This window comes from Harpia harpyja, chromosome 1 (assembly GCF_026419915.1).
Source record: "Harpia harpyja isolate bHarHar1 chromosome 1, bHarHar1 primary haplotype, whole genome shotgun sequence".
Classification (NCBI taxonomy): Eukaryota; Metazoa; Chordata; class Aves; order Accipitriformes; family Accipitridae; genus Harpia; species Harpia harpyja.
In genome coordinates, this window is record NC_068940.1 from 87255413 (window position 1) to 87832128 (window position 576716).

Consider the following 576716-nt stretch of genomic DNA (forward strand, 5'->3'; position numbering starts at 1 on the left):
TCACTAACACCAGTAGACGGAAGGATAGTCTTTACAGATGCAGAGAAAAAATCACGGAAAGCAGCTTGTGTGTGGCAGGAGGATGGAAAATGGCAGACGCACGTGCTGCAAGGAGACGGGCAAGACAGCCTGCAGACCTTAGAGCTCAAGGCGGTCTGTTGGACCTTCTTGAAATGGACTGATGAACCTTTGAATGTGGTGTCTGATTCGTTGTATGTCGTCGGAGTAGTGCGCTGCATAGAGGACGCCCTACTGAAGCGTACTGCCAACCCTCGGCTAGGAAGTCTGTTTCAAGAATTACTGCGCGCCATTAACACAAGGCAACATCAGTATTGTGTCATCCACATTAGAAGCCATATGTGGGACGTTGGCCTAGGGGAAGGAAACGCCAGAGCAGATGCTGCAGTCAGTTGGATCACACACATGCCTCCCTTGAATCAGTTTGAACAGGCACGGAATAGTCACGCAAACTTTCATCAGAATGCCCGTGCGTTGCGAAAACAATTTAGACTTACACATGTGGAGGCCCAAGGAATTGTTCGAGCATGCCCCCGGTGCAGCCATCATGGCCCAGGCCTTGGTTTGGGAGTCAATCCAAAAGGCATGCGAGCCCTTGAACTGTGGCAGATGGACGTTACCCATGTAACAGAATTTGGGCGTCTGAAATATGTGCATGTTACAGTTGATACATTTTCAAAATTCATTTGGGCCACTGCTTTACCTGGAGAGCGAGCTTTTCATGTAAAGAAGCATCTCACAGCTTGTTTTGCTGTTATGGGGGTCCCAGAACATATTGAGACAGACAATGGCCCAGCTTACACAAGTCAGAGCGTTTCTCGATTTTTGGCTACTTGGGGGGTAAAGCACAGCACTGGACTCCCGCATTCTCCAACTGGTCAAGCTATTATTGAAAGAACACACAGAGTACTAAGGGACTATCTTGCCAAGCAAAAGGCTACAGAGGAATTAGACCCTGTACAGCGACTACACAAGGCTCTTTTTACTTTGAATTATCTGTGCTTAACGGAGGGCAAGGAGGAGCCGCCTGTGGTCATACATCATACAACAGTTAAAGCAGGAAGGCCACAGGCATTACCAGGGTTTCATGTTTTATACAGAAATCCGAAAACAGGACTGTGGGAAGGACCAGCTCCTGTACTTTTTAATGGGTGCGGGTATATGTGTGTCTCCACAGGTGAAGGACCATTGTGGGTACCAGCGCGATTTACCCGAGCTGCACGACAACCGAGAGAAGCTGACAAGAACGAAGAAGACGTGCGCTTCAGCAAATTAGGGGCCCTGCTGGCCTTTTTAGACAGTGTGTAAGATACCTTGTAATGTTAAGATGAGCACTAATCAAAAGATTGGCAATTGTTTGAGCCCAAAAGGGTACCATTTGTGTATAACAAGTCTGTTCCTACAGTGGGTGATAAGCGTCATAGCCATACATGGCATTAACCCTCAAGTAAACATGTGGGTCACATGGGCAAATGAGACGGGACAGAACTCTTTTTGTTTGGCAATGGCATCAGCTGCAGATCCATTTCGCACTTGTTTAATTGGAATACCCCAATTTAATGCAGAGGATTTTAAGAGTCATAGCACTGGAAACTGTAGCAAAAGTAAGTCAGTTGCACAGTGTGCTGCGCAATTAATTAATATGGCAAACGTCTCGTTGCCCTGGGACCCGCAAGAGCTAGATCTGCTGGGATCAATGCCCATTGACAACTCTACCAAAAATGTAACGCAAACTTGTTTTGTATTTGGCGGTTCATTATTTGCTGGCACAAACATGTATAAATCTCAGAGTTGGTCTCAGTGGACCAATGTAACAAGACGCTCTACGATATATGGCTATATGAATGCAGGAGATTTTTGTGGTACCAGCCGCACCGAAAGTCAAAAACAAGGCCTTGGCGCCTTAGGAGCAGAAACAAGAGGCAGTAAGCAATCTATATGGGTAAACAATACTGCTAAAGCCTTACCCCCTGGAGTGTTTTTAATTTGTGGCGACCGAGCTTGGCAAGGCCTGCCAAAAATGCAATAGGAGGACTGTGCTATTTAGGTAAGCTCACCTTATTTGCACCTTCCATTAGGACTTGGAGGAACCTTACAAGAAACCACCCTCGGAGCAAGCGAGCAATGATGCGGTTGACTCCCGAGTGCAATGATAAGGTGGAACTTTTGGGAACACCTGCAAGGGTAGCGTTGTCTCTCCTCCTCTCGGGTGGTGCAGCAGGGAACGCTTTGAACAATTTAAATAAGCTTGCTTGTTGGACGCAAAAGCAGTTTAACACAACTGCTGATGTAATCACGCAATTATTAGCTGATCAGAGTAGCTTGCGCCATGCTGTTTTACAAAATAGAGCTGCCATTGATTTTTTGTTATTAGCCCAAGGACATGGCTGTGAAGATTTTGAAGGAATGTGTTGTATGAACTTGACTGATCATTCTGAATCCATTCACAAGGCACTGTCGCTGATGAAACAACACATGTCTCATATTACAGTGTCAACATCTCCATTTGACGAGTGGCTAGCCAGCTTGGGCCTTGGTGGATGGCTGGGAAACTTATTTAAGGAAGGAGTTCGTTTGATTATTTATGGATTGATATTTGTTTTAGCAGCATGTATATGTGTGTCATGCATAAAAAGGGCTTTAGAAAAGAGTAAATCAGGCCTGGCTTGTCCAAAAACAAAAAGGGGGAATTGTGGGAGATTTCATGGAAAATGGGGGACATTTCTTTGAGCCTGATTATTTAGAGTTAGCATAAGTAGGCCGCAGTCAGCATGAGTGGGCCAGAGTACGTGACAGCTGCAGTGTGAAAGGACTTTGAACCACCAGAAAAACAACGGACATGAGGAACTTGGACAGTGGAGCAATTCATAAACAAGATAACAGAACTGCAGAGGCAAGAAGGAGCTGCAAGAGCTTTAACGCAATTAAGAAAGCTGTCGTTTCGGCTTAGAGCATTTAGCTGCGGGATGGGGACTTAGGAGTTGGTTTGTATCGTTGTTAAAAATCGGGGTTTCTTTTATTCTTGTATATTTTATTAGGTATAATGTTGCTTTTACTGTGTTTAATTAATTGTGTTCATAGATCTTGTAGGTTACCTTGATCAACATGACAGGTCAAGATTCTTTGTGCATTGCAACAGCATCACAAAGCCCATGAACCAATAGACAGGGTGGCTATTACTCGTGCAGTGCGCCTGGCCAGCAAGCGCATGCGTCATAGGCTCCCCATGTTGTAACCGAGGCAGATTTTGGCACCCGCTGGCCACGTGTGCTGAAATCCGTTCCTCTGCAAATGTATAAATACCGGGATTTTCCGAAGAGCATCGGGCTGGTGTATGGCAAGACCATCGTTGCCTATGTGGGGACGCCCACATAAAGCTGGCACCTACAGATTGCTGGGCTGAGTTTGCGGCGCAAGACGGCACAAGAATGTACGGATGGTCCATCTTCCTCACAGTCCTCAGATGGATGTAGTCACGGATACTGCCGCAAGCCAAAGAAAACTTCTGGGTGACCCTGGCTGACGTGACTGGACAAGATTGCTTATGCCTCCGTACAGCAGCACCAAGCAATCCCTTTTTCACAGGTTTAATAGGGGGTTCCACTGGCATCAACAAAGTTTAAGAACTTATTGATGGAGACAATTGATGAAAAACAAAAAAGGGGGAATTGTTGTGGACGCATATTTAGCTAACAGTCGCAAAAGCATTCCAGACGCCTTTAGAAGGCCTTGAACAGAATAAACAAGAAGTCAAAAAAAGAAAGATGCCAATTAGAACAACACAGGTGCACATTCCAAGATAAAGGGAACTTGGCACGAAGAACCTCAATTCGGCAGTTTATCTTGACCAATTAGGCTAAGACAAGTTTCGCATGTTTTAGTTAGTATAACCAATTGTGTCCTATGTTTATGCGTGTGTACAGAGTTAGTATAACCAATTGTGTCCTATGTTTATGCGCGTGGACAGAGACAGTATAACCAATTATATTTTAGCTTTTGGCGCGTGGACAGCTGATGTTTAGCTTGACAAGGTATATAAGCACGCTATTTGGGCAATAAAGGGGAGAACAACTTTAACCGTATCGGTGTCCGGTTGTTACTCGGCTCACGTCTCCAGATGGTTCCCTGCTACATAAAAATGTCAAAATACTGTATTATTTTTCACCCTTTTGTATAGCCCAGTATATAAGATATTTCCTATTACTAGTCACAGGCCATAGCCTTCATGTCAGTTTGACAGTGCAGGGCCTCAGGACTCATCAGGGCTTGTCTTGTCCTATTTGAGCTTGTTTTAACAATTTTCTAGTGGCTAATTCACTGTAGCCTAGCCCATTTCAACATAAACTCTCTGATAACTATCTACAGCAAAGGTCTGAGAAATGTATGTAGTCCCTGAACAAATGATAGCCCTTTATTCCAGCTGAGGATGAGGGAGGCATTGGGTGACTTTCAAACTTCACCCGGGAATCAGGGAGAAGGAAGAAATCTCTTGCAAGAAAACATGCTAACGTAGGCCCAAATATACCAAAGGTGAAGACTGAATTATGACCCTAAAAGGGCATAATTGGCATCCTGGTGAAGACTTCAGGTTGCTCATGACTTGTCTCAGTACTCCCCCGTTCTTCTTGAGGGAGATTGAAACTGCTGATGTTAGGACCCAGAGGACCATTGTAGAGATGAACATGACAGGAAGAAAAGGGTTAGATCCTTGGAAGGTCATGTACATCAACTGGATTAATGAGGATTTTCTTATAAAATTTGGACTATTAAAACAGAAATTGAACTGTTTAAAATTCCTAGCTCCATATTTGTGTGATTCCTTATTACTCTTGCAAGATTCTGAGTGTAATAGTTTCATATATTTCAGATTTAAGTTATTTGATACTGAAATACAACCACTGCAGTGGTGGAACAATTCTGCCACTTAGTGTGGTGGACTCCTAAACATTTATCAGTTTGGGGAAATTTTTGGCCTAACTTAGAACCTCTCAAGACTCAAACTTTTCCTGAATGTTTTGATACCATTCAGCTAAAATCTTCATTAGAGTTGTTTAATGGAGCTGCTGCTTATATAGCTGAAAAAAAATACATGTAGCAATTTGTTCACTCAGGTGAGTTGTCTTTTTGTTGTGGTAAATACCTAATTCATAGCAGCTGTCTAGAATTTTAAATCAGTAAGGAAAAGCAGTAAAAGTTTGTTGCCATGCTTGAAATAACCTGTCATTATATATAACCATTACACTAATTTTAAACTTTGTAATTCAACAGAAACATCTAATAAGTCTGATAAGGACTGAAAACTGTTGCTGCTGATGGTAGGCAATACATAACTGTGAAAAACAACAACCATGCTAAACTTTGGAAACAAACATTGGGTGATGTAAAACCTCAATCACGCCTTTGCCAGCTGCAGTCTGACAATGTGTGGTGCATCTCACAGAGGAGTGGATGAGATAAGAAAACTTTTCTTTTTATGTCAGTTTTTGATACACAGCAACTGTATTCAAAGCAACTCTGGAATTAGTTTTGCTTGCTGCAGGAGGACCATCCCCATGGTGGTAGAACCTTGCCATGGCAGTTTCTATGGCATGAGTACTCTGAGATTTCAAGCTTTTGCAAGAAAAGAAAATCTATCCATTTTCTAGGCAGCTTGTAGATAAACCTGTGATGTTTTTTCTAAGAGAGCAGCTGTATTGGCTTTGTGTGGCAAGGTTTTGGTAGTGGGGGGGTTACAGGGGTGGCTTCTGTAGGAAGCTGCTGGAAGCTTCCCCTGTGCCCAACGGAGCCAATACCAGCTGGCTGAAGACAGACCTGCCGCCAGCCAAGGCTGAGCCGATCAGCGATAGTGGTAATGCCTCTGTGATGACATTTTTAAGGAAAAAAGTTGTGGGACAGACAGAAACAGCAGCTGGAGAGAGAGTGAGAATATGTAAGAGAAACAACCCTGCAGACACCAAGGTCAGTGAAGAAGGAGGGGGAGGAGATGCTCCAGGCACCAGAGCAGAGATTCCCCTGCAGCCCGTGGGGAAGACCATGGTGAAGCAGGTTGTCCCCCTGCAGCCCAGGGAGGTCCACGGTGGAGCAGATATCCCCCTGCAGCCCAGGGAGGTCCATGGTGGAGCAGATATCCACCTGCAGCCCATGGAGGACCCCACACTGGAGCAGGTGGATGCCCAAAGGAGGCTGTGACCCTGTGGGAAGCCTGAGCTGGAGCAGACTCCTGGCAGGACCTGCGGATCTGTGGAGAGAGGAGCCCACACTGGAGCAGGTTTTCTGGCAGGACTTGTGACCCCATGGGGGATCCACGCTGGAGCAGTGTGCTCTTGAAGGACTGCACGCCATGGAAGGGACCCATGCTGAAGCAGTTCATGAAGAACTGCAGCCTGTGGGAAGGACCCACGTTGGAGAAGTTCATGGAGGACTGTCTCCCATGGGAGGGACCCCACGCTGGAGCAGGGGAAGAGTGTGATGAGTCCTGCCCCTGAGGAGGATGAAGCGGCAGAAATAATGTGTGATGAACTGACCGTAAACCCCATTCCCTGTCCCCCTGTGCTGCTGGGGGGGCTTGGTAGAGAATCCAGGAGTGAAGCTGTGCCTGGGAAGAAGGGAGGGGTGGAGGGAAGGTGTTCTGAGATTTGGTTTTATTTCTTATTACCCTACTCTGGTTGATTTGCAATAAATTGAGTTAATTTTCCCCAGACTGAGTCTGTTTTGCCCATGACAGTAATTGGTGAGTGATCTCTCCTGTCCTTATCTCGACCCACAAACCCTTTGTTATATTTTCTCTCCCCTGTCCAGCTGAGGAGGGGGGGAATGATAGAACAGCTTTAGTGGGCACCTGGCGTCCAGCCAGGGTCAACCCACCACAGCTTCTGTTTGCTTTAATGCAGGTGTAGTGCATCACTACCTGATGAATCACCTGGGGAGAAACAGCAGGCTGGGTAAGTACTGTAGAGGAAGGGTAGGAAATCAGGAAGATCTGGAGGCTGCATGTTACACTAAGGTATTTGGGAGTTTTAGGCTGTGAATGGGATTTAGTTCTTTTTCCTGTGATTTGGGAGAATAATGTGTTTCCTTTAGCTGTTTGGGGCTTGGCCAGCCTGTCAACTCCACAGCATTTTCTAGAAGTAGTCAGGAGCTCTGGGGGTGCTTTCTGTGATTGGGAGATGGGAATAGTGGCATGTGGGTGTTTCTGATTCATTTCCTATCTGGGGTAGCTCTAGAAATATCATTTGGAGCAGTTTCAAGGTCCATCTGAGCTATACCTATAGCTGCTGCTCTGAAAGTTTTTACAGTAGTGGAAAAATTACTGTGTTTTAGTGGCAACCCACTTAGGAAGAGCATAGGAGGGATTTTTTGTTTGTTCATTTTTCTTTTTTCATTTCTTTGCTTATCCCATTGATGATCTTTCAGTGTAAGCAGTCACTCAAAGTACAAAGCAACATTAACAAGAAGTTAGAACCTTCCTTAGTGGTTCTAACCTTCTGATGATCTATGAGAATGTCTTACATTTCACAATAATTCACTGATGCATCTAGACTGAGATTTGTCTTCATTTAGCTTAGTTTTTAGGATTAAATGAATCACTGGATCCAAACAATTTTTTTTTTTAAATATGGGTTTTTTTGTTGTGGTGGTAGAATATAAAATAATCAAAAACCTAATAACAGTGACATATTATTTCCTACAGTTCCTTAAAGTGTGAAATTGCTTTAAGTATTACATAGCTCCAATTGAAAAGTGGTTGCTCTAAATACAACTTCTAGTGTTGTCTGGGTTAATTTAAGAAGCATAACTAAGCATTTTAGATTTAGGATAAAGCTGCCTTATTGAGACAGCACACAGTGACCCTGTGGTTTATTTTAATTAAATTTTTTCCAAATAAAGCACACACACTCTGAATTTTACACAATTTCATTGTGTAAGTGTTAAGCTTCTATCATTAATCTCCCAAGTGCTTTAATTCCTAGGACTCTTCCCAAACTATGCATTGCCTTTATTGCATAAAGTTCAACTTTGTACTAATTACACTGAAAGTATGTTTTGAAAGAGCTATTCTCTGTTGACAATGTCACCTTTTCATTTAATATTTCTGAAAATCAGAGCTGGAAAGTATCCTTCTCATTTTTAGTGTAATATTTCTTTGGATATCAAGATATTCTCCTTATGCTGAAGGTTGACTTTGGTAGAGAAAAGTTACTTGGGACTATTAGTTTCTATTTAGTCTTATTTATCAGGAGGCATCAGAGCAATTCAGAAATTTTCAGACCACTTATCTGTTTACAGATGAGGAAATTGAGATAAATGGGAATTTTGATCAAGAAAGATTTGTAATAATGTACTTCCTGTATCTTTTTGGGGGGATAACTTCTAGAAATGTGTGGAGCAATCATGACTGCTGAGAAACCCTCAGGAGCAGTGTCATGCCAGAGATGTCTTAAAGCCAAAATCAATAATATGGGAAAACCTGGTGGACATATTTATTTTACACATTTTTAATCCGGTTACTAAGCTATATGCTCTGTTGAGGCTCCCTCTAGGTCTTAACAGCCTAATTTCCAGCTCTTGGGCACATGGACACGTTTCAGGGCTAAAGATGAATATTGCTACAGTCACAACTCTGGGCTGTGCTGATTCTGCTCCAGTTATGGGAGATAAGCTCAGGGACATTGCTTTCTTCCAGATTTCTCCCTGACCTTGCTGTTTTTTCTAACTAATGTTATGTGTTAACAGACAGTAACGGGCAGACAGACAATGGGAAGGATTTGTTTGCCCTCACTTGCATACCTAGAAGTGATACCAAATACTAAGCTTGTTTTATTGTTGACAGAAAACATCAGGCACCTCTAAAGGAGTTGCTTCACTCAGAGATAGACATCTTTGGGTGATTTGCCCTGGGAAGGTGTTTGTCTGCCTCTGCTACCTGCAAAGCCTTTGGTTGTTGGCTCAGTTTCTAGCAACCAAGGTTAGGATAGAGGAATCCTCCAATGTATACAGTTGAGATGGGTAGCAAAACTGTTTAATTTGGTTCAGTTTAATTTTAATAATGTATTTTCTCTCTAAACTTTGGAATAAAGCTAGATCTATTTGTATTTCTTGGGGGTGTGGGGAAGGCCTGCTCTTGTTCTGAGAGCCATTAAGCATGCTTAGCATGTTAGCATTTTCGTTCCAATGAGGGGTGCATTATTGAAAGAAATGTCCCAACTATTCTGCACACTGTGTAACGTAAAGCAGAGCAGCCATGGAGAGTGTGAAATGGACACCTTTGCATGAGACTAGAGCAGAGGAGGAGCTCCAGGAGCACACCTAATATGCCTTGGCCACTGATGGGTGTTTGGTCCATGGGATCAGACTGGAGCTCATTTGAGTTAAACGCTTTGTAAAATGCATTTAGTCATGTGATTTAATGGTTCATGTTACATAGCACATCAGGTCCTCAGCCCCATGGGGCTGCTATTGTGAGACAGTGCTACTTGATAAATTAGTTACAGATGAAGAAGGCTTAGACGGCTCTGCTTATAGCAGAGAAAAGAGTCAAAATGCTTGGTAGAATGATGTGATGGAAGAAGGGCTTTCCTACTGGCTTGGAGAATACTGCGTGGGAGCAGTATGTGCTGAAATCTACTGGAAGTTTTTGGACTGGAAAGCAAATGCCGAGAAAATAATTATTCTGCTCTTGCTCCAATTTCTCTGAAGAAGCAGATAGTAGGTAGGAGGTAGAAATGTTTTTGGCTGATGATCAGGTTTATTTTATGCCAATTTATAGTTTTGTGTCCTAATAGGATATAGCTTTATGGATTAGAAATACTTTTGGTAACTTTTTTTTTCCTCTCTTACATTGGGGTTGAGAGAGAGAAGGGCAGTTCTACTGAGCTCTTGACAGTTCAGAATTGAAATATTTTTTCCTCCAAACTCTAGGTGCCAAGACAAATTTTAGCACATGGTACACATAGGAATCAGATTAGTCTTTTTGTGTCTCCCATTGATTATTTTCTTTACTTTCCTGTCTATCAGCACCTGTCATCTCTTCTGGAATGTGATATGGTCTGTCATTACAAAGATAGAAATTATGATACCAAAAATTTTCCTGAAGTGTTACCTTTTTTCAATCTGTAATGACCTAGGACTTTGATTGACCTGATTCTATCTAGTTCATCACACCTTGCATTAGTATTATGGTCTTTTTCCTTCACTAGTTGTAACTTAATTCATGCTGTATACTGATCAATATATTAAGTTTGGTTTTAACCTGTCAATTGATTTTACTAATTTCTTTTAGCAAATGGAAACAGGTGGTAAGAACACTTACCCAGAATCCTTTTTAATCAAATGTATTAATACATCTTAGTCCTCTTTCAAGTTAACTATTGAATTAGTGCCACTTACCTGGAAACAGATGGTATGCAATTATTGCCTTTCACATCAAAGCAAAGAATTCTGTCAATTCTTGTTAAAAACTGATCACTTTGGGTTACTGTAATTGCTTGACTTTCTTCTACTTTGCAGTTGTCATTCAGTTCCAATTTGACAATTAAAAACTAGAGTGATCATATGACATCATATGATAGTGTATTTTGGGGAGTGGGCTCTCCAAACAAAGTCTTGGCTGAATAGTTGTGAATTATTTAAAAAATAAATTTTTGGTGGTTTTCTTAATGATTGGATAAAATTGTTCTTGCATAAAGAAATTTGGAGGATTGTTTGTATTAAAATTAATGATGTTTACTAAAACTGTACATTAAGAGAAAATGAGATATATGTTAAAAGTATATACGCTGGTGTTGTAATGCTCCCTACTCTGGTCACATATAAAAATGCTATAATCTTTCCATTACAAGGTTATATTAAATTTAATGAAACTTTGATTTCTCTGAAGATGTGACTATGTTTTCTATTCTGTAAGACTTCCCTGAAAGAAAGTTGGTAGTGATAGCAAAATTTGAACACTGTTTTCAGGTGGTGAAACTAATGTCCCATTTTCTGAGCTCTTTCCTCTGTTTCACATATTGATAATAACTGGCTCTACAAAAACTTAATGGAGAATTACTAACTGCAATCCATTTTCTGCTTAAGCAGATAACTTTCTGTTGACATGAAAAATAGACTTAAAAATTGAAAACTTTTCTGGCTCTACTTCAGAGCCTGTTTGGACTTTTTCATAAGACCTATCTTTTAAAAATCCTAGATTAAATTTTTATAACTTTTTCAACACATTTACTTAAGTGAAAAAGCTGAGAGGACAATCTTTTTTTCACTTACAGCAAATGTATTTTGTCTTGGCTTAAATTAAATGAATTAGGCTAAACCAGATAAATCCAGGTTTGATGTAAATTCAAGCAGGTTTTTATTTTAACTTTTTCTTTTCCTTTTTGAGAACTGCTTGTTTGCTAAAGTAACTTTGAAAAAATATAGTGCCTGGCTCTGCTTGTTCTTTTACTCTTTAGTTTCTCTGCAAAATTTCTCTACTGCTTTCAAAAAACCCCTTTGATTATTGACCATTCTTCTGCTTTTCTGACATCCTGCATATTTTTACTGGTTTATACATCTTCATTCTCTCTCTCCTCCTCCTTTTTCTAGATCTTGATTCTTCTTTCTGCTTTCAGGGTGCTTGCAGTTCAGTAGTTGAAGTGTTTGTCCTTTTGACTTTCCCTGCAAGTCTTTTTCTTCTGAGTCATCTTTTTGTCCCTTTTTATATGTTTCTCAGAGCTGTGAAAAACTGTGGTGGTTTTGTTATTAGTTGAGAAGAGGGCTGACTTGCTGCACTTGTCAAGAAACTCTCCCTCCTTGTACATAGCCACACACTTGCAAAAAAGACACCTTTTCTTTGGTTTTGTGCTTTTTGTTAGATCTTCACTGAAATACTAGGGGAAAAGAAGGAATAAGATGAAATATTGTACATTGGAGAAAATAGATTGGAAAATAAAGCTGCTGAATAGCATAAAACATTTAAGCCTTTACAAATGTAGTAATAGGACATATGGAATAGGTTTGGTTTGTTGTGTTTTTTTTAATATAAGCTTCTAATCTAAGCTGTACTTACAGAAGGGAAGCAAGCAATTCAATGATACACATTCTTGATGAACTCTGATATATAGATATTAATGAATTCTTAATTCATTTATTAGTAACTCTGCTTTTCTTCAGGATGTTTTCCAATCAGCTTTACGTCCTGAGGACAAAGCATTAAAATGAAACGCATAAAATGATGTCCGCAGAAGGATAGTGATGAAAAGGGTGGAGTTGAACCAAATGAGCTGGAAAGTGTTTTCTAGGCAGAACTGAAACCTTTGTTACAATAAACATATGTCTGCCTCTGGTGTTGGAGATAATAGGAAGTTGCATCAGACCTTGGACTGCTAGCCTTCAGGCAATGTTGGAGTAGTAGTCTTTGTACCCTGACAAGAGATTTCTTACATTATGAAAATACGGATCTGCAATGATTGATATGCCTCCAGACATAGGTTGTCTGTTTCTCTTTGTAGATACTATAAGCACTTCTGCTTCCTAATCAGCATACTTTAGTTACAGAGATATATCTTGTCTTAATTCTGCTCACCAGGGCTAATAGGCAAATTGGAGGTATGCACAGTGGTATGTGCATTCCAGTTATTTGGTCTTGGGAATTTATAGGTGAAGAAATCTCCAGAGCTGCTGGCATCAGTTACTTATTACAAGCTGCCACTTGGGCAATTTTATGATCCTTTTTGTAAAGTAATACAACTCTATCATGAAAGTAGTTGGATTTTTTTTTTACATCCTGCTATTCCTATTAAAGGAGAGCCAGGCTTACATGATTATCAGCCTAATTTTGTCTAGTTTTCACAGTCATTTGCCTTGGGCTAATACTGTCCTTTAACTTTTGCAGTCATCTTCTCCTTCTCTTGCTATTTCTCCTTCCCCTGGGTTTGGGGCATCTAAAGTGCTTAAGGTACTTCGTTAATATAGTTTCCTGGGTTTTTTGCATTGCTAGACTAAACGGAACAAGTTGATTCAATCTTCTGTCACAAGGTTGGCTTTTTGGACTGGCTGGATATCTCTCCCCACTTCCCCTCCTCAATTTGAACATCCTCATTTCATTTCATTTCATTTTGTTTCATCTATTTACACAATGCAAATACTCTTCTTGGCAGCTTAATAGGGAACTGTTGTGTCACCTCTGACAATATGCTTTTTCTTCTAAATGCACTATTTCAGAACTAGTCATTACACCAATTATGAGGGTGGAGTGGGGATTATATCTATAACTAAATAACCCTGGACAAAGACTGAATATGTTGGCAGGGTCATATACTTGGGGTTGGTATTGGTGCTAGTTTCCCCTAATGATGGATTCCTGCAATGGGTGGCAAATTATTATTATTATTTCAACAAATTCTGACTGTGCTGGTTTGTATGATCACATTGTTCACGGTTCATAAGAATTCAGATACGGGATCCTAGGTATCTCTAATTTTTTCCCAACCTTGGGGAACACTAGTAGTATCACACACAACATTATTTTTTTCCAGAAAATACCATAATGTAGTAATTTGGAAAGTATTCATTAATAGCCAGTCCATTCATGCATTTATGCAAATTGTACTTGCAGATATGATTCCATTAACAACCAGGTACTCTAAAGTAGTTCAGTCATTATCTACAGTTGTAGCCCAAGTAAATGATAAATAGATATGTCATGGTTTAACACCAGCCAGCAACTAAGCACCACGCAGCCGCTCACTCACTCCCCCTGCCCTCAGTGGGATGGGGGAGAGAACCAGAGGGAAAAAGGTAAAACTCGTGGGTTGAGATAAGGATAATAGGACAGAAAGGAAGAAACTAATAATGATAATAATAATAATAAAATGACAATAATAATAAAAGGATTGGAATATATAAAACAAGTGATGCACAGTGTGATTGCTCACCACTTGCTGACTGATGCCCAGTTAGTTCCTGAGCAGCAATCTCCCCCACCCCCACTCCTACCAGTTTACATACTGGGCATGATGTCACATGGTATGGAATACCCCTTTGGCCAGTTTGGGTCAGCTGCCCTGGCTGTGTCCCCTCCCAACTTCTTGTGCCCCTCCAGCCTTCTTGGTGGCTGGGCATGAGAAGCTGAAAAATCCTTGACTCAGTCTAAACACTACTTGGCAACAGCTGAAACCATCAGTGTGTTATCAACATTCTTCTCATACTGAACCCAAAACATAATGTTATACCAGCTACTAGAAAGAAAATTAACTCTATCCCAGCTGAAACCAGGACAAGATATCCCTTTCAACTATCGGCATTGTATGTCTACAGGCTCTGTAAATTCTAATTCTTTCCCTAGATCAGTCACTTACAATCTTTTTGATGCAAAATCAACTTTGAATTTCTCTGCTGTTTTCTACGTTTGATGCACAAACTCTTCATAAGTTTTGTAAGCATTTGCCAAGTCCCTCTGAGAAAAGAGAGATCTTTATGAATGTTGGTCGCTTAGTAATTCTACTCTGTTTTCCTGTTTTCCTCTGTTTTCTTATCTAACATATTTGCAAACTATCGGGCAATAAATCCAATCAGTAAGTTAATGATATACAGTTGACTTGCATAGCATGCACCAAAACTTTTAAGTCATAAAACAATGTTATAATTCAGTTAAATATTATCCAAAGACACACCGGGTTGAAAGTCACTGCTTTGCAGAAACCATATTTCCCTTAAGCTGCAGATTCGGAAAGTGGGGTTCTAAAAACATGTTTCAGAGAGTTGTGTGTAAATACAGCTTTTGCAAAGGCGCTTCATGACCAATATTAGACAGTTTGAGTAATTATTTTCCGAGTGAAAGCTTGGATAGTAACATAGCCCATGAACAGGTTCATATTCTTCTGGGTGTTATATTGCTTTGCTCTGGTAGATACTCAGTCACCTACAGGAAGCGGATGCCAACGTGGTGATGGCTCCTCTGCTCCATCTGGAGAACTGTGCATTTTCACCAACCAGTGTGGAGGCAGCAGTGACGGGAAACAAGGTATATCTCCGTGGGCTTCTTCATAAGTGTGATATGGTTTGATAACTGAACATGGCAGCAGAGAGAACTAGGGGGGCATTTGTTTTGGTTACAAAAATGTTTGGGAATTCTCCCCCCCCCCTTCTTCATTTGATTTTTCTATGGCAGTTTCTTCCTGTTTCAGTTTGATTATTCCTGCTTAGTTTTCAAACTCTATACAGTGCAACTCTTTCATAAATCTTCATATGGATATTATGTAACAAAGCAAGTGTTTCCTCATTCACATAAATTCAATGGAGATTTAACAAATATTACTTTTTTTTTCTTAATTAATGGTAAAATTGTTTGCTGAAATTCAAGATCAAGGTATAAGCGACAGCAGCTTCTTTTTTTTTTTTTTCAGTCTAGATAAGGGGGAAAATTTTCTTAAATTCATGAACTGATAATCCTAGCATAATTTTTGTCACAATCAGAGGCTTTGAATACAGTTGCTATTGTTTCCCTCAAAGGAAAAATCTAAGCAGTGAGAGTGATTTTTTAACTGCTAGTGTCTGAGTAAATTTGCATCAGAAATCTACTATTTCCAGAATACTGTAGCACAAAATGATGCTGCAAATTATTTCATATGATGCATAAAATAGTACTTCTCTTTGAGGATCTTTGTTCTGGAGTGCAAAGAAGAACTTGGATTTATCAAAAATTCTAATTTTAATGAAAAGCTTATCTAAGTTCCTCCACTCGTGCAACAAATCAAGCTACCATATTTGTTGGGTTTTTAAGGTTTAGCTTTAAAGTAGATTGTCTTCAGATGGGCCTGTGTATTTTTGTGCACACTGAAAAATGCTAATTAGAGCATGTTAGCGATCATTGAATTCAGCTGAAATCTGTGAGAAAGAGCAGTAACTTAAATCCAGATTCCTCAAATTACACTTGCGTGCCCAGATACATGTTGGTTTTCTTATTCCAGTATGACTCCCTGTTTTATCCAAATATGATGCAGATATCTGTTTGGAACAGGAGTTTAGAATTAACTCTAGGATACTTGATTTTTTTAACTCTGCAAATAAGACAATTGTTAAGACTATATTGGATACCAATACATTTTGTAACTTTATTGTGTTGTACTAAAATATATTAAATGCCAATGGCTGGAAATTACACCTGTTGAATCCCCTGATGTGACTAACACATCTCAGGTTAGCATTTTTTTTTTTTTTTTATCACTTACACAAGGGACAGTTATGCTATGTTGCACTACATAGCCTCGAAATCCTCATTGTGCTTGGTCTTGGTTTCCCTAGAAAGAGCATCTCCTCCAGGCAACACTTTCTGTTATGATTGCAGAATATGCAGCAAGAGGTGCATTCTTCCATTAATTTTTATGGAGGCTTTTTATACTTGGGTTTTTTGAGGGAATACTGCTATAGACAAATGCTTGTATGAAAGTAGAGAAATTAAAGGTTGCTTCAAAGACTAATTAAGAAAAATGAACCTATGGGCTCTGTGAAAGTCCTAAATACAAAAAAATGTTGTATTTTTAAGTATGGGTGAGCCAGACGCATGGAACTATGCTCTGAGTGACAGGCTGTGGATGCTGGGGCTGCTTGAATAATGCTCTGGATCACTCCAGGAGCGAAGTTAGCTGTCAGACATAAAGATACAGATCAGGGTGTCAAACTGAAGATTCATCCTGCTGCCACCCCCTGTTCTGATTTGGGATTATTGACAAATTATTTTTCTACTTAGGTTTCAGCTCTCTAATCTCTTGTCTGTGACAGGTCCTTGCTGTTTTCTCTGCGGTCTACTCAGGTTTAAGGATGTTTCTGCACTGAAAATATATCAAAGTTGGAATTTCAGATGATGTGTTTTTATCGTAATTTTGGAATTCATATGTGGTTTGTTTCTGTTTTGCTACAGCATTGAAAAAGCAACAAAATAAAGCCTACAGTCATTTTTTTATCTCTGAACCACTATTGCAAAATATTCACTAGAGAATGAATGGTAACTAACTATTCTTAAAAATATTTTGCTCCCAGAATATCCCAAACTGAGATTTTATACACATACACACTTGAAACAGAACTTTGAACTGTGGTCTGTTTCTGTGAGACTTGGAATTTTTCCTTAGAGGTTATTTTAAATATTTGTTTTGTTCACAGGAAATTCTGCAAAAAATATCTAGAACATCCCACGCATTTCCCGTGGTCTTTTCCTCTCTAAGCAGTGACTTTATCTTTGTAAATCTATCTTCCAGCAAATTTACATTGGTTTGCTTTCAAGTTATATTTTCTGTGAAAATGAATATTGCCTTGGAAAATAATAACGAATGATTGAGGGTTTGGTTTTTTTTAATTTAAAAAGGTACTGTTCTTTCTATTTTGTACATATTCATTTTAAATTGTTTTTTCAGCTATGAGGAAATTCCTGAGGAAATACTGAATGTGATTTGGTGCATTTTATGTAATGTGAAACAGATATGCCTCAGCAGTGCTTGTGATTTTGATGAACCAGTGACATGCTTTTCAGCCACTTAAAGAGCTAAGGAATAAAAGCAGCAATTAAAAGTTGGTTGATGAATCAGCCAATCTACACATTAACTTGAGTCTGGAATGCTTATGTGAATTATATCTATTTTCCCCTCTCTCGCCTTATAATTAATTGTTGCAGTAAGTTGATGTGAATATGAAAGCCGTGAAATTGGACATCATAGTGTGACTATAAACGCTGCAGTTGCAACTTTATTTAAAATGATTAGTGAACTGTGATAATATAGAATAGACTGAAAGCATTAGCAGGGGCCTGGAGTGAGCACCAATTTGAGAGGAAGTGCAAAGGCATTGTAGCTCTCATGTCTAACCAGAATCGTGATTAGAAGGCAGAGTTTGAACCTATTCTCCTCTGCTGTGTAAGGGAAAATGCAGGTGAACTGAAAGTTTCTCCACAGCACATGAAATCTGGAGGCAGTGTCACATACCAGCCATTTTGCTTGGGGTGAAGTTGCAATAAGCCTCCTCTTTACAGATGCATCTGATTAGACTTTTTTTTTTTTTTTCCCCTTAAAAAAATCCTCCCACCACTACAAAAAGTGGTTCAAGGAATGGGGCCATCCAGCCTATCAGGCACATGTAAGCTCTTTCATTCAGCTTGGATGTGATGCAAAAATGGGCAGTCTGACACCAGAGCAGAAATAAACATCTGTCCCTCCCTCCCTCCCAGAAAGCAATTATTTATCTGGTTGCATACCCACCTCAAATTCCCTGAATGAACTGGTACACCAAACTGGGTCCTGTGCCAGAAAGACGTGTTCTGCCTCCCTTTTCTAACCTATGCTGCCCTAAAGGGGATTATGGAAGGGGGAGAAGCAGTCCTTCCCCACCACATTGCTATGTGCACTGGAAGAAATAAAGTCAGAGGAAAGACAAATAGGGAGACTATGTCATTCTGAGGACTTGTTTCAGCTCTTCTCTGAACAATGTGGTTTCTGCTTTATGCAGCAGCTTAGTAAAGATGATGAGCACTGGCAAACTTTGGAGTATGTCAGATGATAAGAGCCTCACCTTTCTGTTATTAGGCCCTGGGAGGCTTCTGGGAATGGCCTTATACTTGCACTAAGTTCCCGGATACTAACTTATACTATGTTCCCCAAAAATGTAGGTTGCAAAATGGTGAAATAAACAGTAGTGGGATAAAAAATATTTTTACTATCTGGTCATTTCCTGGTGTTAAGTCTTTGTTTTGCTATGCGAGAACCCTGGATACATGGAGGATATACTGAAATTCTCCAGCTGATAGCTGCAGTATATTTTAAGAACAGCCTTTGCATGTAAGCTATGCTAGCTTGGACAGTTTCCTACAAGTAGGTAGCTACAAAGATATTTGTGAAAGGAAAAGCATATGTCACAGTGATATAATATAGATGGACTTGTTTGGGTTTGGTTTGGCAGGGGCACAGCTTGGTGGTTTGTTTTGGTTTTTTTCAATGTTCATTTGCTCTTGTCTCTCTTCCACTGCCCTGTTTCTCTTTGTTCATGATTTAAAAATTCTGATGTTTCTTACTTTTTTTAGGAGGCTGTACAGAGTGGTTTTGTGTGCTAATTAAATAGCAAGCAATGGTGAGAAAATATCCCTTTGCTTCTGTTTTTGATGTTTTAATTTTTTGTTTGTTTGCTTTAATTCAGGTTCTTCCTGTGAAAAGTGTGATTTTGAAACTGATCTATGCAAAGCTCTTCATGAATTGAATTTGCAGCCTGGATGGATAAGAAGAAATGGTCAATCTAGCATGGGACCACCGTACTCTGACCACAATGGGAATGACAGTGGTAAGAATCCTCATAGAATCCTCATGCTCTTTGAAGGAACCAGGGGCTCTTACAAATGATATAGTACTCTGTTTTATAAGTTGCTTAATTTTACTAATGTCTTGATAGTTCAATTGTATTCTGCTGTATGTTTTCTGAGCAGTTATGTCCAGGTTTCTGGGTGATTGTAATTACAATAATGCAGAATTCCAGAAAAAAAGACAGTATTCTAGAAAGCAATTCTTGTTATCATGGCAGAGCAAGTAATCACTCATTAAGAGTCATGTTTATCTACCTGAGTGACCTTTACCTGTTTTGGAGATATCAGGTGATAATTTCAGTCCTGATGGTTGCAAAGTTTAGAAATTAGTATTGGGTGCCCCATTTTGAGATGTTATTTTAATTTCTTCTTGGATAGGTGAGTGCCCGGAGTATGTGTATCTATTATCTATGGCTAATAATACTGCTCTAAATATTTTGAGAGAAGATGACTTTGGATCTGGGGACAGGAAGAGTTTTGATAACCTGTTTGAGCCAGCTCCTCTCTAAATCTTATTACAATTCCACTGCTCATCAAAGGCTGTACCTCAACTAAGTAATTCGTGGTCCCTGTCCTCAGACAAAGTATGTCACTTGTACTTGCCCAATTGCCAAATTAACCCTGCTTTCCAAAACCTGGCTTCTTTATTCTGTAATACATGATTTTCTTCATACCTTTTTAGCTACCTTGAGCCAACTTTTTTAGCTGCAGTAAGCCTTCTGCTTTCCAAAGCTGTTAGAAGGCATGCTTGTAAGAAAGCAAGGAAGAAGGGAAGGAATTTGATGGGGACATCTAATCTCACAATAAAGATGTGAGCTGGTTGAAGTCATCACCCCAAACCATTTAATCATCTTCTCCTTATTTTCCATTATTCTCTTTCCCTTTCTCTCCACCCACCTCCTCTCACCTCTCCTGTGTACAAGCAGTGCTGCCGCAGCCCTCAGAGCAAGCACCTGAAGGCAGGCATGCAGCGTTGGAGGGTGTACAAGAATATAACCTTAGGTGGAACTAAAGTGTCTTTGTAAGACTGATTAGCCTAGGTGTTTTTCACCTCATTCCCAAACTGTGATTATCTGGGGGTGTGGAAATCTGTACTGTTCTGAAGCAAGCAGCACCTCCTACACATTGCGTAAGCTACCAAACAGGTAGAAGTTCTGTATAATGATTAATGTGAATTGGTGGTTTAAAGGTGAGTGCATGGAAAACTTGCTTAGAAATCAGCAAAATTAAAATGGCACAGAAATTTAAAAATTTCTCATAGAAAAAACATCAACAAAAAAACCCCACTCTGAATGTTCCTGCAAGTTCTTATTCCACAGCTGACAATTTTCATGATGCTCTGTGATTAAGAAACTTTATCCATGCGATGTGCTTCTAACAACTTCATTTTTTGTTTGTGTGTAGCATACGAGCACATCCTTGTGTGTATTATGCTTCTGAGATAAGGCTGCACTTAAATGTTGATTTATACTGATGGTAGCACAAAAATTTGAGTAACTACCAAACCTTTTTCATAAACACAAGTTTTATTTCAAGTATGTAAGTTGTGAAACACTTTATCTTTAAAATAATAACAGCTCTTCCCATCAAGAAGCAGATAAAAGACAAATGCTATGGAATAAAAATATAGCAAACTCTTGGCTAGAATCAAAATTAATTAACCAAGCAACAGTCTTGCTCTATCTGAAGTTTTTAGGCTTTGTGCTTGATCAGTAGTATACACTGCATGAGGATGTAGCAAAGACCTGAAAGATATTCTTGCTTATAACCAATAAAAAAGGTTACCCTTATCTTGCGAAGAACTGGTGGGGAGGGGAAAATTTAACTTATGCAGAAACCCAAAGCCAGCAAAGGATGGAGAACCATCAACTTCAAGTGTTTGTTACAGAGGAAGCAAACTGTTCAGTCGCCTGTATAATCCCATTGACTTGTTTTCGGTGCTCAGTCACCATTGTATCTGCCAGGTCTGAACTGTGTGGTTGCCATGTTAATCTAAGTTATTTTGATCAGATAACAGAAAGCTTGAATACCTGTACCTAATCAGCTTTCTGAGAGGCTGTGTACTCAGATCTGTGAACTGAATGGCTAAGGAGATTTAGATGTATTTGGTTATTTCACTTTTCTACATGGAGAATGGCTAAACTGTACTTTCATTTTCTGAATACTGGTTCTAATTGCCTAGGAAATATTTATCTCCTTATGGCAGCTATTCAAGTTTTCTTACTGCTGGTGACTCAACAGACTGTGTAATCAGTTTTATGTTGGTTCCTGCTTAAAGACCAGAAATTATATTGTATGGTGACAATTGAGCAGAATATGCTCTATGGCAGAGTATTAAAGGGAAGAGTTCCTGCCATCAGGGTAAGTAATTGCACACACATTAGCAGAAGAGCAAAGATCACTTGGTAGATGTAACTCCTTTGAAGATGTATGTAATCATTTACAAGAACCCAACATGTTTTTTTAGCTCTGTCTCTTCTCATGGTTCTTATTTTCACTGAAAATATAGTTGAACAGACTGGTGACAACCACTTTAAAAAAAACCACAAAACAAAATACAACCTGTTTTTACTAATTGAAACCTGTTATCTGTGCAGAGGTTTAATGTAAAATCACTGTTCAAAGAATTTCTTAAAATTACTATTTCTGCCCGATCTGTGTAAGACTTAAAATTCCTATGGCTGGTGAAATCTGACCTTGTTTATGAGTCTTAGATACATTTACCTTTAGGGAACTGAAAGAAAAAAGTTCAAAATTTTATGAAATTTAAAAGCAAATGAAACAGATTGGAGTCAGGGATAGAGCTCTGCTGAGGCACCAAGCCATCTGTTGTGGGTAGGAAGAATATCCTTGCAGCTGGCAGGCTCTGAAAGTGCTGCCTGAGCAGACATGAAAGGCCTAAAACCTAGGAGGAGCATGGCCACAGCTCTGGTAGCAGGCTGCGAAATGCTTCTCGGGGGGGGATTGCTCAGCTGGCTCCAGCACTGACCTAGTCTTATGGTCCGTTGTCAGTGACTTTGCAATTGCACGCAAGGATAAGAGGTCAGGTTTGATAGTTTTATAAATGAAGTATTTAGATCTTACTACACGTCCTCTGATATTTGGTTTCTGTAGTAATCTTTATTATCAGGACTTTTTTTTTTATTATTATTCCTTCAGTGCCATTTGGCTTTTTTCTCCTTCATAATTCTCCTTTCATTTACATGTTAATGTCAGAGGGCAACAGTTTACCTGACATTGCTTGGAGTTTGGGAAGTAGGAGAGAAGGGAAAGGAAGAAAAAAAAAATTAATAAAAGTTGAGCCTTCCCCCACCTTGCATCCTGTAACATCTAACAACTCTGAAATCTTCATGTTCAGGAAGAGCCAAGTTTTGACCAGCAGTATTTGATACCCAAAGATAGGGCGGTTGCCTTCCATCTTTTAGACCATCTGAAACAATATTGTCAGGAAGAGACACAATCAGTCAAAAGGCATAGCAACAACCATATTTCACTGACTCTTGTTGAGCTGTTACACTTCCAAGTAAAGCAAAGCTTTATTTGGAGTTCTTTTGTAAATGGAAAGATAATGGTATCTTTAATGGTAGTGTGGAGATTCTGAAGACAACCCTTTATATTGGGAGTGTGTACAAGGATAGTACGACCTCCTTTCTGCAGTGAGGCAATTTTCTGAGCAGGCAAAAACCAGACCCATGTCCTGTGGAAGAGAGGAACACCATAGCCTTCTGTCCCAGCTTCCACCACCTCCTTAAAGACTTGAACTGTTGTAATAAATCTGTATTGTTGGTCACAACAGTTTGTTGTTTAGGCATGAAATATGTGATCTATTCAATAATTGGAGTTTAAGCTCTTTGATCAGCTTGCTGAGTTAGTCCTACTTTGTCCCAAAATTTTGCATTTATTAATTGAGTATTCAAGCCATCAGCACATGAAACATTTTGGAAGCCTAGTTGAAATTTCAGCAGCAGTGTGGAACAATGCTATGTCAATATTTAATATGAAAAAAAGCTTGGCACGCAATGGCTACAAGTGTAATATGAATCTTTTTTGGGAAAGAACTTCTAGTTGGCTTTTTAGTTAATAATTCATACCTGTATGTATGCCTCTTCTTGTTTTACTGTTATATTTTATATAACTTTTCTCCAAGCTTCTAAGTTTTCTTTTTATTCCTTTTAATAGCTTATTTCCTCTCATTGTCCTCTAAAATGCGATCCTCTTCTGCAACTTTAAGGACCAATGTTTTCCTTCCAAATGATGAAGAACACATTTGCCAGGTATTTTGATGCATAGTCCTTGTATTGATTGCATTGTTTGTCATAGTACTTCCCTGGAATAATCAGACCTTTTTCATCCTGCTAGATCACATTTCATTATTGGATCAGTCAAATGAGTGGAACGTTGATGGTGGGGCTTCAGAAGCACTCTGAAGATACTATTACAAACATCTGGCAAATTTCAGGAGAACTGCAAAATCAGTGGAAAGCAAATACCATCACAATCAATAGCACTGAAAAGTATGAGGTTGGTAAATTGAGGTGACTGTAAATTGCACTTGTTAAATGGTTTATAAATTGTGGGGTTTTTAATAAGTCAAACCTAAATATTTTGTAAATGGAAAGCATTAGCATGAGGTAAGAGAGAGAGAAGCCATTTGCAAGTTCATAGTTGTCTTTAACAAATACTGCTTTTTGTTATCTCTTGGTGGTGTTAAAACTAATGCTAAACATTACTTAAACTGTGCATGTGTCTTAAATAAAACAATTGGTCTCATTGCATCATAAATTATCTACCTGCCCATAAAGGTGATATACTCGGGATCTTAACTTTCAATACAGTATTCCCTTAACCTCAATCTAACTGTACCGATAAACTCAAGGTTTAATTTATGCAGGAAATACCATCCTATACTATGAGATACTGTTCTATAGGGATGCTTCACATGACAAATACTGTGCTTAACTATTCATTGTAGCTTTGAGCCTTTGTCACAGAACACATGCATATGGCTTTATTTTGCCCAAAGCTGCTGAAAAACAATGCAAGTCTCATAGGCTATTTAAATGTTTTTACGTGTGCATCTACACAAAACATTAGCACAGTAAATGTAACTTAGGGCTATAATATCATGGATGATGTATATTCGCTGTTATGCATAATACTGGAGGGAAAGTGGGGAGCAGAGAAGAAAATTAGAGGCATTTCCTCCTACAGTAGTTACTCTGAAGAGTTGGTTAGCATACAAACCTGAAGGCATGAGAGCACAACCTCATTTCAATAAACCATGTGAGTAACATAATTACTTGACATGCAGAGGTAATGTGCTAAAGCATCCAACAAGATCTGGATTTTTGAAGTAATACTTGCCTGCTCAACCCTGACTGAGAATGTATGTTATGAAACACCTGTACCTAACTCAACACAAGTATCAATGTTACTTGTCAATACCTTGCCTCTACCTGATATATGTAGAGCAATATGAGATTGTACCAGAAGGATTAACTTTTAGATTTATTTTTTCATCCTTCATATTGTTTAGAAAATTGAGTGAACCTGGGAATGGTTAATATAATATGGCACCTTCTTCCTCTAAATTTCTGGATCAAATCCTAATTAGATTATTGCTTACAAACCTTGTTATCCTTTGGCCTCTATAAAGTGAACTGATGGGTACAGTCCAGCTTTAGAGGCATTTGTCAAACTTACCGCAGTAATCATTAAAATTGGCTAAAGAAATGTAGTTGAGTACCTCACTAAACCTAGACGATGAAGCTGAGCAAACTTTTGTCTTTGCTTGCATGTTTTTCCTCCAGTGACAACTTGCAAGATGCTGGTCATACAAGTGAATGCAATTCACTTGCCCATTTGCACTTGTTCTTTTGATATGGCAAGATCTTTAGCCTAGAGGGCTACCTGTGGCACTTTTCAAGATAAAATTTTGATGAGTAAAGTTTCTATGGAAAAAAAATGAATGGGAAAAAAATACTTTTTTTGGGGTGTAGAAATCTCTTTGAAATACAGTGCTTGAGTATTTTTGTCAATTTTGCAAGCACATTTGAAGAGAGATTTTAATTAAAATCAACCTCTGCTGCTTATTTGCTTTGCTTATTTTGATGTTGATTATTTAATACTTTTGTCTCTTCCTAGTTTAAAAAAAAAAAAAAAAAAAAGGCTTGATTAGCTCTTTATGGGATAGGGGATTTGGTTTTGGCTTTCAAAATTCTCCACCTGTAGGGAATTTTGAAATACAAAGATTACCACTGCTTTACTTAATACATGACAAGCTCAGTATGTTTGTTTTGGCTGGGTTTTGGAGAACTGTATCATGGTTTGCTCTCCTAAACTACTTTCTCCCTGTTCTATTGAGAACAAACTTCTGTCTCCGAGACTTCATTAAGGGAAATGGTTCTGGGTTTGGGGTTCACTTTTGTCTTTGTGCTTGATTCCTGTGTTTTACCTTGGGCTTTGCCATGGCTGTACTTGTGGGGGAAGCCCAGCTTTTTTTAGATCCCACCAACATTCCCACTACAGCTTTCCTTGCTGCTAATTGAGCTACAATGTTAATTTGTTCTGATGGCCATAGATATTGCATATTTAGGCAACACTTATTAATTACAGTTATAAGCAAATAGTGTCATTAAGTAGACATTTTCATTACAGATTTTGGGACTGAAAGAGCTCTAGACTTTGTGTGAAAGGGAAAACTAAACAACTTCTAGCTCAAATAAATGTGGATTGGAGTCAGGTTGGTTATTATTGGACTGAACGCCTCAGGGGAGGGCAGATGGGTATCTGTGCCAAATAAAGCCTGGATAACGTTCTTTTTAGACCCAAGGGCAGCTGGAGGCATCTAGCATGATTTTTTGTCATGTGGGGAAGTTAAGACATGATGAAGAAAAAAATAAAACTGACTTTTTTCTAGAGAGGTAGGTTCAGAGTTGCAGCACTGACTCTGCTCCTAGTTCAGTCCGTAGTAAACCTTTCATAGACTTCAGGGCATCTGACTCCCCTCCTGTAGTCAAACACTTTTAAATAGAAATAGCTGGTTTCTTTTGTCATTGGAGAAGCTTCCCCAGCTGTTCAGAATGCCAGCATGTGTTGAATGTCTACAAGATCAGTCAGCAAGGAGCTCTTTGTAGAGACATTGATAACATATACATTTAAAGCAAGCCTCTTAAATCCATGCTTTTTCTTATATTGACCATATAAACAAACTGTTCATGAGTTTTGAGGAAACACAAGTTGTCAAATACTTTGTGTGCTCCAGTGGCATATGAACTTAAAGCCACTTCTGATTTTGCACCAGCAAAGTAAGAGTGCATCTCTTTAGCATTGTCTAAATCACTGTGTCTCACTTAAAAATAAAATCTGACTACAAAGCCCTAACTGCAAGCTATATATAAATATGTATTATAAATGAAGTTATTAATAACTAGATTTTGACCTCACAATGAAAAATCAATGTGAAAAGGTCAAATATTTGTCAAATCCTTGATATTAAATAATATTAACTATACATGTTGTTGCAGCAACATTCAACAGTTCAAAAGATTGTTTTCTGAAACAAATTAAATTAACAAATTTCCAAGGTACTGCATTTCAGTCGTATAAGCGTATTATTGAATGTGATATGATGCTATTAATATTTAGTGTGGCATAGTTATTCTTTCCAAGTAGGCATCAACATGAAATGAAATAAACATCATTATATGAGAAGAATTTCAAACAAAAACATATCAGGATTAACCCTGTTCCTTCAAAATTTCTGGATTTCAGTGAACTGCACTCTTTCCATTGTGCTACAGGTGATCAAAGAAGAATGAACACATGGGGTGACAGTATTTCTTAACAATACTGTATTAGAAAATGCAGTTGTCCATGTGTCTGCTAACAATGGTTTTCATAGAATAATTGCCAGAGAAAGTGGTTACCAGCCATTCTTCTCTTTGCAGTGTTAAAAAAAATAATATATATATATGCATATGTGTGTATATATAAAAAAATAAACTAGACCTGGATTTCTCACTGGTGATATAGCAGATAACATTACACCTCTCTCTGGTTGCATAATGCCAGGATAGTTTGACTTTACAGGCTGCCACACTTCTTGCGCAGATCAACTTCAGCTTAAGAAAAACAACCAACCAACCCCCCCCAAACCCCACCCCCCCAAAACCCCAACTCATAACATAATGGTCATATCCTTGGCTGAGTTGTGTCATCTTATACAGTGGAATACTGTACTCTTGATGATAATTTATAGGATAAATGCAGGTTTTCTGCTATGATCTCTTAAATTAGGCACAACATTGCCTGTGAACTCTAAAGCTAATATTTGAAAACTTATTATCTAGCTAACACTGTACATTTGCTATTAAGAGCTAGAACATACCTCTAGGTAGATTGTGTCCCCAGAACTCTGGAAAAGCCTAGAGCTGTAACATCCCAAGGTATGGCTAGGGAATAATTTAAGGAATGTTATTCATATGATCAATTTGCTGGGTTGTTTTGATTGGTGTGGGTTTTGTTGGCTTTTCCCAAGGACTGTTGATGATCAGTCCCCTTCTACATCACTGCAAAAAAACCTGGTAGTCTCTACATTTACAAATGTAGATTGAAATCTGCCCTTAAGATGGAAATGTAAAATATTTGTAACTTTTTGTGTATAGAAGACTCTCTTAGGAAAAAATAAATACATTTGTAACATTAGAGAGAATAACAGTTGACCAACTACTCCTTAAGGTTTGTTTTGGCTAAAAACTTCATGAAAGACTTCTGACTGATGATGTTTGTTGTTCTGACTCTGCTCTGGGTCTGTGATAAATTCTGAAAGCAACCAGAAAAGGTTCACATTTCCAGTCTCTGGTGGAATAATGGCTTGATAAAGCATAATACAAAATCCTTTGTATTTCTTAACTGTTGTGATCCTTGCTTAGATTTTAATGTATTTTATTATGGTTTTCAGATCCTTCCTGTTAAATGCCACTTCACTCTTGAGTTAGATGATTAGACTATATATCTGTGCTGACAAGCCACAGATGTGTGAAAAAAACCAGGATGGTAATCCTGCAAAATTGTTAAGGGCATGATTTGTGTTCTCATATTTCTAATAGAAACTCTATGGACTAGACTGGCATATCTTGGAAGGTTTTTTTCTCTTGTCTGTGACACTGGTGAATGCCATTTCTTGTTGATTTGCTGTTAATCTCTGCAGGTTATCTTTTGGGGGATGGTGGAGACCCAGAGACAAGATGAAACTGTTGCTATTGATGATATTACTTTCAGTGAAGGATGTTCTCTGGCCTGTGGTAAGAATAGCTGTTTTTCAGGAGACAGATCATTTTACTTTGTCTTTCCCTTGGATTAGAAAAGAAAACACAAAGGAAAGCCTTTTGGTATTCAAAGGCTTTCTTAACTCCACATTTTCATCTGGCTTGTTTTCATTCCTCTAAACCATCATCTGTCTTATCACATCTAAACACAATTACAAAGAATGACAATAAATACCTTACAAAATCTGGTACAGTATAAATGTAGCTTCCTGCAGCCAGGAAGCACTAAGGCCTCAGTGAGCAGAAAAGATCTACTGGTTTTGGCCAAAGAATTGATGTGTTCAGCGAGCTCAGGAAAAGTTTTGGAGCTGACTTTAGGGAGATTCCCAGGGCACTTGTGCATATTTTTAAATGTGAGAAGGTCCTGATCCTCAGTTATGTAGTGGGGCTATTTTGTTCCGCTCTGCTACATCCAAGAGCTGTAATGTCAGGCTAAGTCAGCTCTGCAGCCAGACTATCCCTGCATGTTGAGTTTCTTTAGCAAAACATTTCTTATTTCTCTTTTCAACCCAATGTATTTTCATGGGAAAGGAATACTACCCATCCTAGCATAAATCAGATTGCTTGCTGCTCTGTATTACACAAGAAGATTGCACTGTGGCACCTATGTCACATCCTCAGGTGAGCACAGTCCTGATTCAGAGCACCTCCTGTCTCTGAGGCTTACCACAGGCACTGAGGGTTCGGTCTTTAAATTTAACTTGAGGTATGGAATGCAGTGTTTGACACAGACCAAGCCTAGGGTAATGATTCAGGCAGGCACGTATACCTATTTATTTCAAAGGGGATCTATATTGGGGAAATGAAGTTTCATGTAACTAAACTTGGTCATGTAAGTCTCTCCATGTTTCCACTTTCTTACAATGGAGAAATACAGAAGCAAATATTATATAAATATTTTCATGCCAGGGCCCATCTTGCTTTTCTGTTTTGTAGAAGTTTTCTAACTGTACAACTTAAATGAGCAAGGATGTTAATTTAAAACTTTGGGCATACTTGTCTATGAACTCACGTAAGTTTACAATATGCTTTCTTTGAAAAAATGAATTTGAAACTGACAATGAAAAGAGGACAGATGTGTGATTCTCCCAACTTTATTCTGTTCCTTGGAGGATTTCTGCAGATGAAAGAGTAGGTTTAAAATGGAAAAAAATGCATTGCTAGATTCTAGCAACCTATATAATTGCTTAACCAGTTCCCACTGGAGGATATAAATCTCTCTGTACAAATATATTGGCTTTTTTCATAAACAAAATGCTTCTAAAGCAAACAAAAATGAAAAAAAAATCAGTTATAGAGATGAAATACTGTCTCAAAGAGATGAAAAAATAAAAAATTGAAACAGAAACCGGGTGTACTCACCAGAACTTATAAATCTAGGTGTTAAACTTACCTTACATGGCAGCTGTTGAAGTATATAGTGTGACATACAGATTGAGCTGCCACACTGTTAAGTACCTCAGGTATATTCTAATAAAAGCCAGTTCTTTTCCTGTGCTTCCCGTTAGGAAAATCAGCTTCATTACGTGACATCTAAATTGCTCACAGGAGCCAAAAAGAGGGTCAAAGGATCTTAATTTTCTCCCTGAAAGAGGAATTTTACTACTGAACTTTTTCCAATAATTAAAACAAAACCTCAGATTAATGGTTGTTTGAATTTGAAATAATTTTTTCTCTAGTCCTTATGGAATGTCCGGATAAGAAGACTTTAAAAGAAGACCGCTTTAATTGCATGAAATTTGTAGTTAAAATTTGCATTTTTTAATGTACCCTTCATGATTTTCAATCCCAGTGTAAATGCACATAAGAAATGACCTGTACATTTGTATTCATTAATATGACTGCTTTTAGGGTCATGAGTAAAATAGCTTAAGTATTAGCGCTTTCAGGAGTTTCTTGATACAAACTGTGATGGCTAAATATAAATGTAATTTCATTACGTTTCAAGTTTTCTCTTCCCTTCTCTCCCTCCTCTGTCTCCCAAACTGCCCCGCTTCAGTCTTTTGTCCAGTTCTGCTAGACAGTAAACTTCATGCATTTAAAAAAAAAAACAACCAAAACCCTATCTTCAGTATAGCAATTTAAGATACTCTACAGTTTGTAGTTTTCCCAACAGCTGCCAAATTTTTTCAGTTCTCACTCAAAACCACAACAGCTTTTTATTATACAATTGCATATGTACTGCAGAAAAACTATTTTAGCTGTCAAATAGAAAATATTAAAGTCATGCTTTAAAACATGCGTAATACAAAATCCTCTTATAATTATACCTTTAGTAGACCTTCTATTCAAGGTGTTCATATTCTTCTCCAAGTGTCTGATTGCCTTGCAGAACCCCCTCTTGACTCCTGACGAATTATATATGTGAAGAACTCTAAGACTGTCGTTCTGATCTTGCCATAGGGGTGAAGGCAAAGAGCCCCAAGGCATGAAAGTGGAATGCTATAAGGGAGAACAACTTTTTTGTCCTCCTTAAGTCACTTGTAATGCAAAAGTGGTATACCTTCTCTGCAAAGCTAGTTTTTTCTGGAAAACTGGAGTAACTATATATGTATTATTTTGACAAAAATCCAGTATGAATACTTCAGCTGAAAAAATCTCAAACTCAATTCCTTAGTTAATTCTAATAATGCAAAGATGTAGCCTTTAGTATCACTGATGCAGAACCAGATGCAGGGTCTTTCAGATCAACTGCTACAGGGATGGGAGTCAGAAAATCCAAAATACTAATCTTACTGTTGTCTGACATGCTGCAGAATTAAGAGGTGGAAAACAGGTATTTTGTCCCAAGAGACTGAGATTATTGTCAAAACAAACAACCTCCCTCAGAAATATTTAGAACTAAATTAAAAAAATGCAAAATTAATCAAAATGTTTTGTTTCAATAATTAAAAAGTGTTTAAAGAAGAGCTTGATTCCTTTTGAGTGTATTTGTAACTTTTTTCAAATGTGGAAATTTTACAAAATCCATTCTTTTCTAGACCATTCTAGAATTTTGCATTTTCCATGGGAAATGAGTTTTCCACAAGCTCTTCTCACTTAATACACATGGTTTGGAAAAAGTGCACATGTTTATGCAACACTGGAACAAGGAAGAAATGAGAGGTTTGTAGCATCAGCTGGACAGGACATTTCACTGAGATGTCAGTAATGTGAATAATGCAATAACTCTGAGATGCAGTAGACAGTAATGTCTATATATACTGACATAAAATTGTTTCCTCCATACAGTTGGGAATCTCCGTGTTTTCTCTGGAATACCCTGACTGCTATTTAAAACTCTCTCTTAACCAGAAGATTGCCTTTCCCCTGCAATAATATTAAGAAATGAAACTTCCATTATCATAGCGTAATCCCACTTAAAATCATGCCTTTCTTTATGTAGCCATTATTAATTACACAAGATTTTGCAGCTACAGTCTGGCATCTCAAACTTCATAGAATCATAGAATCACAGAATTCTTTGGGCTGGAAGGGACCTTTAAAGATCCTCCAGTCCCACCTCACTGCCTTGGGCAGGGATGTCTTACACTAGATGCCAGGTTGCTCAAAGCCCCGTCCAACCTGACCTTGAAAGCTTCCAATGATGGGGCATCCACAACTTCTTTGGGCAACCTGTTCCAGTGTCTCATCATCATCATTGTAAAAAATTTCTTCCTTATATGCAATCTAAATCTACTCTCAGTTTAAAACCATCGCCCCTTGCCCTGTCACTACAGGCCTTGGTAAAAAGTCTCTCTCTACCTTATAACCCTTGCTTAAATACTGAAAGGCTGGAAGGTCTCCCCAGAGCCTTCTCCAGGCTGAACAACTCCAACTATTTCAGCCTTTCTTCATAGGAGATGTGTTCCAGCCCTCTGATCATTTTTGTGTCCCTCCTCTGGAGCCACTCTAACAGGTCTATGTCTTCCTTATGCTGGGGCCCCCAGAGCTGAATGCAATACTCCAAGTGGGGTCTCTCAAGAGCACAGTAGAGAGGAAGAATCACTTCCATCAACCTGCTGGTCACACTTCTTTTTATGCACCCCAGGATGTGATTGGCTTTCTGGGCTGCGAGTGCACGTTGCTGGCTCATGTCCAATTTTTCATCAACCAGTATCCCCAAGTCCTTTTCTTCAGGGGTGTTCTTGATCCATTAATCCCCCAGTCTGTTCTGATAGTGATGATTGCCCTGACCCCGGTGCAAGATCTTGAACTTGGCCTTGTTGAACTTCATGAGGTTTACATGGGCCTGCTCCTCAAGCCTGTCAAGGTCCCTCTGGATGGCATCCCATCCCTCAGGCATGTCAACCACACCACTCAAGTTGGTATCATCTGCAAACTTGCTGAGGTTACACTTGATCCCACTATCTATGTCATAATGGAGATATTTAATAGTATTGGTCCCTGTACAGACCCTTGAGGGGTACCACTCATTACTGGTTTTCCGATGGACATTGAACCGTTGAGCGTAACTTTTTAGCTGTGACCACCCAGCTAATTCCTTATCCATCTCTCAGTCCATCCACCAAACCCGTATCTCTCCAATTTAACAGTAAGAATGTTGAGGGAGACCATTATCAAAGGCCTTACAGAAGTCCAGGTAGATGACATTCATAGCTCTTCCATTGTCCACTGTTGCAGTCACCCCATTGTAGAAGGCCACTAGTTTAGTCAGGCATGATTTGCCCTTAAAAAGTTCTTGAAAATATGTGGTGACATATTCAGAAACTTTTTTGTTTTAAAAAGAAGTGTTGCTGAGTTTAACCTCTCAAAAGTGATTTTCCTGTAGCTATTATCTAGAAAAGTAAATAGGTATTTCATGTTATGACGTGTCATTTTTTTACGTTTCCTGGCAATTCACTTCCTTCTGCAGAAGTGAATTCATGAAGGTTGCAATGACTGGCTAACATAAATAGCACTCCATTGCTCTGAAAGAAGCATCTATCTTTAGGGAATGATTTTTTAAAACAGTATTGTTAAAGATGGCAGCCTGAAATACAAGACAGCACTCAGTGATACACAATGCTTTTGAAGTAACCTGAGGCAGAAATGCTGTCAAGTAGTTTAATAAGCATATGTTTCTAATGGGAAGTAGTCTCATAAATAATGACTTCTTAAGAAGTGATTGTTTTTCTTTGTCTTTTAGCACCACAGACTTCCAGTTTTGAGCTTGGCATTTGTGAGTGGCATTCAGGTCAGCAGGCTGAGCCTGCTATGTGGGCACGACTGCAAGCCGGGCACCAGATTGCCTCCTGTTCCTTCCTGAAAGATTGGGGCAACAATACCGAAGGTGGGAAAGGTAAGTTAATGCACAATTACTACTTCTCATGAAGAATATGGTACTTTTTAGGACAAGGTGGTGACCCAATGTAGAAACCGAACAAAAATGTGAAAAGTAATCGTATTTTGTACTTAAATCCTATTTTGCTTTGACCATTTAGAAAGGACACTGTGAGCACACGTGCTGGTAAAACATGAAAGGTTTTAATGTAAGAATTCCCATATAAACTACTAATTGATTTATTCTCCAGTTAATTCTTTGTATGAGATCTATGTAACAATTTGGTGAAATTAAATTAAATCCATCTAAGCCCACAGTCCTTGTTTGTGTTTTTTCTGTTTTGGTTTGGTTTTCACACTTGGCAGGTTTACTTGTGTAGTGCTATGTTTGAGCATAGAGTCAGGAATTTCACTTTAAACCTTTAATTAGAGGAGCTGTAGAGAAACATTTATTATACAAAATAGTTTATTACTCTTGAAAACAATAAAACTAGTTGCAATTTTCGGAAGTAAAGAGCAGCACTTGTTTTTGAAGTCACTCTGTAGTGCTTGTCTATGGGTTTATGGGAAACACTTTTGAAAACTTAATGGATAAAAATGTCTAAGTGTTGTAATGTGAAATGGAATTGCCTTGCCAGCCAAGTGTTTGGCTCGTCTACTGAGACTGCCTTCAAAGGAATTAAGTAGCACTAGTTGTAATAGTATAATTTGTGATGTAGCTTTGAAGAAATGATAGCTTGGAGGTTACTGCTTGAACTTCGAGCCCACAGAAATAGAGTACATCTCATTGATAGCAGCAGAATGATTGATTAGGTATTGTTTTCATTTTAGAAAGATTTTTAAAATAAATTTTAGCATGCATTTCAACACACTTGAGTAACTATAAATCAAATTATAATGGAATAGCAAGCGAAAGTGCTTGAGTGTATACACTCTGTTGAGATGAATTTTTGCATGTTAACTTTTATGTACAACAGAGAGCATGTGGACTAATAAAGCAGATTTTTTTCTCATCTTTGAAAAAAAGAAAGAAAGAAGTCACACCACCTTTCAATTTCCACTGGGATATCTAAAAAAAAAAAATGAGACTTTTCATTTGATTTTATTTTGAACACCTCCCTGAAAGGTGGTGTATCAGTGCCATATCTTAACATGATAGCTCAAGGGCTAGTAATGGGTATGGATTTCCCTTTTATGGCAATATTGTGCTAACAGAGAAGATACTGAAATTCTGTAAGTGGTTTTTACAGGACCAGGTCACAAGCAATGTTGATTGAAACAGAACACATTTTGAAATGTCTGTTGTATAGGTGCTTGGGCATTATTGTGTAAATATGCACAGGTAGCTGAGTAGGCTGAACATATGACACAAACAACTGCTTGGGGACATTCCCTGTGCTTCCATGTCATAAAGGAAAAAAGAAAATGTGGGAAGAAATAAGTGTCAAAACAACACACAGAATTTAATTCATCATTAACACTGGAAAGTATTGAAAAATCTGAACTATGATTGCTCACCTCTCAGTACATTCAGTATTTCTATTCATGCAGATTTGTTGAGCATAAATGAAGAGGTTGAATATTAACTAAAATTCTAAAAACTAAAGAAATGGTGTGCAGACTGCAAAAATGCCATGCTTGAGGGCTCAAACTTGCAATGCAAATAGAGCTTGACTAAGCTTTAATTTCTGATTTTGCTCAAAGCTTTCACTACTATAAATAGAAGACAGGTAAGAAACTAAATTATAAAGCAGAGGTCTAGACAATTATATTTATAAAGAAAGGATTGCTTATAGGCTTTGAATAAGTGCACTTTCCTGGTATTCTTAAATTTAATAAAATACTTTCTGTCTTTGGCAGACTTTTTTTCTTTGTTCTTTTATTGCTTCTTTTCTCCAGTGTTGTATTGTAGGCACTTTCACTATAAATTTTCCTCTTAATTTCTCTAGTGTCAAAAGTTCTTACAGAGATTTTATATTCCCCTGCAATACTGTTCAGAAAATACTTTGCTGTTGTTTTCATAACAGATATTTCCAGATGTAGTTTCTATAGTTTCCTACATTGGATTGATCTAGTTTCCTGCATCTGGGGTAACACTTCTTTAATAAGAAACTAATGAAATCAATTCTCTGCATAATAAAGATTATGAGATGCAAAAAGAAATCAAAGGAAGTGCCGTGGCTTTTAAAACCAGCGTTTCAGATAACTAATGATAAAAATCCCTCAAGTTTAAACATGAAAAACCAGCCAAATTGTTAGATTATGTGATTCTACTACATTACCCTTTTTTCTCTCTTTTTTTTTTCTTCAAGATTTCATCCATGACTTGTGAGTTCATGAAAATTCACCTTCAAAGAGTAGAAACAATGGCAGTTCAGATTTGACCTCCTCTTTCCTCAAATGGTTGAGAGGGAAGGTTGCAGGGGATTGGTTCAGAGACCGAACAGTTCTCTGCTAGGGAAGAGAACTTGCCAGAAAAGGAGAGGTCCCACTCTGTGGCTTGGTTTTAACTGAAGGCTCAGTTGTTACTCTAAAAGCTAGTAGCATAGATTCAAAGTTGTGCTGTTTGTGAAATAAAAAAACCCATGGATTAAAGCAGGAGGAATGACAAAAGATTTGAGTCAGAAAATGGTTAAGATGGATCCATGCAGCTAAATATTTATAGGCTTTGAGTTTTCAGTGTAGCAGGACACAGGCAGGTTCACTAGCCCACCCCAGCTCTAAGAAGACACTCAGCAGTTAAGTTGTAAGCTCTGCCTCTGGTTGGGCTCCATTGCAGTCCATGGCTGATCTTTCTGCAGGACTCCAAGATTTTGCTTATGACAGACAAAATTTTCCCTCAAAACTGAAAGAAACAAGACTGTCTATCTAAAACCTGAATAAGCAGCCACATGGGGAAAATAAAAGGCTTTATGGAAAGGTATTAAAACATACACATCTCTGTGACTTGGTAGCCCTACTACCACATTGACAGGAATGAAGTGGTTTTTCTGGGATTCCTGTTCTACTTCTAAAAACATGGGGAAGTTTGGCACTTCAGAAACAGAAAGTCATGAAAATTCAAGAGAACAAGATGTAAAGGTCAGAGCATAAACACAGTAATATGCTATGCAGTGTATTGGACTGAAGGAACTTCAGACTTTACAGAAGAGCAGCAAAATTTGTAACTAATGAAAGAAAAATGTTCCAAATAGCATTAATCTTTAGAAAGCTACTTGATTAAAAGTTGGCTAAAGGTAATTAAAAAAAAAAAAATCCCTGAAGAGGGGAAACAAGTAAGTACTTCAGCATAGTTTATTGCCTGTCCAGTTAAATTGACATGGTTCTACTTTTACAGGCTACAGAGAAGAGGGATAAAATAATAATAAAAAAATCAGTATTTTCAGGACAGGATTTTCTGGAATCTTCATTTTTGAAAGTAGGCCTCAATTTGTCTCGTAAGCATTCACAATTTTTACATAAAGCATATTCCCTAAAGAACAGTCAGCATCCCTTGTGGACACACAATCATTCTAGATGTTTCATAGAACTTTTGTTTATCTAGTGCTGTTCACTTGCTTTCTTATCTAAAAATCATGTCAACTCTATTTTGCCCACTTTTTAAAGATTCAGGAACTAAAAGAATGTTAATTATCGTTAGGCTCAGAAAATAAAATTGGGTAGTTTTATAATGGCATCAGAGAATTCTGAAGTTAGATAAAGAACCAGTAATGTAAATTCTAATATTGATGCATATGTCTCTTCTACACAAGGCAGTAGACAAAGAAGTATAGATGCTTTGTTGATCTCTGTCAAACAGAATGTTGCGTTAAATCTATAATGTTTCCTTATGTCAAGGTTAGCGGCCGTGGCATGAAAATACAAACCTAATTCCAATGAAATTGTGACCACATAATTCAGCGTAAAACATTGCATAACATGAAGAGTAAACTGACAACAAAAGGAAAAGAATGTGGTCCCTTATAAAAAAAATAATTTTCCTTGTGAAATGACATTTTCTCCCTTCAGCTTGAAATAATCTGTGTAACATCTGCATTTGAGATAAGTTGTATTTAGAGACATGAACACAGAAACAGCAGACTTAAGACCTTTAATCAATCCTTGTTTATTATTTTAATAGCTGCTTCAGAAGGCAGCAAAATATTCAGTGACTCAGGAGGGGCAAAAAAGACCTGATATATTTAGTAAAAAGTATTTAGCCTTTTTATTTCTGACAAATAAAAGACACTGTTGAGGGGATGCAGTAGTCTTTTAGATCTCTGTAGGAATGCTTTTATAAGGGGCACTAGGTCAAGAAGAGCACAAGTTGCTTTTCTGCTTCAGATGGAAAAGCAATATGCTTCCAATGTTTTGTTGCAGGAATTGTGGCTGAGAAGTAAAGGCCTTGATTACAAGGTGGAGATGCTACTGCCTCCTGTAGCCATAAGGCAGAATATTGCCCCCTGCCACCTTCCTTTTTTTTTTTTTTTTTTTTTTTTTTAAATTTTTGAAGAGTCTACAGAAATACTACTGTAAAAAGCATATTTTCTGGAAACTGTAGCAGAAGAAGGAAGAAAGCCATTTCCAAATATATTTGTGATTAGGTATTGAATGGTTGTAAATGTAAGGAGGCTGAGCTGAATATGAGACTGCTTACAGCTTTTAATGTGCAAAGTAACAACTTCAAGATACTATCAAACGATGTAACTCTTGGTTGCTGGGGCTATCTGTAAGTCAAATGAAGATACATATCTATCTTTTTAATAGGAAACACTTACATGACATCCAAGTCACATCTTCAGCATGATGATCAGATTCTATTGTTGCTGGAATGGGTCTGTGGCTTAATTACAGGAAAGCAGTCCTTATTTTCATAGACGGAGGGAAAAAAAATGTTTTGTGAAAAAGTGCACCTTTTTTAATTTTTTTATTTTTCAGGCCATTTTGAGTGGTTAGAAGCTAATGACAATGCATTACATAAAAGTGCTTATCTAAACAGCTCCATGTGTCATTGCTCCAGCAAGATTTGCCGTTTTCAGTTTCATTACTCCGTGGCAGATAGCAGTGTTCTCAAGGTGGTACTGTTTACTAATCAGGTAAGAACAAACACGCATTCGTTTTGAAAGGGTAAAGATATGGCTGCTCGGGTGTTACCAGCCAAAATGCAAAGAAATATGCCTGCTAGCACATGCCTGCCCCTTAAGTTAGTTTGTGCAAAATGATTACTTGGTATCGTTCCACTGATCTATGCAATTGTAAAACCTGGGTATTTGCCATCTCAGCTATAAACTAATTTGATGGGTGAATGTTCTGCAGTAAGATTTCAAGGACAAACACTTTCTATTACTGAATTAAATAATTTGGGGATTTCAGGGGGGAAATCTATAGCAACAGATTTTCTAGCCTTCCTCCTGTTCTGGAAATAGGAAAATAAGTGCTTTTCTCTATAGAGACATAGAAAAAAACAAAAGTTGCTGGCTCAGGATACCTGGAAATCTCTTGCTTGGCCACCTGATTTGCTTTGCCCATGTTTTAGAGCCGTAATATTCCTATTCTTCTACCTATTAGTAGATGAAATAGCCATGTCAAACACAAATGCCAGTTGAGCAATGATAATTATTTCCATCTTTCTTACCTCCCTTGCCTTGTGGAGGCTTTCTGAGGTTAGAATGTTCTCTTTTGAGTGTCTTGTTTAATAACTTAATATTGATGCTATTGTACTGCTACTTAATGAAAGCAAGAGCAAGTACCGCTGGTCTCATTAAGTTAATGGCCCTCATATCTTGATGTTGGAGTTGAATTATTATCAATCAACAATACAAGTATTTAAAAAGACAGATCCACTTCATTCACAAAGGTAAGATGCAAAAAACCCTGAAGTGTAACCCTACCAAGGGATCTAAATATAGGACCAGGTAATGGACATACCTTATTTCTTTCCCACTGTGTCTTCAAGTATTCATGAAAACAACTCCAGGCTCTTGCTCATTTTTCATCTATAAAAGGGAATAGTTGTATTTTTCTATGACCCATTACTGTATGAGGAAATTGTAACATAATCAGTGTTCTGGTCCGAATGCATGGAGATTTTTGCCATAGTACTTGCCAATAAATTCCCAGGTATGACACCCATGGCAACATTGAGACAGAATAGGAATACTGATTGCAGTGGTTCACCTAAGTAGTGTCAATGGACCCGACAAAAGATTTTTCTTTCCTTGAAAATAGAGCAAATTATGTGATTCAAAACCATGAGAAAACTGGCATTTGAGTTCCCATAGAATTGGGAGCCTAAATTGAATTAATTGATAAACAGTTCCTTACATATGCATTAGAAGAATGTTTTTGGCAGTTATTACATCAGCTCAGTCCACTCTGTTTCCACAACTGCTCTTAGCCCTTTGTTGTTTTAGTTATGGAATTTCTCCTGTAGTCAGAAGTGTATTTATTGCACATAGACTTAATTAAAGATGATATGAGTTACTCATACTGCAAAATTTGCCAGAAAAACTTCAGAAACCTTCAGAAGCTTCTGCTGGTAGCTTCAAAACCAAAACTCTACAGACTTGTATTTAAGACTTCTTAAACTGAAACGAAGGGAGGAGTAGCTTTTACACATTTTCCTACTGAATTGTTAGGTTGTTTATGAAAAACAAATGAATCTTCAAAAGTAGCCACATACTGAGAAACAGAAGTGAGAGACAACTGCTGGTTCTGGCCCTGGAAGAAAACAGTGCTGCTGTCCTGGAGGCTGTCATTAAAGATAATCTCTCAATTGTATGGTCTGGTACCGTGCAGTTTCCCTGTACCCCCTTTTACTATTTTTATTGGTCTCTGAATAACTTTTGCTATGTTTCAACATGAACAGGCCTGATGCATATGGAGACTGGATTACATTTAATGTACAGTTTCAGTACTGTTCTTAGAGGACAAGCACCACGGGTGTTGCAAATGTATCCCTAGCCTTCCTCACTCTTTCAATAGAGAGGCCAAAGATGAGTGAATGTGTTTTTTCTAATATAGACATTATGACATCAGTTGGAAGACAGAGAATTTAAATTGTTCTTGGGTATGAAAAAGGATAGGGAAAATGGACTCTTTTTGTCAACAGAAACCTATTGTTGACTTATATTTAACTTGCAGTCCATGATAATCTGCAGCTTTTCCTCTTTTATTGCTGGTTTACCAAAGTTGCTCTTCATTCAGTACTACTGCATTGATCATTTCAGTTTTCTTTCCTAACTGTGATTCATATGTCTTTGAACCTTGTGTTATTGGTTTGAAACTGGTTTTTGTGTACTGAGATGATTTTAAATTCTAATGATGTCTGCTGGTGTGCTTGTAATTCCTCCCAATTTAGTGTTATCCACATTTTTTTTATATTTTATTTTTCATTCCACTTTCCAAACAGCACTATCGTTATGCCAGGCCCTGGAACAGACCTATGCAGAGCCCTATTATCATTTTCTTGTAGTTTGATAGAAAACTACTGACAGCTCCTCTTTTAAATAAGGTCACGCTCCTATTTGTACACCCACTTTACAGTAATTCCATCTGTACCAAATCTCCTCAATTTGCTTAAAGAGCATTCCATGAGATTATGTTAAAAACCCTAACAAAGTAAAGTAATATCTACTTTTTCAAGTCTGTTTACAATGAAAAAACCACAACCAAACCAGATTACACTGGCTGAATGTGACTTGCTCCTCATCAGAAGCAGCTAATGTAGGTTTCTCACTTTCTAATTCTCTAGCTGCTTACAAGATTTTTGTTAGCAATCTGTTCCAGTGTCTTATGAGTTGTCAACTTTCAGCTGATTGGCTGTAATTGCATAGTCTGTATTTTTCCCTTAACTGTAATGTATATCCTTTGTTCTCCCAGTTCTCTAGTTTCCCACACATTCTCCTCGGGTTCTCAGAGTTAGTTGTTGATAGTCAGATATTCCTTCCATTATGCAACCTTTCCTGTTTCCCTTCCAGTTTCAGTACTTCTGGCTTATATATATTTGTAATATTGTTCTATTCTAGTCTGTGTTTGCATTCACATTTGGCAATATTAACTGTCTTACTAACATAAAATTTTAACAGTATTAACTGTCTACTAACTGTCTGATAAATTTTCAACTTTTCTGTGAAAACTGAAACCAAAAAAGGTAATGTTGACTTCAGTTTGTCATTTGCCATTCATTACTTGCTCATTCCTCCCATTAAGTAACGGGCTTATACTTCCTTTTATCTTCTTAATCTTTACATCTTGTATGGCTTACAAAACAGACGGAGATTAAACAACAAAAGATAATTTCAACTGGTATTTGTATGTGCAGGCATATTTGTACCCCAATGCACTAAAATTTCTGTAAGTTGTCGTGGTTTAACCCCAGCCAGCAACTAAACACCATGCAGCTTCTCACTCACTCCCCCCCAACCAGTGGGATGGGGGAGAAAATCAGGAAAAGAAGTAAAACTCGTGGGTTGAGATAAGAACGGTTTAATAGAATATAAAAAAAAGAAACTAATAATGATAATGATAACACTAATAAAGTGACAGCAGTAATGACAAAAGGATTGGAATATACAAATAATGCACAGTGCAATTGCTCACAACCTGCCGATCGACGCCCAGTTAATCCCTGAGCGGCGATCCCCCGGCCACCACTCCCCCCAGTTTATATACTAGATGTGACGTCACATGGTATGGAATACCCTGGTTGGGTCAGCTGCCCTGGCTGTGTCCCCTCCCAACTTCTTGTGCCCCTCCAGCTTTCTCACTGGCTGGGCATGAGAAGCTGAAAAATCCTTGACTTTAGACTAAACACTACTTAGCAACAACTGAAAACATCAGTGTTATCAACATTCTTCTCATACTGAATCCAAAACATAGCACCTTACCAGCTACTAGGAAGACAGTTAACTCTATCCCAGCTGAAACCCAGCTGAAAGGACAAAGTGTTCAGCAACACTTTCAAAAACCATGCAAGTACACTTGTCTGCAGAAGTTAAAGGGGATCCATTAATCGTTGTGGGGGAACGAATAAGCATTTGTTCCGAATTACTCTCTGAAATGAGAGAGGCAGGAACAAAATGATGAGTGCAGTTGCACAGCAGTGAATGTATCTGTAGAGAAATGTCAAAAATAATAAAAAAAGTTGTATTTTATAAATGGAGTTGATAAGAAAAAGTCACGATTGTCTCTTCCATCCTTCAAATCTGAGTAGCATTATCTCAAAAAAAAAACATTGTAGGAAAAAGGAACAATTCTTGCCCATTTTAGCTTTACAAAAAATTGTTTATAGATCATAATATATCAGAGTAAGGGGAATAGAGTGAAGGTATTTTGAGCAACTGTTCCCCTGCATCACCAAAATAAATCTTGAGGGAAAGTACTGGAAAAGCAATACATTCAACATTTTAAAAGAAGGCTAGAGACACAAGAAAAATGCTAGAAGCGTTAACCCATTTGTACCAAAGAGGTAAAAGAATCTGACAAGCAGGATGAAAGGTACAGAGAAAACACTGTGAGGAAGGGAAATAGTATTATTGGCTTATTAGAGCTGTATAAAACCAGAGGGTAACGTCTGTTGCATGGAAGAAAAGCCAGTTTAAAAAGTTGTTGCATCTGAAGTGATTTACAGCTTTCAGTGTAAAAAACAGCCCTAGAAGGTCTGGCTACTGGCACATACACAGAAAACTCAAGTTTACTGCTACAAGGTTTTTTTGTTAAAATAAATTTGGGAGAAAGATGGTCATGGGGATGGGTATCTAAGCTGTTAATTGAATGTGAACAAAATTATAGTATCCAGATGCATCCAATCAAATAAACAGCAAATGTAGAGTGTTCCCACAAGGTTTATAAATGTGTTTGGAGGGTTTGTTTATGTATGTATGGGGAATACATTAACTAAAATATTTATAAAAGCAGACACTTAACCACAGGCTATGGTTTTAACCTGCCATGCAGTATGGTTCCTAGCATGTCATCCTTTTCTGTGTCTTACATGGGGCTATTGTAGGCTAATAACGTTAATAGATTTTCTTTGGAAGCTAAATTATTTAGTAAAATGAAGCAAGTTTTATGCAGAACGAAGTGTCCTCACTATTGAAAGACTTCTGCTGAATATCTGTGACGTGAACAAGTTGACGAATACTTCTATCCTATACTGATGCAGAAACTCACAGCTGACTTTTATTTCTGAAATCAAGTATGTCGTGTGGTTAATCCAAATTTGATCTCTTTTGTCATTTAGTGTTTGGAATTAGGGTATTGGCTTGGGCCTGTCTTGCAGTTTTCCAAAACTGATCTTTGAACACATATTCAATAGAGATTTATTCTTCCACCTTTGTTGATATGTCATAACAGTTGAAGCCTTGGTAGGAAAAGAGCATAAGTAATTGGCTACTCATCACAAATCATATCAGTGTTGTTCTGCTGGCTCAGACTTCTCGGTCTATCAAGCAGTAGACAGCATCTTCTTCCTCTTTTTAATATTGCAAGACAGGAAAAAAGATAACTGTCCTTGTCTATAGTATTGATAACATTTCACATACCTATCATATCCCCTTTTATTCATGTCCTGTAAGGTAAACTGTTTCTATCCTTTCAATTTCTCTCCGTACAAGAGACTTTCCATTTCTCCTATCCTGCTTCACATCTTTTTCTGAACTGCCTCTAATTCTGTAATATCCTCTGTGGAAAAGCTATGACCAGTACTTTGCACAGTATCCTAAAAGGGGTCTCACTGTTGATACTTGTAATGGTAAGTCTGTTTGTTATGTGTAGCCTATATTATCTTCTCCTGTATTTTTTTCTGTCTTTCTGGTTTTGTTCTATTTTGGAGCTGATTCTTGAAAAGACTTTCTTTAGGGATTTGGAGTTCACATTGCTACATTTCTTTTCTTTATACTGGCCTCAGCATGTTCCAGTTAGGATTATGACCAGAAGCAGAATAAGCATGAGCTGTTTTTGTCAGATTATTGAATCAAAAGGGCTTGGAGTGCTTCCATAAAGGGAGCCTTACCATATTAGGCACTCTTGCTGTTATCCTTAGGAGGTGAAAATGGGGACTGAGGTAACTCAGAACATGACTAGGACTTGTTACATAGTACTCTGCTTGCCTGCTTTATGGATTTAAAAAAAAAAAAAGTTTTTAGCACAGTTGATTGGGTAATTTTGACAGACCCTAAATTCAGTTCTAAGAAAACTAAATCTAATTATGACACAATGTAATATAAGCAGTTATTTATGAAAAAGAAACTAATGTAGAGAGCACCATGGAAACATATTGTTAAATTCAGCAGCAACATGGCTTAATTTACATATTAATTCACTTTAATTCTACCAAGCCGACTCTTGATAATTACATTATTAGCCTGTTTAATCACAGTAAACATGTCTTGTTTCCTCTCTCTCCCATAGAGCTCAGTGCAAAGATTGCAAAAGAGCATGTGAAGCTCTATTTCCTTACATAGAGCAACTTTGTATGTAGTGGTAGTTTGGCTAGGATATGAAAAGATAAAGGACAAAAAATGGCCTTGAAAATTTATAGAGGAACAAAAATTAGCTTTATAACGTCATATTCTACATTTTACAGGAGGAACATGTCTTGTGGGAAACCAACATCATGACTAAGAAGGAATGGGTCAAAGTGGATATACAGCTACCAACAGGGCTAGAAAAATTAAAGGTATGAATGAAAAAGGCACATGCTCAATTTTTGAAGATGCTTTACCTTATTGTTTATAAAACTCCTATGAAACTTAAAAATTTATTAAAATGTTACATATCCTGAAGGTCTTGCTGTTCTTCATTGCTTCAGTGTGAGTAAAGCTCTGGTTACAGCTCAACAAAACATCTACACAAACATCACGTGTTGAAGCTGCTGGTCTTTATTAACATGCAAGAAAATAAATATAATTCTCACCACATTTTAGTTAGCCATCTGAGTCCATCTCAAGTGTTGCCAAGTCATTTAAATATAAATGCTATTAAGCGAGATGATGTGAATGATTTTTGTGGGATTTTAGTGAAATTATGTAAACCAGTAATTGTTAAACCAGTAACTGGAAGAGAATATCTTCCCCCTGAATTTTCAGGCATAGAGAAGAATGTAAAGTTGCAACTACTTAATTCTTAAATTATTTTACAAGTTTCTATTTTAAGTAATTTTACATTTACATTTATTTTTCATAATTCTGTAAATAACCATCATATTTTACTGTCTCAACAATCAGCTGAAAATGTAATCTCTGTGAAAGGACAAAAACTAAGCCTGCTACTGGAATTGACGTTTTGACATATATTAGAATGAATGCATTTCAGCAAGTTAGTAGGTTATAAGTACCTGTTGTTGCCTGTCTCTCTTTTTCCCCACAAGGACAGGTGTGGATAAACAACCAGATGTGTAATAAGACTATCTATAGTATCTAAAAAAAACAAAAACAAAAGGCTGCTGAGGTTGTATGCATACATGTAGAAAGCCAAAACTATGCATTCTTGTACAAAGACAGCAAGGATCGCTTGTACTTAGGGGAGGAAAGATACTATCTCTAACTATGTGACTATGTAATGTTTTCAGCATAGCATTCTGCTGTTTGAACTGGTAGAGAATGGAGAATATTTGTTATTTTGAAGAAATTTTCTCTGGTGGAAGATAATGACGTATATAATTCTTATTTCGTAGAAAGAAAAATGCCTCTTGAGATTTCACTCCAACCTAATTCCCAGGCTTTGTGGAGTGTGTTAGACCCTTCTGCTTATGCCCCAAATCAGGTCTGTTCTAGTTTCCTTCTGTTTTGGTGGATACTCTTGTCCAGCTTTCCTTCCACTGTGCTTCCTCCCTCTTGCACATGACTACTTTCTGAGACTTGTGCTCTGGTCATGTCCCAGTCTGTCAAAAGCCACAACTCTATTTTTGATTTGTGCCTCCAACTTCCGCTCTTGTCTCTCGGTGCTTTCTTTCATTGCTATCTTCATCTTTATGATGAATCCAAGTTTGCTTCCTCCTGTTTGCTGCTTTAGCTCAGGTAAAAGAAACTTGGAGAGCGCAAGTGGGGTAATCTCCTTGCTTTGAGAACAAGCAGAGCTGGGCTCCACAGTGCCCAGGAGCAAAAGATGTTCTTCTGAAACTTCAGTGCTCTAAATCAGCTTGTGTAAAATCTGGTCAGCGCAAGGGAACTCAGAGAGACAAATGCTCCATGAATCTCTATGTCTATGTCAATAGCAGTAAAATAAGCAGGGCTGGGGAACAGGCCCAAAATTGGTATGTGATAGTCCATATAATTAAAACATTAGCACAGTCCCTGGCAAGGTTTTGACCCAAGAAAATTGGCCATCTCCCAGACAGTGCCTGGAACATTTCAAGGGTTACCAGCAGGCGGGGACCAATCCCACTGCATAGACTGGATGCAGCCATGTTATCTTAAGTGATGAAACAGGTATCAGTTGTTAAGCTATGCTGTGCCAACTGGTGTCCGAGGGCCATCCCTAGCCCATTTTATTCACCTGTGAGTGTAACTGAAAATTTTTCTCTTGGGCATCTGTAAAATGAGGTTCTGAAGAGACTTCAGAGCAGAAGATGGAGTCTTTAGGGTATTACATTTCAGGTCACTCTTCTAAAACACAGGGCCACTGCAACTTTTTAGCCAATGGTTATGAGATTAGGAGTTTTTCTTTAAAATAAGCTTTTACTTACCTTCATTCTTGGAATTTGTCAAACCGTTTTAGCTGAAAATTTTCAGAAATTTCAACCTGAGGTAGTCATACAAAATTTTCAGTTTCTGATTTGAAATCTGTCATGGTTTTGTAATGGAAAGTATGCAGTGCTTTTTACACGTAGAACATTACTGTTTTCTGAAAAAAAAAAAAAAAAAATCAGTTTCTCTCTGTTCTCTGTTAATATAAATATTTTAATTGTAACAATCCACAGCTGATGTTTAAAGGAACACTCCAGAGCAGGGCAAGTTTCATTTGTCTGAATAGCATCCAGCTTTTGGACACTACACCATCAGAGCCACCAGGTTTCTGCTCCTTAGAAGAATTCACCTGCACTGATGGGCAATCCACGGAGCCTGGATCAGCCTGTGACTCTCACCCAGATTGTTCTGATGGCGGTGATGAGGATCCAGCAGCCTGCTGTAAGTCAATTGCATTGCACAGGACACTGTGCTCAAGAGTACTGCAAAACCTAAAGAAGTCTATCCAACAAAAGGCTAGAAAACTTATTATTTATATGTTTCTTTCCCCCAGAATATATAACGATGTACAGGCTACGACAATGCTAAATAAATAATAAATGTTATGTTCATAACATTTTCTGTCATGCATTTTTATTCTTCCCATTGCTTTCTATTTCTCTGTCTGGCCTTAGCAGTATGTTTTGGATCCAAATAGTAATTTTTTAAGTATCTGTAGAAATGCAACATGTCACATATTTTTGCTTAAATGTATTCCCTACATACAATGTTTATAACTTCTACTTCCCTAATTTGAGAGGTACTGAAATCTGCCTTGGGATTTGTTGTTTGAATGCTTTTCTACTTTAGATTGTCTGTGAGTTACTGTCAGAAAATGCATTAGGTGACATGATATTTGCATGGTGATACAAATCACTGTACAAACTGGCTACAGTTCAGAAACTAGATCTTACTCATGATATTTTCAATTGAAGGTAACTTTGCTTAGAAGCCAGAGTTTCTACTGTACAATCAAGAGTAAAAGAAAATAATTAAAATTACCGGAAGCTGTCTATGATAATTCTGAAACATTTTAGATCTCCATGTGAAAGTAGCTTTAGAGACCCTATTACTTCTAAAATGAATATGATACAGTGTACATCTATATGTATGTTTGCTTGCGGTAGTAACACTTAAATGTGTGTTGCACATGAAAACCGTGCACATATTTAAGATATTGGTGATGATATATATTGCTGCTGGGAGGTGTGAATTAAAATTCAGTGTGTCACTCGAGATAGCAGGATGAAGAATAGTGATAATGTTTTATTTTTTAATTTCTTGAGAAGACTTTAGGAACTATTGGTGACTACGAGCTTTTTTTTAACTTGCAGTCTGAACCTTTAATCTTTTCAATTACTTAAATAACCATGCAGGAGCTATCTCTGAAACAAGTAATATGTGCAAATGTTGAAATAACATTTTAAATAGGAAGGTTTATACTGTTTTATCTCCGGGTGGAATCTAAGCCAACGTTAAAGTCTATAGGGGCTCCCTCTCTGAGATCTGTTTTCCTTTTTTACAAGACGACCCTGTGCTGCTAGCTCTGTGTGTTTGTTGGTAGGAGTGCAGAGAGTCCTCTCACACTTTTTAGGAGGAGGAATGGAATGGAAGTGATTAGTACTTTATAAATTGGACTTTATTTCTCAGTGATTTAGTGTTCCCACTTCAGTAACAATATGAGGGAATTGTGGTGAATAATGACTGGGAATATAGAGGAACAATTTTAAGGTTTAAAAGGAGGATGAAAATAATTGTTGCAGTTGAAGGGTAGCTGTTAATAGCACTACACAAAGTGAAAATGAAGATAACTCTAAACACAGGCAATTATATTCTGCATGCAGTGCACTATACTTTCTTATTTTATTTTTACCCCTGGGCCTCAGACACCAGACATTGGCATTGGGCAACCAAAAGATTAACAAATAACCTAGATATAGTCAGTAATTCAGAGTTAAAGAAAGATCACAGTGGACTCTCTCTTGAGAATATTGCTTCTGTCGTGTTCATGTGGATGGGTCAGAAAAACTGGAGAGTGGGCAGAAGAAAGAAAAGTCAGAATGGTGTGGGGGTTTTAATACTGTCCTTTGTGGCATCACCAGAACTAGGGTGCTGGGGCAAGGACTGACAGAGGCCCAGCCAGTGCAAAACCCTCTTCAATAGCTCTGCCTAGTGCTCTACTGTCTGCTGCTGCCTCTGCAGATAACTTTGGTTTACCACATGGCACTAATTCTCTACTAGCTCCTAGTGTATTTCAGTTTAAAGAAAATAGCACTCTCAGCTGAACCTGAGACATAGGGATTGTGTGCTTCACTCTGTGTCGAGGCATTCGTAGGTTGAAGATGTATCATTTTGTTGGAGTAGTGCACAAAAGTATACTCATCCTCTCAAAAAAGGGTGAAAAAAGGTTCTTTTCTAAAATATAAGTAACCCATAGCAGTTGCATGTTGCTTTGACTACTGGCTGAGAAGAAAGAAAAAAAAAAAGCCATCTTTAAAATAACAATAACTGTTTTTAAAGTTGGTCTATTTTAATGGCTAATATTGTCTTGGATACTTCACACACACCTTCTCAGGAAAAACGACCCTAAATGTGGAATTTAGCTCTTCAGCAGTTTGGTCAGCTTAGAAGATTCATCTTTCTGACACTTCCTGCAGTCTTGAACAAAAGAGACCTAAAGGGAAAATCATCCTTTATTTCTCTCCTTTGTTCTTTTCCTCCCATTATGTACATTTTCCACATGATCTTGAAATTGTCCTCAGTGATATTTAGAGTACACTACATTTATTCACATTAATTTTCAGTAAAAATCCCTATCTGGTACAATAATGCATATTTTAGCCTCTATTCTTTTAGATGTTTTAGCACCTATCCTTGGACACATCCTGAGTAGTTTCCTTTGATGAAGTACTCTCATGTACTGAAAGAGCTGACAGATGTCCATACTGAATGAAAACAAAGGCAGACAGCTGTTACTTAGCAATGTGAAGGATTTCCCTCTTTGTGGATTTTCTTTGCTTTGTTATAATGGGGAAAGAAAAATAATGTTTCAATTTGCTCATGTTAACTTGGCATGAATGGTCTTATAATAACACAATTTATTACAAGAACAAATACATATATGATTTACAATGCTTCTTAAACTTTCTGTTGAATCTCTGCCCATTTATATAAATATATATTTAAGTATATGAGACTTAAAAGTCTCAAAAATTTAGGAACTTGTGTAGGAAACACTTATGCACATGATTAACCACCTTTATTTGAGTAGTTTTGTTGAAATCAATGAATCTAATGAAGTGACAAATTATGAAATTAATGTTTTTAGTATTAAATTCTACATTTTCATTATGTCTTATTTGACATCACTTATTTGAGATCACTTCTAAATTTCTTATTTCACAGTGACTGACAATAAATTATCAAAACCTAGTTCATATATTCAAAACAGAGAAAGTGAGATACAGTACTTAAATAATTTGAAGGATTAAAAAGACTCCTTTTATGCTGATGCCTTTTCTTTATTTCCTACCTAATATAAATGAAGTTTTGCACTGAATGTCATGTCAAATAACAAATATTTCAAGCACTATACTTACTCTTATTATACATTATTTATATGTAACATACACAATACGGTTAAAAACATCACAAATGAATCAGCAGCTAGCAATCCTAGCCACTTGGCAAGAAGTCTAGGAAGTGCTTGCTATTTTCAAGTGATATCACAGTTTGACATAGTAGTGTTTCTGGAAATCGCCTACTCATCAGCATTCATGTAGATTCAAAATGATTGCAGGGTGGGACATCCTACAGCTGTTTCTGAAAGAACATCACCTTCCATTTAGCCTAATTAGAAGCTTCCTTAAAACACCTGTCTAACTCTTCTGGTTTTAATTTTGCATCTCTAGTACTAGCTTAAATATTCTCAGCCTTTCATAGGATTTGCATAATTTATGAACAGAAAATATGTAGAATGAAGGAAACCTGTATAATTTTAAAGCCGTGCACTTTTTACTGCATTTCATTTACAGTATAGCAATTTACAATTGCAAATCCTTGAAACCCTTTACAGCAAATGAAAACATATGTAAATCATTTTACTACCATTCAACTTTAAAGTAGAAAGAGCATTTTTTAGTCTGAAATGTTTGTTTTACTACACGTTTATGTGTTTCCTGTGACACACTAATTGTCTGGAATTGTCAGGATCTGTCCATCAATCTTGTATGTACATGTGGAGAAAAAGAAGCTGCACCCGTATTATTTTCACAGACTTCTTCATTGCTTATGAACACTGTATAGCATTGCCTTTGTGTTTCACCAGAACAGTTAACTCAAAGGAAGTGTACCTCTGCAGACCCAGGGTCGACATGAGATTCTCTTAACGCCACCAGTCTCTTAACCCTAAGCAAGGTAACCGAGCAGTTTCAGAAGGAGATGAGGCCATCTCACCTAAGGGACGAGCGTGTTATGAAAGATCTGTCTAATGACTTATGACATGTGAAAATTCAGGCTAGATGACCTATGGCCATCTGTGATCTTTCTGCTTGAATCCTTTAACAAATTCTAGGTAAATAAAACTAATCACAAACTGGTAGGGAATGTGCACAGATAGTCAGTAAGATGGTATATGCTTAACCCTTCCCTTTCCTAGAACACATGAAATGTTAGCCAGAAATGACAAAATATTAATGACAAAGTAATCACACAGAAGTGCTTTGGTAGCTGATCATGCAGACAGTTTATACCCCAAATTCCATAGGAGTTGGGGTGCTGCCACACCGAGAGAGGGCAGCAGCTCTCCTCATTCAATACTATTAGTCAGGGAAACACCAGCCTGATGGAGGGACAAGCTGTGTGTCCCCCGTTATGTTCATTTGATTGAGTTGCCAGAGTAGGACTGAAAAGCTAGTCCAGTTGAAGGCTACAAAGTTGAAGCAATGTTAATTGGCTGGTAACCCAGCCTAGCTGACAGGACTGCTTTGTTTTTCCCTCAGGAGGATCAAGAGGAGCTGGGATAGGTAGAGTAAGCTAGCCAAATAAAAAACATTTCCATCTAACCTCCCAGTGCTCTTGGAATATGTGCTTTATTTTCTGCTTCTTTTTTGAAAAAACATGTAGAAAAATGGTTCATATTAATTGAAAAATCTTTCCAGTGTATTTTATGGTTTTAGTAAGCTTCACTTATTTCTTGAAATTTGAGGAGATGTATTATGGGAACATTTTTTTCTCCTGGTTACATCCTAGAGTCATTGATTTTGCAGAACTGGTGTAATAGTTTACTCCTTGACTAGTTGAGATATACTGATATACCCACATGAAAAGGAAAAAAAAAGATTATTTTTCAAATTTGGCTTGTTATTTAAATGAATGCAGGTTGTTGTTTCCTTTCTAATTTCCTTTCTGTTTTGCTGAATTATAAAATAGATGAATATCCAAAAAAGAATTAACTGGTTTTGCTTTTGGAATGTGGAAAATCTTTCTGCAGTTTGAATCTAGTGAAATCTTTGCAGTGAAATAAAAACCATAAGCTCTGATGGTAAGAGGTGCAGTAGGAAAGGACATAATATACCAGAAATATGCTTTACGTCTGTTTAACTTGCACAACTGCAGTATGAATCCTCAAAAAATATAGGTTGTGCAGTCACTTATTTTCTAACTGTGGATAGTGAAACATTCCCTATAATCAGTTGATGGTTGAAATAAAAATGTAGAAAAAGCCTGTGAATAATAAAAATTATGCACTGTTTTGATGGGAAAGGAGCATCTCAAAGTTTATTAATGTTTGAGCAATGAAAAAATACACTGAGAAACTGTCTCACTTGGATTTGGGTTTCAGCCAAAGCACAGAACTTTTTTTTCAAGCTTGATTAAACATTCACAAGCACCCCTTAAGTTTTTAGAATTAAGTAGGGATAAAATTTAAGTCAAACTGTTAACTCAGATGATTCGGTTTCACTCACATTTATAGGCTAGCTGTTCCCTAACATATTAATACTTTTAAAAATGAAGTATCACTTCTAGAAACTACATATGGTGGAACACTTGAGCTTGATAAATGACTCTGGCCCAGTGTCTCTGCACAACTGGATGTTTATATAGATCTTGTCATTTTTAAATGACAGGTGCAATGAAAAAAAATACAGTAACATCTAAATCACAGTCAACATTATCACATTTAGTGAACTGGAGCTGCATTTTTTTATTCCCTGCTCCCCCCCCCCCCCCAAAAAAAACCCAAAACCCAAAACCAAAACCAACCCAAACCTCAAAAGCACACTACCATGAATGTTCTTCCTACCTTTATAATTGTGTTCAGACTTGAATAAAGTTCGAAAAAATGACTGGGCAAAATAATTTAATTTGGAATTGCATGGTTTTGTGTGTGCATGTCTTTTTTTTTTTTTTTTTTTTTCCTCCCACTGCTTGTATATTCAACCTAAAAGATGATGTTAATACATTTCTTTCTAAATCCATTGTGTTAGAAGAAATTGTACTAGTGGCTACCAATGTAAGAAATTATGATTACACCAGACTCCTTTCTTCCTGTTGACCATCAAAGGTAGTGATGGGCTCCATCTGATCACAGCCTTGCTGCTTTGCCAGTTCTTTTAGTATCTGATTTCCAAATGCAGCTACAACAGTCAGTTTTCACTATGAGCCAGTGAAAAACCCTGAGCCCGCTATTGAGCCACATTAAATGACAACAGATCTAGTGTCATTGGCACATGAAAGATGTTGTTCTTCATATTGTGATAACAACTCTTCTCATGGTCCTAAGTACCTCTAGTTAAAAGAAAATAATTAAAAAAAATAATCCCATGCTAAATACCTTATTCAGCTGTAAAATATTAATCATTAGTACCATTTTGTTTTCTCTTTCATATTTAAACCATTGTTTTAACTTTAGCCTGGCATTTTCCTTCCAGGATCAGGTTTTTACTTGCTTAGTATACAACAGAGTAGGTTCTTTGTGTCTCTGTGGTCATATATTGACGTCTTTTTGCATATTACTATGCAGCCACTGCAGTCAGCTTCTTACACAGAAGACCTTTACCAGGGTTTAGGGAGGCCAGAGGAAAGAGATGTTTAAGTAAAGAATGTTTGCTTTTTTGTGTCACATTGGTTCTCTCAAGACTACTTAGCTGAGGAAAGCACAATGCCTAGACGTAGTATTAATTACCATACAGCAAAACAGCTAAGTCTTGCATATCAATTTGCATATTCTACCTTAATGTATTAGCAATTGAAGTCTAATTAACAAGGTACCTTGTCAAAAGCATGAGAATTCTGTAATTAAATAAGTTAACCAAGTTTCATGTTTAACTAATATACTGCACTAAACAGAAAAGCATGCTCCATTGAATTTTAATGTATATAGTGAATCCAGATAAGAGGTACCGATATCTGTGATTTATTTTGTACCTTAAGATTTAACTGCTCAGATAACCTCTTTATATCAGGAAGACCTTTACTGTGGAGCTCTACTGCCATGGTGCTTCAGCAAAGATGCATTTCATTTTGGTTTTGTATAATCTGAAAATTGGAGTAATACGTATAATCATGTCTGAGGCTGATATGATAGGATAAATGTGCCATGAAGTCTGGAAAGTGCCAAGTACAGTTCAAAAGTAATGTTTACAACTGCGATAAGTGACCCAAAGAGTTAAGTGTAGTGCTTTGTGAAGCTGTTCTGGACTAGGAAAGATGACTCTCAGATTATACTATTTTCTTATCAAAATAATTAATTGCACTCAAGAAATGGAAAAGTGTGTGATACTGTTATAGTTTAAGTTGGTCTAATCCATACTGACTGAGAAAATGGTCTTTTACTTGGCAATAAAAATTTCTAGGAGACCTAAATAATTCATGAATTTAAATCTCATTTTCAAAAACAAATTAAATGAAAGTTTAAGTATTCTTTGCTTTCAGTGTATTTAAAGAACTAAATACACTTGATTTTTTCCACACATTCATAATTAACTTTCCAGTAGAATTCATCTTTTAAAAATATATATTACTTTCATAATCTGTCAGCTGCCTATGTACAGGTCTCATCTTTAATATGATATAGTTTATTCTCTTATAGGTGGTTTCCTTCATGGTTCTGAGTTTGATTAAGAAGGGAGGGGCCTGCCTGATCTGTTACCTGTATTCTAGAACTTTCTGTCCATCTGAATAATCTGGCTTTCAGTGAACCATACCAGTGCTTCTTTAAGACTCCTTGTACATCCAAATACAAATTAATCATAGTTGCAGCATTAAACCATTGCATGAAATTCAACTTAATGTTCTCTTGTTGTTCTTCTTACAACAGCTAATTACACTATATGTGATTTTGCGACTGACCTCTGCGGGTGGAAGCCACTAAGCATAGGTGATGCTGACTGGAACAGAATGACAGAACAGGCTCCTCTTGACAGTAAACTCCCTGGCAGAGGTCATACAAGTAATACTGGACGTGGTGAGATTTCTTTTTATTTATTATTATTATTATTATTATTATCATCGTTATCATCATCATCATCATTATCATTATTATAGTGCAGGTAAATTAGTAAGTTTTGCCTTGGAAAAATAGAGTGAGTGTAACATCCTTTGAACTGGTGTTCTTCCTTCAGCCTATAGTTGCCATACAATGCATTCAGCTGGAAAAAGTTTATTCCAGTAGAGGGCTGTTTTAAAGTATTTTTCCAAAATGAAAGCATTACTACAGCATACTGCATAAAACTAAAACTGCACAGCGTGTTTGTCATTGTCAGATGATGTTGGCAAATGTTCTGTGACTTTAATTTTATCAAAATGTATCTATTACACTGTTTACTTTAAAATCTGGGTTATAGTCCAATAGCCCTTTAAGATAAATTTTTTTTAATGATGTATATTATCTTACAGCCAGACCTCCACAGTTCTCTCCCATGTTTGTGTTAAAGGAATGAAATATTAAGTATTCCACCTTGAGCATTCAAAAGTAGAGGAATTCCAGGATTAAAAGTTGCCTGAGCAAACCCTAGTGGGGTGCGAGTATGTGTGTGCATGCTATTTAATAACTCTAACTGCACAATCATGTGCCTTTTTTTCCATTGGTCCCCAAGTGATGAAGTGCACCAAAGTTGCTATTAACTTTCTCAGCAGCTATTCGATATTTTGTTTTATTGTCTCTGTAGGGTGGCACTGGATCTGCATTACTGCATTGTCTGCAAACATTACTGTGCCACAGCTTCCAAACTCTCACAGCTCTGAAGAAGGGCACCGATATGCCTGTGTCTTCCCCATGTGGGTTATTCTAGGTGCTGGTGAGATTTGAGGTGTAATGTGGTCATAATGAAGGCTGCTGGTAGAAACATCTGCTCTGCAGCCTAAGCAGCATGTTAAATTAGCCCATAAGGAACTATGTGCTGCTGCACTTAAGCTGCTTTGATACCTGAATTATTACAAGATAGGTTCACATCTTTATATGTTGCTGCAGGTTGAAGCCTCAAACAGATCTTAAGGTTACCATGCAGCACCTCTCAAGGCTGGTAATGATGCATTCCCCATATAAGCTAGTGCAAAGGTCTTTCTGAGGTGGTTTTGCACCCATATATCACTGTTCCTGCTACAGCCACATCACAGCTTTACAATTAGGCTTCCAGAATTTGAGCAAGTTCTTGCCAACATTAAATCAAGGTCCTTCCGGTTGCAACAGTTCCTTGTGGTACTGCAGAGTGTTCGTCTCTTCTCTCCTGGGGAGGGCAGCAGAAAATTTTGATTAATGAAGATCTTAACAAGGCTACTGTACAGCCTCAGCTGCAAATTAAAAGAGGATCCTTTGAAGTACCCTTGCATTCCAATGAGGGAAGCTTCCCTCGTGCTGCAGAGCACAGCACGCCTGTTTGTACAAGGAGCTGTAACGGTCACCTTTTTGTGCCAGCCTTGCTAAAGCGATGCAATTATTCGCGTGGGGCTGGACCTAACCCTCTGCTTCATTACGTATCCATGGGAAATAAATGGCTAAGGAGTATGACTGTGGCAGCACAATAGCTGATTTTCCAAGATGTAAGGCAATATGTGTAAAATCGATGTGCAAACAAGACTGAGCCTTTAGTGTTGTTTTGCATAGACTTTCATGAAAAAGTCTCAGTATTCAGTGAAGGCAGCACTGACGGCATTCAAAATATGCTGCTTTAGGGCCCCTTGAAGATGTTTATCCTTTCCTACCTTTGTCTGAAGCACATCTGCTGTAGTTCAAATCCAAAGGCAGTTCATTTGCCAGAGTTCAGATTAGATCTTTAATTAAGCTTTCATCCCCACTAGCACAGACAACAATGTCAAGTCTGTGGACCCCATGAGAAAATATAGCTTGTTCCATTGGCTCGCATGGTCTGCAACATTGTTAGCGTGCTTAAAACTGGCTGGGCTGCGCTGAGAGTGAATACTGTACCCTAAAGGAAATTAATTTTTGTTCTAAATCCTGTTTGAAACATTATTTAAGCCAATTAAAATGCGTCCTTTAGGGATTCCAGCTGAAGTCTGTGCTCTTTGATCTCCAGGGTGCTCTGTGTTGCAGCTCCCGCAGTCCCTTCACTCTCCCCAGACTGCGTGGAGAGCGGATGGGCACTGTGTGAAGGTGGTGGGAAGTAGTTGTAGTGTTTGGAGGATGGAGGTCCTAAGGTTTCTGCCTGAAGAGGGCAGGTAGAAAAGTACATCCAGTGGGTCTGCACAGTAAAGCCCTCACAAGCAACTTCTGAACTCCCTTTGCAGGGCTCTGTATTTACTTCGTCAGGTTTAAGTGCTTGCAGGCACCACAACAGGGTAGCCTTAGCAATGGCTGCCCAAATACCCTTTTTTGTTTCTCCCTCTTTCCTCAGCTTTGGACTCAGTCATGTTAATTTTACTGCGGAGGAAAGAGGCAGGAGCACTTAGCAATTCTATTTTGTCTTTCCCTAGACAGTGGTTGTCACAGCCTGTCACAAGACCCTCCTCGTTATCCACAGAGACTGAACTGACGGCAAAGCTGTTTCATTTGTGTACTTTTATAAATAAGCTTTATGTGCCTCATGGAGCACATAGTTACCTGAAGTAGCTATTTGCTATTGGAGCATGACATATTTCTTATATTTCTTTGATTTTTGTTTACAGGAGCATTCATTTACTTCAATGGATCACATCAGATGAACACAAAGATGACCACGTCTCATCTGGGGAGCCCTTTCCTTGTCAAGCTTTCCCCTGGGCTTTCCTGCTGTCAGGTAACAGTTTGATATTAACTGTCCCCACCTTTGTAAGCTACCACTCACCTGATGTGTAGATACGGTATTTTTCTTGCTGTAAGTGTTGCTGCTGAAAAACTGGCTCCATTTCAATACCAGTGGAAGGAGTTACAGACTAATTCTTTGGGAGGAGGGAGATGCAGCAGGCTTTTTACTGCTTTGCTGCCAAATTTTTCTCTGATTATTATTCTTTCCAAAGCATCCACCAGGTGACTCAGATTTAAGATTATGCTTCAGGTTTTTGTATGCTGTGACAAACCTAGCTGGACAACAATATCAGGGCCATATCAACTCACAGTCAAAGCAGCCAGCCCTTTGAGCAAAAGCTGATGAAGAGCCACGCTGTCATTTATAGGCAGGAAAGACTCACATATGCAATGTCCCATAACAGGAGACCTGTGGTTTGAAGTCACTATATAGATTAACTATGTTGGTGTGACTGGAGAGAATTAGCTACCACGCTCCAGACACGTACTAAATTTTAATTGATGGTTTGAGGAGGATGTTTTTTAAGCTGATCAGTGCGGTACTTGAGAGTTCACCTTGAAATGGTTTTTTTTTTGTCGGATGTCTTGTGGCTCTGCAGGGGAATGCAAAAGCAACCAGCCAGTATGGCTGTTGATCTGAGAAACTAGAAAGCTACCTGAAAAAAGTGGGTCAGGAGTGCTAAAACATAGAAAAGACTTATATGAAAGATGAAAATACAGTTTTATAATCAGAATGTTGGAATTTTCAACAAAATATGTATTTTTAAAACAGAACTTGAAGAAATATATTAAATATATATAATTATATTATTACAGAAATATACATACAAGAAAACATTCCTAACTGTATTTTTATCTGTCCTTTTGGCCAGTGAATAAAATGACTAGATGCTGTACAGTTTTATAAGTTTGTTGGGGTTTTTTTCTGAAGCTTTTTTTTGTTTTCTATTCCATAACTTTTCAAAGCTTATGCCATAGTGAGGAGAAGCTAAGTTGCGTAGTTATGATGTTATGTTTTTTCTGCTACTGCATAATGCCTCCTGGTTTAAGAAGTCACAGAGAGGAAAAGATAGGCAAATCTTGCCAAAATAATTTTATTTTGTTCAGTGGCAAAAAGAGGCTTTAGAGAAACAAAATAAAATTTGGATGGGTTGCTTAATTTTTCAGACTCAGTATAGAACAGGAGTGTAATTTCACTTAGGAAAACTTTTTTCAAAAATAAAAATGTCAGAAAACAATGTGTGGAGGAACTGCACTTAGAAGGCCCAACAAATAGCAGAATTTTACTCCAGCAGGTCCTAGGCTTCTTAGTTTTTTTTTCTAGTGTAAGGGACCTGAAACAACTGTTGGCTTAGATAAACGTTTTGTGCTTGAGACTGTAGCTGACTTGGACTATGCACATCAATGAGTTCCCAGATCTCAGCTGAATGGTTGCAACTTGCAGTGGAAAAGGAGAATTCTCTTAAACAACTTAAGAACAAAAGGACAAGTCTCTTAAACAACTTAAGAACAACACCTTGCTGTCATTTAATACACTCTTTCGGTTCTTAATCTTCACATGGCTTCTTAGTGTTGTAAAGAATCAGAAATAAAATAGATGCAGAATGAAATCAAGCAGAATGCTGCTGCAGGGAACACAGGTGGCCTCACAGCATCCCATCGGAGCCCTGCGTGTTGCATCACTCCTGGGATACCAACAGGCTTTGTACACACAGTGCATTTGTTCAGGCAGTTTCGTATCTCTTTTGTAGACTCTGATCCTGAGTAGATAAGCACCTTTCAGGTTCAGATTAATTTATCTTAGAACCCCTTAAGGCGAACTGGGCACAGCAGGTATGTGAATCAATGAATCATTCTGGTTAGAACTATTGCAGAATTTTGTCTGCATTCAAAATAAATATGAATACAGTGGGGATGTACATATATTTCTCTAGTTCAAAGTCAGAATGTAAACCATTTTTTAATTTTAAGTATGCACATATTGAATGTTTTTAAAGTTCCCAGATTCAACAAAATCTAGGGCAAGTTCTTATCCAGCTATACATGTCTGAAAAGAGAGTGTTTCTGAAGACTGGAAGCCTGGCTTTCTGCCACATTTTCCCTGCAGACTTTCATTTCTGGGAAAGAGCAAGGAGTAGGGGTTGCTCATTAGGATGTGTATTGGTGTGTTATGCTCTCTGCGTATGAATGTGAGATGTTGCCCTCTGTTGGGTGTCCCACTGAGAGGATAAAAGGATCTACATAAAGAGTTCTATGTTTATTAACAGCTTTACAAGTTCTTTGGCTCCAGTTATTAAAAAAAAAAAAGGAAGAAAATTGTAGTTAAGGGATAACAGTTTTATATTGTGCCTTACTGGTTAATTGAGGCTTAGAAGTAACTTCTTTCTGCAGCTTCTTGTAGCTGAGTCTTTCTGTAGGTGTTAGCTAGGAAACATCTTCATTTAGCTCAAGATTTTGGAGTTGTAGAAGCAAATTTCTAGTCCTAGATCTTTGTTCATGGCGCTTTAATGGACACAGTAGTCGTTGTAAAGTAGAACATGCAGACATAGAGAAGGAGGGTAATTTTATTTCTTATGTAATGAAAACACAAATTTGTCTGAAAAGCTGTTTGATAAACCTTACACCTAGATTGTTTGGGGTGTAGTTCTTCAAACAGCTCATTTTGAAAAGCATTTGTATACCTGCTGCTTTGTATTCCTTAAGCTTTCTGGTGGGGAAAACAAGTTACATGAAAGTCTTTTAACTTATTAATAAATCTCGAGATTATTTTATATAATACAATTTTCATGAGTGGGGAAGAAAGAAACGCCAGAAGATACTAAAAAGTAACAGTGTGTTGTAACAAGAATATTACCTAACCACTGATCTACCTTGTATTATGTAACCCAAGCAAAAAGAAACTCTCCCTTCACAGGTTACAGATGTTGTGTCTTTAGTGTATTTGCCAATTTTATGGATTAAATTCAGGGCTAGAAGTGAAAGGTAGTGAATTCAGATGCATGATGATTTTCAGATTATTAGTCAATGATTAGAATGTAAAGAGTTCTCAAATTCATCAATCTTGTTCTTTGAATTCCTTGGCACACTAGCCATCTGCAGCTTTAACAGAGACTGTAATGTGATAATTTACTAAGAAAAGACTCCTCTCAGAGTCTGGGTACTCTTAAACTACCACTTCTCTTAAAAAAAAAAAAATCTTTTGTGGACAAACAAGGAGGAGAGGTGTGGAAGGGGACATTGTTGGGGACAGAGCTGGAGACATACCCACAGAAGGAGGTGGTCCATGCTGAGGAGGTATGGCTCTGAGAGGACTGCAGCTGTGGGTGCCCCATGCTGGGACAGGGACACCCCAAAGAGACTGTGGCTGTGGGCAACACGTGCTGGGGTGGGGACACCCCAGAGGGACTGTGGCCTGTCAAAGCCCTGAGCTGAAGCAGGGGAAGAAGAGTAAGAAGTAATGACTGGAGAAGGGGAACATGTAGAGAACACCAGAACAAAATAATTACTCATGTGCCCAACCTCCTGCTCCACCTGTTGCTTCATCAATGGAATTGGGCCAGACTGAGTGTAACCTGCAGGAAAAATTAGGGAAACTAAGCCTAGGAAGGGGGCAGGCTAAGTGTTTGACTTAAAGTGGCCTGGGGAAGGGGGTGGAAAGGTGTTTGCTCAAGTTTAAGTGTTTGCTTTCTTTTTTCTTCTTTCTCAGAGATTAGAAATTTGCATTAATTCACAATAAATTAAATTAAGTAAAAATTACACCACTACCTCTAAGGCTGTTTTGCTTGTTACAGTCCCTAATATAATGCCTTTCCATGACCTGTACAGCCTGTTGTGTCAGCTGTGTTGCTCAAATAAAAGACTTGAATTGTCTCACATCTAACTGAAAGCTGGCTAACACATGCATCTGTGTTTGTCCTGAGGCTAAAGATGGGTTTTCTCATATTTGTTATTGTCTTGCAAAAAAATACATAAGTTCCATTTTGGGCTAATAGTCAAATGATCTGTATTCTTTAACTCTGTTTAAAAGTTGATATGACATGAAAAAATAAAAGGAAACTTTCTCTCTGTAGTGTGATGATCCAAGATTCACAGTGTAAGATCATACGAAGTTGGGCAGAGAACTGGGTAGGAAGAACTATTTTTACAGCTCTTGTTTTACCTTCATGAAGATTTAAGTATTATCAAGGCTTTTGCAGGGAAGTAAAGAGTCTGCAGTTGAAGAAATTTTAGTCTTCTACTGTGTAAAGAAGGAGAAAGGACTCAGGGGAAGGAAAAAAATTAGTCTTTGAAAAATCTTGTTTCTTCCCTGCAGTTCTGAGCTGAATTTTTGTTGGGGTAGTATTAAAAAAAAAAAAAAAAAGCATCAGGCTTACTCTGTATTGCAGAGGAGGCATAGTGAACTGGTATTCTACTGTTTTCTGATCTTTTCTGCTTGTCTAGCAGTTTTTTGTAGCCTCATCCACTTAGAGTTGTTGTTTCTTCTTCCCAATCAATCCACTTGTTTCAGGAGATCAATAGATTATTTTAAACATCTGTCGTCAGATAGTTTTTGTGTTGATTGTGGAAATATAAGATCATAAGGTTTCTTTCATTCAAGTACCTCAACTGTTGCACTTCTGAGATTAACATACTTATGAAGCTGTCTTATAATCAGCATTTGTGAAGAAAAATAATCTTTGAGAAGTTTCTAAGTCCTTACTACGCTAAAAAGAGTTAAGGGAGCTCATCAGTCAGTCTGCAGCAGTTGATAGATGCAAGTTAAAAGTAAGTTTTAAAAATAAGCTTTACTTTTAATTATGGTTTTATCTTTAGACATTTATCTCAACATGTGATAGTTTCATACATCTTTTTTATGCCAAGGCTGTGTTTAGACCTGTCATACCATTCTGTGTTATAATGTATGTATATGAGTTGGTACTGAATTTATTGTGGATTGATGATATAGTTTTTAAAGTGTTTCATTAAAAACTCTTTCAACAGGTAAGATTTTGGCACCAGTTATCTCAGGATTCCCAGCTTTCTGTCTTTAAGAGAACTGCATTGGAAGGAAGTTTGGAAAAATTGCGTGACATTTCAGGATTGCCTGAGATGCAGTGGACAAAAGTAAATATTCCTGTAGAAAGTGCAGCTGAGGACTTACCTTTTCAGGTAATTGGAAATTACATTTACATTGCTTTCCAAAAGTTATTCTAATTTGACATTTAGAAGTAATTTACTTTTATAATGAAATATAAAAAGAGAATTTCTATTCTTTAATGCTCATACAAAAAAGAATTCCATTCAGCTCTTTAAACAGATGTAGCTGTTAAAGAACATCATCATTGTATGCATTAGAATCACCTTTTTGTAACAAAAATCAAGTAGCAGTAGTGTAGTAGCTTTTAAAAAAATGAACTTGCTATAAAAACTGCTGATCAGAGTGAAGGCCTAAGTCTGTTGGCTAAAGGCAGAAGTGCAGATACTTCAATTTGCATCACTGAGCACAGAAACAATTAGCAGTTTTTGAGTTTAATTTTATTTTGACATAATCTCAGGCTGCTACACTTTACTAAAACTTAGAAAGGAACTGTTAGGGGAATCAGAAACTCAAATATAAGGATTCAGCAAATCAAAATTCTGGTTTTGGTCTCTTCATTTTATGTCACATTTATAAAATGGTCTAAAAGAAAAGGCACTCAATTCTCATTACTGCTAAGTTATGACTGAACTTTACTTCCTTTTATGATCTCCTGAATATTTCCTTGTATTTACAAATGCATCCTTACAATCCCTACCTTTACTGTACCACATGTTGCTGACTTCAGCAGGCATAATATAGATGAACACAATTGAATGGAGTTGTTAACCATCATATTTGGTAACCCTGAAAAGCTCATTTAAAAAGAAGTATAACTTTTAACTGTTCCAGCAGGAAGACAATTCATTCAAGTAGTGATGGCTTTTACCAGTTTAGACTGAAGCAAGGTCATCTGGGTTGCATAACTTTTCGTAAGTAAAGGTAGTTATGGCTTTGACAGTTGAGGAGTAAACTTCTGACTTTGATCAAATCTCAATTGTAGTTTTTGCTGGCTGGTATTTGGAGTTGGTTGTAGGTGGTATTTACTTCCTGTGCAGATGTCATAAATTATAAAGGAATATATATATGTCTTTTTATCATGTCACCTTTAATGAGCTAGCTTATTTATTTGTCTTTACAGATTATTTTACGAGCTACTATTCTAACAAAAAATGCTACTGTTGCTGTTGATGACATCAGTATAACAGAGGAATGTGGAGTTGTGAATAAATCACTTCTAGGTGTCAGCCAAGAAAGTGAAGGCAAGTTCTGTGGTTTTCAATACGTTTTCCCCAATATCTGTTATGTATAACGGTGATTTGATTGCCAACTTCAAGATACCTTTAAGAACGTAGGGGGATCATCTGAGGAAAAAAGACTTTCATCCTGTGTTACACAGTAGCTTCTAAGTAGTTTGCACTAGTTCTGCAAAGTGAGCTGTGGTGGGAATTTCCAGATACCACTTACTACGTAGCACCTGCCCGCATTTACACTTAGCTGCAGAGACAGAAGCAAAGCATCTTATACCTTCCACTGAAGAGCAAATTCCACTGCATTATCTTTAGGGCAAGAGGGTTCTCCCATCATTACTGTCAAATACCTAACATACAGTAAGTTCCCACTAAACTTGTCTGTGTACTCACACTCTGTAGTCTTGAAGTGCCAAAGAATGGAAATATAAAATAATGTAACCTTCTGTCAGACTGCTGCTTCTGGTCCTCTTGACTGTTCATGACTACTCTTTTAAAATGGCATGGACACATGCACAGTCAGTGGTAACGCTGATGGGTTTTATACAGCAGATGTCTGAATTTTTTTCTTTATTGGAAAATTTAAAGGTATAACAGAAAACTTCATTGTTGTGTTTTTAAGGCTTCTCTGATGCCTATGCACAGTCTGACTGACAGTAGCTAGGTATTTGAAGAAACATTAATTTGCTTTAATTATTTTCCCTACAACCCCCCTATTCACCCATCAGTCACAAAGATTTTATTTTTAGAGGGCAGTGCGTTTTAAAACAAGCTCTGTCTGGGTAGCAGTATGAGTATCTAAAAAAGCTAAGTTAAACAAAAAAGATGAAAAGCTGCGTGTCAATTGTCTCACTTGGTCTCTTTCCAGAAATCTACTGAGGTAAAACCAGTAGTCCTTGGCTTTTTGTTTCCCCATTCATTGAAATCTGGGGTGTTTTCTTATGTCTAGATTGAGGTGCAAGCTAGTAACGGTGCAATGTCAAACTTTTGGCTTCTTGGAACATCCACTGAGCTGAATGCAGAGAAACCACTGCTACAGCAGAAAGCTTTTGTGGAAGACCTGCTCCTGACTGCAGGGGTATCAGCAGGGTGCTCTACACAGCACCTCGCCTTTAAACTGGAGCCTGGCTGTGTAACTTTAAGGTGGTTTTGATAAAAAAACTTAGTGTAAGAGCATCAGATGTTAATATCAGCTGTGTATCTTATCAATCGTAATATGATCTATCTCACTTCATAGGTGATGCTGTGTTCTTTATGCTGAGTACATTACTATATTCAAAGATAATAAAAAGCACTTAGAATTTTATAAATATATGTTTTTACTTCTATTTTCTTTTCTGACTTTTAAGGGGAAACAGAATTTGCAGATGCTAATTCTTCATCTTATTACTGTCCACCGGGACTTTTTTCATGTGAGGATGGACAATGTATTTCGTCTGACAAATTTTGTGATTTTACACCTGACTGTTCAAATAGCCATGATGAAGCTAAGTGCCGTAAGTGAAAACTAAAAAATCTAGGTTGTTAGGCTCCTGTGACTATGTTTGTTTGTCCTATTTGCCAGGCTTTCATGACTTCATAAATGTTGTAATTTAATTAAAAGTAAAAGCTCTTGAGAAATAGTTATTTCATTTTGATTCTATTCTGAATTTTTCCCCTTTTATTTTCTGTAGCAACTACTTCCCTCTTAGCATTAAAACCAGAAAAAAGGTCTTTGATTAATTATTTAGTAGAAAGTGTTGCTTAAAATACAGTACTTTATTTTATAACTCTTAAGATGCTAAATATCAGGTACAGTGTTATACTGAATAAAATCTTAATCTGTGAGATATCGAAAGCTGATTCAGGAAGCCATTGTAAAATAAACCAAAAAGAGCTTGTGCTTACACTTTTGCACACATGGTCTCACAAATTTATGCTAAAAAAATGTGAGGAAAATACGTTACACTTGTGCAAACTTGGGAATTCTGTGGCATCACTGTGTGACATGCCTTTTCCTAAAGGGTAGATGGTCCTGCAATTAGACTTGAGAAACGGTGAGACAGGAAACATGAAAAACGCAGTGGTCACAGACTCGCATTCAAATTGTGTGTTTTGTATACTTAATTTTGATGTGGCTGGGTTTTCTCTGCATGGAAACTAACACGTGGGAAAGTAGAGGGAGGTGATGTGTCTGAGTCCCTCTCCACTGTACAGTAAAAAGAGAGCTTGGAAATGTTTCAGGGCCTCTAATATGTAGCTTCAAATGTCTTTCTGATTAATTCAATTACCTGCTTTGCATAACAAATCATGGTTATATTTTCCATCTTTGAAAATGCGTCTCTTGCTTTTGCATTAAAGTATCAACTATGCTATAAAAGTCGTGATGCATTTTCAAAGGGAGTTGCCATGAGCAATATTTACTTCAGGGTTTGGTTTTGTGTTTGTTTTGTTTTTTTTTTTAAATAGAGCATGATGGTTTCTAGCATTCCCACAAATAACAGAAATATTGTAGACAAGATCCTTATAGTATTTTCTGACTGTGCTGTGTTATGCATCACAAAGCATAAACTTCTTCACAGGTGCTAATACAATCCAAAATCCATGCTTATACTTTATAGTTTTTATTAGGAAATTTGAGAGGTGCTGCTCAGATAAACAAAAATCTATCTGACTTTTAGCAGATAAATGAAATAATTACAGCTTCTATTTGTATTCATGCAATTTCTCTGCAGTTTTAGTATCCAATCTTTCTTTGCTACAGCACTGGTGTGCAGTGGTTTAGTTGTTTAGAAAGATATGTATCCAAAAAATACAGAGCTTGAAGTCAGGAAACTGCATTCTGTTTTATTAGGTAACTGACCGATTAGTTAAAACCAGAAATAACTATTAAATGTTCACTAGGCAGATTATCTTTCCTCTTGTGGGCCAGAGTGAAGTTGGGGAAAAAATTCTGCTGTTACCATGGAATAGTTGAGGTTAGAAGGGGTCTTTGAAGCTCATCCAGTTAAAGCAGGGTCCACCAGAGCAGAGTGCCCAGGACCTTACACAGTTGGGTTCTGAATATCTCTGAGGATGAAGACTACGCAGCTGCTGAGGGCAACCTGTTCCAGTGTTTGACCACCCTTACAGTACAACAACCACAAGTGCCTATTGCTTCTGCTTGTTTCACTGTGTACCACTGAGAAGAGTTTTTACTACTTTACTCCCTCCCTGCCCATGTTACTCACATTAAAACTCTTACTATACTCTACTGCTTTTTGAATTACTTATGGTTTTTGTACTTCTCTTCAAAATGTGCTTACACTTCCTATGTATTATTGGGTTATGACAGTCTGGATTGCTCTCCCACTACCCTTAAACTCGGACACTGGGATTTTGTTCTCTGACCAAATAACAAGACTTCCAAATCAACAGTTTAATTAAAAACTTTCTAAATACATTTAGTTGTATGCAACATTCCTTTCGCTGCTCTGGGATAGCAGTTAACTGGTAGCTTTTAATCAAGAAAACTAAAATCTACTGTTTTCACTTCAAAAATGGTTATTTATATTTCAAAACACCCTTTCTTTTAGCTATTGAGCCTGTGTTTCTGTGTCAACGTTGTACCTAAAAGTGAAGACAAATGTCCAGTTAGGTTTTAACCGGTCCTAGATTATCCTTAATCACAAGCTTCCTATATGGCAACTGATTTTCTTTTTTCTCTAATTATATGACTGAAGAAACTTGTATTATACCTAAGTCTCACTTGCCCAGATGATACATTGACAATGCCATGCTAAAGGTTAAATTATGGAGCCTTTATATTTATGGTGATATTCGCTCCAAATGTATTACTTGCTTATAAATCATTGCTGTACTGCTGAGTTGGCTCAGTGTGTGCTAGCACTGCGGCTTGTAATGTGGGAAGCAGAATGTAGGTACACAAATGTCTCTGCAAGTAGTTTGGCAAGTTGACTGTTTCCAAGCAATAAACTTGCCTTTCAGCATGTTAGTCTGGTAGTCTACAGCATTAGAATAGCTCTTATAATTCTTCTCAAATGGTATTTCACCATCTTCATGTTTATGTAGTGTACCATTACTTTCTACGTTTTATTATGTATATTCTTGCAATTGGATGCAAGCATTTCATTTTTCTCAGCTACTTTTCCTAATTTCTTAGCTTGGCTAAGCACAGATGTTTTGTTGACTTCACCACCTACAACTACATTGTTCCTTTCATCAATATTAACATTTTTTTTCCATGATGTTCCATCTGCTGGTGATTGTATGCTCCTTAACCTTGTTAATGTAAGTTTTTCCTCTTGGTATGAGAACCAAGCAAAAATATTACATGGGCTTAAAATATCTTTCAAAATAGTTTTCATTTAAATCTTTTTATCTTAAATTCCAGCAAGATGATTTCCTTAGATGCTTGGCTCCACCAAGTCCACTGCAATTTTCTCATCTCTCAGCATCAATCCTTGAGTCATCTCTTGATTTTCATTACCTCTCAAATGAGTTGCTCTTTCTCTCAGAACTGGAAGAATTCAGTAGAAGATCTCCACTTCTTGGACTGTCTTCCTTATCTCAGTGTAGATTTCTGAGCTCCCCATTCTGCAATAAACTGTTACTTCTCTTCATATACAAGACTGTCAGTGAATTTGTTTGCTCCACTTTGGTCTTAGAACCACGTTCATGTTCTTGATACTGACACTTGTTGAGATTATTCTTTCTTCTAGTTGCATTTTACAAAAACACATCCTGGACTGAAAAAATCATTCAAATTTATCCTGACTATCTGAGAAAAGTAACAAAAAAAAAAAAAAAAGGTATTAAATGTTCTCTTCCTTGAGCGCTGCTGCTCCTGACTATTAGCTCACAGCTTTTCTTCTACAGCTGAAGAATTTACTATGGCTATAGAGGTATTATATATGACTTCCATGCATTAAAGCAGAACAGAAAAGCGACTGCCATTTACAAGCTGCAGATTTACAGCAGTGACCTAACATACCTATCACATTGTGTGTTTGTTCTCTGGAAGATGAATGTACAGTATAATTTCTAAGGTCTACATCCTATGCATTTCATGCAGTCTAAATGCTCGCTTTTCCCACCTAAGAATGATGATGATGGAATAGGGAATAAGATCAGATTGGAAAGTAATCTGGTAACATGAATGTATTCCTGGTATTCTGCCTGACCTTTGGCAATTCAACCTTCATGCTCTGTTTTTTGTATTTTTTTCCCTGTCTACTTATGGTGTGGATTATCAGGAATAATGATATGGGTTTATATATAAAATAAATATGAAATAATTTACATTTGGATTAAAATATAACATATACACATAATATTGTTTTGTATTTATGTCTTTACAAATGAAATATGCATTTAATAGTTATTATTTCTATGTTGTACAATCTAGGGCAGCATAAGGATGTTAAAGCTAGTCTTAAGTAACTAATAAACTGGACATAATCTATATGTTAGTACAGAGTTTTATGCAGCTTAATTTGACTTAGAAGGCAAATAAAGAGAATGATGCATGTGTCATTTCTTAAAAAAACACTTTTGTGGCATAATTGTTTAACTATAAACATTATCGGGTTTCTAATGGCTACCTTTGTATAAGTAAGAAAAATTTCCTTAGTATTATAAGAAACATTCCCCATATTACCCATTATTAATCTCGCCAAAGCATAAAAATTCTTCTGTGGTTATAAGGCAACTCTTCCAAAATCTCATTTTTAGAGTCAAAATCTTGCATATAAGACATGTCTGTCTTATATGTTTGCTACTCCTCCATTTCAGCCAGACAAATCAGTTGTTTTTAAAGGTGAGGCCAGGAACAACAGCCAGATCATAAGTATGGGCTTAAGTTCAAGGAGTGAAAAGACTGTCAGCTTGTAAATTGGAGAAGGGACCTAAGACTGGAAGTGCATAGACAACTGCAAACTTCCGATCAGTTTGAGGAAGTTAAATGGGGAAGGAATGGGACTACAATGCCATCTACAGAGACAGGAAACCACCTTTGGCTGTGAACAAGGAATAGCTCCAAAGGCTGCGTTGCTTGCACTTGCTGGTGTGGGAGAGAAGTAACCAGGGAGCTGGAGGAAGCCAGGGCAGGAAGGACCCAGGCTGCTGGGGGGAGGAGGATTAAGACCAGCTGGTCAAAGAGCCAATGATATAGTGTCAGGAGAGAGAACAATAATGAAAGATTAAAAGTTTGGTAAAAGAGAATAAACCAAGGAGAGGATGGGAATGAAGAATACAGATGTGGAGCAGTGATGGTTTGGGAGGGGTCAGTATGAAGCGTGGCAGTAAGTGGCAGAGAACTGAGACCACGTGAGAGGACTTGGAGCAAGGAGCTCTCTGGGGAAATGAGGAAAAATGGTGATGATTTCCAGCTTTCCAGTGAGACTAAGACTGAGGTAAGGGTTCAGAGAAGAATGGTTGTGGAATAGGCAAAAGGGGAAATAAGCTGTGGAAAGGAAGAACATTGAGGAAAGAGCAAGGGCATTTTTCTGCCGGAGACCACACACACTTTCAGAATTTCTGTAGAACCCAGAAGTCATGCATCTAACTTTTCTATTTCTGTCAGCAAATGTCTATGTAATATTTCTGGGCAAAAAAAAATACATCTTGTTGTTGTATAGTTACGCCTATCTAGTTTCTTGCAAATTATGCAGTGTGACAACGAATATTGCATGAGCTTCAGTGGCAGAGAACACAGGGTAAGTAAGAAGATGGCCTGAATAATGATCATCAGATCTTATCTTTGTTTAGTTCAATAAAAACAGGAACTTTCCCCTTCAGTTATATAGAAGGAGCATTCTAACGGATGTAGAAAGCCAAGCACTTGTTAAAGAATACATAAATTTCTCTAATTTTATTTCACCTGGACCTGGGTATCCAACAGCCTAAATCACCAGGTTATTGTGTTGTTTAAGAGATTTAATTATCTTCAGACTTCATTAACATTTTTGAATGGAGGAGAGATTTGGATGTAATTTGCTATCTTTCCAATGAAAACGTCAATCAAATGTAATTTGATTATTTTGGAGGCTTTTATTACTTTAGGACTATTTCCCATATCAATACACTGCAATCACTTACTTACATTCAGAACCTGAGAAGCATTTGCAAATGACAGTATCATATGAATCAAAAGATTTCCAGAAAATGTCAGGTTTAATAAACCAGTGGTTTTTGATGCTATTTCACTTAAAAATGCTGTTAATGAAACTGCCTTTAGTTAGATAATTGCATATCTGCCTCACTGCACAGAATGGACTGCCGTCAAAATCAGCGTTGTGTAGTGAAGATTATTCTGATATTATTTAGAAAATGAAATTGTAACTATTACATGTGACAATACAGTTATTTTTTGTGGGCAATATTTAGGTTAGATGCATTGTTAGAAGCATTGTTCTGGAGTGCTTTGTTTCCTTTAGCCATCCTTACAGGAGATTACCATATCTGTCTGTCCTAAATAAATGTTGGATTTAAACTGTGATTTCGTATATATATGAGAATATCATCATGCAAATTAGGTTAACATTCAACTTTTTACTCTAAACCTTTATGTGGAAGTAGGTTTTTTTTTTATTTTTTTTATCCAAAACTACAGCGTATAATATTTGGGGATGGAAAGTGAGGTAAGGGAGATCTCGAACTGGAATTTTGTAAAGATCAAATGTGTTTGACCTTCAAACAGCGACTTGGTTTTTGTCTTTTTTTCCAGTTAGCATTGCTTATTACTGAGGAACTTTTGCAATATTTCTTTTTAATTGACCACTATTCATTTTTTTTACTGTAGAAATGAGACCAGTGCACCTACAAAGTACAGTGTTGTTTGAATGTGTATACATCATGACATTAGCAAATAGTAGCTGTGATAGAAAACATGAATATGGGAAGGCAGATGTAACACTTTTCAGTGTGTTTGTATTATACAAGGGGTTAAAATATTTTATTAGTATGAGTATGTCCAGAGTTAAACTGGTTTTCATTCCTAGATTTGAAGACTGTCTTCTTTATGACATCTAGCTCTAAGTTCCTAAATTTATCTTAAAATTACTGATTAAAAAAAAAGCGTAAAGTCTATTGGCATATTTGAGCCTTTTTAAACAACCTTTAAGTAAAGGAAAAAGTTGTAAGCTAGTAATGATGATGATATGTCTTCACCTGGATTTTTTTATGGTGTATTCTGCATAAACATACATGGGCCAAGAGACAGGGAGAGATTTTTGCGGGATATAGAGATTGATGAACTTGCAGTCTTGTAGAAATGCTGATGTCTTAACGTTTGTTTTTAAATACAGTTTTCAGCAGGACTTCTTAAATTCTTTTTTTGTCTTGTGGTAACAAGTCAGCTCAGAGAAAACTAAGTCTGCTGAAGATCTAAAGGCAGCTTTTTCAAAACATCAGTAAAGCCCATTACCCTTAAATGCTATGCTCACATTATGACTTTGGTTCCTTCATGACTATTGAGGGAGCTTGTTAAAAAAGATGCTAAAATGGGCAGCAAAGAAAAATATATCCATACAGGTGGCATGGATACTATTAGAAGTAAAAAAGCATCAAACAAATAGCTGAAGTAATGTCCAAATGAAAAAGGTAGAAAAGATGACAAATTTTGGTAGGTTAAATGTCAAAACACAGTAAGGATGACAAAACAAAATTTAAGAAAACTAGCAACATATTCCTCAAACACATGAGGAGAAGACAGCCTGGCAGAGTTTATAGGCCACTTGATGCTTAGAGTATAAAGAGAGCATGTAAGAAAATAAGAAATAGGAGAAAGGCAGAAAATAAAGTACTAGGAGAGAAGGCAGATTAGTTTGTGTGTGTTCACTGTGAAAGAAACTACAGAGGTACCCAAGGAACAGCCTTTTTTTCTGCATAATCTGTCTGAAAGGGTAGTGCCAGTCAAAGAGGTTATGGGACAATTAGGTAATTGAAGTGTTATCAAGCATCAAGAACCAAGTCCATTTCACCCAGGCTCTACAAGCTTGCTCTATTCTTGTATCTTCCCTAGGTGTTAAATAGTTGGTTTGAGATTTAGTTGAAGGTTTCAAGGTTATTCTATCTCAATGTATTCATCCATGCTTAAGTTAAATGTATGGTCTGGTGCATCCTTTCTTTTATGTTTTGTCTCTGTTACAAGTTACAGATGCAAGAAGTCTGGGCTCAGACTTAACAGTTTTATCTTGTTTATTTGCCTCTTTTGGTGTAACTATCTGTGTCCAAGGTTTGTCATGTTCTTTGTTGCTGTTCTCCTGGGAATATGGACAGTTTCTTCTATCAAGCAAAAAGCAAATCAGAAATAGCTCTCCATATTCTTCTATCATTATGTTCTGTTGGTGGATTTTCAGTCATTGCCATCATGACTAGATCCCTGAATATTTGCAAACATTTTTGTCTTCATTTTATACTATCAAAACATTCTATCAAAAAATTTCTTCCTTCTGTTTTTTTGTCACATTTGAGCTACATCTTTTTATCATTGACATTTCTGACTCACATGCACCATATGTATAGTGAATTCATATTCTATTTGATCTCTTAAATGTTATTTGGTCTTCCATATTTGTGGAATGATTTGTTTTCTTTGAAGCAGCATTAACAACAAGGCCGAGTTGGATGACGCTTTGAGCAACCTGCTGTAGTAGGTGTCCCTGCCCATGGCAGGGGGGTTGGAACTACATGATGTTTAAGGTCCCTTCCAACCCAAAAAATTCTATGATTCTGTTCTATGATTCTAACTGTGGATTTCTATGTGCTTTGCTTAATAATCCACAGAATCTTGTCTTTTTAGAAGCCCTAACCAAAAATAACGCTAACTTGGCTGATTAGTAATTTTTTCATTCTTTCTAACAAATTATGTATAACTTAATGTGACACAGTTCTTAAGAAAAAAATCAAAAAACCTCCTATATCTTCCATAAATAAACATTTATGTAATCATATTCTCCAAGAGACTGTATTTGATTCTGAAATATGCATTTTCTATTCCTTAATGATATGGCCACTGGAACTTATGGTAAGATGTTATAAAAGAATGGTATATTCTGACAGTCATGTCTGAATTTTTTTTTTATTTATTCTGTATATATAACTAATAAATTATTGCTTAAAGAAAATCTTGAAATAATTTTCTTAATGTTTTCCATTAAAAGCCTGTTATAATTACAGGACTCAAAAATACCATTTTCTGATTTAATAAGCATTTTTTTTAAAGTGCAGAAGAGAAAACCTGATGTTTCTTCATTTTAACATAATAAATATTTGTCAATTTACGTTTGCTCTTACATGACACCCTTCTGCTCCTTTCTTTCCTTTATTTTGCATTATACACATTTTCTAAAATATCATTGTTCTTTTAAATGAAGACCTGAAGAATGCAGCTTGAAAATGTTTTTCAAATCTTTTTCACTGCAGTAATTTGTGTTTCAGAGATTTCCTCGTTTTACCAATATCATAGTGTCTCAGTAATACCTGATATTTAACTTAATTCCTATTATAACTAGAGGAAGAGTTTTGTTATTATTGGCATACTTGCTGAGATTCAGGAAATAAGGGATTTGATTTCTGGCTCCAGCATCGACTCCCTAAAAGATCTTGCAGAAGGCTTGTTACTGCTCTGTGTGCTTTGTGTTCTTGCTGTGTAACGTGAGGATTGTGAAGTCTGTTTTCAGCGCCTCCTCACCTGCTTTGAGTGCTTTGGCTGCAGTGCCTTTAGAGAGCAGGACTTGTTTTACTGAATACATTGCATATAATGATGTCTTGGTTGTTTCTGTGGACCGCTGTTTTACCCAACTGTTTTAAAACAAATCCCCCACCTTGTACTCTGCCTCCCCGCGCCCTTTTCCTAGACTTCTTTCTAGAATATCAGTGACTTATTAGAAACATTTTATTTCCTTTTCATACTGCAAAGCTTGTTTAGCTATGTTATGTACAGAGAATGAGTAAAATGTCTCTTACTTTGTTTCAGCTGCTGTATGTGACTTTGAAAGAGAGAGCTGTGGCTGGATTGAAACTGCAAATGCAGATGACTTTGACTGGGTAAGAAGTTCCAGTAGTGCTCTTGCACCAGCTTTTCAGAAGCAAGCTCCTCTGCAGGATCACACCTGCAACAAATCTGAAGGTAAGACAAGCCAGGCCTAGAAACAGAGAAGTGGAATAGATAGACCTGCTTTTTAATTAGATTTTAAGTGGAGGCCATGAATGCTTTGAAAACCCTTAGAAACACTTTCTTTCTTCAACCTGAAAAGTTGTTTTCTGTTTTATTTTGATAGGTCATTTCATGTTCATTCTGAAAAACAGCAGCAGCATTTCACAAGTAGCTCAGCTACGAAGCCCAAAGTTCAGGCAAACTGGATCAAATTGCACATTGTCCTTTTGGTATGAAATAATTTAGATTTCAAATTCATGGATCATCTCACATTGCTTCTCTTGGACTGAAATTGAGGTTATAGTTTGAAATAGACACACCTTCCTGTGCAGTATTTATTTCTTTTTATTCTTTAATCATATAGTCTTCATTGTGAACAATATGCAGAAATAAGCTGAAGCACTTGGAGAACAGAACTGAAACATGGGAAGACTTTGTTGTCACGCTTTGAGCAAAATTATATTAAAGGATTACATCTGCATACATATAGACAAATACCACAATCATTTTGCTAAAATTTCTACTTTGGTTAAGTAAATTTGAAAATGTGGAATTTTGTTCAAGAACAGGAAACCATCCAAAAATCTAGTAGCTCCTTGAGTCACCTAGAGTATCCAAAATTAGATTGTATCATCATTAAGCAAAAGCTCCAGTACAAGAATTGGAGTTTTGCTTCCAATCCTTTCTTTATGTATATGGAAAACAAAAACCCCTTTCAGTTATTATCTTGTCTCAGTCTTTGTGCAATCTTGTCAAAGAGGGACAGAAAAAGTAAACTGTGATAATTTGTTTACTAAGGTCAAAAGTAGTGCTACTGTTTAAATAAATGTTTGGCCTGGCTTATTATTAAGTGCAGTTTTTCTCAGTAATGTCAAATACATTTGCCACAGGAAGAGGAAAAATCTTTTTATCAAAGACCCAAGATTTGACGTTGGAGTGTAGGTCTGGAAATTACAAGTTATTGGTCCTGTTCCTGGTTCTGTTCCCAGTTTTGTTGTATGACTGCTCACCTAAGTATTTATGATTTTTAAATACTTTGAGATTCTCCAATAATGCTGTAAAATGCAACATGTTAACAGTAACTAGCACAGATAGGTGTACTTTTGCATTCAGTAAGTGTTCTGGTTTTCTTTCTTGAAGCTTTACAATTATGTATTAAATTAAATTTATAAAAAACATATTATGTATCTGAGTGAGCAGTGTTCATTGCTTAATATGAAAGCAAATGTGTCTCTTCAGTTATGGGGTTTAATTTAATAAAGTATGCTTCTTCTCTCATAATCTTCGATTCTTGAAATAAGCCCTAGACTGATACAGCAGCCTACCCTACCATCATACAGAAAGTGGACTGAATTACAGATAAACCGGAAATAGGGACTGTGGAATTCCTATATTTCATGTAGCTCTGACAGAAAAGATACTGGCCATTATATGTGATGTTGACCATACTCATTTTTTGCACCCTTAACTTCTTTTTTTCATCATTTTAGGTATTACAATTACGGACGGTCAGTTGGGGCAGCAGAGATGCAATTGCTTGTGGATGGGCTGAAACAGCCTACTGTCCTTTGGAGGGCATATTACAATGAGGGAAATCAATGGTTGAAGGCAGTCATTCAGCTTGGACGCCTTCCACGTCCTTTCCAATTATCACTTGATAAAATCAGTCTGGGTTTTTATGATGGCGTCTCAGCAATTGATGATATTACATTTGAAAATTGTGCTCTTCCACCTCCAGCATTAAGTTGTGAAGGTGCTAATCGTTTCTGGTGTAGAGACACAAAAGCATGTATTGACAATTTATTGGTCTGTGATCTTGTGGATGACTGTGGGGATGGATCAGATGAAGACAACTGTAGTAAGTACTTTCCATTATTGCTTACTTTATATCAAACCAAAATTTACTTGCCAAATTCATCCCTGGAGTAAAAAGCACAGTACTGTTACAGCCTATCAATGTCACAGCCAGTGACGATTCAACTGAATATAGTTACTGGTGAAACAGACTGAAGATTTTTAACTTAAATGCATATGGTGATTTACAGCTGCAGGTAAATAGATTTCAATCTCCTTTATCCAAATGAGTCGTATTTCTTTAACTTTTGTAAAACACACACATGCATTGCAAGTTTACTTTAAAAGAGGGGATTCACAATCTGCCAGTTCATTTGGATTAACATGCTGTCTTTGGTTATACTGATGGAAGTACAGTGGAAGACGTATATGGACTGAGAGGAATGTATGTCCTATCTCTTTTTATGACCTATATTCTATCTATAGAACATTAAAATATCTGTACTAGAAGATATTAGTCATGCTGGGCATAATTGTCCCTTTCAAAGAAAGAACTTGTAAGTACTGAGGAAAGCTGTGGGTCATTCACATTTTTGACATTCACCTTGCAGTGCTGAAAAGTGCTGTTGATTTTCTTCCCAAAGCATGCATTCATCCATTTTAAGAACTCAAGAACATTAATGTAAAATGAAATTAAATAGCAGTTCCTTTTTCACATCCTGAGGTAACTAAATTATGCAAATCACAATGAGTCTGAGAAACGGGGGACACCTTACATGCTCGAGGGGATACCAGCCTGTACTGATATTTGCTGAATATCAACTTAAAACTGATCTGAATTTAAAAGAAAGTGAAGGCTTTCCAGCCTACTTCAGTTTTCCCACTTGTAAAATGTCTATCTTGTTTATAACCCGTTTTGAGATGTATAGTAAGAGAGCACTATATGACTTGCAGTTTTAAACATCATAAAAAATAACAGCTTAATTAAAAAAAAAATTGGCTATTATGTCAGTTACTGTTTATGAAGGGCAGATGCAAAGATGATATGGAAGTTCTCCACCTTTGATACGCATTTTATTTTTTTACGATAGAAGTAATTGGTCTAATCAATATATTTTGCCTTGGTGTCAAATAATAAAGTGCAGCTGTGTTATAAATGCCTCTTGAATTTAGCTTTGATAAAGCTATCATGTTACTATTATTGTGGATAATAAAGATCTAAAACACAACCCATTTTTAGGACTGCTTCTGCCATGCAAAAACATATTAAGTCACTTATTGCACATACCTACGAGACTATATCCTGTGGTTTATTTCATCCAATTAACCTCAGTTTTAACTCCTTCACTCAGTTAAATTTCAGTTAAAGAACTTTGCATGCTTTAATTATAAAAATACATACATTTAATAATATGAATAATAAAATGTTATTCACAGTTCTGTTTATGCAATAAATTAATTATGTACAGCTTGTCAGATATATATCGAAAGAGGAGGTGATTAAGTAAAGATTTATTTTTCTCTTTTGTCCAGGCAAGGGTATATTTATTCTTCAGAGAGGAATTTTTGGAAGGAGAAGAAGATATGCATTTTTTCTCTATATTAGAAATTTTTGCATGGAGACAAAGATATTAAAGCATGATCACCTTTCAGTGCTGATTTCACTTGACAGTCTGTTCTGTTTACATTTCAGACCCTGACCTACAGTGTGACTTTGAAAATGGGCTGTGTAATTGGGAGCAGGACGTTGAGGATGACTTTGACTGGATCAGAATACAGGGTCCAACCCCCACGGTTAATACAGGCCCATTGAAGGATCACACAACAGGCACAGCCAGGGGACACTACCTCTACATAGAATCCTCCGAGCCACGCCAGTTCCAAGATAAAGCAGTTTTGCTTAGTCCTCTCTTCAATCCTTCTGGCAATGGAACCTGCATTTTCCGCTTTCATTATCATATGTTTGGAAAGGAAGTTTACAAGCTGTCAGTCTTCCAGAGAACTGTGAGTAATACCAAGGGATGGCTATTGTGGTACAAGTTTGGAAATCAAGGAAACCAATGGATCAGACAGACACTCTACATCAGCAGCTCTAAGCCATTTCAGGTATGATCCTTCTAGGTTGCGAAGTGCTTATTTGCTGCATCGTAACACACTGCAAGTATAAAAATGACTGTGCAATCCAAAAGGTATTTATAACTGTCTGATCAAATTTACTTTGAAATACATTTGTAGGGGGTTTTTTTGACAAAATATGTCTGAAATATTTATTTTTTGTTGAATTTACTTTCCCCCCTAAAACACTTGATTTTAATGTTTTGAACAGGAACCTGTGGCATTTAAAGTAGATGCTATTTTTGTTTTTCAAGTGTTTGGTGAAACAAACTTATCTGAATCTGCTACAGAACAGCTTGGCAAAAATTCTGATTCATTCATGAAAAAAGGACTGTTAAAAAGAATATCCTCTTCTCTGCCTTACTTTTCCAGAGTTACGTGTTATTCTTTAATTATATAATGCCAGAAAAAATATCAGTTCAGAATGTTTGTGTGCAAGGCTAGGTCAACAATCAAATATCATTTGGAGAAAGATATGATTACAGTAAGTTACAGCTACAAATCTTGATTTATTTTCTCACCTTTTAAAAATTGTATATGTTATTTACTTTTCAGTATGTGTGATCTGTTTATTGTGGTCGGGTTAATGAACCTGCAGGTTTATTAGAGGAGACATTAGTTCACTTGACTGCCAACTGGTCATAAAATTAACTTAAAAAAACCCCAAAACATATTATAAAAAGGAACACCTTCCATTTAAATCTGGTATAATGCAATATTTCCTTTAGATTGTCCCACATGTATTTCCCAAAAGATTATGTGTAGGTAGAGAGAAGTTCTATCCTCTTTGGAGGAAAAGGCCTTAATATTACTGCGGTTGCACGGAGGCACCTGGAAGGAGAGTGCTCATTTTTTGTCAAGACCCTTTGTAGAAACATAAAGGAGTATCAACAGAATGCTAACAAGGCCTCTTTTTTTTTTTTTTTTTTTTTTTTTTTTAAAGTAAGAAAATATATCCTGTGTCTGGTAGTTTGTCTAAAGAACTATAAACACACATGTCCTATATTTGACCTCCTGAGGGTTGGCAAGGTCTGTTCAGTAACTGAAAATATTTTTAATGTGTTAGTGTTGTAGGGTTTTCTATTGTACTCGCCAAGTTCTGTGCAGGGAATGCAAGGATCTTATATTCTTTCAATGTATTTTTGTTTTCCATAGTCATTTTTGAGGGGCATGAGGTGTAAGGTATAATTTGATAGTCTGTTCTGAAGAAAGAGATGAAGATCTGATGTTCATTATTGTGTATTGCATTTCTTATGATGGAGCTTGCTGTATCACAACCTATGACCCTTGAAAACTCAGAAATTTTGAAGAGAACAAGTTGTTATTCTGTTGCTAGTAAGTTGCCAGGTGCTGACCTCTTTCCAATCTTCCTTTTAAGTGCATAGTGTTTGGATACTTCCAGGGCTAAAGACCTGTGAGTTGAAAGGTCTTCACACTCTGTTACCATTTTTTCTCTGAAGTATTTCTACTGAGATGCCTACTAGAACAGCCTCTCAGTTAGTTTTGGGCTGCCTACTGGCTGGGTAACAGTATTAAAGTTGCAGCCTCTATGTTTACTATGTTGTGTTCCTCACAGCCTATAAAGTCAGTGGTTCAGTGTTTTCACACCACATGCTTAAAGTCTTGTAGGTCACCTCCATGCTTCAAAGGATATGTTTAGATTCACTTGAGAATGGATTTTTGTTTTCCTTGGATGTCTAAAAATAAGAAAGAACTTTTAAATGATTTTCTGTTCAAAATACATGTCTTGACTTCCTAATCTTCTCTGTGTCTAGCCAGAGCACCTTGTCAGCTGTTTTAGGATTTTCAGAGATTCCTATTGAATAAAAAACATTAGACTCTAGGACCAAAGATGGCTTAAGTCTTTGTAACGTAGACCTTTGTTTTGCCTTTTCTCTTCTAAATAAGAGATGATCATACCTCTGTGATAGCTGATACCACCTCTTCCTCTTTCATCCCTATGTAAGTCTGTCATTTGTTTACCACATTCCAAGAAAGAATCACTATGAATAGTAAATCCCTCAAATTCACATTTTCAGTTTATGTACTAGCATGAGATGCCAACTTCGGGAGCATATAAACAATTGTGCCTATATACTAGCTGTTAGGAAAAGAAGGACTTAGCCAAAAATTCAAAGCAGCAGAGAAAGATACTTGACTACCTCTGGAAAGCCAGATCCCCTTCTGAAAGTTTGGAACTCTATAGACTTGAAACTGTAGGGCCTTTAATTGAATGCTCTGGCAGAAACCCAAAGGGAACAGCACATGAAGTCTTCCTTTGCTCACACCAGCTCCCACTAAACCTCAGAATCTCCAATTTCTCAGGAAACCTTTGTTCTAGCTGCCATCAAACCATGGCTGAAGTTTGTTGCTGTTCCGTCAGATGGTTTTACATCAGAGTGTTTAATGTGACATCAGCGAGCAGAACATGAGTAGCTGGATGAGTGAAAAGGGAAATTTAGAGGTAAATTATTTAAATGAAAGGAATGCAGTTTTCTGAGCCAAAATTAAGCATCTCTCTCAAATACTAATACTGACAAGTAACAAAACTGGTCCAAAATATACATGCTTATAAAACTCAGTTTTGCAGCTTTAGTAATCTAGAGTTTCCCTTTGAATTCAGAACTGGTATGACACAGAAATCTGCAAAGGATTTAATAAACTGCAGGAAGTTATATTAAATTTTTTTTTTTTTTGGTAAAAAAATTCAAGTTAAAAATATATTCCTTTTCAAGATATTCCTTTTTTACTATATGGGATGCTTGTTTCAACATGAAAAAGAATAGGCTGTTGAGTGTACTTGTCTCCTTACTTGATTTACATTTATTTTAATCTCCCCGAGAAGTTTGCTTACATGTCTTTTCCTTAAAAGTACATTTGAAAAGTTAGTAAAATAAGACTCTGTCCATGGTAGCCTACTTATATTGATGATGAATAGTGTTTGCTTTTATCTACCTTGAATAATCATAATACCTGAAATAGTTTCTGCTCAGAAGAAAGTGCAAAGATTCTATTTTAATATCTTAGGTAAATGTAGCTGTCTTAGCTTGCTCTATTCATTCAAATTCCTGTAGATACAGAAAAAGGAAATGGTGATATTATGTGAACAATCACAAAATTCTGTACCTCTATCATTTTGGGCAGTGTAGTATCCTTTTAGTCATGATGTAAATCATATATCTACCATGTCCATCATAAGATATCTAGAGATACTTTACTACATTGTAAAACACATTATGAAAAAAGAAAAAATAATTACCTTTACCCCAATCCAATTCACTTTTTGCTCATCTGCAATGTGTATATTTATCTCTGTGAACAAAGATGGTTATAGGTCTTTGATACTCCAAAGCATAAGTAATACATAAAGGACTCTAATATTCTGTGATGATTTTATAATGATCAGTCTAGGTTTTTTAAGTTGGCTGATATTAAACTTAAAAATACAAATATGTTGTTTAAGTACAGGATTAATTATTAATGCTATATTGAGTATAATTACTAAAAATCTTAGTATTTTGAGTATCATATATAAAACCTTACATCTCCCTTCAAATATAATACTTTATCCCTTTAAGTGTGAAAAACAAGGACCAAAATCAGAAGAAAATAATAACGAAAAATTATTGAAAAATAATTATGCAAGTTTATATGCAAAATAAATTTGCAATTAAGTAGATATAAAATGCATTTGATATTTTCCTATTTTACAAGTTGTTAAGAAAAGTAAACAACCAAATCCACTGTAATAATTTTACTCTTATTATCAATTAGGTATTATCTTAGAAAGTAATGGAATATTGATTGAAAATTAGAACGATACATTTGCTATGAATATAGAATAGCACTATGTTCTGCAAAGACAAACACAAGCCAGCCTTCTTTCTCCAGCTACTATTTTTAGTACCTGTTGTGCTATTTTTATATTCTTCTCAGTGTAGAATCCAAACTGTTGTATTTTAAGGGCCTGATTCTAAAACATGTATGCTGACTATATTGATAATGGTGCAAATTAGATTTCTCAAGCTCCTGAGCAGCATTTTAAACTAGATATAATGGTTTGGAATATGACCAAACATGGGAAGACAGATGGCTGAAGCACAGTGGATGTCTGTCTTTTTTTTCGTACATTGCTATTTGTACCTTTGACACTCTAACATGCTGTTTTCAGGTATAGTGGTTGCACCATTCATTGCTCATGATTTAAAACAAGACAATTTTGTATATTCAAAGTTTTGTCAGTTTGGGGAAAAAATACTTTCTGTACTGAAAAGGACCTCTGTTTTGTTAAAGCAAAATGTGGCCTGTGTCTTTGCATACTTCTGATTTTCTGAATACCCCCATCTCTTATTCAGGCTGAGCTATCACAGTATAGGCTGACCAGTCCTATTTTAGATGTTCTCACATAAAGGACTTTGATGTTAGAGCATTTTACTGTGGGTTGTAAACACATCAAAAAGAACTAACTTAGTTGTCTTGTAAAATCATTTTGTCTCATTTGGTGTTACATAGCATGATGTGAGTTGTCTCTTGCAGCATCTGCAAGGTAGAAACGTTCAATATGACTGTAGTTACAGCTTTTGTTGTTATTATTGTTGTAAATCCTAGAACCCCTAGGGATTACCACATGCCATCTCCCTTTTAAGTTCCTCAGCTCATAGGATCTGATGTTGTAGCTGCCTCGTGCTGAACTGGGAGGCACTCCCTGTTACAATCGCTGAGCATCATTTCTAGATCAGACAGCAGGAAATATCTCTGAGAATCATTAGGGTCACCTTTATTCTTGCAGACATGAAGCAATGAAAGCCAGCCTTCAGGAAGGCTTTGTTTTACTTTGCTACAGCAGGATTTACACTGAGTGAAGCTTTACAAGTGTCACCAATCCCAACTTAGACAGCCACCTTGGAAGTTTTACCCCTAAGAGCTGTTAGTTGTCTGTTGAAGAGGAAGCCTTGGGTCACTTCCAAAGAAATCCTTAATGAAATTAATATATTTCACAATACTTTGGATGAAAGAGAAAATTACTTCTGAAATTATTTTCTAAGTTAGTCACAGTGCTAATAATGTATTATTTGTGATCTGTGACAAAATCATCAAATTTAGTATCAGTTTTATAGCCGTTCAGATGCGAAGGGTGAAGTGTTAGTCATAATTAGTTCCGACACATAAATCCTCAAATATATTTCTTGAATGGTGCTAAATCAAGAAACAACTTTAGTTTTTTAGGAGCAGAATTTGTCTAAAGACAGATAAGAATCTAAAGGAAGTTTTCTTCATTTCTGAAACACTAGATTAAGGTGATTGTTTTGTCTTTTAATACATTCATTTAAATCTTAATTTTTCATCTTTTCATTTCTGTTATGGAGATATAGGGCATATTATACCTTTTCTTACAAATATTTTCAAATTCAAAGGCAAATATCTCACTCTGAACACATTTTATTTTCAATTACTCTTATCTTTTAGCCATAGAATTAGTTGTGGAGGCGCACAGTTACAGTTGAGTTTTTAACTTTGATTATAGGGTTACATTAGGTTTTCCTTAATTAGACCCAACTACTTGTGTTATGGTTTTGGTATGCCCTTGACATAAGATCAGTTTGGTGTCAAATATATGTGTAGTAAATATACATTATTTGCACACAGGCTCTTACCATTCATCTAAAAAGAGAGACAGGAAGGGCTAAAAAAATGTATTTAAGGTACTACCAGGTAGCTGATCACAAATCACGTAGGCAGTATCTACTTTCGCATCCTCTACTCGCTCCCTTTTCATTCCTCAGTGAGATGAGGTAGTGATTCTTCTTTGGGCATTCTGATGATCTGCTCTGTAATAAGTGAAACAGGATCACAAAGCTCCCTCTTCAGTTATTTCTGCAATTCTAGCTGTTTCTTGCAATTCCTTTTCTGACAAGAGAGCAGATTGATCAACACTCTCACCCTACCCCCCAACCATTTCTGTAATGAAAAACTCAGGGTACTAGTGGAAAATGGACTTTTTGGCATTATTCTACTTCACAAACTATTCTTAAAGTGGCTTTGAGTTCAGTTTCAAACAAAAAGCCTGTGCTATGGCAAATTGTGAGGTTTCAGAATTTAGTGTTTTTATTTCATGCATCTCTAGTGGTGATAATTACATTTCATACATGAATAATATAGCAGGACTTGTTATAGTAGACTAAATACCCTTTGTATCAATTTAAGAAAAAATAATGACTTGCTAGGCATCCTTGTCAGCTAGAATATCCTTGAAGCAAGAAAATGTCAAATTTCATTTCCTACATAAGAAGCATCAGAGCGATTGAAATGACAGTTCTAGATGTCATATCACATTTCACAGAACCTCTGAGAGAAATTTTTAGTGGAGTTTGTAATGTCAATACTTTTGTAAATCGACTTAAGTGTGGGAGTTTTTCAGTCTCCCCTGATCATTAACTGATAAGTGTCAGACTGAAATTCTGGACTTAGACTGATGTACCCCAGAAAATGGAGCTGACCAAACTTAGCCATATTCTACTTTGTGCATGCAGTGTGACTGGAAGAGTGCACATACCTTTTTATTGTCCCCAAAATAAGTACTATATCCTAGTGTGAAAAGCAACGTGAGGACACCATGTTTCAACCTGTTATAGTTGCATATCAGCACATGCAGCTAGGAATTATCCTTGCCACTCACAGTGTTGTTAGAAGGAAACTGGTTCTGAACAGTTTGTAGTCTTTCTTCTATATATCCTGAGGAAATTAAAAAAAAAAATTAATTGTGTATTTGCTCTTACATTAGAAACATTAAGCTGAAAAAAAAATCGAAGCAGAAATGTTTGACCCTTTCTAGAATACCTGGGTAAAGTGTGCTCCTCTTGGAAAGGGAGATGGTTGAGATGTAACAGAAACATCAAATCAACAGTGTCATAGAGAAGCTGCATAGAGAATGACCATTAATGATTTACCTGAATACAGAGAATGAGAGGTATTCTGTGAAATTATTAGGCAACACAATCAAAACAAAAGGAAATAATATTTTAGGATGGTCTGTTGTACAATTCATTGCTGAGGGATGTTTTGGGCACAAGGAAGTATGAATGGGATCAATAAGTATCTTGGCAAATAATCAAAAGAAAAGTCTGTTAAGGGCTACTAGCACAACAGTGCAATGAGGCTATAACCTCCCACCTGTGATATACTGCCAAGAGTTTGGGAGCTATCAACTGCCTGCCTGTTTTTTTCTCATTGTGGATGTGGCAGCAGTCCACTGGGAGACACACACTGCAGTTTGCTGGACAGCTGACCAAACCTCTGGTACATCTGTCCTCATGCTGTGAGGCATTGTGCTGCAGACAGCTTTCAGTGCATCAAGAGGCTCACCCTTTTTCATATTCTAACTATGATTTGAGATTTTTCCACAGTTGCTTTCACCCTTATTGAACCAGGTTTATTGTTGTCAAGTGTTGTTAGCCTTCTGCCTTGATTTGTCTGCTTGCTTCCTTGCTCAGGGCCTCATTCTCAGTGTGTGCTGACATACCAGTAGGAGTTTGTTAATGTTTAGTTGGTCAGATACATATCTTTCATTAAAATCTGGTGTTGAAGTAGCTCTGAATTTATCAAGGACTTCTCTAAGATGTTTATTACACTTCAATGCCCACTTGTGATCATTTTCCTGTTATTGCTTTTGATCTATTCTGTGGTAGTAATTTTCATACAAAGGTTTAGTCATCATGGATTTCCACTCCGGCAACAGGTTCAATTTCAACTTTCAATTTGTCATTCCTCATCTCCTTCTCCTACTCTTCTCCTTTGCACTTTCCCTAATAATCTGTTAAGTTTAGTATTCATGGATTCTTTTTTCTTCTTTTTTTTTTTTTTGTCTTTTAAAATTTACCACATGCTTCTGTTGCTTCTTACTTCTGCAATGCTACTCCAGATACATGGATATTCAGTATGAAGTGAAATACAGAGAACTTACATCTTGAAAATGTGTGTGGTGCAATGCAGTATATCTGAAAGGCAAAAGTAGTGTGATTTTTTAAAAGTAATTTCTAAACATCAGTATTGCCATTTTTGACAAGTGGATTTCAGAGCACAGAAAACAGCATGAAAACAAGGAAATCACATGAGAAGCCAGGAAAATATATTGTCTATTGTGCAAAACTTCAGGGATAATTTCATTATTTTAGTTCTGCTCTTTGGGAAAGAAATTGCCCTTTTTTTCAGTGCTATTACACTACTTAATATCATGAAGCTCTAATCCACTCTGTGGCAATAGAAATGATTTATTCTTTGTGTTATTGTTTTATTGGTATGCAGTGGAAGACTCGTCATGATGTCATCAAGTCACAACGTATGCACAAAGGGGACCAAGAATAAAAATTTCTAAGCTATCTTAACAAAGCGTTTTCCAGTCAAAATTGTCTTCTTAATTTCACATCTGTCATTGCCTTGCAATTTTTTTTTGGGGGGGGGGGGGGGGGGCAGGGGGGGAACAACAAAGGGGGTGGGGGTGTGTTTTTTACCTTTGTTCACTATTTACATGCAGAAAGATCAAAGGAAATTGCACAAGATAAAAATAACCTTTCTATACACCAGTGAACTGTCAAGTACTGCCCATGTTTTAAATACGGAAAACCTGAAGTAATTAAAGGGTTTCACCACCTTTCACAACTCACAACCCACCGAGAGACTGTGTTGAGTCATTTGAACTTGAGGGGAATCATGTAAAGTAGGAATTTTGCTTTCTTGAAAATTAAGAGTAGTGTCTTAAATTTGCTATTGCTATTACTATATTACTTATCAGGAATTGCTGAACAGGAAAATGAGACTTGGATAACTTTGCAAAGAGAAGGAAAATGTTAGTGACTTTTTTCTCATTCCTTTACTGGATCTAGAAGCCATCTTTGAAAAGGTAACAAGAAGATCACAGGAAAGCAGTACTTCATTGAAGTTTTAATCATGTCTCCTTCCATAGTTCTATGCTTTACATCAAACAGAGGGTTTGTTTATATTATCTTTTATAATCTTTCTATGTTTATTGAATATGCTTATAGCAGAATTAAGAAACAATGTAGAAATTCTACTGCCACTGAAGTATATAGCAAAACTCTCGTTATCTTTAATGATGACAGGATTCATGGCAAGTCATATGTTCTGATGATATCCCTATGTTATTGTTTTCTAACTTCGGGAGATTAAGGCCATATGTGTCGATGCAGGAGCAGCAAATGTGTATAATTTACTATCTCAGTCAGGCAAAATCCTTTGGATAAGGAAAGGTCCACATCTTTAGGCAAAAGATGTAATAGTTATCCTCTTGCTCACTGGCATTTGCTGCTTAACAGATAATTGACTCGGTTGCTGGCACAAATGTTTTCATAAACATTGAAAAGAAAGTGATGCATGTCTTCTCTCAGGATACTCCTTAGCTCAGCATGGAAGAATTGCCTTAGCAGTAAGCATTGCATAGATCAGGTACAAGTCTGCCTATGAAGGCCCTATTCAGGCTTCTCTGGATAGTGATGTGGAGATGTCTTTATGCAGCCCTTGACATCTTGACATGCTCCAGCGTACCAGAGGGAGGGACAAATGTACTCAGGTCATAACAAGGCACCCTGGTCAATGTGGGACACATCTTTTAGGAACATAAGTCCTAGGAATTTGACATAATAACTCAGCCAGAATCCTGTAGTTTTAATTATTTATTTATTTATAAAACCTGTGGAAACGGTGGTTCGGAGAAAGAAAGAATCTATGTAGTGTATAAGTGAATATGTGTGTAAGCTGCTGAACCTGCCTACACCTGTCATGGAAGATCACCCCAGCAGCAAAAACACACTGATGGTAAAGGAGTGGTGATGAGTTTCCATCTGAAAGTAGTTCAGGGTACTACAATATGATTAGAGTCAGTAAAGGCTGATCATGACAGAACATCATCAGCCTTGCCATCGCTTTGTTATTCTCATACTATAACTCACCCACTTTCACCTGTGTGTATCCTTGTCAAAACAGCCTATCAGTTAGGTCAAGCCTTTGAGTCCTTAAACTGTCTGCATCATTAACCAAAGGCTATCAGAAATGACTGATGCTCTAAAAAACCCCCTAAATTCATACATGAACACTAAAAGGACTTGTACCTCAGATGTGGGAAAAATTTACAGTATCTTTTGGGGTTTTTTTGGACTAGATTTGGCCTTGCCCAGTTAACCATGGATGTTTTAGTATTGTCTGTGAGTATATTCTTATCTGTCAAGTATTTTCAATACTTAGTGATATTTAAGTAATTAAAAAAAATCATCATCCATCCTCTTTAGGGAAAGAAAACATTTACATTTTTAATATTACAAAAAGTAGAATTGCTAAAAGCTATAAATGCATTTTTGGGCCTCTGTAGCCAACTGAACAGAAATTAAATTAATTTAGAGACTGAAAAATATCTTCAGATTTAAAGGGGGGGGTGGTGGTGTCCATTTTTCTGTGTTTTTTGTGGGATTTGGTTTGTTTGGGGTTTTTTTAAGACTTCATATTTACAATCTGGGTTGCTTTTGAAAATAATCTAATTCTGCCATAATCTTTTGAAATAAAGGAGACTTCTGTATATCTTTGTAGATGAAGTCAAAACTAATCATGACCTTAAATTGGATTAAATAAAGTTTTATGATTATAATTACCAGATAGATGTTTCCCAAGTGGGCAGGCTAACCTTGTTGTTTTATACAGCCAGAATCTCAGAAATTTTTATACTGACTATATACTACTTTTGCAATAATTCTTCCAATGTTAATATTACAGAGTGAAAACAGGATCTTGTCTCTTGAGTGAAGTTTTGTGGCCTTAATACAGCAAAGTACTGAATCCCAGAATATGTAAACAGTATCAATATTATGCTTGTCAGCAGTCCCACTGACATCAGTGAAGAGTCTGAAACAAGATAGAAATGTGATTCTTCCCTGCACTTTAGAGAAATGCTTGGAAAAACATAATAAATCAGCATGAGGGTTCACAAGCTCATAGTGAAGTGTGATGAAGTGCTTTACTGAACTAGAACTAGTGTTTTTCAGTATCTTGTAAAACCAAGCACTGTAAAACATCAAATATTTGACACAAGATTTTTCACATTTGATGTGTATAACCTTAAGATCATTGGTAAGAATTTATCTGGACACCTGTGTGAAAGGACTTTATTTCAACTTTTGAGGTTGAGACATTAACTTCTAATGCGTTTTTGATGGACACAAAAGGAAGGGGCTGATGGGCTTTGAAGACGGGCAGTGGAATCTCGAGCTTTTCTATGTGTATCGTTAAAATGTTGTGGTGACCTAATGTTGATAATCTTTCCAGAAACTGATGGGCTGTCTCCACTTGTGCTTGCTTTTGGGGGCAGAAGGGCTCCACGCTATGTGTAGTAGCCCTGACTGCCCAGTCATTCCCCCCATGAGGGGGAAAGCTGGAACATGCGGTGGCACACCTTCTGCCGGTGCACCCAGGATTTTGTCCAAAGAGAAACCATGGTGTGGAAGGTACAGAGGAAAAGTTTAGTGCCATGTCATCAGGATGCAACTATTGGATGCCTAGACGAGAGATTTGGGAAATGGTCTCAAGTCTCACAGTGCCTACTCCTTTGATGGCAGCTGAGGAAGCAGAGAAACAGAACCAGGGAGGAATAAATTACCATGTTTGGACTCACTTATCAAAGAAACCAAGAAGTCTTATTTGACATGAATTAATAACTCAAGAAGTCAAAATTAAATCTAAATTTCTTAGATGTGTTTTAAATCTCAATTTTTCTGAAAAAAAAAATTGTGTTTGCTTGGTAAATAGTTTCCCTTTTTTACGTAATTCTTGAGTTGTTATTATAGGAATATGTTCATGTGTTCTTGAAAAAATTGTCCTACAGTGAAGACTTATTGTGACATGATAGTTGGGTGAAGATATCTTGAAAAAAAGGAGTTTTGAAGCAAGTAATTTTGATATGGATTTCACGCATTTCATGGTTCTATGGCTTGGCCTTTATCTGTAATTAAAAAAGTTCCATCATCTCATAAGAAATTGGTTACTTTTCTTAATGAAAGTTATGAGACATTTTCCTTTCTTTATGCAGAGCATTAAAACATAGGAGTAGTTTACTTCAGAGATATGCAGTGAAATGTATATGACTTTGAATCCTGCATTTGCTTTCAGTAAGCTATGACAAAAGCTTTTGATGATGGTGTTCTGTTGGCTATTTGTACTATTATCCACTTGTGGTGTTGTTCTTTCCTCTTCAAACCAAATCACATGGTTTCTTGCCAGAAATAATCACAGCAAACCTAGTCAGAATTAGCATGCTCTAAGTACTAATAACAGTAACACAGCTGACACTTCCTGTGACAAACCTGAGATACTGTTTGGCTATATTACTAGGTAAATACATTTGAACTAAAATCACTATTACGTAAACATTCAGAAATCTTCAGAATTTTGAATACCTCACAGTTTTTGGAATTAATTCCATTCTAGTTTAAACTATGCTTGTATAGAAATTAAGACTTTATTTTGCTAACCTTCAGTGGGAATTGGCTAGTGGCAGAAATGAGCATTATTGTAAAAATGGAACGTTTGTACAGAACAGTATTACCCATTGTAAATCCTCTATTAACACTTGTCATAATGTTCCTTCACCCTTCAAAAACCTATTTTGTTCAAAAGCTTAAGGGATCAATCCTTTTCTGTATACAGAGTGTCATTCTAATACATTTTGCTTTTCATGGAGTTTCTTTTCCCCTTTTTTTATGTAGTATACCTTTTGCTACATTTATAGATATCATTGAGACTGGATCTCTAGAGCTCTGAAAATTGGAGAAATTGGGAACTATTTATCCTCATTCAAATAATAAATGAGATGTGAAATGAGCTTCATGGTAGATGAGTTCCCTGGAGGTTGTTAAATAATAGCTTATGAAGTTTGCAGAATTTCAGCTGGCAAATTCATTTAAGTGGTCAACGTTTAACCACAGCTGCAGAGAGACTAGGTTTTGTACTGCAGCACTAACTCATAAATAGTTCCTGTTTTCAGTTTTAAGTCTATACCTACACTTCCGTTACATTTTCTGTGTTACCGAGTTCATGCTATATACCAAAGTGTCAGAATCCCCAAGTAAGAACCTAAATAAATAAAATAATTAATCATTTAGGTGGGGAGATTTTAAGTGATACAATCATAATCATCATCATAACAATAAAGAGGTATTCTGAATTGAATTACCCCTGCAGAACTGTGTCCTGCCACTTCTATCTTTGTATATTTTTATGCTCTTAATAAAAGTATTGCTTCTTAAGGTGCAGGAGTGCAACCTCCTCTAGGGAAATGTTGGTGGAAGATGATACGCAAGATGTGTAAGATGTGCCATAAGTATTTAAAAAAAAAAAGGGGCAAAGAAATAACTTTAACATTTGAATTCCATTGGATCACCAAAACCATTTATTTATTTTTTTTTTAAATGTATGCTTTGAGGAGGCTTTCTTTTTTTTTTATGAATAAGTATCTATAAATTAGTTAAATTAAGAAAATTCTTACTAAATCTTTCCCTAATCACCTGCTTGGATTTTTACCATTCAGCAACAGTCAGAAGAAAAGAGGCTTATTCAGTCATCCAGAAAGTATTTCACAAATACTAACCTCTCCCATTCCTTGGCTGTAGACAATAATGAGAAAGTAAGCGTATACGGCATTGGCAACCCTAATGAAATAATAGAATATTTTTCTTTAAAAGGTTTCATAGCACATCTTTAACCTGCTTAATTGTTTTCATCACAGTGGGATTTGTATAAGGGTATATAATTTATTCACATGAATGTTATTATAATTAATCATGATTAATGTTATTACAATAAGTACCAAAGAGGCTAATAATAATATGCCACTTATGATAATGTCTTGCCATCATTTTATATCACAATCATGTTTCAGTGGATTTACACAATTGTGAAGCCAACCATTCTGTTATGGTTCACTGTGATTAATGTGACCACCAGTGAAAGCTGATAATAATTAGTCTCTTTCGTAAAGTGTCACTAAATAGAATATATCCCCTAGAACAAATTTAATCTCATTTTAAGTGTGAAATGTGGTAAATGACTCCTCTGTCAATTGATATGAAATATTTAATGAGAAGTGGAAGTCTACTGTACACTGAAAAATGCTTTTGTAATTCTTGTTTCCCTAGATCTTGGTGAAAGGTACTGTAGGAGATGGTTTCACTGGAGACATTGGACTTGATGACATGTCTTTTCTAGACTGTACTCTTTACAATGGTAAGAACAAGTGTACACCCCCTAGCTGTGAGATGATTCTTTGCTGTCATTTGTAAATATTTCTACTGGAAAAGCAAAAACCGGATCAAACTGCGACTCATGCCTGACAAGGAAATCCAGATTTGTTTCCCTGCTTCTCAGACCTTAATATCCAGGCATCAGCACAGAAGTTTCTGCTGTGCCCAAAAAGTCCAAAAGAGACCCTCAGTAAGAAGTGTGCAGCTTCCAAACTCTTTGAGGTCTTGATTCTTAGAAGGAAAAAGAAACTTAATTATGTGTAAGTAAACTGACCTTTCATTCAGCAAATTCAGTTTGATACAGCCTTCTGCATCCCCCCAATAATTCTTAATGTATTTACTGTGCCAGTTGCTCCCACATTACAGCACACAAACAGTTCAGATGACAGAGCAGCCTGTCCTCAGAAGTCATTGCTCCTAGGGTTGTACAATGTCTACAGAATTGTAAAATATTATATCCCAAAATACATGTGCTTCAAGACACCAGATTCCAGACCTGTCACTTTATCACAGAAGGGATTTTAAGAGGACTAGTGTTAGCTGCAGCAGGTGTTACAGTGTTGCATACGGTGTGACAGTTGATGTACAGTCATAATAGGGCTATAGAACAGCAAACAATTCAGAACACTGCCTGAATATTAGTATCCTAGCACTAATTCTAAAACACCATAGTGCAGATGCATTTTATTCTGCTACTCCAAAAATTTCTTGTAGATATAATTAGGTCTACTAGGAATATCAAGTGTATATGGCATGTTTCTTCTGCAGGTAATTATCTCACATTTTACCAAGTTTATAACATTTATTATAACATTTTGAATATAAAGGTTTTTGTACATACTCAGTTAATGTACAATGCCTTATATTCGAGGAAGAAAACCTTAAAAGAACTAATCAGAAAATCCCTACATGTTTTGAAATGAGATATGAAAAAAAAGTTTTAAAAATAAACAAGAAGAAAGTTGGAAAGTACAGAGGGTCAGAGTTTCAAAGTTCATAAATAAGAAAAAAGCAGCTCATTTTGTGTGGAAAGATAAAACTAAAATACTGAAGTATAATGGTAGACAGCTGAATAGGAAACAGTTTTTGTGTTCTGTACATTTTTAAAACATTTTTAGTGTTGAGAGCAATTTTTGAGATACTCCAGAGTCCTGCCTCTATTTTACTCCCTCCACACCATAAAAAAATCCCAACAACCAAAAAAGAGTCAGAGAAACTGTGGAAGCAGTCTGCAAAATAGTTAATAGCTATGACATACCACCATATTTAATGCAAGTTCGATCAGGGAATAAAGCAGGGCTCCCATGTCCCTGCACCCTAGAATTAAGCACTAGCTGACCAGTTGCTCTTGTTCCACTTCAAATAACCAAATACTGGCCAGGGAGAGATGGACTTGATAGCTTGGTGGTAAAGTCCTTCAACAGTAATATTAAAGATGTCAAAACTTGGGCATACTGCTTTGATGCCTCATTTGAATGCCCTAACCAAAGACTATTCAATGATGCTTGCTCTGGACAAAATGGTATTTCATAAATTATAGAAAATGAATTATTTCAAAAGAGAAAAAGGAGCAGATTCTCCTTTCTTTTCAGGTGTCATGAAGGTTATGGTACTTCAAAAATTTCATAGAATCATAGAATCATTTTGGTTGGAAAAGACCTTCAAGATCATCGAGTCCAACCATTAACCATGCCCCCTAAACTGTGTTCTGAAGTACCCTGTCCACTCGCTTTTTGAATATCTCCAGGGATGGTGACTCAACCACTTCCCTGGGCAGCCCATTCCAATGTTTGACAACCCTCTCAGTAAAAAAATTTTTCCTAATATCTAACCTAAATCTCCCTTGCCTCAACTTGAGGCAACATTTCTTCTCCTGTTCCAGTGGATTGGGAGCACAGACTTGAATGTGGCATTTATATTTAAAAATTTCTGACCAATAAGGTCCTTGCTATTATTATGATGTGTAGATACATTTATTCTATCATGCAATTATTCCTTCAAAAGGTTCCTTCCCCTAAATCTTTCGTTTGAGTCTTAGGATATTATGGGAGTATCATTCATTTGATTGGAGTATAATCCATTTGATGTCATAGATGTGCTTTCTACCTTACAAAATAGAAATGGCTCCTGCTCGTGGGGAATTTATTATCAGTCTTAGTGCTCCAGGCCTCAGGGGAAAAAAAAAAGTTCCTTGCTGTCCCAGACACATTTTATATAAAAAGTCTTCACGTGTACTTTTTAATTAACTCAGGTGTATTGCTCAGGTGCATTGTGCACTACAGCTAATAATTTTGTTAATGATTAAATTTAAAAAAGGAGTTATATAATGAAAATTCCTTTTATGGACAATAATAGCAAGGGTTTTCAAGAAATGACAGTAAAGCATGAAGAAAGGTGCGTAGTAAAGAATGGGAGGAAAGGCAAAGACAATTGATTTGAAAGAAGTAGTAATGAGTTTGAATGAAACATATAGGAAGTGGTGGAACAAGATAATGACCTCAGAATAATTTTTCTAATGAGAAAAAAATGTTTTTTTCAGTGATAAAATTACAAGAGAAAAAGGTTAGGTAGTAATTTCCACAGTCATTTGCAGTAATTGATGTGTTAAAAAAAAAGCCATTATCATCAGAATAATCTGTTAGCCCTGGCTTACAGGGAAATTAAGTTTTTGTGATTGTTCTGTCAGTCTCCATGACATTAGTTTTTTGAAATGACTCACTGACTGTGACCTGAAAGACAGGTAGGAGGTGTAAATAAATTCCTGCAAGTGTCGAGGATTGTATGAATGGTGGTTGGTTAGCATGACCAACCTGGTGCCTTCCACTGAGGAAATGTTCAATTCACTTCCTGCTGGGCAGCGTTTAAGTCATTCAGCTTGGCCACCCAGCCATGTTTCCAGCAAAGCTATACCCTTGACAAAGGGTGGGAGTGGCAAGGGGAGAAATTATTACAAAACTAGAATGCCTTAGTCCTACTGCTCAACATTTTGTTGGTTTGTTTTTCAAAGGAAACTTGCCAACAATCTCTACAACTACTTCAGGAACTTCAGTTCCTGCCACGCTCCCCATGAACAACTGCACAGAGAAGGAGTTTGTCTGTAGAGCCTCTGGCCACTGCATCCAGATGATCCAGAAGTGTGATTTTAGACCTGACTGCTCTGATATGTCTGATGAATCAGCTTGTGGTGAGTATACTAAATCTTGTACTTTGCTACCTTATTAGTTTGCGGCTGTTAAACACCTTGCTTTGTCTACTCTCTATTCACCATTGCAATTTGGTATTAGCACCTAGATACTATTTTTAATATGATTTTCCCCAGAAAAATAATAATATTTTGCTCTTAATGTGGGAATCTGAGCCGTTATGCACTTTCTGCCTTCTAATGGGCTGATTCAGACTTGACATTCCAATTCAACTTACTACTGAAATGGGGTGGGGGGGAGGAAAGGAATCCTCAATTCCCCAATGATTGGTACTATACATGACAATTTTTTTGAGTGAGTATAGTTTCTCAAATTAAATGACCTATGACTTATTTAAATCCTCCAAATGTTCACTAGTTCAGACTGGAAGAAAGAATTACTTTACAGTCTCATGTTTGGGGTGCACATCTGGGAGACTTGGGTCCAGTTCTTACCTACTTCAAAGAATATGGGGTTTGGATTTTGGGGGGGTTTTTTTGTTTTTTTTTTAATACAAAGTATTTTCATCAGCAGCAATGACTCTGAAATTCAGCCTACTCCATGCAGAAGTGACTGCTAGCCTGTAAATTCCTAAAGCCTGATGGTCAGATGGGAACCCTGGAACTGGAACAATGGACTAGGGTCACCACATGTTGTCTGTAGAGGTCCAAGAGAATTGTTGATTGCTTCTGAGTTGCAGCAGTTTACACTATAGCATTTTAGAAGAAACTGTCAATGACTTTGCTTTGCCTTAAAGGACAGTACTTGAAAATACTGCTGTACCGAAGCTGATTAATGGGGGGGACAGACATCTAGAGACAGTGACCTCATCAGCCTTTGCAAGATAAACTATTCTCACTGAAGATCAAAACCCTACATTCATTACACATTGTGTAGGGAACTCAATCACCTCTCTCAGGGCTGAGGGCTCAATGAGGAAAAGTAACATTATACTCCCTCTGTCTATTTCTTATGTGGGAATAACTCTGGAAGAAATGAATCTGATATATAAATATCACTGGGTAATTTCCTATAGTGTGAAAAAACACCAGCCATTGAAATTCTGCACTGAAAAATAAATGCAGAGCACTTTGGATAGAATGGTTTGTTGGGTTTTTTTCCCCTCAGAAATTTACATTGCCTTATAAAACATCCTTTCTTTCTGAGAGAGATGAATACTGTGGAGAATACACCTTTACATATTTGCTCTGTCTGAAGTCTCCCATCACTACAGCAATAATGGCAATTTATCAGTCAAATGACAGTGCTGGAATAGGAGTTAAGTATGTCCTGACTGAGGGCAGAAAGATGTTCTCACGAAGGTGTTCTCTTTCTCAGAGGCATTTGAAACATAATGTTTATAAAACACATTAAAAAGGGGGAATAAACATGTGATACTATGCCACTCATCATTCTCAGGAAATGTCACAAATCTTTATATGGGTAACTCATGAAATCATACTGGCTGTGGTTTGCTTCCTTACTGGTGATATACAAGCTATAAATCCAAACACACTCCCTCCTTAGTCTACCATTTTTAGCCTCCAAGGAAGGAAGCATCAGGCACATTCTCCTAACTCACTGTGATTTCTTGATGTAGAAGTTACCTCTGCTATGCTAGCATTTGAGCTTTGTGGGTTAAAACAAATTCTCGTTTCCCTGCACAGTTCTCACAGCAGTCACTTAGACTTGAGTATAATAATCTGTTTCAAAGTTCTGGAAAGTGACAAGACTCACCTTGGATCACCTAGATGAAGTTTCTGCAAAATATTCAGGAAGATGTACTGGAGAATAAATATTCATAACAGAAATGGAAAATAAATGAGTTTCTTTCCCCTAAATGTTCTTACAGGGGGGTGCATTGTGAAGGGGGGTTGGTAGTGAGCTCACTTTTTTTTGTCCAGTTGCTCAGGAATCAAAAACTGAGGCACAGGCAGCTGCATATTTGTGTGGTAAGACAACAATGCAGTATTTGATGTCAATACCAAATACCTGCATTATTATGTGGCTTTTAGGTATTGTGGGGACTGCTTGAAATATTGATTTGGTTTTTTAGAGTTTTGGTCATGGACTTTGTACACAAAGTACAACGAGTTGTTAATGTCGTCAGTCTACAGGACTGAAGAAAGAACCATGCAGCAGCTGACAGATTTGCTGATGAATTTTACATGCATTTCATTGTATATCACACAACAGATTATTAGAATGGCCTGAAAGCTGGTCAGAACACATATGAAGGTAGATACTGAGGTGCAAAAGAATTGGTGTATACCCAAACTTAGAATCTGCCTGATAGAAAAGAACACAGAAAAATATAATTGATATTTTATCCATAGAGGAAAAACTATGCATGTTAGGACTGTGTAAGTATTCATGGATACTATAAATAGAATCCTTTTTATTGCCATGTTGTTTACTTTATCATAAAATCAATTAATGCTTTCAAATTTTTATATAAACATGAAGTATTCACTGTTCATTTTTAAAGTAATGGAAGTCTGTGACTTTGAAGATAAAAACCAGTGTGGATGGTACCAACCAGCCTTGGAACAGATGTCAGGAAATGATTCCATCCATACCACAAACCTATTCAAGTGGGAACTTGGAAGAGGAGCAAATCTCTACCCTGGGCAAGAAAAACACTGCCCATTAATTGATCATACTATGTGAGTACAATTTTTCAGGTACCTGAATCTTTCTTGGACTGTGTGAATTTAGCCATGTATGGATTATCAGGAGGAAAAACTGCTCAGTTCACAGTATTGAAGCAGCTTACCAATTTATTAATGGAATGTAGTTAACTTACAATGCAGGATGAATAACATCTATACAACAGGTGAATCAAAATACAAAATGTTAATAAACAGGTACAAATTTCTAACCACCCTTCTAAAAGTAATTCCCAAAATTTCAGTACCTCTCCATCCAGAGAAACACGTGTGCACTCCCTCTCCCAGAGGACGTGGCGTACAAGCATGTTCCCCTGTACAGAAAAGCAAGTTTGGAGACATGGTTGCTCCAGCTTTACATGTACACATGCTGCTGCCTATACAATCTGTTAATACATATGCCATGAGAAATCAACCCTCCTTGTGGCACCCTAAACTGTCATGTCAGCCCACCAGCTGGATGCAGGCTATTTGCAGCATCCAGTGGGGACGATGCTCTGTCTGTATGCAGTGCTTGTGGCACCAGCAAGATGACCTCTGGCATTTCAAAAACAGGTTTTGGCTCCTGCTGTTTCCACGCCATAATGTCTCCCCACTGTTACAAATTTTCATCCTACTTTTATACTTCTTTTCAAGCTGACTTCTCGTTTGTTTAAAAGCTGTCTTTGCAATTCACTGGCTACTGTTTAATTTAGTTGATGGTGGTCATCATCTTGATCAGTTTTGGGTGAACACCTTCTCAGATGGTCTTTATTCACACAGACAGTGTACACTCACTTTTCTCCCTTACTAGCTATTGTTATCCCAGCAGTTTTGCCCAAGGGTGGGCAGTACAAGTTGTTACACCAACAATGGGTCTTGTGAATTCTGCTGTCATTTAATAATTAACTTATGCACTTCAAAATGACTGTAATTAGAGTTAAATTGAGTTTAGTTGATATTTTACCATTTTTCTGATAAATTATATCACTTCATAGTAAGATGAAAAATATCTCTGTTCTCTCAGGGAAGATTTCCAAATTAATTTTGGATTCTAGGTAGATTGTTTATGATAATTACTAACTCCTCCCAAAGACATTCCTTTGATTTGTCTCAAGGAGCAAAACTTAGCTTTTTTTTCCATGGAGATTTGGGTTTACCTGTTTTGTTTTGGTTTTTTTTTTTTAAGTAAGAAATGTGATTAAAAAAATGCATGAATGCAATTTATATTCCAGTTAAAAGTAACAGTTAAGATTTATTGAGACAAAATCCCTACAGGTGACTAGTAAACGTATTAAGTACAAACTACTTTCAGTGTCATACAACTTCAATTCATCAAATAAGGAAATTTCTGTACAGCATCATTCTTCTGAACAGAAAAATACTTGCCTAGTTCTAGTGACAGGCATGTTTACTTTCTGTGACAGTAGTCCACAGAGTACAAAAATGGACTCTAAATTAAAACCACTCCAACAGAGTCTTTGCTATATTGCTACCAGTTTAAAATGAGATTATATTGCATTTACTCAGCCTGAGTATCACTATCACTGTGTACTTCATTAAAATCACTATATTTTTTTACCAAAAAAACCCCCAACCCCCAAAAATCCTCATTCAAGAATAGCAAAAAAGAATTACAGTGCTACCTAATTGTTTCAAGGTCTCTACATTATACACAAAGGAAGTGTATTCCATAAAAAAGAGCAACTATTTATGATAAATTGGCTGTCAAACCTTTCATTGATTGCTATTTAATTGTTATACATTAGCTGATACCAGCACTGTATGTGTACTTAGAAATCCTCTCATAGCCTTTCCACTACAGATTTGCATTGGCACAGTGATACATGAAATTGTATTTACTGTTTTTCAACATATTTTCAAGGTTTAATGCAACTAACAGTATATCAAAAAGGACTGATGAAAAGAGAAAGTAAATGATCCACAGAGATTGTAGTTTTCAGGCAACACCGAAATGGATTGCTGTTGTGATGTTTCACACCAGATGTAATTTGGTTGTACTGTTTCCCCATTCACTTTGTTTATTGACCTGTAGAAGAGAATGGGAGCATGATGCTTCCAAATTACAGCAGGAGATGCAAAGCAGCAGTTTTGTTGAATTAAAACCCTGCAACATTTTATTTTCTCATCCATTTTCCCCAAATTCCCATGGACTTAGATGAGAGAAGCTGTAATACTGTAATCCTGTGTGTTTGCTTATTAAAATAAAGCATGCAGGATTATGTACAGAAATGCTTAGATTCATCCTGATGCGTGAGTGGGTGACAGTGCAGCTTACAAGTTCTTTCAGCAGAAATACCTGTGAATAGTTGGAGACTCAAACCATCTGCTTCCCATAGAATATGTATTTGGGCTAGCCACAGGCAGGCTGATGAATTATAAGGTAGAGATGTGAGCCTTTGAAGTTGTAATTGCATTAATTGAGTGAAAGTAATGACTTCAGAAATGGAGGACAGAACAGCTTGTATATGTGCATATAAGCCCAAGGCTGGAGGAACAGAAGCCCTTATGGGAGTCTGCTATGGCAGCCTGACAGTTTTTGGCTTGAGCTGGGGAAAGGCTGGCACATGTTTTGCAAAGAACTAGGTGACATTGGCATTCTGCACTGAAAAGACCATTATACATCTATGAACGTAGAGCTCTTATGGCACATTTCTACACTCAGCAAATGGGAATTCTCTATTGCAGTTAGGTTTCAAAATGCTGTAATAATGAAAGTATCAATTTGTGTAGGCTTAAACAAGTGTATAGAATAGACCCCACCAAATGAGTAACTCCATAAATTTATTTCCATTTTAGAGAAACTGGTTAGTGATGTAGCAAATTCTTTGACATTATTGATGATATTTGGGTACACCTGTTATTTGAAAACTTTATAGGCACTTAATTGATATGATAATCATACCCAAATCTGTCATCAAAACTAATGAATCAAAACAAAAAAGGATGTGGAACTAAATTCTAAGCTCACATGATAATTATTGCTGTGTAAATAGCTCCCTTGATAACCATATGTTTAACACATCTGTCTTGCCTTTGTGTCTTCTTTTCAGACAATCATTATCAGAATTTAGGAAAACTTAGGAAAAATTAAAGTCTTTAAGTAATATACTTAAGCCCAGCAGTTTCTTCAGCAGTCAAGAAATGTTTTAAACTTGAGATTCTAAGAGCTTCAAAATAGGTGAAAAAAAATTATAAACCCACAGGACTCTGTTCATGAAACATTGGAAAGGAGAAAGCTGAATTTAACTACTTGAAGGCACTTCTTTTTTTCATACTGCATTTCACTTAGCTGATATAACCAAACCCCCCAAATATTTCTATTATATTACATGTCCAAATCACCCTTGTTCTGTGCCATTGAGCATGACAGAGAAGAGACAATAAAAGGAGCATTGAAATCTACATTGAAATCTAAGCGCTAGATTGAGGCAGACTGGGAGGTTCCCGAGGCCCTGGAGAGCCGGGGAAGGGCAGAGGGACCCGGCCGGAGCCGGCGGCTCTCGCGGGAGAGGCTGACGCGGCGTGGGCGTTGCCAGGGGCAACCGCGGGAGATTTGAAGGCCCCTGAGGAGCGCCAGCGACCAGGAGCGCGGCGAACAGGACGGGCAAACAGGGCGTGGCGCGTCAGAAAGGGCGTGGCGTGGCAGTTTGCGCGGCAGTTCGTGCAGGCAGGGCGCAGCCCCCAACTCTTCCTAGCTCGAGCAGGCTGCTCAAGTGGTGGGTGTCGGCCCAGAGGGAGACCCAGGTATGGTTGCCACTCGGGGGAAAGCCATTGTTAGGAAAAATATGGCAACGCAGATAGAGGTCCCACGTAAACATGCAGCTGTCCAGGTCTCTGGCTGCAGGGAGTGCCTGAGTCTATCAGAAATGATGGAGGTCAGCGGGGACACCTCTTGTGTGAGGTGTGACCAGGTGAGTGATTTGCTCAGCCTGGTGGTAGAGCTGAAGGAGGAAGTGGAAAGGTTGAGGAGTATCAGGGAGTGTGAGAGGGAGATAGATTGGTGGGCCCACACCCTACCATCCCTGAGGCAGGGGCAGCAGATGGAGGCTCCGCAAGAAGCAGAGGTTCCCCTACCCTCCTGCCACCAGGCAGGAGGGGACCTAAGAGATGGAGGGGAATGGATACAGGTCCCTGCTCGGGGAGGCAGGCAAATCCCCTCCCGGTCTCCCTCACCTTCCCAGTTGCCCCTACGCAACAGGTATGGGGCTCTGGAACTTGAGGACCAGGCCAGTGAAGATCAGGGTGTAGATGAAGCCCTATCTAGGGAGGTGCCTAAGCCCAGTCGGGCATCCCCACGCATTCTCACATCCTCAGAAAAAAGAAAAAGGAGGGTAATTGTTGTAGGCAACTCCCTCTTAAGGGGGACAGAGGGCCCGATATGCAGACCTGACCCATCCCACCGGGAAGTCTGCTGCCTCCCTGGGGCCCGGGTAAAAGACATTACCAGGAAACTCCCTGGTCTGGTTCGGACCTCTGATTATTACCCATTGCTAGTTGTGCAGGTTGGCAGTGATGAGATTGCAGAGAGGAATCCAAAGGCAATCAAAAGGGATTTCAGGGCACTGGGACGATTAGTAGAAAGATCGGGAGCACAGGTAGTGTTTTCCTCAATCCCTTCAGTGGCAGGGAAATACACTGAAAGGAACAGGAAAACACACCTGGTCAATACGTGGCTCAGAGGCTGGTGCCATCGGTGGAATTTTGGGTTTTTTGATCATGGGGAGACTTACACAGCACCGGGCTTGCTAGCGACAGATGGTGTCCAGCTGTCTCATAGGGGTAAGAGAATCCTTGCTCATGAGATGGCAGGGCTCATAGAAAGGGCTTTAAACTAGGTTCGAAGGGGGCAAGGGATAAAACTAGGTGCACCAGAGATGAGCCTGGGGGCAGCGTGCCGATGTTAGGGGTGGATTCGATGACCCAGCTCAAATGCATCTATGCCAACGCACGCAGCATGGGCAATAAACAGGAGGAGCTGGAAGCCATTGTGCAGCAGGATAGATATGACTTAGTCGCCATCACGGAAACATGGTGGGATGACTCCCATGACTGGAGTGCTGCAAGCTCTTCAGAAGGGACAGGCAAGGTAGAAGAGGTGGTGGGGTGGCTCTCTATGTTAGGGAATGTTTTGACTGTTCAGAGCTACACGATTCTGATGACAAGGTGGAGTGCTTATGGGTGAGGATGAGAGGGAAAGCCAATAAGACAGATATTGTGCTGGGAGTCTGTTATAGACCGCCTGACCAGGTTGAAGAGACAGATGAATCATTCTACAAGCGGCTGGCAGTAGTCTCAGAATCGTGTGCCCTCGTCCTTGTGGGGGACTTTAACTTTCCAGACATCTGCTGGAAATACAACACAGCAGTGAGTAAACAATCTAGGAGGTTCCTGGAGTGTGTGGAAGATAACTTCTTGACACAGCTGGTGGGTGAGCCAACCAGGGGAGGAGCCTTGCTAGACCTGTTGTTTACGAACAGGGAAGGACTGGTGGGAGGTGTGATGGTTGGAGGCTGTCTTGGGCTTAGTGACCATGAAATGGTAGAATTTTCAATTCTTGGTGAGGCAAAGAAGGTGGTCAGCAAAACCACCACTATGGACTTCCGGAGGGCTAACTTTGGCCTCTTCGAGGCACTGGTTGAGAGAGTCCCTTGGGAGACAGTCCTGAAGGGCAAAGGGGTCCAGGAGGGATGGACATTCTTTAAAAAGGAAATCTTAATGGCTCAGGACCAGGCTATTCCCATGTGCCGCAAGTCAAACCGCCGAGGAAAACGACCGGCCTGGCTGAATGGGGAGCTTTTGCTAGGACTTAAGAAAAAAAGGAGAGTTTATCATCTCTGGAGGAAAGGGCGGGCAACTTGGGAGGAGTACAGGGATCTTGTTAGATCATACAGAGAGAAAATTAGAAAGGCGAAAGCTCAGCTGGAACTAAATCTGGCCACTAGTGTAAGGGACAACAAAAAATGTTTTTACAAATATGTTAACAGTAAAAAGAATCCCAAGGAGAATATCTATCCTTTAATGGATACAGAAGGGAACGTAGCAACCAGTGATGAGGAAAAGGCCGAGGTACTTAATGCCTTCTTTGCCTCAGTCTTTAATAGTGAGTCCAGTCATCCTCAGGGTACTCCACCTCATGAGCTGGAAGGTAAGGATGAAGAGCATAACATACCCCCCTTAATCCAGGAGGAATTAGTTAGGGACCTGTTACGCCATCTGGACACTCACAAATCTATGTGTGGGTCACGAGTGGTGTTCCCCAGGGCTCGGTGTTGGGCCCTGTTCTGTTTAATATCTTTATTGATGATTTGGATGAGGGGATTGAGTGCACCCTCAGCAAGTTTGCAGACGACACCAAGTTGGGAGGCAGGGTCGATCTGCTTGAGGGTAGGGAGGCTCTACAAAGAGATCTGGACAGGCTGGATCGATGGGCTGAGGCCAATTGTATGAAGTTTAACACGGCCAAGTGCCGGGTCCTGCACTTCGGTCATGGCAACCCCATGCAGCGCTACAGGCTTGGGGAAGAGTGGCTGGAAAGCTGCCCGGCAGAGAAAGACCTGGGGGTGCTGGTTGACAGCCGGCTGAATATGAGCCAGCAGTGTGCCCAGATGGCCAAGAAGGCCAATCGCATCCTGGCCTGTATCAGGAACAGTGTGGCCAGCAGGAACAGGGAGGTGGTTGTTCCCCTGTACTCGGCACTGGTGAGGCCGCACCTCGAGTACTGTGTTCAGTTTTGGGCCCCTCACTACAGGAAAGACGTTGAGCTGCTTGAGTGTGTCCAGAGAAGGGCAACCAAGTTGGTGAGGGGCCTTGAGCACAAGTCTTATGAGGAGCGGCTGAGGGATCTGGGGTTGTTCAGTCTAGAAAAGAGGAGGCTGAGGGGAGACCTTATCGCTCTCTACAGCTACCTGAAAGGGGGTTGTAGTGAGGTGGGTGCTGGTCTCTTCTGTCAGGTGTCTGGAGATAGGACAAGAGGAAATGGCCTCAAGTTGAGGCAAGGGAGATTTAGGTTAGATATTAGGAAAAATTTCTTTACTGAGAGGGTTGTCAAACATTGGAATGGGCTGCCCAGGGAAGTGGTTGAGTCACCATCCCTGGAGGTATTCAAAAAGCGAGTGGATAGGGTACTCCAGGGCATGGTTTAGGGGGCATGGTTAATGGTTGGACTTGATGATCTTGAAGGTCTTTTCCAACCGAAATGATTCAATGATTCTATGATTCTATTGAAATGCATTTTTCAGTATATGGTAAATACTACGTAGTCTCCAAAATAGTTAAGTCCAGTTAAGGAATAGCTTGTGTGAAGGGGTCAGAGACCTGATCAACTATGACCTGGAAAGTGCTGCGCAAGGAATGTTGAGACAGCCTTATATGCACAAAGCTTTATTTGGAGCATCCATAGCTGAATACATTCATTCTAAAGGTAAGATTTTCTCTTTGTAAAAAAACAAAGGAGATAGAGGTAAAACTGTCTCCAGTGGCCAGACAGGGAGAAAAGCAACAAGGTGTTTCACAGATAAGGGTCCTCTCCAGTACAGCATATTTCCCCCTGTAACTCTTTTTCCATAGCAGCTATATAGTTTTTTTCATCAGGACTGGACTGTCTCAGGATTTGTGAGGTGCAAGGGCATGAAAAAACCTATATGAACAACAAAGGGAAAAATCATTGCTGCAGCAGCCTCCTAGTGCCTAGGTGGTAGGGTGCAAAGTTGGAGGTCAAAGGCAAACTGTAGAGCTGCAAATGGGAGGATGAGAGGAGCCCAGGCCACTCCTCCTCCAATCACTGCAGTAGCTGCCTTGAGCTACCCAAAAGACAGCTGGAGCTCTCCATCCTCCCGACACTCTCAGCACAGGCAGATACTTCTTGACCATTGTAGGAGAGCTTTTTTGAAGTTGACTTGTCTTCCCACTAGCTTCATGCCAGTACTTCATTCCAGCCACCTTCTTGATTCGAGGAGTGCTTTATATCCAAAAGCAAACCTTTTAAAAGCCTTTTCCAATATTGGGATAGCTTTGTCCATGTGACATTTAGATATAGCTCTTGAGACACTTGTGTGCTATATGCAAATATCTCATTCAAACGCTGGAAGATGACTTCTTCACTTGGATGATCCTACATGTGTCTCAAAAGCACACGTACTCTCATATGGAGACAGTATCTTCTCTAGAGTGACTTGCGATGCAGAAGTTACAGGAAGATGCTTACAGTTAGCTCAGCAAATATTTAAAACACATATTCTCTTATAAAAGTGATTCAGCCAAGTATTTTTCTAAACCCAGAAATTTAGCCTTTCTATCTACCCAAGAAGATCAAAGTAATGCATTTGTATTTTTACATTTATTATTATATTTATATTACTACAAATAATTAAAGACTTGTTGAAAGTCTTGACTGGGTCATTTACAAAAAAATAAAAATGTCTATGACAATTTATTCTATAATCCTTTTTTGTTAAATTAGGAATTTTTTAGAGAATAAGAATTCAGATAATCAAGGTTCAGAAAACAGGGTTTCCTCTGCAGTCTTTTTTGAACAAGGTGCAGCTTAGTATATGCTTGTTCTCTAAGTGGTTGTGAAATATGGACTAATTTGTGTTAGTACTTCATTAAAGTATTAATAAAGCATTACAGGTAATCAAATGCTTTACTGTGCATGCTAGTAAATATCCAGGGTGATGATAAGGCAAGAAACAAGACCATAGATAATTAGACATTTGATGCTAAGTAAAAAAGTAGTTATGGAGGAGCTTTCTACAGTAGCATACAATTTTACACTAAGCTGTAATACAGAAAATTGCTAATTAAAACTAATGCCCATTGTGATTAGAAATTTTGATGGCTTTTTCACTTCAGGCTTGGTTATCTGAGAAGGAAACTCATTCCTCTGTTTCCTTTTGCCTTCAACCTCACAGAATTTATGGAGTTATGACAATGCTAATGAGATGTGGCAGGTTCAGGTGAGCCATGGAAAGACCATGAATTAATCTCAGCCCTGTGTCAGTCAGAAGCCATCAGACTAAAATCTCCAATGGAGAAAATCCAACTAACAGCCACTGTCTGTTGTGTTATGATCAAAACATGGAATCTTTCATCTCTGATGCCATTTGCTTTGTGTGGTGGTTTGTGTGCTGCAATACATTTAAGTACCATTGGTAAATCTTGAGAGAGTTTGAACAGAGATTCTCTGAGAACAGTGATGCTGACAGAACAGAGGAAAAAAGAAAAGGGGGATTAGACTGGTTAATAACATACTAATCTGTGCTCCAACTGTAAAGGTTTATTTGTTTGCAGTGAAGTTTATTAGGCTTTAGTATACCATATCAGCTGTTCTGTTGGTTTAGCCTTCTGCTATTTTAAGGTAGCCTCAAACCAATGATACAGTTTCTGATCTTAAAGGACCCAGCACTTTCTGCAGTTCTAAAGCTCAGCACCTACAGCTCAGAGATTTAGAGATTTGCAAAATTTGCAAATGCACAACCCATGCAGAAAGGAACAACAGCAGTGATCATGCTTTGTCTGAGCAAGAAGTATGTTTTTTTAGACAGTTGTTGCTGCTTCCAAAATTGTTGTTCTGCTCAGCTAGTGAGAGAAGGAAAATTGGATTCAAAGTGCTTAATCAGATTTGTGGTTCATTAGCATTGTGCACTTTCCTCTGATTATAAACTGTGTGTCAGTGCTGCAGTTCAGGTGTGATTAGAGCTGGTGTGGATACACCTGGTCCAGCCCTATTTTGGCTACCATTGGTTATGATTGCCATAGTATGGGAGTGTGACACTTAGCATGGTACACAAAATTTTCCTGGAGTGTGTCGTGGTTTAAGCCCAGCCAGCAACTAGGCACCACACAGCCGCTCGCTCACTCCTCCCCCTGTCCTAGTGGGATGGGGAGGAGAATCAGAAAAAAGAAGTAAAATGCGTGGGTTGAGATAAGAACGATTTAATAACTAAAGTAAAACAAAATGTAATACTACTACTACTACTACTACTACTAAAATATAATCATAATAATAATTGTAATTGGAAGGAATATAATAAAATAATAATTAAAAAAACAAAAAACAAGAAAAAAACAAGTGATGCACAATGCAATTGCTCACCACCTGCTGACCAATGCCTGAGTAGTGATCTGCCCCTCCTGGCCAACTCCCCCCCATTTATATACCGAGCATGGTGTTCTGTGGTATGGAATATCCCTTTGGCTAGTTCGGGTCAGCTGTCCTGGCCATGCTCCCTCCCAGCTTCTTGTACACCTGCTTGCTGGCACAGCATGGGAAACTGAAAAATCCTTAACTTAGGATAAGCACTATCACCAACACCTAAAACATCAGTGTGTTATCAACATTATTCTCACACCAAATCCAAAACGCACTGTACCAGCTACTAAGAAGAAGATTATCCCAGCCAAAACCAGGACAGAGTGCTAAGCAAAGACTTGGGTGGTTACACCTCACTCATCTCTACTTTGCTGTGATTACACTATATCTCTAAAGTACTGGATTTATGTTCATGCGCACCAATTTTCCAGTCTGTTCTCCAGCCAAGTCTGCATACCCATTTGTATTCTTTTCCCCATAGCTGAATAATACTGCCATATGAATCTACAAGAAGTAATTAAAATTAGTTTATAAAATTTCAGTTTCTCCTGTAAAGCCTTGTTCAGAATATACTCTGGACAGTTTATGTGTGCTTTCTGTTTTAAATTTTTTTATCAAAACTCTTATAAAGGAGACTTCTGCTTCTCTTGAACTTTTAGCAAGTGATATATTAATTAACAGAGCAATGGAATTACCATATGTCTTTTTTCCCCCTGTATTTCTTTAAAAACAAATCTCTAAGTTTTATCACGTCATCAGAACCTCTACTTTGTAGAGGTACTCCCAAAGCAGCTTAAATGTGTTTATAATATATGGAATGATTTTTAAAGGACTGATGGACATTAATAAAAAGCTGTCTGCATTATTCCAACCAAAAGGATAAAAAAAGCTCCTGAGATGAAACATCTTCCTGAAGGCACAAATGAAGTCTCATTGCAATACACCACAAGAAATGCTTAATACACCAATTCTGTGTTTGTCATTTTATATGGATAGGTGTCTGAAGAGTTCGACACATTTCACTACCGTATATTTATGTTGGACCTGCTGTCTCATTCTGGTTAGGCTGTGCTGACTACTATTCTTTAAGCAGGAATTGCTTGAAGACACTGAAATTAATGGCAATGCTTTTAAATGAGCCTTTTAGACATGGAGAGTATAAATGATACCTGAGAGTACTATAGTTAGTTACACTTATGTAGAAGTGGAAGAAAAGTATGAGCTTTATGTGATGCTTTTACACTCCATATATCTATTCTCAATAGTATTATTTACTTCAGACAAATGTGCGTGTATACCTATTGATCTTGCTTGAGGACTTTATTCACGGTGAAGTGAAACACATAGCGTTAAGCCTTATAGGCTCCACAGCTGTCTCTAAGAAGATACTTATAGTACTCTTAAAGACAAGGGAAAATGAAAGGAAGGGGATACTTCAGCCTTGTAAAGAGCAGTTTATTTAGCATGTTACAGTGTATCTATCTATCACAGGCTCTGATGGATATTGTGCTTCTATATGTGCAATTCTTGTGATTCTTAACGGGTGTAGATTTCATCAGAATAAAGACTCATGGGAGTCTAGAGAAATAAGGTAACAATAAACAACAAAAACTTATTTAATTTTTATATATTTACAGAATTATTAATTCACATACTTCCCCCCCCCCCAATTTAAAAGCACTTTCTGAGAATATGTAATATTTTCTCTTGTTACACCCACTAAAAAAAGTGAAGGTTACGTGTGGTTGCAGTACAGTCTGAGAAGAATCCCACTCCTAACATTGTGCATAACGTTTTGTGGTGGATTGACCCAATCTCAGCCAGACCCAATACATGTTTCTTTACCCTCCTCTTGTCCCTTTAGGACTGGGACTGTAAATTCAACTTCGAATATCAGGTGACTCCACTAGCGCTTATAAGAAATGAGCCACCTTCAGTAATGAAGTCTGGAGTCCTGTCAGACTTCAGGTTAATATTATCTTTTGACTTTGTCATAATCCATTTGTTAGCGTCTACTTACGTCATTAGTGGCAAAGTTCAGATGAATGTGTGTGGAAAAATAATCTGGAAGTGCACACAGCCATCACAGTAATATAGATAATACACATTAGTACCACCTGAAGCAATATGTTGATTAAAAACTAAACACTAAAGACTGTACATTTAATATTTTTATAAGAGAAATCTCTGTACTTTGTGTTTATTGAAACTGAAGTAAAGACAATAATTCTTTCTTAGGAAAAAAAAAGTTTGGGGTTGAAAGTGCTGATAAAGTAATTCTAAATTTTGCACCATCCACTTGGGGAGCAAAAGTATTCATATTACTTGTGTGTCCAACTTAAATATGTAGTTGTGAAATACTAATTACTCTTAAGAATAAGCTAACAGTCCGAAATTATTTGCAGGATGATGTTAACTAAATAATCCATTTCAAGTAATCTTAAGTTAATCAAACCTAATTTTGTACGAAGAAAGAGAATGCACTGGAAGTATTTTTTAGCTCTGTATATTAGGATCCCAGAGCACAGGATTAGTATCATAACGAAAATCAATTAAATTGTGAAGAATTTAATCACTGTGTGTGGGTAAAACTTTACTAGCACATTTTCTGTCTGGAATTCGTATCTATTATGTAAAAGAAGGGCGTCAAAGTTGTACTCAAAGCTTTATGTGGTACGCTTGTATCATGGTCAAGGCCAGCAAGTTTCTTTTGGAATTTTGACTCTGAAGAGTCTGACAATAAATATAATGTATTTTGATTTAGTTCAAGAATTCCTTCTCACGTTTGTGATGATTTTCTTTGGAAGAGCTTTCTTATCTCAGTGTCCAATTACAGGTCTCTGTGTGGCTAGTGCTTTCGTGTGTTAAGCACCTTTGTTTCTGTTCAGTTGGAATTAACCATTGAAGCTCAATCCTGTATTTGTGTGCAGAAGTTTAGATGTTCATGCTAGAAAAATTTGTCTCTAGCACTGTGCAAAGAAGTAGGTCTGTTGGCATCCAGCAATTTACAGACAGTTGTCTGTAAACACAGCTAGAGTATGGCTTCTGCAATAGCAAATTGCTCTATTATATGCTTTCAGAAAGAAGTCTTCCAAAAAATTTACATCTACTTTGTCATGGCATGACAATCATAGTACTTTTTTGATTCTGAGTTTATTATGCATTAATGTTAAATGTTAATGGAGGTGGGAGGTTACTAGATAAAAAATATATTTCAAATCATGGTAAAAGAACTTACTCTTTTTGGAATTACCACTGTTTGAAATTAAATTTATCACATAATGCTGTAAATGAAGATCTGCATTCCTGACCACTGTTTGCTTCCAAATCCTTCTTAATTTTTTTTTAAATGTTTACAGAAATACTTAAATTTCATTGAAGAGCAGCCTTCTTTTTTTTTCTCTTTCTAGTTGTTAAATACAGATTTGAGTTACTGACTATTTAAAACCTATTAATAGTTAAGTGGTTAGAAGTGTTCTGTGGAGAACATCTTTCTCTGATACATAGTAGAATTAATTAGGTTATTGGAGTTCTTATTGTCCTTCAATATTACTGAAAATTACACATTTTATGACATTTTAATTTTACATATAGATTCTTTTTCTGCAATAATATCCTCACAGCTGCAATCCTTTATTCAGGAAAGAACCCTATTGAAGCCAATTAATATGTTATGTGTAAGTCACTGCAAGACAGGGGCTGTAAAAGATCTGTTCATATGTTATGATCTATAATAGGCCATCCTATATTAGGTACAGAAGGATAAGTAGTCAAACTATTTCTCGTGCAGACACTGAGTATCTAGCAAGTACAGATACTGAAGAAACAAGGTAATTCTTTCTCATTCTCCTTCTTTCTCCTCATAAAACTTCTTATGCTTCCTAGAGAAGTGTGCTCTGCCACATTTCTTTCAGATTCACAGTCATTATGCATTTTGAGTAAAACCTTGGCCACTCTCCACAGACTACCCTCCCCTTCCTACAACATGCGTTGCCTTCTGGCTGAAATAATGGGCATAACGGGCAGGGCATCAAGTAGCTGTTACCCGAAGTATAAAGGAGGTGATAAATTTCTTCTTGAATGAGTGCTTGAGTAATAAGGTCTCTCTCACTTCTGAAGTTTTTTAGCATCATTTTCTACAGGCAGATGCAGTGTTGAGGGAACTCTTAGGGTTTGCTTTTTTTTTACAGAAGGCTTACTCTTTCTGTATATTTCTATAATCCTTTCTGTAATATTTCTGTATTGCTTCTATCGACCTTCCAGCAGTTTCCCACCTTAAAGCCAAATTTCAAGTAAACAGTGCTATAGACACAATGTGTACGCGGCTTCCCCATTTTACAGTTAATATATTGAAGTTACACTGGACTCTATATGGACACATGCAAAGATAAAGATTAAGCCTTCCTTGTATCTTTGCCTGTTTCCTTAGGAATACTGTAATAATAATGACTTTTGGATGCTTTATATTTCTATTGCAAGTTTTGTTGGCAATGCTAGAAAATATGAAATGTTAGCATCTTTTAAAAGATTTTTAATATAGATTTTTATTTTTAGACCTACTTAAATTTTTACCAGAAGTTTCATATAATCTGGTTTCTGACACTATAAACAAGAAATAATAGGTATCAACATAAAACGAAGCTAGCATGATGGAACGGTAAAAGTATCACAGTTTACAACCATCTTGTGTCAAATGTATAAGGTATTAAAATACCAATACTATACTCTGATTACATAGTACAAGAAAAAAATTATGCCAATATGAATCTTTTCCCATAAATGCAGTTGTTATGAAGAAAAAGGGGAGAATTTAACTCCCTCTTAGCTAATGAAACAATAATCTAAAAAATTTTCTCAGAAATCTTTTAATGAAATGTTTTCTCCATAGGAAATCCTAGTTAATCTAAAACTAAAATTCTCCTGTGAATACCTTAACTTTGGCAAAACTTGTCAGCTGGTTTCCTATGCTCTTGGAGGAAAGCGAATAGAGAAGAGACTGATCTCCCCCAGCCCCACTATTCTGATAAAGGATACATAGGATGTGGTAAATGGAAACTGCCACTGCCTTGTCCAATTCAAACCATCAACTTGAGCTTTGACAGCCCGCGTTTCCCTGATATGTCTAGTATCCCCCAGTCCTTCCCCTTTGGTCAAGAGAATGCTTCTTTTAGATGTCAACTAGTGCCCTACTGTTTTTTTGACCACTAGTTTTGGGTTTCTCTCTGTACAGAAACCCATCTGGACTAATAGCAGGTCACTGACCTGGCAGATCCTGGACAGGTGGTGTTGGAGAGCTGAAGAATAACGCTTTAAATGCGTAATAGGTCCAACATGTCTATGGGGTTCTGATTTGCTATATAGATGCTGCACAGTGTTTATGGACATATATATCCAGGAAAAATAGAAAGGAATGTGGAGCTACTGCTTTTTGAATTTCAGATTTTACTATCGTGAGCTAATCATTGGGATGCTTATCCCTCTAAGGAAAATGAAATTTCCCTCTCTGGTTTGCCTGTTTTATTTGTTTGGTTTTGTCATTATTACTGAGATTTGGAAGGAAATCAGAACTCTCTAATGAAATGGAGTTCTTTGTTTTCTAATCAGATTTAGTTTTCACTCTGAATGAAAAATAAAGAGTATAAGGTATTTTATAAGTCCATCTAAGTGCTTAATCAGGGATTCTCAAAAAATTTGCAGAAGATACATAGATGAAGTAACACTTTAAAAACAGAGATATCCAACAATTAATTAAATCAGAGCTTGAACTTCCTGTATGGGGAAATTAAGCTGGTTAGTTTTTGATCCACTTAAAGACATTAGAACAATAGACAATTACTACTGTGAAATGAGTAATTCACAGTATAAGGCTTGATAACACTACCAGATTTAAGCTGGGCCTAATTTTTTGGATAAGCCTCCAACTTTTTTTTAGCACACCAAATCTTTCCCTCAATACTAATTCCCATTTAGTATATTCAGTTTCCTGTGTTCTTCTGAATGCTTTGAAGGGTGAAATACAGTGAGGATTCTTTTCTGTATGCCCATTCTTTGCTAACTACATTTTAAAAGATACTTGAAATATTAAGTTATTAACAAAGTCAGGTAAGGAAATGTAGCCCAGTTGCTTCTATTGAATTTTTTATATCCATTAAAGTGTTGTGAATTTCCCTCTGAAATTAATTAGGATTATTGCACTGGCACAGGAATATCTCTATATAGGGAATGCTTATAGTACAGAGGTAAAATTAATTATTTTCAAAGGGTAAATATAAAGATTTTAATGACACATACTGTAGCTGCCAACTATGAGGTTTTCCATGGGATAATTTTCCAAATAAGCCTGAGGTCTTGCAGCTACTGGCAGGGGAGCCTGTGTGTATTCTGCTGAATTTCAGCACTTACATAAGATCTACATTGAAAGCCAGATTTATTCACTCTTATACATCTTGAACAATACCTTGTTTTACACTTGTTACCATCAACTTCTTGAGGTCTTATTTGAAAAAAAGAAAAAAGAAAAAAAAGAAGGGGAGTACTTTTATGGAATAAGAAAAAAAGGAATTTAAGGAGGTGGTCAGATGATTAAATTGCACCATGAAGAAACCACTACCTTGGCTGAAGATCACTTAAAGAACAAAGATGATGGGTGAGGAGAGCAACTTCTGAGCAGAGTAAGAGAAACTGATAATTTAGGTTTATGGAAAGTTTTGGAATACCTTGTGACTGTATATTACTTACTGGTTTAAAACACATATAGGCCAGCTAAGAAGTCTTTTACTTTAAAAGTCACAGCTTGACAAACTGAACAGACGATTGCATGTATGTTAACTGGCTCTGTTACAAAAGATGCATCCATAGAAGATGCAGGTCCTCTAGTATGTAAACTATATGCAGAGTGATTACTTATTACTTTTTTTCAAACTCTTCCCCCTGTAAAATGTGCATCTCCCTGTAAATTCTGCGCAGGTTGCTATACCAGACAGCTTAAAGCATTCAAGACAGGGAGATTGCTTTGCTCTGTGAGCAAGCATGGTGCAAGTTAATGTCAGCTACAGACACTAGAAGAAAGCTTTCCTTTTAAACATCATGGATAGGTCACAAGTATATCAGTCTTGTAGACCTAAGTGTAAAAATTTCCATGATAGGAGTGAAGGTGAACAAGGATGCTCTACATACGCTTATCCAGCGCCTTCTGAGCCTTCCATTTTCCCTTACTTTCCCACACAACCTTAATATTCTTGTAATAACATACTGCCACCATGTTTAATGGCTAGCACTCTGTGAAGTGTATCATACAGGGGACTTTCATCTGGTTTACTAGTTTTAAATGTAACATTATAGCAAACACTGAAACAAGGGTGAAAAAACTGCAATGACGCCTGCCTTCTTAGGATGCACTATGGGACCAGTAGTATCTAGGTAGAGATGCGATTTTGGTCTGCCTTCGGGACCAAGACATATCTGACAGAACACACCAAATAAGAGATGAACGTTTGAATTTCATCACAGTACTGAGTGTACGCTACCACTGTTTCAAACTAATCTCACTGAGATGCCTGGGCGTAATACTGAATACTCTGGGAAGTATGAGGCCTGTAAGTGCTATTGCTTTTCAGAGCTCTTTATCATTCTGCTTCTTACAGTCCTCTTGAATGCTGTTGTAAATACAGCGCTGACACTCTTGGATCACTGAAGGCATGAGTTCCCAGCAGCAGAGTACATGCTGAATTTTCAAACATTTTTGCAAACCTTAAGAGAACTGGATATTCTTTTACCTCCAGGCAAGACTCTGGTAGAATATTCAACACCAAGGAAAAAAAAGAATCCAAAAATTGTTACATTGAAATAACAGCTTTCTTCAGCAGAAAGGAGGGAAATAAATGAATATTCCAAATGCAGACTTGCTTGAAAGATCTGTAACTATGTAGTTTTCAAAGTTTTCAATTATCACTTATATTACAAGCTGTTTATTAGAAGCTGTTTTAACAAAAGTGTTTTATTACTTTTTAGTTTGAGATTGTTTTTACCTAATTGCCCTAAGGCTTGCATATGTATTACCCTATTTTGTGCTTATTTTCTGCAATAGTTCACTTTCAAATATTTATGCTACTGTCTCAAGGATGGTGTAAATGCATGCACTAATTATAAAGATGTCTGAATTGCCAGGATACAGTGATAAAAGGAAAGCTTCAGTGACACTTCTCTCATCTGCTTCTGAATAAAAAAAAAACAAGATTGTGGAGAAGATCCAGATTTCCCCAGATCATTACTCTTCCCCCTAGAATCTCACTGGACTGACTTTGGTCCCTGTTGACTTTATCAGCAGTTCTCAGTGATTTCACCTGTAATATGTCTGACCTACACCAAATGAAGATCTGCCCCAACATATTGTTCCTCCTTCAAAAATATCTACTTCTATGTGGCTTAGAAAGAGAAAAATTTACTGTAAACTATTGGGCATTTCTTTTATAAGAAAGGAAGATTATAATTCTGCTGAGTAGTTATTTCTCTTTTATGCGTGGCAGTAGAAATGTTAACTCTGATCATGACCATTAGTTTCCTGCATGTATTTGATTTCTACCTAAAACTATGTGCATATGCAACCCAACCCACACACTACTGATTTTTTCTGTAAGTCTTCATTTTTCAGTTATGAACCATATGCACTTCACGTTCTCCAATGAACTTAAGAAACAATCTGCAAAAAGTTATCTTTTCCTGCACAAGTACTTCATTTTACAGGATCTTTTCGTACTTAATTTTAAATAAAACAAATGTATTAATAGTTTAGACCTGACAATCACCTTTCCCAGCTAAAGAGAAATTAAGGGCATAATTCACTTCTGTGCCTCGACATTTGCAGATATTTTACATACAAATCCTTACCAATATCTACAAATACAATGATTCTTTCATTCTTGCATGCTGGATAAGGTTCTGGGAAACCTCTGAGAAGTGTGTAATGATTACAGGGTTGAACTGTGGCTGATTAACTAGTAAAAGTGCTCCCCCCACTTCTGACCCATGGAAGCGTTAGAATTGTACTTTGGCCTGCTGAAGGAAACAGCCTGGTATTTCTGTACCAAAATGTTTTATGACTATCAGAATTGTCTCTTACTTTCATTTACCAAAATATTTTCTGCAGTTTCCCTGGGCTATAGCAGTTGCCTTTTTAATCCTTTTTTTTTTCTGGTGTGACATCAGGGGAGACAGAAGCAGTACTCTGCCTAACAGGCAATGGAACAGCCACTGATTTGCAAGAATTTTTGAAGGGCTGTTTTGTGTCAATGGCTATTATTACATTTTAATTTTCCTATGAAGCAAAAATTTAATGGTCTTAAACATCAAGAAAGAGAAAGAGATGGAAAATTATTTTCATTTGAATATAGCCTTAAGATCAACCACAGGTTACAGGAAAGATAAGGAGATACTATGAAATCCTTTGCCTGGGCAAAAGGAAGATCAGGCTATTTGCAGTCTATCAGTCTGTCACTGGTCATATTAGAAACAAGTTACTGCATACGTGATTCTAAGGATGAGTGAATTAATTGAAAGACTTCAGATCCTCAGAGGAAATTGCTGTGTGAGTACAGAGATAAAATTTGTCTGTTTCTAGCCTACTTTATATTATGTACTATAGTAGATAGCATGTGCTGTTCCTGAAGTGACTGAATATACACTGGAATTCAGTCTCTCCTTGACCTCCAGAGTACGTGACAGGCCTTAATTAATATATGTTAAAGTATTTTGTGATTATTGAGTGTAAATTATTCTATACAGTAAATGTAATCTATTAGTTTTGTTGTAACTTTGCAGTGATAAACCTGTATGTGATAAATTCAAACTTATTTTATGACACAGATCAGTACATGTTGAGTACAACATAGGCATTGCAATCTGAGGTAAATTGTGTCTAAATAGTGAAGATTTTAAAAAAAATTTATAAGGTGTTTTAAAGAAACAATTTTCTTACGAGATTTTAAAGAAACTTTACTAGATTATTGAAAAAGTAGCTTTCAATATTTGTTTAATACGGCAAAGGCAGCATCAACCTGAGTTCTTACCACAGGCACCAAAGTCTTTTAGTCCTTTAGACTGCTCTAAGTATAAAAGCTTAGAGAGGGCTGGTGGGAAAAAAAAAAAAAAAGTTCTTGAATCTGTACCATCGAAGCCCTGACTCTTCCCATTCAGCAGGACTTTCAGCCTGTGAACACCCTGTGGGCACCCCGTGTTTCTCTCGGCAGTGCTTGCTGGGCATGGTCGCTGCCTTCTCACAGTTGCAGTGATGCAACATTAGGAAGCAGTTGCTCAGATCTTAGCCAAACAGGAAAACTGAAAGGCAAGGAAAGCCGAATACCAGGACCTTTTTAAAAATGTAGGTCCCATCATCAGGGTTGTAAGCCCTTGTTGGAAAGGTTCTTTCTTTGGAGAAGCACTGAGCATGTAACAGCTCCACTACAGAGAACAAAATCTTATCTTTGGTCAACAGCTGCTTTTTATTTTGTAAAGCAAGGTTTTTATGAGTCAAATCTTAGATACCCAAAACACTAAGACTGCGCTTCTGGTCTCTCTGTACACTTAGTCTGATGCTTACTGCAAAGCCAGCCAGCCTCATCTTTCCCAGCAGCCTGGGAGAAAGAATCTCACCCAGTATCCTGGATTTTCTTGACTTCAAGCCAGGATCAAACCCTCTGATTTCCCTGAGGAAAGAGGGTGGGGGGGAAACCCAGAGGCCCTCCAGCCTTCATCTATATGACCCTGTGGGTAAAGCCTGACTTCAGCTCTGTATTTTGTTTTGCCGATCTCTGATAGAAAAATATTAGCTGCTTTTTCAAGGGCTTTTTGGGATTCTGGCTACACACTGATAAACTAGAAGGCATACCAGAAGATGGTATATCTGTATAAGGAAATACTACCATTTTAACTTTAACTAGAACTTGACTATGATTAAACGTTTTGTTTTAATAAAGAAAAACCTTTCTCTCTGAACAGGTGTACTGAAGAAGGCTGGTATCTGTTTGCAGACAGCTCAAATGGAGAATTTGGTCACACAGCTGACATTGCTACCCCAGTCATCTCCCTTACAGGACCCAAATGCAAAATCATATTCTGGAACCACATGAATGGTTCAACAATAGGTTCTCTGGAGGTACGTAGATGTTCTTGTTTGGGGTGGGGTTTTTTGGCTGGTTTGTTTTTGGTTGTTTTTTTTTTTACTGCCCAAAATTGCTGTGAGAATATTCATGTCTTGTCATTTAGATTCATTAAAGCTTAGGCTGCTCTTAAAGGAAAATGAGCAATTACTAACACTCCACTGCTCTCATTATGTTATGATCTGAAGGAAGCATTAGCTCAAGTAAGCTGGGGAAAATGTAACTTTCTACAACAATCATAAATTATGACCTTTATAGACATACTGTGGCTGGAAATTCCATACAAGAAAAAGCCTCGTACTGCACAATACTCTTTGACACTGACAAGCATCAGTAGATATGTGGACATTGAGGTCTTTGACTGAATGTGGAAGCATGAAAAAAAGAAGTACTTGTATTAAAATCTGCTGTAAAATTTTGTAGAAACAGCTTATTCCTCAGAAAGTTTAACATATATCCTTCAGAGGTTAATTATATTAACTTAAGTACCATTGAACTATTCCTAGGACATAACAGTAACGAACTTTCTTACCCAAACACTTTTCTTCACTCCAGTTAAAATAAAAGCACTTCTTTAAAGGAAATGTAACTCGTTCAGCAGCTTGTAGATGGAATGAGTCACTGCAAAGTGAATGAATAAAAGAGCAACATTGTTCTGAACAATTTTTTTGCTACACATCTGAGTAACTACAATGGGATTTCCCATGAATGTTACACAATAACTACAGCATCAGAAATGGATTGAAAAAAGTACTCAGGATAAGTTACCCAGTCACCTGCACACTCAGTATCAAATTAGGTGTGGCCAGTGCATGTGGATTTAGTTGTACAAATAAGTTCTCACTAGCTCGGTTACTCTGAATAACAAATTATAATGAAAAGTTAGCAGAGTTCAACTGTTCTGAAGATGAAATTAAAATGCATGTTGACATTAGAACTGAAATCTGAGATGTGTCCTTCACCCCATGCATGTGACTGTTAGATGTACAGAGGAAGCATGCTCTGTGTTTTCTTGATTTTTTTCTTAAATGATTTTTGAAAATATTGCTGAATTTCTCCCAAGCAAGTAAAGTTCTTGCTAGGCTGCTTGGCAAGTAGTCAAATTTTAATTCATCAGAGTTAGTGGGAAATCAGAGTATAAAGATGGTTTGTTCTCAGTTTTAAGACTCAGGACAGATAAATTTGCTTTGAGACTTCTTTGCATTTACTCTGGAGTCCAGGGCTTCTTTACAGTGTGGGAACCCATGTTAGTTGGGATCAGTCCACAGAGTGTTTTGTAGAATTTAACAGCAAGTTCTATGTAGCCATGACCAGTATTACCACTACAAAAGGCAAATATATAGACTTTTTTTTTTTTTTTCTCAGTTTCAACACAGGAGACTACAATTTCCCTCTATTCCTTAACTGATTCCCCCCCACCCTCCATAACTTAATTGATTTTAAGATGTACCAAAGGAAAATCACAAAACCTTTGCATTTTAAACATTGTAAATTATTACCTGGTTTCAAATGCTTAATTAATCAATTAATAATGAATGGAAGAATAACTCAGAATATAAAATTATTGAGGTAATTTCTTATTATTTTCTTCTAAAGTTTCTAAGTATTATATGAATGTGAATCTTTTCTGTGCTTAAAAATCAATAAAGGCCTTTTATCCATCTCTTCTCCCAAAGCTACCACATTTTTATTTAATTCACAAGTTTGGATTTTTGCATGTTAGTCTGCATCCATGCTGTCAATGTCATGTAGGACATGCTGAAGACTTTCCTGCTGTTTGCATGAATGGCTGTCTTCCTATGTTTCTGTGACTTTCTTAAACATTAATTATCTGTCACCTTATTGTGCAACCTAGGTTTGAATATTTGTTGGAACTATTTTTGTTTGTTTTTTGCCCTCTGACTTGGCATGGTTAACTCTACCAAAGTATTAGATGTTGTCCTGGTTTCAGCTGGGATAGAGTTTACTGTCTTCCTAGTAGCTGGTACAGTGCTGTGTTTTGAGTTCAGTATGCGAAGAATGTTGATAACACTGATGTTTTCAGTTGTTGCTCAGTAGTGTTTAGACTAATGTCAAGGATTTTTCAGCTTCTCATGCCCAGCCAGTGAGAAAGCTGGAGGGGCACAAGAAGTTGGCAGAGGACACAGCCAGGGCACCTGACCCAAACTGGCCAACGGGGTATTCCATACCATGTGACGTCCCATCTAGTATAGGAACGGGGAAGTGGGGGCAGGGATTCGCCGCTCAGGGACTGGCTGGGTGTCGGTCGGCGGGTGGTGAGCAATTGCACTGCACATCATTTGTACATTCCAATCCTTTCATTATTTCTGTTGTCATTTTATTAGTGTTATCATTATCATTATTAGTTTCTTCTTTTCTGTTCTATTAAACCGTTCTTATCTCAACCCACGGGTTTTGCTTCTTTTCCTGATTTTCTCCCCCATCCCACTGGGTGGGGGGGAGTGAGTGAGCGGCTGCGTGGTGTTTAGTTGCTGGCTGGGGTTAAACCACGACAGATGTACTTCTTCAATAACTTGCAATGTAATTGAAATGCATAGGGCTTCAAAGTGCATTAGGGTACAGGAAAGCCTTGGATTTTAATAGCACATAAATTTATGGCCATATTTAACTTTAAAATTATAACCTTTAGCATGATATGATAGAAAATATGAATTTCTGATTAAGGATTTGGATTTATAATTTAGTAGGTAATTTACAGTGCATGTAAAAGCATGTGTGTATGTGTCTGTATAGTCACACACATGTATATTCATATAAATATATAGTTTGTATTTGAGTGTAAGAAAAACCTTTTCTTATTCAGTACCCTTTATTCTCTCAAATAATATCTGTAATCCCCTTTTCTCTCCAATTTTTTTTTCCCTTAAAATTCATGTCTTCTGCAGGTAGCTGTTCTTGTCTATAAAGTCAGATGTCACTTTGTTTTTCTATTCAGTTTAATATATTACATCTGTTTCTTTTGCTCCCCTGGAATGGAAGCTCTTCAGTGTGAGGATCTGCTGTTTGCTTGGAAGAACTTACCTGTTATGCAATATCATATACACTCATGGGACTGCATAAATTTTCAAAAACCCCTTTATTTTCATTAAGATGAAAAATGCCTGGGATGCCCTAAGAAGATTACACACAGTAGCAATAAATCCTTGAGAGCAGAAGTGATTCAGGCAACTAGCGAACTGACGTTTAGCTCTGTGAGTACTGGCTGGAGACACAGCTTGACACAGTTCATCAAACACCCATCTTGTTATTGTCAGCTCAGTTGAATTTGGATGCCGAAGAGGCTGGAGCAAAACATATTTAGGACTTTGTGCTCATGTCAAAAAGGGTCAGCTTTCCCCAATTCAATGACTGTTTGCAGGGGTAAGGGTGTTTATGAGTCTTCCATTGCCAAACAGATGAAATTTGGTCTTTAGAAGAAAAGAACAAGTTTTTATTTGTAGAAGAAAAAAACATTTAATAAGAATCAGGACAAGAAAGTCTATCGCAGAATTGAGCAATCTAATGGATGCATGAATATTTTTTTCAGCAACTCTTACTGTTAATGCTGTTTCCATGTTTTACAAATGGATCCCGATCCATTAATGAGCAATTTTTATTTGCAGCTAGCCACTCCGGATAAATTAATGGGATAAGTTAGACCAGATAAGGCTCTGGACTGAGTATGTTTATGAGGATATCAGAAAATCTTAAAGCATTATTTTCTTAGAATAGCCATTTACACTGGCAAATCCCTTTGTGTCAGATAGGACTTTAGGAAAAGGTTCTTCACTAGAGAGGGGGGTCAGCCACTGGAACAGGTGGTCATGGCACCAAACCTGTCAGAGTTGAAGGAGCATCTGGACAACGCTCTTAGTCATATGGTTTAGTTTTAGGTAGTCCTGCGAGGAGCAGGGAGTTGGACTTGGTGATCCTTTTGGGTCCCTTCCAACTCCAGATATTCTATGATTCTATGACTCTATGATATTTAATGGTGGTATAGAGATAAGTTGTACAAGATACTCTTGAACTCTTATATACAGTTAAGGGACCTAAAGTGAGTTGGTAATGGAAAGATTTTTTGTGACCTAAAATTATTTCCTTTTTAGGTACTCTGTAAAACCAGTAATAGGACTTCTAAACTGTGGACTCAAAGTGGCAGTCAAGGTCCCCAGTGGAACAGAGCAGAAGTGTTCTTAGGAATTCGTTCAAATTTTCAGGTGTGTACTCCTATATTATGTGCTTCCTAGACAGCTGGTTTTAGGTACTTTTACAGTATGCGTTCTTCACCTCCTCATTTCCATTTTTGCCCTGTACACATACGGTACCTTCCCTTCCAAATAACAAAAGTCATCTTTTTGGATGTCTGATTGGTTATCTGAGCTGGACACAAGTTTCTGGAGATTTCTCACTCCCCTTCAGTGTCAGACTATCCATTTTTAAGACAAAGAATCCCTTCTATCCTTGAATCCAACTCAGGTTAAACTATTCTACTTCCTTCTCCTTAGTGTTTAGTACTTTTACATCTGGTTTTTGAAAAAGAATCTTGAGCATGATGTTGAGCTTTGATGATCTTGACGATCTTTGATGATCTTGAGCTTTGAAATATGAGCAGATTCCTAAGCCTCTTAGAGATACTTAGTCATGGGTATGCCATGCTTAGTTGCATCCTTATAAAAAAAACAGAGACAGCCAGGAACATATTTAAAAATGTGTTACATTCCCTGGTACTTCTGTCTTGGTAGGCTTTTAATGAAACTAACATTCTTTTCACATTCATGGGAATAACTGATGAATGACTCAGACTAGTCTTTTTCATGTTTACTTTGCAGAATTAGGTGGAACCCTTGCTATTAATTCAGGATGAGTGGGGACTAGTATCTGTTTGTGTTGCTCATTTTCTTTCTTTTTTTTTTTTTTGGTGCTTGGTTGATGTTAGAAGGTGGTCCTTCAGTAACTATAGTGACAGATCTGTACAATCAGTAGTACAAACTTTCATAGGACTGTGCTTTGACAGCAAGAACTGACCACTTCATATTTCCAGATTTGCAAGGACCGTCATAGTCTGTGTGCTATTCATGTTGCATGTATAAGCTTTTATATATCTTAACAGTGTCTTACTGTAATAGCTCTGCAATTTTTATTAGGTTGTTTTCAGGGCAAAACATGGTGTCAGTTACATGGGAGACGTGGCAATGGATGATATTACCTTTGAAGATTGTTCCCCTTTGGTCATCCCAGGCAGACCTTGCACATCAGAGGAATTCACATGTGCCAACAAGTATTGCATCCCAAAGGATAGTCTGTGTGATTTTGTAAATGACTGTGCAGATAACTCAGATGAGAGCCCTGCTATTTGCAGTAAGTATGGTAGATTTTTTAATATAATTATCATAAATAACTGTCCCTGCTGTGAATTGTTATTACTTCAATACTTTTGGCAGCTCATCAGCTAAGAAAGCAAACAAGAAGGTAATAATTTAATTCTATTCCTTAGCTTTTAAGGATTTTTAAATTACTATTATTTAATTTGAAATCATATGATAGCAAATAAAAAAAGCTGTTAGTGAATTTCTTAAAATAATTCAGAAAGCAGCTGTCTTTAAAAGCAGAATAAAAATCTCCTGCTTTCCATATGAAAGGAATGTATTAAACCTGAAAAAAATACTTCAAATGTAATACCTTTGGGATATGAGGGACCTACCTCCTTTGATATTTCAAGGATTGTCAGGTCTCTTAGCAAATCATTTAAATCTGAATACTGTACAATTTTGGTTTTACAAGACATATCAAGAAACATCATCTGTAGTATCGCATTCAGAGAATGATGTTTCATATCAAATGGGTTCTCCTCTGGAGAAATGGTTCACAATATATAGTACTAAGACTTTATTTTTTCTAGTACAATTGTGGGAAATGCTCACACAATCAAATCTGCATTGTTTGGTACTGTGTGAATAGTTGCCTCATTTTTATTGAGATTATGAATACAGTTTATCAGATTCTCAGTGAATACAATTCTATGAAGCAAAAGTATGCTGATAGCCTATTAAGCTAAGGTACGTGGCAAAGGGACCATGTTTTGCAAATTATTTTCATACTATTAAACTTCTCAGTGATTTCCAAACCAGGAATAGCATGTCACTAAGCTACACGGGGACCTATTCAGATCTTCTGCAACTAAAAATGAAGAGTATATCAAGCTGGAATTACTCTGTTGAAAAAGATTCTCATATTTTGGCTTTTATTTTCTGAAATAGTTAAAAGCTCTTTACCCATGACTTTTTTGAGTTTTCTGGATTGTCTGTATTTCCCATGAAGCACCATCAGCCAAGTAAAGACAGAAGCATTAGGGGCAAGATGGTTCAAGCAGATTGATAGGATTTAGCTTGGCAACTCCCTAAAATAAGTATTTCATTCTGATTCCCCATTGGTAAAGAGATGAACTGAAACAGTCCCACAAAGAAAATGCTTTCCTGTAAAGTGCTTTTTTTACTTATTATTTTTAAGTTAAAAAAAAAAGTAAAAAATTATTAAAAAAAAAATAAGAAAAGAACTTTCCTGACTGCATTTTAAGAGGAAGCTTTACAATGAAGTATTATGGAGCCTTAAGAGCACAGGGGTTATTACTGGGGTGAAACTTCCATATCAGCATGGATTTTGCCTCAGATAAAAGATTAATCTCATTTCATAGTGTCTAATTATGCTATAAAATGCTTAGTGACCAGTTATGACTTTGTTAGGTCTGGGAGTGCTTTATTTAATAGCATTTTCAATAATAGTGTCAGGATTAATTTTTGCTTTCCTTTTTTTCCTTTTATTTTTTCAGTTTTGAAAAAGGTATGGTGCTTTAAATTTTTACTGTGTGCTGGAGAATTTGGGGTTTCTTCTATTGGTGCTGCCTCTGCCGTAGAAATACATAATATAGCACTTGATGAAAATATACTTAACAGAAAAATGCTAGTTCCATTTTCCCAGCTTTTTCATGAGGCAGGCTGCCTCCAAAGAGAACATAATGATAGGAAACACATATTTCCACTCTTTGTGAAGTTTTTTTCCATTCCTTGCAGCCATCAGAGAAGAAGTTGTTTCCTCACTGCTGAACCATAGAACGGTAGCTTGAAAACCTCAAACTCAGAAGCCTGGGGAAAGCTTTAGTAGGGCAAAGCATGATAGATCAAAGCACAGGAAACAAGAAATGGGCAGTTTTGTCCAGGCATGGCAATTGCGTTTAAAAGACATGAAAACTGTGCAGCTCCAAAGTACCTTTTAGCAGTAGGCCTTCCAGGATCACTAGCTCTAACTGTGGGTGTGGTTTGCTATGTGCACAGAGTCATCATATCTTAGTTAATGAAATCTTTCGCACCTTGTTGAAAGAAACTAGTCCCTAATCTCTCCTGAAACTTCAGAATGTTAATAGGACTTTATCACAGGATGATACTCACCCAGTCTAATTAGCAATGTCTAGACAAAGCCAGTGCTGCTGAGATATAAGCTATGCCTCATAAAGCTGTTAAATTACTATGGAGACATCTGTGTCTTGGTCTTGTTTGCTTTGTAGAGGGCTCTTTTTAGCTAGTTGCATGACGTCAGTGCCATAAAATAAGTCAAGTATACATTTTAACAGATATACTGATTCATCAAATGTTTAGAAATTATTCCATTAGATACTGAATGAGTGATCCATGCTCGTAGTTTTCTTTAAGCAAATCACTAGTACAATTTTCTTACTACAAGTATATGAGAACAAAATAGACCACAACAGTGCTGGAGAGGTAGTGGCTGGTAGCACTCCTTCAACCTTGTTCAGAAACTGCTGAGGTTCGCCTTATGCTGCTTGAGGTTAGCAGTGTATCAGAGGAAGGTCTCTGAGGCAGCTCTGGTTAGATTGAGTTGAGTATGCCTCCTTGAGGTAGAAATGGTGTTTTATGAGATCTAGTAAACTAATTTTTGTGAAAAATGCTGTGGGGCAGTAGCGTTTTTCCAGTCTGAAATATGGATTAGTGCCAGTGCAGGTGGCTGTACTTGGTAGATGTTTGGTTTTGTCTGAGCTTGATTAATGTTTGGTTTAGCTCATCAGTGTGCTTCTGAAGCAAATCTCTCAGTTATTCCTATTTATTGTGATCTGGTTTGCATTGTAGAGTGTGCTCAAGCATATGAACTAGGCTCCTTTCATTAGAAAATAGAAAGATGAGCTCCAGGAGGGCATCAAATGTGTTCTAACCACTAGTGGTCATTCAGCCCACAGGACCAGTCTATGCCCCCTCAGTCATCTTTCCTCTGCTACCCCCTTAAAAGTCATCAGGTCCTCAGGATCAGGTGTTTTGCTCTACAGATCTGGTCCTATAGCTCTGTACTTCTTGTTCATCGAGGCATAGCTGTTGGGAATAATATGACTTAAAATAGTTTAAATTTTGCTCCACTTAATTACTTAGTTTATTACAAAAAGATTCATTAGATCTTTTGTGATCAGTATAATACAATTCCCATACCTACTGTTAAGTGTTTTTCTTAAATTATTAAGTTCTCATCCAGTAGACTAATTCAGCTCCACAGACAAAAGGATTAGCTTTGCTTCTGTACTTCATTACCAAGAAGAGTTCATAGAATCATAGACTGGTTTGGGTTGGGAGGGACCTTAAAGATCACCTAGTTCCAACCCCCCTGCCATGGGCAGGGACAGTTTTCACTAGACCAGGTTGCTTAAAGCCCCATCCAACCTGGCCTTGAACACTTCCAGGGATGGGGCATCCACAACCTCTCTGGGCAACCTGTTCCAGTGTCTCACCCCCCTCACGGTGAAGTTCTTCATAGAAGTGTCTACTACCAAAGATTTAATACACAAGTGCACAGTCATCTTCTGTAACTTGAGTTTCTAAGCAGGCTACCTAAGTTCTCTTTTTCATCAGTGGAGTGACCCACTTCCAGGCTGAAGTTTTTGTAATTTAAAATTGGTTGTTTGAGTCAGATTGGATAAAATGTCCTATAGATATAAGTATTTTTCTTTGTTGACTATAGAGATCCTATAAGGACATCTAAATTTAGATTAGGTAACATGCAATAATTAGGAGCGATGTTCACTGCTCATGCCTTAAGGTCTTGATTCTTGAAAACAGGCCTTTAAAATAAAATGGTCAGTTGCATGCACAAATTTTATTGACTCAAGATGGAATTTGTAAGTAACTGAAGGAATTTCTTTAACTAGGATCCTGAAATATCAAGTAACTAAATGATCATATGGTAAAAGATGAGGAGTGACAAATTTTATGGGCAGTTGCATTCAGTTGAGGTAAACTACAATCTATGTTTTGCATAAATGATAATTGTATCATTTATAAACATCAGGTTTGGGGTCTTTTTAATTGTTATTTCACATGGCATCATATTTGCAGACAAAGGTAGAAGACAGTGAAGCTATTTTTGCTAAATAGTCCATATTTTTAAGAAAAAGTTTCTAGCTTCTTTTTCATCCTTATGACCTCCACAAAGAAAAATACAAGGAACAAATCTTTCATCTGATTTCAGCCTGCAATTTTAGAGGTAGCTGTCTGTACTGTTTTGGTCCATGTGTAGACTCCATGAATTTTAGCTCCTTGGCCTCATTACTGAAGCTTCTGACCAGCTGCCAATTAAATAAAGCTACTTTTAAGCAGCTGAACTTTATCAGACCCCAGAAGAGGCTCAGGTTCTGTTTACGTTTTATGAGAGAGCTTTTGTCATTTCTTATATTGTCAGACCAAATGATCCATACAGTTTCCAAATTTATCTTCAAAGCACTTTCCTTTCCAGCAATAACAGTAAGAATATTCAGGGCACAGTCAAAAGTCTCTTGAAGGCTCTGCTGAAACTCCAGCAAGTTTAGTGTTACTTGGTAATCATTATAATGAAGTTATAGACGCATAGAAGAAAAAATATACACAGCTTAAACTTCTGGAGTGGTGCAATTGACTTAACCTTAATTTATGTAGACAGTTGACTCAACATGCTGGCTATTTTGACATTCAGGATTGGAAAATCGGTAAAGACCATACATGTTGTTTCATATAAAAATCAACCAAAATTATGACAGCTTTCTCTTTTTCTAGACATTAAATACAATTTAAGGAGAAATGTAAATAATCATCTATGTTTGCATATTGGCTAAGAAAATACATGTGTGAAGTCTTCTGGAAACATGCAAAAGTAAACTAACTATGGGCGTGATTCAGCTCAAAGTTAGCACACCTACCTTTATGTTTTACCTACATGTGTCTGTATGGAGGCTGTTTCTTTGTGGTGCTCAATACATTCATTCGGCTGGGCTTCTGTTCCCTAAATATAGGCATTTGTTATAATTTCCACCTGACTTTAATATGTTCCTCCAAAAAGAGGCTAGTTTTCTGCAGATGTCTTGGATGTCCTATGGAGGGCACCAATTGACCTCTGCCTGTAAGGCCCTAAAGAGCTATTCAGCTTGACATAAAATAGATTGCTATATTTGGTTACTTTTATACCAAGGACTTCTGACTATAATAATGAGAGCACAGAGACCTACCTCATATATATGCAGTTTTATCCTATCCTATTATTATTTCCTAGAACATTAAAAATGCTCTGTTTAATAAGATACATGGATATTATTTTTTTATATTGAAGCTTTTTTTTTTTAATGGATTTGAGTACTACATTGCAGTACATGTACCTAATTAACTTCTTGAAAAAAAAAGAAATGTCTTTTCATGTGTGTGTAAATGTCTTTCAGGTACATCTATTGGGCATTGCAATTTTGAGTTTGATCTCTGTGAATGGAAGCAAGATGAAAATGACGATTTTGACTGGAACCTCAGAACTAGCAGTACTACAAAAATGGGCACTGGACCAGCTACTGATCATACATTGCAAGAGCCATCTGGGCATTATATTTTTATAAAGAGTTCATTTCTTCAGCTACCAGGACAGAAAGCTAGGATTTCTAGTCCTGTCCTAAGCAGAAGGAATAAAAACTGCAAGGTATGTGGGGGTGTGGTACTAGCAGGAATGCAGAATTTGATTTCTAGATTGCACCAAGATAATACTCCTAAAATAAATAAATATGATCACTGAAATATTTCTTGAGAAAAAACAAGCATGGTGTAGAAGAGTCAGGGCCTGATCTTATTTCCTTGAAATCATAAGAAAACATGTATCTTGCTGTGGGAGAAGAATGAGTTCTGTAAGTAAATAAGTACTCTGGGAGATTCAGGTAAAGTTGACAGTGAATGCAGTGTCTGATTTAGAATAAGTCTTATGCGACACTCACCCTAAGTAGCATACAACTATGTAATGGTTTGTGTTTTTGTAGAGAAAATGTGTATAAATACAGTAACAATTGCCCTGGAAAGGTTACAACTGCAAACAGAAGGAAGCATGACAGAATGCTTTGTCACTGGCTCTCCTCTAGAGAATGGAGAAAAATCAGCCCTTATTTTCCGAAACACTACAGCACATTGTAGTGATTTGAGCTTCATCATTTCTTTGCAAACCTGGATTTAAAAGTTTTCTAGCTTTGATATATCTTTTATATATAGTTTTTACTAAAATAGTAACTTGTAGTTTCATAAGACATCTTTCAGGACACATCTATCAGAATCTGCTGCAGGAACAACATGCTGAAAAAGTGAATTTTGCAGAAAGTTGAACTATGCACTGCTTTGAAATGGTATTTTTCCAAATTTTCACAGTCTTTAAGTGTCAAGGCAAAAATGAGTGGTATCTCAGTGTCTAACATCAGTGTCAAACACACAATGGAAGTTTAAACATTGATAGCTGCCAATAATTCTAATTACTGATAAAACTGGTAATAATTTAAAAATAGTAGTTAGAAATAGAGCTAAAGAAATATCTCTATATATTATTTACCTGGAGAGGAATAGTGTGCATAAATGGAGCTGCTGTGGGAGGGGAAGTGGTACTTTTAGCCTTTGGAAAATTAGCAAAAGAAAATTTATAAAGACTTTAGAAAATTAGCAAGGCAGGAATGACTTAACATTTTCAGGGTAAATTTGGGAATGGATTTCCAGAATTGAAGAAGTGAAGAAGAATTTTTTCTGGAAGAAAAAAAAAAAAAAAAAGACCTGGTGTCACATCCCAAAGTTGGAGCGACTCAGGTTGGTGGATTACCTTTGTCAGAATTAAGGTGAAACAACACCAGGGGAGTTCAAACAACAATCAACATTTATTCAACCTAGCTAACCTTGCCCAAGTACAAGTGAACTTATCAATATAAACTTTGTAACATGTCATTAAGCCGCTGTTTGAAAAGAGAAGGGAGGTGTAGAAAAAGAAACAGAAAAAGGAACAAGAAACTGTGTCAGAAGGAGAGCTCTCCTGTTGAGTCACGAGGTTCAGAACAGACCCTCTTGCATTCTGGACTCCTTCTCAAAGAGGAGCCCAGGGGCAGCTAGATCCACTCCTAGTCTCAGACTTGGTCAACAGTTTGTGTTTAAAAGGATGAGTTGTAGGGACTGTGGAAAAGAGAGAAGAAAAAGAGGGAGGGAGAGAGAGACAAAGAAAGAAAGAGAAGAAAAGGGTTTCACCAGTCCTGGGTCCAGTGTTGGTCCAGCCAGTGTAGAGATCCAGTTCCAGAGGGCATGTGTTAAGAACTCCTTCTCCCTTCTTTTATAGTGCGTTAGTCGGTGGTCTCGACACGCGCAGTCCCACTCCTAGGGTTCTCTGGAATCGGTTAGTGAGCTTTGGGGGTTTCATTGGGGAGTTGCCTCTCTTGCCCTGCTGGCATGACCGCTTAAGATAGAAGCACGGTCCCATCCTCTGTGGGGCCCCCTCCTCCAGGCACATATGCTGTGCTCCTTCTCCTGGTCACTTAAAATAAGGAATTGCAGCTTTGGAGAGGCGTGGTCCCACCCTCCGTGGGGTCCTCTCCTCCGGCCACATTGTCCTGTTCACAAAACTCCAACGTTTTTACAGAGGCCATTTTCTCCACCAAAGTTCTTTAATGAATGTTTGAGACATTGACCATAATTTCTCAGACCATCACACCTCGTGAAGACAAAAAGGATGTATTAGTATATGAAGTTATTTCAACGTTTGATTTGAGCAATGAATTAATCTCTCAAATAGTTAATTAACACCCAGAACTTCATCCTAACAGATCAGACAGTCCCTAAAACTGTTTTACTCCATTCTGTGAGTTATTAGAGTTGACAGGAAGTGTGAAAAAGTGCAAAGTGGTCTAAGTCATATGCCAGCCTAGAATCTAGGGTAAAGAATTTTGAAACTATTGTGAGTAAAAAGAACATTCAAGCTATTATTTTGCTAATTATTTTGCTATTAACATACGAAGATCTGTTTAACTTGGCAACAGGAATATTTGTTGGCTATCTAACTTCACCCAGTTAAATAAGTTCAAGAGCTCTCTAATGATCTGACCATAAATTAACCACTTTGCTCTCCAGCATTTGGAGCATCTCCAGTACTGATGCCACACTTGGAATTCTTACTCCATCAGTTTGTTGCAGATACTGGTCCAGTAACTTGTCTGACAGATTATGTCAGTGTCTTTATATTTATGGAAGATGTAAAACTTTATTGAGTTTCTGCCTGTAAAATAGGATATATAGTAATTTTACATTAGATTTTTGTCCCCAGTGGTCTCATTTTGCAAGTTCACCTTTACACATACATCTATCTAATAACTCACTCTCTCAAGATGATAATCTTGGTGAAGAGGAGTCATCTATTAAAAAGCCTTTGAATTGAACTGCTTGTGTGATCACTGCACTATGCTCATCAAATGAAGGTTGTCTTAAACTGAAATAATACTAAACAGTTTTACTGTATATGCAGATGACACCTCTGTTCAAAATGTCCAGTCATTTGCCTCTAGTTCCATTTATCTCATACTCACTACTCATGAGGAAAATCAAAACCTGTAAAGAGTTTGTCTGAAACTTGGAAGGAGTTCTACTTATGCTTGAGATTTCTAAGCGGTTCATTCAACTGAAATTCTTCTGGCTGTTTGAAAACTTCCAAAATTTTTTATAGATAAGAAAATCAGGAAGTATTAAACATAAATGGCTGGATTTTATGATCCAAACAAAGCTTGACTAATTTCAATATGTCAGTAGCAAAACTTAATCTAGCCATTATAAAATATCTTCAAAATTTGAGCCATGTCTGATCTTTTCTAAGTTAATTTTCTCTATTGCCTAAAATATATATATATATATATATAAAAATTCTGCTCACATGAGCTTGGAGATGTTTGCTTCTTTCTTTAGCATCATATTTGAAAACATCTTTTTCTTAACCTTATCTGGTTTTATGCTTTAAAAATAACTTTTCCAATATTTAACTTCTGTCTATGAAGAGTAAAACATATATGCAAAGAAATACAGAATAACTGAGAATGACAGGTTCACATCTGAATATTTATGAAGTATCACACATTAAATGCAATGAAATGCTTGAAACATAACTATTGGAAACTATTACTTTTGTCACGCTGAAAGTTATTTACAAAAAACACTGGGTCTATGTCTTCTTCAGACAAAACTTCTACACCTATGATATGGCTTGAAACAGTCAGTCATATTTATGACATTTTATAGTGCTTTTTGAAGGTTCTGACCAGTTCTGAAACTTTCATTTAGGCAACTGACCAAGAGAAACAAAACTTCTGGTAAAGGAAATTGTATGAATAAAAAAATTATTTCAAGACCCAGACCTTCACCTTAGCAGATCAGACAGTACCTTAAAGTATTTTTCTCCTTTCTATGAGTTATTAGAGAAGCAAATGCTGCATCATATATTACAATAGACTTAGTCTGGGATCTTTACGCCCATTCAGATCAATGGAAAATATACATTTAGGTCGGTGAGACAAGAGTTTTATGCAGAGAAAACAAATTACATCAGCAAGTATAAAGGGACATACATGAAAAAAAGTGGTTTGTTTGTATACAAGACTTTCACAAACCAAGCTGCATATTAAAAAGAATAGAAATCCAAGGGAAACTGTCTAAGTAGAAAGAGAGACCATGCTAAAAGAAATCTGGGAAAGAACAGGGAGAATTCTGCATGAGGGCATCAGTGATTAATTATACTATCTGGAAAAGTCAACCCATAAGAAAACCAGGAAATCTGTATATACTATTGTGGAATAATAAAGCAATTGTGTTGAAAATACTTTAAAAAAACCCTTAAACACCTTATTTGGATTAGTATTCACTGCAGGATATTGTGTAGAGATACCAGCCTGAGAGCTGCTCCTTAGAACCAATGTTGAAGCAACATTGTTGCAGTCTATGGTGCCAAAAAAGATGGTGGTGGAACAAAGTCTTAAATTTAGTTGTAATAAATAACCAAAACCATATGGCTTACATTGTGTTCTGAGGGAATTTAAGAATGAAATCAAAGAATTTTAATAAAAAATATGAAAGATGTCACTAACATCAGCAGTTCCTTTATGGTATGTATGGTAGAAAGTGTGTGTGGAGGGGGCTGTTTGTTTGCTTTTCCAAGTATTGTATTTTCTGTATATTTTAGCACTGTAAACTTTCCAAATTTATTTCAGTATCAGAAAACTAGTTACAAACAGAACCAGTTGTTATAATTCTTTTAGTTTTCAAAAATCTGTGATAAATTCTTCAGGACAGACCTGAAAAGATTAAGTAGCCAAGTGATGAATGAAAAATCCAGAGAACCTTGGAGAACTAAGACTAGAGAGCTAGCCTATGTTCTGATGCAAAGCAAATTAAGTATGGGAATTAATATTTCACATGCATTATAATTCAAGCCTGAGTAATGTGGGGCCTCAGCCCTGAAGGGACTTGGATACATGCTTAAAATTAAATTTGTGCATAGCTGTTATCAAGATGGCATTACTACTATATGATATATCTATAAATGATGTAATGGAACAGAAGACCAGTATGTTGACTCCAATATATAAAATTATTCAGTGTAATTGAGATAAAGGTATTGCAAGTAAGTGTGAAGTCCAGAAAGTAATGTTGGGGCCTGGGGAGAGCGGGATATGAGTTCAATGATCATAAAAAAAAGGCAAACATACAAAATACAGTCTGGTAGTTTTGCAAAGAACTGTAGCTAATCAGGAGCAGTGTGGTGGGCAGTTCTATGAAAATGTCTGCTCAGAACTTAATGACAGAAAATCAAACAAAATTCAGCAGTAGTAAAAAGAAATAGAGATTAATCCTAAAAATGTGAAAATCACTATAGTTTAAAGATATACACAATATTTGACTAGACAAACCTCATTTAAAGAAGGATTTTAAGAGAAACAGAGTAGTTGCAGGACAGGAAATGGGCAGGTGAATAGAAATATTTCCCTACAAGAAAACTGACTTATAAAAGTTATATTTAACTACTTCATTGCACAGGAAATATTTTGAAAGTGAATGTAATTAAACTTTCAAAACAATTATAACACAAAGCCCTTGGTGGCTTTGTTAATCAATAATCAGAGAAAATCAATTAAATAGAAATGTGGTTTTTTTGTAAAAAAATAGTATATTTATGCAAGGCAATAGGCTGCAGGAGCCTATGAATTCCTATAGCACCAGGTAACACAAAGGGACGTGACTTTACATTTACGTGGGTATCATAATATTCTCTATTACGTTTTTATAGCCATAATAAATAAGATAGAGTTTTCATTCTTTAGGGCTTGTGCTATGCATTAAACTAGGACGAAATTTGAGCTATAGACATGTTCTTGCATATGATAGCATGAATTGCCTTCTTTCAGGTTCCTGCATCATTCTTGGAGATATTCTGATCTTTGTCAGAAATAAGATTTTGAACTAGGTTAAGTATTAATTTGATCAAATACAAGTATTCCTTTGTTGGTCTTGAACTGAAAATAACTGAGAGCACAGTTAATGGTGATGACTCTTCATGGTGATTTTTTGTGTGTTTTTTTTTTTTTTTATGTTCTGTATGTACTTGATCTTACTTTTCTACTTCGTAATTTGTTTCCCCCATTTTTACTAAAAAAAAAAAAAAATAAATCAGAGTTTTCTAATCCAAGGACCTCTTATGTTTTTTTTTAGCTATTGTTTTACATTTCTGCAGTCCAGGTAGAAGTTTTGCTCCCATATTAGAGAAGACTATTTTCTAATTACACACTCCATAATCTAGCACAAACACATTTATAACCAGAAAAGTGTTCAGTAAACTGAAGCTACTTCCCATTGTAAATGACACTGCTCCATTCCTCTGTTTCCTTATCAAGCATTTCATTCTTTTACATCTACATGCAAGAGTTACTCAAAGGGATGCAAGATCACCTCTCACAGTATTGTAATGCTGGCTTCAAAGTTTGGCTTATGGAATAGTTAAAAAATTTTCACTATTAAGTCTTCTTGTGTGCATTTTAATTCAATTGTTTTTCAATCAGTAAAATTAAGGGCTCTTCTGAATGCTACTAATGATGCTCAATTTAATAATTAGGGTAAATACAATAGCAGAATGTGTCTGAAGTCACCTATTGTATACTTGATGCTCTGTCCTTGCTTACAGGTACTTTTCTATTACCATATGTATGGAGCTCACATTGGATCATTGATTGTCTACCAGAGGACTACAGCGAAACATGAAAAAGTTCTCCTTAATCTTACCGGAAACCAGGGAAATTTCTGGCAGCGCAAGGCACTGATCCTGGCTGGAGATGGAGATGAAGATTTCCAAGTTGTCTTTGAAGGGATAGCTGGAAGAGGTCCCAAAGATGGCATAGCACTCGATGACCTCACGTTTTCCAGAGAGTGCTTAACATCCCAGGAGTTTTTACCAGCGGAACCCACAGCACTGCCTCCAACAGGTACGTTCCTGCTATGGACAAACAGTCTATGTAGGTCTGGAAAGAATGAAGAGCAGCGTTGCTTTCATTTCTTTGTCTCTCCTTCTGAAGAGAAATACAGTACATAACTTGCTAAAGACATATTGAAACTAACACGCTTTTAAGTAGCTATTTGAAATTGTAATACAGTTATTTTATGAACTAATTGTTTGGGTACTGAGTCAACACTTGTAAATCTGCAAGACTTATTGTCCAGCCATGTATACTTAGACAATATTCTGCTTAATTCAGTGGGATTTATTTATCAATAATTGTAAAATTTAGTTATTGTAAAATAAAGAGCTAAGGGTGGGACAGGACCAATATGGATATATTGCAATAAGGCCAGCAAGCTTTAATGCTTTTTGGTTAGTGGGAATTCCTACTGATACTGTTCAGGCTCCATATCCATCTTCTTCCCGCGTGGTGTTGTGCCAGCATTGGTGCAATTATTTGCACCATCCTCACTTACTGCACAAGGGAAATAAGACTTAGAAAAAAATTACCAAAAATAATAAAGTTCTGATGGGGATGGATCCAAATAACCCCAAGGTAAGAGCTGCTCCTGAAAGCACTGATGTTGTTCGTTGCTTGGACACAAATGATGAAGGAGAAACTCTTTCTGACAGCACAGGACAAATCTCTTTCCTCCTTCCACATTTATCACTGGAGCTACTGAAATGTTAACCCCCAAAGTGGAATTTAGGAGATGCATTTTTTTCCTGGGCCTACTACAAATTTCCTGCATGGCTGCAGCAAGTCATTTCAATAAAACAAAGTTAATATTTCCCAATGTCAAGGACTACGGGGAGAATAGATCATTAATTTACAGAGGCTGCTCTGCTTTGTTACTGCTGCTAATGAGTAGCCCTCCCCTTTAGGATATCATTAAGCACTGCTCAGGCACTGGGAAATAACACTGATGTGACTACATCAAACCCAAGAAATTACACTGTATTTTGTGCACAAGATAAGCAGGAAAGGCATTGGCAATATTTTCCAGATATATCTCTGATAAGTTGCCAGTTACAGTAGGTAGCATTGGCTTCCTACTTCTGTCAAAACAGTCAGGGAAATTTATTGCAAATGAGATTGGTATTTTAAAGTTCAGCTTTATATGAATGTTACCCCAAGAGGAACACTAGGTGAGATTTCTGATTCTTTATTTTTTATGTTTTCAGACTCTATCCTCTTAATGGTAGATGCAAGTCCCTGTGGCAATGTTAGAAACTTTAAAAGCTTTGGTTTTGATAGTAAAGGATGTCCCAAAACACTTTTATGATGTATATAATAAAAAAGCTACTATAATCTCAGGAAAAAGCCACCAGAGACTGATTTCTTGGTGTAGCTCATCTAAGATGTACTTTGCGAACTTTGTAGATTCACAACACTTTGAGATAATGGTCTAAATTCATCTTTATAGTGAACCATCTTTTCTATATCAACAGTTTTCACTTGTCCTGGATAAGACTTTACATTAGCCACTGAGGGTTCCAACTTACAGCTACTATTTAGCAGTGATAACTGTTTGGATCATTGCTTGAAATGTGGGCTTAGAAACCTGAGTATGAAATCTACTCCTGCCTACAGAAATGTTCTGAACAGTGGCAAAATGCATGCTGGAGGCTGTGGAAAGTTCTCTGTGAGGTAACTTTATAAACTAGAGCCAGCTAGAAAGACTGTGATGATCAGCTGCAGATATCTGGACTCCTAGACTTCTCTGCTTATATGCAGAGGCAAAGGAGAGTTTAACCAAAACTGAAACACTTGTATCCATTGCTCAAATTTTTTAAAGTTTCTGAGGATGAAGAACATCATGCAGCAGAGATTTGTTCCTTTCTTGTCTCCAGCTAGAAAGAACATTTGCTAAGAAAGTTGAAATGTTTTCTCTCTGAGAGAGATTTGTAGCTTTTGAGGTCTATCCTCATAACATGACAATGCAGAATTCATACCGATGCATATTTTTCTATCAGGTTAATATGCTTCCTCTACTATATTTGGACATTTGTTTCCTTTTCTCAGGACTTTCAGGGAATGTTTCCTTCATTTTAGGTACTCAAAATAGCACAGTGAATAGTAACTGTCATGTTTTCCTCCCCTTCTCTTCTCAGAAATGAAGTTTGATTATTCAGTGTTTTTTCTCACAGTTTGAACAGCTTACTTTGTAGATATTGTGACACACCAATCTGCAACTGGTATTCTGCAAACTGAACAAACCGCAACAAAAAAAAATCTGATACAATTCCTTTTTAATATCTTTTTTTTTTTAAATCAGAATTCATTGTAATGCATACAGCAAGGGAGATTCTTCTGAGTCTTATGAACAATATCACTGTGCAACACAAGTATGCTAAGGTGGTCTGTGCTTGTTATTTCTGCACATAGAGTGTTATGGCAATGGATATAGTGTAAGGACTAAATAGAATAGAGTTATTAAATGTTCCTATCTGTGACAGAGACTCTCACTGTTCAGAAGAATTGTTCCCTGACTCTATGAAAACTCTCTGAAGTTCTAAACATTAAAAAACCATACATTCCAGGGGGGGTGTTTTTCTTCCGGACAAACTCGCACTAATACTTAAAGGCTGAAAGCAAGCACTGGACAACTAGAAAAAAATCATTTTGAAAGTTAGCATTGTCATTTTCTGTAGACCGACAGCATGCTGTACGCTGTTCCCATGATGCTGCTTAGCAACAATGATGCTGAAGTGGAAAGCCACTGAAAGCCACTTAAAATGCTATGCCTGAGAAACCATAAACGTTATTTTAGGCTGGTGCTTATCAACTCGTCACTGTATGAATAGTGATATAAGGGGGAATATCAGGTTTTGCTCATGTCCTACAACAGCACTGTGTGTAGGAACATACAAAGACAGTTTTGTTCTAACAGTGTTATTTCTGCCTCTTGCTGTGTCTTTGCAGTGTGGCCAGATTCTCAAGTTAGACTCTGCCCCGTGTAAGGGGCTGCCTGTATCCACATCAGCCCAGGAGCAGCCCTTAGACACACTGAACCTTGAAAAGTTGTAATTCAAGCCTTGTTTCTGTATTGGGTTTGCGTGGCAAGGTTTTTTTTTTTGGGGGGGGGGTGGTGGTGCTATAGGGGTGGCTTCTGTAAGAAGCTGCAAGAAGAGATTCCCTGTGTCCGACAGAGACAGTGTCAGCCGGCTCCAAGACAGACCCATCGCTGGCCAAGGCCGAGCCCATCAGAGATGGTGGTAGTGCCTCCTCTGGGATAACGTATTTAAGAAGGGGAAAAAAACCCTGCACAATAGAGACTGCAGCCAGAGAGAGGAGTGAGAACATGTAAGAGAACCAACCCTGCAGACCTCAAGGTCAGTGAAGAAGGAGGGGGAGGAGGTGCTCCAGGCGCCGGAGCAGAGATTCCCCTGCAGCCCATGGTGGGGAAGACCATATTGAGGCAGGCTGTCCCCCTGCAGCCCATGGAGGTCCACGGTGGAGCAGATATCCACCTGCAGCCCGTGGAGGGCCCCGTGCCAGAGCAGGTGGATGCCCGAAGGAGGCTGTGACCCTGTGGGAAGCCTGTGCTGGAGCAGGATCCTGGCAGGACCTGTAGCCCCATGGAGAGAGGAGCCCATGCTGGAGCAGGTTTTCTGGCAGGACTTGTGACCCCATGGGGGACCCACGCTGGAGCAGCCTGTTCCTGAAGGACTGCACCCTGTGGAAGGGACCCATGCTGGAGCAGTTCATGGAGAACTGCAGCCCATGGGAAGGATTCACGTTGGAGAAGTTTGTGGAGGACTGTCTCCTGTGGGAGGGACCCCACGCTGGAGCAGGGGAAGAGTGTGATGAGTCCTCCCCCTGAGGAGGAAGGAGCAGCAGAAATAACGCGTGATGAACTGACCGTAAACCCCATTCCCCATCCACTTGTGCTGCTTGAGGGGAGGAGGTAGAGAAATCGAGAGTGAAGTTGTGCCCAGGAAGAAGTGAGGGGTGGGGGGAAGGAAGGTGTTTTAAGATTTGATTTTATTTCTTATTACCCTGCTCTGGTTTGATTGGTAGTAAATAAAACTAATTTCCCCAAGTCAAGTCTGTTTTGCCCCTGAGAGTAACTGGTGAGTGTTCTCTCCCTGTCCTTATCTCGACCCACAAGCCTTTCATTATATTTTCTCTCCCTTGTCCAGCTGAGGAGGGGGAGTGATAGAGCAGCTTTGGTGGGCACCTGGCATCCAGCCAGGGTCAACCCACCACAGTTTCCTCTGAAATATCTTAGACCTTCCTATGGACTTGGCAAGCTGGCACAATTGCGTAGGTCAGGTGGCATATTTTCCCCATACTTAACAACCCTATCTCTCCATTACATTTCAAAAATGCAGGACAGCTATTTTCTATGTGCTTTTCCCAATAGAAAGGAGTTTATAGTTTTCAAAGTCATGGCCTTTCCAGGAGGCATTCACATGCTCCTCTTCTTCATGCAGCAACCATAATTTCAAAGGAAGTTATACAATCCCCACAAGAATGTTCATAGATTAAGATACTGACTATGCCCACAAATGTGAGACCATTGGCATGAGTCATATTTTATACTTATATTTTTTTACAAAAGAGACATCATGGATTTGATAACAACTCCCATGATCAAATTTGCTTGTGGTCTCTCTCCTTTCCTTTCCTTCCCTTCTGAAGTGTTGTTACTGGCTATAAAAATGGCAGATCCCTCCATCAGAGTATCTGTACTACTTATCTGGGAATACAACAGCTGCCAAGGGCTGCCTCATCAGATTAGCAGGCTACAATGGAGAAAAGTGATTCCCAAAGACAAGAGAACTGGTGGCTGTTGACTTCAGTTTTGCAGAGAAGGCAGTTGTTATTTCCAACAAATTAAAAGAGATTCACTGAAGTGTTTCACGTTTCTTTAAGAATATAGGAATATTCACAGGAGATCACATCAAGGTCCATTTCATTTGATATCCTGTCTCCAATGCTGTCAATGAGATGCTGAGCAAGAACCAAAAAAGGACAGGCATATATGTTGCTTCCTTCTAATATTCCTAATATTTCCTTTTTAGGAGACCTTATGAACCAAATGTGGTTTTTCATATGTAGTAAACCTTAACGTATTTGCCTTCTGTATGGAGTCCAGTTTCCCTGGGAACACATTCAAAAGTTTAGCCGCCTCCTCTTTTTTGGCAGCACGTTGTGCAGGTCTGCTACTTACTGAGAAAGTGACTCTGTTTCCACCCTGTCTCCTATTTGATAATATCTTTTACTGAAAATGGTGGTGAACAACAGACAAACCCACCTACTCCATATTGGTCTCTATGCAATTGTCCTCAAGCAACATTACACACCGAAGGAGTTCCAACCTATTTCTTACATGGAAACTATTCCATATGTTTTCCTTTCTGACTTTCTAAAAAATCTACCATAATCTTTTGAGATTACAAAATCAGGTCTATGTAGAGTGTTTAGGAAATAAGTGAACAGTGGAATGATACTGTAGCAAAATGTTTATTTTTCTCTTTGCTGTCTTCCCCGATAAATCCGAAAGCCTTATTTGCTTTGCCCTTTTTGAACATTGGGATGATGTGTTCCTGGAGCTATCTTCAGTACTCTGCTGTGTCACTTTTTAGTAATGGCAGTGACTGGAGCTCATCATCCATTTGTGAAGAGGATTGCGGTGTTCTGTGTAACTCAATTAACATTGCATTTCATTGCCAGTCAATCAGGACGCAATTCGTTTGCTCAGCTGTGTCTGTTTAGCTCCATTGTAGTTGTATAAGATACCTGACACACCTGTTTGGGGCTGGCAGCTGTGTTATAGGGATTATAGGACAGTCCAATGCCCTGTAAAGGTGGCTGATGTCAGGAAGGCTGCCCAGTGCGTAAAAAGTGCTGGGTACTGTCACTTTAAGTAACTTCATTTTTACAAAATATTTTTCTTATTATTCATAGTTATTCCTATCTCATATCACCAGCAGAGTTTCTTAACTCATTACTCATGCTCTTCCCTGGTCTTTTATGAGTAAGCATTAAAGAATAGAGCCTTGCTATGTTTTTTTGGTTCATTGGTTGTTTTGTTTTTTGTTTTGTTGTTGGTTTTTTTTCCTCTGTTTTTGAATCATTTTAGCACAAATATCTAATTCACAAAAAAAAAAAAATTGTAGAATTCAGCAACATAGCTAAAATTAAAATAAATAAAGGTAAAGGAAGAGAATGGTCAGGAAATCAGATTTGCCAAAATGTTTTCATTTGAAATATTACCTAAAACTTTAGAGTGTACTTTAAAGACAAAAGGATATTGCTTATATCACTCTTTTGCAGATATAATTAGATTTATAAAAATTTACGGACACATAAATAGAAATAGCCTTGGCAGTTATTCTAACTAATATATAATTACAAGAATAATCACATTTTATGCTTCAGTGCATAATGTGATCTCCTACTGAAAAGAGGAAAAAATGTCTCCTTATGCACAACTAATCGAATAACAAAGCATTTACATCTTCCTTTGAAGCAACCAGCATTGACCATTGTCTGAGAGAACAGGGTGTAAAACAAATAAAGTAGACTGTCTAAAGCACTTTAAAACCAGTTCTGGGAAAAACAAACGAAACCCCACAACCCCCCAAAAACCAAGCCTATAAAGAGTACTCATAATTTCTGATATGCCCCTGAACTTTTGGAAGATAGAATATACCTATATAGTTGCCTTAATTGCATACAGCAGGTTTTGAAACTTTTTTTCTTAATCAGTACCTGAACAGAAGCAGACTCTCAGATGTATCTGGAATGAAATTCCATGCAAGTGGTATTTTTCATTTTCACCTATATAACACTATGAAAAGAAAAGTTCATCTTTATAGTCTAGACTTTTAAAAATAATAAATTGACATGTTTAATTTTTTCTCTCTCCTTCCTGGCACAAGATACAATTATTCCATACTTTTCAGAAAAATGGTGGAAATATTGTAAAATCAGTAGATTGGTTTAGTAGTTGGACATAAAGCTAATAGTAGTCATGCATATGGGTGACTTGAATTCAACTTCTACATATATTGTCTAGCTCTTGTGAAGAAAATTATCCTTTTATTGACAGTGAAGGAGACAAAATATATAGCCTGGATTTTCACATTGTACTTTCTGATTCTATGAAGCTTTCTCCAGCTAAATTCCAAGTCAGTGTAATTATAATCACTGTACTTTATAAATTTAATTGGAAATATCTGCCCTTGGTCCACCTATTTCATTCCACAGTTTCTTCTTTTTGTTTGTTGGTAGCTAGGACTCTGATTTATCTCCTTTGTTTTTGAGCTCTAGCCTTACCAGATTGTATGACGGTTTGAAAACAATGTGTCCATTTGCTAAACTAAAAAAGAATACCCATTTATTTATTCTAGCCTAATTTACAAAATAATTACAAAAATCTAGAATGAGTTTTAATTTTAAAGATATATTGGAGTTAAAACTAATGGTTTTCCAACATTCTGTGGGGATTTAGGATACATTTCTGTCCATAACCAATTGCAATATTTGTACATGTGATAAAATACAGAAAATTTGCAGAAGTTTCTCGTACTTTATTATAACTTTATCTCAAAGAAACAAAATGTTTCCCCTAGGTATTCCCAGACCTAATACCTTGAGTGTGAAAAAAAGCTCAAGGACTGTTTGGATCAGCAGTCAGAGCAGAGCTTGGATTGGGTCCGTAAGTTGTTACAACTCTAGAAACTGGACAACGGAACGTGATTAATGTCATCTAAGGTCCTAGGAGGTAGGGCACTGTCAGCAGTTTTCCTGTTTTGCAAAACAGTTTAACATCTCCCAAACTTTCTTTATCTCTTGGGTGTCCACAGACTGCTTTCTGAGAAACGTGTCCCAGAGCAGACATCCAAATAAGTATCAAGTCAGGAGAAATGAATTTCCAGTGCTGGCAGTTTGAAGTGAGTCTCTGAGCAGCAGGTGAGGGCAGGCATTTATATCTACATTCATAGTATGAACTGGTGATTCCTTTTGGCAATGACTAACTGGGATGTGGGAATAGCTTTTGTAACCAAAGGCAAATTGTTCTTAAAAGTGCAAAAGGATTTCCTGATACTATATTTATAAAGGAGAACCCTGTTAAAGAGCCCAGCTCATTTATTTTCTCCCTGCTGGGAGAGCTAAGTAAGAAGACTTTTACCAAATCTAAGCTTTCCCATGACCATCAGTGATACTGCCATTATCAGCTCAGACCTTTTCCTATGTGTTACATAATCCATATGCAGTGCCCACCTCTGCCTGGCTGAACTGAGAACATGAAAGCTCTAACCCTGCTTTGCATTCCAAGAACTAGCTAACAAATTACTCTTACTTGAGTGTAATTATTACTTTTTTCTCACACATTTAAAAGTAGAGAAATAATGTTGCAGTACAGGGCATTTTTAGAAATATTGAGTGTTTTTACTATTAAGTTAAGTCTTGCAACCGTAAAAGTGATCTGAAAAAACACTGTATTTCACAGTATCTATACCTATTTTACCTTTAGTGCAGTACACCTTTGCTGGGCATTTGAGTTGTCTAGACATTCTGGAACAAAATTTCCATGTGTGGTTAAGACTGCAGGCATATGTGTGCTTCTTTCCTCTCCCTCTCTAACTGTAGGAATCAAGCTGAACTAGAAATGGTTTTCCAGCACATACTTATCAATAGTCACTTTGGACTGTATTTTACTTTCCTAGTTACAGTGTTTACATTTTCAATATGGTATACATTATACATTATTTTGCATAAAATAGTTGTAAATTTTATTTGAAAGCTCAGTTTATATTTTGTGTTTTATATCAAGGAAGATTTGAGGCAATTCACTGCACAACTTCATTTTCATTCTGTGATTTATTTTGTTCTCAAATTTTCAACAGAATATACTTCCCAAGTAGAATGTTATTGTAGATTTCACAAGATACCTAACTATCATAAGATGTGCCTGCATTGCTGTTTAGTGGTAGGATAAACAAAGATGATAAATAAGTGGTAAAAAAGACCGTTAACTGTCAAAATGTATAAAGCATTCCTGAGTGTGGAAGGACCACACTTGGTTTATGCTCAAAAGTCAGATCATCTCCTGTGCCTTACATGAGAAGTGATTGAAGAAATGGAAATTTTAAAAAGTGTGGTTTTGATCTCTGGAAACTTCCAATGATCCAGAATACCAGCAAAGGTTGTGTCACCAGTAATCACAGAAGCTGTCCTCAAGAAAAAATGATGGGAATTTATTGACTGAGGCTGCATGGTCTTCACCGAGCATAGGTGAAAAAGACTAGCAGATTTTGCTCTTCAGCTAGACTGGAGAGGGAATATGTCAGTAAACTGGACAGAGCAAAGATTCTTTTCTCCACCTTTCTATTTTAGTAAACTCTTCTTTGTTTGAGGAAAGCCCTTAATATTTCTCTGCTGTATTTTTAGGTATGTGAGTGAAAAATAAAGTTGGGGGGAAGGGGAGAGATAAATAAAACCATCTTAATGTGCATAATGAATCTTTAGGTAAAGTAAATACAAATTTTATCAGATTTATCCAAGACTTGAAATATTTAGAGTGGGATTCAGCTTCAAGTTAAGACTCAAATCAGATGTCATGTACATCTAGGTGTACTCAAGATGTGTCAGGCATCTAAACTCCAATTACAGTAGATGTACTATATTGCTTTTTTGCTGCCCAGCCACTTGACACAACTGAATTGCACACATAAAGGCATCTATCGTTGTTTGTGATGGAGCAGGGTGTCTAGGAAATCCCCACAGTGCTGACAGGTGTATAAGAGGATGTATGGAAAGTACATGCCCTTCAGGGATTGTAGCTGGTGACAAGGAATGATGTCTTACACATTTTGAAATGCTATGTGTGGGCAACCAAATAAAACTCCAGGTTTCCATTTTAGCATGACATGATCACTCTTTGAAGTCCAACGATTGTTACCAACCAGATCCCCATCAGTTTTAAAGGCAACTTAGACATTTAGCTTGCCTACGTGTAAACATAAAGGTGTATGTCTCTTTGTGAGCTGATTGCCATCTAAGTTTTTATTTTAGAACTCTTTTTGACATAGTTTTATTCTCATCGTCTCATACAGGTCTCTCTCTTTTCCTAGGCTGGTTTAGATTTGCTTTGTCAGAAATGTTTTCTGAGTTGCCTTGCCGCTAGGTTAAGGAGAAATGACTGCCAAGTGATGAGCCGTTAGGTTGACGGAGTGACGGTGCTGGAAGATATGGAGTGTTTCCCATAATGCTGGTGCAGTATCTCATCTATGGGATGTGACACGCACTTGTTTAACTGTAGACTAAGCAGTTGTTGTGGGATGGCGGTGCATTATGTCTTCTCCCTATGCCATCTGCTCCTGGTCATGTTCAGTGGCTGCAGCCTGCCACTCTGGGTGGCTCTATTAGCATTTCCCTTTCACATGCGCCTCACAGAGATGAGATTTTGTCTTCATTAGATTCTTCTGTTCTATTCTAAATCTTCTCCCTTTGAAGTCCTCTTGCTTCTTTCATCTGCTTTCACAAGGTGTCACCTCAGGCCTTCAGCCTCTCCTTTTGTTGTCTCTACTCAGACCAGTCATCGCCATTTTGCATGTGAAACTACAGTAAAACTATTGCACACCCGGATACTGCAGGTATTTGAGACTGAGGCATTAAGGAGACACTAATTTAGATTCAAGACATTAGACTTACGCTGAATGGTCTCTGACAGGTAATACTATGGAAACTAATGCCTCCAGTATCACTGTGCAAAGGTGTCACAGCAGAGGTTGAAGATGATGGCTTATACCAGGTCAGCTTCAGAGGAAAATTTAAAAGGTCAGAATACTGCCTTTGAAATACTAGAAATTAAGAGATTAGAAATAATTCATAGCTGTTATGGGAGAAGGCCTTCAGATATGCTTTCTTGTTTAGTCTATGTTTACTCTGAAGATCTTTTATTTTTTTAAGGACTTTAGTGTAATTGAACTAATGACAGAGTTTAATATTCTGTGTGTTTTATCCAGCACTGCCATTTTTTACAGACACCTAGTACAAGATTTTTATCTTGATAAAAGTCTTTATGAATTGACTATATAAAGCTTTATATATGACATCTTTACTTTGATGCTATTACAGCTCAGCTTGAGGATATGTAAACATCATTTACATATTTTGTCAAAGACTAGAGTGTACCTTGTTTGACAGAAAGGTTTCTGAACTAATATTTGTATTAAATGTCATTCCATAAGGCTGAATTAAGTTACAAGGTCTGCTACTAGCACAACAATAGCCAAAGGTTGGTCTTCTAACAGATGCCTTTGCATTTATGTAGGTTATGATATTTTCCAGTTTTCTGTTTATCGTCTATGTTTTATGGAGCTATTTGCAATTATATAGAGTTGTAAGAAAAACTTTTCCAAACACATGAAGCATTTTCCATAATTCTGCTGCTCAAATTCTACTGTTTTTTTGATTCCAGATCTTTTCACTAGTTGAATGTATTCTTAAATTTGTAGAACAATATATTTTATGAGCACATATTTTGTTGAACATTATCTGGAGCACTTTGTGTAACTAGATAGAGAATGCACAAGCATTTTAAGATGTGATATCAAAAATTCTTTTATTAACATGATGAAAACTGACTTGAGAAATTATTTTCTACAAAAATCAACCTATTGTATGCGATGAATTTGGGGATGATGTGGTAAGACAAAGTGTTACATCAGAAGAAAATTGATACCAATTTCAGTGAATGAGACCCAGAATGTCAATGTAATTTTTTTTTGGTAAGAGTAATCCTAGTTTTCTGAAGAATTATAGTAACATACTTTTATTCTAAATATGTAATAGCTAACCAGATAGAGAACTGAGTGAAACTGGAAGCCGAAACACAAGTTTTATACTATGATAAATGATCATAGAATAAGGACCAACAAAAATGAATGAAAGATTAGTTTCTGAATCTCAGTATTAATTAATCCAGGTTGTTCAGCTAAAATATTTTGAGACTCACAATCATCATTAGTATGCATACTTCATATAATTAACTAGTTAATTAAAACAGTTTAATTGCAAGCATTAGTTGTTCTTCTTTTCATATGTACTGAAGATCACAATGGACATAACAAGATATGTTATCCTAGAGGGAAGGACAGCGGAGAGAAAGGGTTGGGAAAAAAAAATCTTTAAAATGTTATATTCTTCTATTTTAGATGAAGGAAGGTCTTGCAAAGCAAATGTTTATCTAGAAAAACTCTTTGTGTCTAAATTTGACTTAATAATTTCTCATTTAGCAAATTTCTAATTGAACTTTTTAAAAACAGAAATGTGACATTCATCAACAGGAATTAACTGTGGCCATTTAATAGCCAATTATGAATAAAAATTAACAGCCTGTCCACCAGACCAGGAGTTATATCTACTTTGTCCCTCCCAAGAGAACACATACTTGCGTTTCTCCCCTGCATATCTATATACACAACCACTTGCACAGTCCTAGAGCAAACACTGACTTCTAATTGTCAAACTGTTTGAGGCTGTAAACTTGGGAAACATGGCTGAAATATCTCTCCTTATGATATTTTGACATTTTTCATGTTTCTGCAAGAAAACCAGCACACACCTAAAGGCTCTGTGCAAGCGGAACATCTGTTCTAAAGAAAGTATCTCCCTACTGAGAAAAAGCTTAACAGCTACACTGGTCCCCTTTCAAGTGACAATATCAATAGCAAGTTATAATTATTCTATGATGATAAACTTAGGCATGATTTTGGTCATAAGCTTTTAAGCCTACTTATCATTTATTCACAATTCTTAACACAAATGTTTTAGTGGTATATATAAAACCTAATTAGGATGATAGATAACAAGTTACTTTGTCTAGTGATCAGGAATAAACAGTAGCTGACACAGCAAATAAAGACTCACTATTCAAGAGAGAAACTTTATTGTTATTCTTAACTTTTTTGCAGTAGGATAACAAATCCTCAATAAATACTATCTTAAGTGAAAATCTTGCCTCTCTCTTCACACAAAGAGGAAAAGATCCTTTCTTTAGCAGAGCTATTGCTGTTCTGTTGTGCCAGGCAGGGACAGTGATGGATTCATACATATCCTACAGCTTACTCCCTTCAGAATAAATTTCTGTGAAGGATGCTTATGTGATTCTGTATACTGACTTTTACAAGATGTACAGATGCATCCAAATGTAAACGCCCAAGAGGATGACTTCCAAGTAGATGCTATACATTGGTCTAAAAGCTATTCCAGTCATGAAGCTAAAGTAGTAAGGCTGCTATAACCCAGCCTTACTACAATTCTTTCCTTCTGTCCCTGAAGGACCTGGGATTGAGACTCCGAGTTTTGAGAGAAGGTTTGCCTCTTAGTGGAGATAAAGAGTTCTAAGAGCTGAAATTGCTAATTTGAGAGCCTGGTTAGCCAGGCCAGTATTCAGTATTCTAGTGCATACAAAACATGATCTACTCATTTATGAACTTTGAAAGACTTGGAGATGTATTTTAGATTTTTAAAAAATCTTGAATTTGGGTGCTCAGCTTCAAATTAGTGAGACCTAGTTTGTCACAAAACAGAAATGCCACGGGAGAAGTCTTTCTCATGGTTTTGTCACAGCCATGGATAGAAAATTATTCTTCTGTGTTTGGAATTTGTCTAGTGTTGTGTGGCTAGGCTTCAAAAGAAGGTTGGCATAAGAAAGTATTCAGCTTCTGTTGGACTTTCAGGTGAAGGTTTAGGCCAGTTAAATATGACGGGTTTGAGTAGTACTGGGGTTTGGGTTTCAGATCTGTTTGTACTTTCTTCTGTTTCCCTTAGCTTCCTTTCCAAGTGGAGGAAAGCTGAATGGCAGAGCTTGCATACAACTCAGTGTATCTGAACTGGTCATGAATAAATTTAGGCTAGGTACTAACAGGGTCCCTTATCTGAAAACCGAAAAATAGCCTTTTGGTAGCAGCAATGGAGAAAGTTACTGATTATATTGAAGGCAGAGGAATTGCTTGAGATTGTTGCCTTTCATAAAACTGAACTAGACCTAGTGATTTGAGCAATTTCCTTTAAAACCCAGGTTCCTATGCAGTGGGATAAAACAGTTTCATCAGGGCTCTCTTTCCGACCATAAACTTTTCTGCTGTTTCCTTGTTCAGTCAGTTGCTAAGCTTATGTGCTGCTATTTGCTTACCTCAAGAGTGCTACTAAATGTGAACATACTGAATCAAGGTAAAGTTAATAAAGCTATTATTGCTTTGGGGAATAAATGGTTGTGCTGTATTGGACTAATGTTAAATGAGGATAATCAATAAAAAGTGATTTTGTCTTAATCGTTCATGCTGACTGGAAAAAAATAAGGAACAGGACTACTTAGTCATGTTAGGAGACATTAACAGTATAAGTGACATTAGAGCGTACAGGTTCCAAACGCAATTGTTGTTACTTGCAGAATCTCACCTCAAACCACCTATGCTGACTTTATAGGTATATTTCTTATCTTTTTCTTTCGTTGTCTGAGAACAAACATGACTGTAATACAGAGGAAAGGGAAAAGCTGACCATATTAGAAGCTATGTTTCCATGAGATACTGAGTGATTAAGGAGTTTGTTGGTATCTTTCCCTTCCATCAAGCATAATCCATTTTTCATTTTTCTATTGACCTCTCCAGCGGAGGCTTAAAGGTGTGTGGAAGGTTTTTCAAGACATCAATAAAATCTTTTAATCATCGTGTTCTCTTCAGCTCACTATAGCATTCTGTCTAATATAGATAGAAAGTTTTGTAATACCATATGGTAAATACAGTAATCCTGAAACTTATTCCTTCTGAGCAATGAGAGATGAAGGATTCATAGGAGTTATGAGATTCAATTTAATCAGTTTTGAACTTTTTTAGTTTCTTCTGCACCTGACTCTTACTCAAGGTATTGCTAAAGAGTTTAAACATAGCTGTGTTTAAATGCTCCAATTGTTGATAGAAATTCTGTGCAAATGTTTCTTGCAGCTCTTTTTTGCTTTCATCCCATCTGTACATAACTGAGAATATTCCAGAGCAGTTTCCTTTGTAATTTACATTTGAGTTGTTGAATATTAATACTGATTTAAGGGAATAGATTGACATTCATAAATAGTAGAGATTCCCAACTGATAATAGATATACATAATTTGTTATCTTCCCCTTTGAATAGTGAACAGCCTTATGCCAATTTAAAGCCATGCCTGGACCACCTCATAGTGTCTAACTTGTCAAAGAAAATGCCAATTCCTGGAAGAGATATCTGAGGTTCTGTGGACATGTAATACAATCACTCAGTGACTATTTTGTAGTTTTACTGCTTAAGCCATGTCTTTTTTCATGCCTTTATTTGCCAGAGAAGGGGTTTCTAATAGTACTTTGGTTTATATTTCCAGCTGTGGAATCAGCGTTTCTCAAGTTCTGGGCCCTCATGTCCACTGCCTTCTCTCACCTAGGTTAGATCTGTCCTGGAGAGTGTCCTGCCCTCTGGTCTCAGAGTCAGGGCTCTGACTGTAAATGAGAGCTGCTTGGTCAGGCTTTGAGTAGGATTTGAGGGAAGCGTTTTCCAGCTGTCACATTTACTGAGCACAGCCTGGCAGCTCCGGCAAGTTGTACAAAGAGGATTTATCACTGCACTGCAGCTCTGCCTTCCACTATATGCTTTGGGCAACAACTTGGAGTGTGGTGGAGAATGTGAAAGGAACACGTATTCCAGTGCAGGCAGCGAAGATCTCTCCTTCTTCAGCCTGAGTTATAACATCATCATATGCTTTTAGTTCACTGTCTACCCAGGATTCCTTTGGTCTCCTTAGAGATATTCCCTTCTGACTTACCTCAGCTATCCAGAATTTGTGCACTCCATTTCTCATGTTCAAACTGTTCTGATTTATGGGCTTCTGCTTCACTTCAAGCCATCTTTTAGATTCAATCTGCAGATTTTTCTCCCATCAGAAACATAGGCAGTGAAACCACTGACCAGAGTCTGCACTAGGCACCAGGAAATGCAAATGCCATACCTTCTTCCACGCTTCAAACCACCAGGTAAAAATTGGACCATTAAACTGGAGGTCAGAACTAAACCACTTTGAGCTCTAAGGCAGAGATGTCATCAGTTATACATCAGTTCAGGTTTTGGTAAAAGCACTATAACATTTAGCTGCTCAGGCAAGGTGTCAGTGTAAAATTATACAATGCTTCTTAGGTGAGCTGTTGAATTGTACTTCTAAAGGGCATGCCACAACTTGGAGTCAAGGCTGGAGATCTTCAGAAGGCAGCTTGACTGGCTTCCTTCCAGATCTGCTGCACTAAGATATTCTTACAGGGCAATGGGGTTGTATGGCGGCTTTCTGGTGGTGGAGAAAGCTGGAGATGCAAGACTGAGTTTAAACCTTTTGACCTAAAAATGCATACTACTACTAAAAGTCACAAATGAAAGAAAAAAGAAAAAAAGATTTTTAAAATGTTTGACATATTTTTAGGATTGTGGATTTTATACCTAAGGAACATTTCTTCTTTCTGTGTCTTTGCTAAGGAGTTCAGGCAGTGAATACTTAGGTTTAATTTGTTTGAGCTGGAACATGTTCATTTTATTTTATTTACTGAGAATAAACTCAGGTGAGTGAGTTAAGCTTTCAGGTTAGTTAGTATTTAATCCTCTTCAATGTAGTAGATGCATATGATGAGTACTATTTCTGAAAAAGCTTTGTTTAAAAACTAGAAGTGGATTCCTTTTTGTCTTAGTATTTCTTTGTCTACCCTCAAGAAGATAGGTTCTAAATTTCAGCTTGGCTTTGGAAAGGGAAGATTACATATAAGAATTAATATATCCCTGTTCCCATTATCCGTATGTCCTGTTACAGCAGTTTTCCTTCCATTTCTTTATGTTGGAGACTTAAACCATCTGATTAGCACTGGAATAATCATTATAACATGTATTGTATCTTCTTGTGGGTTTCTGGCAAGGAACAAAACAGTCTTAATGCTATGGCAATAGAAGGAGTATCTGTCAAAGAATCCAGGCCTAGGTCTCTTCTTATTCACCATGGGGATTTCCCATCTGAAGAGATTAACTGAAAACTTCCTTTTAAGCTGACCTGCTAGCATGTTTTATAGACTAAATAGGTGTAGAATTACTCAAGCAATATCGGAAAGTATGCACCATTTCTTTTACTAACAGTATAAGTATACCAGTACTGTAATAGTGGAGGAGTTAAAAAGGCCTAGTGAGACCTTCTCTAGTCAAAACCTGCTTTTTTTTATTTATTTTGATTGAATGCACATTTGCATACACTTAAGCACTTGAGACTGAAGCTTTTATTCTTTATAATATTGTTTTTAGAGTTCACCTGCCCTGGCTATAGTATATCCAGTAAACTCAGTATGAAGAGACACCGAGTGCCCATCTTGCCTTCAGCTCCCCTTATCCTTCAGAATTTCTTTTAACCTTAAATACAGCAAAGCACAATGTTAGGGCACACTGAATGTGTCACAGATTGGGTATGTCTTAAAGTGTATTGAGCGACTGACAAATAACCATCCTTTCCTAATGAGAAATACTAAAGTACCAGCAAACGGACAAAAGATGCTTTACTGCTCTGTTATGGATAGAGACAATAACATTGAACAGTTACAAGCTACCTTGCTCTTTGTATTTTTTATTCTTAATGGTTCTAAGGATGAATATTACTGGATCTGATTACTGGAAAGGAATTCTCTTGTGTTCGTATGTGGAAATGGACAAGATAAGAAATCAACTGAGGAAGCTTTGGTTGTTGGAGAAGCCTTCATCAGCTTTTTATCATGGGAGAAGCTTAGGTTAACAATTTCTTCTCGAAGTCCCTTTTGCAAATGAACTCAAGCTGCTGTGTTTTAAACTTTTGGTTGCTCAGAATGCAAATCAATATGTCAAGGTACTTCAGAGGCTTGCAAAACCAAAAATTCAAATGTTTGCACTCAATCCTAGAAAAAACAGACTATATACAAAGAAAGAGCTGATAATGTGTAGTAGATTTTTAGTCGTCTTTGTTCACAGCACTTCAACTTCTGAAAGTCTTTAAAAATTCCTGTAATTTCCAAAGCTCTGCTTTTGAAATGAGATGCATTTTTCACATTCCTGTGCTGACAAGCCATTATTACTATGCATCATCAACTGTGATGAGAGCACTTTACTCTGTGTCCTTGGGTTATACTAGTGAGATATTAGAGGAAAGATGTTCTAGTTAAAAATTTTTTTTTTTTTGAGGACACATACAATTCAGTCATACAGTAATGTCAACTCAGAGCAAGAATGATAATGGAGTAACTGTTGCAGGGAAAAACTCAGAGATCTAAATTATCTAGAAAGCCCCTATCCCTGGGATGTCAAACTCTTAGCCTGCTGATTAATTACTCTGGCCTCTGTACCAGATTATGGTTCTACAGGAACTCGAGCTTTGATATAGGAACAGGTATACTTCTAGCTATGTGAATGTGAATAAAATCTTTTGAGAATATTTTGAAGCAGTTCTAGCTTTTCAAGCCTACTGATGTGTTATTCTGATACTTCTGAGAAGTGCAAACTATCCCATTCATTTGATTAGATTTAGGTTTGGAAAACATAGATGATGATACCAATAAATATAATAATTTTAAGAAGTGCAAGTTTAACAACTTTTGTAATATCATTATTACCAATCTGTTTCCTGTCATTCTACAACATGAATTAGCTTGCTGATGATTTTAGAGCAATGCTGATATAAAATAAGAACTGAAAAAGAAACAAGTTAAATTATGAGAATTAAGTGTTAAATGCTTACGAATAGAGTCATAACTAGTGTAATCCCATATACAATCATATTTTTGCAATTTTCTAGAAGTTATGATCTTATTTATCCTTATCACTTTAATTATCATACTTAATTTATTTCCAATAAGCAAAGATGTTTGAAGGACCAGCTTCAAGAAGGTTGGAATCTAATGGAGAAAAATGAGATTTTCATCTCTATTTTGTAGCTACTGTAGGCATGGATAAACATTTAGTTTATCTGTTATAAATTCTCATAATTATATAAGCAAATTAAGGTCTACAACTGCACTTTGATTTTTAAAACCAACAGGCAGTACTATTAATATGCAATTTAACCTCCTGTATAACACTAACCAGGTTTTCATCTAGAGTTTTCCCTGATTTATCAAATAGTTTTAAGCTAAACTAAAGCATATCTGTTGGGAAAAAAAATAGCCTCTATTTAAAGCCCTTAACTGATAGAGAATTTATCACAGTCTTTGGTTATCTGTTCAATGGTTAATTACTCAATCATTTTATTTTAATTTTAACTTCACTAACTTCCATTTTCCAGCACATAATGCTGGGTTTTTTCTACTAGATTAGAACTTTCTGTTTGTGTTCTTATAGGTAATTAAAGAACATGGTCGAGCTATTTCTGAAGCTTGTCTCTGATAAATTACATTAATTGGGTTCCATTTGGTCACTCAATGTAAGTGTGTAATCAGACAAGTCCTTTAGGAATCTTTCATGGCCAATCCAAGCAAATATGAAACAATTTGCTTTCATCAGTATTGAGTGAAAATGAAATCATTGCATACTCAGATATGAGTTCAAACACCTTGTAAGGACTTGTAATGAATTTTAATGGTAAAGTAATAAGTGGCATTAAAAAAAAAAATAATTAGCTACTACCTTTGTAAAGGGAAGGATGAGGGATTCTCATCCTGAAATAAAAAGCAAACTAAATATTGTGGAGAAAACAAACAACTGATAAAGAATTTGAGTGATAAAAAAATTACCTTTAAATATAAGGTGTTTCTGAACAGAGATGTAAAAAGATCATCTGAAGATCTCAAGAGCTTTTAAGTGATAGTGGAAGAAATTGAGTCCTTCTCATATGTCTTCATCCACTAAAGTGAAATAAAAAAATAAATAAGAGTGCTTGTGCATCATCTTATCATACATTTATGGAGTTAATTTATTTTAGAGTATTTAAAATTTTAATTTATTTTCAGAGAGGAGCTAAAAAAGCAATAAAGTTATTACTGTGATAGAGGGTGATATAAAAATTAGCTATCTCATAGAAAAGTCCTGTTGTGACACAGGCTATGGTTTCAAAAATTAAAGAATAATTTTTTCCCCTTTGGAATTACTTCTTTGAGAACACAACCATTCTTGCCAGAGTTTGAAGTTTACATGAATAATACACATAGATCCCATTTCCTAATATGAATGTCTTTTCTGTAATTTATTGCTGTTCTGCCTCAATGCTGCAACCTATATACCACGTTATCTTTATTACTATTCAAAGTTCATTGATGTAGAAGATAAGCCATATTTCAGCTCTGTTAGTAATATTATTTTCTCTCTTGATATTTGCAGGTACATTGTTTTTCAAAATACATTTAAGAGAAACACCTTTATAAAATAGAGGTGACTAATCTTTGTCCTAATTGCATATTTTAAAATATAAATGTTGCATCTGTTGATTTTGCTCAGGGTATATAAAACAAGGGGATTATGGACTGGTGCAGCTGTTTTCCTCTGTTGCGTAAATCCTCCTCAATTCAGAGATTATTGATCTGAAAGACGTAACAGCTCCTTTGGGGGCACTGCAGCCTAGTGTGTGATGCCGTTACCACATAGGGCAATAAGTCTACCTACTAATAACCTTTAAGAAACACTGCCTGGAGGAAAAAGTTACTGAACCTTGCTAAGGAGAAGTTCCTCTCAATTAAATATCCCTATTATACCCACAAGCACCTATATAACAGAGTTTGGATTATTAGGTTTGAGAAAAAGTAGGGAAGAAAGGAAGAGAGCTCAGAAAAAACATTTTCTTATAGGTGTGTTTGGTTTGGATTTTGGTTGTTTGGGTTTTTTTTTTACAGTTATAAAGCCTTAGAAATACGTCATTTAAAGAGAAAAGATACTATGGAAGTACATCCAGAAACAAGTCACGTTCCAGACTCAGTTAGACAGTGTAATATCATTCATTACACATGCTTGAAAAGATTCATTCATGCCAGGATTCAAGATGGATTTTTTTGTTTTTCCTCAGAAAACAAAGACTTCTACTTTTCAACTCCACTTTTTCTCTGACTTGAAATTGGAAGCAATGCTACAAAGGGACCTCAAAATGCAATAGCTATTGCAGTTATTGATCACAATGAATAGCAAGGAAAAGTATTTCCAAGCATGGACTGCATCCTGAAATTTAAATTCCTAGTTTGCTGACAAAATACATTTTATGCTTAAATTCTTAGTGCAATCACATAAAAGGAATGTAGGGTTATAATAAGTAGCTCCTAAAAATAGATGCCATTTAAATTAGGCAGCAATCTTATAACAAATCTCTGTTGTCCTTTGGGAAACAACACAGATGATTGAAATTCTGAAACAGATTGATAGAGAGAAGTTTCAGATGGACTCCAACTGTCTTGCAGGTTGCAATAATTAGACAGTGCCTGATACACCGATGCAATTACTGCATTCTTTTGGCCAGGACCATTTTCAGAGATACTAATAAATATTAAAAAATAAATACTAATAAATATTAAAAGTGTACTAATAAAAAATCACACTGATGCTTTCATAAACTTGTAGCTGTGAACTTCAAACAAGTCTTTTTCTTCTAGTCAGAGCCTACCCATTCTCCTTGTCTCCAGCTCTGGAGACCTTTGCCTGATGCTCTTGACTTTCTAAGTCATTATCAGACTTTTATTCTGGCTTACTCTTTTCTGTTCAGGACTTTTTCCTCCTTTCTCTGAGCAACTGTTAAAAGCCAAATCATACGCAGTCTTCTAGAGCAAACATGATACATATTTTTATGTTACTAGGAAATTGTGAATTAAAAATGAATAATTTCCCTGGAAAACTTGCTAGATATTTCTAAGGTATTTCAGTATTTATTTGTATTTAATTATTTATTTTTAATGCATATGTGTTAGGAGGATTTTTTACTTTAAAAAGAGGGGTTAATGCTTGTTTTCTTTAGCTAACTTGTAGCCATTCAAGGCTTGCTTTCACTTTACCCAAAGCCTGCAGCAAAGGGGTGTGGCAATGGTTTTTCACTTAGTTTGGGGCATTTGTAATTTAGAGTCTAGCATAAACAAAGTCCCAGAGATGGAGGTTGCCAACACACCAACTGAATACCCCATTGTCCTGGTTTCAGCTGGGATAGAGTTAACTGTCTTCCTAGTAGCTGGTACAGTGCTATGTTTTGAGTTCAGAGCGAAGAATGTTGATAACACTGATGTTTTCAGTTGTTGCTCAGTAGTGTTTAGACTAATGTCAAGGATTTTTCAGCTTCTCATGCCCAGCCAGTGAGAAAGCTGGAGGGGCACAAGAAGTTGGCACAGGACACAGCCAGGGCACCTGACCCAAAGTGGCCAACGGTGTATTCCATACCATGTGACGTCCCATCCAGTATAGGAACGGGGAAGTGGGGGGGGGCAGGGATTCGCCGCTCGGGGACTGGCTGGGTGTCGGTCGGCGGGTGGTGAGCAATTGCACTGCGCATCATTTGTACATTCCAATCCTTTCATTATTGCTGTTGTCATTTTATTAGTGTTATCATTATCATTATTAGTTTCTTCTTTTCTGTTCTATTAAACCGTTCTTATCTCAACCCACGGGTTTTGCTTCTTTTCCCGATTTTCTCCCCCATCCCACTGGGTGGAGGGGAGTGAGTGAGCGGCTGCGTGGTGTTTAGTTGCTGGCTGGGGTTAAACCACGACACCCATCTCTTACATTCTTTTTGTTAATAAATCAGTTATTCTGACCTCTTAATAAAATCCAGCCTTACATGAATTTTATTTAGCTCCATCAGGTCCTCCTTTAAATTAAGGTAGTGGTAATGGAAACAGGTTTTTAGCACCATGTGATTTTCAGTATCAATTAACTCAGGTTCTTCCCATACTTATACAACTTTCATACATGTGCATATTTTAATTTTATGTCTGATAAGTTAATATAGGGATGCTCTTATTTTTAAATAAAATTAGGCTTGTGCATTTATTTCTAGTAGAGTGGAATGGACGAAGGAAATAGGGAGGGTCCATTTCAGAATGTTGTGTCTCCCTTCCTGATTAGAGAATGTACTGAAGGGGCTGCTTATTATCCAGAGCCCTTCAGAAACTGATCTGAAATGAATACATGAAGCTTGGAAATGGATCCTGTGAAATGAGTCCTACAATTTTGAGGCTGTACAATACCAGAATTATCCCTCAATAATGCCAGGGATACTGCACAAAAAGGACAGCTTCAACCCACTGAACTCGCCTACAGAAAAAAAAAAAAAAAGAAATCCATTAAAAGGCAAACCTCTGTAGTTAAAATAGAAAAGCTTTTTCTTCCAAATTGGGGCTGCTAAACTAAGCTCAACTTTGCAGCTAAAATGAAATGGTTTAATCCTACACCACATGAAAGGAGAATGTCAGCAATTAAGTCAGACTAGAAAGCTTTGTTAGTGAAGGAATGCCTGGCTGGAACTTGCCCTCAAAGGCTTTACAAGGGAAACAGTCACTTATTTATGCAATCTCTTGACGAAATACAAAAGAAATAAACTGATAATGGATTGGCACTTCAGGGGAACCAAAGGCTTTTAATAAAACTGCTCTGGACCACCCTCCTCCTCCTAAATATCAAACTTTCTCAGATGTAACCTTCCAGTAACCTTGCTGGGATGCATGGCAATGCGATTCACCAGGACACCCCCATTCTTCTCTTTTCAGGCTCCTGCTCACACGGCTATTGGCAATGTCAGAACGGCAAGTGTTACAGACCAGAACAAAGCTGTGATTTTGAAGACAACTGCGGGGATAATACAGACGAGAGTGAATGCGGAACTTCCTGCACCTTTGAGAAAGGCAGATGTGGCTGGCAAAATTCCCTGGCAGACAATTTTAACTGGGTGCTGGGGGTCAGCTCGCCTCAAAGTCTTAGACTTCCTGGGGACCACACGCTTGGAAATAGAACTGGTATGTTGTCAGTTCACAAATGAGATGTAATTGTCTTCATGGAGCTTCTCATACCTCCCTTCACAGGCAGCAGGGGGGTTCTAACATGTCTAATCAGGGTGTCATTTTTAATGAATTAAATGTGTAATGATATCAAAATATTAATTACTGTTGTAAAATGAATTTACGTTAGGAAAAATTGATTCTTAGTTCTTTCTCCTTTAAGTATTGCTGTATGAATCAAGCAAGATAATTTGTAACTTGTCAGGAGAGAGGCATTTGGTCTGGCTGCAGCTTGCAAGGGTGAGTTAGCTCAGCTCTGAGATCCACTGGGTCCCGCTCCTCCAGAGCTTGAGCTTATTTCCAGGAAGCTTAAAGTTACCCATAGTGACAATTCATAGTTTAATTTTAGGCAATTTTAAATAAATAAATTTAAATAAATAAACCTCCTTTGTCAGTAGCAGTGCAGCTCCTGGTTTGTTTTGGCCAAAGCACCCAGTTATCTGTTCTTGTTCTTGCTACAAGCTCTGTGCCTTCATCCTCTGTCTTTGAAGGTCCCATAGCTCAGGCAAAGATGTTACCGAAGCTGAGCTCAGAACTGATCTTAAATTGAAATATTCTACAGCAGAGTTGCAGAAAGGTGTGGGACTTGGATTTAGTAGTTGTTAAATGTTTACATGACCTACTGAAGGGCAAAACCCAATAAACCCAAAGTTTACTTGAAGATATGTAGAAACTCAGGGGCTAGTGAAAGCTTGCCAGGGTGACTGAGGGTGAAACAGGCACAAATAATCACAAAGATTATGCGTTCATATGTTTGTAAATTTTGAGACAGTCCAGCCTGGCTGCATTTCACTGATCTCAGAGTAAGATGTAGTACAAGAGAATTGCCCTGTGATGTGTCCCTGTCTTTCATCTGGCTTTTAAAGTAGCCATTTCTGTTAGAACACAGATTTATGTGTCTCCATGGTATATATGTTTAATCTGCTCCACATATGAAAAAAATTACTGCTGATCTAATTCTCAAGCCTGGAAGTTTACCCTATAATCTCAAAGTTAAGTGTTTTTGTTGTGGTGAGTGATCAAACAGGTCACATTCTCCATTTCTTACTCAAGAGCTGCTCTGTAGTCTTGAAATTGTGTTCTCAAATAAATATATTTAAAATTAATTTCACTTTTCACAATTTTAATGTGGTCAAATTTTTAGAGGTGAAGGTGGTATCTGGCCATATTGTTAGAACTGATAGCAATTAATAATTGTGTTCATTATGAAAGAACGAAAACAAAATTTAGCTCAGCTGTTAAAATTTTGTCATATGTGGTAGAGGATACTGCAGTATTCAGTGATCAGTCCTTGTACAAAGACGAATTTCAGCACTTACTTCCAAAACCACAGCTCTTGAGCTTACATCTAGCAATTGCTTAATTCTAACTCCCCTATTAGCACCTCCATTTTCAACATTAAAATGTTGAAAACTTGCTTATGACTGGAAATACACCATTCTGGTTGGAATTAAGTGATTTGTCCTATTATCTCCTAGCCAAGCTTGACTAAATGTGATCAGTCCACTGTCCCACAGTGCTGGTCCCAGTCATTCAGATCAAGGGGCCTTTCAGTGTCCCTTGCCTGCCACCTCAATCAGTCAAGTTTCCTTCCACAGAAGACTATGAAAGTTTTGGGGGTTGGGTTGCTTTGGTTTGGTTTGCTTTGCTTTGGTTTCCTCCAAACAGAAGTCATTTGCCTAATATTAAACAGGCGTTAACAAACATCAGCATGCCCAGCACTCAACCCAGTCTAGCCACCTCTTCCTAGTAGACATTGATATGGCATGCTTTTTGTATCTTGTATTCTTTAAGTACATGGCTTTTTTTAACACACAAAATAGCAGATGTAGAAAAAAAAAGTTTATTTGCATTTTCTAATTATATATATTTTTTTAAATATCACCATGAAAATGTCACTACACTTGTTAAGTATATGCTTAACCTCAGGGCAAAAGCAAATTTCTCATCCCATGATATTATGGCAAACATATATGGTTGTAACTTAGCCAGAGAAGTGTCAAAGTTAGAATGAACCCATTTTACTCTCTCTCTAATGGCGTAAAATTTTTTTCTCTAATTCATATGCAAACTTTAGTAGATGTGCAACTATAATTTAACAGTGTGTTATTTATACTACATTTATGTTTATGTGAACTACAGTTTTGGTTTTTGTACCAAGGAAAAAAATGAATTTGAAAACTTGCAGAATTTATTATACTTCTGATTAAAAATAAAAATGGAAAACTCAAGGACCGTATTAGTGTTGGATAATATTAACTGTCGGCATCTGTTTTTGCAATTTTCTCTGATTAAATAATTTAAATGTGAGTTAATATTCATACATTAAAGAGTACAGATGGCCAAAGGTAATATGAATCATTAGGGATACCTAATGATTTATAAATGTATGAATGTTTTTTGCCTATTTCACCATTTTTTGTATAGTGTGACTTGCTATTTTGAAGGTTATCTTTCAGAAAACTTCATCCTGAAATTTATCACAGTGTGGATATTGTATGATGTACTGTCAAAATAGCAACTAATGCCATTGAGCAAGGACATATCATCAGAGTAGCTGGGAAACATGGAATCATTCTCGCTCTTCCACACAGGCCCATCCAAATCTTAAGCTGCTCCCAGTTTATTCCTGGTATAACAAGTACACAAGGAATGTGACCTGGTCATTTTTTACCCTAAGACAAGGTTCATTAGTATAGGACCTATATGGGAAGTATACTTAATATGTCTCTGCATTTACTTTGCTGAGTTTTGGAATCTAATTTGAAAGTCTAAAACAATTTTTCAGTAATACATAATTTAATTTCAGGACAATTCCTGTACCTTGAGGCCACCGCAATAGGCCTAAAAAATGAAAAAGCCCACGTGAAGAGTTCCAGATGGAAAGAATCAAGTGGGACTTGCGTGATGAGCTTCTGGTACTTCAAGTCATCAAAAGCCATGGGACGTATTCAGGTTCTGATTAAGGTAATAAACCAAACTTTTTATTTTGAATATCTGATATCTGTAAGGGTATATGTGCTCCAGCAGAGTGCTTTGGCACTCTGACATTCTGGTGTTCGGCTTGTAGACCGGAAGAGCTCACACACACCTCCTAGTTCAGTGCTGGTTTTTATTATTCTAGTCTCTTAAAAATGTTTTTACCATTTCTCTTCCAAAAGAAGTTTCTCTGAAAAGCCACAGCAAATCTTTTTAAAACCTCTTTCCATTTTCCCTTTTCACATACAGTGCCTTTCTCTTTGATATTCTCCATGTGAGAACTATTTTCATATTTTGCTGCCATGCCTATCGGTAGCTATCAGTATATAACCCTATTGTTCTGATGGGATGATATGCACCAAAAAAATGAATTAGCAACCTGTACAAAGTGAGAATAAAATGCAAAATTATGACTGTATTAAGTTATGTATCTTTTTATGTAGACAGGTACAGAATACATAATCAATTTTCTTTAGAAATGGCAGTTTCTTCACTAAATGTGCGATGACCAAAAAATTATAAAAAAAAAGAAAAAACTATTTAGTTATTCAGTTACAAATGAAAACTGATACGTTCCTTGAAAACTGACTGTTTCATTTGTTGTTCGTTAAAAAGAAAAAGGATTAAATGCTTGTAAAAGCAAGTTTTAAATCATAATATGATTCTGAATAAAATGTAGAAATTAATGATCAGTGCAGCAAAAGCACATATTTCACCTCCCTGTGCATGCTATGCATTTTAATACCATTGGGCATTTTAATGGTGTTCCAACACAATGGCCAAATATACCACTTCTAGATGCAGCAGAAACCTTTGCAAATGAGAGTTTGTGTATTTGTGCTTACCTGTATCTGTGTAGGGAGTTCTGGCTATTCAAGTATAAATCATGGTGCACTTTATTTGCCATATGTCTATTAATTTCTCTTTCTTCAGTATCTCTAATAAAATCTTGGGATAGAAATTAATTTGGTGAACTGCATTCAAATTTCTGTTTTCTTTCCAATGTACATGTTGACTGCCTTCAATTTTAATGATAAATCATATTTCATCCTTGAAAATGAATTGCTAAAAATTGTTTCTCAAATGTTCTGGATGTTATAAGAATAATTCAAAAGCCTGGAATATAAAATGTTTCAATAGTCTTTAACATCTAAAGACACAACTTAGGCTAAGTCTGTCTGAAATATAAAAACAATGAGCCTTGTGACAGACATTAGGAGATTTTTTCATGGATTAGTCCAAACACCTACAAATGACAATAGTCCCCTCATCAAGTAGCTGTAATTAATGGGATGTATTTATACAGCTATTTTTCCTAGAAAATCTCAAATCCATAAAGAGGGCAAGCAGATAAAAAAAAGTAAATTTGTTGTTTGAAAATAACTTCTCTTTCGTAATGTATTCAAAAAGGAAAACAAAAATAGATCCCATTGCTTAAAATGAGTAAGCTGCAAAAATAAACATTAATTTTAACTCAAAGTTCAAATTATGTTCTCATCGCGTTATTCAAAGTTGTATCTTGTACCACCCAAATATTGTAATTATGAGCATTTTAGGATTGTTTAATTTTAATTGTAAACTAACTTACAAACTAACTTTGGTGGAAAATAAAGAGCAGATGCATTAGGTATGTGTGAGTAGTTTGCACTTAAATTATCACTGTTGATTGCATACAGTAATTATCACATTAAGTATGTTGCAACATGGACAGTAGCCTTAAAAACATAATTATATCTCATTTTATTACATGCAGTGAAATTAATAATACACAATCAAATACTTCTGTTAAACAGGAGACAAAAGAAGTGAAATAAAAGAAAATCAAACAAACCACACTACCTAAAATGAGTTAGAGAGACATTTATTCTCTGTTGGGATACTGTCTCTGAAGGGTTCAAGTCCAGTAGTTAAATTCGTAATTATTTTTTCCACCCTTGGGATGGACAAAGGGATTTAATTATTTTTTATTTTTTACATATGACCTGAGCAGACTTTTACTAGATAGTTATCCCCATTGAGACTCTTTTCTACTCTACTTCTAATATTTGTTTGAAATATAATTTTATATATGTTTCAATGTATAATTTTATTATCCTAATAAACTTTTCAGACATTATTTTTATGTTATTTTAAATCCTTGCTACAGGGATCTTAAAGAGATTTTTAAAGGTAAAGAAGACATTTGAGTAATGATTTACTATTCTTATTCAATTTTTTTAATGAAGGCAAGAATTTTGCATGGAGGTAGGAAAAATTATTCTCATTATTGTATCCCAGATTGTATTGCAGATTGGCCTAGTTTACCTGCTATGTTGCTTATAAGGATTTGTAAGTCAGTATTATAGAGTTTCTATTTAGCAGTGTCTGTATGAATAAAATCTAATTAAACAACACATAGTCATGGGAAGTCATACTGAAGCTACACCTGCTAGCTCAAACTGCAATACCAAGATATTTCCATGCAGTTTGAGTATCTCTTGATTTAAAGTTAAGTTAATGTCAGTGAAAGCAGATCAGTAGATTGTGATTAGTAGAAAATGTAAGGAAGAGGAGATGACCTGGGAAGGAATTTACCATTTCAAGTTTGACAAGTTAGTAAACTGCCTCTAGCTAAAGTCGTCATGTCCATTAAAAATTGAACTGTGAGTGAACACCATAGCCACCAATGGCACAGTAATGAACAATATGATGAGGAAATGTCATATGGAGGCAGAATGAGGAAGACATTTCTCCTCCTCCTGAATATCACAGTGGAAGAAAAACAGTAATCAAGCATAAAAAGCCATCTTTTTAAAATCATAGTTCATGGCATGTATTGGTGTCTTCTCTTAATGTTCATGTTGCTTGTCCACATTCAGGAAGCTTAAGAATATTATCTGTCATACTACTAAAGTAGTATCTCAGATTACGATATAACCAATAAAACTGCAGGATCATAAAAGGGATACTATAGCCAAGCATGAACTTTTATGTTAAGGTTTTGTGGTGTGTTGACCCTGGCTGAACGCCAGGTGCCCACCAAAGCCGTTCTATCACTCCCCTCCTCCTCAGCTGGACAGGGGAGAGAAAATATAACAAAGAGCTTGTGGGTCGAGATAAGGACAGGAGACATCACTCACCAATTACCGTCATGGGCAAAACAGACTCAGCTTGGGGAAAATTAACTCAATTTATTACAAATCAACCAGAGTAGGGTAATAAGAAATAAAACCAAATCTCAGAACACCTTCCCTCCACCACTCCCTTCTTCCCGGGCACAACTTCACTCCCAGATTCTCTACCAAGCCCCTCAAGCAGCACAAGTGGATGGGGAATGGGGTTTACGGTCAGTTCATCACGCGTTATTTCTGCTGCTCCTTCCTCCTCAGGGGGAGGACTCATCACACTCTTCCCCTGCTCCAGCGTGGGGTCCCTCCCACAGGAGACAGTCCTCCACAAACTTCTCCAACGTGAATCCTTCCCATGGGCTGCAGTTCTCCATGAACTGCTCCAGCATGGGTCCCTTCCACAGGGTGCAGTCCTTCAGGAACAGGCTGCTCCAGCGTGGGTCCCCCATGGGGTCACAAGTCCTGCCAGAAAACCTGCTCCAGCATGGGCTCCTCTCTCCATGGGGCTACAGATCCTGCCAGGTCCTGCCAGGAGCCTGCTCCAGCACGGGGCTCCCACAGGGTCACAGCCTCCTTCGGGAACCCACCTGCTCCAGTGTGGGGTCCTCCACGGGCTGCAGGTGGATATCTGTTCCACCATGGACCTCCCTGGGCTGCAGGGGGACAGCCTGCTTCACCATGGTCTTCCCCACGGGCTGCAGGGGAATCTCTGCTCTGGTGCCTGGAGCATCTCCTCCCCCTCCTTCTTCACTGACCTTGGTGTCCGCAGGGTTGTTTCTCTTACATGTTCTCACTCCTCTCTCTGGCTGCCGTTTCCATCTGTCCCAATTTTTTCCCTTCTTAAAAATGTTATCACAGAGGCGTTACCACTATCGCTGATTGGCTCGGCCTTGGCCAGTGGCGGGTCCGTCTTAGAGCCGGCTGGTATGGGCTCTCTCGAACACGGGGGAAGCTTCCAGCAGCTTCTTACAGAAGCCACCCCTGTAACCCCCTCCGCTACCAAAACCTTGCCACACAAAGCCAATACATTCCACCCCTAAAGTGGTCACAGAGAAAAATCATTTTCTAAGGGAATTTCTCTGCAGTTACACTGGGGTTTTTCTCCTTAAATTGTACTACATATTCTTTGTACAGACCTCTCTGTATACGGAATAATAATCCAATCAAAATTATGGGCCATTGAACTAGTTGCAAAAGTACAGTATTCTTCAAATCAACCCCCTCAACATTTATACAAATGAAAGATGTTGACATTACAGCTATTTATGGAGACTGCAATATCCGACTCACCATCCAGCTAAATTAAAATTACAAATTGTTTAATAGCAGTGCAAAAGCTCACCAGGCAAACAGAATATAACCAGAAGAGACCTGGATATAACTAGTCAAAACTTTGCTAGTGCAGTGAGATTTTGAGATGCTTCTAAACTTCTCTGTGGCAGTTGTAAGAGAATACAATCTGCTGTAGGAGATATTTTGAAGCTGAAGCACAGCATACTTACTATGCCTGTTCTAGCCATGATGGTGGGGTTCTTTGTCAGCACTCAGTACTGGTTTATTTTATGAGTCAGAAGAAACAGAGTTATTTTTAAACATGCTTCTAAAGAGGCAAGCAAGAATTCTTAGGTGAAAGGAATGATACATTTTACTGTTCTGCTGATCTGAACATGTTTCCTCCTGCTGCTTAAGCTGTTTCTATCATAAAAAAGCAGCAAGTCTTAGGTATCACAGTGGGAAAGGAAGAACAATCAAAGGTTAAAAACATTTGTTGAAGATGATTTTTGTGGGATCAATGTTAATTGCCCTGCATATAGACATTGTCATTAAAAAAAGATAATTTAGGATTTAATCCACTTAGCGGGGGCCTCTTCCAAGGATTTCAAACAAGCCTCTCAAAAAAAAAAAATATGCAGACATGCAAGGAAGGTGAAACCTGCCATTAGTAACTACCTCCGCTGACTGTGACAAGGCCAATATACAAAGGATCTCATTAGGAAGCTCCAGTGGACCTTACTCAGGCATTTAATTAACTCCATCCAGTTACAAATGAGCAAAGACATAATGATATTCAGGAGGACAAGAGGTCCTGGCCAGCTGATGGCAAGGGAAGCACTCACACTGCTGCAGGGACAGACTAACCTGGCCAGAGCAAGAGGCAGCTGGAGCCAGGAGCCAGCATCCTCCAGCTGCTCTGGGCTGATGCAGCACAGACCCTGTCAGCTGGCTGCTGCGACTTCTCAGCAAAAGCTGGAAGCCGTCTCCATTGTTCCCTTGATGCTGTTATGGGTTTTAGCTAGCCTAAGGTAGAGAGGAGGGGAGAGGGCTGGTACTGTACAAACATATAGCTTAGCAGGTGCCACAGCCCAGGTATAGATGACTCATGGTGGGTTTTGTAATTCCCTGGTTATTTTTAGTGGAGCAGCCTACTGTCCTGAGCTGTCAACAGAAAAACCTGCAGCAGAGAAGCTGCAGATGCCAGCTGATATCTTCTGGACTTTTGTATTTCTAGGATCGAGTAGTTTAAAAAGAAATTTTCACGAATCGATATCATTGATGCTACTTCTATGGGAAGTCATTCAAGAATAAAGTCTGAGGAAACAACTTATTCTACTTCACAGCTTAAAATAGACTGTGTATTTCTACATTGATTCTTCTTACTGGCTGCATGAAAAACAATCAACTCCTCACATTAATGTAGAAGTTATAGACTCCATTGGTTTCAGGTAGCCTCAAAGCAAATTATCTGACCTCCATGCAGCTAGAGGAAAAAATGTTAAATTTTCAAAGATTTGCTTGAATGTTTTACTTAAGAGTCTGCTGAACTTCAAAACCTGAAGCACAAGTCTTATGACAAGCGGCTGAGGGAACTGGGGCTGTTCAGTCTAGAAAAGAGGAGGCTGAGAGGAGACCTTATCGCTCTCTACAACTACCTGAAAGGGGGTTGTAGTGAGGTGGGTGTTGGTCTCTTCTGTCAGGTGGCTGGAGATAGGACAAGAGGAAATGGCCTCAAGTTGAGGCAAGGGAGATTTAGGTTAGATATTAGGAAAAATTTCTTTACTGAAAGGGTTGTCAGGTATTGGAACAGCCTGCCCAGGGAAGTGGTTGAGTCACCATCCCTGGAGGTATTCAAAAAGCGAGTGGACGGGGTACTTCAGGACATGGTTTAGTGGGCATGGTTGATGGTTGGACTAGATGATCTTGAAGGTCTTTTCAAACCTAAATGATTCTATGATTCTATGCTCCAAACAATGTACAAGATGTAGATTTTTCACTTCCCCTCTTAAGACATAATAGACTTTTTAGAGAAATTCTTTAAATCTAAGGCAGAAGTGTAAAGTTTTCTAGTATTTGTATATGGGTGAAATAGATATATGAACCTATCTAGCTGTATGTTCAGTAGCTTACATTTATCTTTTTTTTCCTTTGAATCCTAGTATTTTGTTTATTTCAAATAGTTTTCCTTTATTAAATCCAGCAAAATACACATTCAGGAGAATTTGGTTCCACATAGCAGCACATGGGTAATGGTCTTTATTTAATGAGTATCTATAGCTCTCAAAAGGGACACAGTTTTAAAATTTTTACTCCCATTGTTGACCTGTGAACTGTTATTAAAAGTTGTATCTGAGTCAATGAAATATCCAATCTGACTAATGAGTCAGAGTAAGGGAGTATTACCTTAGCCCCAGGAGCTTTAAAGGAAATCAGTGGGGATACTGTGAAATACAGTATTACTTGTCAAGAAAGAAAGGAAGATTAACTTTTATGGTAGCTTTAGTTCCCAGAGCAAGACAGTTTTGTATTTATATTGCCTGAACTGAATGCAGAATCTGAAGCAGCACTTTCCACCTTTTTAGGCATTGTTTCAAACAGGGTTGTTGTAGGTCTGATTTTGACCCCATGACATAAACATATTTCCAAGTAAATTGTGACTCAGACAATGATTAAATAAAAATAAGTCAGTTTTCAGTGGAAGCATCATTTCTCAAAAACAGTTTATACATAAGGGACAAACAAATATGCACAACCGTAGATAAGGGTAGACACCATTCAGTGCATTTTATTTTCTCAGATGAGTACATTAGGAAGTTATTTCAATCTTCTTAACTGTAAATTATCGGAAGCGTATAATTCATTGTATTCTTACACTGCAACAAGATGTAAGCACTCATTCCAAAGAGCTGGTGAGCAGGAATAATACATTTGGATGTGTTTTGGAGGAAAAAAGTCTTTGAAGAAGGGTTAAAGAATCACTCTTGTATTTTGGAATCTTACTCGTGAAGACAAGAGGTTCATCAGAGGATTTGTAATTTAAAATCATCACATTTCTAGAAACACATATCAGAGAAATATTCGTATGTGAATTATTAAGCATTTTTTTGTTTAAATTCTTTGAGAACTTGACCTTTTTCTCCCTTAGGAGATGAGGATGACGAGTAGTAAAGGATTAGTGTGACTAAGGGCATGTCTCTGTCAGGCAGGGCAGTGCCTGGTTAGAAAACTGAGTAGGCTGAGAGATTTAGACAGCACGATGCATACCGAATCATCGAAGCAACACAGCAATATACTGTACCATTATAGCTGGAATCGCAAGCCCTGCCTCTCATGGCTAATACCACTATCCTATTTTCTGTCCCAACCTGGCACCATATTGCACATTGTGACATAGACGAAAAATGCACTTTTGGTGTCGTCCTCACTGCAAAGTTCTCCGGTGCTGTTTCACTGAACACGTTCCCCAAATCAGAGATGTCTGGGATTTACTTTATTGATTTGTCGGCTCATAAGCTCACAGAGTGATGGTGGTTACGTTGCTGCTTTTTAGCATATGAGGCTTTGAAGCATCTCTGGAATCTTTGCAGGTGTCCTGGTTTCAGCTGGGATAGAGTTAACTGTCTTCCTAGTAGCTGGTACAGTGCTATGTTTTGAGTTCAGTATCTGAAGAATGTTGATAACACTGATGTTTTCGGTTGTGGCTAAGTAGTGTTTAGTCTAAAGTCAAGGATTTTTTTCAGCTTCTCATCCCTAGCCAGCGAGAAAGCTGGAGGGGCACAAGAAGTTGGCACAGGACACAGCCAGGGCACCTGACCCAAAATGGCCAATGGGGTATTCCATACCATGGGACGTCACATCTAGTATAGGAACTGGAGGAGTGGGGGCGGAGAATCGCCGCTCGGGGACCAGCTGGGTGTCGATCGGCAGGTGGTGAGCAATTGCACTGTGCATCATTTGTACATTCCAATCCTTTTATTATTGCTGTTGTCATTTTATTAGTGTTATCATTATCATTATTAGTTTCTTCTTTTCTGTTCTATTAAACCATTCTTATCTCAGCCCACGAGTTTTACTTCTTTTCCAGATTTTCTCCCCCATCCCACTGGGTGGGGGGAGTGAGTGAGCAGCTGCGTGGTGCTTAGTTGCTGGCTGGGGTTAAACCACGACAGCAGGTCAGACTGCTTTTGGTCTTTTTTAACACTTTTCAGGGCAGACATTCAACAGCAGAAGTTGTGATTTAAGTATGTCTCAGGGCAGAGTTCTTTTAAGGATCATAGAGCTGCTGTTTAATGACTTTACTGAAGCAATGGACATCAAAATCAGGTCTTTTTTATATAGCAGCTGTGAAACAGATATTTTTATGAAGACAAAAGGACTTTGTCTAAATGATAGAGGCAGCTTTGAGCTTTGAGCATTTTTATTAGTTTTTCATATCTCTTCTTCTAAATAGGTAAGTTTAGAAATTTAATTAACATATCTTTTTTTAAAAGAAGAACAAATAATGCAACGTGACCTGGTGCCTTCTGATATCTTTTAGAAAGCATATAGCATTGATCAGACCTGAAATCCCAAGAAAATGTCTAATTTTCCCAACAACAACTCCACTTGAAACAAACACACTGAACATTTCTAGGAGTTCCATTTAACCTCAGAAAAAGTGGAAGAGCTTTCTTTTTCCCTTTTTCCTTTCTAATCTCTTTTTACAGCCCAAGGCCCCTTGGTCTTCCACTGAGAAAAGTATCTTCCTTTTGTCAAACACAGACTGAACTGAACAGATGTTATACTAGAAAACTTCAGCAAGCACTGAGGTAGCACTAGTGCTTATTGTAGAACATTAATTTATTTCCAGCTTTATCCTCCTTTAATGCAACTTTTCTTTTTAATTCACAGTTCGTTTTTAATGTTTTGGAGATGTTCTAGGTTCTGGTAGTCTTTGATCTTTGCCAGGCTTGCAGTATCAAGCTGTAGTGTGCTTAAAATTACTTTGATGAATAAATAAAGGGTCTTAACAGGAAGAGTCTAATTTTTATGCTTCCAGAATTTTTTTCAGTTTCTGGCCTTCAGCTTTGAATCTGGGGTACCTTCAGAAAAAAAAAAAAAAAAAAAAAAGCAGTTGTGTTTCTGTATCTGCTGTAGTTTTTTCACAAAGATGGAAGTATCTGATTCCAATTCATTTCATGTAAGAGTCAGACTAGGTATTTTTTAGTACTTATATTTATGACTGTAATAATCGGTATGTGTATTTGTTTGTAGGTTGACCCCATTGCACTATGTAATGGTGAACTAAATGGAAGATGAAAGGCTGCTTTAAGTAGAATTTTGTTATCATTGCGTGCACTGACATCCAACATGGTGGTAGAGAGCAGTTATCATTTGCAGCAGAGACTAATAGTGTCAATGTAATGGGAGCTTTGAGAGGCTTCTGTTTCTTCCCACTATCTTATTTACCATGGAGACAAACCTTACCATAACCTGGTAACTTTGTGTTGCTTGCCTATGAAAGGGTCATTGCAGCTCAGAGATGAATTGCCTGCAAACTCATGGAAACCCCATAGTCCATTCATAGGAGTGTCTTATCTAGGTTTTTACTCTCAAATTCTTTTGACTGGCCTTTATGTTCAGTCACACACCTCAGGTTGTCCAGCTACCCTCAGCACTTCCCACCTTGCCTCATTCTTTTGTAATATTTTCCTGCAAATTTTGCCAGGCCATATCTGCAAAATTAAAGAAACAAGGAGCTCATATAAAGAATGTTAGTACTACTCTTAAGACTGAAGAAAACATGCTAATGTGATTTTCAGTTTGAATTAATGAAGTAATGATAGATGATACTTCAGTACTACTAAAATCAGGAATTAAAAAGACCATTTACATCCCTGGAATATGTGGGTGTAACTGTGTGGTCTGCAGAGTATATTTGATTTTGCTTTCAGCAGGAGCACTAAAAGAAGGAAATGAATACTGAAAGTTGCATTTCTTATCTCCCACATATCAGATGAGTTGAGGCTCCTAATCTATCTGTGATGCTAATTTTTCTTTAGCTCTAGGAGTTTTAGATTACATGGAAAGGTTTCAAAGGCTAATGCAAATAAAAAAAAAAACCTTTATTGTATGTGTGGATCTTATGGAATTAATAAATAAGGAGAATTAATCTTTAGCTATAATGCTGGGCTTTAATGTGGACCAGGAATAACTGGGTGTGGTCAAAATATGAGGATTTTCTTAGAAGAATTGGGGTCTTGTTTTCTAAAGAGAGTGAGGACACCAAAAAACCCCCCAACCTACCAAAAAAACCCCAACCACCCAACACTGAGACTATATCTATAAAAAAATCATGTGGATGCTTTTTAGATTTTCATAATAAATTTAAACTATAAGGCCAATTTTTTTGCTTTACTTTCAAAATCATAAAAGTGGAAAAAAAAATCTTATAATGGAAAACATTCTAGTGAAAATGTTGTTTGTTGCATAGTACTCATTGAATAAAAATAGTCAAATGTTTTAAACTAATTTTAATTCTAACACATAATCACAGGAATACAATTAAAAGCATGGAGAACAAAAGAGTGCAAATAACCTTATTTTTATTTCCTTGCAAAATCATCTCTTTTCTATAAACATTAAATGTCACCACACATTTCTCATTATAATAGTAGGGGAAATTTTGATACCACAAGTGCCATTTTATGATTAATAATTATGAACATTTTTTGGATATTAATCGCTCTTCTCATTGAAATGTAGGAAGAGACAGCTATTGTGGAAAGGTTGTATGAAACCACAGTGGAAACTTAGGCTAATGCAATTGTACAACACCATTCATTTTATATAGCTAACTTCCCGGTTTATTTAAAACTGTGTTTTGTTGTTTGAAATTACAGTGAAATGGACCAGGCGCTCAATCTATATTTGGCTGAATCAATAAATCAAGGCACAAATGTGAAGCATCTTTCAGGTTTTAAATGATTTGCTTAGACTTGTTTTCTGTACATTTATACTGTCTCATATAGGTGACTAAAAATATTACTTGTTCTATTAAGTGTCCAAATGATAAAGCTACTCTGCCATTTATCCAATGAAAATCTGCAGCCCATATTTAGATGTTATTTGGTCTTCCCCTCAGCTGCTCACTGTTGCCTTCCACTCCTTCAACTGAATAGCACAGCTCAGTATCTTACTGTTTTCTAGTTTAATTTAGTTTGATCTGTATGGGAGAAAAGGTTTTTTAAATGAGAGTTTCCAATGTGATCCAGAAGAGGTAGTATTTAGATTTTGATACATGAACCATCTAATTCATTTCATTGATCAGTGAACAGAAGACTCTTGTTATTTATGACATGGAAATACTCATTAGATTTGAAGGATTCTGCTGTGCACAACATTATTCTGAGCATTTTGACAGTGTGATTCAGTTCAGAATTGTGCTCAATAGGGAGTTCAGAGGGACTATGTTATCAAAAAGTTTATTAGCAGTCACAAAATGATTTACGTGGATTTCCATCCCTTTAATGCTTTATACACCAACTGTGTTCTTCAAGTGTTACTAAAAGAACGAGTTCTTTTTTTTTTCCAGCCTAGCTGTTTTAGGAGTTTGTGGGCTATGGAAAGGAATTAACAACTAATGAAAATCCTCCCCTGACTCGCTAGCTGCACATTTTTAACCTTAGACTTTGCCTTAGTCAATAGTATAGTCTGTTTAACTCAGTACACCTGGAATTTAATCTCTACACAAATTGCAGTCTCCTCCTTCCAAGTTGTACCAAGATTTGTTGTACAGAGGAATGAAGTGTTTCTTCAGGTAAGACTTGAAATCTCTTGACAATAGCGATGCAGTAAGACCATTCTAGAGAGACCAGCTGTCTTGAAAAGACCAATCTTAAAGAGTTAATCTTTTCAGCTTGAAAAGAAAATTTTCCTGTGTGTAGCTGAAGAGCCTGAATGGTCTTACAAATAATATCCAGAGAAGGTGTGGTCATATGAGGGAGAAAGGTACAGGACACCATGTAGCAAGACAAAAGAAGGCACATCATGGTAAACAATACTAAAATACTTCAAAGCATACCATCTAGTTCATATTTTCTGAGTATGCCAACCTAATGGCAACAAATCTTGGCACATATGTGATGCCATTGCTATAGAAACTTCTTAGACTTCATCTTAAAATATCCCTTTCCACACAGACACATTCAGACTGAATTTCTGCTGTAGGAGGCGTGGGGAAGGTATGCTTTTCCACACATCCCTTGGAGTTCTCTTATTTTCAGTTGTTTTGTCACTCAGTGGTTATATTTTTCCTTTGATTTGCCTTTTTTAATGTTGCAATGTTTCCTTAGTTCACAGAAAAAGATTTATATTCTTCTGATAATTAGCTCTGTGCTTTTTGGCTGTAGGGAATAAATCCATTTAGAAAACACAGACAGAATTTCTGCACTGTCTGCAACATCCAGAGAAAAACCAAAGAAGTGGAAATAGGGAACAGACGTTATCACAACTACTGAAACTATAAACCAGAATTGAATTATGTAACAGTTGCTGCACTGGGAAGAAATGGAAGGATATCTGAGGGCTTTTCATTGAAAACCAAAAATTTAATAGAAGAGAAAAAATGCCACTGAATTTCCTGTTCTACCTTAGTTTTATTTGTATTTGTTTGACAGGTTGGAAGTTATTACAAATTCTCTTTTACATATTTGAAGTGTGGCTGATGCTTGCTCTCACGCTTGTTTTCAGACCTATCATTTTGCCTTTACGTAAGCAATTTTTTTCTATGTTACCACAGGAAAGACATCTTAGAAAGAGATCACTGCACTTTCTCCAGCATGTAGATTTCTTTTCTAAGAAATATGTTAATATCGCAGGACCTGCTGTTAAACTGTAATTTGTCCCAGTGTGGGCGGCATTCCTGCTACTTAAAGCGCAACCACTGCGACAGTCACCCTAGCTTCTCTTTCTTGATGGTGGGGTTTTACTCACTACATCAAAGGGAGTCTTGAGCATGATTTATCTCATTCTAAAGTAAGCATCTATAAGAGGAAAGGTGGCTATTGCTTTCAATATAGCTTCCTGTGACATGTAACTGTATATAGTAACATTCAAGAAGCAGTATTGGGTACATGGAGGAATGTCACTGGATAAATATTCAATTTTGCATATTTCAGTAAATATTTTTGAATACTTACATAGATATTTCATATCTATGCTGGCAATGCAAACACCAAGATCTGATGAATCTGTTTGCGAACTTTTATCTTCTACATCCCTACCATACTATATATATTTATAACATTATATGTCCTTGAACATATAAGGTGGTGACCACTGGAGAGAGAAGTAGGGAAAGAGGGAATCTCACTGAAGTGTTTAATGTAATAAGACCTGTCAGTTATGAGAGCTCTCAATTTGTAGAGAATATATTTCATAACTACAGATTAAAAATTTAAATCAGATATCTGGTTCCTTGGCATTCTCTAAGAAATAAATAGTTGTATCCATCAGATATTATAGAGACAGAACTTCAGCATTCCTCTTAAAGATGTCTCTTTGCTCAGGATCAATTCAGTGAAGCTCAAAAATACTTAATCGAGCTTTGAGTATCTAAAGAGCTTACTATTATTTCAGCCTTAGTGTTTTGATTCCCCTGAGCCTGTCCAGTTCATCTAATATCTCAGAGGATGTGTTCTATATTTCTACAAGCCCAAAAGCTACAATCCAATTGAAAATAATATTCTAATAGAATACAAATAAGCTGTAAAAGTAAATATCACAAAAAAGAAATACAGTTATATCTCAGTGAACCTCTCACTACATCAAAGTAGGGATGACACCTGACTGACAGTAATCACTCTCTTATACGTCTGAAAAAGTGTAAGATACTCTTTGACGATTAGTAGGGTATATTCATGTCAATCCTTGACGTGCAGATTTGTCACTTTGAAGAAGTGACAGATGAAATATTTAGTAAAACCTTGAAAGTTTTAATGTCATTGTATAAGAATTAAGAATTTACTATTGCTAGTCTTACGATTTTATCGTACTGCCCTAAAAGAACCTTGCTTTTTTCAAAAAAGTGTGTTTAGTTACAACATGTGTACTTGTTTTCCTTTTTTTTTCCCAATTTTTTTATTTTTGTCTCAGCAGAATCCCTTAAAAGATATGTTTTCCCATTCCTTACATTCAGTTTTATATACAGAATAAAGGTGGTATTAGAGGTGAATTACTAAATTGAACTATTGATTAAAACAAACAAAATCTCTGAAAGATTCCAGATGTTTTATTCAGCTGAATTGGCTTTGCCTTGGGGCTTTTATTTTTCAAGACAGCTGTAATGATAATGTTTTAATTCTTCATAAACAAATCTTAACATTTTGAAGAACTGAGAGGACTTTCACACAGACTGATTCCATGATTTCTGCCTCATGGAACTGATTTTGTAAACACTGTGACACTGTGAATAGAAAAATGCTTCTGACCTTGTCCACTAACTGTCAGAGTTCCAAAGAAAAGTTAGTCCCACCAGCACAGCTCCTGCCTTCCCACTGTGTCACTCAAACAGCACTTTGATCCATGTGGCTGACTAGAGTAAGGTGCTCCACTTCCAAGCACATCTTTGTCCAGGATTGGCCACATGCAGTGATAAATTCTTCCAAGATAAGATGTGTCAATGTGTAAGGGAAGTTTGGTCCCACTGCCTGAAAAGTTTGAAATTTAATTAAATATTGAATAAGTATCCAAACTGATAGATACTTATCTGAGGCAAGCAATTTATCAGTCTTTCCTTTTAGTTTGTATTAAACACCGATTCAGTGTGAGAACATCTAGAGCAGATTAATTGCTTTCATTTTTAGGACTGAGAGTTTTATTTTCTTTCTGTTTCAGTGGCCACAGAGAAAACTAGCAAAGTCACTTTTTTGGTGCAGCTCAGCAGTACTTTCTGTTCTAACTGAAAGTTTTAGTCAACATTCAGTAAGGCAATGTGAGTGCCAAACAACTCTACACCATCTGACTTGTTTCAGAGTGTACATAAATAGATTGACACAGACATACATGAAAAGAAAGGTGCTTCACCATCCCCCTAAAAGGCATCCTGGACAAATATACATTGGCAGTATCTGGTGTGATCTGTGGTCCTGAGAGTTTTGCCCATGTCCCAGTTTCACCATGGCTGATGGCATGCACAGACCTTCCAAGGCACTCAGGGGGCTGTGCCTAGCCAGCTCCTCCCCAGTGGGTCCTCTGAGGTCAGGACATAACATGGATGTCACCACTGGTTCTAGAGTTATTGGGGGCATGAACCTCCTATTTGGACAACAAGTCTGTATTCCTTCCCTCATTCCATAACCCAACTTATAAAGGAGAACGTTAATGGGGACGGGGGGAAGAAAAGAAAAAATTTTTTAAAAAGATGATCTAAAATATGGTTCTTCAAGGACAAGAAGTGGTAAGAGTTATCAACACTATTTGAAGTTCCTTGATTATACACTTAAGATGTGTAGAAGATGAGTTAAAGAGTTAAAGCTGCTTAATAAAAAGCTGAAATTTGATATGTGATTTTGCCTCGCATCTTCAAATATGGTATTCAGAGTATTCTCTATAGGAGGAAAAATATGACAGATTTGAGGTTCTCTCATTTCTGCAAATGTCTTTTTATGATCTTGATTCATAAACTGTTTTGTTACATCTCTTACTGTATATGTTCTGCATTTGTTTAGGCAGTCAGTATAAGTAAAGGTTTGACTTTTATCTTATAATCCAAGGAATCTAGCATTGCACAATGTTTAGCACACTGTCCTTATATTTCGCACTATGGAGGGTTGTGACAGTTGTCCAGAGTCTTCCTAGAGTTTTTGTAACTGTGATTATTTCTCTTTCAAGCTTTGGTTTTCTAGAGAATTTCCATTGCCTCAACTCTAAGATGGGAACAATCTGAGGAGATCTGTAAAATGTGATTAAAACAAAGGTGTGACCAGGTTTGAGACAAAATGGAATGAAGTTGCTTGAAATGCTAATGGTTTTATAAAATGGCTTTGATGCTTATTGTTACTCAGTCTTAGCGGTAGAACTGAAGGGAAAAAATGAAATCCAAGCAATCATAACTGTATCCCTTAAGCTACCTAAAAACCAAGATCAAACAAAGGTGGATTATGCCAGGAAATGAAGAAGAAATTTTTGAATTTGAGAAGAAAGGAGGGCTGGGAAATGAAGACAGGATGAAGTAGTACAGGGTACCTAATGAATCCTCTTTTACAAAGAGGAGTTGTTTTATTCTCTGTTCTAATTGGTGTTTTATTTCTCTGTTCTAATTGGTAAGGATAACATACAGAATGAAGATGTATTTTAAGAGCCTAAGCACATAAAAATATATTTGATGGAAACAGTATCATGGGAATATAGAAAGAAGCAAACAAGAAACAAAAGAGTTTGCTTGGTAGTAAATGAAAGCTGGCTATAATGAAATCTAGTAGATTTAATAGTTGTGACAAGATAAATCAAAGTTTTAAGAAGGTGATACTCACAGAATAATTCAAAGAAAATCAATAAATTAATTTTGCCTTCCCAATATAGATTTCTTTTCCAAAATAAGGGGTTTTAAAATATAAATTCATCTTTGCTAATGAGCAACTTAATTGTCATTCCTTGAAATGCCTATCTGCTTGAAACAAAATTCTGTCTCCAGATGAACTACTAGTCACTTTTTATCAAAGTGTTTTTGAAACTGGTTTTTCTGAACTCAGCACTTACAGCAATTAAGAACCAAGAGACTTACTATTTAGCTCCTAGAAATATTGCAAGTGCTGGCACTTGTGACAGGGTGAGCTGCTAATGCCTTCTGATGTTCTGAAGGAATTCACTATGAGATTCCAGAATTCCAAAACTGGTGCATTTTAAAAGACGAATTTCATCAGGTGCCTAACTTTATCAAATTTGTTTATTAGCATGCATGTTCCTTGCTGAAATGCATATTCATTTATTACAGTGATGTTAATTTTGGAAATGAAAATTGGGGAAAAGATATTTCAGAGAGTGAAAATCATCTTAATGCTTTGCACAAAGGAGGAAATGAAAAGGATGGATGGATGGGCTTTGTCATTAACTCTTATTATGAAAACCTGCTGAGACTAATACATGCAGACTGTCTAATAAAAGGCTTGAAGGCTGAAATATCAGTGTTTCATCTTGCTGTTTTCTTTCTTTCTGTAATGCACTGTGAAAATGCAATTATGTGATTTTGTAAGTTATCCTTAAAAGCGAGGCCAATTTTTCATGCATACTAATGTACTTAGGCAGTATACATTTTGCCTGGGTCAAATAATTTCTTAAAGATACCATTTGATCAGCTTGATGTTTCTTTTTCAAGTTTTTTTATAGAAGGCAGAGAAATATGAAATAGTGTTTCTCATTCCTGTCAAAATATAACTCTGAAAAATTAGAGAGAAACTTATTTCTAATGTATTCTCTTCAGTGCTGAGAATCATGAATCTTCATTGAAGTCACTGGAACATGAGTAAGCTCATCACTTTCAGCAGCATATCCCTAAAGTAAAACTCACCCTGTTGCATAGTCATCACTAACATTTTCCTATCTTTTGGGACCATTACTCTGTAGATCGTTGCAGTTCTGTTATCTGCTTTTTTGTTGTTATTGTTTTTTCTTCTGCTTTTTTTGCTACCTCCATTTGCTGAATATTTCTGAATCCCGTAGCATGCATCCCTCAGCATCCCTCAGTTTAGTGATGGAAAGTGTAAATTTCAAGTTTAATATCTCTCCCTACATTGAAATTTTTTCTATTTGTCTCTCTCAGAGCTATTCTAGGTGGACTTAATAATTTTGGAATTCTATGTTTAATGCAGAGCTTCAACGTTCAGATAATTAGCAGTAGTTTTCTATATGTGATTGTAATCTTAACCGCAAGTCTCTGTGTGTTATCTAATAAGACAGACAAATTTTCAAAGCAGTAACTAAGGGCAGAGTAGTAAATAACTACTGCTGCGCCCGGATTTTCCTACATGATTAACAACATGTATAAATGTTTTATTTGGTTTGTTTGCATACACTTACCAACCTTACACTTAACATACAAAGTATGTGTCTTTCTCTAAAATAAAGTAGCCTGTCATAGCTGAGATGAGTTATTGTAACTAGTGCTGTTATAAAGTGCCGCTGAACTGTTTGTATTGAATTGTTATCAGCCTGATGATTGACAGTGTGCCAGAGGGCACACATGCTCATTCATAACTCAGATCTTCATGACCTTATTGTCTGCTCTCATTTTTCTTCATGTCACCATGAAGAAAAGACAGGAGAGAGAAAAGAAGAAAAAAGGAAAAAAAGAAAAGAAGAAAGAGGAAAGGAAAGAAAAAGTGAACTTAGAATTCAAATCTTGGGTGAACAAATCTTGATTTCCATTCATTCTTTGACTCATTTCAATAATTTTAATAATCTGATACTGTATGTGGATTTAGCTGATGTAGAGGGTTTTTTGCTTGAATTAAATATAAGGTCAAACTCTGTAGGGTTAAGTTACTGTTTTCAAATAATCCAAGCAATATTCTTTTAAGAAGTTAAGTTTTAAGAGAAAATCAGTGAGAAATGAAAAAAGATAGAATCTGTCATGTGCTCTGACAATGACTTTAGGTGAAGAAGACACAATAATCACATCTTTTTCTTTTAAGATAAGAGACTCTGCTATACAGCATCAGTCTTCAGTTTTATTGCATTTTAATGTACTTTTTTTTTTTTCAAGCTATGTATGAAAGACTTAATCCTAGGAACCAAGATCTTTAAAAATAAGCAAATGTTCTGTGTACAGAAGTGTTGAGGTAGCAACAGCCCAAATCTATAAGGAAGGCATTCAGAACCTTCTGAAAATAAGACTCACTCTCAAGCAATGAAACCTAAATAAGTAGATAGATGATACTAGAAATATCAGCAAAGATATTCACTGTTCTGTGATATGGAGAAATACAGCTTCATAGAAAAGGTCTTTACAATATGAGCAAATGAGGCAAAGCTGTGATTTTTCTTCTTTCCACCTCCTATTTCTTCAGTGTACCTGTAAAACTGGAGGACTGCATTCCATTCCTTGTTGAGTAAAAGGGGAAGCAGGGAAGGACCGTACCTCATCATGGGATACTTCATCTTTTAAGTACTTGGTCAGCCATCAAAAGGCTTTAATGACGGTGCTACATCAAGGAAAGTAAAACTTCATTAAAACCAGGTTTATTAGTTAACTACGCTTGGAAATGCACTTGATTCTGAATAAGAAGAAATAGCCTGAAAAGTAAACTGCCCTCCTAAAATACTCTTGTAAAACAGAGGGATTACCATGCATCAAAACCTAGAGAAATGAGCAGTGACAGCTAAAGTCACATTATGCTTGTTCTGTACTATGTTTCTGTGCTTTGCATAACACATATCCTGTTTTAAAAATTCTGGATGGTAACAGCTTGCCAGGGAGATACTGTTTTCAAAGGAACCTGAAAGCAGAGAACAGTTTTTTCCTAACAGTTTTGAAAAGTATGTAAAAAGAGTTTGACTTCTCTCAAAAGTCTGAAGGGTGCTGCAGAAAGAGAAGCCTTTTGATGCAGTGAATCTTGAAAATCTTTTTATGGTATTAATAATAAACAGTTAATGTTTTTTGATGAATCATTTGAAAATATTCTGTGTCTGATTAAAAGGCCCTCAAGTATATTTGGTTTGAAGAATCCGGGAATATTTAGCAAATGTTTTTATTGCCTCCATGAATTTGGTAAGCTCAGCTTCATTTCCTGTGGCTCTGCTGAAATAAATATCAGATGCAAATGAACCAGGGAAATGTTTTGAACCCAGCTCGAAACATGAATAGAAGGAGAGGTGAAGATCAGGAACAAAATCTGGATTTCATTGCTGTTTCACTGCAGTCGTAACAAGGCAGATTGTCTAATAGCAGAATCTTTATAATTGCATCTGGAATAATTGCATATTTAGTGTATTCTTCTGACACAGAGTGTATTCCTAAGAAGTTTCTTTGCAACATCTTGTAACAGAAAATACATATTCCTCTTGCATGCTTTGGATTCAGTTCCTAATATTGTTCTGGTTGTGTTAGACATGTAGCTTTGAGAATAATGGTGGTCTGTGCCGCATAGGAAAAATATTAAGCTCAGCCACAAAATAAAAGGAATTCTAAGACAGAAAGAGATCCTTCCCTCTCCTTTATTCTTAGTATCCTCAGGTGAATTAATGAGGGTATTGAGCCCAGTAAGATACAGTTTCCCCCTGAAGTTCTCAGAAGAGAAGTTATAAACACTTTAGATCATTCTTCAGATGAAGACAAGCATGAAGAAGATTCTGAATTGCAATGTAATGAAATCATTGAGAAATAATTCCCCTCAGACTATCAGAAAGTAGAAGAAAAATCCTCTCAATATGAATAGGAATTTTCCAGTATGGCTAGGTATATCTATGGCTACAGATCTAAACAGGTTACGGTCTTCTTAGAAGTAATTCTGTCATTTTCTGAGAGTATTTATCGCTCAGCATGATGGGACAGTGAAAGACCAGGACCAACTGCTACAAGTCAATGGAAAAACATGCCTTTTACTGTCAGGTTTTCCTTAATGATGGCTCATCACCTCAGCTTGACCTTTAACTATGTTCAACCCGTAGAGGGCAGTGACATGCAATTAATAATAACTTTTCAAAGCCTTAAATGAAAACACCCTCTTTCACATCTGTTTTTAGTGGTCTTGGTTCATGTTTTGGGGAAGAAATAAAATTTTGTTATCTGATCTGTCAATAACATTGGACTTTCAGAATATCTCAGGTTGAGTTTAGGGGATTATAAAGTACAGAATTACAAAATAGGTTGTAAAAGTTATGTTCTGAGGAACTTTCCAGAGGTGTTGCCCAGCAGTAGTCTGCACTAATAAATAGTGGACCACATGACATGAAGAAAGAAGTAGAAAGACACATGATGAATTAGCAGGTGTTCTTCTATTGTAGCCCATTGTCCACTTGTCCTGTAGCTTATGGGTATGACCAACAAATAATCCTCTTTAGCAGTTTTTGTCTGCAACAAGATTAGGTGTTCGTCAAGGCTATTGAGACTGCTGAGACTCTCCATTCCCACTGTTCTGGGATGGAACAAATAAGCATATTGCAATCTGGACCTATGATGAGGACACTATTGATAAAACAGACTAAAATTCTGTCTTTTCTGCTATAGGTAGAGATATATGTTACCCATTTAGCTTGTTTGATACCAAAATAACTTTTTATCTGTCAGGAGGTATAACTGGGCAGCATAGATGTTTCATTTTTGATCCATGGAAACATTTGGACTACGCTGGCTGCTATGATTGTGTTTGCATAGTGAAACTTCTGCCTGGTATTGTGATGATGTTCTGCACCTCTTTTCCTTCTAGGAAGTTCTATTGGTTCCCTATGTATTTGCATAAAGAAAACATCTGAGATCCCAAGAACAAGAATTACTTTAATACTTGGAGTTTTTATTGATACCTCACTGCTGTACTGCTGCCTCCTGAAATACTCATTATTTAAGTGCTAATTAAGTGTGAGGTATTGTAATTGAAATATTGATAGGTGATACACATACAAAGATGGACTTTTGAAAGGGCACAGTGATTCACTGCGTTTTCAAAGAAGATATGAAACACTGTTGGTCATGGCTGAGAGTCACAGAAGTGCATCCACATCTTAACTGTTGGCAAGATTTTTTTCTAGACTTCACTTTCAAAGGAAGGAGAAATATTTACAGAGTCCTTTTCCCAGAAGAGGGATGGGGCTCAGGAGCAAACATGGATTTTTACATTTTAATAGGTAATAAATGGGCAATGGATTCCTGTATCATGAGTTAGACCAGCATCGGAAGGAGCTTCTTGATAGTGAACAAAAGATAAAGCTGAGACTATGGTATAAAATACACTTTAAAATTGATTATTTTGGTATTATAGATAGAAGTCAGCTAAAGAAGCTGAAATCAGTTTGCAAAGAGGCAAAATAGTCAAAAGAATGAGCCGAGCGTAAATGTATGAGATGATAAGAACTTCTGAATTTTAATTTACGATGTTCTTTGAGATGTTATGCAGAAAGAGTTTACAAAATATAGACTGCATAAGAATTTAAAAGGATTTTAGCACTGTTAAAATTACAGGCTTGAGTGGCATGCAGATTGTGGGGCTGTTCACAAGTCATAAAAGGAAACAAAAGGAAGAAAGATTAAGTTACTTCATCCACGTTTCTCCTCAACTGAGGGAGACATCTGCAGAAAGATACTGAAGAGATAGTATGAGATTGTAGTCTGAACAGAAAAAAATCTGGTGGTTGTCATGTGTTAGCAGTGATGTGTCATTGTTAGCATTTTGCTGTCAAATGAGATATCTTGCTAAAAAAATAGATTTGACCAAGTTTTTAGGGCAAAGATATTTTGCTTGTGCATTCTGTGTCAGAGAGATCTGAGATCCTCTCTTCTTTCCTCTTTCAAAGACTTGCACATATGTATAGACAAAAATTGTAATCGTCTCATAGTTCAGAACTGCGATTTAGCCTTTTGTTTGGAAAGATAAGGGTTTTTCCTTTCATGTACACTGGTTTCTAGATGCTATTTTTTCATGTTACTTTGGAATACCCTCTTTGGCTGAGGATACCAGGCTGGTGGTTTAAGTGATGCAAGAATCTTGTTTATCACTCTGCTTAGCTGGAGTAGAAATGCAGACAATAAGAGGATGCAAATGGGAAACTGGATGATGACATGGTTTTAGGAATGTAAGGTAGTATCTGAGATGAACAAATCTGAACTGGAAGGAAGGCCAAGGCAAATGTAATGAGATATAAAGAAGATAATAATGTGGCTTTGATACAAAAATGTTAGTGTGAGGAAAAGAGACACTGGGATTACATGCAAGTAAGAGTAGCAAAGGATACATGGAGCCTGGGATATGATGCTTACAATGCAGAAGAGGCTTCATTTTTTTTTTTTTTTTTCTTTTCATAAAGGACCACATGTAGCTAGACTCCTGCAGGGTAACTGGAAAATGGGATTTCCACCCTGACCAACAGCCAGCATAATCAACCCACGCTCACGGAGGCAGCCCTGATACTATCCACCAAAGCCATGGACCTTAACCATCTTTTATCAGTCTGTTGGAGCATAGAGTTTGACCAGGCCTTTTGCCACCAGTCCAGGTTGAAGAGCAATTTATACACTCAGTATGAGTATGTATCAGTAGAAGAATAGCCTCATAAAAACAGAAAGAAAGGTGGAACTGTGGCCTCCAGCCTCCTCTACACTGAAGCAGATTTATTCTGATTGTCATATATCTCTTTTACATAAATATATTTATATGAGAGTGAAAAAGATCAAAAGATTTCTGGATGCAATGGACAGGTCAAAGCACAGACTGATTTTTTTTCCCCCTCAGGCCATATTTGTGTTTGGTTTAGAAGCAAACACATTCCAAAGATATGAAAGAAATGCCAAAGCACCAGACAGATTAAATGGCTGGAGAATGCAGAAAACAAAACAATAATTCATGAAATGGAATCTGCAAAGCTTACAAGCAATGATCTTCTCATGCCAAATATGTATCCAGAAGAAGTGTATAGCTTACACCCCTTAGCCAAGCCAGCTCCACTGTCTGGGCCTGGGGAGAGGAGGAGAGCCAACCTTCCTGCTTCTGTCTCCCTTTCCCACCTCTCCCTTGGCTTTTTCATGCAGACAATGTGCAGGGTTTCTGTTTTTGAAGGGACTTTTCACTCTGGATTAAAACAGCCTTCATGCAGTTATGCAGGGGATGAGGTTGCTTTTCATTTTGTTATGTACAGTTGTAGCTGAGCAAGTGAAAAATCAGCCTTTCACACTTTATGAAGTGCTGTGGTTGTACAGGAACTGCTACTGTTGAACCCAGACAGGAAAAGAAATGTCTCTCTCTTCTGCATTTTATTTGTGTACTCATATTCAAGAATTAGTGGAGTGCAAGGAGATTGCCATTTCTGTTGTAAAGTTTCTATCTGAAAAAAAATAATCTTCCTAACAAAAACGATTTCAGTGTCTCCTGTGGAAAAAAAATGTTCCAGCTCCTGTAACTGCATAAGGATTTGATTCTTTATGGCTATGATGCCATGTACAAATTGATTGCTACAACATTTTCATGTGGATGTTTCTAAAGAGACATGTGATCAGTATTACTTGTTACTTGCAGCATCCTTTACTCAAAAATCAATGTGATAAACATAAGTCTGAAGAGAATGTCATGTAATAAAATGTAATGTGAAATCAATCAAAATCAGACTAACAGCAGACCTGAGGTTCATATTCTGGTTAACTGTGCTACATTTAACATTTCCAGATTTTATATAAATATTTATCTCCATATATTTTAAGAAGTTCCACTGATTTCCATATATCCAAACTTAAACACATGTAATTTTTTTATAGAGTTGGGGCTTAACGTTGGGATAGATACAAGTTTTGATTTTTTCTCTCTCACTTAAGTGCATGAAAGAATTCCCGTATCATTTAGTATTATTATTGTCCACTTCACTTTAAGTCTTCTAAATTCACCACTAATACACAGCACTGATCTACTTTTGTAAAATTAATCAGTGATTTCTTATAAATAATGTTTGGGAAATTTTTCTATTCCAAAGAGTTCTTAAGGGCAGATAGAAAAGCTTCCAGATACAACAAATGGATTAAATGTCAAAAAGTGCTTCTGTTCTGAGTTTTGTTTTTGTATTCCATGTTGGAGACCTTTAAGCCAAATGTAACTCATCATAACAATCCATTTTATTCACATAATGGATGGATGGAAGATGTTTGCAGACTAACCAAGTTACCCCAATAATATGTAATACTCCATTGGAGGTTATTAAAAAATATCACAATCAATGGAATAGATATTGTTGAGTGACTGAAATAATTAAGTTAAATTGTTGACTACATATTTGATGAACAGGAATAATATGAGTAAAGTTAAGATAGGTTTGCCAAACTGTTTTACCACTGTTAAAATCACCTTCAATTACCGTATCTACTCTTTTTGAGCTCAGTGTTAACGTAGAGTCTCTACGCTGTGTTTCCAGGTTGAAATGTAAGTGGAAGTTTTAGAAAGAGTATCACACTCATTTTGATTCCAGTCCCCCTTAACTGCATTGATTATAGGCCTGAAAGGGGTTCCTTCACTGGAAGGGTGGTCAGTCACTGGAACAGGCTCCCCAGGGAAGTGGTCATGGCACCAAACCTGTCAGAGTTGAAGGAGCATCTGGATGATACTCTTAGTCATATGGTTTAGTTTTAGGTAGTCCTTCAAGGAGCAGGGAGTTGGACTCGGTAATGCTTTTGGGTCCCTTCCAACTCCAGATTTTCTATGATTCTATGAAATGAATGTATCTCTGTTGTGATGGCAGATAGAGTCAGGAGTCTCACTGGGAGAAATACATTGAGAAAATCATAACAATCATAACCATTCCATTGTCATCAACTGTGGAATTAGAGGTGCAAAGCACCAGAAAGGCCCTATTATATTATTTTCTCTTTAACGGACTGTGTCATTGGCTTTAAACCAATGAGACATAACTGAAGAAACAATGCCTAAACTTGCCTCTGTAGGTGCTTGTGTGCTCAGTCATCGTGACTTATAAAGGGCTGCTTCACCACCGGTCCAACACCATTAGTGGTGTGCAGCAATAGAGTTGTTCAGCTGAGTATCTATGACTTTACATGCAGTTATGGAGAGCCTTCACTGTATTTTCTTTCCTATTTAGCAATTTAAGTGAAGTTAGTTTTCAACTAACTCCTTTACAGTTAATGATGATTTTCCAGAACACCATCATCAAGCCACACTTCAGTATCTGTATGTTTTGGTAGGTCTGAAGACCTCCTTCTAAAAGATTCAACAATTCTGTGAGGTTCCTGATTCAGAAACAACTGATATAATATTTTTGTGCATGCTTGTCTGCACTTTCCTATTCAGAGTATAATATCTAAAGCACCAAGATTCATTTTCTCATCATAAATGTGCATAACACAATCTTATTAACATAAATCTGATCTAACAGGTTCATCATGTATAAAGAAATGTAATTAGTTTGCTTCCCTGCCTATTTTTACAGTTGTCTCTATTTTCCTTAGATTTTGCTTGCTCATGTACTACTTTCTTAGAACCTTTGTTATGCATTACATTTAGCTGTTTGGTGCATCGCACAGTGTTTTTATTAACCCTAGATGGAGTACTAATGGGTTTTGATAAGAAAAGACTAGCAAAAAATTTCTCATTTACAGTTTGGATGATTAGTCACACAGTCATAAAGAAAAATAAATTTGGACACATACAAAGCTTCTGTAAATATTTACTTTCAGCACCATCATATATATGTATCATCCATTCATAGCAATTGAAACTGGTGCATCTGCATTAAAAAATGAAGCATGCTGTTTGCTGCTGACTTGCCAGTTAGGTGATATGATTGGACATTTAAAGAAAAGCTTTAAAATATATTAGCATATTTGAAAGTCAGAATACTCTTATTTACCTTCAAATAAACTATACTAAACATATGATTATCTTATATTTGTTAGTTTTTCCTCCCTTGTATTACCATTGTCACAACTGTTTAAAGATTCTACCTATCTGATACCCTAATTTTAAAATGGTAGACTAACTTTGCATCCAGTAATATATTCTAAACACAAAGAATGAATCTCAGGATTATATAAAGTTAAATACAACTCTACCAAAATGGACTGTTTTGGAGTTCAATCATACACATAGTAATTTCTGTACCAAGACTCCATCTACTATTGATGTTTATGTGATTTGTATGACATTCATCTCATTTAACTACTTTTCTTATTATCATAGCAAAGCACATGTTTACCATTTATTGACAAAACTGAAGGGGTGTCTTCTAGTCTTCTCTCCATTTGTTTTTTGGGGTTTTGGGAGGGTTGGTTTTTTTTTTTTATCCAAAACTGGCATTTGATAATCTGTACTTACATGTATCTTACTATATATATTTTATTCAAACTTCAGACTGATGATGGGATTTTGAAAATATGGAGTGAATCGGGAAATCATGGTGATGAGTGGAAGAAAGTCAAGTTACATTTGGGGAAACTGAGGAATTTTGAAGTTATCTTTGAAGGCATTCGTACCAGAGACCTAGGAGGCGGAGCAGCAATAGATGACATAGAGTTCAACAACTGTACCACAAGTAAGTTCAAGAGGGAAGTTTCTAGAGGAATGCTAAAGGAGATGTAGGATTTTCTTGCTTGTTTTTAAATACATCACGGTTTTACTGTTTTAATCATAATGTCACTGTTCATAAAATCAGTTATGAATATATTGTTTCACTCTTATGACTCCAATACCATTTTCTGCTCATAGAGAAAGTCTTGTATTAGTGCAGCGTTCTCACACCAAATTATTGCAGATAAATTCAAGAAATGCTTGAGGTTTTGTTTCCTTAATTTGTTTGGTTTTGAGTAAAAACTTTCCTTCTTTAATTCATTGGTAAGTTACTGAGGCTCTGATGTTTTGTGTAGTCATTTTATATAAATTATGTCAGATTATATCAGGTGAAGCCTGTGGTGTCCCTGTTTTATTGTAAAGTCTCTTGCCGTAAAAATGAGTTGAGACTACAAATGAACCACTGTCACTATTCCTTTTCCCAGTTCAGTTCAAGTGTTAAGGCCAGCAAAGTAAAGAAAACCTTTGACTCCTTCACAGGGTATGCATTCTATTTAATTCATCTCTTTGTGGACATAGGCTAAAATAGGAACAGAGTTTACCTTTAAAAAAAAAAAAGTAGTAAGAAACTGGGTGGATTGTGGCTTCCATCAAGAAAAGATGTGGTCTTTATCCCTGGTAGGAAACACTGTGACACAATATAAGTGGAGTTGTTGAGTAAGATGATCATTACTGATGCCACATATCAACACTGTGTGAATTTTGGGGAAATTGTTTGGGCAAGCTTTAATCTCCTGCCATGGTCTGGATACCCATTATCAGCTGGAGCATGGAAAGTGCACTTCTGGAGAGCATCTTTTGACTAGTTTAATCTGAAAAATGCAGGGTTTGCATTCAGAAATTGCTCTGTGGTGTAAATCAAAGAATGGAGACCGGATACAACTTGGGACCTACTTCAGAACTGCACTTTAATAAAACTCTAAGGCAGATGTAACCTTAAAAGCTCTTCCAGACACATGAATCCTAGTGATTCACTTGTGCTTTTTCTAATTGTTTCATTGTCCCTATTGCTATGTGTGTGATTATTCTCCAAAGGACAAGGATAGATGGATAAGGATGCCCTGGTAGGAGATGAGAGGTCAACATTCACCTATCATCTTGAATAACAAAGAGGATGTTGATCTCTCTTGCAATTTGTTGCCAGGTTGTGCTCAGATGTATTAATTCATACAGTGGGGTCTAGTTAAAACACATTTCTGGGATTCTATCCCATTTTGGGCGTACAACAATTTAGACACTTCATTTCACAGTCAGATTCATGACGACATTCAGCAAATAAAAATAGCAGGATTTTTTTTTTAAGGAGGAAGAAAACTCCCTGTTAAGTTCATAAAGATGATATCAGCACATCTTCATATAACATAAAAGTATTTCTGCTTTCTCTTAAATCCACATATTTTATAATAACCTGAAAATAGACATTATATAAACATAACTGGAAATATTTCAGAGAGTTGTCATTGCAAGGAAGGAAATTGTGTCAATAGGGAGTTGGAAAGCTGTCGTATGAAGGATCTTAAATCCCTTAAAATGTTAAGACTGCTGAAATTTAGTTTTAGTCTATGACCCTACAAATCTGAATGTTAATAGTGTTTTATAACTAGTCTTGCATTAAAATACCTTTGCAGTGAAACGGTTCGGAAAGTAACTTGCGTTTATTACTATATAGCAACTATTTGCTTTACAGCACTGCTTCAGCAAGAGCCTCTGTCGGGAAAGCAGTTGCATCATGTACTCTGACTACTTTCACATACTTACAGCTTCAGCATAGTAATATTTCTGTGTATTTTGCAGAAAATTATTGTTTATGAAAATGGATGATTAAGAGGAGGCTTTTCTCATAGAAGATTGAAATACACAGTTGAAGCTCAATATACAATACAAATTTTTTAAAGATTGAATTAGAAAAGTTGGAAACCCAAGATGCTAATCCTTTATAGAGCTGTCACTTGCATGGTGGATGTTTTTGCACTGTAATAAGGTACAGTCTTTATACAATCAAAAACGTTCACTTGCAGCATCTCCGATAGTGTATGCTAGGCACTGCAGGGTTTTCATTAAAGTTTAGGTGTATGTAATCCTTGGGAATGTGTTTAAGCTTATGTCTTTGCTTTTCAGCAGGATCAGAGGCCTATCATATATGTGCTTTTTAACTGTATGTATGTGTATGTGTGCAAATGCTTGTCTGTAAAAAAAACAAAACAAAGAAACACACCCCCACCAATGATTTTCCTTTCTCTACAATGATATTTAAGCTCAAACCTAAGTGAAGAAGGAATCATTGCATTGTCTTTAGCGCCTTTCACATCAGCTCCATGTATGATTTTTTTGCCTTCTACTCCACAAGTTGAGATCCGCTTGCTTAATTTTCTCAAGACTTTTGGTATGCTGACCTTCCTCTTGGCACGATGACATGAAGGAGCCTGGTCTGACCTTTTTCATTCTTGTTGCTATTGATTCTTTACCTTTGCAGAACAAACAAACAAAATACATTTTGCCAGATTTTCAAAAACAACATTTCCCATCTGACCCAAGCCTGGGGCATTCAGGATAGAGAAAGCATGTCATGTCTAAATTGTTTTTTTGCAGCACAGGGTTCACAGTTTTATTGTGTCTGTTGTAACAAAGTTAAAAGACAGCAAACACAATCTTACTGTGGCCAAACTCAAGGAGAAGAGTAGCATACAAACCAGAAGGGGTCAGGGGTTTCTTCTCAACAAAATGACTTGATTTACAACACTTATTCATGTACTGTGTTTGTAGCTGTAGAATTGCTGAGCTAGACACATGACCAGGGTCCTCTAGGGGAACTGAAGACTACATCTGCATTTTCTACTGGGACTTACAAGGTTAAACTAAAATCTTATATAATATCATGGATATTCTGGCCATGGTAATTACATAAGCAGAGGAATAGACCGTGCACAGAAAAAACTATAAGATAATTGAAAATAATTAAAACTTGAATAACAGGTTTGAAATAAACAGAAAGGAATGGAAATGAGAAAGCCTTAAATTGCATGGGAAATAATTGAATGTTTAGCGGATTCCCAGCAGATGGCATGTAGTGGTGGAGACGAATTTTAGAGCAATTCTGGAGCTTTCAGATATTTTGGGATAGCCGCCACCTCACAGACTGTCCTTTTGGAAGCTGCTGAATGGTATTCCTAGATCACGGTTTACAGTCAACACAATAAAATAATTGCCTCTCTGCAGAAATAATGCACTCAAGGGGAGAGAGTGAAGAGGGAAGAGAGAGGCACTCTGTGTGAGGATTTTTGACATGAATATTAAAACTGCTTTTATGCAGTATGGTAATATTCAGTGGTTATAGCAGAGTTTAATAAATCAAAAGACTTATTTTATTGTATATGGGTTTTCCTTCAGCTTGCTTTCATACCGTGTGTTACAGAAAGAAGCTGTACACATCATGAGGGAATCTGCATGGAGGTGAATTAGCTCTGCAGACTTCTTCACTCTTCACTTACATAGCTGTGATTTACATAGCTCATTATATGAGGATTTTCAATGGACAAAAGAGAATCTTTTCACTATTTCCTTTTAAAAATTAATTAGTTAAAAGCTTCTGTATCAGTAGAATACTACAGATAACTTTATTTATTATGATCTGAGCTTCTGGGGAGCTATCCTGCAAGGTTCGTTTCCCTCAGGTCTCACTAATTTCTGTGAAAGTGAAGGTCAAGAAGCAACTGTGGATTTATTGGAAATGTGAGAGGTCTTGGAAATATTGTCAGAGATAGAAAAAAAGAGGGTATAAAAGAGTCTTATCAGTTAGTTGTGAGAGGGTAAGTTATGTTTTGATAGCAAAAAAAATTTAAATTCCAAATCTGGTATCTTTTTATTTTGCAGGTTTAATTGAAAGATGTGAAAAATAGTGGAGTCACATCACAGACAAAGATTGTTCTTAATATTAAGTTAATTAATTTACTGATTAATTACATTTGAATTTTTTTTTCACCTTCTTGTACAATAATTCTTTATACAACTTTAGTGACAGACTATCCTATGTGACCTGAATGGAGTTTAGAGTGGTCATCTCTTGAACTTTTTAATAATTAGCTTTGACCATGCATGAGGTTATTTGCAGGCTAGAAAAAAATGCTTGCAATTTTGCCTTAATAAAAAGGTAAAATACCTATGAGTATTGTACAGAATAATCCCTAATGATAATTTTATTTTTGAGACTTCTGACACTTATCTTCATGATAACATCTTCTAAAAATCCTGTCAGAAATAAGCTGTGGTCTGGTAACCTTAAAGAGCACTTCAAGCACTATTGATTTGCTTTTCCAGCTGATGGCTCGCTGTCATATAATAGTGAATCAAGAGCGCAACTCATCAGACATGCTCTTGCCAGTAGTCTGAATTTTATACCTCTCTAATTTCAAAGAAAAGGAATCCTGTACTCGAGATAGAAAACACAGAATATAAGCATGGACATATACCTTATCCAGCCATATCATACATACTGATTTTGGCATCCCAGGGCAACACCTGAAAAAACAACAGTGATAGATGAGTGAAAATAAGTGAGTCATAACTCTAAATTCAAATTAAACAGAAATTTCTAGAATAGTTGATTATTTAGTTGATGTATGTATTTTTTCTCGCAATTCAGTGTGATAAAAGTACAGGAAGAAGAAAGAGCCATTACAGCTCCAGTGATCTCTGTGGGTTACCTGTTTGGGATCAGACTTCACAAGCTTTTCTTCTCAGATTTAAGGTAAATAGGATACACATTCAGTCATACTTGAAGTGTCATTAAAATTATATTTATTTTTTAAAAGAAAGCAAATCAAAATGCCCAAGTACTCCTATTAATAGGAAATTGATTTACCAAATTGAGCTGAACAGAAATTTTCTTTAAAATATAATCAAGCTTGCTTTGCCTGGTGGTAAACTTTTTCTTTCCCTTTCTCCTCATATATTTGTCTTCCTCCTCACCTACTGTTTATGGCAAAGACCACAGGTGAAGGTACTGCAATCCTTTGAATGACTTTGCTTCCATGCTCCCATCAACAAGAAGCTTTGAAAGTCTCAGCAGAGAAATCCTTTCTCATAAGAATTCCATCCTAGCTTTGCAGATCAGAGAGAAAACAACTAAAACATCCTAGTGTTTGGGTGCGTAGGCCAACTTTTTTACTTTTAAAATAAGCCAGTTTCTTTGAATCCTCAGCTATGTATCATGCAAAGCTTTACATTTAGTGGAGAATTTAGTTCTTTCTGCTCAGACACTTGAGAAAAGTTCAAACTCTTATAACAGAAATATTCAGTACAAACCTGGCCCTGAAGTGAGAGGGAAGGGAATTCAGGCAGAGAAAGCTGCCAGAGCTGATTTAGTCACTCAAGATATATATTTATATTCAGCCAGAATGTATGTCCAGTTACCTGGGTTTTTTGATCTTTTTTTTTCCTCTTCAAAATATTTTACTATTTTATGATGTTTTTCACCTGTTTTTATAAATAGGTCAATGCCAGGGTGTTCTGACATGGGACTCTGGAATTGCATCACCTGGCTAAAACTTCCCAGTAAATGTGCTGAAATTAATGGTAAAATTCTTATTTGTTAGTCTAATGTTTGGATTAAGTCTTTAGAAGGAAATTATTCCTTGATTTCATGGTGAGCTATCAATTTACAAATTGCTGATATCTTTTGAATCTGCTTCTACTGTAGAGGAAGAAAGCTCATTTTGAGAAGTCTAGTAATTTTTTGGTTACAGTAACCAACCATTTGGTAACCTAATTTGAGTTACAGCAACATACATTAACGTGAATGTGCTTTATCGTTTTTGAGTGAAAATCTTACTGAACTCAGATCTCATTACACTCAGCAGAGGGTACAGATGACACACAAATTAGTTCTAGGCAAGAAATGATCTCCCTTCTGGATATGTGAAAGTCACCCACAGCTGCCTTCCACAGGATGTCCTGAATGCCCTCGTACAATGGACTCAGTGGGGCAGCGTGCTCGGGAGAGATGCGGAGGAAATACATGCTCCCTCAACCCAGTTTGCCAGGGCTGCCAGAGTTACGCTGAGGAAAGACCTGAATTCCTCATAAGTCATGTTATGTACAAGGTGATTGCTTAAACGGCATTCCGTATTAAGACTTTCTAGAAACGTATGAAAAAATATAAATTCATTTTTACCGAAAAAGCAAATATTATATAGCCTGGCTTCAGGGAATGAATAATATTGGATTTGACAACCTTCTTTGAAAAGGTTAAAAGAACAGAGAGAAGAGAAATATGGCACCAGCTTGAAAATCACAGTATTCTCTAGTTTTTATTACACTGTACAGAAGTCATTTACACACCTGTAATACTCCAGGATTGCTATTTCTGTTTGAGATTATGTAAAAAATGCATGAGAGCTCATGTGAAACTTTTGAAGAAAAGTTGCTGACTTCAGAGATACTTTGGTTTGGTAGTAGGTCGCTGCAAAAGCAGCTTTTCAGTATAAAACAAAAATCTCGTCATTTTGACATTCACTTTACATATTACTTACTCTTCATATCCGATGGTAAATTTCTTAACTCCATATATTTCAAATGGGCCACAAGAGAAGACTTTTCATGGCTAGTAAAACATACAGGATAGAGATGGCCAGATTTTAATTTTTTTTTGTAACCTCACAATCATTGTCTATAAAGGTGGTACTAGAATAATGAACACTGCCTTGGCCTGAGTTCATTTTCATATGAAATTACTGTAGAAGGTAGGCACCCTTCCAGTACAAATAAACTGCATGTAACAGTTGATCTTCTGTAACCTATCATACACCTCCATGCAATATGACACCCAAGATGAATTTCACATCTAATGATGATTCTGCAGAGCCAGGGAGAGCATTCAGCTGAGGAAGTGTCTCCTTGTTGCAGATAATTGTGACTTGTACCTGTGTGCTGTACTCCATTGGTCTGTCACAACAACCCCTGTGGACCACATTAGGACAAGTCCATGTATAAAAACAAAATATTCACATGAGATGCTTCTAAGAAATCTGTGATAAGGGGAGAGAGTGCTGTGATTGAGTGGTTTGGATTGATTCTGCATCACAGTGGAAACAACGGCTTGACAGTAATTTTGTAGGGTAAATATCATTAAAAAGCTCTAAAAATAATCTGTTCAGCTGAACTTTCTAGGGTGTAATATAGCTCTACACTGGAAACAGGGTGGAGGGGAGACAGGGAGGGGAAAAAGGACCAAGCAGTAGAGACCACCTGTCAAATTGCTTCAGGAAATATTTATCTCTAGTTAAACAGGTTCATAATTACTGGGAAATAGAATTTTCTGCAAAAGCATTACTTGATTTTTTACCTTATCTCCTCTTCTCCCTTTCTTTTACCACTTGCAGGCTCCAAAAAGATAAAGCCTAGAACACCAGATCTCACTCATTGCTCAGTACTCAGTGCTTCTCCCTAGTGTCTTCTTTAGTATTAAGCAAAATATGGGAGCTCCCTACATGAGGATACTGTGAGCATGAGCTCCTTATCCTGCTGATACACTCTACGCCAAGGCTGGCCTTTCAGTCTTAATCAAATATAAAAACTTCTGTCCTTGTCTGGTGTGGGTTTATATACTCCATAATATCAGCACTAGAAATTGAAGAGAATTTCTCTCTTATCTTTAGTATTGCTTGAGCCAGAGCCGGTGGTACATTTCCAGAACCTATGGATGAATTTTTTATTCTTCCAGTTTATGTGGTGGCCTTGGGCACCATAATACTACTTGCTTTGAGCATCTTTAGGAAGTCCATTGGCAGACTTTTGCATCTACAGGTGAAATTCTCTCCTAAGAGTCAATATAATTTGTTAGATCTGCTGTTTATGTCAGAGCCAATGCATATCTGTGAATTAAATCTGGCCTTTTAAGTGACACATTCTGTGAGGAGAATTCCCTATGGTTTTTGAATTACAAAAAGAACCTTATTTGAAATTATATCTAGCTTGCACAAGTAGAAACTTTTCATCTAGTTTTCCCTGCAAAAGATTGCCAAGGTCATCCATGGACAGAAACATTATTGATGAGTTTGCTAATAGGGTTTTAATGTTCTATAAAAAAAGTCAGGTAGAAAAGGGTACTGAACAATTGGGGTAAGCAAATGAAAAGCTTGATGCAAATTGTGTTTCATAATTTCTGAACTTCAGAATACTGAGTACAGTTGAGTTCCAGTTCTAATGAAACTTTCTAGGAACTTACATTTTATACATTTGATTTAAACAAAGGGTGAAACTTGGAAAGTAAAGTTCCTTCACTGAATAATATTTTCAACAAAACATTTTTAATTTTTTAATCTTTGATTATTCCTGTATCTCAAGTATTGTGGAAGAGGGGAGGGAAGTGATATAAGTACTCTCACTATACAACACAATTTAAACAAAAAATAATAGAAAGAGGTGAATTTTCAACTGTAATTTGAAAACATTTCTACTCAGAAAGAACCTTAATTTCTAAAAAGACAAATAGGGGGAAAAAAGTCTCATTTCCCTTGAATATATGTTGCATATTTCATTTCATACTGTTGACATGGTTGTAGAGTATTGTTGAGTGAGTGCGTGCATTCCTCTCGGAGAGCAGAGATGAGACTCTTGGTAAACAGCAGCTCAGTGTACTTGACCTTGAGTTACACGTTGCTTTTCAAAACAGTTCAAGGTCTTGTTCACTGCAGCCTTTAGCAACCGTAATAACTTGGGATTCACCCTATGCCTTTCGCAAGCACAAAGCACTGGCCAAACATAACCTCTGACAACCTATGTGAGTCTTAAGTGTTGTAATACAACACGGCAAGAGCATCTCTTCTTTTTGGCTGTGTGATCAATCAGTTCTTTCATGATAAATATTTTAAATAGGAGAACATTCAATGCATCAACCTGATACCCAATCTATGAAAGTTACTGGTATCTATCAGCCTAAAAAATTTTTTGAAGCTATCTACTTTGTTTCAGACAATCAAGATCTACATCTTTTAGAGCTGATATTTGGCCTGTCTGGTTCTTTCGATGATTTTCAATGTGCTGGATACCACAGGAATATTTTCGTCTTACAAAGCATTGGTCAAAGAAAGCTCTTGTACTTTTAGAGTCAGAGAAATAGTCACTGGCCCAGTGCTGTCCTCTAGTAGCAAACCTAAAGGAAAGTAGGCCATCTTCATCAGTTCTTTCATAGCCAATCTTTTCCTGGTAACTGAAACAAAGTGTCTGCTGGGTTAATAATGTTGTATTTATCAGCTATCTCCAAATGAATCTTGTCATGTCTATAAATTCTGTGAGTACCATATGAGCTAGTCTTCCATACATAACATGTACTGGAGATGGATATAAATATATAGCTTGTGATGCATCCACAGTAGAGTCACAATTTATTTGTGGTATGCATGATGTGCATCTGTGTCTTGGTTGTTTTCTATGTATATACAAATATACACGTATTCTTACTAGGGAAGGGCTTATCTTTGCTGGCATTCTGAGAATTACATTGTGCAGAACGAAATATGTAGAAATGAAAGCAAGTGTATGTAAATGCAAGTTCTATGGCAACCATCATAAACATGCTTCTTTTGTAGGGTTTAGTGATCCAAAAGCCAAGCCAGTTCTATTGGTCTCTTAAAAACTACTTAGAAGATTTTATGGCTCTTTGCTGCATCAATCCAAATTGTACTTAATTGAAAAGTGATATCCTGTGTATGCTTTTTCCTTTTCAAGTACTGCCATTTCATTTGGCATAGGGATTTGCATAACGTAGTCAATAGTTACTACTTCATCTAAAATATGTCCTGTGCTAATTTCTTGTGGTGTCCTGGTTTTCAGTAAATGCTGCAGCTCCAAGGGGAAAACAAATAAATGGTGGGGGGGAGTGAGTGAGCGGCTGCGTGGTGTTTAGTTGCTGGCTGGGGTTATGGAATACACCGTTGGCCAGTTTGGGTCAGGTGCCCTGGCTGTGTCCTGTGCCAACTTCTTGTGCCCCTCCAGCTTTCTCACTGGCTGGGCATGAGAAGCTGAAAAATCCTTGACATTAGTCTAAACACTACTGAGCAACAACTGAAAACATCAGTGTTATCAACATTCTTCACATACTGAACTCAAAACACAGCACTGTACCAGCTACTAGGAAGACAGTTAACTCTATCCCAGCTGAAACCAGGACAAATGGGTATGATAAAACATTAGCTTTTTGCTGTGCCATAATAGTTGTTTTATTATTTTTTTTTTTTTAGATTTATGAGACTCTAATCCCCAATTATTTACTGTAAGAGAAAAAAAGGTGGTTTACAAGAATATGTGCTGTGGCCTGTCAACTTTGATCCAGGAGAAAATCAACAGTTTAATTGCTCCACTGATTCTTGTTAATTTAGTTATTTCTATGCTGATCTAAAGCTTGGTTGTTATCATAAGCTAGGAAATTCTTCTTTGTGTTTCTGTGTTTTGTATTCTACATTATTTTGTTTTGTTTTGGGGTGGGGTTTTTTGTTGCCTATATTCTCTTTTTGTGGGAAAGGAATGGATTGTGGTCTTTTGACTTGCAGCATATCTGTATAGTCTTCAAACCCCACAAGTTTATGGACTGAACAATTGTAGGAGAAGAGAGAGCAAAGCATAATGAAAAACAAAAGTAACTTGCCCAAGAAATGTGCAGGAGTGCAGGAAATTAATAAATATTGTTGGAGCTTCTGTTCTCACTAAAAAAACCAAACACCCCCCACCCCCAATTTTTATAGCTCTATGCCATTCCTTTATCACTCATGTTGTGCCTGTAGACCAACACTCCATATCTGTATGGATATTTTCCATGATGTAACATTATGTGTAGAACTGAGCAAACAATGAATTGTTCAGTTTAGTGGCTAAACCAAAGATTTGGAAGAAGGTCAGGTCAAAAAAGAACATTTATGGCTTTTTCATTAAGTGCAATTCCTTTCTGGTCAACAGTTTTCTTAAATTAAAATGAAATGTTTTCTTTTGCCTTTGGATATCTTAGGTCACTTCAAACTTTTCATATAGCATATTCAGAAATAAGCTTAGTACTTATCAAAAACGTTTCATCTCCCTACAATTCCTCTCATTCCCGTTGTGTGACAAATTGACATTTGTGTATCAGATATTTCACTGTTTTCCATTTTCATACATGGAAATCAGCTGATTTTTGGCTTGCTGTGGCTACTGATCCATTTAATGTTGTAGCTTATCAAAGATAACTTCAGAGTAACACCGTGAGCAAAGTACAACTGATATTTTATTTTTTTTAATTATGATTTTGTCCTAATTTATTTGGAGTGTATTCAACAGTATGTTAATTTTTTCCCTTATAGGCTTCTTGAGAGGTTGTTAGAAAAAAGAGGTGAGAAAAAAAATTTGCCATATTTACTCATGTTTTTTCTGCTCAGAAGAGATTTTTCTGTCTGTTTGGATTTTCATGGAATGTTGTGAGTTAGACTATTGGGAAAAAAATTATATATATTATTCCATGCTATATGTAATCAACCATCATCCAATACAGATCAAAGCACAACTGAGGAATAAAATCAGTCAAAAAGCTATATATTTTTACATGCAGTCCCACACAAACAACATATGCAATGAAATAAGATGTAATGAGAATTTATCATTTTATCTGAAATGTCAGCTTTAAACGTATCTTAAGCTGTTCATTAGGAGACATTGTTTTGCTTTATGCTGCAACTCCCTAGAGGGAGGTTTGAATACTGTTCTTGGAAACATCCTTCTCCAAATTCAGTCCTGATAGACTCAAACTCAGATTTTGGCAACCCTGTAATTTTGATGACAAAATTAGAAATGGGCAAGATAATATTTTGAATATCCTCTCTTTTTCTTTGTTCAAAGTGGTTTCTAACATGTTTTTTTGTTAAATTGCAGCTCAACCCTCAGAATTGAGAACATATTTTCCAATATGTTCTTCAATACATTGTTCTGATTAAATAGACATTTTATATTATATTTTAATTATATATTTAAATATTTATATTATATTTAAAGAATGGTAAAAATGAAACTTCTAAGTTGCAACTTCTGTGTGAATCTTTGTTTGGTTATTGGGGTTGTTTATGCTGAAGTTGTATTTTATGGTTAAAACCCACTGTATTTCTTGTTTTGATTTAGTTTTGGTCAGAATGAGTGTGTACTCTTGAAAGTTGATTTTTAGTGTCATTGTGACACTAAATGCTGAGTAGGAGTTTGGAATATTTAGTTTGACTATGCTATGCTAATGCTGGTATGCTAATTTTGAGAGGGATTTTATTTTTATCTCTGCCAAAGGCTGTAGCAGAATCTCCATCTTTATCATAAATGTAACCTGGTATCCCTAAAAATGACATATAAACAAGGTCTTACTCCAAAAGGATAAAATTCACGTGACTCTATGTTTGGACTTTATGGCATTCACATCTGTTGAGATACAAGTTTTCATTATGACTGTATATGGATCACATGTTTTATTTTAGGATAAGCTAAGAAATGTATAATATTCTTAAATGCTCGTTTCTGGTATGCTTGAAGTACTGTAAAGGAGCTTATAAAAAACCCCCCTGTAATTAATATTAAAGTGCTAAATATAAATGATAGAGTAACATAACATTGTCTTGATTAAAGGTGAAAGGAGGTTAAGGCGAGGAATATGATCAATCACAAAGCCATGGATTTTTAAATGTCATTCCCCTATATGGTGATAATGTACCTCTTTCATATGCAGTGAAATAAGTTGTGAAAATTATTGTACCCTAATGGCTCTGCTGTTAAGTAATTTCTGTCATTATTTAAGCCATTGAGTGACTTAAGGAAGTCACTCAATTTTCCAGTGCATCATTTCCAGTGCATGGGAGGGAATGAAGATGAGGGAGTCAGACTCTTCTCATAAGTGCCCGCTGACAAGACAGTAGGCAATGGGCACAAATTAAAAAAAACAGGAAATTTCATCTGAACACAAGAAAACAATTTTTTTTTACTGTGAGGGTGGTCAAACACAAGCACAGGTTGTCCACAGAGGTTGTTGTGTCTCCATCTGTGGATATATTCAAAATCCAACTGGACATGGTCCTGCACAACCTGCTGTAGTAGAGGCTGCTTCACAAATGCTTCAGTCAATTTTTCTCAAGTCCACTCCTCTGCTAAGGGCTTCTTGCCACTTGGATTCTCTGTAAAAAGCAGCCATAGCTTTTCCTGTATTTAAGGCATTCATGGTAATGCTGTTGTCTGTGGATTCCCTGACACATAATCAGATCAAATGGACAGTGTAAAATTAAAAACCAAAACAAGAAGACAGATACCAATTTGAAACCAGATTTTATTTATACCAATGCTCAGGGATGTATGCGCTTCAAAACTGGAAATTTAAGTCAGGTCCTGCAGGTAACCAAACAGCACGGAATTTTTTTTGAACTATCTATTCTAAATATTTGAATTACATTTTAATGCTGTGTTGTTGCTCTATTTAATATTACCTTGTGTACATGTTTAAACTAAACCAAAAATTTAGTTCTCCTTTCCTATTTTTCTTCAGTGAGAATGTAGTTCCTCAGTCTGTAAAATTCAGTAAGTACCTCTATTTGAGGAGATTAATACCCTGACAACAATAACTTCCCCTTCTGGAAATAAGGGCCTGCACAAAGATAAATATCAAAGTGTTCTGTCCAGACTGTGTTTAACAATGTGCCCTATTTTAGTCATGTTTGAAGGAAAAAATGAAACATTTTACATTGAATAGGGTGAAAATACATTCTCCTAAATGTCTTATTGCACAACTTGGAGCTCTAGACTGAAAAACAATCTTGGGTTAACAGGAGTGCATCTTAAATGTTGCATTTGGGATTATCAGAACTGTTTCAATTACTACTAATTGAAATTATGCACTCGGAGTACTGAACTAAAAAATAATTTATATAAGTTTCTTTATAGTTCAGAGATGGCTGAATCTCAGCGCTTTTTGGCCTTGGCCCTAGCACTTTATGTGCAAGTTACTAAGTTACTCTAATTTTATGTCACAATTTTCACTCACTCTCAGAGATGATAAAAAATTGTGGTAAAACAGAACCTTTTATTAAATACCATAAAAGGAATATCTGGGCAGTTCACACACTGAGAGCAGAAGTTTCTCTAAACTCTTCAAAAAAGCTAAACATCTTATAAAGGCTTTAAAAATTTATGCACTACACAAGTGTTGTATAACAGTGGTTTTTCTCAGTTTAAAATGTTCTTATTTTCCAAACGATGTCTTGTAATTATGAGCAGAATAAAGCCTTTAGCCTGTCTACTTTTCAACAGCTCACAGAACCCTTTTTAATGGAACGTGCACAACAAATACACTGGGGAAACAGTTGTGTTGATGCTGAACTGAATTTTCTTCCAGGCAAAACATCCTACCCTGGAAGCTATGGGCAAGGCCAATACAGTAGTCTAGATATGCGTAATGCACCATTAAAAGTGTGACACCAAATAACATCTGGTGGAAGCAGTAAATCACTGAAGTCATAGTCTATAATGTCTAAACAAATAAAAAAGAGCATCCTTTGATTTAATTACAATATTGATTTAAATGTCCTGTTGGTTTCAGTTGGAGAGAATCCCAGGGAATGCCCTGCCCTCACTGATTTTGTGTGTGGGAATGAGAATTGCATAGAATCTCAGTTCATCTGCGACTATAAACCAGACTGTGAAGACCTGTCAGATGAAGCTGACTGCAGTAAGTATTTCTTTGTCTATTAATGTAATCTTCAGTTAAAATTTTAACTTTAAATTCTGTAGCATAGCTTAGGTGAATTCACACAGTTGCTCAGAAAATAATTACAAGCAAGTTGCGTGTTCCCCCAACACAGAAGGTCTGACGTTTTCAGATCCTCAAGGACATTTGCTGCAAAAAGTAGTTAAGTGTGATTTAGTCACAAAAGTGTAACTTACTCAAACCAAAGATTAAATATAAAACAAAAACAAAACCAAAACAGCTTAAGGACTAAAAACATATTTAAGGAATAAAATCCATGGGTTACAATACAAATTAACTCTGAGAAGAAATGTAAACTCATTTATTAAATTGAAAGCATGCTGAGCTGTCAATGTTGAATGAAAAGCTAAGTAAGCAAATTAATGCACAATAGCATTTAGACATGATTCTGCTATAAAAAGGGATTATTTAAAAACAGGCCTGTCTTTCCTTTCAGATTAATCCTGTCTTTGTGATCTGAGTTGTGTCACTACTACATGTTCATTGTTCTTTGTTCTTGCTGCTGTTGCAGAGCTATGAAAATATTTTCTTGCTATTACTCCATTACAGAACAGTTGGACAAAATGGAATCTGTCTATATTTTTGCATTCCTAGTCAATACTGAGAGAAAATTTGTCTGTAGGTATTCTTTGCTAATGCTGTTTGAGATGGAAGGACACAGTTCAGTTGTGAAAATCTGGATCAAGTTAAGAGGCTTTCCAAATCAGATTTGAAACTCAAAAGCAGTAAAACATTGTGCCTTTGTTCCTGCTCCATGTCTTTGTTTTTTTACAGTCACTGTCCAGACCAGGCTTTTGGAGTAGGAAGCTTGAACATTCCATATGTACAGTTCAGTAATCAGTCTAATTCTTAATGTTTGAGCTGGAGGGCCAAATTCTGCCATAATGCAGATAAGATCAAAAGTAACCTTGGTAGATAAAGTAAATACATCACATGCATCAATTCAGTGCTCACATTGTGTTAAAGTGCAAGCACTCCATTGAAATCAACCAATGCTTGGTGATTCCTTGAAAAACAAAGGCATTTTCTCTTGCATGGGGTTGCTAAATGCTTTGACTGGACAGGGTTACAAAAATAATGACCCTTTATTGGCTGATGTAAATTATATTGTTTTAACCAGACAGCAGACTTACAACCTAGAATACATGTGAAGATGTCACTATAGGAGATTTAACTTTGAGTTTCTCCCTCTTTGTTGTTTTCATAAAAGTAAATAACAGTTCTGAAGTACATATGCTGAAGCTGGTGTCTCTATTTCTGTTTTCTACCTACTGCAGTGCTTTGCCTTTCAGAGAATTTTGTGAGTCATATTCATGGAAATTAATCTACATTGAATGATAACTTTAAAAGACTAGCTTTTTTTCAAGTAGATTCCAAGAAAAGATAGATTTTAAACAGGTAATCTGTATTTCTTGTATATAATGTTCATATTTTTTCAGGAGTTAGACAAAGTAAGTGCAGCAAAATACCCTGTAAACTTACCCTTGTAACATTTTACAGACCTAACAGAGACATAGTAAGGCTGAATTGCTGTCCAATGTAAACTGCGTTGTAAAGATATTCAGAAAACTATCGAGGCACTTGATTTATTCTGTAAATATTGTTACAGGATATAGTAGCTTCATTTGGAGGCAGGGGGGCAGACTGTCCTGTGTTGTCTGGAAGGACTGTGATAGAATCAGCTCTCTTCTCTTAGTCAGATAATAGACGGAAACATTTCAGGCCATAAATTATCTTGAGTCACAGTAAAGCAGCACAGTCTTTGCTATACTGCAGAAAAGCTTCTCCAAGGGAAGAAAAAAAAAATACTGATATTTGCCTTAAATAAATAGAGTGAAATATCTTTTTATTGTAGATGGAAAGGCTGTAGTTATATAAAAATGTTTTCATCAGTCTTTAGTCTTGCTGTTGCTGCAGAACTGACAAAATATCAAGTTAACAATAGAGGAGAGATACTGTAATCTGGCATACAGAATACCCAGATAAACCACAGGTATAATATTTCCCTATGTGTTATATCTTAGTTCCAACAAATGAGGCATTACATTGGGATAATCACACCTTTTCCCTGAGTGTATATCTTATAGATGGGAATGAACAACATTAATGGGCACATAATACCTTTTAGATATGGAAGCCTCATTTTTTAATGAAAAGGCAGCAGGAGCTGCTTAATCAGAAAAGAGAGCAGAACTGGCACAGAGAAAGCCCTTCAGTCTAACCTGCCCCATCACAGGTGGTTATGGCCACATTTGTCTGCAATTTTCTCCTTTTCTCTGAGCTCAAGGTCCGAGCTTATTTCACATTCTACTATAGTTTAATACCAATGTAACTCCAAAGAAGTAAATGGACCATAATCTACTCAGCAGCAATTCCTCTGTGCAGGATTTACAACAGAATCTGGATTAAATGAATTGTATCCACGTAGGCTAGTAGACTTTTTGGTTTTTTAAATAAACTCATGGAAATTACTTACTCTATGCTTCATTCAATCCAGTCAAGCAATCTTGCAAAAATTTCATTCTCTTTCAGTAACCTGCTGGAAGTACTGAGGTGAAAAAAGCACACACAAAAGCAGTTTCAATTTTCATGAATTGCAGCCAATTATACACCCAGATTTGATTAATAGCAAACCTCACTGTTGATGAAGCAACTAGAGGAGTGCTTGAATTATTGAAATAAAAGCAATTTTTCAGATAAATGGGACAATCCTCTTCTGATGGCTTCTAAATAGGGTCTGTTTACCCATAAAATAAAAAATACCCAGCAGGTGCAGATATATTGGGTGACTCTGTCAACCCTGTAAATACTGTTCATAAATATTTATTAATAATTGCTTTCTGAATGCACTGTTAAGATACTAGGGTAAAATTCCTGAAGTCAGGTAATCGATTACGAATAGTAAAAATTCCAAATGCATTTGGAATTTGATCTTGTTAGAACTGCACAAGAAAATTGTACCTGTTTCGATTAATGGGTTCCTTTCTTTGCATGCGAGGGTGTTTGCTGTGGGAGTTAGGATATACTAGGCTTACATGATGCTTGTAATGCAGTGTCAATGTGAATGCTCAGTGCATTTGTGTATACCTTTCACGATTCCCGAAGGCCATGCTGTGAATAGCACTAACACAAGCACAGAATGGTTGAGGTGGGAAGGCACCTGTGGAGATCGTCTAGTCCAACTTTCTGCTCAAAACAGGGTCCATTGCAACAGGTTGCCTAGGGCTGTGCCAGTAAGGTTTTGAATATCTCCAAGCATGGAGACTCCACAACTTCTCTGGGCAACCTGTGCCAGTGTTTGACCAGCCCGACAGTAAACAAAAGAAGTTTTTTCTTAACCTTAAAAAGTCCTTCCTGTGTTTGTGCCCATTGCCTCTTGTCCTGACACCAGGCACCACTGAGAAGAGTCTGGTCTGTCTTTGTCCTCTTTACACCCTCCCAGCAAGTAATAAATACACACTGATAAAATCCCACTGAGCCTTCTCTTCTCCAGGCTGAACAGTCCCAGCTCTCTCAGCCTCTCCTCATGAGAGACACTTTAGTCCCTTCCAGTATGGTAAAACTACATTACAGAACAGTACAGATCCTTCTCTTAGCATTCAGTGGGACATACATTATCCACTGGATCAAAATTATTCTTCTTTTAAGATATTTGTCCTATACATTTAACTAAGGTGACACATTTTTACAGAAAAGCAAGTCCACAGGGTTACAGTGTGTGTGCAGATCTTGGTCATACAAAACAGGTTTATGATAACGATAAGTCATTTTTACAAAGGATGGCATCAGTTGTTCTTGTGGCATCAAAGCAGAAAATAGGAAAAAAACAAAACAGATTACAAAAGGCAATTAAATCTATTCTTTGTATCTGTATCCTTTATACCTAGACAGTGATACATAAATGTATTTTAATGCTGCAGAACACTTCTAGGTCAAGAAGCACACTCTAAATCCTTGAATTCATTTGAGGTTCTGAAATAGTCACAGTCAGACCTGTTTCTAAAATGCACGACTGACTATGATGTTTAATAGATTGGAACCTTTTCCCAGAGTCCTCTCACAGGGGTAGTCCTTGCTCTCACTCAGCAATTGTGTAGCTGTCCCTGCTTTATCGCTAAGGAAAAGACCTTTAGAAGCCAAAGAAGAGTTTGTGATGCTATTTCATTTGTCTCTACCACAGCATTTTTATAATTTTGTTGATTAATTACTTTTCCAAAGTCACCTGAAACATCAGAGGCAGATCTAGAAATGGAAAGTTGAACGAAGATCTCTTGAATTCAGTCGGTATCCTAATCACTAGAACATCTCTCTCATCGTAAAACTGCCTTCATGCATAACACGCAATGATGAGCCAACATATGTTCATGAAAAACGCCACTGTGGAAGTGGAGTGCAGTTTAGCTAGCTAATTGGCTGGGAATCATTCTGTCCATTCACTTTGAATAATAACTAAAATTGGTGAAGTCATCGGTCTGTCTTCAAGACTTACATGGACATATATCTGTAATAAAGTTTAAGGCTGTTTATACCTGCTCGGGAAGTGAAGGGTGAATTTTTTCTTTCCTCCCTAATTACCACATATTATTTATGTCAGTACATGGAACACAGGGAATCATAGCATTAGCTAAACAGAATCCTTTCCATTACCATGTACAGTATGTTCATTACAGCCTTTTACATATAACAGCTGGGATGATAATTTACTTCTTGCTCTATTTTCAGGTTACTACACAAGTATTCCTGGAAGCTGTAACTTTGAAACACAAGATCAAGAATGGACCACTGTATGCGGATTAACTCAGGACCCTAGTGATGATTTTGACTGGAATATTAGCAACAGTGCTGTCACAGGACAAACGGGTCCTGATACTGACCATACACCAGGTATTGGCATGTGTTGTACATCACTTTTGGGAAAATGAAATATTCACTGAATTTAAAAAAGTCCTGTAGATTAGTGCCAAGATAACAGCAAATCTCAGTGTGATCAGCTGAGCTTATTGTATATGCAGACAAATCATAGTGAGCAATTAGCACAGTTCACAGAGCAGTTACAACAAGCATTTAAAATGTTCACTTTTACATTAAAATTACAATAGAGGATATGTAACACAAAAAAGCCACGCAAAAAACTATATTAAATGTTTTAACATATTGAGTTTTGTTGTTTATACTATCTGGTAACTTCTAGTTCTGTCTGACCACAAAACCAAACAGCCTGGCATAGTAGCCTATTAGCAACCTTTTTAAACATTGCTTCAGCAGCACTGTAATTTTATAGATTGCTCTTTTCAGAGTGGTCCTGATTATATCATTCTTTATACTCCACTTCAGCTTGATGCATTTGTTTAGTAATTTCCTAGACAATGAGCTGCTAAATATAATGTGAAGACTAATTAATCATCACATCTGGGACACAACAGACATCTTTCTAAAATAGTACGGCTTGCCTGTACAAATGTTGTAACTGTCTCTGCGTCTGCAATGATATTATTAATTAAGGGGTTATTTGAAAACTTTTAAAGAACTAGAGATATGAAATTTTAACACAATAGAAGAGGATGTATTTGTCAATAATCATGGATCACTAAGATATTCCATCAGGTCTTGCTCAGATGTGCCGTGACAGTGAAGCCACGCACTGCTGAATGGCTGAAAAACTTTGGATAAACAAAGGTGTGAATAATAGTCCAGCCATCCATTTCTCTCAGGTCACCTGAGCACAGAGTGTAGAGCTTGTATTAAGCAGCACCTTGACTGAGATCATCAGATGACCCTGACTGTGTTGTAGTCAGTCTCTGGAAAACCTTGTTGCATTGCAGGCATTTTTATAGGCAGCTCCATGAAAGTATCAGCTTTGCATTTCCAATATCAGACAAAACAACATTAGGACATGTTGCTAACCTTTAACTCACTCATGTTTTTCTAAGAACCCAGCTTAATCTGTTGTTATCTTTCCCTCTCCCGATCACTAGCTCTGCATTTTTCTTGCCAGTCATTAGTATTTTATTAATTCCTTATAGAAGTCACTGGATTCAAATGAAATCTCTGTATGAAACCTTGTGTGTCAGGCCCTAATGCTCGTGGTTTCTGAAGTGTAACTGCAGTATGAATAGAAAACATTGGGCTGATACTTGTAGAAGATGGTCATCTGACTAATAGGGATGAAGAAAAAGTGGACGCATTCGATGTGGTTTTTGCCTCAGCCTTTAACAATACTGATAGACCTTGGGCTGCTCGGTCCCCTGAATTGGAGGACCATTAGTGTGGGAACAGTGACTTTCCATTTGTGGACACTGAAATTGTAAAGACCAGCTGTATCAGCTGAATGTTCACAAGTCCATGCGGCCTGATGGCATTCATCCCAGAGTACTGAAGGAGCTAGAGGATGCTATGGCAGGACCCCTCTCAATCATCTGCCAAAGGTCTTGGGAGCCTGGGGAAATCCCTGCTGACTGGAAGCTAGCCAATGTTATTGCAGCCTACAAAAAGGGTGTGAGGGAACACCCAGGGATCTACAGACCTCTTAGTCTAACCTCAGTTCCTAGAAAAATTATGGAGAATATTGTGCTGCGTACTACTGAAAGGCATTTAAAGAATATGCAATCATCAGGCACAGTCAACACGGGTTCACAAAGGGAAAGTCCTGTTTAACTAATTTGATCTCCTTCCATGATAACGTCACTTGCCTGGTGGATGAAGGGAAGGCGGTGGATGTAGTTTTTCTGGATTTTAGTAAGGCTTTTGATACTGTCCCTCACAGCATCCTTCCGGACAAGTTGTCCAACTGTGGGATGAGCGGGTTCACGGTGTGCTGGGTGAAGAACTGGCTGAAGGGCAGAGCTCAAAGTGTTGTACTGAATGGGGCTACATCTGGTTGGCAACTGGTCAGCAGTGGTGTTCCTCGGGGTTCAATTCTAGGGCCAGTTCTGTTCAATATATTTATCAATGATCTGGATGCAGGAGTTGAATGCACCATTAGCTAGTTTGCTGATGATACCAAACTGGGAGGTGCTGTTGACTCTCTTGAGGGACAAGAGGTCTTGCCAAGGGATCTAGATAGATTGGAGCATGGGGCTATGATTAATGGGATGAAATTTAACAAGTTGAAATGCTGGATTCTGCGCCTAGGATGGAGTAATGCTGGGCACAAGTCTAAATTGGGAGAGGAGTAGCTGGAGATCAGCCCTGCAGAAAGGGATCTGGGGGTGCTGGCTGACAGCAGGCTCAGTGTGAGTCAGCAGTGTGCCCTGGCAGCCAAGAGGGCAAACCACATCCTGGGGTGCATCAAACACAGAGTAACTAGCTGGTCAAAAGAGGGGATTATCCTGCTATATTCAGTGTTGATGCGGCCTCGCCCTGAGTACTCTGCACAGTTCTGGGCCCACAATTTAAGAAGGATGTGAAGGTCCTTGGATGCCTCCAGAGGAGGGCAACACAGCTGGTGAAAGTGCTGGAAGGAATGTCCTCTGAGGAGCAGCTGAGGACTTTGGGCTTGTCTAGTTTGGAGGAAAGGAGGCTGAGGGGTGACCTCATTGCTCTGTAGAGCTTCCTGAGGAGGCGAAGTGGAGAGGGAGGTGCTGAGCTCTTCTCCTTGGAATCCAGTGGTAGGACACATGGGAATGGTTCAAAGCTGCATCAAGGGAGGTTTAGACTGGACATTAGGAAGCATTTGTTTACCGAGAGGGTGGTCAAACACTGGAACAGGCTTCCTAGAGAGGTGGTCAATGCCCCAAGCCTGTCAGTATTTAAGAGGCATTTGGACAGTGCCCTTAATAACATGCTTTAACTTGGTCAGCTCTGAATTGGTCAGGCAGTTGGACTAGGTGATCGTTGTAGGTCCCTTCCAGCTGAAATATTGTATTCTATTCTGATAAATTTCTGGTATACAAAGAGTCTGACTTTAGAAGTTGAATTCTCTGAAAGTGTAACTGGCTACGATATTACTCTTCTCCTTGTCAACGGTTTGAATAATCTACTTTTCCTGGAGTGTGGTACCATCCTAATGAATTTTAGAAAAACATGCAATGATACACTGGTCCTTAAAGAATGGCTGAGGAGCAGTGTGTGTGGATGCGTGTGAAATGCTTAAGGTTCCTACCTAAGATCTTGGTTTAACTTACCTCCCCGACATTGGCTTGCCAGAAATCTTAATATAGAAGTGTTTCCCTAGATGACCCTACAAGATGTTGCTGATAGACTACTACCAGAATGCCTACTGATTGTTAGGAGAATGAAATTGTATTGATAGGCAATTACAGTTATCTGTGTTGTGTAGACAGCAAGCTATAATTGTATATTTTAATATATAAATATAAAATCATATAATATTAATGTAGATTATACAATATAATAAATCTGGTTGGAATATTAATTTCCATCATAAATATGCCAGTCTCTATTTGATAAGTGCTTAGCTCTCCTTTCCAGAAGCTTGAATGGTTAGAAACACTATTTTGATTTCTATCTAATCAGCTGTGATGGGTAAACCCTGGCTGAATGCCAGGTGCCCACCAGAGCCGTTCTATCACTCCCCCTCCTTCTCAGCTGAACAGGGGAGAGAAAATATAACAAAGAGCTTGTGGGTCGAGATAAGGATAGGAGAGATCACTCACCAATTACTGTCATGGGCAAAACAGACTCAGTTTGGGGAAAATTAACTCGATTTATTACAAATCAACTGGAGTAGGGTAATGAGAAATAAAACCAAATCTCAGAACACCTTCCCTCCACCACTCCCTTCTTCCTGGGCACAACTTCACTCCCGGATTCTCTACCAACCCCCCAGTGGCACAGGGAGACGGGGATGGGGTTTACGGTCAGTTCATCACATGTTATTTCTGCCGCTTCATCCTCCTCAGGGGGAGGACTCATCACACTCTTCCCCTGCTCCAGCATGGGGTCCCACCCACGGGAGACAGTCCTCCACGAACTTCTCCAACGTGGGTCCTTCCCACGGGCTGCAGTTCTTCACGAACTGCTCCAGCATGGGACCTTTCCATGGGGTGCAGTCCTTCAGGAACAGGCTGCTCCAGCGTGGGTCCTGCACGGGGTCACAAGTCCTGCCAGAAAACCTGCTCCGTGGGCTCCTCTCTCCACAGATCCGCAGGTCCTGCCAGGAGCCTGCTCCAGCGCAGGGTTCCCACGGGGTCACAGCCTCCTTCGGGAACCCACCTGCTCCGGCGTGGGGTCCTCCACGGGCTGCAGGTGGATATCTGCTCCACCGTGGACCTCCATGGACTGCAGGGGGACAGCCTGCCTCACCATGGTCTTCCCCACGGTCTGCAGGGGAATCTCTGCTCTGGTGCCTGGAGCATCTCCTCCCCCTCCTTCTTCACTGACCTTGGTGTCCGCAGGGTTGTTTCTCTTACATGTTCTCACTCCTCTCTCCGGCTGCCGAATACCGTCTGTCCCAATTTTTTTCCTTCTTAAAAATGTTATCACAGAGGCGTTACCACTATCGCTGATTGGCTCAGCCTTGGCCAGTGGCGGGTCCGTCTTAGAGCCGGCTGGTATGGGCTCTCTCGAACACAGGGGAAGCTTCCAGCAGCTTCTTACAGAAGCCACCCCTGTAATCCCCCCCGCTACCAAAACCTTGCCACACAAAGCCAATACATGAGCAAGTATAGTTAGTATTCAATGTAGAAGCATCACAATCTCTACTGTTTTTCTCTTGAATTTGTAAGCAGCATGGTCTCTGGGTTTTGACTCTTTTTTGGTGATTTACATTTCCAAAATCAACAGAGACATCTTATCAGCGGGTTGTTGTAACCGTTTCTGTCCTACTCATTTATCCTCCCTTTTCCTTTAGAGAATTCTGCACCTGCTGCAGGAGCTGCTCACCTGATCATGATGGAACTGCTTATCTGCCACACATCACAGTTTTTCATTTTAGAGGAAGCAGACATCCATACTAGTTTGTGTTGCTATTGCAGGCTGTAAATGTGGAAGTTCATTCCTCTTAGAAAGGGACAGAACAGACAGGTAGAGGTACAAACTTTTGCAACTGTCCCAGGCAAGCTGTTCCTTGCAAATCAGTAGTCTGACTTGCTTTCTTGCTGTTCCTTTGATGCAGTGTAATGACAAAACAATCAGTAGCCCTTGGCTCTTCAAGATTTTGTGTGCTTTTCTATTTCAGTTTCTCTCATTTAATTGGTTCTTCTTTGCTTCTGTTAAATTACCCAGCAATTGTAAGAAAAACAAAGTTAATAAAAAGCAAAGGAAAAGGAAAACAAAATTAGAGCAAATGTGTTTGCAAAATTACCCAGATTTGTAATTTACTTGTAAATTAACTGGGCAAGAAATATTCACATTAGCTATAAAGAAATCACTTGTCAGAATTGCCAACAGCCTAGATACTGATGACCTGTAATGTCCAGAAGTATCTATCAGCCCATTCCCGACTGAAATCCAATTCCTTCTTGTTCCAAACTCATTTCCTCTAGTTACTAAGTATATAAATTCATCGTACAGAGCATGCATGCCATTATAGCAATATAATGAAGTCTGTGATATTATACCAACTTTGTATTAAGAGTATTGGCACAACTTTGTGTGGAGGAATCTCATATTTCTTTAAATATGTCTTATATTGCTTCATGTAACACAACTTAAATTGACATTACAGATTTCAGATGGATAGAAATGTTAAATTGAAAAAATTTTGCATCAGTTTAATAAAATTAACTTATTGCATTGGTACAGTCTCTGGGAGAAGATAAGTCCTGTAATTTGAAAACAAAGACTTTTAGTGATAAACAACAACTATGTTTCACCTGTTTAACATTCTGCAATCTGACCAGTGTGTAGCTCATGCAGGTCTCAAATTCAAAAATATTCCTTTCCATACATTTCCTTCTCAAATCATTCTTTCTTGCTCAAAACCAGGACACTTTCAACCTTTTGCCACTGCATCTGTGAGCTATTTAAATATTCAGAGGATGTAGCTGATTAAGTGCAGAACATTTCAACCTCAAAAACTTCAGCCAAATGCAAAATCAAACTTGTTTAACTTTTGCTATGTATCGTATATCATTTTGCCATATATCTTATATCATGTACCAAGGAGTCGGTCACCTTGGTCTTCCAGTTTGCTGGTCAGTATGCAACTATATGTGACCATTGTATTTATGAAGTATATAGTATATCTGTGTCATTATAATATTTAAAATAGTATTTTCTCTCCTGACAAAATGTATGTGTTTCTTGAAAAAGCTTGAGGCATAACATGATACCCAGATAAGCTCACTGAAAACATCATCTCAAACAAGATTGCTTCAAAGACCATGAGAGAAACTAAGAACATTTCCTTAATAGCCATTACAATTTACAAATAGCCCAAATTCTGGGTTTCCTTTGGCTGAGATCCATACTGAATAATTCTCATTCTGAAAAAATGATCATCTGCAGGTCTGTAAGAATGGCGTGTTGAACAGCAGTTTGAAAGCCCATTACATAGCTTCATTTTATGAGTGAAAGGCCTAAAATTGCAATCAATTTTAGGTAGAAATAACTGCAGCTCACTTCAGACAGGAAATAATTTTTTATAGTTTCACCTCAGTCCAAGTGGGTCTGACTCTTGAAATAACTGGGCAATGAACAGCTTTCTGATTTTGCTTTCTTAAAATCTATATTTGCCACCTTACTAATAAGAAGTGCTAGATTGTATCTCATATTGATCTTACAATATGCTGAAAAAAACCTTCTTATTTTTGTTCTAACACAATTTTTTTTTAGTGATGGAAAAATTGTAGGAGAAGGAAATCATTTGCCTTCTAGATCTTACAATGAGGCTGGCAGCCAGGGGGCTTTCATCAGTCTGCTAGAAAATTTAGAGATCATGCCTTAGCATCTGATGCTTATACTATTTTTATAATTTGTCAATATAGGGAAGAGCTAAATTTTAAAAATTGAGTCTATCACTATCCAGTTTGTCTTACAAATATTTCTTTCCTTTCCAGGATAGCAGTTAGTTGATTCAATATTTTTTCTGTGCATCTGCCTCAACACCATCACAATTGCTACTCTCCTTACAATCATATCTTCTTAAAAGTTACATCCCCCACACATGTATAAATCATATACCTTATTCTTCAAATCTGCATTCTTGAATTATTTTACTTTAATGAAGAATGAGATTTGAGAAACTTTAAGTTGCAAAACATGTAAAACTACACTCTCAGATTCAGCTGCAGAATACATGAGTTCATCTATGAGGGGTGGGTATACTGAGTGGGTATGAAGGCCCCAAGTTTATTTTTAAGGATTTGAGAAATTATTGCCATAAGAAAGAGAAGATGGTATAGTACAGATGCACAATTTACACAAGTTCATCCACAAGTTATTTCAAAAACTCCTTTCACAGGAATAGCCATCTTCTTTACAAAATGTTCATTAAAATTTCTCTAATAATACAAAGCAAAAAACTGTCCTAATTGGAAGGGAATAAATTTTTTCAGATATATCACTTGTTAATCAGCTGTTTACAGAGAGGCTTAGAAGAGCTTATATGGGGCTGGCTGGACTACTATTATGATTCTGATCATGTTTTATATGTCTTGTGTCCCTTAAAAGAAAAGTTAGGATACATTCCTTAGATTAAAAGTTCTGAACTTTTTTCTCCTTAGAAGACTAAGCATGACCTTCAACAGTGTCAACAGAAAAAAAAAAAAGTTTCTCTTAGCTGAATAACTGAGGTATTTTAAAAGTTTGAAAATAGAGTTTTGAAAGAGCTTACTTAAAAAGTTCTTGCAGAAACAAAGCTTAGTGAGCAGCCTTACTAATTCTGACTACCTTACCAATGCGTTCCATCATTTCATACATTTATGTAAGTAAAGAACAGATAGGACTAATTGGCTGACTTTCTGAATACTATTAATACTGTGGTTTGGGACAGTAATTTTGCAGTTCATATGCAGAAGCTCCTACTTGGTGACTTCTGCAAGAACTGGAGGTTTGGTATAATGGAGAGGTACTACAGTTCAGAATATACTGTTTTGCCCATTTTACAGACAGGGACTGAAGGTATGTTTGCACATGCACTGTCTTCCTAGTTTATGTCTGTATTTCATGGTGTCCTTGAGATCGGCTTCCCAGATGACCCAAAGGTGTGGTATGTGTGCCCTCCGGAGAGGACAGCACACAAGCACACCAAGCCACGGCTCTACATTAACTCTGAAATACAGGTAGGACACTCATGCCTCTCATGAGCTGGAATGCCCCTTCCACAGAGTAATGCAAGGATGCTTACCAGGAGGTCTGTCTTTCTGCATTTTGGAGTACAGACTGTCTGTATGGCCATGACTGGAACATATCCCACCACAGGAGAACCGTCTGAAGGGAATAGTTTGATTGCAGTGCCCTCTGTGCCCCTTAGCTTAGATAAAAAATATAAGTCTACCCTCCTGTTTTGACAGCAAAGTTGTTTGGTCAGTAAAACTACATTAAAAAGCCTTACCAGGCTGCCCAGACCTGCTCTCTGAGCTCAGAGCTTCAGCAGCCACTTGTAGTGGCTGTTGCCAGGTGGTGTGGGTGAAGATGACTTTGCATTTCATCCATTGATGCTTACTCTAACACTGTCGCAGCTACCCTCTACTTGACCCTCACCAAATAGCAGCAAGTGTCCAGCCAACTGCACCCCTGTTTTGGGTCTGGCTGAGATGGAGTTAATTCTCCCCCTAGCAGCCCTCGTAGTGCTGTGCTCTGTATTGGTAGCTAGAAAGGCGTTGATAACACACCAGTGTTCTGCCTACTGCTGAGCAGTGCTCGCACAGCATCAAAGCTATCTCGTCAACATTTCCCCCCCTTCACCAGCAGGCTGGGGGTGGGCAAGATCTTGGGAGGGGATAAAGCCAGGACAGCTGACCCAAACTGACCAAAGGGATATTCCATACCATGACGTCTGCTCAGCAATAAAAGCTAACTAAAGGGAGGAGGAAGTGGGGGGCATTCGCTGTTTACGTTTGTCTTCCGGAGCAACCGCGATGTGTACTGAAGCCCTGCTTCCCAGGAAGTGGCCAGACATTGCCTGCTGATGGGAAGTAGAGAATAAAATCTTTTGGTTTCCTTTGCTTCTGCACACCACCTTTGCTTTCACTTTATTAAACTGTCCTTATCTCGACCCACGAGCCTTTCGTTATATTTTCTCTCCCCTGTCCAGTTGAGGAGGGGAATGATAGAGTGGCTTTGCTGGGCACCTGGCGTCCAGCCAGGGTCAGCCCACCACAACCCCTCTTAAGTAGGTCTTAACACTACCCTCAGCCTACCAGGAATAAAAATTCAAGCCACAGTTACAAATGCAAAGGAGATTCAGACAGCAATAACTTACCTTAGATAAAATATGCTACCTGGATCTTGACACACCTTCCCAGCCCCTCCCAACCCCAGTCTAGCCTGATGAAAGTCTCAGTCACTCTGAAGCCTTCTCCTTGTAAAGGACTGCAAAGTTAAGCTAAAGCTTTGGGTTTGAGCCTGATTATGGTCTTGAGTTAGAAGGGGATTCTTTTGGTTTGGTTTGGGTTTGAGTTTGGGTTTTTTTCCCCCCGAAGAAGGCCCTTTGAGATAGTTAACCATCTATTTTGGCTGCAGCTAAGGCATCACTTCCATGCTAGATTAGAGAGAGTGCACTGTGCTTTACCTGCTGCTATAGCATGCTGCCAGTGAAGTTACAGAGAGACCAAATCTGGAAAGATGTCAGAATCCCATTACCAATGAAAACTGAAGAAAACACTAGAACGCAAAGACAAAATCTTGATCTGGTTATAATGAAGGGGAATTCAGTCTTTTACATCAGGAACAAGTACTGAGCCATGGGGTTGAATCCTCCTTTGGAGTAGTTCAACTACTCCAAAACAACTAGTAATGCAGCTCTGATCTTCAGGTGTTGTTTCTTTTGGATTTAAGAGGAAGTTGTCTGCTAAGTTCTTCTGTGTATTGCTGCTCAGGACAGCCCCAGCAGGTGCCCTCCTCTTTGTGAAAAATCTCTCCTCTTCACCACAGAAGGTTCTGTCATACTATTCTCTCCATGCAGAACCAAACCTTGCTTTTACCATAGCAGATGCAATTGAAGTGATGACAAGGAAGGAGCTACAGCTAGTTAATAAAAAAGAAACCAAGTCAGCAGCTTAATTTGTATTTAACCACTTGCTTTTGGTGTTGTGTGTTCATTTTAGGTGATAGGCCTCTTTTTGGGGTGTAAGAGGGCAGCATCTTTTTCTGCTTTGAATTGACTTTAATGCTACCTTGTGGTTCTTCAGTAGCAGCTGAACAATAGGAAATGTGGATATCTTGGCCCACTAACAATCTTCAGGTCTTCGATGTATTCCCTACTGTCATGCTGCATTGACAGGGAATTTTCCTGGGTAAGAGCTATCAGCAAATGTGCTCCTGACTCCTGCAATGTCAACCTTTAAACTGATCCTTAGAATCTGTGAGTGAGTGTTTGTGTTTGCAACATATTTTAAATTTGTTATTCAAGTATGAATCAAGTATTTACACAAGGATAAAAAAGACAGAGTGAGCTCTGAGGAAGGTTATATTAATATTGTATGTAAAAAACAGAAGTACACAAAATATTAACAGGGCAGATATCTGTACAACCAAGGTAGGGTATACATATATGTGGTAAAAGACACCAGTATCTGTGTGTATAAAAATGTTTATGCTCTGAAGCATAAAGTAGTATTGAAAAACTATAAATGTTTCTTATCTTTTTATTAAGGTAAAGGACAGCATTTTTTGTATGTAAACTTATCTGCCCAGAAGGAAGGAAACAGAGCAAGGATAATTACCACCAAACTATTCCCAGCTAGCCTTGGGGTCTGTAGGGTTCGGTTCTGGTTCTGGATGTTTGCTTCTGGGCAAGCAGGAGTCTTAAAGGTAAGAGAAAAAGCACTTCTATTATATCATGACATAGCAATATTTGCTTTAGTAATATTTGCATTTCAGTGTCTAGAATGAGCAAAATCTCAGAGCTTATATTAACAGTACTTCATTACAACTTCACTGCAGTTACACCTATATACAAATTTTTTGCCGATGATCAAGTGACAATTCTGTTTTAGTTTTAATTCCACTTGAACTCTTTTTGCTACCTATGTAAGAATTAACATTGCATGTTTGACTACCATACTACATACCAAACCTACCAAACATCACCACAGTTCTCTGCACAATTCACTCTTTACCATAAAATAGAGGCACTTTCCAACGTTAAGGACAAAACCAGGATGTGTTTTAAAATAAAAATTTTAAACATATTAATGTAACCATGTTTGAAGGGTGTTTGATTAAAATAACTGGAAATAAAACATTTAACAATATTAATAATTATAGCTCAAGCTTCCATGAAAATGTCTTCTTGCTGTTCCTCAAGCATCCTTAATGGGCACGCTTTTAGTTGTTAAGTACCCTAGTAAAAGTCAAAGCAGTGACATGAACCCTTGGCAAACAATTTGTTTCCTGTGGCTCACTGAATAAATATGTTACATAGTGCCTTCTTTAGAGGTCTGGGCAATACTCCTATCTGTGGCAGTTTGTTAAATTTTGAAAATACACGTTATGTCAGTTTTACTATGTGTGACAGAATATAAAAATTTACATATACTATCAAACTCCTGAAATAAATTAGTCTATCTTAAAAGTGAGCAACAATACTTTTGTGGTCTTGGACCTGGAATTAAGTCAGGAATTTTGGACAACTGTTTAAGTATTTATTCTCTTTGGTCTGGTTCTCCACTGTAAAGGACAATTAGCAAAATTCCGTGGGATTATAGTGCAATTCAGGCTGGAAGGGCCTCAGGAGGTCTCTAGTTCAACTTCCTGCTCCAAACACAGTCAAATACAAGATCACACTAGGTGGCTCAGGAATTTACCCGGTCTTGAAAACTTCTATAAACAGAGACTACTCGAACTCTCTGGGCAACCTCTGCCACTGCTCGACTGTCCAGCATGAAAAGGCTTCTCCTTATATCCAGCCAAAGAATAATGTTACCTTTCATTCCACCTTTTGTCTACCTTTAAGTAATTTTTTTCAGGATGGGGTTTGCATCTCAATTTTATCTCTAGCACCTAGTTCAGGGATACTCTGAGTATTGCTATAAACTTAATTAATAGTAACAAAGAAAAAAAGCTGTATTATGTGAAGTTAGTATAAGCAGCAGATACTTCTGCTTTTCAAACAGATTTTAAATGTTTCAGATTGCGTTATTTTAACATTTCTTTCTATCTAGTGAATAAAAATACTCAAAATGTATTCTTCCCAAAGATACTTCAGTTATTTAAGATGAATTTTTAAGAAGTGTTTATATTGCAATCTTGTAATTTTATTATCTGATTACAGCTTTTAAAATACTCTGCCATATCTTCAAGTCCATTCTTTCCAGTTTACATTATTCATCCTTCCATGTACGCAGTTTGCACATTAAGATCAAGAAAACAAAACAGTAGGTAAAGGTCAAGAGCAATTCCAGACTAAATTGAAATAAAAAGCAAACAGCAATTGCTTTTTGGATCTGTTGGTAACTGAAATACTGTGAGATTATCTATGATTACCTATTTGTTTAAATTCAACTATCCTGGATGTTACAGCATGCAAGAGTACAGACAAGATTTTTTGAAGGAGCTTCTGAAGTTTTTCAAGCATCACAGAACACTTTAACATTAGTGAATAAGTAGATGTGTGTGGCCTATGTGTGAGACAGTAGGCAAGCCAAACAGCGTCTGCTTCTTAATTTATTATTTTGCATTTCAGACAGACTAGTTTAATTAAGTCTCATTACCTTCAATTTCATAAATAGATCCATAAAGGATTGTCTTACTCCCACATACAAATAAGGTTCCCTGTTTATGGCTTTGCAACATGTACTCTTTATGTAGCAACATATAACAATATTCATAACAGACTGAAGTACTCAGCAAGGAATTATCATCCTATCACAGACCCAATCTACCCTTATGGACATTTTGTTTTTTTCTATCAAACTAATAATGCATTTCAGCATCAACTGTTGCTGATATTAAATCAAGAATATAAATGAACTGTAACCATTTAAGTGAAAAAAAAGTCTAAAAGAACAAAAAAGAAAACCAAAACCAGCAGCCCAAAACTTCAAAAGCAACAGCTCAGTGAAGATTTTGTTCAGGTTGCACTGGAGGTGAAAAAAGTCAAACTGTAATAGGAAGTCTGAATAATGTGTTACAATACAGTAACATCAGTACAAAAGCTGATGTTATAGCTGTTATCTGAAATACAGCTATCTGGTCAAGTCTGAATTAAAAAATAAAAGGAGTGCAGATATAGAACATACCGAGATATGTGATTAAAACAACATACAGGGAATCTGTAAAAAAGAAAGATAAAAATGAAGGATGTATTGGTACAGGAAGTAGATGTGGTAGAACTACCCAAAATAATGTGAAGTTATGGGAATAATCCTGTTTTAACCCAGAAAAGGAAGTAGTCACTGAGAACAGAGAAAAAGGAATTAAAAGGGCTTCTCTTCTGTATTCACAATGCACATTTCAATTGCACAATTCTATTGTCATAAACTCTGTAATTTGTTCATAGGGAAACCAAAAGCATAGATTATTATTATTATTATCTTTAAAAAGGACACAATGTTTACAGCAATTCTTGCATTAACATAGAACAGATGCTATTTGAAAGAGATTTGAACACTTAGGCTTCAGAACATCAGTCAACTATTATCCAACAGGAGAAAAAAGTTGCTTCATAATGATTAAGTACAAAACCACTAGCTTTCCCTCGGTATATATGGTAACAGCCTTTGAGAGGTGAGTTTTTCAGCACTAAATACATGACTGTTCTAATATACCAATTAATATGCTCCGAACAAGAATAGCTCTTAATATAAACAATTTTTACTGCGTTATGCTGCATATGTAAGTTAAAAACATGCATTTCTCTTCACATTTTTATGACATTTAGTTGCATTTAATGAAGCAGGAGAAAAGTTTCAGCAAGAAAGGGAGGTGATTTTCACATCTGTTTCATTCCAATGGGGATCCTATTGGTCATCTGTCAGACAGAAAACATTCAGCTTTCATTAAGCTTCAGCATTCTGTGTCTGTCCATTTACTTCAGGAGTTTGTCATACAATTGAGAATTAAAACCAAAATTAATTCCCTATGTGATAGTATAACTCTAATATATCAATTTTTTCTGCCTTGGTATTTGTTGATAAAAACAGAACTGAGGTATAGTAAATTTTGGTATAGGGCAGGTCAATTCTACTAAAAATGACTAAATTTTTTATTATTGCAAACTTGTGTTTAAAGAAATAAAGAGAGAAGAGGTAGATAACTGTCAAGAATGAGTGGTTTGGACCGCTTAAAGAATCACAATCAAAGGTATTAGCAAAAGTGATTTAACAGGAGTCTATAAAAGCATGACTTCACAAAGTTCTATGGCAAGGTTCACTCTATTACTTAAGCCATGGATGAAGCATAAAAAGGAAAATCAAGTTAGAATCAAACTAGAATGATTTATACAGAGACCAAAAATGCAAAAGAGTAAGGGAGAAACATACAAAGGAAAATTGAGTTAGAATTTCTTTTTCATGATTTGCACAGAGATCGGAGATGCAGAAAGGTAGGAGAGACCCTCCCATTGAGTCATGAAGTTCAGAGACGACCCCCTTGCTTTCTAAACTCCTGATGGATCTTAGGTGCAGCTGGATCCACTCCTAGTCCCAGACTTGGTCAACGCTTTATGTCTGGAAAGATTATATGTGTGTATCAGCAGTCTGAGGTGCATTCACAGTTTAAAGTGAATCACAAGATTTAGCAGTACTTAATCTTTGACTAAGTTAACATTTTACAAAGTGGTTAAGTAGAATTTACTACAATCACAACAGTGACTTAATTATAGATTCAAAAAAGCAATATTTATACTATACTTGCTATCAGATACCTGAGTCAATTCACATACACATGCACACAGACACTACGATAGATAAACATATAAACAGGTATACCTGTTAAAAATTCCCCTTGAGTTCAGTGAAATATTCATGTCAAATATCTCAGCATTTCTGGATGGGTGAAGGGTTGCACCTCAAGGAGTGAAGGGTATCAGCCCAGGTCCCATCGTCAGCTTTTGGCGACTGTCCTCCAATTTTCGCAAACTGGAGAGTTTGTGAGCTCCGAAAGGTGTCCCAGTCAGAGGGAGATGCTGGTCACAGCCCGCTGCGGGCCAGGAGAGCTCAGAGGGCCTCACTTGGGACCACTGTTAATAGGTTCACAAGATGATTGACTTTCGTCAGTGTAATTCCATTCTGGCCATAATTCCTGTCAGGCAACCACAAAGGCGAGACATGATCCAAGCAGCAGGAGTCTCAGGTACGGTTCCGGGTGACAGGCATTTCAGGTGCAGTTAGGGGATGCCTAATTGTCCTGACTCACTGGATCATTGCCAGGATAAGAAAATACCAGGCTGTCCCAACTCACTGTGCAAGGACACAATGTTGGCTGGTCCTGACATTGTGATGTGGCCTGGCGGGGTTGCACCACCACAATCCACCCCATGACTGAAGTCAATCTATCTTTATCTCACAGAGTGGCAGTGTGGTGGCCTCTTGCCTCTGTGCCTATAAACAGATTGATGCCGTATTCCAGTTGTAATTTGAGGGAAATTTTTGGTTGGTCTACTTAATTATTAATGTTTCATTAGATGTGGTTAAGCAGCGTTGTAGATGCGGGGAGGGTTTTGTAACAGTGACACTCCTCTAGCTATTCTCTGACATATAGAACAACATATTCAACAACAAGCATAATGTAACAAGAACTAGTAGAATTACTGTGGGATGTACTATTCCATTTAAAGTCCCTGTTGTGGTCAGTGACCATCCGAATAAGGTATCCTACTGCACCACCACAATAACTTCTTAAAGCGCTTCTCTATTGTGGCAGTGAATTGTGATACAATTTTGCTAATCTGATTTGTGGGCTTCAGAGAAACAATTTCGGTCTGCCTCTGGTGTAGCTTCAGTCCAAGGAAGCTGTGCAATGATGACTGCCAAGGAATGTGAAGAGTTCAAAGGCATGATCTAAAGGATGTAGAGCAGAAAACATAGTATCATTATTCACTGGAGTCAATGGGAAGTTTCCTCAGCTCACACAAGTCTCTGGTGCCTAGTGGAGTGAAAATACAGGTTGTCTTTCACAATATCTTCCTGCTTGCTTGATTCCTGGTGATTAAAGACCGTATGTTGGGAACGGTGGGAGAATACACCTCTTGCTATGCACCCATTAGATCTGCATTGGCTTCTTGGTTATTAGTCAGTTCAGATGGAACACAGTACCTTCCAGCATGCCAACTGCTAGAGTCAGGCAAGATCAGGAAGATAATATGCTATCTTGAAAAGTCAGCATGAGGGTACAGGATAGCCACATGACTTGTAACTGCTGTAAGTAGAAAATAACAGTTTATATTTCATGACCTTCAAAAGTGCATGCACTTTCCCCATCCCCAAAATGAAATAGAAGCTGAAAAAAGAATTCTGAAGTTTCTAACACACAGGACATGCTGTGGAGAATTAGAACTGAGTCATGATTTTAAGGCAGGGAAATGGGATTTGCTAAAGAATGCTGTTCACATATGGACTACAAATGAACCAGCTGGCAAAGGCACCTTGGAGAAAGACCAAAAAGCAAGTATAAAAGCTTCACTCACGCATTCGTCTCATGCAGATTATCATGCTAAATTCTTCTTAAAACCGCCGTGGAGTATGTATTGGTTATCTTCACTCCTGAGCTTTTCACTCTGCAGTGAATGAAGTGATAGCTCTATTTCTGTTGATTCCTATTGTTTGTGATTCCAGTTGTGTGTGCAATCTAGAGACGGTGTCAGCACAGAATGAGGAACAGACAGATATAGTGACTGGTTAGTACAATGCATGCTTGTTACTTTTAAATTAAAATGATGGGATTTAGCCCACAACTAGATCAGTATTAGCTGGAACACAATCTCCCCAGACTAATAGATACAGAATTGTTTAATGGGACTTTGCTACAGGGTTTTTTTTTCCTTATATGCCATATAGTGGGGTTCATCTTGCTAGCTTTTTCCTCTTTCACATGTTAAATTGTTTCCACTACCAAGCTAGCTTGTACGCAATTCGTAGGATGCTGTGTAGGGAGGTGTAGTCTCTGGAGGCACTAAGAATCACACAGCTGTAGCTCTCCAGGGCTCTAGGGAGCTCATATCCATGAGAATTTGCTCTACCTTTCATGTGCTGTATATGTTTACACAGGCCAGCAAAAATCTTGTATATGTTAAACTTACTTCCTGATCTAGAGGATGCTTCAAACTCTCAGTGACACGGGTAACCTCAGTGAAGAATACAGTATTACATCTTGTAACTGTTTCTTGACTTTCTGTGGGCACAATCTCTGAGAGAATAAGATCTGTATCCCCAGCTAAAGGAACAGACTACCTGGGCTTCCCATTTTTCTGAACTCCATTGTAATCTCATTTGATTTAGCATGTATTTTAAAATATGTATTATGCTTTTAGAAATTTCAGCTAAAATTTTTTGAAGATACATAGGAACACAGACCTTTTCTTGGCATAGTTATGGACTGATAAAGACTTAGAGAAGTGAAGTAGAAGTATTCAGGAGTACTTTGGTAGGAAGTGGGATTGAAGAATTTCCCCAGGAGTGTACATGAGAAATGGAGCAGAGCTGGGAGCTCACCTGAGATTTCCTATAGACCGGTGTAGACACACTAAATGCTATCAGTTTCCACAGGTTAATTATGTGCTTATTATGAGAAACCATACAACAGGTTTAAACTCAAGTCAAACCTAACTGAGGACACAGCCACACAAATTAACACAACATATTAACTAATCCATAGTAATTACATATCTGCATGCCCTTACTCTATGGTAAATATGACTTAAATCTTAAAGAAAAGAAAGACAAGGCATATAAAATTACCTTACTGTCCTGGTTTCAGCTGGGATAGAGTTAACTGTCTTCCTAGTAGCTGGTACAGTGCTATGTTTTGAGTTCAGTATGTGAAGAATGTTGATAACACTGATGTTTTCAGTTGTTGCTCAGTAGTGTTTAGACTAATGTCAAGGATTTTTCAGCTTCTCATGCCCAGCCAGTGAGAAAGCTGGAGGGGCACAAGAAGTTGGCACAGGACACAGCCAGGGCACCTGACCCAAAGTGGCCAACGGTGTATTCCATACCATGTGACGTCCCATCTAGTATAGGAACGGGGAAGTGGGGGGGGGCAGGGATTCGCCGCTCGGGGACTGGCTGGGTGTCGGTCGGCGGGTGGTGAGCAATTGCACTGCGCATCATTTGTACATTCCAATCCTTTCATTATTGCTGTTGTCATTTTATTAGTGTTATCATTATCATTATTAGTTTCTTCTTTTCTGTTCTATTAAACCGTTCTTATCTCAACCCACGGGTTTTGCTTCTTTTCCCGATTTTCTCCCCCATCCCATTGGGTGGAGGGGAGTGAGTGAGCGGCTGCGTGGTGTTTAGTTGCTGGCTGGGGTTAAACCTATCTATGAGAACAGAAGCTGATGTCATCAAAATGTTGCACTTTAGACCCAGTTTGACTTGCTGCCACCCCAGACCCATCAGACAGTATACATACAGCAGGTTTCATGATGGATTTATTGTTTGTACTGAGCTTGAGCTGCACGGTTGATCTGTATGTACACAGAATGACTCCATGCTCCACCTGAGACCAGGCTCAGTACGGACATGATGCAATTTCTCTGTACGTAGACAGAACTGCTGAAGCAGGCAGCGTGCTTTGAAATTTTTACTGTGAAAAACTTCTCCTACCAACCTGCCAAAAAGGAATGGAAAAAAACATCCGATTTTAAACAATAGGCCAGTCTTTAACTGTCCTGTTAAAAGAGACTCTGGTATTGTCTTCAAATGTTTTTGACTCTTCCTCCTTCCCCAACAGTTATTTGTGCAGCTGCGAGACTTTACAATGAGATATATAGAAAGCGATATTATCTCAATATTAACCTTCAAAAAGTGGAAAATACCACTGCATGATACAGTAATAGCTAAAACCACAGTAACACTATTATGTGCTGTAAAACTGTAGATCAGCGAGATTGTTGTATTTCATGATTGGTAAAATAGTGAATGGTTCCACTGACACATAGAGGTGTTGTAACATAGTCCTAACCTCACATGTAGAGTTAGTCTAATTAAGGGTTTCAACTTAATAAGGCCTTAGAGCCTGATAATGTGATTACACACAGTTTTTCATTTTTTTTAATGGGCTGAAGCAGCTATTTCTTCTCAACACCTGTCCTTTTAGCCCTGCAAGATGCATGCTTTTAAGAAGACATTGCTGTTACTCAGTCCTGTAAACAAACATCAGGCTTGACAAAATTAGGTCCTGATTTGGATTATTGTATGTCAGTCTTCTTGATCTTCCTCTCCTCCAAAAATTAAATAACTTGCAAGAGTGCTCAGGCATCAGAGATATTTTAATCAATACACCAACTTCCATAAAGTATGTGGTTCACGGTGCCGTTTTTAGCTTATTTGTCCCACTAGGTTGGCTGTGAGAGTCACAGGTATGCAGTTATATAGGTCAGTAGTATGGGTTTGAGTTTATAACTTTCTTGGGTCTCAGGTTTTGTGTTCCATCATTAAACTGGGGCACTCAAGTGGGAACATGAACCCATGGGTCACTGGAAAATTAGTCTAAAGGCTTAAGAGATGGATGTTGTTGAAAGTGATGAGGAGAGGATAATGATTAAAATATTCAGCCTCTTAAAGAAATAGTTATCATCTGGAATGTCTAGAATATGTCAGAATATGATAGAATATGTTTACTTTCATTACTGCAGTTCTGAGTGGGAGAGCAACTACCTGGGTAAACCACTGAATTTCCTGTGCTTGGCATTAATTCATCAGTTGTTGGTTAATTGTGATTTCATTCATTTTATTCTTATTTCTTTCACTATTTGATGATTTTATTTATTTTTATTTATGGTTTTGCTAAATATGCTTGGGCAAATTTACCATGACTGCTTGAAACACCATATTATAAATTGCGTGTACCAGACAACAGACTTAAATCGCTAGATGCTAAGCCTTTTATTTATATTTCTGAAAACTTCACCCAGTCTATTAACTATAAGGAGAGCACCTTTTAGAGATGAAAGGATAGCTCAAGATCCTTCTCAGTCTTTTCGTCAATGTTTAGGTGAATTTGGGGTTAGGTCTGTACTCATTAGCTTCTGTATGTCAGGCCAAGACTGTCTGTAGTTTTTCCAGTTAGTGATTGTATTAGCAGTTCTTTTTATTTTATTTTGTTTTCATAGTAGCTTTTTATTTACAGCTGAACTAGAATTAACAAAAGTGTTCAGAAACATTTGGTCACCACCAATAAGCTGTGGGCTGGAACCATATCTAAGAGGGCCAGTACTACCCAGGCAGGTAGCTGCACTACTGGGCTTGGGCTATGTTACTCTAGCTAGCTGCACTCCTCTCTTGCTTAATGCTGATTCAGTTGCATCTCTTGGGCTTCATTGTCAACAGGTATACGCAGTTGGAGATCATGGGATGGATATTCTTTTCTGGTCTTCTAGTAGAAATGAAGAAAACAAATGGATGTATGCCAATGTAGTCCTCTCCAGCAACAGCCCTTTCAGAGTCGCCTTCGAAGCTGAAGTGGGGTGGAGTGAACCCGCAGAATTTGCTCTTGATGATATTTCTTTCACCCCAGAATGCATTGCTGGAGGTACGCTGTTACACATATATATACAATACATGTTTTCTTTTCAGAAGGCAGAGGAAAATTGTGGCATTTCATATTTGAATGTATATCACAGTTACAAATTCTGCAATTTTCTCTTTTTAAATTATTGCAATACTGCTATACTTTTACTTCATTCCAAAAAATGTAGAAAATAAATGGGCGCAGTAGAATCATGCAAAGAAGTATGTGTTTTTCAAGGGAAAGAAAAACATGTTAAGGAAAGAAGGATCAAATTTATCATGTACGAGCCTCATGGCAAATTTTTGACTAGCGCATTTTTCCCTAAAGGAAAGGAGCCATTATAACTATCAGAGGGACTCCTATCTGTTTGTTGGCTGAGTGCAGCATCTGAATAAAGATATTTGCCCATGGATTGTGGAAGACAGTTTTTTGTTATAATTAGCAGTTGAACATACAAGTAATTACAGTAACTCAGAATATTACTGTCATTGAGGGACTGTTAGTGTGTCTATGAACCATACCTGAGAGACATCTACCATCACTGAACTGTATTGGTTTTCTCCTGCATGAAAATAGTCAGAGAAGGCCTTAGTTTGGGATGGAAGAGTTTTATGAGTATCAAAGTTTTTCATAATTATTTAAAAAAGAAAATGGTTAGTTCTTTTGTCTTTGCTCTTTTCATAAAATATCTCAGCAGTATAGCAAATTTACCTCGCTGCCAGGCACTTTGAGAATTTACAGTCTCACTTCTGCTACACAAATCACTTGAAATGTGTAAAAAAAAAAGAGTTAAATTCTAATACCTTATAATGCCATGTTTATTCTGTGAGAAAGGCAGTGGTTTACTCTGCAAACTTAATATAACATATGATACAGTATCAGAAGAAAAAATATGTGCAAATACAGATTCTGATGGGAATATTGGCCATTCCTTATTCTGAAGTGTCAAGAGGGGAAGAAAACCAAAGTAACAGAAAACTTTTTGTGTAGATCTTCATTCATAAGGAACAACTAGGAATGATTATGGTTAAATGCCAATACGAATGTTATAAAAAAGTTCTTGAATAACATTTCTTTCTATTTATACATCTCTTATTGTTCAGATAGGATAGCCTATGTATGAGTTAGTTGTCATGCTGTCCAAGAAACTTTTTTTTTTTATTGTGATGACTAAGCAGCTCCTTGGAGAATTAACCACATGCTGATTAAGGCTTAAAGTGAAAAAAAATGTTCATGCAAGGTGGCATTTGCTCAATCTCAAGCTGAACAAAAGTTTTGTGTATTTTCTCTGAATAATACCACCAATAGGCTCAGGCAAATACTATTTTTTAATGTTCTTCAATGAGCTGCAGACTACATACATAAACAGGTGCTTGTTCTACCCTTATTATGTTAATCACCTTTGTTAACCATACCTTAAGAATTACTTAGGCTGTTTCATGCATAATGTACCATAATAGAAAAGGAAATTTTCAAATTATATATTTTAAGTACCTGTAATTAACTGGAAGACCTAGGTCTATATTCCAATAATGTATATAAATCAATTTTCTAATTTTAATGGAACATATACTTTGGTAATTTGTTATGAACAAGCATTAATTCAGAGAAAGTAAAAAATCATCCATGGAAAATGTATGTTAAGGTATCCTGAAATAATCATAACTATAGAAATAAGATAATTTTTATGGAGCAACATTTTCTAAGCACCTTATTTTTCTCCAGAAATTTTCCAGTTTTAGAATACTTCAAAGTATCTAACTTGTATCACACTCTGTCTGTCTTACAAATAGGGTATATCATAAGGAAAACCTTAAGAAAATTTATTAGAGTTATATTGGTTACTTATGGTTTGTTGGATAAGTCAAAAGCTCATACCTTATCTACATGCAACCACCTAAAAATAAATCAGACAGTCTTACTTGGTCATCTAGGCTCTTTGCCCAGCTGCAGAAGAGGCAGACATCTTCAGGAGTTAACTTACTTCTTTCTATGGTAAGCTGGCAATCAGCCTGGAACTAGTTCTGAGAAGCTGCAATACTTACAAGATGGAAATAGTAGTTTATCTTGCTCTATTCTGTATTATTTCATTATTATCTCATCTGAAAAACAGACTTTTCCTTGGACAGTTGACATGTTTAACTTAAATGCAGGATACTTGCCTTTGCATTCACTTGTATGCTCCAGACAATTTCTGTGTATTTTTTATGGTGATTTCTAGAGGTATAAGAAGGATCTATACCTGAATTCTTTATGAAATATTGTTCTTTATAAGTCTATTCTTTATGCTGTTGCAAGAGTGGCATGAATTATATTACCCTAAAAGCAGCCTAGGCAAATCTTCTAGTATGGCCAATAATGGATACCCAAGGGAACGTATTAGAATGAAAGCAGAACATAATAGAATCATAGAATCATACAATCATAGAATCATTTCGGTTGGAAAAGACCTTCAAGATCATCGAGTCCAACCATTAACCATGCCCCCTAAAATAAACTCTGCCCTCCCCCAATCTTTTGTAAACTGTATTAATTTGGTTCAGAGACTTTCCGAAGCTCTGAAGGTCATTCTTTCTGATGGCTTTCAGCTGATTTTTCTTCTATGAATTAGCCAGTTCTTTTAGAATATACACAAACTTTCAGTTATTATTGGAAAATCTTTTATAATTTAGTTGTTATTGGAAAAACATCAATTGGCAAACCTTGGTTGCAGGAGGTCTTTTTCATGTGTTTTAATTCCTGTCAAGTTGCATCCCTCTCCCATGCTCTGCTGTAGATCATCTTCTACTCATTTAAATCCATTACTTGGAACTAGAGTATAGAGTGTTCTATCCCTACCACTATTTTTCTTTATACCTCCATTCATAACCTTTAGCTTGCATTAAATGTGCCATCCTAGATCCATCCTTCTCAATCTAGATGCTTCCACAGTTCCAAATTCTACTAATCCACCTCTGTTCCTCACTTAATTGGGCATCCAATTCAGGCATCTTATTTTTACATTCTTCACACTTTTTTTTGCCTCCACCAACCACTCCACAGTTTTATGTGCACCCTGATAATTCTGCCAGTTTCTTCTATCATACATCTCCCTCCCCCCATTTTACAGTCAGTATTACTGTTGTCCCAGGTGAGTATTTCTCAAAAAGAAAAAAAAAAAAAGTCTAATGGAAGGCAGTCTCCTAATGAGTTTGTGACTTGAAACATAATCTCCTTTCCAGACAAAAAAAAATTATATCTAGAAGCTATTACATAAGACTACTGACTTTCTGGGTTTTTTTGTGGTTTTATACTATCCTGGGAAGAGTCCTATCCTAATAAACTTTGCTGGCCAGGTAGGCCAAATCTGTGCTTGTAAAGAGGCAAGAGAACTACACAAAATCTGTATAATAAAATAAACCACAGCACTTTAGGAGGAAGAACCTATCTCTGACTTTTTAATATGGTTCCTGACAAAGAGCAGCTACTATGGAGGAAGTGCTATTTTTTACTAATAATTGTTGCTGAGTAACCTCTTAAAAATTCAGATGGTAAAATTTGAAGATACTACCTTCAAATAGTATAAAATCACTGCCCTGTAGATACTTGAGCAAGAACATTTTCCTATAACAGAAATAGTGGGAAAGTTTACCTACTCCACTGTCAGTCCTGCTTTGATTTTTGTTCATCATGTTTATTCAAAGACCTAGCTCAAAGAAAAGTGTATTACCTGCAGCACAGGTTTTATGTAATGTTCTGCCTTTCTGAAGATAGCTTTGCTGCTGCAGATGTTTTTCCTCTCTCTGTATTATTATTTTTCAGCTTGTCTTTAATTACTTTGGGTTTCCTGAGGCAACATGTTCTAAATAGAAGAAATCACAGTTTAGCTGGTTAGGAGCTCTAAGCAATAAAACATTACCGGCAGCTCTAATTCAGCTGTGGGTTTTATTTGTTTATAAGGAGTCAGCCCTCATTAGCCATGGGAGTTTCTACAGATCCAAGAATATTTCTGAACATTTAAACAAAGTGTAGTCAAGCTAGTCCCTAGCCTACTGCAGAAGTAACTTCTAGCTGATCCCGATGCATAGAGAGCTGTAGTGCCAGCTGTCAGTGGCACAGAATCTAGCTTAGTTCAGAATTAACTGCTAAATGAGATGTACTCTTACCACTTTTCAAGGTCTATTATTTTCTGCTGATAAAGGTGCGTGAAGATTTTATATTACAGGAATTAGCACATCTTAGGGACCAAAGAATTTAGTTGTTACTCAGTTCTAAACATCTTCTTTAAATTTCTAAGTACTATCTTGAATTTTTAAAAAATTACTTTATTTTTATTTAATATCTTAATTTTTAAAAATAAAAGTTAAAAACCATTTCCATTTCTAGTTTCAAATGGACTAAGAGTATCGAAATATTGAATCAGATTTTGTATTCACTAATACCTTTCTCATAGTATTTTCCAGTTCAGCTGAAATAAGAGGCATCACAGTAATCTTCAAATTTCTGCTTCTACTTAATTTATTTCCTAGCATTAATCCAAAGACACCTAACATCCAAAATTTATTCTGTTTATGTAAATCAGAATACTATGTTTCATCACTCACTCATTACTGGAGAAATACACTCAATGGACAAAGCCTGTGTAATTTAAATAGTGAGGTATTAGATACATAGTGCTTTTATGTATTAGGAGAGTATTCTCAAGAAACAAATAAATAGTAAATGTATTTTGTGACCTCTTCCAGAGATCACCCAAGCAAAATATTTGTGCTTGTGGAGATCTTCTGCTGGAAGAAGGTAAATCTCAGTACGAAGTCAGCACTGACTGCTGCTCCAGCCCTTTCATGCAATTAAGTTACCTGCTGGCCCCTCTCTAACAACAGCTCTTTGTGAACTCATACTTCTAAATAGTACTGCTTTAAGTAATTGCTTTATGTTTTAGTTTATTCAAAACCAACAGTGTTGACACTTTAAGATGAATATTTGGGCTGCAACTTGGGTATAAACAGGAGTGCAAACATCATGTAGCGCTCTAGGCTCTAGAGTGTTTGAGAAACCAGTATATGCTTTTCCACCATCAGTCATGCCTTCTGTGTTTATCACCAGTTCAGTATTAATGTTGCTTAGTGAAATAATTAACAATTCAAAGAAAGTAAATCCAAATGTCCTTCTGTGTCTTCTCTTCTACTCTACCTTTCTGTACCATTTTGTATTTTTTCATTTCTTTTTTAAATCTTTTTGCTTTCATAGTTTACTTCCCACAGCTGCTCAGTGCTATCTGAAGTATTTTCCTTCTTTTCTTCTGTTTTGTGAACTACTTTTTATCATCCTTCATAATTTTATTTTAAAGCATTTTCTAATGCTTTATTTCTATTTTTCATCCATTCCTTTCTTTACAAAACATTTAAAAAAAAAAGTCTTTTTAGCCTATCAACACATGAGAAAGGACTGCCACTGTTACAAATTTCCTCCCGGACCCCATTGCAGCTTCACTTTCACCTGGAAGATTTGTCTGCAGTAGAAAATATCATTATGCAAGGATACATTGGAGATAAAAGGGCAACTCAAATAGGCACAGACAGGACATGTTGTCTCTAACACTGTGTCATCTGGTCATGGTGGAATTGCGCAAAACCCAATGCTATTTCCCAGGCTGCTGTGGGTTGGTTTTTTTCTAATGTTGTCATAGTTCTTGACTTCACTGCACAGGTTCCCAACAAAAGGATCAGATTTGCCATTTAGGTACTGAAGTACAGTAGAACTTTCAGTGGTTGTTGATGGCTTCCACTTAGGTGAAAAGTTTGCTTTGACATGCCATAACTCATCCAAGACTTCCCATTGCTCTGTAGCAAAACACAAACTAGACCTGCTGTAAAGTTTTTAAATAATCCGTACATTGAGCAACCTTACACTTGTCGTGAAGAAACAAATAAAAGAAGCAAATCAGAATCTGTGAATTACAAGACTTGATTTAGCTCTACATTCAAGCTCAAGCCACCTAGTACTTTAAAGGTTTTTTTAAAAGTGCGCACGAAGACTTCCTACTACCCTAATACCTAATATCCTCCAGAAATTGAATCTTCGATTTCTTTGAGCCATCGTAAGTCAGTCATGAGAGACAGCCAGATCCATCCCTATAGATCACCTTTCCTAACTTTCTAGAAAAGCTGATATTGCAAAGAAGTTCTGGGACAACGGAAACTATATTTCAATCACAAAATTTAGGATAGATATACTCAGAACTTCAGGTCAGCCATAGTAAGTAAGGAAAAGGTGCAACTAGCAATATAACCTGTCTCCAACAGTTATAGATGCCTGGGAAAGACTATAGGAAAGGGGGAACTACATGTACTGTTTCCCCCCAATATGTTCCCCATTGCCAGCCATTTGTAATTCAGAGTCTTCCTGAGCCATACAGAGTCTCAGAATAGTGATCCTCGAGGTTTTTTTCCCTTGAACTTGTCAGTTCCCCTTTTAACAGCAGGGAATTTTTTTACATTCAGGAATTACATTATATGCTGATTCTTGTATGAATCTAGGCTTACATTCATGAACAGAAAAACTGTACAGTGCTTTCTCATTTATGTCTTGAAATGTATAAAATTTTTATTTAAATCTTGCTGATTCGCTCTTCTGTTTGGTGGGTAGGATTTCTCCGAGACTCCTCCATGTTGCAGTTTCAGATCTCACAGCAGATGTATGCCTGACAGACCCAATGCTGAAGTTCCTTCAGAGCAAAACAATTTCCATTGACCTCCAAATAACATCAGAATTAGGCCTTGTCTAATATCAGTATGCAATATCATACCAAAAAGGTATGATAGGTGCAGGTTCAGGCACCAAGCTGAGAAGGAGGGTGTCCCAAAGGGCCAGAACTATAGACCATTCTCTGTTCAAGGTGGAAGGAAATAAACTTTAACACTGACATCTTCTGATACAAACTCTCTCAGATGAGTATTTATAATTAAAACATAGCAGAATGAAGATCATTTCTAAGACTTTTTCATTGAAGTAACTTAGTATAAGAATAGTGACTATAAAGACTATTTCCATATAGCATAGATAGCATAAAGAAAGAAAGAGTAAAAAAAAAAAATCTATGTGGATAATGAGCTAATGGTCACTGCTCAAGGTTTTCAAAATCAACCATTAGTCTGAGCTACTATAATTTTAGGTGTTATGTGGTACCTTGAAGGTATCTAATTTTCAGAAAACAGTGACTAGCCATTCTTCAGAAGTCAATCCTCTTGTGATTTTGGCTCAGAAACCACAGAGCAAAGGTACTTATGCCTGGAAATGCTAATTTCATAAAATCTTGGCTAGTTATTATTTATTTGTTTCCCATAACAGACATTGAGGACTTTTTCTCCCTATTTTATCTCTGCTTCATGGAAAACACTCTTTGAATCCTGATTATCTATAAACCTTCCCTGCTCTTCCTGCCTCAGACTTCCATTAGCTTCACAACAGGATCTGTGTGTTTATATACAATGACATAATCTTTAATCACACTGTTGAATACTATTTTACTCAGAGCACCCTCTGCTTTCTCTAATACAGGGAAATTCCTGATGAGACATAATTGAATATTTTGTTTTCTCCATGCACATTATTCAGATACAACTCTGAATGTACAATTATTTATCTTTATGAAGAGGTTTTATATACAGCATACAACTACAGTGTCCAAATATTTCAAAAATATTTGATAATTACCTCCATAATTACTTCTTATTGTATAATGCTATCTACCTGCCAACTAAAAAGAGAATGAAATAAAATAACCTCTATAATTTGGGGATTGGAAATGTTCAAAACATTTCTGTTTTCAGAGTCATAAAAATAAAGAAACCTGAATTGAAACAAAAAACAAAATATGAAATGACCAAAATGCTTCTCCTATACAGACCCTAAACCAGCAGACCGGCAAAAGCATTATGGGCAAACTAGCCAGAAAACCAAACAGCCTAGAAACCATCCATTTGCAGATAATTTTATATGCTTTCTGGCACTTTTAATAGATCCCATTTCACTCGATTTATATGAAAAACATAAATAACACCTGTATCTAATTAAGAGACAACAACCCAAAAAGTACAGTGGGTGTTTGTGTGTTGCTTGTGCAAAAAAACACCCTGGTGGTGCAGAGCGAGCCTTGCTGAAGGGTATGCGTGCATGTGTCCATGCGTGCATGTGTGTGAAGCAATAGTGAGGAAATTCTGCAGTGGAACAGAACTCATCTGACAAAGGCTTAGACAAAGTCAATGATCCATCTCTGAAACTCCCAGAGCCTGAATGGAGCAGATAGTGGAAGGGTTAACTGCCTGAGTTGCTGATACTACAGTGTTAGATCACGGGGAAAAACTCTGTAGAGGAGACTTAACTTCTGATTTCTTTAAGTTGCAGAGCCAGGGGAATCACTGTTAGCTTGTCTGCTCATGCTTGCAGTGAAGCAGAAATCTCTTTCAGGTTGAGAGCTCAGGGAGTTTCTTTCCTCAAGGGCAAGTGATGATTCAGGGGGGGGCTGCTGGGGGAGGCTGTCTGTAAAAACAAAGGAGGGGAAGAGAAAAGCAAGATTAGTAGTGAGAGACGACTGGGGATACTGGGGATGTTTGTGAATAGTTTCTTTAGTTAATTAGTTTCTCCCTGAAACCAATCAGAAGATGGTTTAGATCCTCATTGCTTGGCGGAAATAAGGCATTTCTGCATTTCTGAAGAGTAAAAATTATGATCTGGGGCATAGTACCTTAGAGAGCTTCTACAGCCTGTTTCAGTATCTTCCAGTGCACAGACATAGCTAGCAGTAAAGCCACAGTTTTCTGTGGATTTCACAGGAAGGGAAACTGGGAATAATTTCAGGATAAGATAGTTACACTATATAAACCAGCATAATTAGTGGCAGGTCCTGAATGCAATTATGTCACATATGTTTAAATAAATAAATATAATATCTTCGTCCAAATCTTTCAGTTTCTCTCTGCCTTCTTATACTTGTACAGAATACTGAAATCTTCTGATTCAAGCTAGATGCCTTTTGGGAAATTAAAAATCTTTGGATTTATTAATAGTTTATTAAAATAGTTTCATCAATATTGAACCTCCAAAACCCATCTGTTTACACCAGAAACACCCAAGCAAGCCTCAAATCACAGAGATGATATTTTGCCTTGTTAAGTTTCTTCATAAAAATAAACATATTGCCTTGGAGGGATGGAGAGAAATCATTTTTGGAAAGAAATAGTTTCATGATACTATCTTAGAGAGAAGAAAATTCTCAGATTCTTCATTATATAAAACCTACTTGCCTCCTCAATAAGAGTAAATCACAAGCTCAGATTTATCTCAGAAATTATATGGATCTTACCATAGTTGTCTTCAGGGCTCTTCTCAGCTGATGCTGAATTTGTACCTGTAGAAGCTACTTTTCTTTAAAAGTTGAGAAATAAAACATTTAGCATAGTGTTGTGTTCCCACCCCACCTCTGAAAATGTGCTGATTCCAAGGAACTGCCCTTTTCTCCACTCTAAACCTGTCCTGTAGTCCAGCCTACCTCATTTTGTTGGAAACTAAGGCTTCACAGCTTCTCCAGTTCTTCATTGCTCCTAACAAATAAATAAATAAATAAATCCATCACAATAGCAGGCATAGCTAGCAATTCCTGGACTGTTCTTAGCAGAAATATGGCAAATATTGCCACATTGCTGTCACAGGTAATCAGTGTGTTCCAGCCAGAAGCAGTAGTTCTCTGACAGAAAACTATAAATCGTAGCTTGATTTTACTGGCAATAAACCTGTTTTCTGTTATGTTTGTACGTTAGCAAACTGCGATCATTTCAAATAAATTCTGCACAGACATACAAAACTCTGAAGTCATTGGGCCATGCTCTGTTTTTGTTAACTCTGGCTTTGTAAGAGGGTCTCTGGGATCCTTTTCAGCACCCTGCCCCATCCTTCTGTGTTCTCACAAGGGGAAGAGACTTAAAGATTCAATTGGCCAGACTTGACTTCCCCCTTTTTTGTCTTTTTACAAGCTTTGAAATTAACATTTTATTTTCTAGCAGAAGCTTTATTGACACTGATAAAGACTCACGGACAGATTGTAAAAGTATTTGAACAACTTTAGTCTGGTTAATTTATTTTAACAAGGTTATTTCCTTGCAGCCACCTCAAATGGGCTGATTTCATGCCCTGATCCAATGTTTAGTGAAGTGAAAGTGAGGACTGCCACTTACTTCAATTTAATTAGTGCATTGGATTGGGCCTGTAATTAATTTATACTCTTGCTTAATGAAAACTGTTGGAGGGGGTTATTTTTGGCCTCTTTTAGCTACAGTTAATAGGTCCGCTGTTTTTATTAGATTTAGTAGGCAAATTACTTATGCAAATATATCAGACAGGTTGTTAGTTTTCAAAGGTCTGGTGCAAGGCCCATTAAAATCAATATGAGTCGTCCCACTTACCTAAATGGGCTTTAGAGCAAGCTCTGATACAACTGAGTTAATGCTGCCTAATAATTTCATGCTTCCTGGTGTTGACTCTAATGCTGATGTCTGCTAGTCTTCCTTAGAATTCACTGTTACAGGTGATATATAAATATAAATGGAGACCTACACTGCACCAGAGACCTTGGTATCTGAACAAGAAAGGCAGAAAAGAGGTGGATAGCATGGAGGTGGTGTTTCATTCAAATTAAGCATGTTTGTGTGTTTCTCGCTGTGTTAATGACTGTGTAATACAAACATTTATTTTATATTAGCTTTTGGGTAATAGCAGTTCTGTGGCTTTCTGTGACTGAATCCCTGTGATTCACAGGTGAAATGTTTACTGTGCTGACCTGTGAAGTTTGGCATACAGTCAGGAAACAGGATCAGTACACATACATTGACAAAGACAATAGTACAACAAAGCATATTTGTACAGAAAATGTTCATTAAACAACAGCAAGCCTTTAACAAATCCCTATCCCACAAACAGGTAATTATGTCCTTGACGATGAGCACTTGTTGACTTAACACTTTTCATACTCTAAAGGCTCCTTACTCCCAAGTCATCAGCTCAGGAGCTCTATTTACTGTAACAGATATTTTGATGGTTAACATGTTGAAACAAAAATGTGTCTAAAAGCACCCATTTTATCTGACAACAATGAAATACAGATATATTCAGCTGTAGTTATTGCAGTTCATGAAGCAGTACATACCAAATTTGGTTTGCTTTACACATTGGTCTGATTTTTGCTTTTTTGTATCTACCTCAACTACCTAACTTCTCTTCAGTGTGAGGATGCTTGTAGGGTAGCACTTCTTGGTCCTTAGGTCATAACTCACCCAGCACAGCTCCGTGAGTAGGTTTCACAAAGGATTAGGACCAAATTAAAATGTCATTTTTTAGGACCTAATTAAAATGCCTTTTTTATGATGTACAAGTAGATGTTATATACACATTTTTAAACCCTTTCATTAATTTTTGTTATTTGTCATATGGAAGGTAAAAATAAGTGTAAAATAAAACACTGAGTGCAAAGTAAAATAGATAAGGACATGTCCTCAGCTTGCTACTTAAAAAAATCATGATTCCTTTAGCTATAATGGAACATCAACAATTTGCTGCTGTTTTTCATGCAGATCTAAATCCAGAGTCGGTGTTCCGCAGAGCAGAGGTTATTTTCTCTGAAATTGTTTTTGATTAGTTTGCTTTTCATCTGTGTGCAAATACTGAATGTATTTCTGAGGATCTCCAGTCCTGCTTTTCAGTGATCATGCAGCTTAGATACAGAAAGGAAATCTTTTATCCTGTGATCCTTAGAACACATAATTTTCAGTAGATTTATCTCCAAATCCTTAAACAGCTTCAAATACATACTGCTTTTTTAAAAAATAACCTGTACAATATCTCCTCCACTCCTGAATGTGGTCTGAAAATGAGAGCCCCACAGCACTCAGGAGATGAGTGCTAGGTTGAGAACATCTTTTCCACATTTGGCAAAAGATGAGGGAAACATTTTTTTAGCATGCCAGTATTAGGTGATTGCTGAATTTAACAATTTTAAGTGACTGAAATGGCCCATGGGCCACGAACAGATACTCCAATTTGCATTGAAAAAACACACTTCAGATTCTGCTGTTTACATAACCTTCATATATATCTACAGAGTGGATATTCATGTATATGCTTAAGTTTAAAGTTATTTTCTAAGGCTGAGTCAGGTGAGTATACCACTGTGGAACTCAGCACAATGGAGGGTATTTATGACGAGTCTCTCATTAGAGTCAGCTCATTTTTCACTGCAAACCACATTGCAGTGTTAACATTTTAGTTCAGTTCTTAGCAGTGGCAAGAAAACAGAACGAATATTGCCACTCTTTAGAATGAAACATGTCAGCAGCAGACACTGCAATGATAAGCTTAGTATAAATGATTACATAGATAGTAGCTTTGAATGCAAGTAATTAGTTTTGCATTAATATGTTGCTTGAGATTTCTTTTCAGTTGGAATTAGTTAATGATTTTCTAGATTTGCATATTCCTAATTAGTCAGTTTTAAATGTTAGCTATATACAAATTAATGTTTTATAAAGTTTCAAAATTTTTACCAGGCACATTTAATTTATAATTAAGAAAAGCATTTATAACCTACTTTATGTAAAGAAAATAGATTGAACTTGGGAGTACAGTTTTGGCAGATGACAGTGATCACGTTTTATCAAATGTCATCCAAAGCACAATTTTCCTATCACATCTGAAACCAAACAGATGTGACCTAATTAATACATAATGTGAGTTAATAAGCAAGGTGATATTCTTACAGTCTTTGAGGTAATTCTCATTTTGTTTATTGTTCTGATCTAAAATGATTTTGCTGATTTCACGGTATCGCTTTGGATTTTTATTAACGTACTGAAAAAATAAACCAGACCTCAAGACCCCTGGTTAACCTTATCCCTGATTTAACCTTTAGCATAAATTGGAGACATCTTCACTGCTCTCAGTGAATATTGCACACTCTAAAATAATTGGTACACAAGTCAGGAAGAACTTCTTTCTAGGCATTATTTTCTAACAACAATAGAGAATCATGATAGAAAATAATAACAGTAAAAAAAATTAATCCCCTATTCAATAAAGCATTCAAGCATTTGCCTAACTACTGAATTTAGTACGGGATCATTTACACACATAAGCAATTTATATGATTTGGACCATAAGGCTAAACTGATCAGTGCTACAAGAGCCCAAAGATAGTTTAACACTCAAGAACAGATTCACAACAAGCAACACATTCAAGCATTATTGAGTTTAAGAGGGGATTTCAATTTTCAGAACAAAGTTGGGTAGAAACCTGTTAGCAAACAGAGCACAAACAGGACAGATATAGGGAATTCAACTGGGTCAAAAATGCTCACAAATGTACTATAAATGCAATCTTTCCTCCAGCATAAACAAGTGACCATAGGAAAGTCAAATGCATTGGAACTGTGGGGGGTTAATTTCCACTGTATCAGAACAAACACAGAAAAACTAAAACTGGATTACGCAACGACAAAAGTGCATGCCTAAGTGGAACTGACTGCAGCTTAAGTCATTTTCGCTGCCTAAATGCCCCCTAGGCACTGTGAGGGAAAGGGTCAGAAGTAACAGAAGGAAAAAAAAATGCTATCTAATATAATAATAATTTTTTTTTTCCAGAACAAGTGCAAATTAAAAATATAAAATAGTTCATTTTTTTTAAAATCCATTGCTTAAGATTTGCTCTATTTTTAACAGTACCAGGTTTATAACAATAAAGAGAGATACACGTTGTCCCAATGACTTTCCATACATTTCATTGATATCTTGGCAGAATCACGGCCTTATATACAAATTCTTCATGATGAACCCAATTCTAATTTCTTACTATTATTAATTATCTGCTAAAATATGGGAATAAAGTAGAAAAAAAATGCAAAAACTGAAATACTTTTAATTTGTTCAAAAATAAATTCCCTATGTGCTTTAAATGACTATAATCAATTATCTAAAGACAACTTTCATAAGCCTTTTGAAGTAGCATAAATGAAAATAATTTTTTTGAGACTGACACATTTATAAAACATCTACCATGAAAATGTAATATTTTCAATCCCTTTTAAAAGTGCATGTCTTTGAGGGATTTATGATGTAATTCTGAATACAAACAAGCCAAAAGATCAGTAGGTTGTTATTTTCACTGTGTCAAAATCCATTATTATTGGTTTATGTTTTGATTATGTCCAGTGTATGAAATATATTTTTCTAGTAGCATGGTAGAATTTAACAACACTAGCGGTATGAAATGTTGTCAGGAATATTTTATTGTATGAAGCTTTTCAATTATGACTTTCTGACATAAAGTTGACATGAAAATCAAAATTGCTAAGCTAGCAAGGGTCAATGTTAGACAGCAGTTTGAGCTCTTTTTGCCTGTAACGGTTTCACAAGCAACCAGATGGTAAAATAATACTTGTATTCTGTTTATCTGAATGCATTAGCAGTTATTTTTTTGTACAAAATGCTATTGTTATTCATGATGCAGGTATTTTAGAAACTGAGCATGTTTCAGCAAAGTTCACCTGTTGTAAAACCCAGGCCTGGTATCAGAGAATACACAAACATATTGCTGTGCCCAGTGAATTAAAAGTAGTAAAATAACACCAAAATCCATGTATTCCCTTACAGTGTGTCACGCCTTAAGGCAGCAGTAACATTTGACTTCTGAGGTCAGAGAACAATGCTTGCATCATTTCAAAAAGCAAGATAAAACCCACCCATGAACTTTTGCACTTGATCTGCTCTGCTTCAGGCCAAGGCAACAGCAAAACTCCTCCTGTCTTTTACAAAGGTGTTGACATTAATTTGTCTTTCCTTGTCTCTAACAATCATAATATTATTTTCTTTACTCACCTCCTGCAAATTGACCTAGAAAAGATTAAATACATAGAGTTAAATTCTGGAGCTTTTTCTCTTTTCCCTGCACATAAAACAAAAATTACAGGAATCCATTAGGTTGCTCCCATGGGCGACACTGTTGGTGTAAAGAACACAGCGTTACCATAGACAGCTTCTTAGAATCCAGTTTCCACAAATAGTTCTGATGCTTCTGCTGGTAAAATTCAGTTGCAATGATTTTTGTAGGAAGAAAGAAAGCATCTGAGACAAATTTATTTGTATAAGTGATCACAGAAAGTTTTTTCCAGTATTTTTTCCAGCAATAAAAGTAAGCATGGGATATTTCTTCTTTTGACAGCTGTCTGAATTAGTTAAAGTCTGAAATTTAAAAATATGGGTTTTTTTCAGTTGTACCCCAGAAACTTTTATCTAGTATTTTCTTTGATTTAATTCTCTATCACATCAAACTAAGCTACAGAATCAGAGTGATAATAAACCATATCAGTAAAAAATTTTGTTGTTACTTTATGAAAATCCTTTTCTTACTCTGCTGAGCATTCAGACCTTACCATGTATAACAGCTTTCCATGAAATGAGTTCCTTGCTGATCCAGACTTACACAGTCTTTGATTTTTGTCCACCCATTTAATATCCAAATATAGGAAGACTGTAACATGAGGGCTATTTTAACCTTTTCCTCATCCAGGGTGAAAGATAAGTTTTACTAATACTTTGGTATTAACCCTTGTATACTTACAGGGCACAAGCAGTAATAGGATCAAAACAAATACTGAATTTGAGCTTTAGAAGCAAAATACTGCAACAACAACAACAATGGAGTTAATATGATGAGACAAAATGTTTTTAATAGTGTATTCTGTACTTAGAAGCTGTGTTTTTATACAAGTTGTTTGGGTTTTTTTTTTAAAGAGTTTAGCAATCAAAATCAGCTGCCTTCCCAACAGTCCCTCTGTACCTCTCAAAGGCAGTATAGATGACTACTGAAAGAAGAGAATCAATAAATATTCCTTTTTTTCTTGTAGGATCAGCTGATCCACACCCTCCAACCTGCAGTAGTGACCACTTCACGTGTGCATATGTGCAGCAATGTTTGCCCCTCTCTGCAAAATGCAATGGGGCTGAAGATTGCAGGGATGGAAGTGATGAAATGAACTGTCCCATGGAGGTGCCTACCACCATGTCTCCGGGCTCCTGCAAGCAAACAGAGTTTCTGTGTCCTTCCAAAGGCTGTATCCCATCTCTCCTGAAATGCGATGGTGTGCCTGACTGCCACCTTAACGAAGATGAAGTTGGCTGCCGTAAGTTACTTTCATTGCTATAGTTAAGGCGATGCTAACTCACTTTCCTAAAACAGTGATGTGAAAAAGGACAACATAATGAAGCATAGTGTAAAATTCACTATTCCCTCATCAAGAAAAATATTATTTATATCAAGTATAATGTGTTACCTGGAGAAACACTCTACATTTGCAAATAATTTTGTTTATGCATTCTTATTCCCTGGCTATCAGCTTTGATAAATGCTTGAAATAGTTTGTATTGTATTTCTGTTAATAATTGGAAGCATTTCCACTTTTTTCCATAGATCAGTCAGCTGCATTTGCAATGCCTCATCTCTGATTACCATGACAGATAGATAGACTTTCGCAGTTCTGTAATTCAGTAACATTCAAGGCAGTCCAGACCTTTCAAGGATTTTGAAATCAAGTCTGTTCATGCAGTAGCAGCAATCTCTGCCCCAACCAAGGAAAAGGGCTCACAAGCTAAATGCAAGGACAATAGACTTTGAACTGTAACTGCAATGAGATACCATGAAGTTTCAGATAGACACAAAAGTGAGTGTCTGCCCATTTAAAAATATTTCATTACTGGTAGATGAACTGAGGCCAAATGTTTCATTCCAGGAAGGTCAAAATAATTAGCTACATAGAAAAACAAAGAGGCTTTTTACATATAAAAACTTCTTCCTAAACTTCTCATTCTGCAGAAGTTTTTTAACATTTTATTTTTCATCCTTATCAGGACCAAAACAATTAATAAAATACTAGTTTCCAGGGGGCTAGAAATTCAACTTCTTTAATATTTTGTATCAAACCTACTGAATATACATGCAGGCCACTGCACATGCCATTTCTTTTAACAAATTACTTTACAAAACTGGCATGGATTTTGCAGACTATCTGTGCATGCCTTTCTAGGCACTTTTGTTTAGAAGCAGGCTCTGTGGTTTTGTTGGCAAAGGACATGATTTCGGAGACATCTCTTAAATTCTACATACCCCAAAGGCATGTAGAAATTTTACATGTCCCTAAGTTCAAACAAACCTCTCCTCATTAATCTTCATTCAGCCCTGTTTCCTCCTCAGTCTGTCCTCTATTAGAGACCTTCCTGCTGTATCCTAGTACGTGTACATCCCACCTCCACACCACAGCAGCTAATGTGTTCTAGAATCCCAAAATCCGAAGGCCACAAGATTTCCATGATTAGTAGTACTCCCCAAACAACTGAGATACTGTTTCATTGCCTTTGACTTCTAAGAAATGCCCAGGGAATGAGGGGAAATGAAGTCCTGATCTATTCAAAGAACAAAATTCTCCACAGATATTGCACGTCTTGAGGTTCTGAGTGGGGTAGAAACTTAGTCAAATCTGTAATCCCATTTTTACTCCAAAATTCAGTTTTGACTATATAAACATGTAAGTGTTGACAATATAAGATGGGAATACAGAAGCAGCAACTCATGTTTCTTCTCTGAAGAAGATACTGGTTGGAGGCAAAGCAAAAAGAAAGCTGTTAGTGGTAGTTTGGAATGGAATCAGTGAAAAGCTGATTACTGTCACAGCTGGTTCTCCCATCAAAATGTAAATGTCATGAGAGTGCAACATTTCATTTCTAGCTGTCTACTTTTAACATGTGAATGCCATGTGTCCTGGTTTCAGCTGGGATAGAGTTAACTGTCTTCCTAGTAGCTGGTACAGTGCTATGTTTTGAGTTCAGAGCGAAGAATGTTGATAACACTGATGTTTTCAGTTGTTGCTCAGTAGTGTTTAGACTAATGTCAAGGATTTTTCAGCTTCTCATGCCCAGCCAGTGAGAAAGCTGGAGGGGCACAAGAAGTTGGCACAGGACACAGCCAGGGCACCTGACCCAAACTGGCCAACGGTGTATTCCATACCATGTGATGTCCCATCCAGTATAGGAACGGGGAAGTGGGGGGGCAGGGATTCGCCGCTCGGGGGACTGGCTGGGTGTCGGTCGGCGGGTGGTGAGCAATTGCACTGCGCATCATTTGTACATTCCAATCCTTTCATTATTGCTGTTGTCATTTTATTGGTGTTATCATTATCATTATTAGTTTCTTCTTTTCTGTTCTATTAAACGGTTCTTATCTCAACCCACGGGTTTTGCTTCTTTTCCCGATTTTCTCCCCCATCCCACTGGGTGAGGGGGAGTGAGTGAGCGGCTGCGTGGTGTTTAGTTGCTGGCTGGGGTTAAACCACGACACCGTGTAAGTTTGTCAACAGAGAAAAGTCAGAGAGAGAAAAAGTTTCTCACAAATTTTATTTATTTTATTGAAATTTCTGTATAGTCTATAAAATTGATTGTTGTGCTAGTAACTCCAGCCTATGTGTACGGTAACAACAGCACAGATTGGGGGGGGGGGGGTGGTGGTGTCAGAATTTAGGTTGAAATTTAATATTTTTTTTTCTAAGCAGTTATGAACACAGCATAAGATTTAAGGAGCAAAGTAATTTTTTTTTTTTTTTTCCTTGGTGCAGATCAAATCTTCCTGCTGATTGTAGGAAATTTCAGTTTAGGAACTACTGGCACCTTCCATTTTGTGTGTGCCATGTCCCTTAGCAATTTCATTCATTTAAGTGTAACAATATATGATCAAAAATATTCTGGCTTCTGAATTCAGGAATTCATCAGAGAAAGTTTTCTTCTGGGATGAAGACCAGTTGTCAAAATGCATCTTGCATCTTGCAGAGATTAAATCTAAAACCCAAAAGAAGGCCAGGACAAAGAAAAACAAACAAAAAAATGCATTAGATCTCTACTAAAACCACAATTTCTACCACAGAAATGCTTTTCTGCATGACTTAGAGACTTATGCAGCCAGAATTTCCCATAGAGTTCACTCAGCAGTTAAGTTGTACAGTATTATGTTAATACTTTTTTATACCTACTAACGTGGAGGATTTTATTACTTGCTGCTTTTAACAAGAAAATCTTGGAACTGTTTTCCAGTTATAGGTGTTCTACTTGGCCAGCCCTCTTCTTGCTGTTAATTTTAGTGAAGGGTACTTTATCTCACCTATTTAATCTAATTTTAATTTTTTTTAATTGCTTAATTACAATAGTAAGGGTATAAAACAAACATATCAGCACCAATGGGATATATACATTACATTTCTACAGACCCCAACACCATCTGACTGAAATGCTAATAGCAATGAATAAAAAATTATTTCTCAGTTCTCTGTAGTGCACCAAAATGTATCTGTTGTAGTCCTGGTAAGTTTTAAATACATAATAAATATTAAAAATGGTATACTTTCAAAGAGGCTGTGATATTTTTATCCTTTCTACGGATTTAATTTGGTCCTGGAAAATGAAATATAGGTGAAAAGCTGATATTTTCACTTTCATGTCTTCACTGTTGTTAATGCCTCCATTTAATGTCTTTATCCCCAAAACACTTGAAGGTAAAGAATAACTAGTTGGAGAAATTTGAAGCTACTTGTAACTCTGTTAACAGTAAGCAATATTAGTTTCAATGCAATAAGAGAAAAAAACATTATTTTAAAATGTGCTCTTAACTTTCTTCACCTTGGCACCAATAACTTAGTGTTGTTGTCCTTTCTGTCTTAAATGCTGGATCTGTGCAAAGTATTCAGCAGTCAGATCTGTTGCTCTGACTGTTCCCTCTGTAAGTGGTATAAAAATCTCAGTGCAAAAAGCTTGTTCAAGGTCAAGGGACATGTCAAAAACACCTTGATGATCAACAGATATAAATGGATCAAAAATAATTTGCATTTTTTCTGTTTTATCCTCAGGTATGAGTCCAGCAGCCAGTCCAGAACTAGGGGAAATAATAAAGGGCTAAATGACACTTTCTGTTCTTACCACAACCTTCAATGCAAATTAATCACAATATATATGACAAACCATAAGTAGTACTCTATATCCACATAGTTTACACCATCCTCAAAATAGCATGGTCCTATTAGACCAAAAAGGTCTAAAGTACATAAGAAGAATATGTTTTATGTCAATTTTCCAATTGTTTCTGTTGAAGTCCTAGTTTGAACATGTAATTACATTTACAGACTGGCTATTTGTGTGCAAATGACCACTTATAAAACTGGTTCAAATACCATCGGGACATCATCCCCCAAATTGCAAAGGGTGTCCAGGATTTGAATCTGATTGCACCAAAATAAGTATAAGATTATTATTTGGTTAGGAAAGTGCAGCAGAGGGCATGGGACTGTCAGTCGCTTTCTGGAAAGCTGATGATAAGGGATAGATGGTAGGATATGCTACAAATGTGGAGCGATGCTGTAATCTGCTGGGGTTTTTCAGTCTGCCACAACCTGTTCCACCAGACTGAGTGGTCAAGGGAACAGAGAGCAGAAAAGGGAATTTTTGTTCTTGTTGCTTTTATCCTGCTGTCACTTACCAGCAATATCAAGACTGCTCCAGTCAATTGAAGAGACTTTGATACAAACATGTGCAGAACAGTATAGTGGTAGTTTAAAATCAGCCAAAACTTTTAAGTTCTCATAAAGGTGAATTGAAATTGGAAACAAAAGCAAGCTCCTCTTTATATTTGCTAGTATTCTTCTACAGATTTTTCTGCAGACTTTAGTTAATGGTCAGTGCATGTAATTAAAAGGTTTGATCCCACAAACCCTTACTCACATGAGTAATTTCGTATTTATGAAAGAAGATCAAAAATCGCAGGAGTTAACTGGCAAGATTTACTTCCATTATTGTGGTCTAGATTGAACTGCAGTGTTTTCCATTTAGCACACTTTTGCAGTCTATATAGGCCAGTGATTTAAATTATATCTAAGAGTGGAACAAATATATCCTACAGCAGCCTGGCCATCCAGCCTGGGAGACTTATTGCTGTGTACACTGGCTCCTGAAACCAGGAGCAGGAAAGTATTATGAAATTTAGATGTGGCAGTGGGGTATTTTTAATATCCCCAGATTCTTTCTCCCACTCTAAACTCACAAGCTGATGTGAATGTATCTAACTCTGCTGAAGTCAGAAGAGTTCCCTCTGATTTGCATTAGTGTCATGGTGACAGAGTTCAGCTTAAATTACCTAAACAAAAACCTTATAGAACAATAGTTTAAGGCAGCATAAGAGAATTTTTTGAGATAAAATGACAAAATGGTATTAGACTAGACAGGAGTCTGTAGGACCATCAAGTACGTCCTGGAGACGAGTGACTCGGGAAAATTCAGCACCTGAAGGCTTATGTGATTCCAGCAAGATTTACCCCTCATAATTCTTCTGGACAAACATAGAAATTATAACTGAATGTCCAAGAATAAAAAGAGTGTGCAAGTTTAGATTTTTCAGTATAGTATTTCTCTACTTTTTATGTTAACTGTCTCTTAGTATTTGGTTTCTTGTAATAGAAGAAAACTATATAATGTCAATTTTTTGATTTGTGTTTAAAAATTAATTCCATCATTTTAAAACTAGGTTATGAATGAGAGTTGATTATGATTTTGTGATATCTTCATGGGTTTTCATTGGGGTTTTGCAGCTTACTCTGTCAATGTTTTAAGTAAATACACCCTCTTCTTTACAAATATAACATGGGAAAATCCAGCTTCTGTAACATCTGTGCTCTGTGTTTGTTTACTTATTTATCTACTCAATAGTAAAGTTGTATGTCTTTGAAGATGAAAGCTTGTAGGGGTCACAGAGATGCAAGTTTATGAATCAAGTTTTCTGGTAGTTTTTTAACAGTGAGAAAAAGAAATATAGCTGATAATAACTGTCATGTTATTTTTCATTTCAGCCCTTAAAGACTGTTTCAATGGTTCTTTGTTATGTGAGTCAACTAAACAATGTATAGCAATCTCCCAGCGTTGTGATGGCATTGCAGACTGCATTGATTTCAGTCTTGATGAGTCCAGCTGTTCAGGTACTTAGTTCTGCATAAAAATATCATTTGAAACAAAAAAGTATAGTCATTTCCTACTGAATGTTTAGGCAGTCCTCAAACTTGCCTGAATTTCCTCTGCTAAAACTTAATTAGATTACATCAGGCATGAATTTTCCTGATGAAAGTATGACACAGATAAAATAGCGAGAAAAAGATGGAAAATAATATGCTTAGTTAATGCCTTCACAAGGACTGTTTCTTAAGGCATAAAAACGTTGTTTAAAAAAAAAAAAGCCTCTGCAGTGTACTACTAAGGCACTCTCTTGATTTTAGCCAATTGAATAACCCACTTAAGTTAACCCATGTTTCTGAGTTAATAGGAATTTTTGTTTGTTGGGTTTTTTTGGTTTTTTTTTTATTTTTCCAACAAATTCAGGTTGCAAAATAGAACAAAATATATAGCATTTGTTTTAGCACAGTGCATTTTCCAGAATATCCGGGTTTGGTTTGCGACAGATAAATGGCAGCAAAAGGTAAGAACAGGACAATAATACACATCCAATCTGAATCAGATTTTATTAACAAAATCTAACAAAAACATAGATGATGGTATAAATAATTAAATTTAGATTCAAAGCATCCCATTCAGTGACACAGTTACTGCATTTCTTCCCCAAGCCAGTTATGAACTCAGCCAGTTTTGTGTTAACAGTACTCCCCCAAATTTAGTGAAGTTGCATTAGCTGAGAATTTAACTCTCTGTTTTTATAATGTATTATCAGTTATGTGATAAAATTCACAATATATAGGATGAATTGTAATAATATAAATCATTATAGTATGTTAAATGTTTATTCACAAACTAAAAGTTTTCCATTCACATCCTGGTAGGAGGCATCCACTGGTTTCTCTGGGAGTGAAACTTGCCCACAAATATTGTGTTCATTATATATATTTGTTATACTTTTCTTTTTTTAATGTGAGAGAAGGAATCATACTTTGACATCAAGAATTACCAATTTTACAATGCAGAGAGAATACATAATTGGTAAATTTGATTTATAAGAAGTATTTTAAATGAAAAGGAATATATTCAGAAATTAGTTCAATGTAGAAGAATATAGAACATAAACTAGTAGACTTGCATGACAGTAAATTACAAATCTTCCACTATTTTGTCAGAAAGCAGGTCTTTTAAGTAAGTAATTTACTTTCCAAAATTTCTTCTGAAAACTGGAGGTGTCCACACTGAATAGCACTGTTTATATGCCTCAGCAAATGATTTTATGTGGCATATATCCAAAATTCTTTAGGTCTAATTTGCATTTTACCAGGTTTTTTCTTACTAAAGAAGATTGAGGGGATTTGTTTTTTATTTGGGGTTTTTCTTGCTGTAGGGATGTACAACTAAACTTCAGTAAAACTAAATGTGGTTATGTGGAAATCCATGTTAAGGGATGTCAGAAGTTGATAATAGTACATCACTGATATCCCCTTCTACTTAAGCACCTTTACTCTTTTCAAGACTGATTTCTCTAGTTCTTATGAGAATGTGATTCTAAGTGTTAAAATTCCGGACATCTTTAATAAGAAGATTGGTGACACGGGAGTAAGTGTCTGTTCATCACCCCTATATAAAAGCTATTAATAACAAAGTAGACTTAGTTACTAATTAAATATAAGTTCAGTTCTTTTTGCTCTTTTTTTATATATTCCTATTTGTTTGAAAATCAAGTAAGTGGCAAAGCTCCATTTCTGGAGTCAAATGAAACTCTGACCTGAGAAAAATTAGAAGCCTGTTCAAGTGAAGCACCAGGATTGCTATAAGCTCAGGAGACCCCATTGACTATAATGTATTTATGACTTGACACATGTATCACCAAGTCAAGATATAAAGTAAGAGGTTTTGGAAGTGCTAAGCACCAAAATGACAGGTGTGAATATTTTGCCATTTTGAAAATCAGGCAATGACAAATATAATAATGAGGGAAGGAATTCAAATTATAATTTTTACTTTTATGTTTGCAGTTTGTCCTGATGAATACTGCAAAAATGGAGGAAGATGCATCATCGAAGATGACATTCCGTTATGCCAGTAAGTTTCATTGGGGATTGACTTGTGCTTGAAGTTGGGAAAAGGTGTTGTTGAAAGAGCTGTTTTGTTCCCCAGGGACTGAAATGACATTCAATAGAAGTATATTTTTAAAAGTCTCTCTAAGTTTACACTATTTTTATTTACAGTTGCTAAGTTAAACCACATTTTGAGAAGAATATTACTTATCAGATAGCATTTTCTGTAACTTTCATCTATCATTATAAGACAATCTGTTGGCCTGACACCTTAAGTTTTCTGTGTCTCATGTTTCACATCAACATTTAACAAAACATGCTTCTATGAAAAATGATGCCTTATATGCAGCAGGTGTTGCGCACCTCAAATGAGATTTACAGGAGGCCATGTTCTCATCTGTACCTGAACTTGTGATGTATTTCAGTTATAATGTTATCTTTTGCATATATTTGGAGAAAGGGGGTAGTGTTTTTCCACTTATGCCAAACAAAGGGTTAAATGTATGCTTGTATTTTTCTGGAAATACCGTATGCTGAAAAACAAATGTATGCAATTCTGATATGGAATACACAAGTCATTAGAAAGTGTCTCAGGCTATCTGAAAAGATTCATTTACACAAGGTATCGCTCTGTTTCCCACTGGGAAATTACAGGAGACTTTTTAAAGTGCACAGAAAGCAATGTTACTATAATGTTATTATCATACTTTTGTCCTTCATGTGCTTCAGTGGATCTTGCCAAAGAGTTTGCCAAATTACTAAAGAAGTGACTGTTTTATCAGAGTATCTATCTTAGTCAAGACCAGACATTAAAGTTTGTCTCCTAGTCTCTAGGAAACTCACATTAATAAACCTGCTGATAAAATTTCAGTTATTGCAGAATTTGTATCTTTCAAGACAGGTTTGTCCTTTACTGGTCGAAGAAATGTGATAAATAACATACTCAGAAAATACAGGCACTTTCATATAGAGTACTTTGATTTAACTCTCAGAAAAACTGTTAATTAACTGCAGATTTCCCAAAGAATCTCCTCTATCATAGAAAAGAGAATGGTCACTGCAAGAAGCTTGGAATTTCATTAAGGTGCCTGTTTTAAACCTTCTTGGGACACAGAAAGAGAGAAAGCTGACAAAAAAACATAGGGAAAGGTTGCAGATGGAATGGAATGGACAGCCAGCAGAAAATAAAGGGATTGGGAATAGCCAGGGAGTTTACAGTTGGTAGATTAAACCATTGATCAACAAGAAAATTGCTTGTAGGGACAAGGGACTGGGGGAGCAATTGAGATTTTGAGGATACAAGAGAATTATAGAAATAGAACTTATGTTAGGACTTGCAAATGAAAGGAAACCAAATTAGCAAGTGTTCTTTAACCACAGAAATAAAAGATAGTTGGAATAGGAAAATAGTAAATAGGATAATTTCCCTCAGCATTCAGCAAGAAAGATGATTCTGAATTCTCATGCAATGCATAGGTAATAGGAGCAAAGGCACAGAAATGAAAATTACCTAACTGATGGGCTAACATAACTCCAGGAGTTGTATGTGCTTGTGTTGGGGAAATAGGTCATCTCTATTCAAGCATACTAGAAAAGTAGTGCATGTTGCAATAGTGGAAGGCTTTCTGAATACTCTGCTGGTAAGGGATGTGACTGGAGAAAGGCAAATGAAGAAAAGGAATAGCCAGTTTGACAGTCCGATATCCGTACCATTCAAGGCTTCATAATATTTTGAAGGAATTACTCATACATATAATAACAAGGGAGTTAGCCATTTCTAATTTAAGCTTCTGCATGATTTTTTAAAATCCCACATCATGAAAAGAAAAAAAAGAATAAAAAAGTACCTTAAATGATAAAAAATGTAGAAGTATCCCACTTTTCATTTCCTAGGGGAAAAAAATAAAAATGAAACCCCAGAAATTAACATGGAAAAGACACTATTGTTTTACCTGTTTGTTCTCAGTTCTTACCTTAAATTTCTTGAAAAAGGGATGATAGATTTAGGTGGAGATATCTTCTTCTCTTGAGAGCAACTGCTCCTCTAGCCTGCAGGGTAGGTCAGGAGAAAAAGCAGAGTGCATAGGAATGCAGGAAGCCTGTTGGACAGCAAGGAGACCCCTGAAAAGAGCAGAGTATGGATACTGCCCTGTCACAGCACTGGCAGAGGAGTGTCTTCCTAGATACCCAGAGGTAGTTGTGTGGAGATTACAGTTACCCTAAAAGTCACTGAGTTTGAGTAAGACTCTTCAGTGACACAGTGGACAAGGGGAAAATTTGTTAACATATCCTTTTATTGCTATTTGTTCTTACACAATGGATTCTGATCTTCCTCCACTTGAGATGCTTCTGTTCTAGTTTCTATAAAACAAAACCTGAGTCTGGAGTTTAAAAGCCTCTTTGGCCTCTCTGAGAATGTTGGTTTAACAAAAAGTCTGGACAGGTCTCAAAGCTTCATTTGATTCAAGGTTCCATCACGTTCCTATAAAAAATGAAATTGCTGCTCATCTTACCTTAGTTTGAGGTATATTGATAGAAAAGAATCCAGTCTCTGGAAAATGTTTTTGTTGGTGATAAGGGGTGGTTTTTTCTGTTTTTAATGCAATGCGGTTGAAGTAGTTAACCGTATAGACTCCTCCAAGTAGTTTAATATGTCACAATGGGAACAGAGTGAATTTGCAGTAGCTGCTTGGGCAAAAGAAATCAACTATTTGAAGAGATTAAAAGCTGATAGTAAATTTTATACATTTAGTACTTCTCAAGTTTCTTTGATGCTTTATCTTTTATATCTGTGCACTACTGTTGCTTAGATATATAAAGTGAATACTTAGGATGTCAACCTGACTTTCTTTCAGTAGTATGTAACTAAGAGGGATCAGTAGAAGGTGGAAGGTGAGCTCTGATAGCTCTCTATGAAGAGATATCTGTAGACCAGGTGGAAAAGATAACAGTGGATACAAGTCTAGATAAAGTTTCAGTATATATTGGAGTGGGTAGCAGGGTTGGTATATCAGGTTGCTGTCATTTCTGCTCACACTACTGAAAACAGCTTTTCTCAGCTGATGCATAATGATTGTAGTAACATCAGTGAAAGGCCGCAGTATTTGAGAATGTGACTATTGATATGGTGGTGGATGTTCTCAGTGAGAGTTTGCGAGTAAACGCAGAGCAACGGTGCTTTGCAGGTGATGGCTAGCTTCCTACTTGAATCAAACGCAGCTTGATGGCTGTCCCGATCCTCTCTGGTATTTGAATTCTGAGTTAGGTTTGAAAGCCATTTGCATTTTCTTCTCTTATTTGCTCAGGAGAGTACTTGGGGCACATCTCAAGTATGTTTCTCTTGTTCTTACTACTTCTTGGGTATCCTCTTTGGCTGCCAGACTAGATGGAGCTTTAGTCTCAAATGGCCATTCTCATTTCACAAGCTGACTCCTGTTTGTCCTGACTGACTTCTGTAGTGGATGTGCAGTCAAGTGGCTAGTGCTGGCAATCAGCTACTGTGGCTGCACATGTAAATCATTATAATTTGAGCAATAATGGCTAGAATTTTTGTAATTTCAATAGTCTGATTTCAAAATTATTCCTTTGATTATATGGGTACTTTCCCCAATTGTCTGTCCAGTGGTTTTTTTGTGTTTGTTTTATTTTTTTTAAAGTGAGACCACAGACCTCTGGAAACATAGGAAAGGGATATTGATGAGAACAAACAAGCTGGGAAAAGTGTGTTTGTAACACACTGAAGTGGAAGGGTGAGGCTTCAAAGATTGTACTAGTGCTGAAAAAAACCCTTAGAGCAGAAAAAAAAAAAAAATTACCAGACTGATAATACATAATTTTATCTCTCATGACAACTAGACAAGATTAATACAATACATTCACATTTAAAATGTACTAAAACTCATGTATAATAAACATAATACAGTGCTTGTCTTTTCTTTTATCTTATACAAACATTTTCTATCTAATATACTAAATTTCAGAGCAGTTACACTAATACTAAAGAGTATAATGAGAGTGTTTTTATTAGTGTCTGAATTGTAAGAAGGTGCTATCCTTAAGCAGAAAATGTAATTACATTCACTGGCCTGTAATTAAACAATTATGTTATAAATTAGAAATATATCTTCATTAAGAAGTTTTTAAATTCCATTGAATATGTACCATCTAACTAACTGAGCTGTGGAGATTAGAATTTCAAGGAGTCATTATATATAGATAATTAATTAAGGTTATCTTTGTAGTTGTGTATCTAAATGCTGATTTGGCCCACAGTATAGAAACTGAATTATTTTGTTTGTTTCCTTTATGTGATAAAAGTGAAAAAGATTACTTTCCCTTTTATGTTTTAGAAAAGAATTGATTTTACAGGTTAAGAATTCATTCAGAGGAGAGGATTTTTGCTTATTCTCCTTAAAAAAGCTACAGGTTATTTGGTCCCCTATTTTTTTACTTCTCACCTTCTCATTTTTAAAATAAGCTCATTATTACAACCACAAATGGTCTGTTTAAATGTGCAAATAAAGTATTTTATCCCCAGTGGTACAACAGCAAATACTATTCCACAAACATTTTTTTTAAAAAATTACTTTTTTGGTAGTTGGCACATTTTCTCATGATCTGATTTTGTCTTCAAAATACTACCTTCTGGTAAGCACAATACATTTTTGAGGAGAAGCCCTACAAGGTGACATGCAACTTTAAATAATGCCACAGCAGACTTGTTCAATACCTTTTCCAGTCAAGTATCATATGTGGCAAAACATGGAAATTCCACATCCTCTCTGGGCAATGTCTTCTGGTGAGGAATGCAGGGTTTTTTCCTAAACATTTTTTTTGCTTTTGGATGTACTCTTACATGTACTCTTTTACTGGATTTTTGAGGAATGATAGTGGTAGTTATCTTTATTAACTAAAACTGGGGGGATTGTTTCAATATCACACAGTATCTTACAAAAATGGAGTGATAATAGTATTCCCACATAAGAAAATAAAATGTTTGAAAGCATCTGGTCTGTGATTTGAAGGAAATACAAAGCCTAGAGACTGACAAGCTAGACGCATCCAATTCATGAGTAAAGAGATTTTACAATGGGAGAAGATGGCAGTTTCCATTTCAGCTGTTTGTCATGCTGCTCTCAGAGATTCCCACCTCAGTTACAGAGAGGACTGCTGACATAGCAGCTGCTGAATCACTGCAGATTATTAACTGTTGAAGCAAATCAAACTGGTACTGATTTCACTTCCTTCCTAAGAATTTTCTTTTATATTTACCAAGCGTGACATAGGGCAATTGATAAAGCTCTATAGAACCTATATAGCAGCCCAAGAAAGTGGTAGTCATGCAAAAGCAATTGTAGATAGAGGAGGAATGGAACAAGGATGTAACCATGAATAAAAACAAAAGCCATGATGAGCAGTCAAAAAGATAAGACATTGAAAAGGAATGTTATGCTAAGATTTGGCTTCTCGGAAATGAAGACAAAGGCATATTCTTATGTGGAGACATATATACAAACATACATAGCCAGCATAGAGAAGTTTTTTTCATATCTTTCCATTACCCAAGTGCCATCTGAAAAGTGATGCTGAGGCAAATAAAATAACAAATTCAGGTTGCCTGAGTTGGGTAAAATTGAGAATGGGAAGACAAGTTAATATCTCTGTTCTCCAGAATAAATGAGACACAGCTTGTTGTGAAAGAAAATATACAGTATATTGATAGAAATGCACCTTTAAAGATTTGCTTAGAGAAAAATCTTCCCTAAAGTTTCTATTTCATATATTATTTTCTGTTAACTCTTTGTCCTTTCTTGTCCAGAAAAGTTTCATGAAATCAAGGTGCCTGGTCCTGATACAATAATACTGTTGCTTTTTGGCTTTTCGTGTTTCTAACATCATAGCCTTTTCCAAAAAAGGCAAACATGATGTCATTAAGAATATGTATGAGATAAGAGAATACTAAGCATCAGAGGAAATTGGACTTTTCAGTAGCCTTTTGATTCCATTTCTTAAAAAAGCAGTAATCAGAGCTACATAAACACAAGTATACACAACCCAGACAGGACTGGCTCCCAATAAAATTTCATGCATGCTTCCTGATTCTAGAGTCTTTTCTTATAAAACAATTGAATAGTGGTTTTCTTTTTCTCAAGCGATTTAATTTAAAAATAAATTTGTCATGTTTGTACCTTTTTTGTTTGCTTTTGCCAGTCATATGAAATGGTCAATTGAGCTCACCTGGAGGTTTGTGGCATTTTATGTATTCAAGTATTACTAATTAATGTTTTTCATTCTTATTCCCTGCATTAGGAAGACAACTAGCATACAAGAACCATCATATACTTAATCTAGGTATAATGCCCTTCCTTTAGAGCGTAAAGTATTTCTAAAATTTGTACATGGTCTTTTAATGTTTCCTGTACCAGCCCTGGACCTATGTTATTACTTCTCTGTCCAAACTGCATATTTCATTCAACAGTCTCGATCTCTATATTGAGGTATTTTGTTTTCCACTGAATTTGTCTGTGGCATTTAGTCGGGTCAGATGGTCACTCCTTATCTATCTTCAGGATATCCAAATGATAATGCTAGAAGGCAGCTGTTTTGGAGAACCAGAGTACTGATTTCCCTTCAGGTCATGGTATATTTCATATGTCCTGCACGCATTTTTGTTTGTTTTTTCCCCCATCCCCAAATACTAGGGATTATGGTGCAATGTGAGAGAAACATAGACTCATAAATCTTATGCATTTGGTCTATTTTGTAATACGTGGAATGAAACAGCTTTTGATTTTCATGCTGATCACCTACTTACAGGGCTTTCAACAATCATTTCACAACATAAAAAAAATGAAAAAAACTGTAAAATCCATTGAATTCTTCATATATGAGAATTCAGGAAATACTGATCCTCCATAAGGAAAGAAATATGCCAAATTTGTCTAAAATCTTTTTTTTAATTTTCCCTGCTTGTACCAAGTGACTTCAAAGTAAATACATTTGGCCAAATCAGTTTTACCTAGTGAGAACCTTTCCATTGAGCAAATTATCAACTATTTCTTTACAAATGGATACATTGGCTATCTTTTTGTATTTAGCAGCAGTTACTTCGACCTTTGCTCTTTTTCCTTCTCTTCGCAGATAATAGCATAAACCTGAGGTCAGCTCCTTATCACACTGGAGCCAGCTGCTTCATGCAGTTTGCAACTCCTAGAAATGATGAAAAAACCCCAAACAACATTCATCTCAGTCAAACCTAATTGAATATATAGGGCAGTTTGCCACCATCTCCAATGAGGCAGCGATGTCCTGTGAACTTCACTTGTGAGTTTTGTGAATCAGATGATTGCTGAATCCAATGATTTCAGAAAGAATCTGTCTTTTTCAGGTTCTTTATTCTAAAACTAAAACAGAGTTGTCTCTATGTAACTGTTAAAGTTTGACTGCAGGTAATTGAAGGCCAGATGATTTACTCAATAAAACAAATATGACTGAACAGACCCAAAGCTTGGTTTCACAACAGATGTTTCCGATCATGTTTATGAGAAATCTCTAGCACCTGATTCAAATGTAAATCAGACTTTCTCACTTAACTCTTGGGTTTTGGTCTTTTTTTGTATGGAAAACTAAAGCTCAAGATATCTGTAAAACTGGAAACAAGCAAAGTAGTTTATAGTCTTTCTCTGTCTTCCTGAGGTGAAATATTACTCTGACAAATGGAAAAAGTTTCTCTTGAATGACCCATTGCTAGAATCCGAATAGCACTCATAATAGAAAGACGTAGTTTAGATATAGTCCATTGGTCATGCTGGAAAGCAAACTGTGACCTAGATATTTTCGAATTGTCTCTTTATGATATGTTTGCTGAGTGGGGAGGTTTTTACCTGTATAGAAAATCAGCAAGGAATTTCTGGGACAATTTCTAAATCAAAGACCCTGATGAACGTTATGTACAATCTTTTCTTGCAAGATTTTGGAGTTGAGAGGAGCTAACACTTATCTTTGGGAATAAAAGAACTACATGTTTCCTTTTAAAAGGTGAATTTAGTACACTATCAACCTCACTGCAACTCTCAAGATCAGAGTAAGAATTATATTTGAGTCTGATCAAAATAACTGATGTTTTAATATGAAGATACTATAATCTTATTGAGAAGGGTATAGGCAAGTAAGTATAATTTAGCAGATACAGTGAAAATGACTTGGGCATATAAGAATGCTTATGGGAAAAAATTTCTCCTCAGTTGGATTTCCTCTCTACAAAATTTAGTATCAGTAGTGCTTAAGCTACTAAAAGCATTTAACCTCTCTGATAAATATCCTATATTTCTATTTTGATTTTCAATTCACTCTTTAAAATGAGTCAAAGCAAAATGAGGTAACTACAAGGTGTAGAAAACCTGGTGAGATTTTTGTTATTCCTAAGTGCAGTACACCTTTACCTCAGAATGACTTATATCCCAGAACTATAAGCATTATTACATTTAAAATTCAGGAGATATGTTTGTCTACAATAGGGACAAGCTTAGGATCTGGGAACTGTATCTGTAGCAGAGGATGCTTGCTGAGTGATAGTATGAGAGATTTTTATATGGGAGAATGTTAATTAATGTTGGATATTGGATGTTTGCCAAAGTATGGAGGGTTCCCTGAAGGGTTACTCCTACGAACTCCAGATGCTGAAGAGTAGGAAACATAGATGAAAAGCTTTAAATCACACCAATTTTTGTTTTGTTTTGTTCAAAACAGGAAAGAATAGCTGTAAAATAATAAATACTTTTCAAAAGAGAAAAATAGGGAACAACTGAAGAATTACATACCAATGAAGGAAGTACAAACACAAGGCTTGCAAAGATTCTTGTGCTACAGCCCCCTCTCCTTCATATTCCCGTGGCTGTCTTTTGTCCACAGAAATTTAAAAACATCTTTGGGTATATCTATTTATAGGCACGTAAATTACTCTATGTCTTTTGGATTATATGAAATCAAACAATAATTAACACAGTCGGGGTTCAGCTTGTCTTATGTAGGTTGAGTAACAAGCTTCTTTCAGACTCAGTCTTCCTGGATTTAAATGAAAGTAAGAGACAGTACTTGGTGTGAAAACCAGTATTCTCACACCCTAAGATTTCACCTGCATGTCTGCATATCAAAACTTCATTGTCTAGAATCAGCTCAGCACTAGAGCCCTCTCTGCTGGAGGTGGCTGGAGGCTACTAGTTAGGTATATCTAATATGATACAAAATGTATCATAAAAGATGTAAGGGACACTTTTGGAAAACATATACACCATCAAGCATGTTGATAAGAGTTTTGAACTTGCACTACAGTGAGGAAGCTTATGATTCAGATAGGCCTGTGTTGAAGATGGCAGGAAAGATGGGGATGATGGAGATCTGTATTTGAGAATCTGTGTTATTGTGTAAGTCGTGTAGGAAAGACATACATCTTCTATTCTGTACTAACTACATCCTGATACATGGCCTACTTAGTCTGACCCACTAGACACCCTGGTGTCACAATGTCCTCAAGCAATCTTGCATGTTTGCAATTTTCCCTCTTGTTCAGCCAGTGTGAATTTAAGTCTCCAAGAATTATACCCTTTGTGCCGTTGCTAGGTGGCTAAGGGATTGCCTAAAAGCAGCAAATTCTATTAAATTGAGAACTTTTGAACTTTTCTTGCCAGCTTTTGCAGTGTTGACTGATCTCGAAAGCTCCATGCATTTTAATTTTAAACACACATACAAACATAGAGGATTTTTCTCAACGCTTGGAAGGATCTTTTCATGTTTGCTATTGCTCTAATCAACTACTAGGCTACATCTCTAAGCTGGAAGCAGTAACTATGTGCTATTCCCACACAGACTTTTGTATGTCCTTTAGCGAAAAAGTACATATACATTTAAGCTAAAATAATTTTGTCTGCATCTGGACTGCAAGTCATATTTTCAATGTACAGAAATATTTTTCTTTTAAAAATATATATGGGATTGCAAGATATATGTGAACTTTGAAATATCCTTTAAAGTCTGTCAAGTTAATGTTCATGCAAGAGTTACAGTATGTATCTCAAACACCAGAGTTACTGCAGGAATAAACATCTGTGGTGGGCTGACCCTGGCTGGGTGCCTGGTGCCCACCAAAGCCACTCTATCACTCCCCCTCCTCAACTGGACAGGGGAGAGAAAATATAACAAAAGGTTCGTGGGTTGATAGAAGGACAGGGAGACATCATTCACTAGTTACGTCATGGGCGAAACAGACTTGACTTGGGGAAATTAGTCTAATTTATTACTAATCAAATCAGAGTAGGGTAATGAGAAATAAAACCAAATCTTAAAAACACCTTCCCCACCCCTCCTTCTTCCCGGGCTCAACTTTACTCTAAATTGTCTCTACCTGCTCCCCCCCAGCAGTGCAGGGGATGGGAAATGGGGGTTGCGGTCAGTTCATCACACGTTGTCTCTGCTGCTCCTTCCTCCTCAGGGGCAGGACTCCTCACACTCTTCCCCTGCTCCAGCGTGGGGTCCCTCCCACAGGAGGCAGTCCTCCATGGACTTCTCCAATGTGAGTCCTTCCCACGGGCTGCAGTTCTTCACAAACTACTCCAGCGTGGGTCCCTTCCATGGGGTGCAGTCCTTCAGGAACAGACTGCTCCAGCACGGGCCACAGGTCCTGCCAGGAGCCTGCTCTAGCACAGGCTTCCCACAGGGTCACAGCCTCCTTCGGGCATCCACCTGCTCTGGCGTGGGGTCCTCCCTGGGCTGCAGGTGGATATCTGCTCCACCGTGGACCTCCATGGGCTGCAGGGGGACAGCCTGCCTCAACATGGTCTTCCCCACCATGGGCTGCAGGGGAATCTCTGGTCCGGCACCTGGAGCACCTCCTCCCCCTCCTTCTTCACTGACCTTGGTGTCTGCAAGGCTGTTTCTCTCATGTATTCTCACTCCTCTCTTCCAGCGCTGTTTTTGCAGTAGTTTTTCCCCTCCTTCTTAAATACGTTATCCCAGAGGTGCTACCACCATCTCTGATGGTCTCGGCCTTGGCCAGCGGTGGGTCTGTCTTGGAGCCAGCTGGCATTGACTCTGTCAGACACAGGGGAAGGTTCTGACATCTCCTCACAGAAGCCACCCCTGTAGCCCCCCCCACTACCAAAACCTTGCCACACAAACCCAATACAACGTCAGTCATCAAGCTAGACTTCAGAATTCAGTAAACTGCAGGAGGCTGAGATTTTGCTTGTTTGTTTTTAAGTGGTGGAGGTGAAAAAGGTTTGGATTTAAGTGAATTATTTCCATGTGGATGAGAAAACTAATTGGCCAGGACACTTGATATTTTATCTTAGTCTTTATTTATAGTATGTGTGCTTTTTTATCAGCAGACTAGGTAACAAATTATCATACGGCTTCCTAGTTATGCTGAACTAAACCGTGCCTTAACTCACCCTCTGTGCAGCCACATGCAAGCCAAAACTGGGATGATTCTCTCTGTGGTCAGTGAGAAAGGATTGTCAACAAGCCCACACTGGCTTCTCTGTTTTTATCTCTAGTTCTGTATGTACTTAGAGCACCTTGGAAGCTGTATAAATTCCTTGGATGGATTTCAGGTATCAACTCTGTATAAACACATGCATTGCACCTAGGCTAATCCTCAACAAATGTCTTTGTTGGAAAAGAAAGGAAAACAGTATTGGCGCCAATGATATGTGACAATGGCTTCTTTAATATAAGTGCTAGGTGAGATTATACAGTAAGGATTGTCTAAATTCTAACGTTAAATGTGTTTAAGTTCTGGGTCATTAACTTGGTATATTAGAAAATTATTTTTATTGCTTCATGAGTTTCCTTGTTTCCGCTTAGGACTTTTCAATTTTGTGCTTTAACCCTTTTGCCTTTCATCCTTATTAACTATTGTATTTTCCACTTATGAAACGCCTGCTCAACTGAGTTTGGTGGCAAAAGCTGGGCAAACAAAAAAAATTTGCTTAGGATTGTAAAATGAAGCTAACAAGATGACTACCTACAGTTAAATGGAGCCTGTATTTGGCACTTCTTGCATGTTTGAGTTTCCTACACAAGCTACTGATAGTGCAACTTTGCATAACTAGGAGATGAACAAAACATTTTTTAAGCAGTGCTACATAGAGCTGAATATCCTAATGCTTGTTTTTCACAGAGCAGAATTCTAGTTTATAAATAGTTATTTCTCCTCTGGTAACTTTATTTTCAGATTTTAGATCTCTTTTGCAAACCACTGATTTTTATCAGGTGAATTAAAGTGCATGGTTTGATTTGTATTGTTGTCTATTAAAAAAATTTTTAAAAATAGGCCAGCAGGTGTTTTTTAACCATCCATTATTAAGAGCCTTCAATAGGTGGAAAAAAGCTTTTATTTGCTTTGCTTTTCTTTATCCCTTCTGTAAATTAATACTTATTAATGTGAAATTTGTTTGGGACTTAGGAAAATGGAAGAAAGGTCTCCTAAAATTTGTTTAATATTTTAGTGTGCAGAAAATACTGTGTTTATATAGTCATAGAAATGCACGGAGGTTACCTTCCCACCTCTTTTGCTTCTGGAGGTGAAGGTGAGGCGATTTGGCAGAATACATTTTGAGGCTACACAGCAGCTATTCATTATTATAGTTCTATTGTTTCAATAGGTATCTTATCAAATTTTTCTCCATTTGTCAGGGCTTCCCTTATGCTATCAGTAAAGTCTATCAGTATGTTTTTTGTAATAAGATCAGCAAAAGGCATAGACTGAGAATGTTTTACTTAATGAAAGTAGCTGAGGATTTTTTCCTGATGCATCATAAGATAGTACAGGAAAGCTAAAAATGTGCATACAGCTGTGTAATCAATAACATAAACTAGATTATACCTGTATAGTAAATATAGTTCATTTAGCTTTTATATCTATATCTATATATAGATATAATGCTTCTACAGCTATCTTTCTAATACTTTGTGCCTTTAGAATACTTTTCAGCATACTGTTACTGCAGACAGCAAGATACAAGTCAATGTAAACACAGAAGTTGTTGATATACCTGATGCTTTATTCTGACCTACAAAAATCATAATGCTACAGAACTATGAGCACCACATTTCAAGTTGGGAATATACAACACAACTGTGCATTTAAATATAATATAGGAGTTGATAAATTATCAAATTACTCTTTCTTAGCTTTCTAAAATTATATATTTATTTATATTGTCATTAAAATATATCATACAGTAAGGCCAAAGTAACACTTTTATAGGTGTCATAATGTGACTCCAGCAATGGATCTTACAGTATTTTATTTCTTTCCATATATGTTTGATATGGCAGACCCATTGTACATATGAAAAAGATGGTGAAGATCTAATCAGCTTTGTCTATGCAGTCTATACCCACTACAAGGTCAATGTCACTTGTGGTTTAGTCTTGTGAAAAAGTCCTCCAGAAAACCTTTTCATTAATCATCCTGAGCTACTCTACAATTCTACACTCTGAACTTCCCCTAATACCTACAGGCAGGTTGCATCTGTACCTTGCACATTCTTTCTCGATTTTTCATTTTAAGGTGCGTTCTTACCTATCACATCTAAAAAAAGTTCTTGCCCAAGCTATCATCATGCATCTCAGTTGTTGTCCCTCCTTGCTTGGATGACTGCAAGGTTTTTAGGCTGGTGTTGCTCAGGAAATAGCTGCAGAGAGGATTCTTCGGACCATTGCTTTGACCATGTTGTTCTTCTTTTTGCGTCTCTGCTCCCTCTTTCTTATTGCATCAAATGTTAATTATTGACCCTGCTTTCAAAGCCTTCATAACTTATTCCCACTCCATCTAACATTCCTCATTTAGCAAGTATAATTTGAATACATTTCAAACTGGATGCTAATCCAGGGTGTAATACAGACAGTATAACCTGTCCCCTACCCAGTGCACAGCAATAGCAATAGATTGTCTATGTTTTAAGAGGTCTCTGCACCCTTGTCAAAGTTTAGAGCAAAATTTGACAAAACCCTTTATACTTACTGAATAGAAAGCAGGCATCTCTTTCAAAATAACTTCTTTCTAAATGTACATGAAACAAGGACCGAGCACAGGAAGGAATTAGGCATATGCTTTCCCTGTAAATCCAGAGAATCAAAACACAGTACGATAATCTTGCCTTTGACATTTGAGCTTCTTTTACAATTTTTCATCTTCAGACTCTAGCCTTCTTTTTTAATAACCTATTTAGTTCCGGTAGTATGAGGTCCTCACAGCTGGTATTGGCACGCAAAAGCTGGAACAAATACTTCAGTAAATTTTCAAGGCCATTTTCATTCAAATATTTTGTTTTATAGCTGTGAAGACTGTACAAGTATTCCCCAAAAATGCACAGCAGTGAATTCTAAAATTCTTTTGTAAAGGCAGGCTAGAGTGCAACATTCAAAGCTCTGCTGATATTTCAGAAGCACACATGTGCTGCAATAGTAATCAAAATGAAAACTTCCCCTTTTTCAGGCTGGATCAATAAAGTAATTTATAGTTCATAAGGTCTTTGGAAAAAACAAACAAACAAACAAACAAAACACCCAACCAAAACCTTTGTTAATGCCATAGGCTAAACACATTCATTTGTACCTTTGTCTTTTTTACTTGGAACTGGGAGAAGAAGAATTTGCATGCAATTTATAGGATACTAGGCATATAATATTGTTTCTTAAATAGACAGGTAGATTTTACCCTAATTCTGTACATTCTGATTTGCTTAGACTTTGCTAAATGTTACACAATGGGATTAAAAATTAGTTAGAAGACTGATCCCTTTTTCTCCTTTCGTCTCCCCTCCCCACCCCCCCCGCCAAGAACACGCTAATGAAAATGAAAATAGTGTTATTCTTGCTCAAATTCTCAAGATAAGGAATCATTTTTTTCACTAGAATAACAAACACTTTAAAGTTTTCTGGGGAAAATCAGAAATTTCATCAAAATACTCTGCAAAAAGTTGTCTAGTCAGAAAAGTATCTACAAAGTTATTTTTGAGGGAAAATATCCCATCTGACCTAGCCAAAATCTCTGGAATATTTAGAAAGGAAGAATACTTGTCTTCATTCTTATATTGTACCTTTCGAGGGGTTTTTTTGGTTATAAATTTTAAGGAAGTATCCAGTCAAGATTCACTGTTCTCAGTACAAGCCTGGGCTACCACTGTACAAACACATCAGGAACATGTATATGTTACATGATGAAGGGAAGAGGTCTCAGGAGATGGAGTACTTTTTCAACATCTGAAAAATAATTTTCCTTCTTGTGAATGAAGTGTGTCCTCATTACAAAGTATTTCCACCCAGTATCCCAAAACAGTCTCCCTTCTAATGTTACCAAAATACAAAAGTTGTCAAAAGACTCTTTTATCTGTGGCTCATAGTCTGGTGTAGCATCAGTGAAACGGGAAGCACAGAAAAATTGTAAGCCACATATTTTTTAGTGGTTTAAAATATTATTGATGTTAACTATTCAGACCAGTGCCAGTGTGTGCATTCCTCATGACTAATTTCACTCTTCTGCAACAAATAACCCACATGGAAATTTTTTTGCTGTTGTTATTTTTAGGGCAGTTCAAGCAGCAGTTTCAGGCACAGATTTATGAAGCCTGGCAGGAAAGATGGCTGGACCTTTAAAAAACAAATTATTGAATTAAAAATTCTAAGGCCACAGAAATAAAGTGCTTGGGCAACTGAGCAACTACTGTGCACACCCATTCATTCTGCTTCTGTGAGGGTATAAAACTAGTCCTGAGAATAAAGTACAAGTCTGGAATTGAGAATTTCTAAGCTCAGCATGTGCAGTTCCCCTAACATAAGGTCTTCCAAAGCACACATGCAATTTAAAAGCCCATATCCTACCTACTTTCAAGAGGCTTTTTGACACAATATTGCTTAAGTATTAATAAAGTTCACCCTTTTCCTCTCTGTGACTTACTTCTTCATCAGTAATGAGCTTATAACAGTGTTCCCTCTCCTCCAGCCCTCTGGTGTGTTTGTTTCAAGCTCTTCATGAGAGGGACTCTTTGGAGTTTTGTTTGCCTTCATGAAATGGGACCCAGATCTAATAACAAACACAGGAACTGCAAGAGTAAATTTTAAGTACATAAACAAATGTTAAGGTTCTACATGCTCTTAGAGACTTCTGAGTATCCTGAGAAGCCAGTAAAACAGTTTCTGAAAAAAACAATACTGTTGTAAAAATGTGGAAGCATAGTGTGACTCCTTGCAGAACACTTGGATTTTCTTATGTGCTTATTTCAAAAAGTTGAAATCCAAATTAATAAACAGCATGCTTTTGCTATTTATTTTGTAATGTTACTGAGGCTTCTGGAAGACTAGTGTCAGAGTAAAGCAATGATAGATGTACGTAATAGTTTGATGAATAAATTCTGCTGGATTTTAGTAATGAAGTACCAGACACTAGTTAAGAATATTCAGTAAAGGTTTTCAGTAATGTACTAAAGCAAAACTGGAATGGCTCATTCTACCTGGAATCACTGCTCAACTTTCACTGAGGCTTTTACCTTTATGTTCATAATGTCACATAGTATATGCAGGAGTAAATCAGATATCCTTAGGCTAAACAGCAATCAATATCTCTACATCTTTAATTTCTACTCACTTTTTCTATGTAAATGTTGGTTTATGTGTCCATTTTTGTTTCCTTAGAGCTGACTGTGAGCTAAATTCCTTGTAGCGAATTATCAATGATATTAATAGAAATTCCACATCTGGATCTTGGATAGACCTTACATATCTGTTAGCTATGAATGTAACAAGATTTATCTGTATTTTCCAAAGAATGCAAGGGTAAGATAGGAATTAATACAGATATGTTAGCTCTCTAAACAGTGCCAATCTTTCCAAATAATTACCCTGAGCTTTCAGCCAGTTCAGGCAAACCACAATTCTATGCAGATCACAAGGGATGGAAGGATTATTGGCCTTTCCATCCACATTCATTTTGAAACCCTGTGTTTATGAAATGTCATGAGAAAAATACTGCATTTGCTAACCTTTCTTATGATTAGCTAAGCTGGGGTTTAGGGGCCAGAGAATGGCTTTCTTCCACTGCATGGTTACCACAAAATGAGCACATCTGCTGTAACTTTAAAAATGTGGATCCAGTAATGCTTTCCTAATCACCACAGATATGGCACACAGGCCATTTCTCCAGTTCTTGGCTCTTGATTCCCAGTGAAGTCACCACCCACAAAGTATTGTCTGTGCAAGTCAAACTTCTGGCAGTAGGCTCAAGAGCAAGGGCTCAGACCCAAACCATAAGAGATATGTCAGCAAACAGTTTAACTTCCTTTTTGCTGTGTGGGTGACTGGAGCAACAGGAAGGCTGTTTTTATTGAATCCTCATGGAAAGTAAGTTCTCAAAGTTTCTTTCTTGAGGAAGAAATAAAAGAAGAGCTGGAATGGAACTGCTTAGGGACAAGCACCAAAGCAGCATTAAATGTTCAAGAAAAAATAATTAACCTCAAAGGTAAATAAATTCATATAAAGGTTTATTCACAAGAACACCAAGCACATGAACACTAAGTGTTGATCTCATGTTAACCCTTAACCCTTCAAGAAAAGACTGAGGATAATCTGAGATACTAGCAACACTTCAATGGTGAAATAAAAACCAAAATTCAGTACTCAGTTTACAAAACTGAGTAGATCCTTCCGTTTGCACTGATGTTCGTACAAGTTCTACAGTAGTACATGCCTGCAACAAATCCTCTTTCCACTCTTGTCAATACTTTGGCCCCATAGGTTTTGTATTTCCAGCTTCATTCTTGAGCACCAAAAGAAGGTCACAGTAGTAAGTAACACCACGATAATAACTGAACCGTTCTTCACCTGATGTAAATGTTCTTATCTCCATCTGGAAGTGTAAAGTGAAAAAGCCAGCAAACCTTACATCAACGTTCACTCCAAAAATTGGGCAGGATTTTGTTCTTGTCTTACCAAAAGGAATTACTTTGAAATAGAACTTTAACAGATTTTGTGTTTGTTAGACTTGATGATACTATTTTTAATGAAACTCTGGACTTCATTTTTCATTTTAATTTTGTATTTGTTGCTAAACAGTCCTTCACAGAGTTAAACTTTTAAGTGACCAGAAATAAGGTGCTGGTCTGCTGAACAATGAAACACTTTCATCATGGTATTGAACTGTATAAACTACTTAAAGACAGGACTTGACCTTGACTTTTTTCATCCTCTGATTTGAAGTTTGTGACAAAACCCAGTTGTTCAAGTACACATTCTGTGTTTGACTGGCAGTTGTCATTTTTTTAATATTCAAAGAATAATTTTTATAATCCTTATGACAGGATTTCCCAAATTTAAAATTCTAGGGGTTTTCTCATGACTCTTAACATAGTTGATTTGGTTTTATTCTTTGTTATAGTCTTATTTTGTTGTAGCCTTAATTTCTAGATGTTGAGGTTTCTTTAGATCCAGCATGAAATGTCTTTTTTCTAAAGTAATACCAACCAAGTGTCTATTACGTGAAAGCAGTGACATGGGCATTATTTTTCATTTGTATTTAGAACAACTCATTATTTTGGTTTTGGTTGGTAAGTTTGCTTTTCTTCCTCACTTCTTTTTGTTAGTAAGATCCTCTATAGAAGTATCCTACAAACTAGTTGTGTGGTCTGTCCAAAATATAAAATATCAGGAAAGATACTTTTTCATTGGAATTCCAAACCAAATCAAGCAAAGAGGCTCAGAAAAGATTATAATCTGCGACCTGTTATACGTGGACAGCACTATTACTCTTCCATCTTCAGAAATCCTAATGTTTGTGATTATATCTCCATCTAACTGCTGACCTTTGAAGTAAGTCTTTGAACATAAAAGAGGATTATAAACATTCCTGTCTTTCCTGGATATTTGAGAAACAGATCCTGAATTGAATTCCTTGTAATAGAATTCTGCCATAACTTTAACTGCTTAAAGGAGAAAATCTATATGTCCATAAAGTATTACAAATATATTTATGAATAAAACTTTGAGAATTACTGTACAACATCCCAAAATGTTGTTCCTTAAGTACCGCCACTTAAAATATTTACCTTTTGTAAGCAGGTGAGAAAAAAAAAAATTAAATATTTTTTAATTTAATGTGTTTTAGACTAGAGTTCTGGTTTTGGCTTTCTATTTTGTCAAGTCATTTTAGAGTTCATTACAAAGCTGGGAGAGGGGGTGGCAGGGGCCTCAGTCATGTGTGTGCTTGAGGCCTGAGCCAAAATTTGTTCTCTGATCCATTCCAAATTCTCTGATCCATTCCAAATAACTTTTACTCTCAAATTGAAGTTATTCAGTGTCCTACAAGTCAATTAATTTAACCTTTCATCAAGTCAGCCTGAGAAGAGAGCTGAGTCCTCTGTACCCATCTGGCTCAGTTAAGCTCAGGGCGGATGAGGAATCTGGAAGGAGACGTAAGAATCAGACAGTGTAGGAGTGAAATCTCTCTTGTGGGGATATGTAGATGTGTTTCTAAACTGGTGGAGCTCTGAGTGATCTGAAAACATTTATAAGACCTTTAACTAAGAGAGAGATGTGGTTAATACCTGAAATAGGACAATGTCAATGATAAAGGTGGAGGTAGATTGCCTGAAGAGCTAAAAATTAAGTTGAAGGTAGCACATTAAGGACAATAAGATGACAGAGGTGTAAATACTGGCAAAATATTGTTTGCTCCCAGGCTGGTTAGCATTGTTACTTACTGTGTAAGGGCTAAGAGAAGAAAATAGACATTGTTTTTCCTTTCCATTTCCTCTGGGGTAAGCCTGACTACAAGATTTTTCACAACTAATTTGCAGGGAAGGGATAGAGAGTGGGAGGCCAAGAGGGTGGGAGGAAGGAAAGAAGGAAGGAAGGGAGGAAATCATCAAAAATTCTGGGCATTGGCTGTCCATGCCACAGTGTATCCTGGCAGCTGCCTACACTAGAAGTGTGTCCATTCATCAAGATTTCCTCTTGTGCTGTTCATCAAGATACAGTTCTGGTGCAGGGTTGCTCTCTGGTATTTATAGCAAACAACTGTTGTGCCTTCCCTTAGTCCACTCAGACACAATGACTATGAGAAAAAGTATGTCTGAGATCGTTATTGGGACATACAAGTCTTAATGTACATTCGACCCAGTTACAAACAGAACAGAGCAATTCTGTATTTTTAAACTTCTTTTTATCCTGATACACTAAGGAAACAAAGTTAGTGTGACTGTACTGCTATTTGATTTGTCAGTCCATGATTCTTTCTGCCCAAATCCATATTTAGCCAGTCAGTCAATTTTGACCAATCTTGACAAGGGAGATAGAGATGTCCAAGATGTGATACCCCTAGAACTTTTTAGAAAATATGTTTACTATAGAAGGACATGAAAACCTAATTTGTAGTCCTCTGCTCCTTCCAAAATAAGGTAAAATGGCAGTATGAGCTCAATAGTTATCTATCCTCTTTGCCCTGCATGTATTAACCAACAAATCAGCACACACTTGTCTTGTGGCACCATGCTATCACTTGTCCAGCAGTACATGCTCATGTGAGAACGCTGAGAGTACTGTAGAGAAGATCTGAAAGAAGCAGGTTGAAGATGGAAGAAAACATGAAGACATGAAAAAAGTGATGTTATTGAGAGTATGAATGGACATGAACACATAGAAAACTAGGCATTATTAAATCCACTGTTAGCAAAACTTCCTTTTATTAAAATTGCTAATCAGCAGCACTATATACAATCTAATATTTCAAGACATTAAAATCATCAATAAAGAGATAATTGAGATAATAAAGAAAACGCAAATTTTTATCACCTCTACTACAATTTATAGCTGAGGAGTGTCTATATATTTTTAAAAAGTATTTACAAAAGTAAGTCCAAACCATTGGCTTGCAGACAAAACCCATCACGCAGGATGTTTTCCTCTGGCCTGCCCCCTTTTCAGCTGAGCAGAGGCAGCCTCAGGCTCCTGCCACTTCCCAGCAGCTGCATGTCTCCTCTTGTACTTGTGCGTGGGAAAACACCTACAGATGCAGCTTCTACCTGGACCAGTGGTTTTTACTGGAAGTTTTACCATATTGCCACACCCACAAGATGGGGACCCCAAAAGGAGGTTCTAGTTCTGTGGCTGCCAAGGTTGCAAAATTTTATGACCTACCCTAAGGTCAAACCCAGGCCAAGAAAAAAACATGTGGCTTTTGTTTTTTCCTAATACTATTTTTGCGCTATTTTTTCATCCTGTAAGATGTATTTGTAACATGCCCTATCTTAAAATTGGATGTGCCCAGACTGAACACAAAAAGGCTTTTAAACTAAAAGCCAGCTTTTACTGGAATCTGAATTAGAATACTATTTAAATCAAGAAAACTCTATGTGACTAGGGACAATAGAATAGAAATAAGAGCATTTGCTCACAGCTGTCCCTTTGCCTACTTGTCCTCACAGAGGAGTCCTCGCTTCCCAGCTTATTGCAGTTAACTCAGACACTTTCTGAGTGGCCACAAGCTCTGCTCCTTCTCCTTTGGTTCCAAGGAAGCATCCCCTTGGTTCTGAGGGCCTTTCTCTCTCTCTCCTTTCAGTTGCTTCTCAGTCTTTTTTATGTGAGCCACAGGCTGGCAGCTCTGTGCTGTGCCTCCTTGTCCTGCCAAGCCTGATTTCATCTGCAGTCTCCACTCTCCTCCCCAGCTCTTCTCTAGCTGCTCAGTAGCTTCCCAGGAAAAGAGCAACCTGCTTCCTCCATCAGAGCATTCAGTCAAAGCTAATCATGCTGAATAAAGGAACTCGAAGCTGAAAACAAACATGCGATCTATCTACTTATTTACATTTGGAAAGAAACAGGCTGAGATTCTCAAATTTTCAATATGAAAAACAAGCATCTCATGTCTTGTGATAAAATGGCAAGAATGGCCAACAAGCTAGCCTTGCATTAGCCTGTCACTATTTTCATGGCTCTGTGCATATACTTGGTGCCTACACTATATCTTCTGGGATTTAGTAGTCCAGGTCCAGATGTAACATCAGTCCTGATGGTGAGTTCTGATTAATATCACAATATAGCCAAAGAAGTTATACTGTACAACTTTTGGAGGGAGTAAAAAAAGTACCATAGACTACAGAGCTCTAAAATTAAGAGTACTTCCCAAGACAAGAAAAAGGACAGAAAAAATGGATGGGAAATTTTTGATGACAAAACTGGCAACTCTGTAAAGCAGCAGGTCATCAAGTACATCATGAAAAGGAGGATAAAACCTTGAGTTATTCTTGGTTTTACATTAACAGATTCAAAACAACTGCTTCAAGACAATCCTTCTAGTAAGAAAAACTAGAAAAAGAAATTAGAAAACATCTTATCAATGTCTTATCTTTTTCAAAAGACAGAAAACTGTTATGTGCAAATAAGTTTAGTCTCCTTTACACATTACAGAGTTGGCTGACTCAGGTCATATTTGAGAACACATTTCAGAATATGTCATGCTTTGATAAAATATACTATGAATTTATTTACTATAAATGTAAAAAAGTACCTGATATGCAGTAATGTGATACATTTCTTCCTCTAATTCTTTGAAAATATTTGTGAAATTAAGATATATTGTCTTGATTTTCAGTTATTTGATGTGGAAGAATAAAGGCAGGGCATTGTACCAGCTTTGTAACAGACTGTTTCAAGAGTAGTAAAAAAAAATCATCTGCTAGGAACCATGCAGAAAAAATTTACACTTTTTATTCCAAATAGATGAAAAATTGCAATGTTCTTGCATTCAGAGAAGTGGGTTAAAGAAAACAGTTTTTCAGCTATATAAAAGCTGACTTCAGCTTTTATAAAAGTCTTGGTCCTGTGCCTTTACAAAATGTAAATCTGTCCCTTATTAATACGGAATGTTTGTCATGGCTTCCTGCCACCTTATCCCAACTGTTGACATAAAATCATCAGTAGAAAAACAGAACATAGCAAGGATTCTTTGACCTCACAGATTTTTGGATGCTACCTCTGTCTGTTAGGGCTGTTGACCAGCAATTCAGGTTAACTAGGTTTTTGTTCTGCCTGGTGGTACACGTTAAAGGAGCATAAAGGCTTCTCTGAATTGTACAAGTGCAGCAGCGTTAACAATTGCACAGCAGCGTTAACATCAGGGGAATAGTTCCCCATTCTTCATCTATACTGCATATTCCTTGGCTGCAACCAAGAAAAGACTTCATTGAATGGATGCTGGAATGCTGTTTGAAATTGTTCTATCATTAGCCGTAGCTCACCATATATTATTAACAATATGCAGCGCACTAAAGACCATGGGAAAGATCTTTCTTTATCAAAGTGCCAAGTATAACAGTTGAAATAAGCTCTTCTATCAAATTTAGGCAAATAAGCTAGATTTAGAGCTATCTATTCTCCTCAATAAAAGTTTCAAGAATGTACTTGGAGTTCAAACTTCTCTTCATGTCAACTACCAGAGTAGTATTAAGTGCTGAAGTTTGAAGGTTTGAACACTGATGACAGAAGAGATGATTTAGCTATTCATAATAACAGTAGGATTTTCTGTTTTTATTAGGTATAGTGAATTACCTCTGCTGTATGCCATGATAATAATCTTCTTGCAAAGCTAAGCACTGAATATCAGAATTAAGGTTTTTGGTTTGGGAGGGAGGTGCAGGGCAATTTTGTGATCTTCCAGTTAAATACTGTACCTGAACACGCATGCATGAAGGTTTGAATTGAAATTGCATGGGAATCTGTAATTCCAGCCTCTCCTAAATTCTTAAGTCTTGACTCTGTAACCATAACAACGTTAACAGAATGTGGAGCTGGGAGAAAGGTTGTGATGAAATTATTTTTATTGCATCTAAAGTGTCTTAGGTTCTCATAAATTGTTTAAAGGTCATTTCTCTGAAGATTTCATAAATTTAACTCGTTAGCAAGAAACTAAAGAGTCAATTCCCCAAGCTTCTGTGAAATTCATCTCTAATATCGGGAGAGGTCTGTGCAATTTATGCAGAGACAACATCCCAACATTATTCTTTTCCATAGACCACATTGGCACGTTTATAACTTATTGCAGAACTTAAGCCTTTTCCGGGGGATGAGTGATTCAAACAGAATGTAAACCATTGTCTCTGTATTACATGGAGGGTAAGCAAAAGAGAAGTTTTGTGGCTTTTTCATTTGTTTCTTATAGACATACATTTAAAATACCAGTGAAAAGTTTTAAAGAATATATTTGTGTTGATGTAATCTTAGCCTGTACTTGTGCACCTAGCTTGTACAATGTTGATAAGCAGCAGCATTAGATGTTATTATACGGTGTTGTCAGCCATGTGAGCAGATAAATTTGACTGTCTGAGAGTGACAAAATTTTTTATAATCTCCAATATATACTACAATCCACCTACCAGGTGCAATGCCGTGTGTTGGCAGGCTCTGGTTAAAGCAGACCATTTCAGCTGATAAAAAGACTAGACCAATGCTGGAAGGGGCAGCAGGAAAGGAAAGAAAATAATTTTATCAGGTTTTTTTTTTTTTATTTGTGCCAAATGTGTGGTTTAATACAGACAAAACACTTCCATTGCTCAAGCTTTTAAATAACTATTTAATTTCACCTGGACATTGCAGATTCATCCATATGAAAGCTATTCAGAGGGTAAACAGCAGTGAAAAGCAGATATGTGAACTGATTTTGCAATAAGTACCTATTATTTCTTACTTAACTAGTTATAGTGCAGATAATAAACTAGTGAGTATGTAGTACTGTTACAGTCTGATTAATGGCAATAAGAGCAAACATTAAAAAACAAAACAAAACTCTCCACCCCCCAGAAAAACAAATCCACAATCTACCAAAAACAGAGCAAGAAAAGGAAGGTCTCTGTGGAAAAATCCAGCCACTGTAAACATATTCTGATCTTTTATTAGGTTTTCTACTGATACATAACCCCATTTGTTCTATCAACAGAATTGTCATTTTAAGCGAAAAGCTTTTTTCTGTGAAATTAACAGGTCTATCTTAAAACTAGATGTCTCCTCTATACTTTATTGCATTATTTCCTAATTGTACCTAAATATGAAATCACTGCTATTTCTGAAAGCAAAAGAATTTTGTTACCAGCTGTCAATACAGCTGCATGGTCAGGCTTTCTGTCAGGTCATTCCTTAATCTTTATTCAATCCTCTAGAAGTTGCAGCTAGGGGCTATATCTGAGACACAAACATGTAAAAAGTGTTTTTTAGAGATTTATGTTTCTGTCTCTTTCTCTCCTTGCTCTCTTTCTCTCTATGTTCTTCCCCTTCTTGGAGTGTTCTTCAAGAGCAAATCAAGCATCAGCTCCAAGTGCATGTTCCACAAATAACAAAAAGGAGGGAGGGAAAGAATGGAAGAGAAACATAAGAGGGGCAAAGAAAGAAGGACATGTAAGATTGGACAAAAAAAAAAAAAATAAGAGAGAGAAAAAAGAACTGAAACAAGATGGACAGGCAGACTAGCATAAAGGACTAGTTCTTTACTGTAAGCTGATTTATCTAAGGTGTATGTCTTCAGTGAACTTTTTTGCTTTGCTTCAACAGTTTAAATATCGCTGTACTGGTACAGATTTCTTGAGTAGGTTCGCTTCATACTGTAAAAGGTAATTTGTATTACTTCAATCTCCTAGGTTCCTTAGAGTAAGAGAAAATGGAGATAAATCCCTTTTCTCACTCGTGAAATGGTCTCTGTGCTAGGCGTATCCATTGGAGTACCCACACCAAACCTCCCTCAGTCAGCAAGCTGCCAGCCCTGCACTCCCAGTACCCCATCTTTTAATTCTAGTTCACAAAATGACTAATTTTCACTGGTTTGTCCAAGTTTAAAATGACAAGAGTTTTTTATGGGCAAGGTTATTTATTCTGATGGTCACTTTTTACAAAGCACAGCTCCAGACTCAAAAGCGGTGGGCTGAAACTCAGGACTCAGTCATAAGTTGAACTCTGATCTCCAGTGGTCAGTGATCAATGTACCTACTACATTGTTTCAAGCTCTTTCTTTTTCTGTTGTGTGAATGCCTCATGTCAGCATCAGTGAGAATTAAACAATACTCTTTCTGGTTGTTTGACCTTTAAATAAAGTTGGGTTGAAATACTGGTTTGTCCTAGAGAAAATTCCATTTTGAAATTTTTTTTTTTTTTTTTTTTAAGAAATCTTAAGACTTTTGTTTTGTTTAATGGTTAGCTAAGTGAATAGTCATTTCCCTGTTGAATCTAGCACCAGATCCTTTCTTCAGTGCCAGGAGTAGCTTAACGATTTGTCCCACTGGGGCTTTTAACCATTGTTTCATGATAGTGGAAAATCTGTTACCAGAAAACTATTATTTAAGTAAGTGGGGAAAAGTAGCATAAAAAAGAGTGTAATTGTTTGAAATGGTGAATTTCAGGTCTGACCGTCTGCTGTGAGCACATACTTCTGCTTCATTGCTGTAGCCGAATGAATCTGTGCCATAAAACAGAGTGTGTGCCACATACCAACTCTTAGTGAATTCTGCTGGGACCTATTTTATTGAAGAGTAAAGGCACAAAATCAAATGCCACAGCAAATAATTTCCATATAGGTCTGCACTTCCTTATGATAGGATAAAATACACTGAAAAAAAAAAATCTGTCATGTACAAGACTATCACGCCAGTCTGAAACATTTTAGTGATGAATTTTAGTGAAGCCATAAAGTGATTTGTTTTTCAAATCAGTGTAATTGTCAGCAGAGTAACTTCAAAATCTGGGTTTGTTCTGAGGTTTTTAGGGTAGGAGCCAGACAAGAAATCAGGCAGGAGATCCAGCAGGTTTCAGACACTGACAGAATTTGTTTAAAATTTAAATTCAAATTCTCTGTGAAATAAAAGCTTTTTCATGTGTCAGCTAATTTCAGTGAGGAAATATTTTCTCTGAAATTTTCCAATCATCTCTATTTAAAAGGACTGAAGCTAGAGATGGTATTTACCTTTCCCCCTTTAATAAATGGTTTGCCTGGACCTAACAGGATATCATTTGCAAGCTGCCCGTGATACAAATCTCACCCTCGTGCTCCTACTCTAACACCAAACGCTGCTTGTTTTCTGTTTAAACATTTAACATCAAGCATTAAGGTGTTGTTGCTCTTGCCTAGCTGTGTAACAGCTAAATGGACCTATCTAATCTGAACTAGTCATCATGACACTGTTATAACCAATGGTAAAGGATCCAGATGAGGATCTGTCTCTTTATTTCACATAGTCTAAGCTTGTCCAGACTTTCTCTAGATGCCTCCCTTTACAGGTGGTTAATGTTAGAAAAATTAAGTCCCACTCTAAACCTTTAAAATTGGTCAACATAGTTTCATTATGTATCTACATAAAAAGCAATTAGATACACTGACTCAGTCCTTCCTTCTAACAGTTACCCTTTCTTATTCAACACAGGCTGTAATTAGAACCTCTCCTTGTGGCTATAAGAGCAATGAGTAATCACAGTGTGTCATGCTAGGGACCTGGGAGTAGCTCCCAGCACACCCTGGGGGCAAAGAAACCAGAAGATACACGTAGAAAATGATGACTCCAATATATGCGTTTTCTTCCAAGTTGCCATCAGTTAACACTTTAAGCTCTGCAATCTCTAAAGAGTTTCATTCTCTGTTTTAAGGAGCGCTCTCTAGTGCATATCATTAAGTTCTGGGCTTCTAAGACTTGCTATGGCAAGGACCCCCCATGTCAGTTAAACACTGTGTGACAAATACCTTCCTTATTATTAGTTTAAGATGTATTTCCTTTCAATTTGATTGAATGTTCTAGAGGATAGACAGCAACACACAATTTTTCTTCCATTTACCATATATCGTTTTGCTTACCTTCAGCATATCTGCTCCCACTCATCTTCCATATAAATTAAATCTGATCTTTTCAGTCTCTGCCATATGATTTTAATCACTGTAATCTCTAATGTATTCTATCTTACTCTTTATGCATAGTGCATGCTTTTATGATACAAAGTGAGCAGTTACTTTCATTGAATGCATATGAGGATGCACAGATCTTTTCTCAGAGCACTTACATTTCATTTAGAATCTGTTTATACCTCACATTAATTCTGCCTCATGTTGATTTTTTGTATTTGCCAGTTATGAATTTTAGCAGTTTTCAGAATAGAAGATATATCTGGGTCCTCAAACCCAGGCCTGTGTTATCACACACAGTCACATCATACAATTCTATTCAGAAGTTTAGTTAGCTTTCTTTTATGACCAATTATGGGGAATTCTTGGCTTGCATATTTCTCTCTACCTTGCTGCGTTACTGAGAGTTTCCAGCATCTGAGGATCTTTGGAGTATGTGGTACCAAGTACAGAGGATACCAGCTGACTCTTCTGAAGCAACATGATATGATAAAAGCCTTCCTCTTCTGTTTGGATACTTTCTAATAATTTCCTCATAAATTTATTCATAGACAGTTTATACCCATTTGTGTGTGTGCCAATATCCTCCATTAACCTAAAATTCTCTCAATACCTCTGTTGATTATCCTCCAAATTGTTTCTAGAGAAAAATCGTGTGCCTTTCAGCTTTTCTTTCAGTAGACTAAACAAGCTGAACTCTTCTGGAATCCTCTTGTGAGACAGACTTTCTATTTTTCTGCTTACCTTAGTAGTCCTCCTCTGCCTTGTTCCATCTTCCTGAACAGGAATGATCAGATCACAGTGTTTCAGAGAACATCTGACTCCCTACCAGTGGGTTAATGTGCCCTTATCTACATACTACAGCTTCTTGACATCCAAGATTACCATCCGCTTCACCTGTCTTTTCCAAGAGAGGTTTCTCCCTGTCCCACATCTGTGAGCTTAACCACAGCATGAATAATGTTGTCCTAATTCCAGCTACAGTCAGCAGGCAACAGATTACATTCGTCAAAAGTATGATATCTTCTGAGGCCATTCATACAACATTCACTATTGGAATTTTGTATACTTCGATTCAGCAATAAAGACTAATCAAACAGTATGATTTTTTTTTTCTTTGAGGACGTTGTTAGTAATAGCCAGAGTAGAAATGGATAACTACATTGCTGAAGTAGAGGTTACTTTTCTCCCATAATGGAATGAAGAGTTGCTGTTTTCATCATACTCATAAGCATCTAGTGAAGCTTATTTTGCATAACTGATTGCAAAGGCTAGTGAGCAGAGAAACAACTTCTACACTGATATAGCAAAGAGATGTAAAGTCTCTGTTTTCTGCAAAGAATTAAGTTGTGGGTTGTCCCCCCCCCCCGCGCCCCATATGCTCTGTCACCACTCCTGGAGTAGCCTGCTCTTCAATAGGTATGGCACAGCTCCTGAATAATGTCAGCACTCATGTGTAATGACCCCAGTGTAATGTATTGTAAATGTAGCAAATCTATTATAAACATAGCAATGGCAAATCTGGGTTTACACAGAAGATACCGGCTTGGTGCATTGTGGCAGATTCATAAATAAGTACAGTCTCTAGAGGATACTATAAAGTGTACAGTGATACTCACAGGACAATATAACTACAATCATCCACATATTACTGCCTTAATTTACATACTACTAATACCATGCACACTAAATAGTTAGATGACTAACTGTTGGTCATTCTGAATGCACACATGACATAACAGGTTAGGTATTCTGTATGACAAATGTTTCAGATAAAAATAAGAAAAGCAGATGTGCCTCACAGCAGAGAAAAGGTGTACTTTGGCCAAGTGGTATTGGTGAGAATGACAGAAACAACTCTAGCAGGTAGGAATGGTTAGTTCTGTATTTCCCATTTGTTAATTGTTTTCTGTCAGTAACCGAGTGAGCTATGTTATGGACACTTGCAGACAAAAATAGAAATCAGTGCTGGTTTTACATTTATCACACGCTGACTGTACCTCACTCCCATCTACTTATGAAATTTCTGTGGGCAGAAGCAGCTTTGGTCACTGTTGTTTGTCTAGCAGCTAATTTTTCTGTTTTGTCTCCATTACTTGTTGAGCACTTCCTTTTACACATCTGTGTAGATTTAAATAAATAAGTAAAAATAAAAATTCTGTAGGCATTTCCAGGATCACAAAAGATGATTAACATTTCAGGACATTTTCTTGATGTTCAATCTGCCTTTTAATGCAAATCTTTTTAACATAAACAAGACTGGCACTTAAATTATTAAATCTGCAGAAGTGCAGAGGAGATGCCAAATGGATATTTAGTACTTAATGCTCTCAATACTGCTAGATTAACATCACATATGATTTAATTGTTTTTTTAACCTTTTATCAGGTTCAGCATAAAACATGAGGGCTCTTGAGAAAAGTGAAACCAATACAGTATATTGACAAAAGCTAACAGCTTTCAAAAATGAAAATGCAGAACATTGCTTTATACTGAACAACCTTAGTCATTATGAAACATTAGTAATTACTGCTATTGGGGAAAAAAGAGAAAAAAAAGAAAGAAAAAGCACCCAACAGATTTCACCATTCAGTTTTCCACATGCATCAAAGCCCTCTTTGAAAATACAGATTGTTGGAACTTTTTCTTTCCAGGCTAATGAGAAGCTGTGTTTATGCTTGTTCTTAGAGGTCATGGACTTGATTCCCTCCTGCAAAGCTCTTCTCCTGTCATTTGCCCCTACCCAAGAGCCGTATGCAATAGTGATGCATTAGAGTGATAGAGTTTCTCTATCTCAGACTGGAGAAAATAATTGCACAAGTAAGGAATCAGATGCCAGGAGGAAAATGAGCAATGAAGTACACATCTGTACCTGCAGTTGCCAAGGCAAGCGGCTCTGGTGCGGGCACGATCTGCAGCAGAGCACTCCAGCGCAGTGTGTGGGGGGGGGGGCGGTCCCAAACTGGGGGAACCTCAGGAGGAGCCAGGAGAGCCACTGGGAGCCCGCAGCTAGCTAGCCACCAGGAGCACCACAAACAGGACGGGCAAACAGGCCCTGGTGCGGCAGCCAGGGCCTGGCATGGCAGTTTGCGCAGCAGTTCGCGCAGAAGGGCGGGCAGGAAGGGCGTTGAAGCCCTGCCAGCTCAACCAGGGAGCAATGGTATCCACCCGGCAGAAAGCCATGGTGGCCTCTCTAAGCAGCTGCCCAGACAGAGCTCGGGTGGGAACACACTGCCACCCAGGTGCCAGGCTGCAGGCTGTGCCCTACTCTTATGCCCATACCGGATGGCAGCAGTGAGCACACCTGTGGGAGATGCGTCCAGGTAGAGGAACTCCTCCGCTTAGTGACAGAGCTCCGGGAGGAGGTGAGTAGGTTGAGGGAGTGCGAGAGAGAGAGACTACTGGAATGGCACCCTACCTCCCCTGTGACAGGCCCAACAGGCAGACAGGATGCATGATACGGAGGATCCCCTATCTTCTCTCCACCTGGCTGAACACAGTGATTTAAGGGATAGGGGGGCAATGGCGACAAGTTCCTGTCCGGTGCAGCAGGCACATCTCCTCTGTGACTACCCCACTTTTGCAGGTACCCTTGCATAATAGGTACGAGGCTCTGCAAGTGGAACCGAACAATAATGAGGATGATGGTTCATCTAGCATGGAGGTGTCACCAAGGTTGTGTCAGCCTACACCCTGCATCAAAACTGCTCCCATAAAGAAAAAAAGACGGGTCATTGTCACAAGAGACTCCCTTCTGCAGGGAACAGAATGCTCCATATGCAGGCCAGACCCACTTCTTAGGGAAGTCTGCTGCCTCCCTGGGGCCCGGGTTAAAGACATGAAGAGAAAGCTTCCTACCCTGGTACGGCCGTCAGATTATTATCCATTGTTGATTTTTCAGGTAGGCAGTGATGAAGTTGCAACAAGAAGTCCAAGGGCAATGAAGAGAGACTTCAGGGCCTTGAGACAACTCCGTAAGTGATCAGGAGCACAAGTAGTGTTCTCGTCTATCCTTCCAGTTGCAGGGAATGATGAGGGAAGAAACAGGAAGAGCCAGCAGATCAATACCTGGCTCCGAGCCTGGTGTCATGGGCAGAATTTGGGGGTTTTTGATCATGGGTCAGTTTATACAACACCAGGCCTGCTGGCAACAGATGGGGTACGCCTGCCTCAAAGGGGGAAAAGGATCTTTGCACAGGAGTTAGCAGGGCTCATTGAAAGAGCTTTAAACTAGATTTGAAGGGGGAAAGGGATAAAACCAGGCTCACTAGAGATAAGCCTGGGAACGGCACACCGGTGTTTGAGGGACTGTGCTAGCGAGGTCCTTCGGTCTGACGTCTCAGTGGAGGTAGGGTATGGTGTTCCATGTGGCAGCAAAGACACAAGGGTTATTGATGTGTTAGAAACCATGGAAGTGCCTGAGAATGGTCATGTAGGAATTAGGGCTTCTCCCCCCAGAAAGGTGGTGGGATCAATAGCCCAACTGAAGTGCCTCTACACCAATGCATGCAGCATGGGCAACAAACAGGAGGAGGTGGAAGCCATTGTACAGCAGGAAAACTATGACATAGTTGCCATCACAGAAACGTAGTGGGATGACTCACACAACTGGAGTGCTGCAATGGATGGCTATAAACACTTCAGAATGGATAGGCAAGGAAGGAGAGGCGGTGGGGTGGCCCTGTATGTTAGGGAGTTTTTTGATTGTGTAGAGCTTAATGATGGTGATGATAGGGTTGAGTGTTTATGGGTAAGAATCAGGGGGAAGGCCAACAAGGCAGATATCATGGTGGGAGTCTATTATAGACCACCCAACCAAGATGAAGAGGCAGACAGAATATTCTATAAGCTGGGAGAAGTCTCAAAATCGCTAGCCCTTGTTCTTGTGGGGGACTTCAACTTACCAGCTGTCTGCTGGAAATACAATACAGCAGAGAGGAAACAGTCTAGGAGGTTCCTGGAGTGTATGGAAGATAACTTCCTGACACAGCTGGTGAGTGGGCCACCTAGGGAAGGTGCCCCACTGGACCTGATGTTTGTGAACAGAGAAGGACTTGTGGGTGATGTGATGGTTGGAGGCCATCTTGGGCATAGCAATCATGAAATGATAGAGTTTTTGATTCTCGGAGAAGTAAGGAGGAGGGTCAGCAGAACTGCTACTTTTGACTTCCAGAGGGCAGACTTTGGCCTGTTTAGGAGCCTAGTTGACAGAGTCCCTTGGGAGGCAGTCCTGAAGGTCAAAGGAGTCTAGGAAGGCTGGACAGTCTTCAAGAAGGAAATCTTAAAGACACAGAGGCAGGCCATCCCCATGTGCTGAAAGACAAGACGGAAGGGAAGAAGACCAGCCTAGCTCAACAGAGAGCTTTGGCTGGAACTCAGGAAAAAAAGGAGAGTTTATGACCTTTGGAAGAAGGGGCAGGCAACTCAGGAGGACATTAGAAAAGCCAAAGCCCAACTAGAACTTAATCTGGCTACTGCCATAAAAGACAATAAAAAATGTTTCTATAAATACATTAGCAGCAAAAGGAGGGCTAAGGAGAATCTTCATCCTTTATTGGATGTGGGGGGAAACACAGTGACAAAGGATGAGGAAAAGGCTGAGGTACTTAATGCCTTCTTTGCCTCAGTCTTTAATAGTAAGACCAGTTGTTCTCAGGGTATCCAGCCCCCTGAGCTGGAAGACAGGGACCGGGAGCAGAATGAAACCTCCATAATCCAGGAGGAAATAGTTAGCTACCTGCTACACCACTTAGACACACACAGGTCTATGGGACTGGATAGGATCCACCAAGGGTACTGAGGGAGCTGGCAGAAGTGCTCACCAAGCCACTTTCCATCATTTATCAGCAGTCCTGGTTAACTAGGGAGGTCCCAGTTGACTGGAAGTTAGCAAATGTGACGCCCATCTACACGAAGGGCCAGAAGAAGGATCCAGGGAACTGCAGGTCTGTTGGTCTGACCTTGGTGCTGGGGAAGGTTATGGAGCAGATCATCCTGAGTGCCATCACATGGCACGTGTAGGACAACCAGGTGATCAGGCCCAGTCAGCCTGGGTTTATGAAAGGCAGGTCCTGCTTGACTAACCTGATCTCCTTCTATGAGAAGGTGACCTGCTTAGTGGATGAGGGGAAGGCTGTGGATGTTGTCTACCTAGACATCAGTAAAGCCTTTGACACCATTTCCCACAGCATTCCTCTGGAGAAACTGGCTGCTCATGGCTTGGATGGGTGTACTCTTCACTGGATAAAAAACTGGCTGGATGGCCAAGCCCAAAGAGTGGCAGTGAATGGAGTTAAATCCAGTTAGCAGCTGGTCACAAGTGGTGTTCCCCAGGGTTCTGTACTGGGGCCAGTTCTGTTTAATAACTTTATCAATGATCTGGACGAGGGGATCGAGTGCGCCCTCAGTAAGTTTGCAGATGACACCAAGTTGGGAGGGAGTGTTGATCTGCTTGAGGGTAGGAAGGCTCTACAGAGGGATCTGGACAGGCTGGATCGATGAGCTGAGGCCAATTGTATGGGATTCAACAAGGCTAAGGGTTGGGTCCTGCACGTGGGTCACAACAACCCCATGCAATGCTAGAGGCTTGGGGAAGAGTAGCTGGAAAGCTGCCTGGCAGAAAAAGACCTGGGGGTGCAGGTCGACAGCCAGCTGAATATGAGCCAGCAGTGTGCCCAGGTGGCCAAGAAGGCCAATGGCATCCTGGCTTGTATCAGCAATAGTGTGGCCAGCAGGACTAGGGAAGTGATTGTCCCCCTGTACTCAGCACTGGTGAGGCTGTGCCTTGAATACTGTATTCAGTTTTGGGCCCCTCACCACAAGAAAGACATTGAGGTGCTGGAGCGTGTCCAAAGAAGAGCAACGAAGCTGGTGAAGGGTCTAGAGCACAAGTCCTCTGAGGAGCAGCTGAGGGAACTGAGGTTGTTTAGCCTGGAGAAGAGGAGGCTGAGGGCAGACCTTATCGCTCTCTACAACTACCTGAAAGGAGGTTGTAGTGAGGTGGTGGTCAGTCTCTTCTCCCAAGTAACAGGTGATGGGACAAGAGGAAATGGCCTCAAGTTGCACCAGGGGAGGTTTAGATTGGATATTAGGAAAAATTTCTTCACTGAAAGAGTTGTCAAGCATTGGAACAGGCTGCCCAGGGAAGTGGTTGAGTCACCATCCCTAGATGTATTTAAAAGATGTGTAGATGTGGCACTTAGGGACATGGTTTAGTGCTGGACTTGGCAGTGGTAGGTTAACAGTTGGACTGGATGATCTTAAAGGTCTTTTCCAACCTAAATGATCCTATTATTCTATGATTTATTTTGAGTTTTGCATATGCTACCTTTAATACAGCACAAAGTTTGATATCCTGAAATGCAGCAGTGTATCAGCCAGACATGTCCTTGTAAATTAAACCTGCCCTGAATGAACACCAAAAAAACCAGATACCTCGTCTGGTTTTTATTTTTCATTCTGAGTGAGATGAGCCACAACCACAGGCACAGGATGCAGCAACACAGGCAACGCTGAGTTCATTCCTCTGCATTACTGATATCTATATTAGGAAATAACGAGTTGGAAATCCTAGAAGAAAATTTGGAGGGTTAACATTCTTTCTTCCAGGGTGACTTTCCCGTAAGAACTTGCTAATAGCAGAAGACATTTTGTCAGGCAGGATAGATTAGGATGTGCACTGGGATGGAAGTATTCAAGTACTATTTCATCTGTCTTTCTCTCTTGCTCCTCCTGTTTCAACTATGAGGAGCTTCCTGTCTGAATGGATTGCAGTGGCTATCTCTGTATTTCAGATAAGCTTAAGACTCATGTAAAATGTGGTGCTGCTAATTACTCAAGACGTAATTAGCCCAAGGAAATGAGTCGCACATAAATAATGTGGAATTTCAGCTTCATGACTCAAGAGATAAATTCATAGCCTTTTCAGAGTTGTCTGTCTTTAACATAAAATAGCAGAAAAGGATTATTAAGGAGTCTCTTCAAAATTCCCATTACCCCACTAATGAAGATTTAACACATTGCCCAGAAGACATGGTTGATCTGCACTCTGTAAGGTCCTTCCACCACATCAGCATTTCCATATCCCCAGCTGCTCTCATCAGAGAGGAAGCTAATAGTGACGTTGAAGAAGCAACTTATCTGCCTCCCAACTGAGAGTAAACTACTGTAAGCACAGTCCATGCACAGCAGTGGGTAGGTAGTTAAGAATGTTCCCCTTCATTAACTGGACTTCAGTAAGCCACCTGTTGCGTGCATGCCACAGGCTGCTCTGACCTACCTGGAGCTGTTAGGGTAATTAAAGTTCACTTCAGGATTGCATGCGTCAAGGACTGCACAGTAGAAAGGTGAAGTTTGACTTCATTTCCTATAAAGCTGCAAAGGACTAAAATCTTGTAAGACATCTATAAAACAAGATTGGTTTGGATATTTAAGACATTAAGATATATAATCCCTCTATCCTGGGCACAGAAATGTTTGGCTTCAGTAAAAGCCAGAGGCAGTGCTTATATCAGCTGAGACCCAAAGATGTTAATGAACAATTTTCCCATGTTTTTCTTGCAGCCTCACTGAAAGTTGCAGGCTTCTCAGCTAGCTGTAACACCTATTTTCTCTTGTTTGTTTGTTTTTTTTTACTTGAGAAGATGGCATTTTGTAAGTTATGAACAGCCAAACCTTAGGAAGAGTTGAATGAATCTCCAAATTATAACCCAGATTTTTCTGATAGTCTTATATCTTACCTCAGTGGCAGGGGTGACCTCTAAGTTCCTCTGGCAAAGATAAAAATGAACAAATAAATTAATGTGTGAAGATACAAATGGGAGTTCTTAACCAACTGATATACTCTTCAAGTTTTTTGTTGTTTAGCACTCCTTTGCCATCCAGGTCTTTAAGGATTAGCTATGTTGTCTTTACTATGCTCATCTTTTTTGCCTTTCCTACTGCCTCATTGCCAAGTTTCAGAGATACTATATTTGCTCCACCTTAATCCATTTTTTACACAATTTTTTTTTTTTTTGTAAGCAATGGCAGTATTATAAGGTGACACTTTTAGTAACAGCCTAGATAGACACAGTGGAAAATCATTCCACTGGCCGAAATTACACATGTTGATAGTCTGACATCAGATTCTTAAGTGGTGTGTGTCATGTAACATAAAACTATACTGTTGGGCTTCAGAGATTTGGAGGGGAATAAAAGGCCAACCTAAGGTGGTTAGTAGTTGATTATAAAACCCATATATATGTATAAGAAGATAAACTAGTTATCTATATGACTAAAAGGTGCTTAACTTTTTTATCCATAATTCAAACACAGCATGAATATGTGAAATATTTCATCAGTAAATGGAAACAAAGCATATGAAGATATATTTAGTTATTACTGGGTAGTAGGACTTTCCCATATTTTTACCAGTACACACACCTGCTTTATGAGAACTACCTCCTTGTAGCTCTGAGGTGAGCCATGCCCCAGTGGCTCCAGAGCAGCAGATGGCACCTCTCTTGCCATGTCTGAGTAGTGCTTGTGCACAGCTGCAAATCTGCTTTCTCATTCTTTCTTTTACAGTCAAGTAAGTTCTGCAGTGACAAGAAAGAGAGCAATTTTGGTTAAAAGCATATCTAGCTCAACAGAAAATCTGGCAAATGGGGAGAAAGGAAATTATACAATCGAGAGCAATCAGAAAATTATTTTGATGGGTGATTACTATCAGACTGCAATGTTTCTACATGGATCCACAGGGCTTGGTATGAGCCCAACTGCAATTTGACATTTGTATAAAATCATCAGTCCGCATAAAAGACCAGCTTATGAATGACATGATTTTGTAGCATGCTGAAGAAGAAGGAGGACTGAAGGGACCAGGTATTTTCAGTCACGGAATACAATGGGTCTCCAGCTCAGCCAGAGCTGTCAGCTGAAATTGTGCCACTTTTTCTTTAAAATGAGCATGTCAGAATATGCTACTGGCTCCAGTCTCTAAAGCTAGGATTCATTAGTATATCAATCACTAACCTTGAACAAGGTAACCCTTTAACCAGAGAAAACTCAGGTCTGTGGGGTTAAATGAGTTAAATAAATCTCTGTGCCCACTGTGTTCAAGTAGAGCTGGTACTTTCCTCCCAGCATGTTCTCTGCCCACTATTTTTCAATGGTCCACTGAGTTGCAACAAATCCTACATCAGCCTCTATTGGTCTTTAGCGGTCACTTTCCTCCTGTCATGTCTGAGACTGGGATATAGATCTGCTTTCCGACATGCACTGATCCTTTCAGGATTCTCCTAAATTTCACTGAGGCTGCAGACAGATGCTTGCTGCTCCTATAATCCTACCCTTCCTCTCCCTACACCCACCACACTGTCATTTTCTGGGAAAATGAAATACTCCTCTCCCTCCAGAGTGCCTCAGTTAAGTCAGTGTGCAACTGCTAGGATAAGGCACACAACCAATACCATGTGCTAAACCATGACAAACAACACAAAATTCTCTCACACATGTTCAAATAAAATAGCTTTAATATAAAGATTTAACTGTATATATGTGCAATTTCATATTATACATTTAAGGGCAGGAGAAGAAACCACAATTACAAAATAAAAATTACTTTATAAAAATTGGTGACTATGAAAAAAATGTTAGTGTTACAGTGAGAAAGGAACTCGATATACAATACCCCCCATATTAATGGTTTGTGAAACTGTAAAGAGAGAAATCATGAGAAGTGAAACTAATTTCCTATTCATTTGACATTAGTAGGACTGAAACTGGATTACCACCATCACTTATTTCTGAAGCTGCTTTTTTTAAAAAAAAGTTGAAAATTTATGAAGCTCATAAACCACCAGACAGGCAGATAATTGAAAAGTTGGTAGAAGTCATTGCAGTGTGACACTCAGCGTGGGGTTCAGCTCATCAAGTGGGGTGCATGAAATTTAGATGTAAATATGTAGCTATCCCTCTAACAACCCTTTACACTAGTCATCATTTAGGGTTTGTAAATGTAGGTGCCTACAGCCATTTTGAGACTCCCTGGGGTACCCAAAAGGGTTAGGTGGGGTGCTCCAAAGTGCACCTGTCTCAGCAGAGGCAGCCAACCCTCACCTGGGTCTCCAAGGTCCCTTCATTCTGATGGAGAAGGCCACAATAAAAACAAGTAGCCAAAAGCTAAATCTAGACAAATTAAAGTGAGAAATGATACACACTTTTTTGGTGACTGTGATTAACTGTTAAGCAACAAGTGTAAAGTAAAACATCAAAGCTTGTGTCAGATTGTTTGTATTTTGGTTACTTCAAATCAAGACTGGATTTGAACCAAAAAGCAAATTTAAAATAATTTGACATGGTTGAAGTTGTTAGCTCAATGCTTAGGTTGTGAAGAGGCATTTGTTGAAGGGGTATCATTTTTGCAAGAAAATAGAAAACCAAAAGAGAGACAGATTAGGTGGGGAGAAAAAAACATCTTAACTCTAATTGTGTATCTTTCTCTACATTAGTGTCCCAGATCCTCAGCTCAGAAATTTATTTAACTCTCACATGGGGGATAACAGGGAAATTAGTCAAATTTCTTTTGCTGTGGGAGAACAATACAATGGCAACATGTACAAGGCAGCCAATTCTAATCTTTGAACTTTGTTTTATTTCATTTTTTTCTCTCTTAGGTTTGTTTTGCGTATTTCTCACTTAGATTTCATTTTATTAGCTTTGATGCTGCTCTTTGTGATTCCTGGGTGAGATTTAGTCACTGGCAAAACTGCTCAAAAGGATTTGCATTTCTTGTGTGCTTGTCACTGTTTATGATCCTTGCTTCTGCCTTTTTCAAAAACTGTTGTTTTATTCACAGATGTGGAAAAGAATGGAAAGGAAACCGTTGCCACATAAGTGCTAAGCCTCTTCAGCCTCCAACTTCAAGTCTCCTTCAAAATGGTGGGTCTGTAAAAAGAAAAAAATATATTTCAATTCATTCTTTGAGTGTTTCCTCTTACTTATTTCTGTCTTTGATTGCTCTGATTTTGCAGATATTTGGATTGGGTTGGGTATAGGTTTCTTGCTGATTAAAATTACAGCCGCTGCCTTGTATTTCCTTTCGAAGAAGAAAGTGCCAGAAACGTAAGTGAAACTTTTATTTTGTGTAAAGCAGACACAAATGTGGCACAAAACAATGGATAACTGCCCAGTCTCATTGGTTTCAACTTTTAAATCTCCCGCAGTCTGTTTGCCTTCATATGCAAGACTAAGCATAAAACCTAGCTTTGTAACAAAAGCTGACCTTAGTGGACCTCAGTCTGGAAACAATGAGTTCTGGCTTGACTGCTTAGACTGTTTTGATTGCAACATTGTATGATTATTCTTAAATTATAAAATTCATCAACCACCTTAATAGCAGTAGCCCTGATTTTTGTACATGATTGTTAAATGTGAGAAATAAGAGGTACTTATGGTTTCTCAAAACCTCTGGTGTTTAGTTTCTTAAAGGTAGATTCACAGCTCTTCCTGAAGCTACTGAGTACCACATATACCTGGTGGGACATTTTTGCCCTAAATATTTCAATATTTACACACATCTGTGAACTTTCCCTGTGATAACTGGATGGAATAAAAATGGGTTTTTTCTATTTTAAAATATTAGGGATTTTCACAAAAAGCTTTAATAGATTAGAAAAAATGCAAGCTGTGAGACTGCAGAATTATGTGACTTTTTCTAGAAATCATAGTGTTTGCCCCCTCTCCTTCAGTTACTACAGACATACTCAAAATCTGACTTTGTCTTCTAATGTTGTATTAGTCGTCTTAATCAGTAGTTCTTTAGATGTGTCTCACCAATGTCACCTTATCTGTTCCTTCCACCCATTTCCCTTAACTCTTCATCTCACACCCATCATCCAATACTGCCATCTTGCACTAGGATCACCCTAGTACAGACCTCTTGGCCTGTGGTTCAAGGACCTGTCTTACTCGTGGTGAATGAGTGCTCTAGCTGGTGATTATTTATTTTTTCAAAATCTATATTATTCCATCCAGTACTATGCTTGTGCAAAGAGCAACTAAATTGTCTTCTGACATCCTACTGCATAAAGTGCATCCTCAGTAAAGGAAAAAAATCAGCAAAATTGGTGGTGGTTTATTTCAAAATTTATTTCAAGTGCTTTGAATAACAGTACTAGTAGTACTAGAGATATCTCTTCATCCAGATATTTGAGTTCAAAGTTTTTTTAAGATATGCCTTAGACTGACAGTTCATTATTTCACAGATGTATTTCCTTGCCCTTCCTGTCAACTCTCTCATAATCTCTGCTTTCTCTTTTCTCCCTAGTTTAAGAGTCTTAAAATTTTTTTCCTGTTTCTTATTTTCCTCTAACACTTGTATTTCTTCTCTGCCCATCTCTTGACTTATTCTGCTAGATCCTTCTCTGTCATCACGTACCTACCACTGTCCCTTCCTCCCTTTCAGCAATTCCTGTTCTGCATTGCCTTGTCCATTTTCATGTTGTTAGATTTCCCTCACCCCTCATTTTCTTCTCCAGAATTCATCTTCAAAGCTGTCTCTTTTCCTTTAAACTTGTGCTCTGCTATAGACCTTTCTCTCTTTGGGGATGTTGTTATCTCCCAAACTATCTAATGAACTATGCAGACTCCTGTCCTGACATTATTGCTGCTGACATGTCTCCTAACACTTCATGCTACCCCTGACAGGTAGAGTTGTCTATGGACACAGAAGCAAAATATTAAAGCAGGAACATTTAGTGGTTGTGCTACTGTTAATTGAGTGCATAGTTTCACCTACTTTCTTTATGTCTGCTTCCTCTTCTGTAAAGTGGGAATAATCCACTTAATAAGCTTAATAATAAGAATTTCCTTATCTTATTTCACAGGGGCTTTAAGACTTAATTCATTCACATTTATACAACCCGCTAAGGTACATGTGCAAAGGCACCTGAGAAGCACAAGATTAGTTGTGTTGTAACAGCTACTTGATTTTTTTTTTTTTGGTAATTTCAATTAATATTTTTGCAAAAAAAAGTGTGATTTTTTTTCTCAAAACTTATTTGATGGTTTTTTAATCAACAAATGATTATTTTTACTTATGCTACTTCTCCTGTGCTCTAAATACTCCCTTTTACCTTTTTCTTTCATAAATGCCTGCTTAAGGGTTACTGCACTGCCATCCACTTCTCTTATACCCATGTATCTCTATTCAAGGAATATTTTTTCCTTTTTTGTAATTATATTTGCTAAAAAAAAATATGAAGATATGAAGAGAATCAGAGCTGTGAATAAAGGGTTAGAAAGTTTACACAGCAAAGCTCAATCTGGTCTTGATTGTTTTCACTGGAGCTGCCAAAAGGTAAGTTACGATGATGAAAATTTTTGTGGTTCTAAGTTTCGTCTATTAGGAACTGACTGAGATTGTCAAATCATTTTGCCCACGATACAGAATAAAAAAACTTATTTTCATTGTTTTTAATCATAGTTGACTTAACATGTAAGTTAAAATGCATTTTATAGGCATCTTATCAAGAAATAATCTAGCTAATAAATGGCAATTTGATTGAGATTGTGAAATTGTGAAAATAATGAAATCTGAAACTTTGAATTTGAGAACATAAGTTCATCCAGGCAGTTTGTCTTTCCCTCTTCAACTACCTAGTGCCTAGCATGATTTTGTATACAAAAATCATAGCTGGAAACATAGTAGTAAATTGAGGCAAGTTGCTCCTTGACTGCTTAATCAGTAATCAGAAGTGACTAGGCAAAATGCAGCCAATGTTACCATACTGAAGTTTGGATCTTTAAGATAAGGCTTTAGAATAAGAAATGACTTGTGTTTGCATAAGTCTGTAAAATATACAATGTGACAGCACCACACAGAGGCATGAGATTTTACTCCTGATTTTTTTTAAGAGGATTTGATGAACTAGAGGAATTTAACTGTGCACATGAATGATACTTTCCTACAATTCGTTTTCACTTCAAAGGCTTGTGTCCGCTTTCAGCCTTTGTGGGTCATGTTGTTTTCTTAAAGTCACTAGGCATTAGAGGCACTCTAGGAATGCCTGCTTGGCCATCCTTTCACAGGGAAGCTTTCACACACTTGAGCCCCTATTTACTACCTTTTGATAAATCCTTTCACTAGCTATTTTTCAATAATTTTTATTAGTGTCTCCTTTTTCCTTACTGGTATAGAACCACACATATACTCATTGGCAGATGGTCCTCCAGAGACACATTAACAGTTGTAGGTGTTATCTTCCAGGACATTTTAAAATGGAGCGCAGGTCCATCTATGCCTCAATGGAAGTAGCACAGAAATGTGCACAAGAGCTGGAGGAGAAGTTTCAGAGTCCAATAAAACTAATTTTTTCACCAGAAAACCAGGTAGCAGCCAGCAGGAGTAGGCTGGTGACCCCTTAGACAATTGCTGGCTAAGAAGTTGTCACTAACAGTGGTGAGAATCTGAGAGTTAAATTTGTCCCTCTTTTTCTTCACTGGAAAAACTGATAGTGCCTTAACCCCTCCTTTCAACCCGGAAAGAATTCCCTGCTTCCCCTTTGCTCTCTCCTTCCTTTGCAAGAGTTTCATCTGTGATCTGCAGGCTTTAAACTCTTCAGTGCCTGAGTGGGAGTTACTGGAAGTCATCATATAAGTTTATTTCCTAATGGACAAAAACCACCCGCCACATGGCTTGGCAGCAGTATACTTCATTACCACAATGGCATTCAGATATGCAAGCTACTTCCCAGATCCCAGCTGGGGATATGTGAAACTTTTGTATAGGAATCCCAAATCAGAGGAAGCTTATAACTTTCTCATTCCTATTCATGCTCCAGAGATGACGTTTTCTAGTCCAGAAGGGAAGGCTGCCAGTTACTCCACTCCTTCAGTGGCATCTGTCTTTATTGACCAAATAGAAGCAAAGCTTCATTTTAGCTTCCATTTTATTGCAGCTGCCTTCTCATGCTTCTTTCTACTTTAAAAAGTGAGAATGTGAAAAGTGAGTGACTTCCAGCCCAGCCAAGCTATGCTTCTTTGTTATTGCCTCCAAAGCAGTCAACGTCCCTGGATCCTTTCAGTTTGTTTCTTTCCTATTCTTGATCTGTGCCATCAGCCGCAATGCTAATGTACCACAGCTGTTATCAGTCCTGTCAGTTATAATGAACATAGAACATTAAATTTTCCAAAGAAGTGCATCAGTAATGTATCTTGCCACACAGGCAACAAAGTGAAAAACTGAGGTGCTCTGAGAAAATATTTTAAAATTATAGAAAATCATGGGAAAACAGGACACATAGAGGTCATTTTTTAGCCTGCCACAGGACAGACTCAATTGTATCACTTCTGGGTTTGCACTTGAAGACCTCTAGCAACATGAATTTGATGGCATCCTCAGGCAATCCTGGTACCCTAGGTAGAAAGAAAGTTTACGGTTGGAAAGATTTTTTCTAACTGCTGATATGTCCGTTTACAATTTAAGTTCATTCCTATTCACCATGGACAAGAACAGATTATTCCCTTCCTCCTTGCAAAAAGCTTTTTATGTACTTGAAGGCAGTTGTCATGCCTCCTTACAGGCTGCTTTCTTTAGGCTAAACAAGCTCAGTGCTTTCAGCCTTTCTTCATGGTTAAGGTTTTCTTACAATTATGATGATTCCCAGATGCTGTTGCCAGGATTTTCTCCAATTAGAGCATATGCTTCTGGAGGTCTGGTGTGGAGGAACGGATAGCGTATTCCAGGGGAGGCTCTCCAAGCAGATCTGAAGGACTGTCAGAGGTCATTGCTGGCTATGCCTCTGTTCCTGTATCCCAAACTGATAAACAGAATGACAATAGAATTACATTCATTGAACCATTTTCAGCTTGTGACCTGGGAGACAGGTACTGTTCTTGTAGAATGACAGAAAAAGTTACAGTTTTATGAAAATAAGGAAAACAAACTAGGAAGCAGCAGCCACAAATGTTGTTTGGGAGTTACTATCCAAATCCATTCCTTCTTCTGTAGAATATTTTTTTTCTGAAGGATGAAACCGAGTGCTATCGTCAGAAGTCTTCAGTTTTTCTGAAACATACATCTCTCAACCACCACACATAGGAAAGGTTGCAAAGAAACAAGAGGTGACATGCTGAAACAGAGCAAATCTCTTGGTCTATAGCCTTCAAGATCACCAAGATGAAAGATGCAAAGGACTGATTTAAAAAATAAATAAATAATTAGGTTTCCTGAAGTGACTCAAAGGGTACAAAGTGCAGACCTAGGAAGCCCAGACAGCATATTAACAGCTTAATCAAGCATCCAAGTGAATTGTAGATGATTCTAAATGCAGCTTTTGGAAAGTCTACCCTCCTTGCATCACACCTCCCGTTTCTTCTGTGGGATGTGCAAAATATAGCCTACTTCTGCAAAACTAAATTTAGTGTAAAAGGCTTTATAAATGCTTTGGATATTGAGATCATGAGTTATAGTTTCTGTTTAGAACAGAAGCTTTAGAACATATATAAATAATTCTTTTAAGGGATTATTTTAATCAGTAGCTTAATTGTAATTGAATCTTTGGTCCACTAGGATTTTGTCATTGTTGTTATGGACCTGATCATAAACATGCGTCTAGTACTGTATTTTGTACAAATGTGAGTACTGACTAAAAGAAATATTTGATTTTTTATTGAAAGGTACATTGAAAAGTACAAAATTCTGACCTATTGCATCCAAACAAATGAAATCTGGATACTTTAATTTTCCATTAAAAAACATGATGTTACTCAGTAGTCCCTTTATACACTGGCAGACTTTTTGTGGAGCGCACAAATTCCTCCCATCTCTGTGAAGTTGTAGTGGAGCAACCTATGACAAGGCAGTAGTTTTTGCTACTAAAGAATGCAGATGAGCTTAGCAAAGCTATGACCTATGTGACCTCATCCCAAGATGATTAATCCTCTACTTTCCTATTGTGGTATTTCTGGTTATGTTAGAAAACCCAGTTCTCTCTGAGCTGCCTTACCCACATGTTTGAGTCTTTTTTTTTTTTTTTTTCCTAAACCATCCTATGCTTGACATTTTTAACCCTAATTATTCCTTGCTTGGTACAGTCTTCTGAACTTGGCATTTATGGTTTTTCTTCATAAATGAGATTTATAAACATTTCACATTGATTAATTGTTCTGGACCATAATTTTTGTGAGTGATGTATTACCCTTGCTCTTACTGTACAATGGTAACACATACATAACTTTCTCCCCATCATGAGACCTTGTGATGGGCATATTGCTCTTTACTGTAGCAATAAGCTATCATTTTCTAGCAGGGCCATGTTTCATTTATGTCAAGTAACAGCAAGCACTGCAAGAATGAGCTTAAATCGAGCCACTGCAATACATTTATTTAAACTGCCCAGTCAAGCAGTTTAAAATTAGGGTGTAAACTAGTGACCAGATGGCAACACTCACCCCACTGATTAATACTGCATTTTTATGCTTTCCTCACCAGTATCTATATTGGTGACAGTGTACTGGAGTGGGCATACCATTGCTTTGCTCTAATAAGGAAAGCTTTGAATTTCTAATTAACTAAAAATCTCATGTGTTGTGTTTACTTCTGGGGATGTATGCACAACATGTAAAGTAATGTGAATGTGTCATCTCAGTTCCCAAGCAGAGACTACTTCAGGCAGTTACCACCTCATCCAACTGATGGATTATAGCACTTGTGTAAACAAGTGATTCAAATTTTCACTTGTATATTCTTTAAGGTCTTTTAAGTCATTCAAAATTTCAGAAATTTTTAAGGATAATTATTGGTATCTCTTAGAAAGAATTGTTTGCTACAGTCACAAACAGGGTGTAACCATATATATGTTTGTATAAATACATTCACATATATGCATCTATGTGTATATATGTGCAACATATATGTTACATGTAAGGTAATATATTCAAGGTGACTTCCAAAGCCCTGCTTTTGCAAAAAGGTTCCTAAGAACAGAAGAGAACTTAAGAAAGCTTACTCTTCACTTAACCTAAATCTGGGGTGCATGAATTCAACCAGTGCTCATATTTTGGGCCATAAAATTCCCACAGTCCCTAAGGTTAGGTGCCCCACTACATATGCTCTTCATGATTCAGACCTAAAGTAGAGGGACACCTGAAATCTTCTAGACAACCTGAGCAAGACTGAATTTTCATGTTTGAGAAAACCCCACACACATAGACAGGACCAATTTCAGCACTAAACACAGCAACCACAGACACGCTGTTGAAGAACTCAGCCAGCACTCTCTTCGGTGCCCACAGTTTGGCACAGTATCCTGCTGGTTAGTTATCCTCCTCGCAGAGGAAGCTGGAGATCTGTGTTCAGCATCCTTCCTGCTCTCAGGACAGACCAAAGTACTCAGCGTGTTCTTGTCCAAATAAGCAATATATACATCTTGCACAAATTGCTTAAGTTCAATGGGGGAGTGGGGGATGAAAGAGAATCAGACCCGTCCCTATCCTTACAATTTCCTGTTGGCACATTAAATGTGGTTCCACTGTGAATTGTGTGACTTGTGTTGCCCTTTGAAAGTGTCTCCACTGACTGTAAGCAGAGTTGATGTGCTTAATTCTGTATCATGCTGTTAGGCCATACAGTTGGTTTGTGATGTCTAAATGAGACACCAAAATTAAGGCATGCAAATCTGACCCTCTGGGCACTAGTTTAGAAGCAGAGCCAAGTTCCTTGAAAACTTATCTGAGTTTGCTTCTGGCCTCAGGTTTTGTGAGCCATGGTGTGATTTTAGAGTAAAAAATCAATTCTCTGTACATTTTGTGGACTTTATTCAGGTGGATTAGCGTGTGAATATACACTTGGGAGGCATATAAATAATGTAATATAATATAGCTTCACTAAACTAACTAAAAGCATCAGAATATCATGATTTATTATGGTTAAGATCAAATGAACAAATCAACAGGTTCAAATATTCAGCTCTCCACATTGCTGTGTCAAGTAATCAAACTGAATTATGAGACTGGCATTAGAAGGAATTACTTTCTGGCAGTCTTGTTGTGAAAGATTTTAAGGAGACATGTCTGTTTTAGTCTAAAACCCAGACTTAGATTCTTGCACTCATTTAACTCATAAGGCAATATATTTCTGTAGCCTACCTGTGCCTTCTTCCGAAGCATCCGTTATGGTTTTAGTTCTCTGCAAAACAAATCAGGTGGTGTGTCTCCCCTGTGGCTCTTGCTGAGGAACAAGAGCTTCCCTTCCCAACATCTCCATCAGCTGTGTTTCTGTGACTGCTCTTGTCCCCTCAGTCCTGCCTGCCACAGTAACACAGAACCTGTCTATCAGTTCCTAGGGAGACACTGCTTAAACCGTCTGTAGGAGCAGCTTTGGAATAGAAACACTTTTTAATACAAGAAAATCCATCTCTCAATCATTGAGATTGCATATGAGCTTTAGGAACTTCTTATTTTAGAATACTGTACAAACACATCTTTCTGTGTACACAAAGGCATGTGTATGCTCTTAGTCATAAACACATTAGTGAAAAAAAATCCAACTAAATGCATCTCTTCAAAAGCAAAGATTAAAAAAAAGTGTGCTTCTGCTTCATTCTTCACTAATTTTAACTAATTCAGCTGTTGTTTTTTACATGGCATTGGAACAGTTTTGATGATTTCAAGCATTGTGGAATATTAGCAACCAGTCATCTATATGGAATAAAAATTTAAATGTAGACAGAAAGTTCCATCCCCAAATATCCTTTGCTTTTGCAGAATTAATGGGATTAACTGCACAGGTCATAAGTGCTTCCAAAATAAAGGAATATGTGAAGGCCTCTGTCAAGCTTCTAGCTGAGGTAGTGGACATGAGACCCATAATTAGTAAAATTTGTCCTTTTCATCTGTTATAAATTGCTTAAGGCATTGTGTTCATTCATGAAACCTTTGCATTCCAATAACTTCAGTGATTCTCTAAACATTTCTGGTTTTGTAGCAAAAGGTATGGGGAGCTTCTATAGCTTTAAAACTAATTCTGATTATTTTGACCTAAAATGCAAGTTGTTTCTTAATTCTTGGAGAAAAGAGTTCTTACAACAATTGAATAACTAACGTGTTCTTGAACTCGGAGCCTAAGACCGATGTTAATTACTGAATTGCTAGTGTGACAGTAGCAAAACACAGAACATGATCTCATCACATGTAAACAAATAATAGCAATGCAACTTCTTAGCTAATATCATGTTTTATTTAATGTATAGCACTGTACCTGCATTTTATGAATACCGCATAGCTCTATGCATATCCAAAAGCATATATATTTTTAGCAGCAACAAATGAAAAAATTTTATTTTAACCTACACACCACTTACACAGAACTTTGGTTTAATTTCATTCATTTCATTAGAGGTCAGTCGGAAATATATTTAGCCATCTATATTTTTTGACTCAAGTCTTTTCATCCTGAAACTGTTTAGTTCTTTGACAACCTGTGTGATATTGTGGGTGGTTTTGTTGTTGTTTGCTTGACTTATCAAGGAAACTGGAGGAAACCGCTAATGGTTCTTTTGCCAACCCATTGTATGAAAACCTTAGCTCACCTGGAAAAGTAAAGGTAAGTAGCAATAGCTGCTTCTATACATTCAGAAAAATGTGAGGCTGTAGTCCTCAAATAAGTTTTCCATTAAAAGAAACTGTGTAATCCCTCACTGAATGCTATTTAATAAAAGAAGTAAGAATTAAAAATTGCTGCAGCACTCAGATCAGTTCCAGTGTATTTTCCAAACATCGGCAGATTTGAAATCAGCTCAGTTTTGAGAACATCTTGATGTTTATAACTAATACTGACTGTGGGCTGCTGAATCTGAGAAAAAAAAGAGTTTTGGATGAAATATTTAGCCTGACATATAGAATAAAAAGCTCATTAGAACTTGTCTCCTTTTGCTTCTGGAAAAAGAATATAAAGCAAAGACCCAAAAACAAACAAACACCACCACAACAAAAACAAAATGCATGATTCAGCACCCAAGCTGCCTTTGCACACTCACTTAACTTTAATGACATAGTTTATACCACTTCCCAATACCTTAAATGTGCATTACTATTCCCTTCACTGTAAAATTCACCTTGACACTGAACAAACACTTGGTCACACATTTCCCTAATACCATTTGTTGATCATAATTAAGAGACTGCTAGAGTAACAAAGAAGTTTGTGAATAAAATCTATATCTAAAAGTGAACATATTGCAGCAAAAGATTTCAAGGCAAGATTTAATTATCAAATTACAGTGGTAGCCAAAATCTATGTTTTACATTTAACAAGAGAAATATGATTGACTTAAAATGCAGCTGTCTCTGCTATTTGATTTATCATTGAAAATAATACAGAAAAAACACCTTGGAGCTAAAAGGAGCAAAAAAAATAATGTTTAAAACATCCTGCCCTCATTTTGATACTACCTTTATTAGCATTGAAAGAACTAGGCTTGGTTTGAAATAGAAAATAAAGTTTCCTTGTCCATTCCGAAGTCAGTAATATAAGATTCCACTGCAGCTTTGAATAGGATTAACTATGACATGCCATTTACTTTCTATAAAAGGTTCCTTACACCTGATTTTAGAGACATTAGATCAAATTAATTCGCTTACAGGTTGGGGTTTGTGAGAGCTCCAAGCTGGAAACGTTCCCATCACAATCATGTCCAATTTATCAGGACACTTTTATTTTAGTTAAAATAGATTTCTGACAGGCTTCGTTTAATAGCAAGTTGAAAAACAGAAGCACAGTGTCAGGAGAGACATTTTCATAGAAGACAGCCCCAGGCACTGTGATTGAAGTCCAGTGCTGTACCAGATTTTCCTCTGTTTTCTTTAAGATTGGGAAAATATGTGTTTTCACTAATTCTTCCTTTAAAAGGGAAAACAAGAGGTATGAGTTTTCTCTGACTCTGATGAGCCCTAAATCTGAATGGTGTATCACCAGTCAAAAGATATGGTAAAACATGAGCAACAGCTCTTATCTCCAGCTGAATACCCACAAGTTACATACTTGCGGATGTCTGTAAGTTTCGTAAAGAACAATTCTCCCTGGACCTTTCTGAACACCGAAACCATGCGGGCTTAGCGCTGCCACACACTTGCTTATAATATTGCCCTGTAGTGTTGGATCCATAGAGCGCATTACTCAGCCAGCCACATGGAAGGATATTTTTGAAATATTATTTGCAGCTTGCTAAAAATATTCTGAAGCAGTTTTTTTCTTTTTATAGTCTCCCGGGTATGCCACCTCACCCGTTGTTCAAATCAGTGTTTCTCCATGGCACGAGGTATGTGATAACCTTCTAAAGTAGGGTATGTGTTGGGCTATTAGATAAAATTCATTTGCGGAGGAAAGGGAAAAATGTCACTTAAAGTGAATGATATATTGCTACTCATAATGTTAGCACTTCTGGAAATCTGAGAAGGACGACCAGGGTTGGGACTGGCTGACAAGGACCTCGTAATAGCAATTTCATTAATGCTTCTTACAGTAGCTACGTGTTACACCATACAGTAGTTCAGCACCTTCCAGTAAGACAGATGCTGAAGAAAATGTTTAGAACTACAGAAGTCCTCGTGTGAAGAGTTCATATTATCTCTTTTCTCATACATTCCTCATTCAAGAAAATTAGAACCAGTCATTTAAATTACAATACCATGTACCAAAATTAGTGACCCACTGCAATTACACTGCTGTACACAGATTGTCCCAAAATAATGCTATATATGTATTAAAGCAAGAGCTCTGGAGTCAAGTAAAACAAAGGTGGGCATGGGTACAGATGGTTAAATGACTTGATCAGGTGTATGTGGTGGACAGTGGTTTCAGTGGATCTATGCTAATTTTTATCAGCTGAAAATCTGGTCTAAAAAGTTTAGAGATTTTATAGTTTGCTTTGAACTTAACATCTTATGTTACTTCTGTAAGGAGTCTACAGCCATTCATATGTCCATTCTAACAAATGAATTGAATGACTTGCTTTTTAAATTTCGTTTATGTTTTTTGTTTTAGTATCTCTTTAATGAAGATGTGAATGCTACTTCTTTTCCAAATCCTCTCTATGGTGAAGCACCAGAAGATATGGAGAAATTATGCAGTTCCTTGAAAACAGACATAAAACAGGATCAATATTGCTTGTAACTCTTTGCCTGAAGATTTGTTCTAAAATCTGAAAGTATGTCATGATACTGTAGCATTTGCAATATGAATTAATAACTCTTTGCAGAATAACTCTTTTATTAAAATAATTATGTTCAGAAAGTAACTTTATATAAAAAATGGAATCCATACGTAAATAAAACTTATATATATATAGTCTTCTGTCATTTCTATTGGTGCAGAAAGAGATTGTTAACGATAATTATGAATTCATTTTACATTTGTACAGTTCAAATTCCAGCACATTAATAAAATGTTTAATCAAATCCAGATTCTTGAGGTTTGGGAATCATAATTCTATGTCTATTATTTGAGAAATGATGACTTAAATATTTCTGCAATTTTGCATTAGAAAGGGATTTTAAAAGGTTATTTTAGCGTTCCGAGGGGCAGAAGCAAAAGAAAAGTCTTTGTATAATTAGAAACATATCGAGCTAAATCAAAGATGGTCATGAATCATGGATTTGTATATCAGATCAGCGTGTGATTCATCAATGTGACATACTGGTATGTACATTTGTTTTTTAAAAATATGTTTATTATTAACCTCGATAACCATATCTGACCAAATTCCCTTCTGGTCAGCTCTACAGTGCTTACCACAGCGCTACTGATAAATTTAGCTTTGTGGTTGACAGAGGGTGGAAACTAACATGTTCAGGAAACAGTATTTCTGCTGAATAGGTTGCCCTCCCACAGAGCTGAAACTTATGTCATCCCATGCCTACATGAGAAAGATATTGGGGGGCACTTCTGGATTGCCTCCTGATTTTGAGTGTCATCCTCTGTGATACCAGGCATAGCTTGTAATAGTGTTTACACTTTAAATAACCTGAAAATATGTCACCTTCCATAATGCCTACTTGAATTATATGGTGGTCATTTTTAGCTTGAAGGCTTAAGTGTTCCTGCTGTGCTTGTGTTTCCCTCCCTTACTGTATTTCCACAGCCTACTTAGTTTGAAACCCATTGGAAAGTTTCAAAGATACTAAACACCTACAAATTTCATAAAAACAGACATCTGGATAGTAGACAGTATCTCTGTTAATAACTTCATTCAGGAAAAGGTGAAAAGCTACTTTCGAGACTCCAGACAAAAGCATGTTGAAACCTGGCTTCATCCCATCATGCACGGGACTGCTTGTTTTGGGTTTGGTTTGGTTTAGTTTTTCTTTCACTTTTTCTTAATAGCATAACAGTAGTCCATATCCTTCTACCTGGGGCCACAGAACTACTTTCTGACTTAGGTTTTCTTATCTGACTGGCATGTTGTTTCATGGGTATCAGAAGTAACAAGGCATGATTCCCACAGATGTTTGTCCATCATTCTCTCCATACCTTTCTGGCAATATGCTCATAAGTGCCTCTCTGCTGCATTGTAGAACCTCCAATTTCTCTTTCCCCTCTCTTCTGTAATCCACTGTAGTATCCTCAGTTCTTCCCCAAGCTCCACAGCCTATCCCAAAACTTTCTCTCTTCAGCTTGTTTCCTTAACATGTCCTTAGCTACAAACCGAAAAAGAAGCATCAATTGCTGTCTGGCCCAGAGCTACACATGTGCTGAGCAGCTGCTGTACGTTTGGTTGGTGGGCCGGTTGGCAGCACAGGTGACAAATTCACACTGCAACTTGTCCTCCTCTGTGCCCTGAATTTGTACAGCTGTCTCTTGACCCACTGCTACTTTAATGAAGCTGCTCAGAGCTTCATGTCTTACGTGCACACACCTGCCTTAATGCCAAGCTTAGTTGGAAATTACCAAATGTTATTCATGGAGGTTTTAAACAAGGAACTGTGACAAGGGGATCACACATGCTCTTTTGTTTCTGAAGCAAGGTTAGTAAGACAAAAACATAGAATTTGCTTACTATACTTGCACTTGTTGAGACACAGAGAATATACTTGATCCAGCAAAATGCCAAGTGCCTCCAGCACCTGAACTCTGGTATTTTGACAGATCTGAGATGATTGATCTCCACATTATAAACAGGCATTGAACATTCTTACAAGGTCAAGCCCATGTAGTCAAATTCTCATTTATTCTGCAATGGACTAACACAGCTTTCAGAATGTCATTAAATACCAAAATGCTGGTTATGCCATAGTCCTTAAATCTCCAATCATTGTGTCACACCATGTATATCTGTAAAAAACTGCAATAATGAAAAGGATAAAATTAATAATGGTAGAATTTTATCACATTCTCCCTTATGAAACAATATACATTTATTTCACTACTAAGGGTACTCATATTTTAATGTCCTAAATAGAAGCATATGATTATAAAGAATTATTGTAAAAGAACTCAAAGAATATCATATTTCTCATCAGTAACTATTTCCTGAGAGAACTGTGACTCTTCCGGATTATCTCTGAAGTAAGGTAGGCCTTTCACCAGAATAATTTTCCACTTTTATAATTGATAGAATGTTTTTAAAGAAAGTGTTAAAAATCAGACTTTTCATCTTCCTGAACTTTAATAATTTTTTATTGTTCTTATTTCACCAAGAACAAAATATTTACTTATATTCACTGTACGGTTATTGTCTCTTGCCTAACAGATGACTCACAACAGCCCCAGACTGAAATGTTTTGGACAAAAATTATACTTTTTATTTCATTTTCTGAAACTTTTCAGTACTTTGAACCAAAGCAGTAGAATTCATATTTTCAGCCATCCTTGCCACAATTCCAATTTCAAAATCTAAAGAATATGACAGGAAAAAAATACTGTTAAATCTTTCTACATATGTTTCTTACTTCTCCCAATTAATACTAGCCCCTGACTAAACACCCTCTGTAAGCTTATGTTGTTATTGTCAAGTAGTAAATATGAATTGTTTCCAACGGGCCTGTTTTCCGGGAATAAATTAGAAGATGGATACTCTATACAGATGATGAATATTGTACTTAGCCTAGTTTAAACATGTTTGTACATTAATGATCCAAGGTAACAGCAGAAATGAATTACAAGACAAAACTTCTAACAAAACCTAATACCACCTGCAATGTGCTCTTCTCAGAGTTGTTTCACCTCCCAAAATCTCACAGTCATAAAGAATGCAGGCAAGCAAGTCTCTTGCTTTTGGCTAATCTGCATTTCAAAACAAGCCATAGGTCTGGTACATATCAACAACCATGTTTCACACAAAGATAGCCAGATCCTTATCTTAGAAAGGGTCATTGTATCTACAGCTTGTTCCAATACTTGCCTCGACATCTACCACTGGCCACTACTCTGTGATTTTGGAAGAGGTGGAGAAGAGAAGGATCTTATCTTCTGTTTAAAAAACTTTAACTACAACATGTGGCTGCGTGGCCTCCTCCTTGCCAATACCGAGGGGCTCAGGCCTTGCTCAGTGCTGCCCTTTGGGCTCATCGGTTACACTAGTGCAGCTGAACCGGTGCTTTGTACTGCTGCCCCGTTTCTGCATGTATTCCTGCATCTGCTGGCCATTACAATTGAGATGCCCATGGATGTAGTCCAGGTCCTTGCTGATGGCAGCTTACTCTCATCCTTGCCGTTTCACCAGCAACAGACTGATCAAAGTGAAGATGATAAAATTGATCAATCACATGATCTTATTTTGAAGTTATTCTGGCTTTGAGCTGGAGGGTGGCTTAGATATCATCCAGGAGCCCTTTCTGACCTAAATGTTTTTATAGTTCTATGATTCCATGGTGTTGATGGCACCCAGTTCCTCCCTGACAACATTGTCCTCATTCAGTTCTCTCTCCAGCTTGTGCCATGCAGGTGTATGTTTGCTGAGGTCATTCTGAAGCCAAGAGTATCCTCAGCTCCCCCTTACAATTTCTTTATTATTTTCTCAGCTGTGGTTGAGCCCTCTGGCACAGCTTTTGGCTTTTTCCATCACCTGTTTCTGTATCTGACACAGCTGGAGATAGGCTTTTGGATTAGTTAGAGCCTTGATCTGATCTGCTGCATCTTAATTGGACTTGCTGTCATATATGAACACCAGAGCCACCTAGAGAATGCCCACTCTTAGTAGCCATCAAGTTGGTAAGTGTTCAATTAATCTTGTCCTCAGGTAGACGCCTACCCTAGAGTGCAGTAAATGGAATTCTTGCACCTCCTAATTCTTTCTGTTGACTGTAAAGACAGTCTAGACATGACGTCTGCAATGAAGATGTCCAGATTTAACAATATGAACCCATTCATACTGTCTTAGTTAATTCCAAATTTCATTAATGTATGTATGTGACATGGAGAGTCTTACTGATAATCCTCCTTACAAACATACATACAAATGCTCTCTTATACACAGACATTTTCCAGACCTCTCTCTTTTTGTACAAACCAGACAAAAAGAGCTTAATGTGTACATATAACATGCAGTAATGCATCTGTCAAAACCTGACATCTTCTGTCTTTCATTTTCAGTTTGTGTAGGGGAAGAGAGGGAGAAGTAGGTGGGGAGAATTCATATATAAGTTAACAAAAATGGAAGTTCATAAACACCCACGTAGAAAAATCTATTGACGGCTGTATTGCTCCATGTAGATTACAGCATGTGAGAAGTCAGGCATCTGACATGCAACACGATCCTTCTCTGCTAAGTACTGTTTTTCAGTCATTTACTTTCCAAGGTACCAGTCAGTTACTATGACTTGTGGATAGGAAATTGTTCTCCACTGTGTGGGGTTGAAGAAGTAAAAAATGCAGCAAAGGAAGGAAAGACAGTACTAAGAACATGTGTGGTAACATCATTCCAAACTGTTCCTACACTATTACCACTTCATTGCTTGTAGTTCTTATACTGTAGCTCCGTTTTATTTGAAAGCAGCTATGGCCATAATGTGCATGTTCCTGCAGCAGCTAACCACAGATCTTCAAAAATGCCAAGCAAGTTAATATTCATATTTGGATTTTAATTCACCACCTGCAGCTATAATCATTCTTAGGAACATATTCCATGCTCAAAAAAATAGGTGTGCCTTTCTAATATGTGACAACTAAGATATGGTAAACTGTAGAGCATATTAATCTTGGTGGGTTTGCATTTTACTTTCATGAGGGTACTCAAGGTGACTCTTAAAGGTGGGGGGAAGGGAATACATCAAAATATAACCTTAATCACAGCAGGAATTTGCAGCATATTTACTCTTCAATTATAAAACCACTTTTTTTTGCCCTCATCTTAATATGGCCAAAGAACAACATAGTGTTCAGCCTAGAAGAGGATCCAAGAACAAAAAGCTTGACCTGGGTGTTCAAGTGGTGAGAATGGGATGTAGCAGCTAGAGTAGCTTGTGATGTGACAATTAATTTCTTGCAGTCCTCTCGCCCTCCATGGATCACAACCTAAAATATGTCTCCGAACATTGGTTCCAACTGCTAGAAAGAATTTTCCATTCTGATAGTTCAATGAACTCTTAAATCTATACCTCTCCTTTTGATCGTTTCTTCACAAAAAGAGTTCATTTGTCCTTTTATTTATGAACACTGTCAAATTTTTATGCTTTGGAGAAGAGCTAGTCAAATTCAGGGAAATGTTCAGGCAGCAGGATGAAGTCAGAAAATGTTATCAGCTAGAGGGGAGGGTGGGTATTCTACTTTTCCAATGAAAATGTGAGTCTCTGAGGTGAGTCAGCAAGGCATGCTCAACTGGGTTAAACGGGTTTAACAGGGAGAAATGAGCACAAATTATTCACGGGAATTCTTTAATCTTCTGTGTAATTATGTGATCATTCCCAGAACAAAGACTTTGATCGTAACGGGAGGAAAAAGTCAGTTCACACACAGCACAATGATTAGCATACAGCTATGGAGAACAAAAAAAAAAAGTTATAATCTAGTGCTGTAATATTTGCTGCATCTTTTGAAAGTTTGGGATGCTAAGCCTAAATAATTTAAAGGTAATTATAAGTAAGCCTTTTTTTTTTTCTCAAAAGAAAGCTGTTTTCATTTTGTTCTTCATTTTACTCTTTAATTTTGAGCCCTACTTCTTCAAGTAACTCATTTTTTTCAACCACTTAATGCAGGTTATAAAACAGTATAATTCTGTGACAAGTATTTTACGATGTATATAGTATGTGAATTTGTAAAGCTTCAGTCAACAATATTATGGTTTTGGTATCTAAGGCTTAGAATACAATTGACTGAGCAGTAGGGTATATTTATGTTAGAAACATGTTATATCAACAGCATTAACATTAGTAATCTATTTGGTATTCACATGGACATGTTAGCAAGAAGTGGACATTAATAAGCACTACATTACAGTTGGTCTCTAATGAAACTGTGTATTACAGCTACCTTAGTAGTTAAAGTATTCAACTTGATTCATGTAACATGTTGTCAGGGAATTAATAATGCTTTGCTTCTTTTAGTAAAAAGGGGCTGTATTCATTGTAACAACATGATTAATCATGTAATAAATTAACTCAAGGAGGTAAGTAGGACTCTCAGGGTTATGCACTGCCCTGAGCTTATATGCAAAATTGCTACTGACACCAAGCAAATCAAAAGGATAAAGGAATATACACCTAGGAATATACTCCTAGATATATACTCCTATACCAATCTAGAATATCTGGAAGACAAAAAGGATTAAATTACTCTGCAGTTTCTGTTTAGCTGTTTTAGTCTGCAGGTGGTTTCTCTGGACACCCTTGAGAAAATACAGTGGCCAAAGGATGCTCGGGTTGAAAAGTTCTGATAATTCATATAACTTCCTTTGCGTATGTTAACCAATCAACTTTTAAAGGAGTAGTGTTGCTGCATTTTAGGAACACTTCACCTGCTACTTTAAACCACTCTAAAATCTGCCTATTTTACTAGATTTGTGAACCTTCTCTTGAAGATCTCTTTCTCACAGGTGACAGTTTTGAAAGGCAGAATTGATACATTTGGATTTACTCTAGTTTTATTTTCCTGTTTCTATGCCTTTGTATTTCACTTTAACTTTTCTACCAAAAAGTAAATACATGGGAAATCATATTCAGTTCAACTTCAACAAAACTATCTTGAAATATGTATGGGGTAGAATGGTGAGAGGCAATAGAGAGAATTAATCTCAGTAAATAATCAACATACTAATGTATCTAGGGATCAAGTTTTTTATTTTCACATTTGTGTCCTGTCCGTGGCCCATTTCCTACTTACAGATAAAAATCAAATAATAAACTAAAACATGTTCGTTCTTTAAGTTCATTGCACATTATCCAAAGAAAATTCTTAAGGCATTTAACTGGAAGAGGAAAAGAAAAACAAAACCAAAACAATTCCGATGAAAAATTGTGTTTTGCAATATTGGTAGGAATTCTTGAAAAGATCTCCAGTAGAAAGTTTCTGCATTAAATGTTGCCTATAAGTAGGGACATGTGGCTCACTCCTTATATTTAGCTTGTCATCCTCCTATAAACAGCAATTAAACTCACTCACCACCTCATACATTCCTTCAAAGCTCTCTGGAAATGAAACTAAAACATAAGGGGTACCCGGTGCATACCATACAGAGATCTCAGACTGATGTACAACTTTTTGTCTCAAACTGAAAATATAATTTGCAGATATGATTATTTACATAGAATCTTACAAGACAAAATATAAAATCTCTCACTGAAGGGGTCACACAGATAGTTTTGATTTCTTTTACCATGGTACTGATTAATCAAATTGTACATATGTGTTATTTTAAATTAAGTTAAGTTTGCATTACATTCTTTAACCTGACACAAATTAATCATATATCTATAAACATATACATATACTAGCTGCCATGAGGAAAGGCAAGCAATACATGTACATCTCTGGACCTCTGCACCTTCAGAGAATATGCTTTTGGCTGGACTTTACTTTTCCTGTGCCAATGAGCTGTTTATTTCAACTTTCAATCTTTCCATCGTTTTCAGCCTTTCAATCTTCATATCTGCTTTTTTTTCCCCTCTTCTTTCCTATCCTCTTTCACTGATCATTCAACCTTTCACTTACTCTCTCTCTTACATGAAAGGGAAATGGATTTTTGAACAAATATGCCATTTGTTTCAATCATGCTGGTTAAGTTATACTTATCCTCTATACTGTCTCCAACATATATTGGATTGCAAATTTCTCAAGGCTTTCTTGGTCCTCAGGCACTACTATGTTGATTATCATGAATAATGTCACATGATTTTCAAGAGTTTCAATTGCCTATAAATCTTACTGAAGCCAATGGGAACTGCAGTCCTGGGACCTCAAGAAATTCCAGACACACTAGGCAACTCTTATTTAACAGCCATAATTTGGATTGAAAGTCCTAATTTCAAACACCTTGCTTTCAATGTTTTAAATCATCACTTATATTTTGCTTTATCCTTGTCCCATTGTCAATTCTCATAGAAGAGTCTTGCGTCATTACATCAAATCATTTCCAGACAGTTCAAAACCATGTTGTAGGAACTGTACCTAAAACATACCATCACGGACATTGGAAGCATTACTGTTCTTCTCCATTACCCTATGCTATATCTTGTGACACCATGAGGGCAATGAATGCTGTGCACTGCCTGATGTTTGAGAGGGTGCAGCCGTGGGGAAGGAAGAGCATCAGGTGACTTTGTGGAGAAATGTAGCCAGCAAAATGAGTGGTTGGCTGCTGTTGGGAGAGACATAGTTTGCAGAGACAGGAATGAGGACAGATTGATTTGGTTTTGTCTTTACTCTTTTAAAATAGCCTAACCTGTGTGAAAGTGTGGCTGAAGGATCAGCAGTGTTCCAAGGATCTACAATACTATACTACATAAAAATTTGTTTAATGAGTGTTTTAACTAGTACTTTCAAATTCCTTGAGAAACATTTGAGAAAAGAGAAGAAATAGTCTCCTTACTTAAGAGAAGTTCTTTTTCTTTTAACCTTTTTTCTCTACTTGGCTTCAAGTTTCACGACACATTCTGACCCTAACAATACGCCGATAGTGAACTCATATTGGTATGTCTATTTTACATTATAAAATTATTAACTACAGAACTGCAGTGCACGGCAAAGATACATCACACATTTTTCCATTTACATTATGTTAAAATAGTAAGTTATGTAGGACTCAAGAACAGACTTACAGGAGGAGCCTGTATATCAGAAGAATATATTTTGTCTTTCTCTGACACCCACGTGACACTTTTAATACACTGCCAGCACTGTAAATCACACAGACAGCCTTTTCTATTTAACAAAGTAATATTGCTGTTCTAGTATAGCTGTACTTTTTTTGGTGATGGCACTTACTACTTTATGCAGCAGTCAACAGAACTCTGTATCAAAATAGATCATTGTGCAAGTTTTCAATTGCAAAACCACTTCAGCTGCAGTACAGACACAACAATACTTGCTTTCAATAGCTAAGGGAAAAAACAGATTAATAGGCATACCAGTCAAATTGCTGTAACTTTCAATCCAATAAAGCACTGGCAAACTGCCCAGAGGAAATGCCCAAAATATTTGATCTGAGCTATGTTGGTTGAAGGACAGTGTATTGCACATTGGGAACTTTTAACCTTAACAATCATGATTCAATTTAAAAAGGAGAAAAAGACATCACTACTGCTAAAGGTACTTTGTCCAGTAGCAAAATTTAGGCTGTGATGCTTTACAGGAGATATTCTATCTGTATATGTTTAATAACTCCCTGTGAAATTCTTTCTTTTAGCAATGTCCTCAGAATCTAAACTTTAAAGGAGCTGATTTTAATTTCCATACATGCATAATATATAACTATCTTCTGTTCTTGTTTATATTTATACATTTTATGTATTATAAATAAACTTTTTACAAAATCTGTATTTTCCATTATATTTAGGGGTGTGTGTTAAATGTAATTTTAAGGGGTAGCCTAATGAAAGGAAATATTGTTTGACTAGTATGTATTTAAAGTTATTTTCTGTTATGCTTTTTGTTATGACCTAACATTTTCTATATATTTTTTTTAGTGGAAAGTAACGCTGCACATTGTTGATGCTAAACACTAATGGCAGCCCTTAAAAAACAACAGAAATAGATCCTGAAGTTATGGGCAACTTGTAATTACACATTCAATTATCCAGTTTGTAGTGCACTTCTGCACAACATATTTGTGATTCATCAAACAAGAATAGGTATACTAGTTCTGAAGCTAACACAAAGACGCCAGTGAATCATCTTATCAAGACTTCCCTCAATCACATTCCAACAAAGTATATAGCTCGTGCTTCATTTTAAACACATCAGTAATTCCAGAGCAGTCCCATCAAAATCAAGGTTATACAAATGGTTTAAGACAAGCATGACCATCATTTTTTTGTGTGATTATAGTAATCATTAGTTGTCAAAAAAAGCTGTTTCGAAAATACATCATATCCTACTTCATGATAACATGATATGGATATTCTTAGGTGGGACTAATTTTGCCAAAATATTAATATACATTCTCAGAAACACAAAATTCTGAACTGTTCTTATATGAAATTAGCTTTTTCTAAGTAGTAATAGATAAATATTGACTAGCCTAACTAAATCCCCTAAAAGTTGGAATGCCTATCAGCTTCTCTTTAATATCCAGAAAATGGTGATAAACACAAGTTAAGTTTTAGTTATGAAGTGAGAGACATAACTACAGTAAATGACACAATTCAGACCCATTCTGTTCAAGGGGAAAATTGAGTGAAGTTTTTAAGCACATATTTAACTTTTAAGTATCTGCTGAAAGTAGTTCCTTAAGCTTTACTGGAATACATCCTTAAATTTCATTGCTGTAATTTACTTCTTAACTGCCTTAGGCACTAAAGGTCTGAGCAGGTAAAGCAGCACTTTTTAAATGTTTCAAGACTGAGTAGTTTTTTCCTTTTCCATAGTTGTTAACCGTCACCTTCATGCAGCTCACAAACCTAAACATCCTCACTTCGGCCAGTGGTCCTCTATCACTTTGTGTGTACCTTGCTTGTGGGAGTCAGCATGGACTACGTGGGTTGTTGTGTCCTAGCATGCCTCGTGCAACCTAACACCACAAATGCTGCTCTCCAGCTTCTCTAAAGGACTCCTCTTGCAGGTTCAGTGGCCTCAGAAACCCCCTTCCACCTCTTTTCCTTCCCCATAACTATCCCTTGCCCTTGTACACAGAGATGTCTTCCCCTCAACACAGCCCCAGAGCTGCATCCATCTGAACCCTAGAGTCTCTGCTTCCACAGGAGGAAGGAGCAGGGTGCTTATGTGGGGCTGCTGCTCAGCCCAAGCCCAGCTTGGAGAGGGAACAAAGCAAGGGAAATGAGAGCAGATCCCAAACAGCTACAGCCACGAGATGATCCATGATCTTCTCCTATCCCACTCACTAAAAGCAAATGTGACACTATTTAACTAGCAAAGAAAAGAAACGCCCAGCTACCAAAGAACCTAAATCTTCTTCAGCTTTGAAAACAGTATTACATTTGTGCTAAGCCTTTTTAGTTTTACAGATGGAAATTAGAATTAATAATTACTGGAACTGACAATACAGGTATTTTCCCTGGGTAACATAATTTGATCCCTGCACTCTGCTACAGGCTCTTGGTTAGGGAGTTTGGTGAAAAAAATCAGATATTCTGCATTAACTTTTAAACATGTCATAACCATTTAGAGAACTTACATGAATCACCAGAATATACAAAAGCTTCTTCAACTTTATTAGATGGTCCGTCCCTAATGAAACTGTCTGGTAGGCAGTCCATAGTTGAGGTTCAGTTTAAATGTGGTAATTGAGGCAGAGTCCAAGGTCTGGATCTTCGTCCCCCTTCCAGCTGCAAGGATTTACGTGTATGCAGTGGAACACAAGAATTCAGATTACTTTATCCAAGCAAACAAAGCCAAATATCCTGCCTGAGACTTGTGACAAGTTTGGTCTCCTGTTTAATTCACAAAGTCTCCCCGACCCAGTCTGGTGACCAGATCACACCGAACATCTCCTCATGCAAGGGTGAAACATATGCCAATATGTATGTTCACAAATATGGGCAGGACAATTAACTGGTAGTTAGTGCACTTCTCTCAGAATAGCGAGATATGGCTTCCTAGGCTATGTTATTCTCCTGGTGAGAGGGGGGGGGGGAAAAAAAAAAAGAGCTGTCAAAGCTGTATCTACAGTTTTTCAGAAAAGTACATAGGCAAGGGGAAGCTATATAGGCTCTCCACAAATTCTCTTGCACACATTTTTAGAGTGAATGAGAGATTCACTGCCAGAGAACCAGAAGCAAGAGATCCCTGCATAGGGGGCTTGATTTCTGGTTCTTATCCTTCATGTATTTTCATCACTGATCCCTTGAAAGAAAATGCATGTCTTCTCAGGAGCCAAGATCAGACTCCAAGACCCAGTCCCCATCACAGATTTGAAGGGAATGAGCTTGTTATCCAAAAACAGTGCTAGGAAGGGGCTTTGATGCCGTGAACCCCAATTTTACCATTTAGGTTTGCAGGGAAGTATGTGGCCAGGTGCTGGAAGGTTCTGGATGGCCCTTTCTCCTCAGGTGGTGGCTTGACTGCTTCTCCTGAGTGTGCTGCCTGGTGGGAAGCATCTTCCTCTGCACCTAGCTTACTTTGTTTACTTTATAGGGAGAGTTGGTTGGTGACTTCCCCCACACCTTCCCCAGAGCAGTGCCTCACTCACTGCATACCCTGCTCCAGGGGAACACTGCTCAGGAGTCTGCACCACAGGCGTTTGTCCAAGCCCACAGAAGCAGCACACTGGGCTTAAGGAGTTGAATCAGGGCACCCCATCTTCCAGGCTAGTGATTGACAAGCTTTTTCTCTCATTTTCAAGCAGTCTCGGGTCCTGATGGAACTGACCATGTGCTAGGGGCTGTACGTGCTACATGGTGAAGCAGAGACCACAGTGCTTTTCTCTGGCTCCTTTGAGCCCAGCACCTGCTGAAGACCACAGACCAGGAAGAGACCACTTCCCCTTGGTTCTCATAGTTTATAAAACTGCTGTCCTCAGCTAATATCATCAACAGATACAGCTGAACAAAGATTTAGCTTCATAGTAATAAATGAGAAAGGATTTTTTTTCCCCCCAAAGCTTTGAAACTTAAAGGTGCAAGCGTCTTTGTTGCTAGAGTAAATAACAAGTAGCCTGTGCAAGGATGCTACCACCTGGAAATGAGAATCCAGACAACACAATGTATACTTGTCTACATCTTTCCCGTTAGCAAAGACTGGATGTGCAGAGTGCCTTACTATGCAGGGTTAATTCAACCTATCGTATAAAATCCACCAAATTCTGGACTGCTTATTTGTGTCTGTAGAGATTAAGATCTGTCTATCCTCAGAGCAGACAAGACTATATTTGGCATCTGGATATATATTTTTAAAATGCAGTTTGAGATACTGTGCTAGCAATATTTCTAATAGAAGATTTTATTACAGTATCTAAAAGATTCCTTTATTCACCTTCAGTCCTGAGCACTCAGACACTTTCTTATTTTTTTATTCTTGTGCTGTACATTATTTGATAAAGTGGAGGAGGGGATTGCAACCTAATTACATGTTCCCATATAAGGAACAATGTTCAGCACCAGTTTTCTATTATATAGTTCCCCCCAAATGGTACATTTTGGGTCCTTATTAAAACCGAAATATGTCTCCATGTACCCAGAATAAAGAATATTTGTTTCATTGACAGGTATTTTCTTCTTGTTCTGTTTCTAAACTTAGAATACACACACATAAGAACTCACAGAGATAAACACAAATTTGCACATGCTTTATACATTTTAAAATGCAATTACTTTCCTGACAGCTTTTTTAATACATAATCAATTCAGAGCCAAGATCTGGGGAAATTGTTTTGTTTTCATAACCACAGCAATCAATCAAAAAGTAGAATGAGAACTTTTAGCATTGATATTTCTGAGCAATGGTCAAAAAAAAAAAAAGATAGTTGAGATTTTCTTCAACAAATATCTTTACCGCACCATTCTCCCTGAAAGTCAAACACATTTCTTTGTGAGCTGCAAATGTAGGAAGATGGTTACATCTGATTTCAAGAAATGTCTACTGAGACCAATACCAATACAGGTCAATGACATGATGTCACTTTAAGATCTCTATTCCTGCTACCTTAATAATTTCAGCCACAGGTAGGCCTTTATGCAGATTATAATTGAGATGGTGTAACTTTTCAGCCTGTTCTTATCTGACAATAAGAAACTTCTTCCCCCAGTTACACCAGCTGGAACTACCAAAGACTGTGATGAAAAATATACACTTCACACCACAGCAGTCACCTGGAAAGGGTTAATAATACCCCAATCTGCTCTCCTCCCCCTTCGTCCCCCTTATTCCTCCACCGAGCAGCTAATGAGGGATAGCTGCTATTAAAGAGGACAAATCAGCTTGTACAAAGGTGATGGATGAAAATACTACAGGTGTGTCTGGAGTAGCCTGGTGGGGAGAGAAGCCTTGCCCATGGCAGGAGGTATCAGTAAGCTGACACAGGTTGCAGCCTGCAAGAGAGGACGAGCCTGGATTTCCCTGCAAAAGGGGAAATGGTGGTTCTGAGATTACAGAAATGATAATGCAGGACTAATTCATCCTCATTTTGATGTTACTCAGAGGTGGGTGATACATGCTGTATGTAGGGGTAGTGGGGGGGCTGCTGCGCAGACACTATGGGGCAGGTCTTAGACATGGATGTTGACTTTTGGCACCCTATCCTGAGATTAAAAAAAAGTGTGATTAGATTGAAATGGGGCTTTAAATTTATTTTTTTTTAACAATAAAATGTTCAATCTTTTCATTTTTTTTCCTCTATTTTATCTCAGAACTCTTTCTTCAACTCCTTCTTTTCCAAAAGAAAACCAATTCTGTAATGCCATACCGCACTGGTCCCCAGGGCTAGTCCAAATACTGCTGTCAGTTGTAGTAATGAAGCCATTGGGGAATGATGGCCCCAGGGAGGCATCACCTGAAGTAAGAAGAGCAGAATCTTGCCTTCTGTGTCTGTGGTGACATTTGTTTTTATTTGGATAGCTTTTATGACAGGGTTTACATTTTTTTGCTAATGTGTAATAAAACACTTTTACTGTGATTGGTTTAATTTTCAAAGCTTTAAAAAAATCAATTTGTTTCTTTGTACTCAGTATATCGGAGTTGAAAACCGTAATGTACTATTACTTCAGGGTCACTGCTTAACTTCTGTTGACCCTCTCGCCCATGAATATTTCCTAGAGTTTATTATTACAATCTATTTCCTGGGGGGTTTTATGCATAAACTTACATTTCTTGTTCTTAAGTAACCACTATCTGGGTCCTTAAGAGCAATGATTGATTTTAGGGCAAAACTGATTCACCACATGCAGGAACACAAAATCCATGAGACACTTCTCATGAATACTCACATTCTCCTCTTTGTACTGCAAAGATTTTGGGAGGGGTGAGAGAGATGTGGATGTTTCAGATGGAGCAATCTACAACAGGGAAAGAAAACACGCAGTGCATAGAGCAAATAGGAAACATTGACAAACATTCAGGGCGATTCTGAGTTAAATACCTGCTATTGTATATCACAGCTCCTTCAACCAGGAGGAGGAAGACAGGGACAGTGCCAAAATCCCAGTTAAGTTTTTGGCAAACACTTTGTCTGACAAATTACTGGAAATATTAAACTTTTTTCGGTACAGGGAGGTCTTTAAGAGCCGCTTAAAGTATTGCAAGTGGATTGGAGAGTAGCATTAAAGGCAAACCAGGATTCTTCTTGTAACTGTCCAGGAAATGATTGGCCAGTGGAGTTGCTTCCTTACAGGCAGCCATCAACAGAGATAAGGACAGCATGTTACCCTGCTTACCTGTGTTGTTAAAGTGCCATATCTAGATTTTTTGACAGATAGCCATATTATTATAGTTACCACAAGACAACTAAGTAATAAGATTTCTGTCTGAATATATGTATGTCTATATTTACCTAATGGATCTCTTACACCATGCTCAAAACATCAAACTCTCCTCATCAACAAGAAGCATCAACAAGACTTCTAATACCTCCTACTAGAAAAATCATTTTTTTTTATATCAATGCAATATATATAATGGATGACATGCCACTTCACTGTTGTTATCCAGTTTGGATGCTCTGTAACAGTATTTCTTATGATCTTAGCATCTCTGTGTTTTCCAGGTTATAGCAATACAATGATGCTGTATTAGTCACACCGCTGATTCTCACTCTACTTATCAAAGCAGCCTTTAGATAACTTCCAGATGAGACATGACAGTGGATAATCCATTATCCTCTTTGCTGGTTCTTTTGTCTTCTGAACAAAGAATTTGATTCAAATTATTAAACTGATTCCAAGATGTAGCAGTTAGTACTAGCATTTTGAAAATTCTTTTTCCATGCTTGAATGGAATGAATGAGCCTCTTCTACTTGCTCCAGGGAGAGAGGGCAATGTGTGGAGAGTGAGATGAATAATGACCTGATTTAGTAGAGGAAAACTGCTGTAGGGAGAGATAATATTATGGGAACAAATAAAAAAACCCAAAGCAGGGAAGCTGGATACTACTTGAGGAAGGTGGGGGAAAAGTTTTAATAATCTTGCTCTTTGCGTGAATATCGTAGGATAAAAAAAAAGTATCAAGACATCCTCAGCGCATGACCTGCAGCTTGATAGACCGCAGGTCACCCAGGTTCTGAAGTGTGGGAACAGCACCATCTATTGCACGGCCGCCCTTACCAACGTGGTGTCAGACCTCATAGCCTCCCCTGCCTGGCCCTCACAACAGCTTTGTAAGGTAAGGACAGGGTATTTTCTTGATTCAGGCGGGGGGATCTGCTTTCCTGGTGTCTCGCAAAAAGCCAGTGATAAGGCAGGAACTGAGCCCCATTCTTCTGAATGACAAGCTCGTACTGTAACTTCTGGCTCTGTCCCCTCTCCTACTAAGAAGTCTCATCTGCTTGAGAACCTTAGTAAATCAGGCTAATGAGACCACTTGTAACTATCTCTCTTCCCACTAATCTTAGGGAATGTATTTACCCTTACTTTCCCATGTATGAGCTATGCTGTCTTTCAATTACAATTGCACTACATTTTGCAGGCACTAGAAAAACTGTGAATGTCTGTATTGGGAAAACATGTTTTCTAGAGTTGCAGGTAGAAAGTAAGACAAAGGAAATTTATATAGGGAAGTGGAAAGTAAGACAATACCTATACACTAAAACTTTTAAAAATCCAACTCTGAAGCTTGGAAAATGGCTGCCATTATAGAAAGAAAAATAAAATTTCAACAACTTTTCCTTATTTTGCTGTAATTGGAAAGATTCAGGTAGATTTAATGTCTTGAAAGTGCAGTTTAGCAGATGAAAAAAGAAGGAAAGGCAGCATGTTAGAAGAGCTTCCTCTGAAAATCAGTATCTGTCCACAAACCACAACTGTCAAAAAGCAGGAAAGGGCCTTAAAAACATCACACCCATGCTTCCTCGTGTCATTTCTACAGACTGCTTTTAATTTTCTTACCTTTTGTCATGTGATCCCTGAAATAAGAGTTGGATTTAAATGTGTCTGTCCAGACCAGTGAGCTCCACCCAAGAGGGTCAATAACTGGAGAAGCAAACCAGACAGGAATAATCATTTGGCAAACTTGGACTATAGTTACTGATGTGGAGAAAATCTACTGAAGAAAACATGGATTAAAAAAAGAAAGCAAGACAGAAGGTTATAAGCATGCAGCACTCTATTTCCACATAACCAAGAGAAGAACCTGTCTTTAAGCTCTTGCCAAGAACTGTTAATATTTCACATTGGCTACCTAATAGCATTAAAAAAACCCAACAAACAAAAAACCCCACTGTGATAATGTAATGACCCTTTGGAATATCACATACTTATATGCTAAATAAAACTTGCCCCACGTTCAAATGAGAAAGAATTAACTCACAGGTCTCTTGCTACCAGAGAAACCTGGTGTCACATTTTCCAGCGGGCAGAGGTGTATGTACATACACACACCCCTCACAACCCCACCCTGCTTTTTCCCTCACAAATCAGTTTTGTAAAACTCTCCAAGTTGTGGTCATGCTAGCTGATATTTATATTTCATCTGATTGTTATCCAGCAAAAGTAAGGGTAGTGTAATATGTTAGACTTAGCTCATTTATTTTCATGAAAACATAAATGACATGTTTTTAAAGGCTGGATAGCATTAAGGAAACAGCCATTTTCTAATCATTACCTGCATAATCGTTTCACCTGCTGAAAGACTGCAGGCAAGTCTGTAACTCATTGAGGGGGTTGTTCTGGAGAAGATTTGTCAAGTCCAGCTGTGTACTTCCACTATATTCCAGATCCTCAAATGGTCTGAACTGACATAACTCTCCTGGACATCCAAGTATTTCAGTTCACACCAGCTAAGACCTTGCTTTGATATCTTAGCCAGATAAAACTTTTTTGCCTGGTGTCGGGCTGGACCTCTGACATTGATTTCCAGGAGGAGGTTTTTTCAGCCATAGAAGAAAGTGAAAATATTCTACAATTGTTGTAGTGAACTAGCACAGACAAAAAAATCAGGAGGCCCAAGTCAGTTGTATATGCCTTCGTTTTTTTTCTCCCTAGACAGCAACTGGCTATTATTTTATATACAATGGCTCAGTTGTCTAACTTGGCTAAATTACCTTAGCAGTGTTGAACCCGCAGTGCTATGTGACTGATGCTAGCCAAGAACTTCTCCCTGTGGTTCTGCACATTTAATTCTTATTCAGACCAATGTAACTGACCTCACAAGGAATGTAGATAAATGGGGAATATAAGACTTCTTTCTACTTGTGTTTCAATGACTGAAAGAAACAGTATTAGCTATATGAACTGGTATGAGTAACAGTTAGTGTTGAACAAAATACTGAAATTAAAAAAACATGCTGTTCTGCTGTTCTCTTTCCTAAACAACAAAAAAAAAAAATTGCAGTCATATCCAAAACTCAAAAAAAAGGTGGTTAATGTGCTTTGAAAAAACATTTGGGCAAAAATACTGTCAAATCTCCAAAAAAAAATTCACTTGAATGATAAAGAGATTGTAAATCTTTGATGTTTGATGTAGACTTATTTACACAGTCTTCGGTTTATAACTTTCTTGCTTCAAAGCACCATTCTTCATGAGCAAAACAAGAAATAGATAAGGGAAGATGCAAAGAAAAAAATAAAGGCAGAAAGAAATGGGTGATGGATTACAAAGCAGAGAAGTTTCTTTTTCAGAAGAGAGTTTGACTTGTGATGCTGATTGACCTGCATCTCTGAGGTACATTCCATAACATGTGGAAATTTATACCTGCCAAAATACCTAATAAGATTAATTTAAGATAAAATCCTCAGACTGTGTGCAAAGGTATTAGCTGTATAGATTTCTTATTTTATTACTGAAAGGAACATAAGAGAATTGTTTCGTTTGCATCATTTTCTTCCTTGATACGACAGCTACTTGTTGCCAACACAACAGTGTGGGTTGAGGAGAAACTGTGAGTTATGAGTTAAACAGATTTCAGTCAACATTTTCATGTGTCACCTGTCCCTAAAAATTCACTAAGTGCTTCCAAATTTAATAAAATTTAGCCTCTTCTTCCTTTTGTTTGCTAAGATTCAAACACTGCCAGTTTAAGATGATGTTTTCTATTTTCATTTTAAAAACCTTTTGTTTTACAATCTGCATATGTATGGTCTGTCTTCTGTATGCAAAATTCATTGTGCACTAGAAGTAAAAGGACCTAATTCTTCTTGATGTTAGCAGAGCAGCTCTGACGGTTGCAGCTGAGTAACTTGGATCAGTCTTCATGGTGAAGCATAAAACTGAGAGGTCATAATCTCAGAAAATTCATATATTTACTGAGTGTATATATATCACTAGTATGTTTTAACTACCCACTCATTTTGGAAATCAAATCTGAATTGGTGACATGACCATATTGGCAACCTCTTTGAAGACTTATTTCTTCAGCATTATGTGAAAGAAATAGATACAACAAACTGAAATTGTAACCAAGCATTAAAACACATCCAAAAGTTTTGTACTTAGTCCCTCAAAAATGAGAACTCCTATTGATTTAATGAGACTTCACTTAGTGGCATCACACAAGCACTACTGTGAAATTGTTTTTTCTGATCACATGAAATAAGACTGTTCAAAATTAATGTTAGGAGAAAGAGAAGTTGACAAAGTAGTCCTCAAAACATTTCTGAATCAAGCTTAAGACCACATTTTGACAACAGTAACCTCAAAATTTTTGCATTAGGTGGTATTTTGACCAGGACAATTGACTACATAACAAGAATAAAGCAGCATGTCATTTCCTGATGATGTCAACTGCTTGCCTTGGCTAAAGGTGAGAGTAGTTTACATTTACTTAGAGCTTTGTTTTAAAATCTGGCTCTTGCAGGGATTATCCAGACACAATTTAGCATGGAACCAGATACATTTTTTGAGATTCCCAAACTTTTCTGAGTTCTTAGGCATCCAAAGGTTTTGCCAGCAATACCAGGTTGTTTGGGTTCCTAGAGGGAGGTGAACTTCTGATTTGTCAGAAGTGCCTGAGCTCACAGATTAACAAGAAAATCAGAAGTTTTATTCTACCAAAATGAAAAGGTTTAGGTTCTTAATTACAAAACTGGAAAAGAGTTAATGTAGTCCTGAATCACATTACCTCTAAACTTCTTCCATACCTCCTCCAGTGACTTGGTTGCCATGAGGCAGACCTGGCATGTTAGCATCTCCTGTTTTCATGGCTGGCTTGTCTTGGAGAACCTTCTGAATTTATATCTATTTTGAGGATGCTGCTTAAGCTGGAACCTCCTTCCCTTCTCTTTTCAGATCTCTTTTCCTAAGTCTATTATCTTGTAAGACTACACTAAGGTAGCTCTCCATCAGTTATAACTATGATGATAACTTAGTTTTCTCTTCCCCTGTTCAATACATTGCATAAAGTAAATGCAGCAATGTTGGACATTTCCTCAGCTTATCTCTGGGATTTAATGTGTTCTTCAATTAGCATTAATTAAATAGCCTTTCTGCAAGTGTTAATGTTTTCAAGACTCTTAAATGAGACATATTAACTGTAAATGCATATTATCAAACTCCTTAATCTTTAGGTCCGTGCTAAAGTCTACCTAAGGACCTTATGTGACCTAGCACATGTCAGATTTATTACTGTTAATAAAAGTGGGTTTTTATCCCAAACCATCTTATCGTCCTCCATCTTTCAATAGTATTAGATGCTTGCAGTACCATGAAACAAAGCAGTGTAAATAGGGTCATCCTGAGGTAAACATGTTAAGCACGCTGAATTGTTGCAGTTGAGTTTAAAAGAGGATGTAATCATCCCTTTCCACTGTCTAGACATTTGAAAGGGTTGTCAGGACTACAGCTACAGCTTACCAAGCATCTGCTTTTACTCCACAGGGAGAGCTAAATCTTTGAGATCAAAGTCTCATGATAAACACTTAGCTGGGGTGGATTTCTGACATGAAAAATCATCAAGTATGGGCTACCCTTCACTGGAGTCTTGCTTACCATTTCTCTTTAGGCACACAGCCAGGCTCCATGATGTATGTGGAAGCCACAAAGAATGACATCTGGATGTTTATATAGGGGCTAAGGTGTTCAAGGGTAGATTGGACCAACGTGCAGGGGCAAATCACAGGGAAACCTTACTGCAGAGAGGAGTGGAGCTGTCAGAGAGCAGGACTTACCGCTTGGGGCAAGCCCATTGCCTGGCCGATGAGTATACCTACCTTTGGAGAAATAATTCTTGTGTTTCTGAGAGATAGGAACCACTACAGAAACCTTTTCAATCTGCAATATCCAAGTAGGGACCACTTCAAAACAAGATAAAAGGAGACATTCATCTGCTTTAGCCTCTAACTGCTCCTGGAGAGTTCTCCCCTTCTTGACAACTTCCCTAGCAAAGGAAGTATTGCCACAGTGACTGGAAGGAAGAAAACTTGCTAGATTATGCTCTTTGAAGGTATATCCCCTCCTTAAGCCTGCTATCAGCACAAGTCACAGTGGCATTTTGCAAATCTGCTGTGCATTCCTACGCGCTGAATGTTTATCATGCATTTTAAGATGCTCCATCACAACACAGGCGAAATATGCTAAGGTGACATCTGAGACAACACAGCTTCTAACTAATTGTATTTCTCATTTCTTCATAGCCAGATCAGCTCTGTACTGAAGGTGATTTAGTTCAGTTCAATGGAACCATTGTTAAAAAGAATGTTTCTGGCAAACTCCATTCTCTACCTGCAAAGGCCATGGCCTCTTGTTTAACTGGCCAGGTCCCTGCTTGCCCACCTTGGTGTGGTCCTGCAATGCCCAATGCTGGGGAGGCAGGCTGCTGATGTGCTTCTGAAGCAGGTTTCGGAGTATTTACATTCTACTCCTATGTGAGGATCTGATGGGGCAATCATTTGGGAAGTACATGCAGAGGTCATATGAGCAGAGTAACCGGAGATCAGAGAGGACCCAAGAACAGGACTGCCTCGCAGTTAAAAATTCATCCTATTCTCTTTGGAATTGAGAAGGTCTCTTCCTAAGTGTTCTGTGTTAATTTGGGCCTTTAAATTCTCCTGTTTGTTAAAATTGTGCAGAGGAAAAGGATATGGACCTAAGCATAAACTTACAGTCTTTAACTAGACTGTGCCAGCTAGTGAGGTTTACTGATCAGTTTGTTGGTTGATAAAGACTCTTCAAAACTGCTCCTTGAAAGCAAGCAAATTCCTCTCAACAGTTTTGCAGAAGAGATATGAGTGGATACACAAGTGATACAGGGGTAAAACACAGAGCCCTAATACAGCAAAATGCTGTACTCTTTTTCAGAAAACAGCACATATTGTCTAATGGAATTGTTGTGCTTGTCTAACCTATGTAAATACCACTTTGAGATATATAGATATAGATTTTGGTCCAGAACAAAAGCAGGACTTACGTGTTTAATAAAGGGGGAGCAGGGGCAAAGGCTGCAGAAAAAGGAAAGGTCAACATAAACCAACGTTTGTATTGTAGAAACAGGGATAAGAATAGGGAGTTCAACACAGGATCTTGGATTTCATATATGTAGCTTAACTCCAGAGAGGATCAGGAGGATGGAGAATTGAGCTGAAGGGAAAAATGGTTGAACATGTGAGGATGGGATAACCTGAGCTGAAGGATAAAGATGTCTCTTCCATCTTGCATGACCCAGTGCAGCATAATCACTGGTTTGTGGCTCATCAGATCTGACAGCTGCACCTAGAAACATCACTCCATATGGTAGGAAGGAAGCCAGAGTTCTGTATTGCATAGTCCTCATATTTTAAGGGAGCCTGTTGTTCAACAGTATTATTTCGTCCAGGTGTTAAATTGAAGAAAAAACACCATATACGAACTGCACTCTAAAGTTGTTGCAGTCTTGATGCCCATAATGGACGAAGCTGTGGCAATCCAAGCAACAGAGGTCTTCCTGGCCACAAACTGCTAGAGCAGTCTGTGGTGTGGTTTCATCTGCAAGCAAGTTGGGAAAAGGCAAATGAGCAATGAGCTGATGGATGTGCAGCAGATTGTTATGCTTCTGTGGCCACTGCACAAAAACGTGCTAGTTGTTTTCAAGACTTAACTCCCAAATTTTTGCTACCGGTTGCAGCTGCCCCACTCCCCCACCCATCATTAACACCAGGCATTGACCCTCTACAGAAGGTCTGTGCCACAGCTACTCCTGTGTCAGTTGTCTCAGCTAAGCACTTGTTAAGATCATTCTAGCGTTAAAGTTTGCCCAGGCTTGCTGACCTAAAACCTAATCCCAACCCAATTACTTTTTGTAACACCAGTCCTAACCCTTGTCTGCCTTCCCCTGCTGTGCCCAGCAGCAGATTTTGTTCTTTGGTCTCGACTGATTAAAAAAAGTTAACTCTGCTCACAACTGTATGGGCCATAGTAATTACTCAGGCCCTCCTACCAGTTCCACATCATGAGTAAGAAAGGCTTTAGTGTGGAATTGCTTGGTATACTTCTGCAGATCCTAATAAAGGTTGCTTTCTTGGAAAATGTGGCCACTGAAAAGCTATGTTTGAAACAATTTTAGGTGAAAGTTTTTGTTCTATTTAAAAATTTCTCTTAGCTTTCTTTAAATTGACTACTTCAGTGACTACTAGTACCAACATACCCACCAAGAAAAGTAGCTGTTCTGAATATCGTCCTGTGCTGAGCCCTACTTCCCTGGCTGAATGAGACCTAATGGATTGCTCTGGCCTCCATTCCTCTCCTTAGCCCATCCCACCTTCCCTGTGGCCATCCATGATAAAAGGCCTGGGTGCTGTGCACATATGGTTCATCACACAGAAGTTTCTGTCCATATATATTAAGGTTTCCATCACAGCAACAGAGAAATGGCAGTGGCAAAATTGCTTTTTTCTTCTCTCATTTTTATTACCATGATGATTGTTTTCTCTTCTGTGTCATCCTCTAGCCTCTTTCAGTTCTCCTATGGCTTTAACATAGCCTGCTGACCAGTGCTACACTGAAACACGAACTTCTCTGTTAAACTTGGCCCTGTCACAAACATTCAGGGAGCCTTCTGGTTCTTCCATTCCTGGGTCCCATAGCTATCACTGTACTGGACATATGTCAAATAAGGGTCACAACCACAGCCTTTGCTGGAGTTGCAAGGATGGGGTGTGGGACTTGGAACTCCCAGGCCCTGTTTTGGGCTTTGCTGCCTTGTGGTTTTCAAAGTTGAGTAACATCCTCGGAGCTCCTGATCACAAGCAGGCTAAGGCATTGTTTGGTGCAGCGTTGCTGGTGCCTGTGTAAATGTTGTTGCAAAGGCACATTCATTGAAAGAATATGTTTGAAGACTCCCTAGTTCAAATAATTGAACTTTAGCTGGAACTTTTTCGTTTCTCATTTTGAAAGGATGTTTCATTTCAAAAACTATTCCATTCTTTTAAAATCATTACAGAGTTCAAATAGGAATCAAAACTGGTTTGGATTAAACTCAAACTTTATTATTTTTTCATGCTGCCTTGCTTGCTGAAATGTTTCTCTTTAATTTTTCCCCTCCTCAAATTGCCACTGAACCACTTTATCACTACATGCGATAATGAGACTAAGTTTCCACATCACAGTGTCTACCACACCATGAATCTAAACTATCTCTTTACCCCCGCAGAACCTCTCCCTAACCATACATTGAGGCATAGACATAAGGCAGTACATGTGGGAGGTTTGCCATACTGCTGCCCTAGAGATAAGCAGAAAGCTTCACTGAACAAAGCTGCACTAGCATTAACCACACAGCTTTTAGAGCCAGACTATGGACATATTCTAATTAATCACAATTATGCAAACTCATGTATTTGCATATAGTCCCATGCACAGAGTTACAGGGAATTTGGCAGATGCCTACTGGATGTGACTCAGCCAGGAAGGGAACCTCAGTGCTTGCCCCAGGAAATCAAGCTGAGTGGTGAGACTCAAGGTTCTCCCAGCCAGGGGAACAGGGGAAGAAACAAAGGCTCGCTTAAGAGTGCAGTGCCGCTTCTCTGGAAAGTTACTGTATTTCCCTATTTAACAAGGAAGCTACTCTCTGCTTCATACTTCACATCTGAGTTTTGCATGGCCCTTTAGTGATTCAACTAAAATGCTGTGCTCCTCCTTTGAACTGGCAAAGTCAAAGGCAGCTGCCAGCTGGGCAGCACTCTAAATTCATAGCTCTAACACCTGGCTTTGACAATACTAAACCTAATGCCTCAGTCAAATTCCCAACAGTAATGCTATTCACCTTCCTCAGCCCTAATCAGCTATCAGCAGAGATCCAAAGGGAGGGAGGTGAATCTCAGTGGCAAACTCACTCCAGGGCATTAAAGTCTATGTATGTGCAGCTTCAATCTATGATACTCATAACATCAGGCTGCAGACTACTTGCCCCATAAGGGTCACACACTCAATTTTGTCCCTGTGGGGACTAATCCTGGCAGATCAAGTATTATTTATGGCTCTAAAATTATCTAGATCTTTTTCTCTCTGCAGCTGGGAAAGTAGGTTATTTGTTAGACGCTTCTCAGTTACAGAAGAAGATATTGCTGGTTGTAGTCTATTTATTAATATGCAGGCACAATCCTCTGCAGAACAACAGCAAGTGCAAATTCACTAAAAAGGAAAACTCACTCTGTTTTTTTCCTGGAAGAGAATACAGAGGTATTCTCCCTGCTCCCACAGATGCTGCAATTACCTCCCAGTTTCTTTTTCCCAAATGAAGCAGAGATCTTCCCCTGACTTCTCAAATTCAAAAGCAAGTATCATTCCAGGTTAGCACCGAATGCTTACAGGAGCGCAGTTGAGAGGTGCCTCACCTGTACCTATCAAAGCAGAATAGCTAACAACATGTTAAAAAAGACAGATAAAAGAAATGTTAAAAACTCTGCTTTTCATAATCAGATTGCAGTAAGTCCAGAAAACATGTAGGCTGAAAAGACTATGTTGATACAAAAAGAAAAAAGAAAAAGAAAAAAAAAAATTCTTAAATGAATGTGTGAATGAGGGTGAGCACTTGCAAGCAGCATGACAGTGGAATACAATGAAGAGGGAGAATCTTCCCACTGTTCTTTCTTGAATGATTGATGTTATAATCAGGGATGCTGGAGCTACACAAGAAGAGAAAAATATAAGGCCATATTCTTGACTGGTGAAAATGAAAGCATTCACATTGATTTCTATGGAGCCACTGCTGTTTATGCCACTGCAAGATATATCCCTAAGAGAGGTGAGATAATGTGCAAGGATGGTGAAGATAAAAGCACATAAGAGAAATGAAAACTTATCACAGGCACTGGGTTCCAAGTAAACACAGCTCATAACCTCAGAAAGCCTTCAAGAAGTTGTTCTTTCAGTTTTACTTGTGCTTTATAAATAACAATGAATGCATATACTTCTCTGTTATGAATGCCTCTCCAGCAATGACATGTTGTCATTAATCATGATAGGATTCATTATTAGCTTTCATCTGAGGTTTTTTTTCAGTGCAATAAATGTTTTGCCTGTGCTTTTACAAATAATTATACCAAGATATAGCTATGTCCTGATTACTTTTTCTAATACAAGAGGGACAATGCATACAGCCTTCCTCAGAGGGCACGGTTTGTTTTTACTGTGGAGTACAAGAGGTACCGAATGCAGTGACTGTGTGCTAACCTCCCAGCGTGCACACTGCAAAACTGTCACACAACTGCATAGAGCATTGCAAATTAGGACTGTGGGATCTAGTATGTTGCTGGTACTTTTATCTGCAACTGCATGCTTCAGCTGACTCTTGCTAATCCTTTCCTTTCTTCAGCATACAAAGTTTTTGTAGTACATCTATGAAGGATATAAATCTGAAATTATAAACCTCTGTAAGACTGAGAAGCAGACAGCAAATGAAAGAAAATTTGAGTTGCCCTCATTTAGGCTTTTCTACGCTATACGTAGGAGGCTTGAAGGATTTATTATTTATTTTAGCAACATGTAAACTTTTTTCTAAAATCATTCAAGTCTTTCATATTTTAAGATTTACTATAACTTTATAATATGCTAATTTATGATAAAAAAGTAGAAAAGCAGATGAAAACAGATTTTGAAAGTTCTCCAGACCTTACTGTTCTTATTCTCGTCTAACACCACTGCTAACAAACAGCTGAGAGAGAGGCAGTCCTTTAAGACTACCTCCCTACCCCTCCCAGTAAAGGCCAAAAGCTCAATAGCCCTCTCAGCAACTCCAGCAAAATTTGGGGAAAATTGGGCAATCAGACCAAGTGTCAAGGAAACAACTGGTATTCAAACAGGATGAAGAAACCTCCCTCTCCTATTTTGTTTAAGAAACAGCAATAACTTTAATAACTTCACCAAATCTGCACAAAAGTCTGTGGCATAATCCAGATCACCTGGTACACAGGGTGATAACACTCCCCAAATCCCCACAGATTTCAGCGAGGCCAGGATTTCATTCCTGCTGTTAACTTAGCATAAAATCTTCAGTATCATCTCTTAGAAAAGAACTTTTGCAGTTATTTTTTAGCAATACTTGGACTGTTTTTTTTTTCTTTTAAGGGGATGTGCAAAAAGGTTGGACTAGAAGGGCCCACTATAAAAACTCAGATGTATAAACCTTACTGCTATTCTCCTCCAGTATCCTATTTGAATATATGTTGAAAAGGTTTTGCAAATTTCTGCTTATACTTCAAATATACTTCTTAAAACCACAAGTGTTCTGCTTTGATTTACACATAAGCACATCAAAGATTAAAGAGCAGGACAATTACAATGGAGCTGATGAATTCTTAATCTCAGAAACAGTGGTAAATTAAGGGAAAACACAGTCTCGTTACTGGTTGTTCTTTTGTGACTAAGTATTAGTTATCTGCTATGTTTGACATTCTGTAGACCTATTTGTTTGATTAATTTAATTGTTGTCCTAATTAATTTAATTATTTTGTAGCAAGGGTTGAGAAGCTGGTGCATTCATGGTTCTCTACATGGAGCTCAACTGATTACCAGCGCCACAGTTTGCTAAACTGGTAAAAAGCCGCCGCCCGCTCCCCGGTGCCCCTTTTGCTTGCCTGGGCTTGACTGATGTGCCCTCTGCTAGTTCCTGTCTCCGCGCCGTTGTTCACAGATTAATGTAGGGGATGGGATTATTCACGGTGCGTTTAATTAAGCACGTAGATCATTTTCTGCAGGAGAGAGCCCTCAGTCCTTGCACTTTTGAAGTGATGAATGTACATAAACAACTCTTCGATTTGCGAAGAGATAAATAGAATAAAAGGGGGGTGGTGGGGTGGTGAAGGGAGGCTGGTTTCCCCAGAAGCACAGGGAAGATTGGGGGGGGGGGGGGCAGGGAAGGGGGATTTGGAGGTTGCTTTAGTTTGTCACTCCGCGAAACGGACGCATCTTTACGAAGCAACTTTCGAATAACCAGGCGACGGTGGGCTGGGCTCTCGCCGTCCCGCGGAGCGGCGGGGCTCCGGCCGGGCCCGCGGGGCTCCCCGTGCTGCCCGCCATCCTCTCCCCACGCACACACCGTGGCGCTCCGCGGCCGCGCAGGGGGCGAGCAGTGGCCGCAGCCTCCCGCCGTGCACTGTAGGTTCCCGGCGCTCCGGGGCAGCGAGCCTCCCTGTAGCCGGGTGCCCCGGGGAGGCAGCACCTCCCGGGACCTCCCTGCCACGGCCGAGCGGCGGCCCGCGGAGCGCAGCGCGGTTGCGGGAGCGCTCCATCGCCGTGAGTGGCGGGAGGGACGGTGCAGCCCCCGCGCCTGCGCCCCACCGTGCTCCTGCGGAGGGGAAAGGCGAGAGGGGCGGCCGGGACCCGGCCCCGGGCGAGCCCCCCGCTCGCCCTTGCGCGGCAGGCGGCGGCGACAGCGCGGGCGCGCACGACGGCGGGGGGGGGGGCGCGCTGTGGGCCGGGGGAGCACCCGCCTCCCGCGGCCGCCCTCGGCCGCCCTCGGCCCCGCGCTAGCACCGCCGGCCGCGGAAACCGCCCCGAAAGAGAACTTGTTCGTCTCCGCCTGCCTTTCCCACCGCCCGCACATCCTCCCCCGCGGCGCATCTGCTCGCCCTCCGCGTCCTGCTCCCCCCGGAGCTCGGGGCCGGCCCGCTGGCTCCGGCTGGAAGATTTCCCCGCTCGTTTCCCTTGGAGGCGTTTTGTCGGTAGCGGTGTACCGAGGGGAGGCTCCGTCCCTAAGGCACCCTGCCTCACCCTGCGGGGGAAGGGAGCTGGGTGGGGGCAAGCCAGGAAGGGAGGATCTCAGTAGCTCTCCTAAAATCTATCAGCAGGCTGCGAGGAGGGAAGAGTTTGGCACTTCGCAGGCGAGGCTGAGCTTGTTTTTCCCAGCGGTGATGCCGCTGGACTGAGAGCGGCGCGGCCGTGCAAGTTGGGGGGACGGAGCCCTCCCCCCCCCCCCCGCCTTCACCGCCCCCCGGACCCGGTCCAGAGCCTTCAGCCCCGGTGGCTCGTCCCTGCCGCCCCGCTATATGAGAGCCGGTCCGAGGCTGCTTTCCGCCGCCCGCCCCGGACTTTCCCACCACCGACGAGGAGCGGCGCGCACTCCGCACCCCGGAGAGTTGTCTCGGCAGGCTCCGTGCTATGGCGAGGCTGCGGAGAAGCAAACTAGCCGCTGGATTTCTATTACTTTTCCAGTGCCTGAGCGAGCGCTGCCAGCTCGCCGGCGGGGAGACGCCGAGGCAGACCCGCGGTAAGCGAGGCCGGTACCTGCCGGGCGGGGCCGGCCCGGGGCAGCGCCGCGGAGCCCGGGGCAGGGCGGCCGGGCCGGGGCGGGGGAAGGCCGGGGTCGGGGGAGCCGGGCCGCCTTCCCGCAGCACCGGCGCGGCGTGGGCTCCGCCGGCAGCTCCGCAGGCCGAGGACCCGGAGGGGGGTAAACACCGTTTGGGGGTTGGCTCCCCCCGCTCCCGAGGGAGGCCCGGGGTGGCCGCGGTCCCGGCTTCTCCCCCTTCCCTCCCCCGGCTTCTCCGGGAAGAGCTCTCCATTACTTCATTTTTTATTTCAATGAGAATTCGGGACTTTCCTCTTTAATAAACCTGCCCCACGATCACGGGCAGCCGGTGCCGTTTTCCTCGCCAGCCCCTTCGCTTGGTCCCCGGAGCCTCCTTCCCCGCCACGTACGAGACGGTCCTGGAGGCGAAGGGCTCCACTCCAGCGCCGGGAAGGGAGGGAGGGAGACACCGGCGCCCCCGGGAGCCCGAGGCAGCGGGGAGCGGCGGGCGGCCGCCCCCCCCCCCCCCGCGCCCCGGGGACCTCCCCCCGCTCGCCCGCGGCGGGGCCCCGCTGCTCTCCCGGCAGCCAGCCGTGGAAGGGGAGGCAAAGTTTCCCTGCCGATCCTGCCTGGGAGAGCTAGCGGGCAGTCTCCTCCCCCGCGGAAGTCAGTAGCTTGCAGCCTTCCCTGGAAACCAGGCGTTGAGAGAAGGAGCAAGATAATGGAAGAAGCCCCCCGGGGCTGTGGGACCTGTTCGTTAGGAGCGAGAGGCTCGCTCAGTTGACTGCGTTCGCTTGCGAGAGTGTTGAGGTCCTCTTGTCGGTCCTTCTCGGAGACACCTGTTAATGCATGATACACAGCACCTGTAGTGCTTTCTCTTGGGCCACTGGTTCCACAGCGTGGGGTTCCCTTTTGATCACTAAAGCCTTCTGCATCCCGCATTCCTGTGCCGTGGAGGGGAAAGCTGGTGAAGGAAACCTTGGCGCGTTTGCGGATAAGTATTTAAGGCACAAGTGAGGAAAGGCGCGGGGTTTGTGTGTCAGGGGACCTCGCTGCAGCAGCTTCCAGCTTATAGATATTTTCAAAAGCTGTGCCTTTGTATTCGAAATACCAGCCACACTGTTATCAGATGAAACATGTCCACTGGCTTCCCTGGTGCAACAGAACTGCCCCTTCTTCCTTTTCTGAAAGGTTTGATACAAATGTGAAGAGTTTTGTGGTCACAGCGTAACTGACCCGAACGAGAGAGACTGGGGAGTTTTTTGAAATGTCCGGTGAGATCATGTGCCAGACAGAGCGGGGATTTTCCCAGGCAGGGGCCTGCCACTGTGTTTGGGAATTGCTAAATGACAAGGTAGCTCAGCAGGTTGCTGGGGCTCACATGTCACTTGGGGCCAAAGGGAAGAACCAGGAGGAGACTTTTCATGTACTGCTGCAAAATTCATGTTGCTGCTCTCAGCGCTGTAGGCAACAAATGTCGGTAGTTGTTAATGTTAGTTAGAAGGAAAAATAAAGTGTGGTGGTGAGATTAGAAAAAGTACTGTGTTGTGTGGCAGTGGACTGAGCTCACAAAGTTTATTAATCTTCCAGCCATTGTATCCAGAAAAGAAAATGCTAGTGCTGACTAAATGAAATATAACTCACCAGTGGGCAAATAATCACCACACATCACTGATTTAGGCTATTAAATTGTAGTAGTCATCAGTGTCTGCACCAGGAGGTGCTAAATAGAAGATATACCAACAGCTTGCTTATCCATAAATCACTTATTAATGTCTTGTGTCTTCCTGAATATGATAAGAAGTATCAAGGATTTTATAATCAGGCAAATATTATTTTGATATTTAATACATTCTGAAGAAAATATAGCAAGTGGTTGTTTGCCTTAACTATTAAGATGGACAACGTGATGTCAGTTTTGACAGCTAGATGTTTGTAACTTTGGTGTCTTTTCCTTCCCTCTTGGTTAAAAAGTCTGTATTATGACAGCAATAATTAAATGTCATTAACATAATCAGAGTCATAAATGTAAAAAGCATTTAACATGTTTTCATCATTCCTGGTTTTGTTTTGTTTTTAATACTGCTCTTTGGAAAAAAAAAATGCAGTGGGGGACTGTGTCTAATCAGTAAGAGGAGGATAATTATGTAAAGCCAGGGAAATTCAACTTCAGGTTCTGTGAGTCAAGAAAAAGAGTGCTGTTTCAAAGTTTTACTGTATTTAGCATCTGTATACCCTTAGATCAGCTGAGGTAAAACCTTTAAAGCATTAAAGTAAAAAATAAATCTTTGAAGTAGCTGCAACTTCTTAAAGGGAGGCTGTTTTGAGGTATTCTTCGAATACTCGGTAACAAAACGTCCTATTGAAACTGAGTGAAATAACAGTATCAAGAAATGGAAACGTTTAGTATGCCCTGGCACAGCCGGAGCCAGGAGAGGATTTCCGAGGACGCTCCCAAAGGGATATGCCATGATTCCAACAGAGACGGAAAAAAACCGCACAGGCACGGTTTTTTTGGCCAGCCCCTCCGAACTACCTTGCCGGGTAAAATCAGGTGGGACCAATTCAAGCCAAATCATTCCCTAGACACGCCGGCACTTGCCCGGCCGCCCCCGGGGGTTGTTAAACCCGCGGGGCGTGTGAGCCGGGGGCGAGGCGGGCGGGCTGCGCCGGCCGGAGCGGGGCTCTCCCCGCTAGGGGGCGCAGCGGCGGCCGCGCGGCACGCGGCTCTTCCCCGGCCGCCCTCCTCCCCTCCGCCGGGTCGGGGCTTCGTCCTCGCTGGCAAAACCGCCATAAATCAAGGACGAAGGTCCTTAAGCGTAAGGTTTGTGGGCATGTGCGTTCCGGGGCAACCGAACCGCGTATGGCATACGAATCGAGTGAACCGAAGCGCACGGTCTTCGGGAAGCTCGCGCAACAAATAAGGCTCCCCCGGTTGTTTAAGTGAGGGCTCGCCGCTTGTTGAAGCGTTGCCGCGAGAAGCCTTGAAAACGTTACGTTCTTTCGCAAACACCATCAGTCAGAATTAGCAGGCTGCTATCGTAATTTCTCTTCTGCCAAAGCATATTCCAGAATCCTGGTATCCTCTATATTCATTGCACTGCTGCTGTCTGCAGGCATCAGCATTCAGAGAGGGGTAGAATTATTTTTATGGGATAAACTACTGTTAAGGAGTGTTTATCTAGCATTTATCTACTGCTGAAACAGTCACATTTTCTGTATTGCCTAAGCTTTACTCTGTTTAAAAAAAAAACAAAACAAAAACAAAAAACCACAACCAAACGCAAACTTTCGTCATTACACATTAGGACCTTCAGCTTTTATCTTAGAAGTATCAAAAGAAATACAGTATTAGACAACATGCATGTCAGGTATTTTTTCTCTTTGCATTCAAAGTTACATTTTTTTTTCTGTACATGATATGTAAATGGGGAAAATTGGGTTAGAGTATCCCAGTGACATTTGAGAGTAAATCCTATTTACATATCAGATGTATTTTACTAAGAATTCCCTCTAAAGAAGTCATCTTTTTTTAACTTTCATTCTGGTTCTTCCTTTTATTTTTCATGCTTTTTGTCATTGTAATTTCCTCTGAAAGGGTGATTTGAAATATTGCTAGTAAATAGGGGGTAAATTAAGTTTATGATAAGGTTGACTTAGGTATTAAATCCAGCTTCACAGAAACTCATTTCCACAAATTTAGAGTAAGATCAATGCTCACAGTTCATTGAAGGTTTAAAAATCCCCTTGGGGAAAACACTGTTTTTGTTTGGCTGTAAATATTCCTCTTCAGAGTTTATATCCTCACGCAGGCACTTAAAACCCAGCAAACACTTGACTCAGATGCTAGGTTTGGTCTGACACTTAACTTGGAGTTGATGATAAATAACAGTGAAACTAGGTCTCTACACTGTAAACAAATGTAGAAAATGAGGAAAGGTCTTTAGAGCTTGAAAAATTCCTTTGTTGTGTTACTAGCAACACACCCCGGCCATTTAGAGCAAAATGCTGGGACAACTTCTACTGCCTTGCTGAATACCAGATTCCTTGAAAAAATTTTGCGGTTCAGGAGGGCTGTTTCCTCTAGGGGAAGAGACTCCTGAGACCGTGAAGGAGGTAGATGAGGAAATTCATCATGTCAGGTGATGAGAGAGACCCACTGAGGAAAATAGTCGCAGACCTGTGGTGAGCTAGCATTTTCATTATGGACTTTTTGGCACGTTTTTGGTGGAGCAGTGCAGCAGGTCCCTGCACCTGCACAGACCTCAGGAGATGGAGGTTTGGACCTGAAGCTTGTGTATCCTGCAGGACTACTGTGCAGCGATGCCTAGAAAGTTGCTTTGCTTTGAATTATGCTAAAGATGGCTAGCACATAAGAAACATGCTCAGTTGAGTCCTACTGGTTTTCTCCACAAAGGAGATAAAAATTTCTTAAGAGAAATAAAAATAAAAGCATCAGTTGACTCTGTTTTTGATAAAAGTCACTGTGTTTCATTGGAGTGTCTGAAGTACTGAGCAGTTCTGCTGCTGGTAACCTTGAAAGCACTGCCAAAAAGAAAGCTCTGTAGCAGCTCCAGTTTCAGAACTTATTTAGGCCACAGTCTCTTAGACTGAGAACACAGCTGGGGTAACTGGTGTGAGTGTATTTTGAATTCCTGGTGTGGTTCATGCTTCCTAAGGAAAATTAATACCAAAACGATTTAAGAAGGCAGTAGCTAAGGTAAGCGTGTGCTGGGGACTCTCTACAGAGTGAACAAAAGGTAATTTGATGGGAGCATTTCTCATCCAGTACAAGGAAATGTTGCAAGCTTGCCAGCAGTGTGAAATTATATCCAACTATTAGGTTTGATGAGGGCTGAGGTGGGAGTGTTAATGCAGTGCAATTGGCAGATGTCATATTTACTAAACTGGAGAATTGCATAATCACAGCAGGAACTGGAAGAACCCAGGAGATTACTTTCCATGGAGAAGTATGCAGAGGAGCCACGCTAAGTTCATGTGGGTTTTGTTTTTGTTTGTGGCTTCTGACAAATGAGCATAAAACAGTGCCCTGAGGTAATGTTTGTGAGTGCTGGGTGCTGTGTCTCATCACAGAACACTTCCTCCGCTTCCTCCTCTTTTCTTTTTCCTCATCCAACTAATAAACATAGCTTCAATTAGCACTCCTTGCTGTCAACATTGAGCAATCAGTTGTGCTAAGTGTCCTTGTAAATTCTGGGTTTGAAAGAGCTTGTGTAACATTTTCTTCTCCCTCCACCAAAAGGCAGCGCGTAGGAGGGTGTTTTCAAGTTGGATTTGGCCCAACCTTTTTCTCTTCTGAAATGGGCAAATGGAGCAGGTTCTTAGGCCAGATCCAGGGTCGGGCTTGACACTTGTTGAACACACAGTTTCAAAAGTAGCAAACATCTTGATGGGGTGATCAAGAGAAATATAAGGGTTAATATGAAGATAGATACAAGACAAGACACCACAGGAGTGATGCATCGGCTCTACTTCACAATGGTAAGATCCCAACAAGAATATTCTCTTCAGTTTCAAGCACTGTACTTCAAGAAATAATGTGGACAAATTGAGGAGTGTCATATAAAGAAAAAAAGGAAAGAACACTGCTAGAGAGAATAAAACTAAGAGATGACATGGTAACAATCTTCAAGTGTGTAAAAGGCTTCCACAGAGAAGAAGAGAATAACTTGTCCTCAACAAGTAATGACTTAAATTGTAGCAAGGCAGACTTCTAAATGTTCAGGCTAGGGTAGTAGACTATCTCTAAGTAGTCTTCATCACTGAAACAGTTAGATAAACATATGTCCAAAGTGTCATTCTGTCCAGAAAGGCAGCTGTTCCTGCCTTGGAGCAAATGGCTGGACAGTGTGACCTTTCAAGGTCTGACCCAGCTAACTTGAATCATTCTGTGTGGGTAGCTTTAAGTACACAAGGGTTCACCTCTAACTGTGTAGCTAGATAAAATATAAGCATGAATTCAAGTGCTCTCTTAGCTCGAGGCCTCTGTCTCTCATTTGTCAATGATATATGTGGCTTTAATGTGATTTTAACATACACTTTCTGTGGCTGCAGACAAGGTAAAGACATTTAAAATGCTGCTTGTGTTAGAGTTCTTATGTCATGAAATAAGGCTTTTAAAATCAGATTTTGTCCTTACTAGGTTCCATTATAAGCAGATAATTTTTTTTTGTCTTTTAAGGTATTCTCATAGTGACTTCTGGGGGGGCTTTAGGCAAGCATCTCTTATCCCATGTCGTTTTATTGAGTGAAAAATCCTTGACTTGAATAGGGAGAGTTCCACAAATGGAATGTACAAACCTTTCCATTTAACCTATCTCTGGTAATGTTTCAAGTATATGTTGTTTCACAGCTGATGCTAGGAGCTCTGATCCTTTTCTTTATAGATGCAATTGAACTGTGTCAAAGGGCTGCTTATGTTACAGGGATGCAATGCCATTTATAGTTTTTACTGCAGCTTTCCTTAACTGCTGTAGTTAATAGGGCAGACTCTCTTGGAAGTTTCATCTGCATTTAACAGATGTAGCAGAATAGGATGCAGTGGTTATCCAGTAATAAGCACTTCGAGTCATATTTAATTTTTTCTTCTATTCAAGCATTACCTTCCCCCCCACCCCCACCCCGCCCTTTGGTCATAATGCGAATCCTGCAAATATTAATTAAATGGGCAATACTGTATCTGGGCTGAAAATTACAGCTTTTCACTTCACAAGAGTTGTTAGTAGGCTGATTGTAAAAGGCAAGTATCATCCATTGTAATTTCAGCCTTCTGAAGGGTGAAGTGTTAAAGAGAGGGGAGTTCATCACTGTGCAGGTTCCTCTTTTGATGAGTCAGCGGTTGAACTAAAAATCTATTGGAAAATGCCGTCTTGGCCTCCATAGAGAATTGGGAGCCAGCATGAGTCTTTATTACTATAGTTGCTCCATGATATTCTCCAGCTGCATGTTTCTGCTTTCCTGCGTGGGTGTATGTGACTCTCCTTTTGCATTTGCAAGCCAGACAGCATGTATTTGCAATTCAACCTCAGTCATGCTGGGATATAAACCCAAGGCCCTCTGTTAGGAATCCTTTCATGGCAGGACAGGTTTCAGAGTTGCTAGGCTCTTCTCTCCCATCCTTCATCTCCTCATTGCCCTTCCTGCCTGCTTTGGAGATTGCTTCCTCCTCACTTGCACTATTCCAGTAGTTCATGTAGCCGCGCTCTAGGTCAGATGGGTCAGGCCTGCTCTTGTTAGTCAACTGAGATTTAAAAAAGAGAGAGAGAGAGAAAAGACTACATTTTGGAAGAGGTAGGGGAGGTGAAAATAAAATGAGGAGAATGAATGTGGTATTTTTAAACCTCTGAGCATTAAATCCTCTTAGAACAATGTAAAAACTCTGGAAAAGTAGAATACTTGACTTCTGTTTAATACTACCAGGTGTTATATACCCTTAGTCAAAAAATGTTTAAAGAAACAACTAGTTGACATTGGAAAATTATGTCAAAGTTGACATGCTCTTGTCAAATATTTCAGCTGGGAAGTGTCAAAACAAGTAATTTTGAGTTTCTTATTTTGATGATGATAAAATGTCTCATTTTTCATTTTGACTTTTAGATTAAAATTATTATATTAGGATGTATAAGCATAATTGAAAAGCAGTTTGTTTTGCAGTTTGTATGTGTGTATATATACATATTTTTCATTTCATATCCTACAGCAAAAATTGACTATTTACTTTTAATCAGAATAAGATCAAAATTTTGACTTAGGGTGGGAAATTAACTTTCTAGTCATCTCTCATTGAGACTTACCATCGTTGAGAATTTGGCTACATACTGTAAGCCCTATAAGAACAGACCATTTTATCATGTAGAAACCTTACTTTTATTTGATGACAGGAAAAGGGGGAATGGCTGAAAAAACAGTTGTCTTGATCATCCAGCTAGGTTTTGTTGTTTGGGTGGGTTTTTTTGTTTTGTTGTTTTTTTTTTTTTTTTTACTTTATAGCATATTTCTCATTCAGGTTGCTTCTTGGTTAATATGATATTCATCAGGCAACTAAATTAAAAGAGAGCACATTTTCCAGATTGCAGCTGCTGTAAAGATAATAGATTTATGGTTTATTTGCAGTGAAGGCATTTATGGACTAGAAGCTTAGCATTTGGTGTATTGCAGAAACCTGACCTCAATATCAACACAATTTATTACTGGTTCCTATTTAAACATATGTATGCTGATCTAAGTTGTAGTCTCAAAACAAAGAAAATGGATAGGGTGAATCATCATTATAGATCATCATCAGTTCTGGTTTCCATTTACTTTTTATTACATCTGTTATTAATCTTCTTTAAAAACAGTTTTTATGAATAAAGTACATGTAATGCAATGCTTTTTAGTTTATCATGCAAATTATGCAAGACTTAATAATTGAAATGTATAGTTGTACACTGTGGAAGTACACAGCTTTTCATGTTCACATTCAACCACAGAAAACCAAAGGGGTCTTTCTGCTATTAAACATCAAGCCAAGAAAAAACAATGGCTTCCAATTTTGCTAAAGTTAATGTATTTACCTTTTCCAAACCTTCTAATTTCGTTTCTAATACTGCAAGATGTTGGAGGCATTTCCTTCTTTCCAATGCACAAATAAAATAATAATAATACTAGTAAGTTGTCCTGACAATTTTTTTCCTAGGACCGCATAGCTGGAAGGGACTACCTAGGTCATCAAGTCTTTCCCTGGGATAAGAAGCAGTTGTGTTGTGGATGTCTGTTCCACATGCCCCCACGCATCACAGGCCATCAGTAATGCTCGTCCGCATAACAATCTTCAGGCACGTGGTAAAATAGCAGCAGCCCCAAGTATAATGTCCCACAGAAGATAACGCGGGCATTGACAACAGTTTAAGTTTCTACAGTAGCAAAGAATTTTTACTTTTAGTATGCTTTGTTTGAAAGCTTGTGTTTATCTCTTTTTGCTTAGCCTGTTTTTCTGTTTGTTTTTTGACTTAATATACTTGGTTTTTTCAGCCCCTGTTTTATTTCATGCATGATTACATGGAGATTTATTGCCAGATTGGTAATACTGATTTTGTTTCAATTCAAAGCCATTTTCTAGAATAGCATAAATGACCTGCAAAATGGCTCTTCCTCTAGTAAACTTGTCAGTCTGAATGGAGAGAAGAAACTACCATTATCTTTTGTCAGCCTCTCGAGCTAGCCATGTATACATCCTGAAAAGTGGTCTACTGTTTAAAAGGAGTCAGGTCTATACTCTGCCTCGGCTGAGGTGACTGAGGATTGGCAGTTCTGCCATAACAGTACAAAGTCAAACTCTGTACTTACTTGTGGGGTTTGGTTTTGTTTGGGGTTTTGTTTGTTTGTTTGTTTTCCCTGGATATGAATTTATGTTATTTCAGCTCCTTGGACTAATTTTAATCCTTTAACCTTGTGTTGTACTGCAAGCTTGAATCCAGCTGTGTTCCTAACTTTGTTTAGGTACTCTCTGAAGTTCAACCCCAGACTTTTGATTCCCATCACTTGTCAGCAGGCAATTTGTATGCTCTACTCCTCCATTGCTGTTTGCAGGCCACACTTGTCTTACAGTTTTCTCAATTATCCCCGTAATCATCATAGCTATGCACTTTCTATTCATTAGTATTCTTATTCTTGGAAGACCTTGTAAGGTAATATGCTAACTTTACAAATAGGAAGGTGGTTTTGAAAAAGTGACTACCTTGCCAAAGTTAAAAATGTGTCATTCGTGTCTCAGAGTATATGAGTTGTTTTTTTCTGCAATAGCCCAGTTATCTTTAGAGTTTCCCCCTGCTTCACCAAATTCAGGGCTGTAATTTCTCTCTTCATTCTCATCCTTGAATTCCCTAATCTAAGCTTTTAAATCCCAGTCAGACCTCTGATCAAATATCCTGTGTCTGCCTGGAAAAAAATTCCAGGTTAGAGTTGACTAAGGGCTCTGATTAGTGCAGAGACAAAAAGGCTTAGTTTGGGACCGCCATATATTTTGCCATTTCTCATGTTCCTCTCCTTGCTCAGGCTTGCAACAGCAGAGGAATAGGTGTCCCAGCTGTTTATACAGCAGATCCCAAACTGCCACATTTTATAGTCTAAAGTAATAAGTTTCTTTCCTAAACACAAGTGTGTCTGAAGAATAGACAAATACTGGGTCAGATTTCTGCTGGTTGGCACTTTGACAATTTGGAAGGATTACGTCCAAATCTTTTTGGGTTTGCCACGAGTTCTTGGAGAGAACGATGGTGTTTCACAAACTGTAAAATTATTTTTCCTGTAATTAAACATTGAGAATAACAATCCAGATTCAGTAATAACTAGTCAGAAGAAAGATTTCCAAAGCAATCAGTTTGCAGCACTGCTGACTTGAATTCTTTGACTGTTTAAAAAGTTTATCCTCCTCAGAAAATGAGCATTGCAAGATGAAGAATATTATTACTTTACTGCACAAATATGACAGCAGCCTTTACTGGAAGCGTATCTTCATGAACTTTTAAGCAGAAAGATTATTGACAAATGCTGTATAACACATGTATCTATACAGAGTCTATGTACAATGCTGTGCCTCTGATGCTATAAATCATGCTGAAGTTTCCTGTAGAGTAAGTATCAGGCTGGAAACAGAACTGATAGATTTTCTAATACAATCAGTGCTTTTCAGCATCTGCTGTTTTATCACCGATGGTGGGTTTTGTTTGTTCTGCAAAAATAGTGATAAGTTTAAAAAGCTGGATTTTAAAAAGCTGTTGTTCTTAGCTTGCAAACTGTATGAGTTTCCCTCCCCTCACATAATTTGAAAAGAAATTGAAGTTACCCTTTCCAGACTAATAAAGCCATCAGTGTGTGTGGGGGGAACCCCAAGCAAAACAATACAAGAAACAAACAACAACAAAAAAACCCAAAACAGACTTTATGCTTTGGAATATTTGGGGATGCATCCCTAGGCTCCAGTTATGGAAAATTTCCCTTATTTAGAACTGTGCTTGAATGTTTGCTTAACAGTAGCAATGTTTACAAGTGGTATCCTACAGATGGGTGGACTGAAAAAGATGTAGATGTCTAAGATTTTTCTCTGATCTTGGACCTTGGAATTTAGTTGGCCCAGAAGTCCCAGGCCATTTGCAACAGCAACAATAAGGTTTGCAGCCTTGTTGCAGATCCTGAAGAAGTTTCAGGAGAGAAGGATCTTTCAGCCTGCAGAAAAAACTGACTGCCACCTCCCCATATTGTTGTGAATAACAGCAGAGGACTATAGAGAGCAATCTATCCTCTGATGTATGCTTGTTGCATTCCCCTTTAAGAGCTGGGCATTGGGATTTTATTTTAAATTTTTTATTTTTTGGGGGGGATGATGTGCAAGACACACTTAGGAGATGCAGAAACTAAATATTTGCTTAGATTTTATGATCTGTCTCCAAGTGACTGAAATGTGGCCTGAGCTTGAGAAGCAGTAAGCACACACAGCTCACATCAAATTTAAGTGTAAACACCTATTACATTCTGCTTCTTGAATGCAAATTTATGGTTTATTGTTCTACTCTTTACACAAACAAAATTGCTGTTAGCTTCAAGGGATGACCCAGAGATGTTAATGAATCACATATTTTCCCCAGGCAGGCATAGATAATAATCTGAAGGTGAGGTCTTCAAGATTGGAAGTTATGTCTAGCTTTATCTGCAGAAGTTTGCTGTAATTAGTGTAGGCTGTAAAATAAAAACAATTCTTTTAGCTTTAGCCTCGACCCTCGCATGCCTATAATTGAATTTCATTATTTTATCCCTCTTCTGCTGGTTTATGGCACAGCTTAGTGGGGGTGCATACCAAGCCAGCATTCCTACTGAAATTTAAAAACTCTGTGGCCAGGGAGATTGTCCAGTGTTTGGTTATGTCTTGCACTGACACAATCGTGTTTTACTGATCATCGTAAATCCACTGCAATTTTAACTTCATCTTTCTCATTATCTGAGAGTCTTTGAGTCTGATGCTGATACAATTGTAGAGCCAGCCAGTTGACCCTTTTTTTCCAATAATCTATTATTTGGACATCTAGGGAAAGTTTTTTCAACTTTTAAGTAGAACTCAAATCCATTTTGAGGTTTTCCATAAAGTAGAAGGCAAAGAGAGGAAAGATGTAAATGTATTATAAAAAGAACAATAGTTGTTACCCTTGCAGGTCTCAATTTGGCACAGCACTTAAAAACATGACTGAAGTGTGTGCTTGAAGAGGAGAAATGCATATGTAAAGTCTTCACCAAACTGACTTGTGCTAAAACATGCTGGTAGGTGTTGCTAAAATGCTTATAAGGCCTTTTATATCTAGAATTTAGGAAAAAAGAGGTTAAATTCTGCCCTCATATACTTCAACACAGCCACAGTTTACTCCTGTAAATGCAGTTTGGCCCAATTTGAAAAGAGTCTTCAGCCCACAAAGCCTTCCCTCTAATTCTGTCCTGTGCTCAACAACCCTTAGTGTATGTGAAATATTGCAGTGTGGGATCTTTGGTCACAGTGCAGCTAGATACCACTTTCCCATGGGCAGTAAGCATGGCTTGTACACTCCTAGGAAGAGAATGAATGGGACTGATCTTTACCTTAGTACTGAAAACGTACTGCATTTCCCAAACTTGCTCATTATACTCTTTGAAGGTATTTGGGGTTTGGAGGCTGGACGGTTCTAGTTGCCTGTTTCATTGCTGATGTTTATATTTGTATTATCTACTTATAAGTTGTGATAATGTAATTTGCTTAATTTTAAGGGTAAGGGAAGTGCATTGCTTTTCAGAGTGATTGAGGCTCTTGAAATGGGAAAAAGAGGAGCAAGCAGAGCAGAGTCCATGGGCTGACTGTGAGAGCTATCAGAACATTTGCTGGGCAGGAATGAAAGGCCTGATTCAGTTCACTCTATACATTTCAGCAGCCGTATTAATTCTGTGGGGCTATTCAGCCTGGAAGTCTAGAGGAAAGAGATCAAAACATCCAGGTGGATTAAAAAACTTAGGCTACTTTGAGGACAAACATTCTGCTCCTTTAATTTAAATCCATAGGGAGCCAGAGAGTGGAGATAGGAAAGGATATATTCAGAAGCTCTGTAGGGAAGCAGTGTCCTTTTAGGGGAAAATACTGCATTTTCTATTGTAATTCAGTTTCTTTTTTAGTCTTTAAAAAGAAGTAAAAAAAAAAAAAGATACTTTCTTTGATTCTGTACTCTGAAAATCACAGAAAGGAGGAACTGTCTGTTGCACAGTTTAAGGAATGTCAGAAACTTCTTAATTATATAGGACAGGTAAACTGGAAAAGAAAGGTTCCCAACCTATATCCCTCTGCCAGGTGACTGCTCTTATCAATGGCTGCCTTGTAAAAAATGTCCGAGGAATGAAAAGACTTTTTGTCCAGGTCTGTGCAGGGCTATGCTTCTAGGCATTCAGGAGCAATGCTTCCTTTTTCAGTCATGAACACCTGTTTTAGCAAGGCATCGCAGGATGGGGAGGGGGGACAGGCCAGGAAGGCAGAATGGGACCCTTCTGGTCTGTAGCACTTCTTCAAAGATCCAGTTGTTTATACACTCCTACAAACATGTTTTTCTGAGGGGGAAAGAGGAAAAAAAATGAATAGCGATGATAAAGATAAGTACAGGCTGAGTTTGTTTGGCCCTATGGTAATTTTCTGTATATTTACAGCTGTACTGTGGCAATAGTGGTTTAACTTGTAGCTTGACAGAGTATCCTCTGACCATCATTGTGGCACTGCAAATCACAGCAGAAAGCACTAAGATATAACCCAAAATAATGGCTTCATTATAAATGGGATGCTGAACGTAAATGTGTTCTGCTCTCACTGTGCATCCCTCTGCAATTGTGGGCTGTATTTCCTTAACTTGTTAACTGACATGGTAGATCATTTATCTTTGTTTGCCAGGGCAAATTGTTCCAGTCTTCATCTTTCTCAGGAATCCTAAAACATGTTTCTCATTCAGAGATGCTCATCCCCTTCAACTTGCTCTTTTTATCACTAACAAGGCATCTCTGCTCTTACTCACTTAGGGATTTTGATACCCACCTGCCAAGGTATTAGTAGGAAGTCCATTGAACTATAGGTATTCCTGCTGTTCATATTTATCCAGCCAAATGGCATTTGAAGAATAATAGCCATCATTTTACAAACTCACTGAGAAATCCCATGTGCATATGATGATTTAAAGTCATGTCATGTGCTTTGTCTCCCTCACATCCCTCTTGACATTTATGCTGTAATATATTTTACTTAGCATTTGTGGATTTAGAATGGATGGCTTTGAATTTTAAAATAACTGTTTATAAGCTTTTCTATAGGTTTCATCATCACCATATATTAAAGTACACTGTAAAGACTGATGGATTTAGCAACAAAACTGCCATGTTTAATAACTGCTATTATTTATTTTCATTTTACCAATGGAGCACTGGAGTATTGAATGACTTGCCAAGATCACACACAGCAAATTTGGTGTAGGCACAAGAAAAAAATCGCACAGTTCTAATTTGTGTTTTCATGTTTAACCTTCAGAACAGACACTGTATACTTCATAGTGATGGAACTACAGACTTAAAATTGAATATACAAGAACTACTCACTGAAACACAAGCCAATAGCCTCTTTACAATTTCTGTCAGAACTCTACCATCCTGCCAACAGCTCTTTAACTTCCATTTAAATATTTGGCAATCCAAGACTGGTTTTTTCCTCTCTCTGTTGCTGCAAGATGCCATTCAAGCTTACTGCTGAGTAGAGCTGCAGTCTCTTAAAGTAATTAGGGAATCTGTTTTGCTTCCATGGGAATACTAATATACTAATAATTTACAAAACCCCCCAAACCCAACACCAATAACAAAAAACCCACCCCCAAAAAATCCACCAAAAAACCAAATCCCCAAAAACAAAACCCCCCACTTCCATGTGTTGTTATTAATTTAGCTGTGGATTCTATTTACTTGTCATTTTAGATTTTTGAAAACCCTCTTGCAATTGTGTTCTCCTCTTTCTCATCTTTTTACTTTTTAATTTTTCCTTCGATGCTATGAGCAAGAAGTAGAAGTGGAAGTTATGTGAGGCCAAAGGAACAGGCAGAGATCCCCACTGTCCTGGAGCAAAGGCTTGTCAGAGAAGTGGAAGCCTAGAAGGGTCTAGGCTTATGTTCAGCATCTCTTGCATCTATGTGAAGGAGACAATGAAGGCCCTAGAAATCTCCTTAGAAGAGGACAAATCTGGAGAAATGCCATAGCCCAAGGATAGATACATTGCTAAGACATTTTTCCAAATGGTCCCTTCAGATGCATTTCACTAAGAGCATGAGTTCTTCCACCCCAGTGTGCAAGGACAATGGAAAAAGTATGTGACTCCCTAACACTTCTTCTGGCCTACACATAAAATGTACCTGGTCTTTCACTACATTACACTACATATTCACAGGTAGCAAAAAACTGACTTGATGTTGTGACTGAGCTTGGCTTTGGGACCTACCAGCAGCAGTGGTACTCCAAAATTTAAGCTCTGGTGCTAGAAGAACCCCATATGCTTTAGGATGTGGAGCCCAACACAACAACTTTTTGGATTCTTTCCTTGATCTGAAGGTTGTACAGTGTATAGCCTAGAAATAAATATATAAATCACTCATCAGCCCAGTTTACCTTGAAAAAGATATGCCAACTTGCTGAAGAGTTGTTCTCAAAGAAATGATGAGCAAGAAAAGGCAGCCAAATGTGAACTGTTAATTTTCTTGAGCAATATATGCAACTGAGCATTTAGTCTAATTTATAGGCCTTTTGCAATATAAAATTAATGACCTGTACAATTTATTTTAAGGTCTGTTATAAACGAAATGCGTCAGCTGGATGTTTTTCTTTTCTCTAACGAACAATTACCTGGTTTGGAAATTTAATCAAGTTATCAAGTAAAATTATTGTCTCAATTCTGAAAGATATACAATTGTTCGAATATTTAGAGTGGACTTATAGGAAAAAATATATTAAAAGTTTTCAAAGCCTTTGCTGAATAACTTCCATGAAACATGTCCTCAATTTAGCTTGGAATGTCTGGCTTTACAATGACCACAATACATTTAGAACCCTCTTAGCAAAACTGAAAAGATGAGAATTTAGTTAATAAGATGAAATTAACTTAGTTATACCATGCAGTTCTGTGACTGTTACTGTACAGTTCCCTAAGTGCTTCATCTTAGGTATTTAGCACTGACGTCAGTGGGAGCTAAATGCCCAAAATCTGCTTAAGCACTTCTAGATATGCAGTATACAAGGTTATATTTTGCATTTAGTTTGGGTGAGTTTATTTTCTATTCACTTTTAATAATACCAGGTAATGTGGAGGTTTTGCAGCTTAGTAAGCCTTTCAGTTGGGAGCAAATTGAATTCCAGCCATTTAGCCTTGAAATCAAATTAAATAGAAAAGATAATAGTCAGTCTTGGGACATGATGACTTCTGATCAGTAGTCGCATGTACTCACAGGACATTTGAATATATGTTTCCTGAAGAACATTTCCCATCGATTCCTCAAGAGCTCAGCTCTGCATCTCTCACTGGCCAGGGGAAGGTGCTGGTCTGGGAAGCACTGAGCTGTATGTACAAGGGGCTGCCAGGTCTTATGATCCTGGTTGTCTTTGTTTCCTGCTGCTAAATATTATTTAAGGAAATGTAAAATGTCACAACTGTGTCAGAAGGATGCAAAAAAAATTAGAAATATTTAGAAGGAGCTGTGGGACATTGTGAATTTATGTGTTGATAATATTTATGAACCCCTTTTGACTGGTGCCCAATTGCCAGTCATTTTGTCATCAGTGTGTAACCTCTTATATAAATGTACACATAGAAGGTGGGTATGTAAGTACATGTATATATGCTTGTGTGTATATACAGATATATTTAAATACAAGGCCCTATATCAGTTTTACAGTACATTTTCTTTGTCTTCATTCTTTATTTGCCTATTTATACATTGGTTTTCACGGTCTCTGTAACAAGGATGTTATTTTCAACAGTTGCTGTATTCACTTCCCAGAGGTACCATTTCTTTTACTGTTCTAAGAGCGTATTCCACTCCAAGTTTTGCTTTCATTTATTGATGCAATGTGGGGTATTCAGGAAAGCACAACCCTCTTTATCCTGGCTTTCAGTATTTTGTCATCTTTTTCATACTCAGTACAAATCAAAGTGATAAATCAATAGAAGACTGCAAAGAGCATCTAGTAATTATCTTTTCTTGAAGTTTACTTTCCAACTTTTCACTCCTATTAGTGCCTCATACTTTATTTGAATGCACTTTCTAATAGTGCCTTATAGTGCATTCAAATAAAGTGACTACATGAGGATATCAGGGTTCTTCTGATCACTTTTTTTTTGCTAGTCCTTATGCAAGCAACTTTGCGTGTTGATGATCATTGTGTACTGCTATAGATGTTAGTCAAAATTTGCTTTCCTTACTCTGCAAAAATCCCAGTGGCTCCAGTAACAATTTGCCTATTAAGGTTTATAGCTGTCGCTGATGGAGCAGCCCAGGTCCAGCTGCTCACAGTGGCTGTCTGGAGCCCAAGAGGAAGAAGGCGCGTGAGGCTTACAGAGCTTTCCAACCCAGAAGAAATAAGGGTCCACAGTGTGGTCCGGCCAACTGACATGTGACACAACTCTTGGGAAGCGGGTAACTTCTCTCCAAGTCTTACGGCTGTGGCATAATAACACAGGGCCTTCAAAGGTTGTTAGAACTGGGGGCTAAAGCTCGTGTTGAAACAAAAGCCGAATCATGTGGCATCAATACTGTAGCAGGTATTTACTGCTTCAAGACTCTCCGTGGGCTGCAGGATCAAGTTTCAAGGGAGAAAATCCCCTACTTGCTTGTACATCTAATTGTTTTCTCTGTAGCAGGTGGATACTTTTAATGTTTGGCATGAGTTATATACTGAGCATATAAAAGCAAATAGCAAGAATAAGCTTAAATTAAAACAAGATGATTTGAGTTTACTGCTCTTAAAATACTGTTCTCTTATTTGGGGAAGCAGGAACTGAAGAGACTGGGAACGCCTAATGACTTTTCATAAATAGACCGCATTGGCAGATATGCCTATGTAATTTCCTGCTCTTGAGAGTTTTATGACCTCTTCAGCCCTGAGTCTCTGTCTTTTACTGCAGCCCTCCATCTGCTGAAGAGAATGGATCTTGCAAGAAATAGTTGTAAGTAGTGAAGCAGCTTTGTTGCTCTCCCTGAGTAAACTATTCCCAGCTTCCTCAGGATTCTTCATTAGGACACCTGAAGTGATGCATTTTTGAAGAAGGTTTAATTATAGGTCTAGTGAAATGTGAATAAAGGAGGAACTCAGCAGGCCCGCAGATGTTGAAGCAAATTATACAAAGCGCTTTCTTGAAAGAGGAGACTCTTTAAACATAGATACTCAAAAAGATCTCTCATAAGTTTATCCAACAGTTTTAGCAAAGCAATTCCCTGCCCTCTTCACCCCATAATGATAATACAAATCAAAAACATTCTCAACTGAATATCAGTCCAGGCTCAATCTGTATTTTAATGGGGGGGGGGGGGGGTTGTTTTACAGATGCTTTTGTAAGAAACATGTTTTTTCTTCCCCCCCCCTTCCCCCCCCCCCCCCCCCAAGACTTGACTAAATTGGGAAAATGTATTCATTCAAGAAAAAAAAGTAGCTTTCACCTTTTCACCCTTTGATTTTCAGTGTTTCTCTGGGAAAAAAGAATCAGTTTTTTTTACTTGGTAATACATGAAATTTTGTCATGTATCTCATTTTTCAAAATGAGAAAAACAGTGATTCAGGCAATTATAATCTTAGGCTTTAGAACACATTTTGAAACAATAATTTTAATATTTCAATTATATACTGACATAATGATTTACCATTGGTTTTTTTTCTTTTTTTTTTTTTTTTTTTAGGATCTAGGTGATGGAATTTGTAAGAAAGGGAAGATTATTATTTTATTTTTTAGTGAAAGGGGTTTGTGGTAGGTCTTACTTTACTTTTCTTCCCAAAGGTATTTGGTATGGTATCACATGGAAGTTGTTAGTTCAGCTAGGGAAAAGGGTTACTAACAGAAGAATTGTAATGGACATGGCAAGACTCTGTGAAAGAGAAAGGACGAGTAGCTTCCCTCCAAGCAAATAGAAATTCTTATAAATTGGCTTTGGGACTGGTCTTTTTTAGTATTTCCATAATAAACTTGTCATAAAAAGTGGGAGTATGTCAGTAAATTCTGCTGTTGTACTGATGATTCCTTTTAATTTGTGTCAGAGGAGGACTAGAAAATCATGTAAAAAATAATTAGGAGATGGTGGAGTATGAAAAAGGCATGAAATAATACAAAGTTAAAATTCACACATTTAGTGACTGATAGCCAAAATTTCTGCTTCTAAGCTGAAAAACACTTATCTGCCTCCTTACTGCAGAAAGGCTGGACCTTAAAAATGTGTGACAGATGTGGAAAAAGTGAATGTGCTACTAAAAGATATGAGAACCAGCTTTTTCAGTAGCGAGAAGGAAATACGCTGGTGTAACTGAGCTTAAAATATTGCATAAAGTTCTGATCATTCATTTGCAATAAAACTTCATTCAAATTGCAACAGGTGCAGACAAAGCCTATTTGGGATGAAAAGGGACAACTTATCCTCTGTGAGGTAGGATAAGTTTCTTTAGTCTCACAAAATAAAGTCTGGAAGAAGATGTAATAGCTTTCTATAAATATATTTAGGGAGAAAAAACAGAGATGAGGAGATATTTGATGTAAAGAACAAACAGTTATATATTGGCAATGAATAAATTTATGCTGTAAATACAAAGATCAGTAACCAATAAAGCAGTGAGGTTCAGAATGTACTTCCCTTTCAAAGTCAAAGAGTGCATACCTAAAATTTATGAAACATTATATAGTAGATGCACGTGGCTGTAGGGTGCTGGAGTACTAACTCCAGTATAACCACTGTATAACTTAAACTGCTCCTTTCAGTTCTTGTTGTGCAATACTGTGGAGAAAAGTGTTTTGTCCATCTTGAGAGGTGATGAATGAGCCCTCCAACACTGCTCAGTCACTGCAGGAGCAGTGCAAGGGAAGGGTGTTGCCCAAAGTCTGTGGCTGGAGATGTAAAAGAAGTAGACAGGTTCACAGGCAACTCACATTTTTTGGCATGTTCTGGCCTTGGAATTCCCTTTCTGCCATGATCTGAAAAGACGCTTAAATCATGCATGCTAGACTCTAAAATGAATGCCACAGTTTCTGCTGCCTGGAGAGCACCCCAACAGGGCTTTGTCCAGGAGCCTTGGCTTGCAGTGTCACCAGTAGTGCTGTCTGTGGGCACAGGTTGTATCATAACTTTGCTGTTTCTGCTCCAGCTGTCCCAACGAGAGCAGTTTCTTAGCATCACAGTTGTGTGTCTAACCTGCTGGCTTCTGCACAGCCTTTATGGCATGGCTGTTTAACTATGGACTTCACTCTAGGATTTTTCTATAATGATATTGGGATAGGTACTTACATGACCCTGCTGTACTCCTTTGCAGTGTGTCCAAACCTTGCAGCATGGTTTTAAATATCGAGAGGATGGCTGGTCATTGGTTTTTAAAACCACTGTGGCCCCTGTGTAGTAGAGGATTGAAAATGAAGCATCATAGCACTGTGTTTGAGCCCTTCAAGCATTCCCCTGAAGGGATACAGGCATGTCACGCACATCAGACAACCCGTTCCCTAATCCTGTAATTAAGTTATGCTCAAGTACCGTGTTTAGATCCTGTTGGCTCCTGAAGGTGAAGTAATTTCAGTTGTGTGACTAATGCATGTGTCATTACAAAGTTGGCGTGATAATGATTAGTAAAATTTTATCATTATGTATTAGGCTTTTAGCTAGCAAAAGCAGTTTAAAGCTAATCCAGAAATTTAACGTAATTAAGAAAAATCTAGGGATATTTAAAAAAAAGGGGGGGAGCGGGGCGGGCTGTGCCAGCACCCACTGACAGGAGAAGAGGAAGCAACCTTTAACAGCACAAATGAGCAGGGCTCTGGCATCTGAAGCTGGGAAACGTAGTGAGAGTGTTGTCCCATAAGTGGGGTTCGATATATGGTGTGCAATAAGCCAGTCTTACACACAGAGCCGAGATATTTATTTATTTCATGTTTGCGCAAAGATAGGTGCTAGGTGATAATTCCACAAAGCTAGCACACCACACCAAAGAACTACAACATATTTGTTCTGTTACATGATTAGTAAAAAAACCTGCCTAAATTTACGTTCATTGGTTGGTAGTCACCATCTCATCTACTATTGGTTAGTTATATTTAAATTAGCCTCACTTGCTATGTAAATTAGCAAGGATGCTCCTTGGGCAGGGGGGGCAAGTTCTTCCAGCCTTGAATTGAATCGGTGGTCGCGGTCTCCCCCTGCCGCCTTTACCTTTCCCCTTCATGTTGCTTTGGCAATCATCTGCCTTCGGCGCCTTCTGGGGCAGGATGTTTCCTTTTTATCAGTCTTTAGTTCCTTCTTCAAGGGTATAGTCATTAGCAAAGCATGCATCATTTATACAAAGTAACCGGGCCTACATAGTGAAACTATAGAGTAATGGTCCTCCTTAAAGGACAATGTAGGCCATAACTCAAACGTACTTATGACTACAAGAGGATCCCAGCTCCTTACTTGAAACAGTGGTAGAACTGGTGGCCAGAAGAGCTGGTTCAGAGAGACCAAGCAAATGTAGCTCCAAAAGCTTGCTGGTGTGGTAAGATTAGGAAGCTAGCTGGTCAGTCTAACAAAGTAATTGTACTGTTGGAGGTGCTGATAGTATGTTCTCTTGCTTTTGCCTTCCTGGAGCTTGTGTCAGTCTTGCAAATCTGTTTACAGGGGACAAAGAGCACTAAACTACTCTGTCTTTGTCCAGCATCTCAGCGTCTTTCTTCAGAGTAGCCAAGGGATAACAGGGCTGTACAGGCTAGTTTAAAAATTGGAAGACAGATTTAGCAATATCTGTGTCAGAAGCATCTACCCATCATCAAACTAACCTCAAAAGCTCTGTGGTGGGCAGCTGAGTAACAGAGTGTGAGTTCCTAGGGTTCCCTGGGAGTTCGCGACTTCGGTGCTGTATCGTTAAGGCCTGAGTATACGTGTATTTTAAAAGACTGACTTAAAGACTTCAAATAATTAAGACTGCAACATATAATTTCATCCTGCAGTTGTAGGATAGTCACCAAACCAATTTTCAGGAGATCCAGTTTCAATCCCAGTTCTTTCAAGTATTGGCTGTGTGAAAGGACCTGAGAATCAATTTCTGCACCTGGTCTCCAGCAGTTTTAAGAACTATGTTTCCTTCTTTATGCCTTTTGTCTTTGAGGGTGGTGACAATTTTTAATACATTTGGATGATTTCTATAGCAAGGAAGCCTCCACCCTGGTTCAAATCACAGGGGGGCTGAAATCACAACTGTGTTGTTTGGGCTCCAGGATTCAAGCAAGCTGGTGTTTATGTTGCCCGTGCTTCTCCACACACAAATAAAGACCTATGTCCAAAGACTAGCAAGAAAGGGAAGGATCGCTAAGGGAGCTTTGTACTCTGCCTCATCAATACCAACTGCACACGTTTCTGCGTCATGTGAAAAGAAGCTCTAGGAGCTCTAGGAGCACCTTTGCTCTCAGGACTCCCAGAAAAGGCATGTGTCACAGCAATTGTCTGAAATACAGTTGTGATTTAGGAATTTATTTTTGGTAGTATCTCATTTAATATAAATAATTTTTTTTTACTGCATGTAAAAAATGTATCAGGTAATGGGAACACCTGAGTACTCAAACTTTCATTCCATGTTAGTTTGATGTGGAATTCTTTCTTTTGCTTCTCACTTGGTCTTTTTCTTTGGTTTGCTGAAGCACTGATTAGATGTACAGTGTCACATCCCATGTCATTATTAGCATCCAAGCACTGATTAGAGGTCAGCAGATGTCAGAAAAACATTATAGTAATAAGGACATGAACGTAGCAGCCAAATTTTGCTCTGGCTGGAAACCTCCTCTTTATGAGGAGCAAGTGCTGCAGTGTTTTGCCTGACACTAGTTTACTATATTCTTCAAAGTGATTTTTGTCAGTGCAATTGGAGAAAATAGGAATGTGAAATTTTAGATTTTCTTTGGTGATGTTGGAATATTTATTTCCTACTCCAGTGTACATACTGAATAAGCAATAGATTCACACTGGTACAGCGTTCAGGCTTTTTCAATACTGGTAATAACAGGCTTGTACCCCTGCCTTCGTGAATCAAGATTTACCATGCAACTGACTCCAAAACTACATCCAACGAGTCTCAAGAAATCACAGGATTTGTTAAGAAATAATAATATTGGCGGGTTTTGTTTGTTTCTTGTATAATTTCTGAGTTGTCCAGACTTATTTATTTATTTATCCTCTAGAAGCCAAACAGTAAAAGCTGCAATCTTTATTCAGTGACAGGACTTTTGTAATTGATCTTTTAGAAAATGAAGTATGTGTGAGCTAATGGCACTTATCTGTGAAAGCCCTGTAGTGTATTAAACCTATTTAATTTCTTGCCATTATTTGGCCACCTTTGCCCACTGGGTCTTAGATACTCTGAGCAGTTTGTATTGCTTCCCTACTTAAAGGTCTCTCCACACACTTGTTAGCCCATAAATTAGACTGTACCACTTTGCATTGCCATACCCTAGGCTGATAATCCTTTCTCTAAGCCTTACTTGCTTGTGCTGCACCTTGCTGCAGAGAGATGGTTTTGCATCCCTGTATGATGGATGGTGTGCATTCTGTCTAGCCTGGAACTGAAAAATGGCTAAATTCTCTCATTTAGGCAAAAAATTGCATCAGCCTCCATGGCTGCAGGACTTGGACGATGGAATTTTCACATGGTTGGCATTTTACTTCAATGAGTGCACTAGTTATATGTAACACTAAATGGCAAATAGTGCAAACAGATCTCTGTCCCTGCTGTCCTCTGACCCTAACTTCAGAGCAACAGCAACAAAGTTCATTTGGTGGTGAGGGACCTTTGAAGGCAAACAATAAGGTTAGCATGCCATTATCTGATAACTTCTGGAACAGGAACACAGAGTGGGATCTGCTCCTCATATGAGGAATATGATGCTCTTCTAATATTTTAATTTAGCACTGGCTGTCCTTGAGAGCTGGCTGCATGGCTGAGAAGACCACAACTTTAATTTCAGTACTGACCCTAGGAAGAAAAAAGTTATTCTGTTTTCTTGTCTCTCCAATCCTGTGGCATCACAGGATTTATGAGGTGATTTTTAAATTCAATAACAGCTTTTTTTCCCTCCCTACAACTTCCATAAAAATATTTCTTACTCTTAGCGAGTCAGTTGTAATGTGTGCATTGTCAGGCTGTGATCTGCTTTGTGAGTCTGGCTTCCGTTTAAATCTCCATCAGTTTAAAGCCAGAGATTGTGACTATTCACACGGCACTGCTATGACATCTGGGGTGCTTATACCTGTCGTGTCCCACTTAGCCAGTGTTTCCTTTAGAAAACCTGCTTGACTGGGATCTTGAAAACTGTGGTTAAGTTCTGAAGACCACAGATATCACAAGGCTCTTAAAACACTGCTAGGGTATGTGAAGATTCTGGGCAGCCCTTTCAAAGAGGAATTAGGATTTCTTAAAACAAGTGGTTTATATAGTAGAGTCGAATTTGCATGCCTGCATGTGCAAGTACTCATGCATAGTTTTCCCAAAAGATTGTTTATACATTTTATTTTCTTCCACTTTCTTTATTTACATCTCACTCACTGTAACCTTTATGTCACTGCATTGTATCTTCTTGTCTGATGGATTTTATTTTAGGTAACCTGGGGATGAGTGTTCAAGAAAATCACCACTGTGATTCTAAGGCTTCAGTTATCTCCTGGGGCTCTGCTTTCGGAAGCATACTTTCACAGTTTCCGACTTCATGAGAAGCTTCTGATTGAATAATAGCCTTGAATTCCATTAGGAACCATGTGGTTTTTCTCAGCAAAATATGGAGAAGGTGGCTATTTTCCCATAAGCAACCTGTTTAATTTTCTTGCAGTCTATCTCCACGTTACACATGTGCTGCGCCTGTTGTCATTCATTAATTTTCCTTTTGAGATGCTTGTTCAGTCATTAGTTTCTGCCAAGTCCTGAAGAATGTATTTATGTAGGCTTTTTTTTTTTTCAACTCCTCCTTCTTTCTGTGAATTAATTATGAACAGAATCATTTGCTATCTGCTTGTCTGTGTTCCAAGCAAATGATAGTTGGATGTGTATTTGATTGCATCAGTTATTATTTTATGTATTTCAATTTCTGGAGTAATCATAGTTTGACAAGTGTTGTCCATTCTTCTGTGTCTCAAAGACTGCATGCTCAGAGAAGGGAAATTACAGAGAAAACATGGACCACAGCTGAATGTGCTACGTGACTATCCATCTAAGTACCAGTATGGCTTCTTTCCTTTAGCATTCAGCTATAACAGAGTTTTAGTTAGCCTGTTGAAATAAGTCGCTATAAAAGTAGATATTTCCCTGGTACAGATTAGGGAAATGGGTGCATATGACTCAGTGTAATGTATTGGTTGCCTTGTAACTGTGATTAAACTATGGCTACTTTAGTAGGACTATTGTAGAATTGCAAGCTTTTTTGTGTGTGTTTTGAAGAGTCTTTAGCGCTGATGGATGACAGTGAAATGAGAGAAGCAGAAACTTGTATTACAGAAGAGGTTACAAAAGAGTCTGAGCTATAGTACAGTGAACCATGATGGTGCTCTCTAGCATGTCGGGTTGCCATGTGGGATTTGCCTGCCTGCATGCTTGCTCTGTCACTGGTCTCTTCGCTAAGGCTCCAACAAACAGAGTAATTGCAAGTGTAGAGGGTGGTTTTGGCTCATATCTTCAGAGAGATTTGAGCATGTTACAACGATGGGATTTTGGTATCTAAATACCTTTCAGGATCTAGGTCTTTCTCACTTTTTTGCAGTACATGTGCATACAGAGACGTTTATCAAGAGAGACTTAGTGCTGAGCACTTTGGTCCCAGTCCAACATAACCTTCAAACTTGTACTCAATTGTCAAGCTCTTGGGTAATCCCAGTGAAATACCTGTGTGAGTCCTTGGCTGGAACAGAATAGACTTGGCATCCTTTAGCCTGGCACTGTAGAGGACTACTTGTCTAGCCAGAAATTGCTCATCACAAGTCCAAAAAAAGGACCATGATTGCCTATTCTTCTTGCGTCCTTTGGGTCACTGAATAGTTACTGGACAGTAATGATATTTTATGTCTGATGACCCAGAAGTTAAAGGTTATGTCACCATTACTAAACCGTCGCTCTAGTGGCGAAGCACTGAGCGCTCACTGGTGTGTGCTGATTATCTTTTTGGGTCAGTGGCTGGTAAGTCCCTTCAGATTCATTGAAATGTTGGCAGTTCAGGCTCTTTTATATAAAAGAGCATTGTGCCTCTCCTAAAAATGAACAAATGGGAAGCTATTGATTTCACAGCCTGTTCACTTTACTGAGCCTAATGGTGGATGAACAGAAGGAATGCACTAGGTAAACTTAATCCAAGGTCTCAGTAAGCATTTCACATAGCCTAGTGAACAGCAGATATCATGCTCTGCCCAGTCTGGACATGGTATGTTGTCTGTTTATGCACTGTAGGTGCCAAAGCTTTGGCATCCTGTCACTCTTGTCTAGATTACTTTACTTGCAAAGCTGAGCTATAGTTTTTTATGTTTTAATTATCTTGTGCCATGCTGCCGTGCTGGGATTTCTCTCTTCTCAATCTTGAGTCACAGAATGGCAGTGGAGACTGAACTCTTTTTTTTGGTATGCCTGCTGTTGCCTGGAAAAGGGTCTTGCTTGTTTTAACACATAAATAAGTAAAAGAAGCAATGTTTTGAGTCTCCACACTATCACAGATGTAAAATGAAGATGCTATATTCTGCAGCCAGTATTTTTGGCTTGAGTGCACTCATATTCTCTGAAATGTGATAATTATTTAATGTTTTGAATTCACCCTTTTATGGAAAAAGGCAACATGTTTGCCTTCTGATGATAATGGACTTTTTGCATGGCACCCAGGGGAAGCATTGCTTCAGTTCTCAGGTCTGACGTTTCATATATGTCTTCCATGTTGTTGAGGAAAAGAAGGGATGAATAAAAGAAGGTGTTAGCTGAAAGTGCCATTAGATGTCTGCAAATTACAGCCCAAATAATGTGATTACAAAGGCCAGGCCAGGTGTGGCAGTGTGTGACAACAGGAGGTTCTCTGTGGTTTGCTTTTTATAAAGCTTAACAAAGCAGTCCCCTGTTGCTTACCTAGGAAAGTAACTGGTTAGAAAAATTACACATAATTCTATATAACCGCAGCTGCGTTGTGTTTGCTTGTTGTTGTTTTTCCTTTTAAATGGGTTTAATTTATGGTTTTATGATTTTCTTTTAGGGCTTGGTCATGCACCATAAAAGTAACTGGGCTTTTTTCCAGTGACTTGAATGTGACCTGCTCTACAATTAGCTTTAAATTAGCAGCCAACATAAGGCAGTAAAACCAGCACTGGAGGCTGAAGTTGTTGTGCTCCCTCCAAGAGAGATGTTAAGGAATTCGTAAGAGTTTTTGTTAAGGGATGATTTATACCCTCACAAATCAGCCACCTGACTCTTCCATCTTTCAAAGTGCAGGTGGATGTTGAAATAGATCCAGATAACCCAGATAACATTTTACAAACTCACCTATGTTCAGCCTCCTCCACCTGAGGACAGAACTTGCCTTCTGTGTTTCAGGAAAAGTCTTCCAGGTGTAATGTGGAAGCATGTTCTCATATTTACCTTATAAGTAGAGTGACTCCATTCAGAGTGACTGTATCCTCTGAAAATATAAACTGCTAATCACTTTAGTCTAAGACTCTACACCTGAAGCACCTTACAAGAGCTGAGACATAAAATAAAATCATTAAGGGGATGGTATACCCTTTTGCCTCTATAATTTCCCAAGTAAAATTCAAGGTTCCTGGCAGTAGCCAGGGGCAGCAGAAAAATCTGTTGCTATCGCTGCAAAAGGCAAATTTTACCACCATTGGTCATTTAGTTTAAAGTATGGAAAACAGAATGAGCACAAATGTGATTTAACACAACTTAAGAAATTATTTTGCCATCTGTTCTTACCATCATAGCTCCATTTAGTCCCATCTATATGAGAGCTTTTTTAGGGAAAAGACCGAGTAAGCTCTTCAGCAATCTTTGTTTATGGCTATGGATACTCATTTCAGCCGTTGTAATTGTTTGGGCACTACTGAATTAGCAGTACCCAGGATTGGAAATGTTTACCAGGCCTCCTAGAGCCCTAGCTGCAGTAGTTATGGAAAACAAATGACTAGCTTGAGGTGCAAGCAGATTGAATATCTGATTTCTTCCTTCTATGTTATTCCCAGTCATCCTGATGATCCGAGTGGGATAACATGGGATTTCATTGTGTGCCATTCTAGGGCTTTCTGTAAAGGTGCCTTGCGAAGCTGTTGCATTTTCAGTGTCTTTGAGGTTGCATATTATCCATTTTTAGAAAAACTTATTCTAGTCTTTGTTTAACCCAGGTAGCTGCCTGGCTTGCCTCATGGTATCTGTTCTGGGACTAACATTCCCTGTGCTTTTTTTTTTTCCTACTGTTCTTTAAAGATATGTCAGTGACCATCCTTTGCTCGAATGCTGAATGCATTTAAGGTCATCCTATGTGAAATCGAAAGACAAAGGGGTTCAGAAATTAGCTAGAAAATAATTGGGGGTTAAAAGACCTGCCCAGATGGTTGATATCTCTTTGTCTTGGACTCTTTAGTTCTGAAAGGCACCAACTGAGGAAAGATGGAAAAACTAACATGGATGGAACATGAATGCTCTGCTTTCGTCTTCTCATACTATTGGAAAGGCATATCCAGTAAAACTGAAAGGAACAAATAAAAAAGCTGAAGAAAACAAGAGGGTGTGATTTTTTTTTGGTCCTGTTTTGTTTTTTGTGTGACTGATGTTTAACCTATAAGAACTCACTGCCAAAAGTTATGGAGTCTGAGAGCTCTGCTGAATTTCAGAGAGAGTAAGTCACTTACAAGGATAGTGTGAACATTCCCAACATAGGCCACAGAAATGTGCTTCAGGAGTATGTACCATTCTTAGGGCTGTGATATATAAAATTCTTAAATGCTGTTATTTCACAGAAACTTAGTTTTCCTCAAAGGCTATGAATATCCCTTCTTTACCGATATTCTGCAGGGGAGCATTAACTGTTAAACAACCTCAAAGTTTTAAAGAGTTTGATCTGTTCTCCATTTGCTACCAGTTTGAAAAGGGCTTTCTATTATCATAAAATAAAGGGAAGTTGTGGTGTCTACCTAAGGAAATGCAAACCACTCATTTACATTTTCAGCTCTATGTATTGGAGTAGTAGGGGACTGGGTAAAGACTTTTTTTGTAATAGTGGTTTATTGGACAACTGTTGGGCTTGCTCTGGCTGTGGGATGATGTACTGCCACATTCATTCTCTATTCTGGATCCTTTTTTTCCCCTACATCTGTACAGAATTCCTGTACAGATTTTATTTACATATTTTCATTTACTGCTCAGATATCAAATGGAGAGACAAAAGAAATTCAAATCAAACTCTGCATTAGTAGAGTTGGGGGGCAAAAAGCTATGAATACAGAGGTGTTTTTGTAATTAATGTGACTAAATCAGTCATATATTTTAAAAGTTTGGGTAACAAAAATTATATTAATGTAGGATATTCTGATTAGATATTAGGATTTTTCTTTTTACCATAAACATGATCAAATACTGGAGTAGGATGCACAAAGAGGTTGTGGTGTCTCTGTCCTTGGAGGTGCTCAAGACTCTCTTGGACATGGGCTTGAGCAGCCTGATCTAACCAGACCTGCTTTGAGCAGGGGTTGGACTAGATGATCCTGGAGTCCCTTCCAACTTCAATTATTCTGTGATTCTGTGATTCCATTTACCATTGCGAAGAAACTCACTGCTAACCGTGCTTTCAATGAAAAGGAGTTCTCTCTCTCTCCCCATTCCCACAATGTGGTGAAATTACAAAGGTTTCTAGTAGAAGCTGTGTTATACAACATACATTTATAAACAGTTACTGTCTTCATAAAATCTCAGAAATTATGCCTTTACTGAATTATTAATAAGGTTATTCAGGGATTTATCTGAAGCAATGCAAGAAGTAAAAAAAATTTGTAAGACTTATTAAAATAAAAATTAATTGAAGGAAGACCATCTTTACTGTAAATGCTGTGCAGTCAACAGAAAGGAGTTATAAGTAACATTGCATCCCTGTTGATTCTGTCACTGAGAACTATTATTCAATGCACTGATTGGACTTCTCAGTTCTGAAATGCTTCAGAATTTTGTTTGCAAAATGTGTTTTACCAGGTTGTCAGTTTTGGTGGAAAAAAAGGCAGCAGAAATAACAGCTGCTGTTACAGCTGGTGAATGCGGTAGGTAGCCATAACATTTCCAAAATGAGTAAGCAATTCAGGACAGCATGGGGCAGGTGCAAGCCAGGTTAGAATGAAATCAAGTCAGAGGAGACTCTTCAGCTTCATAAATTAGGTGATTATTTCTGTGATGCATCCTGTTCAAGGATACAGTAACTCCAGATCCAGTTATAGTTTCACAGATTAATGACTGGGTCATGTCAGTGCACTTTGACTCTCTTTGGGAGCAAAGCCAAGGATATTTTATTGAAATGGAATCACCTTTGCATCTCTCTTTGGTCTGTCGTTGGCCATATTTATGCCTAAGTCATCTCTGTAATGTAGCTGATCAAATACAATGAAACAATTACAGGGTGCGTTCCCAGGTACAAATTACTTTCTACACACCACTTGTGTTAAATTCCTCTGCAGATAGCCCCATTTCTTGGCCCTGCTCCAGCTGGCCCAGCTCAGCACTATTCAGTATTCTGGTTTTCACTTGAGTCTAACTTGCAGCATCCTTCAGAAATGAGTAGCAGATGCCCAGTTTGATGGTGCAGGTCCTCTGATCATTGAGCGCATATGCTCTTTTGTCATTCTGTCTCAATTATTGAAAGTACTGTCAGATGAGAAAACAAAACAAAAGCCTGCTAAGAGTCTAACGAAAAATTGTTTCTGCCTAATCAGTTGAATGAATTTTCAGTTTACAAACAGTTCCTCTGCACACTTATCTTCTGTCCAGAGAAAGTGTGTCTGTACTAATAGCTCTCGGCTTTGCTTCCTTGAGTGCCTCAGCCCACTCACCATTCTTTCCTTTGCTGTCATCTTGTATTTCATGTAGAGAATTTTTCAGTTAGTAATCTAATTTCTTGGTAATGAAGAATTTCCTTCTTATCTTCTTGCCTTTTTGGTGGCATTCATGGTATTCATATGTATGGAAATAGTTATTGTCTGGCCATTTTGTTCTGTACTATTGAACAGAAAAATGGTGTTGGTAGAATAAAAAAGTTTTTTGGAGCCCTCTTTGACAAAAATGATGGTTGGCATCTTTGGCAATTGCCAGCCTTGTATTTCCATATTGAACCCACTGAAATAGAAACTCAGCTTCTGTACTGATACATGTTTAGTCTTTTTTTTTACTTCAGTATAAGGATACATTTCATTTAAGATTACTTCAGATGAATCTTTCAAAAATACCAGGATTAAGCCCTTTACCCATTCAGATGTGGGATATCAAGAAGAGAGCTGAATTGTGGTACAAGTAATTAAAAGGTTGCTTGCATCTCCTTTCATTATACAGCATGGAAAATTTCTTACAGCATCTGTCAGAGAATACTTCACAGCTGATTTTCAATGGCATGTCACACCATATTGTTAGAAGAATATCTTGTGGATCATATCACTCTTAGGCAGCGCAGGGGTCAAAGGAATGATCTGTACAGAGGGCAATGAAAGAGCAGTTTTCTAAAGTTATTTAACATGTTAGGAACCAAGACAGCAGTTTGTATTCCTGATCCAGCGGCATATAATACAAAGCAGGGTGAAACATGGAATAATGAATGCTAATTTACAAAGTTTTGACTTGGGGGATTTGACTCTTCTATCAAAGAGAGTTGCAGAAGTTACTAGTTAATGAGAAGTGATGGGACTTGAAGTGGTGTTTGAAAGAACTGTGGGAACAAAGAGACACAAACTCCAATTACAGGGTTGATAGCAGTTTGGGGAGATGAATTATGGAAACACGAAAGGTCTGACGTTTGAGGATACGAGAGGAATATTTTTCTGGTAAAATTAATTGGTTCTGATAGATTAGATAAATGAGATCTTTTAGAGCTTTCTTGAATCTGAAGAGAGCTGTTATCTACAAGGAAAAATGTGTCATGGAGATGAATATTAGAAATCCTATTTTTACAGTTAGCTTCCTTTTTTAAGAAGAAGTTAGTTGAATAAAAAGAAGCAAACTGTGTGCAGTAACTCGTATCTTTGTTGTTCTAAGTTATATGTCCTTTTGTGATATATAAATATAATGGACAGGCTTAAGAGCATGTCTCTTCCTTTTTGAAGTGCATTCTGATCAATTCCAGGTTGGATGTAGGGATACTCTTCTTTTCAACCTCAAAAATAGTTGTACAAGAAAGGCAAGGATCATATAAGCTTGGATCTGTTCTTATTTTACCTCTACTGATTCAACCGTCCTCAGGCTTTTAAGAGATTTATAACTAGACACTTGAGAAATGCTAGTAAAATACGCAGTGAAACAAGAATAATAATTACCATGAGAGCAACAGTGAAAAGGCTTGCTGCCAGTTCCACAGACATCAACTAATCAGAAAAATTTAAGTCTTGGACACATTTCAGAAAGGCCATTTATATAACAACTCCAAGTGAACTGTCTAGCTTAGGAGCTCTTCTCTCTGTTGCTAATTTATCAGCTTTCATTCTGAGAAAACAGAAGGTGCTGTTAATAGTTTTAAAGAATTCTGTAGTAAAGACCAGAGACAAAATGTAGAACTTTTATTATCCAGAGCTGTGATTTTCTAACTGATGGAGGGATAGTTTTTGTTTCTTGTGTCATACTTCACTGATGGTAATAATAGCTGTGTTCCACACTCCTGTTTTTCAGAAACTCCTTTCTGCAAAGATCAGTGGATGGCCTCAAATGACGGAGATGGTGTTGATGGAAAACACCCTTTCCATCATCTTGAAACATTCCCTAATTACATCCATTATTTCACAGAACCTCCCATCTGAAATGTCTTTAGGCTCCCGCCACACTTCAATTAAGAATAATCACACCAGAGTAGGATATGTTCATGAAATTAGTGACTATTGACCAGAGTCCATCCTCCAAGCCTTTGCTACAAGAAAGATCAGTTGAAGCAATGGGTTTTGTCTGCATGAAGGTTAAGTCTGAAATTTAGTGGTCTTCAGTGTAACATGACTTCACCACAGGCACGTGAAAAATGGAGAGTTGGGTACTATGTATACTGTGATAGTTGGCAGTGCAGCTTAATAGACTAGGGACTTTGTCCAAGAAATATGCATAGCTTTGCCTAAAAAGTATGTCATGAATAGTTTTATACTATACATGTGTTAACTTTAAAACCAAACAAATAATAGGCTTTTTTGGAATCCGTTGTGTAACTCATATTAACAGCTGCATTGATAGCAAGCAGATTATCTGCAAAGAGTAACGGCTACAATGCCGTGCTTATACAACATAAGAAATATTTTAGGCTTTGCAAAGTAAATACTATCTTAAGTTGCACAACAGCAAAGGTAGTAGGGACAAACACTGTCCTAACATTCCTTCAGCAATGAGAGGCTTAATACAGATTGTATAACACAATTAAAAGAACAGGAAAATTACTTGGGTGACAGTATACCTGGGGGAAAAAAGAGTTCAGGATATAATGGAAGGGAAATAAGTATATTTTGTTCTGTAGCTATGGATTCTATAATATTGAAAAGAAACTAAAGAGATGAGCATTTCTGTACTCTCATCTGAGAACTCAGACACTGTTGCACATGCTAAACATGTTTACTAATAGGTTGTCAGCTTTGAAAAATCAACTGAGAAATACTTACTAAATTTGCAGATGAAGCAAAGGTGAGAGGATTAAAAGTACGTTGGAGGGTTGGATTCAGGATGATCATGACAAATGAGAGCAGCGTTCTGAAAGAAATAGGAGCCAATTCTATGTGAAAATGTGCAAGAGTCTGTTCCTCAGAATACTGTCTGCACCTTTACAGGAATAAGAAAAGATGGGCGAGACAGAGGGTTCATATTAGAAGTTTTAAAGGGTAAAATGGATCTGAAGAAGAAGAACATAAGGCTATCTATTCTCTTCTGAGCTCATACAGCCTCAACAGAAATGCTGCATCCAGGCTTGCACGTTGCAGCTCAGGAAGGATGCTAGCCAGCTAACTAGACCAAAGGAGAGGACAAAGAAGATGTAGCAAATGTGACCTACATGTCTGGAAAGTGTAGAGCAACATTAAAGGGGCTTGGTTAGTAAAATAGGCAGCAGACTGAAGTGGAACACAAAAATACTTTTCAGGTGCTTAAAAAGTAGTTGCAAAGGGAAAGGCAATACTTTGCTCTCCCTGTCCATTGTGGATATGATAAGCAGTGCTGGGCATAGATGGCAGCAAGGTAAATGAGAGTAGGGGGTTAGGAAAACCCTTGTGACTGTATGAGCAGTTAACCTCTACAGTAAATTGCCTAATGACATGGAAAATCTCCACTGGTAGAGGTACTTGAGAGTGTATTAGACAAATGCCCAGCAGGAATATCTGAGGCATAATTGAGCCTGCTTCCATGCAGAGGGATGTGATAGATTTCTTCTTGCTCAATCTTCTATGCTTTCTGTGAAATACATAAAAAGATACTTGCTTTGTCTTTCTCCAGAGAGTCATTTATGTCTCCCAAATTATTTCAGTTTGAGGCACTTTGGTTGATTCTAGTGCTGAATAACTACTGCTGGCCAAATCTTGACTGTTGTTGCTTAGATGGACCCTGTGACTGAGACAGAGGAATCCATGTATTCACCCTGGAACTAATCTCAACACACCCAGAGCAAAGATAGTGGGAAAGTTGCATTTGAGTTGATATCCCAACAGCTAGGAGTGAAACATGGGTTTTCTCTGGTAGAATCTTTTGAGACAAGACTGAGCAACTGGTTTTGTCCGTTTTAGAAAAAAAATCTGTGGGAAGTTTTATTACTGGTTTATTATGGACAAGCTTTATAAGATTAACATACTAAAATGTTGACAAGATGTCAGTCATTCTATCAATACTGAATGACAGAAATACAATTACCACAACTGGAGGAAAGCATAACAATATTTCCTTCCAGAAGAAATGAGTGCAGCAACAGTTTAGGAAAACTTGGGGAGATTCATTGCTATTACACCCTTCAGTTGCCACTGAAGGGGGGTCACTGTGTTTGCCTTTCATTCCATTTTAAAATGTCAGCTGTGACTGACTGTGTCCATATATGCTACCAGAAGGGCCTTAGGGTAAAGTTTGGGTTTCCCTGAGTCAAGGAACTTTGCCAGTGTCCTGCATGAGGTCAAGACTTTGTCTCCAGGCTTTTCTTCTTCTCCTCATATAATAGTGGGAACTTTCTTCATTTGTATTCTTGCCTTCAGAATGGTAGATGGAAGTCCAGGGACTTTATGAAACCTGAGACTCATGGGAATTTTTCTTAAAGTAAAAATAAATAAATCGGAACTGGAGCAGTGTTATATGAATGGGCTTCTGAGAGCTGGCTAGACTAGTGGCAAATGCCTTGTGTTTATTTGTGATATGATCTGACGCTGGAACTCAAATGTTCAAAGCTGCCAGACATGTTCATGCCTTTTCCTCAGAATAGTAAATAATGGATATGTTTGTGAGTGTCCTTCAGATGCTCTGGATTCCAGATTGTGTAATCACCCTGAGTTTCAAGTTTGAGAATTAAAGCACATATTGCAATTACTCCTCTGGGATAATTGTTGTCTTGTTGAACAAGAATTTTGTTGCTTTTGTTGCTTGGCCAATCCTGAAGTATTAAGCACTCTAAAACAAATAAAATAATTTAGTTCATATTTTATTTAGGAAGTGTGGTGCCTTGTATAATCCAGGTGGCTTGTACAATCCAAAATGGTTTTGGTTGAATCTACATTTTGTGCTGTAATATTCAGCACGACCTCTGGCTCTGAATCCAGGCAGCTGCCTTTGATCCCAACCTTTACCTGGCAAACATCTTCCTTCAGAAAGCCAGTGTTTGCAGGGACTAAGGAACAGGATGGAGCAGCTGCAGATCACTACATGTGTATCTTCTAGATCCAGTAGTATTTGATTACTTGAGAATTTAAGAAAACCCTAATCTGTCATGCATTAGTAGATTTAAAATGTGTTTATTTTTGAGGGGTTGGCTGATTCAGCATTTGGTAGGTGAGAGAGATGAAGCAAACATCTTTCTTTACAGATGCATTTAGCTTATTTGCTTAATTACTATTCCTTCCACAAACAAACAGTTATAGTGCAGGTTTTCTTGTTTGCACTTTGATGGTACTGAAGAGTATTCAATTAAAGCTTTTCCAAGTCTTTTCTAAATGTATTGTTTCATTTTTCATCTTTAATCCTTCTTTGAACTCTTTTTGTTTTCAGTAGTTTATTGAGGTCTTCTCAAGACAAAAGAAACCAAACCAAATACAGAAAACCAACCATTTTCCCTCACTCAGAGACTGGTGGCTAATTATGTCAGTATGTTCACCCTCTGAAAATGAATGAGAATCTGAGTGTTTCTCAAGCAAAACTAAAATCTAGGCAGATTTTTTTCTCTATCGCTATTCAAACCAGCAGGAGTAAGGAATATAGCAAAATCTCTGCACTGTGATTATATGTCTGGCAATTTAATGCACAGCATCTGTAGCATCCAAAGAGTGTCTTGCCTAGTAGTTAGTGGGAGGACACATAATGAAGATACTAGGGTATGAATTGCCTTTGTGAGAGAACTTGAGTAAACTCTTTTTCGAAGGAGAGCATGAGAATGCTTGAATAGGACATGGCTTCTGAAAGCCCGAGTTAATGAACCCACCTCCAGCATATCTAGTTGTGCTTCATCCTTGTGCTGCAATATCTTCTCCTTCTCATTACACTGTTCATTAAAATAATTTCTTCAGACCAGACAGGGAGCATGTTCTGAGGTGTATTGCACAAACAGAGGCCTTTTTCTTACTTACTAACCAGTATTATTGGTTTGATATATTAAAACCCCAGGGTGTAGGTGCTTAGATCTATCCAGCACATGGGTGATTTCAACCTAAAGCATCCAATTCTTTTACCCTTTTTTCTATCATTCTGGTGGAATGAATTTTTCTCAAAATCTTTGAAATGCAGTCTGTCTTTTGGGGAACAGTCTTGACAGTAATGTATATCTAAACCATTCTGACCTGGAAGAAGCCTATTGGCATCTCCTGTGGTGTATGACAGTTTCATGAAAAAGCTGTACAATTCTGTGCCGTAATTTGCCACATCAAATTACTCTTTTTTTTTTTTCAGGCAGGAAAGCTGGCAATCTGAGAACATCCTTTCAGACTTCAGTTTTGCCAGATATATGATTGTGAGGAGGTATGATGCTTCTGGATGGAGAAACATCAGTTTTCTCCCAGAACTGTGTTTTAAATATAATATTTAGATAACAAATCATCCAGTCTGCTCAGAAACACCTTTGAAAGGAAGATTCATACTACTGATAGAAACCAAGCTATGGACACATACACATTTTGTCTGCTTTGTGCATGAAAAGGGAAGCCTGTGTGAAAAGCTGATGTCTAAAATTCCCCTTTCTGTGTACCTCCTTCTTCCTAGAATATTTAAAATTTACTCAGAAATTAAATGTTATAAATGGGAGAAGACATACTTTTTTTATGCATACAGAAAAGAAGATGTTTTTCACAAATCTGAGTTAGTGAAAGATCTTGAAAACAGGCCAAAAAAAAGACTGTAGTTTGTGCTTAGGATTTGGAGACCACTGCTGCTTCGCAACAGGAATTGCTGCCTGTCCTCTTTTTTCTGTTCTGGGTAGAAGCAGAAATCTTGTGTTCTAAAATAATTGAATAGTCTTTAACTCAAAAAAAACCCCCAAAACCAAAACCCCCCAAATCTCCAGCTAATTCTGCCTTCTAAAAGATTTACTGTCTGGATCGGAGGTTTTGTTGCAGTTTTCTCTCTATTCCCATAGTTTTTGGGGGGTTGGAGTTCTGTGGGGGGAGGGTATTTTACTCTTTCATTACCATTTCTGTGCAGTTGATGGATGATGGTCATTCTTTGCTACTTCCCATGAATTATTACTTCTGTCCACAACAGTGGATATAACACAAGAAAAAGGAAAAATTCATTTTCTTACTTGTAATTTTGCCTTCCCTTAGTATTGATTTACTGCTTAGTAAAGATTTTTCTTATACTAAAATGGTAATCTGTCTTACATTTGGTCTGGCATAGAATGCCTGGTTTTTTGGATTTGTCTGAGTGAAGACAAGAGCGAGGATCACATAAGGTTAAACTTTCACATGTTGGCACCCTGCTGTGTCCTTTATGTGCTCAGTTCAAAGCTTCTATTTGTGGATAAGTTTTGTGTGTTTTCTGCTGTGGAAGTCTGCTTCTAGGAAGGTTCCAATGGTCAATCAGCGTATTAAAACTCAAATAGCAGGTTTTAAAAAAGAGATAGGAGAATTGCATAAGCCTCCACTCATCTAGGTCATTATTGTAACACTTGAATTTGCAAGTGGCAAACCCATCATAAGAGAAAACAAAAGATCAAAAAAAGAGAGAACCAATTTAGCTTTTTCAATATGAATATGCCATGAAGAAAATTATGCATCTCAACATGAGACATCTGAAGGATTTTGCTAATATTAATCCCAGCCTCATTATATGCCCAACTCGATACTATTTCAATTTCATTGTTTGAAAGCAATCTTTATGGGGAGGAAAAAAAAAGCCCATGGCAGTGAGATTGTAGAGAATACAATAAAAGAATGTAGTCAAAACATCTTATGTTTTCATTGAAAATATTTCTGCCATTTATTTTGGGTTTTATTTAATCAATGCTTTTTTTTCTCATTTGGCCTTTGGATATTAAAGAAGTTTAGAGCCAGGTTGAATAACTGATGCCTGTACCGACAGCTAAGGCTTCCTACTTAACCTGTATTGCTCCTTGCTTTTTGCTTATTTGAACCTGTGAAAAGTTTCTAATCTGCTACGTGTTTCAGGCATAGAGAGAACACACTTGGGTGTGGGGGATTCTTCATTTTGTAAAGGCTAGCAGGAAAAGCTGTGGCTAAAATTGCTTAAGATGATGAGTAGCTCCATATCCACGTAATATTTCATTTTTTAATAGCCTCTGAGGAAAAAATGGAAAAAAAATACAGAAGTTTCATTGTTAAAGGAATTGTTGATTTGTTGGGGGTTTTCCCCCTTGGCTTTCTTTCCATTCATTGTCCCAGGGGCTACCTTTAATTATTTATTTTGGAAGTGCTTGCTTCACCCTCTTAGATGTTTGTGCTAAAGTTGTATTGACATAAACATCTGCATAAATCCCAGTTCAAAAGAATACTTAGTTGAGGGAATTGTTACAGAAACATACTGCCAGCTGACATCCTGTTACTGCAAGGCTGGAGAGGCTGGCATACACCTAACATTCTTCCCTTTCTGCCTGTTGCGTATACACAGCTGAGTTGGCCAGAAATTGCATTTCATGTAAAGAGTGAAAGATTGGGCCAGATATTCTAGACAGCCTGAGTGTTACTGACTCCTCATTAATTATTTAGCGTGGGTTTGCTCACTCACTGTGATCACTCTTCATCCAAAAAAATCAGGAATCTGTAACAAATTTTAAAGCAGCATAGAAGCACCATAACATCCCTGTGCATATGAGTAAACAATAAGGGAAAATAAAGGTAATACAATAATTGTTCAGTGTTAGTGTAGGTTCTGTCTTGTCAAAGTCTATCACCAGGCATAGTCAGCAGCATACTAATCACTGATTTTTTTTTTTTTCACTTTCAATTATAAGGGTAAAATTACAGGATTTTTAGAGCAATAACATTTTATTTTCATAATTGCTTCTTTACTCCTTACTCTCAGTTTCCAAAAGTATGGAAGGGGATATCAGAGAGGCCATAGGTTTCGGGGGGAGAGAAGGAGGGGAGGAGATCTTTTGTGTTTTTTTTTTCTCTCAACTGAAAAAGATTAAGAAACACTATGCTTGGTTTTGTGCATGTATTGCAATGCCAGGAGAACATTCTGTTTTCACTGATGTAATAGTAGGAGTTGTCAGGGAGAGACATCAAGCATTTCTGCTCTATACACTAGTTAAACCCAGGAATTTGATGGTACAAGAAACACAGCACCTGTTTTATTAGATTTCATATTTTGTAATGCATTATTGATGTATTCCTCTGGCAATGGCATTTTTACCTAATACATGGAGTGAAGGGCAAGGATTTTATATAGACCTTGATGATAATTGCCCAATAAAAGTTTCATTTGCAACTAAGGCAGTGATTAATGCTTGACAGATGAAACAGAGGAAGAAAGAGAGAAAACGTGTCCATCAATGACTTTTAAAGGATAACAAGGCAATATGTTTGTGTTCAGTTTTCAAAGCTCAGGATGATGAGAGGAGATACACAGCTGTTAGATAGTAATGTATTTATGGGTTATGTATGTCTTTGTCATGAATGACATTGTAAAAAAAATAAATTAGTTCTTCAGATGTACTTTTGCTGAAACAATGATCAAACATGTATCATTCTGTCAAGATTATTTTTACTTGTCCATTCATTCAAGGTAGGGTAAAAGATCTGGCTCTTAAATGCATAGTTAAGCATCTAAATGCATGCCACATTTTGGGTTTGTTTTCTTGGCTTTTACAAATCATACTGCATGTCTGAATTTGACAATGTAAAGACAATGTGAGAGACAGCTGTAGGATATACCTGTTTTACAGGTGATGGGCTTGAAAACTAGGCAATTATCTTTCAAAAATGTGTACTAACCAAAACAGGGCTTTATCTGATAGTTTGATAATGAAATGTTGTATAGATCTGTAAATCAAAGCATTCACAGTGATCTTACTTCACTGAATTAAGTTTGTTTGTTTTTAAAGCTTGTTTGGTTTTTTTTGTTTTGTTTTTTTTTAAAGCAAGGTAATGACCAACAAAATGCTGAGCATTGCCATCTTCAACAGTGAGAGCATTTGCTGACATAATCATTCAGGATCCATTCGAGATTACATTTTAGCCACTACAGACCTTTCTCAGAGCTGTCTCCTCCCTCTTTTAGGTGTCAATGCTCTAATGGCTATACTGCCGCATGAGTGGTGTAATGCAGAGGTTGGAAGGACCCTTGGGAGTAAAGTGACAGCAGTGCTTCAGAGGGGAGAGTAGGAGTTACTCATTACTTAGAGGAAAAATACTGTGCCATTAATTACTCTCAGTCAAGTAGTCTTTCTCCAAATGCAAACTCAACAGAGACTTGCTGTGCTTGAAATTCCTTAGGCTGATAATAGACATGAGACAATGCTTTAATGCTCACCTTCCATCTACCTACAACGAATGTAGCAGCCCCGATGTGCATTGCTAGGCACTTTACACTTTCTTGGGAGTGGCAGTTTATGACTTTTTCTGTCTCTTATTTATTTATTTATCTATTTATTTATTTATTTATTTTACAATTTATCTAGAATAGAATAGACTAGTTCCAGTTGAAAGGGACCTACAATGATCATCTAGACCAACTGCCTGACCACTTCAGAGCTGATCAAAAGTTAAAACATATTATTAAGGGTATTGTCCAAATTCCTCTTAAACACTGACAGGCTTGGAGTATCGATCACCTCTCCCGGAAGCCTGTTCCAGTGTTTGACCACCCTCTTGGTAAAGAAATGTTCCTAGTATCTAGTTTCATTTAAAAGCACATTAAAGCTTTATGCTAGTTATCTAAAACAAGCAACATTCTAGTGTTGACTAGTTGTCAGCAAAGTATTCTCTTTGTCTTGATTATGAGCAGGTATTTAACAACTGAAGCAAAATTAAATCATGCTTTCATTTCCTTAGAAAATGAGCTAGTGAAGTAACAGTATGGTGCAAGTACATACTGTCTGTGCCTACACTGATGGACAACTATTATTCTAATACATCTGAGGAAAAGCTATAGAGGCTGAACAATATAGAATCATAGAATGGTTTGGGTTGGAAGGGAGCTTTAAAGGTCATCTAGTCCAACCCCTCTGCAATGACATCTTCAACTAGATCAGGTTGCTCAGAGCCCCATCCAACCTGACCTTGAATGTTTCCAAGGATGGGGCATCTACCACCTCTCTGGGCAACCTGTTCCAGTGTTTCACCACCCTCATCGTAAAAAAATTGCTTTTCTATATCTAGTTTGAATCTACCCTCCTTTAGTTTAAAACCATTACTCCTTGTCCTGTCACTACAGGCCCTACTAAAAACTGTCCCCACCTTTCTTGTAAGCCCCCTTTAAGTACACCATTGGCCAATATGATTATAACACTGACATTTGTGAATAGGTTAAAATGGAATGATGCATTGCAGTTAGGTCTGAAATGCAATTGTCACAAAATAAAAGAAAAGTAGTCTCTACAAGTTTTGTGTTCTGCTCCACCACTTTCAGGATAATTTCCTAAAGGTTTTGTTATATTCTTTATGGACTTCTGAAAACCTTCTTCTCAGTCATTTTTTATCTTTATGAAAGAACTTTGGGGTAATAAGAAACTTGAGGTTTAAATGCTAAGAAAGTAGCAATAATTGTTGTTTAATGGTATGACTTTGTACCCTTTACCTGCCAATGCTGTCAGATATCTGACAGCAACACATTAAAGCAGTTATGACTCTGCATCCCTCAGCAATATTTGGGTTTGGATCACATCCTTAACCTTTGAATCTGCACATTGCTAGTTACAAATGCTAGCAATGTGCAGTTATTACTAGTGAATTCAAAAGTTGGTGAAAATATTGTCAACTTTACATGCTGACCTACTGACTTGCTAGTAAGCTCTCATCTTCAAATCTAATCCAGCTAATTTAAGTAAGTCTTATCTAACAAGGCTAAACTAAGACAATGTCCTAGAAACTTGTGCCTGTATAAGGCTGTGGCAGTACATCCCGCCCCCCCATCCTGCCAGCAGGAAACGAAACTTCTCCAGGAAGGGAGAAGGGGAAGGAAACCCTGGAGGCTGCAGGTTGAAATTTGAACTGGCCAATCGAGATGCGCCAGGTACACCGAGGTGACCCTCCTAGCCAATAGAATTAAATGACCACAGGTCAGATTCAACGGGGGTATAAACGGGGTCCTGCTGGAGGACACGTTGGCAGTCCTCCTCGGAGCAGCGGTCTGCAGTCGGGGACTCCCCCTCGGGTCGGGGCACCGCCCGAGGTAACTCCTCGAGGGAGAGAGCCCTCAGCTTTTAGGTGAGTGATACGTGCATTTTGAGCCATCACTTTAAATCTTGGGGATTCTTAAGTCGGCCGTGTAGTATTAATTCTCTTTACATCATTGAGCCTGTGGTTTTATAAGATGTTACCAGACTTCTAACTAACTTTTGCTGAAGAATAAATCTGAGTTTTAACACCTGTTGGATTTGGTTAGTCGTGCATCCGTAACAAAGGCAAAACACTGAATAACTTCAAGGATTCTCTTCATTCCTCCACAACCTGATATGTGAAAAATGGAAGCAAGACGTATGGTTTATGATATATGCTTTAAAAGTAGACCAACGGAAGTCTACCTGTTTAAATCATGGAATTGTCATAGAATCATAGAATAGTTTGGGTTGGAGGGGACCTTTAAAGGTCATCTACTCCAACCCCCCCTGCAATGAGCAGGGACATCTTCAGCTAGATCAGGTTGCTCATCATGACTTGATCATCTTGACTTTCTTGGGGAAAATGCTAGTGTAATATTATTGAACACCAAATTCCTAAAGTGTATTATTCCACCTGTACTGGGCTAGAATTGTGACATTCATTCCCATAAACAGGCAAACTTAAGATATTGTGTTGTACTTTGGAGTTTGAGGTAAATCTTCTGGATGAAGCTTGTTGGTACACCTACCTCTCCTTCACACACATTCACATGTGTGTGCACCCCCCTCCCCCCCCAAAACCATCAGCCTAGCTTTGCAAGGAAGACCTCAGTTCCCACTGTACACTCTTTCTATCTTTAGTGCTCCATATCCAGAAAATGCTCAGCAATGATCATGGTAGATGATGATATTTTGTGTTGCTTTGAACAGCAGCACTATTACCTGTGTCCTGTGGCATTTTCAGGCTCTGCCACAGAAACAGGTAAAGGTCAAGCTGGATTCTCCCAAGACAGTGCACTACAGTCCATTGACAAACCAGAGGGGTGAGATGTTACAGGAATGTCTACCTTAACATATTAAGGACTTGATCTGTAGTAAGTTATCAAACATTTGTTTGTCTGTTTTCTTGCAATGATAGATTTGTGTATAATCAAACTGTGCTGCTATAGATGCTGTCTAATCACAAAGGAATGCAAGGGGTTTTCCATTTATTTGTATATATGCAAATATGTTCCTACAAAGTTATTGAAAACCAGGTTTTAGCAGACAAATTGTAATTTACATTTTGGTGCTATATAAACAAACTATAAGAATATGTATATTTATAAAATAAAATATAAGAAATTATATGTAAAAGTTTTAAACAGGTCAGAAAAATGTTGCAAGGATGGTAAACACTTCATTTTTCAGAAATGTCAGCTAGGAGCTCCAAGATACTTGTGCTGGAAGGAGTGTTGGAGCAGCAGGCATTAGCGAGGGCTAATGGAAGGGAAGGGAAAAAGGAAATGACAGGTAAAGGAAATGATTCTTCTTGAAGTGTCCCTTGATTTTCATTAGAAGAAAATAATTAGCAATGAGGGTAGTAGAAATGATAGGAGGAAGCGAGCTAGATAATTACAAGCAGGTAAAGATTTTTTTGAGAGGTTTTACTGATTAGAATACCTTCTTTAGTGAATACTGCCTTGACGAAAGCTGGGGAATATAAATTCAGCAGCTCTTAGTGGTTAAGCAAAAACTCCAAAAGACAAGGTTTGGGTATTATTTTTGTTCATTTTTCTTTAATTTAGCAAATCATAGCCAGGATCCTTTTTTCTTTATGAATAGTCCATCAGTCTTCCTCAGTTTGAGTAATCCAGCACAAAGAGACAGGCAGAAATTTTTGTTGTCTTATTTCTTAGTGGTAGGTTTTAAGGTTCTCCTAAAATACCCTGGCAAGGTTTATCTGATCTGTGATGTGATCTGGACAAAAGTGGAGGTTTCCGAGTTATCTGGGGTGCTTATAATAATGAGTTGCACGTCTGTGCAAAAATCGTAAGACTGTTTTATCTGGAATATGGCACCGCTCTAGATCCAGCTCATGGACAGATTTATCTGGCTAAAAGGTTAGGCATTCAAAATGCCAATCTGTTTTGCATTCTTAAACATTAACTTTTTCTTGAATTCTCTGAAGTTAGCAGCAAGTTTTGTCCAGAAAGAAAGGCAGAATCAAACCGGGGGACAGTCTTCTGTGCTTGGCTTCTGTTGCTGATTATTTCTTTTTATATTAATAATGTTGATGTCAACTGTGGGCACTGTTTGCTACAGAAAATCCCAAGCTGTGAAGAATGGCTAGTACATTGCTCAACTTAAATTTAATGATCTTCTCCTATTGAAGTAGCAAGGAGGTCATCAATATGCATTAGAAAGTATATAGCACAGTACGATAGTAAACTCTGAAAGATCAATGTTTTATCTTTTTGCCGTGTTGTCAAGTTCTTCACACATCATGATCGTCGTAACTGATCATCAGAGAACTCCTAGTGCAGAGAAAAAAATTGATTGAACTTATTTAGAGGAGTGAGAATTTTTCCTGAAAATAAGGAAACTAATGAGAAAGTTCATTCTAATTAAAGTCTGTGAAGCATTAGCTAATGAAAATGCAAGGGGTTTTTGGTTTTTTGGTTTTTTTTTTTTTTTTTTTTTTGCTTTTCACTGTGTACACATTCAGTAAATCTTACCTTATTAAAAAACTTTTTCAGCTAGAAAGTTTTTAGAAGTCACATTTCACATAAGAAATATCATTTGCTCCAGCATAACTTGGAATGCCCTTTGGGGATTTTCCAGCTAAGGCTGGTGGTGCCTTAAGCTTACGGTCAAGCTTATTTTTCAAGAGGATTGATGGCTGGGCACTGTTGGGAAATTGCTTTCTTCTTCTTTCCCAGTATAGGGTACAGAATCACCTGCTGTTTAGAATAATTTCCCATAAAGTACCTTTGGAAATTTAGATGAATAATGGGCAGGGAAGAAAAGTGAGGATTTTACATTGTGCATATATCAAGGGGTTTTCCACCTTAATAAAATCATAAGTATACTGGGTCTTTTCTGTAGCATGTGAACTTGAGGCCTGACTGCTAGGTCTATTCGTACATCTCAGTCACAGCCTTCATACTCTTCAAGGTCTTTATTTGATCCTATGTTTCACTTACTGTAATAAATATGATTAATAAAAAACATTGTGATTACAAAGAGAAGATTTTCTGAAACTTTAAGTATTGCTGCTGTTAGTATGATACTGTGTTCTGAGAAATCAGCCATGGAGCCATAGTAAAATGGCAGTCTATTGCTTTTCAAGCTTAGTTATAAAGTTTCTGGCTTGTACCTGGGAAACCTGAACACAGTGTTACAAATCTAAATAGGACTTTGGTTCTTCATAATTTTAAGCAATGTAACGTCTGCTGGGAGGTCCAAGAATTAATGAAATCTTGGCCCAATTTCCACAAAGTGCTTTGTAGGGAACTTTCTCCCCCCTTTTGTGCGATTTTCTTTGCAGCGGTGCCAGCGTCAGCGAGTGCCCTGGGGCTGCCCGGCTCCCGTTGGCATCTCTCCCTGAGCTCTCAGTGGAGTGGGGCCTGCCCATCTGCCATTTAGGTGTCTGCCTTTTAGAAAATGGGATGTAAGCACACCTTTGGAAATGGCATTGTAAAATGGCATTGGTTACATTTCCATTTTTAGCTGTTGTAGTAGAGCACGTGAAAAGCAAAACCAAATGTAGACTGCTTAGAGGCCTTGCTTATTGGGAGCATAGTTGGTTAGTGTAACAGAAGTGAGAGTTGGATGGTGTGTTTAACAATTTGCCTTTAACTCAGAAAGCAGACAGTTGTTTATTATTAATTGGCTAATAAGGCAAACACATACCTGTGCTAATTTGGTGGGTAGGAATGTACTTAGACTGGTCAGCAAGGGTATTTTGATAACATGAGATGCTTGTGAGGTTTGGCTGTTGTGACACCAATGATTTTGATTGATATTTATGTAGTTACTGTGGTATGATTAACGTGAAAGTAATGTAAAAGTTTTACTTCTTTTTGCTAATAGACTGCCAAATACACTGCAGGGCACGTAAAGACTTAATGTATATGGAAATAAGTATAAAAAGCTGGTTTAGGAATGTCCTCCAACTTGCTATCTTTAAAGGCCAGAAGTTGGCTTAGTTTGCCAAGCCAAAGAAACTCTGGATATGAACAGGATAAATAGTAACTGCTAGCAAACTTTTATAATCAAGGGCAAATTTTATCTGTTTATTTTTGCTGGAAAAAAAAAAAAGATGTTATTTGGTAAATATTTTAGTGACACTGGTCAGAGATGGACTTGGCAAGAGTCATCTGCACCTTGTTTAAAGCCAAATTTGGCCATCAGCAGTTGATAAATAATTGAACTGTAGAAGGTAACATTTATTCCAGCTCATAAATTTCAGGCTTCTCTAGATCTCTTTTACAACATTATAGAAAAAAAACATATACATTGAGAAAGGCATGAATGTGTAGTTCATGTGTTTCCACGACAACAAATAATTGTTACTGCTACTTTTGGACTTAAAGCTAGTTAAGATGGCAAGACTTGTAAACACAAGGTGTGAGCATTTCTGCAAAGTTTGGTTATTCAGTAGGCCAACAAATCTACAAAGGGGAAGATGAGGCAAAAGATAATTTCTTAAGATTTTTTTGTACATGCATTTGCCACTTCCATATGTGTTATGGGAAGTGTTACAAAAGGCAGAATTTGTTGCTGTCATTGATTTCTTGATCAACTGTTGCCAACAAGTGACAGCAAGGAATGAGTAAAATTTAAAGGATGTATTTTGCTCATAGGTTTCTTCCTGTCAGTGAGGCAGAGGTCTTAGCACAAGATTAAAAGTACAAGTAATATCCAGATGCTGTGGAAAGGTATAAAAGTGTCAAGTGTTGAATCAGATAGATTCCCAATATCTTCATTTTTTAAAGTTTCATTTTCACTGAACTCACCTCACCAATATTTACAAAAAAAGCTGAAAAAACTCAATTCCTCTGATAAGTCTTCAAACTATATATCCTGCCACATTTATGGGACTGTTGGGATGTTTGGAGGAAAAGACTAATGATTTTCTATTGCAGAGGGTTTGAGAAAGGAGAGGTACTATATTGTGTTTGTCCTTTGAAAGGTAATTCTGACTAGAATCTGATTCCTAGTTTTTTCAATTTAAGTGAGATCATGGACATTTTGGAGAGATATGGAGAAGAGGGGTAAGTTCCTGGAAATGTGCTTCTGGGAGCAACAGGGTGACCAAGTTGTGAGTGTGGGAGAGTCCCAAAGGATGTGCTGTCTGAACAGGCTGCCCCGTTCCATGGAAAGCCGTGCTGGTTCCCTCGGGTGTTTTAGGTTACACAGTGCAGCAGTATGTACAAGTACTTCTGGTATAATGGCAGTGCATCATTAAACTGGTTAATAAGCCTTGTTAACCTCTTCCTGCAGTGTGTTGGAACCTGAGCCAGTAGTTCAGAGATGGCCCTTATTAGGTCAGCTGTGATATCACCCTGATGTGATAACACTGCTTGCAGTCGCATGCATGCCCAGGCAGGGAGCTTCTCAGTCTGACCTGACCTATGCATGTTCTCTGACCTGTGCCCTGCTGCACAGTGGTCACAGGCTCTCTGAGGGGCTTGCAGCAGTTTTAAGAGGAAGAACCTGGAGCAGAGTTAAAAACAAGTAAAGGAAACTACAGGGAGCAAGTGTGAACCTTCTAAGTAGCAAAACAATTACAAGCCTTGCCTTTTCTCTTCATATACTTGCTCACAAACACATATATACATTGTGGGAATGGAATTTAACTCCACCATTTCAAAGTTTTTGCCTCTACATTTTTTGCACAAAGATACTTACTTTCTTTGTTCTATACTTTGTGCAGAAAAATGGGAGATTGTGGTACAAGGCACCCAAAAATCAGCCCTTGCTATAAGAAGTAGACCTTTATATCCAAGTCTTCCAAAGTTTGTAACTGCACAGTCTTATCTCACATCTTGAAGATAAAACACTTTTGGAGCCACTGAAGTCTATATTGAAAAAAACTGCTGTCATCCTGGATTATGTACTTCTTCCTTTGCATCTTCAGTGTGCTAAGTAGGCTGAATTGAAAAAATACGGATCTTGGAAGAATATGAAAAGATGCAGCCACTACATTGTGTGGGGAATAGTAGATGGCTATAAGCATGGGAAACCCAGAAATAACTGTAGATGCACTGGGCAAGCATATTTTGCTGCAGGGAAGAAAGTGGTAGGAGTTCTCAAGAAAGAGTGGGTTTTGATACCTTTGGCAACAACGTGGGGAATGCACAAGAAACAGTGTTACAGGTTAGGTTTTTAGCAGCTGTAATTTACAATTCAAAGTGTTTGGAGTGGAGACTTCTTGGCCAAACTAAATAATGGAAAAGAAATGAGACGAGCACAGTAAAAACAATCAATAAATTCAGTAACTGCAGAGAGAGGCACGCATAATTAGTGCCTGTCCACCATGTGCACTTGACTCTGCACAGACAGCTGAAGCTGACACAAGAGATTTTGGGGAGCAGTCTGGTGTCAGGCATCCTGTTAATTCCCTTAGATTAATTCTTTCACCTTCTGCACCTTCATTGACCACATCATCTGCTCCATCTGGCAAAGTTTGCACTGCTGATTGTAGAGACTCTGTTTGGGCATGCTTTTGTTTTGCTTTTTCCTTTGTACTTCATGGTTTATCTAATGGCTTATTGCCAAGTGTTAAACCTAGAGGCAGAAAAATACGGATGTTAACATGGCATAGACTGTGAAAATGAAAATCCATGTCTGCTCCATGAAATCTACATTAACATGTTCAGAAGAATATGATAAATGATTGCTTTTTTCATTTACCTTTCTTGTATATTTTTTTCCCCATTGATGTTAATAGAAATTATGCCTGTGGGTCTGGGGAAGACTACTGGCTAAATTATGCAACTGATTATCTTTTTGAAAACTTCTTATTTTAAAGTTAACACTCATCACCCATCTTGAGTTGTAGACCAAGACATATGTGTCCGTGAATGGAATTCTAAAGGTAAAGAGTTTTACAGAAGTATCATTTCTCTATCCCAGTGTTAGATACACTTCAGATTGCTTGTGGTCTTATGATACCCAAGGGAACATTTATGTGGCCACAAGTCGTATGCTACATAATTCAGAAAGGCAAGACAAGGAGAATGTATCTCAAAGGCAAGAAGCAGTTATATGTCAAGGCTAGTTTTGCATCATGGTGTGCTGGGGACTAGGCTGGTTTGGGTGTGCTGCTATGCTTTGTGTAACCCAGCAAGCCTGGTCTCAGCCTCTCCTTCTTGATATTCTCAGTTGCTTTTGTGCCGGATTGCTTCTAATGCCAACCATATGCCAGGAAGGTACCAGCTTTGGAATCAGCACAAGAGAAATGTTTGGTTTGGAAGCCACAAGTTAACTATCTTTGCTGTGTGCTCTGTTGAAGCACTTGATGAAATAACAATGAGTAATAGGACTGAAGCATTGCAATATGAAATCTTATTTCCAGTATAGCAAAATGCAAAAGGACAGTAGTAGTATAATCCCATGGCATACCTTATTTTTGTATCTCATTTCTTATTATTGTGTTGTATAAAATGGGGCAAAGTGTTTTTTAAAGGTTACTATCACATTTTTGGGGGGCATTCCAATGTGAAAAGGAGATAAAATTAATGCATTTTTTTATTGCGTAATTAGCCAGAGTGTTTGGTAGAGATTGCCAAATCTGTCGGGGACCACTGTCCACCCACAGCTTAGCTAAATCATGGGTATTTCTTGCACAACACAGCATAGGATAAGATTAACCAAGGAAACACCTGACCTAAAACTAAGGCCCTACTTTCTTGCTTCAAGAACGTGTGTGACTCTTCTTGAAGACAGAGAATAAGTCAGACTGCCTTAGATTGTTTTTAGCTTCTCATTTGTAGAACAGTCTTACCCTGACTTCAGTCTTTGTGAGCATCTTAGTAAACCCATTGTTTTCAGTAGGCTTTCTTACCTGAATAGCAATTATTTCTGTGAATAAGCACTTGTAGTGGTGAGCTCTTAATCAGTCTTGCAATTGCCAAGTGTTAATAATGCACAGCATGTTCTGCATGAAGTTACTCTGACATTTGCCCTCAGCATCACTGTGAAACTCCACCATTGTGAGTGGGCGAGACAGTGTCCTGGCTTCCATGACTTGATTTACTCTCTTTACCTTTTTAGAGTTTTCTAAAGTGATGCTTAATCTTAACAAACATTAGTTGAAGCCTTCCTGAAATTGAAAGGATTGCTTCAAGATGTTAATCTATGAGGAAAAGCAAAACTGGCCTTTGGCTTTCTCCAGCATCATGTAGGAATCATGTTACTGTACCCTTTCTGTTTCCTGTCAATTCTCTGATTGCCTTGGCTGGATGGAAGTTTCGAATGAGTGCAATCTGTGGACAATAACAAGTCCAGATGCAAATTGCAAGTTTCTGGTTTGCACTCATGTCTGGCCTGCTGGCTGGTCAGCTTCTTTCAATATTGCTTTCTGTGGAATTTTTTCACTCACAGTTCATAAGCAAATAAATGGGATGATCGATAGTCTTAGTTGTGGCTTTTAGAATTATGTGATGACTCATTTAGGAGTAGGAATAGTACAGGTCTCTCAAACAGATGTATTTGGGCTATCAGAATGCTACATCTTCAGTGATATGTTAAAGCCAGTAGGAGAACATTTAATTAAAGAATCTAGTAACTCCAGACCTTCAGAACATAATTAAGAATGTACAGTGTGTGTTTGGTCACAGTATGAAATTTTATGGCTCCAGTTGTGATAAGTGTAGGGAAATCTGGCCCATTAATAAATGAAGATTGCTTTTTTTGTCTATGCTGGAAGAAAGGAGTCTCTTATTTCCTCCATTATAACTCCAGGGCTGTTTGTGTTCTTACATTATCAGCAGTCTGACGTGGCTCTGATTTACTCACAAAAGATATTGCTGGAATTTAGTAATCTTGCTTTGATTTTACCTCCTCTTTATTTGTAGTAGCATTGATTTTTCCTTTTTTTCTTTGAAGAGGAGTCAAATTCTCTGAAGGTGCTGAGAGAAAAGGTGAGTAAAAATGCTGCCATTTGGATGTCTTCAAGTCCTTGCACAAGATGCCGCTCTGCATTGTAGCAAATGTCAAAACTTTGATGGCTTGTCATATTGCACTATGAGGCAGTGAGGGGGAGATCAGTGTGTCTTCAAAAGCAATTCAGTAAAGACGGGTAACTTGCCCTTCTCTGCCGTATCTAAAGCTTTTTCTTCTTTATGTTTTTAATAATTCTACTCATCTACCTGATGCACTAGACAATTAAAAACCAGTAAGGTAGAGATTTTTAACACTGTAAATTTACAGGCTGCTATGTTTCTCTAATGATTGCTTACTGCTTGTGCAGCTAATCTTATTTTACTGAAAATAGGTTTGCTTTTGTTAATTACCTATTGAGAAGCACTTGGATGGAGTTCATAGATCTTCAGACCCACAAACCACAAGTTAAAAACTGTGAATTCAGTTAATTAGCTGAGCCAGAACTAACATAAATTATTTACATGGAGCTTGGTCCTTAGTACTTTTTCATGAGAGATTGAAGACAGCAAGGTATAATATTCATAACCAATAGTAAATCTTATCAAATTTTCTGTGCTTAAGGCTGTTTTCGTATCCAGTCTACCTCTGTTTGTGTAGTTATTTTAGTAGACTAATCAGCATTCTTATGTTCTTGCAGAGACATTCTTTATTGGTTTGCAAGGTGGGGTGATAGAAATCTCAAATATTTTATTACATTTGTTTTGGGCTAAAGAGAATGTGGTTTGTTGACCTGCTAAAACATTGAAGTCTGGCATAAAGTTTTCGACAGGATTGGCTGGAATTTTGCTCTTAACACACTGGTAATCTCTTGGGTTTTTAAAAATGAGGGTTTATATTTTCAGTATGAGCTGCTTTTGTCTTACAGTAAGGGAGGAAGCTGCTTTTGCTCCCAACACATAGTGTGGCATTGGGAGTTCAGCTGTGCTTTTCATCTGGGATTGTCAAGTAGGTACTGCTAGATACAAAATAGCTTTAAAGATTAATGTTCCTATTACAGAACAATGTGATTTTAAACTCAAAACCTTCTATGTAATTTTTACCAGGTATCTGCTTCTATGCTCATGTGACAATCTGCACTTATCAAGAAACATCTGTGACTTAAAGTTTAAAATCTCACCTAAAAATTTGTCCAGTCCTTTCTTTAAAATAAAAAGAGGTTTAATAAGTGCCATTAGGAAGTAATTGCTAAAAAATTGCAAAAGAAATAAACCTAGGTAAGGATGAGCACTTCTGTAATAGAGCAAATGGTAAAATTCCCATGCTATTTGCATACATAAGTGCAATTTCATTTATAGCAGGTATCACTGCTTGTTTACTGAGGAGTATATGCCTTTTTCTCTTTCTACCTAAGATGAGCAAGCAGGATATGGCAATGCATTTAAAGTTTGGAGAAGGTTGCTTCTCTATTTTATGCTGTTCATAGGCTTCTCAAAGTGACAGTACAGTTCAGGGACTGCCACAGGGCAGCACAAATGGATCTTATCACTTTAACTGAAATGTATAATATGTGGTAAAATACATACAAAATATCTTATCATTTAATACTGAGAAAGTAGTAGTTTCGAGGGATAAAATGGTGAACTTCATTGCATCTTCCATGCTTATGAGAGAAAACCTGAGCAGTTTGTTATACCAGGGCTTGCTCTGGTCACAGACAAAAGTTAGAGTCAACACACAGGTGAGGGGGCAAGACCAAGTGACCAGGAGGAGGAGAGAGAGAAGGGTCACTCTGGTGACAGTGACCTGACAGCTCTGCTCAGCGGTCTTGTCAGGTTGGGCTCTGGGCCATGGAAGTATCTGCTCCCTCAGCCTCAACCTGTCATCTTGCTCTGGAAGCAAAGGAGGAGAGGTCCTACACTGAATAATGTACCAGCTCTATGCACTCACTGAAGACGGTTGTGCTGTGAATCACTTGGAAGCTTTGTGAAGAAAATAGTGTAACTGTATATTCAGAAATGCTACTATAAATCATACATGGGGATTAAGAAAGTTTGCATTGGCTTTTCCTGCTTTTCAAGAACTGTTCTTTGTGAAGGTTTATTGGCACAGAGCATGTTTTGGAAGAAAAAGGAGAACAAGGAAAAGGTAAGGAGAGGCTAAGGGGCCTGGGGTTGTTAAGCCCTAAGAAAAAAGTGTGAAGGGGGGACCTCACTACTGTCTGCAGCTAGAAATGGGAGGTGGCAGGACAAGGAGCAATGGACACAATTTGCAACAAAAGAAATCTAGTTAGATTTTAGGGGGGAAAAAAACCCCAGTATCGGTCATGGTTTGAGTAAGGGATTGGACCACATGACCCCTAGAGGTAATTAATCTCTGAATAATGATTCTAGCGGGTTTTTGGTATGTTTATGTTATGTATTGATGACTCATTATATCTCTCTGATGAATTACACTGGCTCCTTTTTGTTCGCTTTTGAGCCATAATTCTTTTTAGTCTCTTATCCCTTCTGCTGGTTTTGGTGATTGGTATTTGTCTTTTAAAAACAAAAGCAAAAAAAAAAAAGCTTAGTTTGGCCTGCAGTACCAATCTTATGATTGTGTCTTCTCACACTATAAATTGATCATAATAATTGGTCACAGCTAAATTCTTCTCTACCACAAGTCCATCAACTTCAATGTTACATAATATTGATTTGCCAGGATTGTTAGATTGCACACGTCCAGCTCACTGAGTTATGGCTGTTGATGGAGTTTGTTTGACAGATGTCCTGGCCACTATCCACATTCCTCCTGTTCTGAAAAAAAGAGGACGTGAGCCTGCAAGCGTGCTGAGCCAAGACCTTTCGTAACCTTTAAATTTATTTTCATGTATTTATTTTGGAAAGATGTCAGCAAAATGAAGTTTGTGTTGCTGTTGACAGACTTATATATGCTAAAATCAGAATATAAAGTATTCAATACTGCCATTTTATGTTTTTGTTAAATATTCACAGCCTGATTAATTGTATAGTTGCAATATGGCTCAGTTCACAAAATTATTTGGAAAAAATATGACAAAAGTTTTGGAGGAAATAAATAAAATTAATTTTGAGAGTTCAAATGGGTGAATGACTATTCTCAGTTCAAACCTGAAAACTCAGCTGTTTTAAATCTTTGACTCAAATGTGATCTTAATTTAAAAAGGAAGAACAGAAAACATGGAAGGAGAAAAACAAATTTTTGGCAGGAACATGACTAGACAGTCACTGGGGTAGAAAAAAAAGAGAGTTCACTGTTTCCAAAATATGGCATGATCTCACAAATGTGTCTGATTTCTTCACTGTCGTTCTTTTGAAGATGACTGCACAGAGGTTAGGAGTGCTGTGGAAGACTCCCTGTAGACTAATGAATAAGCTATTTGAAGAAATAAGTGTGTGTGTGTGTTAGAAAAAGGCTAGAAAGGTCTTGCTCAGATTCATGTGTTTTTCATGACAGTTGCTTTGTTGGGAGCCAAGTTCTGCCTTGGACTCTGCACAGATGTTTTTCCTGCTATGCAGAGAGGAGGGAGGGTTTTGATAACTCACAAACACTGTTTGCTTTTGCTGAACACGAGCTCCCTGTGTTGTCTGAGGGTGGAGGAAAGTCTTATGCTGCCTGGGATCAAGAGTCAATTCTGAAAAGAGGGATAAGGCCTGGTAAAATAAAATTTGTGGCACTGAATCAGGCCAGTGTTCAATCTCACTAGATTGATTTCTTGGATGTTCAGTACCAGCTGCTTCAGACTAAGATGTAAAAATCATTATAATGCACCTAACATACCTGGGTTTTTTCTAATTTTGAAAGTTGATGAGGTTTGTTTGGTTTTTTTTTCCCTAAATCACGTCTCGCTAGTTACTTTATAAGTCTTTAATGCTTACTTTTAATATTTTATTTCAGTGGTTTAAATACATATTATCTGTTTGAAAAAAAATGAAGAGGGAAAAAAATAAACCCTACAGATCTAGTATATGTCTTTGTTCTCTTGGAAAGAAAAATGGAAGCATAACTTGCTGGCTAATAGCTGTTATACAATAATAATTCTTACAATATTTATCTTCCTATTTCTACCAAAAGAAATATGCTTTGGGATACAACATAACATCCTAAAAATAAGTTAATGCACATGTGAAAATGTGAAACCTAGTGCTTAAAGATCCCACTATGATAGGTTAAGTATAGCTATGCTTTTTCCTAAACTCTGTAGGATTTTGGGGGTTTGTTTTTAAACTCTCCTTAGCAAAACACTTGCTATATAATTACAGTTATTTTTTCCTAATCTTTTCCTAACGCTTTCAGCAACTGTCATCTCTGCTTTATGAGAATCAGAGTGAGGTCATCCAGTGGTCAGAATGAATATTTACAAGTTCTGATACAAAAACATTGACATGCTGGCATGGAACAAGTTCATTCTTAAGGTTTCATCTGAGATCACCAAAACATATGTTTAAAAGATGGATATGACATATCCCCATGTTCTAGACCATTTCAAACACTGCTATCATCTATGAAGTCTTACAGTGTAATATTTCTGTATTGACCTCTACTTTCTTTTACTAATTGTATTCCCATATTCACTTTGCTGCTGCATATGGGATAGACTTCACTGCTGAGTCTTTGTGAGACCTGGGGTTTTTTTACATACCAAAGTTATCGGAAAAACTGTACAAATAAGATATAGTCATAACTGTCCTTTACAGTGTAGATCACCTTATCTTGTCTGTCTTTATGTCCTTCATCTGAGTTTCCTATTTATATATTTTGCATTCTGATCTGAGAGGTGCAGAGAATGTGCCTCTTCAATAAGGTTTTACAATTACCTATAGCCCTAATTAAAATAATTTTTCAAGTTGGCACCCTTTTTAGGTTATATTAAAATATCCTGTAGACTACATAATTATTCCTCTTGACATTAAGGAAAGCCTGCCTATCTTTGCTCTTCATTTCCTGCCTCTTAGCCATCATCACACTTTCTGGAAGGCAGCTGCTATGAGCAGCAAAGGGGTTAACAGGAATCGAAAGGGCTTACACAAAAGTGTAAGAACAAAATAATTAAAGAATTGTTTTGTGGTAGGAAAGAAAAAGAGGTAGCTTTTTATAACCACAGTTAGACAGCTCTGCCAGGGCATATGTCATTTTGAAATAGAGTTAAAGCTGAAGCTGCTAAAGGCATAAAACAAACAAGACATTTGGGGTCTAACATTATTTCAGCCCAGCCTATGCTCTTTCATGTTTAATTGCTTAATTACAGTTTACTGTACATTTTAATGGCACAGACTCTGAATCACTCAAGCTAAAGCAATGTATGATGCTGTGGTGTTCGCTGCATTTTTCCAGTCTAAGTGGAATTCATTAGTGTGCCTAGTCAAGCAAATGAAATGATCTTTTGTGCCATTTGCTCTTGTTCCTTCCTGGTTTTCTCAACTGACTAGTGTCTTTGGGGGGGTTAACAGCTTTGCAAGTAAAAAAGGGAAGGAATAACAAGTGAGTAATGGGCTACTTTTTTTGTGGTATTGAAAATGGCAAAAATATTGGTTGACAATACTGATTAATCCAGCATTTAGCAAAAACCAACAGATTTCCATTTTTCAAATACAGATGCCTGATTTGTTGCCTATTGATTTATCTTGGTCACTGAAGCATGCTATAGTCTTAACACAATATTGAACTTCCAGATAGTCCTGCAGGGCAGTGTTAACACATTGTTGATGTCCAACAAATTATTTGACCGTTAATTAAACTGTAAATCAGTAAGTCAGTTCCTACCACCTTTTTCTTTGTTTCCTTTTCCTTTTTTTTCCTTTTCCCCTTTCCTTTTTTTCCTCTTTTCTTTCCGCCCTTTCCTTTTTCCCCCTCTTTCTTTTTCATGAAACAGAACACAAAAGTTACATAGCTTGTTTTGAAATTTGCATGCTTTGGTTTGTAGTGAATCCATGATTTCAACATAGATTATTTACTACTACCACCAAACAACTACATGAATGGTAAGGAAGTACTTTTGTAGTATGTTAATGAACTCATCAGTTTTTGCTATACTTTGATAAATCGTGACGGCTGCACGGCTTATTACAAATGAGAGTTACAATCAGATTTCTCTTTTTCTGGGTTCTAGTGATTTTTTAAGTGCTTCGCTTGAGATCATCACCTAGAGTTCAAATTAAAGCTTGGCTGTAGTCAGTGATAAATATTTGATAGACATTCATTAAAAGTGTCACCAGCTGTTTTGGATGATACACTTCAGAGAGAAACAAGACTCGTTAGCTGTGGAATGAGTAGCTGCTGCTTTCTTCCTCATTAGTCCATCAGGAGTGCCCTCATCAAGGGAGGAAGGGAGCATAAAGGACAACAGACCTGTTGAAACCAGGTATGGAAGGTAAAGTGTTTCAAGCAAATTAGTAGTAAAACCATACTTGACTTCTATGGGACCAGTCTGGAATCTGTAGCAAATGTCAAATTCCTTTCCTGAGTTTTCTGCAGAGGTGATGGATGGTTTATTGCAATTGAGCAGGTTCCAGAACAGATCGTGTTCCTTGCTGTTCCCTAGGAACTGCCTAATGCTTGTATGCAGCATTAGATTATGCTGTCTGCAGTGGCTACTTATTCCTCCAAAGCAGTAGCCAGAGGACTGGGACTCTGCTCAAGTCCCAAAGAAAAGTAAAGGGTTGGAGCCTGAAAAACAGAGCGATATGTGGGGCAGGGTTGGAGGCTGAACCTGGGTCTAGTCATAGGAGCAGTGTGCCACTGCAATGCTTCTGGTAATGGATAAGGGTTAGAATAGTCCTGTTTACATCAGTATCTGCACTTAGAGTACAGCTTTTCTGTACTCTGTAGACTCTTATCCCATTGCTAGCAGGCCATATGAAACAGAATATGGTTTTGTACGTGTTTAACCCCTCATCTTCTTCCACGGGGAAAGCACCCATGTGTCTGCAGCAAGCTACCTTGTTTTCACAGGGCTTTTTTGTCATGAAGATTTTGTTGTAATAGCATCTTGCCTCTCTACAGAGATTGAAGAACCATGTGTGAAAAAAAGGACAAAGCACAGAAATGTGCCCTGTGCATGGAGCAGGTAGCGGTGAGGGTTGAGATGGTCATTCATGCTGCCTTGGACTAGGGTCTGAGAAAGTTTCTTGCCTAGAGACCACATTTACCCTTACAGTAGAGATACTTTATCTTTGCTGTGTCAGTGTCTGACCCGCAGACTTGTAATACCGAGCCTGGTGCTTGCGTGTTTCTTTTATTCCCTTAGGAGGAGAGCATGGGTTATTAAATGGAGATACAGAAAATAGAGGTTTAAGTTGGTGCCACAGGTTGCAAATAAGAATCTTTGCCTGTATTACCAAATTGAAATTCATAGTAGAAATGAGTTGCTGTTAGAAAGACCAATTTGTGAAAAGATATTTTCTGCCTTACCCAGGCATCTCTTTATTTTTGCAGCTTGATCACTGCAAGAATGGTTTTTCAGTGCTGTCGCTATTTTTCTCCTGGGCCAAATTGTCCAGTGCCAAAATGAACAATTTTTTCACTTTGAAAAATATACAAACTTCTGAAACTGGAGAGTTAAATGGAAGTGAGAATACCAACTTACAGGCATTACTCACGGATGGCAGTTTGAAAACGTAATCTATTTCATATAAAAAAATACACCCTTCTCCTTTCTTAAGAGTGAAATTATGGCAGGAGCAGTGAAGGAGGGATAAGACAAAACTCACTGAACTTCATTAAATGGCTCTTTTGCTCAATGGAAGACCAAGCAGCAGCAGAGTGGTGTTTTGAGGGTATTCTTTATTTGTAGCTATGTGAAAAGAGGTATCCTGCCCTTCTGATCCTGTGGGCAGGTAGGGTACTGAAATACACAGTAGTCCTGCCATACATATTGTTTTGAAAAATATGTGGTTTGCACATTTCAGCACCGTGTCTTTTGAGATAAACCAGACAGATGGAACAGAAAAATATTTGATCATGTACAGAGAAATAAGCACCATCCACCCAAAAACAGCCAGTGTGGCCAGCCTTAGGTTTCCTAGGATATATAATCTTCCTCTAGCTACAGTAGTGTGAAAAGCCTGTTTCCATAAAACACCCTAAAGTAAAGTATTAGTGAGTAGTTATGTTTTCTCTCTTAGATGATTTCTGCTCTGATGTAATCACTAAGGCTCGATTCTACAAATACAAACAAGGAGTAGTTTTACTTGTTGAGCCTTTTCTGAACAATTGAAGTAATTAAATGACCAGATATGTTTGAGCTTTCTTATGCCATATGTCCATACGCACATTTTCACAAACAGGCTACAAATTGTTTCTCAAATGTAAATAAAAATACTATGATTTCTGGCCTGTGGGTGCCTCTGAAGGCTCTGTTATCTCACAAAATTTGAAACACATTTCTGAAGCCCAGAGGGAGCAGCAGGTGCTGCCTGTGTACATGCTAGCTCGTACCCATAGCAGAAAACTTCTGATCAGAGAGGCTGATCCTGACCCCCTCACTTCACACACACTGCCTGCCCGCTGCCAAGGTAGATGGGTGCTGCTGGTCCCTGCCACTGCCTCATGTCCCCTGTGTCATTGGCTGTGCTGGAGGAGCCCAGGCTTGTGCTTTCCCTTGCCCCGATGTGCTCCCAGGTCTGGTCTAGAGGTGTGCCTACCCACTTCTCTCTGTTTTCTATGAGCAGAGATTCGTCTTCTATGAAGTCATAAGTCAGGACTTGCCATTTGTATTTAAACTGTCAGGCACTCACATTCGCAAAAAGTGAAACAGGTTAATAATTCTTAATTTCCGTTTTTAGGTGCAGTGATCATGTACCTTGTAGCTCAGTGGAACAGAATAGGATTTCCAGCACACAGTACAAATCAAATTTAAAAGCATAACTCCCATTAGTGCAACCGGTGTGGCTGCTTTTCTCCATGCTGAGAATACTTCTATTGCATTCATCTCAGATCCACTTAATTGCTGCTTACCATTGAATCCTTCTCATTGATCAAAGTCCAGTTCTGCCTACCGCAGTGTAATGCTGGCTGTTACCAGACATCAGCAAGAGCAGGATTCCTTCAAAATTAAGGTTCAGTTCCACGAAATCCAAGCCTGTGCTCAGTTGTGTTGGGGCAATTTTATCGGCAGCTGTAAAATGCTCTGTTTTTAAATCCTGGCATTAAATTCTCTGGTGTTAAAATCATTCAGTAAATGAATGTGTAGTCTCTTTATATGTTCTCTGTGTAGTTTTGAATTTACACATGCTCAGTTTTTGTCAATCTTGAAACACATCTCTTGGCAGCTAAGAGGAACTAGTGATATTGCAAGTTTCTGTTTCTTAATGCCAGTGAGGCCAAAGTGCCCCTTAGCTTCCTCTGTGTCTTGTGAGTCAGGACTGTTCTGTGTAGACGTTTTGAAGATGCTGGGCTGGTTTATCTTTTGTCCTAAGGGACTGGTCCTGACCTTCTTCACTATGAAAAGTGATAATCCTGTTTTTTGGTGTGACTGACAAATGCAATCATCTCTTACTAGTCACGCTTATATAGGCTTTTGGGGGGGTTGGCACAAAGGATTGATTTAGCACAGTGTCTGTGGAAGCTTTTTTTGCAACAAGAATAGATTTTTGCAGGAGCCCAGGTGTTCATGTAGCTTAAAATTACAGATGAATTCCTACTCGTCCTAATCCTTATGCTATTCTATCTACAGGAGGATTATGTGCTCTTTCAAGGGTGGGGACACATTAAAAGAAAGTATCTGGTGTTGTTTAGACCTACTGCAGCTAGTTTGTAAGCAGAAACCAAAATAATCATTGTGGCTTTGCTGCCAAAGCTCAGCTAACTATTCAAGGCATTATGGTAGTAGTGAACTGGAACCACTTTTTTTAGGGAAATCTTTTTTTGGCCAGAGAACATATATGACAGCGAGTAATATTGCAGCCTGTGTCATTTACTTCTCCTGTATGACTTTGTTTTGCATTTCACTATGTCTTTATTGACTTATTTGGATAGCAATTATATTATGTGCCAGAATGGTATTGTGTACATAGGAATCACTCTCAAATACAATTCAAAGGCCACAGACTTGTTCAGAAGACCTGAGCACGTTACCGCAAGCATTAACGCAGTCAAATTGCAAAATGCATTAACAAATCTATAGTGTCTTTTAAATTTAAACCCTCTAGAACTATGGAAATCTGTAACAGTGAAATCAGTTGTGACAGCATTGCTGTCCACACGTTAGCAAAGTCTCAGTAATAGCATAACCCAAAAAAAGCAGTACTTACACTAATGTACCATAACTATTAAAAAGAGAAAGGGAAAACTAAGAATAATTGAGAGGCCAGAGAGAGAGAATACATTAGCCAGAGCAGAATAAATGTTCAACTAATGTCAGTCTGCCAGGATAGTAAAAACTCTAAACCTAAATCCACATAATTCTCTCAGATCTCTTCTCTACAAATTCACATTAGTCATGAATACCAAATACCCTGATTAAAAAAGTACATATATAAGCTAAGTAGGCTGGAACAGAAAAAAACCCACTGGTAAGACCATCGGCTGGTATTTGTGATGTCATAGTTTCCACACCAAGCAAACAAAATGAAACAGAAAAAAAATGAAATCTGCAGAAATCGTGTCTCGTGTACAACCTCTTAATTGCTAGCAGGCATTTTTTCCCATGGTTCTTTAGAGAACAGATGGTGTCCCTGTTATTTGTAAATTGGTTGCAGTACTGCAGAAATGAATGTAACGCTGCAAGATATTATGTTTTAAATTGTACTCTTCCATTGCAGCAGGATTGTGCATTGTAACATCCATAGCCAGCCCTTTTCTGATTATTTTTAATATTTTATTCATTTTTTTTGTCTGAAGTAGGAAATGCTTGTTCAAAGGATCAAAGCCCTGCCAAGACTGATGATACATAATGAAAGCGAGCTTCAGCTTAATCTTCATTCTTCTGAAGTTTTTACGGAGATAGTTAAGTCAGAAGTTTCACATCATGATTATGCTGAAAGCAAATGGGAATATTTGTAGTGTTTTAAAAAAAATGATTACAAAACCAAAGTGACAGACTGCATTAAATTATTTCAAATGAGGTATGATGCTTTAATACATACTGGTAAATACGGGCAAACTATAATGGTATTTCCTGGCAATTCAGTAAGGTATTTTTGCCCATTTGCAAATAGATCTTTATTGGGGGGGGGGGGGGGGGGGTGTTTCCCATACATAGACATTTTTTTCCCTCAATCTCCTCAAATTCAGCACTGAATACATAGAAGAAAAACATGACATTATGATGGATTTCAATGTAAAATACATTAACTTTAAAAAAATCCAACCACCCAATGCCACTAAAAACAGGGTTACACAAAAGTAACCTTTCTAGAAAAGGAGGTGTTTTCAAAAGCAGTCACTCTAGGTCAGTTTAAGAGCTTTTGTGGTGACCGGTGGAACATGGTTTCCAGTGTGGTGAGGGGACTTGGAGACCAAACACGGTCTGCAGATGCATGAACCAGCTAAAAGGGACTAGAAATAATATGCATGACTACAGGCCATCACTTTGTCCCTTCAGAAACAATACTGATAAACTTGAAAAGATTGATAAAGGTGATGTTCTCCCAGTGAGAAGCTTGATCTGTTTAGCTTATCAGCAAGAGACCAAAAGGGTGACCTTTCACGTTCCAGAGAAATCCTGGAGAAAATATTTATTCTAGTAGAGAGCCACCTAATTTAGCAGAAAGGCATAAAGTCTTCTAATGACTGAAGGCTTCAGTCTAATATATTAAGTCTTGAAATGAGACATGATTTTAAAATGGTTAGAATAATTAACCCCAAGAACAGCTTGCACAGGTATTCGGCAGATTCTCCTTCACACAAAATCTTTAAATAGAGTTGTTTGCATGTCTTTCTGAAAGCTATGTTGTAGCTAACAGGAGGTTACGGACTCGATCCAGAGATAGAGACGTGCCTCTGCACACTGAGCTAAACCCGGGCCTCTGCCAGTCTCTCCCAGCATCCAGAACATCCATCCCTGGATCTGGGCACCTTTTGTAGCTTGAAATCTTATGGAGAATTTAATGTCAGGGAAAATCAAGGCCTCCCAGGTAAAGTTCTCTTTGACCAAGGACAGGGTGATGGCAAACTGTGCTGAAACTTGGTGGCGGGCACAAACTGCCAGCGGGAAGTGGTCGAGAGCAGCTTTTTAACCTAAGTGAGCACTTCTGGATCTATTTAAGTGTGAATCTGAGTGGGTTATGTTCAGCCACCAAAAATGGAGGGAGAGCACCTGCATGGTGAGTGATGTCTGAGAGGTGATTTACAGAGATAGTGGTTCTCACATTTTTGTTGCTGCCTTCCAGAACAAGTGACCGCAGGCCCAGCCTGCCTGTGGGGAGCACTCAGAGTGCATTAGCTCCCCATTAAAACCAGAGGGCCTGATGCACAGTCCTGTTTCGTGCGGTGCACCGGCAGGGCTGTGCAGTTGCCTGTCCCAGTGCTGGGCAGGAGCTGCCGTCGCAGGTGAGCGGTGGCTGAGGCTGCCCTGCCACGCAGCTCCCATAACCTGCTGAAGGGGCAGGAGCTCCCAGGTCACGCAACACGTGAGCGGGTATTTGCTTGTGCAATTCCCTCCTTTCCTTTATGTTCTTTTGCCCATCCACATCACAGTTGCATCTTGCCCCAAGGTGATGATTTCTAGCACTTTTTATTTTCTTCACTATTGGCAAATACTGTAAAGGATTACGTCTACTAATTGTCAGAGAATATCAGTGAATGAATGAATGAAACACAGCACTGTTTTCATTTTAATTGCATTCTGTTCAAGGCAGCATCAAATGCCGTTTCCGTCCTCATTCATTCATAAAGGATATTTTGCTGTCGTGTGTGTGCATGGCACTCAATTGTAAGCATTGCTGTAGAAATCTGCATGAAACGTGGAGGGAGGGATGGCTGTGGAGGGAAGAAAACTTGGAAACGTGTGCACGTGGCTTGGAAGCACACTGTGGATGCAACTCTTAAGGTGAACAGCTGCCTTAATAAGGAGGTACTTTTTCTTCCTTTGGTATGGTGTTTCCTTGTACCTTTCTAGCACTTACTGCAGGAAACATTCACCCTTCTGGAATCATCAGAAGTGATGACAAAAATTACTCTGGTCTAAAACTTTTTTAAGTAATGGCAGGGCATTTTGAGTTGTTTAAATTTCTCCTGTGACAGTAAAAGGAGTGGTGGCATAACTGCACCTAGATATTATCAAGCACCGAAAATACCCAGAAGTGCTGAGAATGAATGAAATGTGAAGTTAACCCGATACAGTTTGATCTTCTGCTTCACTGAAGTATGTAGCAACTGCAATGGTCCTGGATACTTGCCATCATAAAACAAAGTACTGTAACTATTATTTGAAAGTGTAAATCACAGCCAGCATACTCACTGACTGTCACAACAACATGCATCCAAATTGGCATTAAAATTACCATCTTCATACTCGGGCTGGGAGGACCTCTGCAAAGCAATTTTCTGCTGTCCATCCTCTTCCCATGCAATGACCTAGGAGTGAATGCCATTCTCTGGGGCAGCTAATTCCACACCAGCCATGAATGCAGAAATGGTTTTGGTTTAAAAGGTAGCATCAAGGTGAAACTTTTCATTCTGGGGGCAGGGTGGAAACAGCAGGGGAGGAGAGTCTCAAAGCATTCAGTAATTGAATTAGTAAAAGTACAATAAGAGGAAAGAAGGCTGCATCTTGGTTCTGATTGACTTTCACCACATCCATTTCAGTCACAAAAAAATGTAATGTTCTGCTTTGTTCTGCAAATACTGTCAAGATCGTTAATTTACCCCTTTTAACTTATTATAAGGTATTCATGCAGTGGATTTTTTAATTAAAAAATAAAAGGCAAGTCTCAGCCTTCTTTATTTCAACTACTCAGTTTGCATTTCAATCTTTATTATGGATGCCTTGTTGAGCCCTTAGTTGTATGTCATTTAAAGCCTCTGCATCTACCCTTTGGCATGATTTGAAATGAGAGAGTGGAGCTGTCTCATTCAAATTCGACAGACTTTTCCATCTAAAAATTCCCACACACCTTTTTCTGCAATCCGGTTATACAAGAGCAGAGAAATAACGCTTGCAACAACAGAGGCAGCATTCATGAAAAAAATGAAACTAGGCACTGATTGCAGGAGATAGAGCCCACAACAAGCCACTTTAAGTTATATGGTTCTCACCAATTTAATTCCTGAAGGAGGAAAGAACTCACAATTAAACTGCATGGAAATTGGAGGGTCTTCAAGACTGTCTGTGTCGTATGTGGTCTCAGAGTTCTGTAGCAACATTTACCTCCCTGCTGAGTTTTCACTCCAACCAGTTTAGCTGTATATATGTGTCTACTTTATTGCTTATTTTATTTTTCCTTGGTTTTTTTTGCTTTCCCCAACCTGATTCCTCAGGATGTTATTTCTGGTAGTGGGATGCAGGGTTCGGATTAATGACTCCACAGGGGTTCTCCTGCTCAGTATTCTGCAGGGGTTCTCCTCAAAACCCTTTAAAGCCTGCTGGCAGTGAGCAGACACTGCTGACGTGTGACCTCACGACAGCTTTCCTCTGGCGCTGCACAACACCCTCTGGAATATTTGTTACTAATTCTTATTTGTTAAAATCTGACAGTGCCAGACACAAATACCAAGCCAGTTCTGGTTTCAGAGAGCCATAGTCCAAAGAGATGTAGAAGGATAAAATGCATGGGGAGACTCAAGAGGGAAAGAAATTTGTATGTAGGTGTGTGATGTGTATGTTTAATGTGCAAACACACTGTCAGAGTCCCCCTGACCACAGGATCAAACTTCCAAACAGAGAGATAGCAGGTGACTTGCAGTAGGTTTAGCAGCAGTGCATTTGTACCTGAACAAAGATGTTAATAGTCAAGAGGAAAGATGCTGGATGAGAAGGAGCTTAACAGGAATAAGACCGCACTTTGATGAGCTGGCAAGTGCTCTCTTAAGTCCAAATCAACTGAGTACAACAGCACAGTTTTCATCTTGTTTAAATGGGGGTGACCTTGCTGTGACTGCTAGGGCTACTTTAATTTATCCGACACCAAAAGCTGATGTCTTGGGTTTTTATAAATCTTTTGTTTGAATTTTAATATCCTGCATTACCTTATTTCCTTTCAGAAATGACTGTGAACTCTGTTTATCAGTTCTGTAATATATATTTATCACTTTCTATACAAATTATTTGCAGGTACCTATGTAATGAGCACTATTAGTGCTTTATAAAGATAGGAGTGTTTGTCACATTTCCTTTTAAATAATTTATCCTCTCCCCTTGTCTGCTTGCTCCACATCTGCTGTGTTTATATTCTTACCACTCGCATTATCAGGGAGTTTCTCACTGCCTTACAGAAACATGCTAAGCAGCTTGGCTAATGTTTGTCATATGCAGTTCATTCTTTTTCTCCTTCCTCCACGTGGGAGATTGTTTACACGACATTTTTTTAGTTTTAAGGGGGTTTTCTAAATTATGTGTTCACCATATATATGCTATGAAATACTGTGTTATGAAAATCAAAGGAGTGCCTATTGCATTTGGAAAAAAACCCAAGATGGTGAGGTTTTTAGCTCCCACAGAAGCTTGTTCTGGTCTCAAAATTGTCTTCTGCACAGCTGAGCTTTACTCAGTTGTAACAAACTCTTTCTGTCTGTAGATATAGCAGTCTTGTTATGGAAGGAGATCATTAGATTTCTTGGCTGTAAGAAATAGCACATGGAAGTTGAGATGGCATTTTATGTTTGTCACTGTAGAAACAAAGATTACTATCACGTTTGGCTTAGAATTTCTTGCCCAGTGATTGCTCAGATTGCTCTGTAGTAGGCCAGCTGGGAAGAAGGAAAGCTGGGTCATCATTTGGGAAGAAAACAAAGCACCAATGTATATGATTTTTTTCAGGTATTCCAAATCATGGGATATGCCTAAACATGGTCCATTCTATTGTCTATGGCTTTGAAAGTGTCATATGCAGCTAGGAGATTGTTACTTGTGCGAGTATCACTTAAATTTTCCTAAAACCGAGACTATTTGTTCCATGTCTGTATGATTTGTAGTTTTCTATTCATTCTTCATGGGACATAAGCAAAATCTTTAGGAAAGCTGCAAAATTCCAATTCTACAGTAATCAAAATTCCTGTCATTTTTCTCATTCTCCTGGTATATTATAGTGAGATTTTTTTTTCCTGTGCTATAAGAAGCATTGATTTTAACTGTCAGTGAATCTTTTTTTTCACAGTGGTTTATTATGAATACATTCAAGCCCCTGGGGAAAAAAGAAAGAAAGAAAAATGGAGGAACAGAGAAAAAAAAAAAGGTTTAATACCAGGAAAAGTCAGTTTATATTTAGCAAGCAGAAGAGAATTTACTTTAAATCATTTCTATATTGGAATTTTTTCAGTAATTTTTATGTTTGTTTGAGATTTTACCTTGTGATCTGTAGGGAAGGGACCACAGTAAATCTCTTATGCCTGATGCCAGCAATTAATGTAGAATGAATAAACTGTGATAGATTGGTTTGTTTCAACAATTGAAGTAAACGGATAAAATTTTTTACCTTGAGACTTAATAAGAAATGATGAATGAGAACTTCTGTGGAACAAGAAGTAAGGTGTACTTTCCTAAGGCATACTATAATGCTGAGCAATCTCTGGGAATATGATGAAAAGCAGGCAAGCATCTCCATGGAAATATATATTTTTCCAAATAGAGAAAGTGAGGCACTCAATGAAGCATGACTTTGTATGAATTGGTCTCCAGAATAATAATAGCTGGACTAAATGAAACCTCTCTTTCCTCCTGGCTTGTTCCCTTTTGCTCTATTTGTAAGACTGCAATAGAGCAGCTCTTCCAAATTTCATACTTAATTTAGATGGAACCAAAAAGGTGTTGGCGTTGTTCTGCTTACAGGCTTTCTCTCTTCTGTGGGGAAATGATTATCTAAAATGCAGTTTCAGGCACTGAATTTCTGCTAGTTCCAAGCTGGGACACCATGACATTTTAATTTTAAGCTCTGGTAGCCAATATCTTGCAGTTCTCAAGTCCATTGAATGTTTTGATAGATTCAGGGTCTGGCCTAGCTTTGAGAAATTGTTTTGAATTACGGTCTCACCACAGCAAAACATGAAGACCAGCATTGTCAGCCTTGCTGCTTGCTAAAGGCATCTGGCCATCTTTATTGCTTATCAGAACTGAGTCTTGTATCCCTGAGCTGGAAGCCTATAATAGAGGTTACAAGAATTTGCACACATTCAATACTTCCACTACAAGTGCTATTAAATTAAATAGTTGTTAATGAGGTCTAAAAGTACAACACAGAGAAATACACCAAATTGCTTGGAGTGATATAAAAAGCTTAGTGCATCCCTACAATATCCCAGAATAGGTGGAATTTACTCAGTTAAATCAACAGCCTGCATTCTGTGTTTACAAACTGGCAGTCTCCATTTAATGAATCAAATTGTCTTTGTTTTATTCATCAAGTCAGACACACTGTGCACAATTAAGTGACTTCTTTAGAGTCATCTGTCTTTTTTCCTTCCTTCTACCCGCCCCCCGCCTTTTCTTATTTCCCTGTAAATCTGATGAAAGGAATTCTGCCTCCTTCTTGCAGCATATGCTCAGCAGGAACGGCGAGGCTCTCAGTCCCTCTTGGAAGGCACTGCAGACAGAAAACCAGAACTTGCATTTCTCCCCTTGGAATTGTTTGATTGCCTGTGCTTTGCCCTGAAACACAGTAAAAAATACCATGATGGATAGACTGCATTCATTTGCACATATGACATAACAGCATTTTAAGTAGAAGATGTTTTCAGCATGGTGCTCCCTTAATTAATGTATCTGAAATCGCCAGCTTTACTGCAGCTTTCAGAAATGTGTATTCATTAAAAAATTTAATAACTTGATGATATAGCTTTAACTGCATGAGTGGTTTAAACATGCAGACATGTCTGCCTCCTGAAATTCAAACCTCGGACACTTCCAGGTGTTCATAGTCATCTGTCCTGCTTCTGTTTTTCTATATTGTTGAATCCAAGTCTGCTGGATTTTTCTAAGTCAACGGAGTAGTGTGTCAGTGATCTTAAAACCAAGTTTAAGCCTGTGGCATTCATGAAAATGAGCTGTCTCTGAACTGTTTTTCTGAATAAGAAGAGGTGGAGGGGAGAGGTGGGCAGGAGGAAAAGAAGGGTTGCCATTTAGCGTCATCTGTACTGCATGTCGGGATGCATACCTGGCTGTCTTGGTGCTGTGATGGATCCCTAGCAAGGTAGCTTTGTTGTATAAGTTCAACAAAAGTAACACTGGATCTTGCGCTGAGTTTACAGAACTTTAATTTATGTGGCATGCAGGTTAAGAGGGTTAGTAATAATAATTAAACTTCTCTTTCTGAACATCTCTGCATATCTCCAAAACATGTTCCAATCCTGTATTTACTTGCATGTTGGCTATAGATATATGTCCCATTTTTATTACATAAACAAAACAGAACCTGATTTCAGGTTTTAAAAGTGGTTTTAAAAATACTAAGGGGAAAAAAAAAAAAAAGGTGAGGTTAATCTTCCTGAGCAAAGCCAATTTGTTATTTCACTAATGTGAAACCCAACAGTTCCACTTTGACGGTCATGTAAGCCGCACTTATACTGAGTGAACGCCTTGTAGTCCTGTGAAAATAAGAAGGCATCCTCATATGCCTGATTTAAAAATGTGTGCAACTCCAAGAAGTAGGATGATGCACTGAGTAAAAGGCTGAACATGGACTTGGCATAACTGCAAGATTTGCTCTGTTGCTTTTTCGCTGTATGATGTTTACCAGATTACTGTGGTCAAGATCAGCAAGTACGTATAAATTCGGTGCATATATTTATTGCTAGGTATGAGTCTGACTTACTCTTTGGAAATCGTTTCATGAACTGTAGCTGCCTATGGAGCTGGGTTAGCCTGAGTCTAACTGGTTAATTATCTAGGATCCCCTTGTAACCAGTGGGGAGAGGTAAGTACCGCCAGATCTGATTCAGCCCAGTCTAAGGTAGATGTGTGAAATGCTGGGACAAGTGAACTTCTGGATGTGTTGGTGTGTTGTCTCTCAACGTTGTGGGAGCTGAGGCATCTAATTCAGATTACTAGTAACTTTGAGTTGCTGAGGTTAAGTGAAATGAATCTCCAGCTCTGGTCAGGACACTAGATGGATACTGTGAAGATAAAAACACTAGAAACTGTGAAGTGCTTATATCAGTGACTGAGACTTACTATTTTCAGCTCTCCCACCACTGTAAAGTCTGAGAACCTGTATGTCTTGGCTTTAGACATGCACAAATGCTCACAGAGTGTTAAGAAGGTGGAGAAAAGATGATTTCTTGCTGCTGGTTCAGCTTTAACCAAACTTAATGCAAGTAATTCAGTATGTCTGATTTTCCAAAATTTAGTTAGAAAACCATTCTCATTTGGGTTTTTTGTCTTAGCTAATTCTAAGTAGGATATCCCATAGGGAAATGCTAGATTAGTGCCTCAAGCGGTATGTCATTCTCAGAGTCCAGGGAACATTTTGGGAGGCTGAATCACAGAAAATCCAGTAATATTTTTTTTTTCTTCAAAATTTCAGCATTTTTTTAAACATACTCCGTGATTAATTTCTTTGGCTTTAAGAAGAGTATTACGGCATACAAAATTTTTCCTTAATGATTGCCTGCCACTGTATTATGACATATATTTATCTTAACTTTCAGGAACTCTCTTAAGCTGTCTTTAGATTTTTGCACTGTTCTAGAGACTGGCAGAATAGGTCAGCTGTACAAGAGTGAGGTTTTCAGTACATATAGTATTTAATATCTGAAGCTTGATTTAAAAGGGCATTGGTAATTCTGGCTTTAGGGTGTACAAAAAATTCCCATCACAATTACATTACATTACATCTAGATTGCAACATTTTCCTTTGCTCATGTTTAAGCCATGGCTTTATTTTTCTTTTTGCTTTTATTTCTCTCTTTGAGAGGGCTGAATCCAGTAAAACGCTGCCACTCTTAAGCCAGCTGAAGCTAGCTGTGATTGTTGATGCTCAGAGTGTGACTCATGGTGCTTAGCACCGAGCAGAATTGGCTCCCCTGCATGTGCTAAATCTCCTCATGGACTGTTTAATCTGCAAACAGAGCTGTTATCTTTCAGCGGGAGTTTTCTCTAGGTTCCATTTCTAAAAGCAACTGCAAGAACAGATAACGAACGATACCAGAGAGAAATAAGAAATGGAAAAAGAAAGAAATGAGAACAAAAAATGGGATATGTTATAGAAGAGCAGATAAATATATGAAAGAGAACAGTTATAAAACATTAAAATTGACATTCTTATTCTCTGAACTCTTGCAATCACAGGAGATCTTATGCATTTCTGTTATTTTAATATACAAATTAATACATACAGGGGCTTCAAATGAGCTGACGATCTTGCTACTTCAGCCAATGCACAAACATGGGAGATGTAGTTTTTACCTTGAAGAGCTTGCAAGCTAGACAATGAATCCATCAGAGAAGGTGGCTATTTCACAAGTCCATTTGTTTTATTTCATTTTGTTTTATTTTAAAGTGGAATGACAATGGATGCTTCCAAGTGTGGTTTTATTTTAATTGTCAGGAGCCCTGGTGTTACACCTTTGTTTTTTCAAGTTGGAAAGATCAGAAACAAGAGGTTTAATACCAGATAACCTGCTACAGGGAGATCAACATGGGTCTTGCACAACCTTGGTTGGTGTTTTCATGTTCATCTCTGGTTCAGTCCTGGTCAAGTATAAAGAACCTGCAACCTTGGAAGTAAATGTGGCTCTGAGCCTGCAGGTTGCCTGCAGCTCCATTTCAGTGGCCTGTGGTACTAAGGTGTGACTTAACATGAGGCTCATCAAAACTTTTTTAATTTTTTTTTTACTTTTTTAGCTGGTTTACACTTCAAAAAAATCTTTTTCCTCACAAGGAAAAGGTTCCCCATGTGGGGCTCTTGGGGATGATGAGATGGCTGGTCTGTTGTTTCATGCTATTCTGGTTTCCCACTTGATGTTGGGATTCCTCCTTCAAAAGCCTGTGACTCAATGACAAGGTGAATTGATACATGAATTTCTTGTGATGACATGAAATTTGGTCATGATTATTCCCAAGCAACTTTATTAAAGGCAATGTGGAGGAAATGTGGTTTAACCTCTCATTGGTTTTGCCTCTTAATTTTAAGGAAAAATATTACTTCTATCAGTATAAGCAATATTTTCTGAATCAGAGAATTAAAATACTGCCATATTTGCCTGTTTTATGGAGCAGATTTTTAGGTCAGTTTGGCACTCCAGAATTACCCAAGAGTTTTGTTGTTAATTTCAGTGGAATGAGATTGAGGAGTTAAAGAGCAGATATTCGTACTGGCAAATTGCTACCTAGAGAAGCATTTTTGGACACTGAAATTACACTATATTGATTTACTGATTTATTGATTTACATTTATTTAGCTCTGGACACTCTTTACTTCCAAGGCAAGATACATTATTTAGAAAGTACTCTACTATACTTAATCCTCTGTAGGAAGGAATAATGCAATCCGCTAAAAATAAATTAGTAAGGTATAGTCCTTCTTCAGCATCATTACTGTTCTGTGTCATAACAGGTGAATAATGGGGAAGATCAAGGCAGCATTTAAAAAATTTATTAAGACAGCAAAGCCACTTGGCAAAATTAATCCAGGGAAGAAAAGCAAAGTACAGGAGAAGGGATTGGAAGGGGAAATTAGTGAAAGTACAAAAATATTTTTCTGTACTTTTTAAAGACTCCTTAAATGTTTATAGGATTGGTGTATATGAATGTTAGGTTTGTAGAGAAGCCTTTCTGTGTTTCCTTCACAAACAGAAGAAAATACAAAATTTCCAAAATTTTACCTGATTTAAAGCATCTTTACTCAGGCAGAGCTCTTATGCTTTGGCTTTTCTAGAACGCTTGGTTATGAAACCAAAGCTGTTGCTTTCCTTTTCCCCCCGAGTTCAGTGCTGGAGGCAGAGGGGTATCTAGTGATGGACACTGTTTTCTGAATGCTAGTCATCCCCATGTCATATCTGTTCGCTAGCATAAGATGGTTAAAAACACATTATCTTGTGTGTAGATGCTTATTAAAAGGAACATGAACTCCTGATTCAAGCTGTTGTGATTGCTCAGCCTGATGAAGAGCCTGTTGCAAAAGGAGCAATGCCAGAGCTACAGAATTGAACAGTCTGCTCAGAACAACTTTCCTGACACTTTCCAATCTTAGGGAAAAAATAATTTCTTGTCTCATTGCCACCCTTGGATGTCTGCTGTCTCATCCTAAGGTGGAGATGTCATATAGACATTATTTACTTTCCTAATGAAAGCTTAATGCTTCAGATGATGAAGTCTGAATGTGAGCAGAAAAATAATTTGTTGATTGGTTCTCTTTATTTCTTTATTTTTAAAATAAATGTGATTTTTATATAATTTGTGGGTTTGCGTGCAGTGTTGGAGAACATGAGGTAGCTGTATTTTTAAGTCTTTTATGTGGTGTGTTTGTGTTTGCAATATGCTATAGTTTTTGCTACCACTTACTTTGCCTTGTAAGCAACAATCTATTCTTCTTAAAACTGCAAGCTTGTTAAATATTTTGATAGATGATGCTTTGCATCGTGGCAGAAGAGGCTAAGCGCCTGACCTGCTGGTCATTGTTCTTAGCACACTGTCAACACAGAGTCCCTCATGATGTGGACGTTCTGTTCAAAATCTGTCTTCTGATTTAATAATAAAAGAATTTTGTTAATATGTACTCTGTTCCCTGAGAAAGTGAAGTATGCCATGATTAATAACCTCAAACCTCTATAAATATTTCCTCTGCATATTTTGCATTGTTTTGCAAATAGTTAAGTTCCACAACATTTTTCTGGCATACTTTGTTAAGTATCTTCTACTTATCTTTTGTGTTTGAATCCTTCCTGCAATGTGTTTTACTTGTGGCTAAAATGAATCACCTAACATTACGCATCACCTAAACCCTCTGCATTAGACTTTGGATATGTCCATGCAGAAGATGAAGATGACTTCCCTGTGCATAGGCATGCACAACTTTAATTTAATCTCACTAGCTCCCATGCCAGAAGAAGTGCAAGTGTAGCAAATGCTTTCCGATCTAAGAACGCATCGATCCCAGGCTGGCTAGATTAAAGATATCACGTTCCGCAACTGAAGACAAAAATCTTCATGCTTGGAATTTATTTTCTGGGCAGACATTTTACTCAGGTCAGCTCACATGCACCATTAACCCATACATAGGAAAAGTCATTCAGATGCTAACGTTTTCCTATCTATTAATGTTTTTTATTATTATCCTACCACAATTTTTTTACAAAAAAATCTTTATCATTAATTTGATACACCTGGGTCACAAGCATTTTTTGACACAAAATAGGTTTTCATCCTTAACACAGTTTATATAGTAGTGTGAAAGTATTCAAATCGGTGCCAGAAACAGACTTTCTAGCCTTTTTGAGGGCAGACCTAGAAATGAAGAAGATAACACAGAATCTTAAACAAAATACTTTTAAACTGATGTGTAAGTGAAATCAGAGCTTACCCCCAGGCATCAAAATGGTGATTACAGATTTTAAATTCAAGTTTAATAAAATTTGGACCCTAAAAATGTGACTGGTTTTAGAACGTTCTCAATAAAGGCAATTATATTTTTCACATTTTTGAAAATACCCTGGGCCATGCTATTACTTGATAAATCTCAAAGTAATATTCCTGAAAGCAGATTTTTTTTATAGTTTGGATTGCAGTACCCAAACTGAAAAAAAGCAGACCCTGGGAGAAAAGGAATGAGGGTGGCACCTTTATGTAAATACCACTTTTGTATTATAAAAATCTGTATCCATGCTGAAATGTATGTGGCAGAGAACCCATTCAGATTTTAACCTTGACAGCACGTAGGAGTAACAGCTCAGAAACTTTCTTTTGTGTTATGCAATTATTATATTTTTTGAAACTTTATTTTCTTTTTTTTTTTTTTAATATCAAGCATGGTGGTATTATTGTTGCACTTGTGTTTCAAACTGAAGAGTAGAGTGTGTGGCTCCAAGACAGGGAAATGGATACCCTAGGTTTTGATGCGTGGGTCATGCATGTGTCATGAAGATCAGACCTTTAGATGTCCATAGTGCTGAGTCAGGGTGACTGCAAATAGTAATCTAGGAAGAGGCCTGGCAATGTTCATCATCTTAGGTAATCTTAGGTAATTAAATTTAGTTACCCAACATGTTTCTTTCACTTTGATACAAAGAAATCTGCAATATTAATAGCTTAGAAACTATTTCCCTTTACTTTTATTGTTAAAAATATAAACATTTTAACAAAATGTATATTTGTATTTAGTTCTCTTACTGTCAGTGGAAAATACAATTCCACTGTAAAGAAAATAGACAAAATAAAACGAGATGACTTATCTGCCTTGCTGTTGCTGAAAGCAGCGTGCAGTGGATAGATGCCAGGGAACGTTGTGAAGGTCTCAGAGCTGTTGCCAAGGGAACTCCAAGTTGCACATTTTAAACGTTTTTTTCCTGAAAAGAGAACAAATGTCTCCTGGGCACTTTGGCTGGATCCTTTGCTCAGAGTCATGGTGAAGTCTTAAACTGGAGAACTCAAGACCAAGCAGGCTCTTGTGTCAGCCCTGGAGTCAGTGTGTTTGATTCGGGATTGGGTTTACTGCAGATGCCCGGTAATAGCATTTCCAGTCACCAAGGCTGGTCTTAGTTTTCTGCCTCTGAACAGGGATTAATTACTGTAGATAATTAGAGCTGATTAGAAAACCTGGAAAATGTATTATTTCCCTCCATGTGGTTTGGTTTTGTTTTACTCTTTCTATGCCCAAGTATTTTCATGTTTATAATTCTTGTATAGATCTATTTCTCCTTCTGTTATTTTTTTTTTTTTTTAAGTTCTATTTAGGACATTCTTATTAACTTTCAACATTTCAAATGTTCATTTATCTTTTGGATGAATTTTTTTTTAAAATCTGTGTTGCTTCTGTTGGTGGAGACTCTTTCTTGAAATAATCATGGTAAAATGCAAAGTGGTTACTTTGTTTATTTGACCACAGCTGAAGTTTATACTAATGAGGGAGCCTCTGTCTTAAGCTAATGGGGAGAGAATGAGCCCTCACTTACTTCGATACCTGCATTAGGATGGGATGAGTCACCAGCTAGTGACAGACAGACCTGGTACTTGGTGAACCTAGTCTGCAGCTTACCTAATGGAGGTGTCACCTTCAGTACCTGAAACCATATCCAAACCTTTGCACAGGCCTGGCATTAATTCTTCACATCCTCTGATTGGGTTGAATTGTCAAAGATGACAGTCCCTGTGAAGGGCAAACAGTTTGCTATTTGCTCCCTCCAAAGAATAAATTCTTTAGGGAAAAAAAAAAAAAAGAGAAGGAAGGGAATAAGCATGGCTCTGTAACAGCAGCAGAGAGGGCTTTAGATTTGCATGGGAAAGATGTTCCTGGTAATCTTAGGGAGTCTTGAATCACTTGTTTGCTAGGGAAAATGACTACCCAGTCTGCTGCAGCAGTTCCTGCCTGAAAGTGAAAGGGGAAACATTATTTTTAAGAGGCATCTATGTCATTGATAGATCAGGAAATGTAGGAATGTAGATAAAAGACTCTAGCCATGGAGCTGCCCCTCTTCCTTTTGCTGTGTCGGTGCCCCACAACTTCACCAATTTACAGAGGGAGAGCTGCATTTTCTCAGAGCAGTCTGCAGCACGCGGAAAGGCAGTTCAGAGCTTGCGGAGATTGCTTAAAGAGGATTAGGGAACAAAGAGGTTCCTCCTCATCTAGTGATTTTCTAGGAACTGTTGGGTTAGTACTGCCTCTTACATGAGATGTTTTGCGTGCAACACTGTCCAGTTTTCATTCTGCACAAAGGGTTTTATTTTATCTTCCTTTGGAAAGGTTCCTGAAATTGTCATGTGCAGATAATTAGAAGAGACACAGTGGCCATAACATCCATGTCTACCAATTTCCATTTATAAAGTTACCCATTGACTGTTCAACTCTTACACTTAAACGGTTTCCCAGCTGAAGCCACTATGAGTGCAATCGATTTAATGGTGTTAATTCAAGTGTTGTTTTTTGTACACTGCTGCATGGGCATTAGATGGACAATTCTCCTTGAAATTAAATAATGTATTTAAAATCCCCTGAGTAACTGCAGTATCTACTCTCAAGTGCAGTTGTATAGTACAGGTGGTAATACGTCTCTGTTACCTCCATGTTAAAAAGATTATGGCATTTGAAAATGTAATGGCTCTAACTGAAGATCTTCCATGGCTGGACTTCACAGTGCTCACATATGTACATAAACGTGTCAGTACTGCTAGAATAAAATTTAAGATTCATAAGCTACTCAAATGGAGGGGCATTTGAGCATCACTTTGGAAAACAGGTTCCACATAGTTTAAGAATGGGGCCAAGGTTTCTTCCATGGGCACTAATCATAAGGCTTTCACAAATGTGAGTTTCCATTTTGCTCAAATGTGTTCTGCTCTAAAATTTTAATTCACTGACCATCTCTCCAAAAGTAACCTTCAACTGTCTAGTGGATTCATGTTGTCTGCGAGCTATCAAACATTCCTTTGATCTTATTAAAAATTCTTATATTCTAGATGCGAGACTATATATGTAGGTCATTTTACACAGCTTTGTGTGTGAAATATGGTTTCCCATTTTCCATAATGAATAGAGAGATCAAGGTACCTCCAGTAGCAATGTACCCCATTCTAAAACAGCTGGGATAAACTTTGTGGAGTTTTCCTTGCCATGCATATTGATTTTAGCAAAAGTCCAGATGACTAACTTATGCTTAGATTTTTAACTCTGACACGTTTCTGGTCAGGTCAAATGACTCCTATTCATGCTGTGGTGAATCATTCACAAGCTTTTTCCATTACACTTCTTGAAAACAATTGTGTATTAGTTTCTGGTAGACATGGTTTCCCATAATTTTGGGGGAGCAGTTAGTAATGGAAATCTAAATTATAGTGAAGCTTTCCTCAAGCACACTAAAGGCAACAAGTCTGCAAGAGTGCCTGCAGATCCAGTAGAATTAGAACAGAGGAAGAGATGAAGATAGGACCATAACAGAAAAGCTAAATGATGTCTTTGTGTTGATGTTCATTGTAAAAAAAAGAACTGTAGAGATTTTCATGATTAAAATCTTGTGATTGAAGAAGAATGAAATCTTGTGGATTTCTTCATGGAGGACATGGTCAAGAATCTGTTGAAAATAAAAAGACTGTAGAAGATGTTATGGAACAAATAGGCAAAATGTAGCAGGTCTCAAGGATGAGAGAGTGTTCAGTAAAGAGTTCTCACAGAACTTATGGGTGAGTACAATGAGAGTACCTAACCTCTTGCTTAAAACTCCCTTGGACTCAGAGGACTGGAGGGAAGCAAACGTAGTGCTGTTTTTTATAACAGGCTCTTGGGTATAACAAGCTCTGTAGGGAGCTACAGGCTTGATATCTCTGGTCATGCAGACACCAGAGATGTAGATGAAATTCAGTACAAATAAATGTAAAGTGATGCTTATGTGTGAAAAAACAACGCTAAATTCACAAACGGAATGATGGACCTTGAGCTGCTGACTATTACTGCTAAAGAGCAAGATCTAAGGGTTATGGTGGACAGGTCTATGAAAGCTTCAGATAAATGTACAGGAGTGGTCCAAAACCAAATAGAAATGTAGGGCTTACTAGGAAAGTAATAGAAAACTAAACACGACAGCATCACTGTGCAACTGTAACTTTACACAAGGTACTTGTACATTGAATACTGTGTGCTGTCCTGGTCTCCCTGTCCCAGAAAGGGTGTAGTAGAACTGGAAAAAGTTCAGAGAAAGGCACCAAGGATAATCCAAGGTTGTTATGCTCATTATTATATTTTCATTTTCTAGTGTTATCACAGTGTCTACAACAGGATAATAGATCAAAATGGACTACCTCAAAGCTAAGAAAGAGGTTATTTTCTAACTGGTGTTGTGACACATTAATTTTATGATAGGAATCCTTCTTCATGTGTTGTCTAGATAGAGCTGACAATAAATAACTTCTCTAGCAGCTTCTCAACTTAAGTATTCACAATTTCAGGTACTGTGCATCATTTTTGCTTTATTCTAAACGTGTTATCACAGCGCTATCCTGCTCAAGTAGGATGTTTCTTTTCATCTTTTTCATAAAGAAAGATACATTCCTCTTTTTTTCTTTTTATCTATGAGTAGAGGGTCTCTAAGAACCTTGCATATTTCAACCGTAAAGCTTTGTTTTATTAATTGGGCTTACAAAAAGGGTTTCCTCTGAGATTGTGAGCTTTTAAATATCTGTCTTTGCACAACTCAGTTATAGACAGAGAGGTCTCACTTGAATGGTGGTGGTGTGTGCTTTTAATAAGTCTGGTTTTCCTTTCAGCTGTAAATTTGCTGTGGAAAGAACAAGCGTCCAAACAGCACTTTATTGTCTATAGCAGCTCATTGTTAGCAGAACAACTCAGGGGCAGGGGAGATGTGATTTTCTACTTAATAGAAGCACCAGCAGGCAGAATTCTCAATCTCTTTTTGTTGCTTTTTTTCCTCCTATAGTGTTTTCATCAGGCAAAGGAAATGTAATAAGCAATTACTAACAAACACTGCTTTAATTGTTCATTTTGAAGTTCTGAAATAGAGGTGAAAGACATGCTTTAGGTTTTTTCTTTCTTTGGATATTCTACAAGAAATTTAGTAATTTGTTGTTGTTGTTTTTGTTTGTCTCTAATACTTTCGTCCCCGAGAAACATGTAAAAATTTGAAGAAATACAGGTTCTCCAGGTGAAACATTGTATAGTGAAGGTTGCAAAATGCTTATTTTAACTCTGGCTTACATTCTTATAATGACAAGCCATAAAATTATAATGAGCTGATATGGTCCTATGCATGAGTACTTTCTGAACATTTGTTTTGCCTAGAGCCAGTTCCTAGCACAAAAAAAAAAAAAAAAAAGAAGAAATAAGAAAAGCAACAAAAACATGTTTAAGCATACTGTGTTTGAGAGAGACGCTTTTTAGAAAGGCATCTAAGTGAACCACTGGAAATCATTGGCCAATCACCTGAAACATAAGTTTGCTGAAGTGCGGAATCAGCTTCTGACAGAAATATCCTAATCTTCATGGGAATTATTTTATTTCAGTTTATTCAGTGAGTTCTATTCAGTGATTTGTTCCCTAAAAGTTACGAAACAATTTGAAATTAGAAAAGCCTGAAAGTTGGTCTTATTTTTAATTTTCATTCCATGGTTAATATACAAAAAGAAAAGAGAAATCACTCACTGAAGTTGTCTTTTATCTCCACTGACTACAAACAGAGCCTCAGTTACTGGCTGAGGCTAGGTGCTTAACTTTTAGATGGAAAAAGTTAAGTGAGATTACTCCCTGAATAAAGTAGTTTAATATTTTTTTCTGTTTACTTAAACTGAGATACAATTTTCTATCCATATGCATAGACCCAAATAAAAGAATAAGATGTAATTATTATCCAGTTAGTAAGAAATACTCTATTCACTATTTTCATACTTAATAAAAAGTAAAAATTAAGAATTTGAATAAATTTGTACTATGTGACACAATTATATTGGTCACTGTTTATGGGTATATTGTGTCTAATGCTCCTTGGCTGAAAAAGAGATGAAAACTTATACCAGCCAAAAAGACTCAACTTTTCTTTAAAGAAAAAACTCTACAAATTAAAAACAAGATTAAACTCAAAGATTTAAGTCAATCTCTTCTGCTTACTGATTTAACTCCTGATTAAATTTGGTGGTTCCAATCATTTTGATTTAAATCTGCACTCTGACATACAGTGAATTGTCCTATTAGTTTTAATGAGTCTATTTCATGTGCAAAGCAAAGCACCTGCACAAGTCTTTGCAGGGAGTAGTCCTTGGAGCATAAGGTTTCTGTTTTAATTATTAGCTAGTCTTGGTTTTAGTGTTAATTTATAGTTTCATATTTTCTTTAAAGAGAGGATACATATGTTAACCACTTGATCTACAGGTTGTAACTCAGAAGTGGGATTGTTGAAGACTTTCTTCTCTAAGTGACTGAAGTGAGTCACAAGAAGATTTTGCTCAGTTCCTTCAACAGCTGGGCTGTGAAGTGGACAGAACTTATGGAAAGATGAAAGTAAAGAAGTAGAATGTTTGTGCTTTTATAAAACTACTTCTTCAACTTCTAAGCCTGTTAACAGGGAGAGGTTTTTTTTTTTCAACATCTATTATTTTGGTACCCAAAGTGCCAGTACCAAATGGCGGTGGAAATTCAAGTTCAAGCTAGGACTGGAAGCCAAATTAATTGACAGGTTATTTGTATTGTATTTCTGATTCAAATAAATTCAGTAATGTAGTGCATTTTGCTATGTTTCCCACTGGATTTCAAAGGTCAAAGGACTAAACTGATGACAGCTGACAGAATTGTATGTTTTGTCAATATGCTTGCTAGTACCCCAGTACTCCTAGCAAACCTGCTCAACTTGTAAGTCAAAATTCATCTTCTGAAAATGTCAGCTCTTTTAAGAAACCTTCAACAAATGCATTCATTTGTGGCATTGTCCTGAAAAATTTAAGGTTAGCTTTTTCATGCTGGCAGTGAATAATCTAACATGTTAGTTTATTATTTCTCTGAAAATAGGCACATATGCCGTAGTAGGAATGAACAGATCACTTTAGCAGAAGTCCAGACATCCGGTAGGCAAATGTAAGTGTAATGGTATTCCCAGAGCCTCACATTTAAAAAGTAGGTCAGGAAAGGAGAAGTAAGAATACAAAAGAAAAGATATCAGTGGTTTAGTGTACATGTAAAAAGTAAATGAAAAGCATCAGGTAAGGTTTGGCTAGACAGGCTTCCATTATTAGGCTGAGAAAGACTGCAGGATGTGTGTATTGAGTATGTCAGCATGACTTTATCAGGAAAAAGAAAAAGCGCCTTTAGCTCTTAAACTGATACAAAAGGGATGTTTTCATTATAGACAAACAAGATTTTACAAACTTACTGGTATCTTGGTGTGTCACCTGGCATTCTAAATGTTAGAAAAAGTAGCTTGAGCTGTCAGGACTTTGAAGCAGAATATTTTTTTAAAATGCAAGAAATGTAATGGAGATTTTTATTTTATTTTATTTTATTTTATTTCTGAAACTGTCATTTTTTTATGAAACACCATGAGTGGCCCTTCTGAAAACAACTCTAACAAAAGTTGATAAAGTTTCGTTCTCAGCCCACCCATGTGAATGAATGGGGTCTTTCTCAGCTCTTCATTCAAAAGGCAGCAGCAGCTGATGTCAGGAGCTATATTTTTGGCACCCAACTCTGCTTTGTGTGTGCCACAGGAAGCAGTTATTCCCCTGCCTTGCCGTCCCTTGGCGAGTTCAGGTCATGCAGCAGTGCTCTGCCCTGCTTATTTTTACTTACTGACAGCACTTCAAGAGATTGAAAGAAAGAGGGGAGGGGAATAGTCCTCATTTATTTTCTTATAAATCCCCCTAATGTTCAATAAAGATAGTGTGATGTTTAGAGACCATGTGCTATTGAAGTGTGGGAATATCTTTAATTACTAGTGCTGTGGGATGAACTATAGAGCTTCCTCCACCAGCATTCCTGCACGTGAGGAGTAATGTCACCACTCCTACGTGTTAGTAAAGGTCCTGATTTCGTGAGACATTTCTCTTCACATTTATGCCTACTTTGCAACCTTCTAAGCCTTGTTAAAGAACATAAGAATTTCCTGCTAGTTAATCTCCAGCAGTTATAATCTGAATATGTGTATGTATTTGTGTGTGTGCACTGGAAATGCAAATCTATTCCATGTTTTTTAGAATCCAGAGGTTATTTTATGTGACCAGCATTTAATCACTACCATGCTTGAGCCTCACTGAAGTTGGCAGCATTACAGGTGTTATTTTATGTGACCTGCATTTAATCACAGATGATCTGTGAGTCTTGTTAAACATGGTAGCATTACAGAGATCCTATTTTCACATTCTGCAATGTAGTTACAAGAAACCTTTGTGCCAGTGGGACATATACTTATGTTTCCTGATTTCCTACACCTAGCTAATTAGTTTATCCTGGAAATTTCAAGGAAAGGATGCTTCCATTCCCTGTCAAACTCCTCCTATTTCAAAAATCAGAATGAAAACTTTACTTTTGGAGCTGATCTAGATGCAAATATTCTCTCTCCCTGTCTCTCCTCTCCCTCCCACCCTCTCTCTCTCCTCTCCTTCCTTTCTCTCCTTCTCCGCTTATATATGGCTGAAACCTGAAAAATTCTGTTATGTAAAATATTTTTTACATCTGACATGTCTAAAAAGAAACACACATTTTTCTGAACACTTCAGAAAATACGAAAGTATTTTTAACTGTTTATTTTTCTTGTTTTATATTGTTGATTATTTTACAGATATTCGTTTTAACCAGGTATTTACTTTAGTTCGTGATGGCAGAAGAAAAAAGCATTTTCCCTTAAAAAAAGCCTTGTTACCTGCCCATACTTAAATGACCTGAGGATTGCAATAGGCATGTTATATTTATGTATTACACTGTACTGCTGAAGGTGTGGTTGACAGCAAGATTCACTGGGGTTTTTTACGATTCTCTGTCACAAGCCAAGCTTAATATTATCTCTATAATTATCATGCTCCAAAGGTTTACACCAAGGCTACACTCCATGAACAAAGTCATTTAACAAGTTCAGAAAATCCTAGGGCCACGTTTACACTTGAGAAGAAGCCTGAATTCTTGGTGGTAGGTGCCATTTAGGTATATGGAGTAGGACTTTTCACATGTTGGGGTCCTTAGTAGCTAATTTAACAGTGGTGAGTAGCTGTCAGCAACAAATTGTGATAAAGTTAGCCTCTCTGAGTTCAGAAAAGCTTGCTGACTTGTTGCTTATTTTTCTAGGCAAAGAGATTGTTTAAACATGTTTATCAAATGTTTTTAGAATTACTACATGATGTGCATCAACAACATGTATTGCAAAATCAGAATGTCTTGCTTATCTGTATTTGATCAGAGAACCTGTATAGCATTTAATCAGATCTGTGCTATGGTTTATACTCCTTGTAAAATGAGATTGGGACACTTAATATTTCTGTTCTAAGTATGCACTGTATAAATATTTTATCAACCATATATTGCAAAGCTTTTAACATCACTGGTCTGCATTTTTCAGCACAAAGAAAACATGCTTGAATTTTTGAGAATATTCCACAGTCCTGCATTGTCATACGTTTTTAAGTCTTATCAGGAGAAAAAAGAATTGGGTTTAAGTGCATAATGATGAGCACAACTTTTATCTTTGGTCATGGAGTGGTCTTTGCTGACAGTAAATGGTTTTATTTTTTTTCCACATTTCTTTCACTGTTGGGGGTGGAAGGGAAACAGTCAAGGTATGTTTCCAGAACCTGGTGCAATAATTAATCTTTTTTTTTTTTTTCAATATTTTCTACATATTTTTATTTGACTTTACATATTTTACATCTAATAAAAGTTTGTTTAAAGGTGTTTGACAAGCTAAATTAAAGTTTCACCTAAGGTGTATGCAGAGTACTTCATACTTTCTCAGGTAAAGACAGAGTGTTGTTGAGAGTGGGAGTGTTCATCATCTCTCCACAGCCTGAGGTACTCCTCAGTGTGTGTGTGTCCGTGTGTGCATGTGAGCATGTTTGCAGTATATCTAATATCTGAGAAATAAGAGTCATAATGACCCTTCCTAAAATGAGAACAAGTGTTTGAAATTAAGATAGATATTTTCTTTTAAGCAAATTGCTTGCCTCTGTTAAGGTATAAACTGCTTCAGACTGGATAAGAGCTTGGGGATTAAGTTCCTTAATCCTATGCAGTCGTCTTTCACATTAATCCATTACCTTATTTTGTTTCAGTTGCCTCAATAATTGTCATGACTTACACCTGTATTGTCCTTTAGCAGTGGCTTTTTATTCCAGCTGGACCCAAAAAGAGCTGTTCCTTTTCATGAAGAAGTAAGACCAGTACTTCTTTTTTTGAGCTTCTTTTTCCACCAGGAACACTCAGGTTTAAGTTCCAAAAAAGTTTCCAGTGTGGCTTGTTGAAGTCATCAGGAGGACCCCATGCCAAGAAGTATTTTTGCTCCTTAGTGGGGAAAATTAACCAGAGGCATACAAACACTAGAAAAAAAAAGTGAGAAGGGGAAATAGGTGAGAAGGAGGGAAAGAGAAGAAACCAAAAGTAAAGAATAGGCTGTGAAAGAGGGAAGATGGATGACAAGAAAACATGTCAGGAGTTGTGCTGTATAAATGGTGGGCAGGGGCAGCTGTCTATCAATCCGCTGTGGTCAGAGTCTTCACTGGAGGATGAGACTGGATGGGCTGTTTACATCTAAGGAGGACTGAATTCAAACCAGAGTTAAACCGAGTCCTTCTTTGAAAGAGGAAAGGGTGACTACTTTTATGCATATCTACGTTTCCATGAATCAATCATATGCATGTATATCCTGTATCTACATTTTGACGTTAACAAAAATAAATGGTTATTTTTAATGATGCTTTTTATTAAAATTAATTCAATTTACCAAAAAGAATAATTTGAAAATCAGTTATATTTGTATGTAGCAAGTCAGCAATGCAATAATCAGCATAGACACGCGGACTTTCAGTGAATGAAATGACAGGACAGTGAGATCAACCCTGCCAAGAGTTTGAAATAAGTGTTTCTATCCTAATTTTATATCAAAATTGGGAACCCTATTTTTAACACATTCTTCTGTTCTTACATTTGATACACTGCCATCTTTGTTAGCTGCACTCTCAGAACTTACAGGAGACAGTGTTCACCTTTGCTTTAAGTACTGCGTATTTAATTAAAAAAAAAAATCTTTTTGTTGCTCTTGTTGTATTGCTGCTATTTAGTATTACTTTACCTACTTGATACTATTCAGCAGGATCAGTCAAAGTTGCAGACAAAGCTGTTAGGAAGAAAACAGGAAAGACACAGAACAGTTTCAAAGATGAGATGTCACCAAGAGAAGCAGGAGGCCCCATGAGAGTAGTGGGAGTGCTAATAATGGGGAAATGTCAACCTCAATCCAGGTGGGCTAACAAGATCATAAGGCTTAGGATTGAAAGAGAGAGAAAGCTTAAAAATGCCTCTTAACCCAGGAGACAAGAGAACCAGCCAAAACTTCTGGAAATATTTTTCTGACAAATTGCTGAAAAAATGTTGCAGCAGGGTTATGATTCTTTGACTCTGTCTCAGCTACACTTGCAATGAAAGGACAGTATTTAAATAAGAACTTACAGCCTGAATCATTAAATGAATTCCTTGTTTCAGTGGGAGTTAGGGGTGCTAAACACTGAATCTTCTAAATATTTCTGAGGTCCTGAGGTTCAAGCTGCATAGGCTGCTTACTGTTTTAATCCTCGTTGAGCAAATAATATATTATTTTGGTGAAACACTTTCAGTATCTTTAAGAATCTTCATGTTCCAGAAAGAATTTTTTTTTTCAACTACAGTATCTGCAGGGCCATCTTATTTTCAGGAGTAGTGAACAAGAATTTTACTTGATCCAGGCCAAGAAGAATCAGATCATAAGGGATCTTACCTTGGAGCAAGGTGGAAGAGTCCAGACCTACCAACTGAAATACGTGATAGGGAGACAGTGAAGAAATCTAAATTGAAGTTGTGACATAGTGAACAAAGTGTCTTTTGACTTACATGTGAGTAAACTGCAGAATGGCCATGCTGATCATCTCTACGAAGAGATGGACAGTATCTCTGGAGAGAGGTCACATCTTGAGAGACAGGACAAAATAAGGCGGCACTTACTAGAAGAACCCATCACTTGAGCTCTTGATTTCAGGTGTTCAACACGCAACATGTTGAACAAGCCTGTTCATAAATATTAAAGATCATCTTTGTCCCAAACGGTTTTTACCTTAGTTTAATAGCTTAAGCACAGTGTTCAGGAATCATCAAAGAATAAGATCACTGCACTTTGTTCAGGAAATATTAGATAAGACAAACCTGTCGGCATGGCTAGTTTCCTGTATCGGCCCTGCTAATCTAATAGTGCTTTTGAACATTGGAAGCACAATTCGTGTTTTGTTTGCTTTGGCTTAGTTCCAACCATTTGAGAAATGTAGTGCTTTGCTCTTTTAAGTGTATTAAACTATTCTTGTGAATCATGTTGATAGCTTGTTTTCTTAGAGAAGGCGGCAGCAGTAAAAATTATTTATGACTTTTTTTTGAAAAGATGGACTTCAAACATCCAAGAAATCAGGATTTGTCCAACATGAGGCCCTTGCACTTGCTCAGGTAGACTGCTATTAACCCTTACCACTGTTTTTTTTGTTTCGTCATACATTGCCCCTTTTTTATGGCCATTCTGAAGTTGGTGTTTAAAAAAAAAAAACAAACAACAACTGAAAAATATGGTAAGGACATCTGAATCACTTCATATTCTTATAAACTGATCTTTGGGACTTGTGCAAAGGAGAAAAAAGCTGTTAATATATGTAGAATTAATTCTGATGAATTATTCAACATGTAGGAATACAGTGTATAATCTCTTTGAATAATCCTCCCATCTTAAACCTTCAGTTCTTTTGGGACTGAACAATGCTGGTTGATAGTATTGAGGGTTGTAATACATTCCGATATGTCCTGTCTCATTCTAGTACAGGTAAATTAAAAGCAAATTTATTTCTAATTAGCCAGATGGATTTCTCAAAGGACTAGGTCTGCTAGGTAGTGTTCAAGCTTTTAATTTCTTGTGATCTGAAATTGAAGTTAGATATCATTGATTATTTGAATATCTGAAAAATTAAGAAAGTCTTAAGCAAATGTAATGGATGGTCTTAGAAATGATGGTAGCTTGTGTTCAGAGCCATTATAAGACAGATGTTCACCATAGTGTTTTATGGCATTTTAACAAAGATGTGGTTTTTCCTATATATTCTGAGCAAAAAGTTAGTAAGTGCCAGATTATCAGAGCTTTCAGAGCCTGGCATATGGGTTCCTTGGAAAAATCTATTTTGTGTTTTACCCCGCTTGTTTGACGGGGTTTTTTTTTTGACCTGACTTGACTTGACTTAAAAACATAGCAATGCCATCTCACTGGGATACAAAGCCCAGTTCGGTTTGTGAATAAACCAGGCAGCTCAGAACAGAAACCCAGTGCAATGTGTTAGGGTTTGGCTTCAGCTGACCTGCCACGGTTCATGAAGGAAATTTCAGAAGTGTCACAGAAATAAATATGCTCCAATGGTGATGTGATCATAAAGTGTGGTATTTGAGGCACTTCTGGTAAGTGGAAACTAATTACATTGTGCAGAGAACTGGTAAGACTTTTTTTCTGCAGTGCTGCACAGAGATTTGGTCTTCCATCTTCTGGAGGGATTAACTAAAACTGGAATAAGCTCTGAAGGAAAAGCAAAATTAAGTAGAAAGCTGATGAAAGAGAGAAGACTAAGAGGCCTTGGCTTATTTAGCCTTCTAAAATGAAGGCTGAGCTGGTTGATCTTCATGCATGATTAGCAAAGTAAATAACATAGAGAAGAAGACTTATTTAAACTAAAGAATAGTATTGGCATAAGAATTAATACATATATACTACTTACTAATACATTTAAGTCAGAGTTTAGGAGAAATATATAAGATGGTTTTGGATAGCTTTCTGCTAGGTTAGTAAGACCAAGCTACCGATCGACTAGCAATATGATCAATTTATGAAGGAGCTTGTGAATCATGGATGTATTAAGTTTTCTACATTAGAGAACAAGATAAAGAGACAGAATTATACCTTTGGACCATCTTTATTTTTAGTATGTACTCAACTGGGTATATTAGGCTTGAGATGTTTTCCATAAGAGTTTGCTGTTATATGAAAATTACCACAGGTTTACTTTACTTGAGGACTAAACTCTCCTGTATTCATGCTATGAGTCTGTCGTGTACTTTAAAGCCACCCTTCTGTTCTTATTCCATGAGTCCTCTTATGGTATCCAAGTGCCTTTCAGAAACATGTTGACTAATGTGATTATAACGTGTCATACAAATGATTCTTTCTGTCTTTCTTTCTGATAGTCTTCAGGAAAAAGAGCTGTGATGCACACACACAGAGTCACACAAAAATATCCAGGAAGGCACACTGAAAAAATGGACCTTCTCATAGCATGTGTGGGCAAGGCGCTGAGATTAAGCAGACTTTCATCCCATATTCTTGTATTGAGCTCTGTGTTCTGGTCAAGTTATAGGAGAGAGAAGTATGGAGCATTTTGACTGCGTTGCTCAAACCAGTGCTGAGGAAAGGTTTTAGATACTCCAGCAATCATTAAGGGTCATGTTTTCAAAGGCAGAAGTGTCAGAGGATGCAAGCAGGCATACTGGGACTTTCAGAAGCTTTTTTGTAAGCCTTTCATTTCAATCAGCTGGAATTGAGCACTGAAAATTGAGCCAGTGATCTGCCTCATTTGCTATGTACCAAACTTGGCAAATTTCTCACTGAGATCCTTAAAGACAAAGAATAAAATCAGTCTGACATGATATTTTATAAAGAATCACCATCATGAAAGGATTAATGCTTGTAAGCTTCTGAATGGTTGGGGGGTTTTAAACGGTATGTTTACATATATCTTAGCTCAATGTTGCCTGTTGGTGGAACTGTAGTCTAAAGAAAAGTGTTTGTAGCAACCTATATTGTGGAGAAAATGCAATGTTTGCATTCATAACAGCTGTAATCTCCTGAGAGTTCGTAGTTTCATGTTTCTGTGGGTTGCAGAGTTGTGTAAAGCAGAAATACTAAAAGCATGTATTGCTAAGTCCAAAAGATTATGTGTCAAGATGGAGAACAGTCTCCTAGGCAACATTAGTGGTAGGATGTGTGGCTTCCAGAAGGCAGTACAGAAAAACGTGCACATTAAGAGTCAGGTGTATGCTTAATTTCCACACTGACTCAACCAGTTTTTTAAAGAATAGTGATAGTACTTAAAAACAAACGTCACGAGAACACTGATTGTGAACACACTGTTTTAGACCATCACAACTGAAACTGTCATTCCTGGTGTCTGTACATTTTGGGCATATATTCCACAGTCATGTAGTTTAGGACAGCAGCCTTAGAATTAATTTTCTAAAAGCAGGTTGAAACAAACTGACGTAGTGGTAGGAAAAATCCAGGTACTAGTCAACTGCAGTAATCACCATTATGATAAAGATTTAATAATTAATAAAACAAGGCTTCACGGAGGATGCTAACTCCTCTGTAATGTTCAAAGTTAACTAGTACAGCTGGCAGCAGCTTCATCCCAAGCTCAAAGACATCTGCATGTCTAACGGCAATGGCATCTGCATATCTTCTGGGAGTATGCAGGGTTAGACTTAGAAAGACTGTAAGTGCTGGTACTTAAAACAGTAATTTGGATAGCACTAGGGAGATACAATACTCATTGAATGAAATTAACTGAGGGGCAGAGTGGAAAAAAATGCTAACTCTCTTCCTAAAATATGAATCATTCTGTCCAAATCTGACCAGTGACAGCGTAAGCTGAAGTGTTTCATTAACTGTCCATTAACTGGTTTTATGTTCGGTGTATGGTGGGTATAACTGCAATTGTTTCAGTTAGGCTTGGCAAAACTTATACTGTAACTGATACTAATTGTTACCCTTTTTTAGCTCACTCTCTTAAGTTGCCAAAAATCAAATGGATGTAAATCAAATTATCTTCTACTTCTAAATCTGTGATCTCTAAGTCAAGACATTTTGGTAGGTAAACTTGCTTTCTGCTGCTCCTCCCTTAAATAAAGGGCACTTTAATTTCTAATGCTGTAAACTAGAAATGCCCCTTCCACAGGAATTTGGAGAAAATAATTCAAAGTGGTCAAAAAAGTCAAAAGTGTCAAGAGACAAAAATCTGCTAGATGTGAGGTTCCCTCTCAGTCTGTAGTTTCTGGTTCTTGTTTTTAAAAGTAAAATAAAATAAAATCAGACAGGTTATCACATTTCCTTTATTGTGAAATTCTGTGAATCTGCTGGATAAAGTGGTGTTTGGACAAGGCTTAACAGCTGTGTGCAAGTGCAAGTCAGCTCAGCAAAAAAAGTCATAATTGAAACTTTGGTTGCTCTGCAGATGGTGTTTAAGCAGCATTACAAGCCTGACTCAAAATATGAAATAAGTGAAAGTATCCTTTTTTTCTTTAAAAAAAACAAAACAAAACCCAAACAACAACAACAAAAAAAAAAACACCAAAAAACTTATCTTTCATTCAGTTCAGTGGAATATCTTTGAAGCAAGAGGAATTACACAGTTTTCCCAAAACGGTACAAAGCAGCCACAAATTAGTCCCCAAAATGTCTGTCCATCCTCATCTTTCCAAACACATTTAGTAGGTGATATCTTGGGACAGTCAGGTAGTTAATATATTTGCTTCATTAGGTTAGAACAACACATAGAAGACAAATTCAGGTCTTATTAAATTAATTGAAAATTCTCATTAACTTCAATGAAACCAGTGTATGGCACCTCAGAGTAAATTGTCAATGGAGCAGTAGTCACAGATCCAAATTTATGTTTGTAGATTGCACACAGATTAGAATCTACTTTTTAATTTAAAGAATCCCTGTAAAATCCAAGGGGATAGATATATCTACTATAGCATTCAAACTCCGGAAAGACATTGGTGCTGGGTAGCCCACTATATTAGTCAGGTAATGTTCTGGTTAACTGAAGAAGCAGCAGAGCCCCTTACTCTCTGATCTTGAAAAGCAACATCATGTAGCTAAAATATTTCACACTAAACTAAATCATCTGTCTGTTATCTTACTCCCTTTATGCCTATTATACTCCAGTTAATCACCCCAAGAAAATGCTTCATGGTTACAATAAAGGCCTCTTAAAACAATTAATCTTTCTTCCACCTCAGTCAGCAGCTATTTTGAGGCTTGAAATAAGCTTTTGTCCTCAGTTGTATGTCCGCTAATGTCAATAACAACATTACTGCTGACCTCACAGAAAGTAAAACAAAGTCCTTAAGACTTCCCAAATGCTGGATTCCTACTGTAGCAGTCACAGATGTTATTTTATCTCTGTTTTACTATGTTATATAATTGACAACAGATAAGTGTTAAGGCAGATGTCACTGCATGGTGCAGTCACACATGTGCTTCCAAGTTCTCTTCCTTCATGTGCAATGTAGTGCACAGTCCTGCCAAGGTCACAGTGCAGTGTTTGTCTTCTGTTTCATTAGAGTTGGCAGAAATAATGGTACTTAGAGAGGAAGTTATATGACCGCTACTAGAGCCTGCTTTTGGCATTGGCCTTTCATCAGAGCCTGTCTTAGAAGCAGAATTTCTCCTGGAGAATGGTGGACTTCTATTGAGATGAAAGAAGAAATCATACTGCGTCCCTTTAGTTTCAGTCAGATGTACTTAGAATATACTTACGGAGTAGAAGCTGTTCACAGCAGAGTTAATCTGGCAAATTAGTGCCTGGGTTAGACGAGTCTAGGTATGAAATTCCTGTATAAAAAGCTGTGTTAGAGATGTTTTTTTTCAAATAGGCATTGCATTCTCTTCTATGAAACACTGAGGTGTATAAGGGAATATACCCCATGGTTCTCAGAGCTGCATCCGACTGCATGCCTTCAATTTAATTACTTCCTAATATAAACTGGAAGAGATATTCTTCTCTTTCCATGCCCTAGCAGATGTGAGCTTAACTCGTCAGTGCAGTCAAGCCATTTTCTTCAGTCTGTAATGCTCTAGATTTCTGTCTGCAGCCTGTCTTCCCACCAGTAAAGTGAATATCAGTGTTGACTGCTATTTGGGGAAACACTGCCTATTATCTTCTGCCTCTTACTAATACTTTGAGTTGCTCTCTGGAAAGTTGTAATCATATGTGTACAAGTTACAATATGATGGCAGAATCATAAACTTTGTGTCTGGAAGCCAATAAGCCTGTCAGACACCAGCAATTACTTTGCCATTTCTGGGACTGTCACATGCTGTGATGATAAAAGGCAAAAGCAGGAAAATAAAACACTTAAAAAACCAGAAAGTACACCTTTGGTTACTCAGGCATGGTCCAGAAGATCTGAAAATGGGTTGGATACCTATATCTTTAGTGTGAGGAAACCTGTATTGTGAATGTGGTTGTGACCATGAATATGGAGCACAGCCCGGGTGTGCCGGGTGAGTTTGCGTTTGAGACAAGCAGTTTTGTGTTCTTATTTTAAGACTTTATTAAACCTTTTGATTTGAAATTTCTTTATTCTCTCTCAAACACTTCTCCTCGGAGAGACTGAACAGGAAAATACTTTATTAAAAGTCAAAATGACAGGCAGCTCAGAGAATATAAAGCCTGTAGTACAATGCCCTCGTACGTGACCTCGCGCTGGCACTGCAGTTCCGTACAGGCTGCAGCAGAATGGGGCTCAGGGCATTGCTCCGCCTGCCTCTCCCTCAACCACAATAGTCCCAGGGCTGCAAGGATTGCTAGCAGCAAGGGAAGCCATCCTAACTGGCTGCATCTTGACCACGACAAGCATCTGCAGTGCTGTGTCCCACTGCCTCCTGGACGCTGCGTGCAAACAGCTATCTGCAGACTTTACAATGCCAATGGCAGTTCTGCTCCTTTATCACCCTGTCCAGCTCAGAGTAGGCTGTTATTATCTTTCCTGTGTTAAACGTGGTTTGTGTTGCAGCCTCTGGTGCTTTTTACTTGCAAAGCCCTTCAACTCCTCAAACCACCTTTATTTTTATGCAAAGAGAAGAGATACTAACATCCTGCAAATACATTATTTTTTTCTGTATGAGAAAAGAGAAGAGGAAGGAATCGAGAGAGAAATGTCTTCTCTCTCACTCGCTCAAAAGGAAACTGTGACTTTTACCCCTGTAGTCGTGAATTCCATAACTTTCTCCAGCTCTACTCCTCTTTCTACTGAACTTTTTATTGAGTAAAAATGTACTATGTGATTTATACTAAAGAAAAAACAATACAATAAAGATGCAATATTAGGTTCTTTGATATATAGCCTGAAGAAGTCAAGGTCCTTTATTCTTTGTGGTTGTGTTGGCAATAGAAAACAGGAACTTGCTGGGAGGTCCTGGACTAAAGACTGCAGTAGAAGGTCATCTGTCTATGCCATAATGTTCTTCATCTTGTGGTGTGTGATTACCTGGAAATTTGGTTGCATGTTCAGAGGTCCTCATTCATCAGATGATCTCTTGCATCATTACCGAGCAATGAGCTAAAATTCAGGCCAGGATAAACAGGATGTTAAAATAAAAAGCTGCAGCATACAGATGTCTGTGCAACCCACACCCCTCTTCTCTCTTAGCAGCTGGACACAGGATCTTTAGGGCCAAGAGTATTCTGGACGTAAGACTGCCTCAGTCGTCTTGGTGCCTACTATCTGTGTTGCTTCTGGTAATGCTCTAGGGGTGATACCAGAGGGAAGGGAAAATATGTTGTCTCTTGTATGTGTCCGAATAGTCCTGGCTAGTACTAATCCCTTCTCTGCCTGCATGCAGAAGTGAGTACCAAAATAAAGCCCTGGTTGCAGTTGTACCTCTGTCGATGTTTGGATCACAGCCGTGTGTAGGAAGGGGAGCAGGAGAAAGGCAGGGCTAAAGGCAGCAGCAGATCTCATCTCAACTGAAGTGGTACAGTAAAAACATCATCTCACAGCCTGCAAAATTTCTGGATTACAGTATTGCAAAGATACTTAGAGGTGGTATTAGTAAATGTGTAAAATTTCTGTGGCTACAGTAGATTATTATTTCTGCCTAATCCAGAAGTTGCTGTGAGCCAAGTTGCTATTTAATAAGCCAATATTATAGGCTCTCACAGTTAGTAATAGACTACGTTTGTTTTCAAAGGACTCCATTACTTTTGAATTAGGATAATTATTTTCTTTTAATTTCTTGAATGACTGGTATTATTATATTCCATGCACAGCTTTTTAATGTGAAAAGCTAAAATAGATTAGTTCAAAGTTTATTTATTAAAAGATGCCTTCAGGTTCAGCAACAGTACTTCTCTTTCAAGAGGAGAAAATGGTTATCGTCAAGTTAGACTCTTTTGCAGGTAGGAGATGACAGGAAAAAATTGCTTCCTAAGATACAGAAATGCAAGACAATAAGATGAAAAATAAAATATTAACAATAGGGCTGTAAGATGGTGTTATTTTAATGATATTTTCTAGGTGCACTTAGAAAAATATTGCTTACCTTTATATATCCATTAAAATTAATCATAAATCAAATGGGGTGACAGGAAACTTTCCTGATTTTACAAATACTAAGAAACATTTGTATCATTTCCATTTTACTTTTTAGAATTATTACCATCCTGAGCAAACTTTTCACAGGTAAATCTGGGCATTATTAATGTAAAGATCTCCAAGTATTTGAAACTAGAATTGTTTTACATCAGTGGTCAGCGTGCCCATGGTGAATGCACTACATTCATTGAGGTGGTGTGTGTTTTCCCCCTTCGTATCCCAGCTGATAATACTCCACTGACTTTCTTTGAAGTACTTTTCCTGGCAAGAAATTGTCAGTGAATTGTTCTCTCCATGGGTCCCTAGTTTCTTCTTTGATATTTCCTCATGAAACAGCAATTAATGCTGGCAGTGTGACTCAGCAGAGGTCTTCCTGCGTTCTAAACATATCCTTTAGGCAAGAATGAAAGAGGCAGCAAACTACTTGCAAGGCTGCATTCTTGTTTTGAGAGCATAGCATGGTTTCTTTCAGAGAGAGAAATTTACTTAATTTTCCCTTGTAGAGATATTTTGAAGAGATAGGGAAATGTCTGTAATCTGCAACCTCACATCTGAGTCACACTAGGGATTTACTTGACTCGAAATCCAGTGCGTAAAGACACCATTATTTCTGCAATCAGAGGAGCTAAGATGCTTTAGAAAATACTGGTGCTATTAAACCATCACTGATAAGTAGTTTGTTAACAACAATTCACTGTATTGGATCTCACAATGTATATTCACTCTTCAGTCAGTTGCATTTAGAAATTAAGATTGACGGTGCTTTGCAGAGCGTTCTGTATAGCTCTTGACAGCGCTGCCAGCTTACCTGTAGGACTGAGCTTCACAGTCTGACACATCTTAAAAAATACTATCTCCAGGTAAAATTGGGAAGAAAAATGCAGCACATGTATCCTGAAAAAATAATAAAACTTGGAATATATTTTATATGACCACTGGCTTTTTTTGGTGTTTAGTTATTTTTACACCTATAGTTTCTACAAATATTTTATTGGGAAGGAAGAGTTTATCCACTTATTCCCTGGAGTGTTAAGGAAGTTGCCACATGCTTGTGAAAACTTTGTCTTCAGGTTGCATTTCCTTTTGCAGAGTGTTTTCCTTTTTTTTTTTTTCTGGGGGGGGGTAGTGTCCAATCAGTTGAGGTTCTGCCCTTGAGCAAGTTTGGCCCTGTTTTTTGACACCATTTGCATTCTTGTTGTGGCTGTGTAGAACACGGTGCATGTAAGCACATGTAGAGCTGATAAATTGCCAGAGATTTGCTTTGTGTTTTCATTATTCAGACTTGTGGATGTGTCGTGGGAGGGTGAAGGTTATGCACTTGATAATCTGCCTATCAGTTTTTCATATGCTGAAGCACAAGCCTATTTTGAAAGTTAGAAAATGACATAGATAAAATGCTTCCCCTACATTACCTAAAATAATTTTGCTCTTTTTTTTCCCCCACTAATGTGAGATTTAATTAATGTTTATGGCAGATGCTGTTTGTCTCATTGCATGTCCAAGAAGCCTCGCCTTCTTTACAGTACACCTGTACATGTGCTACTGCTGGTTCAAATTCGTGCTGTGTGGAAGAAAATGGAAATGTCTTGAGTTCAGATACTTTCAGTATCCTTCACCCTTACTCTTCAGGACATAAAATGCCTCCTAACAGCTTCACACTTCCACCAGGCCAAGAGGCACTAAACCATATCAGGGGTCTATTTTCCACCCCAAAATTAGACAAGGAAAAACACATAGTAACTTGTCTGTCTCTGCAGAGTAAATGATTGAGAACTGATAGAAAATGGGTTTAGAGTAATTTTAGGATTATATACAGCTGTCTATTAGGACCACAATTTCCTTAAAAATTGGGAATGGTAACAAAGTGCTTGGTGGAGACTGTGGAGTTTCACTGTCTTTGCTTTTAAAGTATCAAAATCTCTGTATTAATTTGTCACTTTTTTTTGCAATATTACTCCTAATGGCCTGACTGCATTTTGAATACATTTGAGTTTTAAGACTGCAATCGTAGTTGTTGTGTTAAATCTCCTCTTCCTCCTCTGGAAATCTAGAGAGTAAATCTTATGTTGATACTCTGCATGTACTGAGTTTTCCCTCTGCTGTGCCAGATCTTTGTTTCTACTTCAGTATTTTACAACATTAGAGAGGCTACTGTATAAATATAATTACACTTTTTGACAGTTGTAGAATTCACAAAATCACTGAAGTCACGCTGAAGATTAATAACATAATCACTGATAAAACTTGCTTAGCTTGCTGAAGAGGTTTTGCATCCTGGAGAATATTGTTTGAAACATTTTCTAAAACACAGCTGAGCAACTAGGTATTAACTGAAAGATTTTCCCATGCATTCTTCAGCTAATTTAACAGGCAGTCAATTTACACTAATCTAGATTAATTGCTTTTCCAAAGTAGGGAGAAAATATTTTACAATAGGCAAAATGTTACTTGATAAAAATTCAGCTAGCAGACATGAATGATGATTAGATTCCATATTCTCAATATATGTTAAAAAGGCAACCAAACCTCTACCTTTCACAAGGAAGAAAAAGTACTTAAAAAGCAGTTAAATATAATGAAGAAGATATTTTAAAAAAGCCAAGTTTGTTGCCCTATTATATAAATGTAATATGTTTGTAATTTCCTTATATTGAACCAAATTCTAAAAAACTTAAGTTTTTTATTTTTTGTTCTGTCCAGTCACAAGCTTTCCATTTAAACATGATCTGTACATCACTATATCCTTATATCCAGGTCTCCTTAAGAAGCTGAAGTTAGCTGCTTGGTTTACATGTATTATTTTAAGTTATTTATTTGCTGAAATCCAAAGTTTAAAGGAATATTACAAGGTTATTACATTCTATAATTTTTGCAGGGATGGTTTGTATGTGAAAGGAATTAGCCCTCCAGCTCTGTTTGTACCTTTGCTTTTTTTGAAGCAGAGCACAAACAAAGCTGTTTTGTGAAAGCCCTCTGTCACAGTCATTGGTCTTGTCCCGCAGGCCTCTGCTGTGCAAATAGCATAAATCTCACTCTGAATTAGGGAAATACAACTGAAATTAGTGACTATATTAATGATTAAATCTTTCATGTTAGACCAGACTGTACTGTTTTCAATGTGGTCACCTTTCTGTTCCACATTCTGATAGCATTAGAGCTCACAGTCAGGTAACTTATGCTTTTAAACTATGTGTCTATCTCTGTCCAGCTGTGTCTTAAATCTTAACTTGTTTTTTAAAATGCTCTTGTTTTTTCCATTTGACACTACTTGGTCGATCAAAATAAGCAAGTCATCCATGTATCTGTTACAGCCTTTTTCACTATGTGTGTTTTTCTAACTCAGAGCTGCAACGTGGAGGTGCAAAACTGTATAAATCCTAAAAGCTTGAACAAAAAAACCCCAACATTTTTGAAATCTGCATTAATAGTATGGCTTTCTGAACTCTATTTGAGAAAACTTACCCAACGAGTAGACAAAAAGGGGAACTCTAGATAAAACCACATAAAGGAGCTAGAATACATCAGGAGTAAATCTTTGGAGAAGGTCAGTAATGTGAAATTCTGCAAGCAGTTTTATAACTTAGAACTGATTTAAAATCCAGATACAGAGCTGGTGATGAGATATTTACCTGAGCTCTTCACCCCCTGCATGCCATTTACCAGAGGGTGCTAGGTGATGCTCTGATGAAAATCTTCCTCCATCCTGGCGTCTGACATTACCCAATTCACTTTCTAAATGTGGTGGCTCAGTCCAGCTCCTGAGTTTCTAATCTTGACCCATGTTTATCTGTATCAACGTTTGTAGTCACATTTCTTACCCATGTTTATCTGTATCAACGTTTGTAGTCACATTTCTTACCTCAGGGACAGAGGAAGAACCCCCAATTTATCACAAACACCTTTATAGGTGTACCTTTATAGACTACAGAAGCTTAAGACAGAAATTATTTTCATCCAAGCAGAAGAGTATGTTCTTGTTTTAAAAATAAATAGGCAGAAACTATGTTCAAAGAAGAAAATAAACCAGAACAATTCTGGATAATGCTCTACATGCAAGTTCTGCCTTAGTTGCTCCAAAGTTTTGCCTGGTTAATGGAGCCAGCAAACTAGTTTCCTTCACCCTGGGCTGGTACATCTGAAACTGTAGGTCAAAAGAGGGGTTTAAGCACATTGGAATGGATTATGAGGAGTTCTTTGCTGGGTTGTGAGTGGGCTGCTTACTTTGCTTGCTTTTCTTCTCCTGCTGTGGCTTCACTGCTTGGTGTGGAAGCACTAACTTGTGAAAGGGAGTTCTGTGGAACAGTAGGTAGGGCTTTTGTTTTAAAAACAAAACTTCAGATACGGTAGCAAAAATGTGCGTCTATATCTATATTTTCACTGTGAATTTTAGTCTTTTTCTCTCCTGAAAAAAAAAGATTGGATGATGCTTTTGGTTTAACATGTTGATTAAAATGAAAAATAAAACCAAAATAGTTGGCATGTCCATGTGGATGCAATAGTTAGACTTGTCTGGTAAGAACGTTGCTCCCACATTTGAGCACATTTATGTATTTTTGAAGTTTTGAAGGTGTCTGAAAAGATAGTGCAGTGCATGCAAGAGCCTCTCTCCTTGACTGTGATGCTGGGTTCTGTACCCATTTCTAACCCTCCAGTGAACCCAGTACGCCAGATGGGGCCAGGTCTGAAGTGGGCAGGTGGGGGCAGCTGGAGCAACGCAGCCCCATGGCAGGGGCAGACATGGGCACAGGCAGCCCCTCCATGACCGATAGCCTCTCCTTGCCCCGGTTTGGTGCTCCAGATTCACAGCTCAGACTTCTGCTAATGGGCCAAGCAAGGCTCTGTGGCTTCCCTCTTACAGGATGGGAGCTTACAGAGATCTTGCACAGGGATCCAGATAAGCAGGAGCCTTGGTAAAAGTGAGACTTTATTTTCCTTATTGAGGGCTGGCCCAGAGCCCACCAAAGTCAGCAGAAGTCCAAATACTGGGTCTGTTCTTGAGTCTGTGTGGGTGTCGTCTTCTTGGCTGAAAGCTTAGCTGCTATCGTATCAGTGTATTTTATTTAGCCAAATCACAGAAACAGAAGTAAATGCAAAGGTTTCTTTCTCTGGCAGGGCTTTTTTTTGTTTCTAATTAAAATGTTTAGTCTTCAGAAATCTTTCTGATTTGTGTTCTACAATTATACTGCTGAGTAAGAAACAAGGGGTCTTTGCAAAGAACGAAGTGAATTAGTTTTAGCTAACTGCATCTGAAAAGCAGAGCATGTGATCTTTTGGCCTTGCTCTGACAGTAACTCGGCTAGTGTTTTGGACAGCAAGCTCTCTGAATGTCAGACCCAGGAAAAAATGTCACAGATTATTAGAAATGGGATGGATGGGAGCAGGCTTTACTGGAAACATTGGCTAAGCTTACATCGTAATTGCTGTGCTGAAGCAGTAAACAGCTGCTGATCCTGTGATCTTTCTGGTGAAAAACAAGCATTTGTTGTAGTTATTTTTCAGATGTATGTTGTTGTTTGCATGGTATTTCAAGTGTCCTACTTGGTATTTATATTATTAGCTCAGTGTTCTACATTACAATAAATGTGTTTACTTATTACAAAAGTACTGACCCTTAAAACATCTGCTTCTCAGCTGAACATCCATGGCTCAGTGGGTGTGGGTAGCTTCTGTTAGCCATTCTTTCATAATATTTTGCAGTCTCTGGCAAGCAGTTTGAGTCAGATTCTGACCTCAGATGCTCTCTGGTACAATGGGAATAGCTGCACTCCAGTCAACAGCATTCTTCTAGTTTTATGTCAGTGTTAACTGAGGTCAGAGGACGTCGCAGCGAGTGGGCCACAATCCCGTCTAATTTTTGCCTGGCGGAGTTCTTTAAGCAAAAGACATAAAAACTCTAGTGGCTTCACACTCATGCCAAAGTCACCCTCACTCTTCTAGAGACAGAGTGATAGCAAATGATATGGCAGAAGGTTAATCAAATTGTTATGAGGAATAAAGGGTTCTGTGTCTATCATCATCAGCACAAGAGCCGTAACCACAGTCTGACGGGCTTGGAAGAGCGGTGGCTGGCTGGAGCGTGCCTTTCAGTCTTGTGCTGTCTCTTGCCTCTACCGATACTGGACCTGAAGGGAATGGCTCAGAAGCTTCTTCTGGAGAGGAGAAAAGAGCTTCAATTGCCTCTTGAATTGGGGGATGCGTTGGGGACACCAGTCATTTCCTGCAACGGGGAGAAGGCTGTATGGAAACCTTTGTGGTTGGTGTTGAAATGGGGAAACAATCATATTAAGGGCTTTGGTGTCTTAGCAAAAAGTCATCATTTTCCTCCTTCCCTTTATTTCCAGCCTCCTCTTAGGTGAGTATTTCTCAGCCCACTCTCCCTTTCTCCCATCCTAAGCAAGTTGTCCATAGTCTGTGATCCATGCCCGCTCTGCCCTTCATGCCCGAAGTCCTGCCTTTCCACCCCTGATATCCCACTCCAAAGCCGTAGAAAGAGCACCCGTCTCAGACCTCCCCCTCTCCCAGAGCCCTGCTGCCTCCTTTACTGCTGGACCACCTGAGGAGAGGGAAGACGCTCCAGTTATCTCAGAGCACAGCCTAATTTAGCGCATGCTTAACTCTTTATGCAGCAAAAGGAAGGATGGCACAGTCTTTTTCTTCTGCATTTGCAGGGCATCTACCATCCTGGGTTTTGTCAACAGCAAAGGAACTTAGCCATTATGATTATACAACAAAAAATAATAACATCAACCACCCATAGGCCATGTGGGTTGGTATCAGCTGGGACTTCTACAGTGGAAAGAGTCCAAAAGTAAAAATGCAGTATGAATTTAATATACACAGCAACCCCTAGAGGTTTGTGCTGCAATTTACAGAGAGGATAATTGAACAGTCCTTTTCCATAACTGGCTCCTCTTACAGATACCATCTAGTAATCATTATAATAAGAATACATGTTGGAATTAGTTTGTAGATGAGTCATGCTTAAACACTATCAGTGATATATTTTGGAAAACAAGTCTCACTCTGAAATAGAAAAATGTTTTGCAAAACTATTTAGCAACATATCCTTTGCAGATTGGTGGAAAAATTGAGCTATTCTGTATTTCTGTTCATTGCTTTATCACCAACAAATTCTGTTTATTTCCCAAGTGTATTTATCGCCCTTTTTCAAGGATTAAACTCTTATGTTTTCTAGTACATAGATTTAATGTTGACAACATTGTTTCCATGAATCAAATGGGCTCACCTAAAAAACTTCAGGCCATACAAAATGTTTATGCTAGATAATGGATACCTAAATAAAAATGCAGTGAAAGTTGGCCTGCACAATACATGGAAACATCTCGATATGGTTAATTTGACACATAAATAAACTATATTCACACCCTGAATGAAACCACCTACTAAAGAAAAGTAATCAGTGTTTCATCTGCAGCTTCTTTTGGATGTGGAAGACAGTTTTGATATTTCCAGGCTATATTATTTAGTATGCCTCCTTGTGTAAAGGAAGAAAACTCCTGATAAAGCTATTCTGATGTTGTTGATGTCCTGTGGAAACTAGTGATTGAGCATGGAGAATATAGCAACAGATGGTATAGCCCCACACGAGGTCAGTAAGCTGTGGAAATACAAAACTGCCAATCCTGAAATTGAAAACAGGTGGCAAAAATTTCACTTGGAGACTTGGCATCTGTAAGTAATCAGTTACTGTAAGAGCCTTGGTCAGACACCAATTAACTTCATTGCTGATTGCTTTTTCAATAAGTAAGAGAGAAAGCAGCTGCATTTGGTTAGAATCACAATACAGGGTACAAATACACAGTAAGTGTTTAGAAGCACTTAATTATTTTTTTTTTTTTTTAGTTAGAGTAGATACTGTTCATTAGCTTTTTTTCTTTTCTTTTTTTTTTTCTCTTAACCTTAGTATTTTGGTTGAGAAAAAAACATGTTTTACAACAGTTTTAGCAGTGCTTCTGGGATCAAGGCTTTTTCTCAGAGCTTTCAAACTGTTTGTCACCATCCTTACATCACTGCTTCTAAAAAATGTAAATACATAAATAAACACAGGACATCTGGATTTTATTTGGGGGTTTTTAATTTCAAATAAGGAAATAAAAATGCTATTTTGACTAGGACTGAGCTATGCTAATGGGGCATGTTGTGTTCTTGAACATTGTCCTTTCTGGCAAGCCCTCTTCCTGACAAATAGTTACCCCACTGAACATGCAGACGCCTGATCGTGACCCAGTGGTGACTTTCCTAGCAATGACAGGGGATTTCAGAGCAGGCAGTGTGTTAGTGGGTGCTAGTTTGAGAAAAATGAGGTTAGTTGTATGCCAAATTGAAGTTTAGAACAGTTTCAAAACATCTAAACAGGAGTTATTTTTGTATAGGCAGCCAGCCTACCTGAAACATTTTCAATACATAAGGGGAAAAATCTCTGGTGTTGATCACCTAGAATATTCCAGGTTTCAAGTTAGTCAGGACAAAAAAGGTTTGGTACATGGGGGAAAACTAATCCAGTAACACTAGAACCAGAGCAACCTTCAGAACTGCAGTATTCAAGAGGATTTAAAAGTTGGGTAGATGACCTCCTCCACCTGATGTTGTAAGAGGCATATACATTTGTGAGAAGGTAGCAGTACCTGTTTCCAGCAATTTGAGAGTCTGTTACAGCTGATTTCAACTCAGTTTTCCATGGCTGGATGTTTCAGGCTACCACCTCCAGTCAAACACCATGCTGTATTAGAAGTGGTTTGACATCAAAGGTACTCTGAGCATCCACAACTCCACAGAAATCATTAGATCTTCAAGAGGTTGCACACTTGCATTTATGTATCCAAGAAGAAGTGATTATAATTCTAAGTCTTGAACCAGGTGGTGATAGTGCTAATATAGGGAAGAAACTGAGCTTACTAATGAGAAGAACCAGAATATCAAGAGTTGGTGGATGTCTGTGGGGACACGCTTCTGGATTGAATGATGTTCATAAAGTGCTAATAGGTCATCCTGCAAAAATTATGCCTCTTTAAGATGCTTCAGTCAGGCACTTGCAAAATGTGAAATGCTCAGTCATGTTGCACAATGCTGGCCAAAGGTTTTGGTAATACAAAACATTCACAAATTCATGTTTCAACAGAGATGTTGCCTCATGGGCCTACTTCCCAGCCTATTTGCCATTGCATAGATCATTATCCTCTTTCTGGCAACAGAATAATATTCCTGTGGTGACTGCAGCAATTGCTTACATGGAACAATAAATAGCAGATAAATATTTAATATGAGTTTAACTTTTTAAATGTTGTTTAATAGCTGAATACAGAGGAAGCAGCATGCTGTGACTAATCAGCTCTCTGCAGACCAACAGCAAGTACTCCTATTCACTGTAATGCAAGATGTATGGCTTCTAGATCACTCTGTGAGATTTAAAGATGCTCATTTCTTGGATATATGGTGCATCTTGCAGTAGAAGAATACTAGAATTCTGTCTTTTTCTGACTTTTCTAACATCTGAGTTTTCGAAGAGAGATAAGACGAGCCCACTCTGTGACTAACAGTTTTATGGTGTTGCTGTATGTTATATATCATCAGTAAATACCTTCTACTTTTTCCTGGCATCTAGGCATCCCACTGGCTCAATGTGCACAGCTATTTCATTCCAGTCCCTATGTGCATGCAAACCACTTTGCTATTTGCCACTGCCTTGACTAAGTGATTTTCTTAGTGATTTATGTCACATTTATTCATGGAACAGTAACAAATTATAATATGCATATAGACTGTTCTGTAAATTAAAACATGTAAGTTCATTGTCCACAGTTTTGAAGAGTGTGAAATAAGCCCAGTGCTGTTGCTATGCACTCAAGATGTAACACATTTCTGACATTAAGTTCAGATATGAAAGGTCCTAATTTTAAAATTTTAAAATCAGAAATAAGATTCCTTTTGCGATACTGAGAAAATATCTGATAGCAAAATAGAGTTCAGGCTTGTCATTTTGCTTATCAGAGCAGTGATTTTCTGACTCCGTGCAGAGCTCCACGCTACCTTACTCTCCCCTCTGCTGTTTTATCTTCCTCTGACAGGTCACTGAAGAGGATAACATCTAATTTCAGACAATAAGGTTGGGAAGAGGTAGCAGGCAAGTGGGGCCAAAGCCTGTGGCTGAGGCTACAAGACAGTCTTTGCATGCAACATCACCTTTTCCCCTCTGCTATGCCCCTCCTCCTCTCTGACAGTTAGGCTAAACAAAAGGGGTGCAACATGGGGTCTGACACCATATCTCTTCCTGGGAGAGCACAGCCTTATCTGGAGAGTCCAGGCAGCTGGGGAAAAGGGAGGAGATGATTGGAGTGAGGCTGCAAAGTGCTGATTTACTAAATTGGAGGCAGAAGGAAACCTGAGGAAACACCTAAAATGAGGATTTCCCTGTATAGGTCTGTAGCTGGTGGGATGGAGCTGTCAGGGCTCTGGGTGGTGAAGCCTCTAATAAAAGCCTCCATTCAGGATATGGGAAGAATAACTTAGGTTGGGTGGGGAGAGACTTGCTTTGGAGTCCAAGGACATTGGAGGGAATAGTCAGCCTGGGTTATTATACTCTGCAGGGGGGAGGGAGGGGGTGTCCAGGGCAGGGCACACAGTGAGGAGTGGGATGTACATGTAGGGAGAGGGAAAAAAACCACAAGAAAACAAGAGGGAAGATTCAGTTTGCAAATATTTGAGTACCAGTGTATTACAGACCTAAAAGAAATTGTATCAGCTGGTGTTTGTGAAATCACTCATATTTAAAGCTTAAGCCGAAAAACAATCTATTGATGAGCCCATGTTTTCTGTGGAGAAGCTGTATTAATGACACCGAAAGTTTTCTCCCACAGCTTACAGTCTCCTTACTTCAGCAAAACTGATGGGAGTGATCAATAAGCTGTTGCTTTTTACCTTCTTACTGCATTTATGTGAGACGAGGAGGCTGAATGTGCTGTCTTTTATTACTTTTCTCCTCCAGAAGTAGGTAAAAAGTGATATATGCTTCATCCTTTTTTACAAACAGATGATACTAGACAGATGCTTAGAAACAGCTTAGTTAAATCATGTGAAGGGAAACATACACTGTGTGGAAAATGTGCAGCCTTTGGCATAACCAGGCAGAAGTGGAGATTAATTTGGAGCACAAGAAGTTGTGAGGTTTTGGTTTACCATTAATGGAAAAGAGGGAAAATGGCCACTAGGAGTTATGCAGTAGAGTTCAGTTAAATAAAAGGCCTTTGAAAGGCCCTGGTTCATGGAAGTGTCAGTGGTTTTGGGGGCTCATTTAGAGCCAAACAGTGTGCCCAAATGCACCAAACTATGAGAAACTTCCACATGACTGACATGAAACCAGAAAACTCAGATGTGATACATGGACTGCCTAAGCAGATTTAGTCTTTGAAGGAAGTGGGCATTTGCTGTCAACACTGATTAGTGTTTAACAAACTCTTCCTCCCAAGGTTTAAGGTTGGAATGTGATAAAGGACTTGAGCACCTACAAACTCAGTGTTTCCATGACAAATTTGTAGCTTTCTAATTCCTAAGTGGAATTAAAGCCTTGTGTTAGCTGCTTACTGTTAATACTTAAATTGCAATCCCAAACACCTATTTGTGGATCTGGGAGTTACCTGAAAATGAAAAACAAAAAGAAGCAATGCCCATCATGTGCCTGAAATCCTGCTTCTTTCTGGGGATTAGCTGCTCAGTTAAGGGCTGCAAGAAGAGATCTAATTGCTTCAGGATCCAGTGTGTGCAATGCACTTCTGAGAGTGGCAGTTGGTGTTTGCAAGAAACAAGAAAAGCTCTCAGTTTGTCTTCTAAGCCCAAATACTGGTGTCTTGTATTTGCATAGTGTCCTAGTGGTTATGCACTCTCCAGAGAAGTGGGGCAGAGAGTTCAGGGCTCCCTTTACCCTGGAGGAGCTCTTCCCTCTCCTAGCAAGGGGTCCTGCTTTTAAAGTTGTTCCAGAACAATATTGAAGACTAATTGGAACAGAAGAGAGGGGGCAGGACACACAGTTTTACATGGGGACTGTCACTAGCCCTGATTTAAGAAGAAAAAGAGTTTACTCTGAGTTTTGAGAGACAGTTCTGTTGCAGTGAGCACATGCTTTCCAAAACTGGAAAGCTGGAGAAAGTGAGTTGCTCAGGCAGGGAAGAAAGGTGGCCAAGCCAACCCTTAGTAAGGTGGGGACATGGACTCTGCCAGAGCCTTTTACTGACTGAGCCTGACTGCATCCTTTGCTGCTAGATAGCCCAGTCCTTACATTTATCTGAAGAGAAAATACCATAGACCAGGCCTGTTAACTGTAGTCGGTTTGGAAGGGATGGGTCTGTGGGACATCCTGCACAAGGACAGCCGAGCTACGCAAGCTTAGCAGTCGCCTGTCCAGGACACCTAGGTATCCAGGAATTGGTAATTTATCCCTCTATAATTCAGACATGGAATGATATATCTATAGTGACTGAGCTGTTTGTCTGCATGAGTAAATGAGATTTACGTGTTGAGGAAGGCAGTCAGCATTCAGCAAGAAGACAGATTAATTTAAGATTAACTCCTCAGTGGAGTGGAACTGACAGCCCTGTGGAAGATGAGCAGTTCTAGGGACTGTTAAAGTCCCATTTAAGTTCACCAGGTTGAGACTTGCAAGAGATGTAAGTGGTTTGACAGTGTGAATATATGCGGTATGGGGGCATAGTTTGTGCCCTGCTACTTCTCTGCATTGAGCTAATTAGGAACAAAACCAAAATGACTATGAATATGTTCTTGAGAAATTTAAGTATGATTTCTAGGGTCATATTCTGTCCAGGAATCAGGTAAATCTTTGCATTGTACTCTTACAACACTGAATGAAGCATAGCTGTTGTTGAATCTGTTCCCTGTTGCAAGATGTAGAGCCGGTTTCCAAACCTTACTGTGGCTGCTGTGGCTCTGGATGGGCTGTCAGCCAGTCTGTGGGTTAAAAACTTGGCAGCAAGATACTTTAACATAGAAATATAAGACTGCTGTAAAATATGTCTTTCTGTGCAACTGGCTAGTGCTTTACTGTCATTGAGTCTCAAGGACAGGGTATGGGGAATCATAGCTGACTGCTGGCACTGTGCTTCATTTGGAAAGAGAAAAAAATAGCATGTTGAGACAGCATTAATATGTGCTTGTTAGGAATAAAATCTACAGTGGGTAGAATGAGAAGAAACATGGGTGATTTTTCAAGTATATTTTACAGACATGTCAGTCTCTGTCTAACAAAATAGGCCACATTTCAACTGACTTATTTTCCCAAATCGTTCTGTACATGGAGTATTCCTGTCTTTGATTAGTAAGCCAGAGGAGGTAAACATTCAAATGTCATTGTGTCCAAAATAAAACCCACTATATACACTCTTATTTCCAGATATTTTTCCCTCTTTTCTTTGAATTTGCCTTCTAACCAGTGATAATAAAGAACCTGAGCAACAGCTTGAGCAAGTGGCTGAAAAGAAGTATGAATGATCTGCTTCATAGTGATTACCCAAGAAGAAAACAAACCTTCTTGTGAAGAAGGTCTTATTCACATAGAGACATCCCTTCAGCTCTCTTAATGCACAGGGCAGTGTTTGCATGCATCTAACTCACTGAGTCTACCAAGTCTGAGCCTCTATGAGCTCAGCTCCATTTACAAAATAAGCCCCTCCAAAGCACTTAAGCATACTTGTGGTTTTTTTAAGAAATGTGCTGAACTGTCTTGTTCTGTGTGTTGCCGCTATTCTTTTTTACCCTCTGAAAAGTAAAATAACGTAATCTTCATGTGATGATCAATGTGTAATGATCTTCACACATTACATAATGTTCTATCTTCCACTTAGAAAAGCACAGGCCCAGCAGAGAGAGTTGTAAATCTGTCCTTTCGTAAGTGTGGAGTGATGTCATTTGAGCTGGCTCTTCCCTGCACAGCTTCCAAAACACCATGTGCTTTGCAGCGCGGCAGTACCCATCTTTGCCTCCTCGTTAAGACAATGCACAGATGAAATGTACGTACATGGCATGCTAGCAAAGCCACCCCAGCGGGAGTGCTGCAAAACTTTTAATGTTTTTTCTTGGGAATGTTGTGGCAGAATTGGAAGGTGTATGATAAAGAAAAAAAACACATTTATTCAATCTTTTCTCAGAACATGTCTATCCAAATAACTAAGTTCCATGTAGGTTCTGTGTATTAAAAGTAGATACCAGCAATGCAGTTCCCTCATTTTATTTAGGCATGATGGAAGTGCATGTAAACAGTGTCAAATGTAATATATATGAAAACCTATGCTTTATTTGTAAATTCTAAAACCCATTTATGGGAGTTGAGTCCTTCCAGTCCTGCTGGTTAGTTAAAAACTGTGAAAACATCCCTTCCTGTACTTTACTCCCCGTATCTGCACAATCCACAGTACTAGTTTGTCTGTCTTTTGGGAGAAGACAAAGGTAATATTCAATACTACATATATCAGGCAGTCCAATTAAACATTTGATAGATAATTTTATTGCTTTGACAAGTTTCAAGATTGATGCAATATTTTCTCTTCTGTTTCCCCAGTATCTCTGCCAGTTTTCAAATGCATTATTTATTTTCTGCCAAACAAAGAATGTCTTTCTATCATTCATATTTCTAACTGGCTTAATTTTTATTTTTATGTCTCTGCTTCTTGATAGGTTTAATGCAGCTGTTCTTTGACTCTAAATACATATCTACAATTTCTCCTTAATCTATGATTTTTTTTTTTTTTTGTTCCCATGTCAAGTCTAGCAATGCAGATTTTGTGCCAGAGCTTAACAGTCTCTGCTCTAATTTCCTCCCATTAGTGTGCTAGAAACATGAATTTTTTCTCCAGCAGATCTCGTGATGAAGGTAAAATGAGAATTTTTCCTGAAAAGAAGCTGAAGGCATTTAGACCTATTTTAATTTCAGTGACAAATTTAATCTTTGTTTGATAAGACAGAAAATAATTTGCCCCTGCACAGTAACAGAGAGTCTGGAAGAAATAAACAATGGCATTTCAGTAATAAAATAGTACATAGCTGTTATCTAGCACTTGTCATCAGTAACACAGAATATGTTTAACAGACAAAGTCAGTATCATTATCTGCATCTTACAGATAGCAAAAGTGAAGCAGCCATTGAGCTATTATGCAAAAATACCATAAAAAATTAAGTAACGCAGGCTTTCACAGTATATTTTTGGTTCCTTTTATAGAATCCTTCTCTACGCCATGTATATTTACTATAGTTACTTAGTTTTCTCTTGTGGTTCCTGGAAAGTTGAAAGGTTTTGACTTCTCTAGTGGCTGGTCTTAGAGGGTCATATCTACAGTACTGACTTACTGTACTGGGCCAGACTGGAGCTCTTGTTTAAAATCACTATTATATTTTCAAAAGTCCTGAAAATACCTATTTAATGCATATGGATGAAAATGGAAGGCAATAGATCTTCTTTTTTAAAGTTTTGTACTATTCTTTTGGAACAAAAGATACATAAATGAGAGAACTGGGTAAATGTATAGAGAAATTTAAGTTCCCGGTTAATTGCCGGTTGAGGGTGATGAGATTTTGAAACAAGCTTCAAGCTCTTCTTTTAAAAAAATTATCATTGTCATTTCTTGACCCTCCCATCTCTACAGAAAAAGCCTCAAGAATAAAACACAGTAAGCTTAATTCATTATACCTGTAAAGCCAAGAAAATCAGGTAAAAAATACCTTGAGAATTTTAAAGTATTAACATTTAATGTATTTCTCAATCATTGCTGACCTAAACATGTAACCCTACCACATAAGCCCAGTAAGACCATCTTTATTTTTCATGACCCTTGGAGCAACTCTGTGTTTGAACATGCCAATTTACTACTTTTACTTTTTGCAGGACATTTTATGAAAACTGTCTTGACACCACAGTGTAGTGAGTTCTCGCACTAAGCCTTCCCTTTTTATTAAATGAATTCATTAATTCCACAAATGATCTATCTATTTACTTGTAGGTGGCATAATCTCTCTAAATCCTGAATCACTGTTGGTCTAGGAAACCTTCATGTGCAGAAAATGAAAGAAGATATAAAATTTCCTTACTTAATCTGTAATGAAAATGAAGGGGGGTAAATTTTAAGTTCTGTCTGAAGTCAGTTTGTGCATTTAGCATTGAGCTGAAGGAAAGCCCAAGTTATGTCTCCACAAACAGTTGTAAATTTTAACTTTCCCATCTTCAAAAAACTCTCTTTCACCAGCATACCAGAAGAAAAGTCATGCAGCTTTTTTCTTCAGCTTTTATAATGTCAGATACTGCTGCATTCCCTGCTACACATTTCTGGGCAACAGCAATTACTTGTTCATTTTTGAGTTTTCCAAATCCTGAGCTCTGTGAAACATCTAATACCACAAACCACTTCCTTTCTACTCCTGTGAGTAAGGCAGAGGGAACTGAAGACACAGCAGGAGAAATAGGTCATGTTTCAGTTGTGCCAGGGCTACGTTGCATGATCTGTGTTGTTTGAAGGTGTTCAGGTTGGTTTGAGTTCTGAGCAGTGGCACTCTGTGTAGACTGTATTTTAGCCCACTGCCACAGACTCAGTAAGAAATAAGCTATAAGCGAGTAAGTGGCTTAGGAGTTTGTCCCTATTTGCAGGCAAACTTGTTAACAAGGTGATTACAGTCTGTTGGGCACACCTGACAAGGGAGGAGAGGAAAACCTTGGTCTGTGTGTCCCTCAGTGTTTGTTGTACTCAATGAGGTGTTATGCAACCTTTCTTCTCTTATTTCCACTGTGCTGGGTTGCTCAGATTTTGATCTGTGCCTGCAAGGTGATGTTGCGTATACATGTATGTATGGGTAGCTCCATTGTGTTGATTTGTTTTCCTGTCCATATCTCTTTGCTTAAGCCACCAAATCCAGCGTGGTTGCCTTTGGTGTGAATGCTGACATTGATCCCTGTGCCTGACTCAAAGTCAGCCTGACAGGGCTACCCAGGAAGCCAATTACCCTCTGCTCCAGCACCAGTGAGTGACAGGCCTGTGGAGAGCTAACCAATGTTCTCTTGGCCAGAGCGGTGTCCCTGGAATTGCTGCTCTTTGCCTCTGCATACTACAAAAAGACTAGTGCTGTCTGTGCTAATCCATTTTTCAAGCAATGGGCTTGCATCTGTCTTGGCCTCTGGCTTTTCCTCAGGCTAAAACTGAAGATAACCCTTCTACCAAAGCTGCATTTGCCATGACTGCTGGGAAGAGCATAAATTAGCCAAGCTGACAGAGTTTGGTACATCCCAGATATTTGCTGTCTTCTCCCTCAACAAGTCACACAAAAGGAGTTCCAGACGTATGTTGCAGTTCAAACTATGGATGACCAGTTCATTTTTGTATACTTTTCTCTGCTGCCCAGAAACAGAAATTAGTCCTAATGATATGACTGCAAATTTGTCCATCTAAGTTTTTAACTCTTTTTTATCATCTACATATCTGTGCACAGTGGTGTACGTCTTCTAGCTGAATGGATTGCTCGCTCATTCTGGTTAAGCCTGGATCTAGAGAAGAAGCTGACCCACCACAAGGCTGGCATCCTCATGTTGTTCTAGTGCACAGGTTTGCTAGATCCTTCAGGAAAAAGTAAGATGCTTTCAAATTAGAACTGCGAGGTGGACACATCAGACACAGCTCTAAAAGCTACCATCCGACATCAGCAATCGTACTATAATCCAGTTATTGACTAGAAAAAAAACCTTTATAAACTTTTGTCCAATGCATTTAAATAAGGTATGGTTGGTATTAGTATTCTCTGGAAAACATTTGAATCTGGGTTGGAAAAGCAAGAATTTGCATATAAATAGAATATTATAAAGAGATCTCCATTTATCTTAGCAAGACATTTTTTTGTTGAATTCTTTATTTTTTGCTGCTTTTTATACAAATAATTTTGTGGCTTAACAAGGGTTTTGTGATATAGTGAGGTTTGGACAGAAAATTTATAAATTACACATGAATTAACATTATGACATTACTGCTACGATGGTTAATCAGAAAACCCCATATGATTTAAAACATGTTAACTTCCTGCTTTTCTATGCTGTAATTTGATAATCCACAAGAAAATACAATTATTAATATTTTCAGTTGTGTGCCAGGGACATAAGAACATTACAGATACACTTCCTTTTGCTTTACATGGTAACTTAGTATGTGGTAAGTATTCATCTAGGTACACTTGGGTGTCTGTGTTACTAATAATTATTGGAAGTAATACTGGGAATGTGGATATGAAACCTATTTGTATGGTGTGCAAACATTAAGTGATGTTAATCGTGCTGAATGTGGGTAGCTGAAAGTAAAAGGCCAAAAGGAAGAATCCCAGCATGGTTCAATGTACCAGGAAGCACCTCTTTTCTGCTAGTCAGGTGAGATCAGGAGACTCAGGCTTCCCTTCTACAAGGCCAAATTTTGTGCTGGAAAGGAGGAGAGGAAGGGGAGAACCAGGAAGTATCCCTTTGAGTAGGCTTAAATCTAGAACTCTACTAGGAAATTTTTAGGGATCTTCAGGTGAAAAAAAGGTTGAAGGCCAGTGTTAAAAAATGGTTATGTGTATAGCAAAGATCAAAGCTATGTGAAGAGAAGCTATACTGAAGTTACAGCAGCTGAGACAAGAAAAACTTAAGGAGAAAGAAAACTTTTTACCACTTTTCAATTGGAGAAACTATTTCAGTTGTGCATTGTATACTGAGTTTAGATAGACACTAATAGCATGGGCTTGAATTTTTTCATGCGTTCCATGAGGTCCAGCTCTCTGACCTGATCCACCTGTAAGCTCTGGGAAATATCACATCAGTAACAGTGTATCTGTGGAGTTTTAAATCAATTCAGAACTACACAATTCTGGCTTTTCTGTTTTTTTCTTAATAGGGATGCTGAGTAGTACTCAAATTGAATTTGCCATGGCTGGGTATCTAAACCTATTAGAGCTGCTTCTTTTGTAAGGAAAGGCTAAACCAGAATCAATTCCATCTTCATTTTCTGTGGTTTCCTTTCAAAGCAATTTTTTTTCCCTTTCTAAGAAAGTGGAGGGTTGTGTTAAAGGATTATACTCTGCATTGTTAGCATAAACATAATTGTGTTTTTACTGTTCCAAAAGTAATACAAAAGGTCTGCACCTGTGGGATGCAAATGTGCATGAGACGTGAGAACCTAGTAGGTGTGAAATGTTATATGCCTTCCACTTCTCTTACCATAAGCGCTCCCTAGACTCTTGTCACTTTTTAAAATTCAGTTGTGAAAGCAACTTAAATCCATCTGGATTATGCATATAAAAAAATTTAAGCACATCAAATGATAACACATCTTTCTTTTCCTTTTTAAATCTCCTTCTTACTATAATGGCTTCAAAATCTTGATAAGGGTTAGGTTTTTGATGATGACTGATATCACTGCTTACTGACCAAAACTCTCTCCCTTCTCTTATTACCCAGTATCTTCAAGACTGCAAGCCTTCTTTGAGGCATGAGTTGTCTCTTTTTTGTTGTTCTGTGTGTATCCGGTTAACAATAAACTTAGGCCTTAGTCCCTGAGTGGAACTGACAGGAAGAGTAGCAAAACAAATCCATAATACGTTATAAAGCTATAATCAGATTGCTCTATAAATTCAATGTGCATGTTAAGTTCTTGTGCTTATGTAGCTGGAGAGTATGAGTGAAGACGGAATTAGACAATATTTCCTCGGTGTTGATGTATGCTAATCAAAGTTACAGTATTGTTACCAGTGAACTCGGACTCCTGGCTTTACCAATACCATTTTAATTTACCAGTATGATTACATAAATAATTGCAAAATGAAAGCAAGTCAGACAATTTTAAAAATAAAAACAAAACTGCAGCAGTTATACTTGTGACAAAGATAAAGTTCTAGAAGTGTGGTAATACGCTCTCTGGGACCACTTGTAGTGGTGAAAAATAATTATTAAATAGAAAGAGGTTGTGAAGGGAAAAGTCTGAATTCATATTGTTGATAAAATGCATGTGTAAGGAAATTACCAGTTATGTTATTTCCCTGACATAGTTCTTATTATTACTGATACTAACTCTGTATTGGACATGAGTCTTAGTAGCTATTTATTGTGTAATTGCAAGGAAAATACGTATCAAGATAGTGTTATTATTTTTGACATTATTTGTTCTGAGCATACAATTCAACAGCAGTAGTTTCAGTACTGTGATCATAATCTGCCATCATTCAGTATTTTATTATCATTAACCTCTGACTCCCTTTGCAGGCGACACAAATTCTCATCCCCTGTTTGGTGAAAATAGGATCATCCTAAGCATCATTCTCCCACATAATTTTAAAATTCTCTTAGCAGTCTCTGCCAAGCTTTAAAAAGAAAATGTTGTTTTTGTTGTTTTTAAAATCATGATCCAAATTGACACAGCTGTTTGTGTACTAATTGTCACTGTGGGATACTTTTTATAAATCATTTTATTTATGAGTTTGTTAAGAAATTTATCCTATTATTATCATGGACATATTGAAAGCCAAGCATATCTGTTATTTCTTTCCTAAATTAAGGTCAGAAAGATGGAATTGGTCCTAGTCCCATGAATCAGGTACAGCAGAAAAAGAAGTCTCCATAGTGTTGAGCTGTTCATAGAGATAATTTAAACTGGAAGTATGATTGATTTTGCTGTGATATTGGGCATTCAGTATATAAGCACTCTACTTGGAGAATCTTTTAAAGGGCTGTTTACGTTTTGAATAGTCTGTCACTAAATGGGTCCAGTATTCATATCTTCCACCAACATTTGCTGGTTTCTCATCTTTACTAATAAAATGGTCATAGTAGAAATAAAGATTCATGAGGCGGGCTAGAGAAAGTTACTTCAGTTAAAGGAGTACGATGGTATTTTCAGTTCCTTGATGAATAAATCTGTGTATTTTATACTTGATTTTGCTGGCATTCGGGCTGTGGCAGATTTATAAAGATGATACTATATCTCACAAGCAATGTGTTGAATAGAGGTTTCAATGTGTGAATATTTCTGGGCTTTCAAAAAACAGTCTTGTTGATTATGGTGCATTTATGAAATTAGTCAAATTGCAGAGTTGGCCTAAATATGTGCAGTCATGAAATGTAATTAACTCATGTTTTTCAGAAATGCAATTCTGAAATTCTGATGTGCTGAAACATTCCACAAACCAATGTTTGACCTCATGGAAAAGGGAAAAAAAAAAAACTAGAAACAGTTGAATGAGTAGTAGATTTTTTACCTATTGCCTTTTTTGTTTCAAAATAGAGTTTCTTTCTCCCTTAGTTACATTGCTGTCCATAAAATTCTGAACGTTTCTCTTTTGTTGTAAAGTGAAAGCTAGATCTTCATTCTAAATAAAGCTTTATGAAGACCAGACTTCCCTACTAAATCAGAGCTGTCTTACTTGTCAAGCTTTGCTGTTTAATTTTGGTTTTATTTATTTAGAATTTTTCCTTTTTTGTTTGAGGGCAGGCTTGGCAAAGCAGAGAACCCATGCCCCAGCCACAGTCAGGCAGCTTCTTCCCTTTCAGCAAATCTTTCTTGTATAACCCAATTCATACTTCCAATCTATAAGAGCTGCTTACGTAATTCACAGTATTGAAGTAGACAAACTTCTCTATGTATTCAGCTGTTGTCCACTTTCAGCATTGATTTATGTTAATGACATAAGCGTTACACAGTTCTCTGTGTTTTGTAGTACAGGATACACATCTTCCTGCCCAAAACCTCAGACTAGCAGACCCACCTCAAAAGTTAGGTCTTGAGGTACAAGAAGATACAGGTTTTGGTCATGTGTCCTCCATCAGGTTAGCTTAATGCAGTTTAAAATCTTGTTTAGTACCTGTTAAAATACAAGCTAAAGTAGTCAAAAAGCTATTATCTGGGTACATGGTGGTTTAGGCAACAGATGCCAAAATCTTTAAAAGTCTTTTTCCTGTGAGCATGTAAACCTGCACAGAAGGAAATCTGAAGTACCTGTCTGTCTGCAATTTTTACCCATTCCCCTTTCTCAGTCTCCTCTCTAAATATTCTGCGCAGGTCTTTCCAGTTTCTGTGAATTGTGCCCCTATTCCCTTAAAGCCTTTGGTGGTAATTCTGATCAATCACATCGACTACAAAGAGCCGAACTGGCCAACTGCAACAAGAGTTTCTGAACTTGCCAACAGTCGGTCATTAACTCCAAATAATCTCAGAGCAGTGAAAGCTTTTTATAGATTTGTTTCCCTTACCCCCACCTGTTATGGGCTTGTGTGGCACATTTCTTTTCTTGGTAGCGGGGGAGGGGCCGCAGGGACGGCTCCTGTGAGAAGCTGCTGGAAGCTTCCCCGGCTCCAAGTCAGACCTGCCTCTGGCCCAGGCCGACCCCATCAGCCACGGTGATAGCGGCTCTGGGAGAACAGATTTAGGAAGGGGAACTGGTAGTGAGTAGGGGGACTGGAATGTGAGAGGAACACCTCTGCAGATACCGAGGTCAGTGAGGGAGGAGGGGGAGGAGGGGCGCCTGAGGAGCTGGATGCCCCTGCAGCCCGTGGTGAGATGGCAGGCTGTCCCCCCACAGCCCATGGAGGTGAACGGTAGAGCAGAGGCTCCCCAAGATGGCCGTAACTCCAGAGAAAGCCCGCGCTGGAGCAGTTTGTGACTGAAGATCGGCCTGCAGCTAGGACCCACACCAGGGAAGTTTGGGAAGAACGGAAGCCTGCAGAAAGGACCCACGCCAGTGAATTTTGTGAGGAACTGCAGCCTGTGAAAAGGACTCACATTGGAGAAGTTCGTGAAGGACTGTCTCCTGTGGGAGGGACCCCACGGTGGAGCAGGGGAAGGGTGAGGATTCCTCCCCCTGAGGAGGAAGGAGTGGCAGAGGCAAGGTGTGGCGAGCTGACCCCGACCCCCATCCCCTGTTCCCCTGCGCTGCCGGGGGGACGAGGTAGAGAGAACCGGGAGTGGAGTTGAGCCAGGAAGGAGGGAGGGGTAGGGGGAAGGTGTTCTAAGGTTTGGTTTTACTTCCCAATATCCTTGTTTTGATTTGATTGGTAGTAAATTAAATTGATTTTGTTTCTTCCCCAAGTTGAGCCTGTCTTTTGTCTGCCACCATAAGTGGTGAGTGATCCCTCCCTGTCCTTATCTCGACCCACGAGCCTGCCTCTATATTTTGTCCCCATCCCACCGTGGCCAGGGAGGCGTGGAGTGAGCGAGCGGCTACATGGTGCTTTGTTACCGGCTGGGCTGAAACCACGACACCACCCCACTGCCTTTCTAGCTTTATTCAACACAGAGTTGAAATCTTAAATTTTAACTTAACCCAAGGGGGAAAGGAGCTGCAGACATAATGATTTTTTTTTTTTCATTGCTAATTTTATGAAAACTTCAAGGATAAGAGCTGAAGGATCAGACCAAAACACCAGCTTAATTACATATTCATTAGAAAGACCTGTACTCTATTTTTACTACTTCCAAAATACTACAGTACAATATCAGCTCTACAGACCTTCACACCGAGATATTTGCATGCCAGTGGCAGGACTATATATAACACTCTTGTGGTTTGCACATAAAAATATCAGTTGAGAACTGTAGTTGCAATTTTAACAGATTTGAGGGCTTATTGTAGTTCTGAGTCTCTGTTCATACAAGTTGAACAAGTTACTCCTCATCTATGTTTGCCAATATTGTGATTTTATTATTAATCAGATATTACAGCATTTGGCTGCTTTCCAATTGATTTGAATGACACGTTCTCCTTCAGTGTTAATTAGGTGTGAGCGCCAAGATCTAAAAGATCTTGTATAATACTTTGGTACATTTCCTCTAAAATGCCTTTTATGTATTTATTAGTTACACAGAGATTTCAACCAGAAACATGAAACTGACTTGTAAAGTATTGCAAGTTTAGGTCTCTGAATGCTTTTTCTTCATGAGCTGCCTGCGTTTAGAACTTGAAAATTAATTTATCTATCCATTATCTGAGAATTTATATATTTAAATTATATTTACATAAAAGGAAAACACCCTGTTCAGCTCATTTTAAAAAAAAAATCTGGTTTGTCACTTTCTCAGCATTAGAGATCTGTCGGAATAAACCAGAGACATCACACTAGATCAGAGCTGATCTGGCCAAGTCTATCATCTCTCTCTCTCCATCCCCAGTAGCTTAAGGAAAAGGTTTAATGAAGAAGGAAGCCTACAGTAAATTTCTCTCTTTATTCCTTGAAAACACATCCAGATTTTATCTCATGTTGTAGCTTCAGTATCCCCGCTCCGCCAGTCCAGGACAATCAACTAGTCTAGTGATAACACTGGTAGAAGCTCTCACAGATAATGGTGAAAAAAAACCCCGAAGACTAGTTTTAAACTGAAAACATTTTCAGTTCATCCATTTAATTCTTGCTACTATTAAATTTAGAAGGATATAATGCGTTCTGAATACAGTTAGATGATTATACAGCTTCCTTATGTCAGTATAGCTTGTACTTGTAAAACAATATTTATCAGTTTAATGGCAGTAAACGTTTTCTGTGTTTCAAGAGAAAAATCACATAATTGAAACAGTTCAAACAGGGTAAAAATTGTGCACTGATGACATCAAAGGCTTCTCTAATGGGGAAAGGCCCATGCCAAATTTTGCAGATGCCATGATGCAATTGCACTATAAAAGAAAATTATGGAGAAAAATGTGTAGAACTTCCAAGCCAGTGGAAATACCCCAAAGTGCTTATCTCCTCCTTCTCTCCAGCACTATATTATTATTATTTTAAAAAGTAGTTTATGTTACAACACCTTAAAGCTTAGAAAACATATTCATTTCTATTCAGGATGTGGAAGAACAAAGTATAATAGCTTTCCTCTACAGGTGAGGCTCAACCTGAAGTGAATAGGATTTAAGACCCTCCCCTAACTTTCACATTTTCTATTTGGTAATTCAGATGATTGCCTCAACATGTTGATTGTTGGCCATAAAAAGACTAGGCTGCAGTGGGAGAGCAAAATAGCGTTAAATATGCTTATTGCCTTTCCCTCTGAATGTGGGTTTTGAGCCACTGTCCTGATTTCAGCTGGGATAGAGTGGATTGTCTTCCTAGTAGCTGGTACAGTGCTATGTTTTGAGTTCAGTATGCGAAGAATGTTGATAACACTGATGTTTTCAGTTGTTGCTCAGTAGTGTTTAGACTAAAGTCAAGGATTTTTCAGCTTCTCATGCCCAGCCAGTGAGAAAGCTGGAGGGGCACAAGAAGTTGGCACAGGACACAGCCAGGGCACCTGACCCAAAGTGGCCAACAGGGTATTCCATACCATGTGACGTCCCATCTAGTATAGGAACTGGGAAGGGGGGGTGGGGGAGTCGCCGCTCGGGGACTGGCTGGGTGTCGGTCGGCAGGTGGTGAGCAATTGCACTGCGCATCATTTGTACATTCCAATCCTTTTATTATTACTGTTGTCATTTTATTAGTGTTATCATTATCATTATTAGTTTCTTCTTTTCTGTTCTATTAAACGGTTCTTATCTCAACCTACGGGTTTTGCTTCTTTTCCCGATTTTGTCCCCCATCCCACTGGATGGGGGGGAGTGAGTGAGCGGCTGCATGGTGTTTAGTTGCTGGCTGGGGTTAAACCACGACAGCCGCCAAGGGCAGCCAGGGAAGGTGCTTCATAAGAAGGGAGTGGGGTCTTGCAGACATGTACCTGTTGCACTGTGGCCTGGGACCCCTGTTTGTAGGCATCTAACACTTCCCATGCCTCACAGAAGGTGCTGAGGTGTCTTAGTGCCACAGGCTTGGCAGCTCTGGGAGGGCAAACTTTGCCTCCATTGATCCAGCCTCAGGCATTGCATGTAGCGGGCAGAAAGTGCCTATCTGTGATTGTATCCGGGAAGTTTGACGTGTCTGTCAGCTTTCTGATGCCCTTACCCCCATAACAGCATGGTGAGTGCCTCCAAGCTGAAGCAGGGAGGGCAGCTTTGAATAGATTTTGATAAGGACAGCGGAGGAATAAGTTAGCTCGTCTGCTGAGCTGTCCCTCTGCATCTGGCAGCTGATTGCTTCATACAACAGGGAGTGCGGTGGCAATTTGTTGAAGACAAGTGTTCTAAGGCTTTTAAGAAATGCAAGGAAACACATTTCAAAAAGCTACCAATTAAAAGAAAAGAAGTCCTGTTACCTGGGGTCTGAGGAAAGTTATGGCCCAAGATTGCTGATTTTGCATCTCTATTAAATTCTGATTTCTCTAGGTGACAAAGCACTGTTGGCTCATGTTAATTTTATTGTGGTTGAGAGTGATTGTACAGCTTAGAAAATAAGTTTAGTAGATTTTGGAGAATTTGATAGAAAAATGGAATCACATGGAGCCTAAAGTGTATTATGTCTGGAAGATTCTCCTATATCCATGACTCCTATACCTGTTCCTGCTATGATGCAGGAAAATCTTACTTCTTATTTAAACCTTTGTTAGGTGATTTTCTATTTTTCTGTCTCTTCTGTACCTAGACAACATAGGCAATGCTTAGTTGGACCTTGGAAGTGGTGCCTTCCTTTGCTCAGAAGCTTCTGCCAAACAGAAGCAATGGAAATATTTCCACAAATAATTTATTTACCAGTGTACCCTTCTCTCAGTATTTTTCTTTTACTTTACCACTTCTGAGAGTTCATTTGGAACCTCACAATTCTGTTTTTTGAACAAGATCCCCTTCTTCCTAGCACATGAAAAACACAGAGCACCCCTCTACTTCTCCTTTTAGACCCAAAGACAGTATGAAAAGCATATCTGGTTCTTAGTGCAAAGTATGCAAAATTACCCTTTCTTGATGGTGTTAACTGAAGTACATTAACAAAAAATACTTTGATTGGCTTTTGTATTGGGCAAACTGGAAACTACTGAAGAATTTATGGTTTTGTCTTGGTGATAGTTTTACTAGCATGAAAAAGTTGTGAATGAGCATGAATAAAGTCCAAAAGGAATATGTAAAACACACTACTCAACTGCTCATCCTTCGCAGAGAATATAGTGGGTGTCTGCAGACTTCACTCATCCTTTGCCTTTATCACTCATACAATGGGGCAGCTTTATTTTTGCACTGGAACAGATGTTTATGGGAATTTCATGTCTCTCATAAGGTTTATTCACCTTTCAGCATGGCTTCCAAGCTCTTTCTACATAAAATCAGTAGCAAAAGCTAAGTCTGTACCAGTGTTTCTCTGCCTCTTCTGCTTTTGTTTTGTTAGATAATTAACTGATTTTTTTTCTTTGATTTATTTTATTTTGCAAAGTGACACCTATGGTTAGGCAAGTATCAAAGTTACAAAAGTTACAGGGAAAACTTTTCCCAGACATAAAATAAGCAGGAAAATAAAACAATTAGGATGTTCAGAGGAGTCTACAAAACTTCGTCCAAATTCTTGAATTTTGTAGAAGTATAATATGCTATCTACTCTCCTAAACTCTTATGTTGTTGTTGTAGAAACTTTACCAGAGATATAAATGGCTATTCTATGGAGTTGTTCAAAATCTTTATAAAAAGTTACTATTTTTAGATTTTCAATTATGATTAGTAAACCAAAGTTCCACTCACTTATTATCTTGTGGTTGGTTTGTTTTTTGTTTTTTTTTGGTTTTTTTTTGTCAAACAGGTGTGGTTTATGAAGCTGTTCAGAGCTTCCCTGCAGTGGAGGAAACTGTGCTAGTGGATTCACATGTAAGCAGCCACAGGTGGAGAAGGCATTCAGAGTCTCTCAAATCAGTCGACACCAACAGAGCCAGCATGGGGCAGGATTCCTCTGAGCCTGGGGGTTTTACGGACCTGCTGCTTGAAGAGGGACATGACAACACCACCCAGATTGAGGTAGAAGTTCATTCCATCTATTTTTTTTATTCCATTTGTTATCTTTGATTGAGGGTAAGTGAAGTAAATGTCTTCATTTTTTTAGTGTACTTGAACATTGACAGGGGAAGAGAACTTCATGGTCTTTGTATTTGTGACCCTGTCAGCACATGGAAGCCAGTTTTTTCTCCTGAGGCTAGAGCCTGTCCTTTCTGACTTCTGAAGATAGTCTCTTGAGCATCTCTTGTCTGTCTCTTTGCTGGAAAACAGTTACGGGAAGTCCCATGTTCTAGCAGTTCTTGCTGGAGAACAGGAAAAGGAAGTAGTAATAAAATTGAATTCTTTCTTAGAAGTTGGGGTAAACACCTCAATTTGTGAGATTTTTGCTTGGTCTTTATGAAGAGTGATATCCAGACATCAAGGGGAAAAGGCCCTAGAGAAGTGAGAAACTGGAAAAAAAATCAGGTTGGTCATTGAAACTCTTTGCCCATGCTATTTGATTGTTTATCTTCCAAAGAAGAATAACATGGATCAAATCCATCTACATGAAGTCTTGGGACATTCTCCCTCTGTTTTAAGGTTTTGTTCAACCTCTGATTGCTTTTTAAAAAAAAAACTTTAACTGCAAGATTGCCGTCATATAGACGTAACATAAATCCAAGTGAGCACCAGTTCTGTCTTTAAAGCTGCTTTCAGTTTCAAGTAGTGTAGGGAGAGCAGAGGTTGACCATAATGTTATGTTATGTTGTGATTGATTGGTGCAAAATATCTCCACCTATGATGACTTGTGGGAATTCTGCTATTCTGCTACTTTATCTTAGTGTTTCTACATAAACACACTGGCTGAACTGATTTTGTCTTTATATACAGATAGCAAGTGTTCATATTATAATTATTGTATTTTTACTGGGGTTTTTTAAGTATTAGGTTTGGGGTTTTCTTATTAATAAAATCTGCATCTTATTTTTCAATAAAATACAGCTTGGAATAAGCTATGTTTAACATTTCCAGTCTTTATATTCTGTTTCCGAAGCAAGAGTGCTATTTATTTTTCAGTTCTGAGGAGTTCACTCTCAGACAAACAAAACAGCTTTCAGATTTTCGGTTGTTATCTTACACAATAACAAAAGCAAAGCAATATAACACACATCTGTAGAGACAATGGTGTCTCTATAGTATGAGTCAAAATATAATAATGCTTTCTGAGAGGTGTGTTTTGTGTTTGTTGTTTTTTAAGCTTCTCAGCTTGCACAGTACTAATTATGCTTCCTCTTGCATAAACGTGGAAGTTGCTAGTTGGTAAATTATGTTTTTGAATTGCATATTGATTTTATGATTTGTTTTTTGCCCCCTGAAATCCACATCTGGCTGTACTTGTAGCAATTCACTCGGGCATGACACAGATCGATCCTGCTTCTTATTTTAGCAGGTAAAGTGGAAGATGTCTTGGGTACAGGAAAGTTCATGTAGCTGATCTTTCCATGGCTTATGCATAGATCCGCATGCAGTGTCTCCATTCAGTTGAGTTCTAAGCTTTTAGGAAGCAAAAGGGGTCAGAGCTCCCCCTCTAATACTTGTATATGGCAACATTCAGGAAAAAAATGAATGCTTGCAAATGGACATATGTAGAATGGTATTTTTCCAGGGCCATTTTACCTAAAAGAGTAATGGCCTTATAGTGTCTTTACCTCAAAAATACATCACCCTTACTGAGTTTATTAAATCCAGGTTTTGTGTTCTGTCGCAGCTCTCTCTTTTTCTAAGCTCTTCCCAGGACAATAAGATGACTGAGTTGTGGTTTTACAAATTATCACAGTCTGCTGTAAATCCCTACTACAACACACAGGCATTTTACAAAACAACCTTGATGCCTGGCTTTATAGAGGAGGTAAAGTGTACAACAGATATTCATAGCGGAAGAATCCGTATGTCGCAAAGTCTTCTGCAGCTTGGGAGCTTATCGGTAGTGCTGGAGAGTGTATTGATTTTTTAAACCTTTCTTCTGTGTGCGTTGCAGTTCTTGCTGAAGAAAATCCAGAGAATGAGCACTAACTGCCACTCATATTTAATGACACTACAGAATTACAACATCCCTCCATCACAGATACTGTTTCTCTCTAAAGTATTTTGTAGGCTTGCCATGCAAATGTGGAAGACTTCTTTTACAGGAAGGCTGACAATGATGAACATGTCTTTAATTTTTACTTGATACTGTTTTCTGTTCTTCTTTATAATGATGAGTTTACTTTCTATCCAGCTTTAAAAAAAACCAAAACAAACCAAACACACACCCACCATCCCCGCCCCCCCCCCCCCCCCCCCAAAAAAACCCAAAACCAAAACAACAAACCAAAACCAACCAACCAAAAAGCAACCAAGGACAAAAGGGAAGGCACTATGCAGAAATTTCTGCACACTGTTTAAAAATAACTCTAAATATTTCCTGTGTTATCAAAACTATAGAGTCATAATGTGGAAAATAATAAAATCAACTTGTGTGGAGCATAGCTTAGTTCCACTGACTTTCCTTGATATCTTAAGGTAATGAGATTTTTCATTCATGTTTTTCTATTGGAGTTATTGGGAATTGTTCTGTAACTTCACAGATGCACTATGCTGTGTCTCCCGTCAGCCCTAATTCAGAGGCTGTTTTAACATCAGCTTGAGTGGAAGGCCTTCAGGGCCAGTTTTAGAAAGTGCATTGTAAATCAGTTTATCGAATCTTTTCAGTAGCCAGGGTGGACCTGCTCCTATATGTAAGAAAGATGATAACGGTCAGATTCTCTTTAGAGATGCTGTCTCTCTGGTCCAAGAGCTGGAGCAGTGCAGCCACTAGGGACCCCAGGACATTTGCTGTCTCTCTTCGCATCTCAGTTTTGCCTCCTGCATTTGTTTGGCACTGTGATTCAGGACAGAACTCATGCAAAATGATGTACATATTCAAGTGCTTTTTTGAATAAAGATGTTCTCTTGAACTGGGCTCTCTGGAAGTTGAACTGCATTGCAGAGACTATAGCAGAAGCAGTGACTATATCCATGTGACGTGCAGGACCTTCATAAATGGGCAGGGCCTTGGGAAGGAGAAGGCAAGACCTCCAAGTCCCATTGTGTTGCTGGAGAATAGGAATTTTGTGATCCACAGGTGCAGTCTTGCTGCAGTGCAAACCCACAAAACTGGAGATGCCAAGAAAAAGGCAAAGGACAGGAAGAACGGGTTTCTGCTGCAAGCCTGATCTTCTAGGCATGTAACATCTGTAGTCTTTCTGGAGGCTTGATAGCAAGCTGGAGATTATAGGGTAAAATCAATGTATAACAAATGCTTATCATAAACACTTTATAAAACGGTATGATAATCTTGAAAATATTCCTCTTTTCTCCTAGCTTAGTAGGGTTATTATAATGTGCCAGTTGGGGACTAGAATGTAGTAAATCCAAAAAGGTTGCCCAGGATGGAGGTTGCTCTCATTTGCTTTATTTGCAATTCGTACTTTAAAGCCTAAATACAGAGGAAGGAGAACATGTAAGTCTCTGGGGCCATGCTCTGTAAGAGGTTTATTAAGGTTTCATTCCCATTACATAATATAGCCAGAGAGAGTGAGCAAGCTCTGAAGAGGGAAAGGTGTAAAAAGGGTGAGATCCCATCTTGTACAGATGGGCACAAATGTTACAGTCCTAGAGAAATACCCAAAGCAGATAGCCTTGGGACAGGTGGAGAAATAGGTTGTCAGCAGTCCAAATCAACTGCAAATGTCAAGCCTCAAAAGACAGTATTCTGTTGATGTAGTGCAACTGAGTTGGCTTCTTGGCTTCATGGCAAATGAGAGCATTAAAGAGTCTCCCTGTGAAGATAGGAGTGTCCATGGCTAAGGCATATTTCTTGCCAAGGGTTGCAAAGCCAAATGTTAAAGTCTTCTACCTGGAATAACTTGGGGACTGTCAGAAGCTGAAGTGTTTCCCATTAAGCTAGAGGAGTTTTATGGAGTTTGGAAGCCTCGGAATCACATCCCATATGCGCTAACTAACTGGTACTCAGGACTGGCCAGTGGAAATGCAGCCGTTGTGGTCCTGTGGGTGCTAGGCTAAGAGGGGAAATCTGTAGTTACGGGGACCTCAAAGACAGGGGTTATTGTGGGGCATATTTGAGAAATCAGGTGGGACATTAAAAAATGAAGTGCCATTTATATCAACAATTCTTTCCAGAGAATTGTTTCTTAAATTTCTGGGATTTCACAATCTTATAATTTCAAGTTTAGCTTTCCTTTTTTCTTCTTCTTCTTCTTCCTGCCCCCCCCCTTCTTTCTTGGTACTCTTGTCTCCAGTCTTGGAGGTCAGGGTTTGGTTTTTGTTTGTTGAGTAATCTACCGCTTTTGTTTATTGTGCTCATGACATTGAGAAGTGTGCTTTTTTTTTTTTCCCCAGAATAAATAGATCCTAGGAAATGCAATGTGCAGGGTGAGATTTGTTGCTGCAAACACTGTAAGTCCTTGAAAAAGCAAAGAGCGTGAAAATATGTCTTAACGTGTCTAGTTTGGTATGTCTTCTTTGAAGCAATGAGAAAAATAGGACAAATAAACTTTCTTCACATACTCTAATAAAAGAAAAGTATGCTCTATAGTAACTCATTGTTATTAAGTAAATGAGTATTAATATTGTTAAAACAAACTCAGATTCATGGTCTTGGTATGACCAACCCTTCCATTAATCCTCGTAGCCCTGTAGCCATAAAGGTAATGGAGGCAGGTAGCAGAGGTTCTTATTGCCTGCTGCTCTTTTGCATTTACTGGAAAAGGAACTGATCCCTGAAATACATCTAGTATGGGTGTTGGGTCCCCAGTATCCACCATCTAAGGTATTGACAAAGGCATTCCTGTTTTGCCACAGTACTTGCTAGTGTAGGTATGGCCACTGAGCACTGGAAAAGGCTTGATAATACATTAATATATAATTGTGCATTGCATAAATGTTGCATAATAATTTTTCCATAGTTTACAATGTGCGTCATTTTTCAAGTGATATCCTGTGATTATGGCTATGTGGAGCTCCATACAGAGGTGATTCTCCTTCTGCATTTATAATTTTTGTCTCTTTATCCCAGATCTTCTGCAAAGCAGGTCCCACTGCAGGCTTTATAGAAGATTTTTAGGCAACTTGCACTGCCCTTTGCTTCACCATTCTCTGTCCCTGATCCTTGTGACTTCTTAACCCTCAGTGAACAGTACAACACCAAAAAGTAAAACACAGAGAAATTGAAATGGAGCAGTCTCTACTATATAGCTTGCATTTGCATTAGTAGAAGATGACAAACTTTGCAAAATAACTCTGGAACATGTGAATTACTTTCAAATTTGTTGCCACTGTATAGAGATACTACATCAAAACAATAGTCTTTCACAAACTTCAAATATCGAAAAGAAATCCAGCAATAAAATAATAGATTAAATCATAGTCAGGCTTGAGCTGAGTACAGCCATGCTAACAGTAAGGTTTTATTGCTTTGCATCATGAAAAGAGTGAGAAAAACATAATTTTTCATATAAAGTCTTAGAAGAGAATGAACGTATGACAAAAAGATTCAGTTCCAAGCAAGAAACAGCATGTCAAGCATGTTAAGTCAAATCAAACTTGACTGTATCTTACTTTCTCCACCCCTCTCAATGTAGTGCTTGTGAACACAGAAATTTGTGGCTATTTCAGTGCAAAACATATTTATTTTTTCTGTAGTGATATTATTCATTTATTCCTGTGGATGTCACTGATCTCTCCTGCTGTGTATTGCTTTTAACTAAAATGGAGTTGTTGATAACTAAAGACACCCTTCTTTCTTTTTCTCTCCTTTCTTTAGTTTCTGTAGATGTTGTCTGAAATGTAAATTTTAGTAATCACTGTAGTTTAGACCTGAAAAGCATCTTGCCCCTATCAGAACAACACTGGTGGATTTCCTACTGGCAACAATCTTTTGCTGAATTTTGCACTTTCTTGGAGAGTTTCTGCCCAGAAGAAGGCTTCTCCCTTATCAGTCCCAGTCACTCATGGAAGTGAAGATGTCTGATTCTGACTGGCAAAAACAACAGAAGGGATTGAGTTTTACAGCCCTCGGGATTTGAGAGCAATTACTTTCAGCTACTGACAGCCATGTCAGCATGCCCACTACTGTGTTCTTACTGCAAGTCTGAGCAAGGAAAAAAAAAAAAAGTTAAGACTAAATTTCACTCAGCTGGACAAAAAAGTGCTCTAATGCACTGTATTAAAAGTAGAAAAACTTGTCCATGCATAATTGAATCCTCAAAACTAAATAATGTCATAGTCGAACAGTGAGCTGTCAGTTTGGCCAAGCCTGCCTGTTTTGTTCCTTTTTTGGGGGGGGTTCTTTTTTTGTTTTTTTTCCCCCATCCCAGTGCTTTAATGCCAGTTGCATCTGAAGGACTTAGAAATAAAAAGCAGTGTCACTAACATTGTTCTGAAACCACAGTCCCTCCAAGTTACTGAGAAGAATGTTCTGTATTTAAGAAAAAATACTTATTATCATATAGTTTAATGGGTATTTCTGTTCTCTTTCCTCATCCCAAACTATGAGAGACACATTTTACTTCTAAAGTCTGTTTTCTGACTTGCCATCTCTTAGAGCCTTTACTTACCTGTGTAGAGTTGCCTGCTTGTTTAGCTTTTGAATTTATAGTTAAATATTTTGCTTAAATAGTGTTTGTTTCTTCCTTTCCCTTTCAGTGATCCTCAACAATGCAAGAGTGAATTCCGTGGACAACATTTTGATATGCTCATTCAGTGTAATAAAGTCAGGGATGCTATTGAACTCTGCATCAGGACAGAATTCTTTTTTAATGCATAGTCACATTTTAATGTGGATTATAAAGTATCAAAGTAATGCATATTCAGTACAAAGGTTTAATCAGATTTTAGGCTTTTAATTTTTATTTCCATTAAAGCATTTGACATATAAGTGGGGAGGAATGAAGCTTTGCAGAACAAAGATTTGTCACTGGAGTTGGCTGATTCTTTAGAGAGCAAAAGAGGGGTACTTCTGTTCTGAAATCTGTATTTGCAAAAAGCCATGTGGAAAAAAACCTAAAAAAATGAAGCGACAGCTTTATCTTTGATACCTTCTTTCTAACGTTGCTTCATTTGGGGGACAAATCATAGACTATATTATTGAGCTCAAATAATATTGTGCCCTTGCCTAAAATGAAGGAAATGGCAAATTTTGTTTTAAGATCATTTTAAGTTCTAAGTGAAGAAATCCACTTTAACTGATTTAATTATGTGACTGCAGCTTACCTGGTCTACTTGCAAAGTCTTTATCATAACAAAAGTTGCATTCATTCTTATTTTCAGTTTTAGGGAAGTATTACTGTTTCTTGTTCACAGTTAATAATTACTACATCATGTGATTTTTGGTATATGTAAAGGATTCAAGAAAGGGAGGGGAAATGTGGGCTCCTCCTGTAGGCTTGCAAATATTTTTCTCAATCTGTGATTAACCTTTGGTCATGTAGTATAGCCCTGGAAATGCCAGGGCTAAAACTACTGCGACTAAAAAATGTGAGTTTACAGTTGAAGGTGGTATTACATCAGGTTTTCTGCCATTTCAGACCCTATCTCATGTTGCCTTAGACCATTTTGTGTTCAGTTGTATTTAAAACACAGTTGTCTTCCTGATTTTAAGCCAGTGTAACTTAAGGCCAGAAGTCTCTGTTTGGATGTGTGCTGTTCACTGCTCTGGTGTTTCTACAAGGTTCTAGAGGATTAAACAAGCATCCCATATGATTCCTCTCTACTGCATATCATTAAACTGTGAAAGCTCTAGAGCTTATTGACACTGAATGTTGCGGATGCCAAAATTTACAAAATTAGACAAATTCATGGAATAGAAATTTGTCAAGGATTATTAAACACAAAGGGAGTTTCTGAGGAGCAGATCACTGGAACCTAGGAAAAATGGAGAATTGCCACTGTTTGCCCCGGGTTCTTTACTCTTCGTAGGCATTGTTCCCAGTCAGTTCTGAGGACCAGACTAAAAGGATGTTTGGCCTAAGAGTACAGCTGTTCTTGTGCTCTAGTTGGTATCCATTCACTAAATTAAGTTAAATGTCGTATTATTATTTTCATAGTTAGAAGCTTGAAATTTACAACAGAGATTTAGGATGTACTGGATGAACAGTCTTGGGATATGCTGGAGTTGCACTGAAACCATTGTGGATATATCTTTTGCTTTTCTATGTAGCAGAATATTTAGATATCATATTTTTGTTGGAAGAGAGCTAAAATTTGCTGTTAAATGATATAGTAATTGAAGGCTAAGATGTATAGGATTTTGTTGCAATGTTTCTAAACAACTTTTATTACACTCTTCTGAAAGAGTTGTTATTGTTATTTTAAAATATTTTTATTCACACTTTTGAAGAGTTTATTTTGGAAAATTACCATGTTACTTTGGAGATGATGGAGATGGAGAATGTAATTTATTTTCAGAAAAATCAAGTCTCCTTTTTTCAAACTCTGAGTCAAGGGAAAAAATGTTCCTTCTTCATGTGATGTTAGGGAAAGTATTTGAACTTTCTCAAAAAATAAGCTGCTTCAGATGATGTCCTAAGTAAAACTAAAATTTCTGTAAATTATTGCTAAATCCAGTATTGAACTGATTATTTTTAATAGCTGTAAAGAAGAGCCAGAAAATGAATTGATCTGGAAGCAGCACAGATCATACGTGAAACATCCTAGTCCTCTACTATTATGAAATCACACCAAACGGTATGTTACCTGCAACTAGAATTAGGATCTGGGACAATCATTAATTTACTCACTTTTTTCTGCTTGTCCAGCTGAGTTTTCCACCAGTGATGTCACACTTTCTAGTTGGCTAGCAGACTGATATATCATTGTCGTCTTTTCTTTCAGGCTTTCAATCGCAAAATGGTAAACTAGACAAAAGCCTCATATATCTTTTTGTATTGAATTTATTAATTGCTTACTTAAAACAAGGTCATCTTGACACTTGCACTGGGTCTTGCTACAGTCTTCAGCTGGACTGAATTAATTGCCAGCACTGCAAGAAGTGTTGTAGCAATGAGCCTGTCAACATTTCCATTATTCTCAGTCTAAACTCCAGGGGTGACAGTTCTGCTAATAATTCAGGTATAGCTGAAAAAGAAAAAGGTGAAGACTGGAGCTGAGATTCATTCTCTGTTTCCTTTAAATTTGGGGGTGGATGAGGAAGGAAAGAAATTAAGAACAAGTTTCCCCACCCCTAAGTAAGGGAATTCACGGTGTTCAGTGGTAATCCTGAGTTCATTTCCACATGCTTAGCTATGTAGCCACACAAGGCATTTAATTTAGCATGCTGATGATAATGAATTTTATAGCAAGGAAGGAGACAGGATTCAGAATTTAATGGAATCTGCCTTTGAATTTTCTTGTGATAATATTTTACATTTCCACATCCCTCCTCATCTCCAGGTTCCTAAAGCACATTACAATTATTCCAGAATCGCTGAACTCATAACTGAAAAGAGCTATGAGCAGTATCAACAACAGACCTTGTACTTCCTTTCTGAATTAATTATTTCAGTCATACATGCCTCAGCCCTTGCTTGCAGAAGTTCACTGAAAAGTAGATTCAGCTAATGAAAGCTGAATATTAGTGTGGCTGTGAAGGCTGGGAAGGTCTCTCTTTTCCAGTCACTTCCCTTCTGACCCTTTTCACCACGTTCACCTGGAGTGTCCTCATGAGGGAGAGTTGTATCGAATGGATCATGCAAAAAGCAGAGGATGATATTCATTTCAACCCATGCAAAACAAACAGCCCTAGCTCATTTAACAGCATGCAGCAAATTGTGCATGGCTGGTTGGAGCAGGGAGTGAGGGTGAATACATTACTGAGTTGTTACTGCAGAGGAATTTGGGTAGGTAAGTAGAAAGTTGTTACATTACGCCATGTAATTCCAGTTTGGATAACAGCAATCCTTAGGGATAGATTTTCAAAGCTGTAGGAATTCTGCTGACATTGATGGATTACTCCATGCCACTCCGAAAATCTTTCATGGTTTTTGTAATATGGGAGAGTCAATTATCTGTTATCCCAAAACAGTAACAACTTGGCATGTAAGCAGATGGGTACATCATTTCCGATTTGGTCAGATACTTCCTTTGTGTAAATTTAGTAATTATAACGTGAAAGCTTTCAGCATTTGTCAAGAAGTCAATGGCCTGTCTTCATTGTGATTGTGTGAGTTATATAGGCTTTTCAAAGAGAATAATAAATGGGGCCAAAACTCAAAATTCATATCAAGAGGGGGATCAGAGTTAAGAAAGTTCCATTTGTAAAATGTGCATTTGTCCTTCCAAAAATGCCAGCTACATGCTGTCAACTGCTGAAGAAAATGCTGATGAAATGCTTTTAATAGCTATAGTACTTCATACATAGAACAGAAATTAATAAGTAATGAAAATAACAGATCTTTTTGTTTTCTTTCTTCTCTAACTCTGGTATGCATTCATGTGTAGCATGTCTAGCTTTTCACAGACCATCAGTAATAAAACAGTGTATTTATTTCTAGAACACAAAATTGGCAATGGAGATTTTGGAGAGTCTGCAACAAATTGCAGTGTGAATAACAAGGAGAAAAAAAGAAAAAGAACAGCAAACTTTCACATGTTCACCAGACTTTTTAGCGGCACAACATTTAACAGAGGTAGAGAGATGTGGCAGCATTACTGGAGGTTTGCTTCATGCATGTGTATCAAGCTGCATAACTTTTCACAAATTCCTATTAAAATTTTTAAATAAATGAAAGCATCACTCTCTTAGAGTATTCTTTCTGTAGCCTTAGCAACAAAAGTAGGAAAGGGGAGAAATTGCAGATGGAAATCCTATCTGTCTGATCTCATACAGGTGGAGCAGTAAAATGTCATGAGGGATAAAATGCCATGATCTCTTGGAGGTATTTGCCTTTTGCTCCAGTACAGACAGCAAAACAAACAGCTCTCTCAGGTTCTTCCTACCTCAGGTGAAGTGTGGATGCCTCTTTCCTGGTGTATGAGAGAAAAGTGCCTTCCAGTGCTAGAACAGGCATAATCTGGCTCTAAAGTGCTACTGCTGTGGAATGGGCTAACAATGTGGCTTCCACATGTCAGCAGCCTGGTGGGTGCTCATTTGGGGAGTATAACTGACTGGCTGGCACAGTGGTTTATAGCAAGTTTGGTGAGGATGTTTGGAACATCTTCCTTCCATAGTTATAAGCAAGTGCACCAAATGTCCCTATTTGTCTAGAAAACAAAACTCGAATTCTTACAGATGTACAATTGATGACTACGTAGTTGAATGAAACAGCATCTTATTTCTGAGAATTTTCATTCTGTTGAAAAAGTAATTCATATGCTATACAGCTGGACTACAGTTACATTAATGTGAGAAAAGGGTTTAAGTTTTTAAATTTTTTTCAATAAAAATGTAAATAGAATATTTAATGCTATCATTCAGTCATAACAGTGCATAAAATGTCGATTTTCTTATATTATTATTATCTTCATGACATGTCAGGCATATTACTCCTTCACTTTTGGAAATCAAGGTAATTTCTTAAATACACTGCAGAGATCTTGTATCTTATATAAACATTAAATTAAGGGTAGTACCCGTGTATACTGCTCTAATAATATATATGAATTTATATTAAATACTAGGCTGCTGTGATTGCTATGAAAGGCTGGAGTCTGTATGAGTGGTTTTCTTTTTTAGTTGTAGTCAATATTGAAATTGAAGGTGAAATTCAGCTCCTTAATTTGGATACTTAAGTATAGGTGCATGTGGTGTAGATGACACATGTGCAAGCTCTTGTATGTGAGTTAAAGTATCCTATCATAGATGGTGGAAATTTAAGGTGAAATTCAGTTGCCTAACTATAGGTGTCTGGTATCATTTTAGGCACTGTGGTTATGCTGAATGGTCTGTTGCTCCTTCTGTAGGATAGTGGTCTACTGTAGGTCCTGGATCATATCTGCAAGTCTCTAATGGCCCTGGGTTCCTCCTGTACTTAGGCAATGACATGTCATCCATGGTCAGCACAGGCAGCGCAGTCAAGGTGGGTATTCAGTTTGCTCTAAAGCGGACCTGAAAGCTTGCTGAGCTGGCATACCTTCATTGACAGCATTTACTAGGTCTGTGGTTCTGATAATGAGCGCTTAGAAACCCAGCTCTTATGCACACAGCCACACTGAAGTGTCTAACCTGCAAACTGAATGCCACCCGACTCAGCTACCTATTTATCAAAATCTGAAGTGAAAGGGCCAAGATTGTTTTTTTTTTTTTCCAGATATACCAACAACATATTATATCAAGCAAAATAAAAATGGCATATTTCTGGTCAGCATCAAAATGCTGAGATTCCTCCTTCCGCCCCCACCCCCCCCTCAAAAAAAAAAAAAATTATTTGGAACACAAGTAAAATCTTATGTCTTCATCTTTGATGGGCTTTCAGTGCTTAGGAGATGATATACACATTTGCCATCACTTTTTTTGCTTGAAATTATGAAAAGACCCTTCAAGTCAAAAGTAATTCTGTAATGCCTTGTCTTTTATCTTCTACTATCCTGTGTTTAGCTGAAAACAAAAAAAAAGAAATACAAGTTTACAAAACTCTTCCACTTGGAATCACTCTACTCTTAAAGAGCAACATAGATTGGGAAATTATACACGAGAAAAAATAACATCTATCAAAAAGAAAATCATGTGTTAGTATAATTTTGAAATATTTGAGAATATTGGATCAACTGGATGCTGGGTTAACTTGAAGACAGTAGTGCTTTTCAGAGACAGCAGAGGAAGGATATTATTTAGCACCTTGATCTTGTCTGAGCAATTACAAAGTGCTCAGAGTATCCTTCCTGAAAAGAGCTAGAGTGCAGATCCTGCAGAAAGCTTGATTGGAGCCTGATGTTATGCAAAGGGAGTGACTTGGAAGTGCCTGTCTAGCCAACATGTACCTCATCAAGCATCTCAGTTAAATACGATGTCTTGCAGTGGTGGCACTTATATTAGAGGGCTCTCAAGGGATTTATTTATTTTTTTGAGCGTGACTGCAGGATCAGATAAAGAAGCATTTCTGTGACAAGTCCTTAGGAAATGTGGCTGGTAAGAACAGTTTGTTAAAATTGTACATAGTGTTCTCTTCGATATTCTTGTATAGAATATCCCGACTGAACTCCTGTTACAGATGTGTTCAGAAAAATACATGAACAAAGCAAAATGCATACTTTTTCCAAAGCAAAGAGCAAACTTTCCAAAGAGCAGTAGAAATCGGGGCTACAGCTTAACCGCTTTAATTATCACTATCTTGATCTTTAAGACATGAATGTTAATTTTGAAATTTTGCATATTGATTGTGGATTTCAGCCAATCTTATGTTTTAGTAACTAAAGATTCAAGTGTGTTGTGAGAGCTAAACTAGAAAGTGCTATGGTTAAATGGACTACCAGTTTTGTCTGCAATCTGTTTAAACCGAGTGTTCTCCAGAGAAGCCATGGGGATGCAGCTGGTCCTTTGATGCCCAGGCTCTGTGATGAGCATGCTGCTGTCTGGCTATATGCTGAACAGCACACAGCCGAACTGAACAGCACAGCTTTGGCAAAGAGTGGTGCTGAGGTGAATATATGACACCTTCAAAAGCTTCAAATTAGACTTTATCCCTACAGGTAAAAAGCTACTGCATTAATAAACTCATGTATCTCCCCGTATCAACTTAGTATCCTTACAACTGATTGTCCTATGATTTCAGCTGTGAGCTCTGATGGATCCCTGAGACACAGTATTAACTGCTCAGGAATTGCAGCACACACCAGTGAGTGTGGAGGCAGCTTCTGCACTGTCCTACATAAAGCCCTGATCAACTAGAAACTATACCTGCTAATATTAACTTAATTCTCCAGCTCTGTAACACTTTTCATCCTGATTTAGATTTGCCATTTTCACTCTTCCTGTGAGGCCTTGGGGCAGCTGGCTCTTGGTTGCTCTGTTTTCTTCTTGTCCCTTCCAATAGAGAAGGGATAAAGAATTGGAAGCAAGGATGACTTACCCATCCAGTTTCTGAATATGTACCGGGGGAAGAAATAAGCCACAGAGAGTTTAAAATTGCTCTAATACCTGGATTAAAATAAAAGAGGAGGGGGGGATAATATTAAACTGAACTTATTATGTACCTGAGGGGGAGAAAAAAGTTGCAGGAGTATGCCTGTATGTCAAAGTATATACACTCAGAAATACATTGTTGCTTATATTCCACACAGGAAGTGAATCTTTAAAAGACTAAAATACTAAATCTTTAAAAGCTAACTTGACAAAGATGTAATTATTTATGGCATTATCTGGAGTCATGAGCCCCTAAGAATGGGGCTGGTAACAGGCATGGGCTCATAACCACTGATGCTCTGTAGTCTAGGCCTGGCAGTTAAGTTTTTTATGTTTACAAACAGTCTTTTTTACAATTTCAATTTTATGAACACTTTAGTCATTTATAAATATCTAAAAATGAGAAAATAAACTCTGTAACATGTTTCATAATTACACCAAAATCAAATTGCTGCTAGGTGTTTTCATGATCATTTTATTGCAGTGGTTCCTATTATTTTCTTTTGGTGGAGAGGATGCTACAGAGCAGTTAATAAAGGCTTATTTTGAGAATGTCATTTCTTAAACTCCTGCTCCAGCAAATCACGAACAAAGCTGCATAATAAATATTTCCCTACTGTAATTGGTTTTTGAGTGACTTGGTGATTTGGCTTTTTTCTTCTCTTAAGTAAGGCATTGCAGAGACTTTTGGTCTTTTTGAAGCTTGTCTCTTATGACAAGACAGTCCAAGGGGCTTTATAAGACCACTGTAATGACCCTAAATAGGCTGACAGTTTTATAGCAGTCCCCAAGAAGGAAGCTTCCTTTCAAAAGTGGCTGAATATCATGAAAAAGGCAGTGGGTCCACACTGACTTTTCACAAAGCCAGAAAGACTAAACAGCTTTTTGGATTGATAACAGCTTTATGGCATCCTTCTCTGCCAGACTGTCTGTCAGCGTGGGTGACTGTCCATTATAGGTGCTGTCAGGTGCTCAGAAAAGTGCGGTTTGAAAACCTGGGAGCTGAAGATGTAGAGCTGTGTAAAGCCTTGCATGTACATAGGGTGATAGCTGTGAGCTAAATGCTTTTGTTTCATCCCAGTTGATGACATCGTTTAGTGGTTACAATAACAATCTCCAGATGTAAATCTGTGAGATTCTGGGCAAAGTGAGTTCCATACTAGCCCTAGTGAAAACCTGAGTTTGAGGACTCCTGCACACACACACACACCAGGCTTTCAGTTCTCTGCAGAGCACTCATGAGGCCTGTTCTAGGAGAATATAGTGTGAGATGAAGTTCTTAATCCCACTGCATGCAGACAGAGGATTTCCTCTTTTGTTTGGTTGGGTTACCCTCATTCATTAGACATGGTATTAGCTGTTCAAAATGGATTTTGCTAAGGCTTGTGTAATCAACAGTGATGTTTGCAGGCTGTCTTCAGGTTCTGCTGACTGTTGATGTGGAATATGTATGCTATGCCTATGTGTATATATATATATATATTTCCTAAGTTCTTCCCGCGTCAGATATTAAAAAAAGACCAAAAAAACCCCCAAAAGAACAGATTGTAGCTTTGTCGTGAAAGCAGAGGGGCAGTTCTGTAAATTCTATGTTTCCTCAGTAAAGATTCCTACAGAACAAATGCTTTTGTTAAGAAGTTGAACAGCAGAGAGTTTATCCTTGATGCAAAGTGTTTATGAAATCGGTACTTCTGAGCATCAGAGAACCACTCATAACAATGGAGCTTCCTAAGTAGCAGCCACTATATATATCCTCTGCAAGACTTTCATGTGGTAGTTCGCGTGTAGCTTATCTACTGAAATTAGAGCTTTCACATTTTGAGTGGCCAGTTCAAATTAAGCACTCCTCAGGGTTCTTTGGTTATCTGATCCTATAAAACTGTGAAGGTGCATCATAACATTTCTATGTTATGATTATAATTACGGTACTCTGTGTTAAAATGCAGTTATATGGCAGCAGCATGCAAAGTGTCTCTCTCCCAGTTTCCTCTGGCCTTATCTTCCCATTAGGACCCCATCTCAGGATGGATGGTCTTTTCTCATACTGTCTCATCTCCTCTGCTAATGGGTCTTAGACTGGGGATATTCTCCATGTATACTTGCCACCCACCCCTGTCTCAGTCAGTGCCCACCTAAAGAAAAGGTAAATAAATAAGGAAATTCAATTGCAAAACCATACACACATGCTTCCTCTGCCCTGGTAACACAGAGTGTGACCATGCATCTCTCTCGCCCCTTCCCAGTGCTCAAACATGGCTGGAAGAGGCTGCAATGCAGAGCTAGCTCACGTCCTACACGAGTTGTCATTTCTGTTCTCCCTTCCTGTGCTGTTTTCAGCTGGTGGGTACTAATATTGTTCAGAAATCTAAGAGCAATTTTCTAACAAAAATCTGAAACAATTCAGAAGTCAATTTTAGCTGTACTTTACTGACAGGATAGGCAGAGATACAGTAAGAGAGTAACAAGCATTACGTGAGATTAGGTTAGAGTGCAAATAGTTTTGAGGAAGCTGGTTTTGTTGTATGCATGCAGAGCCATCTTGTTGCTGGGTTATTTTAATAGAAAGGGTGTTCTTTTTTTCTTCTGCAAAAATGAATTACCAGAACTGCTTTTCTTCGTTAGGGAAATACGTTTAATTGCTGGTTCATTTCCTTCTTCTAAATTTCCCAGTAAGTATTTTATTATTATCTTTGTTTTCTCCCTGAAAAGCAGTCTATTTTTAAATATATAATTGCCTGTTTTCTCCTTCCAGTGTTTCCATTTTATTCTACAAATGCAGCTTTTAGAAAGCATAATTGTCTGATTAATTTCATAGGCTATTCCTTTATAAATGCTCATATTATATTCAGAGTTAAAGATGACTTTCTGAATTTAATATTTGGTGATGAATTTCCTCAGCACTAATTTTTGGGGCAAACACCAGCAGCACTTTCAGTTAATTTAAAAATAGGCATAGTCCGTGATTTTAGCAATATTTGGACAATTCATTAATGCATTTTGTTAAAAATCAGATACCAAACCTTCCTTTTACTGTGATAAAATTAGGCACCTATAAAGTTTAACTCCATATCCTTGATGGCTTCAGAGTTTGTTCATTGTGATGTCATCTCAATGCAATTCTGAAAATGCAATTTCAATAAATAGAATATTTGAAGGGACAACAGTTATCAAATTTAATGCAGTCTAATTGTCTTTTATTGCAGCTGGCAATAACTCATGACAATCACAGATATTTGAAGATAAGGAGCCTTGGATGATTGACTGACTGATTGCCATGTCACAAACAGTCTCACAGGACTGGGAGAAGGCAACCAAAACTTAAGCTACCAAAAATGTAATTGTTGTCTGGCTGGCTGATCTATAATGATTTGTCTTGTAAATGTTTTTCTCTTTTTCAACCACAGACAAACTAGGAGTCTTTTCTACAGCATACTATTGTGCAACAGCAGAGGTCATTCCTGGATGCCAGTTGCTTTTTCTCTGGTTGAAGTTACTAGGTTTTTTCAGTTACAGCCTTGCAGATATAGGTATATAGAGAGAGATAGATATGGCAAAACTTTTTGTTCAGTAATGTCTATGGTTTGGATGTAATTGGATCCAGTATTTAAAAGCAAAATATTCATGCAGTTGGATTCAACAGAGGCTCTTATTCTTAACCTAAATCTTGTTTGATAATATCCTCTGTCTCTTAGAGATTTACAGTACCTTTCAATTTCTGTTAAAGAAAAAATGTGACAGGAAGAGAATTAAGCCTGAAAAGTCCCATGTTTACATACGTGATTGCATCGTCCTTGAATTGTGATGTCTTATTTCATTGAGAGGGAACTTCATCATTTCATGTCTGTTTTGGTACAATTTTCATGTACATCTTTGGCCAGAATCCCAGTTAGTAATTTGAAAGCCTTTCAGAGGTATAAGGTAGTTGTTACTTTTAAACATCACACATAGTTACTTTATACTATCTTGATTGCAACAGTTTACCTCACACATTTGAAGCCTTAATCTCTTAAGGGACACCAGTTATTGAGAAAACTGGTATGTGGTGTTTGGACTGTATTTGGGAGTATCTGTATATGGAATGTATGGAATAGATGTTCAGTCACTGAATTTGACAAATACTGAACACCAAGAATTTAAAGAAGGCTTAATCTTCACTTGTGCTGAGCTTTCATGAATAGCGCATGCCCTCAGCTTTCCTGAGAACATTCAGTTTTGTAGTTGCAGAAATATGGGAACATATTCAAGGTGTCATCAGACAATATCCCTCGTGAAAACTGTTAGAAATTAATTTTCTTTACAATCTAAAATAAGATGGCAACTCAGCATCGAGGATTGCCCAAGGTTAAAAATACCCAAAAGAGAAGAGTTATGAGAGAGGGTCTAAGGAATATTCCCTATATCCTTACAAAGGTTTCCAACAGTAATCCTCATAGCTGGTGCAAAAAATCTCTGGGAAAATCCTTTTCTTAAAAGCTGTATTTCTCAATAAAAGAGAGGTGCTTCCCACTTCATATATATGCAGTATTTGGACAGAACTGTACATCTAGAGAAGCAATAGGAAGTAATGCTCATATCCCCAAAATACCTGGAAAACAAAGAAAAAAGAAGTATCTTGAAGTATTAATGGGTACGTTCTCTGATTGCTCTGCATGTTCTTTCATTCGGTAACATGCTTTTACGTCATTAAAAGATACTGAAAGGTTTGTTTCTCTTCATACTTGTATTTATATATAATTCTACCTATCTGCAGAACTCAACATCTGTGTCACATAAATATTAAAATTATTTTCTTAGTTCAGAAGTTTACATGCAAATTCAGCATAATATCTGAAGCATTTTCCCATCTTCTTATGCATATAGTACCTATAGGGGATGGAGCGCATTATGAAGCAGGTGCCATCAACCAAAGCCCATAAACAGGTCTGTCAGAATGAAAACTCATAGGTATCTATTGGTACCAATAAAGTGTTTCTCTACAGCTGGGAAATTTATGGAAGACTCTTAACAATTTCATTTCCACGGTACTGCACATTAAAAACTATGAAGGAGATGACTTGAAATACAAGCATGGATCCTAACCTTACTAAGAGCTCCTGAGCTGCTCAGGCCAACTTTAGTAGTCAGCTGTGTGTTCCTTTCTGTAGTACTATAGTAAATTTACAGAGAGGATTAAAAAAAATTAGGATGCGAGAGAGAAATATTTAATGGTACATTCATAAAATACATCCACATGAAGGTTACGAAGCTGTTCCAGTGAGTGAGAGGAATTCTGTTTTCCTTCTGTCATCCAAGTGGAAGTGAATTTGTTTCCTTCCACAACTATCTAAGGTTATTTAACTTGAATTAAAACAATAAATGAGACTTTTTTTACACAAAATTTGGTAGTAGTTTATATGTGAGTAATTCCTCACACACTGACAACATTGTTCAGCTGAAGGCTGTAATTTAAGTGTTTGATTTACAAGATATATGACGAGTCTGGTTTAAGCATGGATCACGATACCATTTAAAGCATTCTTACAGAACAACCAACTAGGCTCAGTGTTAGAGCCTTCTAGTTGTGGAGGTAAGGGCTTAGCTACTGGTAGTTAACTGGAGTAGCTTTATGTCGTGGTTTAACCCCAGCCAGCAACTAAACACCATGCAGCCGCTCACTCACTCCCCCCCCACCCAGTGGGATGGGGGAGAAAATCTGGAAAAGAAGCAAAACCCGTGGGTTGAAATAAGAACAGTTTAATAGAACAGAAAAGAAGAAGCTAATAATGATAATGATAACACTAATAAAATGACAACAGCAATAATGAAAGGATTGGAATGTACAAATGATGCGCAGTGCAATTGCTCACCACCCGCTGACCGACACCCAGCCAGTCCCCCGAGCGGCGAATCCCTGCCCCCACTTCCCCGTTCCTATACTGGATGGGGCGTCACATGGTATGGAATACCCCGTTGGCCAGTTTGGGTCAGGTGCCCTGGCTGTGTCCTGTGCCAACTTCTTGTGCCCCTCCAGCTTTCTCGCTGGCTGGGCATGAGAAGCTGAAAAATCCTTGACTTGAGACTAAACACTACTGAGCAACAACTGAAGACATCAGTGTTATCAACATTCTTCGCATACTGAACTCAAAACATAGCACTGTACCAGCTACTAGGAAGACAGTTAACTCTATCCCAGCTGAAACCAGGACACTTTATTAGTTATGAAAAACTGGAAATGCAAAAACTCTGTGCAGTTTTAGCTATAGTTTAAACATTGCATATTTATCTGAAAAAAGCTATTTGGGTAATTATTTCTTCTTCTTCTTTTTCTCTCGGGGCTCTTTCCTTGAAACTTTGTGATGCCTTAAGTGTAACTTTTAATTTCTATTGACATTCCGTCAGAATGATAAATTAGACTAGGAAAATACATCTTTGTTGTCAAAACCTTCTAATGTACTGTACCTCCCTTGTATACGTGACAGTAATAACTGTTTCTGTTGACCATTAAAGTAGAAAATAATTTGGCAAGGTAGCTGGCTTTTGTCATCTTCCTGACAGTAAAGTTTTAATTACGTTTGCTTGTGTGACTAACCTAGAGCTGCTGAAGTTGTTCGAAGTTGCTACAAAAGTGCAGCTGAGATTTACTGGGCAAGTACATCCTGGCATATAAAGTACAGCAGAAGATACAGAAAACATCGAGGAGAAAATAACCTGATTATATCTGCAATGGTGTATATCAGTAATGGTGTTAATGTAGGATGAAATCTAGCTGAAACAAGATTTATGGTCAACATATTTAACCTAGAACATGAACAGTTTCATCTAGAATATAAGCCCTTGCCAAGTATATCTTCAGCTCAGGACCACGTCAATAGGAATGGGTTGTATGTTCTGGGAGGGGGTGTCAGGTCTGCGTGGCAGCACAGTGTGATGTGAGGGTAGTCCCACACTGCTTGCTGGGTGTAGGAGGTGCTGCAGGAGAGGAAATTCTCCATCTCTGGGGGTAGTGCTAAATTCTAAGTCAGCCTCTTCCATTTTCTATGCTACTGTTTATTTTCTAAGTTTATTCCAGTTTTAAAACACTATCGTTCAGGCTTTGTTTATTTTGCTTTGGCGCTGAGAAGAAGGAAGGGAAGAAGAAACTGAGAAATACCAGGATGTACTACTTCTACAGTATTACTTGTAGCTATTCAGCAGAAAGCTGGCAATGCTGTCGATTTAAATATTGTAGGGTTACAACAGCTTGGGAGGAATTGAGGAAGACTGGGAATCTGGGATGTGTTTCATCTCTCACCTTGGACCATGTACTTTTTTTTTTTTTTTTTTCCTTTCACTGTCTTAGATATCTTTTAGGAAGGTACAGACCATCATAGCTACTGACCTTGACAGAAATTTTGGAATTTCCTATACTTAGGTTTTTAAACATTTACCAAATTTTGCCTAATAAGTTTCAAAATTTTACTTTTGTTACTGTGCTAAATGTATATGATTTCAAGTGTAAACTGATTGCAGTGAGGTTGGGTGGCATACAGAGTATTTTGAGTGTTGGAGTCTTAGCTTTGTCACTGAAAGAAGCATACATTGCGAAGACTTCAACTGTCTTCTGAACCATGCACTTGATCATGGAACTGGATATCTGCAAGCTGCAGGATTTGATGGACCACTAGCACTATCTCCCATGGCACATGTAGGGTTCATGTATTTTACCTCTGAATTTGCTGCGACATGAGCATGACAGCAGCTACTGTCATTTTAAAGACCGTGAGAACTAGGAAGATTTCGTCTACAAATACATATGTATTTGTCTGTCTCTGAGTGGCAAATGTACAGTAAAACAATCTTTTGGAGATTTAAAATGAAATGGCATTGTAAGACTATAGCTATTAGGAATTTTTTGGATGTTCTTATAAAGGGTATTCTAGTAAATTATGTTTAAAAATGTTAATTTTTTTTTTTTTAACGTGTTAGCTGTGAGTACTGCTTATCGCTTTGTTAGAGCGTGGTTGTTGTTACAGAAACTTACTGGCCATTTTGTCTTGAAAGCCATCAAATATTTTGCCGTAGATTTCACTGATGTGGTTACAGGAACTGTATGATTTGGATTTGGGTATAGTGAACATTATAATCATAATATAAGATGATTGCATGAGGTAACTGTTTGCCTTGCCAACTGCTTGTGGTTAGGAGCAGAGCTGTCTTTTGCAACACATTTGCAATTTGTACTTTTTTCTTCATTGTTGACTTGCAGTATAGTCTTTGCTGCTGCTCCCAGGAGCAACAGGAATCACTATATCAAGAGTGAGTTTTTATATAAAACTAAGGTGCATCTTCCATTCTAATCTGTATTTGCTGTGGGTTTTTTCCCCCTTTCAGGAGGATACAGATCATAATTATTATACTTCAAGGACGTACGGCCCATATGATTCTACCAGCCGGGATTTGTGGGTCAATATAGACCAAATGGAGAAAGACAAAGTAAAGATTCATGGGATCCTTTCCAATACCCATCGGCAAGCAGCAGTAAGTTGTTATACATTTTTCTTCTTTGGCATGGGTATTTTTCACCAGTGACCAACACAGCAGTATTACAAAGTATTGTGACTACTGTTCACAGAGCTTTATCTTTGAATTTTAGTTAAGCTGTGAAAGTCTGCACAGTGTTGCTATCAAATGATTCCAAGTTGCCTTTTTGCACCTGCTATAACAGTCCTTCAGAGACACCTTCACAGATATATTTAAAACTCACCTCTGTTCTTCAGGATCGCAAACTATCAAACAATAAATTAATTGTGTTGCTGAAGTCAGAGGGAATTTTACCATTGATTTCAATAGTTACAGAACTGGGTTCAGGACTAAGTTGCTGAAGTTTAAGTCTCCCATGGAGTGTATCTGTGTTTGCACTTCCATTTTGTATGAGGTGTCACACTTATTTTTTCTTTTGGGACAACTGATAAAACTCATGAGAATGTCATATAGTAACAGAAGTGATAGATGTGATCACAATTCCAGGATATCAACAAATAAATATCACAGAGTGTAAATAACAGTCTTATTTAACTTATTGTAATTATGCTGCCTGGTAAAAGGAAGTGAAATTGAATGCTGCGTGATTTACAGATTGTATTCTCAGGTTTCACCTGTGGCTGGAAACTGCATACATACAAGGGCCAATATTAGCACAAATTGAATACAGAAAATTGCATCGGAATTGTGGTTCTTGAGGTTCTTGTTTCATCCATTTGCCAACTTAACTCCAACAAAAAGTCCTTGGGTTTTGCCTGTTTAAAAACAATATCCAGTTAATGCCTTATTTATAAGTTGTACAGTTTTTAAAGATACAGATGTGTTTAGCAGTTTTAAAGCTGAGAGAAAATCCAAGTTTAATTCAGCTTTTCTCTCATTTTATCTGTTATCTCCCCGGTACCAGCCAGGTGACTGGCTCAGAGGAATGTAAGAGGCAGCAAGAAGAAATACGGTGGTATTTAGCTCAGAATACAAAAAACAGAGTGGGGTGATAAATCCACTACATGTGACTAACAGAGGGCCCAATACATAAAATATATTCCTCATAGCCAAAAACACTGTAAGGAGCCATGGATAATGCAAATGCAGAGGGTTCAGGCAGTTATATATCTTTGGGGTACATTTAATAAAACACTGTATCAGCTATTTTCTTAAGACAATTTGTTTCTAACGAGGAAAAAACCTCAAGGGTACCTAAAAGTGAAAACCTGTATTGTCTGCCTTGCCTTCTCCATCTGGGATTCTGGTGCTCTGTGTTGAGGGAGAGAATGGAAACATGCAAAAAAAATGTAATAAAAGAATTAAAAATACCTATATAAGGTAAAACATCTTTCCCTAATAAAAGTAATTTATGAGGCTTGGGACCTAAACATTAGTGAAATTCTTCTGAGAAATTTTAACCTGTTGTTTAATGATTAGTGAAGATGACACCCTTCCATACCTTTGTTCTAAGCATTTTTGTTTCCAGCTGGATCCCTGAGATTATACACCTAAAAATGTCAATTCCAAGGGGGATATTTTGTTTAAGTTATTGACCTAGATGTTTAAAATGAAACACTGCTTTTGATCTGGGTGTGGGATCAGTGTGGATGACCATTCAGCACAGCAGATGGGAGCTTGGCAGCATGAGGTCTTCAACTGTTTCTCCCCAAAACCAAGTGGTTTAAGACTTTTCTGCTGAATGTCAAGTGCCCACTCTGCCTCTCTGTCAGCTCTAGCAGAGCTCCCGGTTTAGCACACTGATATCCCTCTTTTCATATGTACCCAAATATCTTGGACTGTGAACTCGAGTGACTGCAGCCGTCTCTACATACTGTTTTAAAGACCTCTTTTTCAGAGATTTATATCCCTCTTGAAGGATGAAAAAGTACCAGTGAGTCATCATATAAGGCATTATATTTTATTTATGTGTCTATAGTTGATTTCTTGTATGTGTACAAGCAAACAACACCCATGTGTACTATACAACGAAGTTATTTAAGAGATGTGTTCTCTGTAACTGTATAACAACTGTAGAGTCATATATTCTGAGCAGAGCATACATAACTAAGCAGCAATCTCTTCCCTTCTCTTCCATAGAGATAAATTTTGCCATTACTCTTTAAAAGGGCATTTTGCACATCTTTCTGTGACTTGGTGATTTACATGCTGATAATTTCTAAAGATTATTCTCCAACTTGACAGTAGAACAAGGAGCTAAATTAGTATATGCTAAGTATTAATGATTTTTCCAATAATGTCTCAATTTGTGTGTTTTGCTTCATTTGGAAGTATGTAATCCTAAGAGTTTCCAGAAGCTGCCAGTTGGTTTTGCTTCTACAGGGAAAGTAATAATAAAGAGAGGATCCATGAGATTGTTTGACTCTATAAAGAGCATAGTCGTTGTTTGTGGAAAGTAACACACAAATATTAATGGAACAAATAAAACATCTAACACTATAGGATTTATATCACTAGTAGTGATTTTTTTTTCAATATATTGCCACCATCATCTTAACTGTATAATAAAATTTTAGGTGTGGCATGGATGCTCAATGTGTTTAGATTAGGTATCTTAACAGTTGATTACTCAAACACTGAACTAGATGCAGGATCACCTCATGCTTGAAACTCAGTTTGCTTTCCTGTCAGTCCATTCTATCATCTATGCACAGAGAAAACATTTTCATGCCAGTGGGTTGAAAATTCTGATATCCTTTCTGAAAAATGAGGTATGCTTTCTAGTAGCAAAAGTAAAAACACATTTATTTCTAGTAGCTGTTACAATATTACACTTTAAAACATTCCTTAAATCTTGTTGGCTCTTTATTACAGTATTATGCTAAACAATTGTCTATATTAAACATTTTTACATTGTCAGAATTTAAGGCATCATTTTTTGATTGAAGTCAATGGGAGATTTATATCTGGCTTGAGTGGGCATAGGATCAAGTCTTTATTGTAAACATCTTTATACTAATTTTTATATTATAGCAATTTAGAAGACTGTTAAGGGGGCACATTTTTCTTTTAAAGCAGCCTAATGATTATTGTGTTATTCAGAAAGTTAATGCTAATAGGTAAAATGGACAATAGTGTATAAAGGAAAGAGGGAGTGTTTGGTCAGAAAATTAATGTTTTTAATAGAGTTCTTGGAAGTGATGTTTCGTAGAGCAAGGACAAAATTTAAATGGGGTGCATACATAAACATAGCATACACCTCAGCAGTGAAAATTTTAGGACATGGTAAAAAATCATTTGTTTAAGTTAATTCATGAGCTGTCTTTTGCATATGCCATTTTGATTAGAAATGTTCAGTTGTATATCCATATTTATGTATACACAGAAAAGGTCATTAGAATGTACTCAGTCCAATTAACACAATGCAAATGGATTTTGCATTCTAATTAAAAACATACCAAAAAAGCGCTAATAAATCCTCTCAAAATTCTGTCTTCCACTTAAGTGGAAAGCAAATCTAATTTAAAGTTACTGTAAATCTTCAGCTGTTAATTTCATGCTAAATAATTCTTTAAACATTTCTGGTGGATTTAAATATAATCCTTCCCGAGAGAAGAAATATTCAGATATAATGTGAAAATAATAACCCAGGATAGAAATAAAGGTAGGGAAAATAAAGACAAAATGCGCTTTCCCCACTCTCCCTTTTTCCTTTTTTTTTTTTTTTTTTTTTTTAGATATATAGACTGTTGCCCTTTCTTAAGTGGAGACATCAAAGGTTAAGGTTGAGGACAGTCACCAACAGCCCATCTTCACACCAGTTTTTACTGTAGTAACTCCTCCTAAATAACAAATAATAATGGGCTGTATACACAGTTCCTGTTTGGGCTTTGGGCCCTTATGGAAGTGATGTGTTTTTTATGGGATATTACATTTAAACAGTGAAAAGACCTTACTGGGATTTCAGCACTCCTTTCTGTCACGACTACCGATTTGTTCAGAATTTAGCCAGGTAGCACACCAGGTGATAATTATGGGTGGCCACAATAATCGGTGACCTTTGGGAAAGGAGTGGAATAGATGGGAAAGGAGAGAGCCATAGGTGGAGAGGGAAAATGAGTTTGAATTTGAAAGGTGCTTTATGGTGAGCTTAGGTGAGGAGAAGAGTCTGTTCTCCAAATCACAATTCTCTGCTGTGGATTCAGCTGATAGAGGATAGTCACCTGTAGGTTGACAGGGGAAAAAAAAGATTTTTCTTCCTTTTTTTCTTTTGCAATAAGTACCTTGAGTAGAGTTTGTTAATACTTCTGTTGAATATTTCTTTATAAATCATTTCAGCTCCTAGTTAACAGTATAAAGAGGTGTGAAAACTGGTGCCATGTGGGTTTGACAGAGGAATTGCCTTCTAGTGATCACCCTTCATCAGATAAGGACCCAGGTAGCAGCAGGATGTCATGGAGAGGACTTGAATCTGAAGAGGCGTGTGGCAGAGGAGGAAACCACCTGTAGCTGAGGGAGTGGGCATCCTGTAAAGCTTAGATATTGCTAAGGCCTTAAATATTTATGGCTCCTCTTAAGAGGTTCAAGCAACATATTTTTAAGGAAAAACTCTACAAATATTTATTAATCTTATTCTTATGAGTGGGTTATAATGTCTGCTGGTATATTTTAGTTTCTGACTTCTTCAGTTATGAAGATCCACTGCTTTTAGGTGTTTAAGTGCTACACAAAATTGTTTCCAGTTACCTATTGGCAATTCCAAATTAAGAATAGCAAGGCTCCAGTGAAAAATAAAAAGCAATGAAACAGATGTTTGAAGTGGAGGACAGTTCATTTCATTTTCTCTTACCTTTCTGCACAATATCAATTTTATTTTCTGGTGTTGTTCCTTTCAGAGAGTGAATCTGTCCTTCGATTTTCCATTTTATGGCCATTTTCTACGTGAAATTACTGTGGCAACTGGGGGTAAGTGGCTTTCTAACCATTTACTTTGAGTAATATGAGAAGAGTTTCTTGCAGCTATTTAAAAATACCTTTTTCCCCTTGTATATGTCAAAAGGTAAACTGCAGCATTTATTTAGGAAATTTTCCTTTCCACAAGAAGAAAATTACAAAATATCGATATGATGAAAAACCTCCAGCTGCTCAAGTTGAACTGTTATAAAACCCTCTCAGTGTAAGCCTTTATAGCATTAATCATTTTCTGTTTAGGTATTTCCCCCAGAAATCTTGTGTGTGTGTCTGGAGCAGCTGCACTTGTAGAGATAGTGCTGAAGCCAAAACAAGGACAGAAACTTGGGGTTTGCCTGCATGAGGGCAGAGGATTTACTATCCAAAGATAAGAAGTGCTGCTAGGAGTATGTAACTTGTCACCTGTAAGGCAAACCCAATGCAGTGCATTGCCTTGGTGTGATACGGTGTCTGCAAGAGTACCATTGTGTTCCTCTCCTCCTTCTGTGGAGTAAGATGGGAGGTATGGCACAGCTGGAGCTCCTGGTCTTGTAGCTCTGGGCACCACTGATGGCTCATGGTTAGGGTTCTCCCTCCCACTGCTGCTGGCTGCTGCTTGCACTGAGCTCCTACACTAGGAACAGCAATTGGACCATTCTGCTCCCCTCCTGCTCCCCCTCCTTGAAAGACAAAGAGGACACCAGAAGAAAATGAAATTATATGGAAGACAAGAAACGAGAAAAAGGAGGAGGAGGAGTAATGGTCAAAAAATTGAAAACAGGGAGGTAGAGGGCAGCATCACAGAGAGCACTGGCTGGTGGTGCTCTGCCTAGATGTGTTACAGGACAAGCAGACAGAAATAGAGGCCGCTATCACCAGGACCAATCCTACCCTGTCCCTGGTCAAGGTTTCTTCTTCTCATGCTATGGGTGGCGAGCTGGCCAGCATCAAGGGATGCCCATGTCCCACTGGAGCTCTGAATGGGGACGGTATGACTAAAAGATTAGGGAAGAATTGCAGTCAGTGTCCAACAAGACTAGGAGCTGGAACGGAGGCTTCTGTCATGCTCTGTGTTGGGATCTCCATTTTGCTACCAAAACAGAAGAATACAAGAGATGGACAGAGGTGAATAAAGGCTGATATTAAAAGGTTGATTTCCAGTCAGAATGATAAAAAAGGATGCACAATTATGGGGTGACTTCAGTACTAGGGTTTTCTCTTCTTGATCAGCAATGACATTTTCATGCTGATTTGGATCAGATAAGCCATGAACTACTGATTGGGATTTTGAGACTTGTCTGATTTCCATTTGCTTTTAGTTTCATTTTGGTACTTGATCATTGATGCTTAGCTCTGTACTCTCTTATTAGAGGAGCTGCATTTGATGGGGTGCCAAAATCAGGTGCATGATCTGTGTAGCATGAAAGAATGGGGTGGGATGGATCCTGCACACCTAAAACAGCAGCAGTGGGGTGTCGTGGTTTAACCCCAGCCAGCAACTAAGCACCGGGCAGCCACTCACTCACTCCACCCCCACCCAGTGGGATAGGGAGAAAATCAGGAAAAGAAGCAAAACCCGTGGGTTGAGATAAGAACCGTTTAATAGAACAGAAAAGAAGAAACTAATAATGATAATGATAACACTAATAAAATGACAACAGCAATAATGAAAGGATTGGAATGTACAAATGATGTGCAGTGCAATTGCTCACCACCCGCCGACCGACACCCAGCCAGTCCCCCTAGCGGCGATTCCCCGCCCCCACTCCCCCCAGTTCCTATACTGGATGGGGCGTCACATGGTATGGAATACCCCGTTGGCCACTTTGGGTCAGGTGCCCTGGCTGTGTCCTGTGCCAACTTCTTGTGCCCCTCCAGCTTTCTTGCTGGCTGGGCATGAGAAGCTGAAAAATCCTTGACTTGAGACTAAACACTACTGAGCAACAACTGAAAACATCAGTGTTATCAGCATTCTTCACATACTGAACTCAAAACATAGCACTGTACCAGCTACTAGGAAGACAATCCACTCTATCCCAGCTGAAACCAGGATGTGGGGACAGTGTTCATTCTGTAAATGTCCCCCTATTCTTACTGCTGAACTTAATTCCTTAAAACTTCACAAAGATCTCTCTTTCTCCAAGTAATTCTTGTGTGGTCACTCTGCTGGGCCTTCACTTTTAATGGAAGCCCTGAATTTTACCACTGCTGTCACTAATATACTACTGTCATCAGTTTCCCCCATCTGTCCCCAAGGACTTGGGAGTAAAGTTAAGCTCCCAAGGAGAGCTGTGTAGCAGTAATTTGAGGGAAACATTTTTTTCTTCTGGTGTAGAGCATTTGGGGAATTCGGGTGTTTGGGGGTTTGTTTTTTGAAAAAAAAAACACTTGTAAACATATAAGAATAGCTACAGCTCTGCAGCACTCTTTTCTCTTGCTATTAATGGAACACTGAATGATAATTCTGCTTTTCCTTTTGCTCCAGTTCTACTAAATAAAATAATATTGCTGTGAATAGATCTATGGATATTGTCAAGCTAAATAGGACTTCAACACCAGTCCTTTTACTATAGGCCACTGACACTAGCACAAAGATATTCTGTCTTTCATGTGACACATCCATGATTTTCAGCCTCAAAGTTAAGCATGGAAAAGTAAGATCTATTCAGTAATCTCTTTAAAAATATTATCTTGATAAAGCTCAGTAACTGAAAGTCATCCTGTCAATCCAGGACAGGATGCAACCCTTTCTACAACTTTAAGCTTCCTAAAACCATTTAGCAGGAAAAGAAAGATCTATTTCTTGCAAACAAAATTTGCAAATTTTGTTACCATAAGTCATTGGTGGTGCTGTGTGGATTATAGCCTAGCAATAAAGGATGAAGAAAGTTTCCAAGTGCTTTTTGTACTGTATGGTCTACTATTTCTTAGTAACCAAGAATTTACAACGGTATTACTATTATTAGAGATCTGGAACACCTCCAGAGGTTATTCTGAGATCAAAAGAATGACAGAGTTAATGTGTACAGAAGTCCTACATGACAGATGTCCACTTCCTGGAGAGCAGGATATGATTAATTATGCTAATGATGACACTACAAACTGTTTTTACCTCCAAACCATAAATTAAATAACCTTGTTAAAAGGAAAGTTGAGGACAATGGCACATTAAATCCCTGTCACAATAAAAACGTCTACCCAAATGGTTTCTGCCATTCTTCATGGAGGGTGCATTGTGGCATAGTAGGGTTTCCAAATTAGTTAAGATGACTTTGAAATTGCTGCAATGTTAAACTCAACTTTTTTTTTTTTTTTTTCTCTTTAACTAGTATTTATTTCCTCTTCTGAATGGTTTTGATGAGCTGATTGTGTTTAAAGAAAGGAAGAGCAGGGAGTGAAAATAACTAGTTTGAGGGCTTTATTCACTGGTGTCCTTAGCTTGTATTTGACAAGGCTATTTAATTCATAACTATAAGGTAAGGCAGCTTATAGTATTATTAACATAATTGGCAATTTGTGGTTCTTTGGGATATGGGCATCTATCTGCGCACATTCCTATAGAGAGCATTTTTAAAGCAACCTCTGGAGAGCTCTCAAAGCTTTAATAATAGTAGATAACACAAGAAGAAGCTGAGTTTTGTTTTTTGTGAAGCTTTCTAAAGTTTGTGCTCTACAGGCCACAACTGTGGTTATTTCTATAATAAACCACTTGTGAGTTAGTGAGTCATGTTGCGAATGTCAGGGAGCTAAGCTCGTGAAGTCTGTTTGTTGCCGGTCACTAATACACGTAACAGAGCTCAGTTGCTGTGGAGGTGGGAAAACCTTCTCTGTGCTACAGCTCTCCAGGCAGTAACACAGCCCTTCTCATGGGAGTCCTAGAAACTCTGTGGCCCCACATCATACTTAACATGCAGCAAAGCTTCATACTTGGTTGTATTAATTTTCCATGCTCATGGTAGTAAGTCCCTCTTGTTTATTCTCTGTCGCTTATTTTTTTGTTTATCCCTCTATACCTTCTAGTGCAGCTTTGTATCAGATACTGTAAATTAGTAAGGAATTTCTTTTTCCTTCTATGGCATCTCTCATTGACATTGCATTTCTGTATAGTATTGCTGTGCCTGTAGCAGTGTGAAAGAGGAGGGTGGTAGCTATCCCAGATTATTATGGGTTTTCATTAAACCTTATATTTGTTGCCTGGGATTAATAAAGGTTTTAATTTTCACTTTTGGAATTTTTTCTGATGGTTTGAATGATCATAAGGGATCTTAAAGCAGTTTCAGTCTCTGTCCTTTCCATGGAATAACTAAATAGTATTGTATATAGCCTGTAAATCAAGAACATGTAATAGTACCAACATCCTTAGGAACATAAAACATATTTGATTTTCACATTTAACTGTAGATATTTGGAAGCAGCAAGGGAAACAGCAGATAAAAAAATAGTTCTGTATTATCTTATACTAGCAAAACAATATTGTGGTCATGGAACTTTTCTCTAAAATTATGGTCTCAAGGAAATAGTTAAGCAGTTGTTTACAAGACAATACCTTAGGTCTGTCAGATTTTATTGGACAGTGCAGAGAACCTGGCATGGGTACACTTCTGGTATTTTATTGGGGAATCCTTCAAGGTATCTTCAAGTCTTTCTCTTTTTTTTTTTTTTTTTTTTACATGTATTTTGTTTGAAGACTTTTTGAAGGTAACTTTTTTCTGTATTTCAATAGCAGTCATATTTTTATAGGTAGTTTAATATGTAAATCTTGCAAGGTGACTTGAGAGGCAGATCTTGAATTGACACAAGTTTCCACTATTTTGATGTAGTAGTTTGTGCTGTTGCCTTTTGAACTAGGATGAATTCAGCAACGTTCTTGCTGGTACATCTTTGATTATAACTTCATCATCCTCACGCTGATTTTAATGAGCCTATGCAGTCTTCCTGAATTTAGCCCGGGGAAGTCAAGATTGAGGTATTTTTTTATTTAGAGTTGATTGATGAAATAATATATTATTTTTCTATCATATCTATGTTAAAAAAATCTTTTAATTTTTTCCTAATTTTTCCCTAAAATCTTCAAGAAAATTTAGTTATTACTATCCATATTGGAGTTATCTTTCCCATATTGTGTGCCTATAATGACAGCTGCTGTAGTTAGCCTTGAGTACACTGATAGAGTTTTCAGAGTTAATGACACCATCTAAACGTGGCTAAGAGCCCCCACTGTATGAAAACTTAATTGCTTTTGAGGTTGGTATCTTGGGCAACTCAAGTATATAATCTATTACTAACATTTTGGGGGAATTTAGCAGATAGGGGACAGGTAAAGAAGGGTAGTACAAAACCCCAAGCCTGTTAATGCTCTAAAGGTATATCTGGTTATCAGGTTACCGCATGGGGCTGACAACACAGAAATTTTTGAGGATTTGTGCAAAATGTGGCTCCACTAGGCATCCTAGGTGAACAGAATTGAAGTCAGGAGCCAAAAACTTCTTGCTCAACCCATGCTAGACTTGCACTCAGATTGTAGGCTTCCTGGGTGGAAGTCTGAGTTAGGTTTTTACAGAGATTATTGCTGTCCTGGCTCTTGCTCCAGCCCGTTTTGTAGAGATAGTGGTGACAACAGAATATGAGAAACTCCATCCCTGTAGGCACTGGTAAGGCACATGGAGGCCCAGAAATATTTCACAGGCTTTGTGAAGGAAACTGCAGTAGGAAGCTATGTTGTGGAAACCAGGAGTGTGTCACACCAGCGTGAGCCCCAATATAAGGAACAAACCAGAGCCGAGCCCTTTGTCCTTCCAGCCACCATCGCTTTGTTTGCCGCAGTCCCAGTCTGTCTGACCCCACTTAGGTTGTGAACTCCACAACAGCCATGCTGCCTCACACTGAATATCTGTTCACTGGGGCTAAGATGACATTTCTTCTATCCTCTGTACTCTCGTGGTTTTGTCTGTAGCAGGAAGCATGCAATAGTGGAAATTGCAGCAAATACATAGAAAAGGTATTTAGAATACGACCAAAGTATTTGTACAGGTGAAAATAAAGCAAAAGTCTTCCTCAAATAGACATGTAAAAACTTGGGGTTAATTTGGGGCTAATTGCTACTAGAGACACCTGTAAGTACATAGTGGCACTAACTTCCTTTATTTGACAGTTTATTTACTTCTTTGCCTTTTTTTTTTTTCTTTCCTGGCAGAACAACATCTGGAAGCTCCAAAACAGCTTAAATGATCTTGCTGGTCAATATGACCTTTGATTTAGCCAGTCTTTCAGGAATCGTTGTTAAAAAGAAAACCATGTGTGCATCACCTAAAAATGTAACAGTTTTCTGATAAGTAACTATCAGCTTGGGTTCTGTTGTGGGTTTTGTTTAGGTTTTTCAAAGCCCGTTTCTGTTAGATTTTCTCTACACCTAGTGAACATTTCTAGACCAATCCAGAAAATTCTGTCATGACTAGAATTTTCTGACATTGAGGTTGTTTGCTTTGAGCCATGTTTTATTCCTGAAGCCAGTAACTGCTTTGCAAAACAGAAGTCAATGCAAGTATTAACATGCTGATTATGACTGTACACTTAGATGTTCCACTAGCAAATACATTTCAATTAATTATGATATCATTAATGAAATGAAATTTTCAGAATTGAAAGAAACTGTTACTCCTTGAACATCAGTCCCAAAAATGTAGAAGTAATTACTTTCAGCAAACTAAAAATGGAAATTATGTCTATGAACTAAATCCTGAAGTCTCTGGTTAATTTTTCACTCAGTCTTAACTCAGGCAAGTAACTACCAATTTCCAAGTTCAAAGGGAGAAAATAAGGTCTGAATCTAGGAGAGAAAGAGATGAAGGGCAGTGGAGGGTTGAAGCTTAATTTGCTCTGGGACATGAACATGTAGACCCTAACTAGAAGGACTGTACCAGTATGAGAGGATGCTGACTATTGGGGGACAGGATGAGTGAGAGGAAGGGGTTCCCTGTTGGAGTTGCAGTGGTGTATTAAGGAGCCAGGAGCCCTGTGAGGTAAATGAGATGAAAGAAGTTTATACACTGAAAAGGAAGAGTATACCTGGATGTCGTTTCAATTGACAGGGAGCACTGGATTGTAGCAAGGGGATGGTATTATCCTGGAAAAGCTAGAGGGAAGAAAAACTGCAGGAGAAATGGATGGAGGGAGAAATCAAGCTGGAGGTCACTACTATGAGGATAAGTAATAGCCATTTAATAGGTGGGCAATTTCAGTAGTAGCTCCCAGTGGTGAACCTGTTGTACTGGTGTTGAGGAGCACAGATGAGTGGCACAAGAGAGAAAAACAGGTGTGAATGAAAAGATGAAACTTCAATGTTACACCTCTTTGGTGCTCTCTATGCTCTATCATTCAGGTTATTATGTAGGAAATGAGTGCATTTCTGCAGGTGTGTGAAACTGGAAACAAGAATGCTGTAGAAATGACAGAATAATACAAAGAAGTAATTGTGGCAGGCTTCCATGTGGAAAAATGTGAAAATCAGCATGCTTAATACTAGGTAAGCTACACTAGGAAAACCACAGAATTGTAGGGGGATAGATTATAAATGGAACAAGGTAACAGCAACCACCTGGTGACCTGTAGTAAGCAAAGACCACTATCTACTCCAGCAACCTGAACATGTCAGTAACTGCCTGGATATCCCATGAAAAATTCAATTTGAAAGACACACCTTTATAAACATAACTTATAAAATGTATGCTATGAAGAAGTAAGAAGTAAAAAGTAACAGAGAAACAAGAGATTAGTATTTGGTGAAGGAAAGCAAAAGGGGACTGAGTGACATGGTTATTGCTTGGTGAAAGCTTAGCTAATTCACGATGGGTTGATCACTGGTAGTGCTGAAGAGACACTGTGCAATAAAAGTGCAGAGAGTCTGAAATAAGTCTGCTATGAGCTACAGGCATGGGCATAGCCTGCAGGCAAATTTACAAGTAAAACAAATAGATTATGTACAAAGGGTACAATTCATCTAGCTGTGCCAACATCTATATCCATGGTTGTCAGCCTAAACTCATATACAGTCAGTAGAGATGTAATCAATATAGCCAGCAGAATCTATGAACACTGAAGGCAGAAGTTTAAAGTAGGTTGGATGAATTATATCCTGTGTCTAATTCTCTCTATATGTCAGTGTATATATATATTGCTACAACAAGTCTGGTGTGATCGGCTCATATATAGATATTTACAGATGTTTACATTTTTAGATTTATAAAGCTGAGTGGGCTTGTTACGGATGCACGACTAACCAAATCCAACAGGTGTTAAAACTCAGATTTATTCTTCAGCAAAAGTTAGTTAGAAGTCCGATAACATTCTATAAAATCACAGGCTCAGTGATGTAAAGAGAATTAATACTACACGGCTGACTTAAGAATTCCCAAGATTTAAAGAGATGGCTCAAAACGCGTGTATCACTCACCTAAAAGCTGAGGGCTCTCTCCCTCGAGGAGTTACCTCAGGCGGTGCCCTAGCCCGAGGGGGAGTCCCCGACTGCAGACCCGCTGCTCCGAGGAGGACTGCCAACGTGTCCTCCGGCGGGACCCCGTTTATACCCCTGTCGAATCTGACCTGTGGTCATTTAATTCTATTGGCTAGGAGGGTCACCTCGGTGTACCTGGCGCATCTCGATTGGCCAGTTCAAATTTCAACCTGCAGCCTCCAGGGTTTCCTTCCCCTTCTCCCTTCCTGGAGAAGTTTTGTTTCCTGCTGGCAGGATGGGGGGGCGGGATGTACTGCCACAGGGCTATTGAGACATTTTGCCAGCTAGCATGAAGAAGGCTCCAGAAATATCCACCTACCCCATGCAATAGCAAATGCACAAATACAAGTTAGGAAAAAATGGAACTCAAAGGTGTTACAGAATAAAAACAGGAATCAAAAATGTTCTGCGTGAGTAGACATCTTATATAAGAATTACAACAAGAAAAGCTTGCAACTCCTAAACCAGTCAGAATATAGCTAAAATTACATCTTGTAGGTAATCCAATCATAGCACTGAAAATAAAATATTTTGGATGTTTGAAATAACCTGGAATGCCAAAGACAGCAGGTATTGGCCAAATACAATCAAGGATATTAGAGGGCTGATGGGAGTAGGAGCCAATAAAAATGTGCAATAGGTTTTGAAGCAAAGTAGGGATGGGCCTTTAAAAAGCAAGCCATGTATTACCTTATTGCTGTAGCTTACTGCTCAGAGATCTGGAAACTAGACAGCCTGTCAGACACTTCCACAGCAAGCAATGGACCCAAAGCACTGACATATTTCAGCAGAGCAGCAGGCTATTCCAGCCTGAGACATTTGAGGCAATGACTCCCCGTCGCCCTGTAGTGAGTTTCTGGCATTTATCTGAGGATGGGGATTCAGTCACATATAGCCCTGCTGAAGTAGGAGCAAGCAGTTGCATTTGTAAAGACTGTCTTAAATCTGGTGAGATAATATTTGATAAATCATCCGTCAGTAGGGGAACATTCCTGAGCAGCAGATGGAGGAATTAATTGAAATAATTCTTATGGTGGAGATGCTGCTTGAGCATTTCTACCACAGTTAATAATGGAAAGAGTACCTAAGAACTAAAAAGGCACCCCAATATTAAATCCCACTGTGATAAAATTAAATTTGATACTTCGCTAAAACTGAAATCAAGAACTCTTTGTATGATTGTTACTTCCTAAGGTCAAATCATATGCTTAAAAATGTTTGTACTTATTAGAGAGGAGGTCTTTGTGCATATAAGATACACATAGCTTTTTGTTAAAACTACAACTGTTTTACCCATTACTGACCCAAGATAAAAGCACAGGCATTGAAGGTACTGAAATAAATTTTCCACTGAAACCTGATGTTATTGGAACCTGTGCTCGTGAGCAGCTGTGAGGTGCATGAGCATGGTTTCTAAACACTGACCAGTCAGGACAACTAATTCAAAGTCATCTGTTATTCTCCCAAGAATCACACTTAATCCGATATCAAACTGTTTATAAGTATGCATATAGGTTGTGGGAAAGTAACAGAGACAAAAGATCTTGGGTGTTGTGGTTTAAGCCTAGCCAGCAGCTAAGCACCACACGGCTGCTCACTCACTTCCCCACTACCCAGTGGGATAGGGAGGAGCATTGGGGTAAAGAAAGTAAAACTCATCGGTTGAGATAAGAACACTTTAATAATTAAAATATAATAATAATAAAATATAGTAATAATTCTAATGAAAAGGAATATAACAGAGAGAAATTAGACCCAAGAAAAGACAACTGATGCACAATGCAAGTGCTCACCACCCGCTGACCGATGCTTGAGCAGTGATCTGCCCCTCCTGACCAACTCCCCCAGTTTATATGCTGAGCGTGATGTTCTATGGTATGGAATATTGCATTGGCTAGTTTGGGTCAGCTGTCCTGGCCATGCTCCCTCCCAGGTTCTTGTACACCTGCTTGCTGGCACAGCATGGGAAACTGAAAAATCCTTAACATAGGATAAGTCCTACTTAGCAACAATTAAAACATCAATGTGTTATCAACATTATTCTCACGCTAAATCCAAAACACAGTGTACCAGCTACTAGGAAGAAAATTAACTCTATCTCAGCCAAAACCAGGACATTGGGTTAGCTACCTAGCTGGTTAGCTGCTTAAAAGTTTAAGTTTTATACAGAGATAAAGCTTTTTGAATTTGCTTTTGGATATTGAGTGTGTATATAGGATTATGGTATTTGAGTTTAATTGTATGGTTTCAATACATCAGGAGGGATATTATGAAAAATAAGTACCGAAGTGCAGAGAATTCTAATATAATTTGCATCACAATTTGCAGTACTTTCAGGGAAAGAGGATCAATGAAAGAGGAGAGAGCATGCTGTGGGGAAAGCAATAAAGCCTGATGTTGCAGTGTCTGAGCTCCACCTTTTTGTGTTGGCACACAGAGCAATACCTCTAAGCAGGAGGGAAATCTGTCTGCCTAGCTGGTTAGGATCTGAGATTGTTAAGGGTGAGGATGGTTGTGAATTTGCAGGCTGGAGTAAGCCTATGCTACTGAAAAATTATCTGGAGATTTCCAGTCCTCAGAGGACAATTTCGCTCACATGCATTTTCCCCACATCTCATAAATTTACTTTCTTAAACTTTCAAAAACCAGTGGATAGGTGGAGTGAAGTTTGCCTGGGTCTCTGGAGTATCAGTGTACTGAGTGGAACAACTTGTTGGAGCCTGCCAGAAATCTCAGTGAGGCTTTTCTGGTTGTTCCTGTAGCTCTGGACCCTTCAGCACAGAAGCCAGCAGGAATGTTGTTCATCACTTAATTAAGAGCTCTTTGATAACAAAAACTACCCTATGGGTAACATCTGTTAAATGGCAAAGATGATATAAAGCAGAGTGAAACACAGTGTTTCTAGCCAAAATCAGTGTCTCAGACCACCCTGTGTCTGTTACAGGGGATTACACTTGTCATCACCAATGGGCAGCTCACTCTGTAAGGACTGTAGAGGTCTGGCTGTTGACTGGCAAATATCAGCTCACACAATCACCCTCTATTTACCTCCTCTTTCTAATGTCTTGTATTGCTGTACAGCTGTTAAAAAAAAAATTTCTCCCTGTAAAGCCTCCTTTGTCTGTCATTCCTGCGTCAAGTGTCCTTTCTGGAACTACCTCTTCTGCTTCTGTAAGGGGGTAGCCCTTCTATCAGCTTTCCCCTGAAATTCTGTTTTGTCTTGCTTTCTGTCAGTGAACTCTTACAACTCTTTCTGCTCCTGCCCTTAAGCTTTATCTTTATAAATTGGATCAGAAACACTTAAGGCAAAGAGAATGATAAGCTTTAGGAAAAAGAATAAATTCCATATGCCTTGACATCACTCTGACCTTCAAAAAGGAAGGTATTTGCCAACTTTGACTTTGAGGTTTATAGGCAGTAGTTGCACTGACAGGACTTAAAATGACGACATTTGTGTTTGTCTGTAAGGTTCTGTTCGTAGAATAACAGATAACTAGCCAAAGCATTTGCCCTCACGTAATGCCTAAGAAGCACTTAAATAATTTTGCAGATCAGACGATAATAAATTAAATGGCTTAATGTGAAGGCAAAGAGCCTTTAGAATACCCAGCAATGGCTTCCCTGAACACTGGGAAGTTGTTAGGTCTAGGCTATGTGTAAGATGGATCCATCACTTTTTACTGTAGAATTTTATAGTAGATATATGTCTTACGTTCAGCCTTTATAGTAGTATTGCAAAGTTTCAATAATATTGTGCTTTTACACTGTAGTAAAGACTTTTAATGCATGACAAGTCTTTATTTTCTGCACCTCCTACAAAATATGTTTATTTGTTTTGCTGCATGCTCATAAGTTAAAAAATAAACTTCAATCCATTTCTGCCTTTTACCAATTGACTTTGTAAAAGCTACTACGTATGTCCAGTCTCATGAAATTTTATGTGGTTTTATTTTGTCTTTCGTACCTTATAACACAATTTTATCTCCTATTCTCAATGTAAAATACTGAATAACTGAACTCCTCAAACCCCAGTTGAAAAGTCATTTACTGAGAAAAACAAAAAATCATTCGCAAACCAAAACCAGGCAACTGAAAGATGATGAGAACAATGGATAATATATTTAGTTTCTAATTAAAAGAGGAAATTCCTGATAAAGAGTAAGAAATAGGCCTTTTGTTGCTATAAGGCAGTACTTTGTAAAAATGATGTATTTGTGTGGAAGTCCTGGGCCTAATGAAATGTGCTCAGTTCATAAAGCTTCTAAGATTTATGAAATAGTACTTGTATATATCTGTTTCATAAAGTCAAAATAAAAAACATGCTGACAGTTGGTTATAAACATTTTTTTTAAAAAATAAGTCTTTCAAACCATAGAGCATTTAGAGACCCATTAGGCTGGGAAATGTGTTGAAAATTAAGCTCAGAGTCTTACAGCATTTCTAATAAGAGGTGGGGTCTTATTAGTTTGAATTCTGTCAAAATATAATTGAGTTGTCCTTTTCCAAAAAGTTAATTCTTAACTTTGGCAAAATCTCTGTTCCCTGTCCTCTTTTTGTTGTTTTTTTGGTTTGGGTTTTTTTTGTTGGGTTTTTTTTTTTTAATGTATTGAATTCCTAATAATATCAATTTAAATGCAAAGGGGTATTAAAAGCTCTTTGGTCAGTTGGTCCCATGTGCATCTTAATGAAGGCTCTTTCCTTTCATCTTTCAGGGGAACTTGTTTTAGGCCTCAAATCAGTCTGCTGTAAAATGCAGTATAAAAATTCTGGATGTGAACTCCCGTACATTATGCGATAGTATTGCTGTCTGGTACCGTACCACCGTGTAGTGTTGCTATTACTCGTAACAGCCAGGGAAACTGAGGGCTTCATCTCCTTCACGTGTCATCATCCATATCTGTTAATGTCATAAATTTATGTTCTTATTCCTAAAATAGTTATGAAAATCCTATTGTACCTCGTGTTTCTGCTGAAATCTACAGACACCTGTGTTGACCGATCATTTGGCTTCCTTAAGACATGACTTAAAACAACTGATCACAGAAACAATATCCTGATCCTACTGCTATCAAAATAGGCTGTAAAGCTCCTCTTGTCGCCACAGGATGCTTCCCTAATAGCCTATATTTCATATCAGCGCAACTCTCCAAGGTAGCTGCTTTGTTAAAACCACATTCAGCCAAGGCAGGTAGCACCGATACTCATCCCTGCTCGTCTCTGAAATAGCTGAGTATATTTACAAGTTGTAGCAGAGCAACAGTCAAGGTTAAAGTGTCAAAGTCTGTGGGGGGTTTTCCACTTATGTGGCTAGTATTAAGTACAAGAAGAGAGTAATATGGGCAAGGTTTTTGCATGTGTATAGATAAAGTGCCTTTAATTCTGTCAGGAAAAGATATTAGAAATATTATATTTGGAAGAACTAATAAATTGCTATGTCAGTTCAACTAAATGGTGTTTTTAAAGCTATGATTAGGTAACAGTCCTATCCAGTTAATAATTTTTTGTTCTAGCAATGAAGGGGTCTTTCTCCACTTTTATGCTGTGCAGTTTAATACCTTAGAACAGTATTTCAGCAGCTCATATGATAGCAAGGTGTTTAAGCTAGAGCAATGTTAGTACAACAGTTAAGCATTTATGTTATATTACCTTTATAACTTAATCTAATACCTCTGCATTGCATTACCTTAGCTTTAGTATCTCTAACATGATGCAGTGTTACATGGTATAGGTGTGCTTATAAAGGTCTGATTTAAAAAAAAAAAAGAAAGAATAACCTGAAGAGCCATAATCCAAAGAATTAATTAATAAGGAAAACAAATTGTAAGAAAAGAGAAATGTAAAGCCTTGAAACAATGTCCTAGTTTGCAACTTGTAATATCTTGGAAGAGAAGCTTATTTATTATCCCTTTATTTTGCTTCAAGCTTACTAATTTGTTGGGCTGGCAGTAAGTCCAAAGCAATTTTAGCAAGTGACAGTAGGTTTGGTTTCCAGCTGCGTTAGTAAGTGTGGAGTTTCTGGTTGTTGTGCTGTAAGCAGCTTGTTGTTACCTAAAAGAAAAGTTTGGAAGCTTACGCAGGCTTAATTAAAATCAATGAAGGATTTAAAAGTGAACACTGAAATTATTGCTGGAGAAATATAATTAACAAAGTAAATTGCATCCTAAAATGGTTCCAGATCAGCCCACAGAGACCCAGTGCTAGTCCTCACTGATGAGGAAGCAGGAAATATTCTGTGGGAGCCAAAAGAAGGCAGCAGCAAAAAAACCTGGAACCATCCTACTGATGGCACGGCCTCACATTAAGAAGAGGCTGTTTAGTCTTTTAGTTTTACATGTTACCAGCAGCATTATTAAAAAATTAAATATAATTTCTCTTTCTTCTTGCTATTAAGAGTATCTGTTTTGTTGTATCCAAAGCTACTAATCACCTGTAATTTCCATGTCCTACCTGTATGTCTGAAGAAAGACTGCTAGAGAGTATGAGAAGCACATGAATCAAGCTATGTAAGCCTTTTTATGTTTATTACTTCAGATAAAGTATTCTAATTTCCCTACTTGGGATCTGTCAATGTCAGAGGAAATGTCTGCACCTGGAATTTCGTTAGCATCTCTAACAGACACTATAGGGAATAGAGATTTTCTTAATATCTCAACTGTGCTGCAGTGTGGATGTGATGACTGTCCCCCTCTGACTCTTGGAGGGTCTTAAGAAAAGCAGATGCTGCTACATGGTTTGCATGCTCAACAGTTGGAAAACAGAGTGCATGCAACTGTTGTCTGAGTCACATTATGAAAAATCACTTGTCCGTTGCCAGCTTCTTCATTATAACATCATTCCTTCCTTGGCAACAACCTTCTCTCAAGCCAGTCCTTGCTAAATTCATTACCCTTGCGAATTGTTCAGATTGATATCAGTCTGTTTTCTGAAACCAAGGCCATTGAAATAAACAGGTTCCCATGGATCTTTGCCAGTTTTGAATTGGGACTTAAATTTTTTCGCTCGCTTCCCACTCCTCCTTACAATCTTGGCCTTGGCTCCATTCACATCCTTTCCCCTTCCTTCTGTCAGTGTTGTCATTAGGCTGTGACATCCCCAACCTTCAAGCTTTTTCATGCATATGCTTGTTCCTGAGGAGATGGTTCCAGGTGTGAGTGGTGAAAAAGAAGCATTTAGGACTAAATAGTTTGCTTCTCAAATAAATCTTAGGAAAGAATTCATCAGAGGTTTATTTTTCCTTGCTATGTCTTGAACTGATAATTTTGTCACAAAGTATTGATTTAATGATAAGAACGTGTCATGAAAAATTGAACAAATAGAAAATAGGTTTTGTTGTTTTTATGGAAAGCTTATCTCAAAACTAGACATTTGTTTTCATCTGGTTTAGTTCCATTTACTTTGAACAGCTTCTTTGTCTTCCAGCACATTGCAGTGACTATTCTAGACAGGGCTTTTATTTTAGAACTACTACCACTAACCCATAATATAGTAAAAATTTCACATGTGTCGTTTTGATAGTGACATTCAAATAGGCTCCTCCTTCAGTCTGGAAAAGCAGCTCGTTGTCGTGTCTTTCTAGCATGTCGATAAAGTAGCCAGAATCACTAGCATGGGTTTCTTACTCTGCCTCACCGACCAGTCCTGATCTCACAAGTGGTTAGGGCCATCGGTGCAAATTCTGCTTCTCCTTCAAGTGTGAGTGGGTTCAAAGCTGCCTTGTGTTGCCAGAGACAATGTTGGTATACCTTAGCGGGTAGGGTCTGCCCTGCAATTCCTGTTAGAATTGTTTTAACTTCAGACATTACTGTACTACAAAATCCATTCAGGCTGAAGTATAGCCTGTAACTCGGCTTTTAACCAACCTGAAAAAAGAAAGCCAGACCTTGTAAAACTGCATCATGACCCTTGATGCCTGGGGCCACTTGCCTTCAAAAGTCCTTCTGTAGCTATTTGCTCAAGTAGAAACGGTGACTTTTGATTTCAAGCTCCTGCACATGGCAGTCTGGTACATGCCCGCACATCTGAGAATAGAAAGAGTCTAAAGGCTGTTGAAGAGAACTTAAGTGGTGGCTGGTTTAAGAATCAAAGGACTTAACTGGCTTGCTAAAAATGAGTGTGCTATTATCCTATTGTTTCTTCAAATAAATAAATGCTTATTAGTTTAAGAATTTATTAATTGAAGTGAACTGGCTGCATAATTGTTATATCCTGAGCTGAATGGCAGTAGATGTGTGATTTCATATATCTTACTGGTTAGTTGTAGTGAAGCCAAATAAAACAAGGTGTTATTTGGCAATGGCTTAATAGTGCAATAAAAGTAAATTTCTATAAGCCCATTCTTTTTTACTGCAATTTATGTTCTGCTTTCATTCCTTGCCTTATGTGGGGGAAGCATGAAATATAAAGGAATAAAAATATCTATGGAGTGTTGACTAAGATTCTTAAATTCCATCTCACTCAGTCCTATACACTAAAAGATTTTCTTTCTTTCAAATAGATATCTATGAAGTGTGATTAGGAGACATTATACATATTAATAAATTTTACTTTCTGATTCCTATCCCCTCATTTCTACGGCTCTCACAAAATGCATTACAAGCAGTATTTCAAGGGCAAAATCATTTTTCTTAACTGATGGCCCACATTTATTCCCTGAGAGGTATTCTGTAAGCCCTTAGACCTGGACACTTTTGGGCTTCCTTAATGATCAGAGCAATTATTATGTGAACTGTACACCTGCTTCCCTGTTCAAATCATACACTCCTACCTGTGACTACTGCTTCCTTTCCTCCACCTTAGCAGCTCTCAACTGTACCTGTTTTCAAATGTCAGAGCAGGGTTAAGACAGTGATGGCATTACTCACCTTAGTTATAAAAAAATCTGTTTACCTTTTTCAGGAAAAAAAGTCTTCAGGCCTCCTTTGAAACAAGTTTTGTTCTTAGACATCCTACTAAATTATTGGCTTCTTTTAAATAGTGATGTGAAAGAGAAACCATTTTTTACTTTGGAGGACACATGCTTGTACTGCCCATAAACAGCCAGCCAGCAGCTTGATTAGATACATAAAAATTTCTCTTTAAGGAGAGTTTCTGAGTTTTTACAAATACTTTTTTCATGCTTCTGCAGCTGTAGCTTTTACGACCATTTTATTTGTTAATTCCAACTTCTAGTATGAACATGGGCTTCTGATAACACAGAGATGAGGAAGTTGTGCATTCAGCTGTGAAAATGTCCAAGGAATAATATTTGGCATTACTCCATATGTTTTCACTCAAAAATAGTGAAAAAGTTTGGTGGGGCAGCATGCATCCTCTGGTACTTCTCAGAACTCAGAGTGGTTTAAAATCTAGCCTTAGATTTCCCACAGCAAAATACATTTATTCTAGTTTTTATCAATACATTTTTCACCTATTTCCATTGTGGGGAGGGGGGCGAATGGGACAGATGTTTATCAGGCATTGAGCTGGTTTTACCCTACATGAAGAATAACTCAAGTAATTCTTATCAAGCACTCTGGGCATTTGGAAGGAGTAGTTGGGGCCATTTCGTTGTTTGAGACATGCTGTTTTCACTGCTAGCTGTGTGGGGTTTATTCTATCATCACTGTTTATTGAGAAAACACAATTTTGCTGGAAATGCAAATGGAGTACAAGTGATATCTATCCATAAATGTGCATCTTAAAAGAGGGACACTGATACATTATAGCAGTATAATTATCAATTATTCTAATAGGTCTAATTACGTTTTATGCAGACCAGAAAAGAATGGTAAAAGGTGGATTTTCTGTAGTAAATGATGTACTTAGTTTTCTGTGAAATAAGAAAGTATAAAAATATCTGTGGAGTAATCTTTATCCATAAAAAAATACATATTTTAAAATCTATGTGATGGGCAGTTTCTAGTTTGGACACAGAGTTTAATGTGTATGTTTTGCTGACAGAAACCTAACCTATTTCTTAAGACTAGGGCGATGGGAAGGATCAGAATTTTCATGAATCTTATATGACATGTTTTTCTTTCACAGGTGTTGAATAATTATCTTCCAGGTAAAAATGCAGTACTGGCTAGGCAGTCAAGAAGATTCTTAAATATTTCTGAGGTTGAAATAGAGTTGTTTTGAAGTATAGCGGTGTTGGCATTTTGTTTTCTTTTTAATTTAGTCATTTTGGCAGTCAGTACAGATATTAAAGGTCAGCTCTACTCACAAAAGCACTTTAAACTTATAAAATATTTGAAAACTAATAAAGGCATGCTTTTTATTCAGTGTTTCTCATTTAGATGTCTATTTTTTTTCTAATATGCTCATGGTTTGGGGTTTTTGCCTTGTAGTCATGTTATCAGGATGCCACAGTCACGTAGGTTTTTCATGGTTTTGTTTCTAGATAATGTCTTGTGAAATGAAATGTAAGCACCATTATCGACTTGCAGGTCCTCTTGTGTCACTCAGATTCTGTTGTGTTTGCCATCGTGCATCTTATAGAAGACAGTTCCCTGGGAAAGGCCTTTTCAGCCTTGCTCTTGTAGATGAATGATCACTGAAAATGAGGATGCATGGTAGTTTTTGTCCCTTCTGTAGTGGCTTGGGAAGTTTGGCCTTGTTGACATGGTCACGTGAAATTGGCCATCTAAGAGACACTTTCTCATCTTGTAAATCCAATAATCATAGATGGCTATGAGCCATATTAAAATTGTTCTTTCTCTTTTACACAGATCAAAAATGTTCCTTTCAGAAAAACTAGTGCAGTTCTTAAGATGCAAAAGGAAGGACGGAGGACTCCAGTCCTCCAGCTCCAAATCCAGAGCTACTGTCCTCTGCTACCAGAGCCCTGGCATTAGCAAGGCATGGTTCAACTTTGAGAAACTTCTGAGATGAGTTCTCTGTCTGTTCGTGATTCCCTCTGTATGACAGGTAGTTGGATGATCAGAGGGTACTATATGTGGCTTTTTGTTGTGAGCATACTGACTTCTCTTTGTTCTTCAGCACTGCTTTAGTGTTGCCCTCAGCAGTCAGTTACCTTCCCTGGACATGTCAGAAGCTTGCCTACTGCAAGAGCAAACACCAGCGCAGGGTTGGTAGGCAGCTTACTGGTGCATTTTCACTAATGCAGAACCATCTGATGTGCCCATTAATTGTATTGCAACTGAAAGGTGGCTCTGTAGAATGATGGTTGTGTTGCAATAATTAAGCTATGCATTTTGATAATATGGCAAATAACATTGTCACCTCAGTACATTAATGTAAAATTGGGACAGTGTGAAAAAGGATTCTATTTAGCAGGCAGTCAACTTGTCTTTTAAGCCAGCAGGCACTGAAAGTATATTTATTGGACAGCAATGTGAAACAGGTGGTCTCCAAAGATAACAACGTACCAGGAGAAGCTTCAGTCAAAAGAAAATGTAAGGAGTAGCAGAAAGGAGAGCTCGTTTTGAATAGGTTTACAGAGATCTTGTCATCTCATCATTATTTTCTGTGGCAGACTAGCATTCCTGTTAATATTTTGACTTCAAATAATCAAACATCGTTCTTTCAGTATGTTTGGCAGTCTTTTTTTTTTGTGACTGTCTTTCTGTAAGCTAATGTCCCTAGCTTCCACACAACTGGAACTGGGCACTTAATGATATCATGATTTTGAGTCATAGATCAAAAGGTCAATCAAAAGACAAATATTTTGTCTTCGCATCTTTCTGTGGATGTAAGTATTATCATGCATTCCTTGGTCTCATGTTTTGGAGTAATGAGATGAGTCCTGGCATGACAGAAAATCACATAACCTCATAACTTGGTGGAACCCCATCTCCACGGACAAACCAGCACAAAAGGCCCAGCCAGTTCAGCTAGCATCTCTTGTGCGTTGGTACCAAGAAAATGGAAGTTTCTTCACAGTTCCTAAAGGTCATGACCTGGGTGAGTTCAGTGTGTCCTGAAAAATCTACTTGGCCTTAATATTGAATGGCCATTCTTTTGTGGGGAAAGAGGCAATAGCTGATTCAGGCAGATAGCCTGTGTCCAGACATAGCTTACAGGAATTTCTGTATTCAGCACAGTATTGAAAAGTGTCCTTATGTGGCCACAGTAAGATTATAAATTCACAAATAATTTCATTGATTTGGGTAAATTTTTGCAAGAGGGAAAGAAAAAGGAAAAAAAACACAACACAACCATTTCTGGGAATGTGGGGAAATGCATCTGATCATGCATATCCTTATATATGTTTGTTCATATGACATCAGGATTATGAAAAATGTGAATTACTTGTTTAAATTGCTACAAAGTCATGGTAGTCAGCTGTATAAATCCATCTTTAAGAGCATTACAGTTGTTAATGTATGACTAGACAAAAAAAGGATCATGTTACTGGCTTGCTGGATGTCATAAAACTATGATGAAAATTTTCTGAATTTTCTGAGTTTTCTGTTGAAACATTTTTTTTTTCTATTCCATTTCCAACAAGACTACTGAATTTTAGTTGGCCCTGTAATTCTCTTTGTGTTCATTGATGATGTCTCCTGGAGATTTTCTTCTACATGATCATGGATGTTTAGTGGGTTTTGCTGTCTGGCAGTACGAGCAAAGGACATTAATCAGTTTATCAGCTTTTCAAAAACTGCTGTTTTCTCTGCTGAATTTAGACATGGGTATCTCAGGCTTGTATTGTTTTCTCTCCATTAGTTTTTTCACTATCTATAACATTAGATTTGAATTTCAGACAGATGAATCAATGAATATATTATTGGTCTTATTTCATTCATCTCTGGTTATATCAACTCTTCTTGTCCTGTTGACAATCTCAGAGCTTCAACTTAATTTGTCTCTTCTCCTCCTCTCTCTAGTCACTTCAGTGTCTTCTTGCTATTATTTTGCCTTCTGTATATTGTTTTTATTTAACAATGCTCTGTCGTGGTTTAACCCCAGCCAGCAACTAAACACCACGCAGCCGCTCACTCACTCCCCCCCACCCAGTGGGATGGGGGAGAAAATCGGGAGAAGAAGCAAAACCCGTGGGTTGAGATAAGAACGGTTTAATAGAACAGAAAAGAAGAAACTAATAATGATAATGATAACACTAATAAAATGACAACAGCAATAATGAAAGGATTGGAATGTACAAATGATACGCAGTGCAATTGCTCACCACCCGCCGACCGACACCCAGCCAGTCCCCCGAGCGGCGAATCCCTGCCCCCCACTTCCCCGTTTCTGTACTGGATGGGACGTCACATGGTATGGAATACACCGTTGGCCAGTTTGGGTCAGGTGCCCTGGCTGTGTCCTGTGCCAACTTCTTGTGCCCCTCCAGCTTTCTCACTGGCTGGGCATGAGAAGCTGAAAAATCCTTGACATTAGTCTAAACACTACTGAGCAACAACTGAAAACATCAGTGTTATCAACATTCTTCGCTCTGAACTCAAAACATAGCACTGTACCAGCTACTAGGAAGACAGTTAACTCTATCCCAGCTGAAACCAGGACAGCTCCTATTCTGGAGCCCATTTCTGCCTATATTTCAGCATATTCTCAAACTTTAAAACACTGGTTGAAACAGAAACTTTTAGCTGAAACCTCAACATTATCTCCTCAAAATCCTTAGGAGATCTGTTATTGACTTTGGCAAGAGTGGGAATCAATCTGTGATGCAGTTTAGCCTCATCCTCCTATTGTGTCTTGTCATTAATGGAGACTGAAAGGATGGCAGAGCAATTCTGTTTATGGCATGCTTCAGAAAAAAAAATCTGAACCTCTGATTGTGGATTCTGCATGGGAGAGTCATAAATAATCACAGAAATGTTGAACACCTCAGATTGAGAAGGACCTTCAGAGATCACTGTGTCCAGCCTTGTGGTCCCAGCAGGGGGGTAATAAATTAGTCTTGCCTGAAATATTTATTCCTTCAATGTTTTTAAAATATACAAACCAGGCAGGTAGATATTTAATTTAAAATCAATATTAGAGTTGCAATAAAATTTGGAATTGGGTACTTAAACTTTACTTTAAGCATTTCCAGTAATATTAGGGAGGTAGAACCACAGAATATGCTTAAAACAGGGACCAAGGAAAACTCACACTGATATGCGAAAAAGATTTTTGCAACGTGAAATGAGCAAACTATGGGCTGTCTGTTGGCATTCCTGCTTCATAAATATTCATCTGACCTTCCGGTTCAGCTGTAGTCAGAGGGTAAAAGCCCTTGTAGACTCAATGAAGCAAGGCAGATCATGGTCATAGGAGACAAGGACCCATTACATTTCTGTTACTGTTTGTTCCACTTAATTTCCGTAGGATTGCAGGAACTTCTTTAACTGTTAATGTCATCTTCATGTTATTAGTCCAATTCACTGTTTTCGTGTTAATCAGATGTTAAGGTGATCCTTGGATAAAATTACAGAGCTGAGGACAGCTGTATGAAGCTGTTCTCATAAACACAGGAATTTTCAGGTGATTTGTTTTGATTTTTCTAAAAAGAAATAAAATTAACTTCTGCCATTTATTGCAGTTATTCTGAGCATATGTTGACTGATCCTTACCAGAGAAAGAATTAATGCCTGACTGTTTGCCTGATTGACTTCATGAAAGCAAACATAACTGCATGAAGCATTTTTCCTTTCACTGGCTCAAGAAAATGAATGATTTAAAAGCACTGGCCTAAAAACCCATTTCGTGTCACAACACCTATAAGCAGGTTCTAGCCCAGTGGTTTCACAGCAGTAAACCTGAGGAAGAAACAAATAAAAGGTTGCCTCTGTAACGAGTGAGTGAAGAAACTTTAAGGAGACATTGAGTAGAAGAATCTCATTATAAGAGCTGATTGATATCCATGGCAAATTTCTCAACCTTGTAAGAAGGTTGAGAAAATAAATAGCTGTAAGAAAAATTACTAAATAGGACTCAGTGCATTGTTATCAGTTAACTGGATGATTAAAATGAAGGAGCATTTAGATTTGGCCCCTCCTCTAACCCATCAACAAAATGAAAACGGTGTATGTATGAATTTGTAATGCGATGTGCATTTTTTTGTGGAAAAAGTTTCCATGGTAACACAGCAGAAAATCGATAAAAGAGTTGTGGTGTGATCTAAACAGTGCCTCACCTCCAGGTAAAGTTTGAAGCAGTACGAAAACAGTATAGTTATCAGCAAACTGCAGACAGTGTGTGTAATTCAGCCAGCCACTTAATTTTATTCATGGATGACTCTAACTTCATCCTATAAGATTGGCCTATTCTATAACTCTAGTTTCTCCAATGGTACAATTTAAGAATGAAATTGTTGTGCCCCGTGGGGCAAGTGGTAACAACTTCAATAGCCAGGCAGTAAATACAAAGGACCATGACAGGATTAATTTAGCAGGTCTGCTATTGTTTTAATGACTTTGATCTGCATTAAATATTCTGTTTCCTAGTATATCAGCTTGATCTCATTAAACTGCTGAGGTTGGAAAAATAATTCATGAAATGCTCATTTACAGAATGATGCTTTTTCAGGCAGAATTTCTTATCAGTCTGAAAATTAATGGATATGTCACAAAATATACATGTAATAGCCTTGCATGCGTTTGCCTTCAGTCAGTCATAGAAGGTAAATTTTAAACATAAAAGAATCACAGAGGGGTTGATTTTGGAAGAGACCTCTAGAGGTCATTGGGTCCAACGCCCTACTCAAGAAGGGCCACCTAGAGCCAGTTGCCCAGGACAGTGTCCAGATAGCTTTTGAATATCTCCAGGGCTGGAGATTCCACAACCTCTCTGGGTAACCTGTGCCAGTGCAGAGTCACCCTCACAGTGGAAAAGTGCTTTCTGATTTTCAGACAGAACCTCCTGTGTTTCAGTTTGTGCCCATTGCCTCTTGTCCTGTCACTTGGCACCACTGAGAATTGCCTGGCTCCATCTTCTTTGCACCCTTCCTTCAGGTATTTATATACCTTCATGAAATCCACCCCAAGCCTTGTGTTCTCTAGGCTAAACAGTCCCTTAATCGTCTTTGCTGGACTGTCCTCGCTGGAGAGTCCTTCACTGAACTCTCACCAGTAGCTCTATATCTCTGTTGTGCTGGGGAACTCAGAGCTGGACACAGCACCCTGGATGTGTCCCACCATTATGTTGTAATTTACATTATGTTCAACATGGTGTCCACCAGCACCCCCAGGTCCTTTTCTGCAAAGCTCCTTTCCAGCAAATCACCCTCCCCCAGTATATACTCTTTAAAAATACCCCACCAAACATGAAGTCTGAACTCCAACCAATATTCAGATTACTCAATGTCTGATAAATGCTGGAGTTATGTGTCTCTACGTTGGTCTCACGTAACCTTAAAAAGATAGCTTGCCAAACTGTATTAATTTAATGGCATGGTATTCTACTTTTGCTCAGAAAAGTCTAAAATGGACAAAATCAATTACTCCACTTGAGTTATACCAACTGTGACTTTGGACCAGCAATGACAATTGATGTTTAAGATCAAATTTCAATGTAAATGGCATACTATAAATCTAGCTGCAGACGCTTGTTTTAGAACCTGAAGGAAAGACACCTGACTGTATCCAGCTGTGATGGGAGGCATCTCACAAAGCTTTGCTTCAACTGTTGGTGCTTTCTTGCTATCAGCAAAGGTAGTACATTCATCTGACTTTCATCACCTAATTTTCTGAAAACAAAGAGGAAAAAATAACTGGCAGTAGTATATTACAGTATATTTAGCTATATACTTCAATGGGTTTCATTCCACTGATTTTGCATACATAGCACATGCTCTTATGACACCAGAATTAGAAAAATTAAAAATTAAAATGCATGGAATTAAAAAGCCCCAGAAGTTCAGAAGAATGGCCTATTTTTTTTTTTTTCTTCAAGGAAGAAAAATTTTTGCTTTGTGCTTGTAAAAAGTTTTTGTTGGTGGGTTTTTTTAATTTTTTCAAATGGTGTTGATTGAGAGTGCCTTTATCAAAAAAAGTTTAGCTTTGTAATACTTCTATATCTCAACACAGTCCAGTTTGATTCAGTTTGATTGCATTTGGAAAGGTATTCCTGATCTGAGGTCCTGCCACTCTGGCAGAAGTATCACTTTCATTATTATACATAGTACAGCCTTTGTTATGCAGCACTAATGTAAAGAAAAGAAAAAAAAAAAAAGAGTAGTACAGAGCTAGCAGGCACTTAACTGATAACATTTGGTCTCAAATGAGGATATAGTATGCCACATTGAGCAAAGATCATTTCCAAACAAACTAAAGCTCCAGGAATAAGTTACTATCCTTAGCCATATAATGAAAGAAAAGCTTAACACAGCAAAAGCAGTATGTAGACCCAGGAGAGCTTTCTGTGAGACTCTTTATAACAGGGTAAACATAAGGTAGTGCCTGAATGTGAGAGTATTAATTCTTAATGTCCCATCAACTTCCTTCCCTGGAAAGTCAAATGATAACGTGGCAGGGAGGATTCTAATGCAGCTTGATAACAAATATCTTACCAACCAGGACACAATTTTTCTTCCCATGTATCTGCCTTTTCTGAAGTCACAGTCACTGCCTGAAGTAAATCTTCATAGCAGAGCATTGTAGCACTACAGCACATTTTCGCTTTGCTCCTAGTATAGGAATTCACTCCCATTAAGAGGCTGTTGACGAGAAACCAAGAGCAGGTCACATCTCATGAGCTAAAGGAATATATTACCAGCAGACCTTCACTCCGAGAAATGGGGTAAGAGAGTGAGTTATACCTGCTGAGGGTAAATGATTTATCTCAACCCTGTAAGGTTCTCAGATCTCTGGTAGCAAAGACAGTAAATGTGCCAATAAATAAAATGAGCAGTCCTTTGTTGATGTGCGTTGTCAAAATATGCGAGATGGAAGATGTCATCAGCAGGAGACTTAGCAGGACAGGAAAATGCACAGTAACTGGAAATGTGTTCGGGGCAGCAGCTAAAAGCAGCTTATGTCAGTTAGTAGTCCTTTGCTGTTCTAGCTACCTTTAGTAGCATGCTTGATACAAGAGGAGAAATAGGCATTAAATGTCATAGAAACAATTAAATTAAAAACCCCACTGTGTTATGATCCTGCCAAAAATTTTGTGAAGTATGCAGGCTGCATAACACAGATAATTCGTTAAAATCAGAAGAGTTGCTCAGAATCCCTTGCCCTACTCTTTTTGCAAAAACCCCTCAGTTAGAAATATGTAGTTAAAATTAAGCACTGAAGTTCAGAAAAAATATTAAAATTCTTGCAGAAAGTCAGTTGCAGAAAAGGGTACAATTCTAACCTGGAGATCAGAAAGCCTGTTCCATGGGGAAAGACCCAAAGTATTGAAAATAGGCAGCCTTGAGAAAGAAGAGAGGACTTGATTACAGAGTTTAAGTATTTAAAAGACCAATGCAAGTGCCTCAGGAAAGACCTGCTCAGATTAAGGAAGATGGCAAAGCAAGTCTTTGAACTGTGATACGTTGAGAACTGACAGTAAAGGGAAAATTTATCTCTGAGCACAAACGGATCGGTAACAGCAAAAAGTCAAGATGAAATATTCATTATATGCAACTGAGTAGTGAGCAGTATCCTGCAAAGGGCTAAATCTGCAACATTGGTGTCTTAAATTCCTTTCTTCATCAGCACTAAAAGGAAGTACTTTGGTAAATCCTGCCAAGTTTTATTAAGGTATCAAAAGATCTGCTGAGTACCTTCTTTTCTGGCACCTTGTTCAGAAAATGTTTGGCTGCCTATGCGTAAGATTAAAGGGTGTAGATCAAGTGAAGAGTTGCACCCTAGAACTGCATGAGTTAGATGAGTCAAATATTACTTTTGCCCTGCATTCTTTCTGTGCAGTCAAGTTTGTTAAAAGTGGATACTATCTACTATGAATAAGAAATGTTGTACATGTATATGCAGATTTTCCCAAGAAGTCCCTATGAACACAGCATGAACAAGTTGGGTTTACATATGAAATTTAGACAGAATTATGGAAAAAGGCCACTTTTCATCTGCAGTCTCATGGAAATGAAGGACTGATATCATGATGGGGTGGTTTAGACCAAAAGATGTCATTTCCCAATGGTAAGTGCCAGTGAGATTCCAGCTTTTTTTTTTGTTAGAAGCCTGGCAAAACTGTGTCTGGGATATCCAGGAAGCAAATTTTTCACTGATAAAAATAGATTTCATTAGAACTTTCTTGCTAACATGTGATAGGAGAATTTGTGCATTATCTTTCACATTACTAACTCAATGGGAGCTCAGCCATACTGTCTCAAGAACCATCCGTATCAGTGTGAGTTGTGTGCTCTGTCAAGATAGATGCTTCTCTAAAGGACGTAACTATCAGGTGTAAAGTCGTTTACTGAGTTTGGCTGATTCACGTTATGTGGTAGTTACGTTTTGTCCTCTGCACTTAAAAAAAAAAAATGTATCACACAGCTGTTTCATTTGGGCTTCACCCAAGAAGAGCTCCTACTAGCTGATATTGGTACTTGTTCTACAATGTGTGAGTTTTCCTAGCTTATTAATTTGCAGGTTGAGTGAAAGGGCACAAGTCATATATCGCATAAGAGGATGAAATGTGCAAAACCAAGCAAATGACACCTTCCCAAATAAAAGGTTAAGTGTGGTTGAAAACAAATTGTCACTGCAGAAATGTTTTTGACTGTGTATCTCTACTCTACTTTGAAAGTTAGATATGTTGTACTGAAGAGAAAATGTGCAAATAAGTGATGTTTCAGTAGAAGTGGTGCTCCACTGTTTACTCTCCTTGTGGACTTCTGGTATCCTGATCTTCACAAAAAACACCCATGATTAAAATAATTAACAAGGGAGAAACAGAAGTAGAAACCAAAGCAATGGTAGCAGAAGCAAATGTATGAACCTGTAAAACCCACATACAGACTGACTAGTGCAGTCTGTATGAAAAATAGCCAACTTTAGGAAGTGAGATGAAATAAGGAAAACCATTTGTCATCTTTAATTCTAGAAAGAGAGGTAGCACCATCCCTCTGCCCAAATTAGCCCACCACCTTTATTGGCTTTTCTGTATTGATTCTTTTAAATATGCTCTCTGCTTGCTCATTTCAATAAATACTTAGAAAGAAAGAAAGAACATATCAGTGGCATTATAGAGTAGTTGTCTAGCTAGCAATAGTATAAACATGACAGAAAAAAAAGTTTTTACAAGATGTCTTTTCTACCTAAAATGTAGATATATGATCTGAGCTTTATAGATCTTCAATTAAATATAGCGGACAAAAGGTTATTTTTGTTATTGTGATTTTTAAAGAAGCAATAACCTTTGTGCAATAAAAGCTCTCCTTCTCTCTCTGAAAGTGGAAGGAAAGATGGAACAGGAGACATGGCAAGAGAGATGGAACACTCTTTCAGTTACGATACATATTGACTTACATAGTCAATGGAATGAAAGAGGCAATTCAGAGTACCTAATTTAGCCTTCTTGAATAGACATCTCTTAACCCCTGCAGTAGGATTCCCTCCTCAGAGCAGGCCCCTTCCCCCTCTGCAGTCTGGAAAGGTGCTGTGAGAGCAGCCATTGCCAAGTGTGCAAGGATTTCATCTCTCGTGCTTAAGTGAGTGTATGATTTCCATCTGCCAGAGGTGTAAATACAATTTTTTTCTTGTGGTTGGATGGAAGTCCTGGAAGCAGCCTGAGGCAGAAAAATCCCCAGGCATGGCTGAATTCTTCTTTTCTATGAGGCTTTTCAACAAAATGGGAAACACTGTCCATGGCATTCAGCCACTTGTGTTGCAGGAGATATTTGACTGCCAAGAGGACTGCATGTGAATGTCTCATTAGGGCTGAAAGGCCACCCTGAATCAGTGTGCCCAGATACACACGCAGACCTTTAAGGTAGTAACTTAAGTGTGTGAAGTTTAAATCTAGTTTTCAATACTATGTTCCATGTGTGGCTGAATGGTAACTGTAGACTTTTCTTGAGTGCTATGGTAATATTGACAGGAGCTATAGAGATAGGCATTATCCTCTGTTAGAAAAAATTTATAGATGGAAAACCAGACTTCCTGTCACAATCATTAGCCCTTTTGTACACTGTGAGCACCCTAAATATTGACTGAACTGAATAGGTATTGATGGTCCTTCAAGTCTTTGCAGGCTCAAGCCCTTACTTTTATAATTTGCTAAATGTGAAGAGCCATCTCTGCAACTGGTAGAATATTCAGCTCTTTAGGGCTTTTCATTTGATTGTGTTACCAGCCTTTGCTGAATAGATGAAGCATTACATTTAGTCATAAAATGCATGGATTGCTTATAGGCTTCACTGTAAATACTGTGTATTTATTTCATGAAACATGATTTTCATTAGTATATTAAAAACTGCATTAAAATTTAGTTTTTATGCTTAACATAAGTTGAATAGTTGAGCTCTCTCTTTTTGTGATTCCATCTTGTGAATTCATCAGTCTTATTTTAATAGGTATTTTTAATAGAGCTTGGTTCTTCAACTGTTTCTGTAGTTTATGTAAGTGACTAGAATTAGAGAGGCATGCCTGCATTTTTTCTATTGAGAAATGGCTTGGCATTCATTTAAGTCAAATTTATAAGCCATTGGTTTCAATGTGGTGGGGTTTAATGAGTTTTCAAAAGCTGAAATAAAGTGTGGGGCTATGATTTCTTAAGAACCAATGTGTTTTCCGCCATAGAGAAACATATCTAATGAAAGACAGATTTATCATCCTTTCTAAGTTTTCTGGTTGAGTGTTTTTAAGTATCTTGTTATAATCATAATTTTTATATTTTGTTTAACTGGTTTATTTTGTGGCTGATCTAATGTTAAACATTCAAGTCCAGAATTCTCATACCATATGATTGCTTCCTCATGCCTCATCACTGAATCTGTGTATTTGCAAACGAGAAGAAAATCTCTCTCTAGGGCATGTCTCTTCTACTGTCAGAAGCATCTTTCAGTCACTGTTGAGAAAGGTTTTTTTAGCTGTCCCAGACCTGCAGGCATGTGATTTCAGTTCAGGAAGAGGTCATTTGGTCATCTCCATCCTAGAACTGAAGAAAAAGGTAAAGTCTAACTAGCAGATTTACACTTACTTTACACTTGCAGAAGTAAAAATTTTTGTTAGATGCAATTTAGGTCAAAAATTTTAGAAGTTTGAGCGGGAGTAGATTAGCCCACTTAAAGTCTCAAGTGGATATTGAAAGCTCAAAAGGTTTTCAAAGTAACGTTAATCATACTGACTTGTCTAAGGCTGGAAGTTCATAAAGACTTTGGACTGGCATAAACCTACACAGCCAAGAAAAGAAACAGTTTCACTTGCCGCTGACCATGCCTGCTACTTTTAGGGCACTGTCCTTGGGATGGCAAAAGTGCTTGTGCTGCAATACAGTGAAGTGGCGTAATGAAGCTTTTCTTTCAGTATTTTTGCTGGCTTAGTTTTCTGTCCCTTAGTACGAGGGATGTGAAAGCAGGTAAAGTGGTTGGGGACAGTACGTTGGATGAATTAAACAAGCTAAAGAACTGAGAAGTTGAATTTCAATGGAGGCAAAAAGACTGGCATGAAGATCATTGGTGTCAGATTGGTGACAACCCCCTTTCAAGGTTATAAACACATAGTGGGATTTTATTTTGGTCTAAGCCAAGGGTCTTGTGCCAGCCATCCATGCCATACAGAACAGAAAGGCAGTCCTGTTCTGTGATGGGGATTTCAAGGCAGTTTCCGCAAGAAGGTAGGAAGGGGAAAGCTTTCACTTCTGGTACTAACCATCATTTCAGCAAACAGCTTCTGAGAAAGAAACCAGCCATGGTGCTCTGGTGACTGCTATTTGTGTTTGGGCACTGCCAGAGCAGTCCTGTTTCAGCTGTTCCCTTAGGCAGCTGCAGAAGGAAGAGCAACAGCAACAACATGGATCTTTACATAGTTGCACTCATACGATGGTATATCTGTACCAAGCTTTCTTGCATAGAGAGCTTCACTGGTCTTAGTTGGCATCTTACATTATTCGTTTTAGCATACATGGATAGAATCAATGTAAGTCATATCAGTAACATTGGTAGAAATCCTCAGCAGTGATTTTTCTGAGGTGTTGCCCATTCTGCATACTGCTAGAGTTTGTGCAAAGAGTAACAAGCCGTAGTTCATCTGCAAATAGAGGAAGATGGGCAGTGAAGAGAGAATTTAGGGACAGAAATATGAATGTTCTTGAAAAACCCTGTTGAATTTGCCTCTTATGCAGCACTTCAGGTGACAGAAGAGAGTTGATGTGACCATTTGGAAACTGCCTTTCGCTGAGCCGGATAGCTTAGCGCAAAAGAGGCAACAAGCACCAGTGTAGTTCGAGAGATGCTATCCCTCAGCCCTCTTGTCCAGTATTATCACTGAGTAATAAATATGGAGATGATCACAATGGGTTTGACTTGATTGTTTTCTCAGCGTGTTGGTCTTGTTGATCGGACATGTCCCAACCGTTATCTTCTCTGCCAAGAAAGAATATTATTCTGTCACATTGTATGCCAGTGTAAATCACACTCAAAGTTTTCCTTCTGTCACTTTGATTGATGTAAGAAGTTGCATGGCATCCTTATCTTCCACAACTCCTTCCTGACTGATACTGTACAAGAAAGTCAGGATGCACATGATGTTAGGTCTGTTAAGATCAACAAAGTCACTGTGCTGCTCTTGATCATTTGTGGTGTTGCCTTCCTCATCAGCAGTCGCTGAGCTCAGAAAGCTGTGCTCTGGCAATGTCAGGAATCACTACAACTTCACTACTTGCTGCTGTAGTGATTGACCTATGTCAGCAGAGTACAGATGAAGCTGCATCTGACCCCTTATCAGGATCCTGTTTTCCTGAAGAGTCTTATATAAAGTTTGCATGATCAAAAGGGAACAGATAGTACCAGGGTAGGAAGGCAATAGCCAAACACAGGATTGCACTGTCCTTTGCACTAGCTATCGCTTCTTTACATTTCCGGATGAATCAAATCGCTGGGGGGCCTTTACATAGACTCAGTTACAAAATCTTGTTTACTGCTAGCTATGACTTCCACTACATATACACGTGGTATAATTAGTAATAGAGCATACAGACTGGTTCCTCCTTGCTTAAATTTACCAAACATTTCTGGTCAGAACAAATCATGATTGATTTTTTGTATTTGTATGTCCACAGTGGATTTTAAAAAATTGTAACCACCCAGTGGTGGCATGATAAGCCAGAGACAGTATCCAGGGAAGATATAAAATAACTATGTCCAGATGAGTGGGTTGCTAGGCTAGGGACTCTTCTGGGGAAAGAGCTGGGTCATGTTATGCACTGCAGTTCTTATAAAAGCCCTTATGGCGTGACAGATGCAGAGGCACAAACTCTTTGGTCCATGATGGAGCAAGGGAGCTGAGGCTCAGTGTGACTGGTATGGGAGGGGAGAATCTCCTGGTCCAGTGGTGGCCCACTGAGTGCTGTGACTTTTGCAGAACAGCCGAGTGTGGAAGAGGCCCTGGGTACTTGGTTAACATCCCCCTTCTGCCTAGTGACTCTTTTCCCATGATAGTCATCATCTTCTGAATCCTCTTTAGGCTACTCTTAAGCCTTTGCTCTGAAGTTTGCCTGATATACCAGGGCTTCTTCCATGTTTTTTCCCCATGATGTAAGAATGCTGTCTGGAGGTCTGAGATCAGAAAATTTGTCTGCAGAATTTTTGCTTTAGTGTATCTACTGGTAATATCCAGACTTCTCACTACTATCACAGCTCTGGCTTTTCTGTCAAGAGGCAGAAAACTTTTGTGCCTCTGTCCTTTAGGTTGATTGATACAGCTACTCACGGCTTCAGTGCACTCCTCAACTCACTTGTCTGTATAGAGAGCCCCTCTGTACCCTGCAGCCATCTCTACTTTTCCCAATCTTATTATTGTCTTCAGTGCATGTGCTGTTTATCAACCCTATGATAAGAGTCAAACTGCCTTCTCTCAGAAACTGCTGCAAAGTGTCCGTGCTCTGAAAGCAACTAAAATTCCACATAAGAAGCCACTGAATACACCCTGCAACTGCTACACACAGAGACAGAGGACAGATGAAGTGAAATCTGTATGGGTGTTTTAAGCTACCCCAGCAAGCAGTGTTTACCAGGATCCAAATGAACACCAACTTTACAAACCATTTAAGCACTGAACTCCTGCTCAAAGTTGTAGCCAAAGGCCAAAATTGTGGTTTTAGTTTTCCCTTACAAAGTTAGTTACGTATGTCCAAAACACCCCTCTTTTCTTCCTGTTCCAGTCCCATCACATTCAAGCACAAAATAAGAACATTTCCAGGTGCTTTTATGTACATTCGTGTTTGATTCTTGTGTATTAGTTTCCCATGCTAACGAAATCATTGCAGTCCCATCAGACCAAAAACATCCAGAGAATTGCTGAATGCTCTGCAATGACCTTGAAGGGGAGTAGTCTGTGGCTTTTAAAGTCAGGTAGTCGAGATGTTGCTGGAGAGCATGGTGTCATGCAATGGTGAGGACTGACCATTGCAACCGAGTCCCCAAACCAAAGAGGATGGACGTCCAGTTGTGTGAGCAGATTTTCAAAAAATAAATAGTACTGGTGTTTGGCTTTGAAAATTTTCTTTGTCATCTAAGGGCCCCAAACTGTATACGCAGGGTGGACATTTGAAATCTGGATTTGAAATCTTTTCCTGCTGCCTTGCTCTTCATTTCTTGACAAAGATCATCAAATCCTGTGGTGGAAAAAGACATTTCTTTTCCTCTGTTAAAAAATAATGGTATATGCACCTTACAAAATGAGATCGTGTACTCTGAACAAATAATTATCTTCCTCGAAGAAGGAATATGAGTTGCCTTACTGATGGCCACTTTTGAAAGTAGAAGCTTTTAGGGTATAAAATTTGGACAAAAGTAAAAGTAATATGAGTTCCCTGATGAAGCCATGGCAGCCATGACAGCAGCCAGAAGCATGCCAAGCCATATGTCTATACACTTTCAAGGGAAATAAATAGAACCTGCATTTTTTTGTACAAGCTGAATGGAGTAAAAATATTTGTAGGTTCTGCATTTTTCCTCTGCTGCCATTCATGACCTCCAACAATGAAAACAACTGTGATTGCAGGTGGTAGCTGAAAGCAGTTTTGCTCCTGCATCTGCCTGTGCATGCTTCCTGAATTTAATCTTTCAGGAACTTCATTTCTTTAAAAAATAACAGAATGTGAACAAGACTATATTTTGCCTTCTGAGGCTTCATGGGAGGCAAGATTTTCTTCTTACATCTTAATCCATATTGTCCATTTTGTTATTAATTCAAAAGGAAGTGGGTAAAATGCGCACGGAAAACAGTCACCACTCTATCTGTCATCTGATGGGAAGAGCTGCCTATTGTGTCTTACAGAGCATACAGACATTTTCCACCACAGCACAATTAAACAGCCTTATCCTTATTACAGCTAATGTCTGTCTAAGGTTTCATATATTAAGAGTAGTCTCCTAGCTTTCCTGCCATAACTTTTATCTTTTGGATGGGTGATGAATCATGGGGCTACAGTTATGCTTCAGCAGCTCCTAATGTTGAAAGAAATGAATATGTTTTCTTTGGGCAAAACCTAAATGGCTTTTTCATGGCAAATACCATCCAGCCACATGTGATGATTACTTTTAGTAAGTCCAAACATAATTATGTTGTAATCTGCACTTTGGTTTAGGAGGCAGGGATCACTGTTTATGTACCCTGTAATTACATGGTATTTACCACTGGTATCCTACTGCTGCTTGTAGCTTACCGTATGATTAAATGACCAACATTTATCATCAGAATGAAGTGTGCGTTGCATGATATGTCTTCCACAAAATAGAACAATGTTGTAACTTAAGTTCTCAGCCCTTTTAAAATTAATTTTTGGTCTAGTTTAGTCTAAAGGCATTTTCTGTTTACTTCTTGTGACTTTTCCTCCAATAGTCATATTTAAGCTCATCAGGTGATTGTTGGAAGACTTACACAAAACATTTGCAATCTGGGTCATTCATTCAGAGTTTCTTTCAGATCATGTAGCACTGCATACTGAATTTATGAAAGGTGACCTTTCCAGTCATTTGCAAATGTCTGAAAGACATGAACCACATGTGTTTTCATACATATTTCACTGAAGCATAGAAACACAAACCCAGTTTCATGCTTGTGTTAGTACATTCTCCCTTGTGCTTCAAGGCATTGGGGCAGAATTTACTCATTAAAGGCATCTGTCTAGCAGGGCTAATGCTAGTGTACGATAAAGTATCCAGGCAATCCATCACAGCATGTGCATCCCACTGGCGAATCTACACTTCAACCCGTTAAAAATGTATTAACAAAAAGAGCCATGGAACTTGGCAGAACTGTGTTTACTACAGGGGTTTGTAGTGATTGCAGGCAAATCAGCTTCCTACTGTTGGCTTTTTATGCCTATGACAAATGAACTCTGAATAGCACAGATACATGTCACCAACTGCCCAGCCGTGGCCTATTTCCACACTCTGACTGTATGGAACAGATGGGTTATTACAGGTCGGAGGTCTTCTGAGGGAAGGATTAATTCCCTTGTGCTCCTAAACCTCTGCATGCACAACTCCAACGCAGGCTTAGCCCTGCCAAGGTTCTTTTTCTCTATAGGGCAACCCAAATTTTAAAAACATAACTTGAATTGGAACCAGAGATCTTTCCTTTCCTTTTTTTTCTTTTTATGGGCATAAAAGAAATCATTTCACTCTTCCCTTTAGAGCCCTTATTCACACACACAAACACTATTTTTAAAGTTGCAACCATACTGTTGTTAATTTTACTGCAATCTTTGTGTTCAAAGTTGAGGCTAGTATGTTTCCCAGGGCAGAAATTTGTTATCAACTGGTTCAAACTGGTATTGAATAATTTTTGCCATTCATTCTTTTTGGCCAGATTATTAAAAACTTGGACTTGGAACTGTGATACAGCACAGGTCCTGTTCTAACAGGAAGATAAGGGAAAGCTTTTTCTCTGATTAAAAGAATTAATCTGAAGAGAGAGCATAATTACACAGTTTGACACTACAGATTTTCCTGACACCTTTATGGGACCTTTGTTAAGGTACTTTCTTAAAGAGAAAATTTCATCTTTCTGGATCTGAGTGAGTATCTTCCTGTATTAACTGACACTGAGAAAGACATTTTGCTCTTCCCATCCCCATTGTGTATTATTAAGCTGTGTATGAATATCTGTATTTCTCATGAAGGTGTTTAGTATTGAAATTCCATAAAAACTTAAACATAATAAAGGAACAGTTTATCCAGGCAATATTTGCCTTTATCAAAGGGAAATTGGTCCATTTCCGCACCTGTTTGCATAAGTTTTGTTTGTGTGCTTTGAAGTACAGATGAATACAGCGCTTTCATGTAATGTAATTTGCTTTAATGTAAACTAATGCAGCAGAAGAGAGGAAACACGAGGGAATTACTGATGATACCAGAGCTAATGTAACTTAATTCCCAAACTCTAAACACTGAGACTAATATATTCTAGTTTTTCCCCACTTAGATTTTTGTCCATTCTCTGTTTTGTTCTGCTTGTGTTGCTCTAAGCCAGAGGTTTTCACAGATTCACTCCACAACTGAAGAGCGTAGCCCAAAGTGATAGTGAGGTAATGAGTGGAGAAAGGAGGCAAAGAAAGGATGAGCCCAAAATTTGTGGCTTCAGCTTCAGGATATGGTGTGTCTGTTACAGTTCTGGTTGAGTACTGGTTTCCCTCCTTGCTGTCCCTTCCTCTTCAGCTCCACCACCCACGCAACCCTTATCTAGTGCAGTAAGAGACGAGCAAATTGATCTTGGTTGAAAATGTTTGGTTTGGGTTGGGTTTTGTTTATTTTTAACCCAGGGTAGATATTGCTCATCCAAAACATTACCCCCCAGTAGTTCACGAAGAGGGGAAATAAATTGTCCCGTGAGATCTAATGAGTGGTGTATCGAGTTTTGTTCATCAGGGTGAAGTCACAGAAAGGGGCAGAGCTGTCTGCCTTTCCCTTACAATGGCTGCATTAGATGGGTCCTCTCAAAGGGGATGTGGAGTTGAACTAGAGACCAAGGTAATATGCTTAAGTAAGTTCAACCTTTAACTGAGAAACATGTGTGAACAAGAACCTCCTTCTGAACAGACACACATGACCTTGCTCCCCTGAAGCCCAAGTTGCACATGAAGATCTACCAGCTTCTGTCTTGTTTTGAGCTGTATGTTCACTGCTGACCAGTCCTGCCTGAGGGAAACCCATACTACCTCCCCTCACTGAACTCTGTGTCCAGCATGAACAAATGTGGTGGGCAAACAAGGAACTGGAGACCATGTAGCTATGGCAGGATGTTGGCAGTAGAAGACACAGAGCTAAATTCCCTTCTGAAAAATTCCTGCTAGCATAAAAAACTTCTTCATTACATGCTATTTTGCTGTTAGTTTTTATGTATAGATGTGACATGTAATTTAATGGCTTCTCTGAAACTTCTCTAATGATGCATGCTAGCCTCTGCGGTCTTCCCTGACATGCTGTAAGATGTTGTTTTACATGGATAGAAGTGTGTGAATATTATATACATAGGATTAACTTCAGTAGTTTAGGAAGGATTAATAGAAGTAATATAATAGCATTATATAAAGGGTGTGGAATTAATCTAATACCTAATAATCCCAAAGTTATATTTCAAATAACACTGATTTACTACAGTAGAAACCAGACGTTCAGCAAAGTTTCTTTCTGTTATGCATATATTTTAAGCAGACTTTCTAAAATTTAAAAAATAATCTTTTCTCTCCTGCAACATTTTTTTAAATTTTGTTCCAAGCTTCTGTAAAATGAACAATGCAGTTTGATGGCATTCACCATTGTTCTAAACTTTATTATTCTTTTCCTTACTGAATTTTTTTAAACTTTGGAGAATAATGATTTCATTATAAACTGAAAGTCTTTCATTTTTCATGAAATTCACATGATTCATGTGATTCACATTTCTTGTGATTTATCCAGGTAAGAACTAGCTTTAAAATTAGAAGGAAGAGGAGAATAAGCAGGGCAAGCAGAAAAGCTTACAAGAGTTATTTTTATTAGACTCTGTGGCAATACAGGAGGAGAGAGAGACACAGCAGTGAAAGAAAAAAAAAATTATTAATATTACAAAAGTTTGATTCAAAGATGAACCATTTTTTATTTAATGTTTTCAAACATTAAAAGACCCTTTTCCTCAGTTCCATCCAAACTTTAGATTTCCCCCCAACAGCTCTGTTCAAGCTTCATCCTAGGATTTAGCAGCGCCAAGGTTACTGCAATGACACAGCTGCTGAGATATTCGGCCCAAGCAAGATAATCCTCCTGCCAGCCTGTTTTCTCTGGTTCCAGCCTGTCTAGGAACTGCCCTGGTCTTTGTTTGGCCAGAGTTGAGAGACACTTGGGAGCTATCGCATGGCGGTATCTCACCGAGTAGATACTGTATTCCATGCCTCTGTCCAAGAATTTTCTCTGGGGAAGTATACGCCTGATCAGACACAAACTGATACAAGTCATTAGACTCTAAATAACCTTTGGGTTTGTTTCTCCTGAACTTGAGAGCATTCACAATTTAGAGTCATTAAAAGTATGTGAAGAGATACTTCAGTTACAATTAAATTTGCAAGTTGTTTGCAGTCCATCACAGAGTCCTTACCTAAAAGTGCTTCTCTTTCTCTCCTACTCTTCCTAGTGATACCTAACAACCTCCTGACAAGGGGTGTCTTCTGGCATGTCAGAAGAAAAACCTCTACTGGAAGAGTTTTATGATACACAATCCCCTAAATCCCTTTGCTGAATTGAATAGAATATTCATCAGAATGGGTTTCATTCCACCAGACCATATAGTTTTCACAACAGCTGTGAGTAGCGGGGAAACTACAGTAAGCTGCAAAACTTACTGGCATTTACTCAGTGACATATATTACATGTTCTTGATTTTTCCAGATAATGCCTTCAGTATTAACAAAGCAGCGGGAAGAATAATGGCGAAAGAATAATCCTCTGGCCTGTAAATATCTACATAAGATAACACAGACGTATAGCCAAGAGTATGAGGATTCTGGCTAGCTTTTCTTTTTTTCTCTCATGCACAGACACACAAGAAGTCCTTGTAAGGTTACGCAATTAGGAAACAGTATTATACTTATGCCTTCTGGGGTCTAGCTTTCAGATAGCCCACTTGGCTTGGGTTGGTGCATTCAATCTAGTCAAGCAAAAGCAAAGCCAAAAAATATGTATAATCTATCTCTAACTCATTTTCCCCGGAAGGCTGAAAAAAAACCCCTAAAATAGCGTGAGAGATTCATTCATTTTTACACTGATCTTGAAAGCCCATTAAGGTATTTAACTTTCATGGATTGTCTGAGGAATCTGGAGTTGCTGTTATCCTTTTGTTTAATTACACTGTAATCTTCATGCAATTACAGTGATGATAACATTCTTCCACAGGCATAACAATAAATTAGCCATCTGGGGATAAATGACATTACTTAAACCTTACTTCCGTGAAGTATCAAAGAAATATTAATATGGCTATATAGGACAAGGAATGAAAGTAAATGACAATATCTGTTTCTAGAATTCAGCATTCTAATATATTTTAGGGGCTTAACAGCATAACATATTCTTGAATTTGCTTCATCATGAAATAGTTGGTGGAGAAATATCAGGAAAAGCACAGGGAAAACACGTTTTACCATAGTTGAAAAATATACAGTGCAGAGTTTTGTGGGCTATGCTTTATATACCTATGCAATAATTGTCAGCTTCACCAAATAAATTTGTGAGCAACATTATTCCTGACACATTTTATTTCCTACATGACACATCTTGCTGTTTTTTCCATCGAATGTAAAAGTGTCTTTTGAGTCTTTTTGTAATTTAATTCCAGAAATGAGAATAGATTCATCAGGTTTTTACTGTTACTGCTGAAAATAAAAAAAGAATGTAACATGAAAATAAGTGGTATGTCAGAAACAGCGAGATGGAGAACAAGAATCATCCTGAAAATAAAATGCAAGTCAAAATTTCAAAGCTGTTCTCAGTAGCTCCAATTAAAATAATTACAAAAAAATAGCATCCTACTGGGCTTTCAACCAAAGAGAAAACTTTGTAGCTCTGATTTTTTCCAATTGAGGTATCAGATATGATCATAAATTGATGAAAAATATTTTGAAAATATACTTTGAAATGGAAGAAAACATGTGACAACTTTACAGGCAGGGAGAGAATTTTACCAGTTGATAAAGCTCAAATACCTTTTTACTGGTTAGGGAGCTGGTCTGCTTATTCTCAATTCATTTATATGATGTTGGTTATAATAGTACTAAGGTAAATTAAATAAAAGAGTGGAATTAAACTAATATAATAACTATTTCAAGAACATGTTTATACAGTGTCAGTCCAAACAAATGTCTTCTAACCTAATGAGAAGGTGCATCTGAAGTAGTAATGTTTTATCACCCTGGAGAAGAGCAGCTGCAACAAAAGGGCTGAATCTTACCTTACCAGTTAGAACAATTACATTTATTAGAAAAGAAAGAGATGAGCAGAAAGAGGTGTAGACACACACTAATGTGTGTGGAAGAGTCTTTTATAGGAGTCCTCTAGTTTCTGCAGTCTCATTTACATGTGGCACAAAACATAATTTATTCTCTTGTTTGAACAGAGCAGAGGTTTTTGCAAATGAGTTGGTTTGTGTGCTGCAATTGTGTGTTTTCTTGAATGGCTAATGAATAAAAGGATGTCAGGATTTTACTAGGTGCTAATTTTTAGTAAAGCTTTGTTTACAGAAATCTTTTAGAAGTGAATTACTGCATGAGAACCAGTTCCTTAAAAGGTAGTGTTTTCCAGTCATAGAACAATTTGGAATTCTCTGACACTTTGAAAACACAAATGCATATCTTCTTGAGTTACGCTCATGTTCTCTACCTTATATTGATCTCAGCTGATGGTTAGATGTGCCTAAGTAACAACACTCCTAAAATTTTCTGGCCTTCCTACTGGGGGAAACTTGGCTGGTTTTGCTGAAGGTGAATGAGGCCATAGCTTTCCCAAATGATAGCTGTGTTCTCCAGCAGCTTACTACAGAAGAAGTGCATTAAGGAATATCTGTTCACATAGTGAAAGATTTTAATGGTTTGATTTTTGGTTTGGGGTTTTCTTTTTGTAGGTACACGTTAGCATGTGGTTGGCAAATAAAAGAGATCTTAGATGGGATGTCTGTGGGCTGGGCCCACTAAGCTGGGCTCACTAATAGGTCTGGGCCAAGGTACTGGAGTGATTTGAGCAAGGGAGCAGGTGAGACAGAGTGCACACAGCATGGGGTGGCTCTGAGGGCAGAGGCTGCAGTTCGCCTCCTGCTTTTGGCAAAGCTGTTGCTATACTCCAGTAATCTTTACAGAGGGTGCAGATATGTTTCACTAGGTCTTATTTTGCTACCTAAATCTGAGCTTCCTAGCTACAAATAGCAACAAACTATACTCTAATTTCCCTATTTAATTTATTTGCAGCTTTCTATTTACAAGTGGGAACATCCAGAAATTGCTGAAGTGGTCTTTAAGGCTAATCTCATGCAGATATGCTGAGATGTTGCTGGGTAGAATTAAATACAATAATATTTGTCTCAGAGTGTGCTAATTCTGAGAATTATTTTAACTTTTGAAATTGAGATTACTATTAGAACCTCAGTCTTACAGGATATTTATATAAACTCTCATGTCCTACTTCTCAGTCTCTATCTCTGGTCTACTTTTCCTACTGTCCTGGCAAATAGTAATTTAACAAGAGAAATGAATGCAGCTTTTTGCATTACCAATGATCATAGTGAATTGGAGAACTCGGCGGAAGAATTTTTGATCCACTTTCCAAATTTTTTCTTCGGCAAGACAGTATCTCTGGCAGGTGGAGACATCAAGATGGCATATGAATCAATTGTAGAATGTGAGGGGTTTTTACCCCCCATTAAGTTGTGAGCAGCTTATTGTTGTCTTGGTCAGTGATGCCCTACTCTGCTTGACAGAAACCAGGCATTAAACACTTCTTTGGCCCCACAGCTGGTTATGGTAGGGTTTTTAAACAAGCCCAAGGTAAGTCTCTTATCATTTTTCTCCTACTGTCTTCTTCATCAGGGGTGGGGAAGTAGATCCTCAGATGAGGTAGATAACAAACCTTGGTTTATGTCAGTCTTTCAATAATGTATAATTGCTAGTTTGGGGGGTAAAGTTGTGAAAATTGTGGTAAATCTTAATCTGTACAGTACTCTACTTGGCTGACTCTGTTTTCCATCAAAAATGGGCAGTGCACTGGATCTGGGATGGTAAAGATGGAGTAGAAGTATTGCTACCCATTGAGGTAGCTTTGGGGTCATATGAGATACCACCACATGCCCCAGGGCAGATCCTTTCAGAAGGCTTTGATTATGCTGAGACCAAAAAAGAAGCAGTCAGAGAGCTGGGAAACTCCTGCCAGTTCCTCTGCAGTTTTCTCTCTTGGCTGCACAAACAGTTTTCAGAGTGTTTTGGAGGAAAATGAGCAGCAGAAGTCATGTACTCTCACCCTGCTTTAGTAAGAAAATGAACAGGGAGAAATGAAAGGAATTATTCGTCTATACAACAAGACATTTTGGGGCAGGGGGAGGGGAGCGGTCTGAGAGTGTGTTGTTGCATCTCTACAAAGCTTGTTGCATATGTGAATATACAAGCTGAAATCAAGGCTTTCCCTTGGGTGATCAGGGTTGGAGCCTACCCTCTTAGGGAAACCACTTTCCTCTTGTTCTGTTTTTCGGAAGCTGCTCTGCTATTTCCCCTCTAGTTTATATGCTGCAAAGGCACTCGAGTAAACCTGCACTGAACTGTGCACTCGAATGGCAGCTCTGCCTTTGCCCAGCGACCGTCTCTCTCATGCAAAACCTTTCATTGTTCAGCTGCTGCTGGCAGGCAGTTCCTTTTCCAGCTAAGTAACCACAGCTTGTTGTATTACTAAGGGTTTTAACATATGGTTTTACTTAACATCAGCTGCCTGATAAGAAAATGAACTTTTTTTTTTCCAAAGCAGTCTTATTTCTTTCTGCAGTTAAAATTTTGTATGAGATGGTTAGATTTGTTCTTTGTTTTGAGCTTCAGATTTTTGCACCACTGCGTTCATTTCAGTTTTTTTAAATGCATACTTTTTGATTTGGTCTTTAAATTCCAAGTATCATCTTCTCCTTTCTTTGATCTGGAATTAAGTAAGCTGTCTCAAGAAAAATGTACATCATGCACCTTTTGCTTCCCTATGAGTCAACATCTTCAGGCACATTGAATGGCAGAAAAAGCCTTCTCTGGGGACTCCCTGACACACTTTGGATACTGTCAACCAATGTGGAAGGGGAGCAGTTAGTTACCTTTTAAACCCATCAGGCTTTGTAGACCGTAAAAGTAATATAAGTGTCTGTACCTGAAACACGAATGCTGCTGTACAGAAGGTACATGAGCCAACTTGTACCATGATGGCAAAACCACCTGATAAGTAGCATTGGTTTATGGAGCTTTGGTGGAACTTACCTGCCATTCAGTCAAGCTCTCAAATTCTTCAGAACTATGAAAAGAAGGGAAAGATAATTACAGGGTTTTTTGAGGCCTGTGTCAAACTGCTTATTGGCAGCTACACAAAGTGGTTTCAAGCATTCCCATTCATGTCAAATGTGTTGTTTGGTATTTCAGGTTGAAAGAAGTATTGTTTCAGGTGTTTATGTCCAATAAATATCATTTCTGAGAATAAACAAAGTGTTATATTTTTTTTTATGAAAGCAATGTCATGGCTTTTTGAAGGAATAATTCCACATCAACTTATTTCATTGCTGTTATTTAGCACCATTATTTTATTTTTCAGCAGACACAATGATTCTTTTTGTCTAGATCTTTTTAATGGTAAATAATGTTATTGTTGCATATTAGGTAAAATAGTTGATATATAGAATAAAGTGTGAAATAGGTAATATATAAAACAAGTAAAATATTAGATTAAGTCTTAGGTTGTATTCAGGGTCTGTGGCAAGGTTTTGTTAATGGGGTGGCTGCCTCTATAGAAGGAGGTGAGGGTCTGCCCCATGTCAGAGATGGATCCAGCTGGCTCCAATGGACCCACTGCAGAACACAGCTGAGCCCATCAGCCAAACTGGTGGCACCTCTGGGAAAACATGTTTAAGAAGGGGTAAAAAATGTTGCACAGCAGTGTCAAGAGTAAGGGAAAAAACATGAGAAAAAACCCTGTTGAACACCAAGGGGAGAGAAAGAGGAGGAAGAGGTCACCCAGGCACCAAAGCATCTGTGGAGGAGACCAGGCTGGAGCAGGTATTTCCCTGGAGCCTGTGGAGGACCCCACACTGAAAACGTGGAAATGTCCCGAAGGAACCGTGGCCTGTGGAGGACCCATGCTGGAATCCTGAAAGTTTATCCTGAAGGACTACAACCTGTGGGGAGGACCTACACCGGAGCAGGGAAAAAATGTGAGGAGGAAGGAGTGACAGAGATGAAGTGTTATGAACTGACTGCAACCCACATCCCCCTGCACTGCTCAATGGGGAGGAGTTAGAGGGGTCAGGAATGAGGGAGTGACATTGAGCCTGGGAAAAAGGGAGGGGTGGGGGGAAGGTGTTATTTTAATTTGTCTTTGTTTCTTACTATCCAACCCTATTTTATATGGCAATGAATTAAATTCATTTCCCCCAAGTCAATTCTGTTTTGCCTGTGACAGTAATTGGCAAGTGTTCTTCCTGTCTATATCTGGACCCACAAGTTTTTTCATCTTATTTTGTTCCCCTGTCCCGTTGAGGAAGGAGAGTGAGAGACCAGCTGGGTGGGCGTGTGGCAGCTGGCAAATGTCAACCCACTACATAGGTAAAGACTGAACTGTCATAATAGCTTTGAAGAAGTACTGAGCATCTAAAATATACATTCTCAAAATGGAGCCTACTCATCACAAGCACACAGAAGTATAATTCATTTATACCCTGTATTCAGTATGATGCTTTCAAGATATGACCAGTTTCAGATGTTTAAAAAGAAATCACACTTGAAAGTATAATCTAAAGTGGTTTTTGTTCTAATTCAGCTAAATGCTAAAGTGCAAAACCAGTTTATCATAATGTCACCTATATAAAATCAGGCTGAGGTTTATGTAACTTGTTCATGCAGGGTCTTAGAAGGGAGAAGTCAATTATCAACCTAGATGTTCCATTTGTATGTTGCCTGCATATCCCATATCCTATCATATCTTTATAGATGCGCAATAGCACCTTCAAAGGACTCATTGCCTGTGCTGCTTTGATCCTGTATTCTGTTACTCTGCATACTTGGCAAACATTGTCAAAAAACTTTCTAAGTGGTAGTGAGTTTGTGCGCAGCTAAGAGTAGAAAAACGAAACCACAAGAAAACTTATGTGCAGATTGTTGTAATCTTGTATGTGAAATCTTATATATAAATCTGACATGTTAAAATGCAACAGATAGGGAACATATTTTAGAATGGATAAATTTAGATGTAAAATGCATTTTTAAATCAAGTCAGGGTCCTGCATCAAGTGGAAGTGTGCTTTCATATTTAAGTGGTTATATATATATGTATATAGTTTTCCCCTCTGAGTGTGCATTTGTACACTCTGAGGACTAGGAGTATACCTTCCTTCATTTACAAGTGGCTTTAGTTAGTTCATGCTTAGTTTTAGTTAGATTTATGTATACATAAAAAACTTACAAAATGCTGAGCACTGTTTCCTATTTGTCTTCATTCCAGCATTTAGGAGCATATTATGCTTCTAGGTATAGTATTTGTGGAGAGTTTTGGAAAAGAGCTCTACCAACACCTCCCACAAAGGAGAGATTAAGTGGTTCAGGAAATTGCAGGTCTGAAAAATTCTTCCTTGACTAAATGAATCAACCATGGGCATTTACCACTGTCAGAAAATTAGGTCACAGATACTATAAGCCAATTTTCTGTGGAATTCTGCAGAATTCAAGAATAAGTTAATTTTACATTTGCCGCTTTCTTTAAGTTGTAGTGGCAATGGTAAAATGTCCATGCTCAACAGTGGCTTCAGCCTTTGAATCTCTGGGATGATTTGAAATGACTTTGTGTTTCTTTTCAAGTTGTTCCAATGCATGACTGGAGTTCTCATTAGAATGATCTTTATGCAAGGCCTGCCTGCTTCCCAGCTATCATCCACCTCCTGCTTTCCATTTTTGTCTAAAGTAAAGCTGCATCCGGCAAACACTTGGAAATACGCTCTGTGGTTACTAATTACCTGGGTCGATTTACTTAGTTATGTGTTCCAGCACAATTAAGTCCTTTCTTTTCCTATTGTATCTGCCTCATTATTAGTTATAATGGTGACATTTATACTGTAAATGGGATGAAAGCATGAAAGGGAAACTGTGTGTAAGGATAGGACCATTGTGCAAGGGATTAATTAGTACTGAAGTATTAAGGTTAATTGTAATACATGAATATGGATTCAAAGGTTTTGTTTATATTGTCTTCAAAATATTTTTGAGGAATGGTTTCAAGGTTATAGACCTACCCAAGACTGTGTTAAAATATGTGTGCACGTGGCCATAGGGACAATAAGAAGCACAAATATTCTGTGAAATGATATGTGTTTAAAATGTCTAAATAAGCATGATGGAATACTTCTCAAGGGAATGACATTTTAGAAGCAGACAGCAATAAACAGGAAATAATGAAAATGCATTTCAGGGACTATACTTTGGCAGGACTGTGGGCTATCTTAAAGCGATGAGTAGTAGAGTAAAATTACAGCCACAATTGCATATTCCGCAAGTTTAGGTTTATAAATGACTTGTAAATATGCGTGGGCAGATTTTTTTTAATTGGCGTTTCTTTCTTCCTATTAATTAGCAAAAGAGAAAAGTGGTATTTAGATATTCAACTGAAAGAATCTGTGTCCCATCCCATCCCCCAAAAAGACAGTTGTAGTTTAGTCCTAAGAATTAATTAGTAGTTAGGAGGTGTCCAGATATTATAATACTGTATTGTTTGAATGCATAGGTGTCTTTTAAAGCAAAGGCAGCTAGGTTCTTAGCTCACCCCTTTGTCAATGCCAAATGTTTCCAACTGAATCTTTTATTGTATTTTTCCACACCTGGCTTTTTCTTAGGTCTCCTATTGCCTCCACTTGAGTTGACTTCATGGTACTTAATCTTAACTGCTAACAGCCATGCAGGAAAATTATTCCAAAGAACCACCTTTTTTGTTTGTTTGTTTATAGCATCTTATGATTTCTAGAACTAGTTCTGTGAACAGTTAGCAAGGATTTACCAACATGTTTCAGGAGAAGATAGGAGTAGAAGGATGCCTAAAGCATTCCAGAAACTTTCTAATTTTTGCATGCTCTCAGAGATTTCCCATATCATAACAAACAAGCCTTTTAACAAACCTGTGTCATCTCACGGTGGTTAGGATGCAGATTAAGAAAGCGGGGTTGCACGCTAATAGTTTTTTAATATCATATATCAACTGGAGTTGGCTGGAAAATGTTATTTCTACCTTCAGGATAATTCCAGTTGTTCAGGTTTGTGTTTAGTTCTGGAATTTCACAATCGTGTTTTAGGGATAGATTTATATGCTCCTTCATCATATGTTGTATTGCAATGACACTAAATGTGACAAGAAAGGGTCTGTTGGGCTTGACGGTTAAAGGGATTGTGGAGGAAGAGAGCATAAATACAGCATAAATACTTTTCCAGTGGATACTATCGTTTGCCAGTAAAGAATTGAATTTCTGTGAGACGTTTTCCAAGTAGAATTTTTTTCTGTTAGAAAATTTTCAGACAACTCTAATATTCTTGTTGTTATTGGGATGTTTGCTATTGGAATATACTTCATTAAATCAATAGAAGGAGAAAAAGCAAACACTTCAGCATAAGGCACCATCTGGTAAGCACTTTAAGAGGAGAGGTAGTGTGCAAACCTTAGTTTTGAAGATCTACCTGTAACTCCAATCAGCTTAAAGTTTGTCAGTTTTGACCAGCAAGGCAAAGGCTAAAATAAAACTTAAGAAAAGACTCACTCTAGGGCAATGGGAGTTTTTAAGTCAGGCTTTAGGTCGGGGCATCTAAAAAAGTTAGTCCCAGTAGTCATTTGAAGTGGAGTTGGCAAACCTAAGCAATACAGGTTTATTTGTAGACCATTTATTGTTTAAAATGGCAGGGGTTTCCTGCTATTAAAATATACAAAGTTTTGCTTTGAAGATAACTGCAGCATTACTGTTTTCACCATAGATCACTGTTCTTCCTTGAAGGAAGAACTCCAGTTCCAAACCAGTAAGAGGTTTTGGGTGAGCACTTCTGATGAATGAAGCCCACTATTGATCTGAGGAGTACTGTAGATGCAGGGATGAATAGGATAAACTAGTGAGACCTGACACTGCAGAGAATGTAGCAGAAATGCTGCTTGGCTTATAATCATGAAAAAATCCTATCCGTTCTACTCTTCAGTTGACTTTTTTTTTTTTAAGGTTGTCACCTTTTCTTGTCTGAAATAATCTCTTACTATGTGTCTCTAGAAATTTGAAAAAGGGTTAGACTAACTTTTGAAGAGGTAACAATTTTCAAAAGCAAAACAAATTGTGCAATTTTGGAAGGGATAGAAAGCACTATGGAATATGCACGGTGGTAAATCGCTGATTTTGATAATACTGCATATCTGCATTTTGTCCATAACTGGAGTTATTTTTTCCTGAGTTTGCTCTGTTTTTATTTCTGTATGAAAACTTGCTTCTTGAACTAATTGTTCCACTGTTTATCTTGGATCTTGTTCTTTTGGCAGCCATCACAGATATTTTCCTGATATTTTAGCTCTTACTTAATTCACCATAAAATTGGTGGTGGGATTAATTTCTCTCAAATGACACTTTAATGCTCTGGCAATGCCTAGTCCACCTGCCATTCTATTACATCTTTTCAGAAGTTACTGAAATGGTCTCAATTTTTTTTTTTTTATTGTAGGTTTCATATATACTGGAGAAGTTGTGCATCGAATGCTAACAGCTACACAATATATTGCACCCTTAATGGCAAATTTTGACCCCAGTGTGTCAAGAAATTCAACAGTCAGATACTTTGATAATGGTATGTAGTAGTCCTTCATAAATGAATGTGTCTGTGTCCCTTGGCTCTTCGTATTTTCCTAAATAACTATTTTTGAAGGAAAAATTGAAGATTTTTTTTTTTTTTAACTCACAAGCTGTGTAAAGCATGTGGCTAGATGTCCATAAACAGTTCTTAACTTAGAATTCGGTTAAAGAGTCATGAATGCTTTTTCCTAATTGGATAGATATCTTCTGGATGCTAAAGTACATAAACTCAAACTAGAAATGTATTTTATCAATTTTAAAAACAAAAATCTGTCTTGTATAAAAGTGCAAGTTCCTATTACTTCAAAAAACCCACTAGCTAAAATGAAAATAGCATTTGTGGAATGTAATAGCAAGAATACACAGAAGCAGGGCAGGTATAAGTTTAATAAACCTGTTGATGATTAAGTGTGCCTGGAGTCCCAGGACTGGAATCCAATACACTGATCTACACCATGAGTTCTCAACAGTCCCTCATACAAAAGACTGAAAGGGTAAAAGGCAAACTGCAGTGTTATACTTGAAGCTCTGTGAGATACTTCACAGGCCTTGAAAGTGTGGATATTTGTCTCATTAAGTTGGTTACAATCAATATTTTGAAAACATAACCTATGTGATTAAAAAGCATCTGGTGCCTTACCTCAGGCCTTTAGCGATCAAATTCAATGACAGTGACTGTCTATTCTGAATTTAAAACTTACAGAGTTTAGTATCATGACTTAATATCATGAGATCTATAATTGTTTTAAATCTTCCAGGATAAGCCTGTGCCATTCTGTGTATGTTTATTTATAGTTAATTTAAGCACAAATTATGAACATGTCCAAAAATATGTCACATTTCCAACCAGGTGTGTTAATTTTTATTCTTTAGATCAGGGATCAAAATGTATCCTATCACCTTTGCACCTAGTCATAACATTTCCTTTCAATCTAGTCATTACTTGCAGCATTTATTTGTTAAAAATCCAATAAAATAGACTTACATGAGAAAATCCTACTCCTTGCATGGAGAATTTTCAAACAGAAAAAATATTATTTTCATTTCATAAATTATTTGACATTATGGCCTGAGATCTGTCATCTCTACTGAAAGAATCTGAGGATTCTGGGGAAGACATTGCTAGTTCTCATTATATTCCTAACTTCCATTCTCCATACCAGGTGTATCAAGCTGTATCACATGGCTTTCATGACAAGGTTGAATACTACTTTGAGATTTTGGATCCCTCTTCATGTGTAAGGCATGATGATCTTTTGGACCCCATGTGCTTTAAGACAAAGAATTTGCTATCTTACCCCAAATAAAAAGGAACTGAGCAAATTGTATCTTCAGCTCCTTATTTCTTATTCATGCATGTTTTATCCCTGTGAGTAAGTGTGCTGCTTTAGAGTGGCATCTGTAGCGGGCAAGCACAGAGCATGGTGACCCATCGAAGTCTCACTCATGAAGCTAACTGCAAGGAACTTATGTACACACGAATCTACATAAAGGCCCTGGGAATGAAACGACTGTTCTGGAGGCAGCTGACTTCCACTTTAGCTTGGGATTCTGAGATGCACATAGATCTGAGGTACTCAAAGACTGACTATAAGAAGTTCTGGCTATTTTCACTCCAACAATTTTAAAAGTCCCTTTAAATTCCTTTAAAATGAAATTTAATACAATCAAATAAATATTCAGAAAGCAATTAATGACTATGGCCACAGAAGGAAAAATGCACTGTGTGCACAATTAATGAACATGTACTGTGCTTATGAAAGACACATGGGACAATAATGTGGTGGACTTAGCGCAGTATGTACTAAAAGCTTGCATGCTCATAGTTTAATGACATCCCCTACCAAGGTGTGTTCATGGAAGTTACAGCACAGAAGATCTGTGACAAAAGGTGTTTCAAGGATATATCAAAAATGCATTGAGCTGGATGCATACTGACCCGCCTTGAACACTCCAGGAAGAAAAGAAATTAAAGTGTTGTGAATCAAAGCACATAACTCCCATTAGTGCCAAAGAGAGAAGTATGCTGAGGAAGGCATATAAAGACAAAAAAGTCATTTTCAGTAAGCACAGTTTTGGTGATAAGTGTCTTTCAGCCAAGCTGCTTGAATATAACCCTTAACATCTGTAAAACATGCTCACAGGGATGCAAGTTTCTTGGGGTACATTTTTAGTACGATAAGTGGATATTCAGACAGAGAACTCCCATGAATATTAACGAGCCTCTTGCAACTAAATCTCTGTACACCAGACTCAATACTTACCCTGTCTATGGACTCTTAGTGGTTTTAATTTAAACTATGTTTATTTATTGCCAGCACCTAATATTTTTCAACTTGCAGAACCTCAGCAAGGGCTTGCACCAGGCAAAAAAAAAAATAATGCTATTCATATTAATGCATAGTTAATGGAAGAATCTGAATTCCTCAAATAATAACTTCTACTAAACAGGCAATGCTATTAGCCCTTCAAATTTCAAAGTCATTAGGGTATATATATATAGTGTGTAAAAAAAGCCACTGCAGAGCAGTGGTTGTGGGAGCACACCTGAACTCTGAGTGCTGGATCATATCTTTAGTGATTGTTGACTCCTTGTGCAATTCCAGACGAGTTACTTGACCACTCGCTTTAGCACACTTCCGTGTGAGTAGTTGAGGTAGCTATTTGTGGCACTGTGGTGTCTACCTTTAAGATGATTTCAGTTGCAACTTGTGTTTGTAATATCTTTATCATTTCAAGATGTTGGGCTGAAAGTTGCTGAAAAGAGACAAAGCACTGTTCTTGTTTCAAGTAACTGCAGTTAAGTACTTTTTCTACAGTCAGTTAATAATTTTCTCACATTTTTTTCTTCCCTTTGCCTCTCTACTCCCACTCTGGGGTTCACAGGCACAGCACTAGTTGTCCAGTGGGACCATGTACATCTGCAGGATAATTACAACCTGGGCAGTTTCACTTTTCAGGCCACCCTTCTCAATGATGGGCGTATCATTTTCGGCTACAAAGAAGTAAGTTGGGTCTGAAAATTGTCATTTAAGTAGACAAATTACTTTAAACCTGCCAGGAATTCCCTACATTTGGGGGGGATATTTGAAAGTTCAGCTATATAAGACCATTTCAGTATATTGCTTATAAGATCACTATTTTGCTGAAAAAGACATTTTATTGTAAAAGTGATGTTCATGTGATGGACTTGAAAACCATCCACATGGCTCCAATGTGTTACTCCTGGATTACAAGTGGCCTTTTTTAGGTGGTTGTAAGTATCGAGTAAATTCTTGATTGTTTAGTAAATTCCTCTTGGGTTTTGAAAGGTAGGGTCTAATTTGCTCAATTAGTTCACCTAACTTGGGCCTGTTTGAAAATACTCTAGAATCAATGGTTAGTATTAAAGTGTCACCTTTTTCCTGCAGCTATCATTTTTTGACAACTGATGTATTTTGAAGTTCATATGTTTCAAATAAGAAATAACTGGTTGGTATCTCTAGCCCTGTGAGGTTTTCCATCTGTTTGGTGATAACACTGGTTAGATTGAGGCCATTTTGTTTGTTTTCATAGCACCAATATGTTGTTGTCTCAGTTGGGCTCTTCCGCATGCTCCAAGTGTTTCAAGTTGTTACTTTAGGTGATTTTTTTTTTTTCTTGCTAGAGTTGCTAGAGTCTTGGAGCCTATAGCCTAGAGGCTATACCTCCAGTTAAATTTCATGCAAATGAGAATCAGAAGGTAGATAAACTCAAATCTCTAGGGGCAGAGAACAATTTCTTTTTTTATTTGGTTATTTTAATCTCATTTTGGCACGCAAAGGGTGTCTTTCTCTTTAAGATGTCTCTCTGTTATCCTCCTTACATTAAAAAAATGTAATCAGTGATATAACTGATTGCCCAGACTTGGAGAAATCTAGGTTCTCTTCTTTCTCTGCTATAAACCAGTTGTGAGCCTTCAGGCTCATTTTTCATGCCTATGTTGAAGCCATGCACCTGAATGAAGCAGAAATAATAGTAGTCCTGTCCCCTTCATTAGAAAGCTAGTGAGGATCTGGGTTAGTCTACTAACAGTAGTCATATCTTCACCTAAGATAGATGTCTTTGCACCTTGCAAACAGCATTGCTGCAGGATACTCTTACTGGATTAGTTCTGTAGACACAACAAACTTCTGGTATGCCCACGGACCTGGCTTTCCTTATCTTATAAAAGACATGCTGATGCAAGGTCTGCTTAGACTCCGTGTCTGAACATTATGTACAGGCTAGTAGTCTTCATCTCTGAAAATGCAGTTTATTTGCATTCTGACTCCAGCTTCATAAAAGGTTTACTCTGCTTAGCACAATGGAGCCTGTGCTTGATCAAAGGAGTGTGCACCAAAGCTTTGTTTATCTCCTGTTGTTGAAACTTTTTTAAAGGAAAAAAAAAAAATCTTTTTAAAGACTGCAGAAACATTCCTGCCTTCAAGGCCCAGAGAAGTGGGGAGGGACACTACTTCAATTTCTAATTTTAAGATACACTTGACAAGAACTATATATGTGTTCTGACATTAAAATGGTGACATTTTCAGGACACTACTATTCTTGGTTATGAGATGCTCTGCCCTGTCTGTTACTGTCCAGCCCTGTGCAAAATGAATCTAACATGGTTGATAGAACCTGTTGCTCTAGACTGATAGTATCTTGCATTCATTTTGCATAAATGTAAATGGTGATGCAGAGTGCCAGGCAGTGGAAAACTTTATTCATTTAGGAAGACAGGAGGAAATGGGCCACCTTATTAATCACATGTGGTTCCCTAGAATTGCATGCAAGTACATCATTTAGTCTGTGGCTAAACAATTTCTATGCTACAACGGTGTAGGTTGCTTGCTCTCACTGCACTGCTGGAAGCTTCCTCCAGAACCACAGTGCTTTTGTGGGGAGGAGTTATTGATGTTCTTTTCATTAATTCTGAAGCAGAAAGAATTGGAATTTACAAATGAGATAATTTGCATTTTTTCCACTGCTGAATCTTTGAAAGCCCCTGTAATGAGTTATTCTTGTCCTGAATGGAGTTACCAAACATCACTTTGGAATTACTGCACGTAGTTAAGGAAAGAGACTTTTTAAAGTGGTGATAGTAACATGTTAGTGATCTGTAAATCTTTTGACGAAAGATTTCTGTAAAATCTTAGAACGTTACAACTAGTGTATTCCTTTGGGGAATGTATTTGGAAGCTGAGATTACCAGAAGACTATACTCTTTATTTGCACCTTTTACTCCATTAAAACTACCTCAGCTTTTCACCTAAATGAGGAAAATTGAATAAAATTTCCAATCACTGATCAGACACAAGTTGTCTGAAAAGAAAAACTGAGACACTTGTGAATTTAAACTTGACTCTAGTGCTTATAAGTCTGGGTAGGAATTTATTTACTTTCCAGTGCTGAATCCATTGCTTTCCTTCCTTTTGGAACCATCTCTCTTGCTGGTGAGTCATGTTGTCAGGAGCCCCATTAACTCCAGTAAGATAACCTATGTGAGTGCTCACTAGCACGGGTAAAAGTTGTACAAGAAGATTTCCACCATCTTTTTGGTGCCATTTAATTTTAGCATCACAGTTCACTAAAAATGACAGTGATGTATAGCAAATCTGCAAGGTCTTCATTGCATTGTCACTGAAAGTCTCCAGGCTGAAACACCACGTAAGAAATGCAGCAGACAGGTTGCCAGTAACTTTATAAAGCATCCCACAGGGGCTCTGTACTAGTGACATCAGGCGTTTATCTTGAAGAATCTACTTTTAAAATAACTGTGATTATACTTTTAAGGGAGGTACAGATAGGGACTTTTATGTCTAAAGCACTTCAGATAAATTCTTTTATTTCTTAGTTATTCAAACCATTTGAGATTCCCTGTTTCATATCCTTCCTGCTCCTGCATCAGGTTTGCTACCTCATAAACCTGGTGTTGACCACCAAGGCAGGATCTTGGCTGAGGTTTGCTGAGTATAAAAGGAGTTGTTCTGCCCAATCTTCTGCATTTCATTGTTTGCCCAATAGGAAGCAGCCTGAAATGCACAATTTTTATCCAAAATCCAGAATAGATTCTGAAAAAAATAAAAATTTAGAAAAGGAGCTGAGCCACCAGGATAGTGAAATCTGGAGACACCAGAATATCTTTCAGAAGAGTTAATGGGTAGGAGAAGGAGCTGTACAGTCAAGTTTTCAAAACGTAAAAACAATTTGAAATATAGCAAGGTCCTATAGCAAGTCAAATATTTATTTTTTTACCAATTTACTTTGTTTACAGTACATACAGCTTCCATTTTAAATATCGGTTTGCTTACACCAACTGTTAGTGTTCTGGCAAATGGTCAATATGTCAGGAAGCATCAACTGGCAGGAAAACTTTACTGGTGCACCTCTACTACATATGAAATACATTACAGAGCAAACTAACCAACATAACATAGTAATAAAGAAAATTTTCTGGAAAGGCATACTTTTTAATGTATTGGTAGTGAATACTAATTTCTTATGTTCTAAATTTCACAGTTCAATTCTCAAGAGCTTTTCTTCTTTTCAACAAAATAACAATTCTATATAGTCTTTTCCCATTAGTGCTTATAGCTAATTTTCCTTAGTGTAACATTTGGTTTCTTTTTCTGTCCATGATTAATACAGGACAAATTAGGCAAAGGTACCAAAGGCTTTGTTAATGGTTTAGGATATTTTTTCTTAATTTCATTGGCTTGAAGGCTTTCTTTGTTCATTTAAATAGTAATGACTCTCTATTTATGTAGTAATCCAGAAACCATTATTAAAGTTGAAATGCTTGTTCAAATTGCCCAATATGCGAAGTTGGAAAATAATTCTGAGACTTGTAGTAGAATTTCTTGCTACTGTGAAAGGAGGCAGAATTGAATGGAACTGATTAAGTGCTAGCACTTAGATAAAATTGATGCTCCTGCTATGCATGATGGAAAATACTCTGTTTTCAGTAACAAGACTCCAAACCTTGTGATTGTTTCCTGAAAACTAAAAAAAATGCACAGTTTTTGTGGATATTCTGCCTGCATTATACATGCCTGGCATTTCTTTGCCTCTGCTATTGTTATCAAATATATTAACACGGAAACAGGATCTTTGATTTTATGAGGTGATCAGTTTATGCAACTTAAAAGTCCTGAATAAGTTTCATGCAGTTTGGCCTGTAGATTAATTAATAACTATTTAGGAAACTGGCAATGAAAATCCTATGTAAGTACTATTGTGTTATTATTTTGCAGCATACTCTGGCTCTTTTCTTTGACTCAGTTTTGAAGTGGGGCAGTAATTGCACCCTGCTTACCACCTCCTTCAGAATAAGGTCAGAGGCCATTATTTTATTCTTGTTTGAAGGGTAAGATTCTGACATGTCCTCAAAGTTGAAAAGAATAAAATCTGAGAACTCTGATGGAAAATACTGTCTAGATTACTGATCCCAATGATGAATAGAATTCACCATGAATTCTAAATATTTTTCTCCCTGTTGTTGAAGTATATAATCCAAAATACAGATGTCAATGGCCCCAGCACTAGTCTGCATTTGGGAAGCTTATTCATAAACTGGTGACTTGTACAACACAAGAGTTCATATTGTCTGTGGTAGAGCTAACACACACTTTGGAATGATTCTAGTTAAAATCCATCCTCTGAACATAATGCCATAAAACCCCTGCCACACATTAGCAACCACTTGCACATTCCTAGCTTACTGTTCAACTGTTTAACATGTCAGCCTGTCATGACATATCTTGCCATTCAGGTGAGGAATTTGGAACATCAGCTACCTGTTTGCTACCTATGTTTTGCTGTAATTTTCAATAAATTATTTTATCTTTTACTACAAGCCTTCTGTCAAAAGGGCATATTTCCTAATAGGCCACCATATGGTAAAAGCTCATTTTATCTTGACATCTCATTCAAAAGATTTCACTATATAATCGCACTCAGTACACTCATCACCAAGTGAATGAAGTATTCAGTTCTGTAAAATTATTTCTTTTCCACGCTTTAAAAATAAACATATGTTTTTGTAAATACAGGTTTAATAACGCTGTAGTTTTTCCAAGAAAATAAAAGAATTTTCCTGGGTCATGGATTCCCTTCTACTTTGACTGCATTTCTGTCCGTATTACTAGTTGTTTGACACAGGCTGTACCTCAGTTTGAAGAGCTGGCTATACTAACTTAATTTATGTTTTCTTCACCTTACACAAACACTTGTTTCTAAACCTTGTTTCCAAAACATATATCCAAATTTTTGGCTGCTTCTTCTGTTAGACTGGACCCTACTACAACTTTTTTATTTGTTTTAGAAAATGATTCAGCAAGTTCTTCACTCTTGCTAGAATATCCAGCGTGAGTGTGGACACCTGCAGGGATTTTGGCAAAATCTACTGAGATATTTCTGCTCCAAAATTTTCTAATTTCTCCTCAAGGTTTTGTTTGTATTTTCTGTTCAACTTGGCTACTGCATCCTATTTTAGTACCAAATATCACTGGGTCATTCATAATTTTATTAGATAGTGAAACTGAAAGTGACTCTCAAGCTCTGAACCAAGTTGTAATGAAAACAAATTTATTAAAAAAACCAAACAACAAACCACTTGTGGCATTTGTACTGCAAGAACCCATCACTCTTTCCTGAAAAAAAAAAGACGTTGGTTTGCTGTTGTCATAATTTTTGAGGGAAATATGCAAATTGTTCAATTATTCACAAATTCAGAAAAAATGTGTGCTAAGGCACTAGACTTAAAATTAAGGAGGCTTATTCAAGGAGACCCGAGTGCAACTTCTCCTGGTTTGCACTCACATGTAAAAATGAGTATAATTCTTTTCATGTATCAGGCACAATTTGTGCTTTGAGCTGCCAATTTTGCCAGCATATTTTGTTGGTCACACACCTACTCATAATGTCAATTCCAACTACATTTTGTATCCATAGAACTCATTCCTTTCTTCATCTGCTGTGTTTCTAACTTCAAAGAGAAATAGTCATTGCATCCTTCTCATCAGTGCTTTTTCTAACTTGGTTACCAATAGCTTCTCTAGAGTATCCTCCTCAAAATCTTTTAAGACTGTTTCTTTGGTAGTTAATATAAGCTTTTCTCTACAGTATTCCGAGACTGTGAACAATTCCCTTATTTTGTTTATACTTTCATGCTGGAGAATGTTTATAGACTTATTTCTGAACTCATTGAGTCTTTTATTTTGAAGACTTTGAAAATATGTCTTTTAGCCTTCTTATGTCATATTCTCCAATAACTGCATCAGAGCTAAGCTGATATAAGCCAGATTTAAATTGATGTATTCCTAGCAGTATTTGCAGGCCACTTCTGTTTTTCATGTTAGTTTAACATCATTCCTTTTGTTATACCAAAGCAGATCATGTCTGCAAGAACCCCTAAATAAATCAGCTAAACCAGTCACTAAATCAAGTAAAAGAAATGGAAATTTATGACACTGTTTAATTCACCAGAACTCACTTTTTCTGTTAATATTCTCAAATTTAACTTTTCCTAGACAGCTACCAGTGTAATCAGGAAAAAGCACAGCTAAATGATATTTTGGGAACAAGGAGAAGAACAACTACTGATGCTCAAATATCAGAAGTCATGCCATTAATTGACATGTAGAGAACACTGAATCCTCATTCACTGGATGTGTAACCAGCTTTTTACTTTGGCATTTTTCTGCTATGTGAAAAATACTGACCAACAGTATAATTTTGGTAGTTTTACACAGGTAAAGCCAGAGCAGACTATAAGATTAGCTGAGCTAGCACCTTGTATCTCAGTTTCTTACATTTGACCCAGTTTCATCTGTCTTTAGCCTAGTAATTTTTGGTTAACTGAAGGCCAACTTAGAAAAATAAGATATCCAGCTGTGATATGAAAGCAGCAATGAGTAGAGAATCATAATTTCCCTTGGTAGTTTATCCCAGTGGTTAATAACACTCAATCATAGAAACATGGGGCTTATTCTACTTCGAAGGTCTACAGCTTCCAGCTTCTGGTTATATCTTTTTGTGCCAGATGAAAAAACTCTTTAGCCCCTGAGTAATTTCTCCCCATGGCAGTACTTGTTTATGGCAATCTAGCCAGCTTTCCATTTTCCCTTTGAGAAGCCAAATAGAGCTCTTGTCGTGGTTTAACCCCAGACAGCAACTAAGCACCACGCAGCCACTCGCTCACTTCGCCCCCACCCAGTGGGATAGGGGAGAGAATCAGAAGAAAAAAGGTAAAACTCGTGGTTTGAGATAACAACAGTTTAATAGAACAGAAAGGAAGAAATTAATAATGATAATAGTAACAATAATAAAATGGCAATAATAATAAAAGGATTGGAATATACAAAACAAGCGACGCACAATGCAATTGCTCGCCGCTTGCTGACCGATGCCAAGTTAGCTCCCAAGCAGCGATCGCCCCAGGCCAACTCCCCCCAGTTTATATACTGGGCATGACATCACATGGTAGTGAATACTCCTTTGGCCAGTTTGGGTCAGCTGCCCTGGCTGTGTCCCCTCCCAACTTCTTGTGCCCCTCCAGCCTTCTTGCTGGCTGGGCATGAGAAGCTGGAAAATCCTTGACTTAGTATAAATATGACTTAGCAACAACTGAAAACATCAGTGTGTTATCAACATTATTCTCATACTGAACCCAAGACATAACACTATACCAGCTACTAGGAAGACAATTAACTCTATCCCAGCCGAAACCAGGACAGCTCTTTAACCCTTCTGTTAATGTCATTTGAGACCTGCAGAAGTTTTCAAAATATTTTTATGACTCTCTTAATCTTCCTTCTCTTAAGTTTTCAGCATCTTTTTAAGAAATAGTTCCCCCCAAAGTATGTGTAATATTTCATTAATGATCTAATGTGCAGGTACAAGTAAAATGGCCACCCCATTCCTAGGCTGTATTTCACTGTTTGTGTAACCAAATATTACATCAATTAAGTTTTCTTGGTGCCATGTCCTTTCTGACAGCCGGAGTTGTTCATCCACTACAATACTGAGATCCCTTCCAGAACTGCTGCTTTAGACCATGGTCCCCAAACCCCTACCTTGTGCTTTTTTTTCTCTGAGTTATAACTTTGCAATTTTTGCAAGATCTAACTTTGCTAATCGATCCAGGCCTTTCATTATTTTTACTCTACCAGTGTCATCTGCAGAACTGCTAGACAGTAAATTTGTGTTTCCTTCCCTTCCAACTTTTGAATACTAGGTCTGATGACTGGAGAAGAAAGATACACTGTAAAGACGCACTGTCAGTCTGAGCTGCTGCTTTAGTGTGGCTACTGTTTGTGATCAGTCTAGTTAACTATATTAATATTGTATAAATGCTACATGTCACTAAGTCAAACACCGCTCAAAATTCTAAAGCTATTATCTACACAAGTATCAGCCAAAGCTGCAATCTTGCCCAAAGAATGAAATCAAACTCGGCATCTCTTTTCATACAACCCTGTTGCCCAGCATCAATATCTCTGTTATGTAAAGCTGGACTGGTCTATGGCTATCTAAGTCTTTTTATTTCTTCCTCTAGATATTGGCAAGTGAGCATCTGGCATTTTCCACATTTTCCATGACACTGATAATTTTCCTGCTAGTCCATGACACATTAAACACAAATATCCTTGGGCCAGAGCTCCCTTCAGGTAGCTCTTCAAACAGTTTTCAGTGTAAGTTAACTGAGCCATAAGCTTTTAAAATGTTCATCTCAAGCTGAACTTTCACAGTTCGTGTGTTCAATAGTAGAAAAGAGGTATTGCTTCCTCCTCCTTGTCTGATACTAGCACATCCCACTTTTTCTTCAACTGGGGGAAATAAATTACTGAAAATTACTGCCCTTTTCTGTTTCATCATAAACAATTGTTCCACCTCTAAGTGTCGATGTGAATATTGTTATATAAGCAGCAAAGCAAACTAGGATAAAATAAAAACTAAAACCAATAATTTCAATCTTTAATAAATCATTAGTCATCTTATGCTGTATTGTATAAAATACTTATTTAGGACTTCTAATTTACACTGGTTAAATGTTCATTCTGGTAGTGCTGTTATTTTTATTCTGAATTTTTTTACTTCGATAGTTCATGCATATCTTCCTGTTTTGTATTCCAGATTCCTGTTGCTGTAACACAGATAAGTTCGACGAACCACCCAGTGAAAGTGGGACTCTCAGATGCATTTGTGGTTGTGCACAGGATCCAGCAAATTCCCAGTATGTAGAAATGTAGTGGTGCTAATGGTTTGGAGGCTGAGAAACAAGTATAAGCTGATTTCATCAAGGATGATTAGCTGCACAACAAATCACTTAGCTAATTTCAGCTTGTTAATTCAAGTGTAATTTTATTTGCTTGATAATTCCCAGTGTGGCTTTCTCTGTCATTGTTTCTTTTGAGCTGATAAATTAAGTAAATAAAACTATATGGCCAGCCAAATAATGTGAAATTAAACTGTCAACCAGCACAATTTGGTATTCCATAAGATACTTTGTCTGGAATATGTCTCTATATCCATAGTAGGGAAGAAGCAACCTGTTCAGAAAAATCTTCTGTATCCAAAAAGAGAAAAATACCCAGGCTGGAAGTTCTTGATATTTTACATTCTGAACTTCAAATTCATTTATACATTTTAGTGAGAGAAAAGAAGAGGAGACGTAGTTATTAAATAACATCTTGGGCTCACATAGTCGTGGCAACAGTAATGCAGGTGACACTTAATTTTCTCTGGCTTTAACTATACTTTATATGACTTGACTGAAGTCAAGTGTAATTTCCTCAATGCTTTGTTTTAACATACTGTGTACAGAACCCTTTGAGGTTGTTTAGCCATTAGAGAGTATGCTCACTTTCCAAGTCTGCTGGTTTTATTTACACATTTAGAGCAAATTTACTAAGTTCAATTTTTGATGATCCCTTAATAGCAGGGTGTAGATGGAAGGAGCTGCTCTTGAACCAGCCTCCGAGGGCTGAGTCCAGGCATATTCTTGTGAAGTGAACCCTGACAGAGGTGTGGCACAGATAAAGCTCATAAGGACTGTCCTGACCCAGCCCATCTTTAAGGCAGCCTGCAGATGGGGTTGACACTAAAGTGCCTTTGCCTCTCAGCTCATCCTATCCCCTCATCACATTTAAATGGTCTTTGATATGAGGGAGCATAAATCCTATGTCTTGTATGTCCTACCATGGGGAAGATGAAAAATTTCAGCACCATCTGTTGCTTGTTGTGAACTCAGAGTAGTGTGAAGGAGGTTGGCATGCCCAGATTTCACTTAAAAGATCAGGTCTTGGAAGAAATTTGTTTCTGAAGTATGATAGATAGTTGTGACGTGCCTGTGGTCGCATGGATTGCTTTCGAGTGCTTAGGAACAAATGAATCCAGGCAACCGATTTCAGCAATTTGAGTGATGTTTGTAAGTGAATGATCTGAATATTTCTGTGAGTCTTCAGCTTGTAAGAGCTCCTAAAATGGATTCAGGTGGAAATTAGGTTGATTGACTTGTGCAAATGGTTTATAAGAATAGGCACACAGAAATTTATTGTAAGAGATGCAAGCAGTATGCAGATTTTTTGGCATCAATCCTCCGTCATCAAACAACACTAAAGGACTTATTTTAGATGTACATATTTTGTATGTAATATATATAGTATATGTGAGTCTTTATTTTAGTTCGAATGTTTCTTTCTGTAACAATATTTCAGACCACTACTACCACTAAGTAACATTGGTTTTGATGAATACAGTTACTTACTAGTCTTCTGGTTTTAGTATTTCTGTAAACCCTTTTGTCACGACACTTTCTAAGTGAAGTGACTGTAATTAGCAGAAAATCTGTCTAGTGTTTCATCTTAAACTTACTCTGTTCATTAAGTTACATTAAGGAGTGGGAGATAAGAAGAATAGAAGGTGGGTAGTCTAAAATGTGCCATTGCAGCAACTGTTATGATAGCATTATTTTTGTATTAATGTGTGTAACGCACTGCTTTTCTCCTTAACGACTGGTTCTGTGGATGGTGGTAATTCATAATTATTTTTGCTAGTTTCCAGCTTTCACTAGAGCTAGTATTAATCAAGGGAACCATCAGTTCGCAGCAGATTTTCCTGAAGCTAAATTGTGCTTTCAGTGAAACAGGTTTATATTAGTATGTACAGGCAATGTAATAGCACCCTGACAGAACTGGTAAATAATGTTGGCCCACAGAGAGCCACTGTCAGATGCTCTTAAAATATGCATGTTCTTGCATTCTTGTTTTTCAGAGATGTTAAATCAACCATGGCTCTAGTCAATTACTGTAAAAGTGATATGATAGAATTGTTTTACTTTATTTGTTAGCTCCTTAAGACAACGGAAGAATATAAATTGGTGTTTGTCCCAAAAGAAGGCAAAGATAGTGTAACTACTAGTTCCTGCTTACCACTTTAGCAAAGACAGTATAGCTGTTAGTTCTTACTTACCACTTTAGCAAAGACTTTTCCATCGACAGAACCCAGTTTCCCTGTATGTTCATGGCTAGTTATAAAAAAAAACCCAAACGCAAATCAAACTAAAAAAAACCCAACTCTGCTGCTCCATGTTTGAGTTTTGTCAGTTATTTTTGTACATATCTTGCATTTGAAAGAGACATTAAGTGCAACACAAGCCTAATTGAACAAAAAAATCCTCTCAATTTTCATAAATGCTGAGTGTCTTCGGTGCAGTCTGTATGCTCAGCATTCTAAAATTTCAGTATAATATTCCTAGTTTTATTGAACTAATTTTGGAAGATTTAGGACTAACTATTTATCAGATTTTTTCAGACATACTGTCCAAAACATTAGTAATAACTTTTTTAATACTTCTGAAAGGTGAGTTCTAAAGCCAGGCAAAACTATTTCATACTGAGGAGAGAAAAACATGCTTTTTGATCAGCCATTTCATTTCAAAAGTGCATTTTAATGAGTGCTGAAAAAGGATCCTATTGAAGAACCAAGAGCAAAAAGAAAGGATTTGCTGAAGTTTTTTAAATGGGGGACCCTGAGCATTTCATACCTATTTTTGTTAAAATACTCCTACTTATAAAGGCTTTGCAGTAATACCCCTTTTATCTGTCCCTAAAAGAATACAGGCACCTACATTTGTTCACCTTATCTTTTAAGAGTTAGAGCACAGGGATGGAAGATTTTTGGCAGGTGGCTTTCTGCCTGTTTTCTATGGGTTTTTTTCTTGATCTGCTACTACTGCTTATATAGAGACAATGTCTTTCTTTTCGAGCCTATATGTGGTACTATTATGTTGATGCAGATTGGCCACTATTTTATATTTTTTTTATATATATGTATAGATACATATGGCTGTATATACTCTAGAAGTGCTTTGGAATGAATGGTAATGTGTGAAGGGAAGCGAATTTTTGCTTGACACCAAGGTTAACAAGAAAAGCCCTAAATTCTGAGGCTTATATGGCAGCAAAATGGCAAAATAAGTCCATCAATCAATTTCAGAGGAAAAGTTTCTGCTTCTTCCAGGTAATTCAAGTGAAGTGAGCCAGGCTCTGGACCACCCCTGCTTCTGATTTGTTCAATAAGTTAGAGGGAGCACCCTGATTTCTTCTTCTTCAGACAGACTGAACGTTTGTACATTAACCATTTTTCCTTTTGTAACAAAGACACTGAGAATGTTTAATGGATGTCTTCCAGTTAGACAACACATGACTGGTGAAGACAAAGCTGGGAGATAGCTTTATATATTCCTCCAGCAAGTCTTCTCTCCTCCCTTTTTTTCAGCATCTTTACTGTGTCAGGAACGTTGTCCCTGTCCCACCTTCTCTTCCCTCTTCCCTCTTATTTCTTGTTTTTTCTCAGCCATCCTTGGCATTCTGTTCTTGGTCCTTCTTTCAGTCACCTACAGTGTCTTTTGCTCTCCCTTCTGCAGACTCCCAAGACCTCTCTCTAATTTCATTACCATCTTTCTTCCCCTACATCTTTCCTTCAGGGTTACTACATTTCTCTCCTTTGTTTCAGTGCTCTCTTCCCTTTTGTCTTCAGTTAGCTTTTTATTGTGCATGAAGAAGAAATGAAAAGGCATTTCCTCCAACCCACTATTTTACTTCAACAATGAAAAAGCCCACCAGTGAGCTTGCCCAGGTTGTGCTTTGTTTTCCACGACAGCATGAAATACACTGGTAAAATGAGAGAGTGCCAGATACAGGGGGTCTACACAGTGAGTTACTAGTCTTGAACTTACAGATAATGGCTGTTTTTCTCCACAATGAGACATACTTCACCATGATCTTGGCCTCTACTGTATTAGGTACAGGTCTTTTAAGAAATCCATACCTTGACAACCCAACATTTAATGAGACTGAAATTACTCAACGACTGTGTACACAAACGAAATTGTAGCTGGGCTATGTGTTAGTAATATTCCAGTTTCAGTGCAATTAGTGCCACTCAATATGTAGCGTAACTCAAGCATATAATTAAGTGACAACTCTGCATGTTATAACTGTTTGCTGAAGATTTCTCTCCAGTTTGTTTACAGGAGTGAGGCCCCTGAAAGAACCTTAGCATTACCTTCCCGAAGGGTAAAAGAAGACTAGCAGTTTTTGTCGTGACATCTATTGTATAAAGGTGCAACACCATCTAGGAAATCACAAAGTCTAATTTGCTGCTGCCTTACTGGTAACATTGTCATTTACCTCTGTGCAAAGTGGGCCCCAAAGTTATCGCTCTAAATACGCAATATTTATTCTTGCTTTCCACTAGTGTAACTAATTCCACAGAGTGCCAGCTCCTCCACCCCTGTGTGTTTGCCTGCTGGCCCAAAAGGATTTAGCCAGGCAGCTGGGTTCCTTGGCACTAGGTGCCCGATTCAGGAGCAGAGAGGGAAAGAGATGGGCATGCTGCTAATCTTTGGTGGCATAACAGCACTTCAGGGATGGGTACAAGGTGATCAAACTTTAAAGTGTTCTTGTTTTAGCCAAAGCCTCAGCTGGCCATTGACCAGTCTCAGAATTAGGCAGTTCGGTGCACAGTGGCTTAAGGGGGTAAAGCATGTTTTTTTAGTGACTTTTAAGAGAATGACAAAATTAATACAGTTAGGGAATCTGAATTTTGATCTAGGTTCAGACATATGTAATAGTGAATGACCAACAGCAATTGGTGGCCGTTCGATTACAGGCACGTTTGATCCCAGTGTCAGTGCCTCGAGAATTAGTTAATACTGACAAGTTTAGCAATATGAAGCTGTTAAAAAGAAAGAACAAAGATTGCTTTGACATTCTGATTCCCTTACCTTTTATGGTGATGGCAATCAGACACACCAGGCTGGCAAAATATATATTTACATGAAGGTTTTATTCAGCCAGTGGTGCTAAACAAAGTCGCTATCAAGCAAAGCCAGTGGCTGCATGGTACAGCAGCTGTGCCCCACCCTTCTGTATCCCTTATATTTTTCACAAATTGCTTGCAGTGTAAGCTGGATATGTTTCTTAAATTGTTTGCTTTAAATTGACTTCTGCATAATCAAATGCACCCTCTTACCATTCGTGTTTTCTCTATCAGCGAAACTTAAAAAATGAAAGTGCAGCTGTATGAATACATATGGCCTTGTTTAGCAGTTTTTGCTGGGTATATGGCTGATCTCAATTCCCCAGAAATCTTTCACTGACAAAGGTTTTTATTTGTGTGAACATATAATTTAAAAAATCACACTGACTTCTCCAACGTTTTCACATTTCACTGCGTTGCAGGTTTTAGCTGAGGAACGCTGTATTAGGAAAAGTGATTATGTGATAGAAAAGTACCAGAGAGATTGTGCATCTGTTGGACATGTATTTAGAATGCTTTATTACTAGCTACTGACCCTTCAGCTATGTTAGGAAGTCACTGGTGCTATTCTGGCACTGCTCATCTCCAGAGCACTCTCCCTACCTAGTACGTTTAGTTAACTCTGGCAGTTCTGTTTCACAGAATATTTATATGCCATTATTCAGTTTAAAACTACTGTGATAAAATTACATAGACATGTGATAAAACTACATAGAAGTGTTTTGTCACACCACAGTCTTGCACATCTATAATTTACCAATCCATTGCTTAATCCCTTGAAGGGATTCTTTCAGTTGGCCTTCTGACCCCCCATATTGTCTCTCTAGGTCACTGAGGAATGTACTTACCTCAAGTAGCTGGTGTTTTCTTCAGCTTTTTCTGCTGGGACTGTACCTTTGTTCTTGTATTCAAAGACAGCACATGTACATGCCACAGAATCAAACCAAAGAACAATTTGGACTGTGTTGTAAATTAAACCAAATGTAAAAAAATAGAATCTGTTATTGAAAAAAAATATTATATCATTCAGTTAAAAAGGGTGTTTGAGATACTCAGACCTACAGAAAAGTAAAATATTTTCATGACTAGGAGAAGAATATATACATATTTTCTGAAATTCAGAACCAGGAATGGTACTTCAAAAACATATATGCATGCAAAAATTCCTTTTCTTTTCTTCCCTTCCCTGTTAGACCTGATGTAATGCCTCTTTTCAGCAAAACACCTGCACATGACGCTTAAATTTTTGTCTGTTACTACATCAAATTATTTCACTAGTTTGTGTCAAGTTGAGGTGCATACTGAAATACATGGGCTCATAAGTTATTTGTGACTCTGCCCTTGCACTTGTTTGTAAAAGAGCTAAATAGACAGCATAAGACAAAAAAGAACAAGTTCCACCTGAGTGAAAGGCAGTATGTGTCTTGGGTTGGAGCAGGAGTGTGTGTGGAGAGGTTGAGGGGGAAAGTGTCTGGGGAGAGTATTAATTTTCCTTTTTATCCTGTTGAGTTTAGCTTTTCTAGCCTGTTTTGTTAAGGGGGTACAGGCTCAGAATTCTAAATAGGAAGGAAAAAGTACATTTTGAGGAGCTAAGCATGGCATGTTTCAGGTCAGACTTTCAAAGGAATCTAAACCTGCATGTTTTACAACCTGGCCAGGCAGATAAATTTGGATGCTCGTGTTTCCAACCACCTGCCTGCAAGTGTATACAAAGCTGTTAGAAGGTGACTATGCAAATACCTCTCTGTGCTTAGGTTTCTTACAGTAGATGGATCCCTCGTATGCAAACTCACCACCCGTGGTTGGCACAGTCTTCTTCCTGAACAAGAAAAGATCAAACCTGAGTCTACCAGGCAGTGGGATTTAATGGGATCAACAGTCATGCTGAATTAGGCATTATTAGAATTTTTTTTTTCTTATAACAAACTTAGTTCTCTTAAAATCATTGTTTTTTAGAAATTTCATCCACTGGGTAAGATAAAAGTGCCTGTGACCTGAGTCACTGATTCTTACTGGATTTTTGGAAAGCCAGAAGCTCCTTACTTCTTGTAAGCCCTATGATGAGTCTATTAGGAAAGGTTCAGAGTAAACAGGATTATAGCATGCCAGTCTGTACCACTACTGATGAGATGAAATGGAGTTCAGTTAAAGTGCTGACACCCGCCATTTTAATTTATGTATTCATTTGCTTATTTTTTTGGACAGAAGGATAAAGATTTCCGTGGAAACAAATTACAGCCTTCAGCATTGGCAGGAGTTCATTTCAAACACATTTTGTGATCACTCTGATTTGGCAGGTGCTTTTATGGGACTTACCGTCCTGGGAGCATAAACCTCTCATTGCTGGCAAAATATTTTCCCCACCCCAGCACAAGATTAGCTTTGTCTTGAAAACCCTTTTTGTCCAGTGGGTTTAAAGGACATGGCTAAGACATTTATTGGGGTAAATATTTGGCACATCCCCATATCTGTCTTTTAACTAGTCAGAGTGACTTTGCAGCTAAAACCTAAAACTACCTCAACTCTAGGTGCATTTCATACCAAAAGAGAAATCTGTGATCAGAAAGGGTGAAGCCATAGCAAAGTCAGCTTCAAATAAATGGCAAGAGGAACTGCTTGGCAAAGGTGCTGATTTGGAACTAAATAGAAATAATATTGTCTGAAAGCCAGACACTGCCTACCTGTCCCTGGGAGCTTATGCAGTGAGAGAGGGCAGAGAAGCTCCTTCACCTGCAGCGATGCTGGCTGATGCAGGAGTTATCCCACCCAGCACAGCTCTGCTTCTGCTTCCTCATCCCTCCTCAGAGATTACCCTGTTAATTGCAACTGACACCAATAGTCTGATGGTTATTTTCTGTGTGGTGTAAGGGAGTTTCCCGTGCTTGTGCCTTTAGTGCTTGGCCATCCCTGTTTTCTTAGAAAGTCTCGTCCGCTTGAGCCAAGAGGCAACTTAGCCACAGGACACCTTAGTGTACTTTCTCTCTTCCCTTAAGAATTAGTATTTATTGCTTGATTGATTTTAGTTGAGCTTCCATTTTCTGTCTGAAAAATGCTTAAAACATCCCTCCTAACAAGAGATTGCAAAACCCACTTTGGATCTGGTGCTATGCTTAACAGCTGGGGAGCCCATGTGAGCCCACTTCAAGCTGCAGAAATACAGCCTTTATACCAAGCAACAAGGTGTGCCCTTATCCATACAGGGCTGGCAACACAGAAGACCGCCTAAGATTGAGTTTGTGGCTGTCTGCAATTCCTTTTCTTCTATTGCATATAGACTCAGACCAGCCATTGACCAGAGTAACCTGTTAATCCCTTGTATGTAACCCTTCATCTCTCTCTGGCATGATTCCACAGGGTCAGTGATTGTATTTAGCATTGATTTCAATTAGTTTAACAGGCCTTCAAAAAGGACATAAATCTGAATCCAGCACACCAGGAAATCATCATTATTGTGTCAGATTGGCAGAATAGGCTGTACTTTTTAATTTTCAAATGTACAAGCTTGCCAGTCTCCATCGCAGCCATGCACTTAAAATCTGGAATATTCAGAATACATGATAGGATATAGATCTGGAAACTAACAATTATGTGATTTTTTTCACACTTACCTTGTGCTTGGGCCTTACACTTATCTATGCCTTCAAAGCCCCTAAGAACGGTGCATTGACTATATTGAATTTCTGCTTTGAGAAACTTAGGTGCAGTCAGCTTGGGTAAAGATTATGCACAACATTGGCTGTTTAGGAAGACTTGTCTTCTTTAATGGTATAATATGAAAAAAATGTTCTAGTGCATTTAGATGTAAGCTAGCTTGTAGCTAACAAATTTGATTAAGCAATGAAATCAGTTTTCTTTGCACATCTTGACAACAACTGACAAAGTGAGCATATAAAGCATTTCTCTCAAGTCTGTAAGCTGAGAAATGTCTTAGGAAAGCAAGCATCTGAAATATACCCTAAAATGTCTGACAGTATACTCTCTAGAATTTCTGCCTAAATGAATGACTAAGATGCTTGAGAGAACACTCAGCATTTTCATAATCCTTTACCAGGAATAGGTACCTATTCTGTCAGTTCTGATGGTTTCTCAAGTGAAAAATTCTCTATCTATACCTTTTACATGTTCCTTCATGATGTCTAAAGTTAAAAATTTATTCTTGAGAAAAACTGGTGCCATGTGTGCACCTAAGGAACAGTGAGCAATCATTACATCCACTATTTTTCACAATCACAGACTGCAAAATAGTAAACTGTGAAAATATTTTTATTTTTCTTTCCTGGTAGATGTCCGTAGAAGAACAATTTATGAGTACCACAGGGTGGAGCTACAGATGTCAAAGATTACCAATCTCTCAGCTGTTGAAATGATACCTCTTCCAAGTAAGTAAAACATAACGCAGGCAGGAACCAGATCTGGGAAGGACCCCCCACCTAGCAACACACAGGCAATTTTAAATATTTTGTTTTATCTGTGGACTTGAAATCATGGACAGATTCATTTATCCTCTGTCAGATTTGTTCCCCCATGGATGATGTGTTTGTTATCCAGTGCATCCTCATGTATCTCGAGTTACTTTATAGGTATATAGCTCCCAGTAGGTTTTGAATGAAATCTGTGCCAAATCATTTTTTCAGAAGAATGATTATATTTCTTTTAAATTTGTTTCCTCAAGAAAAAAAGAACAGTTTTCATGCTTACAAGGCAAACACAAATTCTTCTGTGTACTGTGCATCACATTCCAAGGGAATATCACCAAACACATTTTGCAGTTCATCTGCCTCTTTTGTCCAAGGTAAAACTACATTGTTTAGAAACCTCTGTGTTGAAACTGCCAGCTGTACTATTGTGAAAAAATGGAAACAGCTATTTTTCTTTTTTCTAATCCAATTATAGTTCTTGCACACTTTCTTGCCAGTCTTATTATCTGCATTATGTCTGAATGTTAGCAACACCAAGGAACACTGGAGCGAGGGAAGAAAGAGATTTAAGGAAATACTTAATATTAAGCAAAAAGATAAAAATTTAGCAATGAAACTGAATAACAGATGTGGAAGTGGGAATATATTTACAAATGGAATACAAATGGAGTCCTACAGATAAAATGTACCTCTGTGCATAAGGTTGTGCAATGCATTGTAATAGGCTGGTTTTAGTGTCTTATTTTGGACATGCGTGAACCTGTTGAGTCCCTAAATATGTATTATCAGAAGATGTATCCTTTTTTGCTTTTTATGAGAATTATTTGTGAGACTAATGTAATAATTTGTGTTTGTTTATCTATGTCTCAGCTTGTCTCCAGTTTGCCAGCTGTGGTCCCTGTGTCACTGCCCAGATTGGTTTCAACTGCAGCTGGTGCAGTAAACTCCAAAGGTAAAGAAATGGATTTTTCTTTTTTTGCATGGGTATGCAGCTGTGCTCAAAGGATATCCAAAAACATTGCCCATGGGTTATTCAACACTAGGGGTTGTTATATTTAGGTCTTATATACATGCATTCACATGAACATACACCTCAATTGCGATCACTAGCAACACATCATTGTCCCATTTCACTTCAGCAAAGAAATTGGGCAAGAATGGTCAAAACAGTTGTTTTGGGGCTTTAGCCCTTGTTCCTATTTCCTTAACCCGCTTGAAAATCCTTTCAAAGGAGAACAAGAAGTAGAAATCGTAATAAAATTCATATTTTCTCCCTGTATCCCTGGCTTCATCAAAAATAATTTAATCACATGGAGGTGCAGGGTGGTAATGTAACTATAAAGACATCCTTGTTCTCTTAACAGTAGGGAGACTGACACATCCAAAGACCCAGAGTCTTTTCTTTTTTAACCCCTCATTATACTTAGCAGTTACTTTGGGTCTCCTCAGCCTCTCACTGTCACACTGATGAGGACAGTCAAGTCAGTAGCAGGAGTGATTTGGACTCTGTGGAGCAGCTGGAGCACAGACAGCAAAACGGAAACTCTTCAGCTGTAGCTTTTCTAAAAAGTTCTTCAGTTGCTGACCTTCATAGCAAGAATTTATTTAACACCAGTTCTCTGACACAAAATGCAGTATCATACTGGATATTTGTTATTGTGTTGTTCAACCCTAGTGGTTAGGTTCAGAAAAGTTACGTATAAAATTGATGCATAATGAAAGGAAAAAATGCTATGTGCAGCCTAAAACAGTGTAATGATTTTACACCATTCTGAAGAACTGATAAACAGATGATGAACATGGTACAGTATTAGGAACTTTAGGTCACTTTTATTATGTTTTCTTAAGCTTCTACTCCCTTAGTAAGTCATTTGAGAAGTCACTTCGTTGTCAGTTTCTCTTGCAAAAAACTCTTGAGTAGAATTACAGCTAAATTAAATCATTTCACAGAAAACATATCAAACATCTTAAAGAGCAAGGTTACTTGTAGAAAATTGTTCCGAGCAAGCATGAAGAGATCTTGCTTGCTTTAGCCAATTTCTTTCTTTTGAGTATTGCTTGATTCTCCTTCCATTAATAAATGTTGTAGCACTGAGTTTCTGTTGGCTTTGGTTTGAGCAAGGACTGTAGCTTTGTGGCCAGCGTTCTCATTTCTGTTTGGATAAACTCAATTATATGGTAAAGTTCCAACCTCTTATGAAGAACAGGCAAACCTTGAGATCCTTTGTGTTTTTCTGTAGTTTCTGAAGAACTGAGTTTCCTGAGTTCTGGAATTGCTGGAAAATCTGTTTTGCTCACTAAGGCACAAATTCACTGTGGAGATCTACAAGAATTTTATCCTTCACCTTTAGCAGGAAGCAACACCAGACACATAGTCACACTGTGTTCCCTTCCACATATTTAGGTGAATTTGTGGCTGCTCCTTCACAACTGGCAAGGTGTAATTTACTGCTGAATGATACACAGTCTCAACACACCTACTTCTGTTAAATTAAATTTTGCATGAAAAAAATCTTGCTTTTCATTTTGCCTGTGAAGATCACACTGCAATTAAAGATGAACCTAGCGTGAGGCAGTCCTGCACTGTTCCCCAAAAAACAGCTGGCCCCATGCTGCAGCACAGTAGTGCCTTTACCAAGCTGCAGCAGATAGATTGAACAGTTTTATTGCTGTTAATTAGTCCATTACTGACAGTAGTGAGACTGTCATATCATGCAGGCTGTGTTTGGACATTGTTTGACTAGCAGCAAAAGCAGAAACAGGAGTTAATGTCTTAAAAAAAAGGATGGATCCAGAAAAGCAAACTAAGATTATGCCTCTACATGGGAATTTCAGTAGTTTAAAAACAGTCATACCATCCAATTTTCATCTATAAAGATAAGTGCTATTCAGCCAGGTTTAAGCAAATGGAGAATTGTGTGTAGAATCATAATATAGTTCAGAATGGAAGGATTCACTAGAGGTCATCTAGTATAACCTCCCACTCAAAGCATGGCCAGCTATGAGATCAGACCAGTTTGGTCATGACTTTGTTCAGCTGTGTCTTGAAAACCTCTGAGGCTACGGTTCAGTCCCCTGAACATCTTAATCTTATACTAGATTTTACACCTTATTTTTCAAATTGTTATTTCCTCCTGAAACATGGCTTTGGTGACAACATCTGTCTCAGGCCCCATTGCCTTTCTTGGCCACTGTCCTCCAGCTTCTGGAATGAGCAGCTTATTTCAACTAATTCAGTTCTACAGAGAAACAGATCTGAAATAATAAGTGGATACATATTTTGTGAAAAGAGGCAACTTGCTTTCCAACATGTGAAGACTGAGCATTTATTCAGTTAGGGTACATTACACTGCAGGATCATTGTGATCAGGACTCATTCCTGCCTCAGCTTTGACAATTTTCTGCTCCCTACCAGTTCTAGATACTCTCACCTGCCTTCTAGTCAAGTGCCTCTCTTCTTTTACCTTCTGTTCCTCAGCATGTTTATTCATTTTAGGGAGATACAAAAAAAAAAGCCTTATTCCATTCTCAGTGAAGATGTCTGGATCACAGAAGAGTACTCAGAATCATTTACTTCAGTACTACACTGTGGTTTTGCTCCCCTCAAAAATAAATTCACTGTGTTAAAATGTTATTTTTGCATGTGATAAAGAAGCACTTGCTCAACAAGAAAACCTCACTGTCCTGGTTAAAAATCATAATGGATGGAAAGTTGTGAGTTCTTTCATCATAGTGCTCCAGCTTTTTCTGTGTGTCGCTGCTCTTCAGTCACCAGCCTTGTAAATCAACCTAGACTTTTCTCTCCTGTTGTGATATACATTGCTCTGCTGCAGCAGAATAAAATCTGCTTGGAAAAACAAAGGCAAAGCATTACATGGAGTATTCATGTAGACATTTCAGAAGTGCCTAGAGTACAAAGAAAATTAATATTTACAGTCCACTTTCAAATGACTGCTCACAGGGGTTTTTGAAGGAAGCAGAAGCAGGTGCTTAAGAGTAATGCCTGAGTAGTGCTTCTGTGTTGCAAAGCTGACTGGACACACTGGTCCAGGAGGAGAGAAACCAAAAGCTGTCTCTCTTGGCTGTAGGCAAAGCCTGGGGTGGGGAAAGCAATTAGCCTTTGGTGCAAAAGCCTGAAGAAGGCTTTGAACTTAATAGTGACAGATTTGCATTGTAGCAATAACCTACTGACTGATTTAATGCTCTGATTTCTGCAGAGCAAAAATGCCTGTTTGCTAGTGAGGAGACTGTTAGGGAGCAATGAGGGTCAGATATGGCTGTAAGAGACAGTGATGTTCCTCCTGTGGAGCCACAGTAGCACTTTGGTACTCTAAAGTAAGATGTCCCAGAGCAAACAGACTTCCATGTGCGTAATAAGCAAACATGCATCCAGGGGGAAACAAAACTCTATACCAATTCTACAACCCTTTTTTCTCAGCAAGTTATGACCCCATTTAGCCACAACAACATTACTACCAAGAACAGTATCTTATATATATATTTTTTCCTTGCATAAAATTTAAACCGTATATAGAATCATTCACACAACAAAGTACAGTTGCTGCAAAAATAGAAAGTTTGTATAAAACCTATAACTATACAAGGAAAATTGACCAGCAGAGCCATTGCAGAATAACTGCACTCCCCCATGTGGACAATCTGTGTTGGAATGAAAATAACTTGTTCTACAACAGTGAATTGTTTCCTACCTGTAACTCCAGCCCAGCTGCTGTGTAAACTCTGCAGTCTTTGGAGAGGCAGGTTCTTCTTGTAGGTGTTCAGAGCAAAATCCTCTATTCCTGTCACCCTCTACAAGCTTAAATCAGTTTCTGATTTCATAAGGGATCATCAAACTATCTGCTCTGAAATCCAGTATGACGTATGTCATACAGTTTCATCATGACTAAGTGAAGGCACATCATTTTCTTTTGACTTTGGCAGACGGAGGATCCCCCTAGGATTAATTTTATTTTTAACTATATATGTTTCATAATTGTCCCATAAGTAGAACCGTTCCATAAGTAAAAGAGACTAACTATAAATAAGTAACCTAAGATGGTATCATAGCTTTCTGTTACACAAGGATCTATGTCTATAAAATGCCAGAAACACTTAGCGTCTGTCTCATAGCAGTCATCTGTGGCTGAAACTTGGATTATTTGCTCTTCATTATCTCTGACTTCCCAGCATGTAAAAACTGGAAGAATTCATTAATGTTAGGCATGTTTATATCATCTTTTCATGCTTCTGAAAACGTTTATATACTCTAGGCACTTGGTATACCCTGCATGTTAGAGGTGTCATTTTCTAGGAAAGTTTTTGGAAGCTTTAAGGCAACTTTGCTGTTACTTTATAGGTTCACTTTGTACAACTTGCTTGCATTACTGGAATAGTAAGTTTCCTTGGAAATATTCGAAGTAATTTCCCAAGAAATAAATTGTGTTTATGAACTTTAGAAGAGTTGGCACTGAAATAGAATGGAAGTATAATGCTTAAATGATCAAGGAATTTTTAAAAGCCATCTTTATACAAAGTTTTGAAAAGATTTATGTTCAGATTCTGTAGATATTGATGGGTTTGTTTAGGTGAACTTCAGGAAAGTCTCAGATTTCAGCAGTGAAGTGATACTGCTATTTTAGTGAGTTCAGAAATAAGCAGACAAAGAGCACAGTCTTGCAATCTGTGCATGCTGGAGGCTCAGGTTTGAATTTGTCTCATGCTTCATTTCATTAACACAGGATAAAAGCATCTCCCAATCCTTGCAACATCCCTCAGGCTTAGCGTGGTACTATTATCCCAGCACTGGAGATGGGGAACTGGAGTGCTGAAGGACTAAGGGCAAGAGTTGCAAACAGTTTAGATGATAGTTTTATTCAGCTGTCACTGTTGGTATCTATATTCAAATTTTAAATCCTCAAAGCTGGCTGCCTTATGCCAAGGGCACCCAAAAGCCTAATGGCTAGATTCACAAGGGTGTTTTGCTGGCTGACTTTCTTAGGTTTTCAAGGGAACTTATGCAGAATAGGAGAGCAGTATTAAAAATACCTTTTCACCAAACTCTGCACTTAAGTATCTAAGACCAAAAAGGTCTCTAGGACTCATACACTTTATCTAAGGAAATACCTGCAGCTGACTGAGCCTAAGCAGGGCTCAGCAGTGAAGTCTCTGAGGCCCATGAAGCTCCTCTACTCATTATGCATGACACTGCCCTTTACACAAGGAGGCTCACAATAATCAGAGAATCCCCTGAGGCACAGGAGGTAAGTGAACGTGGGTCCTCTGAACACAAGTCACCCCTGAAGGGTGGCCCATTAGATGTTGAGGTTTTTAAGCCTGAGCACTGAAACTCATAGTCACTTGCATGGCACCAACTCAGAGCAGCTCCACTACCCTCTGGCAGTGGCTGCCTAGAGACTCAGGGTCAGCTCCTGCCACTGCTGTCCAGGCAGCCCTGCTGGGGACTTTCCTGGGTCTGCAAGGGAAGAGAGATTCAGCTTTGGGAGTCCCAGTTCACAAAAAGATCATGCTTTTGTTACGTGCTTAAATGCACTTTTATCCTTAAGAATCTCTGTTTTCCAGGCTATGCATTGAATAATCTGGTTTGAAATCATACTAGTTTATGACATTGACCCATGGAGTGCAAACCCCCAGTTTGAGAAGTGCCCTGCAACAGGCTGCACAAATTCCCGTGCTGGACTTTCTGTGTGTAGTAGTGAGCCAGGACACTTCATGCACTCTAGGAAGAGTTATTCTGCCCATGTGCGTGTGCACGGCTCCCAACGCTTCTTGTACTCTTAAAATAATCCTGAGCTAAGAAGATGAAAGAATCCCATTTGTGATACTGTCGTGGTTTAACCCCAGCCAGCAACTAAGCACCATGCAGCCGCTCACTCACTCCCCCCCACCCAGTGGGATGGGGTAGAAAATCGGGAAAAGAAGCAAAACCCATGGGTTGAGATAAGAACAGTTTAATAGAACAGAAAAGAAGAAACTAGTAATGATGATGATAACACTAATAAAATGACAACAGTAATAATAAAAGGATTGGAATGTATAAATGATGCACAGTGCAATTGCTCACCACCCGCCGATCGACACCCGGTTAGTCCCCGAGCAGCGATTCCCCTGCCCCCACTCCCCCTAGTTTATATACTAGATGTGATGTCACATGGTATGGAATACCCCGTTGGCCAGTTTGGGTCAGGCGCCCTGGCTGTGTCCTGTGCCAACTTCTTGTGCTCCTCCAGCTTTCTCGCTGGCTGGGCATGAGAAGCTGAAAAATCCTTGACTTTAGTCTAAACACTACTGAGCAACAACTGAAAACATCAGTGTTATCAACATTCTTCACATACTGAACTCAAAACATAGCACTGTACCAGCTACTAGGAAGACAATTAACTCTATCCCAGCTGAAACCAGGACAGATACATTTCACTTCAATGCTTTAACCGGTATGCCAGCAACAGCACTAGCTGTGTAAATGAAAAGGTTATGGCTCATTTTTATGGAATGTGTTCTGAGCAAAGTGAAAAATCAGAAATGTGTCTGGGAATAGTAGCAATAATGCAATTTAAGTCTTGATACTTCTAATCTTTTATTATGATAATTACTGTTCCCATCTAAACAGGTAATAAGGAAACAAGTTGTTTTGCATTCCATGCTGATTAGCTGGAAAGCAGGGAAGTGAAAATCTTTAGGCACTTGCAGCTCTCAAGAAAACATTTTACAGTTGAAATATGAAGTGACAGTTTTCCACAGTGCCGTTATGGTAATTGAGATAAAAAATTGTTGCCTATTATTTGTCTTCTGAACTTCTCGGCAAGCTTGAAATGTCTTGTTTGTTTATCCATCCTTTGGAAAGAAATTGGAAATATGTTTAGTTAACTTTCAAATCTGAGTTTATGTCTGGAAATCTTTAATATCAGGAAGAGGAAAAGGGTTAGGGTTTTTGTTTGTTTGTTGTTCTGTATGTTCCACCTGACAAGACCTATTTTCATAAAAATTGTGTTGAATCAAATACTGCAGTATAAGTAAGTCTTATGTAATCTAAAATATTTATTGGCTGAGCAAAGCACCACCCATACAGAATTACAAAAAAAGCACAAAAATAATTATCATACTATCTGACTACATAAACCCCCTAATTTACAAAAGAAAATAATTAAATTCAAATGAGAAACACAGGGTCTTTCTCCACACATAGCTTACTGTTTGGTAGCTACTTTTCCCTCATCTTTTATTTGATAGCTGATGCCATGGTGAAGGTTGTAAATTCCATTACAGAGCAGGGAAAGGCAACAGATGAGATCAGGACCAAAGATACTCATCAGCTGAGAGTGCAGATACATTAGCTTATTTGTGCAGCGAACACGTAGTGAACACCTCCTGTTGTGACAATGCTTTGGTCTAAGCCCTTCAGTTTATTTTACCAAATTGATGAAGTTCTTAAAAAAAAAATTAATAAAAATCTTGAAATCTAGAAGTTTTTAATGCAGATATTATAAATACACTCCTCAAAAGCTCTGGAAGTTCTTGTGCAAAGAAATTACAAAGAAGGCATAGAACTGAAGTTACCGTTGGTTTGATGGGTGAGGTAACAAGCTTGGGCATTGCAGTGCAAGGTGGCAAAACAGTACAGTGCAAGAAAGGAATTTTTACCTTGAGAGCCTGAAAATATTGTTACCCCTGTCCCTATATTCATAAACAACCATCTATAGAGCTCAATTTTTATTCATAGAATCACAGAATCATAGAATAGTTTGGGTTGGAAGGGACCTTTAAAGGTCATCTAGTCCAACCCCCCCCTGCAATGAGCAGGGACATCTTCAACTAGATCAGGTTGCTCAGAGCCCTGTGCAGCCTGACCTTGAATGTTTCCAGGGATGGGGCATCTACCACCTCTCCGGGCAACCTGTGCCAGTGTTTCACCACCGTCATTGTAAAAAATGTCTTCCTTATATCTAGTCTAAATCTACCCTCTTTTAGTTTAAAACCATTACCCCTTGTCCTGTTGCAACAGGCTCTGCTAAAATGTTTGTCCCTGTCTTTCTTATAAGCCCCTTTTAAGTACTGAAAGGCCACAATAAGGTCTCCCCGGAGCCTTCTCTTCTCCAGACTGTACTCCACCTCTCTCAGCCTTTCCGCATAGGAGAGGTGTTCCATCCCTCTGATCATTTTTGTGGCCTTTGTCTGGACCCGCTCCAACAGGTCCATGTCTTTCCTGTGCTGAGGACCCCGGAACTGGATGCAGTACTCCAGGTGGGGTCTCACAAGAGCAGAGCAGAGGGGCAGAATCATGTCCCTCGACCTGCTGGCCACACTTCTTTTGATGCAGCCCAGGATATGGTTGGCTTTCTGGGCTGCGAGCACATGTTGCTGGCTCATGTCCAATTTTTCATCCACCAGTATCCCCAAGTCTTTTCTTCAGGGCTGTTCTTGATCAATTAATCCCCCAGTTTGTTCTGATAGTGGTGATTACCCTGACCCAGGTGCAAGACCTTGCACTTGGCCTTGTTGAACCTCATGAAGTTCACATGACCCCACTTCTCAAGCTTGTCCAGGTCCCTCTGGATGGCATCCCATCCCTCAGGCATGTCAACCACACCACTCAGCTTGCGGTCATCTGCAAACTTGCTGAGTGTGCACTCAATCTCACTATGTCATTGATGAAGATATTAAACAGTGTTGGTCCCAGTATGGACCCCTGAAGGTCACCATTGGTCACTGATCTCCATCTGGACATTTAGCCATTGACCACTACCATCTGGATGCAACCATCCAACCAATTCCTCAGCCACCGGACAGTCCACCCATCAAATCTGCATCTCTCCAATTTAGAGAGAAGGATGTTGTGAGGGACGGTGTCAAAGGCCTTACAGAAGTCCAGGTAGGTGACATCCATAGCTCTTCCCTTGTCCACTGATGCAGTCACTCCATCATAGAAGGCCACTAGGTTGGTTTAAATGCTCACTTTTAAATAATTCCTGGTTTTAACTATTTGAGGGTTTAATTTTCCTTGTTTGTTTGCTTCAGGGATATTACATATTTCAATTCCAAACTAAAAGATGGGAGGAAGACTTGCTGATTTATACTCACGCTGTTTTTATCCCAACACCATTTAACTGAGAGTAGTGTACTGTTATTACAAAATTGGCCACAGTATCTAAGCCATTGAATTACAAAATTAAAAAAATGAGGTATTTGTATGGTTTAAACAAACCACCAGAGGGAGCATATATAATCCAATCAGTGTAATAGATTCATATACAAATGACAAGGAAAATCTCATTTTAAATGCTTTAGAAGGGCTAGAGGTTTAAAATATAGTGTATTCTGTAAAATATATTCTGTTCTATCAATGTGTATAACTTCATGAATTTGCTGATCATACTGCTGCTTCAGGCACAGAGAAAGAAATGTGCCAGATTCTGCCTGTCTATAGAAGTTGTGTGCCGCTACAGCAGTTCTTTATGCTGGAGTGGTTTTATATGAAAACATGGCAGAGTCCTAACACCTGGGTCTTAACAAGCAGATTGTTGAATTAGGTCAAATTTACCCTGTGATAAATGAAAAGTAATGTCAGTACTATTTTTCTAACTTGTATACTGTTTCTTTGCCAATTATGGAGCGATAATATCGAAAATCTAAGAAGTAGAAATTCTGGCCCTTTGTCAGAGTTTGCTCTGATTAAAATGCAACATATTTTCCTTCTGTTTTAAAAGTTGTGTTGAGACAGCAATTGGTCTTTTTAATGAGTACAACAAATGTATCAAGAATGAATGTGTAAATTTGTCAGCCCTAATACATCACTGACAAGAATGATACGATAACTAGATCTATACTTTATTGAGCAGAGAATTGCTCCACACCCAACTTCTTCAAATCTTTTCCAAGCTGCTTGCTCTTAATTTGACAAGCTAATTTGAACACATGAACTGCAAGAAACTGTTGGCAAATTAGCATTCAATAATTGAGAATTTTGTATGCATGGCAAGCCTGATGGGAGTAAAGCAAGAAAAGGAAGTGGCACAGAAGTGCTTAATGAACAAAGCATTTTCTCAAACCAGAGTGAGCCCAGTGATGGTATTGTTTGATGAAAGAAGCCTCGCAAGATCATAGTAATAGATATTCTCAAGCGGGGTGGCAGTTCTCTTTAGAAGACAGTGTCAGCTTCAGTAGCCTGAAGGTCCATTTAAAAATACATAACAGTAAAGATGTACATATCAGTAAAATGTACGTAATGGTACATTTAAAAGCACTGTTATGGAACTTATATGATCCTGAGCTTTTAACCTGTTTTTATTGAAATTTAGCCTGCAGCCAGATGAACTAACTTTTTGCTGAGATTAATACATGGAAAAATAGCAGATAAATAGCCTTTCTACATTTTTTTGATAAGTTTGTGGAATTTGTTAGTACCTGGATTCCGTAGAATTATTGTGGAATTTCTGTAATTCCCCTTGAGCACAGATTGTCTGGAACAATTCCTATGGTTAATACAAACAAACCTAAAAAGTTCAGTCTCTGAGCAGAACTCTCAGGTGCAGGTGCAGTAGCTCTGAGAGGCCTAGGACACGCCAGAGCAAGACTGGCCAATTCACTTGATACGGTGTGGGACCCGCTAGAGTAGAAAGAACCCTTGCGTGGTTCAAAGCTAATATCTTATAACGGACACATAATGCTTGAGAGCTGTGTTCAGGGCAAACACCCAAGCTTTTTCCTGCACTAGTAGAACATTGTCTTGTGAGCTTCATTCCTTGAGTTTCCTTTCTGCACATGTTCTTCTGCAGTGTCGTCCTTTCTGCTCACTGATGTTCTCAGCATCCTCAAGCTGGAGAATAAAACTACCTCTATACCTACCCAACTGAGCTTAAATCCTGCTTTCATACAGAAACTAGTCAGTTTTCTTACAGCTGCAGCATTAGTCACACACTTTTACATATGTATGCCTTGCTTTGTTTTCCTGAATAACTCAGAAAAAACATGAGGACAACAGTTATGCTCATAACTGATGCAGATTTTTAAGAAATGCAAGGCTGGGTTACAAAACTTTAAATTATTTCTACAAAATGGGCAGAAGATTGCTACAATTCTCATTACTCTGAAATCCTAATCTTTCTGTTGAAATATTTTCTATTAAATCCTTGACCTGAAGACTGGGAAGCATTTTGAAGTTTCTTAATCTAGATATAAACAC

General features: G+C 38.0%; 2 protein-coding genes across 2 annotated transcripts in view; both read left to right on the forward strand.

Moving 5' to 3' along the window:
• Window positions 1–14850: 14850 nt before the first annotated feature.
• On the forward strand, window positions 14851–310890 carry MALRD1 (MAM and LDL receptor class A domain containing 1). Its single transcript, XM_052803955.1, has 40 exons — window positions 14851–15013; window positions 19171–19311; window positions 23510–23604; window positions 23690–23851; window positions 28542–28635; window positions 33788–33931; window positions 38839–38996; window positions 45488–45580; window positions 47822–48029; window positions 55948–56094; window positions 58752–58861; window positions 63850–64017; window positions 65067–65187; window positions 76133–76285; window positions 76437–76542; window positions 77803–78170; window positions 79800–80212; window positions 94411–94498; window positions 97523–97699; window positions 100186–100363; window positions 121452–121608; window positions 125719–125829; window positions 126757–126970; window positions 132351–132598; window positions 139127–139424; window positions 163142–163387; window positions 166239–166396; window positions 193821–194001; window positions 208618–208746; window positions 213508–213669; window positions 224504–224661; window positions 234342–234543; window positions 250449–250724; window positions 256476–256601; window positions 258591–258657; window positions 298385–298467; window positions 298560–298650; window positions 308056–308131; window positions 309789–309845; window positions 310571–310890. The coding sequence occupies exons 1-40, from the start codon at window positions 14851–14853 to the stop codon at window positions 310697–310699; spliced, it is 6456 nt and encodes a 2151-aa protein (XP_052659915.1). The 3' UTR covers window positions 310700–310890.
• Window positions 310891–340691: 29801 nt separating this feature from the next.
• The window catches only part of PLXDC2 (plexin domain containing 2), a 283574-nt gene continuing 47549 nt past the window's right edge, over window positions 340692–576716 (forward strand). The window contains exons 1-9 of the mRNA XM_052803968.1: window positions 340692–340890; window positions 465447–465658; window positions 488121–488267; window positions 493106–493175; window positions 542650–542772; window positions 545664–545782; window positions 554913–555012; window positions 564386–564481; window positions 565391–565472. Of these exons, the coding sequence (XP_052659928.1) occupies window positions 340782–340890; window positions 465447–465658; window positions 488121–488267; window positions 493106–493175; window positions 542650–542772; window positions 545664–545782; window positions 554913–555012; window positions 564386–564481; window positions 565391–565472 (1058 nt within the window). The 5' untranslated portion in view covers window positions 340692–340781. The remainder of the gene's footprint in view (window positions 340891–465446; window positions 465659–488120; window positions 488268–493105; window positions 493176–542649; window positions 542773–545663; window positions 545783–554912; window positions 555013–564385; window positions 564482–565390; window positions 565473–576716) is intronic.

What these genes read in the sequence shown, in the direction of transcription:
- MALRD1 (XM_052803955.1), top strand. Translation starts at nt 14,851, where the DNA reads ATGAACAGGTTCATATTCTTCTGGGTGTTATATTGCTTTGCTCTGGTA. An exon ending in ATGAAGAACACATTTGCCAG is followed by an intron (nt 23,605 to 23,689) that starts GTATTTTGATGC and finishes TCATCCTGCTAG; the next exon opens with ATCACATTTCATTATTGGAT. An exon ending in CCCAGAATGCATTGCTGGAG is followed by an intron (nt 234,544 to 250,448) that starts GTACGCTGTTAC and finishes TTTTTCTTGTAG; the next exon opens with GATCAGCTGATCCACACCCT.